We start from the raw sequence: 448,716 nt of genomic DNA on the forward strand, positions 1-448,716 counted from the left end.
GTTCGAGCACATGTCGGAACAATTTGCTTCTGATCATGCGAGACAAAAGAATAAACAAAAAAAACAAAGGGATCGCCACATCATCATCTTCGTGCCGTGTGCTCGACCAAAAGTCTGATGGAGCGGCAGTGCTGGTGTCCTCGTTGAAGCTTGAGGGGCACGGCTCCCGCTCAACTACTTGGCGTAATTAGAGCTCTCTGCTGATCATGTCAAAACATCCTCACGCAAGGTTTTGCCAGAAGCAGAAGAAGAAGAAGGTTTTCCATGATCTGAGCGTTGTGCTTCCTTGCATGGGGAGGCGGCCAACCGGGTTTGAGCAGTGCTGTGCCCCGTGCCGTGCGCTAGTCGAGACCTGTGAGTGAGCCATGTTTGGGTCCCACGGGCGCGTGGGCTAGGGGTCCATGGCGCGATTCTTGCATGAGCACGGCAGGTGGGAGGAGGTTGATTCAAGCGTCTCGGCCCATGCACGCCGCTGACCTCACCCGGGAAGGAGGGGGGTCCTTTCATGGTTCACAGGAGGAACAAAATGATGCATGTGGTCTTGATGTGGTGGGGGGCAGTCAATGGATGGTGTCGCGAGGAGGATGTGTGTGTGTGTGTGTGTGTGTGTGTGTGTGCAGTGTGGGTGGGTTCAAAAGTTGACGGGTCGACGGTACGAGTTGCAGTAGCTTGGAACACGGGTGTGCACCAAGGGGCCGCCCGCTTGCGCGTTCAGCGTTCCAGCACCTGTAATTACTGTGTACAGCCCGCCCGGCAGTGCCCTGCAGGCAAGGCAAGGTCTCGAATTCTGGCAGCGGCCTGCTCACCTTGGCTCTCACCGTGGAAGGTGGTGGTTGGCAGGGCCTGCCGCGCACAAGAATAGATTAAAGGCACCCTCGATCAAACACAGAGTGGTCCGCCGGGCATGGGGCCTGGTCTGGTCTGAAGAGCATCAAGAGGCGGTTCCCGCGCCCGACGGCCCGGGCCTTTGAGGAGCCCCCGTTTAGCGGGTCGCGCCCTGCAGAGGGGCTAGTCTGGCAGATACATGCCGTAAGGTATTGTCTTTGTTGGCACGGGTGACAGTCGGTCAGTCACTAAGTCAGTTGATGGAGTGGAGGGGTCGAGGGGGTGTGGGCGGGGATGTTCCCTTGGAGAGATAAGGCCTCGTGGTATGGCCTGAGGTTGCATCGCAATTGTGCCCCGTGATGGAAATATAAGAACATCCGGCACAACGTCCTGTCCTCGTGCAGACCTGGCTCCCAGGCATCGCATCCTCACATTACCTACTTGTTCCCTGGCCTGGCCCAAGTCGATAATCAATTGCCCTCCAACCTGGCCTCTGCACCCAGCCACGCACGCGCATACTCTCCAGAGTTCCTTCTATCCCAGACATCATCTTCACAGCCGTGCGGTCGTTCAGCCAACATGGCTACCAGCACTAGCAGACCCCGCTTCGCCATGCAGCGCGTCCTCGCAATCATGATCCACATCAAGCTTGTCGTCCAGGCCGTAGCTACCATCGGCCGTTGAGTAGATGACGACAGAGTCACCATCCAAGGCGGGCTGCTGTCGCATCGCCTCGCTGCGCGCACATCTGTCTGGCCTGCTTCAGCAATTTGTGGCCCGGTCGCCTGCCTGCCCGACTCCGCATGCCGCGCCGTCCGTGGGTTCGTACGTAGTTTACCACCAAGGAGCTTCCTACGCAGCCGCCATGGCGGATCCAGCTCGCTGCCAACACTGCCGTCAGCAACGGCTACCTGAACATTACATGGGAGTTGCGGGACGCCGCCGCACAATCTATCAAGCACGATTCATGTCCTGCAAACAGATCTCATTTGTCGACAGACACGACTTAAAGCCAATACAACAGTAAAGGTATGGCGTCACTCACATTGCACGATATTGCTCGGGAGCAATGACGGTAGAGGAGGTAGATGTTCCACACCAGCGAGGTCGCCATGTTGCGGCATCACGGGCCTGCAAACACACAAAGTCTGACTGGCAAGGCCGATGTGGAATGCGGAGAAAGAGCCCGATTACGAGCGAAGGTATTTCAGAGTCGCTGCGCGAACACGCCCACCACCCCCATGGCTACAGCAGTCATACGAGGCATGGATTGATCGTGGTATCTTGGTCGCACATTGTAGAGAGGCGCGCGGGAAGGCTAACTGGAGGTTGTCTCCCAGCCGCGGGGCATGCCAGTACTGCACAGGAGTCCCGAGGACCTGGTCTCACACTTGGGAGCATGTCAGATTGGGCTACTCGGTGCAGGGAGCCAAGTTGAGCCACAACACAACTTAGACTTCTTTTTTATTCTATTTGTCATGACACGACGATACTGCTCATGGGTCAAGCTGAAGATTCGGCGGATAAAGATTAACATCTACTAGAGACAGTAATGAGGTTGTTGCGACCAATGTTTCTGCCGAATGCAATTGGTACAGGTAGCTACAGTTGAGAATACGATTTCCATGCAGAGGAACACTCCCTGGAGCTGTCTAGTTCTTCATGGTCTGAAATGAAGATGTCGCTCCTCTTTGAACCTTGTGCATCGGGCGGTCTCGAAGTGAATAGAACGACTGCCTCTCATAATCATGGTCAGTAATAGATCAGTTGCAAAATGGTATTTTAGCGCCACGATTTTATCAAGTGCGCCAGCCAGGTGTTCCGATTGTCGCCTTTCATAACACAAGAAGAGTTCGGCTGGGAACGGACCGAATTCGTTGGTTCCAGATATTACAAACTCCAAATGTACCACTCATGGTGAACCATGGCAGCCGAGTCCGATCAGGAGGAAAACACCCTGGATTGGAATTCAGTCTCAATTTCCGCTTGTCTTCCTCTGAAAAACATCAAGGTAGAACATTCGGATTGTGTTGCTCCTCGAGAAGAGGCGGCCAACGCAGATCAGCTATCATCACCAGTTGACAACTTTTATGGAAATGCGGAACTGACCATTACAAACTTTTTACCAAGATTCGTCGATTTCATCCTTCGCGGATAGGCTGACATTGCTATAGTTTACTGGTTGGCCAAACGGCAATCACTGCTTGTCGGAAATGTTGACGTCGAGACAATCCTGTTCTGCTAGTTGATGATAGCGACACGAGTGAACTGGCATATCTCACATCCAAATGTATTGAGATATGGGTGAGCAGGCGGCTTCCTTGCCCACACTACAACGCAGAAGGATTTTTATTTTGTGAAAGGCACACCCAATCCATATCGCATGTCTTTAACATCAAGATCTAGCATACACTAAATAATGCAAATGCCATATATCACATAAGACCAAATAACGGTCTGTATTCGAATTGGCTGTCCGGTGAGCTCTTTCTTGTAGATGATTAGAGTTTTCCTCATCTTGCCACATAGAGTACTGTCCTAGTCCAGCAGATCACACCGAAACGAGTTTGAAATATCTATTTCTACACTCTAATGTGGTGTTAATAATAATCCGTACTTATTTGGTGGCTATAAGGGGGGCGGCTACTAAATATTGTGATCGTCCTCCACAGCCACTTAGCCGAATGTGCTGTGGACAAATATACAACTCAATTACAAGAGAAAATGGTGAAACTTCATCTCGGGCTTCACTGTCTTGTTTCCGGACGCGAGAAACCAAGCTGCTGGCGTTCAGACAATCCCGAGAATACATCGAAGGCTTCAGACCATATGCGCCACAATGTCGAAAAGTCCCCGGGCCGCTGTGCATGTAGCTACACAATTAGTATCTCCATAGTGTGCGTCGTGAGTCACTCGCCTGGTCGAAAGGGTCATACCGAGAGGATATTTTCAACCAGATTTAAGAATACCATATTGGCACCTGTCGATCATGTACAACGTGAGGCATCACAGCAGGTAGAATAATCATCATGAAAAATGGACACACGTTGCGCCCAAGCCCCTGAGATCCTTACACCCTGCGTGTCCCTCTTTTGATCCCTCCTCTCCTTCTTGATTGTCCTTACAAGTCTCCCATTCTCCGCGGGCAGGGCTGGAGTGGAAGACTCTCTCTCTCCCATATCAGACTTGAGGTTGGGCTATCTGAGAATTTGTAACGGACAGTCGGCCGCTCTTCCCCATTTTGTTTGTCAAGAACCACACATTTTTAACGCGAATGCATCCATCATTCACGCTTCCCTCGTCTCGTGAACAGAACACAGCGTCGGGAATTGGGGCGAAACCTTTAGAAGTTGTCAAATTGCCCGAACCCCGACTCGGCTATCTCATCTCATCACACGAACATTCCTACTTTGCTTGGAATCTGGGGGCCTTCCATGATTTGAGCTACTAAAGCCAAGTACTGATTCCCTATCTGCTATCACTCTCTGGCCTGAAAGGAAGACTCGGTCATCTGCACAGATTGGTCCTGGAGTTTGTTTCCTCTCTGACTTGCAATTTCCCAGGCCCTCGGGTCGATCAATCACTTGTGCAGCGCTATCAGTGTTCGACGCTACATCTTCCGCGACGCTCGTGCAACGCCCCAACCGTGGACTGGTGACTAGATTTCATGGACGACAACGACCACCACCGGGGCATCGGCCACTGCCAAGTCACACACATAGCTGCAACGTATCGCATGGCCGCACTACACGACAACTAACAAGGTGCCAGTCCCGAAGGGGGGGGGGGCTCACATTCCGCCGCAGACAAACCCTCGCGGAACCAGCCGAGCAGCGGATGCTCCGGGTTTTCGCACCATTCGTGTAGACATGAAATCATGGCCGGCTGTTTGGCATGTCACGCCAGATTTCATGGCTTGGGGAAGAGGTATGTATGTGTTTCAGCCCTGATCCGGGCTATTTTTGGCACACGAGTAGCTTTCTCTCCAGACGATGACTTCCAGATTGTGCCATGTTGTATGCTCTGGTGCGCGCCACAGCACACTGCCATGGCATGCTGCTCTGTCCCTACAGGGCCACTCAGTGCCCAAGGGCGAGCAGGCTCATAACTGACACGAGAGGGCTGAAGCGATGCCGGATGCCGTGAGCTGCAGTCGTGACCTGAACTCAAGACGCGATACGAGAACAATCACTTATGCCGCGCACTTGGCGTACGTGACGCCCGCTCACCGGTGGTTCCAAGTGGCGTGTCTCAAAAAGTAGCCGATACGTGTCGACAGCCAAGCTTGGCCTGCATGCTCACACCAACAGCAAAATTCCCAACGAGTGCGGCTGTAGCCGTGATGAGTGCGTGCTGTTTCTGCTAGATGGTCAGCATCGATTGTTAGACCCAGCGCCCGCTGCCCGGAAACCCCTGCCGCTCTGACTCTGATCAGCGCAGTCCCGGACAATGAGCTGGCCAGGGGTGCAACGATGCGAATCCGGGCCGGCCGTTGAGCAATAACAATATGTATGCACACATGCAAGTGCACACACACATTGCGCCGTGGTGGGTGGGCTGCTGCGCCATGGCGCAATTTCCAGCCGTCGCTGCCGCCCGCTGGTGACAGGGCGTGGCGCCGCCGCAGCCCCTGGAGCCAACGCACGCCAAGCGCCATCAGGCAGCGGGAAGCGGTACCCAAACGGCGGGCCAGTGACGGCGCGCCGCCATGGCGCGTCCTCGTCTTCGCTGCCTGCCAGGACTCGAGGAGAGGGAGCATGATCGATGCTCATCCGAACATTGAGAAACATTCACTAACTGCATTGAAAAAAGCCTCGAGTAGTGAGTCACTGGGCTCCCCGCTGAACAGAGAAGTAGTCGAGCAGTGGTCGAGCTTGAAAGCCAAGCACGGCTTCGTGGCCCTTCTCATCGCTGAAATGGCCTTGGTCACATTGCTTGTTACCTTAAGGTACGCTTAGTTAGCATGATGCTGCGACCACGGGTCGCACGATCTGGAAACACACCTTTAAGAATCCTTGCCACTGCTCGCAGTCCAGACGAACACCGAACCTGCAGGGCCGGGATTGGACCCATACTCGCGTGGGGGAGCTTTCCTGCGATGCATCCAGGCCATCCATGCTGGACCCTCAGCATCTGAACGAAGCAGCGACTCGTGGTGGCGAAGCAGCTCGACCATGGCACGGTGGCTCTTGACACTGTAGACCGAACCTACAAGTGGTAAAATGTGGTCTGCCGAACTACACATCCTCACGGTCCCACATATGCAATGACTCTGACGCGCGTTCAAGCATGCGGAGGATCTCCCAATCAAGCCGGAACCGAGATTCTTGAGAGCTTCAAGCCCATGCGCGAAGCGTCAAGTTGATCCTTCCATCTGAACTTCTTTGGCTGCTGCTTCGCAAGAGGACCGCTTGTCGTGGCGGGACGAAGCCGTACAGGTGCGCGAGCTTGCTGCTTGGCAGCCTAATCTCAAATATCCCCTTGCTTCGACTGGCCTCTGGAACGAGTGGACTCGCTTGTTCGCCTGTACGTTGTACCTTTGACAGATGGAGTGGACCCAATGGGGCCAAGTCCAGGCCATCGCAAGACCAAATCAAGCTGTCCTTGCATCGACTGAACCGCCGTAAGCACACGAGCCTGACGTGGCTCATGGCTTGGCATAGCTCCATATCAGGTCGACGTACTTGGACAGGTTTGAAATGCCTTCAGGGACTGACCAGTGATGAAACGATTGCTGGCTTTGGGAGTCGCGATACTGAGAGTCCGTCGTCGTCCTCGATGATACCAATCTCTGATAGATACTCGGACGAGCACCAGCTTGTGGTTAAGTCCAAACCATGTTAAAAAGAAATATTGATACTAGGCGCGTTTCGGGGAATTAGATTGCGTCTCCCCTCCGCAGCCTCCCACCCGACGTTTGCTGCAGTCACCTCGTCGTGGCCTGTTGACTCAGTCGTTGATCCGCAGCTAAAGGGCTGTGATGATGCTTGAATGCATGGCATCGCACGTGTACGACCATCCTAGCTCGCCGGTCTGCTACGAGAAGAAAGCTGATAAGGCATGGACCAGGCAGACCAGATTTCCATGGTGGGGAGCTTCGAGACGGAGAATGAAGATTTTCTCTCGTATACAGATCATGACGAAGCAAAGTGATCAGTTGGGTAGTATCGCAAGAGCTTGCAGCTGTGGCTTTGTTGTCCGCGTCATGCTGGACACGACTTTTGGTTCAACAAAGTTGCACATCTTCGCCGCTTGCGTTGACAACGCCGGTCAACATCGCACCGGCAAACCTGGCTAGGCTGGAGATTATCGCATGCACATAAGGCGAGGTTGATACGACCGATGTGCATTGCGTCTTCTGGATCCCGGGGCCGAGCACATCGTTTGTGGAGGCTGCGGGTGGCCGCGCATCATTCCTTGCGGTTAGGCAATGGGGATCGACATCCACCGCATGTGGTTCAGAAGACTATCCGGGCATCGCGTTGGGAACAGACCACGTCGAGGTGGCAGATCAGGGTTACAGTATGCAGATAGGGGAAAGCCGCTGGTCCACGACGCGTCGCTGCTGTTCGTGTCCGCGAATGAGTAACGGCGGCCGCGATGACAAGCACGGGTGGCGGCGCAGAAACACACATGAGGATTGTCTGACGCAAATCGTGGATCAGACCGGAATCATGCTGGGCTGAGCACCCAGATAATAGGACAAGCTGACCTGCCGTGTGTGCGTTTCGAGCTGCAACAGGAAGAGTCCTTGTGCACAACTTTAAGCTTGAGAGGTTAATGCAGCGAGGTGGAGGAGTGCCCAGGTTGTGCAGCACTGCTTGCCCGAGTGGGTCATGTTCCTGATGATCATGATCTTGCGCACTGTGCTGCAGCACAAAGTAGGCACTGTCTGCACAAGGTCCCTTGCGCCCCGAACGGCAAATAGACGCACGCACGCCGACTTGATTGCCCAGGAACACTCTCTTCATCTATTCGAGGATATTGGCATGCCTCGGTGGGCTCTGCCCTGGGAGTGCCGTCGTTGCTGGACTGTAGTACAGAGGCGCAGAGAGCGGTCACGCCGAGTGTTTGTCCAGATGGATGTCGGGGGCAGGTTGCATGACCGCAGAGCCGCCAGTCTCGGTTTGTGGCACTCAACCCAACTGTGGAATCCCCATCCATGGACCCGTCCGTTGCACAGCTGCCCTGGAAGGCCCAGAGTCTGCGGGCCAATGCCCAGCACTGCAGGTTTTATGCACGTTGCATCAACAACAAAGAGCACAAAGGGAGCCGCTGGGTGCGTGCATCACAAGCTGCAGGCATGCAAATCCAACCACGACGCCGCCAGGCACTGTGAGGGCCCCACCCTTGGCATCTCTTTCTCCTGGCGCGAGTGATGAGGCCCCACCCACCCACCTGCCGGTCCCCTCGGCACAGGCACACGCCGCTTCTGACTGGCTGGGCACCCGCAAGAGCCACCGCAGATGCTGGCGGCGTGCTTCCGGGTAGGCCTCGTCGGGGGCCAACCACGCGGTGGCGGCGGTCCTGGTTCCTGCGTCTGGGCCAACAAGTTTTCGCCGGGCCAGGGGCTCCCCTGTTGACGCGTGCCCGGCCAAGCACAACTCGAAACCGATCAGCACACCCCCTCTCTCGCCAGGACTGGCGCACAGATTGAGCAGCAATGCACCATCGCCCGGCCACCAGCTCACGAGCAGGCGGCGCAGCCTGACCAGCCAGCTGTCGCGCGAGCAACGGCCGGCCGGCAAGGTCCCTGAAGGGTATCTCGGCCAGCGGTGCGCCGCAGACAGGGTACGGGCCGGGTACGCTTGGGCTGGGCACTCACTGCCTAGACTCAACTCGACACACCCCCCTTGGCCTCCTGCCGGGCCCCTTGATGGTCCTGCCTGCATGCCCTGCCTGGCTCCACTTGCTCGTCGAGGGCCCTGGCCGTCATGCCTCCTGGCTGTCCGTCCACCCAGTCCTCGCTCCTCTCCTCTCCCCTCTCCCCATCTCCTCTTGAAACCTCCCAGCCCGAGCAGTACCCATCTCTCCCTCAGCTGGCTGTCCACTCCTTCCACCGTCCCTCGTTATCCATCCAACTCGAAAGTCTTTCGTCATTTCATCGTCTTGTTGTCCAGCGCTCCCTGTATTCTCATACCCACGCCTTGCTCTTGCTAGCTCACTTCTCAACAACAACAACAACAACGACTTCGACGACAGCCGCTCGAACGGTGCCCCTTGGCCTCAACTGCTTGGCTCGAATCAACAACACTTCGCTCAATCAACTAGTCGCTCCAACTTGGCTCGCCCTACCGACCGCTTGATTGCCTCAGTCGGTAGACTTCTCGAGTCTGGACCAGACCTGTATTATCAAGACAGGTGTACCTATCGACCGCTGTGCCAGTCTGCGGCACTTCGCTCGACCACTGTCGCATCCGCCTCCTCAGGCTCACACTCAAACCGGGCCTGCAGAGCACTCATCTGCTCCCTGGACCGATCCTGCTCAGCAATCTTCTTTGAACCTATCCGATCCTGATCGGGCATCAGATCTACCAGCAAGATGCTCCGCCAACTAGCTATTGCTGCCATTCTGGCCTGCAACCCGTTGCTTGCCTCTGCTGCACTAGGCGTCCAGCAACCCATCAAGCCCCCAACCCTGGGCACAGACACCGTACACGGCTGCTACTCGAGCAAAGGCTCGCTGGATAATGGCAGACCTGTGGACTTCAACAGTCAGGGCGAGTGCAACAAGGTCTGTCGGGACCAGCTGAAGAAGGCCGTGGCCGCGACCTATTCAGGCACATGCTACTGTGGCGACGAGTATCCGCCTTCCTCATCAATAGTCGCCCCGGCCAAATGCAACGAGCCCTGCCCCGGATACGACCAGCATGCCTGTGGTGGACTGGGGACCTTCACGGTCTACAACACGGGATTCAGGGTCAGCGTTGGTGAATCTGAGCCTGACACAACTTCAAGCGCTCCCGTCAGCTCGGGGACAACCCCCCCTGCTGCCTCAAGCAGTAAGTAAACGCCCTGCGGCAGTCCTTGGCTCAACGATGATACTAACACCTAGCCAGGCACTGCTGCCCCATCTGCTCAGCCAGTTACAGACGACAACTCTAGTAGTGGCCCGCCCACGGTCGCTATTGCGGTAGGCGTCGTCGTCGGCATTCTTGCCATCACCGGTGTTGCTGGCGGTGTATTCTTCTTCATGCGCCGCAAGCGTAACAACGAGATCGAGGAGGAACACCGCCGCAATGCTGCCGTCAATGCCTTCATCAACGGTGGCAAGCCGCCCGGAAGCAGCGATGGCCTTTCCATGTCCGACTCACGGCTGGACCCGGTCATTGCCAACCGCCGCATGAGCGATGGCAGCATCGCAGACAACCAAGACTACTCGCGTCGTATCCTGAGGGTAGGCATATTATTCCACTTGTAACACCAGTCACGAGCCTTGACTGACAATTTCTCCAGGTCACCAACGCATAAGCAACGATTGCGTTGCACATTCTCATGACGAACGAGTTTCTCGCTTGTTTCCTTTGCTTCTCATCGGCATCGACGGCGTTCACTGGGTTTTGCTCTTATTAGGAGGTTCGACTCGACCGAACGACCTCGGGCGTTGCAATTATTGTCCCGGTGTTACGGACTAGCAACAAAACTTTTTGGAATTTCGGCTCGATTATCAGGCGAATATGCCCGACATCTCCGCGACGCTGCTGCTCAGTGCTATCCCGGCCTCTCCTTTTGATACATTAGACATTTGGTGGTCGGATCTGGAATGAAGTGGCGACACCCGTTCAGCCTGGTCTTGGTACATATCATCCATGACGTAGGCTTGGATATTATATCTTTCTATACAGGATAAATATACGACTCATTTCGACTTCGAGACCGCTTCTATATAATGCACCGCAACTTACAAGGGCCTTTTGGAGAAGATGATGAGAGGGCTGCTTTCTGTATTGAACTAATATCACCCTGAATTGTTTGGGCTGGGTCTTAAGCTGTTTGTTGGTGATATTCTTGTTCAGCTTATAGCGTGCGTTGCCATTGCGAATATTTACCCCAGTATTCTGAAATCCACTTTGTTCTACTCGTGATTAGTGGTTGGGTAATGCTACCCATGTTCGTCATGATCCAGCTCATGTGGTGTTGGGCATCTCACATGACACGCTGCGCACCCGCATCGAAATTGTGTGCTCGTTTGGGTCGACACAGCCTTATGAGGCGGACTGAAACGTGACGACTCGGCCTCTTGGGCTTCTCCTTACCATTGCGTGGTAGTTCTGGGTCTTTGGGCTCAAGATTTGTAGTACTGGTGGCGTGGCCGTTCGCGCAAGGAGGAGCTGTTTGCGCTGGTCCCCAGCTCATGACACACACAGGGCATCCACATAAAAGACAGCTCACGCTGCTCGCCAGCATGGGCACAGATAGGCACCTCATGAGATCAATTATGCACCGCGGATGATGGCCATGCAGTCCTCCCGCGTGTCTCCTTGTGCTTTCACCACGATCCCGCGATGAGCGAGCGATTTGCCCATGGGGACGCTGCGAGCGCTCCACATCGCACCGTGAAGCAGCAGCCCTGGAGCCAGAGGCGCGTGCTCCTCGGACCCACCTATTTTTCGACTGGCTACTGCAGCGCAGAAGCTCTGGAGCACGGGCACGTCAACAAGCTCCCAAACATTGACGTCTTCACGACACCAGCACACCTCACATATTGCTGCTTGTGCTCGACCACGACTTTGTCCCGAGTAACATGCGACTCGACTAAAATCTGCGACACGTATCGCGAACGCCGCCTGATCTCAGCACTGCGGTCACTTGCCGTGCGATCTGTTTGAGGGCCCAGAGTCATCAACATAGCCAGCAACAGCGTTCCAGCGTTGCCCAGCCCGCCGACATGGTCGCGACCTCGCAGCCGCGCGTCCGGCGGACGGCGCATAATACGCAATACACGTGGGTGGCGCGCCTCTAGCTTTCGGCGCCAACCTCACTGACCACTCTCCCGCGATGCAGATATAACCTCTTGCGCCGCGTCAACGCTGTCCAGACCTATCCAGTACTCTCCCCGCAAGGCGCCACGATATTCCTATACGCACACGAAGACGGCGTCACAATCGTATGGCGAGGCGGGCGGCGGTTCAAGGCCGAGGTGGAGGAGGCAGCCGCCCATGGCCGCGGCGCCAGCAAGCAGAACGGCAACCCGCCACAGGACGCGGTCATGATTCTCGATAGTGATGAAGAGGACGAAGCACCGAATGGCAAGAGCAGCGATACATTTGTCGACAGGCCGCAGTTTGAGGAGGTGCTCGACGAAGACGCGCCATACCAAGAGATCACGCAGACTCTCGACCTGTCGCTCGGCACGGCTGTGCACCATATTGCGACCCTGCCGATGAGGCCGTGCACCGCGGAGGGCGCGGCGTGGGGCGGCACCAGCATTCTTAAGGAGAAGATCGTGTTTGCAGTATCGTCCGCTAGTCGCGAGGTGTTTCTCATCACACTCCCCCTGGTACCACCCTCACCGCTGAGCAAGGCCCGGAAGGAGTTTCAGGAGGACCTTCTCGCCGGCAAGGCTGGCAATGGCAAATGGGGAGAGACGGTCACTCTGCTCAACGGGCAGGAGAGAGCCAGCCAGGGCCTGGCCTTGAATCTGGTGCAGATCTCGGCGTCGTCTGAACGTAGCAAGTCCACCGACAGATCGCAATCGACAGCCCAATCTGGTCCGCGGGTTGTAGTTGCTGCCCACACCAAGGAGGCAGTCGGGACACTACGGCTGTGGGACGTTCCTCTTGAAGGTGCCAACGGGTCCAGAGTCGACCCTTTCCAGGTTGAATACCTGCCGCGCCCACTGACGTCAGTCTCATTCAGCCCATCACAACACTCGCAGCTGTTGTGCAACTTTTCGCCAGACGCGGTCAGAATCTACGACTACGCACAAGCCTCGATGCCGCCAGATGATCTTTCTGAAGGTCCATTTCCCTCACAAGGCTCCTGGCTCATCTCTCTCTACCCGCCTTTCATACGGCCGACTTCGTCCAGGAAACCCATTTTGGCTGCCGAGTGGATCTGCCATGGTGGTGCCATTTTTGTCCTTCTCGCCGATGGCCAGTGGGGTATTTGGGACGTGAATGGCCACTCGCCACAGGGTGGTAACCTGGTTGGCAAGACTGGGTCTGGAATCAAGGGGGATGCCCTGACAGAGTTCAGCGTCACTGGCTACGTTGAAGGCACAAGTCCATTGCGAAACCCCGGCGCTCAAAGGACATCTGCTGGCACTTCCGAGTTTGTGCCCATGACACCACACACGCGCCGCGAGGCTCTGAATACAGCATATGGCCCGGAGCGCCTGGTCACGGTCAAGGGAGGTGTCTCTGTCATTCCCTTACCCAGCAGCACCACCACTTCATCAGACGAGAGCATTGTCTTGTGGATCGGCGGATCGGAGAATGTCTTCGCGATTCCGGGGGTCTTGAAGTTTTGGGAAGCCCAATACCGCAAAGGCTCTTCGGCGGGTGGGAATCTCTTTGGTGGCGCGCAGCCGACGCGGATGCTGCGCCTGACCGACCTCGGCGCCGGACTCATGGGCGAACGCTGCACGGGAGTGACGGGCCTGGTACGGTCCATCAAGACGGGCGGGCTGAGCGCGACAGGCAACGAGGGCTTGCCCGTCGAAGTCCTCGTCCAGGGTGAGAGCCGGTTGGTCATCGTGCAAGAGAGCGAGTCGCTGGTTGGCACCAAGATTGGCGGTGTTGTGGCACGCAGAGCCCGGGCGAGCCTGAAGGCCCGTGACAACAGCGCCATTGTCGTCTATCCGCGTCCAGCTCAGCCCAACAGTATCGAGTACAACCTGTCCTCGAAGCCTAGGAGCGCCTTCTCACGGGGCAGAATGGGAGGACTATTTGACAAGCCGATCGAGGCGTCGGCGACGGCACCAGCCACCAAGAACGGGATGTCAGGTGTCAGCAGCGGCCTTGCGACGTCTCAGACGCCAAGCAAGCGCGGTGCTGGCGGCTTCTCGTCGCTCCTGGGCGATCTCGACGCTGCCGCCGATAACCAGGGCGGCAATGATGACGACGAAGACGTGCTCGACGAGGGCGCAATGGAGCGCGATCTGGAGCTCGAGATGCTCGACATCATGGAGATTGACAAGGAGCTGGACGCTCTCGCGGTGGACAGTGTCCGCGGCCGGAAGCGGGTGTTGTTCGATGCGTAGGCCGCGCCCTTCTGGGGAGGGAGGCGTACCGAGATCATAAAAGTGGGAAACATGTCTACAGTATAATACCAGGCCGGATCTACCAGCGGATATTCCGGAGAGTCCAGGACCCCGGGGCCCTGAATCCGGGACTTACAGGAGGAAATGATTGAACGAGGTGTGCGATCGGGCACACTTGAGTCCGCGTGACTGAGGCTACCGTTCTGACTTGTCCCCTTTTTTTCATGTTTCGGAAGCACAATGGTCTATCGTTGTGACAATGCATGCCCTATCACAATTCGTCATTTATCGTGACTTCCGCGCGGCAAAGGTGGAGCGCAAGGCGAGACCCATCCTTGACGCCTCCGTAATCCGCGCGGTATATTGATCGATCGCGACACTCAGGCGGCGGCCCGCACAGCCAGCCTGCCCATCATCATCACCTGGAGATCTTCTTTTTGGTGACTGCTGGCTGGCTGACTGCTGCTGCTGCTGCTGCTGCTGATGTTGCGATTCGCCGGACCCATCCCAAACCACGATGAATTGACTATTTGCCTCCCCTGACCTCGGTTCCCTTTTTCGTTTCCCGCTTTTTGTTTTCTTTTCTGGACCTTTTGTTCTTTTCTTTCCTTGTTCGTTCCTGCCACTGTGTGGTGGCGGACTGGGAGGGCGAAAGGAGAAAAACAAGGGAGGATGGAGAAGATATAAACGGTGGGAGAGGAACTCGACAAGGGACATTCTCGGTGAGGTCTGGGTGGTCGTTGGGTTCGGTACATTTTGAGTTTTTCTTTGTTTCTCGTTCGTTTCGGCGGCTGTTTTTTCTTGTGTGGCGTATGCTTGGACGGAGCGAGGGATGTTCCATCTTTTATGGTCTTATGAAACGGCCGAGACCGGGTGAACGACAAACTTGAAAGAATGTCACATGGCTGCGCTCACATCTCGTCCGGGAACTGTGCACCCTACGTCTTCGAGAGTTGGTATGGCGAGGACTTGCTTCCGTGCCGTGTATGATCTCTACTATGACTTCGAGACCCTGCTTTTCTGACAGTATCGAGCTCCTCGGAATCACGACCTTGCCGGGCCCTCAACGCTTCCAGTGTCCTTTCACCCCGGAAAGGGCTCCCACGCCATTATAATTTCGCAGACTTTATCTTTCCCTTTAGGGCACTTTCAGCACCACTCCCTTGTCCTCCTCCTCCTCCTCCTCCTCCTCCTTCCTCTTTGTCCTGCTGCTCCATCTCCCATCTCCATCTCCCTTTCCACCAAGCCCCACGGAAATTAGCCAAAAACACCTTGAACGCGGGATCCGCGTACGCGGCGGCCTTCTCGCCCCGATGCCCTGCGCACTCACCGACGGCCAAACCTTCTGCGGTCTAGCCATCAAGCAGGTCTGTGTAATACTACCGATAATGAGGGCCACGGAAGAGACAAAAGAGAAAGGGGCATAAAGACCGTGGCGTCCGGAAACATTTGAACGAAACGCCTGTTAGCTTCTCAGCTATAAATTTCCTATATAGTAAAGAGAACTGTTTCATCGATTGATCATTTGCATGCACTCTCCCCATGCTTGGCTGTTTCTTCAGGCTTTGTGCATGTGTCGCCGTCAGGTGCGCAGACACCATTGCTGATTACCGACAGCGTGTAATGTCAGCCCAAAAAGCCGGCAGCCATCCGCGCGAAGTGTTCGTCCCGAAACCATCGCCCGTTCATACTGACTCTCCTCTTCTCTCCCTGCCCCACGCCCCTAGCCCATCTTGAAGGTCTGCGGCAATCTTTGCCCCCAGAGTAGCGCCGGTCCCGGTCCGGCCGGCGGCTGCATGCTCAAAGAAGCTGACTCGCTCCGTCCACCAGTCGAGCCAGTCCTCTGCCCTCGCAGCGGCAGAAGCAGAGCCAGAGTGATTCTCATCACCGACTGAAAGCCCTTTGGGAGGAGGCAGACAGAGGTCGGCAAGCCCGGCGCTGACGTCGATGACGTCCGGCCGCTCCTCGTTGTGCCAGAACACGGTGGCCCCGCAGGTCGGGCAGAACTCGCGGAAGACGCCTGCCTGGGAGTTATAGGTCTTCAGCACTGCTGTCGTCGGGTTCGCTGCTTGCTGGAGGACGCTCTCGTTGCGGTTCTCGTTGTTCTCCTGGCCGCCGCCTTGCCTGCCGCGCTGCATGTCTTCGCCGCCGCCGGGCAGGCTGGAGAAGTCTAGCGGGAATAGGATCCTGCGGTCGTGATCTCCGCGTCCTCTCTGTCGAGCGACTACGAAGATGTTGCTCCGCGGCACGAATGCCCACGTCTGGATCTCGAAGCCGCAGCCCAGCCGGCAGGAGCGGCATGTGCATGTTCCCGCGAGGTATCTCTTCTTGCTCCCGTCAGTCGTCGATAAGTCGGAACTGCCACCCCCCTTAGTTGTTTTGGCTGCCATCTCGTCCTCCTCCTCCTCGGCGAGAGAGGGACGGATCCACCACTTCTCGTCTGACCTGTTCTGCAGAAAATCTCGCGAGGTGGAGTGGTACGGATACACGCAGTCCGAGTGCGGCGACCAGGGCAGCGTGCTCGATGCGTCTGGCCGCGTCATGACGAGCGAGACGCGCCGGCACAGGCAGTGCAGGTTCAGCACGTCTCTGCTGTCGACTGTGTCTCCGCTGTCGGCAAGGGTGTACTGGAAGTCATGCTGATCTGGTACTATTGACTGAGAGCTCGTGTCGGCCGTGGCGGGAATTGTATCTTCGAGGACCTCCGGCTGCAACATCCCATGTTGGGCCTGTGGCGAGGAGGAGGAGGAGGAGGAGGATGATGAAACAGTCCAGTGCTGTCGCTGCGCCGCTGGTGCAGAAACAAGGTGAGTGCTTCGGCCGGGTTTGGCACCTCGCAGGAGGGCTGATGCTAACCCGCCGTCCTTTGCATCATGTGCGTTAAAGTGCTGGAAGACAAGGGCAGTCGTGCCTGTCTCGTCTCTCAAGGAGCCGTGGTCCTCATCCCGCCGCTCTTGCTCGTCATGTTCCTGCACCTCGCCACCATCATCTTCGTCTCCGACAAGGCAGCCCGTGGCGACCGCCCAGCTTACTCGTCCATTTGCCGAGCGTTGCTGTTGTCGAGCGAAGACGTGGCTTCCGCAACTTCCGCAGAACCACCGCTGGGTCCCAGCGTTGCTCGACGTCAAGCTGGCTGTGCTATCTTCCAGGCCGTGCGCCGGAGCCGATGAGCTGTTGTTTTTGTTGTCGTCGTCGTCGTATTCGACGAGCCCGTTTAGAGAGGCGGGCGGGCCAGCAATCTCGAGGTACGTGGTGCACAGCACGCCAGAGACGTGTCTGCACGCGTAGCAATGGCATATCGATATCTCCAGCGGCGCATCTGCAGCGGCCGAGGTCGGCAGGCTGATGGTCTGCGCTGCAGTGCCGCAGTGGCATGTTATACGCATGCGTGAGCTGTGAGGCCTGGGTTTTACTGGCGTTCCCGTCATCATCCTTGCCTCGATGGGTCCGAGGAAAGTACGCGATCGTAAATGTCTAGTTCTCGTGGGGACCGCGGTGGTACTGAAATGGGAAATGGAGGAGCACAAGTGCGGGGTTCGGAGATCATGCAGTCTTCTGGTCTCCCATTTGGGGGAAGTGTGTACGTATCTACCCTAGGGTACTCCGGAGTGAGCGAATTGCCTTGACAGGAGGCTGATACCACAAAGTCGCTGCAGGTGCCCCTGTTCCGAAACCATGGAAGCGGGCTGGGACTTGATGCACGCATACACCTATACCATCTTGGATGATCGCAGCGAGTCGTGGCGGACAGTGAGAACCGTAATCAACCCTCTGGACATCAAGGCAAGGTATGTTTCCGTAGGCATAGTTCTGTTATACGACCTCCAAGATGCTACGCTGATGCTCACTCCTGCTCGAGTTTCGTCCCTTCTCCATGTTCCGCCCCCTACCACTTGACAAAGTTCCACGACAAGTACTTACTCAATGTCGACTGGCACACGCTGTCAAAAAGCGCCGCCTTGTGGCCATTGTCAACGCAATCGCCGTTCGGATAGGCATACGCTAGCACCGAAGACCTCAAGATATCAGCAGGAGAATCGCAACCTACACGGTCACCTATCATATACGCACCGGTAGCGTTCAAATCGTCCGTCGCATAGTGCGCCACGGCCTTGAGCCCATCCCAGCCGCCGGCCTGGCTGAATTTGAGACACTCGCCGCTGATCGCCTGCGAGCGGTAGCCCAAGACAATGTTGCTGTAGTCGTCGGACCCTTGGCCGGGGCGACACTTGGGGGCGTCTGCGTAGGTCTTGAAGATGACCAGGATATTGTCCTGGCGCGTGTCGATCTCGTTGCTAGTGGGTAAAGCCATGCCCCCAGCAGCGAGCAGAGGGACCAAGGTGAAGATCGCGGCAGAGCGCATCGTGGGTGCCGCTTAGTCGGTTTGTGGTGGTGATAGATTGTTGTTTTGGCTGGTTGCACTTCGAGGTCAGGTGACAATGGCTGCCTTGTTTCTGATGGACCTTAAAAGTTGCTTGCAAAAAGATGAAGTGGTCTTGAGCGAGACTTTATAGGTCACTCGGTGTCTATGTGCTTTTTCGTATTTCGCCATGTCGTTCAATTTGGTGGTGACAGCATAGTCGCTCACGCACACTGAGTTGTGGACCGGGATATCACTAATCTAACCATTATGCAGGAACATATTGATCCGTCATTGCCCAACCTCGTAAAGACCGTATCTCCCAGTAGTGAACACGAGAGAACACTAGTCAGCTGAGAAGAGGAGACTGGCACCAGCACTTGCGGAAGGTCCTGGGTGTTGAACCAATTGAAAACTGGTCTCGAGGCAGGTGAAGCGTCACTCAACCACGCGGCCATCTGAAATATTACCTGAGGCTCGTCCTCTGTTGCACAACACCAAGGCACGTAAGATGATGAATTCTTGCTCTTCATCCTGTGCTCTGAAAACTGCGGCAAATGGTGGACACTGTCAACACGAGGTTTTTATGTCTGTAGGTAACATCGGCACACGCGAAACAATCGCTCTTATTGGCAGGTGGTCGATCCGACATCGACCACCCTCGTCCACCACGTGGACAGTCTGAAAAGATTGAACCCCTCGCGCCTGCCGAACCTGTCCAGCTCGGGCTTTTGTGCAAGTCGACGCGGTGGAAGCGCGCCAGCGTCTCGGCGGCGGCATTCCACGGCGTGGGGATCGAGGTGAGCTCCCAGATGGGAATTGCTTCACTGGAATCGAGGCTAACGGGCCACTATCAACTATGCCACCAGCAATACAGCTAGACTAGGAAGTGTCGTCGTCTGTTAGCTTGGCGTAGGCTGACCGTGTGAAATGTGGGAGCGGTTTCGGGGCTGCGTGCCGAGGTCCGTTGTGGAGACGAGCAAGAGCCAGGCGGCGCGCTGCCGGGGTCGCCCCCCCCCCCACATTGCCGTATCGGTGGTGGCCAGGCAGGCATCCTGCAGGCCTGATTCGCTGGACGTTAGCCCCCAAGTAGCGCTGGTTCAGTGCGTGCAGCCGCTAAAGTCTGGGGGGAGCGTGTGGGGTAAGCATAAGTGTAGCTTCGCCTTGGGACGACGACCCCGAATCGCAGCTTCCCACTGCTTCCTTAGCGTACGCTTATTTGTGCTCTGACTTGTTCGATCTTGGGATAGACGCCTATCCTGTGTTACATGGCAAGGACCGTACCTTGGACTCTGTTGCGTGCCTCTGTACAGAGCAGTAGCCAACAACGACATCCGGCCAGAGGGCACCAACAACCACCACCACCAGCAACACGCAACAATGAACTTTGAGCTGCCGCAGGAGCTGCAGGAGTACATCTCCAAGCTCGACGCTTTCATCCGCGGTGAGATCCTCCCGCTGCAGCACAAGGACGACAACAATCGCTTCTTCGACCACCGCCGCGAGCCTTCGCGCACGCAGTGGGACAATGGCGGCCTGCCCACGCCCGACTGGGAGGCTCTGCTGGCCGAGGCCCGCAAGCTCGCCGACGACGCGGGCTTCTACCGCTTCCCTCTCCCCCGGGCGTACGGCGGCCAGGAGCACCGGGACATGAACCTGTGGATGTGCGCGCTGCGCCTGCACATGGCCTCGCACCCGCTCTACGGCGGCGGCGTCAGCCTCGCCAACGACCTGCAGAACGAGCACAGCGTCGTCGGCAACTTCCCCGACTTCCTCATGCTCTACCACTGGGGCAACGCACAGCAGAAGGCCCAGTACATCCCCATGCGCCTCGCCGGCGACTTCCGCATGACGTTCGGCCTCACAGAGATCCACCACGGCAGCGACGCCACCCACATGGACACGGCCGCCCGCCCCATCACCATGCCCGACGGCCGCCCGGGCTTCAGCATCTCGGGCAACAAGAAGTGGCAGACGGGCGCCCACGCCTGCACCCACATGCTCGTCTTTGCCCGCGCCGCCAACAGCGCCGGCAGCCCCAGGGGAATCACGGCCTTCATCGTGCCCCGCGACACAAAGGGCGTCACCATCGCCTCGTACGAGTACACCCTCAACATGCCCACCGACCACGCCACCATCCTCTTCGACGACGTCCGCGTCCCGGCCACCGCCATCCTGGGACCCCCCGACAACGGGCTCGCCATCGCCCAGACCTTTACGCACGAGAACCGCATCCGCCAGGCCGCCTCGTCGTGCGGCGCCGCAAAGTTCTGCGTCGACCGCTCCGTCGCCTACGCCCGGGAGCGCGTCGTCTTTGGCAAGCCCCTCTCCGCCAACCAGGCCATCCAGTGGCCCCTCGTCGAGCTGTCCACGCAGGTCGAGATGCTGCGCCTGCTGATCCTCCGCGCCGCCAGCGAGATGGACGCCATCGTCGTGTCCAGCAGGCAGTCGCCCACGCCCACGCCCCCCTGGGTCGCCATCGAGAAGCAGCTCGGCCACAAGATCAGCATGTGCAACTACTGGGCAAACCGGCTCGCCTGCCAGGCCGCCGACAACGCCATCCAGGTCCACGGCGGCAACGGGTACAGCCGCCACCAGCCCTTTGAACACATCTGGCGCCACTTCCGCCGCTACCGCATCACCGAGGGAAGCGAGGAGGTCCAGATGCGCAAGGTGGCTGGGTATCTATTTGGTTACAAGTCCACGGGGCTGGACGGGGAAAAGAAGAAGCATAAGAAGGAAGATGAAGAAGCCACTGCTCGGGATAGCAAGCTTTGAGCATTTTATATCTTTTCATCTTGCGTGTGTGAGAGGCATGATGATTACCGCACACTTCCCTTTCTTACTTGGTACATGTCATGTCAACGCGCCTAAGTGATCGTGGTACCGTCGATATAGGCAACACCATGTTGCAGCATACTTGAGATGCCAAGTCACTCGATTCTTCCAGGAGAGATCTCGTTTTGTCTCAAAATTTTCATGTTTATTTCGGGGGGGGGGGGGGGGGGTGGTATCCAGACGTGGTGCTCATATATCTCATCTGCTCATAATGACAGCCTATTCAATCTCAATCACGAGCTTGCCAAAGTGCTTCTGCGCCTTCATGTACTCGTAGGCCTCCTTGACCTGGTCAAACTTGAAGATCTTCTTGTCCACGACGGGGTGGATGTCGCCGGCCTCGATCGCGGCGACCATGTCCTCAAAGAGCTCCTTGGAGCCGACGTACACGCCGCGGACGATGCAGCCGTGGAACAGGGTCTGCAGGAGGCCCGTGCCGGGGGTGGCCTCGATGCCGCCGAGGAAGCCGATGATGGTGATGATGCCCTCCATCTTGACGGCCTTGAGACTCTGCTCGAGCGTGCTCGAGCCGCCAACCTCGATCACCTGGTCCACGCCCTGGCCGCCGCGGCTCAGCTTGCGGGCCGTCTCACCCCAGGCCTTGTCCTCGCGGTAGTTGAGCACGTGATCGGCGCCGAGGTCCTTGACTATCTTGGCCTTGTCGGCGGACGATGTTGTTGCGATGACAATCGCGCCAGCAGCCTTGGCGAACTGTTTCAAAGTTGTTAGCATTCTTGGTCAGGCAGCCAAGCAAAATCATGAGGCTAGCCATTCATACCTGGAGAGCAAACAAGCTGACACCACCAGTACCCTGAACCAGTACCGTCTGCCCGGGCTTGAGCTGTCGGAGTCCGTACAGGGCATTCCAGCTCGTGACACCGGCGCAGGTGAGAGTCGCGGCCTCGTTGTAGCTCAGATTCTTGGGGACGCGGACAAGACCGTCTTGGCTAAAGACGGCGTACTGTCTGAGCGTGCCGTCGATGACTCCGCCTAGGGCAGTAGCGCTGGCCTCCTCCGTGGGCGGTCCGTACTGGTGGGCCTGACAGAACAGAGTGACGACACGGTCGCCTTGCTTCCATTTGGTCACGCGGGAGCCGACCTGGAGAACCTCACCAGCGCCATCGGAACCGGCGACGACGGGCGTCTTGACGGGCATTGGGTACTGGCCCTGGGGGATGGCGAGATCGCGAAAGTTCAGAGACGCGGCGTGGAGCTTGACGAGGACCTCGTTGTCGCCAATCTCGGGAACCTTGGCATCAGTGTATTGGAGCCCATCGAAGCCCTTCTCGGTACTGGTGATGGTCCACTGCTTCATGGTCGAGGGTGTTCCTACCGAGCCCATGATTGCGGCGGGTATCAAATTTTTTGGTGATTGGAGAGCGATGGCCTTGATGGAATTGGGAAATGACAAGCACTGATCTTATGCCTGCCGATGTAGGAAGACTGGTGATGTGAGCGAAGCTGTAGAACGATGATGTCGTGCCGAGTGCCAGAATTTACCATATATCTCGGGGCTCCACTAGGGTTTTATACTGCGTGGAACTATTGCAAGCTTCCTCAATCTTCCACGGTGCCCACTCGTCAAGCACTCATATCCTTGACGTCAACGTCGATGGGGCGGCAAGGTCCGTTACCAAGCAGTGCAATCAATAAGCTGGAACTCCATCACATGTGTGGATACATCCATCCACTGCCGTTGGAGAAAGCGACCGGGGCTTCCGTCGCGTGCTGGCTTCTCCAACGTGTCGTCAGTTGTGCCGACGGCCGTATGCATCGCTGCGAAAGAAGTTCTGAGTAATGCGAGTAGCCCTCGGGTGGCTTGCCGCGGGTCGCAGAGATTGGCCGACACTGCGCGGCGCAGAACGACCTGCCTGGATATCGCAGAAGTCTGTCAAACCCACTGACAAACAAGCAATTCGCAAGCGCATCCTGGGCGCTACCCGGGCACTTGGTAATCAGGCCCGGGTCAACTTTGGCCCCGCTGAATGTGTTGATGTGGGTGCCCTGTCCCCTGCGAAACGCGTTCGCCATCCTAACCACATGGTGGTCTCAAGCTGCGAGAGGCTCTCGATCGCCATGACGGGCGAGCTGACAATTGCATCTCAACATTGCCAGTTGCATCTTGCGTCGTCCACAGTCGTAGGTCTTGGTGTGGCATGTGTACATCTCGCCCTTGGCATTGTCGACAGCGAATTTGTCAGCGGATAATAGCCTACGACAGTGGGGTTAAGTTGTTCCGTGGGTGGCTTCGTTTCGAAGCTCAGACGGGGAATCACCACGTCCGAGCAGCTCTTGTGCAATGTCGTTGGGGACGTTTCGAGCAGGCACGGCTCAACATGGAGCCGATGTGGCTGACATTGTGTGACCGTGGTTGCAGGCGTGATGGCAAAGAGGCTCGATATATGCGCCGGCTGGCTCCTCCGGACCAAAGCTCCGCGTCTGAAGACACGCGTGGAGGCAGTCTCGTGGTCGGGAATGTCGCTATGCACAGGTTGAGTCGTGCGGGCCCGGTGTGGTCCAGTCTGAAGCGCAACGTTCATGGTTATTGTGTTGTCGGAACAGCCTCAAATGGGGCTGCTCAGCTTGCCCCTCACAAGCCACGGTTGTGGCACGATGCCAAGACGGCCAGTGGCTGTGCACAAATCTGCCAGTCAGCATAGGAGCATTGGTTGTCGCAGCTCAAATGCTCTGTTTTCTTCCAAGGTTGGGTTTGTGCCTGTCGACCATAGTAAGCTGAAAAGCCAGCCACGATCCGACCTTGCCCAATTCAAGGTTGGTTCCAGCTAGTTGTGGAGATTTTGATGACACGCGTGCAGGGGAACAAAGAGCCTCCTCCTCGTACAAGCGCTAAGCCTCGTGGTTGTCCACCCATGCGAGTGGGCAGACGGCAAGTAAGGAGCGAGACTTCTGCGCCCCTGGGATCGGCGGAGCAAGTCATTCCAAGCCCGCGCAGTTACGAGATGGTCGTGCCCAGAACCCACAAGTGATCGTCTTGGGGATTTTGTGTCTCCGATACGGGACAGGCGCTGTTTCAGCTGGAATTGTGTGGTTGCCAGTGCTTGTCTGTGCATCGAGTTGACCGTGAGCCCCAAGCTCAAGCTGCCACACTCTGTCGCCAACCGCCCTACCCAAGCAGGACAGAGCAAACAGAGGGCGTCTGGCATGTGCTGCCGTGTTTCGTGACGGGTGGTGTTGGTGGACCAGGCCAGGCAGGCCAGGGCCAAACGAAGTCTAAATTAGGCCTGGAATGTCAATCCTCCAAGGTTTGCGCCTGGCCCATAGCTGCGGCACGCCGATCCCCTGTCGCGGGCCTGGCTCCTGGCTGGCTCCTTCCCCGCCTGGCCCCATCCTCCTCCAGCCCGCATCCCAGGGGTTCAATCTGGCTGCGCAGGCACTTCGAACCTGTCTGTCCTCTTTACCAAGCTCGCCTGGCACACACCTCGTGCACTTCAACTTGTCCCCAGCAGGCTTCGAGGACAGGCTTGCTTTTCTGGCTCGTGTCTTTCCAGCCATTGCGCATCTCATCCTCTTTTTGTGTCATTGGCAGTGCTACGGCTCCTCAATTCTTCGCCGTGTCCAGGTGCCCTTGGCCGCCAGCGCCCTGTCACCACCAGCCAGTGCTCAGCTCGTCCAACTTGCTGTCTTTTCCCTACAGCTCTCATCCGGTGCGGTTTCCTCTTCCCCCCAGAACGACAGGTGCTCTGGCTCTTATTACCAGCCTGCGAGGGGAAACCCAGCTATATCCAGTTTGGCTCCGAGCTTGACCCTTTGTGCAAGCTCCCGCGTCGTCTGTGCCCAGCAGATCTGCGTTGGCCTTTGTCACACATGATTGCAACACCAACCGCCAGAGACGACCAGCCATGAGGGGCTTCCGAAGATACCGTGCTTTTGTGCTCTTTGCCGCGATAACCCTCTTCGTCTTGTACCGCTTCTCCTTCAGTAGCGAAGATGCGTGGGAGTCATTCAGCAATACCGGGTCACCTGCCCTGAACAAGATACCGCCGAAGGCTCCAGGCCCCAATTATGGCACTTCCGACCACAGCCACCCTACCGTCGACAAGACCGACGACAGGCCTGCCGCTAAAGAGCAAATACCACCAAAGCCGAAACTCGAAGATGACCCTCGAAAGCCTGCGATCCCCGATCTGCCTGGCGTCGCCCACGATGGTAGCGATGCGGATACGTACAATCCCCATTCCGCCGTTACACCGGGCAAGTCTAGCAGCGACTTGGCAAGCAGCGATGCGGGCGATGACGATGACCACACATCGCTCATCAAACAAAAGCCGGCTAGTGGGGGAAAGCCCGACAAAGCCAAAGGCAACACGGCCCACGACGACACCTTGAACATCCCTGATAGAATTATTGACCAGACCAGGCCCGGCTCTGGCTCTGACTCTGACTATGATTCTGCTGGTGATCTTCTGTCTGCCGGCGTTGGGCCTGCGAGCACGTCCTCGGGGACCCATTGGCAGAAGCCCACAGAGCATTTCCCAATTCCTACCGAGTCGATCATTCCGCTGCCAACAGGGAAGCCGGTCGACATCCCTACCATCCAGCATGCATTTGGCAAGGAGACCGCCGAGGCCCAGAAACTGCGGGAGACAAGGCTCGCCAAGGTCAAGGCGGAGGCTGTGCGGGCGTGGAAAGGCTATCGCAAGTACGCCTTTGGCCATGACGAGCTCTCACCTGTTACCAAGAGATTTCGGGATCCATTCTGCGGCTGGGCTGCGACCTTGGTCGATAGTCTCGACACCCTATGGATTATGGGCCTAAAGGAGGAATTCGAGGAGGCACTGGAGGCCGTTGCCAAGATCGATTTTACAGTCACCCCCAAGACCGAGACCCCTGTCTTTGAGACCACTATTCGATACCTTGGTGGCTTGCTTGCTGCTTACGATGTCAGCGGCGGGAAGACTGTGAGCAGCCACAAGATCCTGCTTGACAAAGCCGTCGAACTGGCAGAGATTCTAATGGGAGTATTCGACACTCCGAACCGCATGCCCATCTTATTTTATAACTGGAGACCTGCCGCAATGGAGAAGGCGAAGCGCGCGTCTTCGTCGTCGAACCTTGCCGAGTTAGGCTCGCTGTCCATGGAGTTCACTCGGCTGGCCCAGCTGACGAAAGAAGACAAGTACTATGACGCCATCGACCGTATCACTAACGCCTTCGAGGAGTGGCAGAATCGCGGGACTTCACTGCCTGGCATTTTCCCTGATCGCGTGGATGCTGCTGGCTGCAATCGGACGGCAGAGGCGGAGCGGGCAACTGAGCGCCAGAACGAGGCCGCTGCCCGTGCCCAGCAGTCGACTCCCAAGTCCAGCACCTATCTGGACAAGTCAGATGACAGAGCACATGCCAAGGGCTTCTCAGTTGATGAAGACGAGCTAGCAGTGAGCAACCACAATCATCAGGACCCTGTGCCTGGCAAGTCGCCCGTTGGCGGCTCGCGGAACAATGCGGAGGGCAGCAGTGGCTCGGGCCTCCAACGTAGATCGAACTATGCTGCCGAGCATTGGGACCCGACTGGTCTGAGTTCGACATCAGAGCCCGAATGTATTCCTCAAGGGTTGGCCCCTGGTGGTTATTCTGAGGCGTACGGCATGGGCGGTGGCCAAGATAGCACATACGAGTACTTCCCCAAGCAGTACCTGCTTCTTGGTGGATTGGAACCGAAGTACAAAGCCATGCACCAGAAGGTCGCCGCGGCAGTCAAAAAGTGGCTGCTCTATAGGCCTATGGTCCCAGACAACCGCGACCTTCTGTTTTCTGCCAAGCTCACGACTAGAGGCAACCCCCTGGAGGATGCTAATACCGAGTATGAGGTCACTCATTTGACGTGCTTCTTGGGCGGCATGTTTGGCATGGCGGGCAAGATCTTTGATGAGCCAGACGACGTGGAGATCGGCAAGCGGCTCGCGGATGGATGCGTCTGGGCTTACGAAAGCATGCCGAGCGGAATCATGCCAGAAGGCGCTTATGTCGTGCCTTGCGCCAACGTGAAGAAATGCGAATTCAATGAAACTCTCTGGTGGGAACATCTCGACCCGCTCGCAGCGATGCGCGATGCCCAACTCGCCGACTACTACAAACGTGTGGAGGAGTTGAAGGCATTAAGACTCAAGCAAGGGCACGCCGAGGAGGACGAGGAACCTACGGGCCACAAACTCCACGTCGGCCACTCTTCTTCAGCGTCCTCCCATTCGGATGATGATGATGATGATGAGAGTGAAGAAGGTCTATCGGGCTCAGCAAGTCTAGACATGACGCAACGAGTGCACGCAAACAAGCTGGAAGCCAATTCGGACTCGGCCGATTCCGATGACTCGAACCTTGTTAAGCGGTCGCCTATGCCACCCCCGGAGTCCCGGACAAACGCAGAATGGGCGTCCTCAGTGTCTGCCAACCACGCAGCAAAGGGCATGCTTGCAGATGACGATGAGGAGATCCCGTTGGATATGACCCTGCCAGCCCGTCCACAGTCACACAAGGAGTTTGTTCAGTCCCGTATCCAGAGAGAAAAGCTGCCACCAGGATTCACCGATGTCCGATTCGCAAGCTATATCCTTAGGTGAGTTTGGGGGAGACTGGATAGCTGTACCGCATCTGTTTGTCACTGGCCACCACAGACTAACCTGAATTCTCTTGATAGACCGGAAGCCATCGAGTCAGTATGGTATATGTACCGCATCACCGGCGATACGACGTGGCAGGACAAAGGTTGGAAGATGTTTGAAGCCATCATTCGTCACACTCAGACCGAAGCTGGACACAGCGCGATTCACGATGTCATGCGGTCGAATCCGGACAAAAAGGACGAGATGGAGTCCTTCTGGCTTGCGGAGACGCTCAAGTACTTCTTCCTCCTGTACTCTACGCCCGATGTGATCAGCCTGGACGAGTGGGTCCTCAATACGGAAGCTCATCCGTTCCGGAGGCCATCGTAGGGTGGCTGCTACGATGGTGCTCTTGATTTTGAGCAGCCAGCTCAGTAACTCATCTGGGTTGTTTTAAACACAGCATAGCTGCTCTTGGAGGAGATCCAGCAGTATCTCATTCTGGGCGTTCGGCGCATGATTTTTACTATTGGCGCAAAGCCAGAGACAAAATGAGTTATATATTAGTTTAGGTACTCTGTTGTTGTGTGATTCTGATGTGTTCCGCGCGATCATGTTGGTCTTGGGGACTCTTTTTGAAACGAGTCCAGCCCGAAAGCCTTAATCACCAAATTCCAAAGCGTTTCTCTCTAGCCGTGACTTCGCAGTGCTCAAAAGGAGCCTGGTGCGTGTCGAACCTCTGTTTTCAACATCATCACAGGAGCAATTCGTCTCCAAGCCCAGACCGTAACATTTCTGCTCGTAGTGCTGGAGCGATGTACGGGGGGCGCGTCACGTAGTCGCTGAACGACTTGACGGCTAGTGTTGCCTCACAAATGTTGGGCTGATCGGTGCAATGAGCACATCAGTACATGCACACGCCTCACGACGATAGGTGTACATGACGGAATGCGAAGCACTTACTACCTAAGAGTCACCCCGGCGTCGCTTGCTTGATGAGATTGATGCTTGGCTGATGGGGCCAAGCTTCCAATAAAAGCACAACCTGCTAGCACAACCTGCCTGAGAAATCGTTTGGCTGTTATTTCCGCGACGGACATTGTTGGGATTTCTATAGATCGAAGTCAATGTGCCAGAAGTGTGAAAATAGTCTCATGGAATAAAAGCCAAGATTCTGGGTGGTTTCGGGTTGTGCCAAGTTGAAGAAACTGTTTCTGTTGTTCCGCGAATAGCACCGCTTGTCTGGTGTCTAACACTGCTGATGCAGAGAGATAAGACAAAAGAGACACATGAAAATTTATGTATATTCCCTTCCTCGAATTCTGGGGATTAAACGCATCAATCACTCAGTTGTTGCGGTAGCAAATCGTCTCTGAACGGTTTGATATCTAGTGATAGCTGGTCCACATGCATCGAATTTAGCCATCACATTCGTCGCAAGATAGAAAAGCAGACCATACGTTGCTAGGCTGCCACAAATTGTCAGAAGGAGTGCCCATCCGTACTTCGATACTTTGTGGTCTGTTTGGGAGTTGGTGAAACGGCGAGATATCTTTATGTGGGACTGTACCTTGGTCTCTGCAACCGTGCCTTGAATAAAGTGTGCGGTGGGAGTGCGAAATGAAGTTGTCAGCCATTCGAGAGCCTCACAGCGCCACGCTTAGAGGCATACAAGAATCTGTGACCGGACAGGTGCCTGTTGACAAGCGTCAGACAAAGTCGTGGACGTTTCAGAAACCTGGGAAGCACAGCCGTGTTGATGGCCATGCTAAGCCATCGCCAGCGCCATTCGGCACGTACAGGAAGCAGGCCAGGCAGCAGATACTGGGCCTGGACCATTGCCGTCATTAGATCGCAATGAGCGGTTGTCTCTTGGATGTTTTTTCTTGAAAAGCCCAATGATCCCCATCACCTATCCCAAACGAATTGATCCTGGACAAGTCTTGGATTGATCAGCACGAATAGCCCCAACAGCACGGCATGGCTGCATCGACATGTGCGGGGTCCTTGAGGCCAATGTTGCAGCAAGGGCCACGCCACGTCCCGTACAGTTGTTGGCCAGGCAGACGGCTGCTCTTTTGAGCCTACGCTACCTTATGGTAAGGCATCAAGTGGTCGCATGTTTCAGTATAAAGAGAGACAGCGCACGTGGGCGTGGTGCGCTTTCGGCAGGTACAGCCGGGTCACTGCAGCAGGAACGTTGCATGTCTCAGCTCAGCTCTTTCCATTCCCTTGTCCATGGCCGACCATCATCACGGCACAACCTCATGCCAGCCGATCATGTTAATTTGAGATGTCGGTAATCTGCTCAATGTCCTTGCTGCCCACATGGTCCGAATCCATGGCATGGACAAGAAGGCGTGGCCCGCCGTCCGCTATTCGGTTACAAGCTTGGCAGATCTACGCTGTACAGATCCCCCGGGCGTCCCCATTCTGCCTCGCATGTTGCGACCGGTGGCACGAGCGTGCCAAATGCCGCCCACGGGAGTGCGATCATATCGAAATCCTGCGACCGACATGCCGATCGAGTAGACTAGGTCCCTGCCTTCACCTGCGCCTGCTGGACCTGCCAAGAGTTGGCCCCAAAATCAGGTCGATCGTCCGCCCCTTCAACCGTGGCCAGCCGCGCTCCACGACGGGAGAATGACTCGCCCGGACTCGATCCCCAGACACGCACAGTAGATGCTGTGGAGACGTGCATGGGAGGCACCGGGGTAATGGTGTGGCCAAGGATACCGGTCGTCAACCGCCGATTTTCGCTGGCTTTCTCGAGATGAGGTGCAGCGCATAGCTTCGGCCCTGCGACGCCAGTGCCCACCGAACACCGGAGCTGGAGCCCCTTGGGCTGCCGGCGAGGCAAGGCGCTACGCTTGCGGCTCTTTCAAAGTTTGCGGGCAAGGCGGGCTACCCGGCGCATCTCGGGACGCGCGCAGCCACCAGCTCCACCTACGAGCCGCCATTCTAGAAACTCGATGCGCTCACCGGGACGTCCTCAGCCAGCACTGCTGGGCAGCATCGCCTGCCTGACTGCGCGGCAGCTCTCGGCTTGGGACATCGACTTGGTCGAATTGCTGCGGACACGTTGCCGCCGTTCTCGGAGCGCCCATGTCTGTCCATGACTCCATTGCGCCCGCGACTTCCTCAGGATCGCAGCTTGCAGGCACTGTCACCGACCAGCATCTACAATGCGTGTGCAATGTGTGTGCAACAGGGCAGACCAATCAGTCCACAGGCTCTCAGATGGCGCGAGCGCATGTCAAGCCTGCATCCGATAATTATTTTTTTTCACTAGCCCGACGTCATCCGCCAAGCTTGCAGCCAAGCGGATGGCATGCGACGAAATGCTCTCTCCACGTGAGGCGCCTTGTGGCCATTTCCTTGATTGGGCGCTGACGGCTGCAGCATCTCGGCAGGGCCGTTATCCAGTGCGACTGTACCGCGTGTTGGCCATGCTGCTCTATGCTGTACCTCCAACAGGCCAAGCTGTGCGAGCCAGGCCAAGAATCCATCAGATAAGAAAACGCCGAACGGCCTATCTTGGTCCGCGCAAGCGACGAATCCTGTTGCAGGAAACATGCTGATCCTTCAAGGCCCCCCCTGCAACGCCCCAGGCCCCCCCCGCGCCATCTTGCCAAAACCACGGCGCAGGGGTCACGGCGGGTTTTTGTCCGTGACGCCAGCCACTGCTACCACCAGAGGCGTCCCACTGCCGGCCACGCTAGTACACCGAGCAAAGGCCCTAGCGGCCGTGATGTGGTGAACCGAGGATTACCGTTCGCCGGCGCCGTGGGGGACGGGGCCACTGGCGACTTAAAGTAATTCTTGGCCCATGGGGTATGAAAACCCTGCAATTATTATAAACCAGCGCGATGTTCTCCTGTCCAATCCTGCCTTCCCCAGCGATTTGTGGGATTCTGGACCATCTTCCTGGAGAGCACCTCGCCACTATCCTGCTTGCGCGAGTACGAGTTACAGCATTTCCTGCCCGCTGCCTCTCGTCCAATCTCTGCACCACGGGAGATTTGTCAAGCGGTCCTAGTTTCTCTTCAATACCCTGCCGCCATGGGTCACCACGACGATATGCCGATTGAGGCAGACGAGCATGGCCGCCAGGAGAAGTACGACACGACCGCGCCAAGCGCCGCTGGTGTGGTTGATCTTGAAGTTGGCCACCAGCTGCAGCGCGGTCTGAAGAGTCGGCACATCCAGTTCCTGGCCCTTGGTGGAGCGTAAGCCATACTCTGCCACTCACCCTTTCAGCCAGACCAAGCATGTCATTAACATGATCGCATAGCATTGGAACAGGTCTCTTCATCGGCTCTGGCCAGATTCTCGCCCTTGTTGGACCGGCACCCCTCTTCATGGCTTATTTGTCCATGATGATGGTGGTTTGGGTCGTTATGAACGACCTCGCAGAAATGACGACATACTTGCCCATGAAGGGCATCTCGATTCCCTACTTCGTCTCGCGATTCCTTGACGACAGCTTGGCATTTGCGGACGGGTGGAACTACTGGTATGCCTATGCCATCTTGGTGGCTGCAGAGGTTACGGCTGGAGGTATCATCATCGAGTACTGGATTACGTCGGTCAATGTCGCTGTTTGGATTGCGATCCAGCTCCTCGTCATTCTCTTCCTCAACATCATTGCCGTGTCCTTCTTTGGTGAGGCTGAATTTTGGTTTGCAAGCGTCAAGCTGATTACCATCATCGGTCTCATCATCTTGGGGTTCGTCATTTGTTTGGGAGGCCAACCCACACACGAGCGCCTTGGCTTCCGCTACTGGTATGAGCCGGGCGCGTTTGTGCCGTACCTTGTTGGTGGCTCTACTGGCCGCTTCCTGGGCTACTGGACCGCCTTGGTGAGGGCAGGTTTCGCCTTCATCACTTCGCCCGAGCTCATTGCACTTTCGGCTGGTGAGACGGTTGCGCCTCGCCGCAACATCCCCAAGGCCGCCCGCCGCTTCGTGTGGCGCCTGGCCATATTCTACGGACTCGGATCTCTCATCATTGGCATTATCGTGCCCAACAATGATGGCCGCCTACTCTCTGGCACGGGCAATGCCTCGGCCAGTCCCTGGGTCATCGGTATTCAGAACGCTGGCATCCCGGTGTTGAACCACATCATCAATGCGGCAGTTCTCACTTCTGCCTGGTCCGCTGGCAACGCCTTCTGCTACTCGGGCTCGCGTGTCCTTTACAGCATGGCTCTCAATGGTCAAGCGCCTCGTTTCTTTACTCGTACCACCAAGCGCGGTGTCCCTTGGGCGGCCGTCCTCTTCACGCTGGCCATTGGTCTCCTTGCATTCCTGAACGTCAACAACTCTGGTGCCGCCGTCTTCTCATGGTTTGTCAACATCAGCACCATCAGCGGCTTCATCGCCTGGATTGTGATCCTCATCACCTATCTCCGCTTCCGCAAGGCGATGGAGTACCACGGCATGACGGAGGCCCTGCCGTTCCGCAGCCCTCTCCAGCCATACAGCTCGTGGTTCGTGCTCGTCCTGATCAGCGTCCTGACCCTGACCAACGGGTTTCAGGTGTTCTTCCCCGGGCGCTGGGCCGTCAGCGACTTCCTCGCGGCGTACATCACCCTGCCGATCTTCCTGGCGCTGTACATTGGCCACAAGATTGTCAAGCGCGGTCCTTTTGCCCGGCGCATTCCGGATATCGACGTCATCACGGGCAAGAAGGAGATGGATGAGCTCGAGGCCATGGACGAGCCACCCGTGGCCAAGAACTGGGTGCAGAAGGCTTGGTTCTGGCTTGCATAGAGAATATAACGAGAGACTGCCAGAGGAGTCTGGTAGACAACAGTATCGCGTGGTTTGGCCGAAATGGCAAAGGTATCGGATAGGACTTGGATATCTGGGGTCCGAGGCGAATCATTATGTGTACATATAACATGACCATATACCAAGGAATGCGAAGCATTTAAATCATCGCACCGAAACGCGTTGTTCACTTGCAAGCCTTGATATTCGACCACGCAACGTTGGCGAGCATAGCCCTCAACACACGACAGGGACAGCAGAGCATGTAGGTTTTGTTTGTGGCTGAACACCCTTTCGAGGTTGAGAAAATGTACTTAGTGTGATATGAAATTAGCTAGACACAACATTGTAAGCACCATCATCGAGCCACGCAATTTCTGGCTCAGCGACAACGAAACAGCCGCACTCGTCGGAGTTGCTGGCGGCGGGACATTCCCACCCGTGCCCTGGCTACTCGTCAAACCACCACCACCACCGCCACCACCACCACCAGCCGTACTGACGCCAGCCGCAGCGGCGACGGTAACGGAGGCCATGGGCTGCCCATGCGCCGTGTCGAACCAGAGACACGTCGGCGTCGCCGTGGACGTGACCTGCACGGCGGCTACCAGCGTGCCCGTGCCGTCCCCGCCGGGGAGGGGATACGTGAGCTCATAGGCCGTGGCGGCGATGTTGTCGGTGTTGGTGCCCGCCAGGCTGGCCAGTGGTGTCTCGGAGCCGGGCAGGCAGGGCCGCGCCGACGAGGACGAGGACGCAGAGGCGGGAGACGGAAGAAGCGGGGTGACGCAGGAATAGCTCGTGCTTGCCCTTTCTAGTTGCTCTCCGTTCTCCTCCTCGCGCCGCTGCTGCGGCGGCGCTGGACTGGCTCCTCTGTCGTTGGCGGCAGCTGGGGGATGGCCGACGTCGAGGTCGTAGCAGGCAAAGTTGTCAATGGTCGCGTTGCTGTAGGCCCAGCCCCACAGGTCACCTTGGCTGTTGCTGTTGAGCGCGGGCACGACCGAGGGGCCAAAGAGCTGGGAGCGTGGGCCAGAGCTGTAGAGGATCACACCGCTGCAGCATATTGTCTGGAAGTCTGGCGGGCTTGTGCCCAGGGTCGCGTTTGCGCATCCGCTGCGGACCGGCTGGCCATTGCCGTCGGCGGTGAAGAGCGGCTGGATGCACCAGTTCTGGATTTGCCCGGATGGGACGACTGCCGTTGTCACTGAGGTCATCGTGGGAAATGGAACTTCAAGGGTGGGTCTGGCTGCCTAGGTTGTGCTTGAGACAACAGCGCCGTCGGATGGTCTAGTGTTGTGGATGCATGGGAGGACACGAGTTGTCGGGGGGTTTTCCACAAAGGGCTGCAACGGGACTGACTTTGTCAGGGGTAATTGCCATTGTCAGCATTCAGGCATGACACCGCTGCAGGCTCATTGGTGTTAACCTGGAATGATGTGAATGGCAGATCTGTGCTGCTGATTCCAGTCTCCAGACGTGCTGGATCTGAAGTCACTCGATGATCATGGGCTGAGCAAGCGCCGCATCAAGCACTCTGTGTTGCCTAGGCGCGAGCGCATGGATCCTCGACGGCTTTCGAAGTTGGTCGACCAAACGAATAAATAGATCCAGGCCTGGAAAGTCTAGAGAGAAAGGCATCGGGGTCAGTCCGGGCAGGGCAACTTCAGCAGCACCCAGCAAGGCAAACATGGATGGACCTTGCCTGCCTGGGACCTGAAGTCGAAGGAGCGTCTCGTCATGGATGATGAGCTCACACCACAACGACAGGACCAGCCCGTTGCCCGCCCAACGAGGTGCTGGCGATGCGCTGGGGCTGTGTAGGCGAATCGAGCCCAGCGAGGCGGGACCATGGAAGGGCCCTGAGTGCGTGCATGGTGCATGTGGTAGCGCGCGGAGAACAAGGGGAATCATGTCCTCCCATTGTGGCCGCCTGGCCCGTTCCAGCCTCTTCATGGGTCGGAACCTTGGAAGGCGCAACCCAACGACGACCCAGCCGGCCCAACGTCATCCGCAGCGTGGCGCGGTGGAGTGCCGGCTAGCGGCTTGGCAGCCCCTGGATCTCCCAGCGCGGGCGCAACAACAGGGCTCAGCTGGGCCTCTGCAGCGCGTGTATGCGGCGGTGTCTAGCCCGATCCGGCTAGCCCGCCCCGGGTGGGCTTGGCAGTTCTCCCGGACAACGCAGGCAGGCGCAATGTAAATAAAAAAGGAAAGGGCTGGGGACCTGCATCACCACCCTCCTCACCTCCGCCCGGCCAATCGTCGACTGCAGCGCTTGGCTCTTTTGATCTTCCACTCTGCACCCGCATCTCCCAACCTCCTCGATTTGCACACCACTGCAGCGTACTGACTCCAGCAGGCACCGCGAAACATCCAGACTGACTGACCGCTCTCTCTCTCTCTACTGACAGACCTAGGCACACACTCGTCGAGACCATTCTCTCCTTCGGACTCTCTCTTGCGTTCGCCGACCCGACGTGTCGTCCCTTCGCCTTCTCCCTCTGCTTGTTTCCTGACCTGTGCAACTGACCTCTCTCCCACCCAATCGCACACAAACAACATCACCACCACCACCACCACCATCTACCTCCCGATCTCTCACGCAACCGTCCTCTCAATCATCTCCCAGCACTTGCACCAGTCCTGACTTGACCAGCAAAGTTGTGCTTCTAACAGACAGAGAAACGTGACGGTTCTACCAACGCGAGAACGGCATCGTCTACTGCGAGTCGACAGTCGCAAGATTCACTCGAGGCGGCCACACCGTCATATATACTCGACACCTGGATCACCAGCATTCCAGCGACCGTTAGTGCGCGCGTGCACACATTCCTCGTGCCACGCCGCGGACCACCGGGTCCATACCATCTACATTCCTCGCCAGTGTCTCATCACTGCCAGGGTAGAAGTCGATCACCAAAGGCACGCCTCGCTCAAGCGGCGAGTGTGAGGCCAGATATCTGCATTCTTTCTCTATAACGTGGAAGGCGTGATCACACGCCCCTAACCCGCGGAGATGGCGAAGTTTCAGATTGGAATGTACAGTACGTCATAAAGATGCGGCGATTGGGGAATTGGAGTTGGGAGAATCGAGTGCTGACACAACGACACAGATTTCGTCCCGTTTCTGGGCTACCATCATGTATTGATGATTCTCATCGCGATTGCGGTCATATTGTTGTGTAAGTTGCCTCTTGGGTGACCTTCTTCAGAGCCTCAACTAACTCTGCCACAGCACTTCTTCTTGCCGGCTGCTCGTCCTCGTCGCCTCTGATGCCCGATATCTACCTTTTATCCCTGTACTACGAACAGTACACGGCGGTACCAGACACAGCGCAAGTCGACTACAACGTGAACCAGGCCATTCGCAACATTGTGGGGAATGCCCAACTGCAGGCCCGCGTCGGGTATTTTGGCATCTGCATCAACCCCTCTGGCGGCTCTTGGCTTTGTAGCAACAACGCCACTGCGCTCGCCAATGAGATCTCAGTTGACCAGGACCCGCTCAACTTGATCTGGCTCGCAAGTCAGTTCAAGGACATGATCGTGTTCCCTTACTTGATGTAAGTCATCGCTCTCCGCCGCACATGCCTGTGACAGGCGCTAACCAGATCTCACAGCATCATCGCCATCATCTTCGCCTTCATCTGCTTCCTGCTTCTGGCGACTTTCCCAGGCTGGCACGAGGAGGAGGACAGCGAAGGATCCGAGCGCGAAGTCAAGCCCTTCCCGAGTCGGCCCGTGTCCCAGATCGCCCTCGCCATCATCTTCATCGCCTCGATCTTCATCCTTGTATCCGTCCTGTGGCAACATACTGCCTCAGTCGCCGCGTCGATCATCGCCCAAGATTTCGGAAATGGCAGCGTCATGTCCGGCATCGGTTCGAGCGCCATGGTTCTCGGCTGGTTCAGTTTCACTTTATTCATCATTGTGACCATCGGCCTGTTGGTCATGATATTGAGTATAAGAGTTCTGACAGATTTGACGGACTGATTGAGCTCGTCAGCCGCACAAAGTGGGACTATATAAGAAGAGGAGTACTTCGACGACTCTTGAAGATCCGAGCAGGCTTTGTCCTGCGGCATTTGCGAAGGCGATTGATTTTCAGCATCTGGGACCGGCGTTTATAGAATGGATTTTGCGAACTTACGACAACGAACTACCACTGGAGAGTAGTCAATTCTGGTTTTTACATCTTATTCAGCCGGACACGCCGTCTCCCCGAGGATGTACCCTCGACAGGACCTGGCGATGAGAATTTTCAACCAGGGAGGGATCTACGAATAACGACACTCGTGTGCAAGTGCACCCTGAATCACGACGGATACATATACTGAAAATCGGAAAATGCGACACGCACGATCGCCCATGCACAAATTACCCGAACGCTTTGTACACAATCTTTGTAATAGGAGTGGAGGAAACGATTGCCGAGTTAGGAATACTGAATTGGGATTGCTTGCGAAATTGTTGTGACTTGGAGTGGATTTGAAGTGAATTTGACTTTCTTGCAAATAATTGCGCTCTAGGTAGAACCAAATTAACCATGTCGACTATGTCATGTGGCAGCTTGCTATATGCTGTGTGATTGACCCATCTCAACTGTGCTCCGACTGCCTGTGCCAGACCACTCTGGCACCCATTACGCCGAAACCAGCTCAAAACGTGATGTTTGGGAGACTTGCTAGTCACGCCCGAAGACTGAAAGGCTCACATAGACCTACGCTTTATGATGGTGTGGGCACGACTCCACCCACATCGTGCCCTCCTTCGGCGTCGACGTTGTCCTCGTACTCGTCTTCATTCACTTCGCTCTCTTTTCCATGTGTCGTCTTGTAGTTGGATAACCTATATCATGTTCAATGCTACCTGTTAGCGGACCTTCTAGCGCTCTCTCTCTATGTGTATGCATGAGTGTGGAGGGGGAGGGGGGATAAGGAGCACTCTTTTCTTCGTTCCAGCGTGTAGAGAACTGGGCAGAACGAGGGGATATATAGCATCTTGGGATGACAATGAGCAGAGTAGAGAGAGAAAATTGACGAAGGTGTCGCAGAACAGCAACGGAGACGGGAACGCAATGAAAAAAAGGACGTGATAGTATCCGGTGCACAGACACACACAGAGAGAGAGACAGAGAGAGAAGGAGAGAGGGAGAGAGAGAGAGAAGAGCCACTGACTCGATGAGATTCCCGTCCGGATCGCGAAGGTACACACTCCTCAACGTGCCGCGGGCACCAGTGCGTGTCACGACAGCTGTCCTGCCCTTGCCGTTCTTGGGACTCCCAGCGGAGACGGCGGTCGACGGAGACGACGAGTTCGCTTCCTCTCCCTGATCTCGCGCTGCTTCCCCTTTTCGTGGCTTGCCCTGGCTGTCGTTGTTGGCCCCAGCAGCGGCGTTGTTTTGGTTAACGTCATGCCAGAGTACTTCAACACCCGCGGCCTCGAAGCGCGCAGGGAGCCCTTCCACGTCCTCGGTGATGAGGAAGCACAGGTCCGCGGTGCCGGGACCGGGGAGGGCGGCCTTGGGCTCGAACTCGCGCCCGGACTCGTGGAGGTTGATCTTGCTCCTGCCAAAGGACAGGGCGTGGCGTCGGCGCTGCTGCTGCTGCTGGTTTTGCTTCTCAGGCTGGGATTGCCCTTGGCTTGTGGTGGCTCCGGACGGCGGCGGCGGCGGTGATGAAGATGTGGTGGTGGCGGTGGCCGTCGTGACATCAGAAGAGGAAGGGGAAGGGGAGGAGAACGCTGCGTCCGTGTCAAACATGACGTGCCGCATGCCCAGCACCGACGTGTACCACCGGATCGACGCCTCGAGGGACTTGACCGTTAGCACGAGGTGGTCGAGCGCCTCGACGTTGGCGATCGGGCTGCCCAGCGGGAGGCGCTTGGTCTTGCCGCTGCCGTTGCTGCTGCCCTCACTGCCCGTGCCTACCGAGTCGGCTGAGGAGGAGGATGAGGACGAGGAGACGTAGCCTCTACTTTGTTGGAAGCGTCTTGTTTGTCCGTACTGTTGCTGCTGCTGCTGGCGTAAAAGTCCCGAGGTCCTTCTGTGTTGTTGCCTATCCTCCCAGCCTGGCTGTCCCATCATCGCCACAGCAGCAGTAGAGGAGGAGGAAGAAGAAGACACGCATGAAAAAGCTCGCGGCAAGCCCGGAGTGCTACCATTCATCGTCATGAAGCTCCGCCTGACACTCCTTCCCATCGCCGAAGTCGCTATCACTGCTGACCGGACGGCCTTGGCTGTGTGCTGGTGGTGACGTGCAAGCATGGTGTTTGGGCTGTTCCCTTGGAGAGGCAGAATGCTCTATCAAAATAACCCGGAAGGAAGGCCTTTGAATCCCCGGACCAAGAGACTGTGACAGGAACTCCGAAATCGGTCGCGACAATTTGGGAGTACCTTATCGTCAACACGAGGTCTTTCTTGAACCGAGTAAGCTTGCTGCGACGCGACAAAGAGATATCGGACACGAGCAGTCGCAATGTAAAAGAGATTGGGACGTTGCAAGGAGCGCACCGCCGTCACGAAGTAAGGGATTCTATTGCTCGTTCAGAGCAATGAGAGGTGTATTACAAACAAACATAGGTATGATGCTGAAGTTGAGCATCCGATGATGCCATGTCCATGTTGACGTGCGGGGCAGCAGGAATTGGAGTCGTGTGCCCCGTGATTGCCAGGAGACTTAGGGGGGAAACTCAAAGACGTCACAAGTGCCACCGGTTCAGTAATGGGCTCTGTTAGCGCCCGTGGTTTGAAGCTGTAAGCTTCTGTGCTCTGGACCTAGAAGTTCGCGGGAAATCAAGAGTTATGATAAGACAATTTGGACAATACAGTATTTCTGATCTTCGTTTACACCTGATGCGCTATGCAGGACATGATATCTGCCACCCAAGTCATTGCCAAAGTTCAGGCATGCTTCCAGTTACGCCATGTGCCCGGCAAACGCGCCATACCCAAGAATAAAATCATCATCAATGCCTCCCTATACCCGAAACGCCAGAAAACCCCGCCCCTACTATTCAGTCATGCCCCATGAAGCCGTTCCTAAGGCCCAGCGTCGCCCTTTATAGCAACACATGTTGTAGCCTACATAGGAACAAGGACCACAGAGCTTACTGCAGGTCGAGCTCTAGCACCTCGGTGACGACATCCCCGTTCTCTCCTAATCGTTTCTCTAGAGATGATCTTACAGGCACGAGGCGTTCAATGTGTTCGATCAACTCGAATATTCTATATGGCTTCGTCGTAACGCCATCCTGTCGTCAATCGTCAGCCAGGTGTCCAGCCTAACATGAAGATATAGGACTTACCATGCCCGACTCAAGCGCGGCCACTACCTGGTTCTGGCGAACATTGGCCGTGACGCCAATGATGGGCACGCGCCCAGGAAGGCGCCCCTTTGTTTCCAGGCTGCGCACCGCCATAGTAAATTCGAGCCCGCCCATAATGGGCATTTCTATATCGCAGAGGATGATGTCGAACATATGTTCCGACTTGGAATCTGACGTCTCCATCAACGTCTCGAGTGCCTGCCGGCCATGATTTGCCGCTTTCACAAGAAAGTTGTGGTTCCGCAGTTGCTTGCAAAGGACTCTTTGGTTGATGACGTTGTCCTCCACTACCAGCACCCGTCGGCTCAGCCCATCCAGGCTTTGTGTCCCGAGAAGGGGACTGTGGAGTGGCTCCTTCATCTGTGGAGGTGTCATAACCCCGGTGTCCGGGGCGTGACTTATCGCAAAAGAGGCCCGTTTCGTCGGCTCCTGCTTTGCAGAGGGGACGACTTGTGGCGGAATGCTCTGTGCCTTGACATAGAAAGAAAAGGTCGAGCCGAGACCAGGACGGCTGTGCATGCCAATCTCCCCACCGAGCATCTCCGTGATCTGACGTGATATGAAAAGTCCAAGCCCAGATCCGCCATATTCAATGTGTGTCTTGGGAGAAGCCTGTGCGAAGCGTTGGAAAAGCATCGCCATCTCGCTCTCCGTCATGCCTTTGCCCGTGTCAGTGACAGACAGGGCCAGAAATATATCGTTCTGAGCACCCTCTGGCAGTATGATTTCTGGATTTGAAGCACGCCGGGCATCGATTGGCGCTTCAGCATACCTATGTGGGACGTATTCGACTCCAAGCTGCACTGGTTTTGGGCGTTCCCTCGTCGCGGCGAGTGTCAAAGTGATCTTTCGAGTGTCCGACTTTCTTGTAAACTTGATGGCGTTGGTGACGAGGTTGATAACAATCTGGAGATATCGGTTGGGGTCGAGAAGGATCCAATCCACAGCATTGTGCTGTAGGGATTCGTCTTCGATGAGCACGAGCGAAATGTCGGTCATTTTGAGTTCTCGTTCAAAGATCTTGAGCGACGCCTGTATAAACTCCCTAGGCTGTACCGGGATAGGGGCTACCTCCAAGAGGCTCGAGTCGAGTTTCGACAATGTGAGGACATCGTCAACGATTTGCTTTTGGTGCTGGACGCAGTACAGCACAGTGTTCGCGGCTTCCTGCGCACTGGCGATATGCAATTTGAGAGCTGTCCTTGTCATAGCCCATTGTGGCGTGGCAAGCTCACAAGGTATTGACGCTTCGAGGACTGCGGATGCGTTTTTCATGGCTTCGACAACCTCCTCTCCGCAATGCAGGACGGCTGAGAGCGGGTTGCGAATCTCGTGGCTGATCATGTCCATGAACCGCTCTTGTTGGTTCTTGAGCCTCAGCGCCTCCTCCATCTTCTCAGTCAGAACCTTGTTGGTCATCTTCTGCGCACTTATGTCCATGACCCAGAAGTCGATGTAGTCAACCGTGCCGTCCTCTTTGAAAGCTGTGAAGCCGGTCGCCAGAACCCACGCGTCATTGCTGATGGTTTCGCCACCTTCGGAAACCATGTACGGCTTATCTTTCAGTCGAAACTCCACAGCTTCAGGACCGCAGTGATGCTGCAGCTTACGGAAGAACTCCTGGCATGGCTCGACGTCTTCGTCGATGATGAACGGTAACCAAGGTTGTGGGTCAGACAATTCCTGCCCAGGTTCAAGGCTGTAGTAGCTATGCCACGCTTCGTTGCCGAACTGGACGTAACCTTCGCCGTCGGTGCGGACAATGCCCAGGGGACAGTGCTCCGCATAATTGCGGTATTTACCCTCTGACAATTCAAGCGCTTTCGTCTTTGTGCGGAGCTGTTCTTCTGTCCATTTGAGTTCGCTAATGTCCATCATGAAAATCATCATCCCATCAACCTCACCATCATCGTTGAGGTCTGGGTAGCAGGCGCAGATCGCGGTTCGGTGTTCGGAATGCATGGAACCTTGTCGAAAAGGCTGCTTGGAACGTATCTGGAATGTACCACCCTTCTTCTGCGCGAGCGTTAGTCGTATCCACTCCTCGAGGAGCTCGAGGTCCTCGGATGTGACGATATCTTGGACTTTGAACGCATTAGCCGGGTCCATGCCCGCGAACCTGCACAAGGCGTCATTGGCATAAACCACCTATGAACTCGGGTTAGCGCGAGGCCTTCAGGCTTCGAGACTTTGCTGAATATACCTTTCCCTCATTATCAATAGTCGCTAGGCCAACTATTGTGCGCTCAGCGAAGCGCGAGAACCTGTCTTCGCTCTTCTCAAATGCTAGCGTGGCTCTTCTAGCAAGCTCCGCCCGGCGACTGACTTCCTCTGACAACCGGATGCGGTGTATTTGTGGCGCAATAATGTCCGCAATCGTGTCCAGAAACTCTCTGTAAAACGGGTTGTACCTCCGACGTGGGTTCAGACCAATGACAATGACGGCAAAGACATTGTCATGTACAAAGACAGGAACGGCGGCGAATTGGCAGGATGGTAATCCAAATCCCTTCCAGCTGACTCCGTGGAGGAGACCCTGCAGTTGCCCGTCTCTGGGTTCGAAAATCTGCACTGTTCGAGTCTTGATCGCCTCGAGCATGGCTGCCGCAAAGGCGCCTTGCGCGACGTCTTGCACGTCGACATACTCTTGGGCCAGTGGATGCGGCGCGGCAACTCCGATGGCGCGCTCGAGTTGGCAGACATAACTTGGCCGACTTGGAGAAGTAGAGACCCCAACCTGGCTGTCCACCGAGTATAACAAGGCGAACGGGACATCCATGTCGTTGGAACCGAAAGCAGCCACCGTCGCATCCCACAACTCGGGCATGGTGGTGGACCTCGAGGCCTGCTGAGCAAGCTGGCTCTCACACTCGCGGCGTCGCTTCCCAATGACATCTCGTGTCATGTCGAGGGGCGCGCCGTAGCACCCGATATGATAACCCCCGTCGCCGATGAAGGGCACCAGTGTCCAGTTGAAGTAAGTTTCCTCGAGAAAGCCATGCCGTTGCATCAAGAGCATGGAAGCATCGCCGGACGCTGTCTGGCCGTGGCGCCGCTGTTCGACAATGACTTTTTCGAAGTCGCTCCAGAACTCCGGGAACACATCGAATGCTCGGCCGCCGAGCATCGCGGGGTGCTTGGTGCCCACGAGTGGCACGTAGGCCTCGTTGTACATGATGGAGTTGGTGTCACTCCAGTACAGGATGGTGGGCGAGGCCTCGGCCATCATGAAGCGGACCATCTGGCGGAGGTCGCGTGGCCAGCTGCTCATGGGTCCAAAGTCGGTAGCAGCCCAGTCGACGCCGCGGAAGAAGCGCTGAAACGGCGTCAGAGAGGGCGGCGGGGGGTCTCTGGTCCAGTCGAGGTTGACTCGAGTCTCGGCTGGAGACAGGATGGGCGGCATGGGAGCGGCTTTGGCAGCGGCGGGCGTGTCATGGCTGCCGAGGAGGTGCAACGCGGTAGGGCTGCTCTCTGGGGCGCCTGCTGCAGCAGCGCGAGCTGGCGTGCTCGAGTCCATGCTCGAGTCCCAGAGAGCGCGGCGCAGCAGACTTGTCGTGAAGCTCGCGTAGCGGGCAAGGGCGGCGGCCATGTGCGTGCAGATCTCGGAGGACAGACGATCTGCGGCCCGGAGACCTTGAGGAGCAGCGCGCCGGGAACAGCGGCGACGGCAGCGGCGGGTGCGAAGCGCTGCTGATAAAGGCAGCCGTGGAGGCCATGGCCATGGCCGGTTCTGCTGGCCCTGCCCAGGTGGTGTGGGGTTGTGCGCGGTCCATGAGGCTACTGCATCTCGATGGTCCCAGAAAGACCAGTGGACCACTCGACATCCCCGGCGCTAGAGAGCCTCCTCACCTGCCACAGTCAGTAGCACGGGGCGTCCCGATGGATCCCAGCGAACCGTACGCCAAAAGCTCCGGTGGCAGGCGGGCACCGCGTAGGTACATTGGCTAGGCCAGGGGTCGCAAAGGGGGGCTGCTGGCTGCTATGCGAATAGTTACATCACTTTCTGCGGGCATGTGACGCTACCTGCGCCTTGGAGGTGATCTTCGGTGTGAACCACGGTGACGGATCCGACAAGCCAGTCAAGGGCCGCAAAACTTTTCCCATTCTGTCGAGCCTGTGTCAGCCCATGGCAATTGCCCCAAAATGCCGTGCTCCCTGGTGATGCGCCACGCCGTGCATTGCGAGGATATGGGAGCCAGGCATGCCCTTGCTCTGTTGTGTCAGGCACCCGCTCCAGTGGCTGGCAATCCTTGCGTGCCGCCAGATCGGGCCGTGATCGAGGCCAGGGATTCCTCCCGATTGGCAACACTGCCAGGCATTGCGCGACTCGCTCGCTGTGTTGTCGCCCAGGCCCCGGCAAGGCATGCCATTTATTCTGTCGCACCTAGACCGTTTGATCCCTCCCTGCTCAGCGAACGCCGCCATGGTAATTTGTCCAGCCCGATCGCGTCCATTGTGTCAGCCAAGGGTCATCATCTTTGTGTGTTGGCCACGTCGTCTCTCGTCGTCGCGGCTTCGCTTAACCTGTCGCTTCTCTCTGCGGGCACCGAGCCATACACATGCGTCAATTAGCAGACACTCGTGACCATGCTGTTGAACGGCACTCACCATCAACGGTTTGCAAGGCAACACCGCCGATTTGCGGGCATGGGCGATTGGCCGGTCGCTAGGTCTCACACTACGTACGCCACATGGGGCGATGGTCTGCTCGAGTCTCAGGTGGGGGCGCAATGCTGGCAACCGACGGGTATGTTCGCGAAGTTGTTCCCAGCGCACGCACTTGGTACTTGAAGCACTGAATTGGTTGATCGTGGATCGCATCAATGCTCCGCAAACGGGAGCTCGCGCCGTTTGCTACCATGAGCCGAACACAAGCACGCTCGCGCTTGTTCTGACACGTGGGCGCGGGCCGGCATGACAAAGCAAGATGTCTTGTTCCTTGCCCAATGTGGCAGGCACGACCAGCCACGTCCACGAGAATCAATCTGGCAAGTGCCAGCTGGTCCCGCCAGCCTGAGGCGCCTTGACGAGTGCAGACCTCATCGCTACAATCATCACACGGAGTGGCGCAACTTTTCGTGCAGACCTCAACGGAAACATCTGAATGATGCGATGTCTCAAACCCCAGGAAGTGACCTTCTGTACTTGTGTGTTCTATTTGCGTCGCCCCAAAAACAAGCAGGCATTGGACTGGAAACGACTATGAAGAAATTGAAAAATGACAACGCTACGATGTCCAACTTGTACCAAAACAGCCATTACACTCCAGACGCCCAAATATGAACCCCCGATGCCCCAAGGGAGATGCCCGCTCAACTTGGCATCCCACGACATGGAGACAATCGGCATATCCAGTGCAACCCAAGCTCCCAAGCAACCAGTCTGAAAACGCCGGACGATGACAGGATTGAAAGCTTCAGCGGGAAAAAGAAATACAACCAATTCGCTCATGCATAACAAATGGAAAGACTATTCTGCAGGTCTTGGGATGCCTCAAGGCCAAGGAAAGAAGGCCTGGGTGCTCTACGTCCAAACCGATTCCAGGCCTGGGGCACAAGTCGGATCTGCCGAACAGGTTGATTGTTGCAAACACCATCTCTGACGCAACTGACACAGGACCGATAGCGGACTCTCAAACCGCTAGCAGCACATGGTGCAGTCTTCAGAGTGTTTTGGCCTGTCGCTCTTCTTCGTCTCTCGTGTTTTCTCTCTGGCTTCGAGCGCGGGAGCGCTAGACCCGGCGCTTATGGCAGACTAACTATGGCTTGGTTCATCAGGTCTGCGAGTTTTGCGACCTGTAATGCGAATGCGCTATTAGCAAGTTGACCTCTTTACACATCTAACGCTGTAGGGGACAGAAACTTACATAAGGCGGCTCAAGCATGTTCCAGTGGTCGCCATCCATGACATGGCACTCGACAGGTCCGCACAGAACATCCCATCCGTGCGCCCCGTATGTTGACCGGCGTGAGTAGAACCAATTCTTGTAGCTCCGGCTCTCCGCGTCCATGCAGTCGATCGATGGATCAGCCTCCATGCCGGGGATCTTGAAGCGCTCGCACATGCCCGATCTGGCCCAGATCATGGTGGTGCCGTGTTTGGGCTGCTTGCCGGGGGACATGGGTGTTGGCTTCCAGTTGTACATACACTGCAGCGAGGCGTAGCGCTGCTTCTTGGCCAGGTCTGCTGTCCGATTGCGGTTGCCGACCTGCTTGTCAACGGCTTTGATGGAGCTTCCAGCAGCCTCCTGATCCTCCATAGCCGGTGGCTCAGTCCAGGTCTCGCCGGGACAGTGGGCCTTCATGTCGGACAAGAGAAGGTGATCAACCTGCTCACCAGCCTCGAGGAGAAGGCGAGCGACCTCGTACGCGTGGACAGCACCGGCAGAATAGCCACCAATGAGGTAAGGGCCCTCTTTTTGGATCTTCTTGATGGCGGCGAGGTATACGGAAGCAATATCCTCTGGGCGGTAATGCATCTCGTCAGGGCACATGAGGAAGGGGAACTCGAGGGCATACACAGGAAGCCCAGAATCGAGCCTGGGGATCTTGGCGTAGATGGAGGCAGCACCGCTGGAGCCGGCAACGAAGAACAAAGGTCGTTGGGTTGACTTGCTATTGCCCTGGAGGAGAACGGCATTGCTGGTGTATTTCTCGGTCAGCTCTGAAGGGTCAATCGGCTTCTGCACCTCTGCATGGTCAGCGTCAGAGGAGACGCTAGTCGACTCGGACATGCTCTCGGCAGGAGTGAAGTTGGGAGACTCGTCGACCGAGGAAGCATCAGCACTGGTGTCAACCGAGTCTCCGCCAAGGTGTTCCTTGACGTCACCAATGGTCTGCAGCTCGAAGAAGATGGTGGCAGGCAAAGTCTCTCCAGTCACGTTCTGGACTTCCTGAAGGATAGCCATGCCCATGAGAGAATCGACTCCAAGCTCAGTGAGCATGGTAGCGTCATCAAGGTCAGAAGGATCGATACCAGTCTGTGAGATGAGGGCATTAATGAAGGCGTCACCAATGCTCAGCGGGCCTTCGGCGGCAGAAGTCTGGGGGTTGGGAGCTTGGGCCTCGGAGGCAGCCAGCTCAGCAGGGGCCGCTGCCTCGTCGATGTGCTCGATTTCTTCAATGTCAACGGCCTCAGTCTCTTCCTCAACCTCTTCCTCCTCTACTTCGGCGGCAGGACCCGAGGAGCAAGAGACCATCTGCTCACCGAGATGAGCTTTGACATCGCCGACAGTCTGCAGCTCAAAGAAGATGGTAGCAGCGAGGGCCTCGCCAGTCGTGTTCTGGACCTTCTGAAGCACGGCCATGCCCATCAAAGAGTCAACACCCAGCTCCGTCAGGAGCGTGGCTTCGTCCAAGTCGTCCGGAGTGAGACCAGTCTCGGACATGAGTGCATCCAGGAACGCATCAGCCATGGACATGGTCTTCGTCTCGGCGACCGGCTTGGTAGAAGCAACCTTCTTGACCTTCTTTGGCGCGGCAGCGGCAGCAGGCTTGGCCTTCTTCGAAGCTGCAGCAGCAGAAGCAGCAGGCCGGGGAGCTGGCGCAGCAGAAGCACCACCTTGCAGCTGCAGGGACATCTTGAGTACCTGCCGGCGCATCTGGTGGAACTTGACACCGGTCACCACGCCTACAAGGTCCTTCTTGTCGTTGAGGAGGAAGATGTCGCCATTTGCAACACCCTTCGAGTCCGTGATCATGCTCGTGTAGCAGTAGTATGTCTTGTCCTCGGTAAAGTCATCTGCCAACATCATGCCCTTGATACCCGAGGAGAAGAAGAGAACGTCCTCCGAGTCCTCGCGGCCAGTGTTGAGCATGAAGCCCGGCAGGTGGACAAGCGAGTCCGAGTGGTACGGGTTAAGCAGGAAAGCATTGGCATCGGCGGCAGGGGTCTTGGTGAGCTTGACGACAGACACGGCGTCCTGGCTGTCGTAGTCGATGAACGCCTCCTGGGCGGCCTGGAAGCGCTTGTCGTACCGCACTGTGCTGTTGAAGAGCTGGTACATGATGTTGTGCTTCATGTGGTGCACAAAGGAGCCGCCGTTCTTGGCCATGAGTGTCTCGACGCGCTTCTTGGCAGCAGCGCCCTTGGCCGCGAACTCGGCCTTCTTGCTCGCAGGGTCCGTGGACTCGACCTTGCATCGGCCGTTGTCGTCGAACTTGCCCTTGTCGCCCGTTTGCGACCGGAATGTTACATGCGCAGTCCAATTGTCCTTGGCCTCGGCAACGACACGGATCTCAATGTTCTGCGTGACCTTGGCGTCCTTGAGGACCAGTGGGTTGACGAGCTCCAAGTCCGCAATCGTGCCGAGCGACTTCTTGTCGGGCAGCGCGTGGCCGTGGACGTACTTGGCGGCCGTCGCGGCCATATCGACCCACGCCGAGGCCGGGCAGATGGCCGTGCCCTCGATATCGTGGCCCTTGAGAACGTTGCGGAAACGCTCGTCCGCAAGGGTAGACTTGAAAGTCACGTCGATCTTGTCTTTGCCAATGTCTTCCTTCTCGATGGTCTGAACCAGTGCGGTAGGGCGGAACTTGCCATTACCTCCGCCGCAGTTGGGGCAGCAGCCAGCGGTGGCGGTGATGGCCTTGACGGGTCCGCCGTCGGCCATAGGGACACCAGCAGCCAGGGCAGTCTCCATGGTATACGTCTTCCAGAACGGCTTGAGGTCGAAAGCGTACGTGGGGAGGTCGACGAAGGTAACGGACCCCTGGTGGTGGCGGTGATACTCGGCCCAGTTGACGTGTAGGCCGGCAGCGTACGCACGAGCAAGCGAGGTGCTCGTAGACTTCCAGTTCGGCTCTCCGGACTTCATGGAGAGGAGCAGCTCGGTGGCCGGGATGTCGAGAGTCTCGCGCAGCAGGGCCGAGCAGATTGGGCTGGGTCCGACCTCCATCCACATGAATGTCTGTGTCTTGGTCTTGGTGCGCTGGATGTTCTGCAGGGCGTCGACAAAGCGGACTGGCTGCCGCGCGTGCTTGGCAAGATACTCGGCGTTGAAGACGCCCTCCTTGTCGACGATCTGGCCAGTCAGCGTGGACGCGACGGGGATGCTGGGAGCATTGAAAGGCATGATGGCGGCGGTGGCCTTGTACTCCTCGAAGATGGCGTCCAGCTGGGCAGAGTGGAACGCGTAGGGGACAGGGAGAAGCTTGGCCCGAAGACCCTTGGCCTTGACGGCAGCCTCGAGCTCAGCCAGGCGTGGCATGGGGCCGCTCACGACATTGGACTTGGGGCCGTTGAAGCAAGCGTGCTCGAGGTCTGTGAAGCCGCCGTCCTTCAGCATGGCGTCGACATCCGAGGCAGAAGCCTGCAGGGCGAGCATGCCGTACTCGTCCTTGGCACAGGCAGCCTGCAGCATGGTGGCACGGGTGCCCACGAGCCAGAGCATATCCGAGGTGGCAAGGACACCGGAGATGGCCAGCGCGGCATACTCGCCGAGGCTGTGGCCGGTGACCATGCTGGGCTTGATCCCCCAGGAGATCCAGGTCTCGGCGAGGGCGACCTCGAGCGCAACAATGGCGAGCTGGACCTGCACGGTGGAGAACTGGGACAGGTCGGCGTCCGGGTTGGTGATGATCTCCATGAAGTTCGGGAAGCCCATGTGCTCGGTCTGCTCCTGCAGGTAGTCCATCTTGTACTTGAAGAAAGAGCTGCCGTTGTACATGGCGTGGCCCATGCCGGCGTAGTGAGAGCCCTGGCCCGTGAACATGAAGACCGTGCTGGGCTTCCCGGGGACCTTGATGTCCTTGGCGGGCTTCGCGAGCTCCTTCTTGAGCTGCGAGACCAGATCCTCGGTCGAGCCGGCCACATAGGCGGCCTTCAGGGCGTGGTGCATGCGGCGAGCCGTGGTGGAGTAGGCAACGTCTGCAATGGGAATGCCTGGGTTGGCCTCGAGGAATGCGAGCAGCCGCTCCTTGTTGCCCTTGAGCGAGTTGTTGGTTCTGGCAGAGATGGTGACAGTGTGGTGGCTGCGAGGGTCGGCGGTCTTCGGAGGCAAGGCAGGGGGCGCCTCGATGAGCAGACAGGTATTGCCACCCGCAGCGTCAAAGTTGTTGACCATGATGTTGCGCTTCTCAATGACGGCGGGCTCCATGTCGATCTTGATGCACGACATGTCGAGGTTCTTGAAGCCCGGGTGGAAGTTGGTCTCTGGGGTGATGCAGGCCTGAGGAGGGCACATGCCGCGCTTGGCCATCATGGCGGCCTTGATCGTGGACGAGACACCCGCAGCAGCCTCGGAGTGGCCGAAGTTGGCCTTGAGGGCACCGACGTGTAGGGGCTTCTTGGCGGTGTGGTGGCCGTTGAAAACACTGGTGACGAGCGTCATCTCGGACAGATCACCAGCGATGGTGCCCGTGCCGTGCAGCTCGACGTAGCCAATGTCGCTGGGCTTGCGGTTGGCCTGGCGCAGGACCTGGCCGTACAGCTTGGCCTGCGACTGCGGGTGAGGGTGCGTGATGGACGAGGCGTCGGCCGAGTAGTTGCGACCCCAGCCGGTGATGATGGACTCGATGTTGTCGTTGTCGGCGATGGCGTCCTCGAGGCGCTTCAGGACAACAACACCGACAGCCTCGCCACGGCAGTAGCCATCAGCCTCGGCGCGGAAGGTCTTGCAGCCGCCTCCCTTGGAGAGGAAACCAGACTTGCCCAGAGCAGCGAACTCGAATGGGTTGCTGGCAATCTGGGCACCACCAGCGACGGCCATATCGCAGTCACGGTTCTCGAGAGCGGCGCAAGCCAATTGGATGGTGGTTGAAGAAGACGAGCACGCAGCGTCCAAGCTGTAGGAACCGCCCTCGAAGCCGAAGTGATAGTTGATGCGGCCCGGTGAGAAGGCACGGAGAAGACCAGGGGCCGTGTAGACATCGACACCCTGCTGCGCGTCGATCTCACGCCAGACGTCGGCGTTCTGGCCGAACCAGACCGAAGTGCGGCGAGCAACCTCGCCCAGGCTGTTCTCGGGGTTGTGGCCGGCCTTCTCCAGGGCCTCGTGTGTGACCATGAGTAACAAGCGGTGGACAGGGTCCATGTGCATGACCTCACGGGGAGACATCTTGAAGAGCTTGGCATCGAACGAGCCAGGGTCATCAATGAAGCAGCCGTCGGTAGTGACCATGCAGTTCCGCTTCTTGCCCGTGGCGTCATAGAACTCCTCGAGCTTGAAGCGGTTCTCGGGAACCTTCTCCACGAACACAGAGCCGTCCATCATTGTCTTCCAGAACGTGTCCATCTCGTTGCTGCCAGGGAAGCGACCAGCCATGCCGATGATGGCGATGGCGCCAGTGCCGCCGCGCTGGGGGGCGGCATAGGCGTCGAAGTGAGGGCGCTCAACCATTTTGAGCGGCAGCTTGGAGGCCTTGAGCTGCTTGAGGAAGGCGCCGGTCTGCGCCGAAGGGCCGCAGACGGAGAACTCGACAGGCAGACCAATCTCCTTGAGGCGCTCGACGGTACCAGCAAAAGTCTTATCCACGCGCAGCTGCCCCTGAATGACATCGGGGGTCATCAGACGCATACACTCGCGCAGAGGCAGTTGCGGGTACGGCACCGCCGTGTTGGTCGACATGATCGTGGCCTTCTCGTGTACCGGCAGGTCCCAGATGAACGAAGGCTTGACGACATCGTCGTAAAGGATGTTGGGCAAGTGTCCAGCGTGTACGGCACCGCGGACAGGGAGTGTCATGCCAGGCAGCGCCTTGACCTCCTCGCAGCTCTCGACGAGCTTGGCGAGCACCGAAGGCGGTGCGCTGATTGTGGACCATGTCCGGCCAGTCACGCCGATCCACGCCTTCTTGTGCTGGGGGATTTTGAAGTCGGCATTGAACTTGTCGACCGCAGGCTGGATGTCGAGGTCAGCCGGCCGCATAAGCAGATGTGACCAGTAGCCGTCGGCCTTCTCCACCATCTTTGAGCGCTCGAAGCTCTTGATGACGAGCTCGGTGTAAGTCGGGAGCGCCTCGACGGCATTTCTGACGAGTTCTGTGGCTGTTGTGGAGTAGGCCGCCAGGGCAGCTGGCAGGAGGTTGATGCAGAGACCGACCACTGTCCTGTCGGATGTGAGAAGAGTGTGGTCCCGTTCCGCCCGGCTGTAATGGATATCGTCAGTGAATGTCTGCCAAGATGATTCTAGGCTTTGGTCAAGCAAACTCACATGATAAGCTCTCCTACACGAGCAATGTAGGACAGCAAACAGGACTGGAAGACGGGAGATCCATCCGTCTTGGCGTGTTCCTCGGCCATCTGCTGGATGGATTCGAAAGGGGGTACCTCGGACCGGAAGGCCGGGTCCATGTGTCCGAGCTCCACCTGGAGAACATCGGACGCTCTCCGAAGGAAGTCGGCGAGGAGCTTGGAGTACCTGCTATCGGCATAGAGCTGTGCGATAGTTCCGGTGATGTCGTCAGTCTGGTCTCCGAAGAGAAGCAGGTGGTGCTTGGTTGCTGGAGCCATATTGACGGAGAGAGTTTTCGAGATTGGGGTGAGAGAGTATAGAGCGTGGAAGAGCTAGGTCCGAGTACAGCAGACAGTCAAGGAGGCCAAAGGGATATATACGTTGTGACTGTAAAGAGCATACAGAACGCCATTGACTAAGCCATTACGACGGTCGAAGCCGCACGAGGAGGATATACGCCGTGTCCGACAGCCGAGACGGCAGCCGTGGCCAGGCTGAGTGGACGAGGTTAGGAACCAGCCGAGAGCGGGTCGAGCTATTGCTGCCTCTTAGTACACGGTTTTGTGTGCCACGCCCTATGTCTGTAGATCACGAGCCCCGAACGAAACAAGCATAAGGAAGGTGGAGCCATGGTTGCAGAGAGACGAGAGCTAATTCAAAGGGGCGCCACAAGCCAAGGTCAAGGCTGGGAGCACGGTACGACCGCGATAAGCAGATATCATTCGCAGTTCGCGGAGAGGGTCCTGCGTGATTGGCCGTCAGAGAGAAGACCCTGGAGGACGGCTGTGGGAGACCACATTTTGGGGAGATGACGGCCGGGGTGTCCCAACGTGGGAGTGGATGGGCATTGTGCTTGGAGTGGGCTCTCGTCTGTTGCCGCGCAGGAGATGCAGGCCAATGGCGCTGGAAAAGCATAGTAAACGTGCAGAAGCCACGGCTGGCAGTGCCTGCTCCAGCACGGCTGTCGGTGGAGGGCGAGGGCTGGGGGGCCGTTGTGAGGACGATGAGTGTTTGTGTTGTAGTAAGACGGAGGACGAGCGATGACTACAGCGCCAACCACGCGTGCCGGGGTGGGGCCAACGCCGGGCGTGCGAGGGCGGCCGGGGTGGGGCCGCTTACCCCGGCCTGCACGGGGAGATCGCCGTCACATAATCCCCGGTTCTATTTCGAGTGCCCGCTTGCACCTACATACAGTACCTCTCACGAAACAACATCCCAAATCACAAATCAACTGCATCGCTTGACCAGCCCACAGCCCCCCGTTCAGCATGGCTAAAAAGTCGAACACCTGGGGAGCTGGGGAGTCTGTTTGATGCACAGCACTGGTCATGCTGTCTATTCCTTCTCACGCTGCTAATTCTAAGATGAACTGAATCAAGATGTGTGCCCGCAAATATGATAAACAAGTGCCTGCAGCCAGCTGCAGAGCTTCAAATGCAGATTTTCGCCTTGACCGACATATGCGTGCAAGGCTTCTGTGAGAGACCAAATCCTAGGACGCGACGATGACCTGGCGTGTGTTTAGGTTGAATTCATCCATGTCCAATAGACAGAGTCGCAGCATGCCTGCGTCCAGCACTGAGACCCGAGAAAGAAGACTCTTGGACACATGGAGGCATTTCCGCGTCCGACCGCAGCCAATACGAAAGTCGGCCGTTGATCAGACGCAATCATGTAGCCTAATTCTCGCTTCCAACCTGCAGGAAAACCATAAGGACGGCAGCATATCTGGAAAACAACAGGGCTGAAAGTTAGTGGATTCCATCGGTCTAGAACATCAAGTCTCCCGCCTCAACACTACTTACGCTGCAGTAGCGCCCAAGGCCTCAAAGGGCTTAGTCGCCATGAAGAACGACAGCACGCCTAGAAAGACGAGGATGAAGACGGTAATGACGACAAGCATCATGTCCTGGTCTGACAGGCAGCGCAGGATCCAGATGGGGATGATGAGCATGGCGATGCCGACAAATACAATGGCCACCGACACGAACAGGTCGATTCGGTCGTCAGAGTAGTACGAGATGACACCCACATCGTGCTCCGCGACGTTGTCGGTACGGCCCTTGTCTAGCCAGCCCCACCAGGTGCGCAGGCGCAGGGAGCCATCGACCGCCGAGCGCAGGGGCGTGGTCTCCCTTTCGACGAGACTCACGAGGTCCTCGGCCTCGTCAAAGATGTATGCCTGCTCGGCTGCGTCGATGGCGCGGTAGTCGTGGTTGTAGTGCCAGTTGCGGATGTTCTTGATGTGACGCTTTGGCGCCTTCGCGTAGGCCCGCATCTCTCTCTGCTGAAGAAGGAAGTCGTCTAACAGACGTTTCTGTGTTAGTGCATGGAAGTTACTTTGTGAAGATGTCCTGCTGTACTCTGTCGTGCTCTATAGGTGGGATCAACGGGTATTGAACGACTCACTGTACTTCGGCAAGGCATCGCCGATCTGGGCTAGGAGTGCGGCCCTCTCTGGGATATCATCGCGAAGACTTCCGTTGTTCACAGCCGGCCCATAGACAGAGGCGTGCTGCTTGTCGAGGGCCCGAAGTTTGGTCTCCAGGCTGACCAGCTCGTCTTGCATGCCAAGCGCGACCCGCGCACCGAGCACGCCAAAACGGCGGAAGACCAAGAGATCATTGTCCGAAGCGAGGAAGTCCGCGTAGACTGGATAGCCGATGTACTTCCACGGCTTATCCTCAACCTCAAACTCGGATGGCTTGGGCTCAACCTGCATCTTGCTAGGCATGACTGTCGATGTGGAGTAGATTCTGAGTCTTTCCGAGACCTGCTCAGATGGTTCTAGGTTTTGGAAGTCCTTGGAATTGAAGTTGTTGACTGCAGGCTGTGCAAGGGATTATGGGGTTAATGGTTTCGTCGTCAAGGAGAAGAGGGCTGTGGTGATGTTCATCCTCCAAGAAAGCTCCAAAGACTTTGCGAGAGTCCTTCCAGATGATATAAGGTGAACAGGACTCATGAACAATGGCTGTACTGCAGCCTGAACTGGGCGTTCCTGGGGCATCCCATGTCTGAGTGCCGTTAGCCTTGCCTCGCGCAAGAGTGCTCGGCTCCGATACAGCACGCGAGGGTACCGAGCAGTCGTGGCATAGCGCAGAGACACCGGAAAGCCCTCGAGATGCCTGGAGCGCTTGGACTGGTCGGATATCATGCATCATCCCGTAACGCACGATAGGTCCAAGCCACCCTTGTGACCGGCTATGGGCTGCAAGAACCCGTTGAGGCACACTCTCCGAGCGCGTAGCAAGTGGTAAGGCTCTGGCCGAAGCCTGAGGGACGGCCTGAGAAGGAAGGTTACACCCGCAAGCACATACAGTGCTGAGCCGGCCTCACGCCCACTCACTGTTGGCATAGAAGCCAGTCTGAGGCAGTCATTCACCTCAAACGGAAGAAGCAATTATCCACATGAGCCCCTGCAGGCAGTCATGTCATGGCAAGGCTCTACCAGGTATAAATGTCGAAGAGCGCGTCTCCGCCGCCGTCATGGATTGAACATGGCTGAGCTCAAAGTCCACTATCAGGATCAAGCGGCCCTCATCCATAACAGACAGTCGAGCCGCCGTTTTACCACAAGTCCTCAGGCAGCCAATCCCTTTCAACCCTCACAATGGAAGTTTGCGTCGACCACCGCGGCTGCAAGGCAGCACGAAGGAACGTCGAAGATGGCACAACGAGCCAGGCAGCACATCGCACGGTGATGTCAACCGCGATCGAGGAAGACCCTGTCTTCCGCCACATTGGGGTGAACGTGACCAGGAAAGAGAAGCGAGAAAAATATGCTTCAGCAGCTCCGTCAAACGGCAGCCGTCAAACCAGTACAACTGCAAGCCAAACGACGAAGGACAGCACGGACTCTGGAGATAAGGATCGAGGCAACGATGAGGATGAGTCCGATGGAGAAGATGAAAAGAGAGGTGGTTCCAGCCAAAATAACAGCAAGAAAACTCGAGACGACGACTTGAAGGGATTCGAACGCAATATGCGCGCCAACCTAGCCGGCTTCAATGACAACCGCGAAGTAGGTGCTGGTGCAGGAGGAGGAAGGCAAGAGTGAAAGGTGAAAGCGGCCATTTGTGGCCATTTGTGCCAGCAAGCTCTATTTACTGAGACGCTAGGTCGCTCAGGGGGCCACTTGAGATGGTGTTCTATGATTTTACACCCCTGCACTGAAGACTTTCTCATGGAGCCTTTCTGCATTTTGCTTCGCTGGCTGGAATCTGTCTGCCCTGCTCACGTCGCTGGAAATAAGCGTGATGCGAACCGAAGCCCTGCGATTATTGGATAGAACTCAATAAAATAAATAAGAGAAATGAGCAAAGGAATACCCGAGACCTATGAAGTCTAGCATGCTGTGACCAGATGTGATCGTAAGCACGGGATGACTTCCGAATCAAGTCACTCACAGATGTTTTCGTAATTGGGTGATTCAGCTGAGATGGCTCCAAATCGCTCATGACAACACCCATGATATCGTCCATGAGATGGAGGGCAGCACGCCCACGCAATTGGTCCCCGAAGGAAGACACGCACTTAAATGACGCACAAAACTTCGAGTTTCTTCACAAGAATGATCTGTGTTAGGACCGTTGGCGCATAAATACAGCCAAGACTGTCATGTGCTGCACCATCGGGGTTTTGACTTCTTCTCCTCACAGCCTGATTGCTTCCACTAGTACGCATTCCCCTACAGCTCAACACCCTTGCAAACTGCATCAATAATGGTGCAATACAAGACAGCAGATTTCCCAATCAACGAGGCCGCGCCTTTTCAAGGCCGTGTGGCTTTGTATCTTGATGACGGCCCAGAGCGGGCGATGGCCTTCAGGCCGACGAGTGCCTCTACATGGGCGAACGCGCATGACGGTGCTGAGACCGAAATCCTGCAGATCGTCTCACACGCGACCCTCGACGCCTTGGCTACGCAGACTAGAGGCGAACCGGCCGCGCTGTTGTTCAAGGCAGAGGGCTTGCTGAAGCGCAACTTGAAGGGGTTCTACCGACCTTTTACGGCGGGCGGATCATCTTCCATCCAGATTGACCCTCAGACTACACCCCGAAGCAGGAATGACGTCGAGGAACAAGACTTACAGCCCGTAGTCGAGCTCTCGGGTCCCCTGATGGAACTCGGCCACTGGACTTTGAAGTTCCCCAGCAACGATTCCTCCCACTCCGGCCATAACATTGAATACCGGCCCGTGGGTATGTCGAGCCGCGACGACTACTTTGTCAAGGACAGCATATTGTACTTCTGGGCCGTCAACGATCTGACGCCCACGGAGGCGGTGTCGAGAGGCTCACAATCCGATCGCGGGCCACGTTGCAGCTGCTCGAGGTTGTACAAGGTTGTGGACGGCAAACGCCTCGAGGTGGCAAGATTCTGGACGAAGAAGCACAGAGATCGCGAGGGCTTATTTTTGGTCGACGATGAGCAGGTGGACATAGTTGTGGCGGGCGCTACGTGTGTTATTGTTGCCACGAGGGTTGATTCCTTCAGGAAATGAGACCGGCATTGGGAGGCTGATTTTATACTCCTATAATGATAAGATATCTGTGATACATTGGGTGTTCTGGCCAAATCGAACCACTCATTATTTGTATTGGAGTATCTTGCTCAAGGGTCATAGTGAATGAAGCGCCGTTTCATTCTGTGGCGCTTTTGAAGAAACTATATGCTCAGTCAAACTCTGTCGTCTGCCCAGTCAGCCAGCAAAGAGTATCACCGCCATGGGCAATCCACCTCTGCACTTGCCAACAAGACCTCAAGCAGCCGATGGAAAAGATGAAATCCTCAAAACCAATAGACAGGCCAGTAGTAGCCATCTTCCTCCTGATGTACTTGCCGCGCATGTCGGCTTTCGTGCTGGGACACAGCACCAGCAAGACCCACAGGTATATGCCCGGAATATCCCTCCAGGTCGTCAGTGGTACTCTCAGCGCTGCGTCGGATAGCGCCGCTAGCACGGAAAGATCCGGGTACTGAGAGAACGGCGTGATAGTCATGATCGAGTAGCTGTGGACGAGACCTGCAAGGCGGACAGTCTCTGCCAATGCATCAGGAGCACCATTCTTTTCGGTAGCAGATGCCTCTTTCAATCTGCGATGGAGCCAGGAAGCAGTGGTCTGTATCTTTAACTTTGACGCAGGAGTGGCGGACGTCAGTGCGGTAATCGAGTTTGTGAGAAACCGGACATCGTCCAGAATGGCAGCCGCGGATGAGGTGATTCCCAACTCGGCCTGCTTTTCGCGGAAAGTGTATGGGCTGTCGACGAGAGGACTGTCGAATCCTGCGGGCCAAGAGATCGGGACCACCCAGGCTTGTTTATACATCGGGTCGCCTTGCTGCCAGCAGAGGTCCTCCTCGAAGCCGCAAGCGATTTCGTAGTCAGTACTGCAAGTATAGATGTCAATCCTCTGTGGGCGAGAGTTAATTTGGGAGCTGCAATTGGGAACAACATACAGAACCGTAATGGACCTCCGCACTGCATCATTGAGCCGGCTGATGCCTCCGCAAAGTATGATCAACTCTTTGATGCCTCTGTGGTGAGCTCGCATGCCTTCCTCTGACCCCCAGAACCACTGCTTGCGGTATTAGCCACGGCGGAAAAACGACTTGCGCAGAATCCGCACTCACCTCCGTTACTACCATACTCATGATACACCCTACTGCCTCAGCAGCGACCGCCTGGAATGTGACTGGAGTCGAAGTGGCTAGATACGCATTGATGCAGTTAAGCACCTTTGCCTTGATCGCGAATGTGTCCTTCATCGTGCCCCGTTCGAGACCTCTGGTCGTGGCTGCCATGAGGAGCGCAATCTGGGGCATTAGCGGACTCTGGAGCTGCCATGGCAGCACGTTGTTTTTCCAGACCACTGGCTCGGTTTCACCGTCGATGGATACAAGGTTTGGGATAACGCGTCGCAAGTCTTGGAGGTTCTAATTGTAAGCATCTCTTACCACACAGCAAAACAGAGGCCTTGAGACTGGTCTTACAGTAATGCAGCAGCTCGGCATTCTCAAACGTCATGTCTAGTGCAAATGCGTTCAAAGTTGTGCCGACTTCAGTAAGGATACCGCCCAGGTGATCCCAGCTTGGTGGCGTGGAGGAGCCACCACACCGACCATCGAGAATGAAGGGCTTTTTCGGTCTGACCGTCAAGGTCATTGTCGTATGTTGAAGCTGCTTTGGGCCCCCCCAAATTTCGTGACTGTTCCGACCGTTGTCTTCTTGTCTGCAATCAGGGCGTGGACCGCCGCTCCCAAGCGTGACTGTCGTTGACTGTGGCACCCTGCCTGTGGACGGAAGTTCCTCCCATGAGCCGAGCTGGAAGACTGTGACATGGCGTTCTTGCGGGGCCCTGGAGCCTGTTCGAACACATTCTACCGGCGGGAATCTCCTGGCACAATTGAGACATTGTGTCTGCAGATCTTTGAAGATGCACTAGATTGAATCAGTACACAGACATGAGAAGCCCGTGAGCTATTTGATCGAGCACGACTGTGGTAATTCTGGGTGCAAATGGCAGGTTGTTTTCATGGACCTGCTAAAGGTATCCGAAGGTTCCGGACACCGCACGCGCAGAAGGGAGGAGGGGTCACACCTTTTGTTTGCGCCGCTGGCACTCGAGGCACGAGTACTGCTTCCGTGGTCTCCTGGTGGTCGTCGCGGTCGTAGCGACTGTTGGGAGACTATACTCGGACATGGGTACAAAGTACAAAGCAGACCAGGCGAGTCGTCATATCAATCAGTGTGGCTAGTAGAGAAATGGCGACCTCGGGAAGCCCCCAAGGAATCGGGACTGCATGTCGTCGGTTTTAAGTACCAGCCCTGGCTATCACCCGGAGCTACCTTGGTAGCCCATCGAAAGTCCTGCAACCAAAGCAAGGCACGGCCCAGTCCTATGCAAGGCCTGGCCTCTGAAGGTTGTCGTGTTGGCTTTTGCTTTTGAACGGTGGCCTGCGGTTGTACCGTCTCGACACTAACAGGTCCCATAGCGTTAAGCATGTTAGTGGCAGGCCGATCCCTGGAGCTGAGGGCCTGGACTCTGACGGGCTGCAGTGATGGCGCCACTACGGAATGCACGACGCTTGGCACAGCCAGGCTATCTCGCTTGATATCCCCGAAGCGAAACTTAATTGCATGAAGCCCTTCGCATTCGTCGGCAGGCTAGAGGGTCATGTGGAGGGCTGGCTGCGACTTGAACACAACGCTGTTCGATGCGTTGCAGGACTAGCCAGCCGTGATTCAAGATCGCAAATGCTGCCCATTCACCAACTTTCCAGAGTTCCCCCCAGGCAGTCCTCTGCCATGAAGCGTACCGCAACGTGGGACTATGACTGGCGGCATGCTCCAGTGAATTCAGGACGCATCCTTCTAAATTCATGCACAATGATGAAGATGAACCCTGAAAGCACATCCGGGTTCCAGGCACTTGGCATGTAGACAACCACGGCGGGGCCTTACGGCGCAGGGTCCACTAAACAGGCTTATCGATTAACCCCGCTACCCCTCCCTCGTCGCCTTCCCCAAACAAAAAAAGTTGTCCACGGCCAGACTAGCAGGCCTTGATGCGATGCACCAGATATACTTGGTCTCCTCGTACACGCAAGGTCGGAACCATCGCGTCTCCGAACATGGCACCGCCGCAACAGTACGATAGCGAGTCCTCCGGCGAGGGCGAAGACTACACCGAGACAAATGTTCTACTGGGTTATGCCTCGAAGGATGCTGGCGACGATAACATCAGCAGGCTAGGAGGCCGGCCGGTATGTCTTCTCCAGCTTTTCGGCCCAGAATAAGGGTTTGGTGGTGGTACTCTGGTACTGATTTTCCAAACTGCTAGGACTGGCTCGACACCGATAAGTCACCTTCGGCGGCACTTGCACGATGCAAGATCTGCAAGGACCTCATGGTCCTCCTCCTCCAGCTCAATGCCGAGCTCCCGACACAGTTTCCCGGCCACGAAAGACGACTCTACGTGTTCTCATGCAAGCGCAAGAGCTGCCGCCGCAGAGAAGGGAGCACGAGTGTCGTGCGGGGATTGCGGATCGAGCCTGGCGCAAAGGCCGTTTCGCTAGACAAGAAGGAGGAAAACAAGAGCAAAGCGGTCGAGGAAAAGACGAATGCGCAAAAGCCCCAGAGCAACCTGGGCGAGACCCTGTTCGGATCCAAGGGACTAGGCACATCTTCTGGCAATGCAAACCCCTTCGCCACGGGCCTTTCGTCCGGCGGTGGCAGCAGCAACCCTTTTGCAAGCAACCCTTTCAGCAGCACTCCCAAGCCCGCACCTGAGCCTGCAGCACCAAAGAAGACCGACGAGACCACACACGACGCCGCCAAGCCATCGGCAGACGAAGAAGCCAAGTCTCTTCCAAAGACCTTTGCACAGACCCTCTCTCTCAACAACCCCCAAGACCCATCCTCGAATCCTCCTCCAGCGCCAGAGCCGTGGCCCACAGAAGCAGAACAGCCCGCGCCATACCCCGTGTCATACCTGAGCGAGGCCGAGTACGAGACCCTGGACCCCACGCCACAGACGATACCGCAGGCCACGAGGATGGAAGTGGACGATCCGGCCTCAGCGGGAGGGTCCGGCAAGGAGGACAAGGAGGTGTTCGAGTCGACAATGGATTTCGACTTCCAGAAGTTCGCCGACAGGCTGGCGCAGAACCCGGAGCAGTCGATCCGGTACGAGTTTGCGGGCCAGCCGCTGCTGTACAGTAAGACCGACGCTGTGGGCAAGGCCCTCTCCGGTAGCGGCATGCCGAGGTGCGGCAACTGCGGCGCGCGCAGGGTGTTCGAGGTCCAGCTGTGCCCGCACGCCATCACGGAACTCGAGAGCGAGGAGATGTCCCTCGATGGCATGGACTGGGGCACCATTGTTGTGGGCGTCTGTGAGCGGGACTGCCAGGCCCGTGGTGTGCAGGAGGGCGAGGCGGGATACCTGCAGGAGTGGGCTGGCGTGCAGTGGGAAGAGCTGACGGCACAGAGACGCTAGAAGAAGAGGTTGAACGTGTATAGTGATACAATCTGTAGGCGCAATATTGGTTAGACGAGGACGAAGCCACTGTATGGGCACACTACTACTATCAATGCCATCCAGAACGATCTGGCCTTTGCACTTTTAACATGTTTTTGATTCGTCCTCGTGTAGTCGTGTCTGACTACGGAGACTACCTATGCATCATTTTGTGTCGCTGATCGTGCACCCTCCCGTTGTGGGAATCTGTGTTCACGCTGGGCACCCTTTATCCGAAACGCCCGCGAGACCTATTCTCTATCATATGGCAAAACTGGATGCGCAGTTTGTCGACCTGCCGGGCCGCCATGATGGTTCTTGGTTGTGTAAACCACCGTCGACCAAATCAGAGGCCGCCTGGCTGTTTAAGAGGTTGCTCTCCAGTAGGTCGGTGCCGTGGCAGACGTGTGTCGTTTGACGCATCTCCAGACTTAATTGTGATTTTTGTGTATGCCGTCCTGCGCTTTTGCTTCCTTTACGCCGTCTCCTCCCACGCCCTCCTGACAATTCTCGAGAACATGTCGACGTTGACGTCCTCGCGAACCTCGGACTTCTTGGCCTCGTTGTCCGCATTCCGGGGAATCTTGACGATGTCGCCCTCAATCTTCCAGCCGGCGGTCTCGGTGATGAACTTGGCAGCGGCATCACCATCAAGGCCGAGCCACGACTCGAGGACTGAAACCTCGATCTCGCGGTAGGCTTGGCTGACGAGCGTAGCAATGCGTACGCGGATGAGATCCTCGAAGCCGTCAATGTCGGTCGTCATGTCGGCGTAAAGGTCGTCGCTGTCGAGCGTGGCCCAGAAGCGAGCGTACTGGGCTCCATCGAGCTGGTTGTTCAGCTCGCGGAGCTTGGCGATGGCCTCGGGCAGCTCACCCCGCGCGTTAGGTGAGAGGAGCGTGGGAGGGATCAGGTGCAGGGCGAGGCTGAACTGCGGCGACGGGAAGCAGGTTATCGCCATGACGAGGATGTTGGTGATTTGCTCATCCTTGATGCGGTCGGGGTTGAGCTGATATCTGCGGTAAGGCGGAAAGACACACCGTTTTGTCAGCAGAGAAACGTGACGGAAGTGACGGCTGGCAAGTGAGCGCAAATGCGACAGGACAACAAGATTGGATGCTGCAGTTCAGAGATCACAAAGGTCGCTTCAAGTACGACAGGCGGATTAGGCGCTGCGCTCAGGTAATAGGAAACGTTGACATTGGGCTCATCATTTGAGGCATCCGTCGTGATCTTGTCGTCGTGAAGCTGTCGGCGAGTTTCGCGGCTCTGGTTGATGGAGCAAGGATGGATCAAAAGCCAGAGATATACTCACAGCTTGAGGAGTGTCCGGTTGGCATTCGAGTCGCAATATCTGTTTTCGCACTGGTGGCGCAGGTATTCCTCAAGAGGGCCGACAGCCTCCGGGTTGTAACGCTCGAGGCCGTTGATGATGGTGGAGATGTGCTCGGGCCGCTCGCGGGGGTCTTCGGTGTCCATGGTGGGCGACGATGTGTGAAGCTGTACCGCTCTGTGTATATGTTTGTCGTGACGATGTGGAGGGAGTGTCGTACTGGGGTCGCGGGCGCCTTGAGTCTGCTTGCCGTGGAGGGGTGGCCCAGAAAATCGCAGTGGTGGGGCACCCGCGATGTCGAGGATTTCGCTCGTCGAAAGTGTGGTGTTCTGCTGCTGCAGGTCCGAGCAGGCGGTGGGCAGTGTTCAAGTGGTCTGTGCACGATCATGAGTGGATCCCTCTCGTTGCAGCTTCAACGCCTACGCCGTCCATGGTTCCATTTACAAGGGCCAGTCATGACCATCTGGGCGGGACTCTTGCGTCCCTTGATGGACAAGCTGTGTTTTACTCCCTCGTGCAGTATGAATTGCACTCCTTCGTTTTCTGGACTGCAAGCACCCAGTTGCCCGCGGCATAGCCACATCAGATTGCATGGCAAAGGTTGCGTGGCTGGGGAGGCTTATGCTTAGGCTTAGGCTTGGGCTTGGGCTTTTCAGCATTCTATTGCTCTGTTCGTTATTCTTATACTCATGAAGTTGTAAGTCTATCGCCTCTTTCTGTTGCTTCTGCCCCCCTCAGGAAACCGTAATCTATTCCTCGATCTTGCGTCTCTTGGCGGAGTCCTTCACCAGCAGAGAGGCTCCGGTCATGTCCTCAGGAATGGGCAGACCCATGGCATCGAGGATTGTGGGAGCCACGTCACCAAGGACGCCTTCGTCGCCCTGCTTCAGAGACCAACCTTCCGGCTGGTTGTACATGATGAAGGGCACCTTGTTGGTAGTGTGCGAAGTCTTGGGCTTGCCGTCTTCAAACTTCATCTCCTCAGCATTGCCGTGGTCGGCGGTGATGAAGAGGATGTAGCCCTCCTTCTTGCAAGCGTCCTTGATCAGGCCAATGGCCTTGTCTGTGGCCTCGACACCGACAAGGGCAGCCTCGTACACACCCGTGTGGCCAACCATGTCCGGAGGAGCAAAGTTGTTCATGACAAAGGGGAACTGCTGCTCGCCGAGGCGCTTGACGACCTGCTTGGCAACACCGTCGGCGCTCATCTCAGGAGCCTTGTCATATGTGGCAACGCTCTTGTTGGAAGGGACGAGATCCTGGCTCTCATCGCGCTCCTCGAGAGCAAAGACCTTCTCAACACCACCGTTGAAGAAGAAAGTGACGTGGGCATACTTCTCGGTCTCTGCGATGTGAACTTGGCGGACCTCCTGCTTTCCCAGCCACTCGGCAAGCACGTTATCCATCTTCTGAGGCTTGAAAGCAATGTCGAAGGGGTAGTCGAGCTTGTATTGAGTCATGGTGGTGAGGCGGATATCCTTGGGGTAGGGGAAGTCGGGTCTCGGCGACCGGTCGACACCACCGAGCAGCTGCGTGATTTGGCGCGCGCGATCGGACCGGTAGTTGAAGAAGAAGACCTCGTCACCCTCCTGGATGCGGCCCTCCTGGCCACCGACAACGATGGGCTTCAGGAACTCGTCGTTTTCGCCCTTCTCGTAACGCTCCTTGATAGTGGCGACAGGATCGCTGCTCTCCTCGCCTTCACCGAGAATAATGCCCTTGAGGGCAAGCTCAACTCTCTCCCATCTCTTATCACGGTCCATGGCGTAGTACCGACCGACGACGGTGGCAATCTCACCGATGCCGATTTCCTTCGTCTTCTCGAGAAGCTCCTCCATGTAGGCGGCGCCGGACTTGGGGTCGGTGTCGCGGCCATCGCCGAAGAAGTGGATGAAAACCTTGGGGACACCAGCCTCCTTTGAGGCCCGAAGCAGGGCATAGAGGTGCTCCTGCTTGGAGTGCTGCAGGGGATCATGGTTAGCACTATGCGAAACTCCTGGTCTGAAGGAGGCACAGGACTCACAACACCGCCGTGGGAGACAAGACCGCACAGGTGCAGTCTTCCCTTGCCCTCCTTGGCGCGCTTGATGACCGCCGAGATGACCTCGTTCTTGGAGAACTCGCCCTTCTTGATGGTCTGATCAATGCGGACGACATCCTGCCAGACGACACGGCCAGCACCAATGTTCAAGTGGCCAACTTCCGAGTTGCCCATGAGGCCCTCAGGAAGGCCAACGGCAAGGGAGGAGGCTTCGAGCTTCGTGTAGCCGGTCTCGCTGGTGGCGAACTCGTCCATGACTGGGGTGTTGGCATTGGTGATGGCGTCGCCATCCTTGGGGGAGGTCTCGGAGGGCACGCCCCAACCGTCGATGACGACTGCGAGGGGAGTAAATCGTAAGCATGCTTTGCTTTGCTTCGCGCGACCAGTCCGTCATGAAGCTTTTGCCTCGACAATGTTCCCTGCTACTTTTGCGAGCCGCAATGGTGGGGCAGTGTGACAGAGGGGAGCACTTACTGAGGCACGCCTTCTGTTCGGGCACAGGCATTTTGAGTTGTTGCAAAGCTTTAGGAATGCTCGGCGTGTCTAATTGATGGTTGCGAGTTTTGTGAAATACACCACAGGTTTCAGTAAAGAACTCTGAGTGATTTTGGCAAGGAAGAGGCGGGATGGAGCTGGGGTGTCGCGGAAAGCGTTGAGCAGGCGGCGTCTCGCGTTAGTCTCAGAAACATGTTGGCAAGGTGGGGGTGCACTGCACCACCACGCATATCGATACTCCCGTCCCTTGGCGGCAGGGAAGCTTCTGGTGGGACCCTCTTGAAGATCCCATTACATCACTCCTCGACACATTTTTTTGGTGACCGGCGGACTGACGATTGTCCTTGCCTTGGCGAGCACCTGGGCACACTCGAGAGAGCTCACGACGGTAAATCGTGTTAACCAAATCTAGTCAAGAGCCCATCTCGACAGGTCGCGTCTGGCCGGAGTATCCGTGACATTGGTGCCGGACGTTTTTGCGACGACTCCCGGCTGATATGGATCTCAGCTTGGGAGGTCCCCTGTGTCTCTGCGAGATTGACCTCCGGATGTTGCTGGAGTCCCGTTTTGTCTTCTTTTCTAGTATTCTTTCTTGACGCTGGTACGCCAGCTTAGTTTAGCCCTCCACGGTTTCTGTAGAGCGTAACAGGCAGAGCGCTTGTCGCCACGGTAAAGTTGTTCCAAGACCTTCGAGAATGAGCTTGTCCCACTCACGAACGTCGTTAGGGGGAGTGTCAGAGGAAAATCTGCGCAGAACTAGAAGTCCACAGGTGGCCACGTCCTAAAGTACCCACGACGCTTTGCCTCGAAGCTGGACTGCTTTTCCGCGTTTTCAATTCGGCTTGGGTCACGGATGTTTTATGCGGAGGGATCAATTCCCTGAACCCTGGCCTGGCAGCAGCATCAATGGACTGGCTGCACTGCACCAAGCACTACGACTGTGGGTGTGGGGCATCTGAACGACCCTTGGATCCACCCATCATCTAGTCTCGCGAATAGCTTCGTGGAATGCAAATAAAACGTCCATCACAAGTCTTCCTATTGAACACAACCGTAACGCAGGCAGCTAATGCCGTCCCCATTGGTCTCAACCTACCACCACATAGCATCGCTTCAGAAACGCCATATACCCGCCCATCCGGTATCGCGACCGCGCTCTCTGCTTTCTGCCGACCAGCATCCCCGGGCCTCGACACCATGACATCCCAACCACCACCGCCGCTCGGCCTCCCGGCCGGCCTCAATCCCGACGCCCTTGACACACTCTCTGACCTCGCAAGCGTCCTCACGCGCCTACGCGGCACAGGCGGGGGCACATCGTCGACATCCACACAGAACCACACCGCCGGGCCTTCCTCCACCACCAGCACCATTACCGGTGCGACAACCTCTGGCAGTACCACCACCACCGCCGCCGGCGGGCCGCCCCTTGCCCTCAAAGACCTGCCGGGCCAGTCCGACCAGCTGCGCCACCGCTTCCAGAAGGCGCGCGCGCTGGTCCGCACGTTGCCGGACATGGAGCGCAGCACGGCGGAGCAGGAGGTTGAGATCGCCGCGCTCGAGGCCAAGATTGCCAGGCAGAAGGAGACGCTCGAGAAGCTCAAGGCCCTGGGGAACAAGTTTGCCGCGACATCACGTGACGACGGAGACGGAGACAGGATGGAGGAGTGAGTGTATGTGATTGAGTGAGGCGAGTGATCCGCCAGCGGATTACCAAAAGCGAGATCCTTCGTCGTTGAGGCTCACTGTGCCTGATTCATTCAGCACACAAGGAACTTGGGAAGGCTTCTGCGGGGTTGCGGTTGGTTGCTGTTCGACTGTCTTTTGTGCGGGTGCATTCACATAGCATGCGAGGCGTTTCTGGTGTTTTGGTTTCAAGGGAAGTTTTTCAACCGATATACCAAACAGTGCAATGCAAGACGCTTCATATGTGTACTTATTTTGGTATCAGCCAAATTCCATCCATGTGCAACGCTTCCCCTTTTGATCGATCGCGCATTACCAGGTCCCGATGAGAAGACCTTGTCCTCACACAGTTGCTAGTTTTGTCATATAGCTTCCACTGCTTCCGCCCGTCCTTGCTCGGACAGCCCATGGTGCTTTAGTGTTCCTTGGGCTTCAGCGCTCCTACCTTGCGCAGGATATCATCGGTGCTGAGGCTTGGGTTGCCGCAGACCGTATTCTTCCAGACGTCGTCAGGAAGCCGCTGGTCCTCGGGTAAGATGCTCCAGTTTGGCGACGCCTCGGCCTTGAGCCACTTGAAGTCATCGACCTGGTCCCATTGGTTCGTAGGCGCCTCTTGATCCGACTTGAGCATCTGGTTTTGGTCGAGCGAGGAATGTTAGTATAGAGACTTTGTCATTTCACTCCATTCCGCAGCTTGCAATATGAAGCAACGCCACCCCGGACACACTGAGTTGAAAGACTTACGTAGAACTCGGGAATCGGCGCGAACCGCATGTTGCTGCAGTCCTCGATGATGGGATGGCTGGCGCAGTGCAGATAGACGTCGACATTCTTGCACTCGTGGATCCGCACCTGTCTCGCCGCCACCACCACGACAGTGTCCTTGAGAGCAGTGATGTGCACCGGGCCGGCAACATGGCCGGCCACAATCAGGCTGTTCTTGATGCCCTTGAGCGCGAGTCCGGCAAACGGCGCGCCAGTGCTAGTGGGCGCGGTCATGTCGACGATGCACCGGTCGAGATCGGTCAAGCTGCCCGACGAAGTCGCGCGAGATGCCGTGGCGGGGAGGATAATGTGCAGACCGGTGTGTCCGTTGATCGCGATGTTCTTGGCCGCTGAGAAGCTGGGTTTGCGGACATTGTTTCCACCACGGCCGCCATCGGGAGCGGGCCGGGACAATTCCTCGTTGTAGTTCTTGAAAACGGGCATATGCCCGACAGAGTCTGCCTCTTCGCCATCGACTGCTGCCGAACCATTGTCGGCGATATTTGTGGCTTCCAAGGAGTCGGCTACTTTTGCGACAGCTTGTGCAGGGGTCCTCGAGTCGATTGCGGCCGGAGCGGTCTTTGCGGTCCTCGGCTTGAACTGGAACCGGGACTTGGGTGCGAATTTGCTGGTGACCTCGTTGAGTTTCTCCGTGAGGCCCTTGATTGCCTGGGCGTATGCTCGCTGGTCATAAGACGGCACGTACTCCGAGGCATCCGCAACTTCGTTGTTGAGGCGAGAGATCCCAGCAAGGATGGCATCTGTGCAGTCTTTTCGCTCACCACCGATGGGCGAGGTTGTTGCCAGGACGTCAAGTTGGTCCTGAATTGCTGTTGGGAGCAAATCGTATTAGTGACTCGGCAGCGTGTAAGTGAGATGTTGTGGTAAAAGAACGTACTGGTGATCTCTGCCTGGAAATGGCGAAAGAACTTTTCCTTGGGGTCCGACATTGGGAACGAGTTTGATTTCCCGGGTGGACTAGGTTGGAATGGTATGAAAGCCTGGACATCCATATTGGTTACTGCTGTGTCGATGCAGGGGAGGGTGCCTCGAATTTTATGCAAGAGTGGTGACAGTGGCGAGACCAGTGACAAGCAAGTGACACGAGACCGTTGACAGTTGAGAGGTGCCAGATGAATGTTCACGGGCGATGGTGTAGCAGTCGCGATGAAGCCAGGAAAACCAGCTTGGAAATGTGAAAGAAGGAGGGTACAGAATGAGGCAAGCAATGACCTACTCACGCAACAGGGTTGACAAGTGCCTATATAGCGATGGCTGAGCAGCCTTGAGGAGCCTCTCGAGGTCGCATTAGGAGCGGTGGGTGGCACAGCTGGGGGCCGGCAGCGAAGGGCCCGCGATCAGTAGCGTTGTGGTTGAGAGCCTAGCGATCGGGCCTGTGCTCTGGCTTTGGACTTGCGAGTCGCGATCATGCAGAATGTCGTCTTGCAGTGGCATGACTGGCTGGAGAAGGCAGCCGAGGCCAAGGGGGTCAACCGGTCTGCCAGTCCCATCACAACGGGCCTGCAGGCGGGCATCACACCACGCGGGCGGGGTGGAGCCACCCACCAAGCCACTGCGACCCCGACTGCTCAGGCGCATGTCTCCCCCGCACTCCCGCACGACGCCATCCCGAGCGGCCGTGGGGATCTCTTCTAATGCCGCCTGACGCGGGCTTGCCAATGACGTAGCAGGTCATGTGGCGACGATGGCGTTCTTCAGGGCCTTCCGGCTCGGGTAGAGATCCGTCATTCGGGGGATTAACTCTCTCGGAGATAACCCTCATCTGTGTCAGCTTTCGACCGAACCGGCCAGGCGGATGCAGGTAGGGTCAACTCAATCTGCACCAATGTACCGGGTGATCACTCACTAGCACGCATCATGACTCTGGCAGAGACGATCTCACAGTTTATGCTCGAGACTTATGTATCAATCTTAGGTGGTGGTCGCTGTTGACCCTGCTGATTACCTGTCTCACATGTTCTGCTTTCCCTAAAACCGTCTTCGTCCAACGATGGTGCAGTGCGTTGCTGAGGATGGCAACGAACGCATGACAGGGTCTTGATTATTGCCGTTGAGCTTGATCGCAAGGGAAGGGAGGGGCAGCGGACCCCTGGCTCAAAGTCACTCAAGGCTTCACCAGCCAAGACCGCCACAGCGACGGCCCAGGACACGTTCAAGGTGCGCAGCAGGTCACCGAGGAGTGTGAAAAAAAAGACCACTGCTTCTTTCTGCTGATCGAAGGGCAGCTTCGTGTCAGCCGTTTCCTCGCCGTGTTTGGCGGGTGTACCGCCGCGGGAACGAGATCATACTAATCATGGCAATTCGCGAGCGTGGCAGAGCTTGGTGAACCCAAGATCCAATCGCGTGAGGACCGAGGGATGACCGAGGAGCACGGATCGGAAGCAGACAGGTACATTGCAAGTGCACAGAAATTCTAGTGCTGGCTTGCACAGGGTCCATTGTGAACTTCAGCAGCCCAATTGGACGGCTGGTGCTGTGGTGATGGAAAAGCTCGTTGTGCCCGTCATTGCCTCAAGGTAAATACCCCCAAGGTCGTTAGAGAACCCATCATTCAGGGTCCTCCATGAGCTCATGCACCGATCTGACGTAGTACATTCCAAATCGGGGCTAGCGGTTCCTGATTCTCGATTTCAATCATCGTGACCCTTAGATTATCGGAATTTCTCCCCACGGGCTTCCTGTGCCCTCGCCTCTGCACGACGACAACTCTCCTCGTTCGCCGAGATCAGCCATCCTCATCATTGCTGGCCGTGGAAGGACCTGTCATCGCCTGATCACTCTTCCGCCCAATTGCTCGACGCCCACGGGGCACACCAACCTGGGGATGCATACAATGTGCACCCGCCCAGCCGTCCTGGCTTCACGACATGGCCAAGCTTGCCTAGCAAAAACCTGCTCTCCGCGACACTTACAGCTCACCTCGTCGCCGTCCGTACCAATACGACGCTTCGCCTCAAAGTTCGCCCCGTCAGCCAGCGAGGTCAACATCCCGCCCGCCAGAGAGCCCAGCGCCACGATCCCAACGGCAGAAGCCCTCCTCAATCCGCCACCGACCACTCGCCCGCCTCCTCTCGACGTGCCTGCCCGCGACCCGCAAAAGTCTCTCCCCGCGTACCTCTTCTCCGTCGGCAAGACCTACATCACATTCTACAAGACCGGGCTCCGCAACATCCTCACAAACCGGAAGCTCCTGGCTGCATCCTCCGCCGCGGCGCCCCCGAAGCTAGACAAGCACGGCCGCGCCTCGACCTTCCCGTCGCGGGCGGACTTTGTCCTCCAGGCCCGCACGCGGCACGACATCGCCCGCCTCCCCGTGTTCGGCCTGGTCATCCTGATCTGCGGCGAGTTCACGCCCTTGGTCGTTGTGGCCTTTCCCAAGCTCACCCCCTACACGTGCCGCATCCCCAAGCAGATCGACATCCTCCGCCGCACGGCCGAGACGAGGCGCGAGGCGAGCTTCAAGGCGCTCCGCAACGCGGCTCCCGAAACGCCGTCATCAGCAACACAGCAACAAGGGAACGGGGACAAGAGCAGCAGCAGCAGCAGCCACGAGCTCACTGGTGCTATCGCGAAGCTGGCCCCGGGCCACATCGCCCGCACCCTGGGCCTGACGAGCCGGATATGGGACCGGGTCGGCATCGACAGCCCGTTCAGCGCGGCGCTCAGCCAGCGCGCGGTGCGCAAGATCGCGGCCGACGACCGCCTGATCAGGCGTGACGGCGGTGTCGGCGGATTGATCGACGATGAGGTTGTCCTCGCGTGCGAGCAGCGCGGGATGAACGTCCGGGACCAGCAGGCTCGGAACCTGCGGAGGAGGCTCGATGAATGGGTTCGCACGACTACTCGTGGCGGTGATCGTGGTGCGGCAGAGGCAGGCGAGGCTGATTCCGCGACAGAGGCGGCCGTGCGGAAGATGTTACTCTCGGAAGAGGTCATACTTGGCAAGGGCGTCACAACATGAGCATGGTCATGTGTAAGAAGATGTATGAATACGTACTTTAGACGGACCCAGTCGCCAAGAAACATACACTGGCATCAAATATGAGTTATGAAGACAAGGCCTCAAAGTCTCGTGGCACAGAAATGATGAGACTATGTCACAAGTGGATGGGTATTTAGAAGTGACCTTGACATCAGTATGCCAGCGCCATAATATCTTGGGTATCTACTTAAGCTCGGAACAAGATCGAATAGCCTTTGATCAATTGTGACCTCATGAGACATTCGAGGGATCGAAACAACGCAACGACGCCCATCCTCCTTGGCTGCACAAGCCCAAGAAGACCTAGGGCTTTCTTGCGATTTGGCTTGAAATTACTGTCGATATCTTGCCAGCTGCGACATAATGTTCTGCACGTGCTGAGCAGAATCTCCTCCTTGAGCTGGAGGGCCATGTGCGCCAGGAGCTGGGGGGTGTCCATATTGGTGTGGGTGGTGCTGTGGATGGAGATGTCCCTGCGGCACAGGAACGTTATTCCCAAGAGCCGCCAGGACAGCGTTCACGTCCACTTGACTACCATTAGCACCCACCAGAGGCTGTCCCGCGCCACCTTGCTGGTTCTGAATGGTTCCTAGTATCTGGTGCAGCGTAGCGTTGTCTAGGGACCCTGGTTGCTGCGGCGCGCCACCTCCGTACGGTTGGGTGGCTGGCGCGGGATAGGGATATTGAGGATGACCGTACGCTTGCGCAGGTTGGACAGGCGGACCAGCAGGAGGATATTGGGGCGCCGGAGGGTAGGGACTAGCACCATAAGGTGCCGCCGCATACTGCGCCGTTTGTGCTCTTGTGCGAGCGACGAGTTGTGCAGCAATATGTGGCTCCAGATCTTGGTATTGATCAAAGCGGACCTTGTCACGACCAGCAGATCGATCAAACACCTGCAATGGTATTCTACCATATTGCTGGGCACGAAAGTCCAACTCCGTCACCGCATGAACGCCTTCAATGATTTGCCGCTGAATAACGGCATCGCGCGGAAATCGTGGGTTGAGGAACATAACATCAACCCGAAGTCCAACGTCAGAGAAGGCACGTTGAACCCAGCCTACAAAGTCCCGCTCTACTTCTTGGAGCAGCAGGAACTGGACATCAGGCACTTCACTTCCATAACGTCGTGGAATGTCGAGGGAAGACTCCGAGTCTTGACGCCTCCGCGGGCTGGGGCTCCGGCGACGATAGGCCTCGTAGTTCTGGTTGCCATATCCGGGCGACCGTGAGCGGCCCCGAGAACCGTACCGTCCACCATCAAATCGTGAGGGTTCACCGTAGGAGCCTTGCTGCCGCTGGCCGCCTCGGCCGTGTGGTGGCGAATCTCGTCCTGGGCGGTAGTCGTCTCTTTTCGGTTTGGCTGTCTCGGCACTTTCACGCCTGTCGCTTTTGCCTCTGCTGCCCCTGCGGTCCCCATCTTCATTCCGTTTCTGTGTCCGGGAGAATTCCAGGTCTTACTGTGTTAGTCCTTGTTCCGTGCTAAGAGTTGGGGAATAGTGCTTACTGATCTTACGGCCTTTGATTTCTCTACCCTGAAGATTGTTCATCGCAGCTTGGCCTTCTTGCTGCGTGTGGTACTGCACAAAGCCAAACGCTTGCTTCAAGGAAATCTGCGCCAAGCGACCAAATGGAGAAAAGATATCGAACACTTCCCGCTTTGATACACGTTCACTGGACAGGTTTCCGATAAAGAGACGAGAGCCATCCGGGAACCTATCCCATTTAGCATCCGCCACGTACTTTCGCTCTTCTTGTTGGAACGTGTCCCAGTTCTGCAGGCCTTGTCCATGCTGGTGGCTCGATATACCAGGATCAGATCCAGACCCCCGGCTTGCAGACGATCCAGCAAGCAGAGACTGGGGGACTTGTGGAAGTGCATCTACCGGCATAGGAGGCCGAGGCGGCAGGGTAGACGGCTTAGATGCGGCGGAAATGCCTGCACCGCTCTGCTGAGCACCCTGTAGTCCCGGCACGGGAGCGACGACAGGCTGCGTGGCGCTCGATCCGGTTCGTGCTTTTTCGTGATCCGTAACGTCTGTTGATGAGGCATTATCATCACTTGGGACTGTAAGACTGCCTTTCTCGACAGACTTTTGGTGCCGCTCCTCCGTAGCTCCCCCTGTGGGAACTGACAGTTTGGCATCCAGGGAAAGCACCGAGCCGTCGTCCCTGGCACTGAGTGCATTATCAACATCACTCGGCTTGTCGCTGGTATGAGGAGATGCCTCAGGGTCTCCGTCCGATTGTATGGCACCGTGAACAACTACGGTGATAGGACTTCTGCCAGCAGACGTTTCTTCGCCCAAACTTTCAGGCCGTTCTGGTGAATCGGCAGCGCTCTCTTCACCATTCCTCTGCTCAGGGACCTGATCGGCATCATCTGGCGTGGGTCCACCCTCGGAAGCTCCACCGTCCTCCTGTTGAAGAGCCTGTGTCGTATCCGATTCATTGGCTTCCTGTGCGGGGTTATTCTCGACGACAGCATTCGAAGGGGCCACCGTGCTTGCTTCTATCCCGTTGGCTGCCCCTTGTTCGTGGTTCTGAATGGGCAAAGAGGCCGCCTCTGAGGTCTGTAGAGCCGTCATGGCATCAAAATGGTCAACCTGCTCCTGCAGTGCAGGGACTACAACGGGGGACGAGGGATGTAGAGGGCTGGGAGATACGGGAGAAAGATCGGCTGTAGCCAGCAGGGGCGGCGTTTTGTCAGTCATCAATGCAGATGGCGAGGGCGATTCTTCGCGCGGATCTAGGTGGGAAGCTAGGCCTGCGCCGTACGCCTCAACAAGGGACACAAGTCTGCCTCAAAGTTGGGGGTGGATGGATGTTAGGGCAGATTAGCACCTCAAAAGTAGTCTGATGGCGAGGGCCGGCACCCTGGATTGGCGACGGAGGTGATTATATATCACGCGAAGAGGGCTTAGAGCAGATTGCAGCTGACTGTGGGTGTGGTTGAAGACGCTGGAAGCCAGGCACCAGATGGAGAAGGGCAGATGTGCTCTTGGGGTTGGATAGGCAATATTACAACGGTAACGGTCGAGGGGTCGCGGCTCGAGAGCCTGGGAGGGCTGGATCTGTTTGTTGACGTGTTCGGCGGTGGCCAGTAGTAGTCTTGGCGCAGCAACGGTGGCACTGAAGTGTCTGGATCACGAAGGAGATCCTGAAGGCTTCTGGCTGTAGGGCGAGCCTCAGGAGGCGGTTTGTGTCGCGAAGTCGGTGGCGGTCAGACAGGCGGGGGTCTCGTCAAGGCAGACAGAGCAACAAACGACGGGGCTGATTGGGGTGGATGAGGGCTTGATTGTCTAGAGACGAGTAACTCTGAAGGAACAGCCAATACCGGCGCCGAATAAAACGAATGGCGGGAGGACAGGTGCTTAGTCCGTCGTGGTTGACCAGGGCACGCAAAGGCGCGATGCTGGTGATGAGTGAGTGGTGATGGTGATTATGGGAGAAACCCAGGCCGAGGGGACCACGCTGGAGGGGCAGCTTTTCAGCTCTGCCAGGAGGAGCTCTGGGCTTTCGCATCCTCCAGGGCTTGGCTTGCGCAGCCTGGCATGCCAAGGCGGGACCCTGCAAGCACAAGCGGCGCTGGATCAGATCCGCAACGCAACTCATCCGTCAACATAAGGTGCATCCATCGCTTTGGCCAATGTCTGCGTTGACAAAACGTGTTGCGGTCTCGTGTGATGTGGGCAGCAGAAGCTCATGGCATAAGAATTGCTTATGAGTTCGGATTTCTACCACAGCACGCGTCGTTTATGCATGATCTGGGCCAGCTGTGTCACCGCAGATGATCCAATCCTTCGCTAGGCGGCACGTCGTGCCGCGTGGAGTGTTGCCATCGATTTGCAAACGTGCGCTCCAGACCCAGCCCTTTGAGGCTGGCTATGATCAGGAGGAACTTCGGGAAGCCCGCGAGTGGCATACCACCTTTACAGAGGCGAAGCTGCCTCGGGGCGAGACGACCTTTTCGCGATCAAGCGGTCCCGGGGGTCAGCATGTGAACAAGTTCGTTGCTTCCGTCCAAGCCACAAGATCCCGACAGCTGATGGAGAATAGAACCGAGAGCAAGGCCACCACGTCATGGTCTATCAGTGAGCTGTCTCGCTGCCTCCCGAAGATCCTGCATCAAACTTTGAGACAGTCAAAGTACTACGTCAAGCGTAGCGACTCGATATTGGTTCAGGCCCAAACACAGCGGAGTCGGGCTGCAAACAGTGACGAGAATCGGGGAAAGCTGATGGAGGAGATTCAGCGCATGTACAAGGAGCTTGTACCGGGAGTGACTAGCTCGGAGACGAAGAAGAAGCATGCGACCATGTAGGTTGTACCACGGATTGGTCGGCGGGACTTGTGCAAGCTCCTGAGCGTGTGGCTGACTTGGATACAGAGCGAAAGCTTTTCATGATACCAGGGTCAAGGCGAAAAAGCACCATAGTGCCAAGAAGGCCTCGAGGAAAGGTCCATCTGAGTAACGTGCCATGTGGGAAGAGGCTCTCGAGAAATGTCGGGAGTATAGAAACATCAAAGGTTGCTCCAGTCAATGCCCGTCCTTCAAGTCAGCTGGGATTGAAGGATGCACGCTGTAAGGACTGCTTTCCCATGGTTTGGGGAGACTGCATGCACAGCAACAAGTGTGCCCAAGTCGATCACGATAAGGCTCGACCAAAGAATTCCCATGTGGAAAACTACTCTGAGCAGGGAATACTACACAATCCAGGGCCCAGCCTCGACCTACGAAAGAAGACCCATGGATCGGCGTGATCCCGCGATAACCTCTCACAACGGCCGCCCTGGAGGACTCCCACCCTGGATGGTTACTGCTGACCCACCCACATGCTGGCGTTCGTGCTGGCGAGCCCCTCCCACGCGCCCGTTGCTCAAGTGCTTGTCTGGAGCCCCGCCGTTTTACCCTGCAGCCCTGAACGTCCGGTAAACTCTCTGCTCAAGTGCCATCCAAGCGTCGACTGAGTGGCCTCACCTCCACCTGCAGGCGGACCCTGCGCTTTCCTAGCCTCCTTGCGCAGTCCTTCGAGCTGACGCAGCTACTTCTTCCATCTTTCCTGCCGTGCGCATCCCTTCAGTGTCGCTCGTCCACCTTGTCCTCTCCATATCAATTCTGCCTGGCCCCTTTCACGGAGCGCACTGGTGAAGACCCAACTGCCGAGTTCGTACCATCGACTATCAAAGGTCTGCTCGACTCGGACGGGCTCGACCAGAACGGCCCCGCCTTCGCGACAAAACTGCATCGCGCCGGCGAACAAGATGAGCAAAGCAGCCGATGGCCAGAACGGCTCCCAGACGCAGACCCAGCCTTGTCAGTACAAGGTGGGGAAGACACTAGGAGCCGGATCATATTCTGTGGTCAAAGAATGTGTTCACATCGAGACTGGGCGCTACTATGCTGCCAAGGTCATCAACAAGCGCCTGATGCTGGGGCGTGAGCACATGGTTTGTCTCTCAGGACCTCCAGGTTTCTGCCGCGCAAGCCAAACTACTTGGGGCTCCATCGCTGACGTTCTGGTTGCCATTGTAGGTTCGAAACGAGATTGCCGTGCTCAAAAGAGTGTCTATCGGTCACCAGAATATCCTTACGCTCGTCGACTACTTTGCAACCATGAACAACCTGTACCTCATTACGGACCTGGCTCTTGGTGGTGAACTCTTCGACCGCATCTGCCGCAAAGGCTCGTACTATGAGTCGGATGCGGCAGATCTGATTCGGGCGACCCTGTCGGCGGTCGCTTACCTACACGACAATGGCATAGTTCACCGCGATCTCAAGCCAGAAAACCTCCTCTTCCGCACCCCAGAAGATAACGCTGATCTTCTTATTGCCGACTTTGGCCTATCACGCATCATGGACGAGGACCAGTTTCACGTTCTCACAACGACCTGCGGAACACCAGGGTACATGGCACCGGAGATCTTCAAAAAGACGGGGCACGGCAAGCCTGTTGACATTTGGGCCATGGGCGTCATCACATATTTTTTGCTGTGCGGGTACACACCGTTCGACAGAGATAGCGACTTTGAAGAGATGCAAGCCATCCTCAACGCCGACTACAGCTTCCAGCCGACCGAGTACTGGCGCGGTGTCAGCGATCATGCCAAGGACTTCATCAATCGCTGTCTCACAGTGGACCCGAATAAGAGAATGACAGCCCACGAGGCGCTCTCGCACAAATTCGTCGCCGGCTACAGCCTCAGTCCGGATGGTGACAAAGGGCAGAATCTGTTGCCTGTTGTTAAGAAGAACTTCAATGCCCGCAAGACATTACATGCTGCCATCGACACAGTCCGCGCAATTAATAAGCTCCGCGAAGGCCAGAACAGCCATCTCATGGATGGCAGCAAGTCTGCTGAGCCAGACAGAGGGGCGGCACCCGCTGGAAAGGACAGCGGCGTGTCTCTCAGTAAAGGGGACTCTGGGTATTCCACAAGTGGAGGCGTTGACGTTGAGATGGGGGGTATGGATGGTGTGCCATCAAGTCTTAGACCAGGCCAGGCGGTCAACAAGGTTGTGGAAACGTCGAAAGGCCTGTGGCAGTCTGGTCAAGACAGTTCAAAGGGTTTGTGGCAAGCGAGCCAGGCTAGGAGGTGATGGCACCTGGGCAGCAGGTCACACCGACTCGCGTTTGGTACATGACTTTGGCACAGGTGGGCAGTTGGGATATCGCTAGGACTTTGGGGTTGCAGCTCGCCCTCGATCACAGGAAGATGCTAGCAGGACGAAAGCACCTACCAGGCTGGTGGATCCGGTTTGCTGGCAACCCTACAATGGCTGCGACTGGATGACCGCGCCTTGGTGTCCAGGCTAAGCAGAACTCCTTGGATCGATGACGAATGGACAGCAGGACTGTTGGAAACAAGCTCATGACCACGTTAATCAGCGTCATTCTACATATTTACTTACAATGATACACCATATTCTGCCTAGAGCTGAGAAGAGATGGTTACTTGTGCTACCCGACCAATCCATTGCCATGTTCCGTAAGCGCTGGCGCCAGGTGGACTAGACGTGGACCTACCAACTCAGGTGATTGGTGAGTGCCCGGCTGTCCGGCTGGACGCGAGCGATCTCGGGGAACTCCACCTCCGCATGTCAGCCGATAGGACCCCGTTCCCCACTTGGGCCGAGTCACTCCTCGGCTGGGCTTTATGACAACCGGGGCCTACAAATCGTGAAAGTCATTATCTTCGAGAATTGCCAAAAGGTCGTAGTCCCATGACCTGGTTCCCAACCGAATTTTAAGTCGTTTACAAGTTCGACCACGGCTGTGCCCAACGTCACACTTTGAGATCCCGCACGTGCCCAGGAGGCCCAACGTTACAGACATCATTTGGGACATCCGTATATTGTCTACCGCAACAATAGAACCCACAAAAAGGCCGCAGCGATGGGTGTCTTTTACGAAACGGTCCCCGACTTCCTCATGACTTGGATCGCCAAGCAAAAAGTATTCTGGGTCGCCACGGCACCGCTCATGGGCCAGGGCCACGTCAACGTGAGCCCCAAGGGCGGCGCGACGGACCACGAGACCTTTGGCCTGCTCGACGACAAGACGTTCTGGTACCTCGACATGACGGGCTCCGGGTCCGAGACGATCAGCCACCTCTACGAGCCCGGGAACGGGCGGATCACAGTCATGCTCAACGCGTTCGAGGGGGCGCCCAAGATTGTGCGGCTCTGGGGCAAGGGCCGGGTCCTGGAGAGCGGGACGCCAGAGTTTGCCAGGTTTGTGGAGGACAACAAGGTGTTTACGCCGACGGGGACGAGGAGCATCATCCTCGTGGACGTGCATCAGGTCGGCAGCTCGTGCGGGTACTCGGTCCCGCTGTTCGACTTCAAGGAGCACCGCGATGTGCTGTTGAATCATTTCGCCAAGAAGAATGCGCGGTTCGAGGCGGGGAATGAGGAGGAGAGCATGGAACGGTGAGTCTTGAACCCCCCCCCCCCCTAAACAACCCTGCGAAGGAAACTCCTCTATACGCTCGCGTTGAGATGCGCAGTGTGAAGGGTGAATCGGTAGTGACGAGACCATGGCTTGCTGATTGGCATCTGTTTAGGTACTGGGCGTACAAGAATGCCTGGAGCATTGACAACTTGCCCAGCATGAAGCAAGGGCAGCAGACTGGCCAGGCAGAGCACGTCACCCCCCTCAAGAAGATGGTCGGGCCTCATGCACCCCCACTGCCAACATACGGTTCCAGCTGGTCTCTGTCGCCGGCTTCGGCGATCTTGTCTGCGCATTCGAGCCTCACGGTTGGTCAAGTCGGTCTGGTAACAGTTGGCACTTTCCTCTTGGGTATTGGTTTCGCTACATGTCTACCTCGGAATGCCGTGTCCGGTTCCTGGCTCTTCAAGTGAATGGTGAGAACCGACGAATGGCGACGATGAAATGATCGAGATATGTACACACAATTGCTCTCTCATGCGCCTGATTCTTCCCCAAACACTAGTTGCAATTATGACAATGGGCTGAGAGCGGGCCTATGTCTCATAAATAGCCGCATGCCGCAGCACTCGGCAAGCTCTAACGTGCTGAAAATCGTTTCTGAACGCACACGCAGTCAGTTCAAGCCGATCCTTGCGAAGTGACCCTGCCAAGTTGTCATTGGAGGCGAATAGAGTCCACCCCATGAAGAACAGCGGGATGTTCGCTGGCGTCATGGGAGAACAGATCCTTGACCCTTCTGGCATGATTCAATGGACCGATCACACACGGCGGGTGCCCGCTGAGGACGGCCTCGGTCCCATGCTCCTCTTTTTCCGAAACTCCTTGCGCGCTTCTTTCGCTGTGCCTCCCTCGGAATGTTTGGCGTTGCCCGTTCCTGACCTACGGAAGCCTTCCTATGACTTCTTGAACGGAACAGCCGGGGCAGGTACTGGTGTCTGAGTCTTGGCGGTGCTCGGTGCTTTTGACACAGCTGCCTTGGGCTTCTTCGCCTTCTTGGTTTTCGAGGGCGTGCTGGCGGCAACAGAAGCACCACCCACGCTGGGTGGCGGAATTGGTGTCTCGTTCTTGCCGGCACCTAGCGAGACCTGCGAGCTCGGAACTGGCGTCGAGGCCGAGGCACTAGACTTCTGCCTCTTCGCAGCAGTATCCGATGAGACCGTGGCTGCGGCCGTCTTGCGCTTCAGCGTAGCAGTAGGCTTGGCCGCGGCGGCTGCTGCGGGTGCATCTGCCATCTCCTCGTCCGAGTCGCTCCCTGACTCTTCGTCGGAGCTCGATGTGGCCGCATTCTGTGATACAGACGGAGCCGACGCCGCGGGCAATCTGGGAACTCCGATAGGCGTGAAACGTGGCCGCAGACCTTCGGGTTGCTGCCGAACGGTTCTGGGCTTGATAGCGTAGCTATCCGTGGCAGTGGAACTGTCACCACCATCGGGTCCGAACTTAACCTGACGCCGGATGTGGACAGCGGAGTCAATCGGGCGTTTGACTATGAGCTTTGTTAGCAAATTATGCCCATCCGCAATGATTAGTGTTACGTACTGCCGTGGTATTGATTGCCGGCCTTGGTCGGGATGAACAGCTGAACTTGAGAATTGACAGCTTGAGATTCGAGATCAATGCCATAGGCATCGCCACCGTGCTGCAGGATCGCGCGACCGGACTGGGCGTCCGCGAGATCTATCTCTAGCTCTTGCAGGACAGTGATTGGCAACGACGCGGGTGCTGTGAAGTACCAGACCTGCTTGCCCTCCAGCTGGGCAGAGCTGAGGAAGTCCGCGACCTCCTTGCCCGGGTCGTTGGAGTTAGCTTTCCGGATCGTGAAATTGCTGGATTCGAGCCAGTTGGGGCGAGAGCTGCAATTATGTTAGTGGTCGACTCTTTAAGGGGGGAAAATGTCTGCCGTATGAACTTACACTGTGGCTCCAGCGACACCGTTGGATTTAGTCACTGCTGCACCCGCTTCGGCGTCATTCTCCTCGTCGGATTCAGAGTCAGCCTCAGAGCCAGACTCTTCCTCACTAGACTCGTGCGCAGGTGCGCTGGCCTTAGTAGTAGCAGGAGCCACTTTCTTGGCCGCAACAGCAGCCTGAGCTGGTTTTGTCGTGATCTTTGCGCCCTCGGCTTGCTCATCCTCCTCCTCGCTATCACTCTCAGACTCTTCCTCACTTTCGCTGGAGCTCGAGCTGCTTTCAGCCTCATCATTCTTGGTAGCCTTAGCCGCAACGGCAGCAGGCACTCCCCGGGTCTTCGTCTCGGACTCGGACTCTTCGCTTGATTCTGAGTCCTCCTCCGAATCCGATTCAGAGTCGGAGTCTGGTGCCGCGGACTTGGCCGGTGGAGGCTTTGACGGTGTCGTCGCGGCAGCTTTGTTGCCATTGACTGCCGGGGCAGGGTTTGACTTGCTCGCGGATTTCGCTTGAAGCTTCTTGCGCTCGGCCGCGAGGTCGAGCTCGGCGTCGCTATCGCTGCCGCTGCCACTGTCATCGCTGTCGGAATCGCTGTCGCTGGAGTCTGAATCTGCTTGGGCTTGGGCAGCGAAGCCCTTCTTGGCCTGGCCGATGCTGGCTTGCAGGCCACTGGCCGAAGACTTCTTCTGGTCCTTCACTGCAGCAGCCATGCTGGTCAGGGAGGCGACCTTGGCACGAGGAGCCATTGCGCCGGATGCGCTTTGCGATTGATTGGTGTCAGAGAGTTTCTGGGGGATGTGGGCGTAGAGGGATGAGTTTGTCGTCGAGGTGAGGCGATCGTGAGTGGTGCGCGGGTTGTTGAGTGATGGTTGCGGCTTCGGATGCGCAATCGACGTTGCTGGGGCAGGGCAAAAGCAAGCGCAAGCCTCGAGTGCAGATGCGGGTTGGCTGCGCAGAGGGTGGAATTTATTTTTTTAGTGGAGACGCGTCCAGCCTCGCGCCGGCCAGGGCGCTGCAAGGTTCCACCAAGGTTGATGGTGAAGCACTTTAGCATGGGGATCGCTCAGTGCAAAGAGTGCGTAAGAAATCTTTCGATACTGTGCAAGCACGCATGTCTTATTCATCCTGGACGTCAACGGCCTTGCCTCATACCACGGCCGGCGTTGTAAGGTCTCAATCCCCGGCATCGGAACGCTGGAGGCTGTTGGACGGGGTATGATGTCGGTGCGTAACTTCATGTCCCTCGTTTGAATGTGTCCGATCGTACTGAGTCTGGCTACAGTTGAAATGAGTGCATTCGCTCTCCGCAAGAGGCTTCTAGAAAGCCAAGACGAGTCCTCTTCGCCAGGGACCAGCCCCAGTCCTGTAGTGTCTGCCATAAATGACACAAACCCACCTCAAGCAGCCAGAAGCCCCCGGAAAACAGGCTCGAGGCAGAAAAGAGCTCGCAAGGATGGCCAGCAAGGCCAAGTGCAGGAGGCAGCGCTACAGCTTGTCCCGCCACTGGGTAGCACCATTTCTGTCGTAAACCAGACGCAGCCACTTGGACAGGATGACCTGGACGGAGTCAATACTCCTCCGTTGGAAACTGTACCAACCGTGCAGGAACCGGCACAGCCAGCAACCATATTGTCAACTTACAGTCCCTCCAAGGCAAATTACCGAAGGCACAAAGACGGCACAACAGTAATCACATTTTGTGAGGGTGAGGTTCGTAGCATGAAAGAATCTACAGGGTTTCAGGAACTCTTCAGGCTAACGTACGTTTACAGCGCCTTGTCATCCTTGGCAATTACGGCATTCGCCTGAGGTCTGGCAGAATCACAATAAATGGTGCTGCTCTTGGCCCTGAGTCCAGTATTGCATGGGTTGACGCGCCTCAGTGCTATGCTCTACCAGTGATGAGGGCAGTGGATGACGCTGTTGTTGAACTTCATTCCCACCTCGCGAACAAGCCTGTTCGTCACCTGGCCTCAATCTCACCAATGTTTCGCGGTTTGTGGCTGGACGATGCTGGGTCAACCTTCAAGATCGTGAGTAGCCATCCTTGAATTCTACCGAGGTACACCCATTAAGACACTACCATTTGCAGGTCAAAACCTCCTCGGATGGCCCGAAACGAACTCTGTTACAAGATTTGGTTTCTCCGCCAGAATGGAACCGCGAGATCGCCAGGATCTCGAAAGCGGCGAGTCCTGATCGCAGTACGATCATGGTTACTGGACCCAAATCTTCGGGTAAATCGACATTCGGCAAGATGCTTGCCAATCGCATCATCTCGGAAATGAGTCTAGGGAGGTCAGGATTCAGATCCAGAACAGGCCTAGCGATCTTGGATCTTGACCCAGGACAGCCAGAATATGGAGGTCCTGGTCAAATTAGCCTCGTACACATCCAGGGACCAGTTCTGGGACCTTCCTTCACTAGGCCGATCCCGTTGCAAGCCATTCAGACCATCAGAGCCCACACTCTGGCCTCTATATCTCCGGCTTCGGATCCGGAACTATATCTGGAAGCCGCCAATGACCTCTACACGCACTACCGGAACACTCTCGGCTCTTCATCTTTGATCATCAATACGCCAGGCTGGATACAGGGCACTGGCCTGGACCTTCTGGTATCTCTCATCGGTGACCTCCGCCCCAGCGAGGTTGTGTACATGTCGCAGACAGGGCCATCTGACACAGTCGAAGGTCTGTCCATAGCATGCAAAAACGTAACCTTCACAATGTTGCCGTCAAGCACAACATCGCTGGCCGCAAGATCAGCCGCCCAGCTGCGCTCAATGCAGCTCATGTCCTACTTCCACGTTGAGCACAATGGAGACAATAAGGCATTGAACAAAGCGTCAAATAGCCCTGGCACTAAAGCGCCGTATTGCTGGATCTCTACGCCATTGACTCATGTGCCTCCTTGGGAAGTGGGCTACGGACCACAAGAAGGCAGTGGCATAGCCGGCATCATATGCTACGATTATCAAGCACCACCAGCGCTTCTTGCTGACGCGATCAACGGCAACATCCTCGCCATTGTCGAAGTCGAGGACGTTCGAGCTTTTCGCGAAATCACCGCCACGGAGGATGATTCCTTGACGTCCGGGAACGTTGAAACTAACAATGTCCCCGCAAGCGAAATGGACATTGACCCACCATCCACATCTTCACCCCTACAAACTCTGATCAAATCCCTCGTATACCCAACACCAGAAGGTCTCCCGCTTCTCGACACACGCGGAGCAACTTTGGATCCGCAGTACTCGCGCTTCATTGGCCTCGCACTAGTCCGAGGTATCGACAAGGCCAGCCAGACCCTGCAGCTCATCACGCCCGTTTCTAGCAGTGAGTTGGACCGTGCCTTCACTGCTGAGGAGGGACACAAGCTCGTGCTGGTGAGTGGCAAATTTGACACACCGTCCTGGGCATACACGGAGGACTTCTACCACCACGCTGCCGCGCAGAGGCGTGACACAGGCGGTAAAGCTACAGCAGGCGCTACTACTAGCAATGTTGCAAGTGGCGATGATTCAGATGAACATGGCGATCAGGGGTCTGATGAGGAGCTGGAGGAGTTCAGCGTCAGCATGGGGGATGTGGAGTTGATAAAGCCAGACTATATCACTGCATCCAGCACCGTCACCCCTACGAACACGCCGTGGATCGAGGAACTCAAGGGCAGTCAGAAGCGTGGTATCGCGTCTAAAGTCTGGCGGGTCAGACGTGATCTCGGCCGCTCGAATAATGCTGGCGACTGACTGGGTTTTGGTCTTGTTGCATGTAAGCGCTCGCGCGTTATGATGTCCTGCTCAGTTAGGGTCATGATTGGATATCTGGATAGTCTCTATTGGGGGATCAATGAAGAAGCATTGTTCGCATCACAGATGCTTTGTTGTATTGATTCCAGAAAAATCCTTCCCGGGAATTTGTGGTATGTGTAATTCGAGTAGCCATATTTTCTATCATTGGATTCACATCTGCATCGTCTCTTCTTGCAAACTTGCCATGTTTCGGCTCGGCTGTTCGTCATACAGCGTCCCGAACCACGCTTCTCGGAACACTAATCCCAGTGCCAGTGCGACATGTCGCGACACGCTATTCCCGACCACCTTCCACTGCTCGGGCGGTCCCCCAAGTAACACTTCGTGATCTAGAAATCCCTGGGCGCGCCGTGCCTCCAAGACGGTGATAGGCCTGTTCTGGTCCCAATGGCTCCATGTTCCAGCCCTTGCATCGGCGGGTTGACAAGCCGTGGTCACCGTGCTGAACAACCCATGTGGATGGACCCGCCCCCAGCCCTTCGAGGTTGCGCTGGCTCTCTCGCGCTTTGTGCCCGAGGGTGTCAACCTCTGAGGACCGAAGAGATGCAGCTGTGACTTGCGTAGGATAGGTTCTCCACCGTCTGTACTGTATGCGATCTTGCGGAAGTTGAGGCCATAAGGCCTCGTGGGAACTGCACTGAGCTGCTTCCTCAAGAGTGCTGTGTAGCCGACTGACAGTCGGTGGTCTGGAAATCCAATGCAGTAATCTGCCTTGCCGTCATACACGGACGGCAAGTCTGCCGTGGCGGCACTGGCGCTGAGGAACTCGAAAGGAGTCTTGACATCCTCGCGCTGTCCATACGGCAGCCCATTGGACATTTTGCCAAGGCTGACCATCTTTGTCCCGGGGGGATGGGAGTGCGATGGTTCCGGCATCCGTGGCAGCACACAGCCGGGGGCCGCGAAACAGAGAAACACACGCTCTCTGCTTTGGGGGGCACCAAAGGACCAGGCGTCCAGCCACATGAGCTGGGTTTGGTAGCCAAGTCCCACAAATGCGCAGATCAGCTGCGATAGCACACAGCTATCCCTCCGGTCCTTTGCTTCTACTATGCCCTTGACGTTCTCGAGGACCCCAAAGCTAGGCCGTAGACAGTCGACAAATGAGGCAAACGAGGCAGAGAGCGACCGGTTCTTCTGCTGCCGGGCTGTAGTCTTGTCTATAGTCAGCCTCGAGAAGCCTGGACACGGAGATCCTCCGGAGATAAAGTCGACATCCCCAGGTTTGGGTACCCCGTCTAACCCCTGAGCAATGCTATGTAGTAGGTCGTCTACTGATCCTAGAAAGGGTTGACAGGTCGAGTCGTTGTTAGCCATGTAAGTATGAATGGCCTTTGAGGAAATGTCGTTAGCGTAGCGCATGCGAATGGCGCCGCCCTCCTCAAGGCCTCTGCCAAAGTTGCCACCGCCGCAGAAGAGATCTAGCCCCCGTAGGGTTTCGCGGGGGTTCTGCGCTGGGTCGAAGGCCTGCCGGAGACTTCCCAGCTGGCTCGCATTTTCTTCCGTCTGCCGGATGAAGAAGAGATCGCCTGCTCCATTGCGATCGTATGGGGTAGGTAATTCCTCGTTCTCTTCCACAATCCGTACGAAGCATCGCCTTTGGAAGCGACCCGTCCTCATCTTCGTTGATTCTGATGTCCAGAACAGCTCATTGAGGGCCGAAGACTGTCTTGCTGGGAATGGACCGTGATCGCGCCTCTCAAGCCGGCGTGCCAAGATTCTGACAGTCGCCCACTGCTTGCCGTGGTCGTCGACCTCCAGATCCTCGATGACTAGTGGTTGCAGGCGATGCGCACCACGGTTTGGGCCTACGGATGGCCCAAGCACGGTTTCGCCGATCTGAAGGTCATCCAGCGTAGCTTCCCTAACACTGCAATCGAAATGCCTTGTCTGCAAACGCTCCCATCTGTTCTGCGCTGGGAGGTAGATCTGGCGAATGAAGAACTCGGCGGTGCTTGACTCATCACCAAACCATTCCACTTCGTGAACTGCGATGATGTCGGCTTCACTGAGCCTTGTGCTTCTAGAGTGACACGTGCAATTGTCGGAGAGAAACATTTCCTTCTTCCAGGGATACTTCATCCTTCCACAAGAAGTGTCACGTGGGTGGTACAACCACAGGACGTCAAAGAGGCGAGCTGCTGTGGCTGGGTGTATGTGGACCTTTTGCACTCGAGCCATCCAGACGTGATCATCTTCATGGTGTATGGATGGCTCCAATGTCCAGGCCGTGGCCGTATTCTCGGGGTTGTCCATATGGGTCGAGATAACATCTCCAGGCTCGATACTCCTGAGGAAGTCTGTCCTATCACACTCCGTAGAGCAGCGCGCGGATCTCGTGAGCGATATTGGTATTGTGTGTCGGGAATTCAATGAACTTTGATGTGACTGGGCCGTTTGGACAGTGGGTGAGAGAGGAATTGCCTCGAGAAAAGGGCTGAAGTCGAAGTGCTCAAACAGCCCGTAAATATACGGCGTCACGGACGTCTTTGCAATCGTAATACCGGCGCGAGTTAGTGAGTGTGGTGACACATTTAGATTAGGCCGATACTGATCGAAGGTCTTAATCTCTTTCCAGATTGTGTGCCGTGAAGGATGGGCAGAAACCCCGTTGGCCTCTTTCCAGATGTATTCTGCATTCGCTATGATGACCGAACGGAAGTCAGGACTTCTGTTAGCGGCGAGCCATGCGTCAACTAAAGTTGAACCTCCATGTTTGGCAATGATATAGGCTTGAAATTGGTGCTTCATGTCCGCAAGCATCACACGTTTGCCTATTGAATGGTAGCTGTCGCAGAAGCTGATGAAATGCTTTGCCAGGTCTGCGATCCAGAGGAAAGGTGTGTAAAACCTTTCGTACTCGATCGCTGGTGCTCTCAGACGGTAGAAGATCTGCTTGTTCCTTCTCTCGTTCAACATAGAGTGTATCCAGATCTGATGCCTGACCGTTTCCGTGTCGTTATCGTAGCCGCCAATAGGCAAGGCCCGGAATGGGACCCTCTTTAGGAAAAAGTGCTGCGCACCCACATGTACTTCGCCATCGAAGTACAGAATGGTGTTTCCCAGCATTGTTGCTAAAGCCTGCAGTGGCCGTAGCTCATGTGGATATCTGACTGAATCGACATAGACGGCGAAGTTGTCCAAGTCGACTTCGATGTAGTCGGATGTGCTTTCTTGGGTTCCATCTCGCTCAAGGACTTGCAGAAAACGGGTTTCAAAGATCTCTTGAGCTGGAGGCACAAAACCATCAAAGCTGGAGCGCGGGTTAACCAGTGTCGATATTGGTAGATGAACACTGACTGCACCGCTGTGGGATGAAGAGCTTGACAGGGCGGTATGATGATCTTGGGGCCGGACCGAGCCACCTGTGTCAGTCTCAGATAACGCTTTCGTGTCATCAAAAATTGTTTGTCCGAGGTCTCTCACGATGGGCTCATCCATAAGCATATCGTTTTGACCCTTGCCATCAGAGTCGTCGAGGCAAACGAGAGGGGGCTTTTTCGAAGTATCTTTTGGCACAGCTCTAAACGGCAGACGAAGTGAGCTGTCAGTCTCGAAGCCAGAGTCGGTTCGTGGGCTTGATCCCCACTCCATAGCCACATCATCGCTGGCATCATCGCTGGAATCCCCCAGTCTCACTTTGAATTCATCAGCATGGATTGTCCCGAAGACGGTTTCAAAGAGCAGGACGTACCTGTCGGAAGCTGAACATTGCTGGCCAATGCGGCCAAATATGCAGGCACATCCTCATCATCGGAGTCTGATGAGATGGAAATGACAGAACTTGCCATCAAGTCGAGATTTGACTCAGGTCGTTATGGCGTGTTGACATGTAAGTGCAGGAGTCAGGGGCTGCCTTGTTGTGCTTCCCATCTGGAAAGAAGTCGGCTGTTCTCGAAGGTGTTAAAGGGCAATCACGTGGCTCCCTCTGTTTGTAGGCGGTCCAGCAAGACAAAATCTTAAGCAACTGCCTCACGAATCCGCTGATGTCGATGGCGTGAGTATATGTCAAAGTGGGTTTTGCCCAAGGAGTGAGAATGTATGGCAGTGGTGCAGGCGGGCAAAGCACTCGCACGGAAATGAACAGCGGCTAGACCTATTGTCTCAAAGTGAAAGAACGCCGGGGGATCGCCCTTGTTCCGGGTCCGAACAATGAGTATGCAGTCAATAGGGTTTGAGCAAACTCGGTGCATTGTTAAAGGTCTTAGCGAATTGCTAAGCAAGCAATGGAACAAGAGCATCCCAGCCATTTCGCTCATTTCGCACAACGCGCCGATGCGCGAGCCAATCATTTCGGATAGCCAGGGTAGTGAACCAATCAGAAGAGGACCAGCCCAACTACCACGGGTGGCTGGGGATTGCCAGGGATCAGTGGGGATCACTAAGACACCACGGATTTAGTGGTCCGCACGGTGGACGGTGACAATAGAAACTACACGCCATGGCTCGTATGAGCTGGAAAGATGTTGCAAAGCGTGGCTCCCGAGGGAGCCGGGTATCTTGTCATCTCATCTATATAGACTGTTTTACAGGTTGTCGTTGTGTTTATACATGAATCAGAGGCGTCTACTCAGTGAAATCCTCAGTGCTCATCGAGGCATTCTCCGACTTTGGGCTCTTGCGACGCAGCAGGAGACTCTTGGGATTTCATCATAACCCAGTGCCGCAGTCGTGGCGAAGCACGACGGGTATCAGCCGCGATATAAGTCTCGACTTGTTCAGGTGTTGGCCACGCCCAAGCAGAAGAGGCTTGCATTTTCTCGTCGAGCATAGCACGTTTCTGTGCAGCGACGAAGGGATCCGCAAAGGCTTGAAACGCACAGAAAGTTCGTGCAATCAAAGCCCCCCCTCGGCGCCCTACTCTTTCGCACTCTTCGCTGACAGATTGTTCGTTCTCGAAAATCCACTCGAGCAGAGCCACCATCGCGTCCGGATCCTCCAAAAATGCGAGAGTGCGCATGTATGTATGGAGATGCGCCGGTCCCAACACGTGCAGGAACTTTGGGCTGTCGTATGCCGAGTTTTGCTCATCTGCGAACTCAATTGGCTTGCTGAGCTCGCGGAACATCGCCTTGGCCACGTCAATTGCACGAGTGTCTGGTGAAATAATGCGCTCTCTAGTAATGGCCTGGGCGGCTTCCGGATCCAGCTCGGCCGCTCTCTGGAGACGCCTGAGTGAAGTCAATGCCGCCTTCTGCACAGTCTGGCAGTAATGCATAAAGAGCTGTGGATCAATGCCAACCGTCTCCGTTACGTGCTGAAGCACTTCCATTTGCATCATGAGCGCCTCGTTATCGTAGCTAGTCGTTGGAGTCCTGCGGTGCAGTCGCAAGTTCTCTGCAGCCAGCGTCGAGCAAATGGCATACCACGGCGGCCGGAAAGTGACGCCCTCTGTTGTTGCTGCTGTGAGTCTGGTGCGAGCCAGCTTGATGGCATTGTTGATAAAGAAGAGCTCATCTCGCTCAAACGTTTTGCCTCTCTCTTGACGAGGCTGTAAGTTACAGAGCAGCTGGATATAGCTTGCGAACAACTGCAGTGGGATGCTGCGAAGTGCCTGATGGGAGATCTCTCCTTCGGACTTGAGCAAGCTGATACTGCTTTCCCGCAGACCGCTGTCTTTCAGATATCTTTCCGCCTCATTCAGAGATCGAGCCTCACTGACCAGTTTGTTGAGACAATGACCCTCAGGCCGAATACCTCGGGCAATCATCTGGTCGTATAGCTGCTGCACGGTCGGAGGCATCTGCCTAGCCAGCTCAAACTCGCTGTAGTTGGCATCGTGCATAGCCAATACCTCGCGCGAACTGCCCGGAAGATGCTCAAACTCCGATCTAGCGATGGGCGCCTTCAGCTTCAGGAACATCTCCGCGTATACTTGGATGTTGGCCTCGGGACAGGACCTGAATGCCGACCATGCTTCATGGGCATTGCGCGTCGCGCGGACTTTCATGGCCCAATATGAATACTGGTTCTCTCTCTCTCTTGCGCCTTGCCACTCTTTAGGAGCCAAGCTTCGAGTCTGGATCGTAGGTGAGTCCCCAGCGATGCCACCAAGTACGTCGAGTGCACGGTCATAGTCGTCTTTGTCGTATCCTGCTTCGTGCATAAGCAAGCCAGCTCTGAAACTCCGAGACCGGTCGTCTTGAGGAGTCCTCTTGGCGTCGCGACCATCAAAATCTTGCCGATATGGAGGCCAAGACTTGGTATATCTAGTAGCGACTGCTTTTTCTGCTGACGATCGCTTCAGGCCTACCATCACCTGGCGCATGGCTCGGTAGCTTTCTCTGTTGATTGCCAGAGGTCGTTTGAAGCTATCTGACATTGCCAGAAGAATCTTTTGGGCCCTCCAGTTGAACTCCATATTCCGCACAGGATGCGTTGAAGCTGGCTTTTTGAACACCCATAGTGCTGTGTTAAAGATCTTACATCGCTCCTCGTATGTTTTGCGTTCCCCAGGCGGTAGCGCTCTGATACAGTCCGCCACAAATCGTGCAACAGTCACAATGGACATTGGCCAAAGCCGCTGTATGTGGACGACAAGGCGCCTGATGAAGACGAGCAATTGCGGAACCGTGAGGATATGTTTCGGTCGAGATTGTTGCGTAGACGTATGTCGTGTGCGGTCCTGCAGCACCTTTTTGCGGACATACTCCATCAGCTTAAGCAGCGATCGAGGATCCCGAAATCTCTCGTCACTCCTTACGAGCAGTAAGAGCAAGAATGTCGGCTGCACTTCGTGCGAGCACAGAAATCGCTCCACACGGTTGTCGCCGTCTTTGCCAGATACAATCCATACCCAGAAGTTGATGTCACGCTCTGCGTAGCCGCGTGCCTTCAGACTCTGGATACGGTCCCTCCACTCTGGAGAATCTGCAGAGCCAACGGCTTCGGCCAACTGGGCGTTTTGCTCGCCTTCCCGAAGCTGTTTTCGCAGGAGTGCCTGTAGCGTTACCAGAGGTAGCCGTTCGTTTCGCTGGCGGGCCATGCCGTGTACGATACGCGCATAGCGACGTTTTTGTGCCTCTGTCTTGGATCGCAAGCGTAGAGAGAGGACTCTGCTGGGAGACACCGGTGTCCTTGGTGAACGTATGGTTCGCGATCCAGTGAGGCGAGACAAGGTCTGGCCGAGGACCTCATTGGACACCCAAAGGCCACGACCGCTTGAGGCCGAGACCCTGGCGGCCGTTGCGCTCATCCCCAACGTCACCGCAGGTAGATGCTGCTGGTATGTGCCATTCGTTCGGGTCGGTCGCAGGCTAGTGGCTGCTCGTCAAGGTTGGAAGTGCGTTCGTCATTCGGACAATCGGCTCGGTCCCTCGTGGTCTGATGTCTTCGCGCTGACGTTTCTCTCCGATGCGCGCAATCAGGCGGCGTGTCGTGCATCACCGGTTTCGGCTGTAGTGAACTATCAAAGTCGTTCTAGAAATGGCGATCAAGCATCACGTCCTGAACGCGGTCTCTTGGAGGGGAAGCAAGTGCTGTCTCTATCGATAAGAATTTGTCTGAAGCTCCCGCTCCCCAGCTGCCCAGCAGCTCCGCTGCGCTCTCGCCGAACTCTTTCACATTTCCCGTCACGTAACGCCTGTACTATCTGTCTGCTTTGAGTAGATTAACTTCACTTGCATCCAGTGATATGGCTGGCAGTCTCACACCATGCGATCCTCGCTCTCCAAGGTAGCGGCGCCCGCTGCTCGCTCCTTCCATTCCCGAGCTTTCACACCCAAGCGACCACAAAGATGCTTCCACGAGACGAGATTGGCGACCATGCCTCGGCGACGCGATTTCTTCACTTCCAACCACCTCTTGTCGAACGGCGACCGTGATGAAGGTCTTCTTTCCATATCTCAGAGGGACAACGCAGCTGGCCAGACTACCAACCGCCAGCCCCTTCCTACGCCAATACAATCTTCCTCTATTGGAGCAAAGCGGAAGCCAACACGGGCTTCTGTTGCGAAGATCGTGCGACTTGCAAAGCCGCCCGCCAACAGAAGCCGGTCGCTACCGAAGCCAGCGATGTCCGAAGCGACGGGCTTGGCAGAGAAGGATTACCGACATACAATCAGTGCCATCTGCGTGGCACAGTCCTTCGATATGGAAAAGGTGCAAGAGATTCTGAGATTTCACGGCTTCGATCTCGATCCAGATTTGACTGATTTCGACTCGGAAGCTGTGGTACATGCTCGAGGGGTCAATAATGGCGATCTATTTGTCTTCCCTTCCGGTACAGTGGTATCGTGGGCTGTTCCCGCGGAAACCTTGGAGACGCTTGCGACGAAACAATTAATCCGCGCTGCCGAATTTCCGCACATCAAAAAACTCGAGTGGGAAGACCTCGAATTCACCACCGACGACACACGCGAGACGTGTTACATGCGGGGAGAGACCGTCGTGCTTGGGACAAAAAGTCTTGAGCAGGACCCATCCTCGCAGCTCGACATTACGTTAGCCAAGATTGCTTTTTCCAGTGGATTGGCGCGTAGTCCCAAGCTTGCTGTCCTTGAAAACAACCTCTTCGAGTTCTTCCAAGGAGCTAAGACTATTTTCAATAGTCCCGAAGGCGGGGCACATGGCAGGCTGACGAGCCGTTTTGTGCTGAAAAAGACCGGAGAGCTTCTCAGTCTACGTGCTCAGCTCAATCACTACTCTGACATTACGGATCAGCTGCCTGACATGTTTTGGGATTCCGAATCACGATTGGAGGATTACTACAATCAGGTTGGCAACAGGCTGGATGTGCGAGCTCGCATCGCCGACCTTAATCGCAAGATAGACTACGCCCACGAGAATGTGAGCGTCCTGCGGGAGATGACCAGTGAGAAGCACGGCACGCGGCTCGAATGGATCATCATTATATTGATCAGTGTCGAAGTTCTGTTCGAGCTGAGGAGAGTGTACAAGGAAGAGTTCGTGGAGAAGGAGGGAAAGTCCCACGACGATGTATGACCACATTCACGACAAACACATCAACGACTTTTGCATTTACTGCGGGCGCGGCTTAAAATGATACCCTACTCTAAATACAATCAATTTCGGAACGCACTTTTGGTTCAATACGGCTCATTGTACTCGTCCCATCTGCCGACGTTGGCTACAGGTGCGTTTCGAAATACCGTCACAGAAATGCCAAAGCTGGCGGTGGCCCGGATCGTGAAATCGCGCCTTGGTGCTCAGTTTGCAGCAACCCGCAACAAGAGGAATCAGCGCTGCTCGAGGATCCACAGCCACCCCATCCACAACCCAAGTAGTGAGCGTTCTGTCTGCATGCAACGACTTCCCTCCACAGCTTCATCTACCATGTTTCAGTGGGGCAGCTTGCGCGTCGTTGCTGCAGGCATTGCCGCAATATGCTTGGGGGTGTGGGTGCAGAACTGTGTAGACAACGGAACCTTTCCAAACTTGCTCCCAGACCGCATCACACATCTTGGAACACAAGCTCAAGCGGCCTTCAGCATTTCACCAAATCCAGCAGGGCAGGAGATGGGCAACACAAACTTCGCGCAGAAGCTTCTGGGCAAGCTTCAATCTGGCGATGGGGGCAATCACCAACAAGACGGCGCCGGTCGTCATAATGCTGGTCGCCCGTCCTTGGCCTTAGGTCGCGCATCTGACGAGATTCAGCTCCATCCAAACGGTGGCACCTATCCTCGCCTTGCTCGGCTACGGGACGGCTCTGTACTTGGAATCAGCACCCGATTCGAAGGCCAGACTCGCATCCTTCAAATTAGCAAGAGCACGGACAATGCAAACACTTTTGCAGCCTTTGGAGAGGTCTCTCGATCCTCGGGTGATCAGGACAACGGCTTCCTCATCGAGCTAAGCGGGATGGGCACTGTCCTTGCCGCCTTTCGAAACCACGACCTTGACCCGGCCACGAAAAGGCCAACACATTTCCGCATCACTGTGTGTCAAAGTCACGATGGTGGTCGCACGTGGTCTTTCCTCAGCCAGGCGGCAGAGCAGAGTGCTGCGAGCAGCAATGGGCTCGGGCTCTGGGAGCCCTTCATGCGCATCGGTTGCGGTGGGGAGGTGCAGCTCACATATTCGGGCGAGCTCGCGCACAACGATCAAGAAACCTTCCGTGTGGTCAGCCATGATGGGGGCCGCTCTTGGTCCAGGCCAGAGTGCCTCCGCTGCCACCCAGAGCATGAAAATCTGCGCGACGGGATGCAGGGAATTGTCCCGGTGCTCGATCGCAGCAGCCCGCACAGCCGGGGGCCTGGAGAAGCGCTGGTCATTGTCTTTGAGACTACACGCCACGGCACTTTCAGCATCGAGTATGCCCTGAGTTATGACGATGGCACAACCTGGGCATATCGCGGTGAAGTGTATCGCCCGCCGCCCGGTCGCAATGCGGGGGCGCCCCAGATCGAAGTATGCGAGGGCAAAGTCGCCGTTGTGTTCATGACCGACGAAGAGGCTGATCACCCGGAATGGCCACGCAAGGCAAATATTAAGATGGCTGTGTCGCAAGGTGTCGAGGGCGGTCGAGTACAGTGGACGAAGCCCCTGCTGGTTCATGAAGCACCGAGTTTCTGGCCTGGCGTCTTCTGTACCGGGCCTGACGAAGTGATGGCATTGTTCGAGCATAATGGGCTACCTCTAGGCAAAAAGTTTCGCTTCAATACTGTTTCGTAAACAGCGAAGCAGTATTGAGTTACCCCATCTAGCCGGTATGACATGAACGATGCAGTCGATCCTCTCATACAACTCTTCCAGCAACGTCCCTGCCTACGTCCATTGCATTTCCGACTGTGTTCACGTGGGCTCGCGACAGATCTCACACAAAGGTCTGCGGCATCCATTGTTCGATAAAATTGTATCACACTATCTTTGTTTCAACACGAGGAAGTCTATAATCGAGCGCTAGCAGCTGGGGGCGCCATCATATCTGTCAACGCTCTGATATCGCCCAAGTTCTCAAGATCGTCCACCAAGGCGATCAACCTGTCCCTGTTCTTCTCGGGAAGTGGCTCCGCAGAGAACTCCCAGCATCTCCGGAACTTCGTCAGATGTTGTTCGCGGGGCAGTCGTCGCGTTGGGCTAGCCAGCATCTGCTCACACCTCCAGCTGCGAGCTTTGGCTTCTCCCTGGACCTTCATCTCGACGCTAATCGGCACCAGCGCAGCCGGGTCGTCTCCGCCATCCGACACCATGCGAATTCGCCTGGCCAGGTCATGCGTCACCGTGTCGGTCAGTTCCTGGCCCCGGTAGTGAGCCAGGTCCACTGGCTTGTTGTTGAGCACCACTTTGGCTCCGATGTACGACATGCACAGCCGGGCATAGTTTGGCGGCGGATTCTCTATATCTGGTCGCGAACACAGCCTCGCCGTCACGGGCGGTCCTGTGATGGTGATGTTCTCGATCTGATCTGGTGTCACCGTCGAGCCGCCCTGCTTCATGAGCTCGAGAATACCCTCGACGCCTCCATGAGTGGCCCGGCCAGCAGGGTATGGCTTGTGGCTGATCTCGGCAATGAGCCACCGTCTGCCATTGATACCCTCCATGGTTCCGGACAAATCCCACGGCACCGGGCCCTCAATCAGTGGCAAGTAGCCATACGTCCCCTCGAAGCAGTCCCGCGTGCCCGGCATCCCGGCCTGTGCCAAGTCACACGCCTGAAGCGCAGCCCGGCTGTTGAAGCCGACCTGCAGTGGCAACGCAGCACTGCCCTCAACATGCGGCTGCAGCGTACCGCTGGTTTGAGTGTACTGCAGGCCAAAGGCTCGGACGAGCGTCTCCTCATCCAACCCCATCAACCTCCCCACGGCCGCAGCCGCACCGAACCCGCCCGCTGTGGCAGGCCGGAAGAACCGCATCGGAGACTTGGCCGCGATGCCCAATCCAGCAGAGACATTGACGCCGACGGCACACGCGACAATCAGCTCCCGTCCAGAGATCGCCCGGTCGTGTTTGTCTGCAAACGCCATGACGGCTGGCAGCAGAGTTGCAAGCGGGTGCATCACGGCGCCTTCATGCACACAGTCGTATTCCTGGCAATGCACCTGGAAGCCATTCACCATGGCCGCGATGCCTGCGGACGGAGCCCTCGCGGAACGGCCCCATAGCGTGGCCTGTCCTGAAGCACTGGATGCTCCGCTGCTGGATCCGGAGGGGCCAGAGCCGTCCCAGCTCATGGCCGACTTGATGATTGTGTCTGCGCCGTAGGCCGAGGAGCCAGCGATGCCGACGCCCAGGGTGTCGAGGATAAACACTTTGGCCTGGGCGACGGCATCGGGGGTTAGGTCTGTAAACTTGGTGTTGAGGGCGTGGCTGGAGAAGAGCTCCGCGAGGACGGGCTCCTGCTGTGGCTGACCTGCCATGCTTTTGGTGGTTTGAGGTATCTGCCCTGCGCTTGGTGGAGGTGCTGGCTCTCAGACGCTAGGATCTAGTATGTCCCCGTGAAAACGGAACAATACAACAGAAGCAACATCCTCTAGAATTAAGAATCAGGACAGGCGAAAGGAGACCGAGACCAACAGTATAAGCGACGATCAACAAGTGCTCCTTATCGGCCTGGGGCAACCCCAGCATCGGAGCTCATGCCGGGGGCGGGGCCATCGGGAAACTGCCCCCGCTGCCGATGGCGCCGGAAACTTGACCGGGCAGGCCGATTATCTGTTGAACCCCAGAAATCCCGTGGCTGCACCTCTCGCACGGGCGGTAGCTACGATAAGCACTTCTTCCATTGAGCGAGTTGAGTCGACAAACATGATCCTGGCGACGACAGCTCGGGGTTGATGACAGGGAGTTAGTCTCAACTCTACTGCTGATTGTCCATCTAAACACAAACGTAGAAACTGTGAGGCTGATGAGCAAAGCAATGAAAACTGATTACAACTTAATATTTGACGGCATTCCCAAGGGATAGCTATTACCCCCCGCATCGTTCAATCTCTGGTGCCGACATGCTCACAGATCCATCGCCACATCGCCAGTACCTGACTCTTTGTCAGGGACTTCACAGCTGCCATGGTTTTCGAGACTTGCTGTGCTTTTCGCACGGAAAATCTTGACATCTCCGGCAGTTCTCCCTGTCCAATATCTTGGTCTCCTCCTCTCTTGGTTGTGTCTTCTGAAGAGTCATTGTTCAGATACGATCCCGCTGCGGTCTCATCCACGCTGACCTTCTTGTCGTTCTCCCCGCTGGTGGTGGGTCTGTATCGATCCTGCCAGAATGAGAGCAGGCTTGCAGAAGGATGTTGTTTCTGCGACTGCCCTCCGGAGTCCTCTGTTTCGCCGGCGGTCCCAAGAGCTTCCTGCAGCTTCAAAAGCCACTCCTCGGAAGGAACCACCGAAAATCGAGGTCCGGTCTCCGCCTTAGACAGCCATTCCAGCATCTCGGCCCATGTGGGACGCATATGAGGCTGCAGCACATGGTAAACAGGGCATCCATCTGTCTCTGGTGTCAGAGATGTGTCATCTATCCCTGCAGTGGTTTCGATAATATCAACGACAGCCGCCGCAGCCTGGTCAACCGGTAGCCAGTTCAGTCCCTGCTCTGGCAGCCTCGGGAGGGCGCCTGTGATGTTAGCTGTGGAAAGCATCAAGGGATATGCCTCGCTTGCGTTCCACACGCCGCTGCTGCTGCTTCCGCACAGCTGGCCAATACGTATGATGGTGTTATGAGATGGCGTTTTTGCCGAACCCGGCCGTGCTATGGTTGATCCTGCACAGACTTGCTCTGCCACCCACTTTGACTGTGCGTAGCCGATACGTGTAGCGTCGGCCGGGTCGGACGATTGTTCCTCGCAGATCACGCCTGTTCCCCTCATGGCGCCGACTGCTGCAGTGCTGCTGACGAAGTAGAACCGTGCAGGGCTCGGGCCAGAGGTGCAAGCAGCGAGGTCGAGTAGGTTCCTGACACCCGCGATTTGGCTGTCGAAGGATCTGAGGCGCAGGCTGAAGTTTACTGTCCATGCTGCGTGGATGACGATGCTTGTCTCCCTCCTGATTCTGGACCAGTCGTCTTCCTCAAGTCCCAGGTCGGGCTTCGTCAGGTCTGCAGGCAAGCAGACGATGATTTCTTCTTCGGGGTCCCATGAGTTGAGTCCCCGAAGGGCCAAGGCCTTCCGGACTCGCTCCCTGGCCGCGTGTTTGTCCCGGCCACGCGCCAAGCAGTATATTCTCCGAACACTGCTTTTTGTGGCAAGCACATCGAGTATGTGTGCTCCGAGTAGTCCAGTCGCCCCAGTAAGGACAATTGTGTCGGGCTGCGATTCGCCTTTTTGATCGTTGCGAACCGTGTCGGGCACGGATCCGCCCTCGCCAATCTTTGGGCTAGCGTTGCTGTACTTTCTCACAAGCTCTCTCATCTCGTCCAATTCCTCCTGGCGGTTGTCTTCCTCATCTTTTACACCAGCTTGACCTTTCCTTATTTTTGCGATGTGAGCCGCCAACGCTTTGATCGATCCGCAGTCGTAAATGATGTTAAAGGGCAAAGACTGCTTCTTCGACAAGAAAGTCGACGCGATCATTCTGCGTAGCTGAATGCACGCAATGGAATCAACCCCCTGCTGAAACAGGTCTTCATCCATATCAAGGTTGCGGCCTAGCAAACTGCTACACTCTTCCAGCAGGGCGTTTGGAATTTCCTCGTCTGTAACGTCGTCGCGACGCGTGCAAGATGAGTTTGGTGAGCTGTATACCGACTCGATCAGCTTGCCGTACCGTTCTTCGGCTTGCTTCCGCAGTAGCGTTCCCTTGCTGCTTTTCTCAAGGGGCTTCTTTGCTTCGTCGCCTGTGTCTTGCGGCACGACGCCGACTAGTGCTGCCCTCGAGAGCCGTGCTTGGCTTGAAGAGCTCTTGTTCAATTCCTCAATGGCGGGCCACGCTTTGTTCAAGATGGCTTCCTCAGTGTCGCTCGCGGATCTGCCAAACAGTATTGCCCCTGGGTACTCTCTGCCTGCCCCGAACACCAGCACATCCTGCAGCACCTTGCCGAGGGATGCTCTCATGGCGTCCTCCAGCGGTGCAGGGTCGAACTTCTTCCCGTTCGCAAGGGTGATCTGCGCATCAGACCTGCTGTGGTACTTCCACGCGTTGGGTATGGACTTGTGTCTCTCAAAGAGGTCAGAAGTAGCAAAGGATCCGTCTTCGCGGTTCGTCTTGTTCCGCAGCGGCCACTTGGGCCCTGCGACAAGCTCGCACAGGTCGCTGCCGGCCTGTGGCTCAAATGCCAATATCTCTGGGTCATCCACAGCGCAGCGTAGATATTGCCACTCCTTGTCCTCGTCGTAGTCTCGGTCGGAAGATAATAGGAAGCCACATTCCGTACTGCCCATGCGCGAGACGAGTCTCACGTCGTGGTCAACCAGTCGGTCGCCGATGACCGTGGGGAGAGCTGCGCCACCGACACCGACGAGGTCCATTGTCTTGAGCATGCGAATCCCGTCTTCTTCCTCGCTGAGCATTTGCAGGACGTAGGGGACCGAGGAGAAATAGCGCACGTCGTCACCACCGGAAGAGGAGCTGTTGTCTCGTGCGAAGCGTACAGCCTTGAGTATGTTCGCACAAGTGATGGGAGCCTTCCCCTCGGGGAAGAACCAAATTGATGCACCGCATGACCAGGACCTGAAGCAGTCTGCCAGGCCGCCATGATACAGGGGAGTCGTGGAGAATGTCGCGATTGGATTTTCTGTCATGGGCAACCGGGCAAGAACACCGACTGCACCTAGCTGGCTTTGGACGATGGGCTTCGGCAGACCAGACGAAGTCCCAGAAGTGTGTCGCAGGTAAGCAGTATCGGCCTGCTTCTTCAGCCCGTTTGAAATAATTTGATAGTCTGGCTTGGCCTGTTGCGAAAATGAGGGCACTTTCAAAAGAGACAGCGTGTCGTCCTGTGCTTCCTTGAACGAATCGTAGTGATAGTCATCAATGAAAATGATAGAAGCTCCGGTTGTCTGGCAGAGGTGCTTGAGCCCCCTGTGATCTAATTGAGGACTACGTTTGCAGGAATAAGACAATCAGCATCAGAACACAACCTCAGGGAATGGTAATGGCCCAAGACTAACGCTAGGAGGAAAACTGTATAGCCCAGTCGCATTAAGCCAAGCCATGTGAGAACAAAGTCCAGGCCACTTGCGCAGATCAAGCCTATGGTTTCTGAGGAAGTCGCTGGTTCGCGTGTTTTCAAACAGTCCAGCAGGACCTCGGTGGCTTGAATTGACAGGTCACGCAGTTGACTGAAAGACAACGGCTTTTCATTTTCTGTTTCAAAGTGTCACTTATGCACTTGCCAGAGGATATTCTGTTGTGATGAAAGCAGCAGAAACTCACCTTGAGTGTAGTCGGCGAAGCCCAGTGCAGGTCTATCAACAAGTGCCTCAGCTTGTTGATCGACCAAGTCAAGAACAGTGTCGAATGCCTGCTCGTTTTCTGGAACTGTCTGCTTGTATTGTGCGGCCTGCCCCAGAGTGCACGTGAAATAATTGAGATCATGCGCCATGTTGAATGCTGGCATTATGGAGCGAGAGCGAAGTTGACGACTTTCGGCTACATTACAATGGACGAAGGCGGGGAAAGTCAAGTGGTAAGGGGGCATAGCGAGGTATTGGTGTAGGTTGTGTCTTGTGTTACGGCTTAGTACTACCAGCAACCCAGCTCAACCACCTCAGGACATGTTGTTAGTGTAAGTTGCATGTAGAGATGTGGCTGTCAATGACCCGTAAATCTCGAGTACATAATAAATGGGGAAAGTGTACTTGTCCGAAGGTATACTTTTGCTCTATGAGATCATGACGCTACTGCAGTGGCAGCCCCTCCACACGCCGCATTCCACTTACACCACCACCACGCAAGAGCTCACGGCGACACTGACTGCACGCACGTCCATCACAAGCAAAAGGCACCTGCATCTCTACAGAGATTCACTTTTACTGTCGAGAGAGACCTTTAATTTTCCCTCTAACCGAAGCCACGATCCTTTGACTCTGCTCGCCCAAATCCCAATCTGAACCAGTTTCACCATGGCAGCTCAGCGAGCCGTCACAGATAATCTCACCCTCGCCTCAAAGCAGCGCATCCCGCAACTTGGCTTTGGCGTGTACAAGTCTCCCGCAGACCAGACTGTCGCCTCGTGCCGGCGCGCCCTGGACGTCGGGTACAGGCACATTGACACGGCGCAGTTCTACGGCAACGAGCGTGAGGTCGGCGACGCCGTGCGCCAGCACACCAGCCTGAAGCGCAGCGACGTGTTCCTGACCACAAAGATCCTCGAGGCTGGGGGTTCCGTGGACGCGAGCTACGCGAAGTGCGTTGAGAGCGTGCGCAAGCTGAACCCGGGCGTCGAGCAGGGAGGAGGAGGCTACGTGGACTTGTTCCTGATCCACACGTCAAATGTCTCTGCCGGGCAGAGGAAGGAGATGTGGCAGGCGCTAGAGAGGCTGTATGAGGAGGGCAAGGCCAGGAGTATCGGCGTGAGCAACTTTGGCATCAAGCACATTGAGGAGCTCAAGCAGTTCGCCAAGGTGTGGCCGCCGCACGCAAACCAAATCGAGGCAAGTGCGCATTTTGCTCGTGAATAAAGAGGAACAGCGAGTGTGGTCGAGTGACACTGTAGTGCTGACACCATTCCAGCTTCACCCCTGGCACCAGCAGCGCGAGATTGTCAAGTACTGCGAGGACAACAAAATCATCGTGCAAGCCTACTGCCCGATCGCCAGGAATAAGCGGGCTGACGACAAGACGGTCGCGGGCGTTGCACATAAACACGGCGTCACAGCAAACCAAGTGCTCATCCGCTGGTCCCTCCAGAAGGGCTGGGTGCCGCTGCCTAAGAGTGACGACCCAGAGCGCATCAGGCTGAATGCTGATGTGTATGGCTTCGAGCTGGACAATAACGAGATGCAAGCTCTTGATGCGCTGGACGAGGGTGCTGCTGGCGCGCTAGTGAAGACGGTTGAGAACCATTAATCTTCTCGGACGGACTATATTTATGCATTGTCGAAGCACAGAAACATAAAGCATATAGGAACAAAATGAATATCTGTTATATCCATCCTCGAGGGGGAAAGATTCTGGTCTCACTATTCAGCTACACAGTAGCCAATCTAGCACAAAAACATCTTGGTCGTGCTAACATTAACCCGACTCCATCTCACACCACGCCAGAGCGCAGACAAGATAGTGAGCGGCCAATACACATGATAGAGCCAGAAAGCAGGCATCGGATCCCACGCCTCAAAAGTGCCTTCCTTCCACGTTAGGATGTGCTCGAGAAGCTTGATGCTCCCTTTGACTAGCTCGGCACCAGCAATCCAGTCACCTGAGAAGACAAGCCTGACCAATGGCTGGAGCACCAGCGACACGAGATCGTGGGCTAGCCAGTAGCGCGGCAGAGTGTTGACTGGCGGAGAGATCTGCATAACATCTCTGGGGTTCTCGCCATTGCTATCACGATGTTTGTCCCTGCTGACAGCGTCTGTAGCTGAAATGTAGGCTGCCACCATGGCTTCCATCTCTGCGCCGTGCTGGGCGAACAGCACCACAGCCGTATGAGCGCGTGGGTTGCACTCTATAGCATAAACCCGCCTCTCATACTTCGATGCGCTGACTGCGACGTCCTCAACCATGAAATCGAAGCTCAGATGGCCCGTCATCTCCCCGACACCTTTGGAGGAGGAATGGCGTGCTACATACTCGCGCGTGAAGTCCAGCATGGCCTTGTACAGCGCCGAGTCCGGGCTCAGTGCCTCGTAGTGCATGAGGAGCTCGGCACTCTGGCACGCCGTGAAGCACCTGACCTCGTTGCGCACGACGAGCGCGTGCGTGCAAAACTCCTGCCCACCTGGGATGAACTGTTGCACGATCCAGGGGCTTGTCCTGGAGATGGGGAGGCGGGAGACGTAGCGCTCGGTCTCTGGCCAGGAGGGCAGTGGCAGCAGGGTCATGTTGGCTCTGTGCTTGTCGTCTACGCCTACAGTCTTCAGAATGAAGGACTTGTGGCCGCCTCCGCTACCACTGTCACTTCCACTGCCATTGCCACTTCCACGCCTGAGGATGTTCATTACCTGCTCATGCGAAGTCACATCATGCGTCTCGGGCACAGGCAGGCCCAGCCTCTTCGCCGCCCGCATAAAAGTGTCCTTCTCATGCAGCTCCATCGTCGTGGCCACATCGAACTGGATACACCGGCAGCCCAGTGTTGCGCTGGCCTCAATGATCTGCTTGGCCTCTGCGTCCTCGGCGGCGCTCGACACTCCAGAGCAGGAAACCCACAGATCGATGTCCTCGGCCTTGATGATCTCGACCAGGCTCCGGATGTATCCCTCCTGTCCTGCGTCACTGCCGGGCCTGGCCAGGGTGTAGAACCGGGACAGAGACCGCGAGAAGCGCCCGGAGCAGGGGATGCCGTGATTCTCAGCGTCTGCGCCCACGACGCGATGGCCACAAAGATAGAACGATCGGGCAAGGGTTAGGCCCTTGGCCATGCCGACCCCCGTTACCAGTACATTGCGTTGTCGCTGCTGACGCTCGTGCTGCCGCTGTTTCGGAGCATCCGATCCGTGGTCATTGCCGCTGTCGTCGCAGGAGCCATTGCCGCGGCTGTCACTGCTATCCGATGTCCGGTCTGGCTCTGCCCCATCGAGAATGCGACCACGTTGATGAGCTGAAGTCCTGTCGTGCCCATCGGCCACCAGAAATAGGGGGAACGCGGGGAGATCAGACGACGCATTCGGACTATGCCGCAGCAAATACGACACTCGTGCGACGAGGATGCATACACCGGTGAAAGGCAGCAGTGCCAGGCTCAGCAGCACGAGCGACAAGGATCGTGCCGCCGTCCCCGCATGATGCCATCCTGCAGGTCTGACAGCTTCCGACCCCTCTCCTGGAAATTCTGCTGCCTTGCCTGAGCTTTCTGCGGCAGCTGGTTCGTGTGCTGTTGGTCTTTGCCGGCGTTTTTCTGCTGCTGTTGCCGTGGGAGCCATTGCTATTGCGCTTCCCCGTCTCTGTGAGTGCGCGATCTGTCTGGGCGGTTTCCGACGTGGCTTTCGGCCAAGTACATGTGCACTGACTGCAGGCGGCTGCAGAGTTGGTGGTGGCGGCAACGAGTACGTTCCGGTATTGCGAAATGGTGCTCGCAAGCCACAGAGGATCGTGGAGAATTGAAATGCAAGCAAGGTAGAAGTGACTTTTCGATATGGAGGGGAGCCGTAGCTGTGACGAGTGACGAGTGACTTGTTCGGAGCCGAGTCGCAAACGTAAGACGATTACCAGATCGTCGAGTAATGGGGCCTTCAATAGCTGCGTGTCATCATCGTGAAAAGGCCAGACAGCCACGGACCTGATGGTTTCTCTCCACAGCCCACTTTATCTCCCTTCGAAAGCGGATGAGGGCGAAGACTGTCTACGTGTAAGCGTGACGACTGGTCCGCAGCGTGCCTCTTCTTGCTCAACACCTGCAGTGTGGTAGCAGTGTCAATCATAGTGGTTATGGAGTCAGTCAAAGGGGTGCTGCTCTATCAGGTAGGTACTCGCCGCTGCTTCCAGATTTGAGCCTCCAACCTCTTACACCATGCCATTGACACATGGCAAAGATAACCGTCTGGAAGCCTGTGCCGATCTCTAGTGAGCCACATGCCATCCTGCCTGTCACAAAAACTTGTCAGAGAGCCCTAGCCAAGGCCTTCGCCACGGCCATGGAGCGTGTGAGAAGGGTACCTTCCGTGCACCTCACCGGAGTACAGCATTCCAAAGTCGCTCTCGCACGACAGCGCTACCAGAAGTAATGATTCAACGACTCAGATGGGAAGTCCCGCAAAAGTGGAACCCTGAAGTTGGACAAAGTTGATTGGGCAATCGAAAAGTTCCCTGGCCCATAGCGGGGCACGCTCTGTCCCTTCTTGACGCCCACAAGCATGCAGCCAGCCCTATCAAGCTTACTGCGTAGTCTAGTGATAAACTTTCGGATCGCGCTACGGCCCAAATCCCGCCTACAAACGGTTGAGAGGCTGGCTCCGGCGGCTTCTCCCGCGCATAGCGCCATCCTCGGAGATCAGACTTCGTTGGCCTCACGCCCTCATAAGTCTCCAGCCGCATTCTTGGCGTGGGTACCACATAGATCACCATTGCTGCGAGGTCCCCTTGATCCAGTCACACCGGGTGAGTTTCAGGGCGGGTGAGTGGGGGGCCCAAGACAAGGATGACATGGGAATTCCAACTTTTGGATCGTTCCGGCAGTGGGCGTGCTTGAGTTAGAGTGGAGTCTGTGCAGTAGCCGAGACTTTCGCAATGCTGGCAAGCTGCACTCTATTCCGCGTACCGTGGACTTGCCAGCGATATCAAAGACGTCAACACTTTTCCTTGCTCGTTCCACAATTCGATCCCCCCTCATCCGTGTTCTGGATGCGGAGCTGAGATCCTGCGGCGTGACCTAGCTGCCGCGTCATGATCGAGGGGACCTAGATCTTCGCACTTCTTCTTTGGACCCTGCGCTCAGACACGCCATCGAATTAGCTTTGATGCGCGTCCAGGGTGCCGATGCGCGTCTACGATGTCCAACAAAAAACTTGTCTAGTGTCTCACGGGACTTGAGACCTGGCCGTAGTCACGCACCATGAGCTCGTCGTATTGAGTACTTGTCACATGCTGTCACATCCAGACGGATCATATTGTCCGAGAACGATACGTTTTCAATCACAGCTTTTGTTAACACACGTTATCATACGGATCAAATTATTTCATTGATACTTGGTCGTGAGCTAAAACAACACTTAGGTCATATGTTTTGTTTTTCGCGATATTGGCGACCTGCAAGCAACATGCGTTCGCCTGTGCACATGGGCTCGGCGGTCAAATCCGGTTCCCACAATGCGATGTGCCATGAATAGCGTAATCAATTGTCAGGAAGCGACTCTGAAAGCAGGGTGAATGAAGCCACAGATGCACCTGCTGAACTTCTCTCGCTTTAAGCCTGCGCCTTGACACCACGACCATTGAGGAGCCCGTCGAACACGACCTTGCCCTTCTCGAGTAGCGACTTGTCGGCATTGACAGTTGCTCGCGCCTGAGCTTCACCATTGGTCTTGCTGCCGTTGGTTCCATTCAAGTGCTGGCTATCAGAGATGAGGCCGGCTTGGCGAGCTGCCTCTTCCACGCTCGAATCCTCGGTAGTGTTGTCTGTGTACCCAGTGTCGCTGCTGTCAACGTAGGCTTCAAGTCCAGCACCCTCGCGCGGATATGTCTTGCACACGGCCTTGTGTTGGTGCAGAGCCTTGGAAAGCTCCTCGGTCGTGTACTCGTTGACGAAGCTGCAGCTACCCAAGGGGTTAGGCACAGCTAGGCGCAAGCGTCCGTCGCGGGTCTTGAGAATAGCCTCGGTGCCTTTGGCAAGCACCTCGTCGTTGAAAAGAGGATGATCAATTGACAGGCCCGCGCGAGAAAAGAGTGTCAGCAGGCGCTTGTGCTCGGCATCGGACAGGAGGCCGCGCTGTTTGGCCAGAGTCGCTGTGTAGGCCATGTCGATTGAAATTGCATGGCCGTGGCGAAGTGGTGTCTCGGGGACAAGTTCGTGCAGCGGTGACCATCTACACAGTTCGATGCATTAGTGGTTAAACATTCCAGTACCACCGGAAAGTCTCTCCTGCGGGAATTCATAAATACTTACGTATGACCATAAGCAATCACTCTGTCAAGCCCAATCTCGTGCAGATTGGGAGACTCGAGCTTCAACATCTCATAAATTCCTTCACGGTTGATCTGCAGAGGTTCACCCAGCGGTCAGCTGAATTCGTCCATGTACGATGGCTGCAAAAAAAGTCGGGCATTCTGGGCTTACAATATCAGCGGCCTTGCGGACTACTTCAGGGGCGTTGTCAGCCCTGCCAAACTTTGTCTCGATGAGTTGCTCGCAGTACTTGTCCAAGAGGTCGAACACCTCAAGGTGAGCGCACGACGAAATCTTGATGAGCTCTGCAAAGCCGTTCCGAACCTGGGCTACGGGAAGAGTGCGCAAGAAGGTGAAGTCAAGGAACGTATGGATCGGGGCATGATAAGCGCCCAGGCGGTTCTTGTAGTTGCCGTAGTTGACGGCGACCTTGATGCTGACACTGGCATCAATCAGACCAATAACTGTAGTAGGAACTCTGATAAAGTTTGTGTTGCGCCGATAGGCCGCGCACGCGAATCTGAAATTGCACACGTTAGAAGGTGCGAAATGTACAAGGTCAGCAATAGGGAAGGGCATACCCTGCAACGTCTGTGACCAAACCGCCTCCGACAACAAGGACTGGCTCCTATTATGAACAAGTACATTTTTTAGTCTCACAAGAAATCAGGACTTGATCTCGTCTTGGCACTAACCTTTCTGATAATGCCGAACTCGGTCATTGAGTCGCAAATGCTCAGAAGAGTGTCCATCGTCTTCGCCTTCTCGCCAATGGAGGTCTGGTGAACCTTAAACTTCAGGCCGTGGTGCTCGAAGTACTTCTCCATCTTGGCTCCATACATCCGGAACACATTCTTGTCTGTGACAGCAAGCACTCGGCCCCACTGCTTGTAGCAATTAGCCAACTGGGTGTTTGCGAGATCAAAGACACCGTCGACAAAGGTGAAATCGTAGGTGATCTTCTCATAGCCTTCGACGTGGAAACCCTCGGCGGTCTCCGAGACGTTAGCCTTGAGGTCCGACATGATTGTATGAGGAGTGTTGAACAGTTCAGTGAGCAGCCTGTAAGAAATTGGGGAAGAAGTTTGAGGAGCCGAGGTCAATGGCAGGATCAAGATCCAGGGACCAAGCAGTTACGGTCACGGGTATTTGTGCCCCTTTTAAATGCCCTGCGTCTCCCTGCGCCAGGTACCGTGAGACGAGTACAAAGCCTACGGGTACTCGGAACCTCCCAATTCAGTCGATATACTCGTCATCAAGCAGAGTCAATGACCAAATGACTTAGTCCACCGCATACAAGGACAGATGATGCGGATTCGTAAATGTGACTTCTCCATCACAAATGGCAGGACTTCGTGCATACCACTTGAGACATGATTGGTCAAGAGCTCAGGCTCCCAAAGCCCCAGATCGATGGAGCCGCACAAGCTTGGTGGTTGACTTCGAGCTTGGAGTGGGGTGCCCCAGATCTAAGACAACTCCAGCTAGTAGATCTTGCTTACAACGTTCCTCTATGCAAGAAAGACCTCGATTAGTGCCGTTTTTCCATGCGTGCATGTAGGGCCAGGGGTAAGTGCATCAGGGCCCTCTCGCCCCCAAAAGGCCACCCCTCATGGGGCGAGGGGGTGCGACCGGTGAGCCGCCGCAAGGTACATGCGCTGCATGTGGTGGAGCGGTTGTTTTCCCCTGAAGGTCTCGATGCTAGCCTACACACTTGTCGCCCTTGCTGAAAGATCCGGAATGATTGGAGCGTAGCACTGCCATTGGCCAAGTGGTCCAGCTAACCTGCGGAGACGTTTCCAGGAAGTCAATGACTCCAATATGCTTCGCCATGACAGCATGACACCACGCTGCCGACTCGACCACATGCAGCCATGGCCGAAGGAGGCAGGGCTTGCACGCGGGGTTGTTCTGGCATAAGTCGCCCAGGGTGGACGGGCCCAGCCTCAAGTTGGTGTCTTTGCCACGGTCCAATTTGTCGATGAACCTCCGGAACGCCTCAAAAAGACCGTTCAGATTCACTCTTCTTCCACGATTGCGAGATTCTTGCCAAACGCTGCAAAATTCGGTGACAGGACAATGGGTTCCACGGTAGATCCAGGTTTCAAGGGCGTTGCATATCAGCCACAGGAGGAAGTCTACGTAAGTGTTCTGTTGCAGAAGATACAACGCTGGAGCTGACCAGATGGTGTCGAAGTACAATGACGGCCGCGAAATCGCTCTTCTGCATTTTGTATATGGGCACCCACAACTGGAAGAAATGCGTGGGAATCCACAGAGAGTCTTGGATGCAATTGATGAGTTCGGCAAGACCAAGAAGTATTTGATGAACATCGGACCATATAAGGCGAAGACGGTGATCGACCTCATCACGGAGGTGAAGCCCCAGGTGATGGTGGAGCTAGGAGGTTACGTCGGCTATTCAGCCATTGCCTTCGCCGCAGCGGTTCAAGCTGCTGGCGGAAAGCAGTACTGGAGTCTGGAGCACAATGCCGAGTTTGCCGCTGTCATCACAATGCTGGCTGACCTGGCTGGCCTCCGCGACATTGTCAGAGTTGTCGTTGGCAACAGTGCCACCTCCCTGAAACGTCTGCATGGTGGAGGCGACTTGAAGCATATCGACTTGCTTTTCCTGGACCATCTGAAGCCAGCGTACACGCCTGACTTGAAACTGTGCGAAGAGCTCGAGCTTGTTGGTCCCGGTTCGGTCTACGCCGCTGACAATGGTAAGCACCTACTCCCATGGCTAGACATATCCTGTGCCCTAACTTTCCGATGAAGTTGTCAAACCGGGCAACCCGCCGTATCTCGAATACGTTCGAAGGACTGTCCAAGAGAAAAAGGAAGCCTTCAATTCGGGAGACACAAATAGCCCCCGCGGCAACCCAAACCTTGTGTACGAAAGCCGCTTTGTTGAGGGCTGGGAACCGTCAGGCGTGCCAGTAAGTTAGCTTCTCTCTGTGGCGAGCCGCACACTACTGACACTCAATGTGCGACAGGATGCTCTGGAAATCACCAGGTGTACTGGTGTAGGCCCGTAAACTCGAAACGAATACATAACAGGCAGACAGGCTTGACCCGAACGACAAACGGAGTTATGATGGAATACGAGTCGAGGCCACCGTCGCATCATCGACAACAGCTGCAGGTGACAAGCCTCAGGAGTTTGCGGGGCTTGGGTTGCAGAGGATGGCGCCTATTGGCGAGCCTTCAGAGTCTGTTCACGCTGGCGATGCGTGCTCTTTTGTAGCCTTCGAAGCTCTACGGAAGTTGGACTGGGCAGTCACGAAGCTCCCAGTCTTTGAATTGTCGAAGTCTGGCGAATCTGTGTCTGGCAGCGGATTTGTGGCAGGTGCACCCGAGGCATATCTACTTGATTGATGACAACCAGAACTCCGAGCAAGTGCACAGACAGCCACATAACCACATAGCCGTCCAATTCTCATTGTCGGCGTCAAGCATGGGCGGGTTCGCAAGCTTCCAGCTTCTCCAAGCAACCCCAGCATATCCACTTTCCGCATTAGAAGTCACTACCGCGAGACCGCCGTGATGATTGGGCAAACACCCTTGTTGATTTACGACGCCAGGCTAGGGACCTGGAAGAGCGAATTTGGTATTCTCCGCGACAATACTCTTACTTGCATTTGTGGAAGCCGTGACATCACATTGCTTAGGGACACGGATCCGTCGCCCGCGACATTCATGCTTGCCTATGCCTGCCGGGCCGAGCGGGATGGAGTTTCAAGCATCAAGAGCGAAATGTCTTTGTTCAAAAATTATCAAGAAGTGGGTTTGGCTCTCAGTGCTCAAGTAGGCTTTGGAAGTAATTAGAGAAGCGTGCAAGTGATCAAGAGGACCCTTGGACTGGAGGAGTCTCCAAGGCTGTTGCAACTGTGGAGATCTGTGAAGTTGGCAGCTGGCAGCTGGCCAGATCGGCACTCTTGACAGATGGCAGTTGGCTCGACACTCCTCCTGCAGCTCTCTCTCCCTCCCTGGCACTGGACCACCTGGGCAAGAGCTGGTGCTGGATTGCGCGACGCCTGAATTGCCTGCTTGCCTGCTCGCTCCATTTCCTCCACCTTGCCAAATCGCGACCAACCGCGCACGCCAACGCGACGCTTCACGAACCCGCACCCACAGCGGCCATCGAGCTGTCTCTCGCCAGCAACGCTGCAGCACCACCCAAGGCGCTTCCCTGGACATCGCGCCCACCCATTCGCACCAGGGCCTCTGCCCGTCGTCCTACCCACGTTCTGGGTCGTCCACCCGACTGCTCAATCGCGCAGCACCAACTGCCCATCGCCCAGAAATACTTGCAAGGCGAGCCTCTTGCCCACGACCCACGCCCAGCCAGCACTGAACCCATCCCCGCGCCTCGCAACGCTGAAGGGACTGCCAGCACGCCTGCCTCGACCTTCACGATGGCCTCGCCGGCAGTGGTGGTGCCTAACGGCATCGCGGCGACCGCTGTGCACGCTACAGAAGGCACTGTGCAGCCATCTACTGGAAGCGACAATGCGCCGCCAGCATCGCCGACGGGCTCCCTTTCGGCAAAGCGAAAACGCGGCGACGGCCCTCTCGCTCTCGCTGACCAGCCGGCGTCTGCGAATGGTGTCGCGTCGAATCCGCCCGCGCCGACCAAGATCGACAAGTCTCGTCTTCAGGATTGTTTCACCGTGTTGCAGAGGTGAGCAGACCTGGGCATTATGCGCCGTGGCCCGCCAATCTTGTCAAAAAAACAACCTCCTCGGTGACTAACGTGTTTTTTCTACAGACACGACACGACGCCTTCCCTTCTCAGCCGGTCAATCTCAGGCATCATCCCGTCAATCGAGCCACAAGCGAAGCGCCAAAAATCAGAAGACAGCGAGCCGACACTGTCCATTGCGGACAAGGTAGCCAAAGGCGCATATGAGGATGTCGAGACTATTGTTGCCGATGTTAGGGCATCCATCCAAACTCAGCTGGCCGAGCTCAGCCGCGAAGAGGACGGCTCGGGCGATGTCGGCGCCAAGAACGAGAAGGCTATTGCCGAGACGATCAATTTCGCACAGCGGGTGTATGATCTCTTCAAGCGCGAGCTGAACTATCCGACTCCCAGACCCACACCAGAGGTCCTTCAGAGCCTCGCCGACTTCAGTACACTACAATCGAATGCCAGCGGCAATGTTATGCTCACAGTCTATGGCGAGGCCCCTCGGTATCGACCGTTGTACTCGAGCCTGCAGCAAGGGGCCCAGCCGCTCCGCGAAAAGGGATTGCCCTTGGGCGTCAAGACCACGAAGGCATTGCCCTACACTTTCCCAATGCCAGCGGACAAGGCCCGAAAACCAAAGACCCTGGGCGAGCTGTTCCCCCCTCCTCGTAATCTGCAGTCGCTACAACCGCCCAAGGCCCCCAAAAGCTCCACGAGAGGCGTCCACGTTGGCTGGCACCGCCCCGAGCTGACTGAGAAGTCAAAGTACCGTGTAGGGTCTTATTTCAGCCAGAGCATTTCCACTGGCCGCTGGCTTGACTACAGCAATGCCGCCCCGCCACAGCAAATCATGACCAAGCAGCGCGAGAGAGCCATGAGCTTGGCTGGAAACAAGCCGTCGATCACGGAGTTGGAGGCATCGGAAATGGAGTCATTATTTCGTGGCGCCTTCTCCAGCTTTGCTCCTTCCAAGGATGACTCAGCGGCCATGGTCTCGTCCGGACTGGTCAGCCAGACAATTTGGTGGCAGAAGCATGGCAAGCGCAGTTTCGATCGTCTCGTGGAAGGTGACGGAACAGATGAAGATGAGACCCCGAAAGAGGCGAATGCCATCCCGCCAGCCGATATTGATGAAAAACTGATTGAGAACGCCATCGAGAACTGGGACGACAGTCTCGTGGATCCTAGTCTTGAGCAAGCGTGCCTCCAAGGCGCCAAGACACAAGAAGAGAAGGACACGGACGATATTCTACAACAGGTGTCTGATATGATCCAGACGCTGGTTTCATATCAGAAGAACCGCAACTTGACACTACCTTCCGCAGCCGTTCAGAGCCGCTACGCTGCAGATCCGGCCCATAGCGATATGCTTACCAACGGCAGCCCCGTCCAGCCTGATGAGGAGGAAACTGCGACATACGACGCTCTCAAAGCTCAGCTCAGCTTGATCGTGCAGAGCCTCCCCCCTTACGCAGTTGCTCGTCTCAACTCGGACAAATTAGACGAGCTCAACATATCCATGAGGATGGAGGTCAAAACAGACGAGTACCGGGGATCCATGGATGAGGACGAGGCGGCTGCGCGGGCCAGAATGGCGTCCCAAGCTGTTGCACAGCCAGCAAGACCTTCGTCGCACAGGGCTTCTGGTTCATATGGGCAACCATACCAGAACAACAGGGCTCCTGTCGCCAACGCCCAGTACTACGGCGGCGCCCAGACACCCGTGCGGCCAGGTCCTATGCAGCGGCCGCCACAGAGCATGCCGCCAGCGTATAACCAAAGGCCGCCCGGATACCGCCAGCCAAACCAGTACACCAAAGCAGCTTACAACGCCCAAGCTGCGCAAGGTCAACCTGCATACGGACAAGCAGGAGCTTATGGCACTCCGCCACAGAATCGCCAGCAGTTCCCGCAGCACGCCGGATACTCAAACGTGGGTACGCCTAACACGCAGCCGCGGTTCTCTGCCTACCAGCCGAGTGCACAGACGCCAAATATGGCACAACACAGCTACCAGCCGCAGCACCAGCAAGGCACGCCCACGCACCCACAGTACAACCAGTACCCGAACGGCGCACCGCCCCCGAGGGCAGTCTCGTCACCTCATGTCCCGCCACAGCAACCGCATATGCAGCCGCAGCATGGATTCAGGCCGACCGGCACACCGCAGCAAAGGCAGCCTTCGGTTAGTGCCCAGCAGCCCAATTTGGCTAACCCCCAGGCCAGAGGCTATCCCCAACAAGGGCCGATGATGCCTCACCAGCAACACCAAGTGGCCGGGAAAGCCGGGTCGCCAGCACAGTTCCACAACGCGAACCAGGTCGAGCAGGCGATGCATCAAGGGCGCGTGGGCCCTCCCACGCGCGCATCGATCTCCGCGGGTCACGCCGCGGTTCCAGACATGGGTGCAGGCACACTCGGCGTCGCGAGCCCCGGTCCGACACCGCACCCACAGCTAGGCCCAGCTTCTTCGGCATCTCCCATCGTCAATGGTGGTGCGGCTGCTCCGCCGACGAATGGCGCGCTGCCCGTGGCCAGCAGGGGAGTATAGGATGCTTGGCTCTAGCCGTGGGACGCAGGTCCTTATCAGTCATAAAGGGAAGGGAAAGAAAAGGGGCGGGATGTATCTGTTCTGCTGCAAGTGTGTTCAGTTTGCATGGAGGATGGCGTGCACGGGTCAATGGTGCGCATTTCTGCGAGCCCTGTTCCAAACGGTGCAGGGCTGCATTCCGGAGTATTGGGAGCCATTAGGGGGTCGTTGAACTGTCTTTTTAATTCCCTCGTCGTCTTATCTAAACGGAGGAAGGTTTTGGGCAAAAAAGCCCTGCTGTTTTGTTTGTTGAGCACAGGGGACGGTGTGCGCAAGTGTACCAAGTACTACGGATAACCGCTCACAGAGCGTGGTCAGAATCATCACTAATTTCAAGTCTTTGCACACACCGAATGGAGATTTCGGCCTGGGTGGGGTAGAGAAACAACAAGTCATCATGTTCGGGAGACATGGAGCAGAATAAAAGAATCTGAATTCAATGGAATATTGCTGCTAAATACGGTTTCTGTGCTGCTGTCATTAAGCCTGCCAATCTGCCATCCAAAGGTTTCTGTGAACACACGAGGCTCATCCTGCGCGAAGGACACCTCACAAGCAGCGCGAACCGTGATAGACAAAGCTCGGGCTACCGTAAGACGTCTGTAATATCCGTCTTGCCAGACAAGTACAGCATCTGTAATCATTAAGTCATATCCATGTTGTAGTCGCTTATTTGGCCTTGGCGAGGCCGACGGTGCCCTTGCCGAGGTCGTAGATAGAGTACCACCGGCGCAGGAAAGCGTCACCGAGAATAGCAAGGGGACCAACAGGGGCAGGGAAGTCCATGCCCATGAAGGTGGAGATGCAGCTGCCCTGGACCTCGAGGATATAGTCGTAGGGGCCAATGGCAAAGTCGTGGCCGGCGAGCTTGAAGCTGATGTCGGGCAGGCTGTCACGAGCAGAGCAGTCGACGCTGTACTGGCCGTTGTAGCCCTTCTTGGCGCCAATCTCCTTGTTCAGAAGCTCGGCAAGGTCGGTGGGAAGGGCGATGAGAGAGGTACCAGTGTCAAGGATAACACCAGTGTTCTCAAGCTCAGCAGTCTCCTTGCCAAAAGAGATGGAGTCGAAGTCAACCTCCCAGTAAGCCTTGCGGCGCAGGGGGATCTCGGTGATCTTGCCAGTGTAATGGTCCTTGTCAACACCACCAAAGACAATCTCCGAGTCGTCCTGGCCACTCTCGCTGCCGAGGTAGAAGGCAAAGACGGGCTCGTCGACAAGCTTCTGGTTGACCATGGCGTTGAAGGGGGGAACGACACCCTTGACGGCAATCCGATCGAAGCCAAGACCAAGGATACCGTCGAAACGGCCAAAGGCAAAAGCCAAGCCAGGCTCGCTGGTGGCCTCGCCAAAGTCGAGGTTCTTGACGTGGAGGTCACCGATGGTGAGGGTGTCCTGGGAGACAAAGCCCTTCATCTCGCCGGAGCCATAGCGGATCTCAAACTCGGTGCCGTTGGCCTTGTAGGTGGAGGAGGCGGACGAGTCGTACTTGGAGTGGAGGAAGCATGCGATGCTGCCGCACTGGGACGAGGGCACCCAGAGGTTGGAGCTGCCAGTGTCAAGGACGACCTTGAAGGACTGGGGAGGAGTGCCAAGGCTGATCTCAGAGAAATCTAATGTCGCAGGCCAACGGGTCAACACGTCGAACTCTCAGGGAATCGTTGTCGCCATCATTGCTCTCACGCGGTTGCAAAAACATCAGAGACTTACACTGAGCGTTCATGAAGTTGGAGATGGGGACAGGGTGGCCGCCCTCAATGTGGGCAGTCGAGTCGTGGAAGATGGCCTGGGAGTGGACATCGACGGGCCGGCCGCCAAGGTACTTCTGGCTGAGGCCACGGACCTGACCCTCGAGAGGCATCGTCTCCTACACGTTTGCAGTGGTTAGTGACATGGTCAGCAGCCTGTGATGGCGACGGGGGACGGCATACCATCTGCTCGGAAAGAGGGATCTTCTTGAGCTTCATCTTGTGGACGCCGGCGTTGGCGGAGCCCAGAAGGACTGCCGCCGCAGTGAGGAGAGCTCCCTTCATGGTGGGCAGCACCTGGATGCACAGCGGGTTGGAGGGTTGTGTTGGATGTTGAAAGCAGTGAGAGTGCCGACGAAGCCCGCGATCGGCAGAGATAGGGTTGATGAGGGATGGAGATGAAGATGGATGTTTGAGGGAGAGGTGAAGGTGACGGATGGAGGAGGATGGAGATGGGGAGCTGGATGGGGAAGGCAGGCGCAAAGGGGCCGGGCTGGGCTGAGACGGGGCCCGTGACTGGCCGCAGCGGGCGGGCGCATCGACTGGGGCGCCGCCGCTTGCGATGACGATTGTTTTGGGGAGGCATGGCTGGGAGGCCCTGGGCAGCCGGGGAGCTTTCCCCCAGCAACACGCCTGTCCTAGCGCGGCGATAGCGTCGTAGTGGTGGGCCAGAAGCAGGAACAGCGCACTCTGGCCCAGCCAAGCACGGCCCCCAGACTCCTCCCCCATCGCTGACTGCCCAGGTGTCTTGGGCGTCACCAGTCTTTTGCCGCCCGGCGTTGTCCACGCTAACCTGCTGCCTGGAGGTTGTTGCCTCAGGCCTCGAGATCTGCGCACCAGGCGCCCTTGGAAGCTACGCGTATCTACACCACCTAGATAGTGTAGATAGTACCTGGACATGGTCAGCCTGCCCTGGAGTGCGTACGCGTCGTGGGTTGATCCGGCAGGTGCTGACTGGCCGAGTCGGGTCAGCCATCTGCCTGCCAAGCTCCGAGGCAGCCGTCCTCGGACCTGGATGCGCCGCCTGGCCATGGCAAATCAGAATGCGTCATTGCGCAATCAAAAGCGGGTCCACGTCGCCGTCTCATATCAGGCACTCCTGGCAACACACCCGACAACCACCTGGGCACATGACCACACAAGGCCCTGCCCAGACGAGCACAGACGGCTCCCGAGGTCCGTAAGAGGCATGGCGTCCCTGGTCGTGACTTCCTAACCCGACCGACCTCCCAGTCTTCAAACGGACATGCCATGATCCTTCCAAACCTCATCCCACCTGGGCAGCCTCTGGCGATGAACAGACTGACCTGACCTGACCTGTACTTGTCCACTGTTTTATGCAATCTGCACATTAAAGTCGCAACTTCCTTCGTGCATGTTGCAATGCCTCGTCTTGATACTCCAGCATGGACCCTTGTCAGAGGGCACGACCCGAGGGACCAACACTGACTCGAATGAACGCCTGAAGCCAGGGCTCGATCTGCTGACTCCGCAATATCATATCTGCCGTGCGGAGTGCATGCACATCTTGGCGAAACGCCTCGGTCGAAGACGAGATGTCGCACCTCGTGCCTCAAGCAATGTTGGTACGAGCAGGCTGGAGACATGCTCGACGCCTACCAAGCGCTTGCAAACGCAGCGTTGTGTACACAATTGTCAAGCGTTGCGAGAGCCCAAGGCTGTGTGGTGTTCCCGTGTCTTTAATGTATTTGGCAGGCCCGCAAGCTGCTCTTCTAGGATATTTGTCCTCGTATAGTGTCAACAAGGCTGTCAACTCTGGTACGGCTGTGTTGCTGCCTCGGGCATCGCTGTTTGTGAGAACAGACATCGTCAACGACCAAACAGCGAGCTGTAGAGAACGTCCACAAAATCCAAACGACCTGACGGCGGGATCCTGCATAGGTTCATGGCTGGCACCTGGTTGACTCCTGCTTGCCACCAGCCTGGCAACATGAGATCCATTGTGTATGCGTCTCCTGTTTCTTTCAGCTTGTTGGCACCAACAACAACGTGCCATAGCGCACCCACGGAACAACATTGTCGCACTCCCACCAAGCAGATCCCCAGCAATGAACATGCTCGTGGGTCCGGAGCCGAGTTGAGAAACAAAGGGCAAGCTGTGCCTGGCTTCATGCCGGCCAGCCCTTGCTCTGGACGTTGTTCGCCATGCATTACATATAAGATGATCTCTCCGTGATCACTTGCTTGGTCCGGATCCCTCGCTCTCTATTCTGCCTGCAGTTCATCGACCAAGCACAATACGCTCCTGAGGATATTGCCATCAAAATCGGACATTCTGCACTTGCTCCTTAGCACGAAAACGGCAGTTGGCCCACGACGCAGCGACATCCCAACACCGCCTCCAGGCTAAAAGATCACTATACACGGCACCAACCATTAGCTCCTCGAGCAGCTCCTGATGGCCACCACGAACAGTGCCATGGATCTCACCAACATGGGCCGCGGCGCCTACGACACCACGGGCCGCCCCAACCCCCAGCCCAAGCCCAAGCCCAAATAAATAAGACCCTCGTGCCGTACGTGACATCCTCTTTTCGTGGCACAAATCCCCAACATTCACCTGGCGAGCATGCCACAAGCGCCGGTTCTTTCAATCCTTGATCTCCCGACGCGTGCTAAGTTGCAAACCAGTATCCGCGCCTCACCCGCCAGAAGGAGAGACTGGCGAGTACACTTTGTCCAAAGTCCTCCTTAAATGCCAGCAATGTTTCTTGCAACCGCCGATTTTAAGACACGCCGTGCCCAGCAACCACCACAGGCAGCACCACAGCAAGAAAACAACAACATCGGCACGGAACGATAGCAAGCAATGGAGGAACTGGATGTGCACGAGAGGAAAGGGGACGACAACGAGCAATACCAAAGGAAAGAAGAATAATTCTTAATTTGTACAAAAGTCGATTCTCCGGGTTTCCTTTTCCTTTTGATTCCAGTGGTGGGCAACACAAAAAAATGGTGTAGATGAAAAAGCAATCTCCCGCAAGGGACTCAAGACGGCGTGGATAATGATAATGATGTTGTCGGTGATCAATAGAGAGCTGTCCCCAGCATCCCCCAAAGGACCTGGAAACGAGCCAATCCTGTACTGAATGCAAAGTGCCCGGCGTGAATTCGTGGCGTGGATGAGATGATCCCTGTAGCTACATGACACAAACTCTTGCCGCTCATGGCCACGGCAACACACGAAGCTCAACTGGCGCCTAATTGCCATCGTGTTAGTTGTCTACTTGGGCATGGATGAGAGAGAGAGAGAGAGAGAGCCTGGTACCACATAAGATCGGGCTTATACCAAGACCACACTAGAGTACAATAGTCCTGATACACCACGTCACATGAAAGTTCCCAAAGCCTGTTCTGGGGCACTCAACAGAGAGAATATTCTTAGGAAATTGTTGAACAACACAGACGTCTCCCGTCTCATCAGCCCCAATAATTGATGGAAGAGTTGTCACCCAAGTCGGTAGCATGTCAGAACAAAATTGGTACAGACAAATCCTTGTTGTCGTAGAATCTCTCAAAAGAGATGGATTTTGGCTATATATACAAAGTATTCCGAGAGCTCGGCCAAAGCCAGCAAGTCTCTCCATCGTCAAAAAGCTTCAAAAGCATCAACGCCTTTGTCATGTCCTACCCGCGTTGAAGCGAGTTTGTGAGGACCCCAAAAGACCCAAGGTGGCCAAAACCAGAGAGCTCCCCTTGGGTCGTACTACAGCAGTAATTGCAACGCCAGATGAATGCATGCAAAGGTATCTTTTTTCCCTCAAAATATTTTCCGTAATCTCTTCTGTAACACCTGCCCACATTACCATTTTCGTGGCAGGTTCATGGAAGTCATCCAATCAAGCACATATCCGTCGTGAGAAGAGTGAAGTTGATGCTCTTCTCGGATCATGGCTTGTTGCAACCATCGCTGGCGTCGCTTAGAGGCCAGCGTCAACTCTCCAGCCCTCGACGGGGAGGGGGAAGGTCAAGCACCACTCAGCAACCTCCTTCTTGAGGGCGTTGATCTTGGCAACCTCGCCGCTGGCAACCTTGGCGCGGAAGTCCTTGAGCTTGTTGGCCTCCTTGGGGAGCTCAGCCTGGACCTCCTTGCAGATCTTGATCGACTGGTCGATGTACTCGGCAACGCGCTCGAAGTCCTTCTCTCCGAAGCCACGGGAAGTCATGGCAGGGGTACCAATGCGGATACCGCAAGGGGTGAGGGCAGACTTGTCGCCGGGAATGGAGTTCTTGTTGCAGGCAATGTTGAAGTTCTCGAGGACGGCCTCGACACGGGCGCCGTCAAGAGCCTGGGGGCGGAGGTCGAGGAGGACCATGTGGGAGTCAGTGCCGTCGGAGACGAGCTTGTAGCCGAGCGCCTTGAACTTGTTCTCGAGAGCCTTGGCGTTGGCAACAACCTGCTGCTGGTAGGCCTTGAAGTCGGGGCTGGCGGCCTGCTTCAGGGCGACGGCCAGAGCAGTGATGGTGTGGTTGTGGGGACCACCCTGGTGGCCAGGGAAGACGGAGAAGTTGATGTTGTTCTCGAGGTCGTACATGATCTGCTTGCCGGTCTTGTCGGTGCTGCGGACGCCCTTGCGGAAGAAGATCATGGCACCACGGGGACCACGGAGAGACTTATGGGTGGTGGTGGTGACGACATCGGCGTAGTCGAAGGGAGTCTTGATGACGCCGGCGGCGATGAGGCCGGAGATGTGGGCCATGTCGACGACAAGGTAGGCACCGACAGAGTCGGCAATCTTGCGCATGCGGGCATAGTCGATCTCACGGCAGTACGCAGAGGTACCGGCAACGAGAACCTTGGGGCGGAAAAGCTGGGCGTTCTCCTCGAGTCTGTCGTAGTCGATGATGCCAGTGTCAATGTTGACGCGGTAGGGCATGGTCTCGAAGTAGACAGAGATGGCGGAGATCTTCTTGGCAGGGGTCTGGTAGCCGTGGGACAAGTGGCCGCCGTGGGGGAGGTCGAGACCCATCAAGCGGCTTCCCGGGGGCATGAGAGCCTGGTAGACCTGAAGGTTGGCAGGGCTGCCACTGAGGCACTGGACGTTGACACCCCACTTCTCGCTGTCGAGGTGGAAAGCCTCGAGGGCACGCTTCTGGCAGAGGAGCTCGATCTTGTCGATGTGCTCGTTGCCACCGTAGTAGCGGGCACCGGGGAGACCCTCGGAGTACTTGTTGGACATGGGCGAACCAAGGGCATCGAAGACAGCCCGCGAGGTAACGTTCTCGGAGGCAATCAAGATGATGGATTCGCGCTGGCGCTTGATCTCATCTTTCTGTAAACACGATCAAGGGCAGGAGTCAGTCGAGTATGTCGCTAAACGGGCTGGGGTAGCCTCAATGTCGTCGTGAAACTGAGCACGTCGGCAGAGATACGCACCATGATCTGAGCAACCTCGGGATCGGAATCAACAAGGGACTTCTCGAGCAACTGCAAAGGATGTTAGCATTCAGAGATCTAGAATGGGACGATGCCATCCAAGTCGTGAGCATTGACACAAGCTGGCAGAATCCATTCTTGTGGGAAACGGCCAGTGGCCTGAGGAGGGGCACAATGAAGGCATTGGAGGTGGCCACTTACGTCCTTGTGCTCCTGGGACAGCGCGTAGGAGGCCATTGTGAATGCTTGCGTGGTTTCTTGAGGAACAAGACTGTGGAAGAATGACACGCAGGATGATCTGGGGAAGAGATCCGGGTGAAGATGCTTGGGGAAAGGAGGAGAAGGAAGGAGAGGGAGGGGGGAGAGAGGATTGAGATGGGTGCGGTGGCTAGTGCTAAGTATTGTACCGAGTCGCTTCACCACGCTGGCGAGACAGCAGACGAGTGCTTGTGCTCCTGCCACCTGCACCTGCAGCTACACTTTTTTTTTTCTTCGCCTGGCCGTTGTCCCTTCCTCCCGCTCCAGTGATCCGCAGGCTGCTGGCGGAGGTGGTGGCGGGCAGTGGGGTCAGTCGTGGCCAATTGGGGCCGCTGTCGGTGTCCCAAGCGGGCTCTAAGCAGCTCGAGTTTGACTCAGGCTTGACTTGACTTGCCCGTGGTAGGGCTACAAAGAGTACCTGGAGGGATACATATCCCGGACGTGAGGGGCAGCCTGCGCCCTGCGGCCATTAGCTGCAGCTGCTGTGGGTGCCCTTTGACATGACTTGACATTGACTTGACTTTGACTTTAGTGTACATACGCGTACCCAGTAGAGGACCTCTCCAGTCCGGTTCTCGCTCACAAGGGCCACAAGGGTTTTCCTCCCCGCCACAGCAGCCCGCGCCAGGAATGCACAATGCAGAATGCAGGGCCCTCTGCCATTGGAGCACAGCCCCCGCCCGCCCCTGCCCCATTGTGCGTTGCTGCGCCGAAGCCGGCCCTCCTCCAGTGTCCACTTTGGACAACAACTCCAGCAAGCAAGCGATGGATGGATGGGATCCCCCAGGGCAGATCACCCGCCGTAGCATCCCAAACGCGCAAGGAATATCTCACATTGAAAAAGGAAGGGTCCTCCCCTTATCTGATGCAGAGCCGCATGCCCAGCCGAGATATCCCCGAGCATCGACTTCCCCTCCCAGCTTTCCGGGTCTTTCTCGGATTGCACCGTCTCGTCATCTGAAGCTTGCCCTTCACACTACAAACGTCCCCTTCCCATCAACGTGTCCCGAGGCGAGACTGTCTCACTTGGGCAAGAGGGCTCCAGCCACAGAAACACCGCCAGAGACAACAAGACAGCCCTGGACAGCTCTCAAGACAAACTCGGAGGTCTCCGGGCACCACCTGAATCGTTGGTCTGCATCGTTGTTGGATATCTCTATAGAGGTTTGGCTATTGATGGTATATAAGGTATATATAGATAGATATCGCACTTGTCGTAGGGGCAGGCAAAGGCCCACTCGACACGCAAACTCGCTGTTTCGTGTTTCTATTTTCTCCTCATCGTACCTCTGGCACATTTTTCTGTCGTGCTCTTATCCGAAACGGCTCTCTCCTGCAAACCTGCCCACCAAACTCCTCCAAATACTCCTCCCAATCGACAAATAGTTGCTCCTCCGCGCCTTAACCATCCCCTTCTCGCTGAACGTATATATTGTCTGAACAAAGAAGATCGAAGCGTGATGGGCTTTTACTTTTGCTGGTGCTCGAACTGCCCTCTCATCCATCACAAGCTTGATGGAGAATGCAGCGGCACCTGTGCGCCGCACCCTGGGATGCAAATGACCAAACATACAGTAAAACAGTCCAAATTGATCGCGTGCACCACCAACTCCGTCCTTCCCTAGAATGCTAGCTCTCGGCCAGTCTATTGGTGGTATTGTCGGATTGCATGCTGAGAAAAGGAAATCATAGACAGTATGTCATGAGAATGTGGTATGAATGCACGACTTCTGGCAGAAATCACCCGCAGGCAAACAACTGCCCACGTCGAATTGTAGTCCAGATGCCCGATCAGCCTTGACGGACGGCAATTCCCTACCGCTCCATGCTTTCGGGAGACATCATGCCAGTATCGTCCTTGTCGGTATGGCTCTGCATGCTTCCGAGGCGCTCCATCCCTGGCGCAGTGGGCAGGCTGATTCCGTTGACACCGCCCGCCCCAGACGTAATAAGCGTGGGCTTCTTGTCCTTTGCGCCGGGCTTCTCGGGACTCTTGTTGGCGGCCGCGGCTTGCGCCTCCAGCTTCTTCTTCTTCTTGTTGATGGCATTCTGTTCCTTCGGTGGCCGCTTCTGGGGGGAAACAATCTTGCCGGTGGCGCCAAGTCTTGGCCTGGGGCGGCGCTGTTTGACCGGAAGATCCTCGTCTTCAACCAGAGGTGAGTCGCCGTTGGCATGCAGCTTCGCAAGGAAGAAGTTCTTGACAAGACCAATCTGGCCTTGTATGTTCTCCTTGGTGACTGCCTCGAGTGGCGGCGGCTCCTCAAAGAGCTGCTCGTCGGTAGTTTCGCCAGTAGTCGGGTTCTGAGCTTGGTACTGGTTGCGGACACGAGACTGCAGGAGGTGCAATGGCACTGACAGAACACCGCCCAGCTCACCCGCAAGGCCAAGCTCCTTGAAACCAAAGAAGTCCTCCCCGATATCCTCGGCGAAATCGCCACCAACAAACTGGTCGCTGCCGTCGCGGAAATTGGCACCTTCCTGATTTGTTTCGTGAAGCGCTGGACGTAGCAGGTCACTCAAGTGCGCCTTCATGCGCTCGTGGATAACGCCAAGCTTGTTGCCCAGTCGTTCAACTTCGTCCTTGGCATAGCTTTCGAGTGCTTCGACCGAGTAGCCGTTCTCTGCGAGGGTGTGCAGAACAACCTCCTCGCCAGAGCAACGCGGCTGAGCTTTTGCTCCTCGTTTCGCGAAATCGGTCGACGGATCTTTCATCTCGACTTGGCTGAAGGCATTGAAAGAGCCCACAATCTTGCCAAAATAGTCCGTCGCGATATCTGTAATCGTGTCCAATGCTGACGGCTGCAGTTCCTCGAAACCGGCATGGTAAAATATCTTTGCAACCGAACGCTGCATAGCGGCCCTGCACACTTCTGGAGCCATGACCAGATCATCGCCAGATGTGACATGCGGGTCGACGTCAACCTCAACAAATGGCTCAGGGTTGTACTTGGGGAATTGATTCGCGTAGACCTGCGCTTGTCAGAAATTGAAAGTGTGTGCAAAAGATTCCCAAGCCTTGCTTACCTGAGTTTGCAGCTGCATCTGCTTGATGACGCTGATTTTAGAGCAGACCTTCCGGGTCTCCTGCATTTGTCGGAGGTTTGCGTCGAACCTTTGGGCAAGCCCGACCTTGGGTGCGGAGAAGTAGCCCGCAGGCATTTCACGCAAGTACTCCCCAAACTGGTTGATGACCTGGCCCTCGCCATCCTCGATCCACTGCAACTGGGGCGGGATGTCAGGGATCAAGCTCTGAGGCTGATAGTAGTCAGGAATGACCTTCTCCTCGCCCTCCTCCATGCCCTCAGCCAATGTCTCAGTGGCTTTCGCGCCTTGCCCCGATTGTCCAACGGATTCGGACTGCGAAGAGTCTTTGATGCCGAGTGCTTCGGCTTGTTGCAAGCTCTTCAAATAACGCCTCATCCCAGCCTTAGTGCGCAGAAGTGCTGGCTCGTCGACGTTCAGTTTGTTGCCGGCAAACAGTTGCTGCCGCTCGCGTGCAACCAATGCGCGGTCCTTCTTGGTGACCTGCTTCCAGATCTTGTACTCCTCATCCTCGTATACAGGCTGGGCCGCATTTGTCAGGGCTTGTCCAAGGGCCATGCCGTGGAGTGACGGCTCGTCAATGTCCATCGCGTCAACATTGCTGCCGGTCCCTGCAGTGCCATTAAGGCCGTTGGGGGTCATTGCGCCGATCGCAGGGCTGCCAAAACCATTGCTTCCATCCAAGTCCGAGCCTTCGCGGTGGGCCTTGGCAAGCAGTCCGTTCAGGGGTAATATTGGCTTCTGATCCGTCCCCGGCGTGTCTTCCTTTTGGTCCGAGGGTGCTTTCCGGGATTTGGTTCCTTTGGTCCCTCCTGTGATCCGACCTCGTGAGGACATGATAGGTTCGTCATCTGAATCATCTCCAGCATCGTCTTCACCACCGTTCTGTTTGCGGCGCTCTTCGGCCTCAACCTCGGCACGAGATCTAATCGTGAGCTCCGGAATGAGAGGGATGAGCTTCTCCGCCTCTTTGCGCATGCCATTAGCCATACGCCGTAGGGGGTGGTTGAGTTCCGCATTATATTTCAGACAGTTGTCCCAGATCAAGTTAAGGTCGGCGACAAAGTCTTGTTTCGATTTGTAGGTGAGAGACTTGAGCTTCTTGGTCATGGTGCCGAGGTCCATTGGTTGTTTGATAGCTGTTGTCGAGCACGTCAGTCACCTAGTGCATCCAACTTTCCGTGCCGTGCAAACTCACTGTGGTAGTAATCTGGCGCATCTCGCTTGTTCACTCTCTGAAGAAAGGGTGTGGAGAACTCAGTGTGCGCTTTGAGCTCAGTCAAGACCTTCTCGAGGGCTTCGTAAAGCTCCTCCTGGTTGACATTCTCTTCGCTAGCCCACTTGCTGCGATTCTTGCGGACCTCGTTCATTAGTGACCGCAATTCGGCATCTGACGCGCGCACCATGTCGCGCTTCATGTCGATTCGCGCAATTAGGTGCTTTAGAGTGAGGCTGGATGCGCCCAAGTTCGCACTACTGAGGGAGCCGTGGTGCTCTGCGGTTGTACCTTCCGCCGGCGCATTCGCGCTGTTCTTGTCCATCTCCGCCTGCAGCTGCTTCTCGGATTCTTCTAGTTGCTGCTGCTCCAGCATGGCGGTTCGGTCGTTTTCGAGCGTGTAAAAGAGCGTGTGGAACCCGCGTTTTGCGGCCTCCTCGGTGTCTTTGCGAGCATCCTCGAGTTGCTTCCGGGTTTCTTCTAGAGTCTTGGCGCGATCGTGCTGCTGTGACTGGGATTCTTGCGACGATCCATCCTTTGGCTTATCGGACGTCTTTTCTGGAGACGCCACAGAAGGCACAGGAGAGCTGCCGGACTTGGTGGGCGAAAGCAGACCTTTCGATGCTGTGGCCGCGCTTTTGTGCTTAAGAGGTGAGGCGTTGTGACCATCCGCGGCGTGGAGATTATCGCCAGAGACGCCTTCTTCATCATCGGAATCGTCGTCGCCATAGTCGTCTTCATCAATTACGCGCTTGACACGCTTTGCTGGTCGCTCTTCGATGGGCCGATGATCCGTGGTTGGGGGAGGCGAGACGCTGTGCGCGGACGGGAACGAGGGCTCCCAGTAAGCTTTTGTGTCGTGGTTGTAGGAACCATCGTCGCGGAACATGGAAGATATTCGGGCTTCGCTGCGGCGATATAGAGCCAGGAAATGGGCGCGTTGGCGACTGGCGTCATCGTCGGCATCAGGGGGGTCGGCTACTGCACCCATTGAAGCATCAAGGGGTGTCTGATCTTGCGCAGGACCATCACCAGAATAGTGGAATGACCGGCTGGCAATGCCCTGATGGTTGCCAGGCGTCTGCCATGCGGTTTGACCGTTCATGGCGGACGGGAGGCCGCGTTGGCTGGTTAGAGTGATGGTACTGTGGTAGGCGCCATGCGAAAGAATAAGGGGTCGCGTCAGGTGGGAAGTCGTGGTCGCCTCGCACTCAAAAGTACATCAATCGAACGAGCGTCGCGAGAGTAGATGGGGCGCGTGTTTTGAAGCCCGTGGAGATAATGATGGTGGCGTGGCGATGGATGGAAGTGATGCGATTTCGCGTGTCCTGCTGGGGTGAGGTCAGTTGAGCCACGCACAGGCCTTGTAGGTTGGTGGTCGGAAATGGAGCGCCGCACCTGGGTCAGCGATCGTGGTGGGGAGCGCCGCGAGGGCCTAGCGTGCAGTCCGCAACCCCATCGCCAGGGCAGTGACTTTGTTCGAGACGGCAATCTCGACAATTTCTACGTCGCTATTGGGCTTGTTAGATCATCATATTGCTTCGATGGTCGCTATACCAGTCTCAATTCACAGCCCACCTTGCGCATTGCCCGTGGCAGCGTTCGGGGTTTTCTGCCGCGCTGAGCGGCATCTGGCAATGTACATTCACGATGCGCACTGGAGCCCCTTTGGTCATTTGCGACAAGGGCCTGTGTCGCGTTTGAGCCGTGTTAAAATGAAGCAGGCAGCGCATCATGGCTGACATAGATGGCAATATTCATCATCACATTAGATTGGGCATGTTTGCCAGTCGCAATTGCTGAAATCGAGATGGTGGTCCAGATCTGTATAAGAAAGTAGGTACTTGAGTAGAATGTCGCCGGAAGATGCCTTCGTGCAGCACGCCGTCAAGGGTGTCGAGGTTTCCATAACCGGAAAAGTGCCATTTCGAGTCGATGACAAAGCGTCGAGCAGCCACCAAGTCACGTGCCAGGTACGGGTCTCAAGGTAAGCCTCAAGATGCGCGTGGGTGGCCCTCAAGGATTAACGACTGGACGGGCCAGCATGGGACCTGGCAGACCCATCGTGGAGACCACACTCCGTCCTTGTAATACAGCTTGCGGATTCCGGGGAAGTCTTCGCGAGGTCATGGCGGAATCTCGATACGTCTATCAAAATATCCTGACGTACAGCGAGCAGGCGGTTCCCTGCTGCATGGCCAGCTTGGACTCTGGTTGATTACTAGCAGCCGAAGCTACCCAGCTACGAACTGAGCATTTGTGGTCTCTCGAACATCAAGTTTCAAAGGTTGGGCAAGACCTTCCAAATTCCATTGAAATGGCGATGTCGTCATCAAGATCTGTCCATCGATGGAAGTTATCGGGTATGTGGGCTGATGTGTGAAACGAAAAGGTGACCAGAGATTGCCCTGATAGCGGTGGTAAGGGCAGAAGTCGGCTTGGACCGGGACAGAGAGAGCTGCAGATGGATGCCAGATGAGATGGCAGACCGCCTTCTTCTTGAACACGATGCCTTCCCCGTGTCTACGACCAGTGCGAGGCGCAGCGGATGGTGTAGAGAATGCAGGCAATCAATCGTGGGTGGTGGGGGCAGTGTTGCTTGGATCGTCCCGTGCAGGTGCTGGTGGCAGTGACGGTGCTGCGAAGCTTGCACAGCTCCCGAGCTTCGTGGCCCCTCCCAGGTCCAGCCACCACTTCCCCATGGTCCGATCCTGGCAAACCGGCACTTCCGCATTTCTTCCAGCACAGGCAACACGGACAGCTGGCTTCGCAGCAGGGGACTGCAGCATCACCGACTCGCGCATTCGAACACACTCCGACACGCCACCTCTTCCATTACACCGCTGGCGCCGTCCTTCGCAGTTGCCCTCAAGGCTTGCACCAAAGGCAACAGACTCTCTCGTCACAGGTTTCACGGCAGTAGACTCGGACCAGCTTGTTGGGGCAGTACCGTAATACATAACGAAGAGAGCAACCGGGACCTCATCTCCACATCGATCCGACTGTCCCGCGTCAACTCGAACCCAGACTCGAACTCGACCAAGTCTGCCCTGCTCGACTCCAAAGTTCGAACTTCTAGCTTTTCGTCCTTTCGCACGCCAATCGTCGTTCTCCGTGCTGCACATAGCTTCAAAGGAAAATGCGCATCCGTCTTCCCTTCGCGGGTAAGTCATGCCTCGATTACCTGCTATGCTAGAGTCTCTTCTTGGAGCAGGCTCTTGCGCCGAAGCTTTCGAAGCGTCCGATCTACAGGCCGGAGCGCACTCGCTGGTGGGCGCAATGTTTCGAAACCCGTCTAATTCAATTTTGTCTTTGCAGCTGTGTTTGTAAGCCTCTGCTTCCTCGCGGGATACGCCGGCCTCTCCACACTCCAGCTTGGAGCCTACGTAAACGACAAAGTCCTCCATGCCGCGACCTTCTTCATCCTCACCGTCGTCTTTTACTGGATCGTCGACACCAACCGCAGACGAACCCTCAACCTCACGCTAGTCGCGTGCACGCTCGGCCTCGGTGTCGGATCCGAGTTCGTCCAGGCTGCGATACCCAACGGCCGCGAGTTCGACCTCTACGACATCATCGCGAACATTGTGGGCAGTGCGGCTGGGCTGGCGCTGTGTACATGGTACCACATGCGGATGCTCGAGCGGAAGCGACAGAGCAGGTACCAGAGCGTGCCGGGGCAAGACATTACCGATGTTGAGCTCGGCGAGGGCGTGAATGGTCAAGAGGAAGGCATCACTATGGGGTCGTCAGGCTTGCGAGACAGAACCCTGGAGGAAGAGGTCGGCAATTGGGATGAGAACGGTCAGGATGCTTGGGATGAAGACGAGGAAGAAGAAGAGGAGGAGGAGGAGGAGGATAGCGAGGATGACAGAAAGGGAAAAGCACCCAAGTAAAGTCCTTGAGCGGCTACACATGTCACGCAGTAGCCATGGCATGTGAGCATCTGCCTTCACGTTATGTATGCTGCACGACCTGACGACGCTAAATGATAACCAAAAGCTCCGCGTACCATCGAGTATTTTCTCCTCGTGAAAGTTTCCAGGCTGTGCATCTCTATCCCTGTCTTGATGTATGGTCGGCCACCGATAGAATTGAATGAAAATTTGAAGCACGCTGTTCATGGCTGTCAAAGGGCGGCTGACGAAATTTGGTTCGATAGCTGCAATAGTGTCTGTTCTCGAGATTACTGAGCATTCACTTGGAGCTTCAGTCAGTATATGTCCTTTTGTTAAGAGCAACACGAGGAGATCTTGAGTAAAGAAACCCGCTCTACCAGCTTATTTTCCTTGTGGTTTATTTTTGGGCTGAAAACCTGTGTGAATTAGGTGAGGCTTCAGGACTGCTATCCCGCTCCTGTGCACCTAGACAATAACAGGGAATTAATTGCGAAAACGCCAAAGTACCTACCCATGCTAGCTAGAAGTCGTCATTGGTACTATAAGTACGTAATTCTGGACCCTGGAGAACGACAGACAAAATTAGCGCCCCCTCTCTAACCTCCGCGCGCCAGGTACCGAGTGTGTCATTGCCACCACCGAAAGTGGACTTTTTTTCTCGGCTGCATCAGAACCGATTTGCTGTTGGTACCGTCACGGCTTGGATGCCCACTTTCACAACTCTGTACGATGCAACGCACCGCAAGTTCGTCATAGATCCCAGTCATGGCTGCCGACGACCGCATACAGACGTCGCTGAGCAGGGCAGATGAGGCCCAAGATGTAAGCAGGCCGCGCAATTTCTTGCCGCGATATCGCTGTGGATTGGGCAGATCAAGTGGATTTGTAATTCCCCGCATGAGAACGCCGTGTATCAACTGGGCCACTTTCCATGGTGGGCGCGACATCATCGTGTTGTGTTTTTTTTTTTTTTTTTGGTTGGACTGCAATTCCATTTCTATTTAAACTAACAGAACCCGCAGCTCATCAACGCTGTCAGCAAACTGCTCATCGGCTTCATTCGCACAGCCGACGAATCCGCACCTAGCAGGGCTGAGGGCCGGCCCACGGATGCCGGAGAGCGCAACACGCTTGTACAGCTGCACAAGCCGAGTGAGCTGCTGGAGAAGTTGGCCTTCTCTCTTCCAACAGGGAATGGCGTGGGGAAGGATGGACTGCTGGAGACCATCGGCAGTGTGCTCGAGTACAGCGTGAACACCTGGGACCAGGGTTTCATGGACAAGCTGTACTCGAGTACGAATCCTGTAAGTCCTTTGCTTAGATTGACATGCTTATGGAGGGGGTTTTCCGCCATGAAAGGATCCTGCCATTTTCACGATCCTGTCATAAGCTGACTTCTGATTGTCCAGGTCGGAGTTGTCTCTGAGCTTGTTCTCGCAGTGCTCAACACAAATGTAAGTTTGGCTGAACTGCATCCCCGAGTCTTCAGAGAAGACTAACTCATCCCGACCAGGCTCATGTATACAACGTCTCCCCGACTCTGACGTTGATAGAGAAGACGACAGCCAGACAACTCGCCAAGTTGTTTGGATTCGAGGGACCTCGAGCAGGGGGCGTAACGTAAGCTCCGCCAGATCGTTTAAATGTCTGCGATCGACCTTGTACTGACGCAGTGCGCAGATGCCAAGGAGGAAGCTCATCAAACCTCACATCCCTGATCATTGCTCGCAACGCGCTCTACCCGGAGACCAAAGCCGGCGGCAACGTGGCAAGCGGCCAGCTCTTCGCCATCTTCACCAGCGCGCACGGGCACTACTCTGTCGAAAAGGCCGCGACGATAGCCGGCTTCGGGGCAGCTGCGGTGTTCAAAGTCCCCGTCGACGCCGAGGGCCGCATGGGCCCCGCGAGCCTGCGGGAGAAAGTCCTGGAGGCGAAGAGGCAGGGCAGGACACCGCTCTACGTCAACGCGACCGCGGGCACCACCGTGCTGGGCAGCTACGACCCCTTTGTCCTGATCGCGGCCGTATGCAGGGAGTTTGGCATGTGGCTGCACATTGACGGAAGCTGGGGAGGCTCGGCCATCTTCTCTGCAAAGTACCGCAGGCGGCTGGAGGGAACCAAGTACGCGGACAGCGTGACGGTCAACCCACACAAGATGATGAATGTGCCGTTGACCTGTTCGTTCCTGCTAACGAACGACCTCGCTGTTTTCAAAAAGGCCAACACGCTGCCTGCCGGGTACCTCTTCCATGGGGATGATGATGATGACGAGGAGGACGGAGGGTCAGAAGTGGAGCAGCAGGACACATACTGGGACCTGGCGGACTTGACCCTCCAGTGTGGCCGGCGCGCCGACAGCTTCAAGCTCGCCATGGCGTGGGTGTACTACGGCGCGGCTGGCTTTGAGCAGCAGGTCGACCATGCCTTTGAGATGGCGCAGTATCTAGCTGATCTCGTGAAAGCGGCGCCAGACTTCAGGCTCGTGTCGAGAGATCCGCCCCCTTGTCTGCAGGTCTGCTTTTACTATACCCCAGGCGGCGTGTTGTTGGGCGAGCGTCACGCAGATAATACAACCTCGGTAGCAACTGAGAGCAGCGATGAGCTGGAGAGGGCTAGCAAGGAGAACTCACGCCGCACCGCGGCCATGGTTAAGAAGCTCGTCTCGAGAGGTTTTATGATCGATTACGCTCCAGGGCCTTATGGTCAATTCTTTAGAGCGGTGGTCAATTGCCAGACGCTCAAGAGCACTGTCGACGGTTTGCTCAAGAGCCTGAGTGATATTGGGCCAGACGTCGTGGGGCAACAGGCCAACAGCGTCCCAACCCCTTGATAAGAGGCGAGAGACATAACTAGTATATACGGCTATTACAATAGATAAAGGCCAGACATCAAGCTAAATCTTTCGTCTGTCGTGTCACCCTCTGGTGGCTAGCCCGAAATATGCAAAGCAATTATTCCCGGGACGTGCCTCTGAACCCAGGTGGATCGTACTGCTCACAACTGAGAAAACGAGGCGAAGAGGGGACCAAGAGGCAAGAAGGAGGAGTTCCAGGTACTCAGAGCACTGCTGGTAATCTTGAAATCATGAAGAAATCTACAACCTAATTAAACGTCGTGTTGTTTCTTGCTGTTGAGAATGCTACGCAGGAAGTTCTGCGCTTTATAACCACTTTCTAGAAAATGTTCACGGCAGGAGTTCTGGTGAAGTCAAGTAGACAGGAGCAAGTCCTCGAATGACCGAACCATGACCATTGAGAGCCAAGAGGAAAGGACTTTGCTTAGAAACCTAGAACATCCACACGTACAGAATGAGATATGCGTACGACAAATGTGTTTCGATCATGTCTCTCCCGGCTCGCAATATTGCTCAGATATGGGATGGCCAGAGGTACAGAAACTTTTTTTACCATCATTATCAATTTGCGTGTGGACAGATTGTAACTGCTGATATACTTGGCTTATCACTGTGTTAGCTGGCAGAATAAACCAGAAGATTGAGTGGTTTTCAGATAAGCCAAGATCACAAAAGCCCCTCATGGATTATCCATGCCATACGAAGCACTGCAAAAGCTGAGGCACGGAGGATAAAACTCGGTAAACTATCCGTGATCACGACGTACACTGTTGACCTCATCGTTCGTTGGTCCCATTCAGTTCGGCGCAGAATTACAAACCACATCATAAGTCACCAACAACAAGTGGCCTTCGAAAGAAGATATAGATCTATAAAACATGAGAAACTTGACGAGATTATTCACTCGCACCTCCATCGTCTTATCGTCACACAGAGGATGACTTCTGACCTAATGGTCAATTTTGGATAACGTAATCCACAAGCGACCCGCCCATACAAGCGACCCGCCCACTTTCCTCTCTATTTCGTGCAAGCTATCTTTAATCCTATATTCCTCCACCAAAAATCATGCCACAGCAATCAAACGAAGGCGATATTATTCTAGCGCTAACCGCGCTTCAATCCGATCCAAAATTAAGCGTACGAAAGGCTGCGCAGATCTACAAAGTCCCTCGTACGACACTTCGCGACCGACGACGCGGTGTACAGCAAAAACGCGATACCCGACCACATAACCAGAACTTGACCTCGTACGAAGAGGACAGTATCGTACGATATATACTCGACCTAGATTCGCGATCGTTTCCGCCGCGGATAAGTGGTGTTCGAGAAATGGCGGATCGACTCCTCCGCGTACGCGACGCGCCACGCGTCGGAACGAACTGGGCCTCAAACTTCGTACGACGACGACCTGAGCTCCGTACGCGTTCAAATCGAAGAATTAACTACCAGAGGGTCCTCTGCGAGGATCCGGACGCGTATCACGCGTGGTTTAAGCTCGTACGAAATATAGTCGCGAAATACGGGATCCACGATGACGATATCTACAACTTCGACGAAACGGGCTTCGCGATGGGCAAAATCTCCGCCGAAACTGTTGTTACAACCTCCGATCGACGCGGGAGGCCAAGAGCCGTACAACAAGGGAATCAGGAATGGGTTACAGTAATCCAGGGTATCGCGTCGTACGGCTATTCAATCCCGCCATATATCATCTTCGCCGGGAAGGTCCACCTCGACTCCTGGACCGCGAATAGCCCCCTACCGCCCGACTGGGTAATCGCGCTTTCTGAAAACGGTTGGACGACGAACGAGAGAGGCCTAGAATGGGTAAAACACTTCGATTTCCATACAAAGAGTCGTACGAAGGGTGCCTACCGCCTCCTTATCCTCGACGGCCACGAGAGCCACCATTCCGTCGATTTCGAGCTCTACTGCAAAGAACAGAATATTGTTACCCTCTGTATGCCTGCTCATTCGTCGCATAAGCTCCAGCCTCTCGATGTTGGGTGTTTTGGACCTCTGAAACGGGCGTACGGTAAAGAAATCGAAGGTCTAATGCGGGCGCACGTAACCCACGTTTCAAAGGAGGACTTCCTCCCAGCCTTTTATAAGGCGTACGACACTGCAATGACCAAATCAAACATCCAGGCAGGCTTTAGAGCGACAGGCCTAGTACCGTACGACCCGGACTATGTAATTTCACAGCTAGATATAAAGCTTGGTACGCCGACACCACCAGGTTCTGCTGGACTACCACCCCCCTGGGTCTCAAAGACGCCGAATAACCCGATTGAGGCCGAATCGCAGACGGAGTATCTCAAAAATCGCATCGTACGACACCAGAATAGCTCACCGTCGTCTATAGTCGTAAGCCTTAAGCAGCTTCATAAAGGGATGGCGATGATGGCACACGAGCAGGACCTTATGCGCCATGATATCGCCGAACTTCGAGATGCAAACGACCGCCTCAGCCGCCGTCGTCGTACGAAAAGAAAGCAGCTACAGAAAGGAGGGTCCCTCACGATTGATCAGGCAAAGGATTTGAAGGCTCAAATCGATGCGACGCAGCAGTTAATGGCGGAAACGAGTCAGAATAGTGGTCGTACGAGGAGGCCCGAAACGCGCGCGCGACGATGTGGCGTCTGCGGCGAGCCTGGCCATAATGCTCGTACGTGTCAGAAAGTTGTATCTGCCTCTGAAGAAGGGGATTCCTCATAGTTTCAATTGATTTAAGGCGTTATGGTTAATTTGACTTATATATTATCATACGAGTGCGTAGAGGGTGGGCGGGTCGCTTGTGTGGGCGGGTCGCTTGTGGATTACGTTATCCGCGCGAATCAGCTCCACTAGGAGCGATCGACTTTGCGAACCCGACGAGAAAGACCAACAACCCGTCCGAATCTACCTTGCGAGCGTGGATCAACTCATCTTGGACCTTTCCTATTGTCTAATACAACTAGTTGACGATCTTCGCAGTTCAATGGATTTCGGCTTCGCCAGCACTGTTGTGTATGGAACAAACATGTTATAAGAATATCGTATTAAGGTGCATATCAACCTTACATCTCGGGGTGATTCCCCTTTTTGGATCTTCATGGGTCCTTTTGGATCTAATATATGATTTCAGTCTGACAGCATATAGGAATCTGCGGCGCAAGGTTCGTTGTGTATCGCAGTTCTTTTGCGCTGGCACACTACACGGAAGACTCCTGCGTGGCGCGTGTTCATGTCCACACGAGAGGAAACCCACACAGTCAGGTCGAAGAATAATATCACGGAGTCCGAGGCGGGTTATAGGGACTGTTATGCTTTCTCGCTTCGATCTGTATGCAACCTTACCCCACGATGAATCGTAGACCACCAGAAGCGCCCCCCCCCCCCCCAGTCCTGAGCTGCACCACCACACACACTCGCCAGGGATAGTCACAATAGTCCAGAGCGCATGGTGTTCGCTCCGTGGGGCCTTTTTTTTCCTGATTTGTTCTTGCATCCACAACTCAAGCGTAAACAAACAAGGCGAAAGGAAGGGGTGGTTTGACTTGAGCGGATTGCGATTCTCCTCGGGAGGAAGCTATGCGCGGTACAGCTGAATGCGGCGGGCGCGGCAGCCAGCCTGAGTCTTTTCGTGGGGAAAGGTCACGACTCGTGGGCCCTCGCAAATTATGTAACTTATTACACGGAAAGTCTCGCAAGGAAAGTCTCGTCCACCGGGTGAGGCAGGCATGAAGTATCCATGGCCTGATCGTTAGACTTTTTCATTTTTTGGTAGGGAGAATGGAAGAGTTACTACACCCCGTGTGTTGTGTGTTGTGTGTCGCGGTCGACGCCTTGCCACGGAGAGCTTGCTCCGCGGAGGAACGGGGAAAAGCAACTTCAAGCTGGAGAGCTTGTTTTTAAGATTACCAAAAGGGGGGAGGAAGACACTGCGTGCGTGCGTCGTGCGGGACGGCAGGTGTGCCTGGCTGAACCCCTCTGCCGTGATCTACAATCTAGTGGTGGTACTTTCGTGCAAAGCAAGCTGGGACAAGGCCGCGAAGCAACAAGTGCGCCTGACGATCGAATTACTGGCACAACACTAGCAAGTTTCGACCACAAGGGGAGCGGGATCGGTCGGATGCACTGCGCACACTGCCCCGGTAGACGGAGACGGTGACAAGGACCCTTGCCCCCACCATTATCTACAAGACACATGCAAGCACACCGCTGGCCGTTTGCGATCACAGATCTCTGCGGAGACAAGAATCCGCATGGCCGGCGTCTGACCGGTGCACAGGGGGCCCGCGCTGAGACGCAGAGTGCCTGAATCACAACCCTTGGGCCCAAGACATAGCCAGCAGTGAGAATGTGTGACTCGGAGGATGTGGCCCGGCTTGTTCTGAAGCCATCGGATCTGGGCCGTGGGAAGCAAGGTGGGCCGGCGATGTTCTTCTCTACAATGGCTGTTCCGGTCCCAAATATATGCTAATTTGTCATCGGCTGCCAATGAACATGCTCCAAAGACTCATCATTTGAACACCTTTGGTTGTGATCAAAGAAGCTGTGCACGTCAGATGCTGCCCCGCAGAGCGAAAGCAGACATCGACGGTCTTGATGGGTATGGCCTGCGATTCCTCCTTCCTCGCTGCCGAGTTGCTGGAAACTCATGTGCAAGGTTCTGATGGGTTCTGCTGGCGATGTTCTCCCGTGTGCTAATGCACAAACTAACGGGCTGTGACGATGGTCCAACATAATCCATGCTTCAATTACCAGGCACGTGGGAGCGGGAGGAAAAAAGGCGAGGGTTTTGGGTACGCCACTTGCATAATGCCTCTGTGGGAGCCACGAATGGCGTCATAGTGTGTTGCACATTGATCTGTGGCCGGACTTAAGCAATCTCCTGACTGTGTGCCCTGTGCCCAAGCGCGGCAGTGGGTGAGATCTCCCGAAATATACGTAATCACCACAGCGCTCTCTCGATTGAGACCTTGTGGTAAGGCGCGCGAGGATACACCTCGGCCTGGACCGTGGTGTAAGCTGGAGGGAGAACCGAGAACTGGTGCTGCGCACATCGAAAAGATGGCATGGATATCTGCGTTGCATCCACAGGCACGGACGGTGCGATCATGTTCTCATCCGGTGTGGCGAGCACCCCATGGAGCAAATAGAGCTGGCGATCATTTCCGATCGATCGGAAATCTCAGTAGCAACGTGCCGGCAGGGGCTTCCCGCCTGGGGCGGCAATGATCTACAGAAACGTAGATACGCCAAGCATTCCTGTTCGACCTGCCCGCCCTCGTCTTCTTCTGGTGAGACTCTGGGGTCTGGCATCACCGCAGAGCTAAACGCCGGAGTGACAAATATTCAATATTGCTTGGGTGGTAAACGTACGGGACGAGGGCAAGGCAAGACCGCCAGGGCCCCAAGCTCTGGAACAGGGTGGGGGAAAGGATATTGCCTCAGGGGAGTAAGTAAGAAGGAACATGCCGGGCCGAGTCGATCGATCGATCCATCTGAAGTACAGCCGTGGCCTTTTCTTCCGGATGGACCCTGATTCTTATCGTCTGCCTAATACAGCTGAGCTAGCTCTTGCTGAATCAGAGATCGCGTAGATGACCAATGCTTGGCTCCTGGTACAATCGTCATGCTGCACCAGTAACGTGGCCGCGCGGCTCACCCATTGCGTTGTGACGAAATCGTTACCGGGGGAAAGCCCCGATTACTAACCACCTCCCTGATCTCCCATCCGCGACTGTTACCTGGTATCGTGGCGAGGCTCGACCATACTACCGAGCTTTTTTAGCGGGCCGGAAGCAAGGGCACAAAAATAGAGATTGAGGAGATGGCGGGTGTTGCCGTGACCCTGATCATGAACCCGACGACCTGGATCATGCCAGTAGTTGTTGCAGATCTCATCGTGCTTTAGATCGGAACCGGGCGCCAGGCTGAAAAAAGAAGGATTCTGGCTGACTTGCCGGCCAAGAAGGACACCAGGGAGGGCTTGACTGCATAGAAATTGTGGTAACCTGACAGCATGCGCACAAGATGTTGTCATAGGACCTCACTGAGCTCATAGTTCGCTGGCGAGGGTCGTCGATCATCACTACCAGGTCTTCATACCCCGAGCAATAAAATTGGCGTCTTGTCATATGGCCTTCGGTTGCCCGAAACGATGAATCAAGGCCGAAGACTACTTGAGCAGAGAGGATCGCTGCAAATGCGCTTTTTGGAGAGCGCTGTTTTTCACCAGAGTGCCGCAAATGTCCGCATGACCCAGAGGCCACCTGAACTGCTGGAAGTGTGCAAATTGGGAATCGGTCGAGGCTTCTATCGATGAACTTGGCCCTGCAAAAGCGTGGCGAGGCAACCACCACCCGGAGTTTTATCCGCAAAGGCTGTGCCAATGCGAGCTGGTCCTACAAGGAATGCGAGTCCTGGCCTGCACCCGAGCTTGGGCGTGCCAAAAGCTACCTTGAGGTTTGGAAGTGAGAAAGGCACTTTTGTTGGCGCACCTGCAGGGTCTCTCTCCAACATGTTTTTCGCCACCCACCAACAGTCATGGGCAGGAATGGGGAACCTTGGAGTTGTGAGCGGACTGCCCTCCAGAGCTGCGCTGGCAGGGCTATGTGGATGAGTGACGAGTGACGAGAGAATGGGACAAGAATGGGACAAGAATTGGATTGGCCAAACTCACCAGGAATTCCAGCCGACTTTGCTTACTTGCTGGCTCGAGGTGGCGATGGCACAGGACGGGACTCTGAGAAGGTGGGAGGGGCGAGGAGCAATAGCACTGGCTGGCCGGTGGGAGATTTGGAGAATGCCATGGGCAGCCAAGATGGCATTTTGGCCGCAACGGCGCGTCGCTGCCTTAGCGGACTTCTAAGTTAGCTGGCGATCATTACCCCGCTCCCTCGCTCGCGCTCTCTCGCGTCTACACGCAGTCCCAGGGCAGGAGCGTCTTCCGAGGTTGTCCATCGTACATTGCAGATCGGCCTGCATGCCCGTGCCCTCTACAAGGGCCCAGCAATTTACATCTCAACCACGTTCCGTCTTGCCAGGACCATCTTTTCTCCTGCCCACGGCGATGACCACGACATATGTTTCCTAGAACTCTGTCATGGCTCGCCGTTCGCCCGATGATGCACCAGCCGAAGAATTTCGTGAGCATCCCACGGCACTTGCCAGCGACCCGATGAGCCGGGGCTGCCATCGACTAATCCTGCACCACACCACCCAGCCTGCCAAGTGACAAACTCAAATCGCATCGCCCCAGCCTATGCCGCCGGAGGCAAGTCTTGATCGCGACCGCTGCCGCATAGAGCATAGTTGATGCGGGGAGTAGCTGTGTGGTCAGTGTGAGTGTGGGATGAAGCGTGACTGACAGCGACTGCTGCCACAGAGCAGGGCAGCCCGTTCCACCCTGTGCTACCTCCTAGCCCTCGCGCCCGCCTGGTGCTCTCTCACATCTGAGCCAATGTGCTGGATGCGTGGACAGATCCACCACCACTTCCGGAGCAAGTGTTCCCGCTGCGGGCCAGCGCCTGCAGGTGCCGTTGTCAAAAAGCGTGCCCAGCTCGCCCTGGTCATACAGGCACCTGTCAAGGAAGCCGAGCCCTGGAGTCATCGAGATTTGTGACATCAGTTGAACTCGCAACGACGTCCCTTGCTAATAACGTGTATTGACTGACTGGCACGGCTCCAAGGCGCGTCTCGGTTCCACCTTTAGTTCGAGCAGAGTCCACGACGGAGCTTTCGGTCCTGAGCTCCCCCACCTACTGTTGTTCTCGTTGCTTGCAGCCAGCCGGCCGCGGTTCTCTTCAATCCGTCTTAATATTCACAGCCAAGTGAGTGTTGACTGCGGCGATAACGAGTGTGATGCCACAGCTATTCCGTGAGAACATTTATTTTCAGATGCTGTCCGTTGGAGTCCATTCCATACTATAGTAGTAGCCGGGCATTCCCAATCTCGCCAGAATAAGCAGCCCTGTGCTGCAGGTGCATTCGGCTACCCTCTGATTGGTCGTTCACCATGCTTTGTGCCAGCCAGCTCTCGGGTCCCAAGTGCATCACGCATTTCCAAGGTTGGTTGCGGTACTCCAGGCCATGCAACAGCAGGAGTGAGCAACTAGCCCACGAGCCAAGGTTTGCTCGTTGCTTTGGCACATCTGCAGTGTCGAACCAAAAAAAGAAAAAAAAAAGGGGCAAAAAAAGACACAAGCACCTTACCAGCCCCGTCCTCCTTCACTCTAATATTGCTTCGCACCACAACAGCCGTATGGCCCAAAAGGAGAGAGAGATTGGGAAAAGAGCCATCGCCTCGGCAATGCCACATTCCTCGGAGCTGTTGTTACCAGCGGACAATCCCAGTCCCCGACTTCGACAGGTGAAAGCTGCTCCCCCCCTGCCTCCCCAGACCCCGGCGCCCGGCCACTTTTCGCCGACGACAAGCTACCACATGGCATGCCCAGGGTCAGGATCGGCTGTGAAGCGACCATCGTCGATTCCCACGAGCCCGATCAGGAGCTTGGCTGTCGCGAAGCAGGCGGGGGCGGGATGCTGAGCGGGGCGTTACCAGGCTGGCCTGCTCTGCTTTTTGACTGTGACTTGTACCCGAGCGATGCAAAGCGTTGTAGGACACGCACAGCACAGCACAGCCCAGGCATGCAACGGCATCGATATGCATTCAATTGAGCATAGAATCCGATGCAGAGCCAGTTTCTAACGAATGTTGCAGCGTGTGCACACCATTACGATTGTTCAACAACTCAGACACAGCACTGGGGAATCCTTTGACAAAGGCGTCGATTGCGCAGATAGCACGACAGGCAGCCAACAAAATCCCCTGCCACGGGAAACCCTGGAAATCCCCCCCATCGCCGGCGCAGGGAACATTCAGCCGATGCAGGGTCGACCACTCTGACGGATCGACGCTTGCTGGCTCGCACAGAAGAAAAAAAACTTTAAGAGGGGGGGCTCTAATGGAGATCGCCTTGGGCGGAGCTGTGCTTCCAACATCACGATCACCCCTGGAGACCTGCGCTTTCGGGGTCGTCTTGGCTCGGACGGGCGCAGGAGGGGCAGGCCGAGAGATCGGGCGACGGCATCGTGGATAGCACCCGGCATTGTCTGCTCAGGGAGCCAGAAGTCTGTCTACGTATTGACCTGGTGTAGTGGCCCTCTTGGCCGAGCCTCCAGCTAGCTGGGCAACGCGACTATCAACGGACAACGTATTGCAGGGTCGAACGATGAGGCAACATGCGCCAGTAGAGATAGGCTTGCTTACAGCAAGCGGCCTGGCCTCATTGCCAATGGCAAAGTTCAGAAAGCAACAGTGCCAGTCGCCCAGGCGACGGCAGCGGCGCAACCTCGCCTTGTCTTGACACCAGCCTGGCGGCCTGGCGGGCAGACATGGCTTTTGCTCGCGGCCGGAGTACAGGCACATCGCCGCACGAGGACGGCGGGTGGCTGAGCTGTGGCCTTTGTGAGGGACATTGCACATCCCTATGCAGTCTCAGATGGAGGCGCGATGGCGCTGATTGGGCAGCAGGCACGATGATCGAGATCGATCGGTGCTCACAGCGGAGTGGGGGGCCAGCCATGTCTGGTCTTGTCACATTGCCATCACTCTTACGGCAGGGGCAGGATAGGATCCCCGGGCCCTTGGGAATGAATCCAAAGCACTTGGCTGCTCGCAGCCTAGCACGCGGGCCGCGGCGCACTCTCCACCCGCCCGCTTGCCCCCTCAGTGAGCGAGTGACTGACCTGGACGCTCGGCCAATCCAGCTGCCCGCAGGCAGGCGGCGCTAGGGGCTGATGCTGCTTCCGCGATTGTCCCTGAGAACCTCGATCTGGCTGCCCGCCGGCGGCCTGCCTGTTGCAGCGCAACCTGCCTCTTGCGCCAGGCCCATCGTCGCTGGCGCCCGCACTATGCCCGCCCTCGTCCCCGATCCTGCCGGGCCTGCTGGGGCGTGGCGCATGCATGGGTGCATGTGTGTGTGTCTCTCTCTCTTATGTGTATGGATGTACACATGGCAGGTAGGGCAGGGTGTCGGCCATCGTCGTGGCTGCGTGGGCCCATCCATCTACAGAGTGTTTGGCCGGCCTTCCCCCAAGGTTTCCAGGCGGGTGTTGTATGCCCCCGGAGATGTCTATTGTCGGTAGTATATAACCTTTTCTACCCCCCTCTTTCGCCCGGCCGGAGGATGGTCTGGATCCTGCCTCCCCCATCATTCCAGCTGTTTCCGTTTCTAGACGCAAACACCTGGCTCTGATATCACACGCACCTGCCACCACAACACCAACAGCACCAACCACCCCTGCAACCAGACCAACTTTACTAGCGACCACCACCTCCTCCGACATCATCAATCAGACCGCTTCGCATACTCGAGGCAGCAGTAACCACACAAGGACTCGAACCACTGACAAACGACCTTTGTCGGCTTGAACCCGTACTCTGAAGCTGAACCGAAAGTCACATCGAGAAGCCTGCAAACGGTTTATGCCAGCGTCCTGTCACTTGCGGGAGACGTCCGTTCACAACATACCTGATCCTAATCCGACCAACTCACGAAGAGCGGCTTGTATCATCAGCTGTCTCGCAACCTAATAAAAACGGTCTTCAATGCCGAAACGTTCTCTCGACACCACAGACACCATGTCTTCTACCCCCGCAGCCAGGCGACCTCCTATGAAGGCTCAGAAGGTTGGTCTTGATCCTGACGCCCTGACTTACACGGGCTCCCCCGGCAACAACTGGATATGTACTAATTTCATCACGCAATCCTAGACTGAGCGATCCCATGAAGAGAACCAAGAGCGCGCCTACATCGCCGCGTCCCGCCGAGCAGATCGCAGCCTTGAGGCGCGTGTCCAGTCAGCGAGGATGGCTTCTGAAATCCACCGCCGACGAACCGGGCGTGGTCTCAAAGTCACCGAGGAAATCGTTCTCAAGGAGGAGATGTACGAAGAGGAGGATGACGATCTGCCCAGGCAGTACAGATACCTTACCGCCCACCTTCAGACAGGTTCCTCAGACATGAACTCTCGCGTCAATGCCTACATTACTACACAAGCTGCCATGGCCACAATGGCCCGCTACAACGAGATCAACAAACTGTTCAATGAGTCGTTCCCCAGCGCCCAGAGCATGCAGCAGCGCTACGACCAGTCCGTATACGCTGCTCCGATCATGAGGACAGGTTCCGTTTCGGCAGCACCGGCCCAAGGTCAAACTTCCCCATTGCCCATGTCGCCAACCACGAAGAAGCGATCCTACTCGGAACACTCGCAGCCAGCAGAGACACCACAGACTCTTCTGACTTCGCCTGCCACAGCGTCCATCTCGTCCCCACCGGCACTCACGCCCAACTCCGCTGGTAGCGAGTTCGCTGATGCGAAGTCCCCAGTGCAGCAAGGATCGTTTATACGTCCTCCGCGGCTAGACACCCAGCTTGTCGCACAACCTGCGGTCCCATCGTCCGTCTTCACATCCGAGCTTCCCAACGAGATCAAGATGATGGGTAATTTCGACCTCGCCGATCCGATGGCCATGCAGTTCTTTGGTGGAACTAGTGACGCGTGGCTCAACATGTTTGGTCAACAGGCAGACGACACTTTCAAATTTGGCTCCTCAGCGACTGCTGGCCATGTCAATGGCGAGCTGACTGCATTCTCTCCGGCAGAGTTGGACCACCCGCTAGAGGACGATGCACCCATATTCTCACCTGTTGATGGTCATTTTGCCCAGCGTGACTTTGGACTCGACAGTCTGAGCCGTCTTGGCACTCCTGCTGGCGGGGACAACTGGGAGAGCTTTGTCGATTTTGGCTCCGAGCGATGAGCTGTTTGCTTTTCTTCAGCGTGTTCTGCGAGTGTACTCTCGCACATTTCCTAATTTCTTTTCCGACATCTACATGAAGATTACGGCGCACTCGATACCCACTCATGCTTTGCACTTGTCACCTTTTAGGGTCTTGCATTGGTTCATGGCATGAACCTGGGTTTGTTTCTTTTGCGAAAATTTACAACGGCGCCTGGTGTTGATTTTACGACATACACGACCCCACGTCCACGAACAGAGCTCGTTCAAAGAGATCTGAGGCTGCGCTCGGATAGCACCGGCACTAATTGCCACGACGCGCGCCTTTTGGCTTTGCCCAAATGAAAAGCCACTGCCTGTGCGCCATCGCTGTGTATTAGCCACGCGGGTGCCAGGCAAACCCCTCCCAAAATACGGTTCCCACGTCTCACTTGTCACCACTCCGCTCAACCTCAACCTACCTTGACGTCGGACTTTCAGGTCCGAAGTCTTGACAGGTGGCACACCGTCAGCCACGCAGCCAGCTGCTACTCGCAACTGATCAGCATCGTCACCCTGAGAAACCAGGGAGAGATGCCGTTGCTGCCTCCACCCGGCGGCGGAGGCGGCTTATTCCTGACGTACCATCATGGCGGAAGTTCCGATATTGGAAAGCCCTGTGAGGCATACACACACAAAATGTCATACAATGGCAGTCATGTACGGTGTCGCGGTCTCAACCGCCCTGCATAAATGGGAAATAGTCAGCCTTTGTGCGTGGTTTGTGCTGTGGGTGTGTGCCTCCGTATATGCTTCTGAGAAAGGGAGCAATATTTTCCTCAGATATCTCGTGGGCTCCATCCAGCGCCCTTAGGCAACGTTGGATTGGGTGACGAAGGATCAGTAAGATGGTGGGAACTTCATAAAGGTACACAAAATACTATGGAACTTTTGTGTAGAAAAATTTCGCTCCTTGCTCGTGCTGGTGCTGTGTCTAACCTTAAACGAAAAACTTTGTCAGAGACCGCACTGGACGAACTCGCGAGACTTTGAGTGACTGACTGACTTCTTAGCACCAGTACGTCTCCGGCTTATTTGATGCCGCGACTCGTTTTGCCTTCTCACTGGTGATTCGGTGTATACCTTTTCCGAATGATTTATGCTGTGCTCGTCTGAACTCACATGTTTTGCGATAATCTCTCCATGCGTCTGTGTGATCTCTTGCATTCTCTGCATTTTGTCTGAAATGCCTAATTTCTGTACGCTATGATCCAGGACAGAGTCATAGTTCCTGTGTGAGTGTATGTGTATGGACTAGAAACTACCTCTTGCGCTTCTCCCCACGCCCAGCACCGCCCTTGAACCCGCGGCCGTTCCCGTTCCCACTAGCAGCGAACTGCGACGACTGCGGCGGCAGCGGCCTTCCTCTTCCTGCTCCTCCTGCTTGCCTCGCCGGCCCGGCACCACCCTCGCCGGGACTACCACCACCACCACCACCACCGACAGCAACGCCATTTGAGCCCGTCGGGCCCTTGGCGCCGCCGTGGGCCTTGCCGAGGACGACAATGGGCTCAATCTCCTTCTGCCACGCGACCCACTCGGCCCTCCTGTGCGCCCACAGGTCGGCCTTTGCGTTGCGCCAGACCCGGCGCCCCTGGTACGAGTCGCGCATGGCCTTTTCATTATCGCCGAGCGAGGTCATGATCGACTCCTTCAGGTGCAAGGGCAGGGATGCTGTTGCTGTTATCGTCGTCGTCGTCGCGTTTTGCCCGCTATCGCCGCCGCCGCCCCGAGCCGGCGGCGAGGTCGTGGGCATGTTGATGATGGCGCTGACCACGCGGTCGCCCCCGTTCTCTGAGGTTAGCACGAGGTCGACCACGCGCGGCCGCAGGGAGGACACGAGGGCTTTGTGGAAGGCCTTGTTGGAAGACGGCGTCTTTAGCGCCGCCGTGACGACGTGCGACGTCGGCCTCGACGAGCTGGCGAGGTGGTACAGCTGGTCTGCCGTCAGCGCGGAGATGGACGTCTGGATCGCGTCCGAGGGCGGGCCGGGGATGGCCAGCATCGTCGTGGCGAGGTGGGAGCCGTGCGAGACGAGAGCGGCCCTGTTCTTGGCGAGCGGGTCGTGGTCTCCGTTCTTCTTGGACTTGGACTTTTTGTTGCTGCCGTCGTCGCCGTTGTCGGCGTCGTCGGCGCCGCTGGGCTTGACGTCCTCGAGCTGGCAGAGCTTGGGAACCAGCGACTTCTTGTCGCCCCCGTAAGCCTGGACGAGCGCCTGTGTCAGGGCCTTGACCTCTGTGTGAGCCTGCCGGGCGTGGCAGCGTTCAAAAAGAGCCTTGATCACATTAAATCTCGACAACGTGATGAGCTTTGGCATATCGGGAATCGTCTGCTGCACGGCGGTCACGAGATCTTCCTTGCCAAGCCGGTTCAAGACACGGATGGCAGGGTAAGACGCAATGTCGTTCCTCAGGAAGCTGTGGATGCGCTCCTTGAAGAGGTTCTTGTACATGGCCTTGAACAAGCGGCCCGGCGCATTCGTGATGAGCGTCTCGAGAAGCCTGGAGCCGATCGGGTCGTACAGCATGGAGTTGATAAACTCGCACGCCGGGCTTGTCGACTCCTTCAGTGCCGACGGACCACCCGGCAGTAGCTGCCACAGCAGCATCATGCCGTCGCTCTCTGTTGTCTCGTTCGCTGTTCCCGCCTTGGAGTTGACGGAGATGTCGAGCTCGAGCATCAGCTGCAAAGCCGGATTTCCGGTTGGATGCGTCGCCAGCACGCGCAGCTCTGTTGGGCTCATGCCCGTGACGACGTCTGAGATGATCTTGTTGGTGGCCAGTGTGAACGAGGACGGAACAGCCCTTAACTGCGTCTCCAGTTCGTCCGACTCTCTGGGAACCCAAGGCGTGGCAATCTTCTCCTTCTTCTTGCTGTGTATGAGTGACTTGGTGGCCGACTGCTCAAGTGGTCGTCCGGATAGAATGATTAGGAACACACGCAGCGTGTGCGAAGCGAACCTATCTGTGAGCAGGAACCCCAATTGGCCCTCGAGCTCGTCCAGGGTGAGCAGGAACAGCTCTTCCATGTACGGCAGTGGCTTCTCGTCCGCCTCCTCGCCTTCCATGGGCTGGTCGTCCCTCTCGCCGCTCAGCTCCTGTGTGACGATTGGCGCAGACTGCAAGAACAGCGTCTCGCAGCAGTGACTGGCGAATCGGTGCTGGATCAGGTTGAGGAAGTGGCCCGCGAATTGCTCGAACAGCTTCTTCTTCTGCCGCGTGTTGGACATGAGGATCAGGCGCTCCATGAGGCGCGAGCACGACTGGCTGCAGGCAAGCTTGAGCTCCTTGCCCTGCGCCTCTGTGAAGACACTGGCGAGGTAGAGCTGGCGATCCTCGTGGGACGGGAAGTCGTCAATGTCGAGCTGCTCGTCGACAGAGCGGAAGTATTCCTGCTCCTCCTCGGAGAGCATGCCAAAGAACTCCTTCTCGGGCTGGGCGGCCGCGGCGGCGGCGGAAGCGCCATAGTCGTAGTCGATCACGGGGACGTTCTCGTCGGCGTTGTTGGTCGCATCGTTGTCATGGTCGCCGTCGTTGTCGTTCAGGCGTCGCCGCTTGGCGGAGCTGTGGTCGTCTGCTCCATTCTGGTCCTGGCGCTTCTGCTTGCGCTCGTCGCGGATGGCCTGGCGCTTGGAGCGCGGCTTGGGCATGGTGGCGGTGGCTCGAGTGCGCTTTTAGTCGCGGATGATGTATTCGACGGGATTGGCAATGTTTAAGATTGGGCGGTGTCTGTTGCTTGTTGTGACCAGGTGGTTGTTTGGGGCGTTCCGTCTGTGATCTGCTCAGAGAGTTGCCGTAGCTGCAATCGACTACTTACTGCACTTGCACCTGCCGCAGGACATCGCCAAAAGAGGCCCGTCCAGAATAATTTTTGGCAGGGGTCTGGCGGATAAGCACCCACGGCGGGCCTTATCTTGCTGGGACAGATAAGCGGGTCCAGCGGGTCACCTCCTCCAGCCTTGGGAAGGGCCCCGAACCTGTCGCTCTCGAGACTGTCGCCAACCTCCAACCTTTGGGAAGAAGAACCCGCCCGTGGACACAGGGCTGTCTCGACTTGCTGCTGAATCAAGCATTTCTTCCGTGTGTAGGTGAGGTCCCCAAGGCTGGCACTTGGTCCAACATGAAATATGGCCTGGCTTGGTCTCTGATGCTCGAGGACGGCTGCCGCCACTATCCTCCAACCCCTCGCACTTGCTGACACAATCGGAAGTATATGCGCCCAGTAGGCTGTCTGTTCTCGCTTATAAGGGGAATGTTCCTAGAACGGCCGCATGGGTTGGAGCACAAGGGGACCAAGTCCTAGCCCTGCGGTAGACTGAAAAGAGTGTGGTCAGCCACTTGCTATACCCCTGCGGGGCGTCAGCACTAACATCTCCTTCGACGCAGCCTCATCTTGGAGCAGGACACCCAATAGCCGGTTGCTTTGTCTCCAGGGAGCACCGTCTCTTTGCTCCTCTTGTGATTGTTGATATATATATATATGCCTGCCAGGTTTTTGTTCCCAGCTCTGGCTCAGCCTTCTTGCAACGTGCCCATCATCAGGCAGTCGCTTCTATTGTGATCTTCTAGCCATCGGGACCAAGACGCCGCCATGTTGGACTCCAACAGTCTGTCGGTGCGGTTGATCGTCACAACCCTCACGGCACTTCTTGTAGCCCGTCTGGTCCCGTCGATCCTCTCGATATGGAAGCATCGAGCTGTCCTCCGGCGGCTTCAGAAGGCTGGCCTGGTACGCATCTGCCTTTCTCGCTCACACACACACACACACACACGTTATCATGAAAGCTGACTGCCCTCGTAGCCGATGCCTCCTCACAGTGCCGTCTTCGGCCATCTGCTCGCAGCCAAGGAGGTCACTGACGAGCTGCCGCCTGCGGCTCACAACGTGTACGTCCTCCGGCATCTCAGCACCAAGGTCCCGAACCGCTCGGCCGACGACCTGGACGCCTACTACTTTGACCCCGCGCCCGTCAACGATCCTCTGCTCGTCGTCCGCGACCCGTACCTCGCGCACCAGGTCACCTCGCACGCCGAGGTCGGCTCTCTGAAGCCGCCCGTGCTCGCAGACTGGTTCGCCCCCATCACGGGCCGCGGCGGGCGCAACCTGTTCTGCAGCAACGGGGCCGAGTGGAAGCACAACACATCCCTCTTCCAGGGCTTCTTCAACAATGCCAACCTCGACGCCGCCGTCCCCGCCATCATGGACCAGTTCAGGCTGTACCGCGACGTGCTCCGCAGCAAGGCGGCGAGCACCCCAGGCGCCATGTTCCACCTCGAGCCCATGACGCTGCTGCTCATGAACGACGTCATCGGCCGCCTGCTGCTCAACATGGACCTGGGCAACCAGAAGTCCGGCAGGACTCACCCTCTGTCTGAGGTGATGCTGCAGCAGCTCAACCTCAAGTTCTCCCACAAGAACGGCCTCGACGCCCTGACAAACATCAGCTTCGTCGCCCGGCTCCGGATCTGGAACAACAGCCGCATCCTGAACGCCCACATCCGCCAGCAAATCGACCGGCAGCTGGCAGAATATCGCCAGAAGCGGAGCAGCGGTACCTCGCTCAGCAGCGATGGCCAGCAAGACGAGGAGGAGCCTTTCAAGTCCGTCCTGGGCCAGGCCGTCGAGAGCTTCTTCGCCCAGCACCCGGCGGGGATCGAGGCGCAGCCGGACGCCGCGTTCCTCGAGATGCTCTGCGCCGAGATCAGGATGTTCTTCTTCGCGGGCTACGACTCGACCGTGAGCGCCATGATCGCCTGCGTCTACACCGTCTGGCGGCACAAAGACGTCCTCGCCAAGCTGCGCGCCGAGCACGACTCCGTCTTTGGCGCCTTCACCACCACCACCACCAGCAGCGACGCCAGCATAGACCGCATCGCGCAGGACCCAAACATCCTCAACCAGCTCCCCTACACCCTCGCCGTAGTCAAGGAGACCATGCGCCTGTACCCGCCGGCCTCGGGCCTGCGCCCGGGCAGCCCGAATCTGGTCCTCACCGGCCGCGACGGCACGAGGTACCCCACGGCCGGCGTGCTCATCCAGCTCAACCACATCGACATCCAGCGCAACCCGCGCGTCTGGCCGCGCGCACAAGAGTTCCTCCCCGAGCGGTTCCTCGTGGGGCCGGGCCACGAGCTGTACCCGGAGAAGGGTGCGTTCAGGCCCTTTGAGCACGGCGTGAGGAACTGTACGGGCCAGGCGCTCGTGCTCAAAGAGCTCAAGGCGTTTCTGGTGCTGGTTGCGAGGGAGTTTGACTTTCGAAATTGCTACGACGAGGTGTACAAGGGCGAGAAGGTCAATTTGGAAAACGTGGACGGCGAGCTGCCGTACTTGATAGATCGCGGGGCGGCACATATGCGCGGGCACCTTCCTACCCGCATTCGCCTCAGCGGTTACGCTTCTGGGAAGACTTCGTCATGATAGAATGCATGTTTAATAGATACGCATTATTGATGAGGCGCGACCTTTACTGCAGGAGCTTTTCATCGAGATCAGGAAACGAACTGGTTCCTCAAAACTCCATTGGCTGTGAGTTGCCTACTCCAGCTCATAAAGCGGCGTGGCCTCTGTCCCATCGCTCCCGCTATCGTCGTCAGTACTGTCGCTGTATCCACCAGCCGGATACCGGCCTTGCCTTGCTGCGTGACGCCGCGGGCGTGTGACCACGGCACTTGCGGTCAACTGCTTGACCGCCCTCTTGTTCAGTCTCAGCGCGCGGTATGTCTCGAGCCTTACGGACACCGGCAAACCTCCAGCGGCATGGGTTCCATAGCTCTTGATAATCGCAAGTTGCTCCCCGGCCATCTGCCACACAAACGTCGAGTTTTGCGCATGATGTTCGCGGAAGGCTAGGCTCGCTTTGAACAATTCCCACGACGAGATCTCGTCCCTGGTCGGGAGAAAACCAAGCACCAAGGGCAGTCCATTGATCACGGAAGTATGACCTCCTTCTTCATGGCCTTCTGCGACTTGACAACTACCCGCGATCTCGGCGACTTTGATGTCGTTCCACTTTTTGTAGATTCGTTCGACATCGCCCCAATAGGTCCTGTGCGGCGCTTTGGGTGCATCTGGGTTCATATCCACTTTCCAGCGATCAGAGCAGAGTTTGATCTCAGTTTTCAACCTGCTGATGAATTGTAGGCATACTCCCTTTGGGAGGACACCCGAGTGCTCCAGATCATATAGTCGCCTTTCAAACTCGTCACAAAAGTCGCAAAGCTGCTTGTCGTAGAAGAGCGCACCTGACGTCTCGTACTGATTGGATAACGCTGAGAGCTCGCTTGATATGACCCTGTCGCTCACCGGGAATTTCAAGTAGTCGATGATGTTTCGGCACACGGCTCCGGGCGATAGCTTTTCTTTCTTGTATTCGGGCTCGCTCAGGACCAACCTGGGCCCTACGATATCGGCGCGGAATCGTATCCAGTCTGCCTCGCCAAAGATTAGGCCCCTTTTTGGTAGGTCAACCAATTCGCTAAGGAGCCAACTCATTGCGACAACTTTGTAGTTGGTACTGTTGCCTATGTTGTAGCAGAGCTTCTCTTTGTAGTTTGTGCATATTCCCAAGAAACGCAACCTCAGACTGAATTCGAGGAACTTCCTGACAGCATGGTTGCTGTTTCGGCGTTTGCCTTTGTCGTATAGCATGTCTTTCACTGAGGTAGCATCCTGTTTGAAATAGCGAGTGAAGTCTGGCTTCTTCGGCACTTTGCTGTTCTGGAAGTTGTTGACAATCTCCTCGTCCCAGCATACCCAAGCGCGGTCGCCATCATAATCTCCACCCGACAGCTTGTCTGCAAGAGGCGCATTGCCAGACTGGGGAAATACAATAACGTCGCGCAAGTGTCGAAGCTCCGGCTTGAAAACCGCCTTGACCTTTTGAATGTCGCTGGGTAAATGTGCTGGGCAACGCCCAACAAGGATGTCGCGACCGTCCAGGTCATGTCTATCATTCTCACCGTCGTTGAAGGTAGAGAAGCACATGTGAACCTCGTTCGGCCCAAGGACGCCCGCGAAATCCACAGTCATGTAGGCGTAGGTCGATTTTCCAATGGTGATCTTCAGGTCGTTTCTCAGCTTGTCGCACATCTGCTTTTGACACTTGTAGATGAGCTTCTGTAGATATTTCTGACTCTGGTCGAAACCCGCATCCAACAAGAAAGCAATGCGGTCCTCGATAGAGTTTGGGAGCCCTCCTAATTTGTCATGATCGAAGAGCTCTCTGAAGTAGGACGCCTTCTCGTTGGCCCACTGCCTGAGAAGAAGAGGATTGTTGGCTTCTCGGAGCGCTCGGAACTCTTCTCGCAGGCCGGCTTCCAGACGCGCGCCAAGGACTTCTCTGAGCATACCCCGATCCGAAGCTCTGTCTGAGAGAATTTGCAGTGTTTGGAGATTCAGTCTGGCCGGCGTCAATGCGGTTGATACGGCTTTGATCTCGAGGGTCCTGTGCGCCTCATCGTGCCAGTCACATTCCCACTTCCTTTGGGACGGATACGTCTCTATCCAGTCCTCACCACTAGAATCAGTGAAATCGACAATCCACATGCCTTTGGCGCTGCCCAAACGTGCCTGGAAAGCCGAGGGTGTCTCAGAAAGCCCGAGATGCTCTTTGACCTTGCTCATCAGACTTGGGGACACCCTCCCAATGCCATCGTTCATCACTATGTTCTTCGGCGAAAGTATGTCCTCATTTTTGTGTTGGATCTGGTCTTGCCCGAGAACGAGCACTGGAGCAGTTTTGCTGAGAGCTGGACGGCCGTCAGAGATGGGATCAATTCATTCAGGTAGGGTACTTTCGCTCACCAAGGGATATCCGTGAGTACAGCTTCAAGAACGGCTCATCCTTATTCGCGTCAAAACGTAGAAGCCAATTCAACATGTCGTCAACTCGAGTTCGTGGCTGTTCAGAGAAAAGCATGATTCTCTCCTGGAAGTTCTTCTTCCTATCTTCCACTATGCTGATGTCTTTAGCTGGCGTCGCGTGAGCACCCTCTCTCACGAAAAATGCTGCCCAGCTTCTGCCAAGGAACTTGTGCGGATTACGTGTGAACCAAGAAGCCAAAAGGGTCTCGATTTGTTGTTGCCCAACCTTGAACTCTTTCCAGCCTGCCACAGCAGGAATGCGGACCTCGAGAAATCGCGACGATCTATACTTCCGGAATAGTCGACAGCTCTGTTCGAGCTTCAGGGGGTGAAGTAACAACGATGGCACACATTCCGGGCCGGCCAAACGTGCTGTGCAGATGAGCGCCACGGCAATGTCACCAGTCTCCCAAGAGCCATTCAAGGCGTACTTGTAGGCTTCTGGTTCGCACATGTCTGGGAGAGCACAGTGCCTCAGTAGTGGGCAGTCGTCCAGTGCAGACCAGAACTTGTTTTGGTCCTGCCAGTCTTTGTGGTAGCGCAAATCGAAATGAGCCGGGTCGACTTGGCAGTGTAGCAAGACACGCATTACTTCCCACTGGACAGCAATAGGCGCACTCGTGAGACTCTCAGGCAGCGATGCTACGATTCGGCGTTAGCTCAGTCATAGCACAAGATGACTAGTGGCTTACTCACGCCACATGGTGGAGAGTTGCTGGAAAACAAGGTCTGCCTCGCTGTTGGCCTCTTCCATTTGGCACATCAAGCCCGGCTGAGTTGCGTGGGAAATCTGGGAATTGACAATGTGTGCTCGAGCTTGTTGAGATCCTGGTTCTAGGGATGTAGATCTTTGAGAATCCATGATTCGGAACGCTCCAAGCTGGGATGCGCCAGGCTGCAATCCTGCGTGCTGTGATTGTGCAGGTTGAGATGCCAAAAACTTATAGGCACTGGTTTGCGATGATGATATTTGCGAGGCAGCAAGTTGCGAAGCACGAAACTCGACTTCGTGATCAGCCTCAATGCCAACCTCTGTCCATTCTGCAACTGTCAGATCATCGGAGTATGAAGACGATGTCGAAGAACTGAACGAATCAAGACGCGAAGCAAGTCGGCGATCGTGTGGTGGTAAGCACTCGCCGTCGGAGCTGGCATCCTGCTCAAACACGGGGACATCTTCTCGTTCTTGCGAGCTGTAAGGGTCGCTGCTGCTGACGTCTGCGGTGTCCAGTGAGGCTACGGTGGAGAACGAAGTCGATATCACAGAGACCTCATCAGCGCGGGATGCTGCAAGCTCATGTCTGCCTGCGGTATCGGCCACCAAAACCCCTCTTCCCCCCGGAGGAGGTTGCCTGCTGACATGCTCATGGTTCATGTACCGCAAAGGAAGCTCTGGGTAGGCGACTAATCGAGTTTGCGAGGAACCGGGGTCGCCTCGGCGGGCCCGTGCAGGAGCGAACCAGCTTGCACTCATGTTTGATGCGTGAACGATCACCAGGGTTGCTGGCGATTCTCGGCGATATCTCGAGTATGGCCCTTGGGAGATGCGATTCTAGCAGTCTCGATTGGGAGGCAGGCGCGTTTGGGTTCAGCGCACAGGGAATTGATGGCGCTGTTGAAGACTAAGTATCTGGTCGCCGGGCAGGGCAATCTTGCTCGAGTCGGAAAGAACCATTGCCGCACATGACACCTTCACAGCAATTGCGAGAGGTGAGGCTGAATATTGCAGCAAGCCAAGTCTGTTGGCACAAGGCTCTCTCGCAAGGCGCTGTCGCATCCCAGGGCGGTCCGTTTGCAGATCAAGGACTTGTGACGGGTGACTGCAGCAAGCTGAAAAGGTGACAGGGCATGCTGCAGATGCGGGCGCCTATTTTGTCCAGGATGTCATGCCAGATTCCGACGGGGAACCATTGTGGAAGTCAAAGCCATCAGTAGACCAGGTCTCGGCACGCTGAAGCCAGCGTCAACGGCTGGGCGCGTCGTGGAATGGTGGCTAGTGAGTGGATGGGCTGTGAGGGGATCGCGAGCAACCCCACCAGATGCCAGTCAGGGGGCTCCCGGGGCCGCGTGCCAAACTGCGGACAGGCTCTCCCTTGCAGGCAGAGACCCTGGCACGGGCTGGGGAGGGAGTGACAGCAGGAACCAGCATTGCGCCAGAGAAGCCGACGCTGGAGGAGGCCGGTGCTGTTGGTTTGTTCGCGCGTCGAAGTGCCAGGTGTGAAGTGCCTTGGGACTTGCCCAGGTGAAAGTAAAAGACGAGAAATGGCTTGGCAAACGGGCTTATCAGTGTACCCAGGTTTGAGGATTCAAGGAAGCTACGAGACAGCCTGCATCTTTCCCGAAGAGGTGCGTGGGAGCAGTCCTGCATGCTGCGATTGGTCAAGAATGGCTGTGCGGCATTCGCACATACCGTCTGCGACAATCAAGCATATTACTCAGATGCTGTCTCTCCGCAGAGGAGCATCGTATGATGCGTTTGTCGTGCTATCTGCTGCCGAACGGCATCTCGCGCGGGGCAAGGTTCTAGTTGGGGTGTCGTCGTAACCCCGACGCTACGGCAGGGCCCGACGGCTGGCGGGGCCCGATGGGGTCCTAGCACATGGTGCGCCAGCGTGACATCATGAGATTGTGACGCCCATTATGGGGGGTTCGGTGTCGACCAGGCCAATCTCCTGTCGTGCAGTCCAACTTGCAAGACAATATCAATTATTGCATTTAGAACATTGAGGCATTGCGATTGGCTGAACCATGATGTCGTTACCTCGAACAATAAGCTCGAAACCAACCTTGTGCTGGTGACACCACACGAGTGACGAGTCCTGGATCAGCTTTGGTCGGATCCGATAATTTTGGAGTGCAGCTGCTGTCTCCACAGCCTATCACGATTTCCAGAACGCTACCTGCAGAGCCTCCGGCTGCCTCGGAGCTGTTGGCGCGAGCTAGCTGGGTACAAGCTTTGGGTGTGCCCGCTTATCCCACCACGAATTCGGCGAAAAACTCACCGCGGCGCCGTCCGGAGACAGGGCCGTAAAGGCACGCTCAGGAGCTGTGGCATGACGTACTCTGCAGACGAGTCGTGCTCATAATGGCGTGGTCGAAGTGGTGTGGGCTCCCTGATCGCCCCATCCTCGCTCTTCATGTTATAGTCCACCTGTAGCCTGGTCATTTCTCATGAACAATCAAAACCACGTTTTGAACTGTAATCGACGGCAGATATATAAAGCTTCGTCGCAAACCGGAGACTATCCAGCTCAGTCTCTATCACCACACTGTATCCGGGTCGCGACCATCAGCACTCAGGCGGCACGAAAAGCCCTTAGCGATCTTCATCAATCTTCTGGTCCCGTGTTCGGAGAGAACGAATCAGAGAAGCAAACCATGGAGAACGGAATCTCCGAGAAGGACGAGCTCAGCGCGTTTGGCAAGGCCCGGTCCACAATCAAAGGAGAGCCCCTCTCGGCCGACGACATCAAGAAGTACAATGACTTCTTCAAAGCTAGTCTCTATCTGGCGATCGGCATGATCTATCTGCAGAAGAACCCCCTGCTCCAAGAGCCTCTGAGCCTGGATCACATCAAAAAGCGACAGCTTGGGCATTTCGGGTCCGTCCCCGCTCAGATCTTCACGTATATGCACTTCAACAGGATGATTCGCAAGTATGACTTGGACGCCATCTTCATCAGTGGGCCGGGACACGGTGCGCCTGCTGTGATAAGTCAAGGTAAGTCTGTGGTTGCTACAAATAGGCATGGTTAACTTTTGCTGAAATCAGGTGTACCTAGCATACCTCGAGGGCACGTATTCCGAGGTGTACCCGGAAAAGTCAGAGGATCCCGCGGGTATGCAAAAGCTGTTCCACAAGTTCTCCTTCCCAGGCGGAACAGCCTCTCATGCCTCTCCTGAGGTCCCCGGCAGCATCCATGAGGGAGGAGAGCTCGGTTACTCCCTGTCCCACGCATTCGGGGCCGTCTTTGACCACCCAGACCTCATCGCCCTTACGATTGTCGGCGATGGCGAAGCGGAGACCGGGCCACTTGCAACGTCATGGCATAGCAACAAATTTTTGAACCCGATCACGGATGGGGCCGTCCTCCCAGTACTGAATGCAAACCAATTCAAGATAGCGAATCCAACGATCCTATCACGAATTCCGCAACAAGAGCTTGAGAGCCTCTTCATCGGCCTAGGCTGGACCCCTTACTTCGTTTCGGGCGACGACATCGAGTCAATGCACCAGGCCATGGCTGCGACCCTTGAGCACTGCGTCAAAGAGATCAAAGGGTTCCAGAAACAGGCCCGTGATTCTGGCAAGGCCTTCCGACCTCGGTGGCCAGTGGTGATCTTGAGAACGCCAAAGGGCTGGACCGCACCCCGAAAGGTTGACGGCCACTTCCTGGAGGGTTACTGGCGTGCACATCAAGTCCCCATCACCACTGCTCGTGAGAAGCCCGAAGACTTGAAGATTTTGGAGGATTGGATGCGGAGCTACGAGCCAGAGCGGCTGTTCGGCAAGGAAGGCAAGATCTCACCAGAGCTCCGCGCGCTGTGCCCTGTTGGAAATCGACGAATGAGCGCAAACCCTATCGCAAACGGAGGCTTGCTTCGCAAGCCGTTGAAGATGCCAAACTTCAAGGATTATGCCCTTCCTGTTGAGCAGGGTGGTGCCGTTCACGCTGGAGGCATGGTCAACTTCGCCAAGTTCCTTCGCGACATCATGAAGAACAACCCCACAAACTTCCGCCTTATGGGGCCCGACGAAACAGCGTCAAACAAGCTCGACACCGTGTACGAAGTGACGCAGAAGGTGTGGTTGGGTGAGTATGCTGAAGAAGACGCGGACGGGGGTCATTTGAGCCTGGCCGGCAGAGTCATGGAGATGCTTTCTGAGCATCAGTGCGAAGGCTGGTTGGAAGGGTACCTCTTGACCGGGGGACATGGAATGCTGAGCAGCTACGAGGCTTTTCTCCATATTATCGACTCCATGGTCAACCAGGTATGTCTCTGAGTTCTGTGGTGGGATTTCCGTGCCCCAGGGCTGGGGAAACCCCCTTTTTTCTTTGTCTTTTTTGGGGGGGCGCTCAACGACAACATTCGCGCCAGTCCTTGAAGAATGCGTTCAGGAGATATACTAACCATCTATAAAGCATGCCAAATGGCTTGAAAAGACTCGGGAAACTGAGTGGCGTGTTAGAATAGCCTCACTCAATGTTCTCGCAGCATCGCCCTGCTGGCGACAAGATCGTTAGTTTTTCATCCCCCCTTAACTCCATTTACTTCAAAACTAACCCCCATAACGATAACGGTTTTTCCCATGCCAGCCCGGGCTTCTTGGAAGTCGTGGCGAATAAGAGTCCAGAAGTTGTTCGGATATATCTTCCACCTGACGGAAATTGTTTACTTTCCGGTAAGTCGAGCTTCTAGGACACCTGCTTATCTTTCTTAATTCGGCCATTCCTTGCATACACTTCTGGGATAATAATGAGTTTATTCTTACATTCCGCTCTTGTCTCCTTTTCCGCTAATATATATCGCACAATATAGTCATGGACCACTGTTTTCGGTCCACAAATTATGTCAATGTCATCGTTGCGGACAAGAAGGAGAATCTCCAGTATCTGAACATGGATGAAGCAGTCATCCATTGCACCAAGGGTATTGGTATCTGGCCGCGATATAGCACAGACAAGGGCGAAGAGCCCGATGTGGTGATGGCAAGCTGTGGTGACATTCCCACGCTCGAATCTCTCGCGGCCATCGACCTTCTCCTCAACCACTTCCCAGACCTCAAGATTCGTTGCGTCAATGTGGTCGATCTCTTCAAACTGATCTCCAATGACGATCATCCGCACGGACTGACCGACGCCGAATTCGACTCGCTCTTCACGGCAGATAAGCCTGTGATTTTCAACTTCCATGCCTACCCATGGATGATCCACAAGTTGACCTACAAGAGGAACGGAAGCAGAAACATTCACGTCAAGGGTAAGCTCATTCAGACCCTGCATTGCAAACACCGATCACCCCCACCCTTTCCGGTTGATCGTACTCTGTTTCTCCCCAACACATGAACAACTCACTGAGGCCGTGCGATACATAGGCTACCGCGAGAAGGGCAACATCGACACTCCCCTCAAGCTCGCAATCAGAAACAAGGCAGATCGCTTCAGCTTGGCCATCAGCGCTATCGACCATATTCCACACTTGGGGAACAAGGGTGCCAGCGCCCGCGAGTATCTCAAGGACCAGCGCATCAGCGCCCAGAACCATGCTTTCGAGACTGGGGAGGATCCCCACTCCGTCACAGAGTGGGCATGGCCTCACAAGGGCAGCCTCGAGCAGGCAGTGGGCAGGTTGAGTTTGAAAAATCCCGCATGAGCTTCTTCATGGTTTTTGGGTGCAAGGAAATTCCTGCAAGTGGCAGACAAGGAGGACACAAGAATAGGTCACGGTATTTCGTATGCTATAGTAATATAATATATTGAACTGAAAGATTCTAGAGCCTCCTTATATCTAGGCTTCTATAGATGTATCTAATGGTTAAAACTACTAAAGTTAATTTTCCATCTAAGTGATATCGTCGTGTAGTATAGATAGCAGTTTTTTAACAACTTGAAATAGACTCTATTAGGAGTAATGTCTAAAATAGGATTTTTCCAATATTAGAAGACTAGTATTAAGATCCAAAGTTCTTATATTAACTTAAAGGTCCTTTCGTAAAAATTTATTATATAGCTACTGTTACGCTCTTATATAAATTGCCCAGTTTCTCAGAAGTTACGGCGATAAAGAGTCGAGAAGTAATACGGATCTTCCTTGCCCCTGCCAGAAATCATTATCTTTCCGGGAGATCGAGCACCTAGGACATTCACTTATCCTACATACATTTATTTATTCAGGTTCCACTCTCTTACCATTCTCGGATACCAGTACTGTTCAGACATGCGTATAAAAATGCTTCGCAGCAGATTTACCTTCCATTACTTAACTGATGCGTTTTGGGCGAACCCTCACTCATGCAATACTTGATCCGATCTTGGAACACTAAGTCGGCGTCTTTCATTTCCAAGACAATGAGGCCTCTGGCCCAGCATTCGCTCAACCACATCTATACTTGCTGTTTTCTCTTTTGTTCTTATCATACTTCTTCCCTTTGGCTCCTTCAAGTCTGTCCCTCTCATCCGATTCCAACACGCTTTAGGATTCTTGAAAGCGACTTAATCTTGGATATCTCTGTGTGTGGATATGTAAGAGGAAATACAGTTCAAGACCTCACAATGAAACTCTCACACGCTGCTGTGGCCGCTTTGATCATTGCGGCGTGGCATTCAAGCTCTGCTCCGCCGAGGACCTTCTAGACCTCTGAACCTCTGAAGCCAGATTAATCATACAAGTCCGCGTCCCCATTGCTCGCAACCCTCGAGGCATGCGGGCTCGTGACCTTGATGCTGTTCTCGACCCGCGACAAGGTCATATCATAGCCCTTGTGATCGCACCAGTTCTTGGCCATCTTGACCGCATTCTTAATCTCCCTTCCATTCAAGTTCCACAGGCCCAGCTCCTGGATGTCGTCCTCATCGAGAATGATTCTCCCTGGAGTCACCTGCTCCTGCTCATCATCACCGTGAAGGGTCTTGGCTTCAGTCGAGCTGGCGTCGTCCACAACCGCAGGCTTCTTCGTGGCCGAAGCAGGGATCCTGTCCAAGAATTTGCGCCACACCTGCACCCGCGCCTCCGTAGTCAGGGGATTGAACAGCAGATGCAGGCTCACGCGAGACCGGAATGCCGTGTCGATCGTCTGGTACAAGTTTGTGGTGAGGAAGATGATGCCGCGGAAGTACTCGAGCTCCCGCAAGAAGATGGAGACGAGCTCGTTGCGGGCAATGTCGGTCGGGTGCCTTTCCGCCAGGAAGACGTCTGCCTCGTCGAGCAGAATCACGGCGTTCCACTCGGTGGCCATGGTGAAGACCTTTTTGAGGTTTGCACCGAGGGTGGCGGCCGAGATGCCCAAGTCTTCGGCTTGTAGGTAGAACAGTGGCCTGTGGGTGCGATCGGCGACTGTGGAAGGGTTAGCAAGGAGTCAAGCGTGCGTACAGGTTGCTTCCCGCGTGTTGCGGCAGCCACTCACCAGCTTCAGCCATCAGCGTTTTGCCCGTGCCTGGCGGGCCACTGAGTAGCATAATCAGTCCTTGGCCTGTTTTCAAATGCCGCTTTGTCAGCACCTCAAGCATCAGATACTGCATTGGTCGCTACGAGTGAGCTCACCTTTACCAATAATGACATCGTCAACTTCCTGTCGGCCATCCTTTTTGTGGCTCTCGACAAAGGAAAGAACCAGGTCCTTTTGCTCCTCTGGATAGACAAGGTGCTCGTACGCCTTGTCATTCCAGACCATGGGTCTAATGTCTTCGACAAAGAACGAGACTTTGTGGCTCCCGTTAGCGTGTAAACATACAGCGGAATTAAGACAACAAGACTTACGCCACTCCTTGTTCTTCAGCGCAAAGCCCTGCAGCAACGGAGACATGTACATGAGGTTCTCCGGCTCTGCGAGCATCGCTGCCTTGTTTCTCTCCTGGTCCTCTCGACTCAGATGGACCACCTCCTTCTCAGATGGCTTGCTCGCCGTCTCACCAGTGCTCGGGCCGTCAAGAGCGCCATATTCGTCGGCCTCTTCACACTCGAGGGGCACCATATTGGGAGCAAATGACCCGTGAACACGTCGCTTGCGATTTCGGCGTCCAGTGCCAATGACCGTGTTCTTCTCCGTCTCGGTCTGCTCGCCCTCCCTGGAACCCTTGGCAAGATGGTGCTTGTTGAACCCGACCACATCGACCAAGATGCGACCTTCGACCTGCACACCAAAATATGTCAGCATGTAGCAGTTGATAGCCTGTGGATCAACAACGACTCACGTTATGCCTCTCGACCTTCTTGTCCTCGATGAAGATAGCAAGGCCTTCATAGTTGCAGTACGTCAATCCCTGGTAGTCCAGGACCAGACGGCCGCGAGCCTCCATCCGCTTCTTGATGCCTTCCGGGTCGGCATGGAACTCGAGCGGGTAGTGATCAAGCTCGGTAATAGGCTTGTTGCCGGCAAAGCGATCGATCTTGAGCTCGCTGTCGACCCAGACGAACGCCTCGCCCGTGAACTTGAGCGCTTTGGCCTTGATGATGAGAGCATTGGCGTTGCCCACCGCCCGGTACTCTGTGCTGATCACCTTGCACAGGAACTGGCAGTTGGGCCCCTGCGTGATGAGTGCTTCATCTCTCTTGAAATACGACCATGCCGTGGCGTACGAGACGAGCCCGTTTGCCTGCAGGCTCTTCTTCTTGTGCCTGAGGTCAGCGAAGATCTCATCCATGACCCTGATGAACAGGAGCATGAAGGGCTGTAGTGGGTCACCAGGGGCGAGGCTATTGCACTTTGCAACGATCTTGTCGTAGCAGAAGTAGAGGGGTCGGAACGGTGCGTGGAAGGTGGCCTGCTCGCTCGGGTCCAAATGGACGTCCTCTTCCTTCTCGAGTATCGGCTTGAGTGCCGCGATAAGGCCCGCGTTCTGGACATCGATCATGTGGTGCTTCAGAGCATACTTCCCGTTGATGCACGGCTTGCTCATGTCCTTGACCTTGTACAGCCGAAAGGCCACCCGGCCCTGAGCCAGGGCCACCTTCTTCGAGGGCTGTCGTGGGGGGTAGTCGACCCAGATCTTGTTGTGGGCGTCGCTCTCTGGGCTCTCATAAAAGGTCTTGACGGCGGCAGTCGACCCGGGGCCCGGGTCCTTGGTGTCATTCCTGCGCCTTGGTGCATCCGAGGCATCCTTGGGGTCGCTGTCTGACGAAGAAGCGTAGGCTTCGGTCTTGTAGTCTGCGAGTGTCCGTTCGTGATTCAGGTTGCCCAGCTTGCACCTCCATTTCCAGGCTGTGTCTGAGATGGTTCCAGAGATCTTCCCCATGGTCGAAAGTCTGACGGAAAGTGCGGCAACGGTTTTAAGTGTGACGCTCGAGGGACAAGCGCTTCCAAAATTCTCGTGATTGAGGGGGACGATGTCCAGTGCGGTAGAAGCGAGTGTGACATGAAGAGGACGGAACAAAGCCCATCTCGACAGGCACAGACGAACTTATAGAAGTTGCGTACATCTTGGGTGGTTCAGCAGGGCATATGGCAGCCTGGCGTAACACAGCAACTCTATTCGGATTTTAGGTATGAGCAGTCCTACACCCGTGTAAGTTGGGGTGAGTTTGCCTAGGACTATGCCTTTCGACGCCACACGGGCTGGGGCCAATTAGCTCCAAGCCGCCAGCACTCGAGCGAGAACTAACGAAGCACTGCCTGGGTGCTCAGGCACAGCACCTCAGCCGCGTTTACAGGGGGTCACACTCGAGTCGTTTCCCATGAAGGGATGCAGATGCAGGTCCTCAATTGAAGCATACGCGACGACAGCAAACATCGCCTTGATGTGCAGGACTGGCAGCGGGGCACCCTGCTGCACGAAACTGTAACCAGAGATCGGCAACACACACGCGTAAGATGTCACATGCAGTCACAAAGATCTCTATCGATATTGTCCGCCATCCGTTTTCTGCGGCTGGGCTGCTGCGACAGCTGTGCAGAGAAGTTGGGGTGACGCGCCTGCACGCGAACCACGAGAGCTCACGGATTGCTTCCCTGCTGAACATGGCCTCAACGCCAGGCTGCGTCTTGGAAGCGGACTGAGTCACTCGGCAATCAGCCCTTATGCGAATATGACTGGAGGCTTGTGCGTGCCGGCGACGAGCGACTGACGAGGCCTCCAGGACCGCATCGTGGTCGATGTGGTCGTTGTCCGAATCAGACAGACCGGGGTCGCATGATTGGCTGGGCGGTAGGTGCCTGAAGCCTTGTGGGGCTGGCCTGGAGCTCTCACCACTCTTAGGTACGCGTATCTAAGTGCATGTGCGTGCACGCTCATGCAGTTTCACACGAACGACAAAGGACTGCCAAGGACGGTTATGGTGTCTGCCTCGGTCTGGCGGGAGCAGTGTCGCCTATCAAAAAGGACGAGATGGCTTTCTCTGTGCCGCTGGGCCATCCTTGAAGCCTGAGCACCTCGATCCGAGGCCGCTCGGCTGGTCGCCATCAACATCAGTTACACTGGGGGTGCGCTCGCCATTGAATAAGGTCAAGCACGTCAATGAGCACGGTATATGGGAGTGAGAGGCACTATGTGCAGTGCCTCGATCGGAAAAGCAGCCACACCTCTTGGCCAAGGACTTTTGCATCGAGATTCTTCTTTTTTCTTTCTCCAATGTCCTTTTTTCTGCCCATCCTCGGTCTGGCTGTCAGGCATACCTGAGCCAATGAGCGGCCATCGCTTGATCTGTCAGCCCCACATCGCCCCCTACTTGAAGTACCTGCTGAGAACCGGCACGCCCGATCCAAGTAGTAAATCAGCCGTCCAGTGACGTCTTACTGGCAGTCCTTGTTGTAAACATGTTACTGAATGGTACTACTGCCAGTATATGCGCGCGCGTCCCGCAGATTACAAGGCACTCGCTTTTTTGAAGGGGCACAACGAGATTATATAGACTTGCTCGGGACAGGCAGCCTGCAAACGGGTAAGAGTGGAGCACAGGTAAAAGTGGAACAACGGGAAAAGGAAAGAAAAAAAAAAGAGAGAAGAAAAGAGACCAAAAAGTGTGAGAGGAAAGCTGGAAAGCTGGGAAAACGCCGAAAAGGAAAAAGAAAAAGAAAACTCGCAAAAGGATCCGAAAGCTCTTGCTTACTCAGAGGGATTTGGACCGATTCGAGATACAACAGCGGAGGTACCATCCGGCACCTCCAAGTCCCACGGCAGGCACGATCAACTTGCTCGTGCCCCCCGGCCAGCAATCACCCGCACACTGCACCTCTCTGAAAACACAATCGAACTCTCTGCGTCACATATCGCAGTGACCAGGACTCATCTCGCGGGACACAGAGCTAGAAACCCCTACGAACCATCGGCTTCATCCTTTTTCGTGGGGCATCGAGCCACGAAACTGCTTCAGGAAATCATCAGTCAACTCGAGGACCCTGCCCAGGCACGCCCTCCACGATGTTGCGCCGTCATGACCAGGGCAGTATCGCAACGCCAGAACCGCGTCGCCCCCTGATGCTGCCGGACCTGAGTCGACTAGCCGATGTAAGTATCCCAAATGTCCGACGACAAGATCAAGCACACTCTGCATCGTGCTGCCTTTCGAGACAACCCCATGGAATACCAGAATCATCGTCGCTCCAGGAGACCTGCTGATTCCTTCCGGTAGTTCCCCATCAATGGGACAACTGTGCACATGGCCAATGGCATGGCAGCAGATAATGCTGGCACGAATGGAGATTCTGCAATGAGCTACGAGAACACGGACATCCAGGAGATCACTCGCCGCCAGCTGAACCAGGACATCATGGCGTACCGTTACGACCTGGACCTCTGCCGCTCTCTGTTCGCCACCGATGTGACGCCTCAAGAAGCTCGAGCGCTGCAGCTCAGAACCCTCGATATTGGCCATCAAATCCGCAGTGCTCAGCACCGGATCGAGCTTATTGAGGCGCAACAGCGCCAGAGTCAGATGCCTGCGATGGCAACCTACCACAACGGCGTCCACTCAACACATCGGGGTGCCGCATCCCGACCAGCCGATAGTCCACCCAATGGCTCAGCCGTCAAGAGACAACGCTTGACAGTCAAGCGAAGCCACAGTACTGAGGACGTCGCGAACGGCAATGGCACACCGCAACAGCTGGCCACAGCTGCAGACGCAAAGAGCGACTCATTCACACCAGTCAACGGATTCCATGCTCACCCAACCACGAACGAAACCTCGCACGGGAGCAGCGCAGTGCAGCGGCTGGGCTTCTGGAAGTGCCGTCTCTGTGTGGCGTCAAAGTATCTGAACGCTGGCCCAAATCGCGTGCCTAGTGAGCCGAGCAAGTGGCCTCTGAAGGACGTCAGCAAGATGCTGAATCACTTCTTGGATCTGCACACGGAGCATACGCCGGCAGAGCGCTGCATGGAGCTCGGCGCTGCTCTGGCCCAGAATCGTGAGTCAAGCTGGGTTTGTTTCGCAGCTGCGTGGAGGACATGTGCTGACCAACTTGCAGGGGGCCCTTTTGAGTACTGGCTCACCCAGACTCGCAAGCAGGAGCTGGACGACCTGTCCGTGATCGATGGATATGTCAACACACTACAAGCTGGCAACCTGCCCGAAGGCCTCCGTCGTCTCAACAGGGCGGCCGGACTTTTCCCGAACTCGACCCACGAGAAGAAGGCGGTTTGAAAACTTTGGTGCGGCACATGGCACGCCATGGTGAACGAGCATGTTTTTGGGCGGAGTTCAACTGGGCTTTGGTGAATTATCTGGGATCTGATCCGAGAGGGACAGTCGCTGGAGACGCCATAGGCATGACAGGGAGTTGGGGCGTTTGCATTTACATGATCAACCCAATGTCAGCACTTTGCCAGAGTATGATATGACGTCGTTTCGACAGAAACAACTGGCCCCTCACAAGGCAAATCGTTTTAGACTGTCACCCTGCGAAAGTCGGTGAAGAAATGGTTCAGCGTGCTCAGCGCTATCGATTGGACGGTTGCAAAACTCCATCAAGGCAGTGGAGACATTGTTGCCGCTGCCAGCGAACCCAAACAAGGACATGCTCTTGGTTAAAACTCGATGCGTTCGGCATGAAACTGCAGCATCAGCCCTGATGGCGACAATGATTGCCATGGACGAGTGCTTGGGTGGTTGTCTATGTCTCCAGGCTAGTCGTGGTGTTAAGATGACCTCGGGAGGTGCGGATTTGCCAGACATATCTGGGCGCGTGGTTGCCGTGGCAACAGGGTACCGCCAGGCGGCTGCTCAGGGGTCTCACGAGCCACCCGGCCTTGGGAGGGCCCAAGCGCTGGCAGATCAATGCGAACAAGGGGGCCGGGCACAGGGCGAAACCAGCACTGACACGCATTCCAGCCTCAGACCGTCTCTTGGTGCAACTCCAGCGAGACAAGGCGGCGTGACACTTTCGGGCCAGTGACGACAGCTCCCACAGGTAAGTCAATTGGGACGCCACTGCACAAGCAAAGGGAACCAACGGCAGCAGCGGCCAACGCGAGTCTCCAGGGAGCCAGACACGATCGAGCAGGGCATGCAGCCAGGAGCACGCGTCGGTCCAGCATCTCAACCTGTCATCACGCTCGTCCTCGTCCACATCCACGGGCAGGAGCACGACGTCCAACAGTCCCTCCACAGCATCAAGACGACGCCATGTCGGTAAGAGTGGTGGCCCGGATCCGTCCGCTGCTCGACCACGAGCTCGACAAGGACATTATCGTCACCGCCGCGTCCAGTGCCAGCGCGCCCGAGAACACGTTCAACGTCGTCAAGATCCCGAGTCCAAAGAACGACGCCGAGGAGTTCTCATTCACGTTCAATGGCGTATATGACCAGACTACCTCACAAGAGGAGCTCTTCGCTGCCGAGGGTATGCGTCCCTGACCACCTTTTCCTTGGCTGTGCCATGCGTTTTGACATCACGCTTACCGCCAATCGCGTCGTTCAGTTTCCACGCACCTCAAATCCCTATTCCAGGGCCTCGACGTCACCATATTCGCCTATGGAGTCACTGGCACGGGCAAGACGCACACGATGCGTGGCGGTCTCAAGCTCGCCGACCGCGGTGTGATCCCGCGCCTGCTGAGCAGTGTGTATAGGCGAGCCAAGAAAATCACCAAGGACGCCGACGGCGAGACGACAGTCCACGTCGCCCTCTCGTACTACGAGATCTACAATGACAAGGTTTACGACCTCCTCGAGCCTCCCGAGAAGCGCACACCAACGGGCCTACCTCTTCGCGAGGCCAATGGCAAGACCCACGTCGTGGGCTTGTCCGAACGGTCCTGTGAGAACCTCAAGGACTTTGAGCGGTTATATATCGAGGCCAACAACAATCGCGTCACCGCTGCCACGAAGCTCAACGCCCATAGCAGCAGAAGCCACGCCATTCTGCGCGTCAAGGTGACGCAGATCTCCGCAGACACGATACGCGAGAGCACCGCGTCAGCCATTGATCTTGCTGGGTCAGAAGACAACCGCCGGACAGAAAACGGCAAGGAGAGATTGGTTGAGTCGGCTGCAATCAACAAGAGTTTGTTCGTGTTAAGTCAGTGCATCGATGCCATCTCAAGAGGCGACCGACGGATCCCGTTCAGAGAGAGCAAGTAAGTCTGGCGATACCGTTCCACACATGTGAGAGAACTACGTGCTCATACCTTGCGTCAAGAATGACAAGAATCTTGTCTCTGGGCCAGAACAATGGCATCACTGTCATGATTCTCAATCTGGCACCTATACGGAGTTACCATCTCGACACGCTCAGCAGCTTGAACGTCAGTTCACGGGCCAAGCGGATCGAGGTCCGCGAAATTGAGAACGAGGTCGTCTTTAAGCAACAACCCCGGACAAACTCAAACTTGTCGAACGGCAGCGTTGTGCGGCAACCGCTCCGGCCACTGGCCAACACCCACAACATCCACTCCGGCACGGTCGCTGCTGCTGCCGCTGCTGCGAAAACCTCTGACAAGCCCGTCAAGGCTTTCAACGTGTATACGGACCGGCCAGCACTAAAGGCGATTCCGACAGCGCGTCCCGCAAACACCTCGATAAAAAGGGCAGCTTCACCAAAGCAGCTCGTTGCAACTCAGAAGAGACCCTCCGAGAACGATAATGGCATGAGACCATCAAAGATCACCCGACCGACACAGCTGCCTTCATTGACAAAGTCAATGTTGTCTGCTCCCCAGAAGACTGCCCAGCCCGCGATTTCTGCCGAGCAAATCGAGGCTATGGTGCAAAAGAAGGTCGAGGAGATCCTGGCCGCGCGGACACAGGCCGCCATCGAGGAACAGGAGCAGAAGAAGCAGTCACAGCCAGAGATCAGCGATGCCGTCAGAGAGAGACTGGAGGCACTGGAGCGGCGTATTGAGGACAGTCGGCAGCAGGACGACGAGAAAACCGAGGGCTTGCGCTTCCTGCTCATGGCTCGGCAGCACAAGGAACGTGGCGAGGACACGAGCGCCCTCAAGATGTACGAGCTTGCCCTGCCCTTCTTCCCGGGCCAGGCGAAGCTGCTCGGCAAGATTGAGAAACTCAAGGCTCGCATCGCCATCAAACGCGCTGGTCGCGAATCCGCCGCCACTGCGAGCCTCTCCGCTGGGTTTTACTCCCACTCTGAGGGTAGTCCTGGCGCAACGAGAAGGCGGAACAAGAAGCAGGCTCGCAAGATGGTGTATCGTGACGATGCTGACGAGGTTTCTCACGGCGATGATGACTACTACCATGACGCCGAAGCCGACAATGACGAGGACAGCTTTGTCCTTGATAAGCCCGCCCGCACCAAGAAGGCCGGCAAGAAGCAGTCATCAAAGACTGGCACGGCCAGGACTCTGTTCAGTGTAAATGCTGACGCCGCTTCCGTCGAAGATGGTCCCGCAGCGCAGAGCCTGCTTGATATTGTCAACTCGCGCGACCTTGCGCAGATCATGACCCTGCAGGGGTTCGGTCCCAAGAAGGCCCGCGACCTGGTTGAATACCTCAACCTCATGTCCGAGACCGAGGGCCGCATCGAGTCGCTGCCCGAGCTGCGTGCTGTACCTGGTCTAGGTGGGCGCGCTGTCGATCGTGCTTACGAGGGACTTTTGACTAGCGTCGCGTGCTAGAAAAGTCAGCAAGGGGCTGCCGCTTCCGCTAAGGGGAAACCCGACGTGGATGGAAAGAGGAAGGGAGATAGGAACAAGGATCAGTGGAAGTCGGGGAAAGCACTTGCATTAGCATTACTTTGCTTGCGTTTGTGATACACCATTTTGCGATATACCTTTTGGCTTTCGCAGAGGAAGAGACGCTGCCGGAGACGGGGGCGACAGTCCAGCAGGTGAGGAGTGAGCACAGAAAGGGCAGGAAGAACAGCTTGTCTGGTAACAGGACGGCTGTATCGACAGTGTATACGTTTTGGACTTCATTATTTTGGATGGGGGTGTTTCTTTTCACCCTTGGCTTGCTTCTTCGGCCTTCAACCACACATCATTACTGGCGTTTTAGGGTTCTTTCTTCATAGCAGGGAAGCAGAGACAGGCAGGAGCGCAGAGGAAAGCGGAAAGATGCAGAAAAGGTTGGAATATTACCTATTTGTTGTTTCTGAACAGGCACATACAGAGTGGGTCCTGCTCGATGTCTTGCGTGAATATCCGATCTTCCCTTTACGAGGACTATCAAGCACATACTCTGTCGCGCATGCAAGTCACACTTCATTTCAGAGCACTCAGATGTAGATGTTCACAACAAATGACCACGATAGCGACCCCTTACGATATAGTACCCAAATGGACGTTAGATGCAGCTATATATGTGTATATGTAGAGCGACTAGGATATCGAGTGAGGGCCCATCCATACATGTAGGCCTAGCAAAGGTAGACAGTGGTAACATTACACAACTCAATGGTGGTGGTAGTCGTTGTAGTAGCAAAACAGAGAGGGCGGAGGAGAGCTATAGGGAAAAAAGAAGGAAAAAAAAAACAGGAAGTGGTATCAATCCGTAAGCAGCCGTCAACGCCACGCCGCGAAAGCCATCGTTGTTGCATAAGTTCCTTTGCGGTCTTGTCCCATGTGCATCATTTCTGTGTGTCTGTGCGTGTTTGCTGGAGATGCATCGTCACCTCTCCCAGCTGCTGAGAAAACAAGTTACATTGGGCTGGAGAGCTTTCTACCACCCCTTCTTCCGCGCGAACCGCTTGTTGAGCAGTGCGAGCACCTTGGTCACGTTGAACTGGACATATTCGAGATCGAGGTCGTCTTGGTTGTCCTTCTGCATCTCGAGCAGATCGTCAAGCTTCAGGTCGAGCTCTAGGAGACCACGGTTACGTCCTGGATAACGAGGTTAGTGGGAAATGCGGAACAGAAAAATTGAGGGCAACAAGAACGCCATAAGCCATACCTTTGTAGTGAAGCGAAATGACGAATGTGCCGGGCAGCGGGCTTGTAAAGTTGAAGTAGATGTTGGCCCGTCTGTTATCCGGGACATTACTCTTCTGGATGACGCCCTCTTTTTCTAGCTGCTGGTGGGTGAACTTGTAAGGGCCGAGCACCTGTTGCTTCTGCTGTTTGCGTCGTGTGCCTTCAGACTGACTGCGGACGTTATGGAGGTAGCTCTTGTACGTCTCCAGTTGCCCAACAAGATACGTGTTGTGATCTCTGATGGTCTTGTACACCTCCTCCAGTTTCCGCGTCTCGAGGATCACACCATCCTTGAGAGACCCGAGGTGCTGGAGCTCCTGTTCGACTTCATCACGGAGAAGGCTGAAGCCATCGCTCTTGTCAATCACACGCATTTCTTGCAGTTGACTGAGGAGCTCCATTGCCCTGATACCCTTGCGGACCATGACGGCGTCGTTGCGCGATGTCGCGGCCGCGTCAGCAATTCTCTCGAGGCGTAGTGGTCGCTTGGCAACAGACGTGTTTGATGGAATTGATCGCATGACCTGGACGAAGATAGACTTCGCCTCCATGAAGAAAATCTCCTCCTGTGTGATATCGAGCGCCGAGGTGAGGTCGTCGATAGCCGTCTCCCAGCGGCTGAACAGTGGCAGGTTGATGGCGCGGTTCTCTTTGCGGGGAACCTGCGCTGGTGCGCGGCCCAACTCCGACATGATTATGCCCAGATGCGAGTTATCGTCGCGACAGAGCTCATTGGCGTGCTTCTCGATCAGGGAATGCATAGCATAGATTTCATTCAAGGTGATGGAGAGCTCGAGGTCCTTCTTGGATAGTGCCACGTAGTTGTCCATCTCGAGACTCTCGTAGAAATCTTGCACCTCGCAAAGGTCGAGCATGAACTTGTTGACGCGGTCCTTGTTCTGCTGAATGAAAGGCTGCAGCTTGGCCATGTAGGGCTCCTTGGCATACGAGGGCTTGTTGGCAAGGTTCTGGAGCATCTTGGCGATTAATGTCAGGGTACGTCTCGGGCGCTCGGCTGGTGCTCCGTCAATAAGCATATAAGACTTTGGTGTGACAATCGCCGGGTTGATGAATCGAAGGAAGAAGAAGCCACCAATAAGTGTGCAGATCACCTGGTCGTTGGCATCGGGGTATTTGCGCTTGGTCAAGCTTCGAATCTGCTTGCAGATCCAGCGGATACCATAGGGTGCCTCCTCGAGGCCGTCGATAATTGTGTTCAGGAAGCCATTAGCAATCTCGCTCAGCATGATCAATCGAGGCTCGATGATTGCTTGGACTTGGGGGTTCTCGGCAGCTTGCTCAGCCGTAATACCACGTGGCAGGTTGGGTGGCAGGCTACCGGTGTCTTCTTCGATCTGCTCGCACATGCGCTCGTAGACCTTCAGTGGGTTGATTTCCAGGTCCAGATCTGTGAGCTCGATCAAGCTATTGATTCGCTCCGCCAGGACGGACTTGAGGAAACTCTGACCAGGCCCACGCCTAGTGTATGTGGTCATCATTCGAGAAACAGGTGTGTTGGCCCGTAGGAGCGACGAGTATTCGGGGGTCGTGTCGAATTGATACGTTAGGACAGACTAGCAGAAAGTGTCAGTGATCATAGGACGCTCTAGTTTCTAGGCGATGCAATTCTGGCATACCTGGAACATGGTCAGGAGCAAATGTTCTTCGCGACTCTCGTATTGGTTACCATAGATCGTGAACATGACAGTCTGCAGTAATGAGTCGATCTCTGCCATGGTCACAAGGCGAGAAAGGTGGGCAATATGTCTCGGCTCCGACTGGAGCAGGAACAACAGATTTCCGTATTTCTGGGTCCGATCGTCGTTCGGAAACGCTCCTTCTTGCAGCTCCGTGGCATCTTCGAGGTGGCTGGCGACTTCGTTCTGTTCTTCCAGAGCCATGCGGTTCTGGATCAGCAGGGCGATTCTAGAGTCGAGGTACCGGACATCCTTCTCAAGGACGAAGTTCTTTTTGGATTGAGAGGAAATCTTCGCTTTGAGCTCGCGCAGAATCTTTTGTGCTGTGGGAAGCAAAGCATATACCGTCAGCGTCACACTGCATGTGCTCGTAGCTGCGCTTTGAAGCCCTTACCTTTCGCCAAGTCATCTTCAATCTCGAGCTCAGTCTCATTCGCGGACATCGACATGTACAGTGCCGACATGGAGTACCGCTTGGACTGGCGGGCGGACCGCGAGCCATCGTAGGAAGACATGGTGTTCTGCCGTGAGATGGCCTGAAACGATGCAGACGAGACGGACGAGGCTCGCGAGGGCGTTTGTAACATGACTGACATGTCTCCGGGCGAACCCAGGCCTAAATCGAGAATGCAGACTTGGTGGGAAATGAAATCGTGGCCGTGAGCCTGGCGACAAGAATCTGATGTCGTAGTCGGATGTGGCCGTTACGGTTTGGCCAGCGGTTTGAGCCGAGAGTGCTGGGACCAGGAATTATTCCAGGAGCCGTTGTTTCGGCTGCAAACACTTTCGTCGTAGTGCGTAGTGCCTGCCTACGCGCAAATTGCCTACAAGCCACAATACCAAGTCTCACTGTCACGCCAATCAGACTGGCTAGAGTGAATCAGAGTGATTTGGGGTCGAGACACCTGCCTGAGAAGCGCCACCGGTGCCGAAACACGTGCAACGCGGTCTATTGCAAGGCACTCAGGCTCTGGATCCTTTGTACGGATCAATTCGAGCTATTTGGAATATTGCTTATTCGGCGCCGTTGCGCTGCGTTGCCAAGTTGCCGAAGACTGCGCAACCAGTTCTCTTGGGGCGAAAATCGCCTTCGATCGGATCTCTGGCAGCGTGTTTCCGTGCTGCTTTGTCGGTGGCTACCAAGCGTTGGCGAGGAACGGTCCGCGTACTCCTGATATCGAGCAGAGCAGTATTATCTATCGTGTTTCGTCGTGGGGCGTTCGTGGACGCGATGGCGCAAGACTGCTCAATCGCGGCTTCGGGAGTTGCACTTGACGAGCAAGAACCAGAAGGGCATGCGAGACAGGAAGTTGGGCCTGCAGCAGCTGGAGAAGCAGACGAGCCGGTGTGGAGGGTCGCGGCGTGGCTGGCCGTGCGGGAAGGGTCGAGAGTGCAGAAAGGGGGGTGGGCGCAGGCCGGGCCAGGAGGAGGGGCGGCCACTGGTGTGTAGGCGCGGGCAAGGAAATGCGCGCAGCTCGCCGGCACGCTGGCAACCCTGGAGACGCTTGCAAGAGGCGCGAGCAGAGCGCAACGACAATACAGGCGTCGGGCAATCGATGGTACAGAGCGCAGCAACGGGCAGGCGGCCTGGAGAAAGGAGCGGATGACGGACGATGGGCGGAGAAAGCAACAGGGAAAGTGACAGGATTGAGCAGACCAGGAGGAGTGCAAGCAATCAAGAGGGCGAGAGAGTGAGAGAGACCGTGTGCGTGCGTGCATGTGTGTGTGCAACGGGGGAGAGCGAAGATGGTGGGCAGGCTGCAGGCATTCAGGGCACGGTGGCCGGGAGTTGGAGGCTTGGGGTGGAGATGGCCCTGCACCCCTTGCAAGTGACACCTGCATCCAGACAGCGCACTTCCACGAGGCATGGAGCCCGCGCGCTGTCTCGTCACAAGCTCCAGCACCACCCACACACCCACCCGTCGCGCAGCACCCAGCGAGTTCATCGCCACAATAGGGACGAACCGTTAAGTTAGTCACAGGCACCGCGAGCAGAGCCGTGGCCTGTCAGCCGCCTTGTCCCATCACCCCAGCTTGCCCCGACTGCTGAGACTGCGCTCCCGTCATCTCCTCTCCCGTCAGCAGCCCGAGACATGTCATCTAACTACACGAACGTCCACGTCTGATCTTGCCAGAAGCCGCTAATTGCAGCTCCCTAAACAAGCCGACAGTGGCGCCAACAAGAATCATACCGTGCCGTGCGTCAGGGCTTCCTCGTGAATTGCCGTGGCGGAGCACTTTCGTTCTACTGTGCGTTTCTCAGCACCCGTCGTCCTTCTCCTGCAAAGCCGGCGTGAAGAAATGCAAGCACCTCCCATATCATCAACGTCTTTGGCACAAGCCCAGGCTGGACAGTGGCGACAGCACGAGATACACCTCATCGACAGGATGCCGCGATCGCTGGTCCAACATACCCTGCCGGTCCTGGAGTGCCTAAACGGATCGCCATGAGCTAGTCGATCGTCTCTCCCACAACAGGGTCCGTTCGTACTTGGCTCGCTGCCCCTGTTGGGCGGCCTGGCTAGTCGCTGCGCCGCCCATCCCAGTGGGATTCCACTTGCTCGGCGGCGGGGTGCAGCGCGGCGCTCGTCTGGGCCGCCCGTGTCACTGTCGGCTTCCAAAGCGCGCTCGAGCCCCCAATGACGACCCCTTGCCGCCTTTTTTTTTGCCCGAAGGACACGGGCTGCAGACTCAGGGCACCGCAGTCCCTTATTCGCTCTGATATACTGTTTGAGAGTCGACTGACATGTGTTGCAGGTCTGCTCCACGTCACAATTCTGAACAGCATCGTTCTTTCTGCCTTTATGCCATGAACAGCTGTTCTCTTTTTAACCCAGTTGGCAATGCGTGAACTTTGTCTGTGCCTGGCAGCACCATCGGTGCAGTCTCGGCACGCTTTTCCTCGGACTGCTGGCTACGAGAGCCATAATCTCCGACTATGCCTCTATGAACATCATTTGATCGAATTTGCCATGGTCGGCATGACGGGCAAGTCGAGTCAAGCATGATTTACACTTTCGAGCAGCCCGTCATGATGCCATCATGTCAACTAATTTGCCTCTATCGGTCGTGGCGGCGCGCAACGTGCCAGCAGCAAGTTTGGATGTGGTGACCCAGCCCGGCACACAGAGATGTTGCACTGATAGTTAAACGCTCGGCGCTATGATTGGCCAAGACATGGAGATTACAGGGTCGCGATCGCCAAAGTGGCTCCTACACCTCCAACCACCAATCCTCGTCTGACAGTCCCCCTCAACAGCCTGCAACGTGGCCAGCGTGGCTCGGAAACGTCGCCTGCCCAGCCGACTATCAAACGTGCCCGAATTAGAATGAATGCTCATGCTATTGCCATGGAGTTTCTAGTCGTCAGCCCGGCCAAAACAAGACAGATAAACAGCAAGTTCCTGCATCAGCCGGACGATATAGGCCAGGATTGCGATAAGAGCGCTTGCGGAGGCCCTGTGGAAGCTTGCAGGTGACCAGAAAAGACGGCAATTTTGTGGGGCAAAAGTTCCATTTCGGCCGCCACACGCGGCTCGGCTGGAAGCAGGCACGACTCTACGGTAATAATCATCTCCAGGAAAGCCGGGCGTCAGGGGTAACGGGGCGCCAGTGTTGGCTCGCCTCCCGCTAGGTGACTAGACTATGGCGCGACGGGAACACTCGTCTGCGAGGACGTGCACGCTTCAGGCAAAGTCCTGGAGGCAGCGACGAAAAGGGGCGCACACTGACGAGACGGCATCGGCAGCTCGTTGGATCATCGAGCACTCCTCCATTCGGTGTCCCGACTCCAATTGGCTGCGTTGCAAGCGCCGGAATTGACGAGACGCAGCCACCAGAACTAGCCGCACCGAAACAGAGACACAAATGCACTCCGAAACACTCTGCCGGAGCCCTGTCATGCACGTCAGTCAGCGATATGGGTACTCCCCACTATTTCAGGAACGGCGAGAGACAGGGGCGGTCTAGAGGCCACTTTCCAGCCTCGTCTACCTCCGATGTCAAGGGACAACAGGCCGAGGCATGGGGGGGGGTCCGTTCCAGGCCCAAAACTGGCAGCTCGGCAACAGCAAGCGTGGACTGGATGACTGACTGTGGCCTGAGCAGGTGGATGCTCAGTGTCTGCGGGAACTCGCTTGTGTTAGCGTGCTCCAGGCACGGTTTGAGCTACCCGTGGCAGGACACACTACCAACATTGCAACCCAAGGACTACAATGTAAGGGAGACACTTGGTTGGCGCGGCCGCAGCCAACGATAAGTGAACACTACCTGAAGAACCCCGCGACGTAACGATTGGGTTTTGTTCCACCTCAACCTCGGGACGAACTCCATGATTGGGGGGTCGTTCGCAACGGGCTCCTAATATGGACGGAGTCCTCGAGTCAGTCTTCGAGCAGGTGCCAGGCTTACTGCGTATCTGTCGTTCCTGAAGACCGTTAGCGCTCTCCGCAAGTCTTGCCCTGCACACACTGCCAGGGTTCCCAGGCTGCTGGTCCCCCGTCCGAGCTGAATAAGGATTGCCAGGGTCGTAGGCGGCCCTGGTTGACATGGTCCACAGGTACAAGGTGCAGACTTTGTCTCGTCGTTTAACGTGCGAGGCTCGGCCATCGAGAGGTCGGGCGTGAGGCACCAGGTTGAGTCAAGACCGGGTCTCTTTGTCTTGGCAGGTGACTGCGTAAGCCGCCGGCGAGTCGAATGTTAAGTGTGAAGGTCGTGAAGCGTTCACACGATCCTGAATGGTCTGTTTGAGCTGCCTGCTGTTGAGCAACAGCCGTTCCCAGTCGTGGAGCTCAATATGGGGGGGACATGTGCCAATTGACATGCCATTCTTCGTGGCTGAACCGCATCAGGAAAGTTTTCAGCTCACATGAAGCGCATGGGGCTGGCTAGAACGATCATAAGGATTCTGCCTATTTATCCTCTTGTCTCGGCTGCCAACGAAGAGGATCGGCTTGAGTTATCTCATGACGGAAGACCGTGTTGCGTCTTCGTTGAACAATGGCACTTGCCAACCTCGGGCAGGAGGTTCGGTCCTGAATATTCGAGGATGATGGCGTGCCCCTGAAGAAATGGATTGAGAATCCCGCGGACGAGGTAACTAATTAGCGGTCGGAGATTCAAGAAATCCATGTTCCTCCGGTAACAGAACATCTGCTAGGAGGCTTGTGCGTCAATTCACATGATGGGAATGAGAAGCTATGGCGCAGGGTGCGCGCCGCAGGTGAGCCCCAAATTCCTAGCTTATCGCGATATAGTTCCGGATATTCTTGACAACAAGTTCATCGTCGTCGTTGCGCATGGTGTACAGTGAGTTCTGGACACTCGATATTACTGGGCATTTCCCTCTGGCTCGCCTGTATCAAGTGTCTGGATACATGAAATCAACGCTGCCCTTGGCAGCATTCAATTCACTTGCGGGAGGAGACAAAGGCAATGGTGAGTGGGACGAAGAGCGGCCGTGGGTAGTGCTGCAACTTCGAGGTAGTCGGGTGCCGAGTTAAGCTTCAGCCTCCTCCTACTCGCAAAGGATATTGTGACGAGGTTAATCTCGGTCCGGAGAGCAAGTGACGGGAATGGAATTTCATCATGCCCGACGAAAGTACTGTCAGCGGAATTTGTCGACGTGCCGCCGGGCAGCGCGGACGATGCCATTGATTTGTCTCTTCGGTCATATCACACATTGCAATATTGAGCATCGTCTTTTTGTGTTTAAGGCTGCAGCCAGTTGACATTGGTGTACCAGGAGCTTGCTCTGAAATATTTCCGCGTTGTGTCTCGAGCAGTGCTTTATGTACGCTGAAAGTTCGACAGATGAACTAGACCAGAGATAAGCGGATACAGGACATCAGTCTGAATCCAGTGGCATTCGCTCCTGTAAAGATGGCTCGCCCGGACGACTTGCCTTCGGATTTGCGTGGTAATTGTGTGTTCTCTCGGTTCTCGTCACCCGACGTCATCTTGGTTTGATATCCGCCTCAAGGCGTCCACCTTCGCAAGCCCACGGCCTCGCCATCTCGGTGACGTTGCGAAACTCCTCGCTCTTTTGCTGGATCGTCACATTTCAGAAAAGGTGACTTTCTGCTGTTCCAGCGGCGATGGCGTGAGTTGGCTGACTACATGCTCCATAACTTTATCTACAAATGCAAAGTGTTGTCCTCTGGTCTTATGGTTTCTCATCTCATGTCTATGACTAAACTACAGACAGCCATGAATCACAACATGTTGTTCCTCTTCGCCACTAGCACCCCAACAACAAGCACCGCCGCGGCCCCGACCCACGGCGCAAGAATCCTCCCCGCCTTGCCCAACATGTCGTACGTGTGCTCCAGCTGCTTCGCCGAGTGCGCGTCCTTGCCATTGAGCCTCGGGAACTCGACATCCGGCACCTCCCTGCCCAGGAACTCGCAGAGCGGCGCCCACCCGCTGCCCAGCTGGTACTCGAGCCTGCGCTCCGGCGGGACGACCTCCCTGATGCGGTCGTAGTACCGCTCGTACCCTTCGCGGGCGTTGCTGCGCAGCTCCTCCGCGGTCCGCGCGCGCCAGTGGCCGTAGCACATCTTCTTCATGGCGTCGATCCCGCGGTTGCCCGCCAGCCGCGCGGGGCCGTGCTGCATGAATGTTCCGAATGGCGACCAGATGACCTGGATGATCTGCGAGTCGAACGAGGCGTACCACTTCTCCGTGTCGCGCCTGACAATGACGACCTTGGCCTCCGGGTATGCCTGGCTCAGCTGGTCGGCGAAGAGCGCCGCGACGTCGGTCACGGCGTCAAAGTCGGCAAAGATGGTGTCCCACTCTGCGCGGGTGAGGAGTTGCCGCTGCTCTTGTGGTGATGAGTCTGGTGCAGAGGACGAAGAAGAAGAAGGAGGGGAACTCGTCGTCGTCGTCTGTGGCCGGACACCGGGGGCATCTGGCCATGTGCGTTCCGCGGCACGCTCGAGGACGGCCCAGTGCTCCGGGAGGTCCATCAGCTCGAGCCCGTGATGGGGCCGCAGGCCGAGGATCCGGTATGCCTCGGCCATTGAGGCCGTGCCGGTCTTGAACGGCCCCGCGTTGATGACTGTGAGCCCGGGCTTAGCGCCGGGTGGTGGGGCGGCGGGCTGTGGTTGTTGTGTTGCCGCCATTGTATTGTACTGCTGATATCCTCCTTGGGGGCTTCACGCACGCTGAGGGATGCTTTCGGGGTCGTGCGACGCTTGTGCCAGATATATACTCGTGAAAGGTGACGTTGTTGGCAGCGGGCGAGTATACTGACAAGACGTGCCCACGAGATCGACGTCAATGTCAGCCAGATGTGGCGCTCTTACCGTTTTGGGCCAGCTGTCGAGGCGTGGTTGGTGCAGGGGCCGAGCAATCGGCGCTGTGTGCCCAAGAACTCCACTGGGTCCGAGGCCGCTGACATAAGCTGCACTTATTCTCAAGCTAGAATCCTTGCCGCTGCCTGGACGGTGACTGTGCCGAGGTGGAACGGGGTCTGTTACTCGCGGGCTAGGCTGCTTGATATTGGCGTTGGAAAGTATATATTCTGGGGGCTGTTTGGCGTCTCTGGTGGCATCCCTGGGGAAGTGCTGGGCGTTGCGCACCAAAAACATGGTTGGTCACACGGTGGCACGCGAACGATAGTTCTCGAGACGCAGTGCAGCACCTGGTTGAATGTTCCATGTCGTCGTCTGCTTGCTGATATCTGAGGTGGAAAACGGCGCATGCGGTGTCAAGACGCAAGCTGCGAGATGATCCCGGGGACGAGCACCCCTCGCGGAGGCTAAGCGCAGGGCAGCGTGTACTCGAGACGCCCAACAGCTCAGTGCCCCCACGCATAAAACGATGAAATCCCACTCCTTGGTCCAGGCGTTCCTTTTTTGTTTTTGCTTTCCTGTTTTCTCCTTTATGCCCTTCTGTCGGGGCCCCTTGAGTTTGATTAGAATAAATGTAAAAATGCAGGAGCACACCCTTGCGCATAGCATTCCAAGCTGAGTTTCAGATTGAGGACCGGCGAAACAGACCCTTCGCGGCCATTGCGGCCTGCGCTGACGCTGAACAATTCTCCCAGCGCGATTGTTGGATGAGTTTCATGCGGGCTGTAATGGCGATCCCAGGCTCCGCTGCGTCTTGTCCCTCCAAATCATGGGAGCAAGTGAGGGACACTGTATTCGGCGACGGACGGTTCACGGCCGACTTTAGTCATCACGATAGCGGGCTGGCCCACAAACAAGCGGGCCAGAACCCTGCGGCATGGTGCGGCCCGATCGGTGGGGATCCAGCCAGTTCCGGCTCTTGCCAGATTGGTAGTCCAAGGTTTACAATACTGTGCCAGCACGATAGGCTCGTGGAGGAAGCCGTCCGGAGAGTACGCGGAGGAGCAGCGGGCGGCCGGGAGAGCGAGCACGGCGTTGCAGCGTGCCCGTGAGACTGGCCTGCCAAGAAGCACCGGGACTGCATCGCATGCATGGATTACGTCCAGATGCGCACACAAAGTACATGTATGCTGCTCATCTCCACAGGGGTCTTCGGCTCTCCGCGTGGGATTCCAAGGTCTCGGGCTTGGCCTTGGGTCAAGCGGCTGGCGGTCCTGGAGCAACGACCCTGGTCGCGTCCTCGCGCCCCGGATCCCGCAGCATTCAACCCCGTTCGTACAGTCCCGCGCCTAATGTCAAGTTGAGTCGACGGAGCAGAAACATTGGTTGCGGTGCCAGGCGTGATGGAGTGATGCCAAGGCACTGGCTTACCTGCCCAGCCAGACGGGAAGGCTGCTGCCCTCTGGTGTCTGCAGCACCTCGTACTTGGACCCCCCTCTCGACTCGAACTGCCTGGGTGCGGTATTTGACGGACGGTTGGTATCGTGAGCCCGCCCGCGCCGCTGGCCAATGTGGTTGGCTGTGGCCCTTATCTCGCCACGCAAGCCTGCCTGCATTGGGAGGCAGGCACACTGGCCATGCGAAGCTTCAGCCATGTAAAAGGCTCCGTCACGCGCCGCTGCCCACGGATGCTGGGTGGGAGCGAGTCAGAGCAGTGTTGCGCGTGCGAGCCACAGAGGCCGAGCCTCATCGTCAAGGTAGGTACGTGCCGCGTGGCTGGCCAGTGCCGGCGGCTTGGTCGAGAATCCAGAGAGGATCAATGAATTGACAGGACAGGACGGAACGGGACAGACAGGTCGATGCAGAAGGCGGGGAAGCGGCGTGGAAGGATGGAACACCACAGGCACAGTGTCGCAGCAGCGTGCGGCTGATTGAGCCGGGCCTGGCGGACTGGGTTGGGGCTGATAAGGCAGAGAGGGTCGCGCATGGGCTGGGGCCCGCTGACTGGCTGGCGGGCTGCTCTGGCAGGCTGGGCGGGGGAGAGGCCTAGAACGAGCATCACCACCGCCGCCCGCCCGCCTGCCCGCCCACTCCCGCCTGCCCACTCCCGCCCTCCGTCTCGCTCGCGCCCGTCCCTGCGCGCCCTCCCGGCCTCAGATGTGCGTGTGTGCGTGCGTGCGTGGGGAGCAGCACTAATCAATCAACTGAACCACCAGACACCACTCACCACACCAAGCACGCCATCACCCTCCCACCACCCGTTTCACCTCCTCGACGTGTCTCCTTGCCGCCCTTTTCGCGCATCGCCATCCACGACCTGTGATATCCCGCATCAAAGCGACACGCCGCGTCCACCGTGCTCGTCTCTAGCCAGCCCAAGGTAGCCACGCCCGGCCTCCTTGACGTCTGCTATCGCCGCCTGCTGCAAGACTCACCCCCCCTGCCGCGGCAGCTGGTGCTGTGTGTGCTGTGCCTCCCTGCCCGTCCAACCCCTCTCGCTCCTCAATCTCCCAGCTTGTCGCGCTCTCCTTGGCTCGCCTGCCGCCACACCAGCAGGCTTCTCTACCGCTCCAGGTCGCCGCTGCCGACCTGACGTTGCTCTTCGCCTGCTCCCGACACGCTGGCATGGCCTTCCCCTCCTGAGAGCGCACTCCTCCAGGTGGATATCGCTCTGTGACCATGGCTAGCGACTTCCCTGGCGACTACATGTTCCGCAGCCAGCCGGCATACTACCTCGACCGCCGCCCTTCCGTGCCCTTGGACGATGCCCTCTTCAGCCCCCAGCCCAGCGGCGGTGGCCCGTCGCCCTCATATTCAATCGGCACCGGCAGCAATCCCACAGCGTCGCCTGGTGCTACCACCGTGGTAGCCAACACACCTTCGCAGGCATCCGTCGTTTCTCCAGAGCCCGTCTCGGCCTCGCTCGCCGCACCTCCGCCACCTATCAAGAACGAGCCGCAAGATGCATCATCCGCCGTCGCTCCCACCAAAAGGCGCAAATCTGGCCCTGGCCGGCCTGCCACGGCTCGGCGCATCTGGCAGCAGCCCCTGATGCAACGGCGTCTTGTACGGCTTTACTTGTACAGCGACGAGTCGACGCTCAAGACCAAGCAGATCAGCCAGCTGTTGTCTGCACTGGCGAGATTGGAAAGTGGCAACAAAGGGTATGTAACCACGGGAGCCCCCCCCCCCCCCCAATTATGAATTGTTGGTTACCATATGTTCTACCTCGGCTTTGGCTAACCGGTGCCTTTTTTATTCACTTTAGCGGCGATGACCGTGAAACCGAGTCGAGGATCCGCTCCACGCAAAACGAGCTGAAGAAGCTCCTGCCGCAGAATTATCACGACCTTCGTCCTCAGTCCCGCGAAATTGCTCGCGCTCGCGTTTCCAGCCTCCGCTCAGCCCGCAGCCGGCGTGGGCGCAAGCTGAGCCGGAGGCAAAGGGGCGGTGCTGAGCTGCAGCGGACCGACTCTGGTCGCCCCATGAGTATATACAGCCAGACCAGTCTCACTGCAGAAGGCTACAACGGGGCCTGGCTTGGAACACATAACGATATCGACCCATCGAGGCTGGGAAGAAGCTTGGCAGGACAGTCGTCCTTGACATTAGCTTCTGTGGCGACGAAAGACAGCAAACGGGTCCGCCTCTCTTGGCTACGCGATATTCTGGGTGCCTCGTCCAAAGAACGCCCGGCCTCGTCCGTGCTCATGGAGATTCGCAGTCTGCTGAGCAGGGGCTCGATCCGAAGCTCAATCGGCTCTCGAAAGTCATCGATATTTGGCCGTCCCTCCACCGATTCAAGGCGCATGTCAATGACCGGCATGTCCATCATGACCACGGATGACCCGGCTGGCGAGGGCATAGAGTACAAGGATCCCGATACGAAGAGGAATCTTGCAACGGCACAAATCTGCTGCCTCAACAGTCAGGACTGTATCCACAGGCGCGCAGTCCGTATCTGCTCGGACCAGACGCCTGGCGCTCGTACTGTGGTTGATTGCTCGCGTTTCATGAATCCCGAAGACCGCACTGCCGAGAACGGTCGGGACATCTGGAACGAGACCATCCTCCACCTCGTTGCACGTTGGGGCGACGATGAGCTGACCTGTCTGATGCTCAATGACGTCCTCACCCAATGTCGTCCGCAATTGGTGAACATCCGCAACATTGACGGTGATACTTTTCTGCACGTTCTGTGTCGGCGATGGGCGCGGTGGCCCGCGGAGTATGCCGCCTATATCGTTGAGGTGGCCTCGGTTGCTGGCAAGCAAGGCTTCCGATTCCAGGCATGCAACTCGGACGGGCTCACGCCATTTGCATGCTTGATTCCAGAATATCCATTCCCGGGAGTCACGGCGCTTGACGCGATCGACACCGTGCGGAGCCTCGAGACGCTGCTCGACATCCAGTATGGGAACAAGCAGACGCTCTTTGACTCATTGCTCATGGTCGCACCGCAGGACAACATGGTGTATGACAGGGTCATCAAATTCCTCGAGGCTTTACAGTGGGCACCATGGACCTCTGCACAAGAAGCAGAACGGCAGCTCGTGGACAACACCCTGCTCCGGTTCCAGACCCACGTGGTCACACCCCGCCCAGGCCATCTGCAGATCGGCAAGCCTCGGGCTATTGGCTCACAGCTGTTTGACATGTATGATAGCATGCACTCGCAGAGTTTGCACCAGCATATTGATCGTCTCGGCTCCGCCTCTGGCGACACATATGGCCAACTCGAAAGCGTCCTGTCGAGCGGGGCTGACCCGAACGAGTACAATGTCCGCCGCCTGACGTGTATCATGCAAGTCATAGAAAAGATGCGCCTGTCCACGATCACTTCGTACGTGGGCATTCCTATGATTGGGCAGCTCATTGAGTATGGAGCCGACTTGAGACTGCGCGACGCAAACGGCAACAATGCGCTGCATCACGCCGTGCGTGCTCATTTGCCTGATGTCGTGCAGCTTTTGGTTCGTGCCGGCATCGACGTGGAGGCGCGCAACTCCAAGAGTGAGACTGCTCTCGATCTGGCCTTCAAGCACTACGAGCGCTACGCGAAGATGCTGGATAAGTCTGGAGAGCACTACGGACGGCTCCAGAGTACTTTTGTGCGCCTCTTCGACGTGCGATATGGAAAGAGAGTGCGCAATACCGCCAACAACAGCGGCGGCAGCAGCAGCAGTGCCAGCAATAGCAACAGCAAGAAAGAGACGTCGAGCGAGCCCCCAAAGCACCAGCCATTGAGGCGTGTGGTTCGTGGTCCAGATACTGGAACCTACTCCGATCTGACGGCTCAGACGCGAGGACAGATGAACCTCGGCACCGTGGAGTCGTTCCGCAAAGCACAAGCACGCATTGCCAGCGGTGATCGGCTTCGAAAGTTATGACGTGCTCATCGACCACGACATTGCGTCGAGATGGTCCATTGAGGTTGTCATATCCGCACAAGAGTCAAACTCTACCAGGGTCGCATGTCATCAACTCATGCTTGACACTGTGTGCTGATCTCAACCGGCCCGCATCCCTCAGCTCTTACGTTATGGTCTACTGGTCGTTCCCTGTGCAGCGATGTGTGTGGCCCTACGTTCTTCCGCTACTCCTCACCTGTGGATCTTCCCTGCCGTTCACATGCGGTCCAGAGCCTAGACCTCAATTTTGTTACCTTGACACACAGTTGCCAATGGTACTCGGCTAGGTGGGCTCTGCGGGAGTTGGGATGAATTGCCAGAGCACTTGGAGAACCGCGCGCCGCCGTCCATTCCCAGCAGAGATGGTCCATGTGGCCCTTACTGGTTGGTGTCTTTCGTTGCGACGTGTGATGGTACAGCTGTTCGTCCTGAGACGATCGTGGGGCAACCCCTGCCTCAAAGATTCTCCGACACAGAAACCATATTGGACACACGGTCTCATAAGGGCTTGCAGGCTTGAATCGATTTGCCAGGTCACGATGAACGCCAGAAGAACGACCTCATACAGTAGCCACTCGAGACATCGCCAGGATTGCGTCCGGAACGCATGACATGACTTTCGGGCGCGTATTAAAAGCTAGTTCTCAGGTGCTGCAATGGGCAAGAAGAGCTTCTTGCGGACGAAGGCCGGGATCTTGCCCGGAACACTGGCAGCAGCTTGCGGATGCCTACGTCAGCGAGGACGAGGCTTCACGATTACGGGGGACGGTGCAAGAAAAGGTTCTGGTTGTTCCCGTCAAGAGGACACCCCGCGGTCGGTGCTTTGCAGATTAGATGCTTGAGCTGGTAACTGCCGTCATAATAGGTGGCATTAATATTATGTAGCTTCTATCTTGGCTTTAGGTCGAATGTATACCCAGATGTTTCCCCATCTGCGCCGATGTTCAGGAAAGATTCGAAAAAAGAGGGTTTGGATAGGAGCTTGCCACTGCCTCAATCTCTCTGGTCATCCCCTTGTTCAAAGAGTGCCATGCCCCATCTTGCTGTACAACATCATGATCCAAGAGTAAAAGTCATGGTGCATTCAAATCAATGCTGGAATGCTGGCCTGCTGGTCTCCACTGCAACTTTGTTGCTTCCATGTCGAGCCTGCTGCGTATTTCGAGGCCGGTTTTGCACCAAACCAGCCCAGCCCAGCTTCGAGAGTGGGTAGACTTCTCTTAGGAGAGCCGACGCTCGACTATAGAATTGCTTGCCCCATCCTCGCGGTGTACAATCGTACATCGTGGGGAGACCTAGCCTGATCGTCCCCTTGCGCCGGAGCATCATCAAGAAGGATTCGGGGGGGACCACCCGCCCGGCGCCTGTCTCTTGTTCGCGAGCGATGGTGCCGCCGTACAAGCGAAGTGATAACCATACACAGGCTCGGGCAGTGCAAGGTTTCCTTCTTGGTCTTTTACGTCGAGAGGGCCAAGACTGAGGGACCGAATACGCGGCCTCTTCGCACACCGCTCGTCGGCTTTTGGAATTGTCGCCCTTTTTTTGCGGGAGATTGTGCAGGACTCGTCGTCGGCAGCGCCCCTCGCAGCACGTCCGATGACAGTGGAGAAGTATGGCAACGCCATGCCTCCCCGCCCGCGTGCCTACTACCAGACAAGGGACGTCCGGTCCGGGTCGGTCCCTCGAGCATAGTAGCGCTCGGTTCATCATTCGCATTGATCTCGCTGGGGTTCGTCCATGTGTGACGAACACATGCGTTGAACTTTGGTTTAATACCCAGCCTCGTCGTCGTCGTCCCACTCCGCTTCAAACGTGTCCATGCCCGTCTCGCCGTCCAGATTGGCCCTGGCGTCGTCCATGTCATCAGATCCGCGTTCACTTTCTCCGTCATTGTAGTGTCCTCCACGCGATTCGTCGTCTTCAGAACCGGATCCGAACTGCTCCTCGCCTTCGGGAACAGGGTTGTCGTCGCGGAACAGGCGGAGTCGCTCGGCTAGTGTTTGTGGTCTGCGCGGTTTCTCTTCGTCGTCTTCGCCATCGTCTTCGTCTTCACTCTGCTCCTCAGAGCCAGACTCGGATCCATCCTCTTCCGATGATGCCGAGTCTTCCTCTTCGACCTCTGACGACTCCTGGGCGACTCGTCGCATCCGCTTCCTCGAGGGCGCCGGAACTTCTTGTACGTCACTGTCATCAGAGTTCTTGTCGTCGTCCTCAGAATCGTCGTCTGACACAATAATCGGCACACGTCGAGCCATCTTCCTGGGGCGCTGCTCCGCAGGCTCGCTGCCGTCCTCAGAGTCCGAGTCGACGACTCTGGGCCGTTTTGCGCGCTTCGCTCGCTGGACGGGCACTTCGGCATCGTCGTCATCATCTGAGGCGGATCCACCGCCTTCTTCACCAGGCGATTCCGCCTCAATGCTGGAGAACCGCGCGACGACCGCCCCGTCGTCGCCGTCATCTCCAGCAGCCTCCATGACATCGTCCTCAATTTCGATCGGAGAGGGACCCGATCCACTGATGCTCGGCGGCCTGCTGCCATCCTCATCGTCCGAGTCGGCATCATCCCGCACAACAAGATCGTCATCATCGTCGGAACCCGGTGAGTCCTCGTCGATCGTATCGTCGTCGATGCCCTCGCTCTCGTACTCGTCCGGCTCGGACTCAGACTCCTCCTCGTCGGAGCTAAACTCGACGCCGGTCTCCCAGCCATCGCGGTAACGCTGCGCCAGCTTCTCGTACCGCATGGTGCCATTAAGAAACGCAAACTCCGCCATCGGCAGCAGCGTGGTCCCCGCCTCGTCCTCGAGCCCGAAACAGTCGTAGAGCTCCCCGCACTCGGCGACCATCTTGTCGCGGTCAAACGCCGGATCAGTCCGGTCGACCCAGCAGTACGTGTACTCCGAGTCCTCGCCGATGCCGACCGACTCCTCCTCGGTGTCGACGCAGAAAGTCCTGGTGGGTAGCGAAAAGCACCACCGCAAGTCGCGCGAGCGCACTTCCACGGCCTCGTAATTAAGGTACAGGGTGTCGAGGCGGCTCGTGAGTGCACGCACCTGCGGCGAGGCCAGCCACTCGGCGAGCGGGGTGATGGCGGCACAGTCGATGGCGAGGTGTCTGAACTCGCCGATACTGTCGTACAGCTTGGTGACGTCGAAGCGGTGGAGCGGGACGGGCTCTCCTGGAAACGAAAAGAAGAGGATGTCGCGGTCGCGGTGGAAGCGGATGAGGCCGAACTCGGTGCCGGACTTGAGCGTGTGCGGGAAGTGCTGGAGCGCCAGGGTACGCGTCTCGTGGTGCACGCCGAGCATGGTGTTGGTCCGACTCATAATGGTGCTGAGGACCTGCGTCTCAATGATGCGCGGCTGCCACCCGTCGCTCAAGACGCATGTGAGCACCCGGCCCTTGCGTTCCTTGAGGTACGGGTTGTACAGCTCCCAAACTCGCTCGCGCAGCTCGGCTGGGAGCCGCATGAAGGGCTCGAACGTGCGTGAAGAATATTCGTTGTAGCTCTCGCCGTACTCATTCTCCTCGTCATCATCGCTCTCATCCTCACTTGAGCCGGACTCGGAAGCCTCCAGATCGATTAAGCCGCCGCCTGGCTGGTCCTCTTCTGAATCCGAACCTTCCGAGCCCTCGTCTTCTGATTCTTCGTCTTCGTCATCATCCTCTTCCCGCTCTTGCACGTCACTATCGTGCACATCTTCCCCCTCGGATCCTTCGCCGCGATCAGACGTCGCAGGCCCCTCCTGGTAGAACCCTGGCGACGCAGCGCTCTCCGATGATGACTCGTCTTCTTCCATCGTGTTGTTGCAAGCTCAAACAGCAGGACCGGTCCCAGCCTTTATCGTGCTCGGCGAGTCGCAGCACCAGCGGCACCAGCAATAGGAGCGCAGCAACCCTTGAACCCCAATTTCTCCTTGCCCGGAGATCCGAAAAGGCCCGGCTTGTTGTGAGCGGGTGGTGAAGAAAGCTGTTCAATAACGCCGGGGCGTGGACAAGGGCTCCGTGCACACGAATGCGGCGAAATGCAGTTGTCGCGCGGGCGGACGATACGGGCGGCGGCGTGTGGACTCCGCGTCACCAGACGTGATGTGAAAGCTTCCAAGGCTGTTTAGATCATGTCCTTTCCTGTTGCCCCCCGGAACTTGTTGGAACCCCGGCCCAGGTGGTTTGGAAGCGTCCAGGCTCGAGGGCGAAGTAAGACCAGCAGAAGAAGGTAAGTACCTCGGTCCCCGGGGGTTTCACTCAACGGACTCGGCGTGGCTCAGAAATGTGCGTTACGCAGGCCGCGCAGGCATCGCATCTGTTCCCAATCGCAGGGCTTTGAGGGTTTAGTTCGGTCGTGCTGAGAGCAGAGGTCGTCGTTGACGATCGAGCTGAGCTACACTTTCTGGCGTATCGATTAGTGATCCCTGGGGTGTGTCCATCTCAGGCGCGCGTTCGTGCACGGAGGAGTGAGACTGACGCGCCTGGGAATTTGGAGCCTGGTACAGTGCATAGGTTTAGCACACCGTACACACGTCGGAGGTGGTAGACACCTCCTCAGGTCGTAGCTTTCGGGCACAGGTGCGTAAACACACAGTGCGTCATCTAATCCATTTACTGTCTGCGTCGGGAGGCACGCCAGGCTGGCTAGAAGTCCTATTCACAGACGTCAATTTAGACTTCTGACATGCTTGAAATACCCTTGCAGAGCTGAGCTGCGCCGTCTGTCTGGACGCGAGATGCCAAAGGAAATGCACTCTCTCCACTCAAAGCACTTGGGAATACTGTTGCCAAAACATCACAACGATAAGGTGTTTGGACCAAGAACTTTGTTCTATTCCACCTCCTCCGTGCACACAAAGAAACTCTTGTACAGCAAATATGGGGCAGGCCTCGGAAACTTTTTCACATGGGACCTCAGCTACCGAGATCCGTCTGGAGTTCATGAAACCTGGCCCGTGTTTTAAGAGAGCTGTGGATTTCCGTGCTTCAGCCAGCTTCCTCGGACTTGCTTCACCCGTCGTGGACATCTGCCGCTACGGATTGAACAGGAAGTCAAGAAATTTGCAGGACTCCTTGACGAGCGCGGGGACGCCTATGTATCAGAGGCTTATGACGAGATACAGGTAAGTGAGTTTGAATGAGCAGATGTGTTACTCTGTACATGCTGCACGCTAAAAACGTCCGGGATTAAGGGATGACGTCACCCGGGCACGGCTCCATGGCTGTGCGTGGAGGAACAATGGCAAAAACTGCGAGTTGTGTCAAAGGTTCCCTGCCCCGGACTAGACCGCTCGGCCCATGGTTTTCTGGCTTTCCGGCTTTCCGGCGTTTTAGAAGTGTACACTCGGGCTGCGCGAGAGGCGTAGATGGTTGCCCGTGATCAATCGAATCAGAGCATCCCGGATGAACCGCCCGATCAATGACATGGCCACCAAACACACCGCGTCACGCTTCTCTGGAGCATCAGGGAAGGAGGAAATACTCCGGTCGTGCCATCGTCATTTCTACGCATCTCACAGGCACCCATTGTCCAGTTCTCGGAGCTCTCAAGAATGGGGAATCTTGTTATTTTGTTTCTTGCTTTACATTGTAAACCATGAAAATGTGGTCCACTAGCCCCCTGTCCCCCTTATATCTGCACGCAGATAAGATAGGTTTCCTATTAATCCATCAAACGATCGTTTTCGAAGACCATAAAAAGATATGCTAGATAAATGAGTCGCTGATGCTCGCTAGACTCCGACACAGAAGAGAAGATGCCCTATCCTTTATCGCTCTCTCGCACAAAAGAAAAAGCAAAATGTATGCGCACTAAAAGCGTGCGGGCAGTGTGTGGTCCCAAAACGCCGAGGAATGCTGAGGTGTCTGAAACAGGCGCCTCCACCGTGGGTATGACACAATCGTGTGGTCTATGCTGCTGGGACCCCTGCATCATCGATTGCCAGTGTGCACAGTGAATCAGTCGCGGGCGAGCAATCCTATGCGACAATTTCGAGAACTGGTTGTTCCTCGTGACTCAAAGCCCAGATCGACCAAACAACGTACATGCCCATGACGGTGAATGAGATGATGGCGGCCCAGATGACGAGGGCGTTGAGCACGGCCTCCTTGAAGCGTTGCTCCGTCGCGGCGGCGTCGTTGGACCTGGGGAAGGGCTCGTCGGGAATCGGCTTGCCGAGGAACTTGCACAACGGCTCCCAGCCATCCGAGATCTCCATCTCCAGAAGACGGTCCTTCGGGACGACCTTTCTGACGTGGGCGTTGTGGCTTTTGAGAAGATCTGCCAACGGCTCCGGATTAGCAGGCGACCTTGTGAGTGGACAGTGGCGCTGTGCTGCCAATGGTGGCGCCCTGGGGCGCCGCCAAGGCCTGATTTGGCTACGGCCCGGCAGCGCCAGCCGAACACATGCTCGCGCACGAACCATGCCACGCGGCTGATGATCAATTATTACTGTGACTTACCAACCCCCGGCTTCATGTCCATGCCGTACAACGTCCGGTTTCTATGAGAAGCAAGATGAGCCGCTGGTCAGCACAGTCCATAATTGCGTCCACAACGATGTGTCGTTCACAATGTGCGAGCGACTTACTTGAGAACCATGCCCTCCATGAGCTCGGGCACCCAGCGGAGGCCAGGCAGGGGAAAGAGGAGCGGCTTGAGCCACCAGAAGGAGACATTCTTTGCCACGGGCTCGATGCTCTTCCACCACTTCTCGGGGTCTCTCGTGACAAGGACAACTTTTGCTTCCGGGTACAGTTCCATGAGCTCCGGGATGAAGAGGATGCCGGGGCAGTCTGTAATGCCGACGAAACCGGCCGTGATCTCACGTAGCAGGTACATCAGGCGGTGCTTGTTGGTACCGGTCTTGTGCAGGTCAACGAGCTTCTTCATGTATGCTGTTGACGTACAAATGCGACGAGGCGCAGCAATATTCAGCCCTTGTACTCCAGAGATTGAGAACGGAGCAGAGAAAAGCAACATGCGGACTCACCATCTTCGCGGCCGATCATCTGGGTGCCGCCGTGCATGACAGGGCCGTCGTAGAGCTTCTCAATGGCCAAGGAGATAGCGGTGGTGCCGGTGCGGCCATATCCGGCGCCAATGACCTGGAGCTTGCGCGAGCGGTCTCGCGGGACGGAGGGAGCGGCTCCCATGCTGTGAGGCAGAGCGCTGCCCTGGTGATGTGTGGTGGGATGCGACTTATACAAAGCTCGAAAGGCGGTCTTGCAGCAGAAGCAGCGGCAGGGTTGGTGTGCGCAGGGGGGTTGTCGTCATGTGAGGACTGCTTGGGAAGTTGCAATCCGGGCGAGATGTGTTGCAACCACTCTACGGCACTGGGATTGTATGCCAGGAAACCACAGCAACAGACTTGAGGGGCAGGCACGGAGGGGGAGGAACAATACGGAGGGCCCGCATCTTTATTTATGAGGCTGGCAACAAAGTGCCTGTACCTCGATGGACAAGCAGACGGGCAGCGCCAGAGCAAGGCAAAAGGCAGACAAGGGGTTCGCAGTCTTGGGCAGTGTTTGGGTGCAGCGGCTTTGTTGAGTGCTCGGCACGGACAAAGCAGGATGGATGCGCAAGTACCAGTCGTCGCAGGCTGGGCGCAGGCAGCTTAGTGTGTCGCCGTGACCTCCACTGCCCTCTTGGCCGCACGTCTTGGCTGTCGCAGCTCGGCTCTTGGGTCATTACTACGTGCTGGCCTGTCCGCGTACGCATGCCGCAGCGCGTGACAGGCGCACCCGCGGCCCAGAAAGGGTGGAGGAGAGCGAGCTGCCGACGGCCGCGATCAATGACACAGCCGGGTTTGGGTATGGCAGGGCAGGGGATGACGATGGATGGGCCCACAGCCTCACGAGCCGGCGAGTCGGGCACCGGGCGCGGCCGCGGATCAATCCCTGAGGTGCTGGACAGCACAAGGCATGTGTATGTGTGTCTGTGTCTGTGTCTGGCTCAGATCCAAAGGAAATGAGACGGCAAGACAAGACAAGACGGGGCGCAGTGCCTGAGCATGACGCGGCCTGGTGCTTGCTCGCCTGCCCGCGCTCGCCAGCCAACACACACAACACACAGTCTGACGGTGTGCACGATTGGGGCTGGATACGCATACCTACGCACCTAAGGTAAGGTACATAGCCATGCCGCCTCTCGTCGTCGTCGTCGCATAAGTCATTCGTGGGGCAGGACTGACAAATATTGACCAGTATTTGCAAAACGCCAAGCAGTCTGCCGACAGGGGCCCGGCTAGGACGGAACTGGACGGCATGGGTGGGTGTGCTCGCCAGACGTCACACCGAGCCGGGCCACCGCTCGCATTCATACCAAAATGGACATACGAGACGTGCAGAAGCAGGTACAGCACGTGTCGCCTGGCACGGGCGGTTGCAGGTCACAACTTAGGAGCACCGCAGTGTGAGCTCCTCTCGTTACGTGCTCAATGATCCACGGGATGCGCACCAAGGCCGTCCGGTCACTGACGCCGGCCCGCTTACTCACGCTGCCTAAGCCGGCCTTTCCACCGACCTGGCGACCACGCATGGTCAATCTTGAGCACCTCGGGAGCCCTTCGAATGGGTCTGAGACCCTTGGGTATGCGTACTTAAGCAGCGCTCGAGCTATGTCGAAGCTCTTCCACGAAAGTTGCTGAGAGATGGGGGGGGGGGTTGACTCCAACGTCACGGGCCTAATGATACCCACTCTGGCGACGACGACGATAACCAGAGCGCACCACCAGGGTCGGGCCTTGTCTCGGCACCACTTGCTCTTTGAGCGAATGGCAGAAGGTGCTCGGATTGACAAGGAGCCCACTCCATTGGAGGCTACCTTATGGTAATTAGGCTAGACAGCCGGCAGCGGTGGAACTCCACTGCTGGATGATGCGCAGTATTACAGTTGGTTCATTGCTGACTTCGTCCATGGCAGCACTCGGGGCCTGGCAGAGTTGCTCTTGGCACCCAGGTGAGGCGAGTGACAGAATAAATCGGACACTGGTGCAGATCCCTGGCGGTGTGGCGTCTTGCGTTCTTTTTGTCAACCCCCTCGCCAGGCCATGGCTGTTCCATCCCACAAAGGGCAAGTCTTGATGCTCCTCGTGCTTGGCATTCGCGGGCTGGCCTGACTTCAGGATCGACGGACGCTGCACCCTGGCTGGCTCCCTTTTTGTCAACCAACAACCGACAAGCAAGCCAACTGCAACGTTGGCAGTGGGGCGATTATTAACTCGGCAGATAAGAGACCCTTCCAGTGCACGGCTCAGAACGATTGATTGAATACATGCTGCACACAAAGTGTGACGATGCTGTCATCCCATGCCAGATATGAATATCTGCAATCTCTCTCGGGCACTTCCGCTTCGACCGTCCCCACCTCGCACTCCTCGCCGCTTCCTCGATCATTCTCCAGCCGACCCCGTCGATCCTCAGCGAATACACGGGGACATGATGCGGCCCCGGGCCCAAAAAATAGGCCCCTGGTTGTCACACCTCTTGCTCCACATACGCAAAACACAAGCAAAGCGCCAAGCTAGGTGTAGGACTGCGAAATGAGCCCCCGGTGCTGTGACTCTGGGACGGCAAGGTTCCACTACGATTTTCGTTTTCTCCATCATCGGTCACGATTTGTTCAGGAATCCCTCCGCTGGTGTTGACATGGTAAGGCTGCAGACTGGCACAGGTTGAAACCCAAAATAGACCAGTAGATCTTGCCGGATAGATGGAATCGATGCCAGCCAATCCAGGTTCTATTTGTGAGCAGAGGATATTCCATTTCTACTTAACGAGGCCAACTCTGTAGGATTTCCTCGGATAGCACATAAGATCAGCACATACACAATAAGCCGTGTTTCAGCACGCCTCGCATTGTGGGCACTGGCAAGTCAGGCTCTACAGAACGGAGACTTTCAGCCGGGTTTTTCTTACCGCAGCATTGTTCTAGGATTTATGACATCAACATCAACTGGAATTCAAACAACGCGTCAGGTTCGGCCGTATTACATGCATATCAATTACTATGGCCTTTTGGGAACACAGGCCCCCCTCTCCTGCGTGACATTCTTGGGACTACTGGATCCGCAAGTGGCGCAGCGGCCACAATAAGCACCGCTTCCCGGTGACGTTTCGTCTCAAATCCTTCCCAACCCCCGGCGAGCTCTATCTTTATAAGCTTATATTTCGCCAAAAACGCAGGGTTGGGACAGCTTCAAGTACCCGCCGCGGCGGCCACGGGCAAGCACGGGCGGCAGCAGCAGCAGGGTAGTAAAGTGGGCCATTGCAGCATTCCCCCGCGTCCCCTCCGTTTTTCGAGCTCTCTCTCCTTCTTTCTCTCTCTCTCACTCTAATCGCGCTGAGCCTTCGCACTCTACGCCTCTATTCGGGGGCCCAATCTCGACAAGTCTGATTGATTTATTAAACGACATTTCACTGGCTCCACAAGATCTCCCCCGAATTGTCTAATGATAGCTCTAGAACCGGTGGAAAGAGGAGGCGGGGTGTCCACATCACAGTATCGACTCGACGATGACGACGACAACCATGGGCGACAGTAGCTCAGACCTTCTGATTATTCCAAATCTCGCACTGCTAACCATATGGTAACAATTGAGTTGCTCCGAGGTGGCGTGCGTGCTCTGTCCCCTTGGCGGAATTAGCTTCTTTTTTTGTATGCCCAAGAGCCCAGATCTCATGGGCTCCCTTGAAGGGTTTGCCCAGTCGCACCGCGATGTGGCCCAGTTTTGAATTCTACCATGCACCGTGAATGATCATAGCCAAATGTATACACATGGAGATATACCTAGGTGTATATATCCCGAAAGCCCGTTTTCGGGACACGACACTACGCTTGCGTGAATAAAAAAAAACTATACATAATACACAACCAGGTGATTTTCGTGGCGCCACACGCCCCATACTCATGAAAGGGAAGAGGGTGTTTTGATACACTCAAGTGCCATATCAAAGTCTCCCGTGTCGCCGGCACGCTACATGCGGGCCCAACTATCGTGGCGAGGTCTCATGACCTCCTTCAACTCTTGTCACCGCTTGCTCTTGACAAAACGGCCGTTGCTTTCCTTTGAAAACCAAAGAGAAACAAGCCAGACGCAATCAGCCGGCATTTGCTTGCTTCATCAACGCGTCCACTTCGCGTTGCAGCGCGTCCAGGTCGGCCAGAATATCAGCTCCCTGGTTCTCCACCACACCAGTCGGGAGAGAATTCGCCGCGGCTAGTGTGGTACTGACCGGTGCTTCACCACCAGACTGTGAGTTGAGATCCTTGAGTGCCGGTCGTGTATGGCTCTCCATGCTCCCACGGCTGCTGCCTCTTTGCCGTGGCGGAGGCGGTGGTGGAGGGGCTATGAAACTGTCGCGATTGCCTGCTGGCCTGCGACCTCCAGCAGACACGTTACTCGCTTCCGACACTCTCTGACTGCTCAGTGGTCGCCGGACACTAGAGTTCCGAGCTGGAGGCGGGGGCGGAGCCGCAATTCTCGGCGTAGACTCTCTGCTCATTTCAGCCTGAAGTGGGCTGCCGGTCCCGTCCAAGTTTGCGCGGTCCTCCGGCGAGGGGCTGCCGAACTTCTGGCTCTCTGCAAAGATTCCCTGAGGGCTAATTGCACTAGGCTGGCTGACGTTGGAATAAGTACTATTTGATCGTCCATGATTTGGACGTCGTGGGGGAGGTGGAGCGGGGGCGAAGGCGCTCCCAGACCCAATGCCGGCACGAATACTCTCTGATCGAGACCGTGTAGAGTCCAGTGACGATCGAGGCGGATCTTCGTCGTTGTTCTTGGATTGTGATGGCACGACCTTGCTCTCACTTCGAGCGTGTCGCCTAGGAGGAGGGGCTTGGGGTGGAACGGCGGCTCTCTTCGACTGTGTGCTGCCCTGGGATTCAGATCGAGATCTTGTGATGGATGCCGCTGGTGAAATGGGCACTTTGTGGTCTTCGTTGAATGCCTCGGGGGTTTTGCCTGCAGCCTCCCGATCAAATGGCGACTCCCTTGCCTCGTCTTCAGAGCTCCGAGCCGGGGGAGGAGGCAAGGGCTTATTTACGTCAGAATCGGCAGCTTGTGGTTGCGATGGCTGCTGGTCGTCTGGCCTGCTAGATTCTTGTGCGTCGGGGGAACGGCTTTCTGCCCCAAGCTCTACTTTGATAAGCTTTCCATGTCTGGAGCTCGGGGGCGGCGGCTTTGGGCGAGCAGAACCGCTGCGTGAGGACACTGCAAAGCGCGAAGTCGGTATGGACGCAGCAGTCCTTTCAATGGTCTCGGGCTCCGATATATCGTGTGAGGTTCGAGGCGTGTCCAGCATCTGATCGAAGAGCGATTGGCGCGAGACTGAACTGGCATCTGTGCTACTGGCCGCGTCGTGCAGTCCACCGGTCCCGGTGATCGATTGGGAGTTCACAGCTGCATCTGCACCCCTCGGTGCAGGTGGTGAGTTCGACTGGCCTGTCAGCAGCAACCTCTTGAAGGAATGTACGTCCATAGCCCCCTTTGTCGGGCCCGCTGCAGCAGAGGTCCCATCGTCTCCATGCGCAGTCGGCTCCATGTCTTGCAGCGTCCTCGCAAATGGGTTCGCTGGTGGTCCGCTAGACGGAACAGCCGGTTTCGTCTGCTCTGCGACTTCAGACTTGGAATCTTTAGCGCCGAAAGGGTTCACGCGGTCGCCGTCATTGGCAGAACCATTGCTTTGCGCATCCTCATTATCTTCGTCATCGTAGCTATACTCGTCGGACTCGGACTTGGTCACCGGTACGACATCCTCTGGCGATGAGGGCGGGGGCGACTGTACGCGGACCTTCTTGACGATTTTCTTGGGTCTGCTCTGTAAGGTATCGTCGTCGGGCCCCAGCGAGTCGTTATCGGGTATGGACGGGCGGAAAGTTGTGAATGGTTGTCTTGGTATGGCCGATTGTGGCGTGCTATCGAGAGTAGCAAAGGCGTCGGATCGATAATCGTTTGGTATCTGAGTGTCGAGGCCTAAGCCAACGCCGGGAAATGGGTTGGACGGAGACGGCGAAGAGGGGTTGTTGCTGGTATCGTAGGCGAGCCCCTGGCTGGTGGCGGCCTTGCGGCGAAATGGGTTGCCCCCGTAGACGGTCTGGTCGGTGGCGGGCGCCATGCTTTGGAGGTGACTGTACGGTTCAGGAGAACAATGCGTTTGTCGGTCTTTTTCGACGCCGTCAGAGCGACGATTGCTGGAAAGTGCTCTCTTTATCGGAGGATTGGTGCCATGCTTAGGAGGCGGGAAAGCTGGCGCCTGCTGGTGGAGCAGCGCTGACGACGTGCTTGGCCTGCGCAGAGCTGGATGCAGCAGGCGGCAGCCTTTTCTCTGCAGTCGTTGCAGATGCGGTGGTTTTCGACCCTGGCAAGACAATCTCGGCGAGCCTAGTGAGATCAAGAAGCCTCGAGGGACTCGCTGGACGTCTGTGGCGCCCTTCGGATGAGGTGGATGGCCGTTGCTCAAGCTCAAGAGCTAGAGAGGGACGGGTGTAGCTGCGTTGAGTGCAGGTACGTAATGCTGGGGGGAGAGCCACCCCTCATCGTCCCTGTCCCGCTCCACGGATCCGCCGGCCGGCCACGCCTTGTGCCTCCGGACTTGCGCGATTCAGGGGGTTCCCGTCAGTCGCCAGCCAAAGGACAATACACTTGTCGTCCCAAAATCACAGACAAAACACATCAAACATGTCTACAATCTGACATTAATTCCTAAAGTGTCATCGCGCATGCACGAGCTTTTACAGGAGCGATTTTACGTGCACACATTTTGACACCGACAAGGTCCCGCGGACGGGATTATGCGTGACCGTGCTTCCATGTCTACAGAACGTAAGCTGCGTCGGCCACTGATATCATCATACCTTCAGTGTCATTAATCTGGATGGACTGCATTTGGTCCGTGTCAGATTCTGGAGGCTGTGTCGAAGTCATTGTGGTGCAGAGAGATTTCATTGACCTGGAATCGCAATTGTCAGCGAGCTGAAAGCGTATCGAGTGTGGAAATATGATGGGCAAGAGGCGAGGCCGGATGCGATCAGAAAGTAGAACGATATCAACACAGACAGAATGGTCATTCAGACAGGGATAACTGTAATGAATAAAGGTCTAACTCATCATGCAAGAAGGAGGGAAGGGAGTAGAGAGTGTGCGTAGGAAGGCGCTTACCGAGACAGGTCTGTTCAAAATATTCGACGCTCAGCAATGCAGATGCTGCACTGCACTTCGTGGCTTGAATAGAGGCACGAAGCTCCGCGAATAGTAGAGCAGAGGTGCACTCGAAAGTGTTTCCGGATGTCGTGTCGGAATTGGTCCATTTACTGGCATACGCCAGAAACCACGACGCGGACGCGCGTGAAGGCCATAATGCCAACTCATCTACGTTGCCCGACAGGGTGACGTGGGATCTCTGCTCCTGGGACAGAGCGCCACGCGCGCCATTACGGGCCCAGGACTCAAAGCAGGATTGCGGCTGAGCACAAGGCCAAGCCGTGCTTACCTAGCGGCAGAATATGGGAGAGATGAGGCCGACAAAGCGAATATTCTTGCCAAGCTGCATCCTGGCTTCTCTGTCAAGACTGATAAGCGTAGCAGCATTATGTGCGGCGACGATACTCTTTGTAGAGCCGTCGCCGATCGATCGAGGTCCCTCGTTGAGCTGAGTGACGCAAGAAGCGCATCTCAGGCACGCGAGCATCCGGCGCGCCGTTCCACGGATCGTGGACGAGCGTGCTCCGCGGTAATGCTACCGAAATTTGTTCACACAACAGACATGCTGAGGGTGGTACGAGGGCGACTCGCACGCTGATGGAGGCTCCTGGAGGTCAGGCTGAGGCGGAGGGTGCAAACATGACGCGCAGAGAGGACGAAGCCCGTCTGCGGTCGCGGTGAGAAAGGAGAGAAGAATGTGCGGAAAAGGTGGGCGCGACAAGATTTGCTCACAAAAGGCAGAGCGTGGTGTCGGTGGATCAGCCGCCGTCCAGGTTAGGTCTGGGACTGGGAAGGAGGCGGCCAGTGCTCAGCCTGGGGCGGGCCTGGCCTCCAGGGCTGGCTCCATGGACGCCGCGACGCGCTCTGCTCTGCACCACACTCGCCGGCACACAGCGCGGCTGCGACGGTGGGCCCAGCGTCGAGCGCACGCTGTTTTCAGAGCTGAATCGTAGTTGACGGGAAATGACCTCGAAAAGTCCGAAAAAACTCCTCTGGCATCCGAGTGACCGCTCAAGATGGCTGCGAAGTCTTCTCGAAACCTGGTGTTGGCAGTTGGGCGGTAGGGCGTGATCTTTGTGAAGCCTCAAAGGTGGGCGCAAAACACCACACCGCGCCCGGCGTGGTCTGGCTGAGATCCGTCACAACTCTGCCCCAGGGCCAGAAATGGTCTCGAAAAGAGGGCAGGATGACTATAGAACTGGCAGACCATCTTGTCCATCCTACCGAAATGCCATCACGAACGGGTTGTGGCTCCAGCAGGCTGCACATCAGGCTGCGGTGATGACTTCACGAGCATCACTTTCGCATGCCCATGTCTGGCAGGCAGTAGTCATTTTTGGGTTGTCACTGCCCCGAAAAGACATGCACCGCGCTGCGCACAAGCCGAGCATGCCGGTTTTTTTGTTTTTTAAGCTGCGCATCTATCGTCAATCGCGTTCATCTCGCCAGGTGTCCCTCGCAAACAAGCACCTCGCATCAATAGGCAAAACCTATCCAGCGAATCTCGGCGGCGCGCAGACATTGCGCATGGAGCGAGTTGCGCACTAGCTATATGTTGCATTTTTGGCTTGTACACCGCACGAGTCGCTCATTTACTCCCAAGAATCTCACATTATCGGCATCAAACAATGACACGCCATTCCTGCGACCATGCAAGCCATTCACGCAGCAAAGCCAGCGACGATGAGAAAGAGCGAGAAGACTGGAACGGTGACGGCGGGGGGCGGGGGGAGGAGGAGGATCGAGCAGGCGTGCGAGAACAGAGGACGTGGCGGGCACTTGGGGGAAAGGGTGCATGTGATGATCTGGCCCCATTGACGAGAGGATTGGCAAACGGCCAGCAGCGGGAGCTAGGCAGCGTCTGGGCGGGCGCATGATCTGATCAGAGTTGGAGGGCGAGCGAGCTGGGACAGATGGGAGGGCAGAAATGCACTCATCACCTGGGGGGGCCAGTGAAAATAGGGTGAGTTGTGAAGTTGCCCACTGGCCAATCAGAAAAATGCACGCCGACAAGTGCAACCAGAGCGGGGGTCTTTGTTGGAAAAGAGCGGGGCCACGCCAACACCGCAACTCGTGTGTGTGTGTGTTTATTTTAGACTTTCCAAGGTTGGGCAAGAGGGAGCAGCCCGGCCCAGCCCTGCCCTGCCTGCTTGCTTTCGTGCCATCCGGGAGGGGCGATCCGCAAGAGGAGAAGGGCAGCCAGCACTTGCATGGCAGATTTCATGCAGCCCCGAGGTGGCCGGTCACACACACCAACTTATCGCGCACGCCAGCACCGCCCGGACCCTGGGCGGGTGTGGTGCCTGCAGCACGATGCCCGTCTTGGGCAAGTCATGGGGTTCCAGTCTGCCAGAACGGACCAGCAGAGTTGCTCTGACTGGCCAGGCGCAATCACCCCGGGTCCTGGGCCGACCGGCAGACACATCGCGCGCGGGAATGCGCCCCCGCTGCCAAAATCACGTCCCGGGGCTGCGACAGTTGTCGGGCCTCGCTCGTGCAGTTCCACCACCCGGCCTGCTTCCCGGTCTCAGGGGAGATTGGACATGGAATTTGCCAGAGACACAGGATCGGCTCTGCAACCTCTTTGGTGACGGCCCGGACTGTACAATCGTCGCTGCTGTCGGAGGAAGGCGGCGCCAGACGTCACCTGATCTCTTCGATCTCAAGGGCGTTTCCTCGCCTACTCCTCGCTCGACTTGCACCATGATGAATCCACACGCATGATTCTTGGCTGAATCAGTGATCTTCCGTCGGCAGATCTTGTCGCGGAAGGAGGGTAGTGAACATGATCAGGGATCTCTTGGCTAGCTGAGACAAGACGAGCCATAAAGGCGCTTGGTGAAGATGGCACTACATGGCGTAAAATGCAATGGTCGTGACGGGGTCGCCTACAAGGGAAGCGTGTAACAACGAGCATGCGCTCACTTCGCAATCTATAATGACGACGATGGAACTACGGACAACCCCTGCGGAGATAGACTTTGACCAGGGCCATGAAGCAAAGCATTGACAAATGAAACACTGCTTGAAGAGAAGGGGGGAGAGGAAAAGAGAAGAGGAGGGGGGGCAAGAGTCGTGTGTGTGTGATTGCGGACGAGGAGGAGAGAGGTGGGCGGGTGCGGGAGGGTGAGCCTGCCCAGCAGTGCACCGCTCCTTACTGATTGCGCACAAGCCCCCGTCCTGTATATAAACGCGTGCGCCCACCCCCTCGCGCCCCGACCGACACACTCTCCCCTCCCGATTCTGTTTCTCGATCACGCTCTCAACTCTTCACGCCTCCAAATCAAAGACGCAGCTCTTCCAAGCCTTTTCGCAGTCATCCGACAGCAACTTCAATCACCCACCACCACCACATCCCCTCTTCCACAACCCGCCACCATGCCTCCCAAGAAGACCGAAGGTGCTGCCTCCAAGCCCAAGGCCAGCCATGCTTCCTACCAGGTATGCGACGCCCCAGTCACCACACTATGCATTCGCCAGAATCGCGACTAACAAGACTACAGGACATGATCACCGACGCCATTGTTGCTGTAAATAGCCCTGTCCCCATCGCCTCTGGCGCATCGCGTTGCATTGCCCCACGTCGCGGCCTTGTCCCACTGGCACGCATGCATCTCTTCCTAGACATTCACTAACGCAACATCTTGTGACACCAACAGCTCAAGGAGCGCAACGGATCCAGCCGTCAGCAGCTCAAGAAGTATGTCCGCGCCAACAACACCATCACTGTCTCGGACAACATGTTCGACTCCCTCTTCAACAAGGCCCTGAAGGCTGGTGTTGACAAGGGCACCTTCGAGCAGCCCAAGGGTAAGTCACACGCGCCTCTACTTGCATTCAACGAGTACTGACCCAGATTCCAGGACCTTCCGGTGGCACCAAGCTCTCCAAGAAGAAGAAGGAGGACACCGCCAAGGCCGCCAAGAAGGAGGCTGCTCCCAAGCCTGCTAAGAAGGAGGCCGCCCCCAAGAAGGCTGCTCCCAAGAAGGTCGCTGCCGCCAAGAAGGAGACCACTGAGAAGAAGCCGGCGGCGAAGAAGGCTGCCGCTCCCAAGAAGGAGACCAAGGCTGCCGCCCCCAAGAAGGCCGCTGCTAAGAAGGAAGCCCCCGCCGACAAGCCCCTCAAGAAGACCGCCACTGGCCGTGTCAGCAAGGCCAAGGCTCCTGCCGCCAAGAAGGCTGCTGCGCCAAAGAAGGCCGCTGCCACCAAGAAGGAGAAGGCTCCCAAGAAGGAGGCCAAGGCCGAGGCCGCGTAAAGCGCTCTCCAGTCCTCTGTGCTTTTCTGATTGATTGACATTCTTCACATCTCGGTTTCTTATGGCGGTCTACAGGCGTTCAGGGTATATCTGGGTTACAAGCGAATTCGCGGCGACGGTGGTTTCCGGTCGCAACACACAAAGAGGGACTGCTTTTTTCACAAAGGTCGGCTGGAATGGATATTTTACCCCGATGGATCTCCCCATGATTGTTTATATTCCCCCTCCATCGTCCATTCCTCGGCTCGAGAAGCATGGGTATCTTGTACAGGCGCACGCGCGGGCCAGGAGGGAAAGGGCACCGTCGAGAGGCGTAAATGGGGTGTCCTTGACGAAGTGATGAGTCTATTACATTGTAATATACCAATGAAAGAGCTCTGGTATTGATATGTCGAACCTGCCGGCTTCCTGCGCCCGTGACGGTGACGGTGACTGTCCCCTCTTGGAGTACAGGCGCGCACGCGTCAGAAATTGTTTTGATCCTGCGACAATCTTTTTTCCGAGTCGCGGTGCGCGCTCCGGGTCTGGGTCCGGAATGGGCGCGCAGGGATGGTGAGTCGCCCTGTGATGTTTACTCGCGTCCCAAAGCGGACGGACGTCACTCGACCCATGTGGGGAGCTCTTATCGCGGAGAGCCGGGGACTTGTCGATAGGAGCTCCATCTGTTATCGGGGTTCTCTTTGCGGGGCAGGTGGGCTTGTCAGCACCGCCTGGCGTGCTGATCGTCGAGCTTATGAGCCACTGTGTATATAGACTGTGCGTCACAACGCTCCGTACTGTATACATCATCAATGTCGACAGCGAGGTCCAAGGCCGCTTTTCGCACAATATACGCTGTAAATGTGTCCAAGCAATTTTTCTGGTACTTTGAGGCAACTAGCGGAGGCCCTGGGATGTTTTTTATGTTCCATACACGCCATTCACGGTGTCTGTGGTTTTTGTCAATTTTCATCATTTTCATCCCAATGTTTTGATCAAGATTCATATGTTAGAGTCCACACAAAGACAGAATCAAGACAAAGCCGGTGACCACAGTTTGGAATCAATCGAGTAAAATCACGTTGCTCCATGGACTGGCAACACACGAAATGAATAACCATTTCGCATAGCCTGTGTCATTTGCTGTGGTGGTTGAGCGACGATGTCGTCGCACCACACGGCGTCGACGCGTCATGCGCAGGCTCACCCGTGCGCGGACCACCAAACGCTTTCTCGCACCAGCAAGCCCCAGCAAGCGGGAAGACAGCTCCAGTGCTGCCTGGAGAAGAGCCCACGCGTGGCATCTCTCGAGTACCTGGAGGTTCCGAGAGGAAAAAGAAAAGAGAGTGAGCATGGGCACGATGATCACAATCGTGCCTGCAACCGCAACCGTGACCTGCTCCTCTGCCGCCTGGGGAGACGCACTGCCGGTTATTGGGCACGAGCATCCACGCGACAATATTGGGAAAGGGATGACACAGCAAGGTCATTGATTGTCAATGGTATCGCTGTGTCATACTGATGCTTTGCCCTCGTCAATCGCTCACAAGCTCGGGATGGCTGTGGCTCATCACCAGACCTCGAGCCCCGATTGCGGACGGCCGACCACCACCTCAGGGTCTGGGTTAGGCAAACATGGGTCGTGGTTCAAATATTCTTATGTCTTCACTTACAAAGAGCAAACGAATCGCTACAGTCAAACCAGCACCGTCGTCCTTACAACGGGAACATTGAGTCTTCCTGGCGCTGGCCCTGTCGGTGATGTGGTGTCAACAATGTCAATTCTGGTGCCAGAGCCGGCAGACAGCATACCATGGCTCCATACCTGGTATAAATCTCTGTGCTGAGATGTGTAGATATCTGCCCCTGGTGTGCGAGGTATACCGCACGAGGGCATCATCTCGTCTGCACATTGCTCAACTCGGATAGATATTTGCGTGACGTTGCTCGCCTTCAGAACCATGCTCCCCTGCAGCGTCCGCGTGCGCACTCGGCCGCCTGGATCAAGACCGTTGAGCCACCGACACAAGAGTGGACGTCGGAGGCTGTGTTGCTTATGCCTTGCCCACTGCCATGAAGTTGGCAGCGCTCGAGCAGGCGGCATGGTTGTTCACGTACATTGTCTCCAAGACGACTGAACAGCAAATGTACGCGAGCAGGATGCCATTTGGGCCACTCGATCTTTGATTTTACGGAGCTCTGTGTCTTTTCAACCACGTCACGGCCCAACGATATTTGCGGATCAGTGAGCTGAGTCCTCGAGAGGGAGGGGCAAGTCTTGCTATGAAGACCTCACCAGCAGCCCGGGCCGTTTCCCAAGACTGCTGCCAAAGCTGAAGTCATTGAAGATAGATAATGCATCAACAGGAGGAAATACATCACTGCATAGAGAGCAACCCAGCCCTCAGCCGACTCAAGAAATCAACACAGGAATCCCCACCTGCGCAGTGATTTGGAAAGAGACGAATGACCCCAGAGGGCAACTATGTCGACGTATCCGAAGCATTCGCGGGATTGCAGCCGAAAGACCAAGGTGCCGTGGAAGCCACGAGAGCGATTGGACAGCACAGCAAAGGAACGGGCGTGTTTGTTACATGTTGCGATGCTTATTATGAGTAATGCCCTCTTGCCCCGACGAATCTCCACACGACGGCTTGGACAGGCTGATGTTTTTCTTTTCCCTTTTTCCCGTGACGCGCAAAATGACTTCTGTATTGAACTATTTTCTCATCTGACGTGTGCGTCAGTCCTCCGCCTCGTGCCCAACAGAACGTGATTTGCACTTTTGGATACACACAGGGGAGCCTCGACGCAAACACCCGGCAACGTAGCAAAGCATCCCGCCTCGAACAAGAGCCGTGCCCTAGATCTCACACATCAGCACTAGGCGTGGAAGAAAAAGACCAAAAATAAAACCACAAAGGGATGTCCGCCCCTGTTTATTCAGATCCTGCCCATCGGTCACGTCTGAAGAGAGGTGAGCGCAGGAACTGAACCATGACTACGCTAGTCAGCATGAACGTACCCCCTCGAATGCTACCTCGTTATGGTTGTCAGAAGCAAGATAGAGCAGCGTCAACGAGGCGCATCAAACCGGGCACAGCACAAGAATGTGGCCCGTAAAGTTTCGATGCTTGAAGGATTCCCCGTCCACTGTCAGCTGGAGAACACTGCCGAGCTTCATTCGTGAGATGTACAGCCAAAGCTGTTGAGCCGAGCTACGAAGATGATCCAAGAAACTGGAAAAACTGTTCCTGAGATGGTCAAATCAGCTTGTCAGCCGATCAGCTGGCTAATCCGCACCCGTCGGGTGTCGTCGTGCCATATGTACACTGTACACACACACACACACACACACGTGTGAGCAGACTCCCAGCAACCTCTCTCAGCAAGCCTCTCAGACACCCGCCCCCCTAATACACACCTGCACACACATACACACATGCACACAATCTGTCCCGCCGACAAAGTAGCGCAGGACAGCACAACAGAGAAAGCGGGCGTTCAGCCCCTTCACAACTCTATGACCGAACCACAGCCAGCCTACAACCTAAGCTTATCATCATCATCAATTTTGCCCTGAGTCCCTACCGGGGGGGGGGGGGGTGTTTGTCTTGCGCGCGCGTGACTGGAATTTGATCAGCAACCAACTGACTAGCCCAGCCAAGCCAGGCCAAGCCAGGCCAAGCAAGCCAGCCAGCCACGGCTGATACATGCACACGGGATTTGAGCAAAGCAAAACACCCAAGGGCAAGAGAACACAGCAGCAGCAGCAACGCCCCTCGCATCGAGCGAGAGAGAGGATGGCCCTATTGCTCCGAGAACGGAAGAGGAGAGAGCGAGCGAGCGAGCAGAGAGAGATGAGGAAAGGGCAGAGAACAGCAGTCCTTGTGTCGAAGCCATGGGAGACCCCGTTCCCCCCGCGCCGTTTTCTGCTCAAATCATATTTCAGAAGATTGGTGCCGACAGTATCTCACCCGTCAGTGCCTGCGGGTAAACCCGATCTCTCTGCTTTCGAAGCATGACATAACATCACGACAAAAGCAGCCGTCCTGGTTTAGACGACGAGAAAACACAATCGATATCGTGAACTGACTTGTGCCTGGCGGCCGAGAGACAGAAAGAACGAGAGAGAGAGTGTGTGGAGGACTGCTCATAAAAGTCCAAAGCGCTTTCATCATCTGGCACAAGCCAGAGCGTCTGGCCTCGAAATACACATAACCCACCTTTGCCAAGCCCAACGAAAACCACATGAATTACACGCCGAGACAGCGGGCGGCAGAGTCGTCTGCTGGGGGAGGGGGGGAGATTCGCTCGGAGCTCTCTCCCATTCCGTCCGTTGGGCTGACTCGCCCAACAGCTGCAGCCCGCCAGGCTGGAACCAAACCCGTTCGCGGCGGCACATTTTGAAAAGTCTGGCCCGAAAGCCTCGACCCGCGAAAAAAGTCTAAAACTGCGTTGCGCGTGAGATGGGTGCGTGTGTGCCGTACATGGTATCATTTAGGTCGCCGTGGTGCCAAGTCGAACCACCCCGAAGTGGACATGTGCGTGCATGTGCATGTACAGCTAATATCACGTTGTTGTCGCAGCTTTCGTGAAGGCAGTGTGGCGAACCAGCAAGCTAAGAGCGCTTGATACCGCCACTGCACTAGCAAGTAATAGCCCGGGCTCACGGGAGTTCGACGTGCGGGGATAAATTACACGCGCATGAAACGGCCGGAGTTATGGAAGAAGCGGCGACAATCTCTCTCTCCCTCTCTCTCTCTCTTGCCTGTGTCGACGCCTTGGAAATGTGGCGGCCACCCTCATCTTAGAAGCTTGGGGCTAGGCCAGGACAACAGGTACAACGTGCCTGCTCGTTTCGCCTGCCCTCTTCACGGCCGACTGCATAAGTAGTAACGTCTCCTTGGGGTATATGAACATTTACTGTAGTTGGCACCATTTCACCCGGAAGAATGGTGACCCGGCGGGAATAAGAGGAGCATGACCAAATGACCAAATGCCGGGGAGAAAACGCCATCGTGTTGGTCACGAACTGACTAGCAGCGACTCGTCATCGCCGCTCGTCTCGGAAGAAGTCACGTGTCGTTTTCCGAAATCAGTCACAACGTTATCGTGTCCGGAACACTTGCCAATACAGGGTGTATGTGCCAAGCCACGTCAGGCATGTGCAATGAGCTCGACCTTGGGATGGTGCGAGGGCCGGACAAGGGGGGGGCGCAATGGGCATCTCAGCCCGGGAATAGTGACTAAAGAGTAACGAAAGTTGGCCTGTTTGGCAGGAGAGATGCCGACTTATCCAGAGGGCCTGTCTGCTGCCAGGATGGATCCCTGCGCGGCGCTGCAAACCAAGCCCGCAATGGAGCCACCGGGCCCAGGAGACCCAAAAAAAAAAGGGCGCGAACGGTGGTGTGCGGCTGACAGGCCATCGGTGGGCGGCGACCGTCTCACGCGCAGGGGCAGGGCCGATCAGCAAGCTCGCGCCGCGAGCCCGTAGCCGGCCAACCAGCCCAGCAGGAAAAAGCCAAGAACAATCAAGAAAGGGCCAAGCAATTGCCAAGCATTGGCTGACAGGGAGGAGGCCCCGCCCAGCCTGCGTGATGTGACTTATGCTTACCTCAAATGGGGAGGTTCGAGCGCGAGGCACCGCCCTTATCGTACGAGGGGGGGACGGGGCCCCCAGCCCAGAGGGCCTTCCCTGCCTCAGCTCAAGTCTGTCGTTTAAGCTTAAGCTTCTTTTCGGGCGTGCGTGGCCAGATGAGACCACTAGCTGCTCCGCCAATGGCACGTCACCCTCTCTCGCTGACTACGTTGACCGCCGCGCAAGCGTCCAGCTAAGGTTTTGGAGGCAACGAGCCAGCTGCTGCACGCTCGGATAGAACGGCTCTGTCGGGGCGTCGCTGCCGACGCCACCAGCTCGCGTGGCGCCCTCCGCTCGTCTCAGCGACAACAGGTGGTCCTGAGACATCTCCGCGGCGGCCAGCGATGCGTCCAGTCGTGAATTGCAGGCACCGACGACAGCACTCGCCAGTAAAGGACCTTGTTGTTGACTTTGCCAGACATCTGTCTCAGCGCGTTGGGCGGTCTGGCGCAGACATGTGGTGTCTTGGAATGTGCCGAAGCCCGGAAGTGGCCAAGCTGGGAACGTGGTGTCGCCTGTAGAGGTTGTTGTTGCTGCGCCTGTGTGCTCGTAAGGAAAGACAAGTGTCTGCTGTGGCCACACGACGTGTGGCGCAGGCTGACAGAGCTCTCTCACACACCACTTGCAACTTTTGAGGGCGACGGCCGCGAGTCTATCAACGATAGAGCGACACCTGTCGGAGCCTGCTCGAGAACCGCTTCCCATAAACCAATATTGCCTGTCTACCCGAGCAGGCTGGCCAGGGACATGAGCCACGGATGGCATTGATGATTAAATGCCGTTGACGCACGTAGAGAAGGGGTGTTGGCTGATGGGGTGGTCAGATGTGCGCCAGTGGCGAACTACGCCAGCCAATTACCGAGCCCGAGGCTCTGGGCTGCAATCGCGAGGTCTAAGACATTGGAAGTCAACTCTGTCGGTGCGAGACTCTGCATTGCAGACGCTTGTGCGGGCGATGTATTCCGAGCTGCGACACGAGCGCGAGGGACGACAGAACAGCTTTCAAGTCTTTTGTTGCGTGTCATGGTTGCTGAAAGCGCTGAAAGTATCTGAGGGGGCCGTGTCCTTGGTGATGGTGATTGACCAAGCGGCTGGAGATGCACAGGAAGGAAGCAGGCGCCCCAGAAGAAGAGAGGCGGTGACGAGTGCTTCTTGTCGCTCGGAAGGTGCGGCTGAGCAGGTATTATAATAGGAAAGTACGCTCGGATGTGCATACCTGTGTTTGCTTTGTCCGCAACGGCGAGGCTTCAAATGTTACCGAGCAGACTGGCAAAGATACGCTTACCTACGGCTGGTTCCTGCCCCACGGTCTCAGCCACGGAGTCTTGGGGAGGCGATGACGGAGCTGTTTGAGCCGTGGAATGCCTGCGAGACACGGACACGATGCGCCCAGCTGAAGAGCGACAAAACGTCGGCTGAAAGTTACAGAGGAGTGGCTGCGGCCGGTCGCGAGTGCACAAATAAGGACAATTACTTGGGGTAGGGGATGGGCAATGCTTGCTGATGGGAATGATGGGAATGATGGGTCGGTGTGGCGTGCGCGCGATGGTTTGCAGGCCTCTGCTGGGCTCTTGGCAGCCCACCTGACGCTTAAATTCATGCTTAAATGACTGGAGAGAGACCCTCGTGGCTGCCAAGGCGCCAAGCCTGCCGGCTGCCACCTCGACGGGCTTGGCGGTGCACGGCTTGTCCATCATCAATGTCAATCTCTGATGATGCTGATGCACCCCAGCAAGCAAACACCACAAGGGCAGCCGGGTAAAAAGGGGACGGCCCAAGCACCTGGACGAGCTCTGCCTGCGGTCTCTGCGACAGTCGCGTGGATGGCCGAGGACAACTGTCCAGTTGACCTCTCCAGGCAAGCAGTCCGTCAGCCCGGGTTGGGGAGCACCTGCGCCTGCGCCGTAGGGATGCAGTCCTCGCAAAGCTTATTGGCAACCACCGCACCGGGCAGGCGTGTCAATCACATGTGTACGCACCAGCTACGTACGTACGCTAAGTACTCATCTCCAGGACGCCTGCCTGTGCCAGTCCATTCTCTGTATCCTCCTGTACGGCAATTGTGTGCCGAGCCAGAAAGCCAAGTCCCGACGCCGAATATGCGACAGGGCACGCAATGACTCCTCCAAAGCCAGCGTCCCCTTCTCATTCGCTCGAGCACACAACCATGCATCCCTGGCTCCGGACGGGTGGTTCCCTCCGGCCAGCCCCAGGCACGACCGCTCACGAACACAATGTGTGAGGACAACGTTTCAAGCAGGAGCGGCGACTGCTCTCGCAGGAGTGCCCTGGCCTGGCCTGGCCTATCGTCTTCGCCTCCTTCCGTCTTCGTTCGAGGTGGCCTCCAGCCTCCAGACTCGTCCAGGGTCCCCTTCCACGGCGACCAACACGATCCGCCAGATATCGGATCTGAAAGCATCCATGTGCCGGCCGTGGAGTACGTACGTCGACAGACCGCGCGCCAAGGCCGCGCAAGCTTCCCCTTGAGAGCAATATCCGAATCCCCATGAGCATGGGGTCGTGCTGCCTCCAGGGGCGCAGCTCCGTGTCAGAGCACCCCGTCTGCACTCGTCACCAAACCTTAATTATCGCTCCGAGTCCGGCCCCATGACAACGACAATAGAAAAGTCGTTGTCGACGACGACGACGACGACGACGACGACGACGACGACGACGACGACGACGACGACGACACTTGACAGGTGCGGACGGGGCCTCCTGTGCAATCCCGCGTGCGACAAGAGAAACGACCGAGGGCGGGCCGTTTCAGGGTAACGTTTAGTGAGTGACCTGAACCCCACCGTACTGCACCACATGTTGCATCACCAGCGCGTCCTGGTGGTGCCGTCTTATCCTGCCCTGCTTATTGATCATTCTGGTTCTTGCCTTGCTGAAGACACTATTTGCCGACAGCCCGTAGTCAGAGTGCCGGCAGGAGTTAAAACCGCAGTCCATACGTGACACGGCATGCTGGCCGGGCCTTGCGAGCGGTTGCTGGATGACGTTATGTTGGCTGGCACACGAGCATAAACAAGGTTTGGCCCAATAAATGAGTGGGCAGAAGGGAGCAACGGCGCCTGAGCTTTGCTGGGGACGGACCCCTCGCTTGCGCCTTGGCTTTTTTCTGCTGCCGGAGATTTGCGCAAATAGGCTCGCCTTGCACAAGCAAGCTCCATTAAAGATTAAGCAAAGGCGGACCAAGGCATAATCAGGCGCTGATCATCTGGGGCTCGGGCGAGCCAAGAGGGGCGCGCCCAGGGGATGGTGTGGGTGGCCGGAGCCGTCCTAGCCGGCCCTGCCTTGCGTGGGACTCTCTTCCTACCAGAGGTATGCTGGTCTGTCGCTTTGACTATTGACAGCATACGCTTTAGTATGCGACGGCATTGGACTGCTTGCTGAACCGGGCTGGAAGAACGGCACAAAAGACAGCGGACAGGAACCGCCAGCGTGCCCTGGCAGCCTCCTCCCATGCCTGCAGATTACGCCAGCCAAGAATCCAGGTACTTGGGGACCCGTCTCCAGCCCAGACAGCCTCCGCCGGGATTGCGAGGCGCATCGTAAGCAGCACGGCTGGAACGGCTCGGACGGCGGCACGAGCATGCCGCCGGCTTGGAGCTGGTGCAAGCCCTGAGCGCGCAGGGCATATTAGCAGTGCTCCGGCGCTCGCCTGAGCCGACGCTGGTGAGGGATGCAAGGGCTTGCGTAATGGGCTATGGGCAACGTCAGCCCACTAAGAATAACCGTGGGGGAAAAGGGTGTGGCACCAAGTAAGACGACAACGACGGCGCAACCTGGTTGCCAACGAGAGAGAGAGGGCGGGATTAGAGGCATCGGCAGGAGCAGGCGCAGGAGCAGCAAGCGGTGGATGGCTAGCGACAACCTTAATTGGCGAGTCCAGACAGGTCTTTCTTTGTGCGGGTGCACTCTGGGGTTTTTTGCCTTTGCCTTTGCGGCGGCGGCGGCGGCGGGCGAGCGAGTGAGCGAGGAAGGCTGGCTGGCTGGGTGGCCGGCTGACGGGCCAAGCTGGCGACTGGCTTGGCTCTGGCTGGGCTGGCTCGAGGGGGGGCAGCTGGGCACTTGGCGGCCATGCCGCATTGGGGGCACGGGGTGTGGCCACGCCCTGGCGCCCCCTGCGGACTGACAAAATAAGCTTGAAATCCATCGCGAAGCTTGTCTGTGGCCTTTATCTCGTGCCTCGTGTGTTGCCGCGTTCCGGGCCCCTCTGGCTGCTGCTCGTCTTGGGGCCTGCCCGCCAAGCCGCCCCCAGTGGGACGCCGCCGCCGCTTCCTCCACCTGCCCAAGCCTTGGCCGCGACTTTGCGCTTTCTCTGCCCTTCATCCACCGGGCACCGTAGTGGGTGGTACCGTAGTACATCCATGCATGCATGCACGCATGCTCCTCTACATAGTACTTACACCCGCTCCCCTGCTCCTTCCCTCTGCCCACTGCCGCTCCCGCTGCTGCTTCCTTCCTCCTTCCATCCCTTCCACACACCTCCGCCAACCTCGTCCATCACCACTCGGCCACTTCACATCCTCACCGACCTCACAGCAACACACCTGGGTCTCCTCCTGTCACGCCGCCTCGACTCTCGATCCCACCAAATACCACCACCAACCCGCACCAACGCCACTGGGCTTGACCGTCGTGTGTATCCCGGTCACCATCTTCGTCGTCCCTACGCTCGAAGCTCATATCCTACGACAAGAATTTGGACAACACTGCTCCTTCACAAAAAGCCGGGCGGGTCTGCCTGTGAATTTGAATTTCGCACTGGTTTACCCCCCTTCCCCTGGAGAGGAGCATTGGCAGGTGCCCATAGCGGCAAGGACCAAACTTTGAAAACGCACTGGCTCGACACTTTGACGTTCGCGAGTCGCCACTTGATTACCAGACACAGTCGCAGCCACATTTGATTTGACTGCCCTTGGCCTGCTCACATAGTCCTTCTTGCCCTGTGCAGAAGCCTAGCAGTCCTGGCACACTCTTCTCAGCGCAGGCGAGATCCTCAAAGCTTGCCAAGCCCTCCTTCTTTGCCGCATGCCTCACCTCTTTTAGACGTGAGGTGGATCGGCGCAACGTCTCGGACAGACCTGTTTCTGTGAGACACCGCACACTACACCACGACGCCAACAGAGGCCAGCCGTCTTACGACTGGCATCCAGCACCACACAATGGAGACATATCACGGCTACGTACGGACACCGTCCGACGCGATCAAGCTCTTCGAAGCCTGCCGCTTGGGATTATTACCTCGCGTGCAGCGACGATTGTCAGAGAAGGAGAGACAATCGATCAGATCTGGATCCGTATTTGTATGGGACGAGCGGGAAGCGGGCATGCGGAGATGGACCGATGGCAAGTCGTGGAGTGCCAGCAGAGTCTCCGGCAGCTTCCTGACATATAGGGAAATGGAGGGCAAACGTGGTGCCGGCTTCACCAGCAACCGGCGGAGCAACGGCCGCACACCCGAGAGTGGACGCGTTAGCGACGAGGATCCAGAGGGCGAGCCGGAAGGTTACCGATACAAGGTGGACGGGCTTATGAAGCAGTCCTTCAGCATCACGACTTCCCAGGGCCAGCACCTCCACCTCATTTCGTACTACTCGAGGCCACACCCCGGTGCACCAGATTTGCCGCAGCCCAATACGGATCCCCAGCTGCGACACATTATCCCCGCCAAGGGCATGTACCCCGAATCAAGTCTCCATGACGCCAACCCGCCGGCGTTGACGAGAGGGCCAATGCAGTCTTACAACAACAGCCCTCCAGAGCCTGCAGCGTACGCATATGGCTGGGGCCCGCCTCCCCCGTGGGCTCCTGGTGCGTGGCCACCTTCACCAAATGAGCCACCGCACTGGATGCATGACAGGCACACTCCTGAGATGGCAAAAGCTCACCATGTGCATTACCACCAACGGGGTGCCCCGATGGCGCCTCGCCCGCTTCTGCATATTCCGCCGCCCGGATCGCAGCTACCACCTCCGCTGTCAGGTGCGCACGGCGGCCAGCCTCCGTTCCACCAGATGAAGCCGCTCTACCCATATGAGCACGAGCGCCACGAGCGCCTTCCGCCACCCTCGACCATGGCGCACTACCAGCACCTGCCACCGGCTACCGCGCCTCCACCGAGCATGTCTCCCCGAGCATACCACTTGCAATCGCAAGCCGCCCAGGCAGCCATGGTCGATCCGATTGCGCCTATAGCCACGAGCGCACGCAACCCGCAAGGCCCGCTTCCGGCCATGTCCGCAGCTGGTCGTGGTTTGACGCCGCCTCGAACACACTCAGCATCACCGTCCCCGAGGGTCACGTTGCCCGAGCTCAACTATGGCAACAAGAAAGCCAGCCTTGCCTCGTTACTACACCCAACTCCGGCTAATTCGGAGCCGGGCAGCGCCCACTCGGCGAGCATCAACAGTGCAAACAATTCTCCTCGGGCAAAGGCCACCGGTGCGCCGAGTGGTCTCGCAACTGGCAATGACATGTCGAGGGAAGATGCGAAGGCGCTGCGGTCGCTCGATCGCAAGTTTCTGCTGATATGATGACAAAAAGAAAGCCTGCAATCATGACCATTGTAGTCTTTGCATGCGCGTACGAAGAGATGGATCGCGTCAGCACACGGCGCTGGGATATTCTGCCCTTGTTTGTCACGTTTTGTTGCATTTTTGGCGTTCCTGGTTCAGGGTTTTTTCCATGTTGGCTCCTGGTCCACGAGGCCGTGCATTTACCTGGGCGTACCTGATGCGCGCACGACGCGCCACGCATTTCTGTTTTACACAAGTTCTTGTCTATACTTCTTTATCTGTTCTTCTCAACGTGGATATCACAATTGGGACATCAATCACAGTTCCGGACTGAGATATCAGTTCATCACCATCACTGTTCGCTCCCGTGCTCTGTGCATGTCCTTTACTACCATCCGTTGCTCGTGAATCACAGGAGCCAGTCACGGTGATATGTCCTAGGACCTCCAAACCTAACCGCCGCAACCTCATCACCTCACCACCGTCACGCGCCTGCGTCAGTACCCACGTCCTCCTTACTTACCAGGCTGCCCAGCCTGGCCAGCGGGCAGTCTTGATGTTCCCACCTACCCCCCAATCTCTTTAGGGGAAAGGCTTCACGTACAATGTTATTCCTCGAAAAACCCCCGAGGGGCAAGAGAAAGCGCGCTCTCAATTTCCCCTTTCAATCGCCCACTTCCCCCCGCCAGTATGCGCTGTTGTTCTATGCGTACATATCGCACATTCCCCGTTTCGTCCCCATCCCGGCGGCGCACGAAGCCCCGTGCCGGAGCCCACGAGTCACCGCCACTGCTGCTGCTGCACTGCTGGCCTCTGCAGTAGTAGGCATCATCGTCAACAAGGGTAGTTCAAAGTACCTAGTCAGATAAAAAGAGGATGTGTTCAACATCATGCGTGGAATTGAGGAGGCAAAGCGCGATACTGCTCAAATGCAGCGGTACGGATCGATAGGCGGCAGGACACCGTGATTGAGGCATGCAAGCCAGCAAGCAAGCAGGAGGAGCAGTGCATTCATGATGGGCCCCCTTCGTGTGTGTGCTGGATGCTAGACAGCTTCGGCGGAGGACAAAGATGCGCGGGGAGTAGCGATGATAGTCAGAGCGAAAACAGCTCAAGAGTGGATGTCTATTGTGCAACTCCCAGGGCATATGGGTCTAGTCTAGTGTACATTGTATAGGTGTCCATGCCTATGTCCCCCCCTTTTTTTCTTTTGGCCTACTCGTGTATGGTGGTGAGACGTGGGGATGGTACATGTTTTTACATCCAGGACTTGTACAAAATGTTGCGGAGATTTGTGAGCTTGTTCCTCAAGCCAGCGTGTGTCGTGTTCCGCGTGTCGTGCGTCGTAAATCGTGCATGAGAGGGGATGGAGCGGGTGAGAGCGAGAGTCGCTTTGCAATATATCGGTGAGAAGCTTGGGGCAGGCAATCGCCCAGCCAAGACGGTGAATCTTCGTGACGGAAGGCTACGAATGACTTGCAAAATCGCGTGAAGGGTGCAACCCGGAGGGAATGAGGTAGATGATGGTAAAGCTGATTGTACAGCAGGGAGGACGGCAATCGACAGCTTGTCCCCTATGTCTCAACATCGGCGACATCGGCGACATCAGCGACGAAGGCGATCATGGACCAGCCACGATGCTGAGCTACCCTGGCCTGTTTCTCTACAAACGTGCGTATTGGGTCTGCGTTCTCCATGAGACACGACCATTACTCAAGCCTGTGAATTGACGCCGAGCAGCTCATCCCAATGTGCAGATAAAGTGACGGGGTTGAATTCGCCCAGACGGGACAAATCAGAGACATCAAGGGTTTCGCCGGGCCCGTTCCTGAGTACTCGAGTCTCTTAGCAAGACCGGATTCGATGACCTCCATGCTTCCATGTCCAAGTGACTGGTCAAGTTGTGCGACCCTGACCACGCGGGCCGAGCGGGTGTGTGGTTGTCATAATTGAGCAATCAAGCTTTTGTACTACCCAACGAGCAGGCACCCATCAGCGACCAACAGCGATGAGCAGGAAAGCAGGAATGAGGCCATGAGACAAAATCCCATGCCGTCATGATATACTTGAAAATCGCAACGTCTTGTCCCGCACAGCACGGGTGTGCTTGTCCAAAGGAAGTCAGCAGCATGTCTGGCTTGCGTCAATACTGTCTCGTCGTCCGGGCTGATGAGTGAACGCCCCAAACTTTCAATGTTCCAAGCCCACGTTGCGCTATTGATTTGTTTGTACGTCATACTCCATTGCGGTGAGTGACTTGGCTGCAAGTGATATCGTCGTAACAAACATAGTTGTAGTTGAACCCTCGGATTGAGCGCTGGTGGTCGCCGTGGAAGTCAGAGAGGTGACTGCTCCCCAAGAAATCCCGCATGTTCTTGCAGATGCAGAATCCGCCCCCACCGTCGCGTGCGTAACGGGGCGGTTCCTACAGCGGGAGTGTCTCAGTCAACACTAGGGAATTTCACAGTGATGAGGGTTGCCGAGACATGATGATACCGCTCCACGATCTCCCTGGCACCCCTGCCGCCCCGATCGCAGTGAGATCTGAATCAATTGCTGCAGGCTGGTTGCACAGAAGGAAAACCAGCCCAAAGGGTCTTTGCAGCCGTCCAAGGGTTTCCGCATCGAGTAACGCTGGACGAGCGACACAAGAACCGGGATCACAATGCCAGAAGCAGCAGGGACCCCGAGGCTCAAGTTCTCAAGCCATGCCCTGCCCTTCCACCAAGACCAGCCTCAATGGTTCTTAACAGTCGCATCGGCCGTACCAGCGTGGAAACGCGGTCGTGTCGCGGATCGTCTGAACGCCCGTCAGATAGCAGAGCAACCTGTCGAACCCTAGGCCAAAGCCACCGTGCGGGGCACAACCCCAACGGCGAAGGTCTAGGTACCAGTCGAGGTTGTTGACGTCCCCATTGCTGTTGTTGGGCTTGATCTCGTCGTCTATGAGGGCAGCTCCCGAGACTCCCGTAGGCATGCCTCTCGCTTCCATGGCATGAACCAGCTCGTCGAACCGGTGCTCGCGCATGGAGCCTCCGGCAATCTCGCAAAAGTCGGGTACCAGCAAGTCGAAGCACTCGACAGTCTGCCGAGATGTCATTGCCTCACCACCAGCCGAATCAGAGGTCCCGTCGGCGACCTTCATGTAGAATGCCTTGATGTCTCTTGGGTAGTTTGTGACAAACACTGGCGTGTTCCCGTTGCCGAGGTTTGCAGCTATCCATTTCTCATGCTCCGTTGACAGATCTGTGCCCCAGACAGGCTCGCGTTCAAATTTCACATCATGCTCTGTCGTAGCGTTCTTGAGTAGCTCGATGGCTCGAGCATAAGTGATGCGCGGCCACGCAGAAGGAGACCGCAGCCCTTCCCAGCGTCGCAGCACTTCTCCAGCAGGCGCTAAGTCGGGCGACCTTCCTTGTTCCCTGGTGATTTCCTCAAAAGTTGGGAGCTCCGATAAGTCCGCTGCGACGTGTCTGAGCATGTCTTCGACAAGCTGCATCACAGCGCTCATGTCCTCGGTGAAATTCAATTCTGCCTCGAGCATGTAGAACTCGCTCAGATGTCTCGGCGTGTCGCTGTGCTCGGCCCGAAACGTTGGCGACAGCGTCCACACGTGGCCCAGGGACTGTGCAAGAGCCTCGAGGTGGAGCTGCCCAGAGACGGTCGAGTACACAGGACGGCGGAAGAAGGATGCTTCTTTGGTGTCATCGCCGCCGCTGTTGCCTCCTTGCTCACTGGACCCGGCAGTCACGTGGAAAACCTCGCCCGCGCCCTCGCAGTCGGCAGAAGTGAAGACGGGCGTCTGGGTCTGCACGAATTGGCGGCTGTCAAAGAAGCGCGTGAGTGAGGATATCAGCTGTGACCGGAACCGCAGGACGACGGCATTGAACGGTATCCTTGGCCGCATATGCGGAATCGTCCTAAGGTACTCGAGCGTCTGATACTTCTTCTGGACAGGGAACGACTAGAGGAGGTTCACATCTTAGCACGAGAAGAGCTCTCTGTATCAAAGGTTGCACAAATGTGCCGCTCATCCACAGCTATTTGGAGCTTACCCTCGCGTCCGATGGTCCCAGGACATCAGCCTTAGTGACCTGTAACTCGTGGCTCTGGCCACGCCCTGGTGACGGACTCCATGACCCTTGGAGACGTACGGCGGCACCTATTGTGAGCCTGTCCTCCAGGAAAGCAGAGATGGTTGACGCATCAGCTACCGGACTTTTTGATAATTGTATATATGCGCATGACACATGGGCCTTGGGACTCACCCCTCCGCAAGGTCGGCCGGGACCACGGCCTGGAGCGGATCAAGCGATGAGCCATCTCCCAGAGCCACGAAGCTGTGCCGCTTCTGCGAGCGAACCGACCTGACGAAGCCCTCGACACGCACGTCAGGAATCTCGCCGGCCTCCTTGTCTTGCAGGAGCGCCGCAACGGGTCTGGAGAGAGCCAGGGCTCGCGCCGTCGTCGAGATGTGGGCGGACCGGGCCGGCTTAGGCGTGCGTGCGTGCGGCGAGGCAAAGAAGCCAGAGGACAGGCAGGGTCTCGCCACTGGGCGGACGAGGAGCCGGGAGCGCAGGGGATTTGCCACGGCGGCCATGGTGCGTGTGCTGGCTGCTGGACTGCTGGCGATGCTGGCGTTGAGGCGGCGCGTGCAGGGCCGGCATCAGGATGCAAGGTTCTGGATCGAGGCTTCCGCCTGGGTTGGTGGCCCGGTGGTCGCACGGGCTCCAGGGCTGGTGCAAGTGGGTGCAAGTGGGCAGCGGGTCGCGCTGCCGGAGCACCACCCACTCACTCACTCCCTGTAGCCGCACTGCACTGGCTGACTGACTGACCGACCACTTGCAGTGAATGAGTGGGGGGTGCTCTGTCGTGCCTCGTGAAGGCCTCGTCCCAAAGTTCCAAGGCTACTTGCTCAAGTGGACTGCCCAGCCCAGCCCAGCCCACCACCCCGACTGGAGGAAAGAAATCCGCGCGCTGCCTGGGCAAGGGTCCAGAGGTGGACCGCAGCATGCGCCGCACATGCATCGCCCGTGGGCCCTTCCATCCATCCATGGCTCGATGGCCCCTCGTCTCGAGGCCTCGGCCAATCCCAACCACACCCAATATACAGAGTACGTAAAGCACCTAACGTATGTTTGACCACCGCTACAGCCAAATGCTGCTTGGTTCACACCCCAGAGCCAGCGCGCTGGGCCGTCCTGCCCTGCCCTGCGTTGGTCATTTTCCGTGACGCAACTGCCCTCTCCCTCGTGTTCCCGCCTGTCCCTGCTCTCCCCTACGTTAGTGTAGGTACGCTAAGTACTTCAAGTACTTCAAGTACGTTACGTACTGACGCTGATCCGGCACTCAGCCACGCCGCGAGTTTCTATCTGAAACAACCTGCTCGACGCGAAACTCTCGGTTGGCTCCATTCGCCCGCCCATGGCCGTCCTCCTTGTCGATGTCGTGAATGCAGCTTCGAGTCCCGATCCATCCAACAGGCGGCAGCAATGGGCTCGGTCGTTGCCTCCCGGTCTCGTGCTTGGGTCGAGACTCAGGTGGCCACAGGAGCTACATGGGTCCAGCCTCGCTCTCATGTCGTTGTCCACAACCTAGACTCTTTATTCCCGGCAGCCCGTAGTCGTCCAGGGTTCCCCGTGATGTTGCGCCGCCTCGAATTCCACCCGCAATGACATGCCGTTTCCACACCACAATCTGTCTCTCTCTGTCTCTCTCTCCTTTCTGCTCAGCAAGTGTCCGCACAGCGCGCAGCCGACTCCGCGGCAATCTCGACCTCTTGAGACTAGCAGGGCCGGAGGAGACTGCCCGCGCTTCCACGACGCATGCCAGGGCGTTGATGGACATGGTACGTTGTTTCGACCTATCGGCAACTCGCCACGCTTCCCCGCCAATGACTTGCGTCGTCTCTATCTTGGCCATCATGCTATCCATCAGCAGCACCCTTACGCAACCAACCCTAGAGGCCAGCCTCTCAAGTGTCAGTGACTCCGGCGGAGAGGAATGTCACCCCCCCGTTCCACAATACTGCCCTGTTCCCTGAGCTCACATACAGAGAGGCCTGGCTTCCCAGGAGGCTCTCCTCTGGCTATCGGCATCTGCATAAGCGGCTCGGCTGGGTCTGTCTTTGTGGCTTGCATCGCTCGCCCCGGCCAAGTCGCCCCTGCCTTTGTTCCTTGGGCCTGCCCTCGGTCGTGACTAGGTAATCCATGGAGGGACGTCCTTCCCTCCCCGTGCATGGATACTCTCTGTTCCTCGATTCTGCAGGCAGTGGGCACACATGTGAGATCTGCCAGACGCCGGTTATCTGCATGCCTTCCATGGAAACCCACCCGCCTGGATCTTGTACCACGGAGGCGGACAGATATGTCTGATGGCACTTTTGCCTCTGTGAGGTTGTCCCGGCTGTCTCTGGGTTCCTGGCGGCCAAGCCGAGTCTTCTTACCAGGAGGTGTTTGTGAGGTACAGACTCAGGGAGCCACTCTCCAAGACATGCTAGGTCTGAGAGGAATAAAACGACTGGGTCTTTCTCCATATAAACCGGTGTGACAGGCGAGGCGCATCCTACCCTCGGCCGAAAACTCTGGCTTTCTTGTCCTGGCGGGGTTGCATTTCTCTCTGTAAGTGCATGCAAGTGCACGTCTGCTGTCTGCCTCTAGAACTTGCTATAAGTTCTTGGCTTGCACCTTGGATGGCTGCGAATGACGGGGCCGTCCGGACTCAACTAGAACCCCCCTTCGACTGTCCCCAGCCTTCCGCCCGACCAAGCTTGCTTGTGCCGCCAAAGTGGTGCACTCTGTCAGCCTGTGCCGCCTCGCCAAGAGCTTACACAGGAAGCCCGTCTGGAGATGCCACCGTCGAAACCAAAACCGTCAGAGGTTGCAGCCGAAACGAAAAGGCGATACATACCATACCTCCGAGAGTATTACACCCACTGGCCAACGCATTCTTACTTGGTCTCGCAGCCGCTGGCAGATCTCCCTTGGACGACCAGCCCCGGCCAGATTGAATTGACCCCTCCCGAATTCCGTAAGTAGAGAATCGCTGTAATGCTTGCAGCAAGTTGGGGCCAACCTCCATAACGCTGACGCACGATAGACATATGCCAAGGTGACCCAGTGGACTTCATCTTCAATTGGCTGGACCATGTCCATGTTCCTCTGGGAATCCCCTTCATCTGCACCGCCAACGACAAGAGACCTGGAGGTGACTGGGAGACGGGTGTGGTACGTGTCACCTTGAACACGCCTCCCGAGATTCGAGCCGATGCAAGCCTCAGTATTGTCTGAGCTCCATCATCATGACAGCCTTGAAGGAAAGCAAGCTGATCAACCTGGATTGCTTAGGTTGGCTATGAAGAACGGCTATGCCGGCGAAGTAACTTGTCGGCGACACTAGCAACCCCAGTCGCTGGCACACGGCCGTCCAACTACCCGATACCTTCGTGTGGTGCAATATATTCCAAAAATGTGATCGTCTTCCGCGGCCCACACGAAAACTACAAGGAGAAGGACGAGGCGGAGTGGCGCGCGCTTCCCGTCATCTCTGTCCCTGCTGTGCGCTGGCCAAAGCTCAGCCACATGGGCACCACGTATGCGTTCGAGGTTGAAAAGGAATTGATGCGGGACAAGATCCGCGGTGCGTTGCGACTGTGCAACTGGGAAAACCACGACTACGCCGTAATTGCGGACTTTGGGCTGGGCAACAGCCACCGCAACCCGCCGTTGGAGCTTGCCGAGTTGTGGCGAGACATTTTCCTGTACGACCCAGACATCAGAGGCCACTTCAAGCACGTGGCCTTTGTGTTTGAAGACGTGTCCCAGAGCACTTCCCAGCTCATCATTGACGACTTGTCGAAGAAAAGCAAGACGGGCGGGTCAAGTTCGAGGAGCAAGTCCAAGGCGACTCATGAAAGCACCAGCACTGGTGGAGCTTCGAACAGTGGCACCGTATGTCCAACGGACTTTGAGATCTTCCAACAAGTTTTCGACCCGGGGCAGGTTAGGGCTGTACTGACTCGCCCAGACCCCCGGTACGGCATCTCGATGCTTACTTCATGACTGGCACTTAATCCCAGCACGCCTGCACATCGGCGAGGCCTGTCGGCAAGGAGCTCCGAAGCTGTGGCTCCGCCTGCGCCAGGCTGCGCATAATACCTTTGTTGAAACCGATCTGCCCAGAACAGCTTAGTCGAGGGCATGGGACAGCTACTGTCGAGCCATGGGGCCGATACGCTGAGGTTGGGAAACGGCCTGAACTTGATTCACTTGGAAGGTGTCCTGCCTCGTTTGGGAATTGCCAGATGGTCCCAGAAGACATTTTCGGCGAGTTGGACCGAAATCGGAGCAGGAAATGGGCAACTACACGACGTGTTTCGTGAAGGAGTGGCGTCGTCTTTAGTGTGCCCGTGGTTGAGTCTTGAAACCGTCACAGCTCTTCCATTTCGCGATCAAGACTGTGAGGGGGAGACTTGTGGTGTCATTGGTCATGATGCGAGGCCGGGAGGTCTTGGTTGACAATGCCAGCCAGAACTTTTGTATGGCAAGTAGCTGCTGTAATGCCGAGATCCCAAGATGGTGCGACGAGGCCGACCGGGGAGGTCTCAGGCGTACATGATAAACCCAAATAGCGGGCACGAGCTGCGAGGCTTGTATACACGTAGACTAGTGCTTGAACTGCCTGAACCCCTGAAGACCCTGGCGGTTCATGATGTGACGGGAATCGAGATTGTGATGGATGCAGGGTCAGTGCCTGCAGCAGCAGGTCAGCCCACCCCGGGCGAAGAAAGGTCATGCGTGGTGTAGCATGCAGAAAGCTGGACAGTGGGGTGCAGCACGACCGCCTGGGCCATAGGCACTCGAGACGCATGCTCTCTGCGTGGCCAAGAGGAGCAGGCAGGGCTGCCGAGGGCGTCGTGTTCGGATAATCGAAGCATGACCTCTCAAGAGGGAGGGAGGGAGGGAAGCAGAGCCAGCGAGCGCCTGAGGCACGCGTGCCGTGCCACGTCTGCCGCGTCCACTCGGAAGGCGCGATCCGCCCAGGGCAAGCCCCGTAATGGTCCCCGAACCGGATTGACTGATTGCACTAATTAAGGTAGGTGAGGCGATCTCGAGCCGGCCAGCTTCAGTCCTCGCCGTTCTCACCATCCACAATAATTACCAAACAACGTCATGCGGCCCGCCTCGGCCCCTCCACGTCACATTGATCTGCACGGCGCGTGGCTGAACTGTCCAAACCCAGTCAACTGGCACCGCCCTGCGAACCGGGCCCCAGCCCCAGCCTCCTCGTCTCCCGACTGGACACGACGCCGCAACTGCCCAGCTTGGGCATCTGTCACCATCTTGAACCGGAGGCCGCTCCTGGACCACGCTGACGTTGCATCGAGGTGGATACAACAGACTAGGCATGATTTGTGGAGGCGCGAGACTAGTCGAGCCATCCATCCGCCGCCCCACACTATCACAAATCGCTTCATGTACATCCAGCTCCTGTCTCGCAAGCGCATCGGTCCGAGATGTCGGCCCCATACCGGCTCGATGGGCACGCCAGCCACAGCATACACCAACTAAACCACTCTCAACCTGTGCATGACTCGACATCCTAATTATGCTGTTGACTATTTACAGCAGTCCACGGCCAGCTGGGCTGGCTGGCCATCGCCTAGCCGAGCGAATGCTTCGATCGGCTTCGGCACGGCTCTGATCGCACCCCATGAGAAGCACATAGTGTACCTCAGAAGTCTCCAGCTTGGCCCAGTGCATAGTGCTGTTGGCAATGCAATGCCTGCTGCCGATGTCGATGCCTAGTGCTGCCGGCCCGTGTGCACGACAATACGTAGCAAGGCTCCGCCGGCTTTGCTCGCTGCCCAGTCCAGACACCTACCTGATGAGACAGGCATGCACGTCCCAGGCGCTACTCTGCCATGATCAGACGTGGTTTGCGGCAGAGCTCGTCACAACATTGGTCCATGAGTCGATCAGCCCAATGCCACCTCCACTAATTTCGGGTGCGACTCTTCAACCATTCGAAGGCATGGGCTGCGCCCCCGTTTCACCCACACTCCCTTCAGCGGGAAAGTGTTCACAACACAAGTGGTCAAATCTCCCCCAAGACGTTGCCGATGGCGCACAAGTTAGCGGATCGTTCGCTGCACAGATTCGCGCTTTTGTCAACCCGCTGCTATGGTTGGTTGCGTAGCGCCATTGGAGGAGATTCCGCCTTCCGACTATAATCGCCCGAGCCTTCCTCACTGTGCTTTCCACCATCACCACGACGATCATGACGCAACACAGCGGACTTCGGCTGGCGTGCTGATGTTGAAGTTATGCTTCTGTAATGATCTCGAGTCCGTGGTCCTGAGGCGCTTCAAAAACGCAACAGCTTTATCACATCACCCGAAAGCTGGCGACCGTGCTTTAGAAGACAAGGCGACCCTACTACCTCGGTAGCCTTGCGGCGATGAACAGGGACTACAGGCTAAAGCGAGCTGGTGATCCTGGCCCTAGCCTGATAATCATGGGTTTGTCGCGTGCTGCTTAGTACCCTACGTACAAGTGAGTCCCTATTCGTGAGCATACCGACCGATTTTTCCTTTCAGAGCAGTAATGTTATCGAATGAGGTGCTAGCCGATGGCATCATACATCGAGATGGCAATGCTCTGTTCAGTGTCTTTGATGAGAGACTAATGCATTGCGCGGATATGATGCCTGCGCTCCAGCATATCTCGGGTCGTCACCATCTCAGTCATCCCCTATTTCTTGCATGACCTCCGAGCGTCCGTGCACACTTACAACTACTGCGAGCTGTCAAGCTAGACTTTCGATCACTTGCATTGTGTCCCGGACTTGGCACCTCGGCTGGGCTGCGCTCATTGTCAGCTGTGTTGAGAACGTACTCACCAGCTACCATCTCTTATTCACAATACCCGCTGTATTCGCACCCGCAACGGAACCTCACCACCTCTGCCGATCTGCTTGCACCAGTTTGGTGCGACGACCTCTAGGTAATTCATTTCTCAGGTTGGTCCCTTATGTACTGACTATACAAGCCGCCACGCACGTGCTACTTAAATTTCGCGGACGATGAATCCTGGCCGTGTCTCAGAGCACGGGCGAATTCTCGTGATTTAACCTTCGGGAAAGGTTTAGCGGGGGGCGGCACACCCACCACAATGGCAAGCTCCCGACCACTACTGTGCTCACTCCATTTGACTCCCGCGCCTGTTGAGAAATTCTCCGAAGCCCCCAATAGTCCTAGCTTAAGTGGGGAGAGAGACTAAGGATATTGGGGGGGGGGGGGTTTAACACCAAGGCCAGCGTAGCCCCAATCAAACAACGCCCAAAGTGATCACGCTGGCTCCTGTGAACGGCATAGCTTGGAGTAGTGGTGCGCCGCGCGTGTGTGCCTTTCTTCCTCTGCAATCCGCGCGCCCGAACCAGCGTTTTCTGTGCTCGAGTCAGTTCGGGTCTTGGCCGGCAAACCGAAACACCTTGGCTCGCTTTGATTGTTCTGAGCAGCGTAGCTTCGCACAACGACCATCGGATTGAGCACGGGGGGCACTTTTGTGACTGTGGCTCTGTGCATATACTTCTCTTGACACATTGCGAAGTCACGCAGCGTGTGTGGTCTGGGCTCTAGGTGTTGAGCGCCACCTGTCGGGGGGAACATGGACGTGGCACTACATACTTGGTACGGACTGTGTGTGACATTACAGCATAGCCTGCTCATTTTGGGGTGGGGGTATTCTCTCTTTTTGCTCCTCTTCTACTGTTGTTACTCCTGCTATGCACATGAATATCGCTTATACCGTCAAGTTCGCATCGTTTTCTGTTTTCCTCAAGCTGGATGTCTGCCACCACCTAAATCTGACGACTGAGTGTTTCGCCGAGCGAAGAAATGAACAACTCGGTTCTAGTAGAACTGAGGACGGAAGCCAGAGAAGCCTGGTATTGAGCTGCTGTCGCTTTCCGACTTGCCCCGGGATCCAGCAAGCTGCAAGAAATTGGTTGATTTGTTAGCAAAGTGCCACAAAATGGCGGTGAAAATGTCAACAGCACAGAACACTGAGGGATGGGCCCCGGCTTCAGAAGGAACTAGAGTCATGACTTACCTCGAGTTGCACGCCCTTGTGGATGTGCACGAGCCAGTCGACGTAGCTCTGCGCCTCGTTGTTGCGATCCTCGTACAGCATGCGTGCAAACTCGTACTCGGCGCCGTCCATACCCTGTCGCGCAAGCTGCAGCGACAGCGCCTTGGATCCGCGCAGCGTCTTGAGGAACTCGACAATGTTGCGCACCTGGGCGTTTAGGTGGGTCTCGAGCACTGGCAGCGTCGAACTGTATGGATCGAGCTTGCCCAGGCTATCCTTGTCGTCGCCAAAGAGGTCAATAAGCAGATTTGGCGAGGTTTGCGCGTGCAGCCACAGGAGGCACTGTTGGCCATTGTCGATGAGATACACGCCGCCAGGCTCCACTCTACTGAAGGATGTGCGGATGGCCGGGGGCATCTTGAGATGACCCGTCTCCGCGTCGGCAAAGCCCTCTTCGGGAGCGAGGTTGTGAAGCGAGATCATCCTCGGGTAGGCATAGAGACTGAGCTCCAGAGCGCCCATGGACCGAATCATGCGCATCTCGTGCACGCGGCGGTCTGAAGTCTCGCTACCGCCCTTGAAAGCACGCCCCTTTTGCAGACCGAGCATGTACATTGAGAACTCCTTGAGCTTCTCGGGCATGACGAGTTGTCCCGGCGGGTGGTTCTGTGCAGAGAAGTTCTTGCGATAAGCGGCCAGGATGTCGATCGTCCTTTCTGTCAGGCCAAGACGAATATCCCTGAGAGACGAGCTCGATGAAGCCAGCTTGGTGGCGGCTTCCTTAGCAAGGATTGTGTAAACTGCATCCTGGTCGATGAACTTCATGCAGTCCCTCGCGTTGTCGCTGACGCTAGCTATCACGTTGCAGCATCGCACTCTTCGCTGTCCAGAGGCTGTAGTGTAGAGGAGCGCAGCCTGGAAGTGGGCGTCGAGCTTGGAGTCAAGCTTGCCATCATGGCTGAATGTCACGCCGACAGCCTTATCCGCGTCAATCACGCCAATCTCTAAATCGGCACCGAACGTGTGTTGTATGAAGTTTCCGTGGTATCCCGAAATCTGCAGACCATTCGAACACCGGACCTTCATTAGTGCTTGGTAGCCTGTCTCCCTCGTTACCGTGTGCTTGATCTCGAGAGACAGCTTTGTGTTGTCTCTGCCAGCTACAAAATTTGGGTAGTAGAATGTCTCTCCACCAGTCTGGGCAGAAACATGACCTGAAGAAGGTTAGCCGATAGTAGGCTGCACATGAGGAAGCTCAGCTTACCGATAGTCGCAATGTCCAAGTAGCCACCCGATGGGGCCGCCATGAAGAAGTCAGCACCGACGCCCGCTGCCACCATCTGCTCAGACAGTTTCTTCCAGGCGGGATGCTCGGTGGTGAACAACTTCTTGTCTGGCTCGCCGCCTTGGTACTTGCCATCATCGCGCAGAAAGAGCCTGCCCGGGCCCCAGGTCGGTAGAGCAGACACGGAGGCAACAATCTTGCCGCCAGTTTTCTCCAATGCAGCCAAACAAGAGCTCAGGGCGGGATAGAGAGCAGGCTCCGGGTTCTTGATGTCGGCAAAGAGCGTAGGAAGACGAGCGAGAAGAGACGTGATGACAGCTCTTGATTCGTATGGATCCACAAACAACCCGTCGCTCAAGGGGACGAATGGATCCTCAATATCAGGCATGATCATCATCTGAGCTTGCTCGAGAGCGGACTGAAGGAGGCGTTAGTAATACTCGGGTGCGATTTTAGTCTCGGAGGAGCACATACGTTGCAGTTGTAGAAGTGAATGTCCTTGTCATATGTGACAAAACCAACTTTAGCCCCTGGTGGGAGGCGGCGTCTCGGCTCTCCATTCTCGTCCTCTTCTTGACCCTCTGGAGCATATAGAGCAGAAAGCACGCCCTCGCAGAAAGCCTCCAAGAAGCCTTTGTTGTAAGACTCCTGGGTCACGTCGATCGCGAATAGCCAGTGCAAACCTGTAGGCTCTTTCGTCCAGTACTCCTTAGGGACGGTGAACTCAACGGTGCCCCGAGACAGCTCTGGTCTTTGGTCTCTGTCGACCCGCACTCCCTGAGGGGTGGTGGCGCAAAAGTATTCAGAAGGTGTGTCGTTCGGATATGTGCAGAGGTTGCAGACGAATTTGCCGCCACCAGAACGGAACATCATGAAAGGGTTGATGTAAGCCCGGCATCTCCGGCAGCGTGGCGGCCCTTGGTCCCCAAAGTCCAGAACCGGAATTTCCGCCTCGCCTGGCTGCAGTGGTGCAAGTGGCTGGAGCAGCAGACCTAGAGGCAGCCCGGTGCTATTCAGCCCTTCCGAGGTGGCAGGAATGTTGTTCATGGTCAGGCGAGTGTATTTTGGCGACGAATTGCCCTGGTCGTATGCGACGAACGACACAGTGGCTGGGGGAGGTACATGGCGCTCAAAGGTGGGATAGACATTGCTGAGGTAGTACTGCTGAGGTGCGTCTCGAGAAATGGGAACACTGGGGATGTCGTCGGCCGACACTTGACCTCCAGGACCACCAGCAGCGGGCACAAAAGCTGGCGATTGTGCTTGTTCGGGCTGGCCGCTCCTCGCGGCGAACTCAGCCGCGGTCGCAGGGACGGCAGGGTTGAACGGCGCATTCACCGCTGCTGGGAACTGGCTGTGCATGCCTGGCTGAGGAGACCCGACCTCGGCATTCAGGTAGGGAGTCGCAGGTATGCCCGCGGGCGGCATGCCATTGAAGGCTTGTGAGCTCCCAGCAGGTGCCTCGACTGTGTGGTATGCGTGCCTGTCCTTCTTCTTCTTGCGCAGTGTGGAGTGGCCATCGCCCAAGCTCATGCCAGCCATCTGGCCAGCCAGCCCGTTGTCTCCCATCTGCGGTGGCGCCTGGGCCTGTGGAGGCAGAAACCCCGGGGCTCCTGCAGGTGAAGGGCTACCATAGTATTGCTGGCCTGCCTGCGGAGGAGCTGGCACACCGTAGCCGGGCTGGTAGGGGTTTTGAGCGACTGGCGGCTGGAACTGCTGAGGTGCTGGCTGGGTGTTGCGATTGGGGTCGTTGGGATCGTATTGCTCGCCTTGCCCGAGGGCATGGTACATGGAGTAGTCGGCCATGTCGGATAGGCAAACTGGCGCGAAGGTTCAGTGCCTGATAGTATGGTTGGATGGAGACTCGTGATATTCGTGACAGCGACCTGGAGGGCGCCAGATCAGGGTGCGGGGAGGGGAAGGTCCGAAAGGGCGAGCTGGACGACAGTGAGAGAGAAAGACAGCAGAGGATTTCAGGGGTTCAGCCAAGTGGCCATCACGATATTGTCGCAAGTGCAGCCGGCCGGCAGCTTGGTGTTGATGTCTGGCGGACAATGTTCAGCCTGGAGAGGGGCCTTTGGGGAGCTAGAGCTTCCCATACCTGTGGTGCGTGGGCCCAAACTGGCCACGGTTTTGACAACTTTGGGACGATCAACTGTCGCGTCAAAGCTGGTGGAGTCCACCCCACTACTACAATGTATCTGCAGTTCCTTAGCACATGCAAATGCCACGACTTACTCGTCAAGAGAGCTGTTCTGGAGCTACTGCTCGATTCTTTCAGAATTGGACCATTATGATGTCCATGTCAATATCGAATCAGCAGCAAGTGGGCTCTGGAATTCTGGCTCACAAGGCAATAAATGGAGAGAATCTACAGCGATCTGGTTCACACTACACACATGGTAGAAACCCATGCTGGCTATTGCTGCCAAGATTTAACGTGATACACTTCATAATGGACCTGCATGTTGTAATGCATTGGATAATTGCCCTTGGGCCGGTCAATCTGGAGAGATCAATGTTTATATCACACATCAAAGTCTCCAGAAATCTCGTTGCTGGCCTGGTGCGGAGGTGAACGATTCGAGTGCCGCGCGCTAGGCCAATCAAATCGACAGGGGAGGGTCCAGCCAAACCGCCAACGCTGGGGGACGCGCTAGGTTCCAGCGTCACTGTCTTCACACAACCTCAATTCGCAGCGGCGACGACGACGACAACGGTTGGCCCAAACCACTGACATACAGGCGCCCTCACCGACCAGCCCAGCTCCTGACGAACTTCCCTGCGAGTAACCGGATCTCGCCATGAGCATGGCGCTCTCATGACGCAGCAATGTTCACCTACACGCCTTTGCAAGGCGCGCTGTCCGACTCGACTGCGTCGCAATCTATCCTGGAGCTTGATGGAGGCATAAAAGTCCTCGTCGATGTCGGCTGGGACGATTCATTTGATGTCGAAAAGCTCAAGGAACTCGAAAAGTGCGTCATTCCGGCTCGGGCAGTTTTGATTGCCGTGTCGGGGTTTTAAGGGACCTCGGCGGCGATTCTATTCCAAGAGACAAGATGATGTAGAGCAACGGCTCGTTGCTGAGCCAGTCATGAAGACTAGACATGCTGACATCAAGGGCGCTTGATAGACAGGTCTCGACATTATCACTCATCCTGTTGACGCATGCCACGACCGAGCACCTGGCCGCCTACGCCCATTGCTGCAAACACTTCCCGCTGTTTACGCGCATTCCCGTCTACGCGACAACACCAGTAATTGCGCTGGGCCGGACGCTCCTTCAGGACCTCTATTCGTCGAGCCCAGCGGCTGCAACTACAATCCCCAAGAACACCCTAGATGGTGCGTCAGATTACGAGTCGCAACAAATCACAACATCGGCAAACATACTACGACAGCCGCCAACCTACGACGAAATCTCGACATACTTCTCCCTCATCCACCCGCTGAAATATTCGCAGCCGCATCAGCCTCTGGGATCTCCATTCTCACCACCACTCAATGGGTTGACCATCACAGCGTACAACTCTGGCCACACCCTCGGAGGAACCATTTGGCACATTCAACATGGATTGGAGTCGATAGTCCATGCCGTGGACTGGCATCAGGGACGTGAGAATGTTTATGCTGGAGCTGCCTGGCTCGGTGGAGCTGGAGGAGGAGGCGCACAAGTCATCGAGCAGCTACGAAAGCCGACCGCGCTTGTTTGTAGTAGCCGAGGTGGAGAGAAACCTTCTGTTGCTGGCGGCCGTGTTAAGAGAGACGAGCTGCTGCTAGAGAAGATCAAGGACTGTGTCGCCCACGGCGGCACGGTGCTCATCCCCACTGATTCCAGCGCCAGAATGCTGGAGCTGGCATATCTTCTAGAGCATGCTTGGCGAGCCGATTCGCAGAGCCAGGACGGCAACCTGAGATCTGCGAAATTGTATCTGGCAAGCCGCAGCGTGCACAGCACAATGAGATATGTGCGCAGCATGCTTGAGTGGATGGACGACAGTATCGTTCGCGAATTTGAGGCAGTAGCGGACACCATCAAGAAACCCGGAGGATCAGGCCAGACGAAGGGGGCAGGTCCGTTTGACTTCAAGTTTATGAGGCTGTTGGACCGCAAAGGCCAAATCGACAAGATTCTGCAACCTCCATCTGACGACCAGATGAGCGTCGGGCGTGTCATTCTGGCAAGCGATTCGAGCCTGGAATGGGGTTTTTCGAACCAAGTCCTCAGACAGATTGCGTCGAACCCACTCAATCTTGTCATTTTGACGGAAGAGCCGCCATTGGCATCCAAGAGTCGACCGTCCACTGCCAGAATGCTGTGGTCTTGGCTGAGCGAAAAGCGCCAAGCGGGCTCAGAAGAGAAGCTTGACCCAGCAGGGCGTGAGCTTGAAATACGCCTGGCGCAGAAAGAACCTCTCGAGGGCCCCGACCTTGCGAATTACCAACAGTGGCTCGCGCAACAGCGTCAGCTGCAAACAACCCTGCAAGTTGGCGGCACTGCCGCACTAGAGGCTGCGGGCGACGTTGCCGATGATGTTTCCGATTCCTCGTCTGACTCCGAGGATGACGACGACGAACAGCAAGGCAAGGCGCTCAACGCGGCGACGACACTGGCGCAGGCCAGTCGCAAGAAAGCGGCGCTCACGGACGAGGATCTGGGCATCAATATCCTGCTCAAGAAGAAAGGTGTCTACGACTTTGACGTGCGGAATAAGAAGGGCAGAGACCGCATGTTCCCGCACGCCATCCGCAAGAAACGAGCGGACGACTATGGAGAATTGATCCGCCCCGAAGATTTTCTGAGAGCTGAGGAGCGAGCTGAAGCGGATGCAGCAGAGGCGGAAATGATCAGCAAGAGCGCCGAGCAAGACGGCTTTGGGAAGAAACGCAAATGGGACGACAGTACCGCGAAGGGCAAGAATAACGGCCAGACTGGCCAGAAGAGGCCACAACTAAAGCGTAGGGGCTCTGACGATGCAGATGGTGGCCAGGCAGAGGAGGCAGTCCAAGATGAGCTCGATGAGGTGCCCGAGGATGAGGACGAATCCGCCAACAGTCCGTCCAAGCTCGTCGTAACCATCGACAAAATGCAGATCCACATGCAGATCGACTTTGTCGATTTCAGTGGCATACATGACAAGCGCAGCTTGCACATGCTTTTGCCTCTAATCCAGCCCCGGAAGTTGATTCTAACCAGCGGCGGTGAAGACGAAACCCTGAAACTCGCATCCGCCGTCAAGCAGCTGTTTGCTGAGGACTCGATCGACATCTATACACCGACAATGGGCACGTCGATCGATGCCAGTGTCGACACCCACGCATGGGTTGTCAAGCTTGCACCAGCACTGGTCAAGCAATTGAGGTGGCAGAATGTCCGCGGCTTGAGCATTGCTACAGTGACTGGCCGACTGCTGTCACTCGCAAAGGCTGACCAGAAGGAGGAGGATGAGGCAGCCAAAAAGCGCCTGAAGACCGAAGATGCCATGGACGAGAGCGCTGATCAACCTGAAAGCGTCGCGGTGGAGCCAACTCTTGACGTCGTGCCCAGCAACATGGCATCTGCGGCACGTTCGCATGCGCAACCCTTGCACGTTGGCGACCTCCGTCTTGCCGATCTCCGGAAGGCAATGCAGCAAGCTGGACACACGGCAGAGTTCAGGGGTGAAGGCACACTGCTTGTAGACGGGTCAGTGGTTGTCAGGAAGACCACGACTGGCCGCATCAACGTGGAGAGCATTGGGTTGCCGACCGACGGTGGTCCCGCGACACAGTTTGGCGGCACATTCTACGCAGTCAAGAAATCCATCTACGAGAGTCTGGCTGTCGTCGCCGGCGCCTAAGACGAGGTGGCAAGGCACCGCCGGGTATGCACTAGGATAATGAAGCCGTTGTTGCAAGCATTATGTGTCTTGACTCGATTTCGCCAAGCCTCCTCTTGAGCGTCAACTTCTTCAGTCGTTTCAATCTATTCTTGTGTGTCCAAACGCTACGAGTCGTAGAAGTGAATGTGCATCGAGTGTCTGTCTCCACGGTCGTACTTGGGAATCTTTCACTGACTAGCAATGGCTCTGATCATGGGCTTCTTGAGTTAGCACATGCACGTGACAAGTGATTCATGGATGTTCAAGCACTGATGTATTTATGCTCATGCAGGGCTACTAGAGTCGAGATTGCCGGCTGGTGAGATGCTCAAGGCTGATTGCGCCAAAGTCCTGTGAGCAGCCTCGCGCCTTCCTCATGAATGCTCTTTCTCTGTGCCGTCTTGCATCGAACGTACCCTGATCAGGATCAACTCACTCTGCGGTCCTCCCATCACTGCCAGCTTCGTCGGAGTCGGCCACCACCAGCAGACACGCACGCACATTTCCCTGCCTCGCTCAGCACTGGACTTCTGCTGAACGACGAGCTCAACCAACCGCTCACTGCAGTTGCACTCGACAGCAGATCGACTTGCAACCGTTCCTGTCGACGGCGAGCTTCGCCATTCAATCATCACATCATCAGGAGTTCCAAGCCCAACCCCGAAAAGAACTTCACACCCGGCTCACACTCGCGGCTGGTTCATACACCTTGGCGAGAACAAGGCGACACTGAGCTAGACTGCACAGGACGACCAAGAGCGAGAAGAATCTTGCCACCCGAAGCACTGTGATCGCATAGACCCTGGTACATTGCGCCCTGATACTGCGACCATTGCCGCCGTCAAGAAGTCACAAGGTCACGAAGTCAAAACAAGCAGCGCCAGTGGGTAGATAACAACAACAAATATCCAAAAGCAGTTGCTCCCACCATTTCAGCGTTTACTTGGCGAAATGCCTCAGCGCGGCGACAGAGCCATACAGCAGGGCCCGGTGCAACCCGAAGGCAAAGTGCTCAAGGCTAGCCCGTCTGGCGGGCTCCACCGATTTCAGCAGCTACCAGACGAGCTCAAGGTCATGATCTGGAAGGAGGCACTTCCACGAGACAACATACAGTATATTTCAATCGACCTCGATGAGGAGAAGAACTCCGATCCGCGGCAACAGAGTCAAACCCTGACTACCATGACTGCCACACTCGCGGAGTTGAAGAAGTCGACATGGTGGCACAGACATAATATTAGCCGAGTCAATCGTCTTGCCAACGGAGTTGTGAAATCACTCCCTCGGCGCAGTCTACTCTGCAGGTCGGCGGCTTTCCCCAAGAAGGGGAAGGCTGGTGGCATTATCCAAGCGGTCGACATCGGCCTTGCGAGTGAGGTGGTCTGCATCCACTTTACCGGGCCGAATCCTATGGGCATCTTCGAGGGGCTGTTGGTGCAGCACACCATCATGAGACCTCTGCAGAAGCTGAGAAGGCTCGCCATCGACCTAGACAACCTTTCTGGGCGAGGTCTCAACAAAAAGCAGAGGGACTGGTTTGACAACCCATTGGTGTGCATCTGCAACCAGGGCTGGCAACATACAACCAAGGCTTTCTGCCCTCGAGTGCTCCGCTATTGGCTGCTGGATTTACGCGGTCTCCAGACTTTTTACGTCATGTGCAGACTGGCCCAACTGAAAGATCTGGACAAGGAGTACGTGAAGGTGCTTAAAGAGGCGGGCGGCTCGGAAGTGCCTCTCCCCGCACAGAACAATGCCAGGAGCAAGAGTGGAAACTCTAAACGGGCTCCGATGAGGAGGAAGCCAAATGCTCGAGAGATGCTATTGGGCGTAATGAAACGATTCAAAGGTACGTGTATAGGCCATGGGGTCTCGTATATCAAGTACGACCTGCTAACCGTATTACCGCATTTTCAATAGAGACAGCCAAGAGGGAGCGACTTGAAGTATACGAGGACGCCCAAACTGCTTACTACGAAGTGCGTGAGCAAGACAGCGAACCCCTTGCCATCCATCGAGACATCTGGCCCTTACTGAGAGAAACGTGGATGGAGGGCGAACCGGATGAGGTGAAACATTTCCGCCGTGTGTCGTACAAGCTGCTTGTGGGCTGCGGCCTGAAAACTCGGGCCTGAAAGCAGGGAGGTAAGGTCAACGGAGGTCGGTCATATTTTGGTCACAGGAGCACAAAGCCACTTCCTAGCGTGCCAGCAGGCAAGTTCGTGCTGTTCCAGAGTCTCAGTCAATGGTTTAAAGCGAGATGTGGTTCAGATGGCAGAAGTGCTCGTCGTGCAATGCATAGCAGACAGATGCCCAGAACATGGAAGGCGTGAAGATGAAGGCGTGAAGAAAGAATCCGGGACTAGCGGTCAAGACTAAGCCTTGCTACCGCCCAGCTATCCCGTTTGAGCTCCATATCAATAGGAAGTCTCCAGTCCCTAACCTGTGCCCATTTGACACATCCGCGGACTTTATACGCTTTGGGGACACAGGCGACACACAGCACGACTTTTCAATACGATGCGTCAGAGTCCTTATTCAGAATATTCTACTTTTTATCTTCACGCTCTTTTTTATTTTGCATGAACCAGCCCAGACTGGTGATACTCAGACGGACAAGGTGCAAGCTGACATGCCAATGTACGTTCTTCAGCTACGGTAGAGACCAGGGACACTCAGTGGCTACCTTTATGGTAACTGGCTGGCGCCATCCCGGGCGGCATAGGGGCGAGGACACCCTGCAGATTGAAAGAAACTAGACTGTATCCAAGTGGGCAAGACTGACTTGCTGCTGGCCAGGAACATGATGCTGCGAATTGGGCAATTGTCAATTGGTGTCTTGTCCTGACTGCCTCAGCACTCTTGGGTGGTGGTGGCGCGCCCCCGTTCACTCAGTGCTGGGCTGCTTGCCGAATCAGGACGCGGCCGATACCGGCAGCCAATTGGGCGCCTGAACCCAGCTGAACCCGGCACCCGGAAGGCACCATCGGCTCGTCCCGGACAATTTGCATGGGGGTAAGTACTGTCGCCATAATTCCGCGCGTCTCACCCATCAACGCCCCATTGAGCGTCCCATTGCGTCTGTGTCATATCCAGGGACTGCGGCGCGGGCTGCAGAGGCTCAGCAAGCTTGTCCTCAGAAACATTGCTACAGTGTTGCGCATCATGGCGGCGGCTCCGGGCGGGACCAAGGACAAGGCCGCCATCTTCTGCTCCGATGTAGCAGCTGCCACGCTGCAGGTACGTGCATACCTTCGCCTAGAAATCCCATACCAGGCGCTGATCGCTTACTTCTTTCTCGACTCAGACTGCCCGCGATTCGCGAGAGAGCCTCCTTCAGTCATGGGTGTTTGTGCCCGTCGGTATTTTCGCCGTTCTTGCAGTATGCTTCGCGTTTGACAAGCTGTTCCGCCTCGGCTCGCTGCCGTTCCCAGCATCGGTGGCCGTCCTGATCGTCTTGTTCCTGGGCCTTCTTCTGTCTGAGTGGCTGGTTGGGGAGCACCGGACGCGCAGAGCTGTGGCGCTCATCGAGGTACCTGTATGTGTTCAATCTTTTCAGTATCTATGCTTCTTCCTGAAGGCATTTCCATCCATAGTGATTGGCAGTGGCGGCTGACCTTTTGATGGCGTGTCCGTTGCGCGCTGTAATAGGGTCTCTGGTCCCTGCGATGGATCAATGTCTACTTCACGCCGTCTTTCGTGCTGCTCCCGTTGAGCCCGCCAGTTGGCATTGTCGAGGTGTTCAAAATCATTGCCGTGTTCAGTAAGTGCCTGTGCATTGTCCAGTTCTATTGGCCGGTGTGCTAATCGACCTGGGACAACAGTCCTTGGATTTATTGCAATGATGATAATGACCGCATACATGACGCGCGGCGTGAATCTCATGCTCGGCTCGTCCAAGCGAGCCATGACGGAGCGTGCCGAGGAGCTGGGCAACGAGGCCGACGAGATCCCCATGACGGTGACGCCGCAGACCGACGGGACGCCCACGCCTGCGACGCTTTCAGCAGCGGTCTCGACGGTGGACGTCACGAGCCCTGAGCAGTCGCCGCCACGTGTCGCTCAGCGGGCCGTCGAGCTGCAACTGCAGGATGATCAGCAGGTGCAGAGCAGCCGTGTTCCCTCTGCCGCACCATCACCTCCGCCTTCGCCGCCAGCATCAGCGGCAGCAGCCCCTGAGAAGTTCCCAGCGACGGCTCGGTCGAAGCAGTGGGCTGCCATAGTCACGAGCCGCCTCGATCTCCTCGTCTATGCTTCCCTGTTCCTCTTCGTCGGCCTGCCAGTGTACTACATCGCGGGATACGCCATGCCCGCCCATACGACATTCAGCATCCTCACCTACTTCGCAGCGACATCGCCTCCCCCACGTTGGACACGGTTCCTCCATCCGGTCCTGGTCTCCTCTCTGCTCACTGTTCTTGGGATCTGGGCCCTCGGGGCCATCAAAGGCGACTCTCTGTACGAAGCACTCGGGCAATACCGCACGGGCACCAAGTACCTGCAACTCTGGACTTCCTCCCAGAAGCTCTCCCTTCCTCTACCAGGCGCCGGCGACGTCTTCGGCAGCGTCCTGGACGTGAGCATCGTCGCCCTCGCGCTGCCCATGTACCGCTACCGCCGCGAGCTGCGCCAGCACTTCCCGGCCATCGTGCTCCCAAACGTGGTCCTGTCCGCGGCCTCGCTGTTCGCGTACCCACCCCTGTGCCACGCCGTCGGCATCTCCGCGCCGCGCAGCCTCGCGTTCGCCTCGCGCAGTCTGACCCTCGCGCTGGCGATCCCCGCCACGGCCAACCTCGGGGGCGAGGCGAGCACCGTGGCCGCCGTGGCCATCATGAGCGGCATCTCGGGGGTCTTGTTTGGCCGGCGGATGTTGGCCCTCATGCGGATCCCCGAAGGTGTGTCAAACGCGCCAAGCAAATTCCTTTTTCATCTCATACTTTAATGCCCTTACTTCTCGGGGAGGGAAGATTCAATCCCTCAGAAACTGGAATTCTCTCCACAACGGACTAACCATGGTTTTCTGGACAGATGACTACGTGACCCGCGGCGTAACTCTCGGCGCAAACTCGTCAGCCCTGGCAACCGCCATGCTGCTGCCCCTGGACCCGCGCGCGGCCGCGCTGTCCAGCCTGTCGATGAGCCTGTTCGGCACCGTCACGGTGCTGTTCACCTCGATACCGCCCATCTCCGCGGCCGTTAGGGGTCTAGTTGGGCTGTAGTATAAACGTAGGTATGTGTGTGGATATCTCTTGATTGTTGGCACGGAGTGTGGATGGATGTGCGTGCGGAGAGGTGGGTTTCACTCGTTTCGGCAGCGCATTTGTCGAAATCTCTGGACAGGATGAGCCGTGGTCGGTTTCCCGTATGACGGAGAAGCCGATAATGTACATGGCTCCAGAGCACAACAGGCCATGCATGGAACAAGTCATCGGCGGGGACCATCTCTATCATGTTCGTAGACATTAGAAAGTCGTGACTCTACTATGCTTATGATCTGGCCCTAACGACCGCTCTGTAGTGTCTTAAGCATTCCAGATCGCAACGCCTTACAGAGAAGAAACCCGACGCCTGCCCCAGCCTGACAAAAGAAACTCGCGTGTAAAACGATTGAATACCACATGCCTTTGAACGCCTCGTCGCTATGCCCCGCCTCGCAAGTGCTCGAAGACAAATGCTGCTCGACAAAAGAACCTCGCCCGATGCACTCAATCACTCGTCCTCATTGAGACCGACCCCGCTGTCATATCTCCTAGGCCTCTTGGCCGGCTTAGCGAGGGCCGGTGTGCCTGCCTCCTCCCCCTCCTCGGCTGCGATGACAGGTTGCGCAAGGCTGATACTGCTGCTGCTCGACCGCGTCGACTTCCTCCTCGAGGGCGTGCCGTTCACAGCCGTCGTCGCTGCGCTGGTGGCGCTCCTGCGACTACCTCCTCTCTTCGGGGTGGCCAGAAACCCGCTGCTCATCTTGACCGCATGCCGCATCTCCGCCTTCATCTCGTCAATAGCCACCCTGGCGCGGGTCTTCTCGGCCTCGACCTGCTTGCCCAGCGCAATGTTCTCCACACGCAGGCCCTGGATGGTCCCGTACGCCCGCCGCAGCGAGGCGTTGATCGAGTCAATCTCCCTGCGGAGCTCGGCGACGCGGGCGTCCCGGACGGCCAGGTTCTCGCCGTGCGAGCGGTTGAGCGCTCTGATCTCCCGGCTCTTGCTCTCGTGCAGGGAGGACAGCTCAGCGTCGAAAGTCTCGGTCTGGTCGATGACGGCGGCGAGCTTGGCCCCGAGCTCGGCGAGCGCAAGGTTGCACTTGTCCAGCTCGTCCTGCTTGCCGGCCAGCTCGCCGCGGAGCCTGCGCTCGCCGGCGGCACCGTTGGCTTTGAGCTCGGCAATGTGCTTGTCGCGCGCGGCGACGGCAATCTCGGCGGCGTCGGCGGCGGCGGCCATGTCGCCCTCCATGCGCTGCACGAGCGCCTCGAGCTCGGCAATGTCGCGCCGGTAGCCCTCGGCGGCGCCCTTAAGGCGGTCGATGCCGACTTCTAGATCCGAGATCTTGTCGTCCCGGCCGGCCAGCGACGCCTCGCTGTCCTTGAGCTGCACGCGCAGGGCGTCCATGACGCCAACCCGCGCGCTGAGCTGCTGGCGCAGGGACAGCTCCAGGGCGTGGTACTCGTCGATGGTCTGCTCGTGTTCCTGTTCTCTGCGGGCAAGGTCGCGCAGGGCCGAGAGGACCAGGTCGAGCACCTCGGCGCCGTGGGACGTCAGCGGGAGAGAGAGCTCGCCGGGGGTGAGGTACTCAAGCTCCAGCCGTGCCGCGCGGAGAGACGCAGTCAGGGATGTGATGATTTCGCTGGCGTCATTGCCAGGGAAGCCGAGGGATGCGAGGGAGGAGTTGAGGTCATGCAGAGCGGCGGTGCGGTCTGACAGGACCTGGAGGAGCTTGTCTAGCTGGGACTCGACGCCGGCATTGTCTTGCTGGACATGTCCCGCGAGGTTGGAGCTCTGTCCGTCCTCGTGGATCTTGGGAGCGTGCTCTGCAAGGCCCGACGACACCTTTTCTGTAATCCGTGTCTGCAGAGCAGCTTGAGACTCCAATGTATCTGTGAGTTTACCCAGCTCCAGCCGCAAGGACTCTAGCTCCGCCTTGACAGCGACTGCATCCGGGTCTGGCAGAGATGCTTGAACAGATGCAGAGGCGTGTGAGCTTGGCGTGACCGGCACATGTAGCGGACGCGTCTGTCTTACAGAGCAAGGCGTAGCTGGAATGGTCGGGCTTGTGCATGGCGGTGTCGGGAAAGATCCAGCCGGAAGTGACACTCCCATGGCTCCAGAAGTTGTAGTCGTGGCACGGTGTCGCCTCGAGGGCGTGCTGCAGACCAGATCGACCATGGTGCTGTCACCAAAGGCCGAGTCCTCGAGATGAGTATCGTCAACGTCGATATCCATGTCTGTATACTCGTCTGAGAAGGGGTCGCGTGCCGACATGGTCCAGTCATAAAAGCGCGAGTCGTCGGTCTGCCGTACCACCGAGCTACTACTTCCGTGTGGCGGTGACGAGCGCGAGCTCAGCTGCTGCCTGAGTGTCTCGACTTCACGCTCAAGCTCCACCAGCTTGCTGCTGTCACAACGAGCCGTGTCGTCCATGTAGAGTTGCTCGTGTTGTTGCCGTTGCAGCGCCGGCAGACTTGTCTCCGTGTCATGGTCATCCACATCCCCGCTACCCACATTGCTGCTGCTTGTACTCAGCATGGACAGCTCGCGGAGGCGTTCGATCTCGGCGTCCTTGGCTGCTAGCGAGCTCCTGAGCTGCTCGAGCTCTGCCTCCCTGCTTTCCTGCTGGGCCTTCTTCTCGGCGGCGATGACGTTCATCTCCTCGCTTAGCCCGTTGCGGCGAATGCGCCGCTTCACCCGGTCGGACAGGATCTGGCGGAGAGAAGGAAAGTGCACGGCCATCATCTCCTGCTTGGCGGGGCTGGCTGCGGAAGGCGAAGAGAGGTGCGTCGAGGTTGAGCTGATTGGCGTGGAATGCCGCCTTCGCTTTGCTGACGGGCTTGAGGTGGTGCTTGTGCCGGAACCCAGAGACGATCGTCGGACCATGGGAGTCAGGCCGGTTGATGACAGGACGGCGTCGTTGCCAGAGTCGGGCTCGCCATCGTCCTGGTTGAGACCTGCTTGCGGGCCAGGGTCTGAGAAGCGGACTCTCTTGCGGGACTTTGGTTTCCCCGGTGTCTTGGTGACGAGTGTTGTTGTTGTTGTGGTGGTGGTGGTGGTGGGTTGCACGACTTGTGTACTTGGCTGTTCTTTGCTGGTGGCAGAGCTGTTGCGTCCTGTGCTCGTGGTGGTTGGTGCTGACGAAGCCCTTGTGCACGCCCGCGGTGTGCGCCGGCGGGCGATGCAGGTGCTGTCGTCCATGTTTATGGTTTTAGTGGCCACTGCTGGTCCAGGTGAAGCAGCCGATCAGTTTGGCGTTGCAGGTTGGAAGTAGCCACGACCAAGAAGGTTGTCTGTCCCTGATCGCGGGTCTTCTGTGGGATTGCACTCGCTTGAGGCTGCACACTCACGCAACTCAGTTGATATACTGTGCTACAGTGGTCGAGAAGATGAACACAAAGCAGAAACAAGATGCGAAGACAAAGTCTAAGACCTCGCCACCAGATATCAGTATCTTTGCTCCGGGCTCGACGAGGTGGTGAATGACAGCTCAAGCTCCCCTCCAGTTATCACCTGGGGAACGCTGGGGTTCGCGGTTGGGCGTGCAAGTGCAGATGGCAAAGTCAACAAATCGATTGGCTATGGACTGGAGATCAAGGTGGCCCGGGAGGCGCTTGGGTCACCGCGACGGGCCGTCACGTCAGGATGTGGCCATGGCGGGCTCCTGATTGATCAATTGGCATGACGGCAGTCCAAAGTAAACAAGACATGGATACCCCACGTTTGCCAGTCAGGCACATGCGCATGTGGGTTCTGCCATGCACGCCGGTTGTAGCACGTTCTCAAGAGGTAATGGGGATGTATGTAACCACCATTGAGGGTTCTTTGTTGACATTTTGCCTGTTTGGGCCAAGGGGCCTTTGGTCCCTTCCGCCGCAGGGCGTGGTCTTCTGGGCCAATCACATGGCTCAGTCTGGGTGCCCGCTGTCCCAAAACACTCGACAACTCGACCAGTCTTCAAGCAACCCTTGCAAGCGTCGTCTTCCTGCTGCCTGCCAGGCCCAGCCTGATCAAGTCGCGTCTTCTCATCTTTTATCCACTCTTTCAGTCTCTCACACGCGTGTCGGATACCCGCCACTCCCCTCGGCCGGGTACACGACAATCTTGTCGATATCCGCGCCCTTGTAGTCGACGCCGTTGAACAGCCCGCCAATGGTGATTGTGTTGTCGCTGCCTGCCTCGAGCTCCAGCTCCAGCGGCGTCGACAGGATGATGCCCTTGTGCGAGTCGCGCTGGTACAGCGAGTGCACCTCGTCCGTCTTGCCGTTGACCACGACGCTGGCGATCCGCCGCAGCTGCCACGCCCCGCCGATGCGGTCCGGCGCGCCCATCGCTGCAAGGCCATCACGACAGACGTGTCAGCAGCGGTCCATGTGAGGGACAGTGCAGGTACTGTAGGTGACTTACGCTGGTCTCCAAAGCCCATGTCATCAATGTTCTGGTAGTAGAACGACACCCACTGCTTCCCGCCAGACCCCTGGACGCCGCTGAAGGTGACGGTGCTGTCGTTGCCGTAGATGCCTGTCAGGATCACGCCGTCGCTTGCGAATTTCTACATGACAACAACAGCGAGTCAGCACCGCCTTCTTGCCTGAATCTTCATCAGCTCAGTGCATTGCCTACCGCTTCCTGCTTCCACGCATTGCCAGCAGTCGTGGCGTCCTTGCCATAGTACGTGGTGCCCTCGACGGCTTCCCACTCGCCAGTGACCCTGAACCTTGTTGTCAGTCATCTCTCAACTGTCGGCTGCTGGCTTCGTCTTACACATCTAAATCGTAGACATCATGCCAACTCAGCGAAAGGTCCTTCTTCTCGTCATCAATTTCCAGCGGTAGCCAGATATAGCGACTTTCCCAAAGTGAGTTCGAGTCCCACTATTTCGGTCAGCAATTGTCATTCATGCGTCCCTCGATCAAAATCCCAATGCCAACCGGGAAGCCATTGTGGAACATGGACCCCAACATACCTGGTCGCCAATGTACAGATGGGTCGTCTTCTTCGTGCCCTCAATGCGGAGGTTGAACCCAGACTGCGAGTTGAAAGTCCTCGTGTTGAGTGGGGCAATGATCCAGGGCTGAGACCACGGTCCGCTGAGCTTGTCGGCTCGAAAGGCGACAACATCTGTAGTACTGTCTGTGAGCTACACTGTGATCTTTCCTTCCTCTCCCTTTTGTCCTCTTCGTCGTTTTAAAGGCAAGACTCACTGTTGGGCCTGTAGCCTGTCTTGTGGCTCATAAGGGCGTAGTAGCTCTTGTCCGTCTGCACCACGGTCGGGGCCTCCAGGTCGAATTTGTCAAAGCGGTGCACAACCTCGTCAAGACCCGTGACGGCCTCGTTGAAGGACGTCAGGTACACGTCGCGGCCCTCGCGGCGGTCGCCGTTCGAGTACAGCGCGTAGCTGCGGCCATCCTTGTAGTCCGTGAACATGCCGAAATCCTGGGACCAGTTGCCAAGCGGCGCCGTGGCGTTGACGAACTCGTACGGACCCTGGATCTGGTCGGCGGTCGCAAAGCCCTGCAGGAGCAGGCCGTATGTCGAGTTGTCGGCGTGCCACCACATCTTTGTGCTAGGGTCAGTAATGTTTTTTTTTTTGTTTTTTTTTGGGGGGGGGGGGGGGGGGGGGGTCGTGTCTGCGCCGCGTTCCTGGCTGGACTCACATGGTATTGTCCCGTCTCCTCGCTGTGAACCACTTTCGGTCGCTGGATGATCATCTTGGGAGAGATGTACGGGTGTCCTTCGACAGGCTCTGCGTGTGTACGTCCACTGCTGTAAGCACAACCGTGTCACAGAGCATACGTTGAATGGGGGCAGGATTGTAGTCCTTACCAAGAGCCAGTCCATGGTGTGTCCACGTCGCAAGGTTGGGAGAGCTGTAGACGGCAATGCCACCGCCCTCGACCTGTCCCTCGGGCTTGTATTCTCCAAACCACCAGAACAGGCCTTTTTCAAAGACGATGCTACCCGCGTGGGCATTGACGAGGTTGCCGTCCGTGTCACGCCACCGACCTCCTGGGACTATGTACACAGCCGAGGCGGCGGTCGCGCATAGCAACACATTCGACAACGATCTTAGAAGGCTGAACATGGCTGTTTTTTTTTAAGGGAATGGTGATTAAGACCAAGTTTGTCGCAATTGTGGCCGAAACACTTGCAGGTGAGGGCACTCTGAACAGTCAGAGAACTCGTGCACCCAATTCGATGGAGATGCAACTCCACTCAACCTGCTACGTCAGCGGCATTCAAGGCCATTTTTATACGGCTTCGGCAATGAGAAAATTGCCAAGAGCGAGCCCTCCCGGCAGCTCGTGCGAATGTTGTCCGGGAGCAGGTGTTTTTCCCCAGACGGGGGCTTGCTTCCCCAGTTTCTCCGCACCGCATCCCCCGCCACCGACCCCCGAGGCTAAAGTGCCCCATGGCTTTAGAGGTGGAAGGACCCATGTCGAGCAGAATGATCTGCGCAAAACAGGGCACACATACACACATCTGCCGAAACAGGCAGGTTGATGTTGCGGTAAGGACGATGGGGCAGCGAGCCTGTCCAAGCGGTCGACTGGAGCTGTGGGTTGTGGTTATGCTTGAGTTGGAACCATGCTGATGCCAAGTGTGTTATTTGGTAATGTCCGATCTCGCTATAGGTCATCTATGGACTGGTATACTTGGGTTTGTTTGGCGGTCGGCAGCGTTGCAAAAGCAGCTTGGGGTGTTAGAATAGCCTGATTGCATGGCAAGGCACTTGGCAACCACTGGCGCTGGATCCTCGAAGAAGCGGACAGGGATTGCTTATTGGCTCGCTAAAACCGCAAGTCTCCCACGAGTCCTTCATCGGGACGAGAGGTGTGTCGATCATGACTGAGCATGTCTGACACGCTCATAGGCAAGCCAAAACAACACCAAGATCTGATAATCTCGCAATATTATTGTCTTAAGATAGATATGCAAATGGTATACCACATGCATGTAGAAAGCCCGCGATTTCTGTGACCTAAGAGGACTCATCTGCACATGGGGAGAGCTCACGGTGCCCCTGCCACTTCCGGCCTTGTCCTAATATCTTTTCCACCCGTTTCAGAGTGCTTCTACCCTCGGGACTTTTATCTGCCATTCAGCAGTTCCGGACTTCCCCTCAAAAGGCACGTACCGTAGGACCGGGGCGCCTGCCATGCGCGGGATTGCTCTCGTCTTGAAGATTTTTGCCATGTCCACCCATGGCATGCGGACCACCCAGCGGTCCATCAACCAGCCCTTCCACGACCCCCACATCGACTGATCCAACCTTGCAATGTCTGACTCCAGCATGGCCTTGCTTGCCGGCATGCGGGCCACTTGATATCGTGCGAATGCGGCATCCAGGTCCGAGGCGCTTGGCTGACCTGGTCCCGACTGTTTCGACAGCAGATCCTGGAGCTCGTTGGCCAGCTGCACAGCAGAATATGCCCCAGCCATGAAGCCCGCCCCGGACTCGCTGGTGACCTTGAGCTGCGAATCACCCACCAGGACAATACGGCCGCCGTGATGCCACTTCTCAGCACACCCCTGCTGCTGGTCGACTAGGACGGCAGTCTCCTTGTCCGTCCGAGCCCAGATGTCGCCAAACGTAAGTCCCAACGGCGCTATCTGGAGATGCGCTAGCGCTTTGGCAAACTCGTCGCATTCCTCGGCCGTGTACCTGGTCCGGCCCGGGGACGGCAGCTGGTGCCTGAGCAAGACGTACCAGAGGACGTCGTCGCCGACGGACATCTGCATCAGGAAGCCCGCCTCGCGCGACTCGTAGAAGAACCCGGGCGCGATGCCTACGGGGTTGTCGACGCGCCCGTATATCCCGGCAAACCGTCTCTCCATGACCGTCGCATCGTCGTCAACAGCGGCCGAGCCGCCGGCCTCTTCGCGTAGCTGCTGCATGATTTGCCGGGTGCGGCTGTGGACTCCGTCACAACCGATGAGGATCGAGCCGTCGACGGTGGCGCCATTCGCCAGGTGGACTGTGACTCCGTCATCACGCAGGTCGACCTTGGAGACTTTACTTGCAGTCTTGACTCGCTCGCTATGGCCAGGCAATGTCGTGAACAGCGCTTCTATGACATCCTTTCGACTCGTCTGGATGATCCTATAGCCGAAACTATCTTGTTCCATCACGTCAGCATACAACCAACAGCTCTTCTCGGCCAACTTTGCAAAGCGGCGGAGAGCCTGGGATTCCTTACGCTTCGGCCACCAAGTCGAATAACGGCCACTGCTGCAACACCGTCCCGTTCGTCACAAGATCCATCTTGTTTCTGAGAAAAACCTGTCGCTTGATGTGCTCGAGAACACCAATCTGATCCAGAATCCGGACCAACCCGGGCACTTTGTTATTGCTAGTGTGAGCTGAGAGTTTCGAGGGGTTTTTCTCCGCTTTGTTTTTTTTCTCGAGGGGCACACGGGAGGAACGAAATATCCAGTCTTGGGCGACTTACTGAGGGCGATCCCAGCACCAGCGTGCCGCACCACTTCATCTTGCTCTTCCAGCACGACGAAATCGACCCCTGCACGGCTGAGCGCGTGGGCCATCAGCAGCCCTACAGGCCCAGCTCCAGCGATGATGACCTTGAATGTGGTGCTGGCTCCCATGCTGTCAATTGTGTAGCACTAGCGCCAACGCGCTTGTTTCTAATAACTCTTATGATCACAGTCTCCCGTCAAGGCATCAAGGACCTTGTAGTACCCGCCTTTATATTCTGGACTTCGTGTAATCATCCGCAAGGTAGCCATTCACAGTAGCCGCGGCCGCGTGTTATAGCCTACTGAGCATTGCGTTGTAGCCGGATAAGCACACCGTGACGAAACCGCGGGAAGACCAATGACCTCAGCATACCTGATTGTGCAGGACCACCTCTATGGTCACAAAATAATTCCCATAGCTCCTCTTCCTCTCGTCGGCCTCAGCTCCAAGTGATTCATTATTCTGCTGAAGACTTTTCCTAGAGGATTCCCGCACAGACCCCAGCGTTTGTCTCTTGTACTGTGCCGAATGATTGCGCACGGTTAGGCCACTGGCTCGACTATGTTCCGACAAGGTGCATAGCCAATGTGCTGTATGACAACCTCGCCTTACCGAATTGAAGGGTAAAGGCAGGGAGGAGCCCTAAAGTAGCGTACGATATCATCAGATTGACCTACCTACGAAGTCGGGCGGACAATGCTCGTCCACAGCCCTTCGGTACAACACGCGCTGCGGTTACAAGGTCCAAAACAGATGACCGAATCCGATTTATCTGACAGTTGTCACGCCGCGCCGATGTGTAAGTCATATGGCTCGCAGGTCGTTCGATGGCCACAGGGCCTGCACATCCCTCGATCCGGCACCGGCCAGCCTGTGGCCAGAGGCTGCTAGGTTGTCCCACCCGAGGGCCGGACAGCTGATGGTGCCAGAGAACTTGCGGCAGTCGTTGCCCTGGAAGACCAAATATCCCGTCCCGGAAAGGACGCTGTCCGTACTCGGTCGTGGCTGAGGCGACGAGTGATTAGCGTCGCCACCGGTCTCCAGAGCATCATGCTCCTGGGGACCTCCGGGATGTATTGTGACGTTTTCTCCCGGGTCGGCTTGGCTGATGCTGCTACTGCTGCTGCTACGCCATTCCACCCAGAACTTTGGCGAGCGGAAGCTGTTCTTCTCGAAAGGGCGTTGATAGCGGTTTGCTCTGTCCTCTTGTCCATCTTGCTCGTCTTCTGTGCTGCCGGCTGAGTCTGCATGGTCATTATGATCATTATCGTCCTCGTTGTCATTGTGGTCTGTCGAACTGCCGCTCGGGTCGTCTTGGTCACTGTCACCCGTACGCTCAAGCTCGCGGCTGTGCTCATCATCACTGGCTGGGCCATCTTCACGCGTGTCCACGTCGTCGTTCCCTTGTCGCTCAGGATCAAGAATTTCGCCCTTCGTAGCCTCGAGAGGATCGTGACTCTGCGAACCAGCCTCCACTCCACTCAGGATCTGCCCCATTGCTTTCCTGCTCCCCGCGAGAATGACGGTTGCCTCCAAGAACTCGACGTCTGCCTGCTTCCTCTCCTGCTTCACCTTCTTCTTGAGCAGGCTGGCCGATCCGGGAATATCTCTCCTCGTCACGGGAAGCAGGAACGATCCGACCAAGCCTTGCCCGTCGGGTGTGACGCGGTAGATCTCGAGAAACCCTTCGTCGTTGGCCGCCCCGTTGGCGCCTCGACGGCCGCGCCTGGCGCCGTGGACTACATTCCCTCGTGTCATGGCCTCGGCTTCCGGACCCGGTCCCGACGGCGATGACCCGATGCCAGATGGGGCTGCAGTGGTGACGGCCTTGGGGCAGCGGAGCGAGTACGTCGCGAACATGCGCTGCACGTCAAAGCCAGTCCCACTGCCACCGCCATCGGTTTTGTATTTGCTGCTGGCGGTGTTGATGGCTTTGTTGCTGTTGCTGTTCTTGCCCCGGCCTCGGCGGTTGTGCATGTGCCGGGTGGAGAGGAGGTTATCTTGCCACGCCTCGTCTGCCATTTTTATATTTTATCCCTTAAAGGAAGGCAAATGGTCCATGTTTGATGTAGTCTTTGTGATGTCCTCACGACCGTAGGAAGAGAACTCGTACGTCTTGGTAAGGCAAGAACAACACAAAGTGATTGAATGTAAGGACTGGGTAAGGTTTCTAGCTTAAGATACGGAAAGCTGCTCAAGTTGAACGAAACACTGCTGTTCATTGGCAGAGTCGGTGTCATTAGGTAGTGAAGTACATCATGCGGGATGGGAATCTGATTGGTTGACGTCATTACCCGATTAGGGCGTTTCTTTGTCTAGGCCGGCTCTATGGCTGAACGCCTGAGCCTTAGGGATAAGTCGGCGGGACGTGGACTAGACAGCGGCCACTACACAAGTACCGGGGCCAGGATCTCACAGAAAGACTAGGTCCTCGTTGTGTGGTTACCTTTATTGTTCGTGGTATTGGCTGTGAACCGACGGGCCAGCCAGTTGGCTTGGCTGCAATAATAGACTGGCCCCATGCCTACGAGGGGTCCTGAAAGCGGGCGTCTATAGCGAACTGTGGGAGCAACAACAACGACGACGAGAAACGAAAAGGGCACTGATTTCCTCTTTTGCCGTACTGAGGTTGTCACAGTCCGAGGCCCAGCGCAAGCTCTGCGACATGTAGTTTGTAGCTTTGTTTTCTGGACGACCATGGACCAATGCTTCGGGTCCACCCTGTAGGCGGCTGATGTGCGAGCGCGGGCGGGGCCTAGCGACCAGCGAGTAAGCTTAATGGGATGCGAACGGGCAGGCGTGGGGGGCAGGAACTATGGCGGCAGCCGCACCCGCAGGCGGGGCCGGTCGCTCCTGCTGGACACGCTATGGATGCGCCTTCTCAATGACCGTGACAAGATACAGGGTTGCACATGTGCATGTGCGAATTCACAAAAGACTCTGCACCCTCCTGTGAACCAGCGACAAGATCCCACGCCAAGGTTACCCTTCGCCGCCCAGAGACGATTGTGCAGGCCCAGCAGCGGTGTCGGCAGCGCTAGCGCGGATGGCATCATCGGCAGCTGGGACGCAAACCCATCAGCCCCAGCCAGCACAAGCTCGCCTCCGGATGCAGCTCCACTGCGACGTCCCCAGCACGTCACCCCCCGACCCGTTCCCAGCACGCAACGACAAGATGATTGGGACCCTTGACCTGTCGATCGCCTGCGCTTTTCTGCCGCCGTGTTGCGCGGCGTCATGTCTCGCCCTTGTTCCTTTACCTAACCCGTCTCCCGAGATCTGCACCAGAGCTGTCACGCCCTTCTAGTGCCGAGGGAGCATCCGTGACATCTTCAACCTCGAGTCCTCTGAAGGCCAGGCACTTACACGCCAAGCCACCCACCCACCATGGGTAGCCGCTCACCACACTACAAAAACGACCCACCGCTGGTCCACGACGACACGGTCTATGGCGAGCCTTCTGGCAGCGATGGTGACCTCCGCGACATCGACCCGGAGAGCGGTGTCAAGCGCGGCCTCAAGACCCGCCATCTCTCCATGATGGCCCTCGCTGGCATCATCGGCCCGGGCCTGCTTGTCGGCACCGGCGGCGCTCTCTCGTCTGGAGGCCCGGCCGCCCTCATCATCGGCTTCGGCGTCATTGGCATCGTCGCCTTCAGCATCATGCAGTCTCTGGGCGAGCTTACCACCTTATACCCCAGTGGCGGTGCCTTTACTACGCTCGCAGACCGTTTCATTGATCCTGCCTTCGGTACTGCGTAAGTTGTGTATAGAGACTGCCAGATTCCGCAACCCAAAAAATAAAAAATAAACGGAAGGAATGACTGACTTTTGAGACACCAGCGTTGGGTGGAACTACTTCATCATCTGGTTCGCAGTGCTGGCCAACGAGTACAATGCCGTCACCTCTATTCTCGTCTTCTGGACGGACAAGATCCCGGTCTGGGGCTGGTTTTTGATCCTGTGGTCCATCTTTACTGGTTTCCAACTGCTTGGTATTGTCGCATTCGGAGAGGCAGAGTTCTGGCTCGCCCTCTTCAAGCTCCTTGGTCTGGTGGCCTTCTACATCTTTTCCATCGTCTACGTCTCCGGGGGTATTCCCAACAGACCTGCGTTTGGGTTCTTGTACTGGCATGATCCTGGAGCTTTTGTGTCTGGATTCAGAGGCGTTGCAGAGGTGAGATAGTCTTGATGCACGTTTCTGGCTGCCCGTTCTCAGCTGATGATGGCTTGCACACAGGTCTTTGTCTTCTGTGCCACATTCTATGCGTAAGTTCCTTATTCTAAATAATTCGGCCCGTTGGATCAAGCTCACATGACCCGCTATAGTGGTGTCGAGTCCGTCGCAGTGGCTGCGACCGAGACCGCAAATCCTGGACGTGCTGTCCCTCTAGCCATCCGTCAAGTCTTTTGGCGCATCCTGTTCATTTACATGGGCGCGGCTCTATTTTTCGGCATGACTTGCCCGGCCGATGCGCCTCAGTTGACCGAGGGTGCAAGCCGAGCTTTGCTCAGCCCAATGACTGTGGCGCTTCAAAATGCTGGCTTCGAGGGAGGTGTTCACCTCATCAACGCCTTTATTCTTGTCACTTGCATCTCGGCCATCAACAGCTCGATCTACATTGCTTCGCGTACACTGCTGTTCATGGGCCAGACTCGCAAGGCACCCAAGTTTTTGGGCTGGACTGACAAGCGTGGCGTGCCGATTCCCGCTATCGTTGTGGCGAACGCTTTTGGGGCGTTGTCCCTTATGAACATCAGTACGGGTGCTGCTAAAGCCTACTCGTACATTGTCAATTTGAGTGGTGTCTCCACATTCCTGGTAAGCCAGTCCTCTTGCTAAGATTCTCTGTCCCGTTAAGTTGACTTTGATTGGCAGGTCTGGGGTTCAATCTCCTTCACGCACATTCGCTTTCGCCAGGCATGGGCAGCTCAGGGCTATTCACCCTCTGAGCTGCCCTTCAAATCCCTGGGCTACCCGTACAACCCTTGGTTTGGTCTCGGAGCAAACATCTTGTTGGCGCTCATCCAAGGCTGGACAACTCTGGCCCCTTTCGATGCTGGTCGATTCGTAGACGCCTATGTCCTGCTCGTCGTCTTCCCCATCATATACTTTGGCTACAAGTTTGCTTTCAAAACGAGGTACTGGCGCGTCCATGAGATCGATTTGAACCTTGGCAGGCGCCGTGACTTGCAGGCGAAGCATGTCGACGAGGATCATGTTGGTCGTCGCCCGAGTCTCTGGCAGAGGCTGTGGAAGAACTTTTAGATGTCCGATGGATCTCGTCTAGTGTTGTGCAAGAGATGATTTGTAGGGGGGGGTCTAACTGGGCAGTTTGTGTATCTTTCTCGCTCACGTGCTTCTACAAACGTAACAAAGATACCCGGCATTCTTACGATGTCGCCCAGGAATTTTGAATAGGGTCGCCGCCTGACTGACGGTGTTGGTCCCAAAATACTTCTTCTCGTTGGAATGCAGATTTGTTGCCCTTGGTTATTCACAAACATAGTTCTGTAACGAAGAACCATTTCTCGGCTACGAGGATGTGAGATAGGCTACGTGTGGATTTATGACAAAGCCGTGATTGACACAGCAGGTAAGCCACGCCTGCAGCGAACGCCGCCACTCTAAAGTTTGAACAAAGACATAGACGATGACAGTCCCCGCCACAGAGACTCGTCCGGGCTGGTTACCCGTGTCCCTATCTGCGGAGGAATGCAACTCAACAAGGCGTGCACCTTGGTGGCAATTCCTTTCTCTTTGTCCTTTCTCCATGTTGGATGTTCACTTCATTCATGCGAAAGGAAGTTCTGACTTGCTATGTCCTGCAGGGCGGCACTGCCTGAGGAGGAACCTTTCTATCATTTTCGCCCATGCAGTTGTATCAAGCCGAGATAGGTAGGATTGAGCGAGTTCCCTCGACGACTGACGACGACAAACCATCTCTCGGTCAAGATTAGGGACACATCGCCACTCCGCTTTACCTTCGTGCACAGTAAGGGGGAATAGCTTTCTTTGATTACGATGAAGGCGAAACCAGCAGCGCGGAAGAGGGGCCACACTCCGGCGCCGCCCCAGAACGCCGCCCCCACCGAGCAGCACCACAACCTCATCCGACAGGGTGGTCCGTATCATGGACAACCAGAACATCATCGTCATCATCGTCATCATGGCTTTGATCATGGACAGATCTATGCTCCCGACGGGAGCCACCACAGAAATAGCCACGACGGACAAGAACTTGTCAACAGCATCGCCATCCACGTCCAGGGCAGTCAGTGCTGCCCCGGCGATCCCGTGAGCATGTTTCTGCGTGATGACGCTGGGGACGTGCGGGCCGCGGATCCCACCGAGGCAACCGTCTTGAACGCCGTGAGGGCGTTACTGCGAGGTCAGTCTTCATTTCTTTGCTGCGGTGGTTGGCATGGGTTTACTATCCAAGTTGGAGTGATTTGAACCCCTCGGAGCTGACGATTTGGACGAGTTACATCGTCTATGTGCGTGAAGCAGACCAGCGCTCAGAGACCACATATTCTGGTGCCGACCACGCCCAGCCATACTGCCGTGTCGACATCAGCGTGCTTCTCGGTGTCTCCAGTCGCAGCGGCGGCGGCGGCGAGCAGCGACACGGCATCTTTGGAGCCAGAGACCTGATCCACGGCAACACTGGTGGAACTCATGCCCGGGGACAGCCAGAAGGGGGTAGATGGTACACGTCAGATGCCTGGGCTTCGTTGAAAGAACAGGTTCTTTCCCACGGCACAGAAGCGGCTGCACACGCTTATCCGCCGGGAGCATCGTCAAATAATGCAGCGTTTTCCTCTGATGCTACCGGGGGCTCAAGTAGCGATCACCCTCAATCGATGCCCCAGCACACGCCACTTCGTCAGAATTTGGAGGCAGAGACATCATCAATGTTGCCCCAAAGCACGCATCGCCCTGGCAATGGCGAAGATTCGACCGTCTTCCCATTGCTAACCATGTCGGGCTTTTATTCCACAGCTCGACGTGACGGCAATACTTCTGCATACCACCCGACCACGGGTGATGGCGCCGGCGCCGGTGTCGATCAAAGGTTTCCAGTCGTCGACCCGAGGCTCTTGCAGCAGATACCATACGAACCTCATCAGCAGCGCTTCGGTGGATTACACGGATACAATGGTGGCTTCGTCCAGCCGCAGCAGATGCAACACCAGCCTGACATGCCCTTACATCATGGCGTCCCCACCCATCTGTCCTCTGGCGGATATCGAAGTCCATGGGCCTCGCTGCCGGCTTCCCCGGGCTACGCTGCCCGGCGGCAGCCGCCTCAGCCGCCTCCAGCACCCGTCGAGAAGGCCAAAACGACAAGACAGGCGCCTGCGACTCCAAAGCGCTCTAGAAAAGCCTTACCGAACGGGAGCCGTGCTCGCCAACCGCGGAAAAGACCACCAGCAGGGCCGAGGGCGAGCAGGAACCGCACTAGCAAAGCCTCCGAGACCCCCGTGACGGGGAAGACAACTACTCAGCCAGCGGTTGAACTCGATTCCTACGCACCAGGAGAAGCGGCAGTGGCTGGCCAGCAGACGAGACTGTCGCGAGATATCCCGAACGAGTCCGATGCTATTTTGGGCAACGAAAGTTTCGTGCGCAGAGTTGCCAGTCCTTTGAGTGCCGGCCAAGAAGACAACCTCGTCGAACAGAGACTTGTAGATCATGTTGGAACAGAGCTCGACAAGAGCAGCATTGATCCGGCTAATGAAGGCCTCTTCCTTGAGCCCGGGCTCATGTTGACGGGGCATACATGGTTTGACACCGAGGAAAACGGTCATGCAGGCGATGGTATGATGGTTGTCGTGGATCAATCGACTCCACGAGCACCATAGCGGACGCGCCTCTGCTTTTTGAGCGAAACATTCGCCCCTCCATGAGATGGCAATATCATGCCTACCACACTTCGCTTGGCTCGCCCTTTGGGAAATCTTCACACTTGGCGCAGTTCTTTGCGTTGCTTCGCTCCGACAGCCGAGGTTGCAAACAACCGCTCATTCGTCTCCATCAAAGACAACGTCGTAAATGCTACTGCGCGCACGCTTCGCGCTGGCTCTTTCAAATTGCTCCTTTTGATTCGTCCCCTCATCATCATGTCTGCCACCATCTCGCGGCAGTGTGGTGCCCTTTGGCTGGGAATATATGGCGTCGAGACTGTCCCCGGCATGGCGGTCTAGCGGGTCGCCCCCCGCCGCGGTGTCCTCGTCATGATGCAGGAGCATCTCGAGATCACGATCCACGGCAGCCTGGTCGTTACTGATATGATGAGTGGGCCCTGCATCCAGCATGACGCTGTCTGGGTCGTGGAGAAGTGACTGAAACGAGTCATCCGGGTCTATCTCGGCATTGTCGTGCCGCGTATCATGCAATAGTTCATGCGTCAAGAAGGAGGACTCATAAGATCTCTGCTTGGGGCTTGCAGCTGCACGCTCTCTTCGGCCAGCCGTTGCAGCATGCGTATCGTGCACGTCGGCATGGGAACTCAGAGGTCCTGATGATGACATTGCAGCTCCGGGCCTCAGGTCGTTTTCCCCAGGGTGCGGGAAGGATGATGACGACCGGGAGAGGCTGCTCAAGATAGACGAGGGAGTGGGCTGCGCGATGATACGTGGATCTATAGGATGATAAAGACTGTGCAGCTCGCTGGCCTGGGTGCCGTTATTCGAAGAGCCGCTGTGATGCTGCAGATGATCTCGACTGTGCTCGTATTCCCCAGTACTGGAGTGATGCGGACGGAGGTGGCGCGAGTTTGTGGAGTGCCCCAGTATGCCTTCTGGTATTGGGGCAAGTGGCGGGTTGAGCAACGAGCTTATATCACTAGGATTGGCATACTGCTGTGGCGAATCGTCAAGGAGGTGAGCTATGTCGTGGTGATGATGGCTGTGGTATTGTGTGTCACGGTGTTGCAGTGAGTCATAGTGGCTGTCCAGGCTGAGCATTCTGTTTTCTTCGCCCGCATTCATCGAGGTAATGCCAGAGTCTGGATAGGGAGCCCCAAGCAGGTCTTCGCCCGGTTCGTCGTTTGTCAGAGCATCGAGTATCAATTGCGTTGACGGTGGTATCCCAAGACCAAGTCTCTGGAGATCACCGGCAGTGCCACTTTCAATGGCAGGAGCATCTCTGGAGACGAGTGAAGCGGGAGCCAAAGGCGTGGCCGTCTTTGCCGAGTCCTTGCATTGTGTACAGGTCCTAATTACATCCGACACGGTCTCTTTGATGCGGCTCCAGTGATATTTCTCTGCAATGACGGCCGTCGTCTTGTTTATGCCCGCGTGTCCTATCACCTCGTGCGTGTCGCGGGCTATTTGCATTTGCCGAATTGGGTCGCTGATGACTTCCTTGTCTTTGAGCATGAGGACGTCATTGTCGAGGAGTTTGTAATGAGTAGCGGCACTACGCAGTCTGCTTTTCTCGGCACGGTCAGACCCGTTTGGATAGCGGCCATGCTTGAGGTAAAATTTGATCTTGTCGAAGCGTTCTTCACTCACGAGCAGTGGATCCGATGCGGTCTCGCCGTCGGCGGACGTAGAGAGCTCCCGCCCGTAGATGATGGCATCGACCAGGCGGTCCGGATACGACTTTAGGTTGCCGCAACCTTTGACCCGGCCAATACGCTTGAAGCCCAGCGCATCCCAGATGCGGCACGATGCCACGTTTGTCTCATACACCAGGTTGAAGACGGAGTAGCTGTAGCCCAGCCGCGGCGCCCAGATCAGGTATGTCTCCCCCATGAGTCTGCCTACACCGCGGTTGCGGGAAGCATCAGTGACCAAGAACCCGGCATTACAGACGTGGCTGCTTCGTCCCGGATAGTTCGGCTTGATGTAAAAGCTGCCAAGGCACTCCTTGGACCAGTCTTTGCCCTCGACAACCTGGTCGGCGCTCTCAATGCTGCCGAGCAGCATGATTGCGGCAAAGTTCTGGAACCAGTACGCTGAGAACTTGTCCAGTGGCATTGGCTCGATCATGGGGTAGGTATCACCCCCTCGATCTCCTTGGCGAACTGATTGCTCAGATACTCAAGGAGAGACGGGGGGACCTGATCGCGTGAGGCAAAGGGCACCAGCGTGGCGACAGTCTGTCTGTCCCTGAGAACGACTTGTCGCGGCTGTACACCGGCCGGCAAGGTTGGGTTGTGGGGATCTGGGAAGGGCTGGGCTCCCGAGACCCGATGTATAGTTGGGCTGGCCGGGTCATCCATGATGGCTGGCATGGTGACGATCAAGGCCTGTGGACATCATCAGCGGGCGACCTCTGTGTACTGCAATTCCAATAAAGTAGCACCTGTAAGACACTGGGTGACGGTAGCCCATCGTGGACTGCGAAGGTGATTGGGGCAACCTACACAGGGCTTGCCTACTGAGCTGGTGTAAGTGAATGCAGGGTCCTAATGGATAATAGTGATTTCGCCGGCTCCGCCCACGTGTCAGACACCCTGGGGTTTCCCGATGTGGTAGTCTGCAAGTCGCTGCGTTCTGAAAAGTACGGACGTGATGAAATGTGAGAAGGGTTGTGGGTGTGCAGCTAGGCAGCTCTCAGGAAGAGTGGTGGGAGCGGAGAGTGTGGGGTCGATGGCCGAGTGCGGAGAAGAACCATTGGGCAACTAAGGTAGGCTGGCTAGAAGCATCGTCGGTAGATCCACGGATGTCGATGGCCGGGTATTTGTGGTTACTGAATAAACCTTATCAAGAGTGTAAACACTGGGCGCCAACGACGCCCACTCATCCCTCAAGCATGTGTGCACGTCACAAGCTGTTATCATCGATTGTGCACGTTATGCCACCATCTTGTTCTATTACAAATGTTGCTTTTGGTATCATGTCCCATCTAATGCGAGTCGGTGGCTCTTTTGAATTGAATTGTTCTTTATATGCACTGGATCACCTCCGCGGCATACCCCGTCCGCGACCGCGGAGAGCTCTTTGTGCAGCTCCCGGAGGCAGAGGCTGGCCCGGAGCTTGTGGCTGTTGGCTCTCTTCGTTGCGGATTGTCTCATCCACACCAAGGATCAGGCAGCTGGCCTCGGTGGCAGCCTGGATAGCATTGATCTTGACCAAAGCAGGTTCCCAGACGAACCTCTCCATCATATCTGTAACCCCCTCGTTGGTGAAGTCGACACCAGCCCAGGTGTGTCCCTTCGTGCCGTGCTCGACACGCAGCTTGTTGAGAATATCCGTAGCGTCAAAGCCAGCATTGTCGCAAAGCTGGCGGGGGATGACCTCGAGAGCCTTGGCAAAAGACTTGATGATCCCTTGTTGCTTGTGCGAGATGTTCTTATCGGCGAAGCGGTGCAGCGAGGTGGAGACCTCCATCTCAGTGGCACCACCACCACCAACAATCATGTGATGCTTGATAGCACGCTTGACAATCATGATGGCATCGTGCAGCGACCGCTCGACCTCAGCGATGAACTGCTCAGCTCCACCACGCAGGACAAGGGTGCAGGTCTTGGCCTCCGGGCACTCCTCGAAGAAGTTGAAACGCTCGCCACCAATCTGGCGCTCCTCGAAACGACCGCAGACACCAAGGTGGTGAGGCTGAATGTCTGAGCATGTAGACTGAATCGTGGCACCCGTGGCCTGAACAACACGCTCCATATCTTCCGAGGACACTCTGCCAGCACAGAAGACATCACGATCGGCAAAGTACTGGGTTGCCAGGTCACCGATCGGGAGCTTCGACAGCACAACCTTTGCTCCGGTCTGGTGGATCGCTTCGAGCTTCTTGAAGATGATTTGCCACTCGGCATCGACAATGGCCTGGTATTCCGAAACCTGCTCGACACGAACTTCTGCGTTGTCCTTTTCAGCCTTGAGCTCGAGCTCAACGTTGAGGCACACAATCTTGGGCTTGACGAATGACTTGGGCTGCTGCTCAAAGCCGGCGTAGGCGAAGGTCTTCTTGAAGGCGACGCCGTTGATGAAGAGGGAATCCGTCAGAGATCCACCGGGGATCTTCTTCATGCCGATGAGCTTCTCGTTGAGATCTTCTTGATCCAAGGTGAGGACAGCGTCGACGACCACTGCAAAAGGAATTAGCTCGCGTTCAGACTCGCTTTGGGGGTCCGCAGCTCACTCTTTGTGAAGAAGTCGGTGTTTCTCTTGATCAGCTTGCTGGTCATGGCAGTACCGGCCAATTTCGTCAGAGTGTCACGCTGGTTGGCCTCGTCTGTCCTGACCGCAATCTCCTTGATCTTGTTAACGGCAAGCTGGGACGCTCTCCGCAGACCTTTGATGATGATCTGAGAGCTGACACCCTGCTCCACGTGCTCTTTGACCTCTTTGAGAATCTCGCCAGCAAGGACGACAACGGACGTTGTGCCATCTCCGACTTCGGCATCTTGGGATCGAGCAATATCGACAAGGATTCGTGCGGCGGGGTGAACGATATCGAGCAACTGTAGAGCGGTCAGTTTGCGATTCGGGGCACACGGGCCACCGGGAAGGTTCCTTTGGCAAGTAATATGGCGAGAGCATGGTTCTGCGGGGGACGCAAGCGCAGGGCAGGGACGAGACTGACCTTCATGACAGTCGCACCGTCATTTGTGATAGTCTGCCTGCCATTCTGGTCGACGAGCAGGAGGTCACCGCCGTAGGGGCCGAGGGTCGACTTGATGGTGGCCTGGACCGCGAGGCAGGCATTGATGTTGGAGATGATCTGACCCTTTCCTTGGGAGGTATCGGTGCCTGTAAACAGTGATGTGAATGTCAGCGGCTGCGTTTCGCGTGCCAGATTGTGTTGCTTCCTGTGGTGTTGCTGCCCATCACGGGCAGTGTTGACATAGGAGGAGGGGCAGCTCACCCTCCTTGAGGACAATGATAGTGGGGGTCTGGCCGCCGAAAGACATCGTGAAGAGGGGTGCCGGGCTGGCAGCTTCGCGCAAAGTCGTGAGGAATGCAGTGCAGGATGTCGATGCACGGCACTGGTGATTTCAACCTTGTCGCTGGAGGGAGGGTGCGCCGGTCGGGTGTCGTGGGGAGGTTGCTTGCTTGCTGAACCCGCTGGTCGTCCTGGGCTGGAGACGATGCTGGAAGCTGTTGGAGCTTTTTTTTTGGTCCAACTGCAGCCTGCTTGCAATCTGCCAAGGGACCGCTGACCGCGTAAAGGGGGGCCCTGCGCTAGGCAATCTGAAGACTGGGGCAGTGGCACTCGGCGGGCGTGCCTGCCACCTGCACAGACCACTCACTTAGAGGTGGTGAGAGGCTCTTGCTTACATCATCCACCTACGCGACACGGCAAGTCCAGAGCTGGGAGTTGGACATGTATTCGTGCACTCACTCATCTTTGCGAGCTACTTCACACCATAGACGCTCCTCCAATGCTTGGGCTCAACCTCGTTACAAGACTTATGACTACTTGTCTTCTAATTACATTGTCGGGCACCGTCTGCATTGAGGCGCAAGATCCGTCGCTCTATTACGACAAGATACCCATCACGCTTCTTAAATTCCAGCTCTTGTTGGCATTCATCCTCTGGCCTGCAGGACACAAGCCCCAATTCTCCATGACCAACTGGTCCATCTTTGTAGCTGCCTCTTGTCCCGCGTAATGCCTTTGCCTTAGTCAGACAATAGCCCCGCGTGCCGAGCATTCGGCATTTTAATGATAGATATCAAGTCGCCTGCCCGCTTGCAAGACTTCACGCATTTAGTCCAAGCAAGCATATATGGCTTGCGGAGCTCAATCTTCGACTTCCAGTAGGCACGACGAGGGTGACAAGCAAGATCCGTGTTACTTTGCTCGGAGTGGGATTGGGCGAAAGAATATTTCTGCTCCATTGAGTTCTACGATAGCGGCATTAAGCGTTCCAGCTCCAGAATCGAGGCACCAATATCCGTGTTCGGATCGAGGTTCTCTGGCCGGCTTCATATGTGCAAGGAGGGACGCCCAATCAGTGCGATCCATGGATCGCGAAAGCGTTGCCTTGCCTAGCATTCTCACGTTTTGCTCATCCCAGATTGGCTAATGAACCCCTAGCGCTTATCACAGAGTTTATTCCAAAGGTCGTCACCGTCACTTGTTACTTTATTGGGAGAACCCGAGGCATGCTTAAGTGGCGATTATGCGAGTAAGCCGCCTAAAGAGGCGCAACGCGGATGCTAGACGACGGTGTTGGGGTAACGCTCTTGCATCCTCTAGTCGCCACGCCTGAGATGATCTAGACGAGCCAATTATAGCTTATTGCGCTGCATCGTGAACGCAGTTGCGTGGCCCGCATTAGGCGATCCTGGCAAGCTGGGACAATGTTGGTCTTGCCATGATGTCAAATCCTGGACATCCCGCCGCCATGAGCTGGGGGTTGGCGGTTGTCTTCTGTGAGTCTGTCGAGCGTTACACTCTTCGGGATTCTCGAAATTATTCACACAATCGATCTCAGCTTGCTTCCACTACTGGGCTTGCTTAATCAAGATGGGATTATATCAGAGAGACCTCCCAGACGGGCTCGATGAGTTTGATATCATCATTGCTGGTGGTGAATTTGACCCAACACAGCATTTGAACACAACTTGGATGCAAGGAATAGAGACTCATGCTCCATGTCGAAACAGGCGGCTCGGCAGGCTGTGTCATTGCCGGACGAGTCGCCGCTGCAGACCCGAGCTTGTCAGTCTTGGTCATCGAGGGTGGTCGAAACAACTACATGGATCCAGCTGTCATGACCCCAGCCATGTACCTCACCCATCTGATGCCAGACGGCGACTCGTCCATCTTCTATTCGACGAACAAGTCGAAGCACCTCGCCGACCGCGAGGTCGTTATTCCTGCTGGTGGCATCCTCGGTGGCGGCTCGTCGACCAACTTCCTGATGTACGCGCGACTCCCTGTTGAGATCTCTTGCCGGATACTAACGTGGTTCGCAGGTATACTCGGGCTCAAAGGTCTGACTATGACTCGTGGAACACCAAAGGATGGTCAACAGACGAACTGATTCCATATCTCAAGAGAGTGGGCGAGATCCTCCCCACAATGAAATAGAACAAGCTAACCACGAGATCCAGCTCGAAACCTACCACGGCCCTGGAGACGCCGAGGTGCACGGCTTTGACGGCCCCATCTCCGTCTCGTCCGGCACCTACAGGTGCCAGAAGAGCGAAGACGACTGGCTGCAGGCAGCCGAGCAAGTTGGCTACCCCGAGATCAGGGATTTGCAAGATCTCAAATCGAACAACGGCTTCCAAAGGTGGCTGCGCTACGTGAGTCCCCAGGGTATCAGGTCTGACGCCGCGCACGGCTACGTGCACCCGCGCCTGCGCGACGGCAAGCACCCCAACTTCCACGTGCTCGTCGAGTCCAAGGTTGTCCGCGTACTGTTTGACGACGACAAGAGAGCCTGCGGTGTCGAGTACGAGCCCAACGTCAAGTTCCACCCTCTCGTGGGTGAGGCGCCGCACGTCAAGAAGACCATCAGAGCACGCAAGCAAGTCGTCGTCTCCTGTGGTTCTTGCAGCACCCCCTCGGTCCTTGAGCGCTCCGGGCTGGGCGACGCCGCCATCCTCAAGGCTGTGGGCGTTGCAGTGGTCAAGAATCTGCCCGGAGTGGGAGCGGACTATCAGGACCACCAGACAATGCTGTACTCCTACAGCACGAGCCTGGAGCCCATGGACACCCTCGACGGGTTCCTGCAACAGCGTGTACCGCCGGAGGAGCTCGCGGCTCATCCTCATCGGGGTTGGAACGCGTGCGACATTGCCTCCAAGCTGCGGCCCGCCGATGAGGACGTGGATGCTCTAGGTCCCGGGTTCAGAGCAGTCTGGGACCGGGACTTCAAGAACCAGCCAGATCGGCCACTGGTGCTTATCGCCGTTGCGAACGGGTAGGTGGGCATGTACGCCCTGTATTCCTCTTTGCAAGTGAGAGCCACAGCTGACACACGATGGACGATCAGCTATTATGGCCAAGAGCCCGTCCCTGCAGGCCAGTACGTCACGCTCGTCACATACACGGCCTACCCATACTCGCGTGGCCACGTGCACATCACTGGCCCCGAGACAACAGACCGCGCAGACTTTGACGTGGGCTTTCTCAGCGACGAGCAGGACATCGACCTCAAGACGCACGCCTGGGCGTACAAGAAGGGCCGCGAGATCATGCGCCGCACCAAGATGCACACGGGAGAGGTCGGTTCGTTCCATCCCAAGTTCCCCGAGGGGTCCAAAGCTGCGGCTGTGCTGCTGCACCGGGACGCTGCCAACGACGAGAGAAAAGGGGACACCCTCCGCCGCCGCCGCGGCAGTGTTGCTTCGAACCTCGAGTATTCTCCCGAGGACGACGCCGCCATCGAGAGATTCGTCCGCGAGAACGTCAGCACGACATGGCACTCCCTGGGCACGGCGAAGATGGCCCCGCGCGAGCAGCTCGGTGTCGTCGACGAGCGGTGCAGCGTCCACGGCGTCAAGGGTCTCAAGGTTGCCGACTTGAGCATCGTGCCCAGGAATGTTGGTGCCAACACGAACAACACTGCGCTGCTTATCGGGGAGAGGGTAGCGGACTTCGTGATTCAAGACTTGGCGATCGGGGCCACTCCATGAGAGCTTTGGTTTGATTTCATTTGATGCCTGGGTATCTCTAGCGAATATGCGTCTGAATACATGGCAAAATGTCTGTCGCTTGTAAAAACCCAATGTGATGCTGAGCTACCGCGCTTCTTCTATTTCCACGTTCTTGTCCCATGTGGACTCTCTCAACAAGTGTCGTCATGTACTTCTATTCGAAATCGTCCAGGTTGCGAATCGCATAACCGGGAATGAAGCCGTCTGGGTCACAAGTCCGCTCCAGGCTGATGCGGTGTGTCTCGACCCATTTCTGCACTGCAGCTTTGTCAAGGCGGACCCGAGGTACCAACTTGACCACATCTTCGCCCTCTCCTCCTGTGCCGCCATGGCTGGAGCCCGTGGCTGCCGATTTGGAAGACGCGTGATTCGAGTGGTCTGCTGTGCCGTGGTGTTTAGGGTCGTCAGAACTCGAGGCAGTGCCGTTTTGGCTGCGCTTGGCGGGCCCAAGACCAGCTTCCTCGACCAGCCCCATGTCGCGCAGTATCTGCAGACAGTCCTCGGGCACTATCCATGTCGCCTCGCTGCAATCTGCAATGTCCACAAGGACCTCGTGGTCCGCCTTGTCGTCCTTGGCCGCCCGCCTCTTCTCTGCACGCGGTGCTGACGCAGGCAGACTCAGCAGCCAGCGGGCGATTTCACCCGCCCAGAATCGATTATACCCTTTCCTGCCAAGTTCCGAGATGGGCTTTTCAGGTCCTCCAAGGACGCCCTCCCGCCGTGAGATGGCATAAGACACGCCCATAAGCAAGGAGCCGAGTCCTTTCCGCTGCCAGGGTGGGAAGACGAGGATGCATGCTAGGTTGTTGTTGTCCCATGACACCTTCTCCTTCGAGAAGAACCCGACTATTTGCGGGCGAGCTATAGCAGGCGGTGCTCCTTCGCCGAGGGCCGGATCAGGGTACTCCTTGCGACTGCCATCAAGGGCGAGTTTTGGTGTATAGACGAGCAGGAAGTAGTTGAAGCCGGTGACATCGAAGAAGACAGACTTGTTGTCAAGAAAGAGCTTGGCAAACAGCGAGAGATTTTGGCAGAACAGCTGTTTTTTCATGGTCAGTGATATTTTGAGAGTGCTGACAAGGGCTCAATGCTAGGATCACTTACGCCGTCTTTCTCTCCATCTACTTCCCACACACTCCATTCGCCCTCACTGTCTAGGCTGACCGCGCTTGGATCTGGCTTGGCTTCCTCGTGCACATGGCCTTTTCTCCGCGCCTTTCCTGTATCTGCAGTCGCTGTATCCGAACCACCTGCCTGGTGCGTCCTGGGTTGCCGCACTCCAGTTCGCGGGTGGGTATATACTTTGCGACCTGGTACGTGTGCCTTGCGCTCGCAGTAGCGGATATGTTCCCACCATGTGGCAAGTTCTCGACTGTACTTGAAGCAACAGGGACACACGAGGAGTCTCTCCAAGATAGGCTGGGGAGCAGCGTGCTTGCCACCACCGACCTTGCCGACTTGACGAGTGGGCTGTCCGTCCTTTTCTGGACCAGCATTACCTGCCGAGTCGGCAAGGACTTCTTTGGGATAGTAACTTGGGTACCACGCTCGGAAGCAAATATTTCCCAGAAATACCTTATCGATGTTTCTGTCTGGCCCTGGAGTTGACGGCGGCTTCAGCGGCCGAGACTGCCGTTTTGGAGTAGTCTTGACGGCAGATCTTGGCTTGGCGACAGAGCTAGCCAGGGTCTTTTCTGGTGACGTCTGTCCTGGAAGAATACGACTCTGTTGGGATGTCTTCGGGTTTGGGGGTTCAACTGCATGTTGAGGCTGCCCGGGCGGGAGTGCGGAGCTAGCCAGCCGGACTTGCTCGCGCTGGAGCTGGAGAGGGTGCTTGGGAGGCGATATGGGTGTCTCTACTGGGACGGGGTGTGCCCGCGGTTGTGACGGTGAGGTTGGACCGGCGTTGGGCTCGCGACGAGTCTGCCTCGTGGATTTCGACTGCGGTTGTTGTTGTGGCGGTGGTGGTGCTGCTACCGTCCTCCTTGTTCGTGCCGTTTCTTCGGGAGACGAGGGGATCGATGGTGGAGGGATGGCCGTCGTCCGGCGAGGGCCATCTCGGCTGGCGGGTCGTGGTTCCGCGACATACGTATCACTCTTGCGCTTGCTCGTTCGTGAATCGGAGGACTTTTCGGAGGCGCCCGCCCTGGTGCGGCCGCTCCGCAGCTGTTTTGGAGGCTCGTCGTCGGCGGTGGTGGGATGTTGGCGCGTCGCGCGTCGCGTGGACTGGTTCTCGGTGGAGGGCTTCTCGTCATGCAACTGTTTCCGCTTCGGCACCGCCATTGCGGTCGCTGGTCACCGGTCGGTACGGTCAGTCATAAAACCAGGTCTCTCTGGTCCAGAAGACAGCCATGGACTGGGCCTGCAGGTGTGGTGTTGAGGTTGTTTCGTCGTTTGCCGTGTTGCTCGGACAAGAAATCGCTGGGGCCCATTACGTAAGTACGTATTTTTTGGGCGCAGTTAGACTTACACGACGAGGAACCACGATGTGAAAGTACGCTCGACTACAAAATGTTTCAAGAGCACCTTAGACTCACTTTGCAGATCAGATAAAGGTTCACTTTGGGATAATTCAAAGCGCTGATATATTGCTTGCTACTTGGATTTTCAAATCCTATGCACTCTTGGATTATGCACAGAGATTCGGACAGGAGCTGCCACACCATGACAACAAGCTCCTTCCGCACAGTCTGAGCGCTCTGTTTCATGCATGGGCCATAAGCGCCTTCTGCTGCTCCAGCCGAAGCTTCTTGAGCGGGCAGACGGGTCCAGAGACCTTGACTCCCTCCAGCCCGGGCTTGCTCGTGACCTGGCCCATGACCCGGTCAAGTGTGTCGTCGTCGTCCTCCCACAGCTTGACGAGCACCATCTCGCCTCTCCGGGCTTTGCGCACGTCGCGGGTGCGATAGACAGAGTCGATTTTCCGCACGTCCAGCTGGTCGCTTAACACCCAGCGCTTCTCATTCTCCCAGAAGCTGCTGTAGCTCTTGTCCTCGCCAAAGCGTGCCCGCACGTTGCGCTCCAGCCGGAGGCGGATGTCTGACTCGAGAACGTGCATATTGGCTTGGGAGACTTGATTCATGCCGTCTGCACCAAATATCGTCGCGGTGTTCAGCGGATAGCTCAGCGCGGGCGACACAATCGGAGAAATTGCGTCCTTGACCAGGGAAATCCCTTGCCAGACAAGCAGACTTTCAGAGCCGGCCGCAGCCTGCATGACGCACGCCAGACCGTTGAAAGAGAGGGCGCAACGCCCAAGGTTGAAGTACTGGAGGGACTTGCAGTCGCGCACAAGCGAAACCATAGCGCTCGCCGCCTCGTCGGTGATGTAGTTGTATCCTGCTCCCAGGTCCGCGGTGGCATACGCCTGGCCCAGGTCGAGGACAGACAGGGACTGGTGGCGTCCCAGGGCTGTGCAAAGCGCAATGGCGCCGTCGGCACCGAGGCCGATGGATTGGATGACGAGGCGTTTTAACGACTTTGCCCGTGGCAGGTACTCGGCGAGGGCGACCGCGCCGGCATCTCCAAGTGGGTTGCAGGACATGTATATGCTCTCGACGAGCGCTCCGGCCGGGCTGGCGAGGAACTTGCCCAGGGCGGCCGCCGCGCGAGTCGAGATGCCTATCCCATTCAGGTAGAGGTTGCAGAGGGATAGTGCCTCACCCTCCTCAGGTTGGTACCCAGCCAGCAGTCCGAACAACTCGGCTGCGCCGCCATCCCCGAGCTCAGTCTGGTCCAGATCAAGAGTCCGCAGGTTCTGGCACTGCGTGATGAGCCTGGCCAGGTCTTTGGCGGAGCCCGCCCCGAGCGGGTTTCGTTTGAGCCAGATATTTGTAACACTTGTGCTCTTGACCATGGCATCCACGAGGACCTTGAAGCCGGCGCCGTCGATGCAATTGCCAGCCAGGTACCATGTGTCCATGCGATTGGGGAAGTCATGTATGAAGTCCCCGATTGCGCGCGCACCTACGGGGCCGATGATGTTGTTGCCGAGCAGGAAATGCCGGACGAACGTGTTTGTGCGGAGGGACTGCATCAAGGCCCCGATGTGGTCAGGGCCGACAACCTGCTTGCATAGGTCAAGCCGAGCATCCTCATACAGCACACCCCGTCGGAACTCGAGACCCGGTGTGTGGTAGTAATCCTCGCCCTCCCCATTCCCAAGCAGGACTGGGCCTGTGAGTGTTTTTCTGGCCACTTTCTCGTGGTCGTCCGAGGAACTGGCCGAGCTGTCTGAATCTGAATCAAGCTCCGGCATCTCCTCCTCCTCCTTGTTACCATCATCGCCAACAACAACAACAACAGCAGCAGCGGTAGCAGCAGTGCCTGGCAACTCATGTGTCCCTCCCGCCGCCACCCACTCCAGGAACGGCTCAAACTCGCGCCTGTCCGGCACGCGGACCGGCATCGGCAGCGCGGGGACTCCCTTCTTCAGCATCTCCAGCTCCTCTGCGGACGGGTTCCACCGGCCCTGCCGGCGAATCCGGGCGTCCCACGTCGGCATATCCTCGTGCCTCTGCGCGTGGCACGCGGCGTCGAACTGCCTCTGCAGCGTGACGTAGTCGCGGATCCGCTTGCGATCCTCCTCGTACCTGATCAGCGCCGACAGCGAGCCCGCCTCGGTCGGGAACAGCAGGCCCGCGAGGACGACTGCCAGGGACCCCCGCGCGGATTTCCGGCGTGGCAGGGCCGCGACGGCGTCGGCGACCCTGTGGGCCGGGGTGAGTAGCGGCAGGGCGAGCATGGCGGCCTTGTCGGCGTGGCTGAGTCGGTCTGGCCTGACGGGCGACTCGAGGATGGTTGTGATGGCCGACTTGTATAGCGAGGCCAGGTGTGCTGCCTCGCTGAGGAGATCGTCGTCCATGGCTGCCACCTCGTTCGATGTTGTTGTACTGTCAATGCTGACGTCTCGTGACGATGAGAGTGATATCGATGGTGTCGATGGCACGACGTCCAGGGACGACGGTAATCGTGTGGCGCAAGCCATGATGTCCTGCCTGGGAGACTGAAGGAACTGTAAGTGGCCTCCTGAACAAACGAGATATTTCTTGCGTGGCGGTTCGAGCAGTCTTATAGTTGTTTATCGTGAGTACACCCATTTGTTTTGGTCAGGGTAAAGAGGCTCTCAGCCATATGACAGCCGTGAATTGGCAACTATGCCAAGCCGGTATGACTCAAGGATATACGCCCACAGAGAATCAAGAGTCTACTGTCGGAGCCGATCTCGCTGTGTCTATGCTTCACAGCGTTGGAAAGTCCTAGGCCTTGCATGGGCAGGTTTACAAGTTCCAGAAGCCCATGGATTACCAGAGAAGATAAAGACGGGAATCAGGCAATCGGAGCACAAAGCTGTAGAGGGTGTCATTGGGGAGTTCGAGTCATCGTATGTGCTTCCGTGGAGTTCAGCTACTCCACTCCTAATCCTGGGTCTCCAGGTCAGCGTGGCTGTGGGGAGGGGTCCGTCAACCGCAACACACCAAAGCACTGATTAACGACCGCCCTGGAAGATGAAGTACGTACTTGGTTTATGCAAGCTTGCCGAATGTATGGATAATCTGACAGGCATGCAGAAATTCATCGCTGATGTTCTCCCAAGCGGATAATCTTATTTCCAAGTGGTCTGTTTTCAATCTAGGGGTTCAGTACCGGGACCTGGAGAGCATGGAGAGCTACAAACATCCATGGAGGCACTAACATGGTACCGTGCTGATCACCGCTGTGCCTCAGCCTTGCCAGTCCGCGTAGTGGGTACAGCCGTTGCAGGATTACACAATATTGGAACGTTAGTGTGTATCTTCCTCACCAAGCATTTCAACCAGCGGTCGTCGATCACAACTTACGCTTTTGGGAACCTCATAAAGAGGCATTTCAAGACCATTTCACAGCTCGCGTAGCTATAGATCAAGGCCCCCGATACTTGCGGCTCCAGCATAGCATAAATCAGGCGAAGCCATTGCCCGGCCAGATCAGGAGTTCGGAGCGTCGCATCCTCACCAGTGCACATAGAGGTCCGTGTGAGTCACAGAAGAAATGGCTTCATCTAGAGAAGGTGTCTTACTTTACATTCGAGCTGCGGCTGCCCAGCCCCCAAGCATGCATGGACTTCGGATTCATAGAGCATCATGTCTTTTGCGAGTCGTGTATCTAGGCTAGATTGTACAAAGAGTCCAGAATGACAGGCGGCCAGGTACATACCGAATAGAACCTCGGCATCATTACGCGCATGCTTGCATAAAGGATACAGCATGAGCACTTGGGGGGACCATGAAGACCTGGACGGCCTCAGGGACAGTCGAACATGCACGTCAATCCGGACACCGGATTTTGGTAGCTTAGATACCGTCAAAGTCGCCTCCAAGGTCGTCTTCGTCCAGGTCGCCTTCCTGTATTTCCTTGGCCATTTCCCGCTCACGCTCCCGAGCCTCCTGTGCGTTCTTCAGCTCTAGACGGTGCTGGTTCATTGGGAAGCGCATAGCCTGGTAACAATCAGTTAGCCGCAATCCGCCATTGTTTACTCGGCTCGGTCAACATACCTTTACACTCTCGTCGTGGAGGGCGAGACAAGCCCTGATACGGTCGTGGAAAGCCTCGCCAGGCTCGCGTGTGGCGTACACATCACCTACTTCCTTGCTCTTCATGAAGCCATGCTCACGGTCTAGAGTCGCCTCAATCACCCCATCCCGAATGGCCTTGGCAACAATGTACTCGGCGCTCTCCTCGCTGCCTAGGTGCAGCCTGATACAGATGTCTCTTAAGGAGATTCTGCTGTAGCTCAAGCTCATCATGCGGATACCAGTCTTGATCACGTTTTGGCGCAGGCGCAGAATCAATGAGTAAGTGTTGTCGCGGCGGAATGTGTCCGCGTGCTCGGAAATGGTCGTTTCGAACTCTTCAAGATTGCCCACACGGACGGCTTGGACGAGTAAGAAGTAAGGGTGCAGCGCCTGCTCCATGTTAGGTACACGGAACTGGGCTCTCTCCGGAATATCACCCATCAACAGCTCCACAATCAGAAGCAGCTTGGTTGCCGAGTGAGCAAAGCCGAGAGCGCAGTTGCTGGCGGGCGCCTTACGCGTCGCCGCAGTGAGGTGCTCTTGCGCCTCGGTGTAACGGAGCTGGATTGCCCGGATCCGGCCAAGGTAGTACAGAAACCGCGCCACTTGGTTGTTGGCGGCATTCTCGGGGAACTGTGTATGCGAGACGAGGAGGTCGGCTTGCGAGATGTGCGAGGTGAGGAGGTAGTTGCGCAGCAGCAGCACAATGACAGAAGCCTGAGTGTCGATGTCCTTGCGCAAAACAGCTGTCCTGAGTGCGGCGAGCAGCGCCGGCCGGATCGAGACAATAGGCGACTGGGGGGAAGGAGGCAACGGTGCAAGGCTCTCGGCGCAGAGCTGGTAGTAGAAGTAGACCTTGGCGGACAGCGAGTCCAGGGTTCTGCGGTTCAGCGAGTGGATGCGCTCAGTAAGGTATTTCGAGAACTCAAACCCCTGCTGGAACTTCTTTGAGTCGTACAGGAAAACCTGCACGAGCACGCCCAAGAAGATGTCGATTTCGGGAATCACATCCTTGGTCTCCTTCTTGCCATTCTTCGCCGAGGTCTTTGATTCGCCTTCGGCCTCCGTCTCGCCAGCGGGCTGGCGGCCCAAAGGAGTATCCTGCTTGTTGATACCTGCGAGAAGCTGCTTGGCGACTGTGGTAGAGTTGCCTGTGGCGGGGAATGTCTCGGAAATGGCCTGGGCAAGGATCTCGGGTGTGAGGCGCTTCCGGAGCGACGAGATCGACCTCAGTGCCCGCAGGGTGAATCTGGCGTCGAAGAGGGTAACGGCACGGTCTAGCAGCGCGAAATTGCTCTTGATATCTATATGGGCGAGTTGGTGATGTCAGTATGCGAACATTGTATCGCGCCGCCAGCTTCGCTCGCTATCCATAGCTTCACCACCGGCAATGAGAATGAACAGTCATACCTGATATAGCCTGGGTGACAGGGTCGACCTTGATCTCGGTGCTCTCTTCGTCCACATCCATGACGACGTCACCTTCGGCATCACCAGCAGGCTGGGATCCTTGACGGGCGTTCTTGGGAGGAGGGACGACGACAGTCATATCGTCGCCCTCCTTGGCGCCCTTCTTCCCAGCCTTGCCCTTGGGCGCGGTCTTGTCATCCGTCATCTCGACGTCCTTGCTGCTCCTGGTGACGCGGTCGGTCGGCGGCTTGCCGTTGCGCTGGGGTGTCTTGCCCGGCATGGCGAGACTGGTGCTATGAAGCGGGTCTAAGTTTTGTAGGTTCCGGTTTTACCAGCTGTAATGTGCCTTCGACAACACCTTGGCTGCGCACTGGTAGAGGATGTCGCCGCCTGGTCGAGATGGCGAGCCTCAAGCTGCTGATGACGATGGGCGGGCCGCTATCGGGTAGGTAGCGCAGAGCAGACTGTGGTGATGGTGAGAACGGGGCTCGAGTCAACCAAGTAGCTCGTGCCGTGCTTTACCTGCAGTCTCTCGGCTTCGACGTAGCTTCAATGTCGAGGATGCTGGTAGTCGTGGACCTCGAGGTTGGGCTTGAGGAAGGTGGTGGCGTGCACAGATGGCGGGCGGCGGAGAGTGCTAGGAGCTCTGGCGGGCGTGTGGGAGGAGGGCTCGACGCGGAGAGAAAGGCGCCCTAGGTGGGTGGCGTGTTGGCGAAGAGACGTTGGTGGGAAGGAGAGGCAGAGAGAGTCGTGCTGGTTCGAGCCAAGCGATGGAGCTGACCCAGTTGTGTGTGCTGTGGTGGTTTGTCACGGGTTCCGAAATGATGCAAAAGCACTGAGCAGCTCGGGTCTGGCTGCGTGGCGGGCATGGGCCTGAGCAGAGGGCAGCCGCAGCCATGGGGAGGGAGAGCACGACCATCCATCAGTGGGATGAGCACCCAATTACGGCAACGGCGGGGCGAGCCGGCGCGCACTGTGCCAGGTGAGACACATCCAAAGCTTGTAAGGCTGCCATGAGGCCGACGACGTACAGTACAAAGATGCGATACTACTGTGCTCTCTAGCTCTGGCCTCGACCATCACTCACTCGCATCACCCTTTCCCGAAGACTTGACAAGCTCCTGCATCAGAAAATCATGAAGTCTAAATATACCAGGCTCCCGAACACTACCTGATATTGAATCCCCAAGACGGATCACCTGGACAACCCGGGATCAACGCTCGTAGACGCTGCTCAAATGCTGCAAGGGCGAGAGCCCCAGGTGTGGCAGGTGGGGCACAAGCCAGAGCGTGCTGCTGAGTGACGTTTGCGAATTGGTGCCTGCTCTGCCTTGCCCTCTGTGACGCCAAGCAAAATGCGTCAAAGCTTCAAGCTAGCCGCAACCCCCCAGCTTATACAAGGCGATCCATGGCGATGCGTCTTACAGACTCGATAATACTTGCAGCTTCATGCTGTTTAAACGTAAATGGCTTCTTTTCACTCAAAGTTGATGCCTAGCAATGCATTCTCTTAACTATGTTCTCGAATGTGGGCAATGTTTTGCTCGTGCTTCAATACGCCACGACACCAATCAGGACTGACATGCGGCGCTTTCAGAGGACACTCGATTTCATCAAAACACATGCAAGTCATGTTGGCTGTCAAGGAGCACATAATAATTATTTACTATACACTGAAGGCATACAACACAGCAGGACTGGGAGAGGTATCAAGTCGAGCTCGGATTGGTACCCTCTGCAATATCGTCGCGGCAAGGTCAAGTCACATTCTCCGCAGCTTCCACCGTGAGCACCGACCTAGAGACGGTGTCGTGCCCGGAATTCTCATGCAACAAAACGCACAATGATTGATGAATAGCAATATCATTGGTATCGTAAGACCGAAAACCCCCCCAAACCCGAAACGAAACCCGGCAACTCTCGGAACGCCAAACCTTGATTTCCACCCATGTGATAATGCAATGCGTAGGATGATGCGACCCTCCTAAGAACCACTCTCCACGACCTCACTCCCTTCGCAGTCGCTTCCTCTTCCCTGCCTCATCAGCGACGCCTGCTCTCTTTGCTGTACCTCTAGCACCGCCGCGACCCTTCTGCTGCGGTTGTCGACGAGCTCTCTTTAAGGAAGGCGACGAGCCGCTCTAAGCCTCGTCCCGACCTGTGGGCATGATCTTGGCGGCCTGGACGGCACTCAGCTTTGAGTAGTAGTTTGCGCTTGGCTGTGCCTTGCGCACGGTGCGCAGCTCATCCGACGTGTAGCCGGGAATACGCAGGTTGTACACGCGCTCAATAACGAGCTGCAGATCGCGAATCTCGAGCACCTTGCTGCCACGCTGCTTGGCCATCTGGCATGCCTCGTTGATGACATTGTCGACGAAGGCGTCGGCCACGTGGAGAACGGACTAGAATGGTAGTGATCACAGATTAGCGAGGCGTGAAAGGCGGGTGACAATGGGCAAGATCGACAATGGGCAAGCTGGAAACATAGTGGACATACCTCTTCAACGTCGGGGGTCAGGTAGGCTGTATCAGCAGACGTCCCTCCTCCAACGACCTGGCGCACGAGCTCGTCAAGCTTCTTCTTGGATAGCACGTGGTCTCCATCGGCATCAAAGTTGTAGCCCGCGGCGTTCTTGGCAATCACTGGCTGGTTCATGACACCTCCTCCAACTCCACTGCCCGCGCTATAGGTCGGCCGCCCGTTCATCACCCCGCCGCCTACGTTGACAGGCGTCGGCACAGCAGTCGCTTTCTCCGGTAGATTCTTCGAAATGGGCATCTTGGGATTCATGTTCGCCGCGTTGGGTTGCGGGTGAGCGTGTGGATGGCCAGTCTGCTGCACTCCGCTCATAGCGCCTGCAGATCCGGGCGTTGTCGTGCCGTTCGTGCCATTTGTGGGCTGGCCGGTGACGTTGGTGGACGAGTTGGCCCTGTTGACTGCCGCGGCGTGGGAGAGTGGCCGGACTGGCCCTGCAGTGGCAGGAGTCGTCGTCTGTGGTGTCTGTACGCGATTCATGTTCGCACCTCCTGGCGTCGGCGTGCCAGCAGAGGCAATGTTCGCAGATGCGGCAGCCACAGCTGTGTTGACTGGTGGCGGTGGTGGCGGCTGCTGCTGGACGCCTGGCTCTTGCTTAACGGCCACGTGGGGGGCAGAGGCAGCCTGTTGCTGCTGTTGTTGCTGTTGCTGCTGCTGCTGTTGTTGCTGCTGGGCGAGTCCTGCGGCTGCTGCTGCGGCCGGCGTGCCTGGCTGCTGTGGTGTCTGCTGCGGCTGTTGCTGTCCAGCGGCCATCGCGGGCTGTCCCGCGGCGAGTTGCTGGTTCTTTGCAGCGTTCATGGCCGCATTGACGGACGCACTGGCAGCTTGTATCGACTGGCTCGCCCCCGTGTTCTGTCCCTGCATTGGCTGCTGCGGTCGCGCCTGCTGGTTCTGGTTCGTGGCCGCGGACAACTGCTGCCGGATGTGGTTGACGAGTTTCTGGCACTCCATGTACTGCTTCTGCGCCATGTCCTTCTGGTCCGTCAACTTCTTGAGCTCCTCCGGCGGCAGAGAGTTCTGTTTCTCCTTGATGAGGCTGTCCGCCCCCACGATCCTCGCCTTCAGGTTCTCCATGTTCCACAGGCTTTGGGCGTACTTGTGCTTAGTGTTCCGCAGCCAGTTGTTTCTTATCTCCAATGGCTGCTGTGCTTGTGGCGGCACCGGCAGCGCATTCCAGGGCAGCGAGTTTGTGTGGTCGAGGATGTTCTGAGGTAGTCCGCCTTGGCCTCTGGCTGCGCCAGCTGCGCCGGCAGCGTTCTGCGCGCCCGCTGCAGCCGCATTGCCTGCAACACCGGCGCTTTGAGCAGCTCTCGCCGCCGCCGCTTGCTGCTGCTGCGCCTGTTGCTGCTGTTGCAACAAAGCCCTCTGTTGCGCCGTGAGCGCGTTGAGCTGGCCAGCGTTGGGCATGCCCTGGCCCATCTGCTGTTGTTGCTGCTGCTGCTGAAGCTGCTGCTGACCGCCAGGTTGCCCAGGTTGAGGCACCTGCCCTGGTACGCCGCCGCCGCCGCCTTGTGCTGCCGCTGCCGCCGCTTGCTGTTGGCGCACCTGGAGCGTCTGAATCTTCTGGAAGACCATGCGCGAAAACTGGTCGACCTTATTCTTGGCCTGAATATGCGCTTGGCTGTCCGGGGGGTTGTCCTTCATGCTCTGCCACAGCTTGCGCAGGCCATCCTCGTACTTCTGCTTCTCGGCCGCGGTGAGAACGGGCAGCGCCGCCAGATTCTCCGGTCGCAGGAGACGCACTGGCGCGGCCTGCGCCTGGCCCTGAGGATTCATTGTGTCGGGTTATGGTTATGACTGATTTTTCTGAGGCTGTTCCTCGCGCAATATGGTACAGCGGTGTCGACGCTCGTCGTGGGTTCGAGGGCCGCGTCGGGAGCGACTGTCGGCCAGGATGTAAGTGGTTGGTAGGACGGCGGGAGTCCGATGGTGCAGTCGCGTCGACGCGGACTCCGGTTCGTCTGCACAGCGCTGCTACAACGTGCCAGGTGCGATGGGACCGTGGCCGCACTGCTTGCGATGGCTGCTCAAAGCACAGCAGGATTATTTGATAGGTGGCTGCAGCTCACAGATGGTAGTCGCGGTCGCGCAGAGGGCATCAGGCATCCAAGCCAGGCAGATGTTCCCGTTCCAAGCGACAGGCTACAGTAGAGCCGATGGTGGCTTGAATCTCGTGTGGCTGGTGCGCAGCCGTCCTGCCTGCGACATGCACAGGTGAGAGCCAGAGCCATCTTTTATACACGAGACGCTCCACTTTAATCACAACCTGACCACCCAGGATGGTGCATCCCCCAGGTGCGTCTCCTCGAAGAGCAATACTTCATCCCAAACCTGCTCGATACTGTCAAGACCGCGCGCACTCAGTCACACGTTGGATTTTTTCATCCACAAAAATATTTGATCCAGCTTCGAAAATTGGTGTCATTTCAAGACAAAGGCGCAGGCATACACTCGTGCAAGTGAGCCGCTTTCTATATAGCTAAGCAACATTTCATCATTATCATCAGTTGTTCAGTCGTGGTCGTGGTCGTCATGCAGTCGTGATCTGCTTTTCTTGGCCCAGCCCTGATCCGACGCGGTGTCTATAGAATGTGAAAATGGTATCATGAGAAATAAGTTGCTGAAGTCTTTCATTGACATTTCAGATAGTGTACGCCCAATTGGCCGCTTGCGAACTCGGTGTTTGGATGTTTGTGCTGCTCAGCAGGATGTGCCCGTGGTAAGTCGCATAGCTCAACAGCATCATGCCCCTTGCCAAAAGCAGAAGGCATAAAGCCGCTGGCAGCCGCGAATGTTCCGTGGTTCTTAGGGGGTCTGGCTGATAGCGACAATAAGTCGCGACAAGGTGGTGCGACTATCTCGACTTGGTGGAAATGGCTGGAGGGCGGCGGTCTCTGATGCAGCCAAGCAGACATTGCGTGCTCATTCCGAGTCAACATCCATGAAGGTCCAGAACGGGAGCTCTCTGGCAAAGAGCTCGGCATCTTCGAAGATGATCTCGTCGTCGCTGTTAGGCTCCTTGAGCTCTTCAATCCTTTCAGGGAATTGACCAGAAAACTGCATGCTGTGGCGATCTGTCTTGCGACGAGTCCGGCGAAATACAGGCCCACTATCAGTCGGCTCGTAATATGGGAGGACGTCTTCCCTGTCCGAGTCACTGCCTCGCTCACTGACGGTACGTTTACTTATGCTGCCAGACTTCATCCGCCGTATGCGCCGTTCTTGACGCTGTCTCTGTCTATGCCGCTCGAACTCGTCGTTGTCGTCCAAGTCATCGTCTGTGTCGTCGAATGGATTGAGGTCCGCAAAGTTGCGCTGGAAGGCTGGGTCCAACTCTCGAGGACCTCGCGAGCGCGAACGACTCGGCTCAGAGTCGGGATATTCAAACTCATAGGGCAGAAGAACTTCCCCATCTTCGCTCCCAAGCTCGTAATCGCCCAGATCCTCAATGATCAAGTGATCCGTCACTATAGTGATTGTGGTAGCGATGCGTGTGTAGTCCATATATGGTGGTGGGACACGATGTGATGGAGGTGGAGCTGGCGGACTGGCGGGATTGCCAAGCTCCTGCTCTTCATCGTCAGCCTCGTCGTCATCGTCTTTGTCCGAACTTTCAGAATCGTCGTCAGACTCAGACTCGTCCTCGTCCTCGTCCTCGGCATCCTCCGAGTCGTCACTGCCGGCGTCAAGAAGGGCATTATTCTTCTCGTCCGCATCTTCATCGTCGTCAGAAGAGGCCGGAGAAAGATCCTCGGGCCGCAGATTACGGGAATAGCTGAATTTAGTGCCGCCGAGTGGTCGTAGGTTCTTTGGGGGGTTTCCGTGTTTTGAAGTGGTGGGCGACGATTTTGAGGCCATGCGGGCGTGAGGTGGAGCCTTCCGGCCAGTAGTCGGGGATGCCGTAGTAGGAGTCTGAGGCGGCGACGGTGAGGTGGGTTCCGTAAAACGCCGGGCAGCGCTACGCCTCCTTTGTGCCCTAGTCTTAGGCATAACGAGCAATGCTCTCGGCGGGAGGACGGCGACGGAAGAAGCTCTTATCGACAGCCGCTGGATGTGGGGTCAAGATCGCGGGGCCGCACTTCGAGGTGTCGAATTCAATGTGGTGGTAGGAAGGGCTGCACGTTTTAGGGCCTCAAAAGCCAAGCAAGGACAAGTCTCCGACAAGGAGAAGAAGTCGTGATTTGGCGCTTGAGCATGATCTTCGAGGGATAGGCGGAGGCAGGGTCGGACGCAGCACACCAGCCCTTTACACGACTATGACGAGTTCAGGCTGGCGGGGTCTGTGGGAGGTGAGGTGGCTCCTCGCAGCGACGATTCGTGACGGACAAGATCGCAAGGTGTGTGAGTGCGACCGCAGGCACACTTGTCGAGTGTTCGGGTAGTAATTGGGCGAGAGCCGATGCCACCAATGGTCAAATGGCGAAAGTGAAGAACAATGGCAAAGCCATCAACCGGTGCCGCTGGCGTGGGAGGGTGCTGAAAATATATCCGACTTTAGTATTGGGGGGGGTCGACTGGGTCCTTGGGTCGTTCCCCTCCTCGGCGCTGCGTCGTCGTCCCGGAAGTAACCCGACCAATGTCACCTCTCTTGCGCTGGCCCAAAGAGAGCCGTGGCTAAAGGTGAATGAGGAAATTTTGACTGGAATCCGTGGCAAGGATTACAAAAATAAGAAAAGAAGCTCAGAGAAGTGGCTGGGGGTGATGATCGGCCGGATTGGGGGTTCAAAGCGGGGGTGTGCTGGACGGGAACACCAAAACTCATATGCGTGAGAGGCGGCAGGGGTGGCAACAGTACAGTATGTCCCGGCAATGTGTCAGCCCGCTGGCCTGCGATGGAGGGGTTGCTCGAGAGGAAAGACTGTCAAGGCTGAGCGCCGAAAGGTGTGTTTCGTGGACGAGAACCGCCAGGAGGGGCCACCTGCATGGGCAGCAGAGAGGGTGTGCAGGTGAGGGCCAGGCGTTGTCGGCGAAATGCGGGTTTTGGGCAGCAACACGGCCAAATAGTCTTTTCCGCAGTCGATGAGCCTTGGGAAGGCTGTGGATTGGGCTGTCAGGAAGCCAGGAGGACGAGAGGTGAGGCTAGACAGTGGACGAGGTGCTCGCTGTTGCGGTTCCAAGGCTCGCAACAGTAGTTGGAGCTGACCATATATACGATGCAACAATAGGGATGGCCAGGACTAGCGTCGCATTGTCTTTCGAGGGACAAACTCGTCGGCTGAACTTTGAGAGCGAGGAGGGAAGGCACGGAGCGGTCAGGCAACCCGCACCCAGTCAGCCAGGGCCCAAGGCCCAACTTGCATAAGTCGATGCTTTGAGTCGTGTGCGGCAGTCCAGCATAGCAGGCAAGGCCAGAAGCGACCACGGAACGAATCACTCGGTGCATCAGTCCAGCTGAATGGCACAGCTTCGGGAGTCTTGGTGTGCCACATTCTTCCAGCCACGGACCATATACGGGTCCAGACTCGCACGGTCTCGGCACGCATGAAGCTCTGGCGGCCTAGTCGGGACGATGAGCTGGCACGGATACCATGCATAAACCCCGTGGGTTCGAAGTAGACGATTGTTTCGAGCTGCCCAAAGGAGACCGGATGGGTTCGGCAGCCTTGTGCGGGCAAAGAGGCACGACTGTCATGGCCAGGCCCAATCGTCGGGTTGCCATGACCTCTCGTTGGCTGAAGAACACAGCGACGGAGCGGTCCGCTAGCGAGAAATGTCTGTCCTGGCGAGCGGGAACGACACGGGGAGAGGGCCGGGGAGCAGTACCTGCGCAAGTGCACGGCGGCGGTGAGGCAACGTGATGATGTGCGTGCGTGACGTGTGCCCAAGTGGGTGCTTCAAGGTCTGTAGTCTCGGTCTGTCTGGACCTGCCAAGCCGGGACTGGTGGACGATTCACGGTGCCTGGCTTGCACATGTGGATTTCACGATTGTACATGGGACAGCACTTGGTGGTGGAGAACCGATGCTGAGCTGTTGACATCAGTTCCCAAGTCGACTTAGTGTGCACCACCCCCACCAACACGGACACGGACGCGCCCAGCATTCATCAGAGCTCCGCACCATGCGCCAAACAACCACACCAGCAGTGGCGAGAGAGAACATTCTTGACAACGAATTTCAAAGGTCGTGGCACTGGACAATCCTGTCACGTGGGCGGCGAGACTTCAGCTGACACAGTCATTGCGAGCACGTGCCCCCCCTGCTGGCCAACCTCGCCATGTCACATCTTCTGTCTGCTCACTTTGAGCAGATTGCCATCTCCTGCCAGGGCATCGACAGCCTCCCGTAAGACGTTCCACGTGCGTAAGGACGTTCCTGATGCCTATACTGACCAGATCCTCTTTCATGGCAGCTTTCCGCAGCCCAAGATATTCACCAATGCCCTCCTCTCGAACCACGACATCACGTCCCTGATTCGAGACACAGAAGCCCACGAGAGAGCCCTGTTCTCTGTACCACCACCGCCTCCACCCGTCACCGCACTAATACCAGACCCCGCAGAGCAGCCCAAGTCTTCGCGCAGGCAGACTGTCTTCAATGTTGCGTCGGGCGAGGTGACGACGTCCGGGACCGCCTCCGGGAGGTTGGCCGGTGGTCCTGCGCCACGACGCCACACTGCCGTCACCGCGGTCCTTGGCGGTGCGCTGCATGACCAGATCCGGCGGAGCGAGCGGCGACCGGGTGGCGAGAAGGGCGATGTCGACGTCGAGGTGCTGTTGCGCGGTGCCGAGAAGCTGTGCGGTGTGTATCCACTGCCTGGGGCACTCGAGAGGATACCCTCGCAGCGGTCCAAGCATGCAAACATCCGCAGCACGTTGGCCTACTACGAGAACAAGGTTGCTGAACAGGCGGAAGAGCTTGCACGGCTGAACAAGGACCACTGGCTCGACGACGAGGACGAGGATATTGCGGCGGCTTCAGAAGTGGAAGGCGAGATCTTGACCGAGGAGGATCTGCGGCGGGAAGAGGAAGAGGTCAGGGAGCTGGACAAGAAGAAGCGCGAGCTACAGGAGAGGCTGCGGGCCATGGAGAAAGACCTGGGTGGACTCTTGCACATGTGACGCTCTCACTGGAGCTGACGCGGGCAAATGAGGAAGTCTAGAGATGATTATTGAGCACGAAATGATACCCCTTCTTCTTTTCCGGGCTGGACAGAACAGCTCTCATCAAGAATGCCTCCTGGCGAGAACAGGCCCTATGAGGTGCAACGACTTGTCAGATCCGGCACTTGCTTGGTGGCAACGCAACCGACCCGGAGCTCTGGGCCGTGCTGGTCTCGGGGGTGCCGGCCCCTCTCCCCCACCGGCGGCCGAGGCATCCCCGTAGTGATTTATAAGCCGGGGCAGGCACTCCCACGCAAACCCGGACAACGGCGCCAACGACGACGACGACGACGACGACGCGTGTGGCAACCTCAAATAGCTGTGCATGTCTCCATCCTTTCTTGTCTACTATCCTGGATTCGTCGCTTCGTGGACTCGACTCGGGTTATCGGACAATCTTCTCTCTAGCCATTACAATTACAAGCTGCTCGTCAGAACATACCCGCAGCCATGACGAACTTCAAGATCAACATCGTCTCGGATACCGTGTGCCCCTGGGTAAGTCATTCTTCTTATTATGCCAGCGTCAGCTTCCCCACTTGAACGGACACGATGCTGATACTGACTCCTTTTCGTGAAGTGCTACGTCGGCAAGAAGCGCCTGGACCAAGCCATCGAGCTGTACCGCAAGGTATACCCGACCGGCAAGGACGACACCTTCACCATCTCCTGGTCGGCCTTCCAGCTGGACCCCACCTCGCCGAAGAAGGGCGTCCCGCTGAACGAGCGCATGGCGCAGAAGTTTGGCGCCGCGGCGGTGCCCCGGCTGCACGAGAGGCTGTCGACCATCGGGCGCGACGTGGGCATCGACTTCTCGTTCGACTCGCGCGTCGGCAACACGCGCGACTCGCACCGGGTCATCCAGCTCGGCAAGACGAAGGGCCTCGAGGTGGAGAACAGGGTCGTGCTGGAGCTGTTCAAGACGTACTTTGAGAACAACGGCGACATCACGTCGTGGGAGGACCTGGTCGCCGCGGCGGAGCGGGCTGGGCTGGAGCAGGCCGAGGTCAGGGAGTGGCTCGAGAGCGGCAAGGGCGGGGAAGAGGTCGATGCCGAGGTCGGCAAGGCGCAGGCCAGGGACATCCACGGCGTGCCGCACTTCACGATCCAGGACCAGTTCGAGGTCGGGGGCGCCCAGGATGCGGAGGGCTTCTTGCAGGTTTTTGACCGGATCAAGAAGATGGAGGCAAAGTAGTTAGCAGGATCAGTGGTTCTTGGTGGGCATGTTACAGAAAATGGTGAAGAACCCAATGCACATTCTACAAATCTGAAAGTCGAAGGAAGTGATGACCTGCGGCACCGGTTGGGTCCATTACTGTGCGTGTTGAGGAGTTGTAATTGATGCTTTGCAATTCAGCATGGAAATTGTCCTTCTTTTCTCTGGTCACATCTCATGCCAGAACCTCACCTCTAATTACTCGAGAAGTGTCCCAACTAAGTGAGCAAATTGTAAGTGCAGCAGAGCAATTTGCAAACGTGATCCCAATTATCCGTCCCTGTAGATCTCGCATCCCATAGACCGTGTAAAAGATGTTACAGTTCAGCCTAGCACCGCTAAGTCATTAATGAAACGATATTAGCACTCTCACATGAAATACAATCTGGGCCGCGATTTTTTCGCTTGGAAATCCGGGACCGCTTGGCCAAACCCGTCAGAAATATTCAACCGTGAAAAAAGCTAATATCAATTGCGCTAACTAACTATATCCCTACCTAGACGAGTCAATGGTAGAAATAGAAACACCCGCATTTCATTTCCTCGATAGCCCTGCACATGCATTTTGTAACTCCATTACACTAGGTTGGTATTAATAAACGGTTTGCAATTATCTGTTACTCGCAAGCCGTAACCCGCTTCCTTCTTTTCCAGCTGAGGTCATTCCGCTCAGGTAGGCAAGAAGAGCCCCTCAATCATTAAACATGTCTTTTCCCGCAATCGGCTTGCCTAATTGCGGTCTGGTCGAGGCTTCCGAGATAAAACGAGGCCGCTGAGCCAGTGTGGTTGTGGTACATGCCAGATGATCACTTCCTCTCAGCAGGACCATGAAATCACCCATGCGCACAACTTACCGTCACTGACAAATATATGGTATCAACAACAACCCCCAACGGCACACACACACACACACACACACACGCACAACTCACCTCGTCCCGATGCCATCCTAGAAAGGAAAATTTCCTTCCTGTTCACACCCTCGTCCTGAAGCCAAGTCTCTCCAAAAGTCCAAAAACCCGTAGCCAAGTTTTTGCCCAATCCGGCCGCCCCCGCGTAGGAGAGAGACACACATTTGCATTTTAATGATGGAGATATTGCATCACTTCCACGTTTCTTGAAAGAAAAAAAAAGTTAAGCAGCAGCAGCAACCATTCTCACCAAGCCTTTTATCTAACCGGAACTAACCCAGAAGAACCCAGACCTGATGAGAACAGGGTTTGAGCAGCCACGCCGTGTCCTGCGTCCCACGATGCAGCTTCACATGGCACCACTTTTTGCCTCCTGTACCAATCCCCCCCACAGTTAGAATGCACGCAAAAGGGCACTGAACCGAGACAAGGAAAAGACTGGACAAAGTCAACTAAGATACTCTAGTCTAGAAGAGTCATGTACCTACAGAAGCGCCGCTGCCGTACAGCACAGTAGTTCTCCACAGTTCGTTCGGGGGAGGAAACCCGTCCCGTCAAGAAAGGACGGACACACACCTCCAGCTCAGTCTGGTGCCCTGCAAGTTCAAGGCGGGATGATGACATAATGGCGACACCTATCCTGCAGATGCAGGGAAATGACAGAAAACTCGAGGACAGGAGACGACGGAGAAGTGGACCCGGCAAGGCCAAAACAAGCCATGCGCTCGCCCGAAGCCACGGTAATTCCCCCCAGAGCTTAAAAAAAATAAATGGACGCCAACCGCGTGCCACCTGGGCGGTAATAGATGTTGGTGCGCTTCTGCTCAGACTTGTACCTCTCTCAAGGGTACATACCGCGCAGAGAGCAGACGACCGGACGGACGGCTGGCTGCCAGTCGCAAAATTTTCGTTGATTTGACCGTACCAAGGTAGACATTTGCCCGATCGACGCTTATTGCCCTTCAGGAACAATGTTTTGTTTCTGGCGCAAGTTGTCTGGTTGGGCTCAACAATTCGACGAGCCGCCATCCTTTTCATAGATCAATCACTTGCCAGCACTGCAGTCACGAGTCGCCTCTGGCCGACTTCCGCAGCTGCGAGCGTCGCCGCTGACCACCAACATCGAGCTGAGGGTGTCCATGCCAAGTCGAGTCGGTCGTGTCTGCCATTCCACAGTGTCTGACTTTTACGCCCGTGCGCGATTCATGGTCTGCCAAGCGCCTGCAATCGAAAAAGCCGCAGGCCAAATAACACACACCGGCAGCGTTCCGGTATCCTCCGACCCAGTGTTCCCGCGCTCGTCCATGGCATTTCTCCCAGCCTTGTCCCATTTAGGTAATCCAACATTAAAAGGCAGAAAAAAAAATCGCGAGCAGCCTTGGGATATTCTGGCGGTCCCACTCCGTGCGAAATGTTCCCCCGTCGTGGCCACTGGACCCAGCCGGCACCCTCGCGGCGCTTTTGGTTGTCCTCACTGAGTGAGAGAAGGAACCGAGTGGCAGAGAGACTTGGACCAAGCTGCTCCCGCTCCCGCCCCAACCTGGCTTCCTTCTGCCCTGGCCGCCCCTGTGTCGGGTAACTCCAGTCCTCACGTTCCTCCGCTCCGAAGCTTTCCCTTCCCTTTTCCCTCCTCCTACACTGCAGCTCCTCCTCTCCCAGCTTTGTTCAACTTTTCACCTCCATCAAGCTCGTAGCTCCTGCCTTCACGTCCATCACCTCACTCCCCTCCACCACACCCACAACCATCACAATGGCCTCCGCTCGCATTGTCGCCTCCAGGCTCGCTGCCTCCATGGGCTCCAAGGTCGCCCGCCCTGCCATCCGGGCTCAGATGACCACCGCTGCCGCCAAGCGCACCATCTCCAGTATGTCTTGAGCCGCGCAAATGCCTCATCCGCATCGCTTGCATCGCCCACAGACTCCAGTCCATCCACGACGATGGCAACGGAGTGGGCGGCGGTGCGAATCGTCTCGTGGAAAAAACTTTTTCTGACCCAATTGGCCGTTTCCACAGCCACTCCCTTCCAGACCGTCAAGCGCCAGCAGGCCTCCAAGATCCTGAGCACCACCACCCGCCAGGCTTTCCAGACCCGCCGTGCCTACTCCTCCGAGATTGCCCAGGCCATGGTTGAGGTTTCCAAGAACTTGGGTATGGGTGCTGCCGCCATCGGTCTTACTGGTGCTGGTATCGGTATCGGTCTCGTCTTCGCCGCCCTCCTGAACGGTGTTGCCCGCAACCCCGCTCTCCGTGGCCAGCTCTTCTCTTACGCCATTCTGGGTTTCGCTTTCGTCGAGGCCATCGGTCTTTTCGATCTCATGGTTGCCCTCATGGCCAAGTTCGTATGTGATCGCCTGGCCGAAAATCCCTCAACCCGCAATCAGCCGCTAACCATGATGCCACATAGACCTAAGCGCTTTCTCCCAACATCTTGGAGGCTGGGCTTCACACCCCGTGATGGAAGGTGTGACGCGATAGTCCCGAACCCGATCTTGTGTCGGCATGTCCGATCAGACCTGCATAGTAATAGACGGGCTCGGACTCATGTGATAGACGGAGGATGTATAGGAAAGAGGCGAAGGCATAGCATTTCAAGACTTGTAGAGATGGAAGACGACTTGTCAACCAAAAAGTCACCTTCGGGGGACCTGTAAAATACAAACACCATCTTCAGGAAACCTCTTCTCACAGAGATCCTCGGAATGTCAAAATTCGAGATTTCCTTTTGTACAAACCAGAACCACAAATCCCACGAGCACCCCGCGCCGGCCAATTGACCAGTGAAAGCATCGAAATTGATCTTATCTCGGGGTTGAGTCGATGAGTTTCCCCAGATCTGGCCCCGGTTTCAATCTTTCGGCAACGGGTGTTCTGTTGCTGCTGGGCCAAAGCTGCTCAGTCGAGACCAGGTCACTTGACCAGCCTGTGGACAGGGCCTGTGGAGGTGGGTGGTCCTTGCGTCTCAGATTGTCCAAGAGTCGTCGGGTGGCAGGTTTTTCCCTCAAGCCGGCCCACTCTGTCGCTTCCCTCGGCTGAAGGGATTGGACAGTGTCCACTCGCAGGCGGTCCTTCAGGACATTTCCCTGTGCCTGACCCCCACTACGCGCCGATAAACCGGCGCATCGCCAATCAGGAAAGCAGAGAGTCTGGCGTGGAAACGTGCTGCAAAGAAGCCCCCAATCGCACCAATGAAGGCGTGCGAGCCATCACAGTGACGACGTGATCGATGCGTGTCTTTGGCCCGACTAGCTGTTTTGGGCAGTATTCTTGAGCTGCTCTTGCCTGGTATGTCCTGGTCATGACCCGCAGCGGAGCATCGTGGAGAAGTTGACCTGGGTATGTCGGCGTATTTGATGCAGGGCGAGCCCATGCGTTTGGGCTGTGGACGCAACGGCCCGTGGTCTGTAGAGTGCTTGGACACCAGACGAAGCAATCGATACCGACATTGCTGGGTGTGACCCATACGAAACCGATCCAGAGGGAATGCTGTCCGATACGAGGATGATTCGACGATGCTTCTTTCGATGCTTGAAAGAATATCGATATCCGTTCTGAGCACGTTGCTCTTTGCCTTGCGTGGAAGCAGGTATCTCAACCATCCCTGACGTGGTGGATCCAGGGCCGAGCAACAACATGGTCGACGGACCGCCCAGTTGGGCACACCAGAGACGTTACGATCAGCGCCAAAGACCGAACGATCACCTGTGCGGCTTCATCTTTCATGAAGGATCTTCTCGCTAATGCCCGTCGCGGTTCATCTTCCTCTGCACGTAAGAGGAGCCGACACCGTATCGATGCACAAACTTCAGCCTCAATCTCGGTCGTCACGAAGTCTGAAAGCGCCATCGGCGACGAGCACAACTAGTGCTGAACAACAGACCACATCGAATGAGAGTTGATGCAGTGGGGATGGCGATGTTCTGATGGCGAGAAGCCATACCGACACGAGAACGCCAACCGAACAAGACTGTACTGAGCTCTATGCGAACAGCTTCTGGCTCGAGCCACATTGAGTATCCTGAGCTCTGGTAGATCGCAACTTGATCGCCCGCACATTGAACAGCATCAAAGGCAGTCCGGCCTACACAGACTTTCATCGTTACTGGCCACAGTTGCCACGAGGAGCGTGTGTGGTTCAGATCGACGAGCAGGCATGGTTCATGGACACTGTCCAGATCTGTCTCCTGTCCACGGCACAGACCTCGCTCTTGGTGTGAGTACCGATGGTAGGTTGTGAGACCCAACTGCCAACTCGCTGGTTCATCCGCGATTTCGCAAGGCAGGCATTGTGGTCTCGCCACTGGAAACTATTCCAGGATAGCAAGTGCCGGGCCAATATCGGAGTGAGGGATGAATTTCGCTTGCAACACTGGCAATACGCAGAGATGGGAGCGCGATAGCAACGTGGTCAACAACATCTCCGTCCACTCGGAGCGAAGGTGATGCTTGTTTGTTCATTCAGATGGAACTCCACTGGATCATGACGCGTCCGTCTCGCCCACACCCGAGAGCATCTTCGTCAGGGGCGGATATCGCGAGGGCATCCTGTGGTTGCCATGAAGGTCGTGGCATTGATATCGAGGCGGGCCATTGGACGGGTAGGCGTGTTTGCCGTCCAGAGAACCTCAAGCTCGAGAGGCGGGAGCTACTGTCGAGTCCTGACTCGACAGGGTGGTGGTTCGCCGATGTGCTAGTGCACTCATGCTCCAAGAATTCAAGCAACACCGTTGGAGTGTCCAAGCCAGGCGGGTGAGTCTTTCGGGCGGGGATTGACGGCAAACCGTGCCAATGTGCCGTTGGACGCGGTGCTCGTGTTGCCAAAGTATCGTGAGTTGCTGGTGAAAGGGCCAATTGGCCGATGGTTGAGCTGTGCGTGGTGTGGGGAGTAGGCAAGAGGGTGAGTACCAAGAGAAAAAGAGAGAGAGAGAGAGAGGCTGTGGTAGAGAAGCGGGCAGGACGAGGGGGTATTGGTAGGGCAGGTCTTCAAGAGAGAGAGAGAGAGGTGCAAGTGCGGGCGCCATCTGTCTTGCCCGGAGAGGGCTTGTGGCACGGCAGGTGCCGGTTGCGTATGTGCCTGCTTGGCCCCTTCCACAACAACGACCCGAGTGCCACCACCCCCTCATATGTCCCGCTCGCTTCCTCGCGTTTCTTGGCCGCCAGCCCCGGGCCCTCGCTTGCATCGGCCCATTTGCTGTCTCGGGCCAGGCAAGCGCAGAGTGATCTATGGATCTGATCTTACCTTAGTCCAGGGCACAGTTCGATCCTCGGCGAGCCTCTGAACGCTGGCGCAATCAGCGATGCGCTTGCAAACTCAAACCGAGACACGCCCTTCCCCGCAGACACAAGACAGTGGCCTCAGAACTGGTATGTGTGCTTGATGGGCATGTTTTGGTTTGGTACTTCGTGCCCTGGCCACTACAAACTGGTCTGTCCGTTCTGCTTCACAGAGAGCGGATCATGCCCGCTCAGTCTCACGCGTGAGGGTAGACGCTCCATGTCAGGGTCTGAGTGAGGCCTGGGGTGAGAGGGCGCGGGAGGCGGGCTCGCAAGCCGTTCGTTCCTTCCCCAGAAGGCGCAGACCCTCCCCCGGATTTGCGTGCTGCTAGCCCCCCAGCGGCCCCGCCTTCTGCCCCACAGGTCTTCGTCTCCCCGAGTGCACATACCACGCCACTACCACCCACCGTCGTTCACCTCCATCGTCCCGTCCTTCCGTCTCAAGACCAAAGTGCACCTGTTTCGGCCTGCGCACGCCTGGGAATGGCTGAATACAACCATTGCCAACCAAGCCGGGCACCAATTCTGGTGTTGAGCCTCACTGCTGCGTACTGGTTTCAGTGGTGTGGTGTGGTGTGCTGCTCGCGTGGCATGTTGCCCTGGCTGGTGTGGTGGTCTCTCGTTTCCGTCTTGCAGCAGGGGATGCGGCCGCGGACCAACCAGCCGCTGCAGCTGAGCCACTGGAGACTCCCTGACCGGTCAAGGATTGCAGTCTTCCCCCCTGTCCTAGCTGACACGGGCCTGCCTGCAAAGCATCCCACAGGGGACCTTTGGCTGAGCAGCGGCATCTTGCACGCCTGGGCTCGCTGTCTCCCTCTCCCTCTCTCTGTCATGCTTCTGGACGTTCACGCGTAGTGCGACGAAACGAATCCCTTGATCGTGCTTATGATCTCCTGAAGTTGCCTCTCATGCCCGTCCGCCGAAAAAGAAGCAAGTCGGGCTGCCAAGGGAAGCGGTGGAACGTCGTGCGACCTCCACAGTTTGCTGTGCATTTGTGTCTCATCTATTTGCGCCTCGCTGTAATTACGTGGCAACTCTTCCCACAACTCGCTCGACGCATTTCTCCGTGCAGCAAGCACTCCTACACCCACAAGAGGGGCAAAAGACAAGGCACAAAGAGAGAAGAGGAACAAGCAGAAGAAGGAACAGGTCAAGACTCCCCCAGCGCATGCAACGACACGATTTGGTGTGAGTGGGCTTTTGTTGCGCGTCTGCGCGCAGAATGGCCGCCTGCCTGTCCTGCCTGCCTGCCCAGAACAAACCAATCGGGGGCTTGAAACCACGCGCTACTCCAAACAGACCATTACGCAGTTGCAATGTGTGCTTGGAGAAAACTTGCCGGGGTCGTTGGGGTGTGCGTGTGACGATCGGGAGACGAGACCAGACCCCTTATTCGCGGCTTGGAGGTGGCAATTTCTCGTGAAATTGAGACACACATAGACACAAACACACACGCACATACACGTATAGATCAGAACTTCCGCGCGACAAGATGAAGGCGTCTTCCAATAATTCGTACCTAGAACTTTCTGAATTGTCTAAGGGGTGGTCCCTGGTGCGTTGGTTAGCTGTTGCGGGACTGCTTGCCATGAAAACCAACATTTGTCCATCCTCCATGCCGATAGCAGGTTGTTCACCAGCTTTGCCATGTCCTACAAAGGGCTTAGCGACAGACACGGAGGATAGAGGATGCAGCAACTCGACGCCATTATCCGCAGTGATATAAAAACTTGTCCTCCACATAGCAACCCACAGCCTATAATGAAGCATACGAATTAGTCCTCGTCAAGGTCGGACAATGAGCAATTCACATCACTTCCACACAAGCCAGGCCTGGCTCGTCTCACCGTTGAGATTAATAATATTTTGCCGCGTCTATCCAGGCGGCCGGGCACTCAACGGGGGCGGCCCGTCAAAGCCAAACCAACCAATCCTCGAGTGTGGTTGGCTCAGCGTACATTGTGCCAGCAAGAGAGAGAGCAGAAAGCACAAGCCCTGGGGCGCTAAGCACAATCAATTCCAAAAACCACCAACGTGCCGGCCTCTGAAGGTCGAATGCTACAGCCACTGCGGGGATGCCTTAACAAGCCCTGGATTCCGCTGAAGCTCCTTTCCTCTCCGGAAAAGAATGTTACGCACACACAGACCATGGCTCAAGGAAGCAAGGGTCGACGACTTTTGCGCGCGCAGTCCATATCTAAAAATGTTCCAAAGCGCTGACCTTAATACACACCGTGGTGGTTTTTGAATCTCCGCACCACCAAAAAATCTCGCTACGTAATGCACCCAGGGATGGCGCCACGACAGGCCCGGGAGAAATTGCTGCATGGTGGCAGTGATACATCCCAGTTCCACACATAGCAAAGCCGATGCAAAACGTAGTTGACATCTTATCCCTGGTGGACGTGTTCCACCGCTTGCTTGAGGAACAATGTAGATCTCTCAGCATTATCCCACTGAAGCGACAAGGATGAGTGAACACGCCCAGCTTGGATCCAAGACAGATATGGGCTGGCACTTGTTCTTGAACATATTTCAGTTCCCGACACAGGCTGCCCCCTCAACACGTTTATGCAAGATGGAGACCCTATGCAATGCCAAGCCTACATGGCCATGATAAAAAAAAACACGTATGAAATTGTGGAATTCTATCAAAGGTCTCGTCGTCTACCTACGAGCGCTGCTCGTTCTCACTATTCGATGATGACGATGTCTGCACGTCCACTCCTTCCTCCCCGGCCTCGACTGTCGATGCTTTGCGCTCCGACGGTGCCCGCACAAAACACACGAGCACGAGCATCAAGGTCGTGCTCGCCGCGACGCCGAGATACGGCAGCCCGATCCATGGCCCGCTTCCACCGTTGCGGCCGTCGAGGTGCATCCCCAAGCTGAACAGGCCGGCCAGCATAGGCGACGTCCACAGCATCGAGCCAATACCCATGACGGCCATGAGCGAGAACAGACGAGACGTCTGGTCTGGGGCAACTAAAGCAGAGGCAGTTGACTTGATCATGCTGTCGGCGCCGGCGCCGAAAGACATGACGAGCAGGCCCGCGGTAAAGCCGGTGAGATTGGGCGAGACGGCGAGGATGAGAGACCCCACTATGGTCATGGCATAGGACCAGCGACCCAAGACAAGGTCGCGCTTGTGCTTGTTCTCGATGCGCAGGAACCGCGGGGTTGACGGTCGGAGGACGAACTTTGTCAGCCACGGGAGGAATGCGAGTACGACGACGATGTGCGCAATCCCATAGGTCGACTGGACGAATCCGGTCTCTGCGATTGGGATGTGGTAACGCTTCGAGACAAACTGTAGGAGGAATTGGTACGTGCTGAGATAAGGCGGCAGGGAGAGGAGGAAGACGGCCAGCACGACGCAGATGGTCGGGTCCTTCATGATGGCGAGCAGGTTGCGAAGTTCCTGTACAGCCTGGGCTGCGTGGTCCTGGAGGGTGAGCGCGCCGGCATCGTCAGGCTGTGCTTTACTTTGCAGGGTTTCAGGGACGAAGAGGACGGTGACGCTGCAGGTTGCCATGACAGCCAGGCTGACAAACATGACGGGCCAGGGGCCGAGTGAGACCATCATGATGCTGGCGATGGCTGGCGCCAACAAGTTGCCGACGGAGCTTGCGACGTGGATTTGCATAAAGGCAACGGATCTATCGGTTGGAAACGTCAGTGCCATCAATCTCCCACTAAGCAACCCTTTTCTGATCAGAAAGAAGAGGCGAGAAAATACCTTTCCAGCTCGGGCAGGATATCCGACACCATACTGCCAATACAAGCACCCGCAGCAGCGTTGCCTCCTCCGCACAGCAGCGTCAGCGATGAAAGCCAGTAGAACTCGGCAGGGATGGTATCTGAGAACCAGCCCACTACCATCATCCACATGATCTGCATGGTGAACCCGGCGAGGCAGAATACGAGAACTGTCTTGCGGCCAATTCTGGCGGAATGTGACGAGCGCCTGTTAGCTGGGTGGCTCGCCGCATTGTCAACGAAGCAACCATGCAGGAAGAAACTCACCGGTCAGCAGCGGCACCCCACGGCAGGGCAGAGAGGCAGCCGACGATGGCATCGATGGATATGGAGACGGCAAAGAGGAAGGCGAGGCGGGACTGAATCTCGTCCTCCTTGCACATCCTCTCGTCGATGGGGTCGCCAAGCTGGAACTCGGTCTTGTCGGCGTAGTACTGGCGGCAGAAGACGTCCTCAAAGATACGGGTTGCTGCCATCTGCTGGAGAGCGCCAGACGAGGCGGCGAAGAAGATGTTGGCGGCGAGGATGAGGATGATGGTGCTGGGCTTGTGCGCCGTGGGCACCTTGAGCGAGCTCGCGATAGAAGCGATGGAAGCGCCTCTCAAGTGCGCCAGCGGGCGCCGCCTCGAGGCCGGCGGGGTGTTGTTTGCCGCCGAAGAGGCGTTGCCCACCAGGGGAGTGCGCTCGGTGGCGCCAAAGTAGTCGTCGCCATCGTGGTCGTGATCGTGAGGGTGCGCCATGGTGGACGATTACAGCGGGAGGGCTGTGGTTGGAAGGTGCTCTGGGACAGATGATGCGACGGCCCGGGGATCACAGGCAGGGCGTGGGACATGTATTATACTCGTGCGATCTCCAAGCTGGCGCCAAAGGAGGAGATGCTCCCTCCTTGCTCACCTGCACGTCAGCAATCATGCCCCTCCGCCGGTGATGATGTCTGGGCCGGACGCTGGCCAGACACGATTTGCAACGCGACCACGTCTGACGGGTGGCGGCCATTGGCCCCGTCTGAATGCAATGCCCTTGCCGTGCATGCATGATTCGGCGGCGCTATCATGGTCCACTTAAGCATCACGGCGTTCCTGGTTCCAGGTTCGGCTTACTGCCCCATTCGGACTAACCCTCCTTGGAAGCAGGAGCCAGGCACGTCTCTCTCTAACCTTCCTTCCTTAACCTTCCTTCCTTCCAGGGCTCCTGCCTCAACTGTTTTCTTTGCTGCGCATCAAATCACTTTCGTCGCAGATGCGCCCACATCACTGCTCCCATTTTTCAAGAAACAAATGCCAACCTCCCAAGTCCGCTCAAGAGTGAGTGAGACAGAGATACGAAACAGCCTGCCGTCGCGCGGGCGCACTCCGACTCACTCCGCCAGGGGCGGGTTCGGCACTCGGAACTCAGCGGCGGGTGAGCTTGCTGATTGGCTGCAATCTCGCTGCCTAGCGTGCACATCAGCCTGTCGTCAGTCCAGTCCAATGTCTTGTTCAGCGGCGTTTGCAGCACCACATTCCCACCCCAGGATATGAAAAAAAGATGCATCCGCGGCTTATCTCGAAACTGATGTGCGCAAGCTCCTCTGCACATACTCGAGCCAAACCATGGCTTGCCTGGTGACAAACGCTGATGCCTGGTCCTTCAGGCGCGGCCGCCGCGTAACCTGTCTTGCGCGTACACAACCCGGCTATCTCATGATTCTGGACGTGCAATAACGTGCCCCTGCTGTCATGGACGCCCGCCTAGAGGGCTGTGATGACTTGGCTACGCAACCTTTCTTGGCTACTTGGGATCCGGCAATGGAGAGAACCTGTGCTCCCCTGAGAATGCTACTTTGCCATGATGCGGCGTTCCAAGAGAGCTTGTTGGACCGCCTCTGCCTTTGTCGTTACTCCCAATCCTGTCCCCGAAGGAGCTGCCCAATCTCTCTAACAGCCACCCGCTTAATAAAACTCACAGATTTCTGTCAAAAGCAGAAAGACGGCGGACAGCCGAATTTATCGGCACCCACAGAGGTCCAGCATACTCTCGTTGGACCCATAAGCAATGCCTCATTGCAGCATGCACCGAGCTATTCCTGCCAAGTTTCGTTGCCGCCCGATAATTCAGGACGAGAGAAAGACGGGAAGACAAGGTGGCCAAAACCCTGGCCCGGGGCCTTCTGTGGTACTTTAACAACAAAGAAAACCTATGGCAGTCTCGACTCCCGATCTGCCCAGTTGACCAGCGCCAGGCCCTTTTGGCATCGGGGATTTTTGTCTTGTTAAAAACCCCCACCATAGTAGTGCAAGACCCACATCCCCGGGTCCCCCACATGCAAGCAGCACGCTACTCCATCCTCCAGCAGCGATGACGCTGGGGTTTGGCCATGTATCGATGCTGGGCCGCGGCAGGACAGGCCAAGGTTCTTCTTTCTCTTTGCAAACCTGCGACTTGACTGCAGCCTCGAGTTTGTTTCCACAACGCGTGCCAGAAAGGATCTCGTTGTGTCGCCAAGTCAAATCGTGGTGCCCTTGTGACAGCTACGAGCGAAAAATATTGTCATAGTTCTTGTATTGGCTTCCTAACGACAAATACAGCAGGATCTCAACGCCCGATAGACTTTCCCCCAACGACCAGACCTTCATCCCGCGAACGGTAAACAATCAGCTGTCATGGCAAGGACGATTTGCCCATACCATCCCAATAAAAGCAAAGGCAATGAGCCTCGTGGGCAACATGAAGGACGAAAGAAAGCAGAGCATAGCTTCGGAGGGGAGAAGTAGAACAAAGGAACCATTTCAAAACAACACAAAACTCCAGACTCCTTCCCTGCACGCCTATTCCGTGGTAAGTGTTGTCCAATAAAACACTAGACGCCATGTGGTTCAGACTACCTCGACACGACTCGCTGGAGCTTCGTGCTAGGCAAGTGTCCCCGTTATGCATCAGAGCTTTGCCACCCTGATTTGAAAACTGCCAGTGGAGTCTTCAATATGAAGGGAGAGTGCGTCACGAGCTCCCCGCTGGCAGTCGATCGTGGTGCCGTGTTGACAGCGGAGTGTCGCAAGTGCAATCATTGTGGCAATAGCTTCTTGCTCTCCTCGTCTGTAAGAACAATGTCGTGTACGGGCTCTCGGCGATGCTCGAGCGGCGTGTAGTCGTAGTCGATGTAGGATGGCAGGAAGATTTCGGGGTTCCACGTGAAGCCCTGGCTCGAGGCGAGGTACGAGATCTACGCAAGGAGCATATATATGATTAGCCTGATATCAAGACTGCTACCGTCTGCCATAACTAGGGCCAGGTTGGGCGGGGACTGCCTGGGGCCTCCCAGCTGGTTGTGGGGCCAAGAGCCGGGGTGTCACTCACTAATCGGGGCGGTCCATCAGGGTCTCCGATGTTGATGACGGTGCATTCGTCTTTACAGAATGCAGAACCTGAGAAGGGCGACAGTGTCGAGTTAGTCTCTTGAGCAAGCGCACCGCGTTGGTGAAGTGAGAGTGTCTCGTGGTATTGACGCACTGAGTAGGCTGGGACGTCTCTGGTGCAGCATCTTTGGCTTGGACGAGGACGAAGAGGATGGCGATTTGCCGTGGGAAGCCGGCGACGAAGGCGAGCTCGAGTATGACGATGATGGGCTGCTGATGACTTTCGACGAGGAGCCGTAAGTGTCCGCTAGTGCGGTCGAGCGGGAGGAAGGGATGGTAATTGTAGACGACATGGTGTCGGTCGGTGGGCGGTTGTTCGTCTCAAGGACGCTTGAGCTCGCCTTCTGCCGGAGCAGAGAAAGGAGGAGGCAGTAAGTCGAGCGGAGATGGCCTTGTCGAGGGGACTGGCATTCATGCAGCTCAGCTGCTCGAGGTCCAGCACGGATCAGAGGTGAGACAGGCGGATGACGCCTCGGGGTCTGGGGGGAACAATGACGATAGATAAGGCTCCCGCGATAGTGTGGAGGCAGCGGACAGGATCACCGGAACAACAGCGAGGAAGACAATATGGTTTCTGTTTCTTGCAGATGATGAAGACTGAAGAGGGCCTCGAAGTAGCTTTGTGGGAGATGGCAGGGCGGATTGGTTGAGCAGGATGAAGTTGAGGCTCGGGACAGCGTTTCACGAAGAAGGGGACCTTGGGCAGGTTGGCACACCTAAGCACAGTGCGCCCACTCCAGGCAGGCAGGTGGGCGGGCGGGGTCTATGGATGGAGGTCAGGTGTGCGTGCATGTGAAGTGCAGGACGTGAGCCTCCCTCAGCCCGCAGAAGTAAGGCTGCAATGCAATCTGGACGGCAGTCCCCAACCAACTTTGGCATTCTCAAAGACCCGGGATTTGCCTTTGGGGCGGCTGGCGAGCGTTGTTGGATGGATGCAAGGCACAAGCCATCCACCTCCCTGCCGGCCAGAGAGGATGCCCAGCCAAGCCCTTGTGCCTGATCGTCGACGCACAGCTGTACACAGATTGCTGAGATCTCGCCGGTTGTGGACAACACTAACAAGCCGTAGAAGTCGACGTGGACAGCCAGTGACTGGCTTCCGTCATTGTCCTCCTCAACATGAGACAAGCCCACGCGCGCTGGAGCACACCATCAACGTCGGCTGACCCCGGCAGGGCCTTGTCCACAGTGCCGGGGATCCGGCACCTACTATGCGAATCACCATGCTCCGACCACGGCTCGATAGCTTCGGGGGTCCATGCACCCAGCTTATCCGTATGCGCCCGACACTCAGGGCTCCGGCAATGACGGGAAGATAACGCCTTGTCGTGAGTGTGCCTCTCTGTGCTCTTGTGACGGCACCATTAGCACGTCGACTCGATTTGCCATACACTGGCTGGCCAAGCGAGCATCCGATCAGCGGCCGCCTTGACTCAAATCGCCTGCTGGACACCATTATCTACGAGGCACCCACCAACATGCCGGCAAGCCACACAAGAGATCCTCGGGCAAGGCGACAGCAGGCGACTCTCAAGCTTGTTGCCGCTCGTTTCCCACCTCTAAGTCTCGAGCTTGACAACTGTAGACGCAACTCAAGCAGCGACCACTCACTTCACTGGATCGGACTGGACGGGCTCTTGCGCTGGCGGTGGTGGGGCGTCTGTCGCAACCCCACAATCCGTTTGCTGCATCTGTGACGCATCCTGGCGAGCTGGGTGGGCGGCATTTGTGCAAGTGGGGCTGCACATCTCCAATCACCATGCAGCACTACCTAGGGCGTCACTTGCAACGACTCATTGAAGCGGATGGAGATGAAGAGTGAGCTGCAGGCGTAGAGGCCGAAAGCAATGTACCAAATGCGTGACCAGCCTGGCCCAAAGAGCCTCTTGAATTGGCCTTGCTTCCTCAAAGAAATGGTAGCGGATGATCGTTGTGGCTCTCGGAGATGCAGACTGTCAAGCCATCGTTGCTCGCTGCACTACGTGCACGGTTGCCTGCGCAGTTCTGGTCTCATCAACGAGAACCGCGGCTCACCGCAGAAATGTCAAGAGCACTAGCTGCCTTCCAAGGTTCGGCCAGCGAGTAAGTACTGTCCCAGTATCGCTTTTGCGTCGTCGTGCCTCAACCATGACATCCTCCTCAAGCTCACGCGGTATCCTGTGTTGTCAGCTGGGAGCCAATGCGCCAGGCCCTGCCACCTGCCAGCCACCGTACCCGTGTGAGACCCGCTCTGTGGCGGTTGGGACCTTCCAGCACAAGGCTGCAGAGGCCATACGTATGAGGTGAGCTCAAGACAGCTGCCAGTCCCCACCACTCGCTGCATGCGTTGCCGGCCAGAGCCTCACCACGCCATCGACACAACCACCACCAACGTCTCATCTGCACCATCGCCTCCGCGGCTCCTCCTACGGACCCAATCTATTGGCTGTAGCGCTCTAGTCCTTGGCAGTCACAAGAGACGCCCTCGCGCGAGCACGTTTACGAGTCACGAAGCAACACACGAGGCACCACAGACACCCCCCCGAGAACGAAGCACTTACCGCCGACAAAGACACTCCCAAAGACTGCTGTGCAGCATCTCTCCTCGTCTCCGTGACCCGAAAAGATGGCTGACGTCGCCGTCGAGAGTCCCGCGGGCTCTACTGCGCTGCACAACAAGTCGCTCCCGTCAGTCATCCCCAACATCGACAACATCGATGGGCTCTCCTCCCAGAACGGCGATGAATACGCCACACTCAAGAAGCTACAAAGGCATCTCGAGTACATCCAGCTGCAAGAAGAGTACATCAAGGATGAGCAGCGCAGCTTGAAGCGTGAACTCGTCAGAGCCCAGGAGGAGATCAAGCGGATCCAGAGTGTGCCACTCGTCATCGGGCAATTCATGGAGGCCATTGACCAGAACACGGGCATTGTCCAGTCCAGCACGGGCAGCAACTACGTGGTTCGCGTCCTTTCGACTCTTGACCGTGAGAAGCTCAAGCCTTCTTCATCAGTAGCCCTCCACCGCCACTCGAATGCCCTCGTCGACATCCTGCCCCCGGAAGCCGACTCGTCCATTGCCATGCTCGGCGCCGACGAGAAGCCCGATGTGACCTATGCCGACGTTGGCGGCCTGGATATGCAGAAGCAGGAGATCAGAGAGGCTGTCGAGCTTCCCCTTACACATTTCGACCTCTACAAGCAGATCGGTATCGACCCACCTCGAGGCGTTTTGCTCTACGGCCCGCCCGGAACCGGCAAAACCATGCTGGTCAAGGCCGTTGCCAACTCCACAACAGCCAACTTCATTCGCGTGGTCGGCTCCGAGTTCGTCCAGAAGTACCTCGGTGAAGGACCTCGCATGGTCCGTGATGTCTTCCGGATGGCCCGCGAGAACTCTCCCGCCATCATCTTCATCGACGAGATTGACGCCATTGCCACGAAGCGTTTCGATGCCCAGACTGGTGCCGATCGTGAGGTCCAGCGCATCCTTCTCGAACTCCTCAATCAGATGGACGGCTTCGACCAGACATCAAATGTCAAGGTCATCATGGCTACAAACAGAGCCGACACTCTCGATCCCGCTCTTCTGCGTCCCGGCCGTCTCGATCGCAAGATTGAGTTTCCCAGCTTGCGCGACCGCCGCGAGAGACGGCTCATCTTCTCCACGATCGCCAGCAAGATGAGCTTGGCACCCGAAGTCGACCTTGATAGCCTAATCGTCCGTAACGACCCCCTCAGCGGCGCCGTTATCGCAGCGATCATGCAAGAAGCCGGCCTGAGAGCCGTCCGGAAGAACCGATACAACATTATCCAGTCGGACTTGGAGGATGCCTACTCGAGCCAGGTTAAGGGCACGAGCGACGAGAACAAGTTTGACTTTTACAAATAAACGAGTCTCTAGGACTTGGGGTCAGATGGATAATAGAGCGTCGTCAACAACCATGTTCCATCCAAGCGTGTGACTGCTTCGTAGTCGTTGGCGATTGTGTATGCCCTGCAGTCAATGTTGTTCTGTCCATGATGTTTGGCCTCATTCCCAGCCGACGGCATGCTGCCAAGCCCATGTTCACGAATCATACCAGTAGCGCCAAGCTGGACAGCTCCGAAGCACAAGAAAGGAGGCAACGCGCATCTATATATACTCCACTATGATGTAGCGTCCAAGTTGCTCCTCAGGTGGGAGAGTCACAGTTCATCTCGATCCAATAATGATCAAAGACATGGCAATGGCGCCAGCCCAGAGCCACACCAGGACATAGCGTATATATATATATATAGAGAGAGAGAGAGAGACTGATAGGCAGGCAAATGGTCGAGCGGGATCCGGAGCACAGGGTACAACCAACACAACGACACGTCAGCAGCAACGACGACGACGACCTAGTCCCGTCTAGTCTAAATGGTCATGTTGTGAGGGAGTCATGTTTTGACTATGCTGCCCCCTGCGCGAAACTGGACATACTCTTTTCGGCAGACCCCACGCTGCGACTTTTCTCGCGACGCATTCATATGCAAGGCTTCAGAGAACTATGGACTATATAGATAAATAGAATTAATAAAAGTCAGTTCGCATGTCGTTCCCTCTGCGTCACATTGTTGGAATCTTGTCATCTTGTCATCTGTCATGCTCTGTTTTTTCATGTCGTCTCTCATCGTACGTACACTAGCGTCCTCTTCGCTAACACGGGACGGGTATATCCTCCTCTACTCCACGCCGCAATGTGATGCATACTCATGACCCCCTCGTTGCTTGCCGGTATCCTGTGTCTATGATGGAAAACGAGAAAAAAAAAAATTCCGAACGCGAACGCTACCAGAAAAACGCCAGGACCCCAATATGCATGACCGCTATCGCGGCACTGTACAAGCCTGGCAGCTTTGCTGCCAGTCGTCCTTTCTCCGAGTACATTACTTCCACGATCACGTCATGTCACAAACCGCTTCACGAGCTCAGGACGACGCCAAGCTCAAGAAGGAGCTTGACAAACCGCGCGTGAAGCTCGATGAAGAAATCAGGCAGTCCGACAAGCTCTGCGAGCCCACGGGCCTTTGGCGCAAAGCCTCCTGGACCCACTGATCCGCCCATTCTCTGCACGAGCCCGTGGCCACGACTACCGCCCGTTAGGAAACTGCTGTCACTGTTTCGCGAGGCTTCCCGGTCAGGCGTGATAGTGACTCCGCCCCCGAGGCCGCCTCCGAGGCCCAAGCTGCTGTCGTGAGGTCCGCCACTGCCAAATCCGCCACTGCCACTCGACCCGCCATAGGCAGCGTTGATGGCAGCAACTCCACTGCGCGATTCCTCACGTTCACGCTCGAGCTCGGCTTCCATCTCGGCAAGATCCTGGATCCAAGCCGCCAAGTCTCTGAAGGCCGCAGAGATGAAGCTGAAAGTCTTCATGGCGAGCCGCTCGCGATGAGTGCTTAGCGCCAAGAAAGCGTAGACACGCTTCCTGCCGCGTGCATGAACATCTGGTATCCGAAAGATATAGGCTGTCGTGTATCCTGCTAGGGGATCACCGAAGAAAATAGGCCCGCCTGCTGCCGCTGATTGTGGTGTCGGAGCTGATGTGACATATCCCGAGCCATATGCACCCGCAGGTAGAGAATATAGTGGCGGCACTGTGGAGACAGGCGATGTTGGTCCAGCGTTCGAGTATGAAGAGTCAGGCCGCCGTGGTAGTGTTTCAAACGACAGTGTCCGGAGACATGATGCACGGACAATCGAGTACGTGCTCGAAATAAGAGGCTCGTGTGTGGACGTGTAGTCAAGATAATGCGTGTGAGTCGCATGGCTTGAGCGTGAGGATGCGCTGGATCGTGTCGTGGACGTCGTTGGACGTCGTTGGTGCGCTGGCCGATGCAGATTCGTGGAAGGTACATCGTCTTCAACATCGGAAGTCGTGGAAGATTGCGGATTCGAGCTCGGAGGGCTGATGTCGCGGCTTCCGCCACCAATCACGCGAGCATACGGAGCGCGAGTCCGTAGTGTCGGACCGGCGTTCTCTGATCTGCTCTTCTCACCATTGTTGCCATCCTGGCGCTTGGGAAGGGTCAATGCGCAGTTCTGACACGGGTTCGCACGCCTCGTTACCGTGTCATCGTAGGTGCGGCGGAAACTTGAGTCTCGATGCAGGCCGTTCGCCTTGCCGGCCCCCTCTTGAAAGCCGCCTGAAGACCTGTGTGGACTCTGCGGAGGAGTTTCCAGTATCGTTGTTTGTTCTGTCGCCACGGTGGCTGCTGCTGGCGAGGCCGAGGTTTTCGCGTTGCGGTGCTTGGTGTTGCTCCTATTCTCTTGATGGGGTGAAGGTGCGGAGGAGGACCGCGGGCCGTTGAGATCCAATTTGCGCATGGCGTCGTTTACAGAGGGTTGAGCTGTGGGAATAGTACCAGAGTACGATCGATTCATGGTGTCGACATTGTCGTCGTCACATTGGCTGCATGCGACCGGCAGGCCTTCTGTGACCATCAACGGCGTGGGGCCGTGTGAGTCGCAATAATGCGCGAGGCACAACTGTATATCCGTGGTTAGCAACGGGGCGAAGTGCTCGCGGTATGTGACAACCATGTTATCAACGCAACCCTCAGAGGCGGGGTTAAAAGCACAGCAGTACAGAATCTGAGCATTTGCAGCATTGTATGTAGACAGAAGGAGCGAAAACTTTCTCGAAACTCTGCTGCGGTTATGTGCAAGACTTTCTGGTTTAAAACAACTTGGTGAAGTGACGCATTTGGCATGGGGGTTGCGATAGCGGGGACCGGTGTGAGATTGAAGGCACGGGATAGTGGCATGACAGGGCAGGCACGGTTGCGTGTGGCAGGATGGGCAACACGGCTCAATGACGACGGCTCGGTCGTCGGGTAAAACCACCAACGCAGGGGAGTGTGGGAATGAACCTTGAGCAAGAAGCTGTCGGCAGGCGTGTTGGTGTGTTGCGGCCAGGGCATGTCCTGGATCACGGGCGCCCTTACGATTGGGATGGCAGCACCCCGTCTCGGGAGATCGCGCTATGGGCTGCCAACACCACCATTCCCTGTTCGCAAAGGGCCTGCAGGCATGCTTTCCTATGCAAAAGGGGTTGCCAGTGCGCTGACAAGGGTAGGAGGGGTGCGGGAGGCGCAAGGCGCGGCACTGCGCTCCGTGCCAACCGTGACAATAAGGAGGGTGTAAGTGGCCAGAGTTGGAATCGGAGGCATGCCGGGCTTCTGAGCAAAGCAAGCATGCTCATTATTCCCACTCCTCAAGGCCGCCGTCATCATGCCTATTTCGAGACATTGTCGTAGCACCCAGATAAGAAGCTGGTGGTTGACAGGCTGGGCAAGGGTGGCGGTGAGGCATGCCGCAGAAAAGGCAAGCAATCCAGGCCGCTCGGATGCATCAACGACAGCTGGTGCTACGACAAGACGTCACACGGCGCACACAAGTCGAGCCGAGTGGTGGTTCTGCAGCAACGAGGCGGAGGCGGATCAGGGGCATTTGACGCCATTGGCAGGCAGGTAGCCTGTATGGGCGTAGCAGGTAGGAGGAGGCGGCCAATGGGGGAAATGCGAGGTGTTAAACACAACGTGGGAGCGGCTGCCGAGCAGGACGGCGGGCTTGCACTGGACAGCCGCGCGCCTTGCTGAGAGTCGCGGATTGTGCGCAAGCGAGACGCAGCTGACTTGTAGGGAAGCCACAGACTTACTATTGTTGTCATGACGGCGCATGGGCACGACAAGGATGATTGGAGCAGGCTGCTGTTGTGTTACACAAGAGCTTGGATCGTGCGCGCCCGTGCAGCGCAGCCGACGCGATCTGTTGGATCTTGTGATTGGGATGGGGTATAATAAGGAAGCCGCGTGGCAGCGTGGCGACACGTGGATTATAACACTTTGTGATCCAGCAGGGCAGCGGCGGGCAGCAAAGCCGAAGCCTAGCCGTTTTGCCGTTGTCGTAACACCGAGGCGTGCCACTGCCGTGTGCAAGCAGACGTAGGTCGCAGCTATGGTGTGTTTGGTCGAAAGGATGGTCCAGTAGGAGTACACGATTCCAGTACCGAGGAGCAGGATATCGATGGCAACGTCAATGGCACAAGCTCTTGTAGATACACTTGATGCCAAGAGGATTGTGCGAGACGGACTTGAACGAGCATGCGCCGTGGAGTGAAGGAGAAAGAACGGCTTATTCGACCGAGTAAGCGTGATAGAGCGGTTCGTTGCTCTGCGGCAGGTTTGCGAATGATCAAGCTTGTTCGTGGCCCGGAAGCTGTCGGCGTCGCGGGTCGTCGAGTCCGGCTATTATTTCGGCACGCGGAAGTGCGGGAGTGTGGGAGCTTGCTGGTGGCTGGTGTGAGTGTGCCCGAGAGTCAGAGGTTGTTCTGTCGGGCCCGTTCCTGGAAGCAGGATGGCCGAGACTGTTGTGAGGCGAAGGAGTGACGCTGCTGGCAATGGCTGACGGGGACCAGGAGGCCTGGAAGAGCTCGTGGTCGAGAAGCTGTCGCGAAAGTCTGGCGCGGGAGCGGGGGCACCCGATGGGGAGACGAGGGGGTCTGCGGGTTGCGGGTGGGGAGCAATTGGTCCGTCTGGAGGAACAAGACGATGCAGGCGCGATGCAGGTGCGTTGCTCCTGCTGCTGCTGCTGCTGCTGCTGCTGCCGGCTCCTGCTGGGTGGCCGCCGTGCTGACCTGGAGTTGCGAGGCAGATCGCGTGCCTGGCAGGACGGACACTGGTCGAGGCAGCGAGAGTCGAAGATGAAGCCAACACGAAGCTCACGGCCCCGCAGCAGGGAAAAGGGCGAGCACGAGCACGAAGCGGCGAGGAATGTGTAATCCGGTATTGAGCCGTCTGTGAGTAGCGCAGAACTCAAAAAAAAGAGGAACAGTTGCAGGTCAGCCCACGCCGAATCACCAGCAGACCAAGACGACAAGACGAGCTAACAAGCAAGCAGGACAACCCACGGGCGGTCTGTCATCCACTCGACCCGACACCACACGACCCGACACGACAAGACAAGACGGACGGCAAAAAGCGCCGGCAAGACGACACCCTGACGAGCCGCCTCGGGCTTGTCCTGGCTGCAAATGACGGCGTCGCGCCTGGATCCAGGCACAGGCACGCACAGAGCAGGCCCGCCCCGCTGCGTGCTCCCCAATCGGCAGGGCTCTATTAGCCATGAGCCGTGGCATGACCAAAGCACACCTCCACGGGCCCCGATTGGCGACGAGGCTGGCCCAGCGGGCTGGTCTCGCCGCCTGGACCCGGCTCTGGTTCAGGGATGTGCGCGAACAGCACTGGGCATGCCTCTCGACCCCGTTCTAGAAGGCCCACTAGAATCCCGCCGGTTCTTTCCTCTCCCTGGCACCCTGCGTGCGCATGCACCGTCGAGCCAGCCTGCGCTCCTTGTCTCGTGTCGATTCGGAGCACAGAGTATACCGAGGCCCGTCATGTTGACAGTACCTCCAGGTACTTAGATACCACGACATTACCGCCTCGTTCGTCTCGGACACGGAGTTCGCTGTGGGTTGCTCGCTCGCTTCGCTTCGCTGTGGTCTTCCAAGGTTGTCCCCGAACCCAGTGTCACCAGCCAGGGTCCAGCCACATGCCCTGCGCATCAGGCCGCGGTGCTAGGTCTCCAACTGCCTTCCTTGTTGAGATATTCCGTCCGCGACACAGGCTCTTTGAGATCTGCATGTCCACAGGTCCCAGACAGCCTGCGCCTTTCGCAATATCCGGACGTGCTTCAGCGCTTCCCGGCAATGCCTCATGGCATTTCTTGCATCGATCAAGGGATGAGAAGCGTCGCCATCTCTCCACCGTGCGCGTCGTGTTTCAGGCAGAGAATCGCGGGCAGTATTAGCAAAGGCAGCCTGTCTCGAGCTACGGGCCAAGTCGTCCAACTGCACCTCCCTCCTCGGCGCCTTTGTACGTAATGACGGGCCATTTGCGGAGGACCGCCCCATACTGGTCCCTTGGAAATCGAATGCAGTAGCTCGCTCAAGGGTTTTTCAAATTCTTTGTGGGTCGGAGCATCGTAACTCCAGACACGTTCCATATCTAAGTTTGTCGCCGGCTCACATGGAAAACACACTACGAGGAAAGTCTGTCAGGAAAGTGCTGACAAATGGAAGCTAAGAAGCTGATGGTTCAGGGGCCTGACTGTCGTGCTGTAGTGTCCCAGGGTTGAGAAGAGCCCAGGTAGGGGGCTAAGCTGCCTTCACATTTTCGATTCGGTCAGCAAGCCATGTGGGATGTTGTACCTTGAAGCCGTTGAGGCGGTTCTCGCGTTTGCACTTGCGTTCTGTGCGTAACGATCACAGCTGACGTCAGTTGCATCAGCTTCACTTGTCGATTCTGTTCGCATGCCTCTACTCCCTCTAAGTTTGTGCTCACAGGCAAGCAAGGCCAAATCACACTAAATGCTCGGCCTTTCTTCCATGCTCGAGGCGAGAGAAGCCGTGTGACCACACATGCATCCCCGAGGTGAGGGTTCAAGGTCGGATCGTGCTTGTGCCAGGTTGCTGACCCCTGCAAGGCCAACTCACCGGTGGCAGGGGCCGCACGCGTGTGCGCCAGACAGCAATGGGTGGTCATGCCACATTCTCTACTGCGTACCTCGCTATCCTGGCATCAAACTTTATCCGATGGAAGTGCTTGTAGCGGTGGGATCATTTGCTGACGGCGAATGCGTGTGGGACATCCTATGGGAAGGCGTGGACCCATCTCTCCATGTAGCAATCAGGTGGAAAGCGGCGGCACCTCGAGTCAACACGTTAGTAGAAACTGTTCCCATACCAGGGGTAAGTCGACGTCGGTGTATGCGGCCGACTGGAGCTAGATCAGTGACCTGCCGCCTAGTGGCACTTTGGTGGCAGCGATGTCGAGATCCCCTCCGGTTGTTTGTCGGCCGTGCTCCGTGAAGGGCCGTCTCGGCAACGGTCCGCCGAGAAGTCGACGTACCTGTAATTAGTGCACACTTGATAGTACCAGTGGCCCTTGCGCGTGTGAGCACTAGTCAGAGTTGCGTGGATTGGCAAGCGCCGCAGGGCTGGGGTCTGGTGGCAGTCGAGTTCCGCATTGGACCATTGCAAGCCACTAGTAAAGAGGCTCAAGGTTTCTGCAACGCGACTCGAAACGCTTGCTGTCTGCGGGATTTGTATATCCCTGGCTATTTTACACGGCGCATCCTGTCGGTGTCCAGTGCATCGTGACAAAGTGAGGTCGGCCCCTCGGCCCATGAACCAAATAGACCTCGGGCCAGACGCACGTCTGCCCCAGAGCAGCAGCTGGTGGTGGTGTTGGTGGTGGTTGGTCTGCCACGTGGTTCGTTGCCGAGTCGGCATCACATGCACCCAGCGTAGGCATTCTCCCTGATGGCCTCCTCAACTATGGCGCTGCTTTTCAAACAACCAAATGGAAGATGATGTAGTGTCGCCGTGCCGCTCGCCCACCTGGAAGAGCGGCCCTCTCATGAGTCGCTGTCCTGGTCACAGGCCTGGGGCGCTTGGGGCCGGCCAGACAAATTACACACCGTGCCCCAGCGCTAGTGTAAAAGCAGTGGGCCATGCCATCCCACAAGGCTGCACATACCCCATATGGAATGCCTCCATGGCACCGAAAACCGTCTCGGTCGGTGCCATTGCTGGCTGTTGAGAAAAGACCGGGAACCTCTGAAGGCTCGATCAACACACTGAGCGGGCTAGGGGCACCGCCTGCCTCGCCATAGACTCTTGACTCGCTAGCCGGAGGGACATGGACGTCGTTCTCGGGGCTTAGCCGAAACGCTCTCCCCGCACGGGCTACAGATTGGGTACCGACGCTATGGTAACAGCATTGGGTTTCTTCCCTGTGGGAACCATGGCCATGGAAGGCTTGACTCTTGCTCGTCTGCTTGCGGGGCGAGTTTGTCCCGTCTTGTCTCATCTCGCGCACACCCCGAAGCTAAGCATGAGTGATTGACGATGGCATGGTGCAGGCAGGCAGGAAGGCTGGCTGGCTGGGGCGGCATTGTCCGCGTCACAGGCTGGCCAGAGACTTTGTGGTCACCCAGAAGAAACGGTGACTGGAGAGGTCCGTGTGCTGCATGATGCAGGGTTGACAGCTTGTTGTGTCATGGTTCGTTCGGTCGTCGTGCCTTGCCGCCTTCAACGGCTGCGATTGATATTTAGCCTGATCTCCCATTGTGGAGTATGGTATCGCTGTATGGGCCATATGGCGAGTTGTTTGTCAGAGGCGATGTATCATTGATTCTCATAATGTCCCATGGATGTCACGTCGAGACAGGTGCTTACTGATCGGGCTGGGTCGAGTCAGGTTCACGTCCAAAAGGTCGCAGAAACCAACAAGAAATCGAGCAGGCGGTGAACATTCATGTCGCAGAAGCAGGACCGCGAGGCGGCATGCCGGGATCTTGCTACTTTCCGGGTGCGTGGATGACTATTGGCCGTCCATGGCAGTACCCTATCGGACGTGTGCGACCCCAGTTCTGGACGGAACAACTTTTCGTACTTCAAACCCTTGTGTATCAATGCCTTCGCGGCGTACAAGCATCATATGAAGAACAGGCCCTCTAATGTGCATGAGCGCAGCCCAAGCTACGACTGTTGCTTTCTGGTTTGCGTCTCCTGACGGGCCAACGCGACGTGGTCAGGCTCGGATGCCCCAGCATCTAGGCAGGACATCACAATCCACATATGACTGGATTTCAGACGTGGGCTGGTGTTTCGCCACGAAAGGACGCCATGATTAACTGATCCGCGCAGAAATATGTGACAGCCTGTACTGTACTATATCACATTCTCCCGTGCACGCGTGCAAAGGCCTGTTTTGATTTTCTGCTTGCTGCAAGTATGTTGGAGGTATGCAAGACTGCCGATATTGCATGATGGGTTTCCTCTCGATGCGCGTTGAAGACGTTGCCGTGCCTCGCCGAGTCAACTTGCGCGCGATGAGGAGGCTGAATGCAGGTTTGAAAATTGAGCTTCTTTGATGGTCCTGTATGTAGTTTTCTCACTCGCAAAATCACACTTTTCGGTTTGCATGCGGCTGGAACGGTAGGGTTTAAGCCGAGTCATGGTCAAGAGAACAGTGAAGAGCACACATCTTGGGGGCGCGCTCGCAATGACCAAATCAGGGAGAGGCGATCGCGGTGGAGGAGCAGGCAAGTCGGTCATGAGACGGCTGACAGTATTGAGACGAGCTCAGAAGTGCCAGCCAAGGTGAACTAAGCTGAGTTGTTTCAAGAGTGAGCGGTCTCCACGGATAAGGGGATCTTGCCCTTCATTGTCGCGGATACAAGTGTCATGGCATCCCGCCATTCTTCAGTCGATGGTCTTCTGATCAGTCCCGCAGCGTTCAATTATGGCTTCGCATTTATACTTCCGTGCTCCGTCTCAGATCAGCATTCTGGCATTTTGCTTCGACGAAAATATCTTAGGTCGAATTTTCGATGAGGTTGATTAAACAGAAATTGTGGGAGTCTTAACAACCATCCTACATAGTGAGGAGGCCTTAGTCTGGCACCGCTCTTCATAACATATATTCCGCGTGAATACACCATCACCGCTTTGCCGCGGAGTCATACCATCACTGTTGCAGGTTCCCACTGAATGACATTGTCCGCGGGCTGTCGCTTCATGCCACAGAAGTGGCAGAGAGTCCAGTCCTCACGCCGGATGGTCCAACAGTTGCAACCAGCACACTGACTCGTAAAATGATCCCTTCCCGTCTTTCCTTCCTGGTACCTCATCATCCCGTCGTGAGACTTGACCTTGCCGCCCCAGCGGATGATCTTGGCGGGGTTCTCGGCAAAGGAAGCGGCCATAAGCTTTGCGCTGGTGTCGAGAACTTTCTGCACAACCTCCCCTGGCACCTCCTCACCCAGCGAGAAAGGAGAAAGAAGCTTGACGGTTTCGCGCGCTATGGCGTCGTATGCCGGCATCTGGGCACCCCAGAGCCAATTCTTGGCATACCTGCCAAATTGCTCCTGGTCCAACGTGAACGTGCCCTGCGTGTGCAAGGGGTCGAATCCGACCGAGGCGCTCGCGTAATACTGCCACGGAATAGCTACTCGTTCTCCAAGCCTTGGATCGCGGAAGCATAGGTAGTTGAAACGGTTCATCTGATCGAGCGATGGGATCAGGTTTGTGATGAAGTCGTCATAAGGAGCAAATATCTTCCTGATCGTCGACTCTGCTGCCGCAATGCTGCCTTGTTTGGCATCATCGAGTGCTTTGTGAGTCAGCTCAGCGGCGTATGTGGACGATGCCATGCCGACATTAATGCCAGGAGAATACAACGGGTTGGTAAAACCGCACGCGTCCCCAATAGCCAGCCAGCCCGGCCCGGACACTACTGGAGACTGGTACGTCAGAGTCTTGCGGACGAAGAATGTCGTCTTTGGACCATAGAGATCTTGAATCAGCTCGAAATTGGTCATGAGCTCGTTGATGCGCGGATATTTGCGGATAAAGTAGTTGAGCTTGCGTTCAGCTTCGGTAGAGCCATACTGGGCGAGATCATCGGGATATTTGACGTCGTTGCGGGCAGCCACCCCAACACTCGTCACCCACTGATATTTCAGATCAAACATCTCGGCCAGCTTAGCAGTACAGGGCAACTGGTCGCTCGGAACTCCGGCCTCTGCACAGTCTAGCAGATACGTGAGCATGTCCATCATTTTCGCAGTCGAGTTGCCCTCCCATGAAAGAAGGCGGATGACCCAGAACCAACCCTCCGGAATGCAGAGGTGGTTGGTCTGACACCCCTCGTAGCCACGGAAAGGCATCTTTCTCTTGTCTTCCGGGTGGGTGTAATATGCCCAGAAGGCGTCCGTGTTGAACCCCTCAAATCGTTTGAGCGAGGCCTTCTTCGAGGCCAACTGACGGAATCGCCCAGTTGCATCCACAAGCAATGACGTATCAATACTTGCAGATGGCTGGGTGGCCTCCTTGGCCGCATCTACAACGCTGATTTTGCTGTTGTGTAGGCCACCCTGAACATCCGATGCCACAAAGTCGACTTTCTTGCCGTGGTACACATTGACGCCCTGTCTCTGCGCCAACAAGGTGAACAATAGCTCGCTGACAGGTCGTTCGACCTGGTAGCCGCTGAGGTGCTCGCCTGGCGTGCCGACGATAAGATTGTCCCCGTAGTTGTCCGCGTCATTCTCGCGCATAAAATAAAATGCGAGTCCATCCTTGAGGCCGAAAATGCGCAAGAGATAGTCGGCCGTGAGCCCATGCAACTTGCACCACAAGGAGAACGCAGGCAGAGTACTCTCGCCGATCTTGTACCCTGGCTTGCTGTTCTTCTCAATGAGCGAGACACTCAAGTTGCCCGACTTGACGGTAGCAGACTGAATCGCATAGATTAGCCCGTGAATTCCACCGCCAGCGATGACGACATCGGCATCGCTAGGAACATCGGGTCCCGCAGAGTTGTTTGAGTTGAGGATCTCGGCATCGTTGAGGTTGTTCGCTGCTGCACGTTCTGCAAAGGTATGCTTCGGCATCGGCTCCTTGTCCACAACATCCACAGCCATGTTTATATGTTCAAAATATCTTGGTAATACCAAAGCGAGGAGATCTTGACAGTCGCACAAGCTGATGAGCTGTGACACGTTTCCTGAACTTTGAAGGCTATTTGCATGATACTCGACATGATCCCAATCAAAGGGGTTTTATGCTTGACGTGCACACTCCAAATGAAGTAGAATACACAAAAGTCCGAGCCTATTACCCATCTCAGCAAGGATGCCAGAGAGTTTGGAGCAATTGTTTAAACTTTCGGAAGAACTTATCGACCTTGAACGTGGCAACAAGTCCATCTGAGTTCGCCCCTGCTTACGGAAGAAGTTTTCGGGTAAACATTGGTGACTTGCAATTTATCGAGATAAGACAATGATCTGCGCGACTCAGGACGAGGACAATAGAGAAGATAGACCCGCATCAAGCAGATAATAACGTTTGACATCGCATGAGATTCGGGCAAAGATCTATGGAAATGCAATCATCTGTTCCTTTTGTACAACTGTGTGTCCGGACTTTATTCTAACACTAGCTTGGGGCTCTTTGCATCTTACAGACTGAGCACTCCCTCGTTACAGCATAGTCTGCCCGCACGAAAATCGTCCACAATAGACCAGCAAGAGGCCGCGTAGTGATGGCCTTTCCAGGTTGGGGCAACATGAATCCATCACAGCTCTTCCTTAATCACGTGTCACTATCATTGATGATACCAGAAGAACCATGTAGTTGGTCAGGAATGGATCGGAGCCCAAAATTATATCTTTAAGCGTCCTTAGTTGTCGTTCTCAGTTGTAGCAACCCGTGCAACCAGATCTTCTCTTAGAAGGCACAAGTCCGTACCCAGGCGCAATCATGCACGTTCTAGACCCCCCTCGTTTCTACAGTCAAAATACAGTTACAGCAGACAGCTGGGAGACGAAAGCTGTCAGCTCAATTCCTCCACCGGCTTCAGCCCCAGTGCCAGAGCCAAGAGACAATAATTTGCCACTCCCGTCTCCAAAAGGACTACTACAGGACATCCCTCAGACCACAGCCTCGCTTACTACTGTGTCAGCTGGAAAGAAGGACGTGGCCGATGTTGTTTGCGGGAGAGACCCTTTGAATCGATTGCTCGTCGTGGTTGGGCCGTGTTCCATCCATGACCCGAAAGAGGCACTCGAGTATTGTGATCGGCTTCTGCAAGCCCGAGAGAAACACAAAGACGAGCTCCTGATTGTCATGCGGTGCTATCTCGAGAAACCGCGGACAGTCACTGGCTGGAAAGGCCTCATCATGGACCCAGACATGGACGACAGCTTCAACGTCAACAAAGGTCTTCGACTGGGTCGTCAACTACTTGCCGAGATCACGTCTCGCGGCATGCCCGTCGCCAGCGAGATGCTCAGCCTGATTTCGACCAGATACGTCGATGATATGCTATCGCTAGGTTTTGTTGGTGCCCGAACGACAGAAAGCCAGCTGCATCGAGAGCTTGCCAGTGCTTCCGAATTCCCCGTTGGCTTCAAGAACGGAACAGATGGCTCCCTGATTACAGCGCTCAATGCTGTACGGGCAGCCCAGGTGCCGCATAGGTACCTGTCTATTTGCGAAAACGGGGCTGCTGCTGTTCTGCAATCTCGTGGTAACAACGACTGCTTTTTGGTCCTTCGTGGGGGCAGCAAAGGCACCAACTACGACTCTCAGAGTACATCGGAGGCGGAAGCAGAGTTCGCTGCTCACGGTGCTCTACCCAGAATCATGGTTGATTGCAGCCACGGAAATGCCCAGAACCATCACGAGAACCAGCCCAAGGTGGCCGAGGATCTGGCCAAGCAGATTGCTGCTGGAAGGACAGGCATCATGGGGGTCATGCTGGAAAGTTACATCAACGGCGGTAAGTTGCGCCTTCGAGTCTCAGCACGCAATGAAACCTGAGCATTGAGCTAAGAAGCTTCAGGCAAGCAAGCATTGGTATCAGGAAACCGATCCGGGCTCCGTTATGGCGTTAGCGTTACGGATGGCTGTATCGGCTGGGAGAGCACAACGGTGGTGTTTGAAGAGCTTGCGGAGGCTGTCAGGACGAGGCGCAGCCGCCTTGCAGGCAATTAAGCCAGACCGCACCTCTGAACCTTGGAATCCGAGCTTGGGGAAGGCCAGCAGCTGTAAGAACACACGAAATTGGAAGTTGCCAATCTCTACTCCAAAACGTCTTGTCGTGGAGAACTCTGCTGAAACGTGTTGAGATGGATGATGCTAGGCATGGGTAGAAATCTGTTCCAAGTTTCCCATGTGAATTTGGCTGTTTTTCTGACAGAGCGTATATACAAGGGCCATCACCTCCTGTCTGTCGTGTGCGTGTTCTCGTGACACGTTCGACATGAACTACTTGCTACAAACAAATCGCATCAATGCAATGTGTCAAATGCTGCGACAAGGAAATCGACGCTTGTCAGCCAAAGAGTTCCTTGTTTATGCCGAGATGTCTTGTCCTGATTGACTATCTGACCATGAGACAGTTGGCGTTGTTGCATAAACCCTTACAGATTACATTATTTTGTGACAGTACCACAACTTCCATACCGTCAAAAAGATGGACCTGTCCGTCTGCATACCAGATCACTCTTTACTGGGCGTTCCTGCATGGTTACGCGCCGGTATAGTGGCTGATCAAACGACTCGGCATGGGTCACAAGCTGCATGCAGAGACCCCTCGGCAGTCCTAGCCATTATGAGGTATAAATCCCAGGTGGCGGAGTCTGTCACGAAAGTTCGACCCGTGCGGGCACTCCCGTCCCTCCATGCTTAGATTCAATGCATGCAACCTTAACGGTAGACGACTGTCCCGATGAATCCGGCCGAGGCCCAGATGCCAGCCACCAGAGCCACCCGCCAACCGGAACATCATCCATAGCGCCTTAATCCTGGTTTGATGTGCATAAAGCCAGCACAGCCGTACGCCCCTTTCCTCGTAGTGGGCTAACGCGTCACTCTATTGAAGCAGACTAACATGCTGCTCATACGGTGTGCAAGGATCATACCAACATGGCTTGAAACTAAACGGTACCGCATGTCCCTGATACATGTCATTATGCTCAGCAGAACTTTGATAACGACTGCTGAGGGGCAACCTACCGCGACGACCACCAGCCCCTTTCCCTCACTGAGCCAACAGGTTTAGCGTGCGTGTGGGGGTTGCACAGCCGTCAGCGGGACGGGCCTTGGAAACTCTGCACCATCGTATACACCCTACCTAGCTATACAGCCTCGAGCAAAGCATAGACGCAGTACAGCCCGCGGGGAAGTAACCAGGGAATGCCGGTAAGGTTCAGAGACGCCCCTATACCTTGGAGATCGATCACTGTCGGCTGCATCCTGCTCAACCCGCCCCTATTGGCGCACGGGTGGCAATTTGGAGAACGGAGTTTCCCCGCGAGACAGGGAGCATCAACCGCATAGGCTCTTCAAGGGCATTCCTATCTTGCATTTGCGAGACTTGTTTGGCTGGCAAGATTTCGTGTTCTCGTTGGTTTATAAACTAGTTGCTGGTGCCAGACTTTATGGGGAAGTCTATCAATGTAGCAAAACTCAAGACTTTCTTCCCTGACTTACGATTATCGCGTTTGTTCCTCGAGTTGAGCCCAGCCCCGAACTCTCCGATGGCAACATGTCTTGCTAGCAAATCCACCATCGCGTGCGAACCATGTCGCCGCCGCAAGACGAAGTGTGACGGTTCACGACCTCAGTGTGGAGCCTGTTATTCAACCCATACACCCTGCGTTCTTGTCAATGAGCGCCCCAGGCGTGGGCCCAAAAAGGGGGAACTAAGGGCATTGAAGGCTCAAGTTGGTAGGTGACGGGGATTCCAATCAACCAGTGGTTCAGCCTACGGGCATCTCATTCTCCTGCGCGTTTGGCCTCAAGCTGACAATATCTTCTCCTAGCCATGCTGGAAAAGCAGCTGGCCAAGCAAAAGGTTGAGATGGCGTTTTGCAACAACCGCGGTAAAAACCCCACAGTAGAGGCGCAGAACGGCCAACAGCAACCGCTCTCGCAACTTGACATGTCTGAGTGGATGGAAAATGTGACCGCAGGACCGAGCACCTTCGAATCTATCGTGTCAGACGTTGGCGACATCATCTCGGGCATTCCACAAGTTGAACCCACAGCTGCAAGCATGACAGAGCTATCGCCCTTGCTCTCAGAACAACCGGAGGCTTCGATGCCGCTTGACGACTTAGTTAGAGTAGAACTGTAAGTTGAGCGTCGTGGACTTATTACGCCCTTTGCTTGGTGGAAGGAATGACTGCACGCGTCGCTTCAGGCTGGGTCGTTCCTCAACTGAGATTTCTGTAGTGACACTCTCTACTTCAACCGCGTCCATCCTTTGTTGCCCATGATACATCAATGGCGATACTTATCATGGGCCACGGACAAAAGCCCGTGTGCCGCTCGTTCCGCGCTACGCCTGGCAATGTGGACGCTCGCGACTGCTTTCTCTGTTCAGTATCGAGCTCTAGGGAAGAACCTCTACCAACAAGCTCGGCAGATGGCAAGCTTAGATGGGGCCCATCAAGACCTTCCATGGGACACCGCCGTGTTTCAGCTCGAGCAGACACAAGCCTGGCTTTTGCTAGCCTACTACGAGTTCATTTGCATGAGCCAAGACTGCATGCCCCTGACTGCTGCTCGTGTGTACCGACTCGTGCAGGCGTCTGGGCTGCACAACATTGACGCTGCTAGTTCTCAGGTGATTGACGAAGAGACAATGATTGTTAGAGAAGAGAAGAGGAGGACATTTTGGGTGGCGTTCTGTATTGACAGGCTGATAACGGCTCAGGACAGCCTGCACATTACACTCCAAGAAGAGATTGTAAGGCGATCCTTTCTCAAGCTCCGGGAGGACCCGATGTCCCAGGCTCTTCGAAATCAAATGCTAACTTGCGATGCTGGGTCTTAGCTTCATGTCCGTCTCCCCACTCCAAGCATGAACCCGCAAAGCAGCAAGGGTTCCCTGGGCCACTTCTTGCAAGAGGCGATCTCACAAACTCCACCTAGTAGCCTCTGTTCTTTCAGTGAGAACATCGTCTTGACGGCGCTCTACGGCCGATGCGTGACGCACAGGCGATTAGCTTCCGCCAACAACCAGGGTGAGACCACCAGTTTCTGGAAGCGCCACGAATGGCTTGCTGCCACCATAGAGCAACGCACGCAACCTCTGCCCACGACCCTGTTGGAGCTTGAGCACGGGATGGAGCGTGGCGCGCTGGATATGTTCACCCACTTCCTGGCTCGCAGTGCGGCCATCCATCTAAGTGACACCGCAACGCTGTGGCTCTGGTCAGCGGCAGAGCACGAATCGGCACACTTGGAATGCAGACGGCGAGCTTTCCAAGCGGCCATGGAAATCACGAACCTGGCCCGTTCGTTTCGCCGGCTGAGCAGCTTCCGAGTATGTGAACCATGGAATGGCCCGACGCGGATTTGGCTCTTTGCCGACAAGGCATGTACACTCAAAGCTAATGCACATATAACTACCAGGTTCACCCGTGCCTACCTAGGGTCCTTGCACATGCTGCCGCTTTCCTCCGCAGGAACAGGGACACGCTGCTTGAGCTTGATCAACAACGCACGGAACCACATGCGGAGCAGGAACTCCTGGACTCATTGAGGCATTTCCAAACCAACAATGCCTCCGCAGTAGAGCTTTTGCGAGCCCTGGAAGCAGGCACTGATTTTGTGTTTTAAGCACCGAGTACACTGGAGAAACTAGCAAAGACACATCTACAGGGCTTCTTCGAGTTGTCTGATTGGCTGCGCTGTGTCATGAGAGTGACAAGGAAGCATTGCATCCAATAAGATATCCTCTGCATTTCTTCATGCACATGTCAACTTAAAGAACCACTAACCATTCAGAGACACCGTTTGACTCGTGCGCTGGATTACAAATGTGCCCAGGTGGTCTTGGGCCTTGTATTTGACCCCTGCGCATCCAACGGAAGTATTCAGGCGGCCAATTGAGTTTAGCGATGGCCACGGTACGACGTAGGAAGCACCTTGTCCCCGGAAACCATGGCACACTCAGGATGCAACCCCGGACTGACGGTTGCGATAGAAGCGGTCAATATCCTGCTCGTACAGGGCCAGAGTCTCCCTTCGCTTAACGGTCAACTTGTCCGTGCGCACGAACGGCCGAGCCGGATCCGCTAGGATCAAGCAGTCCTTGTGCAAATAACCTTTGTACAGAGAGCTGTTGTCCGCCTTCTTGACAAATTCCTGAATTGAGTCAATCAACCCTTGCAAGGCAACAGGGTCTCGTGGTTTAGGTCCGCTCAACTCGACAAGCAAGCCCGGAGCGGGCTGTCCAACCCCGACCTGGTGACAAATCCATTGTTAGCAAGTGACCGGGATGCCCTGTCTCTGTCTCACTGCGTGCCCCATGTGGAACCCCGCCTCCGCGGAACATCGGACAACTTACCATGAGGCAGTCCTTTACGGCAGGGTGATCTGCGATTGTTGCTTGAATATCCGACGGTGTTATCTTGAAACCGTCGGAGAGGGCCACAATATCGTCATTGCGGCCATAGTACAGCCAGTGGTCAGGTTTGGCAGGATGCTTGACGTACAAATCCTTCAAGTTTACCTCTTGCGCATCGGGAAAGGTGTAGAAAATCCCCTGGTACAGGTCCTGTGCAGGGTCTCGCACGATCCAATGCTCATAGATTCCCGGCTCAACCTCTCGGAAATCGTAGACGGAGTTGGGATGCCAAGCGAAATAGAGGAAGTCTGCTGGATCTACCAGCAAGACACTGCTCATGAATCCCTCAGACGTGCCGGTCATGTTGAAAACACGAATTTGCTCATTTACAGCTGCGCCAGATTCCGGACTCATCGGGCCTCGGAGATCGTCAACACGAAACCTTTAACCATTATCTGAGGTTTACTCACCACCAGCTGTAGCGATGAATCTTGAACGCTTCACCTTGGCTAAAGTCCTGGGAGCTTGGGCCAGGTCGTTGATGTACTGCGGCGACACGAACCAGATGTCAACATTACCATGATCGGCGATGCCTGCAAAGAGATCCATGGTTGGCTCGACATCCACAGGGCTCATGATACAGTGCGTCTCGAAGAAGAAGGTCGACAGAAGGTTAACAATGATAGCCGTAGCCTGCGAGACGACGATGAGTATTAGTGAACACAACACAATGCTCCCCATGACAGCAAAAAGATTTGAACACTAACGTGGATGATCGCATTTGGTGAGTAAATTCTTGCACCCTTATCGAATAGTGCCGCCCATGGCGTCAGGCTCTCGTGACCCTTAACGGGTTGCAAGAGCTTCATTGCGTCCTGGGTGGCGATCAGACCATGCGTCACGGGGATTGTCTTGGGAACACCCGTAGATCCTGAGCTATGAAGCACGCAAAATGGTTCTTTGGCAGCCTCTTCGAATGTTTTTGTGTAGGGATAGTGCCTCGTCCCAGCGGCGTCCAGGAGCTCTTCACATGGTGGGACATCAATGATTTGCAACTCGTGTGTTACCAACAGCTCAGTGAGCAGGGGGTTTCGTGGCCTTCCTTGTGGTTGGGCCCAGAGTCGACACTGGGTTGCATCGAGACATGCTGCTGCACCTTCTTTGCTGTTATTTGGCGATAGCAATAGGAGCTTTGGTATCTCGTTAGTCTTCACATCCTCCAGTGCGGGGTGAACAAACACGGTACGCATAGAGTTCGAAAGGCAGTACCTTGAAGCCCACCTTGATAGTGGCGAGGATGAGAAGAGAATACCGGAGATCATCTGTGGCGAATGTGACCACAATCGTTAGCTGGGTTGGTAAGCACCTCAAGGATAATGGAGCCGTGCAAGCTTACGTGGCCCAATATACGTTATAGTTTCGAATGACTCGCTCCTGTCGACCGTTTCGTGAAGCCACCAGGCAGTTTTGTTGACGGCGTCGGCAAAGCCGCGCGCCGAGACTTCCCGGAACCCTTGCGAAATGTCCCCTGAAAGCGGGATCGAATACACGATGCGGCTCGGCTCGGTTCGTGCAAGCTCATCTACAAGCCGGGGGATCAGCCGCCTTCCCCGCTCCGTGGTTTCCGCCATAATCATAGCTTGTCTTTCGGAATAGTGTGCTGTGTCGAGAAGGTGGACTAAAGTATCAAAGCATTCAAATTGAGAAGAGGTTGTGATTCCCAGCATGGCATTCCGAGCTTAGCTGGTGCGCAGCCACTGTTGTTATATAGACAAAAGAACGAGGCAGTACACTCTATCCTAGTTGAATCTAACCTGTAATGCGTAGATTGCCTGTCGTTGACTTCCAGTTTGTGCAATTTCAGCGGATTAAAGAAGCCACACTATTGTTTCTCTACGTTAGTGGGGACAGAATGACACAGGCCCCCGAACGGGCTGAGAGACCAGCCTACGACCAACACGAACATTGGTTTGCGTGCTTGGCAAGGACTTGGGTCTATCTTCATGTCCTGGATCATGGTACCTCTCCCAGATATTGCTCACAGAGACTGGATCGCGCAAGCTGAAAGATGATGTGTTCATAATTGACCCCTGAGCAGTGGGGGGCAAGCGGTGAGCTTTAGACTTTGCAGTTGTAGCCCAGCCCCTTTCAAGCGCCCATGACAGAAGCTCTGAGCTCAATTAACAATTACAAAAAGGCCCAGGAGCATTCTCGGCCGAATGAACCCACCCACATGGCACAATATAATGCTCCGATGGGCCAGCACAGCGGCAGGGATAAGCAAAGAAACTCCGCCCACTTCCCCCGCCCCGCCCCTTGTATGTTTAAACTCTGTACTCCAACTCTCAAGGGTCAGAGGTATCAACGACCTTGCTGCCTCAAAAATTGCCCTCATGAATCAGGGGTCACGCAACACAACCATGGAAAAAATTAGATTCAGCACAACTCAAGGCCGAAAATTTGTGTCCTCCAAACCGATGCAGAATAACCATGGTACATTATTTGCGTCCGTAACGTTCTTGACTCTGCTCCAGGTTCTTTCAATACCGCATCATGCGCTCCACAATGTCAGATCTAGGCCGTGGCTCTCGTGCTTGGAGTGGTCGGCGTATTACCGAGGATGGGGAGATGAAGATTTAACCACAGGACCGGGACGATACACTTTGTGTGGTGGTTGCTGTTCTACATAAGTGGCCCAGAATCATTGCCAGTTCATCCTGCACGAACTGTCCATTTCTGCAAGTACTACAGATCGTGCTATCTCGTTCAATCTCATTTCTTACGCCTGTCTCATTCCACGGTCCTCCCGCCTGAAATTTCACTCTTGAAACTTACTGAGTACATTCGAGCCGGACGGATTTGACTCATTCCTGAAGTTCAGGAGCAATGGCGACTTATCAGGCTTCTAGCACCTTCAAACTGGCCTCGGGCCAGTTCCAGCCTGTCGATCTAGTTGTCAAAATGCTCAAGAATTTTCAGCAGGGCGACTATTGCGCCTACGAACGGCACGGGCTGTGGTACATCGGGCTAGGCAGCCGCTCCTCTCTATCGGTCAACCCAACGGGCAGTACGGCAACAATAGTCTCTGGTGGGACCACAACCGCTACAACCATCGCCTGCCCCATCAGCCACGTTGCCCGGGATTTTGTTCGAGACTACGGACGTGAGGATGGCAAGGCATTTGGCTACGCGAGTTTCAATTATGCAGCTCACTGTCGAGGACAGACCTTCAAAATTGGAACGTGGCCACTGCTAGCTCTCTTCATTCCTGCAATTGAGATCTGCATTGGACCAGAACAAATCACGATCAAGGGAGACGACGTTTTGGAGATCCAAGCACTGGTTGAAGTTCTTCGACATCCTTCAATACCGACTGCTCCAGGTCAACCCATGGAGATCGATGTCACCCAAAATGCGGACGAGTACGTCAACAGGGTTGCCAATGCACTCTCAGAGATTGGCGTTGGACTGTATCAGAAGGTGATACCATCCCGAGCCGTAGCTGTGTCTGATAAGATCGACATCCTCGGCACAATGCAGCTAGGCAGATCGTTCAACAACCCTGCTAGGTCGTTTGCCATCAGCCACGAAGGCCACCAAGCTGCCGGGTTCAGCCCAGAGCTAGTGATGCTCGCGGAAAACGGAAGGCTTACCACTGAGCCACTGGCAGGCACTCGCTCCAGGGAAGGTGACACCGCGGAAATAGAAAGGCTTCGTCAGGAGCTTCTCAGTGACCCCAAAGAAGTGGTCGAGCACGCCATATCTGTGCGAGAGGCTGTAGAGGAGCTACAGCGAGTGTGCCTCCACGACACGGTCGTCGTCGAGGATTTTATGACGGTCCGGCCCAGAGGTAGCGTGCAACACCTGGGTTCGCGGGTCGCTGGTAACCTAGCTCCTGGCAAAGACACTTGGGATGCTTTCAACGTCTTGTTTCCGTCAATCACCGCGTCAGGCATCCCAAAAAACGCGGCCTTGGAAGCGATACAGCGCCTCGAAGAGCAGCCGCGCGAGCTGTACTCCGGCGCCGTTCTGCTGGTGGATGGCCCTGAATTCCTGGAGGCAGCTCTGGTTCTTCGTACAGTATTCCAAGACAGCTCCCGCCAGTGGCTACAAGCTGGAGCTGGTGTCATCTCTCAATCAAACCCCGAGAGGGAGTTCACTGAGACACGAGAAAAGCTTGCGAGCATTGCCCCATTCGTGGTTACGAGCAACCCAATTCATGCACTTGTATAGCCAGAGGAGCATGTGTCACCCCTTACGCAGTTTTTTACGGTTGGATTCAGAGTCTCGTAGCTCTTTATGACTTAGAATGAATTTTGTTGTTATGCTTGTGGATTCAGTGTCAAAGTGTCAATCCGAGGTGGGGGCAAATAACAGCTGTTCAAGGCACCACGACACCGACAACCTCGGCATCATGCCATGGAGGTCGCGGATGTAATCTTCTTCTGGCTAGGTGGGCATGTAAAGGCCTTTCTGAGCCCTTCTCTGCCATCGCCAAGGAAGTGACGCGCACGCGAGATCGAGTGTGTGAGTGTGGCTTATCAATCAATGGTAGCTTCTGGACTCCTCGGTGCTGGGTCGAAAGCCACCAATTTACTCAACCTCACAATGATTTACGGATTAATGGTAGGCGATTTGCCAATACGAGCAAGGAATGGCCCCTACGAATACGGAGTTATCTCAAGTGCCAACTTTCGATCCACGCGGAATCTACCATCAACAGTTGGTGATTATTTGGTCGTTGCGTCTGGACTCTCTTTATTCGACTTAATTTTGGTCACATAAGATATTCTAGACGACCGAGGGAAACAGATCCCAGCTACAAGACCACCTGGTGTTTTTAGTGCTGCTTTGTGGGACGGTCTTGTTAAAAAGGAGAGGACAACACCCGTGAGCGAGGAGTGTGAAACCCAACACTCTGCATTGTATTGCCTGGAGTAAGGCTCTACCCCGCAAAGGAGTATGACTGGAGCAATCGCGATTGTGGCGTACCCGGTTGCCATCATATGATAGTCATCGTCTCTAGTGGAGTGTGGTGTGTAAGCTGGAATCTATGCTCTGTGCTGCCACGTCGAGGGGGCCTCGGGAAATCAGCACACTAATATGAAAGAAGCAGGCGACTTCTCAGCCGCAACAGGGGTCGGAGGCGAAATGATGTTGGAGCTTGGTGGTTGGTAGGGATGCTGGTGTGTGTCGAGCCCCTGCACTGTCGGTTGTCCCGAGGGGCCAGGAGGTAGTCTCGCCAAGTGGACTGTCAAGATATTGACTCTGCGTCGTGCTTGTCGAACCGAACAGAAGTCGAAGGCAACCTTGAGGCGTATCCCACATTTGTGTGTGAAGGTAGAATGGTTTATTGGTTCCACTGCCCAAAGGTCGTTTTGAAACCTCCTAATCTGGACGTGGAAAGTTTCGGTGTGCGAAGATCGGCACGGCATGAGATGCAAAAAGCAAAGTATGATTGAAGTCAGCTTTGGGGGCTGAAGTGCTCAACGTATGCATCTGGCGAGACCACAGCGTTCTTATGGCAAGGCCCCCCAACCCCTCCCCAGAATTGAGCTTGATGATTCATGCGATTGTCCGAGAGCTATAACTCGTTGCGTAAATGCACACCCTAAGAGAGCTCTCATTCGTCTCGTGTCCAGCCGCTCTGTACAGATACAAGCATCATGGTTCCAACCAGGAATTTGTAGTCGGCTGAAACGATGGCTTTACCGACACCTACGAACGACCCTCAACTCTCCATAATTGGCATTGGTGTTCAGTATCCTCCGTCTTCGCTGGCTCCCGTTGAGCTAAGCAAGCTTGCGAAGAAACATTACCCAGATTCACCTTCGTGAGCTTCCATCTCCTAGAGCTATTGTCCTCTTGCTGGTAGACCACTGTCTGATACCGGCCTTCTCGTGAAAGAATGAGCAAAGTCCTTGCGATCAACGAACAAACGGGCATCTTGAGACGATCTTCGGTCGTGACTGTTGATCATCCTCTCTTGAACCAAGCGACTCCGGCGACAATCGATCGACTGCACAAGTTTTATATGTCCCGCGGGGTCCCCTTAGCTGTCACAGCGGCCCGAAAAGCCGTCGCCGAAGCAAGAATACGGCCCTCAGACATCACACATATCGTCTCGACAACATGCACTAACAGTGCCAATCCCGGATACGACCACGCTGTTTCTAACGAACTGGGTTTAGTGAGTTCCGTAGAAAAGATCCTCTTACACGGCGTAGGCTGCTCAGGAGGGCTAGCAGCCCTACGGACGGCGGCAAACCTCGCACTAGCCCACAGCTTCAGGTCGAAGCCTGCTAGGATCCTCTGCGTGGCACTCGAAGTAAATACGACACTCGCCAGGAGCGAGCTCGAAAGCATTCACAACAACCAGGAAGCGCGCATCGGGGTATGCCTCTTCTCGGACGGGGCAAGCGCGGTGATCTTGAGCAACGGCCTCGGCGGACCAATCCCGTTTCAGAACCCTGTGTACAGCTTGCTCGATTGGCATCATGAACTCATCCCTAACTCCCAGCAGGAACTTGGTTTCGACGTCGATCCAATGGGCTGGAAGGTGACCCTGTCTCCGGCAGTACCAGCTCTGGCGGTGACTGCACTGCAGTCGAGTCTCGATCTGCTGCTTAGCCGAGCCTCTACATATCTGCCCTCTCAGTACAAGGAGGCATCAGATTTCGACTGGGCGATCCACCCCGGTGGCGCAAAGATTCTAGTTGGAGCGCAGAAGGCCTTGTCTCTGTCGCCAGAACACATGCGCGCCAGCTATGACATCTACCAGAACCACGGCAACTCGAGCTCGGCGACCATTTTCAGTATCCTCGACCGGCATCGGCACGCGGATATGGATCAGATTACCCCTGACGGACGAGTGCGCGAGCACGTCGTCAGCTGCGCATTCGGACCGGGCATCACTATTGAGACGTGCATCCTCAAGCGGCACGGGGTTGCAATCTCAAGCAGTGGCATACCAACGCCACCAGATTCCAAGTCCGGAATTGATTTCAGTGATAGGGATGAGGACCTTGAACTCTTTCGAACAAGCTCAAGCCTCGGCGGGAAGCGAAGTAACTGGTGCATAAGTCCTTGGCGGACTGTGCGTAGTGATGATGCCATAAATCCAAGGTTCACGTCTCCTTATTCTTTCCGGCCCCCTCCACAACTCCGAACTTCTTCCAATTGGAAACAAAAGATTATGTTGCTCTTTGGTAAATGCCGGTCAATATTCAGAGGCGAAACCAGGTTGCCACGTGGAATGACTGGGATGAAGGGTTCTGACACACGCTGGATTGGGTGAAGGGTTCGCACCAGGAGGGCGATGGCTTGGCACACGGGATGCGAGGCTTTTATCGGCTGAGAGCGGTATAAAAGGATTGGACATGGATATGCTGGTCGCCCATTTGGAATTCGAGAGGTGCCGCATGGCTGGGTCGAACGCCTTCAGCGGAGATCCTAGCATGGCATGACTTTCCATGAATGACAACCCACGCTGTCACGCACAGATGTCTTGTTCATGATTGGGCTCAGGATAATGTCTTGTGCCTTTCAGACATGGCGTCATGCTTTCAATCGTGTAGCGATCGAGTATGACCGGGCTTAGCGGACGGATTTCTCGGCTAGAGAGCGTGCAGAGTACTAAAAGAGAATGGCAAGACAGTCTGTGAAGTTACACCCCTGGTGGAAACCCTATGATCGAGCTTCCGCAAGAATGACATGGTGAAGGCCCTGTGGCTGCGTGCACAGTGCCTCATGTTCCGGCCACGAGTGAGGAAGGATGCCTGATGTAGAAAAAGCTCGACGTGGTGGGCAGTGGACAAGGACGCGTCAAATCACGGCGGGACGGTGACACGCACATGCGGGCGAGAAGTCGTCAGAACGAGGCGAATATTCATTGCGAGACTTCTTCCATTTCTCGTACAGTCATAGCATGGCTGCTGGTTCCCGAAAAGACCAGGAAGTTGTTCTCGGGAGTCTTTGGGAGATGGTTCCACTTTTAAAAGATTGACTGTTGCAAGTTGTGGAACTTTTCAAGGCCACTCACTCGTAAGGTGGAATCACGTACATGCGGTATTGCTCTGGACAGTGTGATACATGCCTTTACCAGAGAGGATGCATGATCATGTCTCGTCGCATGCGCATCAAAAAAGTATATGCTCGAATGTGGACACAAAATATTCCGTGAACGTCTCGACGCTGGTCACCCCTTTCTCCGATGGCCACAAATCCTGCCCGCACGATGGACATTTTTGGCAACCCGCCCACTCATCACTGAACTAGACGTTCACTTTTGTTATCGGAGATTGTAAACAGCAGATAGCCTCAATCTTCCAGACCCTATCCTGCACGTTCGACGTAGACTTTCCGAGTGCTTTCACGGACATCACTTCTCACACTACAACTCAGTACAGCGTCAATGGGTAACACACGCCGAACACGGCTCGAGACGAGTAATGAGATCCTTCAAGATGACATCAAAGTGCTTATCGACCTATTTATGGTGCATTTGTACTCGCTCGTGAGGATGGCAGTGAGGCCTCATTTACACGAGCGATTTCCTTCCTCAAGGTCCTCACGGATGGACACACAACGATTGTGAGGCACATTCGAAAGCGCCGCTCGCGGTTGGATCGCACTAGCATAGATGCAGATCCTGGGGTAACTGATAGAACTGCAAAGGTCCTGTTCAATGAGTTTGCTGTTCCTGACAAACATGTGGTGAAGACATTTCTGTTCTTTCAAGAAGTCCCGATTTTAATGCAAGACAAACCAGGTTCTAAAACGCCATTGTGCCCGTTTCACGATTGTGCAATTGTACCCATGCACAAGCCAGTTGTATGCGGTTGTCACTCAACCATAACAGGATGGCTACCAAGAAGATGTTCGGGACCGTCAGGGTAGGGCTCCGTTCTTGACCATGCAGCGAGTCCTGCGTGTACAGACCGTACTCGAGGGATGAGCGCTGCGTGCTTTGCATACATCGCTTTCTCCGAATGAGCCAAACCCGAGCCAACCACAGAACTGTACGTGCCGGCTCGCCCGTCTGCCACACCAAGACAAAGACATCGGAGAAAGCAATGAACAAGGTCATCGGAGATGGATGAACCAAAGACGAAATAACTATATAGTTGGAGCACCCGCCTGCCTTGTGTTCGCAAGATCTTTCACACGCTGCACAGGTACAGGCTGGAAAACTGATCCGCATCAAGCTGGCATTGTTTGACACCTTCAGCATCACGACAAATCAACACAACTGGAACAACACACCACTACCCACAGAGTGCATCTTGATAACCACAACAAAGACAACTACGGAGCTTGAGCCAAGAGACTTGACCCGTCCGCATCAAGATGCCTCGCTTCACATCCATCAACCCGCGCTCTCACCCGGACCCAGACATGGGAGCCGCCGACATTCTCATGAACATGAAATACGGCATTCACGATGCTCGAGGTTACCTGATTCAGAATGCCCCCCAAGGGAGCTTCAGGCTGTCTGAGCGAGGCACCGAAGCGACCTCGAGTTTGTCGCCAGAAGTCGCTCGCTTCGAGAATTCACCCGCAACAACTGAGGAAACCACCGGTTGGATCACCAAGGCCACGATCGGGCCAATCGGCGTCAACGACATCAACAAGTCAACCACCAATGTCCAGCGCCGTCACGACAGCATCCTCCAAAAGCGGGCAGAACACCGATACACCGTGCGGGAGATGGAAGCCGCTGCTCGTGACCAAAAGTTCAGATTCCACGACAGCATCAACCATTCGGCTCTCGACAAGGCCAGGGAACGAGCGGCGGAAGACTACGCCGCCGACCAGGCGCTCATGAGAGAGGCCAGACGCCAGCTGGGTTCTAAGCTCATCAACCGCCGTGCCGCGACTACAGCTCGCGCGGACGCATCGGCCGACTCTGCCAGATCTGATGCGGAGGAGAGCTGCACGAGCTCGGAGATGATCACAGCCGAAGAACTCCAGGACAACAATCGGGCTAAAGTCCGCAGGGTGCGCGCCGAGCTCAAGGGTCAGCTTGATGCCACCCGCGCAGACATCATGGACAAGGCGATCAGATCTGGCAACGGCGCGACACACTTGCCAGAGGAGGTGCAAGCCAAATACAACAAGAAGGCTGGCCAAAGCAAGCGCTACGCAAAGGACCGGAGAGCCTTCGAGGAAAACGAAAGTAGGTATTACATGGGCGTCGAGCTGGACATCTACGTGTCCAAGCACCCGGAGCATGCCGACGCGGCCTACCTCAATCTCGAAGACCTACAACCCCAGCGAGAGACAAATGACAACACTCCAGCTCACGCTGCGCGCTCTCCAGCATCTGCGACCAGTAGCTCGCCCACCGGTGCTCCCAGAATCAAGATCGTCGGGAAATACGCCCGAAGCACCGATCGCAACAGCACTCCAGGCCCCCTCTTAACTCCACCACTAGAGAATGCCACCACACCAGAATCTATCCGGGCACAGCCTCGCAGCAGCAACAAGAAAGGTCGCACCCCTCTCCCGACATCCGGGAAAGCCCGGACCCCCAAAGCAGCCAGGAAGGCTCCAGCCACCAAGGCACCCAAGAAGCGGAAGCGTTCGACGACACCTGAGCAGGAAGATTCTGAGGACCAGATCCTGCTGCCTCCGGCCAAGCGCGACAAGAAGGCCCTCAAGGCCGAGGTCAAAAGAATCGACGAGCAGCTCAAAATCGCCCATCATTTCGACCCCGAGATTATCACGCCGCTCGAGCACAACCATAGGGTCAACGAGCTCAAGAAAATAAGGAGCGACTTGACCAAGACCAAGAAGGAGGAGGAGGACAAGGAGAAGAAGGGACCTGTCAAATCGACCACAAACGAGCACGAACTTGCAGACAACATCCTTAGGGGCCCCAAGCCGAACCCAAACGGCATTTGCGCGCCTTGCAAATCGGCTGGATGGGAGGTCTGCTGGGAGAAAGTGGATCGTGAGAAGAACAAGGAGTTGCGCTGCGCTGCATGCGTGCGTAACAAGGGCTCTACTACAACTTGCAATATCGGCACTCCAGAGGAACGTCAGACATACATGGAACTCAAGGCCATAAAGGATGCAAAGACGGCACAGAAGAAAGCCGAGAAGGCTGAGAAGGAGGAGGCCGAAAAGGAGAGGGCCGAGAGGGAGAAAGCCATCATGGACTGTGCGGTGTGAGTAGGAGTGTTGCAAAGTGCAGCTCCATGTGGAGGGAGACATACATTGAAGACGGGCGGGAGATGGGACAGTCCCACGTATGACGGTCATTGCTTGAATCTGTTCAGGCCGGCGGTTCGATGGTTCAAGGAAACAAGTTGAAGGATATTTGTATATACTGGTGGAGGACACTTGGATTACTGCTGCTTGCCTTCTAGTTTCTGCTTTAAGTAATGTCTACTTCACCGACAGTAATTCCCTCTTCGTGCAGGTGTGTCATGGTAGGTGTAACTATGCCTTCCATGCTGGTGCAGACTTTCTCATGTGCCATTTCCGTTTTTTCGGCAACTCGTAAACGTCAAGATCGAAGAGCCTTTACACACTGCGATGACAACCTACTCTTGAGCAAGACGACTTTAATACTTCCATGACCCCCCTCTCAATCTCTCTCTCTCTCTCTGTCTCGCGCGTGCTCACCCCTTATCTCATGAAAACGGTGTTTTGGGCCTCTCGAGCATCTTGCCATCAAGCTCGATATCCACCTTTTCATTGTAAAAGCACAACGCCCCGGCGATGGCGGCACACTCGACCGTGGGGTTCCGGTAGTACCAGACGACATCCCTGAGCACGACGTCTTCCTGCTCGCCAACTTGATCGTCTGATGCTCGATCCGGAGACAAGACCAGGTCATAGTAGTTTGCAACCCCCTTGTACGGGCACTCGGTCGTTGTCTCGCTGCTCCTCAGCAACACCCCTCCTCCTCCTCCCCCTCCTCCTCCTTGTCCGCCTCCGGCGGGTTGATTTTTCCTTCCCAGCACGGCAGTAACAGGAAGGTAAAACCTCACAGGTAAGCCAGTCTCGTACAAATGCCACGCGCCCCCCTGCGCATGCGCGACCTCCCTCCCGCCGCCGCCGCCGCCCACGAAGATCCGCACCGGCCGCGACGACCATACAATGTCGACACGCTTGAACGGGTCCTTTGGGTGCACGTACACTCGCGTGTCTTCCTCCAACCAGGCCTCTGCGGCGGAGAACTCGACGCGGACGAGCCTGTCGAGAACACCTGGCCCGGGGGAGACGGTCAAGGCCGGCACTGGCGCCGGGATCGTCGTGGCGGCGAAGGACGACGGCTCTCCTGGAGGTGGCAAGGAGGAGGACGAGGAGGGTGCCGACGAAGACGAAGACGAAGACGGCACGAAAAAGACGAGCACGCGATCCGTACTGGTCTCCCGGCCACTCCCATCGCGCACGGCCAGCCTGGCCTGCGCAAAGCTCCCAGCAGCAGCAGCAGCAGCAGCAACTCCCTCACCACTCGTCTTCACCCCCCTTGTCCCGTCCTCCTTCTCCTCCGGCTGTGCAGCACCCCAGCTCAAGCACCCCTCCGCAAAGTCCCCAAGCGGGAGATACCAGTTCGGATAATACGGATGCTCCCACACCATCACCGCCCTGGTGGAGTCCGCCACGACGACATTCCCGCCGCCGCCGAACACGATGCGCACGCGCCGGGGCGACGCAGGCAGGACCTTCAGCGGGCCCTCGCGGAGTAGTCGCCGGGCCAAGTCTGGGAGCGGGGTGCTCAGGAATCCCGGCTTCGGCATGTTCTCGCCTTCCTCTCTTGGTCCTAACTTTGGGTTTGTTTGACGACTGGCTTTGCCTTGTCCTGGTTCTTGGTCGATGGGTTGATCAAGGGTTTCGGTAAGAAACGTGGCCGGGGCGGTGGTGATGGAAGCTGGACACACGTGTGTGTGTGTACCTAGGTAGGTAATTACACGTATGTGTGCGCCTGAGTCTCAGACAGTCGAGTCAGAGAACCGTATATCATCACCTGAAGTCTTGAGGAACACGTTCAGGTTTCGTCCGAGGTGGACTACGGCGCGGCAACGTCGTTGCTCGGGGCCGAGCCGCACTCGCCGTCGTCATCATGCGTGGCCCCTCATGCATGCAACCCTCACGCACACAGAAACGTCGGGGCTCAGAACCTTTGCCCTAGTCGCAAAATAGTTGAACTCAATCAAGAAATCAAGAAGCTTTGTACAACGATTAATGTTTGCCTGTGAAGACGCGATATCTAAATTCTACGCTGACAGGAAAAGATGCCAAATCTAGGGTATCATGAAACAAGCGTGCCTAAACGCCAATCATCGTCCCATTCCCGAAAATGATGCCTGTACGCGGCAACCCGACCCAATACCAATAAAAGCGGCGTGATAATACGCTACGCCGAGATGCTCAAGAAATAAATGTGCACTCCGCAAAGTCGAAACAAAAGCAGTGAAGCACGAGAGAGTACCCGACAGTACCTGCCTCGCCCCGGCCAGTTGCACCAATCCAAAGTCAATTTCAATCTCTGAAACTGCTCACTCTTCTGTGAATGGATCCCGCTGCTCATCGAGCTCGAGCCTCTTCGCCGCCGGCTCGCCACTGTTGTCGACGACGCCGTACTTCTCAAACCACTGCTCCCGGAGCACTTGGTATATGAAGAGGTACTGCGCCTCCGATTGCACCATCACCCGGCGCTGTTCTCGAAGCGAATTGACAGTGTCGAAGACAAGATCCTCTGAGTGGTGCTCATCGTAGTCCTCAAGTTCTCCAGATTCGACTTCCCGCATGAGGCTGTCGAGCGTGACGAATGTGCCACTACGGCCAACTCCGGCCGAGCAGTGCACGATCCTGGGGTTGCTTGCGTCCATGTTCTTCTCCCGGGACAGCCGCATGAGCTCCAAGAAGCTGCCAATATCTTCCATAGACGGCACACCAAAGTCAGGCCATTTGCGGTAGAGCAGATGCCACACAATCTTGTCCTCATCTTGCCCATCCACGTGGATGAGCAATTTGCGTACTTCGATGGCCCCGTCCAACAAGTTCTCGACGCTGTCGCATCGAACTTGTGCCTTGAAGCCATCCCCAAACTCATCAGATTCGCCGATCTCGATGGGTTCCTCTTCCACCGTACGAGGGAAGTATGGGTAGCATTTCTCCTGGATGCCCTCGTGTGTTTCTGTCAGCATGACGATGACGGCTGGACTGTCTACTTGCTCGACAATCATGCGCCAGACATGCTCTACTGTCTCCCGTTTCGGACCCTGCATGGCAATAAAGTTCTGCGCTGGCCGATTGCTGGAGTTTAGGGGCGAGGACACCTTGAGGGGCGAGGCGTTGATGTAGTCGAGGCATCCATTCGGAACCTTGAGTTTGACTCTGTTGTTTGTCCAAGGCTGGATGTTTTGGTACCGATCGAGCTTCTTAGACTCGAGCGGCAGTGTAGATCGAAACCTGCCTGACGGGGAGTGGTCTCTCATTCCTTCGACGATTCGGGTCCGCTCCTGCCACTGCAAGTCTACGAACTTGCTCTCAATCTCTGCACCGCCAGGGCTTGGTCAGTATGATATCCAGCTATAATGGAGCAGGTTCTTGCAACGGGCAGGCTGTTCACTGACCTTGGAATGGCAGCCTCAGGAACGCTGGAAGCTTCTTCTTAGGAACACGCGAGCTAGATCCATCGTGCCAGCCGCCGTCGCCAGCTGTAGGCGACGTCGGGAAGCTAGAGCTCAGTGGTGATGAGGCCGTCATGGTGTGGGCAGCATTCCCTCCGGGGCCGGTGGTAGGCGCTTGTAGGTGAAGTGAGGCGGGCACGGGCGATCGGGCTCGCTTGTTCGTCCGAAGGTGGAAGCCGCGAAAGGACGACTTGAGCGGATGAAGGGAGCCCTGTGACGTTTTCACGACGCCCGGGGCGCTCTTGCTGCTATGTATGCTCGAAGCGCTCTGGTCGCTGTGGCTCGAGCTCGGAGGAGTTGTTGTGGTTGTTGTTGTCACGGACAGCGATGGGGGCTGCCTTGCCGGTCATGCTTGTCGTTGGGCGGCGCGAGGCTGGTCGAGTCGTGTGCGTGGCCCTGCGAGGCATGGCGAGCCTGGCGAGCCTGTTCTATGGGTTCTTCTGGAGTCGCAGGCATGCCGTCGCTGTCTGGCGGAGCAGGCGCGGAAGGTTGCGGATCGACATGGTCCTTGGGAGCCTTTTTTGATCGGCGGAAGCGGGCTGAGATGTGAGGCATGACGCCCAAGGTTGCCGTGGCGTGGCGGGCGGCAGGGCGGCGCGCCAGCACTGCCTGCAAGGCCCCAGGGAGTGCCAGAGGGATGGTTGCACCAAGCAAGCTTATTACAGCCTGCAGGCGGCAGCGTCAGCTTGGGCGAAGACGGGCGATCGGCAACAGCCACACCCCTGGTTGGGCACCGGATCAAAGGCTCGCAGCTGGGTCGTCGATGTTTGTTGGTTGGTTCCAAAGAGGGCCAGAAGAAATAGAGAAGCAGACACGTCCGCAGCAGCAGCAAACAGAGAGGTGCCGGGCGTCGTGTGTCGTAAGTCGAGGGAAGCCGCTTCGGAGACGCCGTACACTCAAATGCGGCAGGAGTGGTATTAGTGCAATGGCGAGCGCCCACCTCTTTCTATTTCTGGGAGTCTGACGGCGCCGGATGGTAAGACGAGAGAGAAGGAGCACGTGGAGGCGGAAGGAAGTAAGGACGATGAAAAAGCATCACGAAGCACCTGACAAAGCAAAAGAGACCCTCTCAGCCGATCCTCTGTGCGAGCCACAGCCTCGGGTGGTGCTGCAGTCGCGGCATGGATGGCATTGCCACCATCGCCGGCGAGCCTGGCCCGGCTGGGTCTCAACCTTCAGCGGGCCCGGGCAGGGATCAAGCCCGGAAGCCCAGGATGATGCGGGACTCGAGCTAATACGTAATCCCACGAGCGGCTTGGGCAGCATGGGCGCCATCCATTTCGATCCATTTCCAAGCGCGATGAATGCGGCCTATCGGCCAGATCCCCAACGTTTACGAGGGCCTCCAATCTGGCACCCCTCGTCTAGCGTGGTGCGGTTCCAGCATCCAGGGGGGGCCGCTTGCTCTAGAGAGAATGCAGCGCGCAACCGCCGAGCCAGATGTCCACCTGCACCTGGGCAACTAGGAGGACGCGAGGTCCGCCCCCCAGGAAGCCACGCGCGCGTGTGCATTAGGGGAATCGGGGGCGGAGCACAAGGCCCTCCCTCTGGTGCTGGAACCTGCGCCTGGTGGGAAAGCAAGCAAGCAGGGCTGGCTGGGCACCGGGGCCCGGCGAGCTGGCATACGTGTGCCTTAATTATGGAAATAGTGGCAGCTGCACCTGCAGGTGCAGAAACAGGGGCACCCTCGCTCGCACGTGTGCATCGCTGCTCGGCAGGCAGTGATCGTCGTGTCAATCATCGTCGAGGCGGCTTTGTGCCGCTGCTCTTCATCTGACAGGCGGCGCCTCGTCTTCACGTGTCTGTGCCGACCCCCGATACTCTCCGCACCCGAGCGCTGCCATCACCCCCGAGCACCACGAATGGGCTCGCTTCGTTCACTCGGCTGGGCGACAAATTAGCGGGCGGGGACGCGAGCGCCTGATGCAGGTCCCGACGACACGAGGGGGGGCCACAGCACCCAGGCGTCTGTTGAGGGACGAGATAGGATTGGCAGGGCATTCCCCATCAGGGCTCGTCGTATTAATTCCGCACTCTGGAGCCTGCCAGGCTGTGGAAAGGGCCTGCCTGCATCACTGCGAATTGCTTCTTCTCCTTGTTCTTCATCTTCTTCTGTCGCTGCCGCTTCTGAAAGAGCAGCAGCCCCATGCAACGGGGCAACCAAGGCCTCTGAAACGTCGTGCTCACGGCACTTTTCAGCGTCCCTTGCAGCCACGAGGCCTTCCGCCGTCGCGAGACTGGGGCTCGTCTGAGGTTGGTCGGTCATCGGAAGTTGGCATCTCGCACGACCCCTGCCCCGCGTGGCTGACGGGTCATGGCTTCCGGAATACCAAACCGTGGCTCGCGTGGTGGTGTGAGGTCCGCCACACGCATTGGACCCAGGACCTGTAATTTCAGGGTCGAATCGAGGAACTCGTGGCCATCAGTGGCAGCTCCCAGGCCATAATGCATGAAACTCTTCACGCAAGCGTAGCAGGTTTTGACTGGGTTCCTGCCACGGCGGACCGTACATGTGCTCGAGAGCAGCGGGCACTTGGAGTGTGCTAGTTAGCATTGCACCTGTGTACACTACGCCGATCGGAGACTCAAGTTGGGCACGCTAATCGGGCTACAGCAATGCAGACGGGCTGCAATGGCACACTTCTAGAAGCTAAATCCCTGCTGAGCCAAGAGCCCTTGTCCCTTTCCCCTGTCAATGACCTTCGCTGCACCGTAATCTCCGCCGTCGGCTTCGGGCCTTTGCTGCACCCCGTTGTCGAGGCACGGAATCAACCCAACCGACAAATGACGGCTACGTCCCAGCAACGGAATGTCGACCTTGAAACCCAGCAGCAGCAGCAGCAGCATACATCAACTCGCACGTCGCTAGAGCCGATAGCTCCCCTGTCGTGATGATGTTGAAGACAAAAATGTGTCATTTAGACTCTCAAGCTCAGATGGGGAACAAGAAATGCTTGTGCTCTGTCTTCGACCTGCAGACTGGCTTTGAGTCGGGAAGTCAGCACGAAGAGAAGCCAACAATGACATTGAACCCTTGCTCGTCGAACGTCTGGCCCCAGACGCCAGCGCCAAAAGTGCAACGATCAAGAACTCTGTGGGCAGATGGCCACAGGTCGCTACACTTCCAGCTCACATAATGGTCGTTGTCGTTGCACCATCTGAACCATCAGGATTATGTTAGCTCGACATCTCGTCACGATACTCTTCCCGCTTGAGGCGGGAATGTCCTCAAAGCTTTCGATCAAGAATTTCCTCTAGAGAACTTACGTGATGCCGCAGTTCCAAGAACAGCTGACTCGAGCGCAAGTCGCTGGTCCTGCAGCCAAGCCACAGTCACCACCAACGCCCTTGAGATATTCGATGCCATCCAGAGCCTTCGTGATGTCGGGACAAGCACCAGCAGCACCAGCCATACAGATCGTGTGAGCAGTCTGGCGCCGTTCGGTCTGCGTCTGGACCATGGCGCTTCCTGATGCGGTGCTCGGGATGGCATAATCTGCACATTAAAACGTAAAAAACCAAGGCGTCAGACAGCGAGAACATGAGGGCTGCGACACCGAGTCGGTGAGGGCCTCGTGAGATTTCGAACTACTTACTGGGATCGATGTGCTGAATCTGGCTCACGATCTCCTGAATTGTACCACGGAATGTGTAGTTGTCACCACCGGGCACGATGGAGCCCGTCCAATCCATCATGACGAACCGCTGCGCTCCAGAGGGCGGAGAGGGGCTCTGATCGACCTGAAGCATCCGAGGAGATTTTGCCGCCATGCTCATACCGAGCGAGAGCAAGAGAATGATGTAGATGAGCTCACGCATATTGGGTAACTGTCGCGGCGAGACCAAGAGAGAGTTGCAGTGCCGGTGATTGGTGAATATGTACGCACGCTTTGTACATTCAGACTGTTCACAAGTGTCTTTGTGTGAAGTGCCAGAAGGTGGGTTTTGTGGGCCGTTGATACCGATCAGGGACTTCTGCAGACTTCGGTCGACAAATCGGAGCGTCGTTTTGAAAGCCTAAGATGGCTCTTGGTGAGTAGGTGATGGGGGTGAATTTTGCGACGAAGGCCTGGAAATAGATTCGCGAAGATCCTAGGGAAGTGGACGATGCGGGTGAACAGCTCATGCTCAAAAAGAAAATAGAGCAGCGTGGTGCAAGACCTATTACCCTGTTCGTACTTGTGAAGTCTCACTGGGCCTCAAAAGACCAGCACAAAGAGTCGATGAGCCACCCGGTATTCATATTGGTCTCATGAGATCACTTCAAACTGAGTGGCTGCCCCATACAACTCCGGTGCAGCACCACGATCGCCGCATGTCATCGGGGCAGCGCATTTCTTCTATGTATATCATAAAAAAGCATCCCAGATCAAGGAGAATTGATATTTTATGGTCTGGTCAATTCATCTTCGAATAAGTTGTGTCTCAAAGGTGAGGTTTTGGCTCCATGGACGTCGATGTAAGTGCTCTATGATGACTGTGGTGCCCCACTTTTGAGGCGATGTCAACAACCGCGAACCACACAGATTGGACGATGTGAATTTGCAAACAACAACAACAACCACAGACGCCTCGCCAAATGGACGTACAACGACATTAAAAAAATCTAAATACGCAAACAGACCAGACGCAGGGACGTTATTCTCATTACGGACACAGAAGCACTCGGCACCATGGAGACGCAGCGGAAGATTGAGCTGCAAGCCCCGGACGACCTGGCCTACCTGCTGGCCAACGTGCGCAGGGCCGCCGCGCAGCGCATAGACGAAGCCTTCCCCGCCGTCGAGGGCGCCCAGGAAGAGGACGAGCTGCGGTCGCGGATCGAGGAGCTCGTGGAACAGGTATGGCTTTCCCACCGCTATCTGCATCACTTCTGTGGCCGCATCTGTGGCCTTGCATTGCACTTTCACCGCGTGCTGGCGCTGCTCGTCGCGTGTCAGGCAGGTCCTTGTGGGGGTGTGCCAACACCTCCGGTCGCTTCCCTGTACACAAGACTTTATTCCGCAGGCTTGTTAGATTGAGTGGGGGGGAAGCGGATCCCTGTCATGATGCACCCGTCAAGCTTTGTGTACAGGAAAGCCGACGAGAGCGTCATGATACTCTGAAGAAGTTGTCGTACCGATGTATAAGCGACGAGCACGCATCTGCAAAACCTGTCCCTTCGTTCCATTGCCTACTATCGGACTGGACAGAAACAAATGATTTTCAGTCCGCGCGCGTGTTGCTAACTCATCACACTGACACACCTCTCCTCCCAGTACATAACAAAAACATTCACCCTGGCCGGTCCCAATCTCAGCATCAACGGGCTGGACATCAACCCGGCGCAAATCGCACACCTGCAGGAGAGCTCCTCGACAACCTCGGCAGACGGCACGCTGCAGCCCGAGGAGGTCTTTGAGCCCTTTGACGCGCGCAAGCGCCAGCGCGTCGAGGACCTGAGCCGCGAGGAGGAGGACCTGCTGCGGGACATTGCGCACCTGAAGAAGTCGGTCCCCGCCGCGTCGGCGAGCAGCTGGGCGGAGGCGACGCGGCAGGGGACCAAGGACGACGAGGAGGCGCTCGAGGCGGCGAACCAGCGGGCCAGGGAGGCCGCGGACAACCGCGACGATCTCACGGAGGGCAAGGGCGGGCTGCGCGGCGTCGATGTGCTGGAACGGCAGGCGGATGTGGAGAGGGCGTATGAGCAGGCTGTCCAGGGCCTGATCCGTCTAAAGCGGGACATGCCCGCGGTGGTGGCGCGCATGGAGAGGGCGAGGAGTGCCGGCCAGTATGTGATTACTGGCAAGTAACGAGATATATCTCGGTTGAGGATAGGATGCATGCAAAATGAAATCAACTCACTGCGATGAGATATATAGAGCACAGAGCTGTCAATATGCATGCACCACGACCACTAATGGCCGACTCACAGGGAATACATCGCCACAGTCATGTCTCAATGCAAGGGCAAGTGATCACAGCCGCCATCGTTCTTTCAAGTGATACACGTATTTTGCTTCTGTCTAACAGGGATGCGAGAAGGTAACTAGAAGGGCCTGTAAGCCGTTTTCAGGGTCTTCCTACGATCTAGGCAACAAGAAGTCTCCGCAACCTATATATCCATCTACGGTCCAAGCCAGCTCCAGATCTATCAGACCACAGGACCAGCATGCGCTTCACCCACGACACCTCAACGCCACGCTTCCTAATCAACAATCTACTGGGGCGCAGGGGCGGCGGCAGGAGGGCTGGTAACGGGAACGTGCGCAACGTCTTCTGTGATGACGGGACCGGGGGCAGCAGCAGGGGTCGCCTCGGTCGTCTCGGTGGGCTTGTTGACAATGGCGGTGTCCTCCTGGGGCTGCTGCCACCAGGCGGGCTTGGACCACTGGGGATCTCTCCAGGGGCCGGCGTCGCTCATGACGCAGCCACCCTCGCCGTCGCACTTGCAGGTGCCGCCAAACTCAGCGGGCAGGTTCTCGGCAGGGATCTGGGCGAGGAGAACCTTCTTGGCCTCGGAAGCGCTGCCGGGGACGTGGATCTTGGAGGCGGTGACAGGGTCCAGGAAGTTCCTGACGACCTTGTACACGGCGGAGAAGCCCCAGGGAGTGTTGATCAGGTACATGTGGCCGAGGCGCTCGGGGTAGTTGTTGTTGGACATCTCAGAGGCCTGCTGGATGTAGCCAAAGACGGAGCGGGCGTTGCTGAGACCGACACCCGTAAAGTCCATGACCGTGCAGCAGGTCTCGAGGAGCTGGCCAGCCTTGCGCGAGCAGGCGGGCAGTCTGGGGTCGGCCATCTTCTCGTACTCGACGGCGAGGTTCAGCAGCATCTTGTGCTCGGTGATGCCCTCGGCCTTGAGCGCAGCGAGATCGATGCCACCAAGCTGCTCAATGTAGACAGGCCGGCCGTCCTAGAGGTCAGGAGAGGTTAGCTTGGCGCTCTGGGTTGGTACTGGGAACTGGCTACCACAGGACACACGAGGTGTTATCCTGGGCGTGATATTGCGAACGCAGCATTTTCCAGCACGTACCTTGTCCGTCTTGTGGTAGAACTGCTTGTACCGCTTCGACACCTGGGCCTTGAAGCTGCCGTCCTTGTCCCACTCGCCGATCATCTTGTCGAGGTTTATGGGCTCGGCATTGGGGTTGTTGTCGTCGACGTTGATGGTCTCGGTGCCAGTCTTGGTGGTCATATGGCTCCTCCACTTCTCGCAGTCGGTGAACCTGACATCATGGGGTTAGCTGTGGTACGCGCCGCGCCGGACCAGAAACTCGGGCGGCATACATCTTCTTGGCAGCCTCAACATCGAACTTGCGGGCTCTGAGGAAGCGCAGGAGAGTGAGGGTGTCGAGGCGCTTGGTGTAGCCCTCAGCCTCGAGCATCAGACGGAGCTGCTCGACCTGGGCCTGCTGGAGCTCAGTGGTGTGGCCGGGGTGGCCAGCCTTGGCCTCGGGAGCAGTCGTGGGGTAGTCATAGTGATCGTACTTGGGGTCAAGCTTCATCGGGGGGTTTTCGGCGGCCATTGTGAATGATGATCGAGCCAGAGTCTTGAGGAGAGAATAGGTGATGAGGGAAGGTGAAGTCGGTGTCGAGGTCGAGGCGGCGACGCCAACAAAGAGGCCTGGCCTTTCTGGACAATTACGAGATTGTTGCTGGGGTAGGCAAATAGCGGGGCAAACCGGTGCAGAACGGGGGTGGACCGCAAGAGCCCTGGCGGGACGACGACGACGACGGCTACTGCTTGCAGGCTAGATTAGGGGATTAGGGGCTCGCAAGGTGGACAATGAGCTTGGCGGACAAAGTCAATCAAGGATAATAGCACAAGGGGCCGGCTGGAGACAAGCACTGCTCATCAAAAGCCGGCTACATGCAGATGTTGTCATGTCAGACGCAACCAGCGTTGGTGCGCGCCTGTTTCGCCACCACCAGTCACCTGGTTTGAATGGTCCTGCCAACAGTGCAGGAGCGTGAATCCCACGACATGAGCTCCTGGCACATTACGCACGAGCGCGATTGTGCCCCTACCATCTGCAGGAATACGTAGCCAGGCATGCATGATCACGACGCTCATGAATCAAAGCCGCCCAGGAGAACAGTACGGTATGTACCAACCTGGCCACACATTCAGGCTAGCGCCTGAGGCGGGGTGATGTTGCTCTGGCGCCCACAACCAGGACCCCTGAACGATCCCTATCTTGACCCATGGCAATCCGCAAAGTACCTGAAGGTAAGAAAACCGGCGTCTGTTGTACTTTCCCCACGCTCCATCATAGCTGTCATCATTCATAGCAGATGTCGAGATCTCCGGCCGCCGACATACTGGAGCTCAATATAGCAGCCTGGAAAGAATGATGGTGTTGTACCACAGCAACGTTGACCGACTACGGGGCTTCGTAGCGCAAAAAGGGGGAAGGCGCTTGCTTGCCCCTTGCCAATACGTATGCCACTCCACCGAGACCGCCGCCTGGGCCCGCGTCCGTAGAACGCAGGCCGGTCGTGCACGTGGTGGACGTGGCGGTCAAGCTCACTCCGTTACTCAGATGCACAGTGCCCTACTGTTTTCATGTGGCTCAAAGACGCCCATGCACCTCTGGACATTTTCTGGTTGCCAGTAAACAGATTGGGACCAGACAACGGAAGTCCAGCCTTTCCGGGTCCGCGCACAGCCCAATAGCAGTATCAGAGCGTTGCGGGATGACATCACTTCTTGGCATCGTGTGTAGATGTGCCCGCTTGTAACTTGAGCTTGCGACTGACAAGCCACCCTGCTTGGATGCCGTCGTCAATCGTTCCAGCTTATGGTTGATAGTTCATATCTCTATAAACATCTTGGACGGACATGGTCACACCTGGAGTTTGGTTGAAGCGTTGCTCGCAGGGTCCGAAGCATTAGGGGCCCAGTTGCTGCTAGCTTGTGGCTATTGCGCATCACTTCTTTGCTTTTGACGCCTCTGCGTTTTCTTCTTTTTCCTTGGTCTCCTCCTCAGCCCGTTCCTTCCGCCGTTGCACGACGTCCCAGTTATAGACTCTCGCGATGGCAACTTCCATCGTCTGGAAGAGTGTTGTTAGCCCTTGCATCTCATTGGAGCCGCTCTGCCGGTCACTTACTGTGATCTGCTCTCGAAGGAATTCTAAGTCCTCCTCACAATTTGAGTGACTCTTTCGTGCTGTAGCCAGCTTCGTGGTCAATAGCTCTTCTGCCTCATCGACAGGGTATGACAGCATGACATTGGCCTGGCAGAATCCGCGGTGTTAGTCCTGGCATAAACACTTGGAGCTTCTGGCAGCTGCATACGCCGAGCCACAAATAAACCTCCTCTGTCGCAGGCACCGAGGCCTTCGCGTATAATGTCTCGTTAAGCTCGAATGTTGTTTCTATCGGATCAGATTCGTCCTGCGGTTGAAGAGTCGTGAATGTTAGCAAGATGTCCCGAGAGACGTGCAGTCCACGACTAGAATGGCCTGTGTACATACTGTTCGAGTCTTGAGGAACTTGACAGTGTCCAACGTCTTTTGTATGTCTGGAATCTTGTCCTTGAGCCCCGCTATCCGTTTCTGGAGGTTCAACTCCATGAACTGATATTTTCTGTGTACGTAGCCCGGTGCTGGGTCAGCCCTCATGCCCGTCTCGCGTATAGACGTATGCGAAGTCCAGGTTCTATGTCCCAATCGTGTAGCCGCTCTACAGACCGAGATGGACTCGCCGATATTCTTCGCAACGTGGGGGGTTTGACGCACGAGATCATCTCCTGAAAGTTGCGCAGGGTCGCCTCGACCTCCTGGCGTGAGGAGACATAGTCTTCGACCTTGTCGACAAAAGGCGCTTGGGGAATGCCGCGAGGGTTCGTCACTGTTCCATCGCTACTGCTCGTGTAATCGAGTCGCGTGTTAGCCTGCTTCTGTCGAACAGCTTGCTTGAGGTGGGATAGTCTCTGGCACAGGGCTGAGCAAGGGGATGGTAACGTACACAGAAGCCGGCTGCTTTCCCTGTGCAGACATGATGGCGTATATGCCTGGCTATGCTTGTCCGGGAGGGAGCAAGTTGCGATCGCGAATCTTGAAGCCGACGTGAAGCTCGTGGCGCCCTCAAAATTCTGCCGTATCGGGGCACGGCTTGGTGTCGCGGGGAAGCTCCTGCCCGACCGCCCTGCAGCGGCGGCACCAGGCATGGCGGGGCTTGAGAGCCCTGCAGGCCCTTGCCTTTCGTTGCTGCAAGTGGGGCTGTCACAACTTGCGTTCTTCACAACATCAATGGCATCACAGCTGACATGCCATTTTTTCGACTGCTATCCCTGCTAAAGTCCCGACGCGATCCTCGATACGAGTACCAGAAAGTGTTCAGCGATCATATGAGAGGAAGACCCTTGGATGTCCTTCCAGAAAACAGGTTGGGAAGCAGACACAACCACGCCGCCAAGTGCAATGACTCGAGCAACAAGAGACGCATGGGATGTTCCTGGGGAGCGGCCAGCTGCACTCGGGGACGTACAATGAACGCTCGCACGCATTGAAGTTGTCCCAAGCGAGCAACGGACGAGCGCCATCGATGGCCGAAAGCAACCAAATCGCCCGAATTATGTTCTCGTGCTTGGATTCATTGCCCAGCCAATGCTGGGGTCTGCTGTCAATGGCTCAAGCCCTGCTGCTCGGACCCCAGCAGTTGCTGACTTCGATGCTGAAGACCATCTGCGACATTGCCGACGGCCCCGTTGGGGGGTAGGTGAGTTGACCGGTTGACCACCCTGCTTTGGAAATGCCGCCGCCAGCATCCGATTGAAGAGGGACTTGGCAAGTGTCCCCGAACAAGACCAACCAAGGCCGGCCTATCCTATCCCAGCGATGCATCGTGACCCGCCGACTACGGAGACTGACGCAGGTGCCTCGAGACGACGTCCACCAGTAATCCCTTGGCCCTGCCTCTTGCGTCCGTGGCAGGACAAGCACACGGTCTAGAGTAGTCCTCGGACGCGCTAGCTCAGGCTCGCCCGTGATCTAAACAACAGTGAGCCCCGCGCCACAGCCAACGCCTGTGTCTTATGGGTAATTCTCGCCGCCCCTTTTCCCCACTTCACGACGCAGCCGCTGAGGAGAACGGCCCCAGGTTTGGTGCGGCCGTGTGATTTCCCCACATGGCGAATTGGGGTTTGGGGTCAAACTTTCTGGAGAACGCCCTGCCGTTGCATGGGTCGGTTGCTCGCTGTGTATTGCCCTCCGCTCTCGGGCTCGCTGCTCGAGAACGTGACGCCTGACCTGAAACTTTTTGCTTGCAGGTGTGGGCATCGTTGTGATGGCCGTCTCGTACAAAAGGCGGCGTCTCGCCCCGTGCTCGTGAACTCATCGTGTGCCTGGTGGATTGTTAGAAACCCCCTCCAGACCCCACACGCTCATAACAATGCTGTGTCAAGACGAGCAAGTGCCGACCCAGTTCGTGGTCGGCGAGTCTTCTGGCTCTGTCAAGGTCTCTTCAGCTTCCATTAGCCTCCAAACAGCACCAGATGCTCGTGGCGAGCCATCACAGTTCACCTTCGAAGCCATCCGGCCTAATCTCTTCCGCACTACCTTCACGTCTGCCAAGCACCATCTCCCACCATTCCCCAGTGTCCAACGGCCGGAAGCCGACTCCGCTGCCTCGTCATTCAAGGTCGAGAACACTCCCAACCAGCCGACATGGAAGGTCGACACTGGTGCCGCAAGCGCCACAGTGGAATGGAGCCACGCTCCAAAGGTGTCTCTGTATCTCGATGGTGCCAAGGAGCCAATCCACCAGGATTTGACTTTCCGATCGTACGCGCTTGACTCTACTGGAGTCGCCCACTATACAGCGTGGAACAAGGGCACGCTGCATGTCGGCCTGGGTGAAAAGGCTGCGCCCATGGACCTCAGTGGACGCGGGTTCAACATTACTGCGAGTGACACGTTCGGCTACGACGCCTACAAAACCGACCCTCTCTACAAGCATGTGCCGCTTCTCATCAATGTCACGCCGAAGGGATGTGTCGGTATTTTCTCCTCTTCTCACTCCAGAGCGACTTGGTGTATCGGCTCTGAAATCGATGGCATGTGGGGACGCTTCAAGGTGTACCGCCAAGCCCACGGCGGTCTTGAGGAGTATCTGATTCTCGGCAAGACTGTCGCGGATGTGGTTCGCTCTTATGCGCAGCTTGCTGGATTCCCGCTCCTCGTGCCACGATACATGATGGGATACATCAGCGGTGGCATGAAGTACAGCATGGAGGACGAGCCGCGCGCCCACGACTCGATCCTCAGCTTCATTGCAAAGTGCAAGGCTCATGGCATGCCCACTTCCGCCTTCCAGATGAGCTCCGGCTATACCGTGTCAGAGGTCGAGCCTAAGACACGGAACGTCATGACATGGAATTACCACCGCTTCCCGAATCCTCGAGAGTTCACCCGTGCCGCCCACAAGGAGGGTGTGCGCCTTCTGGCTAACGTCAAGCCCTATGTCCTCTCCAACCACCCCGAGTACAAGGCACTACTCGAGGCAGGTGCTTTCTTCAAGGATCCCGCAACTGGCAAGACCGCCGTTGCGAGACTGTGGAGTGCTGGTGGAGGCGAGAGTGGCGAGGGTAGCCATATCGACTTCACCTCCAAGGCTGGTTATGACTGGTGGTACAAGGGAGTCAAGGACCTCAAGGAGGTTGGTATTGACGCGATGTGGAACGATAACAACGAATACAACATCCCCAGCGACGACTGGCAGTGTGCGCTGGCCACCGTCCCCGTTCCCGAGGGCGAAGACCGTGCCGACATTGGACTTTGGGGCAGAGCCATCCATACCGAGCTCATGGGCAAGAGCTCCCATGACGCCACTGTTGAGATGGAGCCGAGCCGCCGTCCCCTCGTCCTCACCCGCAGTGCCACCACTGGTACCATGAGATACTGTGCCTCCTCGTGGAGTGGTGATAACGTCACCAGCTGGGAGGATATGAAGGGTGCCAATGCCCTGGCCCTCAACGCGGGCTTCTCCCTGCTGCAAGTAAGTCGAAGCAACCTGGCCGTCTTCTTGAACGAAATTAACCTCTTCTGAACCTTGTAGTGCTACGGCCACGACATCGGTGGTTTCGAAGGTCCCCAGCCAACACCGGAACACCTCGTTCGCTGGATCCAGCTCGGCATCCACTCCCCACGATTCACGATCAACTGCTACAAGACAAGCCCGGAAGACAACCTCGTCGGCGACGTCATCGAGCCCTTCCAATACCCTTCTACGACGCCCATCATCCGCAAGGCCGTCCGCAGACGGTACGAGCTGGTGCCATATACCTACTCGCAAGCGCTGCTGTCTCATCGTGATGCGACGCCGCCACAAAGGTGGACGGGCTGGGGCTACGAGAACGACCCGGAGGTCTGGACCAAGAAGATCTACCAGGGCGACACGCAGTTCTGGTTTGGCGACGCGCTGATGATCGCGGGCGTCTACGAGCCGGGCGACTCAATCGCACGCGTCTACCTCCCCGACAGCGGCGGCGACCCAGGCTTCCTCAACACCAACGCGCCATACCAGTACCTCAAGGCCGGCGCGTGGCACGACATCTCTTCAACCTGGCACACGTCGATCCCCGTCATCGCGCGCATCGGCTCCGCCATCCCTGTCGGCAAGCCCGAGCCCACCGAGACTGTCGCCGAGACGGACCCAGAGTTCCCCGATGTCGTCAAGGACGACTGGCGCGGTGTCGAGATCTTCCCGCCCCCGCTCATCGAGGTGCCAGACCTGCCCGACGGGTTCGGCCGGCTCGAGCTCAATGGCAAGGTCGAAGGCCGCGAGTTCTCCAGCACGTGGCTCGAGGACGATGGTTTCAGCACCGCCGAAAAGTCCGAGGTGTTTGAGACGACGATCGCGTACAAGGCCGCGTCGGATGCGATCACGGTGCGCCTGGAGACCAAGAAGGCCGGCGCCTTCGAGCCGCTGTGGCTCAAGAACGGCGTCGACATCATCCTGCCCGTCGGCGAGCACCGTGAGGTCAAGGTCGAGGGCAAGGTTGCTGGCGTCGAGCAGCTCAAAGCTGATGACAAGGAGCGCTCTGTCTGGCGGATCACAGGTTTCGCGTAGGCACAAGTTCTATATGAAAACGACTTGGGATAACATGTATCAAAAAAACCCTAGAATCGCTCAATATGGAATCGGACTATCGGTGTGCATGGCTCAGCGATCCAGCTTAAGTCATGGCCGAGTGAATTGCGCAAGAGAAGCTAGGGTGTGCTTGAAAAAGCTTTATGTGACTGCTCCGTTCTCCAAAGGTTGAGGTCACCTGTATCCTTGAACGCTGGCTAGGTCACTATCGTCGTGTCTAATCTCTATACATCGAATCTGAGTAGCCCCCAAACTGTTGTGCTTTCGCGAATGCGGGCTGTGTGCGTTTGTTGCGTGTCGGGTGTGGCGCGCGACCAGAAGTCCATCGTGTCTTCTCTGACTGACACCTCAAAGCCCGCGGATCGGAAAGGCCAGACCACGAGTCCGTTAGGACTGCGTAGGCATATGTGAACCTCATTCGCTACTTGAGCTTCTGGTTAGTCCCTCAGGCTGAAATGAAGTCTGCCAAGCTGGCTTCACATCGCAGTTGGTCCCCTTTCGCCCCCCACGAGACACCAAGACGAGCCGGAAGTGGCCTCTTAACACTGTATTCTGACGTGTACTTCCAGCCTACCCTTAATATTCTCCGCCACCAAAGGGAGCCCGCCGGATCCTGGTTGACGGTCTGCTGATCCCCGCAGATGATGGCACTCAAAGCTCAAGGTGCCGGCTTGCTGTTCAACCCGCTGCTGTGTGGTTCAAGGCAGATCGACTCTAAGAGGGCTCGACGCTTGAATGACGTGGGGCACATCTGAATTGCCGTCGCTGAGCTGCAACAGAGAACGATAAATAATACGCAACCGTTTCGGTTTGTAGACTAGCGAATGGCGTCGCTGGGCTACATTTCAAGGGGACTAAGGGTTTGAGATAGATTCCCTGGAGACTGAGCAGTCAGCAAATGCCTCGGGGCTTCTGCATGGCTGTCCCGCCGGTTCCCATGATTCAGTATGTTGAAATTGATGATGATTTACTGGATATGAGTTTGGTTGTAAGCCAATTTCCACTTCATTGGGAGACGCAGACTCTGCCATGATCAAATCCTCTAAATGATGCGCATTTGCAAGCTCAAACACAACATGACTATGGCACGGGTAACAGAAGAGCGGCTGTCACAACCTCAAGCTACCGGCATTCGACTCGTCCCGCACCAGTCGCCGAAAGCTAACTTGGCTACCCTGTCCGGAAACCCTGAGGCCTGACCTGTCCCCCCAGCCGCGACCTGACATGGCGTGACGACGTGACTAGGCGGCACATGCATGATGGGATTCCTCTCGAAGAAAGTTAGGCGGCCTCAGCAGCAGCGTGATCCGCTCGGCAGGGATGACTAGGAAGTCCTTGGATGTGCGTCAAGCCAAAAGAAAATAAGCCAGAGGACGACATGCTCGCTGTCCAGGCTCTTATGCTCATCCCCCTCCCCCCAATGAATTCTGGTCGTGCGCGAATCCAGAACGGGAGAAAGTATCGCGAGCATATACGCACAAACTCTTTGAGTTTCTCGTGCTCGCCGAAAGCTGTTGTGTTTCAACTGCATACAGACAACTGCCAGCACACATAAAGGGACAAGGTACTGAAGAATTATCGAAGGGCAGTAGTCGGATCCACTAGTTCGGCGATGTTTTGAATCTATGGATGCGGCGACGGCGCGTTCATCCTGCGGGAGACTCAGTTGCGGAGAGAGTAGTTGTTGCAACTTGAACCTCACTACTGCAAGTCGGTGTGGAACTCGAACACGGTCTGTCACTTCACAAATATTGCTCCTGATTGGATATCCGTGTGTACACACAGGCAGAACCTCAGCTTGTGCCAGCCTCGTCACTGATGGAAACGATCATCACGATCCTGCGCAATATGATCTCCTCAAGGTACGCGGAGTAAGTGTACGTGTGATCTGGGTTGACAAGTCGCCATCGTCGCAAAATAAAACATGATTGGCTGTCTTGACAAAGGTCCCACAAATCTTCGCTGTTTCGACGAGACCCTGGCCTTGACTCCTCGCCATCTCAACTAATCAAAGGCAATTGCAACCAGCTGCATCATGGACAAATGACTGTGCAATCATTACATGGAGACTGATACAGGGGCTCCGTGTTCGCCATTTGAGACCATTACTGGCAATACTCAAGCACGACATGAGGTATTTTGAGCGACCAATTGCTTTAGTGGTGTGGCCTTCAGACGCGAGCTTCGTGGCTTGCAAAGAAGGGCTGACAGTATATCCATGCTTGTCTTTGAGCCAACTGAAAAAGAAGAAAGGAAAAAAGGGAAGAGAAGAGAAGAGAAGACCTCCGTGGCGAAGCGAGTAACTCGCGAGGTCACTGATAAACTAGTAGGGGAATCACGCAATAGTTGTCACAAATTAGCTTCCATAATTTATACCAGTCGAGTCACGAGGCCATGGAAGCCGGACTGTTTGCACCTTGGATACCAGAGGAATGTCGCGCATGGCAATACGTCATTATTCTACTGTAACTCTAAAATACCCTTGAGCTTGGCAAGAGCTCCAAAGAGCTCGTTATCGTGATACTTGCGCGCAACTAGCTGTAAGTTGATGGGAGCGCCCTCAAAGTTAGTATCCTCCCAGAGCTGCTTGGCCTGTTCGCAAGCATCGCTAAGAGGAGTGTAGCCAGAATCATATCTTTCTCCAGCTTGCGAGACGATTGGGGTAGGGAAGACGACGCCTGGGTAGTCCACAAAGTTGTAGAGCGATGTATAGGTCCACGTGAAGGCCGTATCGTGGGCGCAGGCTGGGCCGACATAGGCCGGACCAAGGACCACGTCGACATCCTGCTCCTCCCAGTCACGGGCAAAGGCGAGGCGAAAATCGTCCCGGTCACCACGCATATTGCTGACGTCGGCCGCTGTGAGCATGCCTGAGGACTCGGCATCCTTCCAGATCCATTCACTCAGAGGATGCAGAGGCTCGCCTGTCGAGAGAATGGCGCCGCGAGAGCCAGAACCGCCATCAGGCCAGTACATACGCCTGATCTTGCACCAAGCCTCGGCGGCACCAAAAGGCCTGAATGGCTTCACCTCAACGAGACCAGCATTTTGAGAGTCTGTGAGGAGCTTCCGGGCCCAGGCCAGCGCCCGTTTGACAGGAGGCTGAGGCTCAACGAAGCCATCATTCTCGATAATGCCAATTTTGAGAACCTTTTTCGGGGCCGTCTGCAAGCCAGTCCATGGGATGGGCACGAGCCTGGGATCCAAGAGGTGTGGCTGATAGGCCAGAATACCTCTCATGAATAGGTCCATGTCCCTCAGGCTACGGCACATTGGGCCGGTAGAGCATAGAACATTCAGCTCGGCAAGGGAGGGAGGGGTGAGGAAACCTTGCATGGGTAGGGTGTATGAGGTGGGCTTGAAGCCATAAATGCCGCAGAAGGCCGCAGGTCCGCGGATGCTGCCGCCAATGTCTGTGCCGACACCGAGGACGGAGCCTTTCATGGCAATCAGAGCAGCCTCGCCTCCCGTGGAGCCCCCGGCCGAGAGGTGGGTGTTGAAGGGGTTGATTGTTCGGCCCCAAAGCGAGTCTGTCTCGAGATGCATGAGTGTCTGAGGCTGGTTGGTCTTGCAATAGAAGACGGCGCCGAGACGACGCAGGATACCGACCATCTGGCAGTCTTGCTTGTCCAGGACGATGGAAGAGAGACACCCCATGGAGGAAGCGGTCCCCGCGATGGGGATGTGGTCCTTGATGCTAACGGGCACACCGTGAAGGGGCCCGATCGGCTTGCCATGTTCGGCCAGATACGCGTCCAGTTGCTTTGCCTGGGCGACAGCCTCGTCCATGAACCATTGGGTGAGGCAGCAGGTCAGCTGGTGAGCGACGATGGCGCGCTTGGCAAAGGCGACGGCAACGTCCAGAGCGGTAAGCTTGCGTGTGGCAATGGCTGCAGCAAGACCGAAGGCGTCGTAGTCTTGCGTGATGGCTATCTCGTCGGCAGTCAGGATGCCGCACGTGGCGGGGATGCCCGAGACGTCGAGAGGAGCATTTTCGATGATGTCTCTGGGGAGGCGGTACTCGGGCGGAACCTTGTCCTGGAATGCTTGGAGGATGGCGGCGCGCTTGGCCTCAAAGGCCTCGCTGCCACGAGGGGCATTCTTTGGCTGGAGAGCGGCGAAGTCGTCTGTGGTCATGTCTGGAGGTTGGGTCCAGAGGTGTGCAGGGCGACGGGCGCGGAGGAGGGAGAGAGTCTGAGGAAGAGTAGAAAGACCACCAGGCGATGTTGAAGCTGCCGGACGAGACTTGTCCTCGCCTGCCAGACAAACCGGCCCGCGCCAAGAGCTCCGATATCAACTCCGACTCCCTGGGCCCTGCTGCCTCCAGAAACCACCTTCACATCCGTCTTGTGGTGATCATGGTGTGCTTCCCCCCGCAATCGCAGTCCGGGGGTCGATCCCAGCAAGAGGCGATATTGTCTGTCGGCGTCACGCGTGATTGCAGCTGATTGGCCGCGATAGGCACGGAGCATTGGGCGAGAAGCAATGCTTATCGAACTGGCTGGCTGGCTGGCAAGAGATATCAACAGCTGGTGAAAGCTTGGTCCGCAAACAGAGGCGTGGCACGTCCTCCGTGCGAGTTCTGGGTTGGGGTAAGCTACCCCTCACGCGGCCGAGCCTGGCCAATGAGGCGGACTTGTGCGGCATGCCAGCTGGCCGCGCACTGTCTGGCACTGTGTCGTATATCGTCCTATAGGTTGCCATCTCCCGCGCAAATGTCCTGCTGTGTAACCGTCGTCATCCTCCCTCCGTGCGGTGACCTCCAAGGCGAGCATCAGTCTTAGCAGACCATTCCGAAACGCAGAATCCATGACGACGCCCGCACCTCTGCCACATTGATCCCGACACCTGTCACAGAATCTTCCGTACCCTCTGCAGCTCCATAGACGCCCTTGCAAGCAGTCTGCTTGACCTCCATTATTGAGGCTCCCCTCTCCTCCTGCACCCATGGCTGCTCCTCCCTTGCCACAGGCATCGGCTGACGGCGATCTTGTGCCTGGAACTGTCCGTCTGGTCGACCTATACCACAACATACGGGGCCCCCATGCAGCCAAGGGAGATATCGTTCTCGATCCTGTCCCTTCAAACGATCCCAATGATCCCCTGAACTGGTCTCCGCGGCGCAAGCTCATGTCGCTCATCTGCCAGAACCTGTAAGTCGAGTCGGCTTGTGCCGTCCGTTCATAAGTATTGATCTGAGCGTGGCAGGTACACATGGTTCACCGGCGTCGCGGTCTCTACCGTCTACTCGGTTCTCGTGCCCCTATCGAAAAACTCCGGCGTGTCAATTGCCACCTTGAACGAGGGCACCGGCTACATGTTCTTGCTGCTGGGCTGGGGTCTTTTGTTCTGGCAGCCGTTCGCCCTTCGCTATGGCAAGCGGCTTGCATATCTGATTTCCATCATTGGCGCAATCGTATGTCATTTTACTTTTCGTTAGAGACCCAACGCAGCAATTTCAGCATACATACTGACTTGGTCATGCAGGGAACTAGTATATGGGGGTTAGCTCCTCAACGAACACGGACTTGTCTGCTGCTTCGATGCTAACAAAATGCATAGTGCGCACGTCTCAAGTAACGGCGAATGGCTAGCCAAGTGTATCCTACAGGGATTCTTCATCTCTCCGATCGAGGCTCTGCCCGAGATTTCCGTCACCGACATCGTAAGCGCGACGTGACATGCCCAAAGGACTGCCCATGCCGAGCCACTGCTAATATCTAGCTGGCACAGTATTTCACACACGAACGAGGGACATATATGGGAATCTATTCCTTCACCCTGGCCGGCAGCAACTACTTTACGCCAGTGATTTGCGGCTTCATTGCAGAGTACCAGGGCTGGCAGTGGGTTTTCTACTGGCCTGCAATATTCCTCGCTATTGTCTTTGTGTTGTTGTTCTTCTTCATGGAAGAAACGAATTACAACCGCAAGGAAATTCAAAGCGTACCCGCTTGCAGAGAGTCATCGACTTCTGCCCGCGGAGTCGCTGCAGACGGAACCGAGAAGAGCCTTGCTCCTGCCGCAGAGTCCTCCCCTTCATCCGAAGCTGGGGAGACCCACCCCCCAACCAAGACTTTTGTGAAGAAGCTGTCCCTCTGGCAACCCACCCCGGGACAGAACATGCTGAGCCGAGCACTGCGCTCCTTGAGGTATCTTTCGTGGCCCATCATCTTTTATGCTGGCTTTTCCTATGGCTCATACCTCATCTGGTTCAATGTGCTTAATGCCACTGCATCTATCATTCTTTCCGCTGAGCCGTACAACTTCCCTGCCTCGATGGTAGGGCTGAGCTACCTCTCCTGCTGCGTAGGCGTTATCGTGGGTTCGCTCATCTCAGGCCGGCTAAGTGACTGGCTGACTATCAAGCTGGCTCGTCGCAACAATGGCATCATGGAGGCCGAGTTTCGGCTGTGGCCCTTCACCCTGTGCATGGTCATGGTGCCTGGGGGGCTGATCCTGTGGGGCGTTGGCGCCGCTCATGGGGTTCATTGGTTTGGCTTGGTGTTTGCCATGGGAGTCCTGGCCTTCACCTCGACGGTTGGCATCACTCTCAGCGTCAACTACCTAATCGATAGTTACCACGACATCAGCGACGACGCCATTGTAGCAGTCATCCTGGTTCGCAATACCATGTCATTTGCGATTAGTTATGGGTAAGCCCGAGTTCCTCCCCTCCTCCCCGGTCCGTATCATTTGGGAGGCTCAGAAAGAAGATTAGACCAACGAGATACTGACTTGGGATGTAGTATTACGCCGTGGCTCACGCAGCTGGGGTATCAAAACTGTTTCGTCTCGGCCGCCTTTGTGGGCCTGGCTGCCACGTCTGCGTATCTCATCATGATCAAGTATGGCAAGACCCTAAGGGTCCGGAGCGCGAGCAAGTACTTTGAGCTTGTGCAAGGCCAGCACAGATAGCCATGAGTTTGAGGCTAGAGCGCAGTTCGCGAAACGAGTCTGGTGTTGTAAACTTTGTTGCTGATGCTCGTACTAGTAAATGGGCCCATATATGCAAAAGTCTAGTCCGTTCACAACGTCATGTTCACAATGGGACAAAGGACAGGCATCTCTCAGGGTAAGACTTCCTGGGGGGCTTGTATCGCCATGCAGGATGTTTGATATCTTCTGCTTCTTTGTCCACAGCGCTGCTTTTCTCATGCGCAGACTTCATGTGCAAATAAAATTTATCTGTAGAGGTCGCCAAGAGAATGGGTGCCTGCTCTATAGAGTGGCAGTATACAGCCTGTCAAGCTGTAGGACGCTGCACATGTGTCCTCCCAGATCAAATCGATTCGGCTGTGGCCGAGACAGTCAACACACGCTCCGCATTTTGTCTCAAACCCGACAATAAAGCCTGACGCTCGTGTTGCCGAAAGCCCGACGGTTGCATCCTGGAAGCTATAGCACGTTTTCTAGTTGCACACGCGTCAACACCCTCAGTCGTCCTCGCTGCTTTCAAGGCATGCCTCTTAGGGAGAACTCCCAACTCTGCCTGTTTGTCCGTCCGCCAGTCTTGCTTTGGGGGGCTTATCAGGCTTCTCCCCTCCCTCCTGCCGCCTCCAGCTGACTATACACAATGCCGCACATCCACACGTCGAATTCAGACGTATCATTCCCCGTCAGCGGGCGTTACGTCCAAGTAGCGGGCGATCTAGCTACGCCACCATCTTCAGCTGGTCCGATGATCTGCTCTAGAGCGCGAGTAACTGAGTGAGCAGCAAATGAGAGGCCGGGCTAAGCAAAGCCTAGAATAAACAAGCTTTCCTGACGTCCTGCACAACATTGGGCTGCCAAGCCCAGCGACAGGCAACCGGGTCTTAGTTGAAGCACGTCTACGGACCCCGACTCAATCGAGCTTTCAAGAGCGGTGCTGCTGACGACGCCCTCGAGACTCCAGGTGCTTTGAGACATTGTCGTTTGCCGCTGGTGGTGGTGTTGTGGACGCCGCGACACAACAACGGACCCCAAATATGTCCTTGTCAAACCCAAACTCGTGCCGCCCATCTTCAACTTTTACGCCTCGCTTTTTGTGCACTTGCTTCGCTCTACTCACATCGACAACCAACGACCGGTAGCGGTGACCGCAAAGACCTGACCTGAATCATGGCTCAGCCAGGCAAAACTTGGCGGTTGCTCATATCAATTCTCTCACTTGGAACCTCGCAAGTCCTGGGCATGGGCGTTCCCATGATGGCATACGACACGGGCAACGTTGCTGCCCCTCGAGTTGCTCAAGCTACTGGTACTGCTGCCGCCACAGCACCGCCCGAGCGACATGAACTCGTTCGGAAGCAGCAACAGCCCCTGCAGACTGCCATTGCTGCGCCCGACAACACCTGTGGCTACATGTCCGGACTCTCCTGTAAGTCGCCAACTCCCTATCTACCTGCCCAATCCACCAATCTGCCTCTCTCCCTGCGACGAGTGCTAAGACAGTCTGTGTGTGTTTCTGTGTGTGCTCTCCAGCCTTACCATATTCGTGTGCCTCATCATACACATGCAACATCATCCTGACGACGTCCAACATCGGGCGCATCGCGTGCTGCACTGGCAGCAGCTGTTAAGCGCAGGTGGCCTGCGTCGGCGGCGGCGCCGGCTTCACGACGCGCTGTGACTCGGCGTGCCAGGCCGATACGGCGGCGACGCGCAAGTGCACCGGCAGCACCGACACGTACTGCGTGACTCTCAGCTTCGGCGCCGGCACCGAGGCCTACTGGTGCACAAACTCGCCCGGCGTCACCTGGGCCGTCTCGACGACGTATCCCGGCCAGCTCAACCGCACCTTCACCACCAGCGTCATCGATGCCGTCTGGACCACGTCGCTGCCTTTTGCTTCTGGTGCCGCCACCACGGCCCCGGCGTCATCTGCCAGATCCAGACCTACTCCTGCTACTCCTACTACTTACTCCATTCCCACGATCCCCTCCATCAACAGTAGCAGCGGCGGCAGTAACACGGGCGCCATACCAGGCGGGGTGGTTGGCGGCGTGGCGGCCCTGGCTCTGATGGGCCTAGGTATCTGGCTGGCCAGGCGGCGCAGCCGGAACAAGCAAAGCAACACCCGGACCGACGACAGCGGCCACTTAGCAACCCCAGGGCAGGGGCCACAAGAATTGTCCGCTCTCGGAGGAGGAGGAGCTCGGCAACTCCGGCAAAAGGTACGTACATCTTTCCCCCAATGTTGTAAGGTATATATATATATGTATATACATACGGTGTGCTGACCTTGTTGGCTGGCCTCTGCTTGCTCGCGCGTGCGAATAGCCAGAGCTCCTACCATCATCGGATCAACTCAAGGAGCTCGAAGCCGGCGGCAGCCGAGCTGTGCACGAGGTCGACGCGCCGTTCCTCACGGGCTCCGCCGAGACGGGCGGCGATGCTGTTGGCGAGCGCAATGTGCACGATCACCACCAGGGCGAGTTGCACGAGCTGGCCTGATCGGGTTGGTGACTGTGTCTATGCTTGGGTCTTATAAGTGCCTATCTGCCCCTGCGACATCTTGGCCAGACGAATCGAATCGGCGTCGAGCCGATCGCAGCTCCGGGGTAGTTGGATGATTAAAGATGATTGCATGGATGGCGAGCAGAATCACACAAATGTCGGCACATGTGGGCTATTTGATGGTGCGAGGACTATGCCAATACACCAGAGAGAGACCCAAATCTGGATCAAGATGTGGCTCCCGTGATATAAGAAACTATAGCCTGAATCTCTGACACAAGGTTCTGATGTTCATGCTCCTAGCAACGCCAGGGACCACCAACACGTGCAACTATTCATGGCTGTCGGGGTTGACGAAGCCGGCGCGGTAGCCTGGAACATGAGGCAGCCGCCTGATAGCCCTGACTCATTGGAATGCGCTTGGTAAAGCGCGTTTTCCTGTAATCAGTCTCTGCTCCCAACCATGTGTTATCATGGTCAGATGGCATGATTTCTGTTCTCTCCATTTCAGATCCAGTCGTGTCAGTGGTGCGAGGTGTCATGGAGTGCAAGTCCAGGTCAGGTCACGATCTCGGAATATGCCGACATGAGCGGTGGATTATATTCGCGTAAGAGCCCCAGGACCTTGCCTTTGGCCAGCTCAGCGATATGCAGACCCGCATTACTGCGTGACCCTGATACGAATCTTTGCTTACTGGGAAAGGGGGCCCTGTGCTTTCCTGCTCGGTACTCCAAGTGTGGAGTAGTGTCCTTTAGGCTGCCGTTGCAAACTCGCTTTGCCCAAGTACTTAAAGTATGTGACCTCGCCACCGACGCGGCTGGTGCTGTCTCAGTGTTTCCCGTCACGCCCTACTCGAGCCTTTACGCGAGAATATCTCGAAAGCATCTGCTCTTCTTATCGCTGTGCTCTCGCCATTTTCAAACTGCCGTGAGCCTCTAGCAGCACGGCCTTTTCGACGCTCCAACCTTCCGTTGCTCTCATTTGCGCACTGCACCACCTCGCACGCCCATTGCCTACCGGCTGGCGAGAGGGCGGACAAACAGCCAGCATGTACACCTCGAACCCTCTGGTCTGTAAGTATGCTAACCATCCAATTAAACCAAAGGACACGACCATCGCCCAGGCCGTCATGGACCACCAAGCTCTAAGCGACATGATGTCCGTACGCGACTTAATGAGAGCGATGATCAGGGATCCAAACGGGAAGGGTATAGGTTCATTAGGCTACGACGGTGTGCTTCGTACTTTTGATGCGGAACGGAACGTCCTTGATGCAATTCGCCTCAACCCGGCCCAGATCAGAGAATACTACGAGGGTCTACCGATGCCCGAGAGATTCCTCACCGCCGACGGCCGCAACGTATCCGAGCGGGACATGTTCCACCCTGATGCGGAGAATATTCCCAGGAAGCCTACAGAGGAGGACAGAGCCAGGACTCGGGCACACAACGAGGACTTGCGAAGGCGCGGATTCACGTGCTGTGTACCGGACAAGCTGGCAGACGGCGGTGAACCGAATCCTAAGTAGTTCCTTCCTCCTGCATAGCCGATTTTTGTTTTTCGGCTACTTGAATACGCAAATTTGGCAGCTGAGCGCAGGTTGTATCAGGTGTGTAGTCGAATTTACATCTGCGCTCTAGGCTGCACACTACAGCCAATGTCACCCCTTCACAACCTTTGAGGTTGCGCCTCGCTAGAATGGCTACTGTCAGGGTCCTTAAGACGGTATGCTATGTCTTCGGATGGGGTAAAGTGTAGCTTGTCGTCGATCGTGCTCACACCAATATAACACGTGCACATCCGTCACAGAACGAGGACGAGCGCGGCAAAGACAGCAACAGAGCGTCACTGACAACCTACATGTTCTTCCGATAAGGTTTGGTTGTGCTTCGACGGCACAGATGCGGACACAGATATGAGCCGGGAGAATGTTTATGAACTCAAGCTCTCTGCCATATATGGCCTCATACCTTACGATTTCAAGTCCATGTGTTCCGCACGAGAGTCTCACCACTCGATGGGATCCAGGGGGTTGTACACTCTAGGTATGTAATTGGGCGCGTGAGAAAAGCGTGAGGCTTTGGTCAGACGGAAAAGCACGTCCAGATAGTTTGAACTGCTATCAATACAGAGACAGGGTTGCTCGAGTCTATCGAAGATAGGTAAGAGACAGGATGTGGACGCTCTGCATTGATCACCTGGGTTGATGAGTGTCGGAGGCCAAAAGCTTGAGGTCGTATACACGCCGCGCCACCTTGTGTATCAGAATCGGTCAGATCAAATCCCACGAAAGCGACCCTCAGTCACGATCTGATTCCCGGGGTCACTGGTCTGACAGGGCGCTGGGTTGCTGTTCTGCAAGATGTGTAAGGCTTGTGCAATACTAACTCCCCAAATATAGGTCTCTCTGTATACTGTCGTGTATAACAGAAGGGATTACACTCTCGGCGATCAAGTGAACTGGTCAAACTATGGATAAGAATGGTACTTGAATTGATAGCTGAAGTGTGAAGGTAACGACTGTCTGTCTAGGAAACTATCCTGCCTATATACTCCTTGATCCTTCATTGTGTACTGCCCTATCAGCTCATTGTGCTGTCGGTCATCTTGTGTGCCGTACAACTTCCTACCCTTGTCCCTGGCCCGATCATGCGACCGGAGGCTTGGCGCCGAGAGTCTGATTGCCGAGCCGATTTACACCGGGCAGGCTGATTGGCAGAATGTGGACGACACGTTAGCCGTATCGAATTCCTGAAACGAGGCTCCGAAAGTCAAATAGCGATGTGTACGCACCCACAGGTTTCTTCCGGCATCTTTCTGAGAAAGCCAACCAACCTTTGTCGGGGAAGTTTGCCCCCCTTAACTCCGGATCACGCTCGGATTGCGCTGAACAGAAATGAACGCAAGGCTCCAGAGTTGCTGGATATCACTCTCTTTACAAGGTCGCCGTGTTAGCATGTACTCTCGATACGCACGCAGACATAGTCCTGGCACTGAAAAAGCTGGTGGCGGCTACCAGCCAGAAGGGGGAAATGGGCACACTTACCAACCGCAGTCTCCCAATTCGGCCCAGATAAAGTTCCCAATGCAGCAAATTGATACCCTCCCCCCGCCTGTTGATCATAAGTCCAGCTCCAGACCTCACCATCCAGGCGAGCCTGATTGGCATCGATCAGGTCCCAAAGGTGGCTGTACGCTTGCTCGACACGCAGACGAAGCTGGGTGTTTGTGCAGAACGCAAGTGTCTCCGTGCTGCACCTGGCTAATTGATGTTCTAGACCTTTCGCCATCATGGCAAGCTGCCAACTCCAGACTACTGTTCCATGATATGCTCCGTTGGTGAGATTGCCTTGAGTGGTAGTGTTGTCTGTATAAGCCGGGTTGGCCACAACCAAGCCAAGCGGTGTGGATAATCCAACGGGGAATGGTTGAAGAATATTGTCGGATGTCTGCTGAAGGAAGTCCGAGAGCTGATTGTCGTTTGTGGTGTTCAGGAAGAACAGCCGGAAACAGTCGTCGGTGTTCATCACGCTGACCACCGCATTCGGGTCCGCACCACCACCAATTGCGAGACCGTGGAAAGCGATCGAGCTATTCAGGTCGGGTGTCGAAGTTGGCCCCACGTAGTATTTCTCTCCTTGATAGGACTTGATCAATTCTGTTGCGCCGTCGAGTGAGATGTTGACCCGAAAGAGGTGCAGCGTGTTATCCTCCCAAAAGACTGCTCTTTCCATCGTCGCGTTTGCTGAAGTGGGCTGGTCACCAAGTAGGCCTTGCTCAGTCAGACTGCTGATAGCCTTCAAGGTGGCTGGCACAAGAGCACAGTTGACATCATATGGTACCCTGCCAGCACCAAGCCCAGCATTGCTGTCACGCCATTCTCCAACTGGTACCCCATCCTTGAGATGAATGAGGTTCTCAACAGTCGGTGAGTTCTCGAATGCCGCTGTCGCGTCGAGGATCTTCTTTACCGTAGTCAAGGCCAAATCGTTGTACGTCAAACCGCGGTTCGAAGCGAGGAACGTGGCACTCGTCGCAAGGAAGTCTTGGGCACGGGATTTCCCGACTTCCGATTTCACGAGATATGCCTCTAGAGCGACCATCAAGAAATAATCCGTGTCCACCATCTTGTAGTCGCATTGGGGCTCGCTGGAGTTCTTGCCATCTTTGAGGTTCAGGAGGGTCGCATAATCTCCGATAACTTCCTCGTGGCAGACGCTACCGTCGGTCGAGTTGATCCGCTCGAGTGCAGCACCGAGGATCGCTTCAGTGATGCTCCCTTCGCCCTCGCTGAGTACGGGCTGGAGAAGCAGGAAGGAAATCAGCGTGTCGCGGCCGAAATACGTCAGGAAACGCCAGGCGCCAGCCAGCGCCTTGGATTTGGATGACAAGAAAGACAGCGCGGTGATCTGGGTCGCTTTCGTTTGGATGAGATCCTGACTTTGCGGGTTCAAGACTTGGCTCTCACTCAGACGTTGCTCGAACGGGTAGTTCTGCCATGCCTGGAACCGATAGGTGCCTTGGGGGATTTGCACCTCTGTACCCGACATGGACATGGTGATCGCATCATCGCTGCCTTCCGTTGGGCGAAGTGACAAGAAACTCTCAGTAACTCCATCCAGCCATTGTCTCTTGATGAGGACTCCGCCACCTGGAAGGGTCTCGAATCTTAGTCCCTTTTGAACGTCGTCGTTCAGAAGTCCGTCGCCTTCGATGTAGTCCCGCAATGAGCGAATACTGCCTATAATTGTTGTTCCGAGTTGAGCTGAACCATCAAGCTCGAGTATCCCGGAGACTCCATTGACCATCGATTCGAGAGTGCGATTGAGCCCTGGAAGGTCCAAAAGCTTTGCCGACAAGGAGCCACCAGACAGGCCAGCCGATCTGAAATAAGTGACGATGCCACTGTCGCCAGCTGGCCAGGCGACGAGTAGTCGCGCATTACCCAGGCCCGACTGGGTTTGCGGCAATGGGCTAGTGACCACGACTTGACTGGCGGTATCGCAATTGGACAGGAAGTAGTTTTCAAATGGCTCTTCAGTCAAGTGAAGATACTCTGTAGAGCACGATGTGAGCTCCGGCTTGCCGCTTGACGCTGCTCCCTCGTCCATCGGCAGCAATGTATTGCTCTCGCAGCTGGTAAAGATCACGGCGTTAGCGGATATCCTATCAGAAAAGAGATTCTCATGATGGCTTGCCGATATTCCCACGGCAGATAGCAGGCATCGCCACATCGAAGTGTTCGACGTCGTTCGATGACAGGACATAGGAAGTTGCCAGTGGTACATGTGTAATTGTTGACCATGTAATTGACCTCAGAACCACATGGGAGAAGATTTGGGTCGAACACCTCCCGCGGGACAGCGGACCACCAACGAGCAAGCAATGAGGGGAGCATGACTGCAGATATGCCGTGGACGATGAACCCATAAGAGCCGAAGTATTTTCTTAAAAACTTGGAGACATCATGAACGAGTCCGGGGTTGACCCCAGATTTGTACGCTTGTTATTAGACTTACCTTGTGCGGGGGCGGACGTAGATCCTGTTTGTGGGCACACCTCTCGACCCGACCTGGCCAAGTGTGGGCTAAGAGGAAAAACACAAGCTGAGCTCGAGTGCCACCTGCATCACCGGAACTTGTAAACATCGCCCGCCCGCTCCGTTCCAGTCCATGACGTCGGCAGGAGGTCTTGTGCCGATGTCGACAGCCTGCCAAGCATGCGCTCGCCCATTGAAACATTAGTGGGCACAAAACAGTTGCCCAAGCCAAACCGCAGCATCACGACTTTGGATGCTGGATACCGCTGATGCTGCTGCAACCGAAAGCGGATGCAGTTGGGGTCGTCTAGGCGATGAAGCTCGCGGATTTGTGGTCAGCAAAGTCCCCAGCCTAGCACAGCTCCACCTTCCCCGCCGTGCTGGGACGGCAATTGCCGGTGAGATCATGGGGTAAACCATCTTCAATCCGCCGAGTCGGGCCTTCTAAGGTTTGATTCGGGCCACATGGTCATGTACCGTAGCTCAAAAGCAGTGAATCGTCGATGAGATAGCTCCTGGCAACCGTTGAAAGCCTAGCGTGCCGTTGTTTGATCACAGAAGGTGGACATATGTTAAATTAATGTTTCTGGGCGAGCAACTGCTTCGGGTGCGGGATGCCGTCATCCTCCTTCAGCCGCTCGACTTTCCCCACACGCAACCCAGCTCAACGACCGAAATCGGACCACGCAACCCTCGAATGTCACCCCGAGATCCGAATTTCTATAGTCGCCACATCTTTCTATCCCTTCTTAGTCCAGCAGACTTTTCTCCGGCAGTCATCATGGCCCAGCCCGTCAAGAATGTCATGCTGGTAGGAGTAAGTACCTCCTCTCCCTCCAAAGCTCCTCCCATCCCCGAGTTCCTTTGTCCGTACTTACTGCTGACCACTTCCACTCCTCCTCCTCATTCAGGCATCCGGCCTCTTCGGCGCCCACGTCCTCCACGCCCTGCAATCCCACTCCCCGCAATTCACCATTACAGCACTCACCCGGTCCTCGTCGACCGCTAGCTTCCCCGCTTCCCTCAACACGATCCCCATCGAGGACACCTATCCCCTCCCCGACCTCATCGCAGCATTCACCGGGCAGGATGCAGTAATCTTAACCCTGCCCGGCCGCCCGACCTCGGAGCTGCAGATCCGCATGATTGACGCCGCCGTCGCGGCGGGTGTGAGGAGATTCGTGCCCAGCATGTTCGGGAATAATACTTCTCGGGAGGCCGGGGAGATGGTGGGTTTATACGCGGATGAGAACCTAGTTAGGGAGCATCTGCGCAGGAAATCGCGAGAGAGGCACGCGAAGGGCCTTGAGGGAGGAGGGTTCACTTACACGATCCTCCACCCAGGACAGTTTTTCGACTGGGGCCTCGAGAGCGGGTGGTTGAGTTTCGATGTAAAGGGGAAGAAGGCGGTTGTTTATGGGAGTGGAGAGAGGAGGTGGAGTACGAGTACCATCGGGACTGCCGCGGAGGCGGTTGTGCGGTGTTTTGAAACTAAGGAGGCGAGGGATAGGGAGCTTAGGGTTGCAAGTTTTACAGTTAGTCAGAACGAGTTGTTGGGGGTTTTCGAGAGGTTGACGGGGGAGAACTGGGAGGTGGGGAAGGTCGACTGTGCGGAGGCGAGGAAGAGGGCTCGGGAGATGGCGGAGGGGGAATACTGGGACAGGTTGAAGATGGAGATTATGGTGTTACTTGGGGAAGATGAGGGTGGGGATAGGGGGCAGGAGTTTGAGAGGGATAGTGATGGATTGTGGAATGAGAGGTTAGGACTGCCGAGGGAAAACTTGACTGAGGTCCTAGAGAGGGTGGTAAAAAAGACTATGATACAGTAGATGATGTTATCAAGGTACGGCACATCGTTCCAGGTGACATCGGCTTGAAAGTTATCCCAGGATCATCCCGACAACTTCAACACATTCTGTGGATAATTACTGTATCAGTCAGCATCACAATAAGGCATAGTCATGTCCCCACAGCACTCAAGAATCCGTACGGTACAAGAGGCAGAAGATCACGGCACGGCCGCCTTTACGATCAGGGTACCACAATCCGTCTCCAACAAAGGTATCGCAATTCACACAGGCATTTACAACCAGCCAAAGCTGCATTCACGACGTGTGTTGGCTAGACATAACCTGTCTGGAAGTTGACTTGGTATCCTTGCGCGCGCGACCCGCGGGGTTTTGCGCCGTTGGGATTGTTACATTTATATCTCTAGTCGCTTCTCTAGAACGAGCAGCACAGCGGCGGCTTTTTCTATATATACGCTATCGTCTCGTCTTTTAGTCCGAAGCTTGTTATCGACAGGATCCGCACGTCTCTATAATACCAGTCGGTCTCCAGCACCGCGTGCTTACTTCAGATGGCTACAAAATGCAAAGTCAGTACTATCTTAACCGCTATGTCGAGTATTATAGCCCGCATCTGTCTCTGGGTCCCCTGGAGGCCATTCGATTAAGCGTAGATCGCTTATCTACACGGGCATTATACTGCTCGTAGCCGGCAGGTGGGTTACGTTCTTCTAGTGCGTTGCTACGGTAAGAATGAGTTGGAAGAAGGGGAGGGGTAGAGTAGGACGCAACTGTGCTCTTTTGAGGCGTGGCACATAAAAACGTGCTCTAGGGCGGGAATTTCTTGATAAGCCACTGAAACAGTCTTTTGACGTCCCAAAGCATGACATTGCATCGGGCGACTCCATTTTGATGAGGCATCATATTTGGATCGGGTAGCATATCGCAGTAGAATGTAAAAGGTAGTTTCTAGGGCTTTTGTGGGGTTATTGAGCTCGCTCGGGGGTTCAATTGATGATAGCACAATGCTAGAGGCTTTCGGCGCGATTGCTCAGGGAAGCTGATTGTAACATCGGAACAGCTTATGATGTTACAACGGGGAAGCTGAGACAGTATGTCAGATTACACAGATGATGGCGGTTTTGTTTTTTGTGCCGCTCGGTTCCCCAACGAAGGACAGTGACATTATCTGAATAATTCACAATTGTCCGTCCTCATTATTAGTTCTGTGAATACTTTGCCCCTGGCATTGATATAGGCGCGTGATGACCCATCGGGGGCGCAAGGGGGGCCCCTGATGGGTCCTTAGTAGCTAAGAATACTAGTTTACTATTTATATTATAGTGAAATTTGGATCTATACTCTAGAGGAAGCCTATCAAACAGCAAAGTACTAGGGGTCTTCTATCCCTAAAGGTTAGGAGCTAGATCTAGATCTTTCAGAATAGCAAAGGCATTTAGGCCGAATCTAGATTTCCGAGAAGTAAGAGCTAGCTATGTCTTGGGGGCAACCCTTTAAGCTCACTGGTCTCTGGAACTCGCTTAGAAAATGGTTGTGTTGTGTATGTCGTCGTCATGTACCACACGATATACATGTCTGTGATCAAGTCATTCGAAGTCACTTCGCAGCCAGTTATGAAGCATGTCATATAGCACCAGCAATAAGCGTTTGGTCGTATACAGCATCAGTGGTTTAGTGGTAAAATCCATCGTTGCCATCGATGGGCCCCGTGTTCGATTCACGGCTGATGCAATATGTTCGAAATGGGAAGACATCCTGTGATTCTTTTTGCACTTCTCTCCATGGCACCTCAGTCGCCCATTGGGTTGGTAACGCACAATACTCAAGCGTATGCAAGATGAACAGCTTTACTTTTGACTGATCAAAACCGCACTGGAGTATGTCTATCCCCACTCGTGGTGTGCGTAAGCCGGCCACCTCGAGAACAAGGTCTGAGCTCGCCGATCTCAGCGACGACCATGCCTGCACGCCCTTGGGTAATGCCTTTGCAGTTTCCAGCAAAGCGCTCTACTTCTGCCATGGCTTCTCATGCCCGCCAGCACCCTGCGCCGTGTACCTCGACGCGTCCGTGTCGCCCTTGGCCAGGTTCGTCGGGAACGCACCTAGCTTGGGGTTGTCCCCCGCGTTGCGAGCAGCAGGCCGGCCCTGCGAGTCGGGAACGCCTGCGTTGTCGAGTGTGGTCAGAGGAGCGAACATTCATCCAGCCACAACTGGCGGGCAAGGACACTCACCATTCTCAACCGCGGCCCTGGTCTTCTCGACAGCCGCGTTGAACTTCTCCTTGGCTGCTTCTGTCCCGGACGGCATTGCGATGGTGGTGGTGGTGGTGGGATGAGGGAGAGTACTTCTGGGCACTGTCGCGTCTCTGCTGTGTACGGAAAGGCTGGATGTCCGGTTGTTGTAGGGGGTTGTCACTGCTGGGAAATGCAGACGGGGAGCCCTGGTGCATTGGTATTTGTAGACAACATCGCCACAAGGTGCATGTACAACGGAGGTTATTGGATCATCTGAGGCTACAAAGTGATCATTCAATGACATCTGCTCCCCTGGCCTAGACTGCAGTTGGTGCTTTGGCGCAGTCGCTTAGGCTCGCGTGGGCGTCATGGTGACGTCGTCTAGCTCAGCACTTTGACTGTTTTTGACGACGAAGCGAGCGGACAATGTTTGGGAGACGATGTGCATGGTGGCACAATCGTATTTGCATCTACACTGACATTTAGCTCTTCGTTCCATAAAGCCCTCCTCTTCTTCGTCCTTTGCTGCTGTTCATGCAACGGGGAGGATGTTCGAGGCTGCTTGGTGGCACTTACACATGTACACCCTCACCAGAGAAGTGGGGCCCGGCTCCCAGTGCGTTCTTCATGTACGTGGTTCCCACCGCCGGTGGAATTGCTTGAAGGTACGACATGTGACTGCAGTTTGAGAGGATTAATTTGAGCCCCAACCCATCTTGGTATCATGCAGGGAGGTGATCTGTATTTCAGCACACAACTTTGTGGAAACCGGCATGTCTTGCACCGCCAGTCGGCTGGCCCCACCCACTTACACGGCGACCCCTGCCACGGCGTGTCATGACACCCACAACCTCGAGGTTTCCCAAACGCTCAAACATAGGAGAGAATTGGGAGTGGTGCTGATCCTTTGAGACCAGGGTGTGTATTTCCAGGACATCCCCAGCGCATTCATTTCATAAATCCGTTATGGCCTTTGGAACGGGACAATGCCGTTCGTTGAGAACTCACCCCTGGTGCAAGGGGTCTTCTGAACCTCTACGTCATGCGGCGATCCGCGGCCGAGACAAGACATCCACACCTACATGTGCGGCTCATCGCTTGTCTGCTTTGTTCTACAGTGATGTGCAAGTATCCTTCACGGCTACGGTTCATGAGCCGCAACTATATTCCTTACCACTCAAGCACAACATCAACATCAACACAGCCTAGGCACGCTAACACCACATCACACAATGCGAGCCCCCAACGACAACAAGTTTGATCCCAACACGGACATCTCCGACCTCTCGGGCCGGGTGTACGTGATCACGGGCGGCAGCGCGGGCATCGGCTACGGCATCTCGGCACACCTCCTCCAACACAATGCGGCCAGGATCTACCTGCTCGGCAACAAGGAGCAGCACCTCGACGAGGCCCAGCAAGGGCTCAGGCAGTACGGCGACGCCTCCCGCGTCGTGGAGCTCGTGCAGTGCGACCTCGCCTCGCTGCGGCAGACCAGCCTCGTCGCGGCCCAGCTCGCGGCCAAGCTCGACCGGCTCGACGCGCTCATCCTCAACGCGGGCATCGGCGTCGGGCCCTACGCAGAGTCCCCGGAGGACGGCCTGGACACGCACATGCAGGTCAATGTCATCTCGCAACACCACCTCGCCATGACGCTGCTCCCCGTGCTCGCCAAGACAAAGGGGAGCCGGCTGTGCCTGCAGTCCTCCGAGATGCACCGCATCGGCACGAGCGGCGTGCGCTTCCTCAGCCTCGAGGAGATCAACCACGACATTGGGCCCTCCAGCCTCTACGGGCGCAGCAAGCTCGCCCAGATCCTGCTCATGCGGGCAATGTACCGTCGCAAGCTGCAAGTTCTTCTCCTCCCACCCGGGGCACAACAACAACAACAACAACAACAACAACAACAACAACCACAAGGACAAGAAGGACAAGAACAAGAGCAACAAGAAATAAAGGCGCCCGTCCTCATCGCGACACACCCCGGCGGCGTCGTCACCGACCAGCAGGACCAGGCCGTCGAGGCGTACGGCCTGCTCGGCAAGATTGGCGTCGCCGCCGCCCGGCCCTTTATGAAGGACCCCGTCGACCAAGGGTGCCGCCCGATGCTCTTCGCCGCGACGGCCGACGACGTGGCCACCCTCGCCGACGACATCTACGACGGCAGCTACATCGTGCCCGACTGCAAGGTCGCCGACGTCAGCACCCAGGCGCAGGACGAGAAGCTGCAGGAGCGGTGCTGGACGCTCGTGCAGGGAATACTCAGGGACCGCCTGGGGACGTTGGTAGAGAGAGAGAAGGCCAAATGAGACACACGCGCACACACACACACACACAGAGAGAGAGAGAGAGAGAGAGAGAGGGAGAGGAAACGCTGCACGCGAATCTGGGGTGCGGCGATTGCCGTGACTCATGGTTAGATGGTGCGATATCAAATGTCCTGTGCCTTTTTTCAACCAGCTTTTCGGAAAGACCAAAGTGACCTGCAGGTGCGTGACTGGAAGGCCCCCGGCTGGAATGCGCTTTGTTGCCCTTGGCCTGTCCCCGTTTATATGCCAATATGAATATGTCGCACAGAACTACAGCCAATTGATACACCTCTTGAGTAGAGGGAACCTGCTGTTGCTCGCTTTGTGAATGGGCATGTCACACAAGATACACTTTATGGCTGAATCAAAGTGTGAAGGAATGTAATGCTTGAATTATTGATAGTGGTACAAAACATCATATTTACTTGTTTTTGACAGCCTCAACCTGCAAATTGCATTATTTATCCGAATTGAACAATCGATAGAAGAGGCGTTGATGTGAGCAGGACATAGTCCCCAATCTACAGCAGCAATACGGCCGCAAGGCCAGCAGCAAGGGTCCAGTAGCTTGACGTGAGGTGGCCAGCAGCCGCAGTAGGGATGACAGTGGTTCCTGCAGTGCTAGAGGAGCCCAGTGATACTGTCGTAACCAAGCTGGGCGTAGGGCCGCTGCCAGATCCAGGGGCACTTGATCCAGGAGCACCAGAGCCAGGGGCACCAGAGCCAGGAGGAGTGCTGCCGCCGATTGGGACAGGAACAGCGGTGCTGCTAGCAATGACCTCAGTTGTGACGTACGGGGTGGTAGGGCAATTGTGCACTGAGGCGGGGCACGATGTGACTGTGTACACCGTAGTTGTGTAGACAATGGACGTCGAGTATTGCGGTGGCGCCGTTGGGACCGCGGGCGACGTGACGGGGCAAACCGTGGTGGTGTACGGGATTGTCTCAGTGGTAGTGATCCCAGTTGTGCAGTCAGGAGAGCCAGGGGCGCAAGACGTGACAGAGTAAACCGTGGTTGTGTACACAGTTGATGTGGTGTATTGTGGGGGTGTGCTGGGCGCGCAGAACGTAGCCGTGTAGGGCACTATCTGTGTGGTCCAGGTGCCTGGCGTGCAAGTGGTGACAAGAAACTGGGTCGTTGTGGACCCTGTGGACGTGGCATACTCTGCGCAAGTAGTCGTGGCGATGGTGAGAGTAGTCGGACGAGTGACGGTGACGGGGAATGTCGTCGTGATTGTCTCGGTTGTTGTCGTGCCCGAAGTGGGATACGTAGTGGTGAAAGTGGTCGTGATTGTCTCCGTTGTCACCGTTTCCGTAGTTGGGACAGTGACCGTGATAGGGAATGTCGTGGTGATAGTCTGGGTAGTGGTACTCCCAGACGTTGTGAGTGTGGTAGTCAAGGTTGTTACGACAGTAGTGGTAGTAATCGTCCCAGTCGTCTGAGTTGCCGTTGTCGGGATTGTGATGGTTGTAGTGATCGTAGTAGGGAATGTCGTGGTCAGTGTTGCTGTGCTGGTGGTGCCCGAGGTCGTGATGGTAGTAGTGATCGTTGTCACGACAGTCGTCGTCGTTTCCGTCGTCTGAGTCACCGGCGTTGTCACTGTGGTGGGAACCGTGGTGGGAATGGTAGTAGTGATTGTAGCTGTGCTTGTGGTACCAGACGTCGTGATTGTTGTCGTAATGGTTGTGACAGTTGATGTGGCGGGAGTTGTGACCGTTGTCAATGTCGTGGGTGCTGTGGTAGGGACGGTAGTGGTTGTAGTTGCTGTGGTTGTCGTCCCAGACGTCGTAATTATTGTTGTGATGGTAGTGACAGTTGACGTAACAGGCGTTGTGGCCGTCGTCAAAGTCGTGGGGACAGTGGTAGTGATCGTAGCCGTGGTTGTGGTCCCAGACGTTGTGATTATCGTCGTGATAGTAGTGACAGTTGATGTAACGGAGGTTGTGGCCGTTGTAGGGACAGTAGTAGGGATGGTCGTAGGGATAGTAGTAGTAATCGTTGCTGTAGTCGTTGTCCCAGACGTCGTGATTGTCGTTGTAATAGTAGTAACAGTTGATATAACGGAGGTTGTGACCGTTGTAGGGACAGTAGTGGGGACAGTCGTAGGGACAGTCGTAGGGATAGTGGTGGTAATAGTGGCCGTGGTTGTGGTACCAGAGGTTGTAATTACGGTCGTTATGGTCGTTACTGTAGTCGGCGTCGTAGCCGTTGTAGAAACAGTAGTAGGGACAGTAGTAGGGACGGTCGTGGGTATAGTACTAGTTATTGTAGCTGTCGTTGTGGTACCAGAGGTTGTAATTACGGTTGTTATGGTCGTTACTGTAGTCGGCGTCGTGACCGTTGTAGGGACAGTAGTAGGGACAGTAGTAGGGATGGTGGTAGTAATAGTAGCTGTGCTCGTAGTACCAGAGGTTGTGATCGTAGTTGTAATGGTTGTTACCGTGGTTGGCGTTGTGACCGTCGTTGGGACGGTGGTAGTAATCGTGGCTGTGGTTGTGGTACCAGAGGTTGTGATCGTAGTTGTAATGGTCGTCACTGTGGTCGGCGTTGTAACCGTTGTAGGGACAGTAGTAAGAACAGTCGTAGGGACGGTAGTAGTAATTATAGCGGTGGTTGTTGCACCAGAGGTTGTGATCGTAGTTGTAATAGTAGTTACTGTGGTCGGCGTTGTGACCGTTGTGGGCATGGTAGTAGTGATCGTAGCTGTAGTCGTAGTGCCAGAGGTCGTAATTGTAGTTACAGCAGTAATCACTGTAGTAGTTGGATGCGTGTTAGTAGTGTCGGTAGGAGACGTCCACGTCGTTGTGTCGGTAGGCGACGTCCAAGTAGTAGGGTGCGTGTAAGTAGTATCGGTAGGAGACGTCCACGTCGTTGTGTCGGAAGGAGACGCCCACGTCGTTGTGTCGGTAGGCGACGTCCAAGTAGTAGGGTGCGTATTAGTAGTATCAGTAGGAGATGTCCACGTTGTTGTGTCGGTAGGCGACGTCCAAGTAGTAGGGTGCGTATTAGTAGTATCAGTGGGAGACGTCCACGTCGTTGGATGCGTGTCAGTGGTATCCGTGGGAGATATCCAAGTTGTAGGGTGCGTGTCAGTGGTATCGGTAGGAGATGTCCAAGTAGTAGGATACGTATGAGTAGTATCGGTAGGAGATATCCAAGTAGTAGGGTGCGTGTCAGTGGTATCGGTAGGAGATATCCAAGTAGTAGGGTGCGTATCAGTGGTATCCGTGGGAGATGTCCAAGTAGTAGGGTGCGTGTTAGTGGTGTCCGTGGGAGACGTCCACGTCGTTGGATGTGTCCAAGTGGTATCAGTCGTGGGCTGAGTCCATTGAGTATCAGTTGTAGGCTGAGTCCAATCAGTGTCGTAGTTTCTTGCGGCGATATCGGTGTTTGCTTGGCCGAGGCCAGCAATCGCCATCATGGCGAAGGCAACATTTGGGGTCCGCATCTTCACACAATGTCCTCAGCGAGGATGCTGTTCCAGAATATTGTAATGCGTGTCTTCCCCGAGTATGTCTTTTTGGCAGCCAAGATTAGCTGGAAATTGTGAGGCTTAATGTTTGTGTGCGTATGGCTGGTTCTCTGCTAATGCAGGTTTGCCTCGGAGACGGGAAGACGGGGCAGGGTGGCAGCTCTTATGTATGCGGGTATCGTCCCGTTTGGATGCCCGTGCCGATGAGAGGACTCGCTGTCGTCAACATCATCATGGCCATTACCGATGATATGGGCTTAGGTGCCCCTCTGTGACCTCGCCATGACTGCGGGACTGTCTCCTGCAGACCGCAACCAAGAGGCCGAGGCGTCGCCATGATCCACCGGGATCATCATCGCCGGCCACGGCAGGCTAATGCCGGCGGCCGATGACGAAACGCTGCTCAGGAGCTCATCGTGGACCACAGAGCATCGGTACAACTAACGCCGGTACTGGGAGCTTACAAGCAGTAGCCACCCAGCTGTGATGGCGACGACAGTGTTAGCCAGGCACACATGAGGCCGAGGGCTCGCCCATTGGGCCTGCGGCCGGCGATGGCTTGACGCGATCCGACGGGAGGCGCGTGAGTTTCAGGTAGGCTCCATAGACGTTGAAAATATTCTTGAGGCGATTGGGCCAAGATTACAAGCTAACGGCGCGCCGGCCGGAGCCATAGCGGTAGTGATGATGGTGATCGTTGTTGAGGAAGGTCCCGAAAGCATGGGTTGAAGCCGTGGCGCGGGTGGGGCCGCGGCACTGGGCGTCCGCGAGCCTCTGACACGAGCGGCGCTGAGTGAACCGGCAAATCGCCACGGCCGAGGACAGAAGTTGGGACACGGGGGTGTATCGCAAACGTACGTTGGCACCGTTGGACGATGGTCCCGATGTCGACGTGTTAGTTGGCATCGCGGAAGGAGGTGTGGTGCGTCGCGGCAAAAGTGGGGCGTGACTTCCCAGACGCTCAAACAGTCGATGCTAGGCACGCTAACGTACGCTACTTTACCAGCGTGCCGGGTTCTTCCCGCCGCCGCCCAGATGAGCAAACGGCGCCCGATCCTCTGAGCATCATCTCAAGTCCCACAACGCCACAACCTTGACTGATTCCATCCCCCACTCTCACAGGACCTCCTGGTCTGCTTCCGACGTCCTGGCCTCGCCGCCTTCGACACCGAGGGGCTTGTACACAATGGCATCGTGGCTGCCGCCTCTCTCACGCCCTCAGCCTTGCCGGTCCCCACGACAGACGTCAGACTCGAGCCTCCCATGACGCCATGGACCCTGGCATCTCGAGCACTGGAGTCCCGCCGGCACACGTCCTGCTTTCCTGCCGGAACATTCTCCCCTGGTGGGCGGGTTGCAGGCACGCGGCACGCGGCACTGCAGCACGCACCCGCCCCCTGTTACCCGAGGACGCAGCTAGGCCATCTCGCTTCTCCCAAGCGCAAGGCGGGTTTTCTCGTTTGGGGCGCCGTTGCTGCTCGTTCGGGCACGAGAGCCAGCCGGTTCTGGTATTCTGCTGTCGATCTGTCAGGGCTGTGCCGATCGCGCTTCTCCACCGCCGAGCCAGTGTCCCAGGAGGCTCTAGTGGCCGTACACCTTCTCCATGACGAAGATGCACCCCAGAACCACCTGCGGCAGCTCGGCGTCAAACTCTAACCAGGCCACCGGCTAGCGCTGCACGGCGCTTACTGGCCCTTAGCTTCGTCTCCAGTTGTGCATGCCAAGCCCAAGCCCCGCGCGTAATCCCGGTCATGACCCAACGTCGTCTTTCCCCATCTGGCACTTTCGATGTCGTGTGTGGCACCGTGAAGCCAACTTGGGCATGGAAGCTACGCTCCGAGCAGTCTTTCCGCCAGCTCGGCCCATGGCAATGGACCGTTGGTGGAACATTCCAAGAAGACCCGCCAACCTTGGCGGCTCCACGCCTGCGGTCGGCAGTCCGCCTCCGTGGCTGTTACCTGCATAACTCGTGGTGACACAAGAACCCTGTGGCGGTTGTGGGCACTTGGACTCGTCACCATCGGACTGTCGTCACCGGCCGTTGAAGGATATGAGACAAGACCCTGACGAAACTGCCCATGGCGCCAAGCAACCACTCCGACAAGCCCAGCAGACTTCCGCGGGCATTGTGTGGAAACTCTGTGTTTTGGGGCTTTCATTGTGAGCCAGAGTGTTCTCCTCGGGCTTTCCTCTAAAGGCATGTTTCCTGGTTTTCGACCAGCAATGCTCGGTTGGAGTTCTAAGGCGGAAGCCGCGTGCCCTCCAGATGTCGCGCATCGGTATCTGAAGAACGGTGAGCTTACCCTCCTTCGGCGCATGCTTGACGCGCATTGGCTGGGGCAGGTGTCTAGCCGAGCCGACTACTGCATGCTTGGCGGGTGGACCACAGTTTAGCCCGGCATTTGACTTGTGCAGTGCATGATGCTCGAAACGCGACATCCAAGCTGTCCAGGATGTGGAAGAAACACGCGTGCATTCTGGCACGGAAGCCAACTGCGCACCTTCGACTATTCCTAAGCCGGCATTTAGTCACGAACCAAGATCACGGCGCGACAGCTCATGAGATGGATGGGATGGACGGTGGCTGCACCGGCCGCTCTCGCTGCTTCCTCTACTTCATTTATGAGCGATCCATTACCCACACCTGGTCAAAAAAGAAAAGTCCCAAGAGGTAAACCCGCACAGTCTCCGGCCAGCAGCTCTGCAGATCACTCAGGTGCAGGATTGCCATCTCCGCCGTCTGCCGAAGCTGAACCTGGAGCGAAGGGGGAAAAGCCTGGTCATGGACGACTGCCTCTCCCCGCCGCCTTCCACTGCAGTCACAGATCGTGGCGAGAACTTGTCTGACAAAGGTACGTTAGTCGAAGCATGGGCTCGTCAGATGTGGCTCAGAAAGGTTGATATCTTAGACTGATTCATGCTCTTTGCATGACTTCCCGGCTTATTTCCCTGGTCTTCACCTTCCCATCCTACATTGTGTATTCACAGGCGCCCACGTACTGGGAGTCTCCGTTTCTCCCTTCCCCTCCCCTCCCCCCTTTTCTCTACCCTTGAGAACCCCGAGCCTGGTCTAGGAGGGATCAAGATCAAGATCGAGATTCCCCGAGGTGTGACACAGGCATGGTTGTTCCCAAGCTGGTCGTGGCACAACCAAGCTGCTACTCCAATGGCTGTATCTGACTTTCGCATCTCTGCATGGCTGCATATGCATCTTTCCACTCGCTCGCGAACTAGACAGCCCATGAAAGCTTGTCTGCCAAGCCGCCGCGTGGGTGCATACGCAAGCTGATGTGTGCATGGTATGCAGATAGCGCGTGTCCCGCATGCAGGTCCGGTGTTTGCCTCCCCCTTGGCCTCCAATTCCCAGCATGCACCACCACACCAGGCACCAAAATGTGGCTGTGGCCGTGACCGGCTTGGGAGGCCAAGCCAGCCGAGCCGGTGTGGTCTTTCGTCCCACCAGGATTGGCAAAACGTGGCACTGCATGGTTGCCAGCTGGGGCCTGCATGTGTGCTCATGCACGCACGATGATGATGTCCCATGTGCGGCATACGAGTGTACCGAGACTGGGTTTAGCCGAAGCAGCGGCGCTGGCGCCAGCGCCGCCAGTAGCACTGGTGAGTCGTATTGAGCTTTCCTCTGAGCCTTTGCGGTCAAGATTGGTGTGGTTGACTCTCTCCTCGTGTGGGATACACCACACGCAGTGAATCGAGATGCCGCGTTGCTTCTGTGGCACGAGAGTTTCAAGCGGCTCGTCTGTCCTGGAAACATGCAAGCATGTGAGCTCGTATGTATTCTTGCATCGGCCCTGTTACTTGGCCGAAGCAAGCACGGAGGTTGATCGCCTTTCGAAAATCGAGTGGTGCCTTTGACTCTATGCTTTGAACCTGCAGCTCCGTGTCAAGCCATGCATGTCGAGCCGCTCCAAGCAATCACTTTGGCATCAGCAGCAGATCAACGAATGAGTCTCTCCTGCGGCGCCGGAGAAGACTCCGCGGCCATCGTGGGGTTGCCTGTAGGTCCCAATCGATTCGGAGTCATGTCGCTCATATCGAACGTTGGACACGGTCACAGCTATCAAACACCTATCTCATCCTCTGCCGCTGATTCATGTCTGGATATTAAATGCTTCCACTATACGAAGGAACCTGGCTAGGTACAAGCAAAGTACACCTCCGTGGTTGTGTCCTCTCGCAGGAGGTGCAGAGCTTTCTATGTCACCATGCAGGCTGAATGCTTACTCGAGCCCTGTCTTCTGAGGTGTTGCTTGCAGCCATATCACGATCCTTGTTCCAAACGCACGCTTACCATTCTCTGAGATATTCTTCTGTATCCTTTCGCTCCCAGATGTGTATTTTGGGGGAAACAAGATCTCGGAAAATTGCTATCGCATGCATCTCATCGAGATTTCGTGGCAGGCAGCCCACAACACCTCTCACGAATGGTTTTTTTATGGAACGCGAAAAGAGAAGACAGTTCGACTTCCGGTAAAACCTTCCTATCGAAAAACACGAGAAGCAGCATTGTACTAACACTCACAATGTTCAATGAGGATGTGGAACTGGCCATCCAGAGGAGAGACATCGCGGGCGGCAGCATCAAAGTATAAGTGCCAGCGCATTTGGCGAGTCCGGCGCGACTAATTCGTGTTGTGTTCTCTCATCGCTGGGGCCATCACGCCGGACCATCTAAGCTTGTGCACAACATCGTGATCAGCAAAACACATCGAAGTAGTCTGGACAGGAAAACAAGCATCGTGGGAAGGGAAAAAGGGTGGCTAATGCGAGGGGCAGGTTTGGACCACACCATCTCGTTCGTCTAGCACACGGACAAAACCCCGAGAAACGCCTGGCCCTTTGTTTCTCGAGAGTTTTGCTGAGTCTTTTCTTGATGCATGTTTCCCAGAATAAATCCCTCTCGAGATTCGTGTTTGGTCAAGATTGGTGCCTCTGGCATCTACCTGCGAGCGAGAATAGCTAGCGCCCTGCGCACTACAGCACGCAGTGTTGGAGCCACGAATGACGTGCGTTTGCGTCTGCCTTGGCTTGCAATCGAAGGGCGCGGCGACTGCAGGCACAACGCTTGCTTCACTCCAGAATCTGGCGCTTGGGGGAGGACTGGAAGGGCGAGAGCGGGAAGACCTTACCTACTTTAGTACTGAGGTAGGGTTTGGAGAGTGCTCCTGCAGTGTAGGTGTTCGTGTTTCGTGGGGGAGGGGCCCAAGTAGCGTAGTAGAGTACCTTTGAAGCCGTGAGCACGCGTGTCACTTACAAGCGCAGTGCTTGCATGAGGCCGTATCACGATCGTGATCTGAGAGGAAGCTGCAAGCTCTCGACCGAGATTTAAAGTGCAGACGCTGCAAGAGACAGCTGCAAGTCATCATCCATGGGAGTGACTTGCATGAGGAGAACTGCATGCGAGCACAATCGGCGTCTCTGTGCCGTCTTCTTATGTCTTTCGCACTTTGACTTCCTGCACAAAAGCACGATGACGTCACCATCAGCCGTGCTTGATTGACCAGTCGAATCCTCGGCTGTTTGCGCCAACGTGCCTCCAGTCTCCAATCATCTCCAAGCTCCATTACGAATCTTCAACGATTTTGGCGAGGCCGCGGAACCAGATCAAGCTGCATGCAACGCAACGGTACAACCCTGCCGCACGCTCTACTACCATTCTGCCTGTACGCCGAATCTCGGCGATTCATCAAGACTAGCGTAGACTGCATTGGAGACGCCGCAGGTCGTTTGCCCCGGGCAAGCAAGCAATACCTAAAGACGCAGCTATGGCTTCCAGTTTCAATGGTACGTACGCCGGTCCCGAAGGCCCAGGTGCCAGCCAGCCATGAATGGCCAGCAGCCTTCGCAAGCCTCTGGCCCGCAACCATGCCGTCGTGGCCGGAGACCCGCGAATGTCGTGCGAGGCTGAGCAGGCATCGCAAGGCTGAGCTCGCTCCCAGCCGCTCCATCTACATCAATGACCGACCACAGGCCCGCTGATACTTACCTGCTTCCCCCCGCCGCGAAATCAGTCCTCCGGCAGCCTCTGAAGCTCTTCTCCCAGCAGCCCATGACGGGTTACTTCCGCGACGGCTACTGCCGGACCACGACCGCAGCCAATGGTGCCCCCGGCGGGCCGGTCATGTCGGACCCGGGCAACCACGCAGTCGCGGGCGTCGTGACGGACGAGTTCCTCGACTTCTCGGCCTCGCGGGGCAACGACCTGCGCAGCGTCGGCCTCATGGGCGGCTGCAGGTGGTGCCTCTGCACGGCGCGCTGGCTCGAGGCGTACCAGGCCTACCGCGCGGGCAAGATCAGCGAGATGGGCGTCCCGAGGGTGGACCTGGAGTCTACCGAGGACTCGGCGCTGCGCAAGGTGGATCTGGAGACGCTGAGGCGGTTTGAGGTCAGGCATCGGGATGCGTAAATCGTGGGTTCGCAAGATGAGGGGATTTGTAGGTCGCGTGTGGAGTGACGGGGATCATAGCAGTTGCAGACGGCAGGGATACCAGATTGGCATACAGGATGGTTGAAAGCACACAGAAGAGGTCATTGCCGCCGTCGTGGCCGAGTTCGTGATAATCTTCCGCCGCTGATTCTCCTCATCACCAACCACACCTCACCAATGCGGTGCACATATTATGCAAGATACAACTGATAAAATGCTTCGAAAGTGCCTGCCAGTCCAATCTCCCGGTTCGCTTGGTGATATTACAAGTTTCTAGATACTATGAAAGTCGCTGCTTTGTGCAAAAGACGAGTGACAAGGGCCCCATCCCCATGTGCCCGCAAGATGCCACCAAACTATCCCCACCAATATCTCGCGGCAGTCATCTCCCACTCGAGCTCACCCTGGGCGGCCTGCTTCGATTACAGCAGCCCATACGATAGAACTCCAGATCGGAAGGATCAATCCACTCAGTCAAGGTATCTGCGAATAAGAGAAAAGAAGGGCCTCCCAGATATCGACCGGTGGGACTCGAGGAGCAGATCACGGTACATTGCCCTTCAACTTGTTCTGACGTGGTGGATGGTTGAGGAATGCTCCCGTCTGTCTTCATTGGACACGCCGGTTTAGTGATCTTGTACTCAACACTGTACGACTAGTTTCAGAGTTGGTATCACGGAGAGCGCATCATCATTTGCCATGAATTAAACGGTGACTGGCATCAAATATGCCAACAAGTAATGGTCCAAGAACAAAGGACGGAAACCCCGATTTCAGGACTGCGGAAATCTGTACGGATAAACATAGCAGCCAGCTGCTGTTTGTTCCAGAATCATAGCAACGGCAATCAGTACTCATTTTTAGGTACGTGATCCGTTGCAGCCACTTGGCATGAAGCAGATGAGGAATTGATGTTGACATCGACATGCTGTCCGGACAGGCCCTCCGGCCTCCGGATTCATGATGCGGAAATACACGACTAGGGTGCAGTCAGGCTAATTTCCATCCTTTTCAAAAGGCCTTCGAACTCCGTGCCATGCCTGCAAAGCAAAAGTGGTTTCGGTCCATGCATACTCTGAACATCCCACTTCCACGCCAGTTTCCCGCCAGTTTCCCGCCAGTCCACCTCGGAGGCACATTCGTGCGTGCACCAGGCACTCGATACAGCCTGCTGATTTTGGTCCAAACGCTGAGTGGCTGCGCCCTTCTATGTTCTAGGGGAGGAAGGCCTTGCAACGGGCCAGCGAAGCCTTCAGACCACCTCAGCAACTGGGTTGTTCTGTGAAATAAACGTGGCTGGAATTTGATCTCTCTCTATGTCCCTCTCTCTCTCTCTCTCCATCCTTGTGTTGTTACACGGGTCCTTGTACTAGGAAGGTCAAGTGTTGTGAATGAGAGTAATATTAAGCCCCGGCAAAGTATCAGCTGAACTCAAAAGTCAACAAAACCCCCCGACACAGAGAGCGGCAGACTTGCTCTGGATCTGCAAGGATATCTGGCAAATTGCTGCACAAGGGCTGGACGGGGGATTCTGAAATCGTTGAATTTCTAACGCCTGATGACGGCGGATTTTCGGACGCCATGATTCTGCAGTTGGGAGGATATGCAGCACCGCTCTCTCTCAGAGGCCGAACCCCTCCCTCAGCGCCACGACACGTGGTAATGAGGAGAAATGGCAGACCGAAATTGGGTACCGGTCTGTTGTGTCTGGGTGACTCCAAGGACATTCCTTTTTCTTTTTTTTCCTTTTCTTTTCTGGTGGAAGCGTTTCTGGAAGCTCTCTCTCATTGCCAAGCTCTCCACCATACGCGTTCAACCCCCCTCTCTACGAACAGACCAGGCTCATACGTAACCAAATTTAATATTTGTCCATCATCTGATTAGTGATTTGGAAGGATCTTCTCAATCCAAACTCTTTGCTTTACTTCACAAATGGAAAATCCGAGGACGTGCGCTGAGATCATCCCTACTAGTGACACGGCCTCGTGGTGATGGATCGGCGGGTAGTGGTCCGTGGCACTTTAAGTTACCACACGGATTGGACAGCGGGATGGAGGGGGATCTTTTTATGTTTGATGATGACTCCCTACTCGAATTGGTCTGACAGTGCATAGTGTTCCGTGCGCCGGATGTCGTTCCGGGCATGGGGGGCGGAAGCGGCGGCGCAAGCGATGGGTTTTTGGAGCGACAGGTCGCAGGAGGCACGCACGTCACAATACTTGAGTCACGATTCAGAGCCTGGCAAAGTATCTTACAAGATACTGGTTCGGTGGCGTGTTTAACAGGCGCAAGTATTGTCGGTCGGACGTGCAATTCAGGATAATAAAGAATTTAGCAGAGCGTGCATTGCAGAGGTGAAACCACGATGCCGGGCAACTGCCGCAAGTTCGTCGGCCGTTGTGCCGGATTGGGGCAGTTGGAGAAGCAAGACCACGATTCTGTGGCAGGGACAGGGAGGCACTGCGGGGATATCAAGTCTCAAGTCCTTTTCGTACACATCATTTTTGCCCACGCAGAAAAGGGCATGGAAACGTGGCTTGCGACACGTGGATGACTGCTTGTTGACTGATCCCTCGCCAGGGGGAAGATGAGTGAGGCGCTTGGATGTGGTGATGGCAACGTTGCCACCTACTATGGACGAAGCGCCACGTGGGACGTTGGATATCCATACACTACGGATTTGAAGTACGTACCTTGGGCTGGCAACTCTAACTAAGGTACAGAGTTGACACCGGAAACGACGTGGGCATCGAGCACCGGCGCCGACGACAAAGACTCCGATTGGGCTGCGCGCCCGCGGAGGAGCCATGGCGTGCTTCGGCGGGAGAATGGAAGACTGGCTGGTGGTACGGTGGCACCAGTTGTTGCAGTTGCAGCAGGATGACAGCAGCTGCCAGATCGGGAGGGATGAAAAAGGCGCACATGCATGCGCCGCCTGGCGAGGCGAGTGGGACTGCATCTGGGATCTTGGCCCGACCGGGGTGTGCATGTGCGTGCTGCGCGTATCGACGGCACCCGCAATCCTGCCCTGCCCTGCCCTGCAGTGGTTGTGCTGCTAATGCAGGTGGTGCAGCTCCCCTGCAGCAGGCAGCGCTGTGCAGACCGAGCGTGTGCATGAAGGGTGGTGGCCAGAGGTCGTGCTGAGCGCCAAAGCAGGTTTGGGCAAATTGCGCGGCATCCCGTGGGCCATTCGCCAGGCCCCAATCTCGTTGGCCAACCGCCATATCACCGTCGATATCTTAAGTGGCGCCTGTCCCGTGTGGCTATATCAGACGGGCGCTGATGTCGCGATACCTATAGCACGGCCTGGCTGGGGGGGGATACGCAGTAATTGTTGTTCTGCTTTTCATCTGCCGCGCTGCTCAGGTGGCTGGACAGGGGTGCCTGGGATAGGGGCTGGCTGACCCGACACGGCGGAACGCGCAAGTGCAAGATCAGCAGCCATTGCAAGCCAGCTGAGCAGCAAAACAGAGACACAGACACACGCGGCGCGGGTCGCGCAAGGAATGGGCAGGCAGCGCACGACAAGAGAACGTTCCGCGGCCGTCTCGCGCAAGAGACATTCTTTGACGCCGCATGAGGACAAAACCCCCAGCCGGGCTATCAAGGGCGCAAGTGAAGGTGGGTGGTGGGTGGGTAGTGGTGTGTGTTTGTGTGTGTGTGGGGAACTTGTAAGCTTCAGGGACTGTACCTGGATGCACCAGACCCTCCTGTGCTCAGTTGCTGAACAATGGGACTCGTTAGCGCTGGGCCCTGGCTGAGACGGAGGGTGCAGGCCTCTCTCCATTGCCGAATCCACGTCTGTGAAACCACTTCTGCAGCCACGCCGCTGCATCTGCGCCAGCGCCGCATCTCCAGAGTCTGTGTGCGTGCTTCTCCTTCCGCTTTGGACTCTGCCAGCCGAGCAGAGCACAAGCTTCCCTCGAGCAGCCTTCGGCCGTCGCCCGCTGCGGCTCTGCGACAGACCCCGTTCGCGATTCCATCCGCCTCTTTGCCTTTTTCCTCGAACTAGACACCTTCCCTCCACACCACCTTGCGAACCTGTCAGCACCATCACCACGGTATACCACGGACGGCCAATGTTCGGCTGGCGCCTCGTCCACGGCTCCTATTCCTGCCACTTGCCGTGCCTCTGCGAGCCCTGCAGCAACAGGTCCTAGAACCGCATTCTTAGCCAGGAACTGGCTTCGAGGCCCCCGGCATTGGACCGTCAAATCGGAGCATTCAGCGACAGTGTTCGACCCCCCAGCGCGTGCGTGCGCGCGCATGTCGGCTGCATGATCCCTGTCACCTGTCCTGATCCACCGTTCTACTTCAGGAGTCAGGCTCGACTCGTGGCACAAGGCCTGGGGCTGCAGCTTCTCAAACGGCGAAGTGCCTTGCCGAGCACAGATTCATCGCTCGCGCTGTCCTCGCTGGCGCCACAGTGCTACCTCCCAGTCCTTTCATCCTCGTCGCCGGCAGACAGTACCGGCGGCCAGGCACCGTATCGACTCGAGTCGTCCTGTTTGCGCCGAGCCAAGCGTTTGCAGCAGCCCGCGGGCCGACCACTGCCCATCGCCACATAGCCGCCATCCCTCGCGTCCTCGTTTGCTCGCGGCCTTGCGGAGACTGAACCGGCACGATGCCTCACCAACCCGACCTCCCTCTGCGCTCCCACAAGCGGCCAAACGACCTCACAATCAACACCACGCCCGTTCCTTCTTCCCCATGGAAGCAGCCGTCCGGGTCCAGCAAGGGGAAACCGCCATTGTCCAGCCGATACTACAGGTCTGCCCCAACGTCTGCTCCGCCTCGCGGTCGAGATTCGGACGAATCGTTTCTCGACAATGAGACTCCCATAGACGTCAACAAGGAAAACGAGCCGTTCTACCGGCGGCAAGGCCAGACAGCCCAGCGTGACTCGCACGACCTGTCTCTGCCGTCCGAGCAGTTCACCCGCGATTCCCTCGTGGGGAACATGCTGTCGTCCCTTGACCAGTTCTCACTAGGGCAGATACACACACCCACCAGGGGCATGTTCGACGAGACGGAACGATTCGGATCACCACGGCGCGAGAACTACACACGGACAATGGGCAGCACCATATCACGACCGCACATGTCAAACGTGCCAAGCCACAGCTACTCATATAGTTCAGATATAGAAGGAGGCGACGATCGTGCATCTGGACAATTCTCGCGAGGACGTCGCAGCGATAGTGCGTCAACCTTTCAGATGCCTACCGCCAGATTGAACAGCATGCGGGACCGCAGCCACCCTGGAACACCTTCGCACAGAGTGCTGCACTCGCGAGGTGGCAAGACCAGCAAAAGCAGCAGCTCCAACAGTATCGAGGCTGGCTATGCGCAAATGTCGACGACGCAACGCTGGGCAAATGGCATTGGCGGCCGGGCGGCCAGTTTCGACTCTGGTCAGCAGAGGCCCCCGCTCGCATCGCCGGCTCCAAGCGCTGCAGGCTGGAATGCGGAGTACTCAAACACATTTCTGGTGGATGACTACGAAGCTGCGCCAACACCAAACGTTCCTGGCGGCCCACGCCGGTCGGCACTACCAATAGCGCCAATGGTCGCGCCACCAGCGCCCCCACCCCCTGAATCGGACCCCAGAGCCAGCGACCGCGATCGAAAGAAGGGATCAAGGTCACGCAGCGGTACAGTCAAGAGCAGCGCCAGCAGAGCTGCATCTTCCTCGAGATACGGCTCATCTCACCAACAAGCGATGCCTCCCCCGCCAGTCCCCCCAATTGACCTCGACTCGGCTCCAGCGCCGCATGTCGGCTACGAGAAGTCCAAAGATGCCATCCCATCAGGCACGGCCGCCGCCGCGCCGCCCAAGGAGAAGCGCGGCTTCTTCAGTCGAGTCTTTGGCTCGTCGCGCACACCATCAGCGAGCATCGACAGTCCACCGGCGCCGAATGTTCAGCAGCCATCAGCCGACAACCTCGACCGGGTCAATAGCGACAGATCCCATCAATCAGCCGCCGCCAAGGCTCAATCGGCACCCCCCTCGAGAGACTCGCATTACCCGCAGCCGACACATGTAATACAAAAGAAATCATCCTTCTTCCGGAGGAGGAAGAAGTCTTTCACCGAGCCGCCAATGCCTACACCGCCTATTCCGGTCAATATCGATGTCTCCTTGTCAAGAGACACTGGCATTGCGCTGCCAGAGCCGAGCCCAGTCAGCAGCCTTCGGCAGCTCATGACTCCTTACCTAGACGCTGGTGTATCGCACGGGGAACGACCAATGGGTGCATCAAGGACCGACTCTGATCTTCAAGATGATGATGATGCTCGGCGTAGGGTCAGAGGTTTCTCACCAGATTATGAGCCCGATCCGAAGGCTACGATCCGTACCGTCAAATCCCACTCCGCGCTCAAGACACGACACTCCATGGTTTCTTTAGGCCGCAAGGCGAGCAGTGGTATGCTCGAGACCCCGAGCCGCACGCCGCCAGAGGTGCCCAGAAAATCTAGCGCCACCGGTGCAGCAGATGCGACGTTCTTCAACGACAGCAGTGATGAAGGCGAGGCTACTCCCGAAGCCAGGAGCAAGCGTTTGTCGCGGCAAAAGGACAGCAAGGGTTTACGACGAACGACAACAGACCCGGAAGTCGCCAAAGCTGAGCTTACACCTCGGCCAGTGCCCCCGAACAGCATCATAGTGAATGAGCCCACGCTCCGAGGCAGCCTCAGCTTGCCACTAGAGGGCTCGAGTACGTCTCGTCGCCCATCGACCTCCACAGACGCATTGCCTCGTTCCATGAGCAGCGTGCCCAGTCTCAGGATTGACAGTGCGCTGCCAAGTCCAAAAATCACTACTGGCGACCCTCTCGACGAACCAGAGGTGACAATGGGCGAACCCACCGAGGACGATCGGCAGAAGGCGCAAGGAATCTTCGACGGTCTCGAGGATTTCATCTCCAAGGAGAAGGCTGCATCGTGGATGGGCGAGGAGGGTCTGTTGCGCCAACGTACGTTACGAGCTTACATGCAGCTCTACAACTTTGAGAATCTCAGTGTTCTGAGTGGTCTGCGCGAAATTTGTGGACGTCTTGTCCTCCGTGGGGAGACCCAACAGGTCGATCGTATCCTGGTCGCGTTCTCCCAACGTTGGTGTGAATGCAACCCGAACCATGGGTTCAAGTCTCAAGGTAAGCTGTCCCCTTCTCTTGGACGGATCCAAGACTTCATACTTACAGCTCATCCAGACGTCATCCACACCATGTGCTATTCGATCATGCTACTAAACACCGACCTCCATCTCGCCGATATCGAGAATAAGATGACCCGCAGTCAGTTCATCAAAAATACGATGACTACTATCACACAGGCAGCCCTCGACTCAGCACCGAATGCGTTTGATCGTCGCAGTGTGGTGCAGGGCAAAGACGGCCTCCTCAGTCCGTCTGACCCTGATGCTCGGCCGTCAACCGACCAGCCAACCAAGCAAAATTGGAGAGCTTCTTTCCTGCCGCCGCGATCAGAGTCGCAGATGGGCAACTATAATGACTCCGCTGCCGACGTCGACGTCTGTGGTCCTCTGGTTAAGGCCCCATTCGAGGGCACGATGAAAGCGTGGGAGCTGCAAATGGAGATTGTCCTCAAGGACATCTACGCTTCCATTCGTGACGAGCGTCTGCCTCTCTTTGGCGCCGAGCAGCCCCCGACGCCACAAGCTCAGAGCCAGTCGCAATCGACGCTGTCAGTCATGGGCATGCTGAAGCGCAGCCCAAGCGTGCTCAGCAAGGCGCCCTCAGAAAGCCAGGCTTCAGTCCGTGGAAGGATCAATGACCCGAAGCACAACACCACGGGCCGCTTCAGCTCCAAGAGCCGGTCACGACCGCGGCTACCCAACGGACTTTCATCAAGCAGGACCAGTCTGGAAGACGGCAACTCCATCTGGAGCCCAACGATGTCTTCGGCGACGTGGAGTCGTTACTCCTTGGGCCGCACTCAGACCTCGGTGTCGATGGGCTCTTTTGGCTCCAGCATGCCGGGGGGCGATTATCAGCAGTCCATCGGCTTCGCCAATGCTCTTAGTCAAGCAATCATCCGTGACGACTTCCCGATGGGAGCCAGTTCGCAGTCTGTCCTTAGCGATGAGACTGGTGGCGCACAGCTCCTCGAGGACGAGACTCTTGAGCTTTGTGGCGCGCCCTGGATGAAGGAGGGAATGGTCACCCACAAGCACCACCTTGACGCCGCGGATAAGAAGGCCAGGGAGCGCAACTGGACCGAGGTCTTTGCCGTTATCCAGAAGGGCACCATGAGCCTGTTCTCGTTTTCGACCAAGTCGGTCCGGCAGAAGAATCGTAAGGGCAATAAGCAGGCTGGTGCTGTGGTGGGTGGCGGCAACTGGCAAGACAACGCTACTAGCGTCGGCACCTTCTCACTGCGACAGACGCTGGCTACCGAGCTGCCGTCTCCTGGCTACTCCCCTACACGACCACATGTGTGGGCTCTAAGTCTGCCCACGGGAGCTGTGCACCTGTTCCAGGTCGGCACGCCCGAGATCGGCAAGGAGTTTGTCGTGACTGTCAACTACTGGAGTGCACGCATGAGCACGCACCCTCTGGTGGGCGGCATCAGCAATATCGAATACGGCTGGAGCGACGCCATCATCAACACGGCGCTGATCACAGACGTGGCCGAGGCCGCGATGCCCCCACGCCCAGGCAGCGCAGCAGCGGGCAGGAGCAGCATGCACTCGCGCCAGCACAGCCGGCAGAGCAGCCTGCGGTCATCCTTTGATGTTGGCTCGAGCTCCCGCGCCAAGCTGCCGGGCGACAAGGTCACCATTACCGAGTGGGCGCCGCCGGCACAGTCGATGCGGCCGAGCGCCAGCGGCGAGGCAGAGCAGCTCGAGACGCTGACGGCCTATGTCAAGTCGATAGAGGACGACCTGCAGCGGCACAACCAGCTCCGCTCGCCGATGCTCTTGACCTTCACCCCGCGCGGCCATAACTCGGCCAAGGCCATGGCAAACTGGGAGCGCAAGAGCAGCTACCTGCTCCGCGAGATTGTCAAGTTCCGGACCTACGTCGACGGGCTGCAGCAGGCCGAGCGGCGGCGCGCCGAGATCTATGCCGAGCGCGAGAACGCGCGCCGCGCCGCCCGCGGCGAGGACCTGAGCGACTCTGGGGGCGAGGAGGAGGAGGTCGAGAGCGAGGTTGACGAGTACGACGACGCGCAGGAGGAGCTGGGCATGCGCTCGGACGAGGGTGATACCACGATCAGAGCTGCATGATGAGCATGAGAGTCGGACAGCCGGAAGGAAGAGTGGTGGTGGTCAGAGAGCCACCACCCAACCCCCCATCGGTGATACCTGGTCTTCCTGGCTTTGTCTTTCAGTCTCGCCACGGACGACATACACACTTGACTTTGTAATTTTTTTTTTCTTCTCTTTTGCTCTCTGTTCCGCCAGGCCCTTATTCACCGGCCTTTTTGCATCACCCAGCGCCGTTATTTGTCCTTTGTCCTTTGTTTTTGCTTTTTCTGCGAACACTTTGCTCTTTATGGGACAGTTTAATCAGGGCGGTTACTACTCTTTTATTATTATTAGAACCCTCATAAGCATGCCGGAAATGGGAAACATGACCAGGAAAGACGTATGTATAGGTCGTTTTGTTTGAAATCTGGAGTTAGGGGTTGGGGGAGGGGAAGGGGTTGTATACGATTACATTAGCGACATTGAGAAACAAGGAATTATTTGCTCGTCCGGCTTCCAATGGCATACATGCACACGCATCTTTTCCCTTGTCCGCGCGATTTTGTCTTCTTGCGGTGAGTGCTATTGTCCGTGCTTGTGTGCGTTCTCCGCCGCTTGCCTAGACTTAATCACAGCTACGGCTTCGTGGTGAAATGCCGAGAGAAAGGGGGGATCGGTAGAGTTGTGATTAAAGAAGGATGACGATCTGGTTGGTTTATTAGGGGGGGTATCACTACATAAAGTAAAGACAAAAAGCCTCACGCGACGTGCGTAATCATGGCAACGAAAAGACATGGCAAAGTACCCTTCTTACTCGGTCCTCCCAAACACAACCTCATTTCATTCTGGCCAGCACTGCATCATACTTGAGCACCTGCCTACTCTCCCTGCACCTCGATCATCTCCTCGCACATCTTGACAAAGCGATCGCGGTACTCGCTGCTCTCGGCCGTGATGCTCATGGGGCCCCGCTCGTCAATCACGTTGTACGTCTTGATGAGCCCCGTCATGGCCTTTGCGTGCATCGAGTGCTTGGACCAGAAGAAGTCGAGCACCGCCGCGCGGTAGGTCTGCTTGCTGTCCGGGCTCGTGATGCCTGTCCTCCAGCTTGGCTTGCCGTCGTGCTCCTGCTGTGTCGTCACGGATGGCACCTGTGCGTCCTGGTCCTGCTCGTTGGTCACCCTCACCAGGAAGAGCGAGTAGTCGACGGCGTTGGCGTCCGCGAGCAGCTTGGTGTCCCTGCGCAGCTGTGCCAGGAACTCGTCTCGCTGGGCCACCGTGAGGTATATCTTGTCGTCGAACTCGTCGGGCAGGCGAGACTTTGTCGCCTCCGAGGCTAAAGCGCCGCCGGCGACGTCGCGCTCGGGGAAGAAGTACGAGGTGGGCTTCAGGTCCCACGACTCCCACTTGGTATTGGGGACGGATCCCTCGTCGCCGCCGCTGCTGCCGCAGAGGAGGTTATCCATGACAATGTGGTGGCTCGGGGCGAGCCCGAAGAACATGCCGATGCTCTTGTGCCGGCTCTGGAGGAAGTCGGTGATGCGCACGAGGATGCTGCCCGGGTTGTGCTGCATGTGCTCGGCGTAGGGGACGATGAGCTCCTTCTTGAAGAAGCTGTTCTCGAACCCGCGCGGGACCGACTTGACGAGGTACCTTGCGTCCGAGGTGCGGAAAAAGGTCGAGCCGCTGTAGCCCATGTCGCCCAGGGGCTCGAGGGCGTCCTTCTTCTTCTTGCTGCCCCGGGCGACGAAGCTGGCCTTGTACTCGGTCTCGGGTATGCCCCACGCCGAGCGGAGGGAGCTGAAGAGGTCTCTGCGCAGCAGCTCAAAGGTGAGCCAGTACAGGTTGAGCAGGCGCAGAGCCCGGGCGAGGAGGGAGGGCTTCTTGGGTGGCTTGCCGTCGTCCTTGTTGTTGAGGATGGCAAAGACGATGGAGCGCGCGACGCGCCTTTCTCGCCGGCCCATGGTTGGGGTAGCAGCAGTAGCAGTCGCAGTCAGAGTTGATGTCGCTTGGCTGTCGCGATGGTTATTGTGGTTCGAATGCGTGCGTGTGTGTTGTGCGGCTGCTGATTCGCTTTTGTGTGCCTTTTGTGCGGGCGAACACGGCTCTGCGGTGAGACAGGAGTTTATGTATTACTTGGAGTAGAAGAGACAGCAGCGACAAACAAGGGCAGCACAGAAAAGCCACCCTCCCTTTGTCTCCTGTGCCCGGGGGGTTTTGACCACCCGCTGGCTTGGCTGCTGTCACTGCGACGCGCAGATGGTGCTGTTTGCGTGTCACCACATGTGCAATGATGGTGGTGGTAGTGGTGGGTTGGGAAGGAACGCTCCGGCCGGTGACGTCAACCCCCCGCCCGCGGTCCTGCCTCCAGGGGTGCAGGACAGTGTGCAGTGTGCAGTGCAGGCGGCATCCCAGTCCCGCCCTCAGCTTTTTCGCGATTAAGCTTAATTCACTCAATCCAACCCTCGTCGTCTGACTCAAGAGCCCAGCCCAGTCCACGTACCCTCGATACAACCTTGGACAACAGCAATGCAACACATAGTAGTGCACGCCTGGTTCATATATAACGGCGTTTGCTGGCTGACATACAACAAATGGTATCCTCGCTGCTTTTTTCATACAAATAAATACATGGCGCGTTGTTGCAAAAAGGCAAACCAGAAAAGGGAAATGAAACGCGGGAACAACAATGGCCTGGGCCTGGGCCTGGGCCTGCTTGAGCCTCTCTAAAAGCGTCTTCAACGCCCACCCGCAATCGTCGTCACAATCCCGTCCCGGCCGTCCGCCGAGGGGCCCTCCTGGTGGCCGTTCTTGTCCTTGAACGAGATCTTGGGTGCCAACTGTGGCCGCCCGGCTGGTCCCTCTCCTCCCCGCCCGTTGCTGCTGCTGTCGCTGTCCTGCACCGACCCTGCTTTGGTCCCCCCGACGTGCACCTCGACCTGCACCTCCTGTTGCTTGTATATCTGCAGCGGCATCATGTATGTCTTGTTGATTTGCTCCTGGCTGTCGGTGGCCCCCAGCTCCATCGCGTCCTCGTCGCCCCGCCCCGCCGTCGAGTGCAGCCTCGACCCGTGCCGGTTGTTGGGGTATCCCGAGCGGAAGCCCGACGAGATATTGGGCCCCGTCCGTTGTGACGACTTGGCATTGAACGACGACAGGTGGAACCGGTGCCGGATCAGCGTCCACGTCGCGGGTAGGTTCGCCGTGATAAGGGCCGTCGACGACTCGCGGATGTACCAGAAAGTCCATGCCGACCCAAAGGGCTCCGTAAAGCTGTAGTACTTGCTGAGCAGTGCTGAGAGAATCTGTGTGTGTCGTCGCGATTAGTGAGCAATCCAATCCCGGCCGCAATGTCAGACGTTCGGGGGGTGTTTCTGCACTCACAGTGAAACTTCCGAGCAGGAAAATGCCTCCCAGGACGAGCTTCTTCTTCAGCGGCAGCGACGACTTCACCAGGATCGGCATGGGGATGAGCATGATCATGATGTCTGACGAGATGTTGAGCACGAGATCTGGCAGCAATGTTTGGTCAGTCTCTCTGCAGTTGAGTAGGCACCCTTTCCTCCTCTCTGCACACTACTTACTAGTGATCAAGTGGTTCGTCGCTGCCGAGCACTGGATGTTGTCAGGCGGCACCGCCCAGTACTGGTTGAATGGCCGGCACCAGACGCCGAGGTATAGGATCTCCATGATCACAAACCCCGCTGCGGCATAGCCCGCCACAATCTTGACCGCGACCCGTTGCTTGAGATTCATCCTGCACCAGCATGTCCCGTCAGCAACACACATCATGTAGAGTTGGAGGCGCTCGTGCACATGTCCACGGCAGAAGTGTAAAGAGGAGCCACGTACGTCAGGTGGCTGTACATGAGCAGCAGGCACGCCTTGACTAGCCAGATGGTGATGCACTGCATTTGCTCCACGACGAGCACCATCTTGGACCCGAACTCGCGGAGCGCAATGTTCTCGGCGTCCAGCGGAGTGGTGTCGTTGGGGTCGATCAGGTTGCTGCTCGTGTCGGCAACAATGTTCATGGTCGCGATGAGAACCGTGTCGGCAATCTGTTTTGTCACCCAAGTTGTGGCGGTTAGTCGACAAGCCCTCAATATGATTCGAAAAGTTGCCAGCAGCCCGACAACACACAACTCTGCGAACAGGACCGGAAAGAAGAACGTACCATTGCAACAAACATGAGGAAGTCTTCAAGCTGCAACTTCTTGAAGGAGCCGACGAGCAGCTTGCGGGAGAACCTAGACGCCCAGAAGAACGGCCTTGTCAACACACCGTACATATAGCACTGGATTGATTGGTGACGAGAGCCATCACAGGGCGAACTTACACTCGGGCAATCACCACAAGCCATGTTATCGCATACCACGTCCATGATTCCGTCAAGAGAGCCAACATGGCTTCAAGCTAGCGAGTTCGGCAACGAGCAGCGACCTGTGAAGTGCAGACCTAAAACCAAAAGTGGCTGACGCAGAGAAGGTTGACAAAGTCTTCGAGAACGCGGCCTTGGCAAAGAATAGTCGCACACTACCCTCCGAATGATATATGACAAAAGCACGGAGGAACCCCCCACTGACCCGAGGGTTGCGTGTGCAAGTCTCGGCCGGGGCGCACGAGCGTGGAGATCCTGTCCGTCGGCCTGAAGCGGGAGCTACTTGTTGATAGTCTCTATAGGCGTGGCCAGATTCTCGGCCCTCCTCCTTGACACCAAGTCCGGCCAGGTCAATGTGGCGTTTGCAACGGCGCCAATCACAGACCGGGATGATTGAGCACCGGCGGCGGGACCTGCGCTGGCGGAAGCTGCAGTCAGAGCGTTAACTGGTGGTGGCAGGCGCCCCGTGGAGAACAGATGGTTGAGTCGCGAGTAAAGGTCGAACTTGAAGAGGCGGAGGAGTGTACGGCGCCAGAATGTCCAGTCTTGCACAATTTAGAGACATGTGAGACCATGAGTGAAATGGACGCGGATTGGGAGACTATGTGAATCATCATCCAAGCGAGCCCACATGCCTGCACTGGCTGGAGGGACCTTGACAACGTGCATCCAGGCTCACCGAAGACCCCAATTGTGCCAAGCATAGCTGATCGTAAGAAAAATACGCGAGCCGATGCGACCCCTGAGGGGTGCTGACTCGAGCATCGGAACCTCTCGGCAGGTCGGCAGGTCGCTGGCTATGGGTGCCGCCCACACGTGGAGCCCCCTTCTTCCAGACAGGGACGTTGCCTGTTCTGCACGCCAACGCAGCGTCTCCGATCGCTCTTTCAGTTTAGTTCAGTCTAGTCAGGGTTCATATGCGTCTCGCGACCCTGAGCCGGATCGTTGCAAATTGTACTGTCCCGGTGGTGTGCCGTGCTGCATTAGCTCGGATGCCTGGCTCTGCGCGCCTTCGCTAGTCTGCCAACCTACGCCACAAGCAGGCAACCTGCCGCCATGTCGGCGAAAGTGGTGTGATGACCGGCCCAACGTGCCTGGGCCGTTATCTCATCGAGCTCGCGTAGCGCCTTCCCGAGAGAGCCTCCTCCCCCGGCGGTTGTCGGGGGCCTGAAAGCTGCAGGTTTGTGCCGCGTCGGCACTGCGGGCAAGAATCGTTCCTTGCTTGGGAGCCTTGGATGGCGTCCAATGAAACAGGCGGCATGCGTCTTCCAGAACATGGAGCTTGTCGCTCCGAGGGGGCGACCCTTGGAACCGGGCGGCCATCTCCAACGCGCTCCCTGCCTCCATGGCCAGGGGACAAGGATCTGGTGGAAGCCAACCACGCGACACACATGCAACATGGCACCCCTTTGGAGCGAGGGCAACCCTGGCTGACAAGTTGTGGACGTGGGGGATCGCTGGGCAGTGACCCTCGTCCCTGTGCCCGGCACAAGCACAGCCCAGCTTCAGGTCCGGCTTGTGACCCACGGCGTCGGCGAAAGGACATCAATGCAACCACATGCCTGGCTTATGGTCGCAACCGTGGCAGGATCCGGCAGGTGGTGGTAACTCGGCTCCGACGCTGGCCTAGGGGTTTGATCGATGTGGCCCACAGCGCAAGGCAGGATGGAGCCTGGAGTCCGGGCTATTAGAGGACGGAGATGATGGGGCGGCCTTGTGGAGGACGTCTTCAGCCCTTCAAGATCCTTTCTGAGGGGGTGGACCATGGAACCCACACGGGCACGCCTTGCTTGCCATCTTGAGAAATTTGTGGTACTTGCAGTACGGCGTGCCTAATGGCTGGCAGCGTTGAGCCTGCTGCCCCCAGTCGGCCCGGAGTCTGATTGTGACGGGCGAGTTGCCGGTTTCTCTGGCCGGCAGGGCAGGATCCAGGGGCAACCACACATGTCTGCTCAGTAATCCGGCCATGGCGCCCATTCAGTTCAAACAAGCGAGGATGCCCCTCTCCGTTGGATTGGGCCGCATCAGTTCTCACTGACGATGGCGATGGTTCTTTCGTGTCTGCCTGCACGCGATGGTCGTGTCGATCACCTGATGCGTTGGCTGGGTTTTTAGATCCTTCTTTGACAAAAAAGACTGACTGCCCTTGACGGCCTGTTAAGCGCAGAGATCGTCGCCCGCGCTTGCAGCCCTCGTGCCGCCGCTCCCGGCGCTGGACACTCCGGCTAGCCCCGGGGGCCCGTCCATCTCACTGACTGAAAACAGGCAATGCTTGCTCCAGCCAACAACGGAGAGGTCCGCTTTTCAGAGTTTCACTGGTACCCCTTCTGGGCGCTGCACAGCGTTGCAGAGATGGAGAAATGGAGCCTCCCCCATGGTCGTGCATAACTACTCCTGAACACCAGCGCCCACAGCATCGTCAGAATGCAACCACAGCGCTGCGGGGCTGGGCGGAACTGACCCGGAATGGGGGATTCTCAACGACGGCTCATTTGTCTGTCTTCTGTCGCCATCGCTATTGTAGTTGCTGGTGAGGCGCGCATCAAGATCCGCAAAGCCCAGAGCTGCCATGTTGATGGGAGGGTTATCCCAAACTCCACAACCACTTGCTCGTCCGAGCTACCCAGCCAATGTTTACTGTTAAGTTAGGACAAGGTCCCCAGCTCGTGGTTAAGACGATTTGGTCTCGACACTCTGTCTAAACAGCTGTGCCGCTGGAGGAGGCTTGTATCTTCCCACCAACCCCTTCATCGGCCTCCGAGCGACGGTAGTTTGGCCCGGGAATATATCAAACTCCACCAAGCCGACTAGGCAAAGACTGCCGATGGAGGCGTCGGCCGAATCGCCACGGGAAAGCACAGATATGCCCCTTTTTCCCACGACCTGAAAAGTCAACTGGCATCGGTCACCTACATCGGTCACCTGCAGGAAGCACATGGCTTACTCCATGCGAGATGGCATCATCAAGGATTCTGTCGCAGAGGTTGGAATGGTCATGGTTGGGGGGGCTGATTCATCTGGCTGCCAAGAACACGTGGTTGTCGTTCACCCAGCTGAAGCTCCTGCGGCTGACAACTGTCCCTGTCGATCTCCTATCTCGGCTGGCACCAATCGTGTTGGAGTACTGTAGGTGGCGTCGTCTGTGAACCACGCAAATGGCATGGTTGCATCCCTGCACGATGGCTTCGGGAAAGTCCCACAACCTGGCAGTTAACTGCATCGTCGTCGTCGTACAAAGATAACATCTTGAAATGGGGGTCAATACCCCAAGAACCACTCCAATCATCTACCTGAGTAACATCTGATTATTGTCTGCTCTTCGATAGTAGAGCTTCTTGGCGGGCTCGATCTGATCAGAGGCGTGCACGCTCGGACAGTGGCGTTCTCAGCTCCAACTTCATAAGCTATTGCAAAGCAGAGTACGGCCACTTTCCGCAATGTTTCCGCTGGCACCCGCACCTCGCATCGCAACCACACAGACAACCGTTTACTCAGCCATCTCACAGCCGAACCTTACAATCTTTTGTTGCTGATACGGATGAGTCGGATTCGGAAATGACAGTCAAATGCACGATAGCGTCACTAGTAGCGCCGGTCTCGGCACCGACAGCAACATTGACCACAACCCGCTCCCCAAAGCGGGCAGTAGCCAGCTCATTCGGCAGCACAGCACGCCACCCATCGCCCTCGACTGCAACTGATAAGCGGTAGATGTCTGACTGCAGAGCAGATGTCAGTGCTTGGTCAGGCCCGTCGGTCCCGGCGGAAGATCCGGGATTGGTCAGTTCGAAAGCACAGGATAGGCCAGGGGCGAGCGCAGAAGCTCCAGAAGCGATGCCATCTGTAAGGTCAACACCAGGGCTGATTGGCCCGGCACCATCTAGTGATCGCGCACCAACCGTGTAGAATAAGACGCCTGACTCGTCACGGCGAACATCGAGAATATACAGGTGTATGCGGTTGGCCTCGTCAACATACTCGAACTCGCTGCCTGAACGTGTGCCTGCATGAAACAGTGCGTCAGACATCTGCCGGTAGTCGCCAATTGTGACCATCGCGGGACTTCCATCGGGACGATAGAAGTCAACCAGTCCGATATCTTGAGGGTTTGCATCAATGATCCATTGGAAGGGAGTTCCAGTCCGTCTGGTCTTGGTGATCATGACACCCGAATCTGTGGTGAAGGAGTCCGCTCCCATGCGGTCAATGACCTCCAATTCATACGCCTCGAAATTTCCCCCGTCGCAAAGCGGGTCGTTCTGGTAGTCGCACGACGATAGGTCCTTGTCAAGCGAGATCTTTAGACTAACGAGGTGATCGTCCCCTGGCTGGACGGATCGCGCGATGAGCTCGGTGACGATGAGGCCAAGTGAGGGAAGTTGTTCACGAGAGACAGTAAGGATCTCAGAGGCGTTGAGGAGTCCAAGCTGGGTCTTTTCACGGACAGTATGGAGAGATCCCAGTGCCCCGCCATTCTGTGCTGGAATGTGCCATCGAGTGTGCGGACCTCCTGGGCCATTGAAGGATCCGCGGCTTAACATGGCGAAGGGGCCCATATAGTCTCGCCGTCCCACAAAGCTGTTTGCATAGTTGTCGCCGATACCGAGCAGATGACTCAACTCGTGGGCATATGTGCCCATTCCGGAGCTTTCTGCCTGTGTTGACGAGCCAGACCCTGCGTTGGGCCAAATTGTGGAGGCCGCAGCCCATGACGTCCACTCTACGTATCTCGTTTTTGCGTAGTTCGTCAGATTGACATCCGGTGGTCCAAAGTCGTCTGAAACGTCCTCCTTGGTCTGAAACATCATCTCTCCAAATTCTTGCCAGGTGGATGACTCATCCTGGCCGGCTGAGAGGATAAAGACCAATTCGTACGAGCTGGCGTTTCCACTGCCGATTGCGTTACGCCACGCACCAAGGGCGTCAGTGCGAATGTTGACTGAGCACCGCTCGCCGGTTGGACATGCTCCAGGATTGAAGCCTCCCGTGTCGACACCGTATTGGTATGATTTGGCGGGCAACTTGTAGGGACCGAATGCAGTCAAGTCCACACCGTACCGACCAGAAGAGTCCTCCATCCAGTACTCATGTAGCGTATGACCACGGTTGAGCTCGTTTTGGGTGTTCAGGAGGTCTCTATAGAAAGCGGGGACCTGGTCGCGCTCAATTGCTGATACAACCGGTTGCGGATTCTTGAATACGGTCGACTCTGGTGGTTGGGTGATGACAAATGGCATGTCGGGGTAGTCCACGGCGACGAGGGCGATGTTGAAGTTGCGGATCGAGCCTCGCTTTGAGGCGTCTCCCCAGTTCGTTCCTGGAGGGCGCACATAGTCATCCCATGTCATGTTGTCCGGGTTCACCCAATTCTGAGGATCGAGCACCGCAAACGGGTCGCCAGTTGCTGAGAGCGGAGCGGACCTGACGAGCTGTGGAAGCCACAAGCCGGCCGTCAGAACCGCGGATACCAGAGTCGAGGCCATATTGATGGATGTAATGCACGAGAGTCAAGACCACGGTGAAGGAAGAGCTTGAAGTCAATGGCCAACGACAAGATCGCCCGTTGGCTCTCAGCATCAAACAGAGGAAGGAAAGAACGACCATGACGCTGCTGATTGCGCCTTTATGTAGGAGACCAGACGCGACGAAAAGCGGTGCCATGCAACCGCGTATCGCCAGGATCCCCTCGATGTCGTTTTCCAGAGTCACATTGGAGATGCTGGCCTCCCTGCTCGAGCGAGGTCGGGCGCCAAAAAAGATACCAGTGCCGTGTGCCACCTGCCGTATTCGGAAGGATGTGCAACCAGACGGCGTTGGAGGTCCATGCCGCTGATTGTCGTCGTGCAGTTGTACGGGAGGAGTCTACACAATTGCAAGAGCCGCCCTGTCTTGTTTATTCCTCGAGCGACTGCTTGTGATTTCTTCCCTGTCGCAAAACACTCTGTCCCTCGAGGCTGCTAAGCAGGCAACGGACTCTGCTTAAAGTGACAGTAGCAGACCAGAATGATACTTTTGGCACTCGGGCGGGATATGGGAGGCATATGCTAAGTCAAGGGTAGTCATTTACAGATTCAGTGATTTTAATTCGTCGGTATTTCCGAGTCGGTCTGTGATGATGCTCGGGGAGACGGTAATCCGTCGGGAGCACTGGGGTTCGTCCGCTGGCAGTGCTGACAGCTGCCTTACGACGCTACCCTACAGCGGCATGATTGCAGCACATGGATTTCTCCATGCGAGCTTGAAATTCCGCCTTGCGAGCTGAGAGACATTCGGATGGATTGCTGGAGCTCTGATCTCGACAGTATCAGGGCCGCCTTTTGAAACCTAATCTCCCAGTTCCAACGGCTTGTACAAGTACCCACTCGAGCGTATGAGTGGGCCATGGGTTCAATTGAGCGAGCTCATCAACCCCACCCCAGAGAGATTACCCCAATTGCGACCCGGCTCAGACAATGCAGAGCAGGCAGATGAATTGCAGACAGGTGAAGCTCTCGCGATTCCTCCTGGACGCGAAGCAACCAAAAGACACGTCCAGTCGGCAGGTGTAGCACCGGGGCACGGGGCAGATGATCCGGCGACGGGCCCTGGGTGTGGACCCTGAGCTCACCGCATGGAGTCGCGGGAACGACGCTCCTCCCGCTGGCGTCATTCCATTCCGTGGATGCGCTCTAGAGGGGTTCTGGGAGGGATCGTGTGGAACAAGACCCTCCAAGTGCCCAGATGCTGCTGGTTGTGCCACCAGACAAGATAACTAGTAGTAGAGGCTGCCTGCCGCAGGCGAGGCTTGTGTTTTTCAAAACGCTACGTCCTTGGGAGGCAGGCGGACGTCATTGGTAGGGCGAAACTCAGTTAGTTCTGGAGTACTGTACTGTCGGGCTCACCACCCACCCAGCGGGTCCCAAACGGCCTGTCCCGGGTACCATCCCCAGTGTGCCGTCGCTGCCCCAGCAGCGTGTAGCCGCAACTAACGACTTCCCCACCCCGTACCGCTTCTAGCGCTGCGTCACAACCGCATGACATCACCACACCATCACAGCTCCAGCCCAGCGCCCTTCTTATATTTCTGCCACGACGTCTCATGCTACACCCCAGCTTTTCCTACGAAATCCAAAGCAAAACACTCGCCAGAGATATAAATTGCCAATCTCACCAGCTCACATCACCTCTGAATCACACTCCCCCACCGACGCCAGACGATTCACACATATCACCATGTCCTTCCTCACGAGAACCACCCCCCGCATGGCTGCTGCCGTCCGCGTGGCCCCCATCACCGTCGCCCGCCCATTCAGCACAACACTGCCTGCCTACAAGACCGTCACAGAGACCGTCAAGGAGACAGCCGCTTCAGTGAACAAGAAGATTGGCGAGACCCTCGCTGGTGGCATCGAGTCTACCGGTAAGTAATATAGGCTACACCTTTCCAGAGTCTGGCATGTCCTCAACAATTCGTCGCACCAGTGGCTGACCTCCCATGCAGAGCAAGCCGCGCAAAAGGCCAAGGAGTCTCTTCCTGAGACCAAGGGCGAGGCCAAGGGTCAGGCCAACGAGCTCGCGGGTCAGGCCAAGGGCAAGGCTCATGAGGTTGCTGGCCAGGCCAAGGGCAAGGCGAACGAGGTGTCCGGCAAGATCTAAACGCGATTTACTCAAGTGAAAATGGAAACAATAGTCCATAGACGAGATGTATTGTACAATAGCATCTGCGAAGACCGGGTCTCGCAATGTGCATAACGACATAATTTAGCGATCTGTCCCTTGCGCAAGGCAAGCTTCTTGAACCCTCAGGAACTCCCGTGACATTTCGAAGACAAAAACTGCAACACTTTTGGCACATGCACGATCACGTAGATCGACCCCTGTACGTTTTACATGAGATCATCGCTGGGATTCTCATCGTTGTCACAGCTGGAAGACCCAACTGCTAGGGCAAGAAGGCTTGATTCGGTCCAGAAAACTGCACCCCATCTGCTGGCGTGCAATGCGAAATCAGGACAAGTCATATAAGTGCGCAACGTATGCAGCTCAATTTCGGGTTCGTAACGAGTGCTAAGATACAGGGTGCTTATGAAGATCTCTGACCGCGATCAGACAGACCACGGTATCCGCGACCTGTCATTTTCTCAGCACGAGCCGTGGCCGAGCGGATAAAGTCCCCCAACCTTGGCCCATATGGCGTGCCGAGTCTGGGGGCCATATTTCTGCCCCCAAATCGCAACCCAGCAAGTGCTTCTTGATAAATAACAAGTGTTTCACGCCTGTACACCGGACGGGGTCGAAGGTTGCGCGTCCCCTCGCTGCGATCCGCGCCGGGGCTCCACAGTCAGGAACCAAATCCGCAGAAGCCAATTGAACTTGAGTCATCCCGAGCAGAACACTGCGCTCCATTTCCATGCTTCAACCCTACTTTTGAACATGGCAGTTCCCCGTGATTGTCAACGAGGTCCCAAGATGGTCTACTGGAAAGCGGCACAGGGCACAGTACCCGCCACAGGCTCGAATACCCGGATTAGCCTCGCCACGCTGACAGCTTCCGCCACAGTCTGCATTCCACACGTAGGAGGCAGCATGGTGTCTCCAGCCCACCCCTGGAAGTGTCCTTCGGCCAGGTGAGTCACGAAGGGGAGGAGAGTCTTTGCCCGACCCCTCTGAGCCTTCAAGCACCCGAGGCCAACTGCCATGGTCTTACAAAACAGCCCAAACGCCAGTGGGCAAACACCCGATCGCACGCCTCAGCCAAATCGTCAACAGCATCAACACTCGACGGATTCGGTAGTGTTGAGTTCGTGCTTCAGACAGCCAAATCGTGTCGCCCACGGGAACCCCTAGGAACGAGCCAATCATGGCCCCCACATCGGCTTCCCCAGCGCTGGGCGCATGCCCGCAACGACAAGGCCCGCAGCAGGAGTCGAGCGACAAGTTCCCAACAAGCGCACCGTACGCCCAACTCGACTTCTCTCCGACCAGGTGCCTCTTCTGCCAGGCTGAAGCTTGCGACACCGACACCAACCTGGGGCATATGCGCAAAGCACACGGACTCCTGATCCCGGCAACGGATCGTCTCATCGTCGACGTTGGAACCCTGCTCGGCTACCTGCACGTCGTGATATTCGACTTGAAAGAATGCATTCTGTGTCACACGGCTCGGAGGACCGCTAGTGCCGTGCAGCAGCACATGACGGGCAAGGGCCACTGCAGGATCGATCTGGAGTCGGAGAATGCTGAAATGCTCGAGTTCTACGAAGCGGATAATGAGCTGGCTCGCTCGAGACAGTGCATAGCGGAAACCCATGAGAGTCCGGAAATGCAAGTGATCCGCCCCTCGATCAAATGAAATCCTTCTGCTGACAACGCCGACAATCAGTTCCAGGATGACCTTGGGACTGGGCAAAGTGGCTCTTCCAAAAACAGCACATGCCAGCAAATCCTTGCGCCAAACACAAACCCTGCTCACAACTCAACCCGATGGCAAACACGAGCCGCCGATGATGTCGAAGGATGAGAAGAACAAGAGCATTCAAACTCGCCAGTCGAGGCTCCACGATGCTTTTGAAACTCGACTGGCAAATCTCCGCTCACATGATCGCGCTAGCATCATGCATTTGCCCAGGGCACAGCAGCTCTCAACCTTGGCCGCTGCGCAGAAGCAACGTGAACAGGCGCAGAAAATAGATCGAAGAGCGCGAGGTCGGCTGGAGGGAAAGAACAACAGCACAATGATGAAACATTTCGTCAGTGATGTCCCCGGGCCGAAGCTCGGATGATCTCTCCTCCGTGTGCCTAGAAGGAATCAGCATGAGCAGGCGAGCTGCATGGTCTCGGAGGTATAAATAAGGTCCCCAACGGCGGTACCCAAGGCAGCGATTCCACGCGTCGAATGCATAAATCGGCAATATCTTCGCTTGAAAAACATGAGCTTGAGCAAGCAGCTCTCTCGCCAGCCAAGAATCAAAGCAGATTGGGGCGAAGACCTTCTTTTTCCTGGGAATGCCCTTATTCAGCGCTCGCAAGCGATTCCATAACAACATCTCGGCGTCGTTTAGGGGCCACTTCCGGCCCGAGTATTTAAACCGTCCGAACGTTGCCTAAAGAATGGCCAATACTCAGCCTTACAGCCCTCTGAGCCGAGCATATAAAGTCTCCACATAAACACTACCTTTTCAATTTACGATTGATAGAGTGTTGGCATAATATCCGGCACTGCCATCCTGGTGTGCTTATCACAACTGAATGGCATGTTCGCGCACTCGAGTCACCAGATTGTCTCACATGGAACGGCCGGCCTCATTTGACCAATAAACATTCCGTGTCAAATGAGACAAATTGGCATGCGCACTAATCAGTGAACGCCCGGAAGTTCCGCGGCGGACCCTTCCAGCCGTGGGTATGGCAAACCGGTGACTTTAGCACGGAGCAGTGCATTCGACATAAGACATTGAACGTGGCGCACATGGGTGGCATACAGGCATGATCCCTGTCCCCGAACGTTACCAGCCGTCTCAGTTGTACCTCCACATCCCCGGGCCTCCTCGCCGCCTTCCCCGGTGTTGGGCTGATCAGGGATTTGAGGGCAGCATGACTGCACAACAACGGTCTACTGCTCGACGTCGGCCGGGCCGACGAAGATCATTGGGCAGAAGACTGACCGCTCCGGACATGTCTCGAGCTGCGCGGCTCAAAAAGGTGTCTGAGAACCCTTCGTTCCCTGACCGGTTTCGCTTTACTTCCAATTCCGCATCTGGGCGGTGGTCGCTATCCCTGCCGCGCAAGAGTATCGCAATCCATGGCAGCTCGAGACGATCAATCAGCTTGACCAGAATGTCTGATGGCAGGACCCTTGTCCATACCATCCGTGTAACACGGCGACCATATGATGATCCTCGTGGGTCAATCATGTGCCTGGACCAAAGGGTAAACATGCAAAAGATCCGGCAAATTCCTGCAGTGCGCGGCCATGGCTATGAGCAATGTTGTTCCCGCGATTGGCGGCCTTGGATCGCCGTGTGTTGGTTTTTGATGGGTTCATGATTCTGGATCTACGGGCGGCTCGAACACGCCAATCAGTGCTGCCACACGGTTCCATGTATACTCATGCCCAACAGCGACCTGCATGAGCTTGAGTGGAACTTGAGGCGGCCTGAGCCGCCATATTTGCGGTCAAAAGACTGTAGGTACCTCGTACCACTATGCTACCGCCATAAGAGCCTCTGCGCAGGTCCGTATGGTCGTGTTCTCTATCCCATGAATACTTAATCGCCGAGGCGCCTTGCCGCCGGAGTGCCAATGACCGAGGACTCGATCAATCGGAACATCGCAGAGCACTGAAAAACATTGAGACTCAGCACACATTCTATTTCCAATCTGGTAAGGTCCCGCAACAAAAGTCGTCTGGCCGACTTTACAATGCACCTCGCGCCCCCCGCCCCAAAACACTCAGATCGTCTGCAGTTAAGTTTTGCCAGCTTACAAAACCCTCGCAACTCGCCAATCCTGTATCAACCCGTTGTTTATAACTGACATCAATGTTATCAGTTCGCTGTACTGAAAGGTTGCTGAATCATCATGCATGTTGCTCACCTGTGGCCGCATCAGCAACACTCACTCGGGAACTTTCCTCCGTCACAGCTCATCGAATGAAGTCTCGACAAGCAAGTCATTTTCCTGACGCCGATTGATTGTTATCCCGAGGTGGGCTTTCATCCATGGTCGGTCTTTCATATAAAACTCGGCGCAAAATGATCAGTATGAAAGGGAGCTTGAGGCAGCTCGATGGCTCACCCATTTGTCCGAGCTTGCACAATCATTTCATCAAAGAAATCTGCTACCACCATACATCAACGGAGTACTTGCGAACTACCTCATCCAGCAAACGGTGCTACTTTGAACAATTATCAATGTGGAATCAATACGCACCACGGGTCTACATCGGCCTGGTTTTGTGCTTCCCGTTCGACAATGCCGGTAACAACCGTCTTCGAGCCGAAAGGCACATTCGCGAGTCACTCAATCGTCTTGCTGAGGCGCGGCCAGATTTTGCTGCCAGGCTCCGAGTTGACACAGAGGGGTGCGCATCCTTACAACGTTGTCCTACGTTCAAGATCCCACTAGGAGTATCGTCACGCGACGAGCGCCACGCCGATAAGCTCGCACCTGACTACGAAAGTCAAAAGTCGGCAGGGTTTCCGCCGTCTATGTTCATCCACAAGGACTTGGTGTCCCCGGGGGTCGCAACCGAGGCAAATGGTGGGGTCCCAGTTTCGCAAGTCAGGCTGAAGTTTGTCGACGGCGGCTTGTACCTCATGCTGCAGCTTCACCATGCCCTTTTCGACGGCTGCTCGATGGGGATTTTCCTAGACTGCTTCGCCGCGCAGCAGACACGTTCCGAGAAGATTATACATCTCGAGTATCCCAAGGAACAGCTCTTTATTCCCGCCAGGAATAGCCAGCGAATCATCACCTCAGATCAGAGTCGAAGCAGGCTCGATCGGGTACGCCACAGGATGTTTGAATATTTCGCATCTCAATGTCCCGAATACGCAATCTTGCCGGACAAGTCAGGACCTACGCAGCCCAAGGTAGAACATAGTGCCGTTCCCATGGCCAAGATCAAGCGCTCCGGCAAGATATTTGTGTTCCGCAACGACCGGCTCCAGGCTTTGCGTGAGATGGTCAGGCGCGAGCTCAATGCTGAGAAGCTCCCCACCTCGTACACGGTGCTGGCTGCCCTGACTTGGGCACATGTTGTACAGGCACGGCATCGCCATGAGAGCTACATGCCTGGTGAGCGTCGCATGAATAGCCAGGGCGAAGCAGACAGTGAAGCCGACGAGACCGACTCCAATAACAAGCAGTCGTCGCTCTGGAATTCCGTCAGTTGGCGGCCTCGTGCAAACAAAGAAGAAGCGACAGAATACTTTGGCAACGCGGTGCTCCCCGTCGTCACACGCCTCCCACTACAAACCGTTCTCGAGGCATGCTCTAGCATCAATCATCTGGCCACGCAGCTCGTCCCACAGGTGCAAGAGACCATAAGCACCGTGGATCAGATATATGTCGACAAGCGGGAAGCCATGATGCGCATGGCACCGGACCCCCGGCTCGTGGGCGTCAACTACGACCCCAGGATGCGCGAGATGGTGCACTTCAACACGTGGCGCCATTTTGGCGCCAACACGGAGTGGATGATCCCCGGCGTCCCCGTGCAGCGCACCGAGGCGATTCGCAGGGTGCATGGAGAGTGGAATTTGGGGACAGCGCTGATACTGCCTGCACCAGCTGACGCCGAGACGCAGGAGCTGTTCGTGAGCCTGTCCGTCGATGCCATGGAGGCGTTGTGCCGGGACCAGGAGTGGATGGAGTGGGTGGATCGGGTTATCGGCTGAATCAGTTGGCATATTTGGGTCGTGTTTCGGTGTCCACGAAAGCTCACAGCAAAGATACTTGGGCTGGACGCGTTCAGGGCAGCAAACTTATTGGCCAAGGTCTGGAATAAATATGTGTACGAAGACGAAATGCGATATGCTTTCACGCAATTCACTCTCTTTTCTCAAAGCTTTTACAGCGCGACCAATGCTTTTGAATGGGAGCGCTTCTGAATTGTCCGTGGCGTTGTAAATCTTATCCACATCCACCAAAATGACGTTTGATATGGCGACCCGAGTTATGTAAGACACACGGGTGAAAGCACATCGGCTTAAGTGCTGTTGAACTCTGCCTCCTACTACGGGAAGTAAACCATCCATGGTTCTTCGAGTGCCAGTCTAATTCAGGGCCCCCAGAGGAGGTGATGAAATAGCCTATCGTGATCTTAACGATTTGGTTCTGGGCCCGCGTGTAAGCCGTTGCTCATTAGTCCCCGGATAGTGGGACGTCTGACAATTGTGGAGTCAGCGATTCCCGCCGCCGGCCTACTTTGAAGATCCCGGACGGGGCGGCGTGTGCCTGGCTCGGTGCTTACGCCAGCGTCGTTCAAAGAATAATCTTTGTCGTTTGCCGCGAGGGCCGCGCACTCCGTCTCTTGCTTCCTTTGACAATTGATCCTTCCTTAGAGGTAGTCGCAGTGGGAAAACACCAGGACACCATCTTCACACTTCTCCTTTCAGCTCTGCCCGGTGACGTCGTCTGGGCTCATTTTTGACTTATACAGCCAGCTCTGCAGACCACACGAGTTACAGACACACAATCATCACGATGAAGTACCACCGTGTCGATGGCAAGGTCGTCAGGCTCGACGAGCCTACAGACCCATCGCGCAGTCTCAATCTCGGCACTGACATGGAGGCCGACGACACGCACGCAGCTGCCATTACGCTGCTGGCGGTGCTCGAGGCGAACCCGCCCGACGCCGACGATCCGCTCAAGCGCAACCTGCCGTTCCAGCCACGATCGTACCGGGACTTTATGCTCTTCGAGAGCCACTACTACGGAGTCGCGATGGGCATGAGCAGGGCCTACCTGTTCCCCGCATACCTCGCCGCGCGGGCCTTTGTCTTCCTCACGGGCGGGCTCCTGCGCTTCCCCCCGTTCCGCCCGCCAAAGCTCTGGCACTCCCAGGCCATCTTCTACCAGTCCAACCATTTGGCGTTCTACGCCGACGGGGCCGCGATTCACTACCCGAGGGACTGCACGTACCTGGACGTGGAGCTCGAGCTGGGCGTGGTGCTGGGCGGCAAGGGCCTGTACAACGCGGCCAGCCCGGACGAGGCGCTCGCCGCGGTGGCCGGGTTCTGCGTGTTCAACGACTTCTCGGCGCGGAACCTGCAGATGGCCGAGATGAGCAGCGGGTTTGGCCCGCAGCACAGCAAGGGGTTTGCCAATAGCATCTCGGCGGCGGTCGTTTCGGCGGACGAGGTGCTGCACCGCTACAGGCTCGGAGGTAAGGAGGAGGAGGAGACGGAAGGGGAGGGCAGGGGAGGAGGAGCAGGTGGGAAGCAGGGCCCGCGGCTGCTGCCGCTGCAGGGCACAGTTACGATCAATGGGCAGGCGGTTGCCCGGCCGAGGCCGGATAACTGGCAGTTCTCGCTGGGGGAGGCGCTGATGCAGCTCTCGCGGGGGACGAGGCTGTACCCGGGCGAGTTCTTTGGCAGCGGCACGTTTCCTGGGGGCGCGGGCATCGAGTGGTCGAGGTTCGAGGTCAAGGTTGGCGACACGGTCAGGCTCGAGATTGAGGGAATTGGGTCGGTGACCAACACAATTGTGGCTGAGGAGGTGGTGGTGTAGGTTGTTGTTGTCATTGTTGCTGTTGGGCCGTACGTAATTGGGCCGCGGCCATTGTGAACTTGAAAGCGCGCCGGAGCGATCGTCCCGCTCTCATCAATCCGTCTCGCTTGTCCTTGTCCGCCGATGTGAAACAAAGGCGTGCATGCCAGCAAGAGATCAAACGACTGCCCGGTTTGTGCTCAGCATGACGTTGTTACTGTTGGGCACCGGCGCGTGCTTACGTGCGCCAAGGCGAGACACAGCAGGGTTGCCCAGGCACGCCAAGCCCCCCCAGCGGGAAAAGCCTGAGGCCTGCCCATTTGTCTGGTGTTTGCAGCACGCGACCTCCCAGCCCAGGCGCTCTTGCCTGATGCCCATCTTCGATTCATTTGCTTGGCCCAGCCGGGGACGGAGGCCAGCAATCACACACACAATGGGGATGCAGCAGCCAGTCTGGTGTCCTGCCCTGACCCTGCCCATCATCATCACCATGCAGGGTCTAGCCTGGGATCTCCAATGCTTGGCTGATGGATGATATGACGTCGTGTTGCTCGTCCATAATCCCATGGCTCAAGTTTCACGATGCCAGCCACCCTGCCCGCCGCCTTCAGGATCTAAGCTTATCATCCTTATAAGGTGGTCCTTTCCCGCTCCAGCTGTGGAGCCGAATGCCTGGACGTGATTGCCACTGCGTTGATCCAGCACCTCAACTCCAGGCTTGCATGCTTGCCTAACCTTTCGGCGTCAGATTAAGGCTTTTCCTAACGTGTCGTCACTTGAACGCCAGACTATCGGCTAGTGCTGCCCTGGACAAGCCTCTCGAGCGCGTACATCGCATACTGCTTGGCCTCCCAATCTCACATCTCCTTCTTCATCAAATATGGGCTTCTTCGGCCGCAGGAGGGACAGCCCTCGCCAGCCTCATGCAACAACTCCCCGGCAGAGGTCTCGTGGCGGCCTCTTCCACTCACCAGAGCCATATTCCATGGAGCGCCGCCCTTCGTTTGGACAGTAAGACAAGACCTCTCCGCTACCATCATATGTCCGGAGCACGGGCTAACACAGCTCCCCAAGGTGGCTCAAGGTGACGTGGCTTGACATCCTGACCATCATCATCCTCCTCGTCATCAGCTTTGTGGTAAGTCAGCAGCCGTGATACTTTCCTTCGGCGACTACCAGCCATGCTAACAGCTTGCCCTTGCTCTAGGTCTACCGAGCACCATCGCCAGGAACACGCACCTTCCCTCTCGCCATCAACAGCAATGGCGAGCCGTCCAATCGTGGAGAGGTCGTCTACCCGCAATTCGCCTACCCCGACCGGGGCCAGATCATCGCCTCGTGGCTCGACGCCCTTCTCGCTGTTGCCATCCCCATCGTGTCGATCCTGTTGATGAACCTGATCCGCATCCGCAGCTTCTGGGACATCAACAACGGCATTTTTGGTGTGCTGTACGCCATCGTTCCGTCCTCGGCCTTCCAGGTCATGATCAAGTGGTTGATCGGCGGGCTGCGACCCAACTTCTACGACGTGTGCAAGCCGGACCTGGAGCTTGCAGCTCAGCAGGTTCACAACAGCACGGGACTCAACGGCGTCGGCTACCAGCAGTACATGTTCACCGACGAGATCTGCACGGCCGGCAACAAGGACGCAATCAAGAACGCCCTGCAGAGCTTCCCGAGTGGTCACTCGACCACCATCTTTGCGGGCATGGTCTTCCTCTACCTCTACCTCAACGCCAAGTTCAAGGTCTATGCCAACTACCACCCTTCTCTGTGGAAGCTAGTACTCGTGTACCTGCCGATTCTCGGAGCCTGCCTGGTTGCTGGCTCGCTCACAGTCGACCAAACACACAACTGGTACGACATCCTGGCCGGCGGCATCATCGGCACCGTATTCGCGTTCTCTGCGTACCGTATGGTTTACGCATCGATTTGGGACTGCCGAACAAATCACATCCCCCTCAACAGGCACTCGCCCTTCATCTACAGTGTCGGCTGTGAAGGCTCAGACCTGACGTTCACTAAGAAGGTCGGCTGGAGAGCCGGCAGCTTGCGCGGCGGCGATAAGACACACCCCAGCAGTGGTAGGACGCCGTATGTCGATGGGCCTGCCGACGTGAACCGGCACGGTGGCACTCGAGGACACAGCATCAGGCATCCCCGTCGCAGCCGCAGCCCACGCTACCGCGGTGATGATATGGTGTAATGCGGGAGAAGCTTTTATCTCCATCGAGACGTCTGGGCATGTATGATTCCTAGTGAGCCTAGGCAGTGTTTGGAAGGCAGCGCATACCTTTTTCTTCACGCGTAACATATTCCAATGCAGATATCAATATCTTCCGATCCAAGTCCCTTGTAGCCTTCGTAACGACTCGTTGTTGGTACCCTCACTGTTTCACATGATGATCGATACAGATCTTGTGTTGTCGCCATGGCTCGTGTATACATGTCGGCAGGTGGGCTGCGTGCTACAGAAGCACGCGCTTGTATGTGCGGCCTGCGTGAAGCCTGCGACAACCTCCCCAAACCAGGCGTTTTACTTGTGTCGCTGCCGGCGCTCGTGCCTCTAATGTGGGCAGCCTTATCACGTCAGCACGTTTTGCCAGACTTGAAAAACTGCGTTGTTCAGCAGCCCCAGCGTCAGGTCCTGCCTTGAGGCTGTGTCAAGCTAGCATGAACACCGTTTTCATGCAGGGACGTCGGGAGCCCAGTTATAAGGAGCTGGGAAGCGCATTCTGGGGTCTTTTACGGTCTGGCACACCAGGATGATGTGCTTCGTAGTTGGGCCAGTGGCCGACGGCATCGCTGCCCACATTTGGCAAAACTGGAAGCCTGGTTCCGTCGGGTTACGTGCAAGGGTGTGCGGCTTACCTTGCTTGATCGACGCCGCGGGGAAGAGGGAAAGTTTCCCGATCGGGGGAACAAAACCTTCCGAGTTATTTTGTTAGTGATCCCGGAACAAACGGGCTGACACGTCTGACTACGAAGTGGGCAAAGCAGGGGATCCAGGAAGGTTATCATCTTGGAAGCAGCAGGGTCGGCTCAGGTGGTCTTCCTGCGCTGTTGCATGAGCCCGGCCAGAGCGGCTGAACCAGTAATTATGAAAGAACAACTTTTGGGTCACGCTCTGATAATTATACCAGAAAGCCAAGCCTGCCTGCAAGTCGAGTCTGAAACGACCACATGTCCCCCCTCAGATAGCGATCCGAGGGTCCGGTGCGGGCAGGGGTTGGTGCATTCCCCACAGCTCGCATTCAGTTAGCTAAGCAGTTGATGGTGAACTTGTCATTGGCGAAGAGCAGGCTTCGCTCGCACTCGACGGGGTTTCGACCAGGGGTTCGATGAGCGGGTTAGACCCTTTTAAGCTCGAGAACATTCAGCTATGTCAGCCCTAGGCATCCTAGAGACCAGTTCGAGGTGGGTTGCACGGTGGAGTGGCTAAACGAGGGGCCCAATGCTGAAGCCCAGTGAGTCCATTGACAGAGACAGTTGCGAGCTGGGGCACGCGGCCGTCTCAAGGCTTCCGAGTAAGATATATGTTGCATGTGGACGTACGTACATGATGATGGTGGTGGGGCAGATAGCAGAAAAAGGGTCCCCCCAAGCAGCAGCACATGGGTGCCCCCTGCCCTGCCTGGCCGTTTCCGCGACGGCGGCGGGCGGCGGCAGCAGCGCTCCATCAAAAGACCTGCATCCATCCATGAATCAAATGCATGCTGGCCGACCAGAAAAAGTCCATTACCCGCACTGGAACGGTGGAGAGCGCTCCACCAACGGCGGCCAAGTGCTCCTGCCTCAGTCACCGCCGCCGTCCAAGCTGGGCCAAGCCATAAAATGATGGCGACGCCCCGGGGCCATGCCCAGTCTATGCCGCTTCCCGCTTCTCCCTGTTCTCGGTGCAAGCCCTTGCCGGTCCTCATCTTGCCAACATCGACAATTCCCTGCTTCCATTGGGCGCCCTTCACTGTTCGTCGACTCTGGGACCGAGGTGCGCCACTATCAAAAGCCCGTGGACCGTTGTGGCTGCGATAGTGTCTCAAGAGCCACCCCCGCCAGCGGGTGCATCCATTCCTACGCTCGCTTTCCCTGCGCTCTGGAAATCAGCAGAGAGATCGCCCGTCATGACACTGTTGGCGGGCTCCGGTACCACGCTGGTGCTGCGAGGTGTGGCAGCTCTGGTGACGTTGGCCATTGCGCGCTTCGTCTACAAGGGCTACAACGCCAGGAGGAGGGTTCAGCGGCTTCGGGCACAAGGCATTGTGAGTCCAACGATCAGGAAGCCCCCCCCTCCACATTAAGCGTTGGTGAAGCTGGACACTGACTGTTTCCATGCTCGCGCCGCCGTAACAGCCCCTACTGCCGCATTCCTGGCTATGGGGCCACCTCAAGGTCATGGGCGACTTCCGCAATGATTCTCCAGACGATGCAAACATATACGAGTTTCATGGATGGCTCAAGCGAAACATGGCCGCCTACTTCCCGGGCGAGTCCTCGTTACCGGGGGTGGTCTATCTCGATATCTGGCCTTTCTCCGACGGCCTTGCCATCATCACAGATGCGGACATGGTGCAGCAGTTCATGCAGAAGCCGGACTTGCCAAAGTCCATGACTGCAGCGGAATTCCTTAAGCCACTCACGAATGCTCGAGATATCGTCAGCATCCCCGGCGGGGCAGAGTGGAAATTGTGGCGGACGCGGTTCAACCCGAGCTTCTCGCCACGCAATATTCAGGCGCTGTTGCCGCAGCTCTTGGAAGAAGTCGAGGTGTTTGTGGATGTCCTTCGTAGCAAGGCCGGCCGGGCTACGGCACATGGCAATGCCTGGGGCCCAATGTTTCAGCTGCACGAAAAGGCCATCAATCTGACCTTCGATATCATCTTGCGGGCCGCCGTGTAAGTGGTTTTGACGGTTTCATGTTACTGAGGCCAAACACTTACATAACGACAGTGACATCCGTCTACGTGAGCAGAGCCGGGAGACTGAAAGCCCCCTGAAGATCGCCATGACGAAGCAGATCGAAATGATGTCCAAAATGGCGCACGGCTCACAATTCTCGCTGGGCATCAAGATGCCCTGGGACCACAAGGCCATTGCCGACAACAACAAGGTTATAGCATCTTATGTCATACCTGAGATTCTGACCAAGATCGGCGAGGCAGAAGGACAGACATCACAGCAACCCCAAGAATCACAGAATACAAAGACGGCGGCCGACGCAGCCATCTTTGGAGCTGTCAAGGACAAGAAGAGCATGGCGAATGGCAAGGGCATCGCAGGCTCGCTCGCCAATGACTCAGATTTCATGGACAAGCTCATTGCCAACTTGAAAGCCTTCCTGTTTGCTGGACACGACACAACAGCCACCACAATCTGTTTCATGACCCACGAGCTCGGCAAGCGGCCAGAATGTCTGCAAAAGCTGCGTGATGAGCACGATGAGGTGCTCGGACCCGACCCCTCCAAAGCATCTGCCGTCCTCCACAAGTCGCCGCACCTCATGTACCAACTCCCGTACACGACGGCCGTCATCAAAGAGACACTGCGCCTCCACCCTCTTGCGGCGACCCTGCGAGACGCCCCGAAGGATTTCAGCCTGGTATCCAAGGAAACCGGCGTGGCATTTCCCTTGGGCAGCTTTGCTGCCTGGCTCAGCGCGCCTATACTTGCTATTGACGAACGATACTGGGCTGAGCCTTACCGGTTCATGCCCGAGCGCTGGCTTGTGGCCGAGGGCGACCCGCTGTACTCGTCGAACCGGGACGCGTGGGCGCCTTTCTCCCTCGGACCCCGCAACTGTATCGGCATGGAGCTTGCGCTGATGGAACTTCGCCTCGTTAGCGTGCTGACGGCGCGCGTGTTCGACATCGAGGAGGACTGGGAGGAGTGGGATCGGTCCCGTGGTGAGGAGGCCACGCCAGACCACAAATTTGCTGGGGGCAGACTGTACGGGACCGGACGAGGAACCGTGCATCCAAAGGACGGCATGCCTGTGCATCTGAGGTTGGCCAAGTGATAGAGGAGTTTGGCTCGGTGCTTCCTAGCAAGAACACATTATTTGCGAATGGGCAAAGTGTTGTCTTTTAAAGACGCCGTTGCCCGGAGCTGGCATCTCATCACAGGTTGGAGCTCGTAGATATGAATGTTTCTTGCATACTGTAACACATGACCTGATTGTGCTGTGTCTTCTCGATGGCGCACCTGTACAACCATTTTTCTAAGCTCGCAAGATTCCTCGTCAACATGTGAGCTCGTATGTCCCAAGGTCTTGGATTGCGATACAAGACGAGGCTCTTACAACTACGAGAAGACATTGCCCAGATGAAATAAAGTGTAAGCCCCTCAACTGATTTCCAATCATTCTACGGCAGGCAGGTGGGGAAAAGAATCACCGGCCCTTGAAGACGGGCTTCCTCTTCTCGGCAAACGCCTTGAGGGCCTCGTCGCGGTCCTCTGTCGCCACGACCCGCTGGTACATGGCGTTCTCGACCTCCTCCCTGGCCCAGCTGACGGCCTGCAGCCCGGCGCGGATGGCCACGGGCCCGCCCTCGCAGATCTCCATGGCCAGCCTGACGGCCTCGGCGAGCGCGGCGCGGCGGGCCTTTGCGGGGACCGCCTCGAGGGCCTTCTTTTCCGACTGCTCGTTGTGCTCTTTGCTACCCCCCTCAGCATCATCGGGGAGGACCTCGACCAGCCGGTCCGCGATGCCCAGGAAGTACGCCTCCGCCGCGCTGACCCTGCGGCCCGTCAGGACGAGGTCCCTGGCGCGGGGCAGGCCGATCAGCGCCGGCAGGCGGAACGTCCCGCCCGCGCCGGGGATGATTCCCAGCCTGGTCTCGGGGAGCCCGACGGCCGCGGTGGAGGTGAGGACGCGGAAGTGCGTGGACAGGGCGAGCTCGAGACCGCCTCCCAGGGCGAGGGAGGATATCGCCGAGATGGTGGGTACCGGGAGCGAGGAGAGGGCGGTGAATGTTTCGCGGAGGTTCTTGAGGAAGGCGGCTGTTCTGTTTTTTTTTGTGAAGGAGGGAGGGGAGGAGTTCTCGTTAGTAAAGGGGGGGAAAGTCTGGCAAGCTGCGAGAATACTGAGGAAGCAAGAGAATTGGAGTGACACGGGAAGTGTGATATGGCAGGGGGCCGAGGAAAGGGCTGTGTTGTACTGATCCTCAAGACTCAAATACTAAACTCACTCTTCCTGCGTGAAGCCCTTGCGCTCCTTCAAGTCTGCGCCGGCGCAGAAGCTCGTGTCGAGCGCGCTCGCGAGGACCAGGGCCCTCGTGGGACCTTGTCTCTGCTGCTGGTTGCCGCCATTTGGGGACGAGGAGGGGGGCAGCTCCTGCCCATCGCTGGTGTACTGGCTCTGGACGTCGTCGATCTCGGCGCGCAGGGCGGAGAGCAAGGAGCGCGAGATGGCGTTGCGCGCGGCGGGGCGGTTGAGCTCGAGGACGCGGATGAAGCCGGAGCCCGGGGCTTGGACGTCGGTCACGGTGATGAGGGGTGCCGCCGCGGAGTCGGTGGTGGTTGTGATCGAGTAGTAGCGGGACTGCCGGGCTACTGCTACACACAGGCGCCGCCGGGTCAGGGCGGGGATGCGGCCGAGGGGGGCCACGCGGGGTGGCATTGCTGGGCGGTCGAGGTTTTGCAATTGGGGCTGTTTTGGACTGGGCTTTATCCTGCTGGCCAGCGGTAGGTGTCGTGGTGTAGTAGGTCTGGAGATTGGAAATCGAGAGGCCGTGCTCGAGGGGGGAATTGGTCGGGCGTGGCGTTGTGGGAATTGGAAAGTCTGGGGAAAGGGCAAGTTGGAGTCTGGGGAAGCTGCCGAATCGAGGGCGCTTTGTGTCGGCCCGCCTGCTAGCGAACTTGGCTCCGCCGCTGCAAGCCGGGCCACTTGGGCCCCACAGGGAATAGGCACAACAGGCCAGTAAAGGGTGCAATTGATTAATGGCCGGACAGCTAGGGTTTTCGTCCGTAAATACAATGTGATGCTGGCACACGGGCATGAACAGGCACTCGTTCCAACCTGCATGTCTGCAAGCTGTAGCCCAAGAGTGGCAGGCATGATGCTTACACCGTCCACCAGCCGGCCACCGGCCACCCTCTATATCAACCAGTCTCGCAATGCCCCACTTTGCTCCGGCCTTCTCGCCCCCAAATAAGCCGTTGCCCTTGTTGCCGCCGGCCCGCCCCGGTCCCGGCCACACACTTTCTCTCTCCCCTCCGTCCATGTCGGCACAGCATCAGATTCTCGGCTCCCACAATGGCCAGCAGCAAGCCGGGCGCATCGGACCCCATACCACCGCAGGTGATTGAGCTGGCATCGCGCATGTACGATGCCGCTCGCTCCGGCAACACGCTGCTCCTGGAGCAGGCTCTCGCCGCCGGCCTCCCGCCCAATCTGACCAACGACCGAGGCGACTCCCTGGTGCGCACCCCTGGGCCGCCACCAGATACCTAGACGCAATTCGTGTGCTGACTTGACATTGAACATAAATAAATAGCTCATGCTCGCTGCCTACCACGGCCACGCAGACCTGGTCCAGCTGCTCATACAGCATGGCGCCGACCCAAACCGGATCAACGACAAAGGCCAGAGCCCATTGGCCGGCGCCGTCTTCAAGAACGAGGACGCAGTCATCGAGGTCAGTGCGCGCGATCACACCCTGTCAACACGCGTGCTTCATTGCCGCCGTGCTTCCCTTTGACGTATCTTATCTTGTAGGCACCTGCTGACTTGTCCGATGGTGGTGCTACCTAGTGCCTGCTCGCCGGGGGTGCCGACCCTGATCACGGCCGTCCTTCGGCCCTGCAATGCCTGGACATGTTCAAGCTCGAGGACAAGTGGCTCGAAAAATTCCAACAGGCCAAGGGTAAGGGCAAGGCTGCCAGGACGCCTTCGCCCTTGTGAAGCTGCAACGGTGGTATTTTAAAAAGGATTATATAGAAAAATAGAAACACGGTCTCGTCCATCTGCGCCACGCAGGCCGTCAACTTGGCCAACCCCCAAGAGGTTGCTTCTGATGGTTCAGTATGGGATATAGTCATTAATAGCGATTACAATGCTGCTCAATCTTCTGGTCACGGCCGAATGCGCGCTTGTGTATGCCATCGAAAACCCCCAAATATTCTATATAAAGCAGCCGCTCGCTTGTTTTGTAAAGAGTATAGCCAAACGCCAATCAAATCCCAGTTCCAGCTTTTTTTTTCCCCCGTCTCTCCCTGTGCCAAACCATGCCCCATCACCTTTTCCCCCATGTCCTTGTCGTTGTCCTTGCTCGTACAATATTACCATTACACCCGGGGGATATCTATCCCCCAATCACTCCCTGTCCGAGTCGGACGAAGAATCAACCTCCTTCACCTCGTGCACGACGAGGCTCTTGCTGTCGTCCCCGATCTTCTTTTCCTTGTCCCCATCAGCAGCGGCATCGGCATCGGCAGCATCAGCAACAACAAAGACCAACCCTGCGCCCTTCTCACAATCCACGTCAGCGGCGGCAGAGGCCGTTGCCGCATCGACACCAACGACACGCACCTCGCCCCTCGAGGCCTCAATCTCGGCGTCCCGCGAAGCCCGCATGGCCCGCTTCCACGCCTTGGACCGCCACGCGGGGACCCTCTGCTCAAAGAGCATGTCGATCTCGCCCTCGCTCAGGCCGGTGAGCTCGGGGACGCACATGTACACCCAGACCAGGGCGACCACGACGCCGCCGAACCAGAGGTACGTGATGTAAGGGCCCATGTTGACCGCGGTCTTGTCGACGAGGAAGGGCGTGGCGAAGCCGATGATGAGGTAAGTCACCCAGTAGACCACAAAGGTGACGGTGGTCTGGGGGATGCGGTGCCGCGAGGAGAGCGGCTCGGCCATGACGAGCCAGGTCACGGGCCCCCAGGTGCCGCCGTATGCGACCATGTAGATGATTGCGGCGGCCACGAGCATCTGCGTGGCCGGGGCGGCGCCGGCGGGGAGCACGGTGTACAAGAGCCCCGCGAGCAGGAGGACCAGGCCCATGATGGAGGTGCCGATCAGGAGCAGCGTGCGCCGGCCCAGGATGTCGGTGAGCCAGATGGTCGGGACCGTGCTGGCGGACTGCACGAGCGCGAGTATGAAGCTGACCATGTATGCGTCGCTGACGCCGGCGTCGGCGAGGAAGGTCGTCCCGTACGAGGTCCAGAAAACGAAGCCCGTGCTGAGGCAGAGTGCCGATACGGCGGCCACGATGAGGGTGCGGCGCAGCGCAGTGCCGCGGAAGGATTCGACGAGGAGGGTTGCGAAGGTTGTCGGCGGTGGTGGCGGAGTCGAGTTGCCTTTGTCGGATTTTGTGTCGGTGGTGGATGACGGGCGGCAGTCGTCCTCGAGGCGCCGGATGATTGTCTGGATTTCGTCGGACGAAGCGTCAATGCCCTGAGTAATGGCTAATGACTGTGCTGCGTCAACGGGCCGGCCCCAGCGGACGAGCACAGAGGGCGACTCTGGCGCCACCAGCCCGGCCGACAGCATGACAATCGAGATCAGGAACTGGAAACCGACGCTGACTCGCCAGCTGTTGGCCCCAGGCAGAGACTTGGTCGCCCAGTTGATGCCGTTGGACAGGACAGTGCCGACAGTAAGTAGCTGCTGGAGAATGCTGAAGATGCTTCCTCGTAAGCCGGGCGAGGAGGCCTCGTTGAGGTAGGCGCCGCTAATGGCGGTAATTAGGCCGAGCGCGATGCCAATGAAGATCCTGCCGAGGATGAAGACTGCTGCAGGAGGGGCGGCGAGCAAGATGCACACGCCAACCATGTGTGAGAGGGAGGCGAGCACGAAGCATCCCTTGCGGCCGACTGTAAAAGTTACGATCAGTATCTTGACTCCAAGCGGTGTGTGTGCTAGAGTCGCAGGCGCCTTACTTTTGTTGGTGGCGGCGGCAGGTATGAAGCAACCGATCAATGCACCGATGACTGCCAGTGAAGAAAACAGAGACTTTGTCGTTGGCGTCAAGTACATGGTCTTTCCTCCATCGTTGCTGACACCATATCGTTGCTTAAAGTCGTCCGAACCGAGGACCCCGTTCATGCAGCCGGGATCGTAGCCAACAATCGCAGCTGTGTAGGCCATAAGTAAGTCTACAATAAATATTCGTGCCATATGCCTGACTCACAACACAAGGCGACCAGAGTGTAAGTCGCAAATTGCTTCAACGAAACCATCCTGGTTATGCTGTGAAATATATCAAGAACGAAAACAGAGAAACAAGGCGTAAAAGACCAAGGCAGCAATGCTGATGCAGAACAGGGCCGAAGCCAAAGTGACGAGCAGTCTATTACAAGTTTGACGAGCTTGATGATACACACAAGAAAGCCCGGGACTTTTCGTTCGGGGCCATTGCTCTTAAAAATACCCGGACTCTATTGCTCGTGGGAAGTGGTTCTGCCAGCAAGAACTGTTCCAGCACGGTCAAATTGCGTGCTCTCAGGCGGGAAGTGAATTCCTCATCCCTCGTCGAGCGAACATCGTGAGATTTCGTAACTCGCCCGTTGTGGGTAGCATCCACTTGGCGTACAAGCTCGCCATGGGCGAGATCAAGCTGTGCCAGGCCCGGGGAATGCGGGAGTGACTTTTCGAGCTGGGTAGCGCTCGCAAAGGACCCATTTGCAATGTAAGCGGTGATGACAAAAAGGCATGTGCCCTCTACACAAAGCCTGGGCATCCTCGGGGAAGATGGGTTCCGCAGCGCGGTCTAGAAGACTGACGATGCCGGCGCAGATGGAGACGGAAGAGGGTCCGTCCGCGTCGTCTGAACCACGGAGTGGGTTTGGCCCAGGCACGTCAGGCACATGCGTAAAACGACTGGGCAGGAATCGGGCGGCGCCGATCAAGCAAAGTGGCCACGATGGAAACAGTGTTGGGCTAAGCATTTGGTCCCATAAATGCAATAACCACATAAGTGGCACCACACCCCCTTCGCGGACAGAGCCGAGCAGCTTGGACCCTGAAAATCCTGCGATTACCCCTGGAGCATAGACGGGGCACCAGTGCCGTAAAGGGCGGTGTCTGGGGCGTGTCGACGGGTTGGTAACCTGGCCTTGAAGTCTCGAACCCAGATGCCCGCTTGCTGCGACTGCCGGCATCGGGAAGCATGTGTCATGGTAATTCACAACAAGAGCGAGCACCTCAAGAAGGTCTGCTGAGATGGCGACATCGCACTCTTGGCTTACATGGTGACGAAACATAAGCCAGGAGTACCTGCCAGGTGATTGTGATATGTATGACGCCAGAGCCTGGATGAGATCGTCATTGGACTATGTACCACAGCTTGCCGACGCGGGGGAATGCGATAGAGTCCAGCGCTGCAAGGCACGGCGGAGAGAACTGGCCGACCGAGGGCGTGTCGTGGTTGGCCGAGGCCACTGCCCACTGCCCACTGCCTCAGCCACCGCCGGCGGCAGTGACGATGGTGGTGTGCTGTCAGAGAAAGCAGCGATGCAACGGCAGGTGCGGTCAAGAGCAGGCGGGTTTCATCTTCCGCCAGCGACGAAAAAACTCTTCTCGACGTCATCTCCACAGGACGCCTCCCGGCGACGGCAGCGGGGTTTCCCCTGCTTGTGCCTGCTTGGGGGCTTTCTAAATCGAGGCTCTGTGACACTCTTCCACCACGCCTAGTGGCCCGCTAGAAGCAGCATGGGGGCAGCAGCCACAGCCCGCATTGGCTGCCCGTACGACTCTGGCCCTGGCCAAGACTGCAACCCCCCTGCCATGAGCAGCGCCAGCCCCGGAGCGCATCAATGCTAATGTGGCTTGTTCATAGCTTAAAGAAAGTGGATGTAGTGTACGGCTGGGATACGCATGCACTTTCCCAATTCGAGGCCACAGCTCCTGTCCTTCCACCGCGCGGCGCACTTATTGGCCCCACGGCTTTCACGATGGCTTCATTTTCCCCCCCTCGTAGCAAATATCCCCCGCCCCAGGGCCCACGCAGGCAGGCAAGGCCGCCCGCACTACAGCACGACCAACGTGCTCTGATCACGATCCAAAGCCATTGCTCATCACCACGAGAGAGTCGTGGCCTCACTAAGAAACATACTTGTCTCATCTCTGCTCAGAATAGCCTGGCATGAAGCGAGCCTAACAAATACACGGAATGCACAAGTCTTGTGCGGACTGGTCTGCAGCACGCCTTATAACGAGACCACCATGTCCCTCCTCATGATGCGGCATGGTGTGGGTTCTTGGCAAACTCTCGACCGATCAGACTCCTGCAGCTTGTGCATGTGCTTGGAGCAGGGGCTCTGCCCAAAGTCTGCGTCCTCGGGAGACAAGCTCGGTCACAAATCCAAAACTGACCTCTTCTGGGGATGGTGGTTACTACTTTGGTAGCGTAGGAATTTATTATTATTATTAGAGTTGATACTGCTGCTGCCCGTCCGCGACATCGGATGCAGGCAAGCCCCGTGCCCTGTCGTGCCGCCAGCATCCCTGGACTCTTTCGCTGTAGCCACCACCGGCCTGTCCGGCTTGCGTGCCCCTCCACTAGCTCCGTTACTTGGAAACCACCTGCCTGCCCCGCATCGTTGGGCCTCGTGGCCCAACCCATCACCAGTCAGCAGCACCCTCCTCGCCAGCCGTGTCCTGCTCGTCCACTGGCTCACCTCGTGGCCGATCTCCCATTCGTCATACTGCAACTAGCTTTCTCAGCACCGGTTATCGGGGCCCTTGTTTGCTCCTGCACAAGCAGCATCTCCGCCAACGCGCTGCATCTGCGCGGCCGAGAGCCTAACCAGACCGCTCCTTGGCTGGCGTGTCAACTCCCTTGCCAGCCAGCCAGCCAGCCCCGTGATCTTTGTGGGGAAGCTGCCGTGGACGAGCAGTCGTCCAATTCCTCGACCTTCTCATACAGCCCCTGGCTCGCTTGCGATCGTGCTGCGAGCAAGGTGCAGAGTCTAGACGCCGTATAACCCACCCGACCGCTTACACCCGGCGGGGCTCACGACGAGCCAAGCTCGTCCCCACGCCCGGACTGCCCCCTGTGAGCCAGCTCCTCAGCGGTTGCTGCGTCAGAGACTTCTGCTTCACTCCGGGAGCTCCGCCATCCAACAACTACGCCAGCTGTGTGCGTCTTCGTGGACCTCGGGTTATGCCCAGGGCTGGTCGTACTGCCGCTCTCTTCCCTTGGCTTTACCACATCGGCCACGATGTCTCTCGAGCTCAAGTCGGGTGACGTCCACGGCCAGAACCTCAAGACGCGCAGGAAAAACACCACAAAGGCTTGTGATGAGTGTCGGCGGCGGCGAGCAAAGGTAGGAACTTACCCGAATCGTATCACTCCTTTCTCTCCCGCCCTCGTTCCACCACCGGTCTCCGTTGCATACCCCATCAGCTCATTATGGTCATCCCGAGCGCCCACTGACTACGGAATCCGCAGTGCGACGGTAAACAACCAACTTGCACTAGATGCAATGATCGTGGTCTGTTGTGTCACTTCTCGGCTCACGAGGATGGTCGCCGGCCTGCACCCAAGTCGTACGTGGACATGTTGAGGAAGCGGATATCTGTCCTTGAGAAAGTCCTCGAAGCACACTCCATCGACGTAGAGTCCTCAGTTGCACAGATTCTTGCCCAGGAGAGAGCAAAGAGTGGCCCTTCAGATGCTCCTGGAAATGCGGCCGTGGAGGAATCTTTGGCAGGTTTTGATGGGGTTTTGTCTCTCGACGAGAACGCCGCCTTGGAGCGTGACGAGAATGCCTTTTTTGGATCATCCAGCGGCCCGCTAGAGTCACACATACTGAGTAAGTCGGGGATGTTTAAGGTGACCGTCGGACGTCTGCTAAATCTCAGAACAAAGCCCCTGATGGCGAGCCGGACGACCCGTTCAACAATAGTGTTCCTTCGCCTACGAAGCCAGGCTTCAGCCAGTTCCGATTACGAGTGGATCAACTTCTCATACAGGACGTGGCCTTCAGCTGCGAGGTCAGCAAGGAGCTTGAAACGCACCTTATTGAGCTGTACTTCCTTTGGGAACAACCATGGTGTCAGGTTGTCAACGAGAGGCTCTTTCGGCAAAGCCTGGGCAACAAGGGCAGATATGCCAGCCCTCTCCTTCTGAGCTGCGTGTTGGCCGTAGGCTCCCGCTTCACGGACAGGTTAGAGGTTCGATCAGATCCAGATGATCCCAACACGGCTGGGCAGATGTTCATCGAGAAAGCAGAGAAGTTGCTCTACTATGAACTCAAATGGCCAAGCATGACGACTATCCAGTCTGCTTCCATCATGGGGACGCTGTATTTGGTGAGTGATGTATGGGATTAGCGAACTCTTTTGTCTCACTAACCAGTGAACTTGCTCAGTCTATTGGTGCGGACGCTGCTGGCTGGTTGCACCATGGCATTGCCAGTCGTCTAGCCGTCGACATGGGTCTCAATATGGATGCCACTTGCCTCGTCGGTAACAACCTCATGTCACGAGAGGAGGTTGAGTTGAGAAACCAAATCTACTGGTCGTTGTATTGTGTGGACAAGATGCTTGCTAGCTATATTGGTCGAGTCTGCACTATGCTGGTATGTCTAGTTGCTAGGGGTAATTTTTCGTGTGATTCTCTGACTGATGCGACTACGCCCAGGACTCTCAAGGTCAAGTCCCTATGCCGAAACGGCCAGACGCTTCCAGGGTCGCGCTCAAGCGCGATGGGCGGATGCTTCAAGGTACACAATTCGACCGTGATCAGATGCGAACGAGTCTTCACATCGCCATGATGTCCCTCTGTTGCATTTTGGAGAAGATCCTTGTCGCATTGTACGTTTTCCCCCTGGACTCGATAACGATGTAGCTATACTGACAATCACCCAGATATGCTCCCAGCAATGCTACGAGACAGGTGCAAAGAGGTTCCTTCGTCCACAGTTGCCTGCTCGAACTGAAAGGGTGGTTCTACGACCTGCCTCAGGAGCTCAAACTCGATCGCAAGGGAAATACGAATCGTCTCCCTCAAGCCTATATCCTCCACATGTCCTATCAGACACAACACATTCTCATTATGAAGCCATTCCTCGTCAAGCCCGTCACAATACACGCCGAGCCCCATGCACGGCCTGGGCAGAACCCAGAAATTGTCACACAACAGGCGCTCTCCGTATGCTACAAGGCGGCTACGTCGATCCTCGATATCATCAAAAAGTACCAGCAAGCCTTTGGCAGCTTCCGCAATGCCCCTCTGAGTGCAGCTCATTGTACTTTGTCGGCTGCATTGATATTCATCCAGACCCGCTCTCTTGGTCTCGATGGCCGGGGGGGCAGCACGGACTGCCACAATATTGAGCTGTGCCTCAGGGTCCTAGACGAGCTTTCGATTGCCTGGTCGCCAGCACGAAGCATGCGGAAGAAACTGATGAAGCTCTATGAGCAGGAGTTCACCTTTACGCCGGCTAGACCGTTGGATCCCGTGTTCAACCCGGCCATCCATCATCCGCCAATGGTTGCTCCCTTGCAGCAGCCTGGGAAAGGCCCGCACTTCCAACGGATGCAGCCCGTGCCGAATCCTCAGCTTCAACCGAACCCACAAATGCGCATGATGACGGATGACGACATCTGGAATGCCGAGTGGCCCGACACCATCATGGAAGCCCCGTTGTTCCCAGATGTCGGTCTCGACTTTGTGTCGCAGTCTTTGCCAGGCGATTACACCAACTTCGACAACTTGAGTCGGACTTTTCACTCCTGACCGGTCTTCACGAGGCCCACACTTTACTGCATTTTCACGAAACGCAACGAATCATGATCCACCATTCAGAAGCTTGCTGTGCCACAGGTTTCGGGTTTGTATTTTTAATCACAGATGCTTGCATGCGCTTTTGTAAGCGACCTAAGAGTTTGAACCATTCATTCATTTGTGGATTCGGATGTCATTGTGCATTGGGAGCGGGCGTTGTGTTCCATGATAGACTAAATATAACCTGCACTTTGCAATCATACCGTCCTCATCAAGCTTTCCGTGCTGATTTGAACCTTTCGCTTCATTGGAGAGCCTGTACTATTACAGCTCCCGCGACTAGCCAAGCAATGCTTACAACACTCTGATTATTGCCATGCCCCACGATAGAGTCTCAAGATCTCTCTGCTGGTGACGCAGACTGACGCCACAGCATTGTCATACTGACAATCGTTTATGTGGATATTTACGTAGCGCTTGCTTCTGAGAACCCCGGTGTCGGAAGTTCGGTTGATTCTGTGGATTTGATGCATGATTTCCTCCAGGCCAAGCGCTGCAGACCGCCGATCATTATGCAGGTTGTCCCGCTTCGGACCGCCGAGGAGTGGGGCACTTCCCCGTTCCCCACATCTTCTTGGCGCGCCGCAATGGAGCGTTCCCTCTGTCGAAGGTTCTAGGATGTGCGTGCTCCACCAAGAACCATCGTGAAGCACGGCGGCGCCTGCAGATACGCAGCTTCACTTTCGAGAATGCTCTTCTTGAGGCAGGCAACAGGCTCTGGACAGTTCTACGGGGTGCAGGAGGTGGGAGGTCGTAAAGGCTGCCGATAGGCAAGTCGACCTGCATTCCCCCGGCGAAACTCGTGGAACTGGAGCTGGTGGCACTGTGTTGTTGTTGTTGTTTCTCGAAATTTCGTCTGAGTGGTGGGGGTTGGGTGTTTCTTCGTGTATATAAGCAACCGTCCTTCCTCCAACGGCGACACTCACTAGATTCATAGGTCAAGGATAACAACGACAAAGCAGAACACAAAACACTCTACAACTGAAGACCAACCAACCTATTCAGCTCAACCAATTCTGCCACTACTCTTCAACCACACGCGCACACACACACACACACACACACATACGAACACAACCATCCAACATGTCGATCTTCGCACCCAGCATCTACAGCGAGCCCAGCTTCTCCGGCCTGTTTCGGCTCCTGGACGATTTTGACAACTACCGCTCGGCCACCAGCAGACCCAACAACAATGAGCAGGTCACTGCTGGCGCCAACAGTAACAGCAACAACAATGGGCAGCACCAACTAACTAGTGGCCGCGGAGGTCTCGGTCTAGGCGGCCAGCTGCTGTCTTTCAACCCCAAATTCGACCTCAAGGAGACGGACACGGCGTTCGAGCTGCGCGGCGACTTGCCCGGCATCGCCAAGGACAAGGTGCACATTGAGTTTGCCGACGAGCACACGCTCACGGTACGGGGCCGCATCGAGCGCGAGTGGAGCAGCAGCAGCAGCAACAGCAACAGCAACAGCAACAGCAACAGCAACAGCAACAGCAACAGCAACAGCAACAGCAACAGCAACAGCAACAGCAACAGCAACAGCAACAGCAACAGCAACAGCAACAGCAACAGCAACAGCAACAGCAACAACAACAACAACAACAAGTCTCCCGGCGGCGAGAGCGAGGGTGAAGGTAGCAGCACCAACAACACCTCTGCTGGTGCCGGCGATGCCGCTGCCGCCGAGAAGAACGACAGCGCAGCCAGCAACGACAAGAGCAAGGGCAACGACCAGCAGGTGGCCAACACCACCAAGCAACAACAGCAACAGCCACAAGCAAAGTACTGGATCACGGAGCGCAGCGTGGGCGAGTTCTCGCGGTCGTTCCGGCTGACGGGCCACGACGGGGGCGAGACGGAGATTGACCACGACGGCGTGACGGCCAAGCTGGACAACGGCGTGCTGACCGTCGTCGTGCCCAAGATTGTGCGCGAGAAGAAGCAGAACAGGAGGCGCATCGCGATCAACTAAAAAAAAAAAAAGAAGCGATGGGGTCTACGAGACACCACCACCGGGCTCAACCTCCTTCCCTTGCCTTCCTTCCTCACCTCCCTCCCCTCACTCTCTCCGAAAAGCTCCTGCCAGACAAAAAATGGACACAATTCCCTCTGAATTGTTCCGCTCTCTCCTCAGCTTCTCATTTTGGTTTTCTACGCACACACGAGACCCGAACCGAGTCGCTTATAAGACGAGCCCATTACAGTCTTTCGGGTTCTGGGGGGTTAATGAATGATACCCCGTAATCACTTCGCCGCAGCAGCCCAATGTCCGAGGCACATTGAAACAAAAGCATTCCTTGTAATATAGTTCTACGGAGCAACAGTCTCCTTCTCATTCTTTTCTGGCATAGTTCATGACAGCGATCTCTATTCAAGATAATACAAGTCACGTTATCAAACTTTTAAATCTGTCTGGCTTTTGTGAAAATGACTGTTTTGCGCCGGGAGGGGGGGCACAGAGAAAGGTAGGCTGAGTCTACAATAGCTTCAATTCCCCTCTCCCCAGATCTGTGCTCTCATCTGCCTTGAGTCGTGCGTAAAACTTCCTCTCACGGAGGCGAAAAGTCAGGATTGCGCGGCACAACGTCCGTAGACTGTAACTTTTGATAACTTTCTCAAAGCATGGAGCCGTTCACCTTGGTACCCAGAGCAGACGCAAAGTCACGAGTCCAAGGGGAAAAACACGTCACGAACTTGATAACAACTGTGCGATTTTGTAGATGTCTGATCCACCACTTCCCTCTGCCCTCTGTCAGCAGGGTAATACTTGAAAGAAGAGCTCAAGGTTCGCCATCTAGTCTCTCCCACCCACTGCGGTCCCTGCCACCAATCCCAGGTTTAGCCCCAGCGACGACACCCGTGGTTGCATCGCCGCCGCCGCCGCCCAGCCGGGACACCGCGTGATAGATCTGCTGGTGCCGATCGAGCTGCCGCGGGGACCAGTGCTCGTAGTCCCCCGAGCCATAGTAGCGGGGCTTCTTCTTCGTCTCGGTTTGACCCTGCATCGCCCGCGGCCAGGTCATGCTTGGGGAAGCACGGATGTTGCTGCTGCTATTGCTATTGCTGGTGGTGGTATTGTTGTTGTTGTCTTTCCTGGTGACTTTGCTCACGAGAGCTAGGGCCCTCAGGCGGCGGTCCTGTTTCTGTTGTTGTTGCCTGCCATGGCGTGATGATGGCGGGAAATCCGCCCCCAAGTGCTCTGCATCACTGGCGTCGTCGGCATGGGCGCCGGCGTGCTTGAAAATGCCCGGATGCCGGACGGCCTGCCTCGCCCGCTTGCGCGCGCGCAAGTGGTAGAACAGTGCGATGGAGGACGCAATCAGGACAAGCAGGCCGACACCGACACCGATGCCGATCGCAAACTGGATCGGCGGCCCTGAGGATGATGATGATCTCTGGGTTTCTTGTGTGCTGGGAGGGGATTGGGGGATAGGACCTGGGAATGTCGGAGACGGCGAGGATGAGATTGGCGGGGAGGAAGTAGTTGCTGCGACTGTAGTATTGTCTGACACTGCCCTTGGTGAAGGTGGTGGTGGTGATTCGAGGATCTGGCGTCCTTGGAACTGTACACTGCCGGCTCCGCTGGAGACCATTGCTACCATAAGGGACGCAGCCTGTAGCAAAGAGAACAGGAGCTTGTATTTGTGCGGCCAAGTAGTTGATCCCTCGTGAGACTCTGGGGAACAAACTGGAGATGAGTGATGGATTCCACTTCAGTGAGCCTCAACACAACTTTCGGGGGTCATCGAGATATATTCGTGCCGCCGCCACTGTTAGACCCTGCCTAGCAAGACGCGACCAACAAGTTCGCAGCAATGATGTTGGTTGAGGCTGAGCGAGGCTGTCTACGTCGATGGCCGCTGTATAAGCCTGTTGTTACACGCACGAGAAGGACAGGGAAGCAAGGAATGAACATGTCGAGGTCTCATTGCCAGGCTGTGGGAAGTGGTCGTCGACTGTACTTGACCAGGCACGGCGGCGGCTAACACCTCGTGGCCCGCGAATGAGTCCTGGAATGAGCGACAGCTTGCCATGACCTGGCCTATCGGCCTCCTTCCTCACGGCGCTTACACAATTTGGTTGGCGCATATTGGGATGGGAATGCAAGCACCCGGGCCGGAGCGTCTAGGGCAGAGATGCCATTGGTGCGCGGCGGGCCGGTGGTTGTTGGCCTGTTGAAGGGGATGCGCGCCTAACCAGAGCGGAGCCTGGCACTTAAGCGCCGGGCCAGGGGGCGACTATTAATATGGGGGGTTCTGGAGGTTTGTTTCAGAAACAGTGCCAAGGCGCAGCCACGACGTCCCGGGGCTGTGGCTGGAACACAATCTTTCTTACTTGCTGGATATCTCGGCACATACTCCGTCCACCAGAGATCGCGATACGAGCCCGGCATGGATGGCACGGAGCCACAGTGGAGAGCCAGCAGACGTCACCGGCCAGGCCGGCAGGCAGGCACGCTGGCTGGGCACAATGTGTGCTCAAGACATGTCCTTCACGACCGAGGATGGACACGCTGCGACAAGACACGCTTCTGGCTGTGCCTTGCATGACACTGAGCAGAAACAAGCTGGGGCAGCAGCAAACTGTTTCAGAAGGTCGCCCAGGGAGTTGGGAGTTTGGGAGTGCCAGTGTGCGCCCGCAGAGTACGTAAAGAGCCCCCCGCTGTGCTGGCATGCACCGCCCTACAGGCGCCCCACACCCAGGGCCCAGGACCGCGTCATCGGCCTGTCTCGCTCGTGCAACCCATCGAACCACACAGTTGCACCTGCAGGCAGCAACGAAACAAGCCTCAGCCCGCCGCCCTCCGCAGAGCTGGCCTCGACGCCGGCCCAACTCTATTACCCTCGTCGCAATCCAGCCACTCTCAAAGACGTTGGCAAGCCGTTGTCAGGTCGTTGTTTTGGGCCACGAAACAAAACAGGCTCCCCCACAGTATTCTTACCACACTGGTCCAGTCATCCATCAGCACCCCGCCGATCCTACCACGATTGTTTGCCCTTCCAGCCATGGCCCTTTGAACCCAACCAGGCACATCTAATCGTCTCGCGGTCTGGCGGGTCAGAGCCTCATCGACAGAAAGGCCGCTTTGCAAAGCCGCTTTCCCTGCGCACAGCTCAATCCTCAGCCCACTCCCGCGGTTGCGCCTTCTTGAAACCTCGCTACTGTCGCTCCAAGACACATTCCACCACCATGCTGGCCGCGCCTTCGCGCCCTCTGACCTCGCGGTTGCCCCTGCGCATCGCCGCCGTCGTCTTCGTCCTTTTTGTTCTCCACCAGATATACAGCTTCCACGAAAGGTGGTCTCTCTCCAACGGCAACGTCCTCCCTCGCCTACGTCCGGATGCGACCGAGATCCCCTGCTCAGCCCTTCGTGGGCTAGACGACATCCTCGTCGTCCTGAAGACGGGCGCAAACGAGGCACCGGTTAAGATACCCCGCCACTTCAACACCACACTGCGCTGCGTCAAGCACCACGTCATCTTCTCAGACCTCGCAGAGGAGATTGAAGGCCACCAGATCCTCAACGTCCTGGACGAGGTCGACCCCAGCATCGTCGCCCAGCACCCAGACTTTGAGTACTACCAGCGTCTTCAGCAGCACGGCCGTGACGGCTTCACCGCCGAGGAGCAGGCTCAATGGGCTGCTGCCCAAAACACCCAGGGCGGCCGCGACAGCCCCGGCTGGCGCCTCGACAAGTGGAAGTTCTTGCCGATGGCCGACAAGGCGCTCCGCCATCGGCCCGACGCCAAATGGTACTTCTTTATCGAGGCCGACACGTTTGTGGTCTGGGAGACGGTCCTGGCATGGCTTGCTCAGATCGACCCCAACAAACCCTGGTACCTGGGACAGCAGATGATGATTGGTGATGTCGTTTTCGCGTACGGCGGCTCGGGCTTTGTCATTTCCAACTCTGCCCTGCGCAAGGTGGTTGAACATCGCAACGCAGACCTGAAGCAGTATGACGAGTTCACGGGAAATCACTGGGCTGGCGATTGTATCTTGGGAAAGACGCTCAATGACGCGGGCGTGCCATTGACCTGGGCATTTCCCACGCTTCAGAGTGAGGCACCGCCAGCGCTAGACTTTGCCTCGGGCTTTGGCGGGCCCTCGCGGAAGCCGTGGTGCTACTTTGCCGGCACATATCACCATGTGACCTCCGAGGAGACGGTCGAACTTGGGAACTTTGAGCAAAAATGGAGACAGAAGGTGGGTGTCTCAAAGAAGCCGTTTGACACACCGAGTACTGACGATGTTGCACAGAACACTCGACCTTTCCGCCATGGCGATATTTTCAAGTATGCCATCCGGCCCAATCTCGAATCTGAACGGCATGCCTGGGATAACGCATCGGACAATGGCGGCAATGAGGCCAAGACGGCAGCGGACTGCCGCGTAGTCTGCGATGGCACGCCAGAATGCCTGCAGTGGTCCTTCGTAGAGGGCAAGTGCAAGACGGCCACCTTCATCAAGCTCGGTTACGCGAGCCAAAAGCCCGTTGAGGGGCAATCGCCTGCCGTCTCTGGCTGGATGCTTGACCGTGTGGACACCTTTGTCCTCGCCATGGACTTGAGCTGTGCCACGCAGCCGACATGGGCTTTGCCATGAGACCGCCATTTTTGGGCCTGGAACACGGCCCTCTATTGATCTATCAATATCTTTGCTTGTATCACTACACATCATGTGGTTTGTTCGGTCGGGTCTCACTAGCAGCGCACATAAAAGGAGTTCCGGTTGTCGGCGTCATGTCAGGGTACGGGTTCAGCAATCGAATAACCTAGGGGTTCTTGGGTGATGTAGCGAGCCTTTCTTCGCTTGGGTAGGCGGCGTTCATAGCTATAGTTCCAGCAACTGAACCAGTCGTTCATTGGATACGGGTTGAGGAGAAGGAAGAATTTGCCAGCACCGTCTCGTTCTTGGTGGGCGGTGCCGGCCAGGAACAAGCTCAGGCTATGTCCGGGTCAGAGATGATTTATCAGTCGTGTCACTGCTTTTCCCCGCATCGGGTATCCGCCCGAGAGCAACAGAGCAATGGAGCAATGTACAAGACTGCTGAGACAGGCGGATGTTCCGAATAGGGATTGCCGATGCGGGGAAATGCAGCCTAGGGGTTAAAGAAGCACGGCAGCTTCCTAACGACGATGATGAGAATCCGACTAAAGGCTCCGAGAACGCCCAGTGTGCCATGCTGGTTGCCACGCACCGCGTGAGTTCCTGAGCGAAAAGACGTCTTTGAAAACACGACATAGACATTGGAAAAGTTTCCGTCCACCAAAGACATTTTGACGAGGCCAAGTTTGGCGGACTCGCATCTGATTTGCCCGATTCTACAAGCGACGGGCTTCACGGAGCTCGTTTCAATGGCGTGCCACGCCCGCTTGGAACAAAGGCTCGTCTCCACGTTCAGGCTGCACGGCGAAGTGCGCCTATGCCGAGTCTGGGGTTGTTTGGATCCAGTGGCTGCAAGGATCGCGCCGGGAAATATCCCGAGTGTGCGATGGGCGATCACTTTGTGCGCCCCTCTCTCCCTCCGGCCCGCCTTCCCCCGCGGGCGACGTGGAAACCGGCAAAGGCGCATTTCGTGTGGAGGGCTTTATGGGCCGCACACGGGTTTGTAATATAAATACCTTTTCGGGGAGCCAATTTGCACCGGCGCCCCGAGACGACGGAGAAGGCGATGGCATCCCGCCCAGTCTGTCAAATGAGGTGATGGTCACTTGGAGGGCAAGCTCAACAGCCTTTCGCATGTGGACGTTGCGGAATGTGCACGTCGTGTTAGTGCCATCGTATAGGTTCATAATGGCGCCCCGAGTAGGAGTGTGACGCGGAAGAAGGCGGCTACTGCACTCCAGGATAGACTCGAGAAGGTCTGTGAGCGGTCTGGGGAGAGACCGCTTTCTCAAGCGAGGAGGAGGCGCGGGCCGTGGCTTGACTTCGGGTTGCTTATGGGCAGTGGGAAGTCGAGCAACGACATATAGTATCTACCTTACGAATTGGAGGAGTCTTGCGGTTGGATCTGCGAGGACATGTCTACCTAGGTATGTTGGAAGTACGGTGGTAAATGGCCAGTTGTGATCGGGGCCACGCTCGACTGATACTTCGCAGGAGTAAATGTGCAAGACACCAGAGAACGAAGCGATGCCGTCTAATGGGTATATCTCCCCAGGATCATCCAATACACCTCAGCAGCCCTTCGACGCAAGTTTCCCTACAGGGGTGGTTTGCTGTACGACAGAGTCTCGAAACCGGTTATTCGTTCAGAGCCATCCCGACCTACATGAAATCACGAGTGCTGAGTGCTCCTGCCACTTCATGCGCATCTCCTCTCACAACGACTGCTCATCATTGTCGACACGCTGCGCGTGCTTTGCGGAGGTGGCCTCTTGAATACAACGGGGGTTTGGCTTCTGGAAGTGCCGGGATGGTGGCGCCTCGCCGGCCGGTGCTAGAGTTGGCGGGGCACTGGAGCCAAGTGGGGTCTCCGTGCTTCGGCGCCGGATTACCCACCGGCTTTGGCCGGGCACCCACAAGAAAGTGAACCGACGGAACGCGTGAGTCGTGGGTGCGCATAACCCCCCCGCCGGGCGTTATCGCTGCAAGTGCGTCGTGGCCAATCGCCGTCAATGAATGCATGCAAACAGACACCAACCCGGATTCCGAGACCCCGCTCTGGTGATGGAATCTGGCTCTGTTCCGTGGGTGAGGTCATACTGCAACGTCCCTGGCCCTGGCCCTGCGGGGGTCGCCCTGAGGGGAATCAGCGTGGCAGCCCCGCCGCCGGCGTTGCGGAGTCCTGAGATTGGGGAATCCCAGCGGGGAAACGCAAGAAAGGGGAGGCCTGAGGCCGTCAGTCAGTCACAGGACGGGCATCACACCCCACCAACCGGGCCCTACAGCGCCACGGAGCCGGGGCCTCTCAATGGTGCGTATCCTCCACGATTCAAGAGCCATGCCTGTGCGGTGCTCTTGCTGCCGCGCCAATCTCCTCGACCAGGGCCGACTCCACATCCACATCCCCCTCTGTCTCGTCGACAGTTCTCACATGCCCTCCGAGAGTTCGTCCGGGGGGACCGTGCCGGTTCCTTGGCTTGGGGCCACTCAGAAACATGTCCAAAACTTCGAAAGCCGCGTGCCCACGCGCCCTCTCTTCCCTTCTCCTCATTCCCCTCCCTCTGGCGACGCCAATAGCCTCCAGGACCAGTCGTCATGTCGTTCACACAGAGTCACCCGGCCGGCCAGCCTGACTGGAACAACCTGAGCGTGCTCCACAGGAACACCCTCGAGCCCAGGGCCAACTTCTACATCTACAACTCGGCCAAGGACGCCCTCTCCTACGACGTCCAGAAATCAAAGACACACTGCCTGTCCGGCACCTGGAAGTTCCAGCACTCGCCCAACCCCTTCGAGGCCCCCGAAAGCTTCCACGAGCGCGCCTTTGACGCCTCGGCCTGGCACGATGTCGCCGTCCCCAGCATGTGGCAGCTCGACGGCTTCGGCAAGGGCCCCCACTACACAAACGTCAACTTCCCCATCCCCGTCAACCCGCCCAACGTCCCCTTCGACACCAACGAGACGGGCTCCTACCTGAGGACCTTTACCGTGCCTCAAGAGCTTCGCGACTCGCAGCTCCGCCTCCGCTTCGAGGGCGTCGATGCCGCCTACCACGTCTGGGTAAACGGCACCGAGGTCGGCTACCACCAGGGCTCCAGGAACCCGGCTGAGTTTGACATCTCAAGCCTGGTCGACAAGGACGGCGAGAACACCGTGGCCGTCCGCGTGTACCAGTACTGCGATGCCACGTACATTGAGGATCAGGTAGGCTTATAGTTTTCTGCAAACACGTGGAACTTGGTCACTTTACGGGCATAGGCTAATTGTGACATCTGCGGACTGAAGGATCAATGGAGAATGAGCGGAATGTAAGACTGCCAGAGTCCAAACTAGGGGCCGGCGCACACTAACACAAGGTCAACAGCTACCGCGACGTCTTCCTGATTGGGTTCCCCAACGAGTCTCGCATCGAGGACTTGTTTGTCCAGACCATCCTGGACAAGGAGTACCACAATGCGGACCTCAAGGTCCGCGTCAACACTACCGGCTCCGGCGAGCTCAAGGTCGAGCTCTATGACTCGGCCAAGAGCGCCGTCGTGGCATCAGACACAAAGTCGGCGTCAGGCAGCCAGACCGAGTTTTCCCTCGCCGTCGAGAACCCCGCGAAATGGACGGCCGAGACGCCTAACCTGTACCACCTCGTGGTTTCGCTCAATGGGTCGACCTTCATCGCCCAGAGAGTCGGCTTCAGGCAGGTCGAGATGAAGGACGGCCTCATCAAGGTCAACGGCAAGCGCATCGTGTTCCGGGGCGCCAACCGCCACGAGCACCACCCCAAGTTTGGGCGTGCTGTGCCGTACGAGTTCATGAAGCGCGACTTGCTTCTCATGAAGACGCACAACATCAACGCCATCCGCACGTCGCATCAGCCCAGCGATATCCGACTGTACGACCTGGCTGATGAACTTGGCGTAAGTGACCTCACCACAGCAGACACCATGAGAGTATTTTACTGACAAAGTTAGTTCTGGGTCATGGACGAGGCCGATCTCGAGTGCCACGGCTTCGAGTCCATCTGCGACGCAGCTCTCACGCCTGCGGAGCGAAATCTCCCATTCCGCGAGCGACAGCTTATCACCCGTGAGGCTGCTGCCGAGTGGACAAGCAACAACCCGGAGTGGAAGGAAGCCTATGTCGACCGCGCAATCCAGCTTGTACGTCGCGACCAGCTCCATCCCTCTGTGGTCGTTTGGTCGCTAGGCAACGAGGCGTTCTTCGGCCAGAACCACGTCGCCATGTACGAGTATATCAAGTCCTATGACGACAGCCGGCCGGTCCACTACGAAGCCGACATCCACGCCGACACCGTCGACATGTACTCGCGCATGTACCCCGGTGTCGAGGAGATTGTCGAGTTCGCCAAGGACGAGACCAAGAAGAAGCCGCTCGTGCTGTGCGAGTTTGTGCACGCCATGGGCAACGGCCCCGGAAACATCAAGGAGTACATTGACGCCTTCTACGAGTACCCGACGCTGCAGGGCGGTTTCGTCTGGGAGTGGGCCAACCACGGCCTGCTCACCAAGGACAAGGAGACTGGCGACGAGTTCTTTGCCTACGGCGGCGACTTTGGCGACGAGCCCAACGACGGCAACTTCATCTTTGACGGTGTCCTGTTCTCCGACCACACTCCCAACCCCGGCTTGGTTGAGTTCAAGAAGGCTCTGGAACCTGTCCAGATCATTTCGCAGTCGGCTGACAAGATCACCATTGTCAACCGCTACGACTTCATCGGTGTCGAGCACCTCGAGGCTCAGTACAAGATCCTCGACGACGGCCGGCCCACCGGCCAGGCTGGTGTGCTTGAACTGCCAGCCAAGCTGGGCGCCGGGGAGACTGCCGAGATTGCGCTGCCAAAGTTGACCTCTGAACTCAAGGGCGAGGGCATCCTGCACATCTCCTTCAGACAGAAGGAGGCCACTGCCTCTCTGCCTGCTGGTCACGAGATTGCCTTCGAGGACGTCTCCCTCAATGGCACTAGCTTCCCTCTCACCATCGCCCCTAGTGCCTCGAGTGGCAAGTTGGACGTCCGCCAGGCTTCCTCTGGCAGCCGGCCCATCACCATCTCGACCCCGTCGACTACCTGGACTTTCTCCCCGATCACGGGCCAGCTCAAGTCGTGGGTCAAGAACGGCGTCTCGGTGCTGTCCTCCGCGCCCGTCTTCACGACCTGGCGCTCGCCAACCGACAACGACACCCCGCAGGACGGCTGGGACTGGAAGGAGCGCCTGCTGCACCTGGCCCAGACACGCATGGTCGGCAGCACTGCGGGTTTCGTCTCTGGTAGTGACGCCAACGGCGGCGCCTTCGAGATCAAGGTCCAGCAGCAGTTCAGCCCTCCCGTGCTGAGCTGGCGCATCGACCTCGACGTCACCTACACCTTCTACCCGTCCGGCGCCGTGTCGATCCTCACAAAGGGCAACCCCGTGGGTGAGAACCTGCCCCGGACCCTCCCGCGGATCGGATTCACCATGGAGCTCCCGCCGTCCTTTGGCGCGCCGCCCAAGGCAGCGGCCACCGCCGCGGCCGCCGCCGCCGCTGGCCCCCAGCAGCAGCAGCAGGGCCTCGAGTCCGTCAGCTGGTTCGGCCGCGGACCGGGGGAGAGCTACAGCGACAAGAAGCTCTCGCAGCGCGTCGGGGTATGGGGCGCGCGCGCGGTCGCGGACCTGTGGGTCGAGTACGAGAAGCCGCAGGAGGGCGCGAACCGGACGGACACGCGCTGGCTCAAGCTGTCGTCGCACTCGGACGGCTCCTCGGCCGCGGAGCAGGCGACGACCCTGACGGTCGAGTTCCGCGACGTCGTGGCGGGAAGCAGCAGCAGCGGCGGCAGCAGGAAGCTGTTTGACTTCCAGGCGAGCCATTACCGCGTGCAGGACGTCGACAAGGCCAAGCACCCGCACGACCTGCGCAAGAGGCGCACCGACAATGTCGTGCTGCGGCTCGACGCGGCGCACCACGGCCTGGGCAGCGGGTCGTGCGGGCCTAGGACCCGGGACGAGTACGCGCTGCTCACCAAGGCGTTTGAGTTTGAGATGATGTTGGAGTAGAAGAGACTCTCTCTCTCTCTCTCTCTCTCTCTCTCCAAGAGACACGATGTTGTGGGCCAGGACGAACAAAGGTATACAGTTTAGATCTTGAGGCTCGCAGGTAGAGGGGAAATCAGACAAAACTTGCAAGTCACACCGGTCCAAAATTGGACGAGGGGGGATTTGAAGGTTTCCGCTGTGATATGATGACTTGATGTAATCGTGTTCGCTGGAGAGATAATCGTGTGTGTTCGTCGACCAAGACTGATCCGAATCGCACGGAAGGTCTTTTTGTGAACTTGGACCACCACAAAAGAGTCATGGTTCAGTCCTCTTTGACTGTATGCTACTGTCATTTGCCAGCACGAAAGTCAACACTATTACAAGCTACGACTATGAACAAGGAGGTATGCAGCAGGGACAACAGAAAACTCTGGCATGTATATGACAGCCAAGCTCCAGCAATGTCCAACTCAAAAGTCCCAAGCGACCTGCTCGGCTCAACGATATGCCTTCGTCTAAATGTGCACGGGAAACGTGGGATCAAGAGTGAGCGATGATATCATTCCCCATTTGTCATTGGGGAGGAGAGGAGAGTATGTATGCATTTATGCTCTGTATACAATTTTATAAAAAGGACTCGCTATAGAATTACCCCCGGTCTTTTGCTTGGATCTTAACCTTAGCCACTGCCCTCTTCTTTTTTTCCTTGGGGTTCCAAAGCAGAAGTCAGCGTCAGTATCCCCCGTCTTTTCCACGTCCAAAATCGATTTCTCTCGAAATCAGACCTTCGCAACCTTGAACCCGGCCTGGTTCCACCTGCCCAACGCGAAGGACAGACACCCACACAGCATCGCGATTCCGCAGAACAGCTGCGCCCCGAGATAGCTCCCGCCCTGGCTTGCGATGATTGCGCCGCCAATGGGCGAGCCCGTCAGGCTACCGAGGCTACCGATGGCCCAGGCAATGCCGGTTCGCGTGCCGATCTGCCGGATGTCGCTGATCTGCGCGACGACTGCTGGGGCCAAGGAGATGAAGCCTCCAGACGAGAATCCAAACAGCACGCCGTATACGATGACCGCAGGGGTCGAGTGCGAACCCGGAATCCACACGGCAAGGGTGAAGAGCGCAGAGAGGAACGAGATGAAGACCATGACGTTGTAGCGGCCGAACTTGTCGCCGAGAAACCCGGGGAGGATTCGCCCGGGGATGGATGCGGCGTTGAGGATGGGGATAAGATAAGGCACCAAGGAAGGGGAGACACCGTTCTGCTGGGCCTGCACGATGAGGTAGTTGAAAGGCAGGAACATGCCCCAGAAGAAGAAGAAGTAGCCCGCAATGCAAGTGAGCATGCCGAACTCGGTCAAGGGCTTGGTATAGTCTGACAGAGCAACAGGCTTCCTTGTGGGCGGCAGGCGCGACTTCACCGTCAGGCAGGTGATTGTGCACAGGGCGAGGAAGGTGAAGGACACGATGCGCAGCGCCCAGGGGAAGCCCAGCTGCTCGGTGAGCTTGGTTAACATGATGGGCAGGACCACGCCACCCGCGGAGGATCCCGAAGCGACGATGCCTACCGCCATCGCGCGCTTCTGGAAGAACCACGTCATGGTCGAGTTGAGGGTCGCATTGAAGACGGCGGACGACCCCAGCGAGGAGAGGATGCTCTGCGCCAGGATAAACTGGTAGTACTGGCTTCCCAGAGATGTCATCATCAGAGCAAAGACATAGACGATCGTGCCGGGGATAATGAGGTAGCGCGGGCCAAAATTGTCATAGAGGCGACCCATCTGTGGAAGCAATAACACAAGGGTTAGCATGGGCTTTGTTACACAATGGTCGCTTGGGAAACCGGAAACAGCATATCAAAGACTCACAACCGCTCCAGACCCCGTCATCATAAACACCTGCAGCGACGTGATCCATGTTATTGTCGACAACGAGTAGCCCGCTAGCGGGCCAGAAGAGTAGTGTTGCACGAATACGCCGACACAGTTGATCAGGCCGAACGTGCTGAAGAGCGCACACCAACCGCCTAGCACGCACAACCACGCGTCAAGTCCGCCGTCAGGGAAGTCGGCTGGCTTCATCCCCGGAGGACCTCCGGGCCCTGTGGGCTTCCCTGTAGGTGATGCTGGTGTCGGTGCTGAAGCCGAGTCGCTGCTGCCGGCCGTGCCTGCTTCCTTCTCAATGTCGGCATCGGCGACGGCGCGCGGCTCTGCCCAGAGATTGGCCTCGGTCTCGTTCTCGGGATACTTGGCTGGGTTCATGAGAGGGTCCCGCTTCTGGGGAGTTGGCTGGTGGTCGCCAGCCATGGTGGACGAGTCCGAGTCAGAGCCGGTCATGGTCGTCAGGACAGTATGCTGTTATTTGCTGTATTCGGTGAAAGTGCCGCGTGTGGTAGGGAAAGATTGTATCCCCAAAGCACCGTTGCGTGTGTATATGTAGAAGGGATAAAGGTATCACGGCACAATGGGTAAGTCCCTTGCAAGGCGGGAGCCAAGACTTGGCAGGGACAAGAGCTCAATTGGACTGGTGGATGTTCAGGGGAAGAGTCTATACGATGACGATGTCAGTTGATGGTACCAATGACTATCACCGGCATGGCGCTCAGCCTCGCATCAGTCAGGAGTTTCAGGCCCTTTGACTCGCGGCAATGAAACACAGAGTCGAAAATGTGAAGCAGGAGCAAGCAAGAATAGAAAAAGACTGGGGGGTCATCGAGCCGGGGCACTGGTGGGTATTCCTGCGAGGCCCGTCTTGGATGCCCACTTTCTGTTCCCCCAGGGGGATGGGCAAGCATAGAAGACGGCAACAGCGACGTTCCACTCACACTGTAGGGCTTATCTCCGGCGAAGTACGTTGCAATGAGTGAGTCTGCTGGCTGGCTGGCTCGTCGACAACAGTGCTGGTTTCCGCCTATTGTCGGTGAAGGCTGTGCGGTGTCATGGGTGACGAGGTGATTGTGACGAACTGGACGGTCCTGTTTGGCCGGAGTTCGCAGGCGGTGCCAAGATGATCAGATGCTTTGGTGCTTGGCAGTGAGATGGTCTACGTGCCCTGGAGCGACATGGCTGAGATTGAACTTATATGCCTAGCTGAATTTTTGTTTCTGGGTGAACATGTTGCGCCATAGCCATGACGAGAAACCCAGGCTCGGAGATAGTATGGGCAGGGGCCTGTTTCCGGGCTACGATGGTACATGCTGAACAATCCAGTCGACGATCAGAGTCTAGCCTTGGTCATCTTTGGGCGGCGCGCGCCGGCGGGTGAGCCGCCGAAAGAGTCATTCTTGCAGGAAGCACCACATATCCCACCTCATTCCTAGACGAATAGCGCGCTGCCAGTGTCCATCGTGGAGGGCGCGGGTACGCCCCGGCCGAGCTTGACCGAATTACAGCCAAAGCCAGGCCCAGTGCCTAGGACTGCGGAGGTTGGTATTGCCCGAGGTGGAGCTGGGGTATTACCTCTCAGTAACTAGGTGTCGCTCCAGATTTTTGAGAGCTCGGAGCTAAAGCTGGCGCCCTCGACAACGGCTCTTGTAGCCAAGATCGCGGAGCTAAGGCTCTGCCCTAAGTCTCAGCCGTGGATGGTCAGCCACTGGGAGGGCAGGGTTCGGCGCCTCGCGTCATGGGTTCAATGTGGCCCAGCCTGCTTGGTGAAAGCGCGAAGGGCCGAGGCTTACAAACACCCTTTTTGGTCCTGCCGTTTCGAGCGAGGGATGGCGCATTCTCAACAGGGCGAAATGGTGGTTGAATTGGGGGCGGCAATCGTAATATCTGTCCAGACGTGCTCGCGGGGGTGGGCTGCAAAGCTTCTCCGCGTCACTGACGGTGCCTGGCGAGCGCTGTGCTCTCCGGGAGCATCTCCGGTGGGTTGGGGTACGCGTAGACATTTGAATCTTGACAAGCCCACTTGATTGCAGGCAGGCATGCCCAGGCGATTGGTGATGGATGCCTCAGGCTGGAATATTCGATGCAGTGTAGCGTACGTACGCACCTTACCAGCCCACCTCCTGCCACTTGGAGCCTCGACCACTTCCCTTCAGGGAGTGCAGTCCTCCATCGGTATCCCAGTGGCCAGGCGTCTGCCCTCCTCTCCCACTCTGGAAACGGCATCCCACCACCACATCCCGCCGTTGCGTCCCACCGGCCCCCGTCAGCACAGAGAAGAGATGTGCAATACACCTCTACCCTCCTTGGCGAATGACCCTGTCCGTGCCCCGCCTCGGCGTTATGGATGATGTGGAAGAAGCAAGCACCTACCCAGGGGCATGCCGGTGGGAGCTGAGTGCTGGGCATGCATTGAGATGTACGCAGGTATAGCGCGCGTAGTCAGCCCCTTGCAGCTCAGAGCAGGACTCGGCCTGCAAGTAGTATGTCGCGCCAGACGTATGTGGACATTGCTGTACGCAGTATGCCTTTTGCCTCGATCTCCGAGCCCTGCTGGTGGGGCACGGTAGGCTCGCATTGAGGCTGCCTGCTCAAGGATGCGCTCGGAGACCGGCAGCCCTGACACGTCGTCGAGATGGATGTGCATGGGTCCTGATGACGAGGGCTCGGAGATAAGTCAATCCTGCCTAAAGTATGTGCCTAGGTACCTACATTCGTAGCCACGCGAGGAGCGTATCGGGCAGCATCTCACCAACATAGCTTATCAGATCCTCTGGTCGAATACGTGTTTCTGAACTCCGCTACTTTGACACCGGCCAAGAGGCGAGATTGAGTAGATTCCCTCGAGTCGTTTTCCAAGTCTCGCAGGACAAAAAGAGTGCCATCGTTGGCAATTGAAGCTGGCCAGCATTCCCTTCCTCGTACACAACCAACCCGTTTATGCCTGGATACCTATTTGCCCCTCTCGTGACAGAGATTCCCACCCAGTCTCTGCACATTTCGCTGCAAAAGATCCGTGGACCAGCTGTACAGGAATGATGCTCCGCCGAGTTATCAGAGGCCCCCATGTCAAGCAGATACTCTGTGGGCCACACCGCCCAGCTGACACATCAGGCCTTGCCAGCAAGAGGATATACAAGGGACTCATCTCACGGCCTGGTCTTCAAGCTCCTCTGCCTCAGCCTTTGATCTGTGCTTACAAATCCCATGTACAGCATGACCGCAGGGTTAGACAACGGGGGGTCATGACACGCTCAAACCACGCTCCTCGGCAAGCCGCAAACTAGAGAGACAGTGGTATGGCCATTCTTGTGTTTTTGTAACTCTTAAAAGGATGAGTTCGCCTGGCCGACTTGGTCGTGTAGGGAATTCCTGGTGATTCATAATCTGTCCCGATCCAAATGTACAGCATGTCCACAAAAGAGAAGGATGTGGTTTCATGATTCGCGCCTCTACTGATGGTCTAGAAACGGCCATGGTTTTGTCAGTGACAAAACACCTGCACCAAGTTTCCACACACCTTTGCAGGACCTGTCGCGACTTGACCTATTGCGTCTTCTTGTATGATGTTGATACAGCTTCGCCCAAATATGATAGACCCCAAGCACTAGACTTAAGAATAGCGTTACACAGATGTCTACGGCTTCGTCGCACCCTGCTTCAGATCCTTGCCCTCCTCGATAGCCACCTTGCCATCCTGGCCGACGCTCGCGACAGTGATCTTGACAGCCCCGGTGGTGCTCGCCACGCCGCCAGTCGCAGCGGTGACATCGGCGATGCTCTTCGGCGCTTGCGGCACGGCGGCTGTCTTCGGCACCGACACAGCAGACGCCGCCGCCGCATCAGCAGCCTTCACGCCCGCAGGAGGAGCATCGGCAATCTCGTTGACCTCGGCACTGGTCAGGCTGTCCTGCACCCGGACACCGCGGCTCGACATGAGGATCCGCGCAGGGCCCTGGAACTGCAGGAACAGCCGGTCGCCCCAGATCGAGCGTCGTGCGACCGTGCGCAGGTTGTACAGGGCGCGCGCGAGGTACTGGTATGCCTGCGACGTGCGCAGCTGCTGGATGAACTGCACGTCGCTGAACCACGTGCTCACGGTGGCGGGCACCTGCAGGTTGATGCGGCTCGAGCTCTTGAAGCGGAACGGCTGCGGCACGTGGCGGCCGATGGTGTACGCCACGACGTGGGACGGGTGGGCGACAAAATCCTCGCCCTCGGACAAGGTGAGCTCGTAGATGTGGCCCGGCGCAGTGAGCGCGACGAGGCCGCGGCCCGTGAGCTCCGAGGAGCCCCAGTGTGCGATCGAGAGGCTGCGCTGTATCCGCGGGGTCACGGCGAGAGTGTGGCCGGTCCACGCGAGCAAGGCGTTGCGTTGGGCGATCATCCAGTCGGTCGTGCCGTCCAGTTGGAGGACCTGGAAGGTCGTCGTTGGGGATTTCGTGCCAATGAGTGCGGTAATCGGCGTCGTCGAGGTGATGCGCTGGTAGAGGAATGGGACGCCGAGTGCGGCTCTCTTGAGTGGCGAGAGTATGGACAGTGTTGATTGTGCCTATTGTGCGGAATCAGTAATTCGTCCTTGTCAAGCAGATATGCGCACCCATGGTACAAGAGCTCAGACAAGGTCCATACATTTTCAGGCTTGCCCGACACGGCGACCAATGTACCTCGACGCGTAAAGAGTCTCTGGGAAGCCGACAGCGTGACCGAGAGAAGCGAGTATGGCGTCCCGAGAACTTCGAACCGAGCGTCTGCCAGAACCGCGCAATTCCACAGTTAGCTCTCTGCAAGTTGGTAAATCCTAAGGCGCCAATCGTGGCCCATAGACGCGACGCAACTCACCGGCAACATTCTTCTGTGAATCACCTGGCGTCCCGAAGACATCCTGCCCAAGCCGCGGCGTGTCGCTCGTGGGCGTCGAGGTGATCTGTATCGCCCTGCATTGTCGGCATACGAAACTGCTCCCCCTTGGCAACGCTGAGATAAGTCCCAACCGTCGGGTTGTCCGGACCAAGCCTCCCGCCGGAGCAGTGCGCATGATGTTCGTGATGCGGCCTTTGGCGTCTAGGTAGAACGAGGGACGGGGCGCTTCGAGTGCGCAGTCGACCGGATGTGAGGCTGCTCCACTGCGACTGTCGACGGTGAGCACTGAGACACTTTCGCCAGTAAGCCGTTTTGGCGATCAATTGGTGTTGAGAGATTTGCTGCAGCGAGACTTGGAGAGCTGTGCTCGGCCAGGCTCTCGCAATGACGTGCAAGCTTAGCTCCGGGAATTTCCTCGACAGCTTCGCGGCACCGGGAGCTTTCGTGGCCCGCTGTCCCGCGCGATAAGGCTCTTATCGCGGGGCTTCTGAGGGGAACGGGCTGCAGCAAGCTCTCGGCGGCGGGTTGTTGTGACTTCAATCCCATCTTGATTGGATCATCGTTGTACTTCCTGATGTTAGAAGCACATTGTCACCAATCTGGGCAGCTAGTTCTGATGTCAAAATCACGGAGCCAAACTCCTCAGCAACATGACGTGCTGTCTGCACGGGTAACCATGTGTGTAAGCCGATGAGCTGCTCAGAGATAGCGGCATGTGCCAACAATGAACTGCCAAGCATGACTTGCACCGCTTGAATTCATACTTTGTTTAGAAAAACTAATAAAAAAAAGCCCATGAGCCACTACCTCTAAATTGCAGCATTGAGAGCTGCCCTGGAACTGGTTGCCCGCGTGATGCGTTCATTTTGGCGCCTGTAACTCTTCTCTAGCAAAGGAATTAACATGACGAGCCTAGCAGAACTCAATTACAACCTCCATACCTACATCACAAATCGCCAGGCCCTCTCCGCGGTCGCAAGCCTTCCATAGGCTTTTGCTACATGATCCAACCGTCCTGGCGAGATGGAGAAGAGCAGTTAGACGAGCTTCATGCACGTGACACAAACGGTTTTGCAGTCGAGGCTACTTGTTCTGGGCGCAGAGCAAGGAAGTGTTCTATCGTACGTTCAGAACAA

At 56.4% G+C, this 448,716-nt stretch overlaps 148 protein-coding genes and 1 non-coding gene across 149 annotated transcripts; 73 read left to right on the forward strand and 76 right to left on the reverse strand.

The window, feature by feature from the left end:
* Nucleotides 1-344: 344 nt before the first annotated feature.
* On the forward strand, nucleotides 345-1,509 carry B0I36DRAFT_410860 (uncharacterized protein; the record flags this gene model as incomplete). Its single annotated transcript, XM_046161924.1, has 3 exons — nucleotides 345-652; nucleotides 746-826; nucleotides 1,230-1,509. The coding sequence occupies exons 1-3, from the start codon at nucleotides 564-566 to the stop codon at nucleotides 1,507-1,509; spliced, it is 450 nt and encodes a 149-aa protein (XP_046011423.1). The 5' UTR covers nucleotides 345-563.
* A 5,645-nt stretch (nucleotides 1,510-7,154) lies between these two features.
* On the forward strand, nucleotides 7,155-7,427 carry B0I36DRAFT_325114 (uncharacterized protein). The gene has a single exon (XM_046154197.1). It carries the CDS (start codon nucleotides 7,168-7,170, stop codon nucleotides 7,357-7,359), a length of 192 nt encoding a protein of 63 aa, XP_046011424.1. The 5' UTR covers nucleotides 7,155-7,167; the 3' UTR covers nucleotides 7,360-7,427.
* A 1,940-nt stretch (nucleotides 7,428-9,367) lies between these two features.
* Nucleotides 9,368-10,246, forward strand: B0I36DRAFT_245207 (uncharacterized protein; the record flags this gene model as incomplete). Its single annotated transcript, XM_046150135.1, has 2 exons — nucleotides 9,368-9,827; nucleotides 9,885-10,246. 2 exons carry the CDS (start codon nucleotides 9,368-9,370, stop codon nucleotides 10,244-10,246), a joined length of 822 nt encoding a protein of 273 aa, XP_046011425.1.
* Nucleotides 10,247-11,488: 1,242 nt separating this feature from the next.
* B0I36DRAFT_128765 (uncharacterized protein) lies at nucleotides 11,489-14,172 on the forward strand. Its single transcript, XM_046148167.1, has 2 exons — nucleotides 11,489-11,769; nucleotides 11,830-14,172. Exons 1-2 carry the CDS (start codon nucleotides 11,714-11,716, stop codon nucleotides 14,027-14,029), a joined length of 2,256 nt encoding a protein of 751 aa, XP_046011426.1. The 5' UTR covers nucleotides 11,489-11,713; the 3' UTR covers nucleotides 14,030-14,172.
* A 1,057-nt stretch (nucleotides 14,173-15,229) lies between these two features.
* On the reverse strand, nucleotides 15,230-16,860 carry B0I36DRAFT_325119 (uncharacterized protein). The gene has a single exon (XM_046154198.1). It carries the CDS (start codon nucleotides 16,744-16,746, stop codon nucleotides 15,715-15,717), a length of 1,032 nt encoding a protein of 343 aa, XP_046011427.1. The 5' UTR covers nucleotides 16,747-16,860; the 3' UTR covers nucleotides 15,230-15,714.
* An 820-nt stretch (nucleotides 16,861-17,680) lies between these two features.
* Nucleotides 17,681-18,665, reverse strand: B0I36DRAFT_325121 (uncharacterized protein). The gene is made up of 2 exons (XM_046154199.1): nucleotides 17,889-18,665; nucleotides 17,681-17,817 (listed from the first exon to the last, which is right to left on the reverse strand). Exon 1 carries the CDS (start codon nucleotides 18,390-18,392, stop codon nucleotides 17,916-17,918), a length of 477 nt encoding a protein of 158 aa, XP_046011428.1. The 5' UTR covers nucleotides 18,393-18,665; the 3' UTR covers nucleotides 17,681-17,817; nucleotides 17,889-17,915.
* A 1,104-nt stretch (nucleotides 18,666-19,769) lies between these two features.
* B0I36DRAFT_244920 (butyryl-CoA dehydrogenase) lies at nucleotides 19,770-21,167 on the forward strand (the record flags this gene model as incomplete). The annotated part of the gene is made up of 1 exon (XM_046150102.1): nucleotides 19,770-21,167. One exon carries the CDS (start codon nucleotides 19,770-19,772, stop codon nucleotides 21,165-21,167), a length of 1,398 nt encoding a protein of 465 aa, XP_046011429.1.
* A 279-nt stretch (nucleotides 21,168-21,446) lies between these two features.
* Nucleotides 21,447-22,569, reverse strand: B0I36DRAFT_363725 (zinc-binding oxidoreductase; the record flags this gene model as incomplete). The annotated part of the gene is made up of 2 exons (XM_046158861.1): nucleotides 21,447-21,938; nucleotides 22,006-22,569. 2 exons carry the CDS (start codon nucleotides 22,567-22,569, stop codon nucleotides 21,447-21,449), a joined length of 1,056 nt encoding a protein of 351 aa, XP_046011430.1.
* Nucleotides 22,570-24,655: 2,086 nt separating this feature from the next.
* Nucleotides 24,656-28,479, forward strand: B0I36DRAFT_290553 (glycosyl hydrolase family 47-domain-containing protein). The gene is made up of 2 exons (XM_046151704.1): nucleotides 24,656-27,801; nucleotides 27,883-28,479. The coding sequence occupies exons 1-2, from the start codon at nucleotides 25,088-25,090 to the stop codon at nucleotides 28,175-28,177; spliced, it is 3,009 nt and encodes a 1,002-aa protein (XP_046011431.1). The 5' UTR covers nucleotides 24,656-25,087; the 3' UTR covers nucleotides 28,178-28,479.
* A 1,530-nt stretch (nucleotides 28,480-30,009) lies between these two features.
* On the reverse strand, nucleotides 30,010-31,363 carry B0I36DRAFT_410876 (uncharacterized protein; the record flags this gene model as incomplete). The annotated part of the gene is made up of 2 exons (XM_046161925.1): nucleotides 30,010-30,665; nucleotides 31,256-31,363. The coding sequence occupies 2 exons, from the start codon at nucleotides 31,361-31,363 to the stop codon at nucleotides 30,321-30,323; spliced, it is 453 nt and encodes a 150-aa protein (XP_046011432.1). The 3' UTR covers nucleotides 30,010-30,320.
* A 504-nt stretch (nucleotides 31,364-31,867) lies between these two features.
* B0I36DRAFT_245035 (amino acid permease/ SLC12A domain-containing protein) lies at nucleotides 31,868-33,561 on the forward strand (the record flags this gene model as incomplete). Its single annotated transcript, XM_046150116.1, has 2 exons — nucleotides 31,868-32,016; nucleotides 32,082-33,561. The coding sequence occupies 2 exons, from the start codon at nucleotides 31,868-31,870 to the stop codon at nucleotides 33,559-33,561; spliced, it is 1,629 nt and encodes a 542-aa protein (XP_046011433.1).
* A 215-nt stretch (nucleotides 33,562-33,776) lies between these two features.
* Nucleotides 33,777-34,987, reverse strand: B0I36DRAFT_128824 (uncharacterized protein). The gene has a single exon (XM_046148168.1). The coding sequence runs from the start codon at nucleotides 34,770-34,772 to the stop codon at nucleotides 33,876-33,878; it is 897 nt and encodes a 298-aa protein (XP_046011434.1). The 5' UTR covers nucleotides 34,773-34,987; the 3' UTR covers nucleotides 33,777-33,875.
* Nucleotides 34,877-35,314, reverse strand: B0I36DRAFT_128827 (uncharacterized protein). Its single transcript, XM_046148169.1, has 2 exons — nucleotides 34,985-35,314; nucleotides 34,877-34,916 (listed from the first exon to the last, which is right to left on the reverse strand). Exon 1 carries the CDS (start codon nucleotides 35,245-35,247, stop codon nucleotides 35,050-35,052), a length of 198 nt encoding a protein of 65 aa, XP_046011435.1. The 5' UTR covers nucleotides 35,248-35,314; the 3' UTR covers nucleotides 34,877-34,916; nucleotides 34,985-35,049.
* Nucleotides 35,315-36,571: 1,257 nt separating this feature from the next.
* B0I36DRAFT_244263 (Ca2+ regulator and membrane fusion protein Fig1-domain-containing protein) lies at nucleotides 36,572-37,548 on the forward strand (the record flags this gene model as incomplete). Its single annotated transcript, XM_046150041.1, has 4 exons — nucleotides 36,572-36,599; nucleotides 36,669-36,737; nucleotides 36,791-37,118; nucleotides 37,176-37,548. 4 exons carry the CDS (start codon nucleotides 36,572-36,574, stop codon nucleotides 37,546-37,548), a joined length of 798 nt encoding a protein of 265 aa, XP_046011436.1.
* Nucleotides 37,549-38,116: 568 nt separating this feature from the next.
* Nucleotides 38,117-39,593, reverse strand: B0I36DRAFT_325133 (uncharacterized protein). Its single transcript, XM_046154200.1, has 2 exons — nucleotides 38,733-39,593; nucleotides 38,117-38,403 (listed from the first exon to the last, which is right to left on the reverse strand). The coding sequence occupies exons 1-2, from the start codon at nucleotides 39,326-39,328 to the stop codon at nucleotides 38,283-38,285; spliced, it is 717 nt and encodes a 238-aa protein (XP_046011437.1). The 5' UTR covers nucleotides 39,329-39,593; the 3' UTR covers nucleotides 38,117-38,282.
* A 728-nt stretch (nucleotides 39,594-40,321) lies between these two features.
* B0I36DRAFT_290562 (uncharacterized protein) lies at nucleotides 40,322-44,615 on the reverse strand. The gene is made up of 3 exons (XM_046151705.1): nucleotides 43,085-44,615; nucleotides 40,861-43,029; nucleotides 40,322-40,806 (listed from the first exon to the last, which is right to left on the reverse strand). Exons 1-3 carry the CDS (start codon nucleotides 44,468-44,470, stop codon nucleotides 40,663-40,665), a joined length of 3,699 nt encoding a protein of 1,232 aa, XP_046011438.1. The 5' UTR covers nucleotides 44,471-44,615; the 3' UTR covers nucleotides 40,322-40,662.
* A 352-nt stretch (nucleotides 44,616-44,967) lies between these two features.
* Nucleotides 44,968-45,692, forward strand: B0I36DRAFT_325137 (uncharacterized protein). The gene is made up of 2 exons (XM_046154201.1): nucleotides 44,968-45,418; nucleotides 45,490-45,692. The coding sequence occupies exons 1-2, from the start codon at nucleotides 45,025-45,027 to the stop codon at nucleotides 45,549-45,551; spliced, it is 456 nt and encodes a 151-aa protein (XP_046011439.1). The 5' UTR covers nucleotides 44,968-45,024; the 3' UTR covers nucleotides 45,552-45,692.
* Nucleotides 45,693-46,625: 933 nt separating this feature from the next.
* B0I36DRAFT_363731 (uncharacterized protein) lies at nucleotides 46,626-53,331 on the reverse strand (the record flags this gene model as incomplete). The annotated part of the gene is made up of 3 exons (XM_046158862.1): nucleotides 46,626-46,676; nucleotides 46,748-52,967; nucleotides 53,033-53,331. The coding sequence occupies 3 exons, from the start codon at nucleotides 53,329-53,331 to the stop codon at nucleotides 46,626-46,628; spliced, it is 6,570 nt and encodes a 2,189-aa protein (XP_046011440.1).
* A 1,401-nt stretch (nucleotides 53,332-54,732) lies between these two features.
* B0I36DRAFT_374758 (uncharacterized protein) lies at nucleotides 54,733-55,787 on the reverse strand (the record flags this gene model as incomplete). The annotated part of the gene is made up of 3 exons (XM_046160307.1): nucleotides 54,733-54,781; nucleotides 54,859-55,243; nucleotides 55,463-55,787. The coding sequence occupies 3 exons, from the start codon at nucleotides 55,785-55,787 to the stop codon at nucleotides 54,733-54,735; spliced, it is 759 nt and encodes a 252-aa protein (XP_046011441.1).
* Nucleotides 55,788-57,774: 1,987 nt separating this feature from the next.
* Nucleotides 57,775-58,557, forward strand: B0I36DRAFT_363733 (uncharacterized protein; the record flags this gene model as incomplete). Its single annotated transcript, XM_046158863.1, has 1 exon — nucleotides 57,775-58,557. The coding sequence occupies one exon, from the start codon at nucleotides 57,775-57,777 to the stop codon at nucleotides 58,555-58,557; it is 783 nt and encodes a 260-aa protein (XP_046011442.1).
* On the reverse strand, nucleotides 58,545-60,167 carry B0I36DRAFT_290568 (uncharacterized protein). Its single transcript, XM_046151706.1, has 4 exons — nucleotides 60,048-60,167; nucleotides 59,688-59,980; nucleotides 59,514-59,632; nucleotides 58,545-59,444 (listed from the first exon to the last, which is right to left on the reverse strand). The coding sequence occupies exons 1-4, from the start codon at nucleotides 60,079-60,081 to the stop codon at nucleotides 58,730-58,732; spliced, it is 1,161 nt and encodes a 386-aa protein (XP_046011443.1). The 5' UTR covers nucleotides 60,082-60,167; the 3' UTR covers nucleotides 58,545-58,729.
* A 1,521-nt stretch (nucleotides 60,168-61,688) lies between these two features.
* On the forward strand, nucleotides 61,689-63,052 carry B0I36DRAFT_350084 (PDCD2_C domain-containing protein; the record flags this gene model as incomplete). Its single annotated transcript, XM_046156853.1, has 2 exons — nucleotides 61,689-61,820; nucleotides 61,898-63,052. 2 exons carry the CDS (start codon nucleotides 61,689-61,691, stop codon nucleotides 63,050-63,052), a joined length of 1,287 nt encoding a protein of 428 aa, XP_046011444.1.
* A 496-nt stretch (nucleotides 63,053-63,548) lies between these two features.
* On the reverse strand, nucleotides 63,549-64,552 carry B0I36DRAFT_244968 (COP9 signalosome; the record flags this gene model as incomplete). The annotated part of the gene is made up of 2 exons (XM_046150109.1): nucleotides 63,549-64,089; nucleotides 64,389-64,552. The coding sequence occupies 2 exons, from the start codon at nucleotides 64,550-64,552 to the stop codon at nucleotides 63,549-63,551; spliced, it is 705 nt and encodes a 234-aa protein (XP_046011445.1).
* Nucleotides 64,553-65,095: 543 nt separating this feature from the next.
* On the reverse strand, nucleotides 65,096-66,846 carry B0I36DRAFT_128898 (putative phosphoglyceromutase). The gene is made up of 2 exons (XM_046148170.1): nucleotides 66,430-66,846; nucleotides 65,096-66,367 (listed from the first exon to the last, which is right to left on the reverse strand). Exons 1-2 carry the CDS (start codon nucleotides 66,700-66,702, stop codon nucleotides 65,156-65,158), a joined length of 1,485 nt encoding a protein of 494 aa, XP_046011446.1. The 5' UTR covers nucleotides 66,703-66,846; the 3' UTR covers nucleotides 65,096-65,155.
* Nucleotides 66,847-68,139: 1,293 nt separating this feature from the next.
* B0I36DRAFT_363738 (RNA polymerase II transcription mediator complex subunit 9-domain-containing protein) lies at nucleotides 68,140-68,613 on the forward strand (the record flags this gene model as incomplete). The annotated part of the gene is made up of 1 exon (XM_046158864.1): nucleotides 68,140-68,613. The coding sequence occupies one exon, from the start codon at nucleotides 68,140-68,142 to the stop codon at nucleotides 68,611-68,613; it is 474 nt and encodes a 157-aa protein (XP_046011447.1).
* A 430-nt stretch (nucleotides 68,614-69,043) lies between these two features.
* B0I36DRAFT_363739 (tubulin-specific chaperone C) lies at nucleotides 69,044-70,343 on the reverse strand (the record flags this gene model as incomplete). The annotated part of the gene is made up of 3 exons (XM_046158865.1): nucleotides 69,044-69,259; nucleotides 69,373-70,223; nucleotides 70,292-70,343. The coding sequence occupies 3 exons, from the start codon at nucleotides 70,341-70,343 to the stop codon at nucleotides 69,044-69,046; spliced, it is 1,119 nt and encodes a 372-aa protein (XP_046011448.1).
* A 928-nt stretch (nucleotides 70,344-71,271) lies between these two features.
* On the forward strand, nucleotides 71,272-73,375 carry B0I36DRAFT_363740 (uncharacterized protein; the record flags this gene model as incomplete). The annotated part of the gene is made up of 2 exons (XM_046158866.1): nucleotides 71,272-71,316; nucleotides 72,329-73,375. 2 exons carry the CDS (start codon nucleotides 71,272-71,274, stop codon nucleotides 73,373-73,375), a joined length of 1,092 nt encoding a protein of 363 aa, XP_046011449.1.
* Nucleotides 73,376-73,496: 121 nt separating this feature from the next.
* B0I36DRAFT_128942 (uncharacterized protein) lies at nucleotides 73,497-76,473 on the reverse strand. The gene is made up of 2 exons (XM_046148171.1): nucleotides 74,907-76,473; nucleotides 73,497-74,855 (listed from the first exon to the last, which is right to left on the reverse strand). Exons 1-2 carry the CDS (start codon nucleotides 76,111-76,113, stop codon nucleotides 73,729-73,731), a joined length of 2,334 nt encoding a protein of 777 aa, XP_046011450.1. The 5' UTR covers nucleotides 76,114-76,473; the 3' UTR covers nucleotides 73,497-73,728.
* Nucleotides 76,474-77,189: 716 nt separating this feature from the next.
* On the forward strand, nucleotides 77,190-77,874 carry B0I36DRAFT_245203 (uncharacterized protein; the record flags this gene model as incomplete). The annotated part of the gene is made up of 3 exons (XM_046150134.1): nucleotides 77,190-77,407; nucleotides 77,459-77,719; nucleotides 77,790-77,874. The coding sequence occupies 3 exons, from the start codon at nucleotides 77,190-77,192 to the stop codon at nucleotides 77,872-77,874; spliced, it is 564 nt and encodes a 187-aa protein (XP_046011451.1).
* A 424-nt stretch (nucleotides 77,875-78,298) lies between these two features.
* Nucleotides 78,299-80,342, forward strand: B0I36DRAFT_290589 (kinase-like domain-containing protein). Its single transcript, XM_046151707.1, has 2 exons — nucleotides 78,299-78,850; nucleotides 78,936-80,342. The coding sequence occupies exons 1-2, from the start codon at nucleotides 78,665-78,667 to the stop codon at nucleotides 80,001-80,003; spliced, it is 1,254 nt and encodes a 417-aa protein (XP_046011452.1). The 5' UTR covers nucleotides 78,299-78,664; the 3' UTR covers nucleotides 80,004-80,342.
* Nucleotides 80,343-80,547: 205 nt separating this feature from the next.
* On the forward strand, nucleotides 80,548-81,360 carry B0I36DRAFT_325165 (uncharacterized protein). Its single transcript, XM_046154202.1, has one exon. The coding sequence runs from the start codon at nucleotides 80,800-80,802 to the stop codon at nucleotides 81,337-81,339; it is 540 nt and encodes a 179-aa protein (XP_046011453.1). The 5' UTR covers nucleotides 80,548-80,799; the 3' UTR covers nucleotides 81,340-81,360.
* Nucleotides 81,361-82,253: 893 nt separating this feature from the next.
* B0I36DRAFT_350090 (DNA-directed RNA polymerase I subunit RPA34.5-domain-containing protein) lies at nucleotides 82,254-84,013 on the reverse strand (the record flags this gene model as incomplete). The annotated part of the gene is made up of 3 exons (XM_046156854.1): nucleotides 82,254-82,846; nucleotides 82,900-83,213; nucleotides 83,274-84,013. 3 exons carry the CDS (start codon nucleotides 84,011-84,013, stop codon nucleotides 82,254-82,256), a joined length of 1,647 nt encoding a protein of 548 aa, XP_046011454.1.
* A 337-nt stretch (nucleotides 84,014-84,350) lies between these two features.
* Nucleotides 84,351-87,018, forward strand: B0I36DRAFT_290595 (uncharacterized protein; the record flags this gene model as incomplete). The annotated part of the gene is made up of 5 exons (XM_046151709.1): nucleotides 84,351-84,491; nucleotides 84,550-84,977; nucleotides 85,040-85,300; nucleotides 85,360-86,834; nucleotides 86,895-87,018. Exons 2-5 carry the CDS (start codon nucleotides 84,555-84,557, stop codon nucleotides 87,016-87,018), a joined length of 2,283 nt encoding a protein of 760 aa, XP_046011455.1. The 5' UTR covers nucleotides 84,351-84,491; nucleotides 84,550-84,554.
* A 191-nt stretch (nucleotides 87,019-87,209) lies between these two features.
* B0I36DRAFT_290600 (uncharacterized protein) lies at nucleotides 87,210-91,236 on the reverse strand. The gene is made up of 2 exons (XM_046151710.1): nucleotides 90,776-91,236; nucleotides 87,210-90,719 (listed from the first exon to the last, which is right to left on the reverse strand). The coding sequence occupies exons 1-2, from the start codon at nucleotides 90,870-90,872 to the stop codon at nucleotides 87,232-87,234; spliced, it is 3,585 nt and encodes a 1,194-aa protein (XP_046011456.1). The 5' UTR covers nucleotides 90,873-91,236; the 3' UTR covers nucleotides 87,210-87,231.
* A 309-nt stretch (nucleotides 91,237-91,545) lies between these two features.
* B0I36DRAFT_325171 (uncharacterized protein) lies at nucleotides 91,546-94,497 on the reverse strand. The gene has a single exon (XM_046154203.1). The coding sequence runs from the start codon at nucleotides 94,274-94,276 to the stop codon at nucleotides 91,664-91,666; it is 2,613 nt and encodes an 870-aa protein (XP_046011457.1). The 5' UTR covers nucleotides 94,277-94,497; the 3' UTR covers nucleotides 91,546-91,663.
* Nucleotides 94,498-94,643: 146 nt separating this feature from the next.
* On the forward strand, nucleotides 94,644-96,293 carry B0I36DRAFT_325172 (sporulation protein RMD1). Its single transcript, XM_046154204.1, has one exon. The coding sequence runs from the start codon at nucleotides 94,735-94,737 to the stop codon at nucleotides 96,022-96,024; it is 1,290 nt and encodes a 429-aa protein (XP_046011458.1). The 5' UTR covers nucleotides 94,644-94,734; the 3' UTR covers nucleotides 96,025-96,293.
* A 555-nt stretch (nucleotides 96,294-96,848) lies between these two features.
* Nucleotides 96,849-97,775, forward strand: B0I36DRAFT_325174 (Sialidase). Its single transcript, XM_046154205.1, has one exon. It carries the CDS (start codon nucleotides 96,904-96,906, stop codon nucleotides 97,714-97,716), a length of 813 nt encoding a protein of 270 aa, XP_046011459.1. The 5' UTR covers nucleotides 96,849-96,903; the 3' UTR covers nucleotides 97,717-97,775.
* Nucleotides 97,776-97,837: 62 nt separating this feature from the next.
* On the reverse strand, nucleotides 97,838-99,546 carry B0I36DRAFT_129035 (MmgE/PrpD family protein). Its single transcript, XM_046148172.1, has one exon. The coding sequence runs from the start codon at nucleotides 99,399-99,401 to the stop codon at nucleotides 97,932-97,934; it is 1,470 nt and encodes a 489-aa protein (XP_046011460.1). The 5' UTR covers nucleotides 99,402-99,546; the 3' UTR covers nucleotides 97,838-97,931.
* A 413-nt stretch (nucleotides 99,547-99,959) lies between these two features.
* Nucleotides 99,960-103,525, reverse strand: B0I36DRAFT_422908 (uncharacterized protein; the record flags this gene model as incomplete). The annotated part of the gene is made up of 4 exons (XM_046162224.1): nucleotides 99,960-100,478; nucleotides 100,533-102,970; nucleotides 103,042-103,287; nucleotides 103,357-103,525. 4 exons carry the CDS (start codon nucleotides 103,523-103,525, stop codon nucleotides 99,969-99,971), a joined length of 3,363 nt encoding a protein of 1,120 aa, XP_046011461.1. The 3' UTR covers nucleotides 99,960-99,968.
* A 329-nt stretch (nucleotides 103,526-103,854) lies between these two features.
* Nucleotides 103,855-105,086, forward strand: B0I36DRAFT_325177 (NADP-dependent oxidoreductase domain-containing protein). The gene is made up of 2 exons (XM_046154206.1): nucleotides 103,855-104,576; nucleotides 104,656-105,086. The coding sequence occupies exons 1-2, from the start codon at nucleotides 104,046-104,048 to the stop codon at nucleotides 104,989-104,991; spliced, it is 867 nt and encodes a 288-aa protein (XP_046011462.1). The 5' UTR covers nucleotides 103,855-104,045; the 3' UTR covers nucleotides 104,992-105,086.
* A 42-nt stretch (nucleotides 105,087-105,128) lies between these two features.
* Nucleotides 105,129-106,538, reverse strand: B0I36DRAFT_269510 (uncharacterized protein; the record flags this gene model as incomplete). The annotated part of the gene is made up of 1 exon (XM_046151265.1): nucleotides 105,129-106,538. The coding sequence occupies exon 1, from the start codon at nucleotides 106,506-106,508 to the stop codon at nucleotides 105,129-105,131; it is 1,380 nt and encodes a 459-aa protein (XP_046011463.1). The 5' UTR covers nucleotides 106,509-106,538.
* Nucleotides 106,539-108,988: 2,450 nt separating this feature from the next.
* On the reverse strand, nucleotides 108,989-110,712 carry B0I36DRAFT_245606 (2-epi-5-epi-valiolone synthase; the record flags this gene model as incomplete). The annotated part of the gene is made up of 5 exons (XM_046150169.1): nucleotides 108,989-109,607; nucleotides 109,688-109,779; nucleotides 109,859-110,207; nucleotides 110,269-110,315; nucleotides 110,383-110,712. 5 exons carry the CDS (start codon nucleotides 110,710-110,712, stop codon nucleotides 108,989-108,991), a joined length of 1,437 nt encoding a protein of 478 aa, XP_046011464.1.
* Nucleotides 110,713-111,766: 1,054 nt separating this feature from the next.
* B0I36DRAFT_384735 (catechol O-methyltransferase) lies at nucleotides 111,767-112,955 on the forward strand (the record flags this gene model as incomplete). Its single annotated transcript, XM_046161022.1, has 4 exons — nucleotides 111,767-111,829; nucleotides 111,885-112,413; nucleotides 112,469-112,629; nucleotides 112,687-112,955. The coding sequence occupies 4 exons, from the start codon at nucleotides 111,767-111,769 to the stop codon at nucleotides 112,726-112,728; spliced, it is 795 nt and encodes a 264-aa protein (XP_046011465.1). The 3' UTR covers nucleotides 112,729-112,955.
* Nucleotides 112,956-113,770: 815 nt separating this feature from the next.
* On the forward strand, nucleotides 113,771-117,425 carry B0I36DRAFT_290617 (uncharacterized protein). The gene is made up of 2 exons (XM_046151711.1): nucleotides 113,771-114,374; nucleotides 114,462-117,425. The coding sequence occupies exons 1-2, from the start codon at nucleotides 114,109-114,111 to the stop codon at nucleotides 116,932-116,934; spliced, it is 2,739 nt and encodes a 912-aa protein (XP_046011466.1). The 5' UTR covers nucleotides 113,771-114,108; the 3' UTR covers nucleotides 116,935-117,425.
* On the reverse strand, nucleotides 117,390-119,231 carry B0I36DRAFT_432026 (aspartic protease). The gene is made up of 3 exons (XM_046162606.1): nucleotides 118,902-119,231; nucleotides 118,681-118,837; nucleotides 117,390-118,583 (listed from the first exon to the last, which is right to left on the reverse strand). The coding sequence occupies exons 1-3, from the start codon at nucleotides 119,001-119,003 to the stop codon at nucleotides 117,643-117,645; spliced, it is 1,200 nt and encodes a 399-aa protein (XP_046011467.1). The 5' UTR covers nucleotides 119,004-119,231; the 3' UTR covers nucleotides 117,390-117,642.
* Nucleotides 119,232-120,274: 1,043 nt separating this feature from the next.
* On the forward strand, nucleotides 120,275-121,239 carry B0I36DRAFT_350102 (uncharacterized protein; the record flags this gene model as incomplete). The annotated part of the gene is made up of 2 exons (XM_046156855.1): nucleotides 120,275-120,532; nucleotides 121,120-121,239. 2 exons carry the CDS (start codon nucleotides 120,275-120,277, stop codon nucleotides 121,237-121,239), a joined length of 378 nt encoding a protein of 125 aa, XP_046011468.1.
* Nucleotides 121,240-122,219: 980 nt separating this feature from the next.
* Nucleotides 122,220-124,657, reverse strand: B0I36DRAFT_432028 (serine hydroxymethyltransferase). The gene is made up of 3 exons (XM_046162607.1): nucleotides 124,318-124,657; nucleotides 124,117-124,167; nucleotides 122,220-124,012 (listed from the first exon to the last, which is right to left on the reverse strand). The coding sequence occupies exons 1-3, from the start codon at nucleotides 124,351-124,353 to the stop codon at nucleotides 122,660-122,662; spliced, it is 1,440 nt and encodes a 479-aa protein (XP_046011469.1). The 5' UTR covers nucleotides 124,354-124,657; the 3' UTR covers nucleotides 122,220-122,659.
* Nucleotides 124,658-124,950: 293 nt separating this feature from the next.
* B0I36DRAFT_129096 (uncharacterized protein) lies at nucleotides 124,951-125,974 on the forward strand. Its single transcript, XM_046148173.1, has one exon. The coding sequence runs from the start codon at nucleotides 125,005-125,007 to the stop codon at nucleotides 125,758-125,760; it is 756 nt and encodes a 251-aa protein (XP_046011470.1). The 5' UTR covers nucleotides 124,951-125,004; the 3' UTR covers nucleotides 125,761-125,974.
* A 215-nt stretch (nucleotides 125,975-126,189) lies between these two features.
* B0I36DRAFT_363759 (bromodomain-containing protein) lies at nucleotides 126,190-129,737 on the reverse strand (the record flags this gene model as incomplete). The annotated part of the gene is made up of 3 exons (XM_046158867.1): nucleotides 126,190-127,344; nucleotides 127,399-128,555; nucleotides 128,615-129,737. 3 exons carry the CDS (start codon nucleotides 129,735-129,737, stop codon nucleotides 126,190-126,192), a joined length of 3,435 nt encoding a protein of 1,144 aa, XP_046011471.1.
* A 1,126-nt stretch (nucleotides 129,738-130,863) lies between these two features.
* On the forward strand, nucleotides 130,864-131,679 carry B0I36DRAFT_129105 (uncharacterized protein). The gene is made up of 2 exons (XM_046148174.1): nucleotides 130,864-130,919; nucleotides 131,025-131,679. The coding sequence occupies exon 2, from the start codon at nucleotides 131,108-131,110 to the stop codon at nucleotides 131,585-131,587; it is 480 nt and encodes a 159-aa protein (XP_046011472.1). The 5' UTR covers nucleotides 130,864-130,919; nucleotides 131,025-131,107; the 3' UTR covers nucleotides 131,588-131,679.
* Nucleotides 131,680-132,760, forward strand: B0I36DRAFT_129112 (uncharacterized protein). Its single transcript, XM_046148175.1, has 3 exons — nucleotides 131,680-131,796; nucleotides 131,951-132,570; nucleotides 132,635-132,760. The coding sequence occupies exons 1-2, from the start codon at nucleotides 131,772-131,774 to the stop codon at nucleotides 132,526-132,528; spliced, it is 603 nt and encodes a 200-aa protein (XP_046011473.1). The 5' UTR covers nucleotides 131,680-131,771; the 3' UTR covers nucleotides 132,529-132,570; nucleotides 132,635-132,760.
* Nucleotides 132,761-133,120: 360 nt separating this feature from the next.
* On the forward strand, nucleotides 133,121-135,629 carry B0I36DRAFT_432031 (putative glutamate decarboxylase). The gene is made up of 5 exons (XM_046162608.1): nucleotides 133,121-133,353; nucleotides 133,554-133,835; nucleotides 133,941-133,985; nucleotides 134,045-134,151; nucleotides 134,212-135,629. Exons 1-5 carry the CDS (start codon nucleotides 133,297-133,299, stop codon nucleotides 135,359-135,361), a joined length of 1,641 nt encoding a protein of 546 aa, XP_046011474.1. The 5' UTR covers nucleotides 133,121-133,296; the 3' UTR covers nucleotides 135,362-135,629.
* Nucleotides 135,630-141,691: 6,062 nt separating this feature from the next.
* On the reverse strand, nucleotides 141,692-142,206 carry B0I36DRAFT_350107 (uncharacterized protein; the record flags this gene model as incomplete). Its single annotated transcript, XM_046156856.1, has 2 exons — nucleotides 141,692-141,986; nucleotides 142,085-142,206. 2 exons carry the CDS (start codon nucleotides 142,204-142,206, stop codon nucleotides 141,692-141,694), a joined length of 417 nt encoding a protein of 138 aa, XP_046011475.1.
* Nucleotides 142,207-146,021: 3,815 nt separating this feature from the next.
* B0I36DRAFT_363763 (uncharacterized protein) lies at nucleotides 146,022-147,206 on the forward strand (the record flags this gene model as incomplete). The annotated part of the gene is made up of 2 exons (XM_046158868.1): nucleotides 146,022-146,069; nucleotides 146,154-147,206. The coding sequence occupies 2 exons, from the start codon at nucleotides 146,022-146,024 to the stop codon at nucleotides 147,204-147,206; spliced, it is 1,101 nt and encodes a 366-aa protein (XP_046011476.1).
* Nucleotides 147,207-147,900: 694 nt separating this feature from the next.
* B0I36DRAFT_350109 (armadillo-type protein) lies at nucleotides 147,901-150,873 on the reverse strand (the record flags this gene model as incomplete). Its single annotated transcript, XM_046156857.1, has 3 exons — nucleotides 147,901-148,104; nucleotides 148,347-148,455; nucleotides 148,490-150,873. The coding sequence occupies 3 exons, from the start codon at nucleotides 150,871-150,873 to the stop codon at nucleotides 147,901-147,903; spliced, it is 2,697 nt and encodes an 898-aa protein (XP_046011477.1).
* A 746-nt stretch (nucleotides 150,874-151,619) lies between these two features.
* B0I36DRAFT_325218 (cytochrome P450) lies at nucleotides 151,620-153,653 on the forward strand. Its single transcript, XM_046154207.1, has one exon. The coding sequence runs from the start codon at nucleotides 152,028-152,030 to the stop codon at nucleotides 153,639-153,641; it is 1,614 nt and encodes a 537-aa protein (XP_046011478.1). The 5' UTR covers nucleotides 151,620-152,027; the 3' UTR covers nucleotides 153,642-153,653.
* B0I36DRAFT_325220 (RNA dependent RNA polymerase-domain-containing protein) lies at nucleotides 153,654-158,050 on the reverse strand. Its single transcript, XM_046154208.1, has 3 exons — nucleotides 156,783-158,050; nucleotides 156,027-156,728; nucleotides 153,654-155,971 (listed from the first exon to the last, which is right to left on the reverse strand). The coding sequence occupies exons 1-3, from the start codon at nucleotides 157,558-157,560 to the stop codon at nucleotides 153,759-153,761; spliced, it is 3,693 nt and encodes a 1,230-aa protein (XP_046011479.1). The 5' UTR covers nucleotides 157,561-158,050; the 3' UTR covers nucleotides 153,654-153,758.
* Nucleotides 158,051-158,919: 869 nt separating this feature from the next.
* On the forward strand, nucleotides 158,920-162,683 carry B0I36DRAFT_325222 (phosphoketolase). The gene is made up of 6 exons (XM_046154209.1): nucleotides 158,920-159,807; nucleotides 159,869-161,079; nucleotides 161,231-161,327; nucleotides 161,383-161,490; nucleotides 161,628-162,068; nucleotides 162,184-162,683. Exons 1-6 carry the CDS (start codon nucleotides 159,258-159,260, stop codon nucleotides 162,459-162,461), a joined length of 2,685 nt encoding a protein of 894 aa, XP_046011480.1. The 5' UTR covers nucleotides 158,920-159,257; the 3' UTR covers nucleotides 162,462-162,683.
* Nucleotides 162,684-163,133: 450 nt separating this feature from the next.
* Nucleotides 163,134-166,137, reverse strand: B0I36DRAFT_422922 (aaa family ATPase). The gene is made up of 5 exons (XM_046162226.1): nucleotides 164,999-166,137; nucleotides 164,565-164,937; nucleotides 164,349-164,507; nucleotides 164,212-164,277; nucleotides 163,134-164,141 (listed from the first exon to the last, which is right to left on the reverse strand). The coding sequence occupies exons 1-5, from the start codon at nucleotides 166,037-166,039 to the stop codon at nucleotides 163,465-163,467; spliced, it is 2,316 nt and encodes a 771-aa protein (XP_046011481.1). The 5' UTR covers nucleotides 166,040-166,137; the 3' UTR covers nucleotides 163,134-163,464.
* Nucleotides 166,138-168,224: 2,087 nt separating this feature from the next.
* On the forward strand, nucleotides 168,225-169,853 carry B0I36DRAFT_325227 (uncharacterized protein). The gene is made up of 2 exons (XM_046154210.1): nucleotides 168,225-169,146; nucleotides 169,207-169,853. The coding sequence occupies exons 1-2, from the start codon at nucleotides 168,399-168,401 to the stop codon at nucleotides 169,380-169,382; spliced, it is 924 nt and encodes a 307-aa protein (XP_046011482.1). The 5' UTR covers nucleotides 168,225-168,398; the 3' UTR covers nucleotides 169,383-169,853.
* A 510-nt stretch (nucleotides 169,854-170,363) lies between these two features.
* B0I36DRAFT_363770 (P-loop containing nucleoside triphosphate hydrolase protein) lies at nucleotides 170,364-172,813 on the forward strand (the record flags this gene model as incomplete). The annotated part of the gene is made up of 3 exons (XM_046158870.1): nucleotides 170,364-170,580; nucleotides 170,659-171,316; nucleotides 171,379-172,813. The coding sequence occupies 3 exons, from the start codon at nucleotides 170,364-170,366 to the stop codon at nucleotides 172,811-172,813; spliced, it is 2,310 nt and encodes a 769-aa protein (XP_046011483.1).
* Nucleotides 172,814-173,855: 1,042 nt separating this feature from the next.
* On the reverse strand, nucleotides 173,856-176,399 carry B0I36DRAFT_244313 (GTPase-activator protein for ras-like GTPase; the record flags this gene model as incomplete). The annotated part of the gene is made up of 4 exons (XM_046150046.1): nucleotides 173,856-174,016; nucleotides 174,087-175,680; nucleotides 175,744-176,126; nucleotides 176,198-176,399. 4 exons carry the CDS (start codon nucleotides 176,397-176,399, stop codon nucleotides 173,856-173,858), a joined length of 2,340 nt encoding a protein of 779 aa, XP_046011484.1.
* Nucleotides 176,400-181,553: 5,154 nt separating this feature from the next.
* B0I36DRAFT_325237 (uncharacterized protein) lies at nucleotides 181,554-183,149 on the reverse strand. The gene has a single exon (XM_046154211.1). It carries the CDS (start codon nucleotides 182,925-182,927, stop codon nucleotides 182,016-182,018), a length of 912 nt encoding a protein of 303 aa, XP_046011485.1. The 5' UTR covers nucleotides 182,928-183,149; the 3' UTR covers nucleotides 181,554-182,015.
* A 2,481-nt stretch (nucleotides 183,150-185,630) lies between these two features.
* B0I36DRAFT_129319 (uncharacterized protein) lies at nucleotides 185,631-188,640 on the forward strand. The gene is made up of 2 exons (XM_046148177.1): nucleotides 185,631-186,262; nucleotides 186,367-188,640. Exons 1-2 carry the CDS (start codon nucleotides 185,778-185,780, stop codon nucleotides 188,486-188,488), a joined length of 2,607 nt encoding a protein of 868 aa, XP_046011486.1. The 5' UTR covers nucleotides 185,631-185,777; the 3' UTR covers nucleotides 188,489-188,640.
* A 1,360-nt stretch (nucleotides 188,641-190,000) lies between these two features.
* B0I36DRAFT_129322 (uncharacterized protein) lies at nucleotides 190,001-192,553 on the reverse strand. Its single transcript, XM_046148178.1, has one exon. The coding sequence runs from the start codon at nucleotides 192,307-192,309 to the stop codon at nucleotides 190,279-190,281; it is 2,031 nt and encodes a 676-aa protein (XP_046011487.1). The 5' UTR covers nucleotides 192,310-192,553; the 3' UTR covers nucleotides 190,001-190,278.
* Nucleotides 192,554-194,048: 1,495 nt separating this feature from the next.
* On the reverse strand, nucleotides 194,049-196,113 carry B0I36DRAFT_325242 (P-loop containing nucleoside triphosphate hydrolase protein). The gene is made up of 4 exons (XM_046154212.1): nucleotides 195,490-196,113; nucleotides 195,088-195,394; nucleotides 194,960-195,000; nucleotides 194,049-194,777 (listed from the first exon to the last, which is right to left on the reverse strand). Exons 1-4 carry the CDS (start codon nucleotides 195,650-195,652, stop codon nucleotides 194,476-194,478), a joined length of 813 nt encoding a protein of 270 aa, XP_046011488.1. The 5' UTR covers nucleotides 195,653-196,113; the 3' UTR covers nucleotides 194,049-194,475.
* A 3,484-nt stretch (nucleotides 196,114-199,597) lies between these two features.
* Nucleotides 199,598-201,616, reverse strand: B0I36DRAFT_363776 (uncharacterized protein; the record flags this gene model as incomplete). The annotated part of the gene is made up of 1 exon (XM_046158871.1): nucleotides 199,598-201,616. The coding sequence occupies one exon, from the start codon at nucleotides 201,614-201,616 to the stop codon at nucleotides 199,598-199,600; it is 2,019 nt and encodes a 672-aa protein (XP_046011489.1).
* A 4,329-nt stretch (nucleotides 201,617-205,945) lies between these two features.
* Nucleotides 205,946-207,356, forward strand: B0I36DRAFT_325253 (uncharacterized protein). Its single transcript, XM_046154213.1, has 4 exons — nucleotides 205,946-206,142; nucleotides 206,205-206,231; nucleotides 206,361-206,511; nucleotides 206,565-207,356. Exons 1-4 carry the CDS (start codon nucleotides 206,080-206,082, stop codon nucleotides 206,954-206,956), a joined length of 633 nt encoding a protein of 210 aa, XP_046011490.1. The 5' UTR covers nucleotides 205,946-206,079; the 3' UTR covers nucleotides 206,957-207,356.
* A 3,499-nt stretch (nucleotides 207,357-210,855) lies between these two features.
* Nucleotides 210,856-211,496, reverse strand: B0I36DRAFT_325257 (uncharacterized protein). The gene has a single exon (XM_046154214.1). It carries the CDS (start codon nucleotides 211,433-211,435, stop codon nucleotides 210,968-210,970), a length of 468 nt encoding a protein of 155 aa, XP_046011491.1. The 5' UTR covers nucleotides 211,436-211,496; the 3' UTR covers nucleotides 210,856-210,967.
* Nucleotides 211,497-212,741: 1,245 nt separating this feature from the next.
* B0I36DRAFT_350124 (uncharacterized protein) lies at nucleotides 212,742-213,341 on the reverse strand (the record flags this gene model as incomplete). The annotated part of the gene is made up of 1 exon (XM_046156858.1): nucleotides 212,742-213,341. The coding sequence occupies one exon, from the start codon at nucleotides 213,339-213,341 to the stop codon at nucleotides 212,742-212,744; it is 600 nt and encodes a 199-aa protein (XP_046011492.1).
* Nucleotides 213,342-214,534: 1,193 nt separating this feature from the next.
* B0I36DRAFT_325260 (uncharacterized protein) lies at nucleotides 214,535-215,246 on the reverse strand. Its single transcript, XM_046154215.1, has one exon. The coding sequence runs from the start codon at nucleotides 214,993-214,995 to the stop codon at nucleotides 214,540-214,542; it is 456 nt and encodes a 151-aa protein (XP_046011493.1). The 5' UTR covers nucleotides 214,996-215,246; the 3' UTR covers nucleotides 214,535-214,539.
* Nucleotides 215,247-215,987: 741 nt separating this feature from the next.
* B0I36DRAFT_129420 (uncharacterized protein) lies at nucleotides 215,988-216,739 on the reverse strand. Its single transcript, XM_046148179.1, has one exon. It carries the CDS (start codon nucleotides 216,669-216,671, stop codon nucleotides 216,222-216,224), a length of 450 nt encoding a protein of 149 aa, XP_046011494.1. The 5' UTR covers nucleotides 216,672-216,739; the 3' UTR covers nucleotides 215,988-216,221.
* A 138-nt stretch (nucleotides 216,740-216,877) lies between these two features.
* Nucleotides 216,878-217,621, forward strand: B0I36DRAFT_129428 (uncharacterized protein). Its single transcript, XM_046148180.1, has one exon. It carries the CDS (start codon nucleotides 216,953-216,955, stop codon nucleotides 217,490-217,492), a length of 540 nt encoding a protein of 179 aa, XP_046011495.1. The 5' UTR covers nucleotides 216,878-216,952; the 3' UTR covers nucleotides 217,493-217,621.
* Nucleotides 217,622-217,750: 129 nt separating this feature from the next.
* B0I36DRAFT_245041 (Gti1/Pac2 family-domain-containing protein) lies at nucleotides 217,751-219,121 on the forward strand (the record flags this gene model as incomplete). Its single annotated transcript, XM_046150117.1, has 2 exons — nucleotides 217,751-218,325; nucleotides 218,449-219,121. The coding sequence occupies 2 exons, from the start codon at nucleotides 217,751-217,753 to the stop codon at nucleotides 219,119-219,121; spliced, it is 1,248 nt and encodes a 415-aa protein (XP_046011496.1).
* A 2,728-nt stretch (nucleotides 219,122-221,849) lies between these two features.
* B0I36DRAFT_245524 (uncharacterized protein) lies at nucleotides 221,850-223,703 on the reverse strand (the record flags this gene model as incomplete). Its single annotated transcript, XM_046150164.1, has 3 exons — nucleotides 221,850-223,067; nucleotides 223,159-223,276; nucleotides 223,372-223,703. The coding sequence occupies 3 exons, from the start codon at nucleotides 223,701-223,703 to the stop codon at nucleotides 221,850-221,852; spliced, it is 1,668 nt and encodes a 555-aa protein (XP_046011497.1).
* A 2,092-nt stretch (nucleotides 223,704-225,795) lies between these two features.
* On the forward strand, nucleotides 225,796-227,372 carry B0I36DRAFT_129455 (uncharacterized protein). The gene is made up of 3 exons (XM_046148181.1): nucleotides 225,796-226,132; nucleotides 226,202-226,329; nucleotides 226,450-227,372. Exons 1-3 carry the CDS (start codon nucleotides 225,952-225,954, stop codon nucleotides 227,161-227,163), a joined length of 1,023 nt encoding a protein of 340 aa, XP_046011498.1. The 5' UTR covers nucleotides 225,796-225,951; the 3' UTR covers nucleotides 227,164-227,372.
* A 3,702-nt stretch (nucleotides 227,373-231,074) lies between these two features.
* B0I36DRAFT_325273 (uncharacterized protein) lies at nucleotides 231,075-234,591 on the reverse strand. Its single transcript, XM_046154216.1, has 3 exons — nucleotides 232,952-234,591; nucleotides 232,457-232,895; nucleotides 231,075-232,406 (listed from the first exon to the last, which is right to left on the reverse strand). Exons 1-3 carry the CDS (start codon nucleotides 234,281-234,283, stop codon nucleotides 231,187-231,189), a joined length of 2,991 nt encoding a protein of 996 aa, XP_046011499.1. The 5' UTR covers nucleotides 234,284-234,591; the 3' UTR covers nucleotides 231,075-231,186.
* Nucleotides 234,592-235,309: 718 nt separating this feature from the next.
* B0I36DRAFT_374796 (RNA-metabolising metallo-beta-lactamase) lies at nucleotides 235,310-238,320 on the forward strand (the record flags this gene model as incomplete). Its single annotated transcript, XM_046160308.1, has 2 exons — nucleotides 235,310-235,455; nucleotides 235,614-238,320. The coding sequence occupies 2 exons, from the start codon at nucleotides 235,310-235,312 to the stop codon at nucleotides 238,318-238,320; spliced, it is 2,853 nt and encodes a 950-aa protein (XP_046011500.1).
* A 972-nt stretch (nucleotides 238,321-239,292) lies between these two features.
* On the forward strand, nucleotides 239,293-240,656 carry B0I36DRAFT_384763 (uncharacterized protein; the record flags this gene model as incomplete). Its single annotated transcript, XM_046161023.1, has 2 exons — nucleotides 239,293-240,190; nucleotides 240,262-240,656. The coding sequence occupies 2 exons, from the start codon at nucleotides 239,293-239,295 to the stop codon at nucleotides 240,474-240,476; spliced, it is 1,113 nt and encodes a 370-aa protein (XP_046011501.1). The 3' UTR covers nucleotides 240,477-240,656.
* An 850-nt stretch (nucleotides 240,657-241,506) lies between these two features.
* Nucleotides 241,507-243,560, forward strand: B0I36DRAFT_374797 (LrgB-like family-domain-containing protein; the record flags this gene model as incomplete). Its single annotated transcript, XM_046160309.1, has 5 exons — nucleotides 241,507-241,581; nucleotides 241,649-241,879; nucleotides 241,993-242,104; nucleotides 242,166-243,236; nucleotides 243,370-243,560. 5 exons carry the CDS (start codon nucleotides 241,507-241,509, stop codon nucleotides 243,558-243,560), a joined length of 1,680 nt encoding a protein of 559 aa, XP_046011502.1.
* Nucleotides 243,561-244,050: 490 nt separating this feature from the next.
* Nucleotides 244,051-246,744, reverse strand: B0I36DRAFT_245264 (uncharacterized protein; the record flags this gene model as incomplete). Its single annotated transcript, XM_046150144.1, has 4 exons — nucleotides 244,051-244,127; nucleotides 244,263-244,641; nucleotides 244,747-245,943; nucleotides 246,058-246,744. 4 exons carry the CDS (start codon nucleotides 246,742-246,744, stop codon nucleotides 244,051-244,053), a joined length of 2,340 nt encoding a protein of 779 aa, XP_046011503.1.
* A 409-nt stretch (nucleotides 246,745-247,153) lies between these two features.
* B0I36DRAFT_325284 (galactan 1,3-beta-galactosidase-like protein) lies at nucleotides 247,154-249,729 on the reverse strand. Its single transcript, XM_046154217.1, has 8 exons — nucleotides 249,370-249,729; nucleotides 249,201-249,289; nucleotides 248,748-249,102; nucleotides 248,510-248,664; nucleotides 248,308-248,417; nucleotides 248,167-248,254; nucleotides 247,951-248,095; nucleotides 247,154-247,876 (listed from the first exon to the last, which is right to left on the reverse strand). Exons 1-8 carry the CDS (start codon nucleotides 249,626-249,628, stop codon nucleotides 247,596-247,598), a joined length of 1,482 nt encoding a protein of 493 aa, XP_046011504.1. The 5' UTR covers nucleotides 249,629-249,729; the 3' UTR covers nucleotides 247,154-247,595.
* Nucleotides 249,730-250,608: 879 nt separating this feature from the next.
* On the reverse strand, nucleotides 250,609-252,150 carry B0I36DRAFT_290692 (uncharacterized protein; the record flags this gene model as incomplete). The annotated part of the gene is made up of 3 exons (XM_046151712.1): nucleotides 250,609-251,659; nucleotides 251,745-251,886; nucleotides 251,997-252,150. 3 exons carry the CDS (start codon nucleotides 252,148-252,150, stop codon nucleotides 250,609-250,611), a joined length of 1,347 nt encoding a protein of 448 aa, XP_046011505.1.
* A 676-nt stretch (nucleotides 252,151-252,826) lies between these two features.
* B0I36DRAFT_363789 (uncharacterized protein) lies at nucleotides 252,827-254,044 on the reverse strand (the record flags this gene model as incomplete). Its single annotated transcript, XM_046158872.1, has 1 exon — nucleotides 252,827-254,044. The coding sequence occupies one exon, from the start codon at nucleotides 254,042-254,044 to the stop codon at nucleotides 252,827-252,829; it is 1,218 nt and encodes a 405-aa protein (XP_046011506.1).
* Nucleotides 254,045-255,179: 1,135 nt separating this feature from the next.
* B0I36DRAFT_384768 (amino acid permease/ SLC12A domain-containing protein) lies at nucleotides 255,180-257,560 on the forward strand. The gene is made up of 5 exons (XM_046161024.1): nucleotides 255,180-255,780; nucleotides 255,866-256,199; nucleotides 256,263-256,291; nucleotides 256,352-256,844; nucleotides 256,902-257,560. The coding sequence occupies exons 1-5, from the start codon at nucleotides 255,410-255,412 to the stop codon at nucleotides 257,289-257,291; spliced, it is 1,617 nt and encodes a 538-aa protein (XP_046011507.1). The 5' UTR covers nucleotides 255,180-255,409; the 3' UTR covers nucleotides 257,292-257,560.
* A 596-nt stretch (nucleotides 257,561-258,156) lies between these two features.
* Nucleotides 258,157-259,888, forward strand: B0I36DRAFT_363791 (uncharacterized protein; the record flags this gene model as incomplete). Its single annotated transcript, XM_046158873.1, has 2 exons — nucleotides 258,157-258,320; nucleotides 258,508-259,888. 2 exons carry the CDS (start codon nucleotides 258,157-258,159, stop codon nucleotides 259,886-259,888), a joined length of 1,545 nt encoding a protein of 514 aa, XP_046011508.1.
* A 159-nt stretch (nucleotides 259,889-260,047) lies between these two features.
* Nucleotides 260,048-262,009, reverse strand: B0I36DRAFT_363792 (uncharacterized protein; the record flags this gene model as incomplete). Its single annotated transcript, XM_046158874.1, has 1 exon — nucleotides 260,048-262,009. The coding sequence occupies one exon, from the start codon at nucleotides 262,007-262,009 to the stop codon at nucleotides 260,048-260,050; it is 1,962 nt and encodes a 653-aa protein (XP_046011509.1).
* A 924-nt stretch (nucleotides 262,010-262,933) lies between these two features.
* On the reverse strand, nucleotides 262,934-264,900 carry B0I36DRAFT_363793 (chaperonin Cpn60/TCP-1 family; the record flags this gene model as incomplete). The annotated part of the gene is made up of 4 exons (XM_046158875.1): nucleotides 262,934-264,075; nucleotides 264,129-264,450; nucleotides 264,573-264,739; nucleotides 264,855-264,900. The coding sequence occupies 4 exons, from the start codon at nucleotides 264,898-264,900 to the stop codon at nucleotides 262,934-262,936; spliced, it is 1,677 nt and encodes a 558-aa protein (XP_046011510.1).
* A 1,562-nt stretch (nucleotides 264,901-266,462) lies between these two features.
* B0I36DRAFT_363794 (GMC oxidoreductase) lies at nucleotides 266,463-268,582 on the forward strand (the record flags this gene model as incomplete). Its single annotated transcript, XM_046158876.1, has 5 exons — nucleotides 266,463-266,526; nucleotides 266,603-266,861; nucleotides 266,915-266,999; nucleotides 267,053-267,867; nucleotides 267,940-268,582. The coding sequence occupies 5 exons, from the start codon at nucleotides 266,463-266,465 to the stop codon at nucleotides 268,580-268,582; spliced, it is 1,866 nt and encodes a 621-aa protein (XP_046011511.1).
* On the reverse strand, nucleotides 268,325-270,995 carry B0I36DRAFT_325296 (acyl-CoA N-acyltransferase). Its single transcript, XM_046154218.1, has 2 exons — nucleotides 269,708-270,995; nucleotides 268,325-269,642 (listed from the first exon to the last, which is right to left on the reverse strand). Exons 1-2 carry the CDS (start codon nucleotides 270,884-270,886, stop codon nucleotides 268,758-268,760), a joined length of 2,064 nt encoding a protein of 687 aa, XP_046011512.1. The 5' UTR covers nucleotides 270,887-270,995; the 3' UTR covers nucleotides 268,325-268,757.
* A 163-nt stretch (nucleotides 270,996-271,158) lies between these two features.
* On the reverse strand, nucleotides 271,159-272,969 carry B0I36DRAFT_325297 (uncharacterized protein). The gene has a single exon (XM_046154219.1). The coding sequence runs from the start codon at nucleotides 272,859-272,861 to the stop codon at nucleotides 271,308-271,310; it is 1,554 nt and encodes a 517-aa protein (XP_046011513.1). The 5' UTR covers nucleotides 272,862-272,969; the 3' UTR covers nucleotides 271,159-271,307.
* Nucleotides 272,970-274,935: 1,966 nt separating this feature from the next.
* Nucleotides 274,936-276,847, reverse strand: B0I36DRAFT_244851 (putative proteasome regulatory particle subunit; the record flags this gene model as incomplete). The annotated part of the gene is made up of 3 exons (XM_046150097.1): nucleotides 274,936-275,079; nucleotides 275,137-276,461; nucleotides 276,568-276,847. The coding sequence occupies 3 exons, from the start codon at nucleotides 276,845-276,847 to the stop codon at nucleotides 274,936-274,938; spliced, it is 1,749 nt and encodes a 582-aa protein (XP_046011514.1).
* A 5,178-nt stretch (nucleotides 276,848-282,025) lies between these two features.
* On the reverse strand, nucleotides 282,026-282,961 carry B0I36DRAFT_363799 (uncharacterized protein; the record flags this gene model as incomplete). Its single annotated transcript, XM_046158877.1, has 1 exon — nucleotides 282,026-282,961. One exon carries the CDS (start codon nucleotides 282,959-282,961, stop codon nucleotides 282,026-282,028), a length of 936 nt encoding a protein of 311 aa, XP_046011515.1.
* A 1,052-nt stretch (nucleotides 282,962-284,013) lies between these two features.
* Nucleotides 284,014-284,549, reverse strand: B0I36DRAFT_129672 (uncharacterized protein). The gene has a single exon (XM_046148183.1). It carries the CDS (start codon nucleotides 284,484-284,486, stop codon nucleotides 284,154-284,156), a length of 333 nt encoding a protein of 110 aa, XP_046011516.1. The 5' UTR covers nucleotides 284,487-284,549; the 3' UTR covers nucleotides 284,014-284,153.
* Nucleotides 284,550-285,083: 534 nt separating this feature from the next.
* Nucleotides 285,084-286,307, forward strand: B0I36DRAFT_325306 (DASH complex subunit Spc34). Its single transcript, XM_046154220.1, has 2 exons — nucleotides 285,084-285,386; nucleotides 285,454-286,307. Exons 1-2 carry the CDS (start codon nucleotides 285,319-285,321, stop codon nucleotides 286,160-286,162), a joined length of 777 nt encoding a protein of 258 aa, XP_046011517.1. The 5' UTR covers nucleotides 285,084-285,318; the 3' UTR covers nucleotides 286,163-286,307.
* A 347-nt stretch (nucleotides 286,308-286,654) lies between these two features.
* B0I36DRAFT_231960 (DSBA-like thioredoxin domain-containing protein) lies at nucleotides 286,655-287,363 on the forward strand (the record flags this gene model as incomplete). The annotated part of the gene is made up of 2 exons (XM_046149144.1): nucleotides 286,655-286,702; nucleotides 286,785-287,363. Coding segments are annotated over 2 exons (627 nt in total), but the record flags the coding sequence as incomplete, so codon positions are not given.
* A 1,286-nt stretch (nucleotides 287,364-288,649) lies between these two features.
* B0I36DRAFT_129725 (uncharacterized protein) lies at nucleotides 288,650-289,666 on the reverse strand. Its single transcript, XM_046148186.1, has one exon. It carries the CDS (start codon nucleotides 289,367-289,369, stop codon nucleotides 288,794-288,796), a length of 576 nt encoding a protein of 191 aa, XP_046011519.1. The 5' UTR covers nucleotides 289,370-289,666; the 3' UTR covers nucleotides 288,650-288,793.
* A 330-nt stretch (nucleotides 289,667-289,996) lies between these two features.
* On the forward strand, nucleotides 289,997-291,071 carry B0I36DRAFT_129704 (ATP synthase protein). The gene is made up of 3 exons (XM_046148185.1): nucleotides 289,997-290,196; nucleotides 290,346-290,671; nucleotides 290,737-291,071. The coding sequence occupies exons 1-3, from the start codon at nucleotides 290,082-290,084 to the stop codon at nucleotides 290,740-290,742; spliced, it is 447 nt and encodes a 148-aa protein (XP_046011520.1). The 5' UTR covers nucleotides 289,997-290,081; the 3' UTR covers nucleotides 290,743-291,071.
* Nucleotides 291,072-292,870: 1,799 nt separating this feature from the next.
* On the reverse strand, nucleotides 292,871-293,767 carry B0I36DRAFT_129692 (uncharacterized protein). The gene has a single exon (XM_046148184.1). It carries the CDS (start codon nucleotides 293,507-293,509, stop codon nucleotides 292,955-292,957), a length of 555 nt encoding a protein of 184 aa, XP_046011521.1. The 5' UTR covers nucleotides 293,510-293,767; the 3' UTR covers nucleotides 292,871-292,954.
* A 2,453-nt stretch (nucleotides 293,768-296,220) lies between these two features.
* B0I36DRAFT_325319 (major facilitator superfamily transporter) lies at nucleotides 296,221-298,358 on the reverse strand. Its single transcript, XM_046154221.1, has 3 exons — nucleotides 297,630-298,358; nucleotides 297,343-297,549; nucleotides 296,221-297,262 (listed from the first exon to the last, which is right to left on the reverse strand). Exons 1-3 carry the CDS (start codon nucleotides 298,100-298,102, stop codon nucleotides 296,275-296,277), a joined length of 1,668 nt encoding a protein of 555 aa, XP_046011522.1. The 5' UTR covers nucleotides 298,103-298,358; the 3' UTR covers nucleotides 296,221-296,274.
* Nucleotides 298,359-300,405: 2,047 nt separating this feature from the next.
* Nucleotides 300,406-301,050, reverse strand: B0I36DRAFT_245340 (uncharacterized protein; the record flags this gene model as incomplete). Its single annotated transcript, XM_046150151.1, has 3 exons — nucleotides 300,406-300,564; nucleotides 300,699-300,766; nucleotides 300,852-301,050. 3 exons carry the CDS (start codon nucleotides 301,048-301,050, stop codon nucleotides 300,406-300,408), a joined length of 426 nt encoding a protein of 141 aa, XP_046011523.1.
* A 1,947-nt stretch (nucleotides 301,051-302,997) lies between these two features.
* Nucleotides 302,998-304,838, forward strand: B0I36DRAFT_129817 (26S protease regulatory subunit 6B). The gene is made up of 2 exons (XM_046148188.1): nucleotides 302,998-303,039; nucleotides 303,309-304,838. The coding sequence occupies exon 2, from the start codon at nucleotides 303,363-303,365 to the stop codon at nucleotides 304,626-304,628; it is 1,266 nt and encodes a 421-aa protein (XP_046011524.1). The 5' UTR covers nucleotides 302,998-303,039; nucleotides 303,309-303,362; the 3' UTR covers nucleotides 304,629-304,838.
* Nucleotides 304,839-305,358: 520 nt separating this feature from the next.
* B0I36DRAFT_129811 (vesicle coat protein) lies at nucleotides 305,359-307,839 on the reverse strand. The gene is made up of 2 exons (XM_046148187.1): nucleotides 307,634-307,839; nucleotides 305,359-307,250 (listed from the first exon to the last, which is right to left on the reverse strand). Exons 1-2 carry the CDS (start codon nucleotides 307,682-307,684, stop codon nucleotides 305,682-305,684), a joined length of 1,620 nt encoding a protein of 539 aa, XP_046011525.1. The 5' UTR covers nucleotides 307,685-307,839; the 3' UTR covers nucleotides 305,359-305,681.
* A 6,449-nt stretch (nucleotides 307,840-314,288) lies between these two features.
* Nucleotides 314,289-316,253, reverse strand: B0I36DRAFT_374812 (uncharacterized protein; the record flags this gene model as incomplete). The annotated part of the gene is made up of 1 exon (XM_046160310.1): nucleotides 314,289-316,253. The coding sequence occupies one exon, from the start codon at nucleotides 316,251-316,253 to the stop codon at nucleotides 314,289-314,291; it is 1,965 nt and encodes a 654-aa protein (XP_046011526.1).
* An 838-nt stretch (nucleotides 316,254-317,091) lies between these two features.
* B0I36DRAFT_411061 (uncharacterized protein) lies at nucleotides 317,092-318,711 on the forward strand (the record flags this gene model as incomplete). The annotated part of the gene is made up of 4 exons (XM_046161926.1): nucleotides 317,092-317,454; nucleotides 317,476-318,112; nucleotides 318,197-318,269; nucleotides 318,654-318,711. The coding sequence occupies 4 exons, from the start codon at nucleotides 317,092-317,094 to the stop codon at nucleotides 318,709-318,711; spliced, it is 1,131 nt and encodes a 376-aa protein (XP_046011527.1).
* A 1,163-nt stretch (nucleotides 318,712-319,874) lies between these two features.
* B0I36DRAFT_244774 (uncharacterized protein) lies at nucleotides 319,875-321,963 on the forward strand (the record flags this gene model as incomplete). The annotated part of the gene is made up of 5 exons (XM_046150089.1): nucleotides 319,875-320,064; nucleotides 320,160-320,469; nucleotides 320,572-321,088; nucleotides 321,176-321,667; nucleotides 321,757-321,963. The coding sequence occupies 5 exons, from the start codon at nucleotides 319,875-319,877 to the stop codon at nucleotides 321,961-321,963; spliced, it is 1,716 nt and encodes a 571-aa protein (XP_046011528.1).
* A 47-nt stretch (nucleotides 321,964-322,010) lies between these two features.
* Nucleotides 322,011-324,324, reverse strand: B0I36DRAFT_411067 (uncharacterized protein; the record flags this gene model as incomplete). The annotated part of the gene is made up of 6 exons (XM_046161927.1): nucleotides 322,011-322,590; nucleotides 322,694-323,112; nucleotides 323,164-323,386; nucleotides 323,461-323,883; nucleotides 323,963-324,015; nucleotides 324,090-324,324. 6 exons carry the CDS (start codon nucleotides 324,322-324,324, stop codon nucleotides 322,297-322,299), a joined length of 1,647 nt encoding a protein of 548 aa, XP_046011529.1. The 3' UTR covers nucleotides 322,011-322,296.
* A 1,312-nt stretch (nucleotides 324,325-325,636) lies between these two features.
* On the forward strand, nucleotides 325,637-326,902 carry B0I36DRAFT_203281 (putative salicylate synthetase; the record flags this gene model as incomplete). The annotated part of the gene is made up of 1 exon (XM_046148795.1): nucleotides 325,637-326,902. A coding segment is annotated over one exon (1,266 nt), but the record flags the coding sequence as incomplete, so codon positions are not given.
* Nucleotides 326,903-328,395: 1,493 nt separating this feature from the next.
* B0I36DRAFT_245740 (chalcone and stilbene synthase domain-containing protein) lies at nucleotides 328,396-329,990 on the forward strand (the record flags this gene model as incomplete). Its single annotated transcript, XM_046150179.1, has 2 exons — nucleotides 328,396-328,526; nucleotides 328,601-329,990. The coding sequence occupies 2 exons, from the start codon at nucleotides 328,396-328,398 to the stop codon at nucleotides 329,988-329,990; spliced, it is 1,521 nt and encodes a 506-aa protein (XP_046011531.1).
* A 2,051-nt stretch (nucleotides 329,991-332,041) lies between these two features.
* B0I36DRAFT_384788 (uncharacterized protein) lies at nucleotides 332,042-334,031 on the forward strand (the record flags this gene model as incomplete). Its single annotated transcript, XM_046161025.1, has 1 exon — nucleotides 332,042-334,031. One exon carries the CDS (start codon nucleotides 332,042-332,044, stop codon nucleotides 333,866-333,868), a length of 1,827 nt encoding a protein of 608 aa, XP_046011532.1. The 3' UTR covers nucleotides 333,869-334,031.
* B0I36DRAFT_422951 (uncharacterized protein) lies at nucleotides 334,030-335,787 on the reverse strand. The gene is made up of 2 exons (XM_046162227.1): nucleotides 335,225-335,787; nucleotides 334,030-335,083 (listed from the first exon to the last, which is right to left on the reverse strand). Exons 1-2 carry the CDS (start codon nucleotides 335,443-335,445, stop codon nucleotides 334,333-334,335), a joined length of 972 nt encoding a protein of 323 aa, XP_046011533.1. The 5' UTR covers nucleotides 335,446-335,787; the 3' UTR covers nucleotides 334,030-334,332.
* Nucleotides 335,788-336,078: 291 nt separating this feature from the next.
* On the reverse strand, nucleotides 336,079-337,655 carry B0I36DRAFT_129860 (protein-tyrosine phosphatase-like protein). The gene is made up of 2 exons (XM_046148189.1): nucleotides 337,285-337,655; nucleotides 336,079-337,205 (listed from the first exon to the last, which is right to left on the reverse strand). The coding sequence occupies exons 1-2, from the start codon at nucleotides 337,415-337,417 to the stop codon at nucleotides 336,205-336,207; spliced, it is 1,134 nt and encodes a 377-aa protein (XP_046011534.1). The 5' UTR covers nucleotides 337,418-337,655; the 3' UTR covers nucleotides 336,079-336,204.
* A 2,684-nt stretch (nucleotides 337,656-340,339) lies between these two features.
* Nucleotides 340,340-341,160, reverse strand: B0I36DRAFT_350157 (uncharacterized protein; the record flags this gene model as incomplete). The annotated part of the gene is made up of 3 exons (XM_046156859.1): nucleotides 340,340-340,499; nucleotides 340,609-340,837; nucleotides 340,938-341,160. The coding sequence occupies 3 exons, from the start codon at nucleotides 341,158-341,160 to the stop codon at nucleotides 340,340-340,342; spliced, it is 612 nt and encodes a 203-aa protein (XP_046011535.1).
* A 728-nt stretch (nucleotides 341,161-341,888) lies between these two features.
* B0I36DRAFT_325336 (uncharacterized protein) lies at nucleotides 341,889-343,269 on the forward strand. Its single transcript, XM_046154222.1, has 2 exons — nucleotides 341,889-342,182; nucleotides 342,600-343,269. Exons 1-2 carry the CDS (start codon nucleotides 342,015-342,017, stop codon nucleotides 343,131-343,133), a joined length of 702 nt encoding a protein of 233 aa, XP_046011536.1. The 5' UTR covers nucleotides 341,889-342,014; the 3' UTR covers nucleotides 343,134-343,269.
* Nucleotides 343,270-343,319: 50 nt separating this feature from the next.
* On the reverse strand, nucleotides 343,320-345,120 carry B0I36DRAFT_422954 (CRAL-TRIO domain-containing protein). Its single transcript, XM_046162228.1, has 3 exons — nucleotides 344,611-345,120; nucleotides 344,357-344,549; nucleotides 343,320-344,236 (listed from the first exon to the last, which is right to left on the reverse strand). The coding sequence occupies exons 1-3, from the start codon at nucleotides 344,847-344,849 to the stop codon at nucleotides 343,541-343,543; spliced, it is 1,128 nt and encodes a 375-aa protein (XP_046011537.1). The 5' UTR covers nucleotides 344,850-345,120; the 3' UTR covers nucleotides 343,320-343,540.
* Nucleotides 345,121-346,053: 933 nt separating this feature from the next.
* On the reverse strand, nucleotides 346,054-347,610 carry B0I36DRAFT_325341 (Prefoldin subunit-domain-containing protein). Its single transcript, XM_046154223.1, has 6 exons — nucleotides 347,294-347,610; nucleotides 347,065-347,190; nucleotides 346,801-346,912; nucleotides 346,622-346,720; nucleotides 346,435-346,560; nucleotides 346,054-346,377 (listed from the first exon to the last, which is right to left on the reverse strand). Exons 1-6 carry the CDS (start codon nucleotides 347,323-347,325, stop codon nucleotides 346,255-346,257), a joined length of 618 nt encoding a protein of 205 aa, XP_046011538.1. The 5' UTR covers nucleotides 347,326-347,610; the 3' UTR covers nucleotides 346,054-346,254.
* A 1,108-nt stretch (nucleotides 347,611-348,718) lies between these two features.
* On the forward strand, nucleotides 348,719-351,397 carry B0I36DRAFT_350160 (family 31 glycosyl hydrolase; the record flags this gene model as incomplete). The annotated part of the gene is made up of 2 exons (XM_046156860.1): nucleotides 348,719-350,323; nucleotides 350,384-351,397. 2 exons carry the CDS (start codon nucleotides 348,719-348,721, stop codon nucleotides 351,395-351,397), a joined length of 2,619 nt encoding a protein of 872 aa, XP_046011539.1.
* A 2,455-nt stretch (nucleotides 351,398-353,852) lies between these two features.
* On the reverse strand, nucleotides 353,853-355,687 carry B0I36DRAFT_325346 (acetamidase). The gene has a single exon (XM_046154224.1). The coding sequence runs from the start codon at nucleotides 355,553-355,555 to the stop codon at nucleotides 353,879-353,881; it is 1,677 nt and encodes a 558-aa protein (XP_046011540.1). The 5' UTR covers nucleotides 355,556-355,687; the 3' UTR covers nucleotides 353,853-353,878.
* A 485-nt stretch (nucleotides 355,688-356,172) lies between these two features.
* Nucleotides 356,173-358,614, forward strand: B0I36DRAFT_422958 (major facilitator superfamily domain-containing protein). Its single transcript, XM_046162229.1, has 6 exons — nucleotides 356,173-356,571; nucleotides 356,627-356,834; nucleotides 356,906-356,922; nucleotides 356,981-357,083; nucleotides 357,152-358,074; nucleotides 358,168-358,614. Exons 1-6 carry the CDS (start codon nucleotides 356,366-356,368, stop codon nucleotides 358,334-358,336), a joined length of 1,626 nt encoding a protein of 541 aa, XP_046011541.1. The 5' UTR covers nucleotides 356,173-356,365; the 3' UTR covers nucleotides 358,337-358,614.
* Nucleotides 358,615-359,608: 994 nt separating this feature from the next.
* Nucleotides 359,609-361,037, forward strand: B0I36DRAFT_384797 (uncharacterized protein; the record flags this gene model as incomplete). The annotated part of the gene is made up of 3 exons (XM_046161026.1): nucleotides 359,609-359,780; nucleotides 359,984-360,576; nucleotides 360,683-361,037. 3 exons carry the CDS (start codon nucleotides 359,609-359,611, stop codon nucleotides 360,854-360,856), a joined length of 939 nt encoding a protein of 312 aa, XP_046011542.1. The 3' UTR covers nucleotides 360,857-361,037.
* A 952-nt stretch (nucleotides 361,038-361,989) lies between these two features.
* On the forward strand, nucleotides 361,990-362,388 carry B0I36DRAFT_374826 (uncharacterized protein; the record flags this gene model as incomplete). The annotated part of the gene is made up of 1 exon (XM_046160311.1): nucleotides 361,990-362,388. One exon carries the CDS (start codon nucleotides 361,990-361,992, stop codon nucleotides 362,386-362,388), a length of 399 nt encoding a protein of 132 aa, XP_046011543.1.
* A 1,331-nt stretch (nucleotides 362,389-363,719) lies between these two features.
* Nucleotides 363,720-365,971, reverse strand: B0I36DRAFT_411085 (uncharacterized protein; the record flags this gene model as incomplete). Its single annotated transcript, XM_046161928.1, has 2 exons — nucleotides 363,720-363,793; nucleotides 363,907-365,971. The coding sequence occupies 2 exons, from the start codon at nucleotides 365,969-365,971 to the stop codon at nucleotides 363,720-363,722; spliced, it is 2,139 nt and encodes a 712-aa protein (XP_046011544.1).
* Nucleotides 365,972-367,154: 1,183 nt separating this feature from the next.
* On the forward strand, nucleotides 367,155-368,300 carry B0I36DRAFT_325355 (uncharacterized protein). The gene is made up of 2 exons (XM_046154225.1): nucleotides 367,155-367,216; nucleotides 367,311-368,300. The coding sequence occupies exons 1-2, from the start codon at nucleotides 367,181-367,183 to the stop codon at nucleotides 368,226-368,228; spliced, it is 954 nt and encodes a 317-aa protein (XP_046011545.1). The 5' UTR covers nucleotides 367,155-367,180; the 3' UTR covers nucleotides 368,229-368,300.
* Nucleotides 368,301-369,867: 1,567 nt separating this feature from the next.
* On the forward strand, nucleotides 369,868-369,938 carry B0I36DRAFT_t95. Its single transcript has one exon. It is a non-coding gene; the product is annotated as a tRNA-Gly (tRNA).
* A 1,735-nt stretch (nucleotides 369,939-371,673) lies between these two features.
* B0I36DRAFT_411095 (uncharacterized protein) lies at nucleotides 371,674-372,750 on the forward strand (the record flags this gene model as incomplete). The annotated part of the gene is made up of 2 exons (XM_046161929.1): nucleotides 371,674-372,280; nucleotides 372,362-372,750. The coding sequence occupies 2 exons, from the start codon at nucleotides 371,674-371,676 to the stop codon at nucleotides 372,748-372,750; spliced, it is 996 nt and encodes a 331-aa protein (XP_046011546.1).
* Nucleotides 372,751-373,215: 465 nt separating this feature from the next.
* On the reverse strand, nucleotides 373,216-377,129 carry B0I36DRAFT_384802 (uncharacterized protein; the record flags this gene model as incomplete). The annotated part of the gene is made up of 5 exons (XM_046161027.1): nucleotides 373,216-373,838; nucleotides 373,915-374,938; nucleotides 375,011-375,502; nucleotides 376,688-376,704; nucleotides 376,878-377,129. The coding sequence occupies 5 exons, from the start codon at nucleotides 377,127-377,129 to the stop codon at nucleotides 373,272-373,274; spliced, it is 2,352 nt and encodes a 783-aa protein (XP_046011547.1). The 3' UTR covers nucleotides 373,216-373,271.
* Nucleotides 377,130-381,709: 4,580 nt separating this feature from the next.
* On the forward strand, nucleotides 381,710-382,898 carry B0I36DRAFT_325361 (uncharacterized protein). The gene is made up of 2 exons (XM_046154226.1): nucleotides 381,710-382,025; nucleotides 382,253-382,898. The coding sequence occupies exons 1-2, from the start codon at nucleotides 382,007-382,009 to the stop codon at nucleotides 382,645-382,647; spliced, it is 414 nt and encodes a 137-aa protein (XP_046011548.1). The 5' UTR covers nucleotides 381,710-382,006; the 3' UTR covers nucleotides 382,648-382,898.
* A 2,084-nt stretch (nucleotides 382,899-384,982) lies between these two features.
* On the reverse strand, nucleotides 384,983-385,477 carry B0I36DRAFT_350170 (uncharacterized protein; the record flags this gene model as incomplete). Its single annotated transcript, XM_046156861.1, has 2 exons — nucleotides 384,983-385,340; nucleotides 385,362-385,477. The coding sequence occupies 2 exons, from the start codon at nucleotides 385,475-385,477 to the stop codon at nucleotides 384,983-384,985; spliced, it is 474 nt and encodes a 157-aa protein (XP_046011549.1).
* A 1,637-nt stretch (nucleotides 385,478-387,114) lies between these two features.
* B0I36DRAFT_290773 (uncharacterized protein) lies at nucleotides 387,115-392,394 on the forward strand. Its single transcript, XM_046151713.1, has 2 exons — nucleotides 387,115-389,825; nucleotides 389,883-392,394. The coding sequence occupies exons 1-2, from the start codon at nucleotides 387,293-387,295 to the stop codon at nucleotides 391,919-391,921; spliced, it is 4,572 nt and encodes a 1,523-aa protein (XP_046011550.1). The 5' UTR covers nucleotides 387,115-387,292; the 3' UTR covers nucleotides 391,922-392,394.
* A 176-nt stretch (nucleotides 392,395-392,570) lies between these two features.
* On the reverse strand, nucleotides 392,571-394,156 carry B0I36DRAFT_325365 (phosphatidylinositol-4-phosphate 5-kinase-domain-containing protein). The gene has a single exon (XM_046154227.1). The coding sequence runs from the start codon at nucleotides 393,844-393,846 to the stop codon at nucleotides 392,761-392,763; it is 1,086 nt and encodes a 361-aa protein (XP_046011551.1). The 5' UTR covers nucleotides 393,847-394,156; the 3' UTR covers nucleotides 392,571-392,760.
* A 464-nt stretch (nucleotides 394,157-394,620) lies between these two features.
* Nucleotides 394,621-396,499, reverse strand: B0I36DRAFT_411099 (uncharacterized protein; the record flags this gene model as incomplete). Its single annotated transcript, XM_046161930.1, has 6 exons — nucleotides 396,222-396,499; nucleotides 396,060-396,132; nucleotides 395,735-395,943; nucleotides 395,467-395,639; nucleotides 395,267-395,394; nucleotides 394,621-395,187 (listed from the first exon to the last, which is right to left on the reverse strand). The coding sequence occupies exons 1-6, from the start codon at nucleotides 396,287-396,289 to the stop codon at nucleotides 394,621-394,623; spliced, it is 1,218 nt and encodes a 405-aa protein (XP_046011552.1). The 5' UTR covers nucleotides 396,290-396,499.
* Nucleotides 396,500-399,763: 3,264 nt separating this feature from the next.
* B0I36DRAFT_244161 (uncharacterized protein) lies at nucleotides 399,764-401,746 on the reverse strand (the record flags this gene model as incomplete). Its single annotated transcript, XM_046150036.1, has 1 exon — nucleotides 399,764-401,746. The coding sequence occupies one exon, from the start codon at nucleotides 401,744-401,746 to the stop codon at nucleotides 399,764-399,766; it is 1,983 nt and encodes a 660-aa protein (XP_046011553.1).
* A 1,523-nt stretch (nucleotides 401,747-403,269) lies between these two features.
* On the forward strand, nucleotides 403,270-404,093 carry B0I36DRAFT_384808 (uncharacterized protein). The gene is made up of 2 exons (XM_046161028.1): nucleotides 403,270-403,662; nucleotides 403,744-404,093. Exons 1-2 carry the CDS (start codon nucleotides 403,476-403,478, stop codon nucleotides 403,896-403,898), a joined length of 342 nt encoding a protein of 113 aa, XP_046011554.1. The 5' UTR covers nucleotides 403,270-403,475; the 3' UTR covers nucleotides 403,899-404,093.
* A 582-nt stretch (nucleotides 404,094-404,675) lies between these two features.
* Nucleotides 404,676-405,594, forward strand: B0I36DRAFT_350176 (C2H2 type zinc-finger-domain-containing protein; the record flags this gene model as incomplete). Its single annotated transcript, XM_046156862.1, has 2 exons — nucleotides 404,676-404,869; nucleotides 405,228-405,594. The coding sequence occupies 2 exons, from the start codon at nucleotides 404,676-404,678 to the stop codon at nucleotides 405,592-405,594; spliced, it is 561 nt and encodes a 186-aa protein (XP_046011555.1).
* A 1,149-nt stretch (nucleotides 405,595-406,743) lies between these two features.
* B0I36DRAFT_130022 (uncharacterized protein) lies at nucleotides 406,744-407,541 on the forward strand. The gene has a single exon (XM_046148191.1). It carries the CDS (start codon nucleotides 406,836-406,838, stop codon nucleotides 407,286-407,288), a length of 453 nt encoding a protein of 150 aa, XP_046011556.1. The 5' UTR covers nucleotides 406,744-406,835; the 3' UTR covers nucleotides 407,289-407,541.
* Nucleotides 407,542-407,837: 296 nt separating this feature from the next.
* Nucleotides 407,838-409,800, forward strand: B0I36DRAFT_325377 (uncharacterized protein). The gene has a single exon (XM_046154228.1). The coding sequence runs from the start codon at nucleotides 407,963-407,965 to the stop codon at nucleotides 409,640-409,642; it is 1,680 nt and encodes a 559-aa protein (XP_046011557.1). The 5' UTR covers nucleotides 407,838-407,962; the 3' UTR covers nucleotides 409,643-409,800.
* Nucleotides 409,801-410,450: 650 nt separating this feature from the next.
* Nucleotides 410,451-411,479, forward strand: B0I36DRAFT_350178 (uncharacterized protein; the record flags this gene model as incomplete). Its single annotated transcript, XM_046156863.1, has 2 exons — nucleotides 410,451-411,135; nucleotides 411,226-411,479. 2 exons carry the CDS (start codon nucleotides 410,451-410,453, stop codon nucleotides 411,477-411,479), a joined length of 939 nt encoding a protein of 312 aa, XP_046011558.1.
* A 1,054-nt stretch (nucleotides 411,480-412,533) lies between these two features.
* On the forward strand, nucleotides 412,534-413,664 carry B0I36DRAFT_245319 (phosphatidic acid phosphatase type 2/haloperoxidase; the record flags this gene model as incomplete). The annotated part of the gene is made up of 2 exons (XM_046150148.1): nucleotides 412,534-412,596; nucleotides 412,666-413,664. Coding segments are annotated over 2 exons (1,062 nt in total), but the record flags the coding sequence as incomplete, so codon positions are not given.
* A 1,688-nt stretch (nucleotides 413,665-415,352) lies between these two features.
* On the forward strand, nucleotides 415,353-417,619 carry B0I36DRAFT_290787 (vera protein). Its single transcript, XM_046151714.1, has 3 exons — nucleotides 415,353-415,717; nucleotides 415,809-416,350; nucleotides 416,406-417,619. Exons 1-3 carry the CDS (start codon nucleotides 415,580-415,582, stop codon nucleotides 417,469-417,471), a joined length of 1,746 nt encoding a protein of 581 aa, XP_046011560.1. The 5' UTR covers nucleotides 415,353-415,579; the 3' UTR covers nucleotides 417,472-417,619.
* On the reverse strand, nucleotides 417,620-419,227 carry B0I36DRAFT_325385 (enoyl-CoA hydratase/isomerase). The gene is made up of 2 exons (XM_046154229.1): nucleotides 418,643-419,227; nucleotides 417,620-418,459 (listed from the first exon to the last, which is right to left on the reverse strand). The coding sequence occupies exons 1-2, from the start codon at nucleotides 419,071-419,073 to the stop codon at nucleotides 417,844-417,846; spliced, it is 1,047 nt and encodes a 348-aa protein (XP_046011561.1). The 5' UTR covers nucleotides 419,074-419,227; the 3' UTR covers nucleotides 417,620-417,843.
* Nucleotides 419,228-419,480: 253 nt separating this feature from the next.
* Nucleotides 419,481-420,544, forward strand: B0I36DRAFT_325387 (ankyrin repeat-containing domain protein). Its single transcript, XM_046154230.1, has 3 exons — nucleotides 419,481-419,874; nucleotides 419,951-420,091; nucleotides 420,208-420,544. Exons 1-3 carry the CDS (start codon nucleotides 419,710-419,712, stop codon nucleotides 420,355-420,357), a joined length of 456 nt encoding a protein of 151 aa, XP_046011562.1. The 5' UTR covers nucleotides 419,481-419,709; the 3' UTR covers nucleotides 420,358-420,544.
* Nucleotide 420,545: 1 nt separating this feature from the next.
* On the reverse strand, nucleotides 420,546-422,825 carry B0I36DRAFT_130083 (general substrate transporter). Its single transcript, XM_046148193.1, has 3 exons — nucleotides 422,591-422,825; nucleotides 422,340-422,534; nucleotides 420,546-422,273 (listed from the first exon to the last, which is right to left on the reverse strand). Exons 1-3 carry the CDS (start codon nucleotides 422,637-422,639, stop codon nucleotides 420,769-420,771), a joined length of 1,749 nt encoding a protein of 582 aa, XP_046011563.1. The 5' UTR covers nucleotides 422,640-422,825; the 3' UTR covers nucleotides 420,546-420,768.
* Nucleotides 422,826-423,882, reverse strand: B0I36DRAFT_130082 (uncharacterized protein). Its single transcript, XM_046148192.1, has one exon. It carries the CDS (start codon nucleotides 423,660-423,662, stop codon nucleotides 423,012-423,014), a length of 651 nt encoding a protein of 216 aa, XP_046011564.1. The 5' UTR covers nucleotides 423,663-423,882; the 3' UTR covers nucleotides 422,826-423,011.
* A 1,739-nt stretch (nucleotides 423,883-425,621) lies between these two features.
* Nucleotides 425,622-428,143, forward strand: B0I36DRAFT_363841 (fungal-specific transcription factor domain-containing protein; the record flags this gene model as incomplete). The annotated part of the gene is made up of 6 exons (XM_046158878.1): nucleotides 425,622-425,726; nucleotides 425,852-426,215; nucleotides 426,272-426,714; nucleotides 426,774-426,983; nucleotides 427,046-427,218; nucleotides 427,273-428,143. The coding sequence occupies 6 exons, from the start codon at nucleotides 425,622-425,624 to the stop codon at nucleotides 428,141-428,143; spliced, it is 2,166 nt and encodes a 721-aa protein (XP_046011565.1).
* A 2,429-nt stretch (nucleotides 428,144-430,572) lies between these two features.
* Nucleotides 430,573-431,935, reverse strand: B0I36DRAFT_130121 (uncharacterized protein). Its single transcript, XM_046148194.1, has one exon. It carries the CDS (start codon nucleotides 431,796-431,798, stop codon nucleotides 430,977-430,979), a length of 822 nt encoding a protein of 273 aa, XP_046011566.1. The 5' UTR covers nucleotides 431,799-431,935; the 3' UTR covers nucleotides 430,573-430,976.
* A 1,451-nt stretch (nucleotides 431,936-433,386) lies between these two features.
* Nucleotides 433,387-434,802, forward strand: B0I36DRAFT_245380 (uncharacterized protein; the record flags this gene model as incomplete). Its single annotated transcript, XM_046150152.1, has 2 exons — nucleotides 433,387-434,403; nucleotides 434,458-434,802. The coding sequence occupies 2 exons, from the start codon at nucleotides 433,387-433,389 to the stop codon at nucleotides 434,800-434,802; spliced, it is 1,362 nt and encodes a 453-aa protein (XP_046011567.1).
* A 2,525-nt stretch (nucleotides 434,803-437,327) lies between these two features.
* On the forward strand, nucleotides 437,328-441,192 carry B0I36DRAFT_130134 (uncharacterized protein). Its single transcript, XM_046148195.1, has 4 exons — nucleotides 437,328-438,009; nucleotides 438,091-438,113; nucleotides 438,170-438,716; nucleotides 438,771-441,192. Exons 1-4 carry the CDS (start codon nucleotides 437,401-437,403, stop codon nucleotides 440,847-440,849), a joined length of 3,258 nt encoding a protein of 1,085 aa, XP_046011568.1. The 5' UTR covers nucleotides 437,328-437,400; the 3' UTR covers nucleotides 440,850-441,192.
* Nucleotides 441,193-441,610: 418 nt separating this feature from the next.
* On the reverse strand, nucleotides 441,611-443,170 carry B0I36DRAFT_363846 (major facilitator superfamily domain-containing protein; the record flags this gene model as incomplete). Its single annotated transcript, XM_046158879.1, has 2 exons — nucleotides 441,611-442,615; nucleotides 442,703-443,170. 2 exons carry the CDS (start codon nucleotides 443,168-443,170, stop codon nucleotides 441,611-441,613), a joined length of 1,473 nt encoding a protein of 490 aa, XP_046011569.1.
* Nucleotides 443,171-446,354: 3,184 nt separating this feature from the next.
* On the reverse strand, nucleotides 446,355-447,755 carry B0I36DRAFT_245867 (mitochondrial biogenesis AIM24-domain-containing protein; the record flags this gene model as incomplete). The annotated part of the gene is made up of 3 exons (XM_046150190.1): nucleotides 446,355-447,269; nucleotides 447,350-447,468; nucleotides 447,560-447,755. 3 exons carry the CDS (start codon nucleotides 447,753-447,755, stop codon nucleotides 446,355-446,357), a joined length of 1,230 nt encoding a protein of 409 aa, XP_046011570.1.
* Between the last annotated feature and the right edge of the window lie 961 nt (nucleotides 447,756-448,716).

This window comes from Microdochium trichocladiopsis, assembly GCF_020744255.1.
Source record: "Microdochium trichocladiopsis strain MPI-CAGE-CH-0230 chromosome Unknown B0I36scaffold_6, whole genome shotgun sequence".
NCBI lineage: Eukaryota > Fungi > Ascomycota > Sordariomycetes > Xylariales > Microdochiaceae > Microdochium > Microdochium trichocladiopsis.

Coding starts and splice junctions, on each gene's coding strand:
- B0I36DRAFT_129322 (XM_046148178.1), bottom strand. CDS start 192,309: ATGGAAGAAGACGAGTCATCATCGGAGAGCGCTGCGTCGCCAGGGTTC.
- B0I36DRAFT_129105 (XM_046148174.1), top strand. CDS start 131,108: ATGAGATGGCAGACCGCCTTCTTCTTGAACACGATGCCTTCCCCGTGT.
- B0I36DRAFT_325177 (XM_046154206.1), top strand. CDS start 104,046: ATGGCAGCTCAGCGAGCCGTCACAGATAATCTCACCCTCGCCTCAAAG. Junction 104,577..104,655: donor CGCACGCAAACCAAATCGAG/GCAAGTGCGCAT, acceptor ACACCATTCCAG/CTTCACCCCTGGCACCAGCA.
- B0I36DRAFT_129725 (XM_046148186.1), bottom strand. CDS start 289,369: ATGAAAAGGATGGCGGCTCGTCGAATTGTTGAGCCCAACCAGACAACT.
- B0I36DRAFT_290773 (XM_046151713.1), top strand. CDS start 387,293: ATGCCTCACCAACCCGACCTCCCTCTGCGCTCCCACAAGCGGCCAAAC. Junction 389,826..389,882: donor CCATGGGTTCAAGTCTCAAG/GTAAGCTGTCCC, acceptor CAGCTCATCCAG/ACGTCATCCACACCATGTGC.
- B0I36DRAFT_325385 (XM_046154229.1), bottom strand. CDS start 419,073: ATGCCACCCCGCGTGGCCCCCCTCGGCCGCATCCCCGCCCTGACCCGG. Junction 418,460..418,642: donor AAGGGCTTCACGCAGGAAGA/GTGAGTTTAGTA, acceptor AAAAAAAAACAG/AACAGCCGCCTTCCTCAAGA.
- B0I36DRAFT_325273 (XM_046154216.1), bottom strand. CDS start 234,283: ATGGCCGACTACTCCATGTACCATGCCCTCGGGCAAGGCGAGCAATAC. Junction 232,896..232,951: donor TTCACTTCTACAACTGCAAC/GTATGTGCTCCT, acceptor CGCCTCCTTCAG/TCCGCTCTCGAGCAAGCTCA. Junction 232,407..232,456: donor CTTGGACATTGCGACTATCG/GTAAGCTGAGCT, acceptor AACCTTCTTCAG/GTCATGTTTCTGCCCAGACT.
- B0I36DRAFT_325297 (XM_046154219.1), bottom strand. CDS start 272,861: ATGCCGGAGCTTGATTCAGATTCAGACAGCTCGGCCAGTTCCTCGGAC.
- B0I36DRAFT_325296 (XM_046154218.1), bottom strand. CDS start 270,886: ATGGCGGTGCCGAAGCGGAAACAGTTGCATGACGAGAAGCCCTCCACC. Junction 269,643..269,707: donor TAGATGGAGAGAAAGACGGC/GTAAGTGATCCT, acceptor ATGAAAAAACAG/CTGTTCTGCCAAAATCTCTC.
- B0I36DRAFT_325227 (XM_046154210.1), top strand. CDS start 168,399: ATGGCCAATGGCATGGCAGCAGATAATGCTGGCACGAATGGAGATTCT. Junction 169,147..169,206: donor CGCTGCTCTGGCCCAGAATC/GTGAGTCAAGCT, acceptor ACCAACTTGCAG/GGGGCCCTTTTGAGTACTGG.
- B0I36DRAFT_129455 (XM_046148181.1), top strand. CDS start 225,952: ATGCCACCGTCGAAACCAAAACCGTCAGAGGTTGCAGCCGAAACGAAA. Junction 226,133..226,201: donor ATTGACCCCTCCCGAATTCC/GTAAGTAGAGAA, acceptor GACGCACGATAG/ACATATGCCAAGGTGACCCA. Junction 226,330..226,449: donor GTGACTGGGAGACGGGTGTG/GTACGTGTCACC, acceptor TGGATTGCTTAG/GTTGGCTATGAAGAACGGCT.
- B0I36DRAFT_325355 (XM_046154225.1), top strand. CDS start 367,181: ATGGCCCAGCCCGTCAAGAATGTCATGCTGGTAGGA. Junction 367,217..367,310: donor AGAATGTCATGCTGGTAGGA/GTAAGTACCTCC, acceptor CTCCTCATTCAG/GCATCCGGCCTCTTCGGCGC.
- B0I36DRAFT_325114 (XM_046154197.1), top strand. CDS start 7,168: ATGTGCATTGCGTCTTCTGGATCCCGGGGCCGAGCACATCGTTTGTGG.
- B0I36DRAFT_325121 (XM_046154199.1), bottom strand. CDS start 18,392: ATGCGCTCTGCCGCGATCTTCACCTTGGTCCCTCTGCTCGCTGCTGGG.
- B0I36DRAFT_325119 (XM_046154198.1), bottom strand. CDS start 16,746: ATGTTGCAGCCGGAGGTCCTCGAAGATACAATTCCCGCCACGGCCGAC.
- B0I36DRAFT_290562 (XM_046151705.1), bottom strand. CDS start 44,470: ATGGCCGCCGCCCTTGCCCGCTACGCGAGCTTCACGACAAGTCTGCTG. Junction 43,030..43,084: donor CTATTGATAATGAGGGAAAG/GTATATTCAGCA, acceptor CCGAGTTCATAG/GTGGTTTATGCCAATGACGC. Junction 40,807..40,860: donor CCGCGCTTGAGTCGGGCATG/GTAAGTCCTATA, acceptor GATTGACGACAG/GATGGCGTTACGACGAAGCC.
- B0I36DRAFT_128898 (XM_046148170.1), bottom strand. CDS start 66,702: ATGGACGAGTTCGCCACCAGCGAGACCGGCTACACGAAGCTCGAAGCC. Junction 66,368..66,429: donor TTGTCTCCCACGGCGGTGTT/GTGAGTCCTGTG, acceptor GATCCCCTGCAG/CACTCCAAGCAGGAGCACCT.
- B0I36DRAFT_325137 (XM_046154201.1), top strand. CDS start 45,025: ATGCCGTGCTCCCTGGTGATGCGCCACGCCGTGCATTGCGAGGATATG. Junction 45,419..45,489: donor GCTTAACCTGTCGCTTCTCT/CTGCGGGCACCG, acceptor AACGGCACTCAC/CATCAACGGTTTGCAAGGCA.
- B0I36DRAFT_128824 (XM_046148168.1), bottom strand. CDS start 34,772: ATGACCTCAGTGACAACGGCAGTCGTCCCATCCGGGCAAATCCAGAAC.
- B0I36DRAFT_432028 (XM_046162607.1), bottom strand. CDS start 124,353: ATGGCCTCCTACGCGCTGTCCCAGGAGCACAAGGAC. Junction 124,168..124,317: donor TGTCCCAGGAGCACAAGGAC/GTAAGTGGCCAC, acceptor CATCCTTTGCAG/TTGCTCGAGAAGTCCCTTGT. Junction 124,013..124,116: donor CCGAGGTTGCTCAGATCATG/GTGCGTATCTCT, acceptor TCGTGTTTACAG/AAAGATGAGATCAAGCGCCA.
- B0I36DRAFT_290600 (XM_046151710.1), bottom strand. CDS start 90,872: ATGGCAAGTTCTGTCATTTCCATCTCATCAGACTCCGATGATGAGGAT. Junction 90,720..90,775: donor CAATGTTCAGCTTCCGACAG/GTACGTCCTGCT, acceptor ATGAATTCAAAG/TGAGACTGGGGGATTCCAGC.
- B0I36DRAFT_290617 (XM_046151711.1), top strand. CDS start 114,109: ATGGCCTCGCCGGCAGTGGTGGTGCCTAACGGCATCGCGGCGACCGCT. Junction 114,375..114,461: donor TGTTTCACCGTGTTGCAGAG/GTGAGCAGACCT, acceptor TTTTTTCTACAG/ACACGACACGACGCCTTCCC.
- B0I36DRAFT_129096 (XM_046148173.1), top strand. CDS start 125,005: ATGCACAATGCAGAATGCAGGGCCCTCTGCCATTGGAGCACAGCCCCC.
- B0I36DRAFT_384768 (XM_046161024.1), top strand. CDS start 255,410: ATGGGTAGCCGCTCACCACACTACAAAAACGACCCACCGCTGGTCCAC. Junction 255,781..255,865: donor GATCCTGCCTTCGGTACTGC/GTAAGTTGTGTA, acceptor TTGAGACACCAG/CGTTGGGTGGAACTACTTCA. Junction 256,845..256,901: donor GTGGTGTCTCCACATTCCTG/GTAAGCCAGTCC, acceptor TTTGATTGGCAG/GTCTGGGGTTCAATCTCCTT.
- B0I36DRAFT_325377 (XM_046154228.1), top strand. CDS start 407,963: ATGGTCGGTCTTTCATATAAAACTCGGCGCAAAATGATCAGTATGAAA.
- B0I36DRAFT_290568 (XM_046151706.1), bottom strand. CDS start 60,081: ATGACGTTTGAGAATGCCGAGCTGCTGCATTACT. Junction 59,633..59,687: donor TGAGTATGGTAGTAACGGAG/GTGAGTGCGGAT, acceptor TACCGCAAGCAG/TGGTTCTGGGGGTCAGAGGA. Junction 59,445..59,513: donor CGGAGGTCCATTACGGTTCT/GTATGTTGTTCC, acceptor CTATACTTGCAG/TACTGACTACGAAATCGCTT.
- B0I36DRAFT_432031 (XM_046162608.1), top strand. CDS start 133,297: ATGGCTGCCGACGACCGCATACAGACGTCGCTGAGCAGGGCAGATGAG. Junction 133,354..133,553: donor GGGCAGATGAGGCCCAAGAT/GTAAGCAGGCCG, acceptor CAGAACCCGCAG/CTCATCAACGCTGTCAGCAA. Junction 133,836..133,940: donor TGTACTCGAGTACGAATCCT/GTAAGTCCTTTG, acceptor CTGATTGTCCAG/GTCGGAGTTGTCTCTGAGCT.
- B0I36DRAFT_130082 (XM_046148192.1), bottom strand. CDS start 423,662: ATGTTTCGTCACCATGTAAGCCAAGAGTGCGATGTCGCCATCTCAGCA.
- B0I36DRAFT_422922 (XM_046162226.1), bottom strand. CDS start 166,039: ATGGGGAAGATCTCTGGAACCATCTCAGACACAGCCTGGAAATGGAGG. Junction 164,938..164,998: donor AGAAGGTCGAGAGGCATAAC/GTGAGTCGTTGT, acceptor TTTGGTGTGCAG/GTCGAAGGTCGCATCTTGGT. Junction 164,278..164,348: donor CGATGTCATTATTGGTAAAG/GTGAGCTCACTC, acceptor ATTTGAAAACAG/GCCAAGGACTGATTATGCTA.
- B0I36DRAFT_129704 (XM_046148185.1), top strand. CDS start 290,082: ATGGCCTCCGCTCGCATTGTCGCCTCCAGGCTCGCTGCCTCCATGGGC. Junction 290,197..290,345: donor CGCCAAGCGCACCATCTCCA/GTATGTCTTGAG, acceptor CCGTTTCCACAG/CCACTCCCTTCCAGACCGTC.
- B0I36DRAFT_128765 (XM_046148167.1), top strand. CDS start 11,714: ATGGTCGCGACCTCGCAGCCGCGCGTCCGGCGGACGGCGCATAATACG. Junction 11,770..11,829: donor GCGCATAATACGCAATACAC/GTGGGTGGCGCG, acceptor CCCGCGATGCAG/ATATAACCTCTTGCGCCGCG.
- B0I36DRAFT_325133 (XM_046154200.1), bottom strand. CDS start 39,328: ATGCGGCACGTCATGTTTGACACGGACGCAGCGTTCTCCTCCCCTTCC. Junction 38,404..38,732: donor CCGGACGGGAATCTCATCGA/GTCAGTGGCTCT, acceptor AACATGATATAG/GTTATCCAACTACAAGACGA.
- B0I36DRAFT_290589 (XM_046151707.1), top strand. CDS start 78,665: ATGAGCAAAGCAGCCGATGGCCAGAACGGCTCCCAGACGCAGACCCAG. Junction 78,851..78,935: donor TGCTGGGGCGTGAGCACATG/GTTTGTCTCTCA, acceptor TTGCCATTGTAG/GTTCGAAACGAGATTGCCGT.
- B0I36DRAFT_290553 (XM_046151704.1), top strand. CDS start 25,088: ATGAGGGGCTTCCGAAGATACCGTGCTTTTGTGCTCTTTGCCGCGATA. Junction 27,802..27,882: donor TTCGCAAGCTATATCCTTAG/GTGAGTTTGGGG, acceptor TTCTCTTGATAG/ACCGGAAGCCATCGAGTCAG.
- B0I36DRAFT_422958 (XM_046162229.1), top strand. CDS start 356,366: ATGGCTGCTCCTCCCTTGCCACAGGCATCGGCTGACGGCGATCTTGTG. Junction 356,572..356,626: donor TCGCTCATCTGCCAGAACCT/GTAAGTCGAGTC, acceptor TGAGCGTGGCAG/GTACACATGGTTCACCGGCG. Junction 358,075..358,167: donor TCATTTGCGATTAGTTATGG/GTAAGCCCGAGT, acceptor CTTGGGATGTAG/TATTACGCCGTGGCTCACGC.
- B0I36DRAFT_325171 (XM_046154203.1), bottom strand. CDS start 94,276: ATGAGCGCAACGGCCGCCAGGGTCTCGGCCTCAAGCGGTCGTGGCCTT.
- B0I36DRAFT_325387 (XM_046154230.1), top strand. CDS start 419,710: ATGGCCAGCAGCAAGCCGGGCGCATCGGACCCCATACCACCGCAGGTG. Junction 419,875..419,950: donor ACGACCGAGGCGACTCCCTG/GTGCGCACCCCT, acceptor ATAAATAAATAG/CTCATGCTCGCTGCCTACCA. Junction 420,092..420,207: donor ACGAGGACGCAGTCATCGAG/GTCAGTGCGCGC, acceptor GGTGCTACCTAG/TGCCTGCTCGCCGGGGGTGC.
- B0I36DRAFT_129112 (XM_046148175.1), top strand. CDS start 131,772: ATGCGCATCCGTCTTCCCTTCGCGG. Junction 131,797..131,950: donor CATCCGTCTTCCCTTCGCGG/GTAAGTCATGCC, acceptor TTGTCTTTGCAG/CTGTGTTTGTAAGCCTCTGC.
- B0I36DRAFT_422951 (XM_046162227.1), bottom strand. CDS start 335,445: ATGCCGAAGCCGGGATTCCTGAGCACCCCGCTCCCAGACTTGGCCCGG. Junction 335,084..335,224: donor CTTGGGGACTTTGCGGAGGG/GTGCTTGAGCTG, acceptor GCGCGATGGGAG/TGGCCGGGAGACCAGTACGG.
- B0I36DRAFT_129428 (XM_046148180.1), top strand. CDS start 216,953: ATGCATGCATGCACGCATGCTCCTCTACATAGTACTTACACCCGCTCC.
- B0I36DRAFT_128827 (XM_046148169.1), bottom strand. CDS start 35,247: ATGTTTGCCTTGCTGGGTGCTGCTGAAGTTGCCCTGCCCGGACTGACC.
- B0I36DRAFT_325336 (XM_046154222.1), top strand. CDS start 342,015: ATGGAGACGCAGCGGAAGATTGAGCTGCAAGCCCCGGACGACCTGGCC. Junction 342,183..342,599: donor TCGAGGAGCTCGTGGAACAG/GTATGGCTTTCC, acceptor CTCTCCTCCCAG/TACATAACAAAAACATTCAC.
- B0I36DRAFT_130134 (XM_046148195.1), top strand. CDS start 437,401: ATGTCGTTCACACAGAGTCACCCGGCCGGCCAGCCTGACTGGAACAAC. Junction 438,010..438,090: donor CCACGTACATTGAGGATCAG/GTAGGCTTATAG, acceptor TGCGGACTGAAG/GATCAATGGAGAATGAGCGG. Junction 438,114..438,169: donor CAATGGAGAATGAGCGGAAT/GTAAGACTGCCA, acceptor CAAGGTCAACAG/CTACCGCGACGTCTTCCTGA.
- B0I36DRAFT_129319 (XM_046148177.1), top strand. CDS start 185,778: ATGGCTAGCGACTTCCCTGGCGACTACATGTTCCGCAGCCAGCCGGCA. Junction 186,263..186,366: donor TTGGAAAGTGGCAACAAAGG/GTATGTAACCAC, acceptor TATTCACTTTAG/CGGCGATGACCGTGAAACCG.
- B0I36DRAFT_325257 (XM_046154214.1), bottom strand. CDS start 211,435: ATGATACCATGTACGGCACACACGCACCCATCTCACGCGCAACGCAGT.
- B0I36DRAFT_422954 (XM_046162228.1), bottom strand. CDS start 344,849: ATGGCCGCCGAAAACCCCCCGATGAAGCTTGACCCCAAGTACGATCAC. Junction 344,550..344,610: donor GTTGAGGCTGCCAAGAAGAT/GTATGCCGCCCG, acceptor CCATGATGTCAG/GTTCACCGACTGCGAGAAGT. Junction 344,237..344,356: donor TCTACCACAAGACGGACAAG/GTACGTGCTGGA, acceptor CCTGACCTCTAG/GACGGCCGGCCTGTCTACAT.
- B0I36DRAFT_325174 (XM_046154205.1), top strand. CDS start 96,904: ATGGGCACTGTCCTTGCCGCCTTTCGAAACCACGACCTTGACCCGGCC.
- B0I36DRAFT_325284 (XM_046154217.1), bottom strand. CDS start 249,628: ATGTTCAGCCTTCTAAGATCGTTGTCGAATGTGTTGCTATGCGCGACC. Junction 249,290..249,369: donor ACACCATGGACTGGCTCTTG/GTAAGGACTACA, acceptor GTACACACGCAG/AGCCTGTCGAAGGACACCCG. Junction 248,255..248,307: donor GATGTCTACGATTTAGATGT/GTAAGACGAAGC, acceptor AACAAGGTTCAG/GGTCACTGGCGAGTGGGAAG.
- B0I36DRAFT_325222 (XM_046154209.1), top strand. CDS start 159,258: ATGAACAATCAAAACCACGTTTTGAACTGTAATCGACGGCAGATATAT. Junction 159,808..159,868: donor GCCTGCTGTGATAAGTCAAG/GTAAGTCTGTGG, acceptor AGGTGTACCTAG/CATACCTCGAGGGCACGTAT. Junction 162,069..162,183: donor CAGAAACATTCACGTCAAGG/GTAAGCTCATTC, acceptor TGCGATACATAG/GCTACCGCGAGAAGGGCAAC.
- B0I36DRAFT_129817 (XM_046148188.1), top strand. CDS start 303,363: ATGGCTGACGTCGCCGTCGAGAGTCCCGCGGGCTCTACTGCGCTGCAC.
- B0I36DRAFT_129860 (XM_046148189.1), bottom strand. CDS start 337,417: ATGACGGCCTCATCACCACTGAGCTCTAGCTTCCCGACGTCGCCTACA. Junction 337,206..337,284: donor CCTGAGGCTGCCATTCCAAG/GTCAGTGAACAG, acceptor CTGGCGGTGCAG/AGATTGAGAGCAAGTTCGTA.
- B0I36DRAFT_325220 (XM_046154208.1), bottom strand. CDS start 157,560: ATGAGTGCAAGCTGGTTCGCTCCTGCACGGGCCCGCCGAGGCGACCCC. Junction 156,729..156,782: donor GCAACTCTCCACCATGTGGC/GTGAGTAAGCCA, acceptor GCCGAATCGTAG/CATCGCTGCCTGAGAGTCTC. Junction 155,972..156,026: donor GTACTCACGGATATCCCTTG/GTGAGCGAAAGT, acceptor ACGGCCGTCCAG/CTCTCAGCAAAACTGCTCCA.
- B0I36DRAFT_384808 (XM_046161028.1), top strand. CDS start 403,476: ATGTCCTTCCTCACGAGAACCACCCCCCGCATGGCTGCTGCCGTCCGC. Junction 403,663..403,743: donor TGGTGGCATCGAGTCTACCG/GTAAGTAATATA, acceptor CCTCCCATGCAG/AGCAAGCCGCGCAAAAGGCC.
- B0I36DRAFT_325242 (XM_046154212.1), bottom strand. CDS start 195,652: ATGGGAGCCGCTCCCTCCGTCCCGCGAGACCGCTCGCGCAAGCTCCAG. Junction 195,395..195,489: donor GATGATCGGCCGCGAAGATG/GTGAGTCCGCAT, acceptor GTACGTCAACAG/CATACATGAAGAAGCTCGTT. Junction 195,001..195,087: donor ATGGAGGGCATGGTTCTCAA/GTAAGTCGCTCG, acceptor TGCTTCTCATAG/AAACCGGACGTTGTACGGCA.
- B0I36DRAFT_129672 (XM_046148183.1), bottom strand. CDS start 284,486: ATGCACCGAGTGATTCGTTCCGTGGTCGCTTCTGGCCTTGCCTGCTAT.
- B0I36DRAFT_325346 (XM_046154224.1), bottom strand. CDS start 355,555: ATGACCACAGACGACTTCGCCGCTCTCCAGCCAAAGAATGCCCCTCGT.
- B0I36DRAFT_130121 (XM_046148194.1), bottom strand. CDS start 431,798: ATGGTAGCAATGGTCTCCAGCGGAGCCGGCAGTGTACAGTTCCAAGGA.
- B0I36DRAFT_129692 (XM_046148184.1), bottom strand. CDS start 293,509: ATGCAAGCGAGGGCCCGGGGCTGGCGGCCAAGAAACGCGAGGAAGCGA.
- B0I36DRAFT_325172 (XM_046154204.1), top strand. CDS start 94,735: ATGCGATCCTCGCTCTCCAAGGTAGCGGCGCCCGCTGCTCGCTCCTTC.
- B0I36DRAFT_325165 (XM_046154202.1), top strand. CDS start 80,800: ATGGGTGTCTTTTACGAAACGGTCCCCGACTTCCTCATGACTTGGATC.
- B0I36DRAFT_130022 (XM_046148191.1), top strand. CDS start 406,836: ATGACTGCACAACAACGGTCTACTGCTCGACGTCGGCCGGGCCGACGA.
- B0I36DRAFT_325365 (XM_046154227.1), bottom strand. CDS start 393,846: ATGGGCCGGCGAGAAAGGCGCGTCGCGCGCTCCATCGTCTTTGCCATC.
- B0I36DRAFT_325260 (XM_046154215.1), bottom strand. CDS start 214,995: ATGCTTTCAGATCCGATATCTGGCGGATCGTGTTGGTCGCCGTGGAAG.
- B0I36DRAFT_325237 (XM_046154211.1), bottom strand. CDS start 182,927: ATGGCGGCAACACAACAACCACAGCCCGCCGCCCCACCACCCGGCGCT.
- B0I36DRAFT_325319 (XM_046154221.1), bottom strand. CDS start 298,102: ATGGCGCACCCTCACGATCACGACCACGATGGCGACGACTACTTTGGC. Junction 297,550..297,629: donor TGGGGTGCCGCTGCTGACCG/GTGAGTTTCTTC, acceptor ACATTCCGCCAG/AATTGGCCGCAAGACAGTTC. Junction 297,263..297,342: donor ATCCTGCCCGAGCTGGAAAG/GTATTTTCTCGC, acceptor TCCAACCGATAG/ATCCGTTGCCTTTATGCAAA.
- B0I36DRAFT_129035 (XM_046148172.1), bottom strand. CDS start 99,401: ATGGCAGGTCAGCCACAGCAGGAGCCCGTCCTCGCGGAGCTCTTCTCC.
- B0I36DRAFT_325306 (XM_046154220.1), top strand. CDS start 285,319: ATGTCACATCTTCTGTCTGCTCACTTTGAGCAGATTGCCATCTCCTGC. Junction 285,387..285,453: donor CAGGGCATCGACAGCCTCCC/GTAAGACGTTCC, acceptor CTTTCATGGCAG/CTTTCCGCAGCCCAAGATAT.
- B0I36DRAFT_432026 (XM_046162606.1), bottom strand. CDS start 119,003: ATGAAGGGAGCTCTCCTCACTGCGGCGGCAGTCCTTCTGGGCTCCGCC. Junction 118,838..118,901: donor TCCCTCTTTCCGAGCAGATG/GTATGCCGTCCC, acceptor GCAAACGTGTAG/GAGACGATGCCTCTCGAGGG. Junction 118,584..118,680: donor CAACTTCATGAACGCTCAGT/GTAAGTCTCTGA, acceptor CTGCGACATTAG/ATTTCTCTGAGATCAGCCTT.
- B0I36DRAFT_130083 (XM_046148193.1), bottom strand. CDS start 422,639: ATGGTTTCGTTGAAGCAATTTGCGACTTACACTCTGGTCGCCTTGTGT. Junction 422,535..422,590: donor CACTCTGGTCGCCTTGTGTT/GTGAGTCAGGCA, acceptor TGGCCTACACAG/CTGCGATTGTTGGCTACGAT. Junction 422,274..422,339: donor TGCCGCCGCCACCAACAAAA/GTAAGGCGCCTG, acceptor TAACTTTTACAG/TCGGCCGCAAGGGATGCTTC.
- B0I36DRAFT_325218 (XM_046154207.1), top strand. CDS start 152,028: ATGCCTCCTCACAGTGCCGTCTTCGGCCATCTGCTCGCAGCCAAGGAG.
- B0I36DRAFT_325253 (XM_046154213.1), top strand. CDS start 206,080: ATGCCTCCCAAGAAGACCGAAGGTGCTGCCTCCAAGCCCAAGGCCAGC. Junction 206,143..206,204: donor CCAGCCATGCTTCCTACCAG/GTATGCGACGCC, acceptor ACAAGACTACAG/GACATGATCACCGACGCCAT. Junction 206,512..206,564: donor CACCTTCGAGCAGCCCAAGG/GTAAGTCACACG, acceptor CCCAGATTCCAG/GACCTTCCGGTGGCACCAAG.
- B0I36DRAFT_129811 (XM_046148187.1), bottom strand. CDS start 307,684: ATGCCCTGGCCGCAACACACCAACACGCCTGCCGACAGCTTCTTGCTC. Junction 307,251..307,633: donor CCGACAGCTTCTTGCTCAAG/GTTCATTCCCAC, acceptor ACGGATATACAG/TTGTGCCTCGCGCATTATTG.
- B0I36DRAFT_129420 (XM_046148179.1), bottom strand. CDS start 216,671: ATGCGGCATGGCCGCCAAGTGCCCAGCTGCCCCCCCTCGAGCCAGCCC.
- B0I36DRAFT_325341 (XM_046154223.1), bottom strand. CDS start 347,325: ATGTCTGCACAGGGAAAGCAGCCGGCTTCTGT. Junction 347,191..347,293: donor GGAAAGCAGCCGGCTTCTGT/GTACGTTACCAT, acceptor TTACACGAGCAG/TAGCGATGGAACAGTGACGA. Junction 346,913..347,064: donor AACTTTCAGGAGATGATCTC/GTGCGTCAAACC, acceptor CTACGTACACAG/AAAATATCAGTTCATGGAGT.
- B0I36DRAFT_128942 (XM_046148171.1), bottom strand. CDS start 76,113: ATGACTGACAAAACGCCGCCCCTGCTGGCTACAGCCGATCTTTCTCCC. Junction 74,856..74,906: donor AATCAAAGGCCGTAAGATCA/GTAAGCACTATT, acceptor TAACACAGTAAG/ACCTGGAATTCTCCCGGACA.
- B0I36DRAFT_290787 (XM_046151714.1), top strand. CDS start 415,580: ATGACACTGTTGGCGGGCTCCGGTACCACGCTGGTGCTGCGAGGTGTG. Junction 415,718..415,808: donor GGCTTCGGGCACAAGGCATT/GTGAGTCCAACG, acceptor CCGCCGTAACAG/CCCCTACTGCCGCATTCCTG. Junction 416,351..416,405: donor ATCATCTTGCGGGCCGCCGT/GTAAGTGGTTTT, acceptor ACATAACGACAG/TGACATCCGTCTACGTGAGC.